Source organism: Epinephelus lanceolatus, chromosome 18, assembly GCF_041903045.1.
Source record: "Epinephelus lanceolatus isolate andai-2023 chromosome 18, ASM4190304v1, whole genome shotgun sequence".
Lineage (NCBI taxonomy): Eukaryota > Metazoa > Chordata > Actinopteri > Perciformes > Serranidae > Epinephelus > Epinephelus lanceolatus.
In genome coordinates, this window is record NC_135751.1 from 41,476,336 (window position 1) to 42,053,051 (window position 576,716).

At 42.7% G+C, this 576,716-nt stretch overlaps 11 protein-coding genes and 1 long non-coding RNA gene across 20 annotated transcripts; 4 read left to right on the plus strand and 8 right to left on the minus strand.

Annotated features, from left to right (window-relative positions):
* Positions 1-1,043: 1,043 nt before the first annotated feature.
* On the minus strand, positions 1,044-41,642 carry LOC117267772 (serine/threonine-protein kinase BRSK1-like). 2 transcript variants are annotated; one of them, XM_078161303.1, is made up of 20 exons: positions 40,270-41,642; positions 37,643-37,737; positions 33,465-33,550; positions 32,836-32,976; positions 30,769-30,885; positions 30,115-30,148; positions 29,954-30,022; positions 27,893-28,039; positions 22,756-22,787; positions 22,484-22,648; positions 18,399-18,496; positions 18,116-18,266; positions 15,473-15,533; positions 9,724-10,000; positions 8,827-8,875; positions 7,125-7,248; positions 6,909-7,010; positions 5,888-5,996; positions 4,149-4,238; positions 1,044-4,012 (listed from the first exon to the last, which is right to left on the minus strand). In XM_078161303.1, the coding sequence occupies exons 1-20, from the start codon at positions 40,355-40,357 to the stop codon at positions 3,786-3,788; spliced, it is 2,262 nt and encodes a 753-aa protein (XP_078017429.1). In that variant the 5' UTR covers positions 40,358-41,642; the 3' UTR covers positions 1,044-3,785. The 2 variants fall into 2 exon arrangements, with proteins under 2 accessions (XP_078017429.1, XP_033499666.1); XM_033643775.2 differs by having other exon boundaries at positions 9,724-10,330.
* Positions 41,643-52,425: 10,783 nt separating this feature from the next.
* On the minus strand, positions 52,426-72,481 carry LOC117267938 (uncharacterized). Of its 2 annotated transcripts, none has more exons than XR_004502615.1 (4): positions 72,328-72,481; positions 69,111-69,262; positions 55,536-55,646; positions 52,426-52,830 (listed from the first exon to the last, which is right to left on the minus strand). It is a non-coding gene; the product is annotated as an uncharacterized LOC117267938 (long non-coding RNA). The 2 variants fall into 2 exon arrangements; XR_004502616.2 differs by lacking the exon at positions 72,328-72,481 and adding an exon at positions 71,579-71,675.
* Positions 72,482-82,306: 9,825 nt separating this feature from the next.
* prl (prolactin) lies at positions 82,307-89,127 on the plus strand. The gene is made up of 5 exons (XM_033644219.2): positions 82,307-82,425; positions 84,103-84,215; positions 84,306-84,413; positions 86,741-86,923; positions 88,201-89,127. The coding sequence occupies exons 1-5, from the start codon at positions 82,383-82,385 to the stop codon at positions 88,390-88,392; spliced, it is 639 nt and encodes a 212-aa protein (XP_033500110.1). The 5' UTR covers positions 82,307-82,382; the 3' UTR covers positions 88,393-89,127.
* Positions 89,128-91,678: 2,551 nt separating this feature from the next.
* LOC117268255 (dual specificity protein phosphatase 3-like) lies at positions 91,679-102,101 on the plus strand. The gene is made up of 3 exons (XM_033644541.2): positions 91,679-92,025; positions 97,232-97,464; positions 97,756-102,101. The coding sequence occupies exons 1-3, from the start codon at positions 91,850-91,852 to the stop codon at positions 97,962-97,964; spliced, it is 618 nt and encodes a 205-aa protein (XP_033500432.1). The 5' UTR covers positions 91,679-91,849; the 3' UTR covers positions 97,965-102,101.
* A 10,276-nt stretch (positions 102,102-112,377) lies between these two features.
* LOC117268254 (thyroid hormone receptor alpha) lies at positions 112,378-289,759 on the minus strand. Of its 5 annotated transcripts, XM_033644537.2 has the most exons (13): positions 289,407-289,759; positions 288,575-288,666; positions 281,523-281,627; positions 271,497-271,607; positions 214,693-215,921; positions 153,947-154,175; positions 138,996-139,057; positions 136,622-136,743; positions 133,903-134,050; positions 131,290-131,495; positions 125,987-126,133; positions 125,070-125,328; positions 112,378-122,727 (listed from the first exon to the last, which is right to left on the minus strand). In XM_033644537.2, exons 6-13 carry the CDS (start codon positions 154,000-154,002, stop codon positions 122,477-122,479), a joined length of 1,251 nt encoding a protein of 416 aa, XP_033500428.1. In that variant the 5' UTR covers positions 154,003-154,175; positions 214,693-215,921; positions 271,497-271,607; positions 281,523-281,627; positions 288,575-288,666; positions 289,407-289,759; the 3' UTR covers positions 112,378-122,476. The 5 variants fall into 5 exon arrangements, with proteins under 5 accessions (XP_033500428.1, XP_033500429.1, XP_033500427.1 ...); XM_033644538.2 differs by lacking the exon at positions 281,523-281,627 and having other exon boundaries at positions 136,622-136,722; XM_033644536.2 differs by lacking the exon at positions 281,523-281,627.
* A 5,623-nt stretch (positions 289,760-295,382) lies between these two features.
* On the minus strand, positions 295,383-364,464 carry LOC117268831 (vesicle-fusing ATPase). 2 transcript variants are annotated; one of them, XM_078161304.1, is made up of 21 exons: positions 364,241-364,370; positions 341,752-341,769; positions 330,299-330,384; positions 325,877-325,976; positions 325,722-325,761; positions 321,946-322,112; positions 321,691-321,798; positions 320,125-320,200; positions 318,109-318,264; positions 315,967-316,166; positions 315,715-315,880; positions 313,258-313,332; positions 311,288-311,475; positions 308,803-308,898; positions 308,555-308,711; positions 305,873-306,006; positions 305,582-305,728; positions 303,048-303,182; positions 302,587-302,700; positions 300,786-300,841; positions 295,383-296,724 (listed from the first exon to the last, which is right to left on the minus strand). In XM_078161304.1, exons 1-21 carry the CDS (start codon positions 364,250-364,252, stop codon positions 296,703-296,705), a joined length of 2,253 nt encoding a protein of 750 aa, XP_078017430.1. In that variant the 5' UTR covers positions 364,253-364,370; the 3' UTR covers positions 295,383-296,702. The 2 variants fall into 2 exon arrangements, with proteins under 2 accessions (XP_078017430.1, XP_033501429.1); XM_033645538.2 differs by lacking the exon at positions 341,752-341,769 and having other exon boundaries at positions 364,241-364,464.
* Positions 364,465-376,800: 12,336 nt separating this feature from the next.
* LOC117268016 (cyclin-dependent kinase 5 activator 1-like) lies at positions 376,801-383,419 on the minus strand. Its single transcript, XM_033644133.2, has 3 exons — positions 382,957-383,419; positions 379,189-379,831; positions 376,801-378,160 (listed from the first exon to the last, which is right to left on the minus strand). Exons 2-3 carry the CDS (start codon positions 379,696-379,698, stop codon positions 377,669-377,671), a joined length of 1,002 nt encoding a protein of 333 aa, XP_033500024.2. The 5' UTR covers positions 379,699-379,831; positions 382,957-383,419; the 3' UTR covers positions 376,801-377,668.
* A 4,944-nt stretch (positions 383,420-388,363) lies between these two features.
* On the minus strand, positions 388,364-402,726 carry LOC117269059 (26S proteasome non-ATPase regulatory subunit 11A). 2 transcript variants are annotated; one of them, XM_033645887.2, is made up of 13 exons: positions 402,606-402,726; positions 401,788-401,889; positions 398,103-398,299; positions 395,866-395,923; positions 395,434-395,628; positions 395,092-395,236; positions 394,871-394,931; positions 392,517-392,579; positions 392,232-392,357; positions 391,959-391,994; positions 390,813-390,864; positions 390,506-390,649; positions 388,364-389,528 (listed from the first exon to the last, which is right to left on the minus strand). In XM_033645887.2, exons 1-12 carry the CDS (start codon positions 402,694-402,696, stop codon positions 390,507-390,509), a joined length of 1,269 nt encoding a protein of 422 aa, XP_033501778.1. In that variant the 5' UTR covers positions 402,697-402,726; the 3' UTR covers positions 388,364-389,528; position 390,506. The 2 variants fall into 2 exon arrangements, with proteins under 2 accessions (XP_033501778.1, XP_033501777.1); XM_033645886.2 differs by having other exon boundaries at positions 388,364-389,532.
* Positions 402,727-404,573: 1,847 nt separating this feature from the next.
* Positions 404,574-409,893, minus strand: rpain (RPA interacting protein). Its single transcript, XM_033644174.2, has 7 exons — positions 409,711-409,893; positions 409,424-409,615; positions 409,177-409,249; positions 407,591-407,702; positions 407,361-407,424; positions 404,877-405,017; positions 404,574-404,672 (listed from the first exon to the last, which is right to left on the minus strand). Exons 1-7 carry the CDS (start codon positions 409,780-409,782, stop codon positions 404,643-404,645), a joined length of 684 nt encoding a protein of 227 aa, XP_033500065.1. The 5' UTR covers positions 409,783-409,893; the 3' UTR covers positions 404,574-404,642.
* Positions 409,894-411,978: 2,085 nt separating this feature from the next.
* Positions 411,979-427,242, plus strand: LOC117268825 (homeobox protein Dlx3b-like). Its single transcript, XM_033645525.2, has 3 exons — positions 411,979-412,966; positions 418,745-418,929; positions 424,188-427,242. Exons 1-3 carry the CDS (start codon positions 412,615-412,617, stop codon positions 424,620-424,622), a joined length of 972 nt encoding a protein of 323 aa, XP_033501416.2. The 5' UTR covers positions 411,979-412,614; the 3' UTR covers positions 424,623-427,242.
* A 21,237-nt stretch (positions 427,243-448,479) lies between these two features.
* Positions 448,480-476,320, minus strand: LOC117267934 (homeobox protein Dlx4a-like). The gene is made up of 3 exons (XM_033644011.2): positions 475,494-476,320; positions 468,409-468,605; positions 448,480-452,258 (listed from the first exon to the last, which is right to left on the minus strand). The coding sequence occupies exons 1-3, from the start codon at positions 475,819-475,821 to the stop codon at positions 452,016-452,018; spliced, it is 768 nt and encodes a 255-aa protein (XP_033499902.1). The 5' UTR covers positions 475,822-476,320; the 3' UTR covers positions 448,480-452,015.
* An 87,373-nt stretch (positions 476,321-563,693) lies between these two features.
* On the plus strand, positions 563,694-576,664 carry nags (N-acetylglutamate synthase). Its single transcript, XM_033645891.2, has 8 exons — positions 563,694-564,227; positions 571,224-571,504; positions 571,633-571,846; positions 572,245-572,425; positions 572,611-572,650; positions 572,763-572,894; positions 573,035-573,217; positions 575,481-576,664. Exons 1-8 carry the CDS (start codon positions 563,859-563,861, stop codon positions 575,623-575,625), a joined length of 1,545 nt encoding a protein of 514 aa, XP_033501782.2. The 5' UTR covers positions 563,694-563,858; the 3' UTR covers positions 575,626-576,664.
* The last annotated feature ends 52 nt before the right edge of the window (positions 576,665-576,716 follow it).

The window sequence follows — 576,716 nt, forward strand, 5'->3', positions numbered from 1 at the left end:
AACAAGCTAAGTTTCATTCTTTGTGTGTGGCTTCATTTTTCCTCTCCAGTTCTTTTTCCTCCTCGTGTGATGTTCATCTCTACCTGCGTCCCTCCGTTCTCCCTCCACGTCTCCTTTCAGAGGCAGAACAGGCTTTTGTTGGGGCTTCGGCGTCGCCCTGCGTCTATTGTTAAACACAGAGGAACGTAGGAAGGTTTCAGTTGACTAATTGTGGGTCTAAAAAGCTCGGTTGTCTCGTTCGACCAGCCTCTCTTTATTCTAAGTCTACTTTGTCATCATCGTCAATGGCTGTAATTTGACGGACTTGAATTGTGGTTTCAGGTAAAGGACAGGTTCGGACTTTTGTCAGGTCGCTTATACAACAGTCACACCCCAAAATGTACACCGAGGAGAGTTAGAGGTCACTGGAATCACTCCTCGTCTCCAAACTGGCTGTGACGGACTGAGCTGTCTGAGTGAGCCGAATCAAATGTGTGTATTTGTCCTGGCAGCTGTTTGTAGGCAGAAAAAATATCTAACACAGCAAAAGTCCATCAGCTGACTAGTAGGGATGCAGGATGTTGGATATTTGGCCGATATATCCATATATTATGGAAAATTATAAAATTTTATTCCCCAAATCCTCTGACTGAATATACGTCTTCATCTGTACGCTTGTACCCTGGTTTATCTTTATTGTTATATGTATTTTTATTTCGTTTCAACACCCTGGTTTAAGCCCATGTATTTGTGTTTGCACTGTGTAGCTTTGTTATTTCACTGCCTGGTTTATCTGCATTTACAAAGAATGTTTGTTTGCTTTGTGGTGTTTTCAGAAACTTGTGAAACAGATGTAAAAACTTTTTCTAAAGCCTCAATAAAGACCTGCAGTGGTCCAAACACGTTAATGATTCAGTCACTACAATAAAGGCTTTTTCATACTTCCTTCCTGGTTTTCTATGTTTTCGGATTTCCCTCCTGTGTATTCTGTTGTTTCTTGTTCTCCATGAGCACCCAACACAAGGTTTTCATTTGCATTCGATTATACAGAGATTTCATTTTCATTTTATTTCATTTTAAAGCCAATAATGTGCTGCAGGGGGACAGGAGAAGAAAACTCTCTCAGTGTACATGTGGTGTGTGGACGTTGTATTGACTCTAACACCTCATTTCCACTGCATGATTCGACTCGACTCACTTGTTCACAAAAAACAGTCGAGGACTGAACGTTTGCTGCTGTTTTCACTCACTCTGTATCTGTTGTTGTGCACAGATGTCTTAAATAAATAGACTGCTTTTGCACTGATCTCAGCCTGTAGACCTTCTTGTGGCCCAGTTACGTTGGCGTGCAGGTATCTCCTCTGCCGTCCTTTCTTTTTTACAAACTTGACACATTGGCAAGTCACTTGCAGTTCGTTCAGAATGGAAACACGACCCACCAGCTGGGAACCACTGATATAAGGGAGATCCTGTCCTTCTCTGTCGCCACCACCACAGCTTCACACTAGCCATGTTTCCATCAGCCTGTTTAGATGCGCATCTAGAAGCATCGCATCGGAAAATTATGATGGAAACGCCAAAATTTGAATTAAAATCCCCTGATTCGCACAAACTAAAATGCGCTCGCTTTAACCGGGTTTTGGTTGATTTGAAAAGATGTTGATTTGCAAAACGGGGGATGGAAACAGTTATGTTCGAATTAAGTCTGACGCAGCGCACCTCTCTCCATGGTGATATCCACACTCCGGGTCGGGAAGGCGGTAATGCATTTACAAGCTGGTTGCCAACCGCCAGAAAACGTAGAAGAAGAAGAATGCGAGACTTGTTTTGTTTCCGGTTCTGCGGAAAACTCGCACAAGTTCGTAGTTTTCACCAAAGTCCGTATCTGTTCATATTTCTTTTAATGCACATTTCCCAATGATTCAAATCACTTTTGGATGGAAACATAGCTACTGACTGCCTTGTTTCCTCTGGCCTGCCCTGCAGGTGGTGCTCAGTACCTTTACATGACGGATTCATTGTGTTACTCTGACTGATAAAACTGGCCGAGGCACTCTGAGCATGCTCCACAGTTTCCGCCCCGGGCTTTGACCCAGAAGTCCAATAGCATTAAATGTGTAAGAGAAGAAGAAGCCGGTAACAACATGGAGAAATCTACATCCAGAGCCGTGACTTTTTGGACGGACCAAATGTACAGAGCTGTAAAGTTGTCCACCATGGTAGCAGTTAGCTGCTAGCTAACCGTAGCTAACTTGTTTGTCCATTGTTTGGTCTGTGACGTAATAGGTCAACAGGAAAAAGGTCCAATACTAACAAGCTGAAAGGGGGCATATCTCCACCTATCGTAGAGGAGTCGCACATACTTGGCTCAATAAATGGATTCCCCTCCCGTGCTTGTATACTGGGACAAGGACAGTAGGCCAGTTACATGTCCTCATCCAGCTGGAACTGTAGCTCCACTTCACTGTGCACACGAACGTACTGGGTGTTAAAGCGTTTTAATCAGAATTTCAATTTCAAAAATTAGCAAAAATATTCTCAAAATGATGCAGAGGTTTGGTCATGCCTCATTTCAAACTGTTTTTTATAGTTTATAGTTATAGTGACATTTCTCTCTGACCAATCAGCGGTTTTCAGTGTTTTAACTCCACCTTTAAATATAAGCTCTGCTCGCTTTGAACTGAGGTGGGACCAAAACAAGTATCAGGTACGATCCACAACTTCAAGACAGAGTCGAGATGCGTAGAGTCGTGCCGTGTCACGCAGCGGAAATGCAGCATACGTTATTTTAAGATCTAGGCTGCTCCTGTTTCTAACTATGCTCTGCTTCGTCTCCATCTATCTGTTCATCTCCGTCTGTGGGAGTTTCCACTCTGAGACATTCTACCTGTGGTGTGACGTGTGTCCTTAAAATGGGGCTAAATCTAACTACCTATCCACTTTCTCCTCCGTTAAAGGCAATACGGTATCATAGCTTTATCAGTGGAATTCAAAGATAATTGTGGGGGTTTATGCTTCCTCTCAAACACTGAAGGAAACTCGTCTTATTTTGAAATTCACCGAGCTGTAGGGCGACATGACGTAGCCCACGTCAGATTCACTCTCTGACTTCTCTCTGCTCTCAGACTCCTGATTATTAAACATCTAAAGATCCACTTTAACAATCGCGTCTAAATCCAGACTCTTTCTGAACATCTGTCTTCAACACGTCCTCATAGTGTTGCTTTGCTTGAGAACTCTTCAGCTGAGAGGAGGAGGAGGAGGAGGAGAGCGGACTTCCTGTCATCGTGTTTGGTGCTGAGGAGACTTGATGATCCAGGTGACAGGTGACAATGAGAGTTAAGGGGCTCTGCTGTTGGACGGTGACTTCCTGTGCCGTTCTGACTGACTGACGAGAGGTCTCCTGTTGGATTCATGTTGCGTGTGATTGGTCGGTGAGAAGGTCATGTGCTTTCTTGAACTACGTGTTTACCTCGCTGTGAGCTTTTCCTGTATTTCTCTGGTACGGTGGGACTTTTCAGACATCCTGTCTTCAGACTGCGGGGTGAAGCTGCCCTTGAAGGCTAACTAGAGACCACCTTCCTCTGCCGCCCCCACTAATATACATTTCTGCTGTGTGGGGAATCTCTGTCGTATCAGCTTCAAGGGAAAACTTCCCCCTCCTCCATCCCATTGCTTTGGAATCATGGCGGGAAGCAAGGCAGGAAGTAAGGGAGTAGGGAAGGAAAGAATGTGGGGAAGGACTGAGGGGAGGAAGAGAAAAAGGCCAGGCGGACGACCCTCGCCTCTCTTCCACAACATTCTTTTCAGGGATGAGACTGCGTCCCGTTGGACGACGACAGGAGTCTGGTCTTGTCTTTCCCCGACCCTCGCCTTTGTAAGGACGTCCCGCTGCTGCTCCCGCTCCCTCCGCTGCCCCCGTCTGCCACACGCTCCTTCTCCCCCCGCTCCCGCTCCGATCCGCTCTCGGAACGCCGGGAGTTCTGGCGAGAAGGAGTGCTGGGCTGGCGGGAAAGCTGACCGTTCTTCTCATCTGAGGGGCCAGAGGGTGAAACAAGAGAGAAGAGGCGTGAAACAAACAATACACTACTGGTACACCTGCCAGTGTGTGTGTGTGTGTGTGTGTGTGTGTGTGTGTGTGTGTATGTGTGTGTGTGTGTGCATCTTACCAGCCAGTGCCTGCACAGAAGGCTGATCATGAGTACTCAGCAGCTGAGCCTGAATGGTTTCCACCACTCTCTTAAATCTGCGACTGGGACCTGAGCGGAGAGAGGAGCAACTTATTTCAGGTTACCATGGAGAGAGCATCGTTTTTATTATTTTTAAGATATACTCTGCAGAAATGTCGTAAAAAAAACACTGTATAGACTCATAGTCTCAAATTGGAAACAAACACTAAAAGAGAAATGAGCATTAATTTAACAACCAGAGTCCAAACTTTTAGCATCATATTTCAGGATCTTTTTAAACCTTCAATAAATAATTTCTTTGGCCACCAGGGGGCAGTGAACGCAGCACTGACATATTATCACCATATCTCAGGGAATAACTCACTGGAAAACAACCTGAAGTCCCTTCTATGATTAAGGCAAAGCATCACTAGACTAGGAATAAGATAACCACTCAACCCCTTAAAGGGATAGTGCACCCAAAAATGAAAATTCAGCCATTATCTACTCACCCATATGCCGAGGGAGGCTCAGGTGAAGTTTTAGAGTCTTCACATCACTTGCAGAGATCCAAGGGGAGAGGAGGTAGCAACACAACTCCACCTAATGGAGGCTGACGGCGCCCCAGATTCAAACGTCCAAAAACACATCATTGAAACCACAAAATATCTCCATACTGCTCGTCCGTAGTGATCCAAGTGTCCTGAAGCCCCGACATAAAAAGTTGTTTGGAAAAACCTCATTTGAACTCTGTTTTTAGCCTCATTGTAGCCTGTAGCTCTGACTGCCTCTCTGGGCACCGCGCTCACGTGTGTGCGCTTGCTCGAGACCATGAGACATTTGTGTTTTTGGACGTTTGAATCTGGGGCGCCGTCAGCCTCCATTAGGTGGAGTTGTGTTGCTACCTCCTCTCCCCTTGGATCTCTGCAAGTGATGTGACGACTCTAAAACTTCACCTGAGCCTCCCTCGGCATATGGGTGACTAGATAATGGCTGAATTTTCATTTTTGGGTGCACTATCCCTTTAATCCTACTTCAGCTCATATTTGGCCAGAGACAGGAGACACCCTGGGAACATCAGTTTATCACAGAGCTAATACAAACAACTATAAACAGTCATATCAACACTTACAGGCAGAGTTAGAAAGTTTCCAGTTGCATGTATGTCTTTGGAATTTGATAATGCTTTTTTCTCATATAACTATGCCCAATAATTACAAGTATTAGTCCAACTGGAGGTAAAAAAAAAAAAAAACAGAACAAAAAATGAATAAAATAAAATCAGAATTTCTGAAATTAAAGTGTAAAATGTTAGAGAAAAAATTGGATGTTCTCTGAGATTAAAGCCACAAATTTTCTCTAAAATTTTCCATTTTAATCTCAAAAAAAGTTTTATTCCTTTGAATTTAGAACTCAATTCTAGTTTAAAGTTTGTTTAATTTTTTTAAACTACTATGGTCTTAATATGCTGTCGTATATAATACTTATACATCTCCTACATATTCTTAGAATTTCACCTTAAATTTCCCGACTAATATTTATATCTTATGAATCTATATGTCTTATTGGAAATGGACCAGCAGAACATATACATCGAAATTCTCCCTGGTGAGACTGTACGTAAAGAGAAATAAAATTTTTGCCTCTCCCACAACATCCATATATTTCTGTCTAATTACACCAACAAATAAATGTCTTCTACCTGCAGCTGTGTGTGTGTCGCTCACACACCCTCCTACCTGTTATTAGAGTGAAGGTGACGCTGTAGATGCCCATCTCTCGTCTTCCTTCCCTCTCTGCTCGTTCCCTCTCTCGCTCCCTGTCTCCCTCGGAGAAAGCGATGTCCACCTGCAGGAGGCGACAGCGCGTCCATGAGTCCGTCACACTCACACACAGAGACCAAACGCTGTTATGATTATTATCAGTTTGCTTGTTTCATTCATCTCAGCGTCCCTGCAGTGGACCTGTTGGGTTTTGATACGACCACTGGAGGGCACCAAAGATAAAACACTTTGACTTCAACACTGAGGGTTTAAAGACAAGTCTGTAAAATAAATGCTCTCAGCTGTTGACCTGTGAAACTCTAAAGAAGCATGTGATATCAGCTCAGCTGCACATCTAACTACATGGATGTAACATCTGTACAAACATAATCCACCAGTCACACATGAATTCTGATTAAATTCAGGCGACAGCTGCTTTAAAGTTTTAGATTGTACACCAGTATCAGACGTCATCATGTTCAAGAGATTGAAAACATTCTCACTGACATGTCGACTAGGGCTGCCACTAACGATTATTTTCATTGTCGACTAATCTGTCGATTATTTCTTCGATTAGTCGACTAATCATTTTATCGAAAAATGTGTTAAAATGTTGAAAAATGTCGGTCTGTCTCGCCCAAACCCCAAAATTACGTCATCTAATGTCTTGTTTGGTACTCACGCCAAAGGGTTTTAGTTCACCGTCACGGGAGAGTGTGTAAAGCTGCCAATATCTGAACGTAAGAAGCTGCAATAAGAGTATTTTGGGTACTTTATAGTACTTTTATATGAAAAATGACTCAAACCGATTAGTCGATTACTAAAATAGTCACCGATTATTTTAATAGCGGATTAGTCGACTAATCGTGGCAGCCCTAATGTCGACTAGAACTTGAGATAAACTTTTGGGTTTGCAAAGATGCATTTGTGCTGATGGAGTTTGGAGTGTTTGGTTTCGGCCTGCAGAGCTGAGGAGGTAAAAAAAATATCATCATACTTGGAACTTGACAGGTTTCTGGAAGACCGAGGGGCCGCCGGAGGATTTGTACTCTGCCCGGAAACTGTTCTGAGACACCACACTGTGGCTGAGGGACGGGATCTGCAGACACAGAGAGAAGAGTGACGCTCAGTGAAAGAGATCAGATATATTCACATCACAAAGGTGTCACAGCCACATATACAGTCAGGTTTATCTAAGCTGGACGGCGCTCACTGAGAGAAAGGCGTGGACGATGTCGGCCTTGATGGAGCTGAGCGGCTTGTCTCGAATCATCACAAAGATCTGCTCCTCTTTCTCCAGGCTGATGAAGTTACCGAACCAGGACTTCTTCGCCAGTCTGCGAACAAACACGTGTTTGACATGTGACAGATTAGATCTATTCACACATTTCAAATCAAATTCATAAAAGGATCGCACTGCCAGATCTGCACAAAGAAGACAAATGTAATTCTCAGCGCACCCCGCACTGCACCTCGATGCTCCTGTACATATTTAAATGAGGTAATATTCAAACATTCGGCACAAAATTGGTCCCTTTCTATGCAAATGAGCCTCGCTGCCACAACGGTTCACTTCACAGAGATCAGCTCTAACAGCCACACACTGTTACAGTGAAATAATTAGCATGTTCAGAGAGTTGGTGGGAAGTGAAACGCACTGATCTTGTTGGTCATGGTTTTCTTTTTCTCTCTGCCTGTGTTCTGTCTAATGTGTTCTCCATACAAAGACAATAGTTATACTTTACCACATGGACGATGTATGCAATCTGATGCTAAAACAACTTTTTCTGGTCTGTTTGTGCCAAAATGCTGCTAAAGATGTTCTGAAATCTCACGAGAGGTGAATTGTTGCAACAGTGGAAACGTTGGTGAGATTTGGAGAGAGGAGTGCCGAGAATGATTCTTTGTGGTGGAGTGTAAAAGCGTATCTTACTCTGAGCTCTCACGGTCAAATATTTAGCTGAATGTGAAAAAGTCTGTTCGATTTTTGAAGACTTCTCGTTGGTGAGATTTCGACACAAACGGGCCGACGCACGTGAAAGATATGGAAAACCTCTCCATTTCTCTGTAATGATGTCAGACACTCATAGTTACAGTCTGTCAGTGGCAAAACAAACACTTTTGTTGGTCAGTACATTTTTTATGTGTTGTATAGGCCACACATTTTTACAATCAGAGAATGGGAGAATCTGCGAAAGAGCACTAGGGCCATGTAAAAGAAAGAATAAATAATAATGTTGTAAATCTGTGAGAAAGAAGTCGAAATATTACGAGGTCAAACTCATAATTTAAGGAGAAAAGAAGTCACAAATTAAGGACAGAAAGTCGGGAACATGGTATAAAGAGCGACAAAGTGTGTACAAACAGTGTTGGGGTGACAGTGATGTACGTTTTAGCAGTGGGCCTAACAAAGTAAAATAATGCATTACCAATAAGCTTTCAGGTGATAATCACACTGACAATGTCACGTTCATCCACACATTTGTTGGGAGTGAATTTATGGCGCACACCTGCCCTGAGTGCATAACAGAGGCAGGATAACGCACCATGTCACAAAGCTCACATCATCTCAAACATGACAATGAGTTCACTGTACTCCAATGGCCTCCACAGTCACCAGATCTCAGTCCAATAGAGCACCTTTGGGATGTGCTGGAACGGGAGATTCTCATCATGGATCAACTGTGTGATGTCATCATGCCAATAATTTGTATTTATTTTGTTTAATATGCACTGTCGCTCTTCACAGACCAAGTTCCTAATGGAAAAATAAAGTTCTTTGAATTGAACTGAATATGGACCAAAATCTCTGAGTCCAAACTGGTACTAGCAAGGTGTACCTAATAAAGTGGCCGGAGGGGGTACACTGCACCTAGAAAGCAGAGAAAGACAGACAGAGACACGTGTGGACTTACTCTGGACTGGACTCTGGAGTCAAACTGGACATGTCCTCTGATGTGGGGACTAAGAAAAGAAGAGCAGAGAGAGAGGGAGAGAGAGAGAGAGAGAGAGAGGAGGGCAGTGAATCTTGATGACAGACTCTAATCTAATTGGCCTAATTACAGATTATCACAGACATTAGTCAACAGAGCCGCGGGCTGCAGGCTGCAGCATGTGCTCGTCTCTCGTTAAGAATAGATTCTGTCTTGGATGTGAAGTCGGAGAACTCTGATTGTTTAAACTGTGGAGCATCAAGTTCATTTTACTTTTACCATCACACAAATATTCCACCATTATTCAGAATATAATAATGCTCTGAATTTGACAAGGGTCATGTAAACAGCATGTTCTGCTTGGATTCTAAATTAGGCCTTTTCCTGAATGTCGCATTCTCCGATTAAGACATGTGGGACATGATGGTATTCATTTGGTTTTATGAGCATTTTTTGGGGCATGTAAACAGCCAAGACAAGACAAGATGTCTTAACTGTGGTTTTTGCTGCAGCTTGTCTGCTTATGGTCAGCTCCGTGCACTGAGCGCAAACAAACAAGCCAACAGTGTGTAACATTGGTGCAGAGATTAGGGGTGATAGTTAGTTAGTTTTGGTTCATTTGGCTGTCAATAGCACATTAATGGAAAGGAACTGGTTAAATTTTAAGAAAATATAAAAAATGATGGTGGAAATCTCGCTAACCGACTGCATGTTAAGACGAATATTAATTTTCAATATTGTCTTTTTTGGAATAAGATCAAAAACTGGAATACCTTGTGCATGCCAAACTCAAAACCAAAAACAGATGCAAAACTCAATGTTAGGATGTTTTATCTTGACCAATCAGAGGCGAGGATTCACACCACCGTCTTCACTCACCTTGCAGTTTGCGCCGATGGAAGCGTGGCGAGCCCAGCAGGTTGTTTTTGAACGAGTTGAGCCTTGTTCTCCAGTGGGCGGAGCTCGAGGCAGCCAGACCGCCACTGCCACCGGGGCTGGAGGGCGGCGTCAACGAGAGCGAGGCCCCGCCGGCTCCGTCCGCTCTGGAAGAAGAAGACGAGGAGGAAGAGGAGGGAGGGGTGGTGGAGGAAGGGTGTTGGATTTGGTGCACAGGCGTGCCCAGCGGGGTGGGCAGCGGTGAGCCCTGCGGCGTGACCTGCGACACAGGGGGAGGGGTGGCAGAGGAGTTAGAGGACGAGTGGACGTTCTTAGACTTGAAGACAGATGGAGAGGGGAAGTTGAAGAAGCGTGGGATGGGGGAGAGGAGAGGGGAAGGTGATGGGGAGGGGGAGCGTGGAGTCTGAAGGGGGAGGGACTTCATGGAGTGGAGCTGGGGACGGTCAGCGGGGCCCTTTGAGGGCAGGGTCTGTGTTTTGGGGTCTGGTGCTGGGCGGGTGGGCCGAGAGGTGGTGGCACTTCCTGGTTTGGGGTCTTTGGAGGAGGAAGCGGAGGTGACTTCAGATGGGCTGAAAGTGAAGACCGGGCTCTGATGGGCAGACAGAGGGACAGAGGGATGGACAGATGAGAGAAAGCAATGGTCATGACTTATGGTTCATGGAAATGATTCTTTAACAAGCCTCGATCAGACGGGAGATGGATCTGCTGATCTGAACTCTTGGATACAGCTGTCTGTTTGTGTCTTAGTCCCTTTGTGTCCATGTGCAGACATTACGATTCAAATCAACATGGCAGGATGGTCGCAAATCTAGGAATCCAAGAATAGCAAAGGAATGGCCCGCCTTACTCTGCCTCTGATTGGCTCACCCTAACATTCTCACCCTCAACTTAACTGTGCCTACACCTCTGGTCTCAGCCTCATGTGGGTGGGATTTATACCTCTGCCATAAAACGATATCATACCTATGGCGTAGAGCCCACGCCGTAGCCTGACGTGCACCTCCCCAGAAATGTAACTACACGTCACAGTGACGCAGACCTCCTGTCTGTCTCTGTGAGCTGAAACCATTTCCCTCAGTGGAAACAAAGCTTTGATTTACTTTAATTTCACAGATAAGAAACAATAAATTGTGAAGACAATAAAGCCTCCACTAAAATAGCATTTTAAGTCTTGTGTGTGATTTATCCTGACTTCATATGAGTAGAGGAAAAGTCTGCTAGCTGCTAGGCTAATTTATACAATGTAAAATGCCATAGGCTTGTGCTAATAACATTAGCATGTTGTATTTGTTTGGAAAACATGTTTAGTATAAGACAGTTGTTTTGTCAGTGAACCTTGTGAGTTGTAATGGAGCTGAATTTTGTAACGTTACCTTTGTTAAATGTTGCTGTTGTCCCTGGCTTCATATGAGCAGAGGAAAAAGGCCGCTAGCTGCTAGACTAATTTATACAATGTAAAATGCCATAGGCTTGTGCTAATAACGTTAGCATGTTGTATTTGTTTGGAAAACGTGTTTAGTATAAGACAGTTGTTTTGTCAGTGAACCTTGTGAGTTGTAATGGAGCTGAATTTTGTAACGTTACCTTTGTTAAATGTTGCTGTTGTCCCTGGCTTCATATGAGCAGAGGAAAAAGGCCGCTAGCTGCTAGGCTAATTTATACAATGTAAAATGCCATAGGCTTGTGCTAATAACATTAGCATGTTGTATTTGTGGGGAAAATGTGTCCAGATAAAGACAAGTGTTTGTCTGTGAATGCTGCGAGTTATAGTGAAGCTGATTTGTGTTTGAAACTGTCTCTGTTAAGCCATGTTTAATGTGTGTTTAATGTGTGTTTAATGTGTGTTTTGAATCAACTAAACTTTACAGCACTTCACAGAAACACCACCGCCGACTAGTGTTTTGGAGGTGTAACTGCAGAGTGACAGACACACCACCACACAAGTATAAATGCTCACAACGGCGTAGGCCATGTGTGTAGGCTAGGGCGTAGGGTCTGACGCACAAGTACAAATCCCTCTTAACCAATCAAACTAACGAAGGCAACGAGCACTAGCCAATCATGGGGAGCGCAGAACGGGCAATTGCTTGGCTATCCTAATACACACAAATTTGCTGATAGTTAGAGTGGTGGCCATTTTTATGTCTACTGCTGCCATTGCAACCGTTGTAGCGGGCTAACTTAAGATCCCCGGGTATAGCGTAGAAGACCTGACATGACTGACCAAATCTGGGTTGGTGAGGAGAAGCAATTGTTCCCAGAACTGTTTATCAGAATATCAGGAAACAGCAGCTTAAGTGACGGGAAACACCTTTCAATGTGTGTATTGGAAAGCTTGTAGGTGTGTCAACTGATTCTGCTTGTTTACACACACACACACACTATAAATTGTCATGATGTACCAATTCTTTGGCTTCTTTGTGAGTAAACCCTCAAATGTCCAATCCTGTGTTTTGAGTCGTAGTGGCCAAACAGTAGAATTACAACTTAGATCGTGTGATGTCATTGTGCGCAAAAAGTCTTTTTCCCATAGACTTACACTGGCAAAGAGACACGTGTAAATCAGTAGATACATTCTTTTGAGCATCACATCCCCTGCAACAACACTCACTCAGGATTTAACCCACTTGGTCCGTTAACATTTGGAAAGTCTAGAAGAGCCGCAAGATTGAATCATTTTATCCCCATTCAAGTTAGCGGAGCGCTAAACAGACGGCTCTGCATGTCTGTGGTGAGCAGCGGCGTCTGTATGAGGCAGCATGATGTGTGTATGAAATGAAAATGTATATGGAGGATGTGACAGCATGATGGAAAGGCAGCGACAGTCTGAGCAAGAGTTATCAGAGAAACAGCATCACAGGAAATTTGGTTTTGTGTTTCTGATGGCAAAAACTGATATTAACGTACTGAAACTGCTGAAAACATACAGCGTGTGTTCGCTACGGTATATATACTGTATGTTGGATAGGAAAAGACTGGAAACACAGATACAGTTTCTTTCAGATGCATTTGACATATAAAACAGCTTTGATCTACGAAACACAACACTGCAGAGATAACAGACTGCAGCTGGTAAACAAACACTATGTTGCCTTCAGGAACCTGTACAAATATCTGGGAAACTGGGAGAAATAGCTAGCTTGAGCGCGGCAGCAGTATCGATCTTAGCAAGTGAATGTCCTTTAATATCTAAAAGAATCTCCATCAACACGGCTAATCCTCAGAAAGTGGCAAACAAGCAATTATCTATATTATCACATACTGCCATACATGTAAAAACAATGATTTCTGCTCCAATGCAAATAATTGAAAGGTAACGCTGTTATGTTTTAACCTTGACTCTATTTTCTTTTTGTGTCTAAGTGACTAACGGGAACAACAATATATGAAGTTCGTCCAGAATTAAGAAAGCGCTGCAGACGGCAGGCTCAGATTGTTGTTCTAAGTGTCTGACATCATTATGAAAGGATCCCTACAGAGATAGAGCTTTGTGTTAGAGAGTAAGATCCTTTTTGTTGAACCAGAAACAGCCCCAAAATCGCCATCACCAAACCCACCAGACTCCATTTAAAAAGACTAATTTTAGCACGTATAGACTCAGCATATTTTCCATAGACTGTAAAAAGCCAACTGTTGCGTCGTCTACGTCGCCTCACGTCGCCTCACGTCGCCCTGTGTCAGTTGCATTTGAACACACTACACGGACTACATCCGACGGCCAAGTAGCACGTACGTTCTGCGCCTGCGTGAGAGAGAGCGGAGTGAGAGAGTGGTACATCCTGTCAGCCGAGGGGTTTCCTATCTGTGCAGGCGAGCACCGCAGCACCTCCACGGACTATTACATCCAGACGGTCCCGGTGTTTCCTCCGCAGGCTCCACTTCACTCAGCTGCCCAATAAACCCGCTGCTTCTTCCCACTTTAACCTGAATAACAAACCAGGGCTCGGTGCTCCGGTTGGATCCAAACGGAGAGCCGGGGCTAGCTCAGAGACTAGCGGAGGCTAACTGGCTGTGCTTCCCTCCGGTCACGCTGCGGCTAACGCTCCGCTAGCCGCTCCCAGCTAGCTCCGGTTTGTTATTCAGGTTAAAGTGTGAAGAAGCAGCTGGTCTGTGGGGCAGCTGAGTGAAGTGGAGCCTGAGGAGGAAGCACCGGTTAGCCCCGGTTTCACTACAGGCAGATTCACTCGCTACAGGGTCGAGGAAATAAAACCTGAACAGCCAATCAGAGTGATCTCTCTCACCGACAAGCTCCGCCGCTGATTCAACATGCTCAATTGGCCAAAAAGCCGCCGATGCCAAAGTGCTGACGGTGCGGGACACACCGCAAAAACTAGGGCGACAGACTCTCACCAACGGCCCAACTTTGGTCGACAGCCGACCGTCAGCTTGGTGTGTCAGGACCTTTACATGAATGAAAACAGAAGGGTTGCCGTTGGTTGGACAAATGTTTCAATACTATAACTGAAATATAAAAACATTTTGTTGATGGAAGTATTTGTAAAAACTCTACCCTTTGAAATAAAAATAAAATTGAGATTCTCCATCAAGTTACTTTTTTTTCAGTATCACAGATATGTGGTAACCATCAACCTTTATGTCACGGTATACCTTCAAACTGGTATATCATTGCAACCCTATCGCCATCTTGTTATTTTAAGCCACAAGTGACCATATTTGGGCGAATGGCTGGCGCTTTGGAGGAGCATGGGGTGGATCTGACCGAGAGGCAGAGGACACTATCATCAGACAGCCTGTCAATCAAAGCAGCTCCAGCCTTAATTATTCAAAACTTTGATGTCGTGTTCACAGCCAGCGCAAATACAATTTGTGTTGTGTGTATTGTGAATTACTGAATTACATGTAAAGTCAATGTAAAGACGGGATTAGACGCAAATTTCTCCCGGGCAGCACAGTGGAGACGATGCGAATGATGCGAAATATGCGAGTTCAGCGAGCAGCGTGATTTCGCATCATGAGCTTATTTCCAAGAACTGAAAAATCTGATCGCTGATTTGCGTCGCAGATTTCATTTCAAGTCGAGTCTGGTCGGTTTGGTGATTGTGATTTCGGGGCTGTTTCTGATTAAATAAAAAGGAGGTCTATCTCTGTTGGGATCCTTCCATAACCTGTCTGACAGAATAACAATTTGAGCCTGTCAGTGACAAAACAAACACTTATAGTAGACGTACAATGGTGGTGTAAACATGTGGTTACACCGCAGTCTGTTTCACTGCTGCAGGCTGCAGCCCTCTCTCAACACATGGAAAAATATCACCGCACAGTATATATGTACAAATGCATTTGACCCTGCTGCTGCAAGGTTTAATATTTGATGTAGTTTAAAACAACAGATGATAAACATGAGTGAACGGTGCACATTACTGCAGCTTTCAGAGCCGATCCCTCGCTCTCATGAGAGTAATCATTTAGTCAGATTATGTGATGTAAAGTACAGAACAGCACGTTTCACAGAGCAGACACAGGGAGATTAAAACGGGCGGGATTATTTGGGAGAAAGCAGGTATGTGATGTAACTGTGTGACTTCAAAATCTCACAGGTTCTTACAACAACAGCATGGCAGATTAATTTTAAAGCGTGTAGGCTGTTTCATCAAAACTGTTCATCTCTAGAGAACACGTCAAACCGTGATTTTTCACTTTGCATATGAAGACTGATTCAGCGAAGCAGCAACGAACAGCTGGAGACAGTTGAACAGAGGGAAGCTCTTACCCTGGGACTGCTGAGAGGACTGGAGGACAGACCTGTGGACGCTCCGCTGACTGAACGAGACCTTTAGAAGACAACGGAGGACATGGAGGTGAATGAGACCTTCAGGTGCAACAACCATAAGGTATGCTTTAGTTCACTGGGAGTAAGACACTGTTTTTAAGACAACTACATCAAGAAATCAGTCATTTTATTTTACTTTACACCCCCTAGAATTAGAAAGGATTTTTTACAAAGACCAGAACAGATCAGAAGCATGAGATAGCCTAATTTTCAGTCTTGGGCCTGTGATGTGCGAACTCTCTCTTACTGGGGTCAGGATTTTAAACCAAACGACCAATCTGCATGGCTGCAGACTGAGCAGGCCTCCTATAGTCCTACCTCTCTTTCCTTCCTTTACTACTGGAATTTGCTAACTCTAATCCTGTTGCAAGACAGTCCCTTAAAATCTGGACTAAAATAAGACTGCATTTTGGATGGCATGGGAATTCTTTCTTTGCTCCTCTACGCGCAAACTGCCATTTTTGTCTCTCACTGGGTGCGGTTACATGATGGCTTCTCATTCAGAATGAAATAAATCTGAATGAAATCATTCGGAATTAAATCTTCGGGTCCGCGCAAGGTTTGGGGCAGGGAAGGTTTCTGATTGGATAGGGGGCGGGGTGGATGTTACGTGTTTACGTTTACTGGAAGAAAACACTGTAGTCCTCGCTCCGGATAACAAGATGCTTGACGACGCCGTTCTTAGTGCCTTTTTCGGGCTTGTTTTGCTTATATTCTTGAAGCAGCAGTACGACAACAACCTTGTTCTGCTAATGCTTCGTCTGTTGAGGAGGAGAAGGGAGGTAGAAGGTCGAAGAAGGGAGATAGAAGACCGTGCTGTGGCGAATGGAAACCGGTGAGTGCAACGAGTCCGACTGCTCTATCTCAGCCTGTTGCTATGCATGCTATATACGTCATGGAGCCAGAAGCGCAAGGAAACGAGCATGTGCAGAAAGACCGGAATGAACTTAAAGAGGAATGAGTGTATACAAGTGCGAGAAATTCTTTCATTCGGAATTAGAAACGGAATATTCCAGCCATTTACATCGGATTGAATTTTCAATCACATTGGCCATTTTCATTCTGAATTAGGTGTTTACAAGATCACTTTTAATAGGAATGAACTTTCATTCAGAATGAAAAGGGAATTAAACTGTCCATGTAAACGCACTCAGTGTCAGATAGCTCTTTTTAATTATGGACTTGTAATGGCATTCTAAAAACGAAAGATCTTTATATTATTGACAGTTCCCTCTTTTGAACTACTGCACAATAAATTCAATCCGCCTCAATCCCACTTCTTCTGATTTCGATAAATTCGCAACCGTCCTAGATTCAATACAAAGACCGTTCCCAGTGCACCTGACAGCACCCAGATGGAACTTTTGTTTTCTGTTGATCCTTCGTCGAGGGAAGTAATATCATATATCTGTACCTATAACTCTAATGAGTCAGATAGTCTTAGATTTACTGATCCCCACTTGGGATCAGGACTTGGGAATTGCCTTAACGGAGCAGCAATGGACAGGAGCACAGAAGGGTGTGCACTCAGCATGTATCTGCACCAGGCATGGACTTGTAGAGTTCAGGGTGTTGCATCGCCTCCATATTTTAAAGGTCAAGCTTTCTAAAACGTATCTAGATCCTCTGTGTGACCGTTGTGGGGAATCTCATGTTCTGTATGTGCCCGAGACTATCCAGTTTTGTCTGATATCCTGGGACATCTGGTAAAAACCTGATGCAGCGTTGGCTATATTTGGGGTACTGGGAGAGGAAAGTCCTTTCAGAGGACTTACTTTCTCTGTGGTAGGGTTCATAACCCTTTAAGCACACAGATTAATTGTATTGAACTGGAAACAGGCTCAACCTCCCACTTACATTGATCAAAGATGTTAAGCAGCAAATTAAACTGGAAAAACTCAGATTCACTTTAAGAGGTTCCATCAAGATATTCCATAAGAACTCTTCACTCACAACGTTTCCATGCACAGTAAAGTCGAGCGACTGTAACAGCTCGATTAGTACACAAGCACGGGAGGGGAATCCATTTATTGAGCCAAGTATGTGCGACTCCTCTATGATAGGTGGAGATATGCCCCCTTTCAGCTTGTTAGTATTGGACCTTTTTCCTGTTGACCTATTACGTCACAGACCAAACAATGGACAAACAAGTTAGCTACGGTTAGCTAGCAGCTAACTGCTACCATGGTGGACAACTTTACAGCTCTGTACATTTGGTCCGTCCAAAAAGTCACGGCTCTGGATGTAGATTTCTCCATGTTGTTACCGGCTTCTTCTTCTCTTACACATTTAATGCTATTGGACTTCCGGGTCAAAGCCCGGGGCGGAAACTGTGGAGCATGCTCAGAGCGCCTCGGCCAGTTTGGGTCTGATTGACTGTATACATGCAGGAGTCACATGATCTGGGTGTGTTAGTCCCACTGTGACACATTCACTGCAGGACCATTTCACTCACACTGACATGTTTTTAAAAAATGCTGTACTTCACAAATCTAATCCTCAGGTTGAGTTTGTTATTGAACATTTGATTCCCTCTTGTTGTTGTGATGCAGATATAACTTCAGTGTCTGCGCTGCTTCGTACCTCTGGCTGTGTGCATTAGTGTCCAGAGCCCTGCGAGGTGGGGTGGGAGACCCCTGCTCTGTGACACTGAGGACCTCCAGGCTCTTCCTCTCTGGACGACAGCGGCCGTGGCGCGTCAGCATCGGGGAGTCCACACGCTTCCTGGGTGGGTCTAAAATATATGTAAGGAAAAAAACAAGGAAAATATGATTTATTACATCTGATATTTGGACATTTGGGTGAATTTTTTGACGGTAAAAGTGCAGGTTCAGAGACAAAGGGAAAGCTGTCTTGTTGTTCTCACCCAGGTCATTCCTGGGCGGCAGATCCTCGTCTTCACAGCTGGGGTAGCGCTCCTTCCTGTCCAACAGGAGGTAGTAGATCATCTTCTCCTGGTTCTCCCTGCAGAGAGACACAGAAACTGAAGGTCAGACGGAGACGAGACAGACGGACAGCTTTCTGCTGACAGACTCACAGAATACAGAAAGACAAGAGGCTCGTCAGGGTCACAGATCTCCTGACAGATACAGCTGCAGCAAGTTCACATGTAGATAATGATCCAGTCAGGTCATTCATCCGTCTTCTGTAACCACTTATCCTGGTACTGGTTATTGGGCGAGAGGCGGGGTTCATCCTGGACAGGTCGCCAGAATATCACTATCATGCAAACTCCACACAGAGGGCATCAGCTCTCCAAACTAGAGCAGGACACCAAAGTCATACCGAAACAAACACTGCAGACCTCCTGCAAAATGCAGCACATGCATGTAATAGACAACACTTCTAACATGGGTGCTGCCATGAAAACTTTATCTTATGAGGTAAAACCGATGTTGACAAAGTTTTCCTTTAGGTAGTAAATCACAATGTATTTTATCGCAATACTCAGCACATCACAATCTTGCAATAATATTGTGGGTCCTCTGGTGATTTCCACCCCTAAAAAACAGCACATTTAAGTCCAGTACTCCGTCTCCTTTAAGCTCTGGTTTTAGTTAATCCTTAGAGGAATTATCTGTCTCTGTAGCTGCTAACTGCTCCACTGTGTTCACCAGCTGGTCGCTAACTTTGTCTGCTGTTTGCTGCTGCTCAGGTAGAGTCCAGAGTTACCACTGACAGCAGCTGCTTCCTTCACTGTGGCTGCTAAAGTTTATGATGAGAGCTGTGAGGCTGGAAAACCAAAACACAACGAGCTGAAATACGCTAAAACGCTGCTGCTGCTGCAGGGAGTGAGAAATCTCATCAGTTAAAGCCTTTGCACACTGAGTCCATTTTCTCATCCGAAATTGTCGCACATTTAAAAGTGAATACGGCCTCACGTTGTGTCAGTCATGTTTGCACACTGAGTCTGAAACTTTCGTCCATTGTTAAAATTTTCTGAACAGATTTTTTCGCCTCCGTCAGAGCCTTAAGAGACGTTTGCTTGACAGCTGAGACAAGACACAGAGTCATTTCATGACTTTCAACAGGTCAGATAGTGATATTCAGGTGGATGATGATGAAGAGGAGGAGGATGTGGACAGCTCCGCCCCTTCATGCAGCTGTGGTGCCAGATGAAAGACAGGGAGGAAGTGATGTCAGTCATAGAGGTGACTCCAGTGGAGAGAGGCAGAGGAGGAAATGTGTCTTTGCATTTTGTCACGTGCTGCGAACAGAACAATGAAAAGCATCAGAATCAGTGTGAAAGGTTTCTGTGTGTAACGTTTCTTTTTGGATGATGGATTAAAGAGCGGACTCAGTGTGCGAGGCCTTCAGTCAGAGAGATGAGACACAGCCGGTGACTGAGGAGAGATACAAGAGCCATTGTTGATGCTGCAGCTCTTGTTCCTGCCGTCGCAGACAGATTAATGATGTCAGTAATTAACTGACCACAATCAGACAGAAAAGACAACGAGAGACGGCGACACGCTGAGAGAGAAATTAATTTAACCACACACACACAGTCATGACCCGGGCTGCCCCTCCATCTGCCCTCGATGCCCCTCTGAAAATCATAAGCCCAGCGGCCTCTGTGACCTCAGAGTTTGATTTTATTTTCCCGCTCTGCCTCTCTGCCCGCTCCTGTCAACTCCGCCCCGGCAACACAACATCAATACATGTACCTGACTGGTCAGCGGTCGGGTGTGTTTGTAAATCGTCACTCTGAGCGTCAGAGCTGGAACAAACTGGACTGTTTTTAACTTCAGAGCACTGTTGGAAGATTAAGTGGATCAGAGCCAGCCTGTTCTCACCTCCAGGCAGGGGCGTAGCACCAAATTCTGGGCCCTGTGCATAAGCAGTTTTTGTGCCCCCCCATCCTACCTCTCTGGTCAAACAGTATTTACAAAGTCCCTTTCCTTTCTGTCTGTCTTTTCCCTTTTGGAACCCTGGTTTTCAGTTCTTGGGGGAAGACATGACGGTGTACGCTGACACTCCAGCTGCATTAGGAGTCACTCACTCAGCTCTAGCTGTGTTTAAAGACAAATCCTAATGCGGCGCAGACTAAACCATTTAGTTTAAACGCTAGAATACTTTGTGTTGACTCGCTTCATACAGGTGAATAACTGGCATCATACGTGCAAGAAATTGCTGAATGAACTTCACCGGTACGTCTCAGCGTCACACGCCCTCAGAGGATCTCAATTCTGATTGGCTATCACGGAGCACATTAATCACTGAAGGTCCGATTATTCCGCTCTAACAAGTAAGGGTATGATGCAAAATTACGCTACTTGCTTTGTCGCTTACTTTACATATTTTTCATTGTTGCGTTCCTTGTGCCGCCTGGTGGGAATTACTGTCATTGACGACAACTACGCACGTTACTGTGAAAAAGTGTGATAAAACCGTCACCAGTAAAAAGCCAATACTTTATCAATACATGTGATCAGCACATAGAAAGCCATATTTCAGTCTGCTCTGTCCACAGTCTCTCATTCACCGCAACTGTGGTCTACAATCGCGGTCGACACAAGCACATCGCACTACAGCAAAGTGTTAAAGACAAACTAAATGAAAGCTGTCTGTGTGTACGCTAACACTTTATGTGAACATGTAACTGAGGCAGCGACCTGCAGACAGTGAGTGTCCTCAGAGAGCAGGATGAATGACTGATACTGATGTTTGTGTTCTTCATGCTTAGATAATTTTACTTTCTTCACTCAGTGTTGTGATGTCAGGAGGAATATTTATGTCATTGACATGTTAGATTTGTTTCCACTGAGACATTACTGAGTTTATATCGTGACTTTGCTGTTGTAAACACGACTGTTGCTGCCAGTGACTGTATAAAACACTTGATCTCAAAGGAAAATGTGAGGATATGAGCTGTGTGTGTGTGTGTGTGTGTGTGTGTGTGTGATGCTGGCAGTTAGTGAGGTTGTTATAACTTATTGTTAATGCCACTTGTTATGCACTGATAGCTAATTTTTATTCTGTTTCTGCATTATGTGATGTTCCTCAGTCAGATATGTGACACACATTATTTTTAATTCAAATATAAACAGTAAACTAAATAAATAAATTACAACTTTTACTGTGTTAATTTGCATTTCTTTAATATTCATCATTATCAAGAGTTTTTAAAAAAGTTTTCAGTAGGTTAGTCGCTACTGAAAATGTCTGACCCATCCACATTTTCTGGTTTTATAATCCGGCCCAATTGAATTTGTAATTCAACGTGTCACGTGTACGCGCTTGCGCGAGACCGTAAGACATGGGCACCGCATTCATGTGTGTTCACGTGCTTTCGCTGGTCTCAGACACGTGAGCGCGGTGCCCAGAGAGGCAGTCAGAGCTACAGGCTACAATGAGGCTAAAAACAGAGTTCAAATGAGGTTTTTCCAAACAACTTTTTATGTCGGGGCTTCAGGACACTTGGATCACTACGGACGAGCAGTATGGAGATATTTTGTGGTTTCAATGATGTGTTTTTGGACGTTTGAATCTGGGGCGCCATCAGCCTCCATTAGGTGGAGTTGTGTTGCTACCTCCTCTCCCCTTGGATCTCTGCAAGTGATGTGAGGACTCTAAAACTTCACCTGAGCCTCCCTCGGCATATGGGTGAGTAGATAATGGCTGAATTTACATTTTTTGGGTGCACTATCCCTTTAAGTCAAATCTAAATGCCTTGATGTTCAGGCACGTGGCCTTTGCGCTGTCTAAAAAACACTGCCTCGCTGCAGGCCATGTGGCCTTGACAATTAAATTAGGAAATATCAGGCCTGCACACAGTTCTGCTTTTTTCCCAGCATGCATCAACACGCTGCACATCTGTATGTCATCCTCTGACACATCTGTTCTACCAGTTTAATGAGGACTCAACAGGTGATAAACTCCTGTACAGTGGTGTTCAGTGACGTGTTACCATCTCTTGGAAGTGGAAATGTTTGATGGGTTATATTTACTCACTCCTCACTTGTAAGGTCCTGTGTGAGTTTGACCCGGTCTCTGAAGCAGCCTAACGAGTACATGCTCTCCAGGACGTCAGGGTCCAGGTCTGTTAGGGACAGGATCCTCTTCACACACACCCGGCGAGGAGGCGGCTGCTCCGGGCAGGGCTCGTTACGACCACCCCTGAGAGGAAAGAGGCCGGAGTGATTAAAGTGAGTGTGACGATGGGAAATTTAGGAGCATGAGAAGAAAACAGAGAAACGCAAAGTAGGTAAGAACAGTGTACTTACTGGTACCAGGGGTGTTTCTGTATTGCTTCTAGCTGTAATCAAAAATAGAAGACGACATTATGGCACTGGTGAAAACAAAGTTTCCCATTTTTTCAGCTGATTTAATCCTAAAATTATACATCAACGAAAACTGAAACTGCAGCAGCCTCACAGAGCTCTCAGTGTGGCTGTTTCACTTTCTTGATCCCAGGAAAAGAAGATTTTGGGGGAAGACAGGAGACACGTCCCCCTCGATATTTAGAACACGTGCATTTGTCCCCTCCGATAAAAACATTAAAGTAGCAAAGGGCTTTTAATGTATTTTGACAGACTGCTAAAACGTGACTCATAAACACAACAGTGCCTCAGGTAAAGTAGTCGATGGCAGCGTGAAACATCAAAAGCAAAGGTTATAATTTTCCAAAAAATGCAAGGAAGATGACGCAACTATATACGGTTGAAGCAGGAAGTAACGTGACACATTTTCACCATAAACTGATGCAGAGAAGACACAAATTGGTGCATAGAGATTCACCAGGATGCAGGAAATTAAGTTTTTCGCACAGGAAGTGTTTCAGCAGCTGGAGGCGACTTTTGTAACAGTTTTAAATGAGAATACTTTTTTTGCATTACTGTGCGCCTCGTGTTTCTGCGCTCTAAGCACCTGGCGTTTTTGTCGGAGCTCTCTGAACTCCTTAAGCTGAAAAATCTTCAACTGCAGGAGAGAGCGGAACAACGCCCCACGTCATTTCAGCTTTTTCCCCATTGTCCAATGGGATGATTTGGGAGGCGGGGCTTCTGTGGTGGTCATGACAACAAGTTTACAGTTGGTAAACAATGGAGGAGAAACTGGTGGTAGTGGTTGCTGGATACCCAGAGCTATAGGTTGTCAAACTGCCCCTGAGTCGTCCTAAAATCTGCCTGTAAACGTCCATGATGGAGGAGAAGCTCCTGGACCAACTGGTGGTACTCCCCATGATCCAGCCTCTTTTTTAGGGTCTCATGTACCCACACAGATCTCTGTTTATCTGCTGACAGCCTCTCACCCTCAACCAGAGCTACAGACAGTACCCTCTGCCTCAACATGGCAGCAGCTACACACTGATTACTGCAGGATACACAAATGGTAGATTGGTTACACCGGAAGGTTAGGGTGAGGAGGTGATGAGGTGCTACCCAGCCATCCATTTTCAACTGCTTATCCGAGGCCAGGTCAAGCAAAGTATTCCACACGTCCCTCTCCTCATCAACACTCTCCAGCTCCTCCTGGAGGACCCCGAGGTGTTCCCAGGCCAGATGAGATATATAATCCCTCCAGTGTGTTCTGGGTCTGCCCCGGGGCCTCCTACCAGTGGGACATGCCCAGAACACCTTTTAACGGGAGGCGCCCAGGAAGATCCTGATCAGCTGTTGAACCACCTCAGCTGACCCCTTTTAACATGTAGGAGCAGCGGCTCTACTCTGAGCTCCCTCCAGATGTCTGACTCCTCCCCCTATCTCTAAGGCTGAGCCCAGACACCCTACAGAGGAAACTCATTTTGGCCACCAGTATTTAGTTTAACCAAAAAAAAAGGGCAGTGCACCTTTCTGTGCGATTAGGGCCTTGATAGTGAAAAGTTTCTGGGGGAGGACCCTCAGATCTTCCATGTAATATATGTCACCTCCCCAATGTTGAAAAACCCTACGCCCCTGCTCCCAGTACGTCATACACTCTGCATTCCAGCAGTAGCCACTGCATCAATACTGCGCTGTATCTCTTGGGGTTGGAGAAACAGAGCAGCTGCAGTTCTGCAAGCGTGTAGAAAGTTATAAGTGGGCCTGCTGCAAACACTGTGTGCAGAGAGGAAGCAGCTGTATGCAGCCAGTGAGAGCTCTGCATTTGTTAACTTATAAAGTCCTGTATGCAGCACAGAGACACTTCCTGTTTCCTAACTGATGTAAATATGATGAAGAAGGGGAAATAAAGACGCTCCTGATGTTCCAGCTGGATTCAAATCTGTCTCCTTACATGGAGGCTGGTTTCCATGGAGGCAACAAGACAGACAGACAGCCAGAGACAGAGAGAAAGACAGTCTGACCTGGTTTCAGGCTCCATTAATCAACAGCTCATCAGACGAAGCCACAGCTTTGATTAAATCTGCTCTGTTGTAGCTGAATGACTAACTGACCATGCAGGCTTTCTCTCTGTCAGCAGTCTCTGCAAACCACATTATCACAGCTGTCTCCGTCCCTCTGCCTCTTCAGCATGAATTCATTTCCACTCCACACGCCTGCTTCATCCCAGAGACTCTTTAAATCCTGAGTGCAGTGGAATTTCTTTCATTCACTCAGTCACTCAGTCATTCAGTCACTCAGCCTCTCCCCTCCAGCTCCCTCTGAGCTGCCGGTCTCTTTACAAGCCGAGCTTTCAGGAGCTGGCGTTTAGGTGAAAAGGAAGACATGTCCTCGTCTCTTCACCCTCACCCCTCTTTACAGCCACTCGACCCGTCCATACGTGCATCCTCCTTCCTGCATCTCGGCCTCCATGAGCCTCGTGTCCAAATAAACCGCTGACTTGCCTCTGAGTCCTGTCATGACTCCTCTCCTGCCTTTAAGCAACACCTCAGGCTCGTTCCCTCTTTCCACCTTCCTCCTCTCCCTCCTCTTCCCTCGGTAAGGTCTCATGTCAGGGTCGATTTCTGTCACATCTCAAAGCAAAGCCAGAGGCTCGGTCTTTTCTTTCCTCCCTCCCTCCTAAATGTCTCATTCATGCTTCATGTGCTGTGGAAACTGATGTGCTGCAATGTGAGCGGTTACTGTTGGCTCAGCCCTGGCTGCCTGAGTTACTGCTGCTCCTCCATTCATACGCAGATAACAGAGGTAGATTCAACCCTCCACATGCTTATTCATCTTCTAAACAGAAGCCCTTTTTAAACAGGAGTTGTGCAAATTTGCAGGAAAGTCCAATCAGTCTTTTTTCAGCATTGGCAGTATAAAAACAAAATCGGGGAGTGCAGCAAAATGCCGCCTACCTACTTTTGTTTATACAGAATGTGCCTTTTTCGGGGCAATGGGGGGCGTGAGCAAGTAACAAAACGTGTAGCTCAGCGTGTGACGTAAACAGTGACGTGGGAGGGAAGCCGCGGCTTCTCGTAAGTCGGCCCGTCCTTCACCGTCCCCGTCATCTGACGGTTAATGGCCTCTTCGTTTGCGAGGACAAGGAGGGCGCACAATTCCTTGTCTTCCCAGTTGCTCATCTTTACAGTGTCTGTCAGGTTTGTGTTTCCCTCTTGCTACTAGCTGCTCGCTAATTCCTGCTATCAGCTGTTTCCTGTTTATCCACCGCCAGTGGCTCGCACGTGCAGCGTCATCAACAGCTCCTCCCACAAGTCATCAACAGCCCCTCCCGTTACGGAAGGCCGCCTTGGTCTGTTTAAACTAAAAGGGTTCCTCCAATATGTCTACCCTACGAGGCGGAAAATTGGGCACCTCGGATCAACTCGCCAATCCGGCTCTGTGTGTCTAAACGCTCGCAGCTTGCCGGCAAAACGGCCCAACATTCGTGGAAAATCTGGCAGTGTAAAAGGGGCTAATGGATCCTCTACTTCAAACAGATGCACTAAAAAAGGTTCTCATTTATAGACACAGCCGGCACATGTGAGTATTTCACAAAACACAGGGGGAAAGAAAACCGACACTTCTGTATCTATTTTTATCTTAAATAAAAGTTTGTTTTAGTGACATGTCTGACAATTGTTTCACAACCGTGCCTGAACCAGAGTGTTCACGATCCCTGAAAGAAAAGCGATTTAAAAATCCCTGATGTCATCACAATGTAAAGTCTACGAACCAAGCGGGAACTTGTGGGCGGGGTCAGCTGGAGAAACCTTACTGTGCTACTGAGGAAGTAAACCTGGAAGGTAGAAATGTTTTTGCACCAGGTAAACAACTCCACTGGAATGAATAGGCACCATCTTGGCGTCCAGTATCTACTTTAAAAAATCTAAATCTATTAAAATCTATGAGCTACGCTGGTCGCACTTTCTGTGAAATATTCACCAAGAGAAATACACCATCAGCAAAAAAGCTTGAGTTGCTTAGTCATGGTTGGTTTTGCCTTTTCCTCTCCTCCCACTGACCGACATGAGCCAAAACAACAGCCTCAATGTTTAATATTTTTGGCAAACATTGATTTTGATTGATCTTTACCAATGTCCTGTATTACTGTAGACTCCAAATTTCATGTCTCATCAGTGCACTGCAATGTTGCCAGCTGTAATCTCTATAAACAGAGATCTGCACAAGAATGCAGAAGCATCAAGACAAGATTTTGGAATCAAAAGTGTTTCTGTTAGTAGTCAGAGTACTGCTGACCAATCACGTTTGAGCGAGCTTTGATTGGCTGCAGGTAAGAGTTTCATGTGGAGAGCAAAAGAGGAGGAACGCTTTGGTTGAAATGCTTCTCTGATGGATCAGCTGATTGATGAAGGGAGTCAGCTGATAGATCACATGATTCCTTTCTATGCATCCAACTGGCGATTCTCATTCAGGGCGCCCTATTTAAGCTGCTCTGGCCTGCCTACTGTTGCTGCTTCCTCTGCAAGCTGCTCTGCAACCTGCCTCCACCCCAGCTCCTCCTTTTCATGCTGTGTCTGACTTATCAGTGTCATTTCTGTTTGTCATTGATGCTGCTCCGTTCTGTTCCCAGGGGTCTTTGCTGCAGCTCTCCCTGCCTCAGGCTTTCCTTGTTAGCCTGTGGAAGGGCAGAGAGGTGTGCTCTCTCCACCTTAGGCTTTCCACATATGCACATGGAAGGGCAGAGAGGCCCCAGAACAGAGCCATACCACCAAATATAATACTGCAAATGGAAATAAAGTTTTCTTTGACTAAAGTGGTCCTGACTGTAGAGATGAATTGAAATGTCAGAAGCTCAGAAGATAAAGTCTTGGCATGGATACCTGCTGGCTACACTGGAAACCCTGAAATATCAGCCATTGCCTCCAGAGGCTAAATCATAATCAGACCGATAGCTGACAGCGTCAGAGATTTAATTTTCTGTAGTTGAAAATATTTGTCACTTATATGATTTAAAGACCATTTCCATTAGCTGGTGTTTTAGCAGATAAAAATGTGTCTGTGTGCTCTCCCTGTGTCAACCCCACGGTCCCTCCCTGCTCACCGTGAGTCTCTTATCAGAGCTGACTTCTATCATTCCTTTGAGCAACGCTTGGCAGTCGGGAGGTATAAAGTGAGGCATGTGGAACACCCCGCTCTTCACTTTCTCTAGAAGCTGCCGCAGGTTATCGTGGTCAAAGGGCAAGGCACCCTGGGAAGGGGCGGGGGAAGATGGAGAGAAGATAAAACAGAGTTACAAAAAGATAAAATAATATTATTACTAATTTATGCAAGTAGCACCACATAGCATCAAAAATCTGCCCAGCAGCACCTTTAAAGCTCAATAATTAACATGTTTTATCTTGTTTGTACAACAACACAGGTGTAAAATGACAATTCACAGTTTTACTACATTTAAGGATTAAACAAACAAGATGTAACGTGAGCTGTTGAGACACTCATTTGTCAAAATATTCCTTTAAAGGCACCCTGTGGATCTTCTTGGAGACAAACGCTGCTGTAGCTTTGTGTTATGTCTCACAGAAAAACACTGTATGTATATTTAAGGCTTCACAAACGTGTGATTTTACATCTCTGTTTCCAGGCAATCTTTTTCTCGCTGCTTCATTTCTTGGCAGGTTAACGCCACCAACTGTCATTCAGTGGAAAAGTGTAAAGCCGGCGTCACCCACGCACTTGTGCATCCTACTACTTCGTCAGCAGAGCACAAGATATAAACAAAATGGTGACCAGCTCATCACAACATCGCTCCAGGCTGCCAGAAGCTCCACAAGGTACCTTTAAGATTTAATCCCGACAGTCTGAGCTGAGAGACGACTGAGTGAGGTTCAATATGATTACTGTTCTGTAGAGTCAGAGGGCAGAGAGTATGGAGGCAAGAAAGAGACAAAAGTATTTGAATTTTTACAGTAACTAATTACTTGATGTTGAAATTTAAACACCGTTGAAACAATAGCACTGAAATATTTTACTCTGAAAACCGTGTATTTGCCTTATTTCCTCTTTCAAAGTAAAACATGACTTTTCTTGAATTTTAAAAAATAAAGCAAATTTGATTGGTCAAATTCAGATCTAAAAATTCAAGAAAAAAAAAATTAAATACCAACATCCAGCGTACCCAAGACAGGATAGGCAATCAAGCCAGAATATTTTAACCGATCAAATTTGATCAATATTCTCCTTAAATTTCTTTCAACTTTTTAGATCTGAGTTTGACTAATCAAATTTAAGTAACCTCAATCTATTTTTGGATCTAAAATTCATAAACACTGAAAAATAAAATTAAAAATAAATTAAAATACATGGTTTTCAAAGTAAAATATGTCAGTGCTATGAATTTCATATGAAATGATATTTTACTTATTTATTTAAATTCTGAAACTTAAGTTTAGGATTTTTGTGAACTTGGAAGAAAAAAATCTATTTCAGCTTTTGAAACTGCAAATCAAGAAATGTCACATCATAATTTCAAAGGGGTAGGTTCAAAACAAATACATTCAGACACATGGTTGCCAAAGAAAAATATTTAATTACTTCAAATTTAATATATAATGATACTTTTATTTATTTATTTATTTATTTATTTAGTCAAATTCTGAAACTTGAATTTTGGATTTTTGTTCACTTTGAAAAAAGACATTTAATTTCAGCCTTTCAAATTCCAAATCAAGAAATTTCCCATTTAAATTTGAAATAGGTAAATTTACAAATAAATTCATACACATGGTTTTCAAAGTAAAATATTTCAATGCTATTAATGTAAAATGATATTTCATTTACATTTAGTTTTTAATTCTGAAACATTTGGATTTTGTAAACTTTGAAAAAATATTTAATTTCAGATTTTGAAATTTCAAATCCAGAAATTTCACACTATATTTTCAAAGAGGTAAATTCATAAATAAATAAATAAATAAATTCAGATACATGGTTTTCAAAGTAAAATATTTCCTTGCTGTGGATTCAGTGTTGTTTAAATTTTAATATACAGTGTTGTGTGACTGTTAAAATTTCAATATTCATGTCTCTTATTTGCTTCCACAGAAAAAGCTGGTGAAAACTGGAAGAAGAAGAAGAAGAAGAAGAAAGAAATGGATCTTCCTACCACAAGAAGAGCAAAGAGGATGACTCCACAACTCCAAACATCTGCCCTGCGACCGTCGTACTTTTCACCCTGAAACACAAAGAACAGGGTGGTGTTAGACATCCAAACACACACACACACACACACACACACACACACACGCTGAGAGGAGAGTAACATACCCTGATGACCTCTGGGCAGGCATAATGTGGAGATCTGCGGAGAAAGAAGAAGCTGTTACTAAGTGATTTAACCAGAGACACACAGGTGAAGGACACTCGTGATGATTCATGTGAAAACACTGCAGTGAGAGCACAACAACCTGCTCTGAGAGTCATTGACCGGACAGGTGAATCCAGGTGAGAGCTACAATCTCTTACTAATTCTATCTGTTAAATTCCTCCTGAAAAGCTCCTCATGAACAGAGCCATCGATGACGTAAAAAGAAGAGCAGCAGCGAGTGGACGCTCATAATGTTGTGCACACTTTGTGTTTATCACCAGTTTCACATCTTTGTAGTTCATTTACAACACAAGATGATACTTAAACTGTCCTGGGAATTAATGTCAATCGTAACCTTTCCCACTAAAGACAAAATTTAGATGTTGGTGGGTTTTTGTGGGGGAGGGGCTTAAAATATGTTCTGCTGCTGTCCCCATCCACAGCTGTACATCGCTCCGCTTCTGTGGCGGTACTCCTGCATGCTTCTCCAAACTGATGCTGACCGCCATCTGCTGTACGCTGACTATGGATAAGCCCCTCATATAACCCCACTTCAAAAGATCTGAAATGTCCCTTTACAAGCTCATTTTAACCCCTTCTGACCCAGCACTCACCCGCAACTGGTTTCCAACAGGCTGTCCCCGACTTGTAGCGAGGCCATGCCGAAGTCAGCTATCCTGATGTTGTTCTTCTCATCCAGGAGAAGATTCTCAGGCTTCAGGTCTCTGTGACTGGACACACACACACACACACACACGCTCAGTGACCGTACTTGAGTCTTTTTCCAGACAATAAACAGACACTAACTCTAATCTAAACTTGTTCGTACTCTTGGTTGACGCCAACAGGACATGTTAACATTTTAGAAGGTTAAAGATCTAGCCTACTGTGTAGTGAACAGAATGTGCTCATGTGTGTCCTGGTTTTAATGTTCTAATAACTGCATCTTCAATGGCAAACACTTGCATTTTGCAGTTTTCAGTTTGGTCATGGATTAGGGTAAAGTGTGAGTTGAGGTTAAGCATTGACAAAAACTATGTTATCAAAACATCTTTTAAGGTTAGGGGGAAACAAAATGCAGTGTTGTGCACGATCACATTGTAAAAGAGCTACCTCAAAGTTCACACAGATTAAACTAGTTCACATTCATAGTTCACTGTCCCAAAAAATAAATCAGTTTAAAGTCATTTTTCCAGTTTTTAAAATAAAATCTTTTGTTCATCAGTTACTTGCAGATGTTACCCAGGACTGGTTGGATGCTTCAACTTGATTTGTCATTTCAAATTTGTCGCTCATGTGGCGGATGTTTTGGGCTTGTTTTTTAGTACCCAGCAGGAACAACTGACCTATGGCTAAGCCCCGCCCTCAAACACAATGAGCCAATCACAGTGCGTATAGCCATTCCCATACACTGGGACATTCTCTGCCTGGACGTCCATTGAAATGCATTACAGAAAGTCAGTTTGTTGGGTTTTATGAGCTTTTTCTGAGATTTGAAGTTTAAAAATGGTCAAACGGTGTGCATGGGGTACATGCAACTCTGACACAAGGTATCCTGAGAGGCTGGGCGACCAGGTGTATTTTTTACACTTTAAACCACATCTCAACCGAGAAAAGTGTCTCCTTTGGATAAAGTTGTGTGGTAACGTTAGACCACAACATCAACTCAACGTGAATAAGATTAACAATGATGTCTACATCTGTTCTAAGGTAAGTCAACATTGTGTTTGAGGCAACATATTGTCACTTTGCTGGAAAGAAATATAAAGTTATCTTTAACATCTCTAGCTAACGTTAGCTAAAGTTAGCCTAACGTTAGCTCCTAGCTGCGTTGTTCATCATGTCACCTTGTTTGCTGGGAGTTCATTAGCCTATTTTGTTCTAGTTTTGTACTTTGGTGATCGTACATCATTGTTAGCTGTTGTCCAAAGGGCTCTAGTTAAGCTAACGTTAACTTCTGGAGCTTAGCTTCATTAACTTATCTGTAATGGCAGAGATAACAAAGGTTGGCAAACGTTATGCTGAATGATTCAGTGTAAATACTGTAGCACCAAACTAACGGAGAGACACTCTTGGTAAAGATGGTAAAAAGGCCGTTATCCTTTTCTCATATTCTGAGCCAAAAACCTTAACTTCAGTGGCACTTTAACTTGTTGTCTTTGATGGTGATTTGTTCATAAAACTCCTTCGAGTATTAATAAGAACTGGTTTCAGCAGTAGCTGTGTATGTGAACTGACAGTTGCACCAGTTATACAGGTGTTGTGTCCAAGTCTTTTCCGAGCCGTCCAATGGCTTCCCTATTGTGTAAATGCTTAGCGTCCCCCTCCATGATCAGGCAAAGGAGAAGGTTTGGTTCACATTTAGGAAGGGTAGAACTTATTGATGGGACAACTGGCTTCAACACAACACCGGCATGCAAGGTGCCGTAAAACACAGAGCCTTAACGTCCTTCGCTATCCTGAGAGTGAACCACATTCATGTTAAATAGTTGCAAACGGTTACGTGTGGTTGAGCTCGCTCATTAAATGCGCTCTTTTAGCGTGTTCATGCACAGCACTGCAAATCGATGCAGAAACAGACATCAACACAAACACCTGAAATAGCGACGAGAAGTTTAGACACAAAAGTGTAAATGAAACAAAAAGGGGGCGGGCCTTGAGGTCACTATCCTCTCACAGACCATATGGAGTGACTGTGGCAGAAGTCGAGGGCGGAGATGATTTGTCTGAAGAACTTCCTGGCCTCTTTGGGGGTCAGCCTGCCCTTCTTCACCAGGTAGTCAAATAACTCTCCGCCGGACACATGCTCCAAAACCAGGTACCTGACCAGGAGACAGGAGGGCAGAGAGATGAGGACAGGTGAGGAGAGAAATGGATCATTGGTCACAGGAACATGTTCTTCCTTTAAAGTCATGGATGCTTCTTCCAAACATAAAAACTCAAACACACACTCCCCCAATCCCAAATGGATCCCTTAGATCCCTTACAGACTCCTTGACTCAAGCCCTAAGCCCTTACAGACCTAGGACCAATTCCATTTCTTCCCCTTAGCCCTTGTCTTGGCGCTTCCCCTGGTTTTGCGTGTTCACGTGAGGGGAAGTGGTGTCCCAATTCTCCATCAGGTTAAGAGCTAACCTGACAAGTCTGTAAGGGATCCATTTGTGACTGGGGGACTCATAAGCTTCTCTACTGTCCACGTCATGTGGTTATTAATCTCAGTTTTGTTTTTGATTCAGACTCAAGGTTGTTTCTGCTCTGGCAGAAAGATTTAAAAAAACATCAGCAGAAAGGAAGATGAAGAGATACTCACAGGTATTTGTTATTCTCATAGACATCATGCAGCTTCAGAACGTGAGGGTGCTCTATTAGTTTAAGAATAGCTATTTCTCTCTCCACCTGGATGGACAGAGGGGGAGGGGTTGAAGGGAGAGAAAAGAGGAGGACGAGGTTAACAATGACGGAGATTAAAATGTCAGGAGGAAGAGGAAGGTAAATATGACGTGAGGTTGAGAGGGAGGGAAGTCAGTGTAAAGGCAAAGTTTGGTCAAATGTTAAATGTTACAGTCAAATAATTTAGTGACAGAAACAAGTCATTATGGTAACAAACGCAGCTGTAGGCCCCTTTCACACTGCTCATCAAGGCGGGAATTTCACGCTCTTATTCCGCCTTGCTGTTCTGTATAAAAGGTATGATCGCAGAATGGGGTACAGAGTTGTCTCGCCTTTAAGCTGGTATCAGAGGTAGTAACAGCGCCAAGACGATGCCTGTATGAAAGGGACAGCTGGCAGGACGGGATCACGGGCGGCTCAGGTGTGACGTTTTGATGACGTGTTACGCATATGACCTGTTGTGGGAAATTTAAGAGGTAGGTGATAGCAGTTAGCAGCTAACTTAAAGAAGAACAGCAGCCAAAAATGTCCGCAAATTGGGAAAACAATGATGTCCAGAAGCTCCTTACCCTCTGAGCAGATGACGAGATCAGCCACCACAAACAAGGACAGTAAATTATTTTTTAAATTTTATTTATTTAACCTTTATTTTACCAGGAAAAAACTCTTGAAATAGAAAATCTCTTTTTTAAGAGTGTCCTGGCTGAGACAGGCAGCAACACAGAGCAAAAATCCAAATTAAAAAACATGCAGCTCTTAAAGGAGCAATATAAAACACAAAATGAGATTACTTCAAGGAAAAGCCAAAAAGTATGTGAATACATGCTGTAAGTTAACCATAAAAACTACACATGATTAACCCTTTATGACCATGATCATAGAACAAGTCCGCCAGAGCATATCTTTACATTTTTACACGCTGAAACAGCGCTCTGGGACACGATGAATGATATGTTAGTGTAACTCCTCTGGTTTTATATGTAAAAAGAATTATTGCTCTATGTCATTTGTTTGCAATTCTACCGGCATTTAAAAGTACATATGCAAATGGGATTACGGGCGCTCCCGTCGGTGTTAAAGGGCTACGAGCAGCTAAAATACATCCTGACATATAGGATGTGGCGTATAGATGATTGTGTACAAATATCCTGCAGCAGAGCTTTGAAACGGCCAAGAGGAACCAATGAATACAACCTCTCTGCAGAAGATTCCACATATAAGGAGCTGCAGACATAAGTGCTCGTTTGCCAAACTCTGTATGTTTCTCAGCACAGACAATAAAAACATGTTCTGCGAACGGAGAGCAGACATTTTCATTTTTTTGCTTATTGTTTAATACTGACATGTCATGCCATTGTTATTGTTTATGAGGAGCTGCCAACATGTCATGTGTCATACTAGAGGCCGATGCTTTTGTGTTACATGTCACGCCTCTTTTGCTTACGTGGAAACGAGGCGTAGGTGCATGTGTATGGTAAGCTAGCGCAGACCGAACTTACTTAAATTGTGTTCACACCTGGAGTGGATTAAAACAATTCGCGTGACTGAATTACATGTAGAACCAATGTAGAGATGCGATTAGATGCACGCAACACAAATGACACAAAATACACAAATTAAGCAGCACAAATGAAGCGAGAAGCACAATTTCACGTCATACACTTATTCCCGTGTTAAAAAATCTGTACTTCAGCAACCAATTCACGCCATGATAGCCAATCAGCATTGAGATCCACTCAAGTTCATTCATTGATTCAGTGATTTCACAAGCATATGACGCGCGTATAAAGCAAGTCAGTACAAAATAATCTAGCGTTCAAACTCACACGAGTACCGCTACGCCAAAATTCACATCATGTTTGGTGTGAGCACAACGTTAGACTTTCAACTGCACTAATCAATATTCGCGTGAGACTTGAGAACTAGCACCACCACTAGCTATCAGCTAGTCTCGCGCGAGTTGCCATGTAAACACAGCACTCCTGCAGGGCAGGCTAACTGACCACGGTGAGAAATGATGCTATAAACGTGGAGTAAATTACGTCTTTTCAAGTCAGTGTTGCATGCTGTGGCTTCAGGGCACTTGGATTACGACAGACGAGCCGTTCTGACGTTTTTGGAACGTATTAGCGGAGTTTTATTACATTTTCAAAATGTGGGTTCCATGCACTTCAAGTGTAGCTATTACTCCGGCTAGCTGTTATCCTCCGAAACCCTGAACAAGTTTTGTGGATTAAAAAACTACACTGGACTTCTTGTCGGCATGAGGGTCAGTAAGTACTGTCTGTGTTTTCATTCTAAAGTGGCCATTTACTTTAAGACTTGAATGCGTCTCCACATGTGTCTTGAGTGACCACATGTGATCCAATCTCACTTCCCCGCTCTATATGCAAATAAACACATACATCATTTCTGTTTGCAAATATGTTGCTATTTTACCTGCCAGAGGTGGCATTGCACTTGCAGTGCAAATAAACGAAAAGAGGAAGAAGAAGTGCACTTCCAGTGAAGAAGAAGTTTGCAAAGATCTTGCCACATGGGCAAAATCAAACCAACACAGACCGAGTCTGTCCCTTGGCATTTTTAGGGCAAACCAAAACACCCAAGATGTTTGACTTGTGATGTATCACTTTAAAACGATGTCTTTGGTGCACGAACGAGTAAAAGCCCCACTGTGAAGTCTTCTTCTTCATCATGTAGTGAAAAGAAATGATGAATTTTAGTCAGCCCAGTCGCCAGAGGAAAATGTTGGAATTGTACATTTCTGCAAACCACTAACCTGCCAGCGTTCTTGTGGCTATTTAGGCTCCAATCAAGGGTGATTTGTAGAGATCCGTCAACGTCGTTCCAGCAACTTCTTAAGCTCCAAACATGTTTTGTAGCGAGTCATCGCTGTATTACCATCGTCTTGTTAGGCTCCAAAGATGGGTGTTCTGTAGCAACCATCTGTATTTTTCCAGCAGCTTTTAGGCTCCGACCGTGGCTGCTTTTTCATCACCCAACTGCGTTTTGAGTCCATATTTCCACCTGTGCAATGGACTTCAGTTGAGTAGGCGACCCTTCAGTGTGCCCCAGAGGACATTAGCATACACACTGCTGAAAGAATGTGGCCATTTGCAGCTCAGACCACCTCCAAATATAGTCTGAGAGATCGGATCTCAAGATGCAATGAGGACACATTGGTGCATTCACACCTGTACTGTCAAATTGAGATCCAGTTACATGTTAATACCAGGTGTAAACAGGGCTGAAGTGTATATGAGAGGATGAAAAATGGGCAACATCTGTCAGAAACACGTTCACAGACTTGTCATGTTTCTCTTCTGTGTTGGTGCCCTGCAGAGCAGGAAGCTAAAAGCCACGTTTGGAGTGTCAACAGGAAAAAGCTTGGAGTTAAACGTGCTTTCGCTGACCTTCCCAGCTGAAGCTAAAGCACACAGCAGCACAGTAATGCGGTTACTGGCAGTTAGCACCCCGAGGAGGCAACGGGCAGCTTTCCAAAACAATACAAATGAGCAATACTGTATGAACCAGATGACCGGGGACTGGTGGCATTTCCAGGGGACGAAGGGTGCAAATGACATTTATTTCTGCACTTGTCACCTGCATTTGTCATCACAAGAAATCTGGTCAAACACACACATATCTCTAAATTATGTTCAAATATGCTGAGATATTTTGTATGACACCTTAACACACAGCACATCCTCATGCCCAAAGTTTTAATGCTGTAACCTGCTGTATCTTAAAAAGAGAACGTAATCAGCCACATTAGAAACGCCAACATGAAAAAGCTATTTCAATCTTGTTTCAGTCCAGTGTGTTTCAGCTGCAGCAGCTTTCATCAGAGGGCTTAATTAGCAGAATGAAATCATCTCTATTGTTCGGTATATAGAGGCAGTGCCCACACACAGACGGGCTTTTCTTGACTAAAATAAAGACTCCATTTCTGTTGCTATTTCTGCCGGCTGGAGGGTGCAAGCTGACATGATTTGAGCCTCGCAGTTACCATAATGAAAGTGGTAGTGATTACAGACAGAGTGGATTCAGCTCAGAGACAGATGGACAAGTGGATGAGGTCAATCAGAAGTATCGTACCTTCATTAGAACGGATTCAGAGAGTTTCTCTCTGTTGACAATCTTTATGGCCACCTTCTGTCCTGTTATACAGTGGACGCCCAACTTCACCAGTCCTGAAAGACACACAGAGGGAGAAACTGTTGGAATATCACAAATCATCATGCAGCGTGAAAACAGGAAGGAAGGGATATCATAAATAATTCAAAAAGCTTTACTGACACTGTCACAAGCACTGACCAAACTCTGCTCACAAAAAGACGGATTGGAATATTTGTTCAAAGCCCTGCTGTGATGTCTCCTCCCTCCACATGTAGCGAAAAAAATATTCACCTGTGATGAATTCTAGTCAGCCCAGTCACCAGAGGAAAATGTTGGCATTGTACGTTTCTGCAAACCACTAATACGTCACATTCATGCGCGTCATATCAACGTTTCTACAGTGACGTAATATATGAGCTGATTTTGTCATCAGGAGGTGGAGGGGATGGTGGATGGCGTTACACCAAGGCAAGATGGCTGCCAAGCTGCAGACCTCTGTTCAACACCAACAGAGACAAAACGGGTTGTGTTTTAGCTACTCGTCGGTGGGTTTCCAGCGGCTTTTTAGGCTCCAAATGCAGGTGTTTTGTAGCACTCAGTATTTTTCAAGCAGCTTTTTAGGCTCCACGCATGAGTGAGTGTTTTGTAGCAACTTATCAGTGTTTTTGCGGCTGCTTTTTAGGCTTCAAATGTAGATGAATTTTATCGACCTGTTGGTGACTTGGAGCAACCTAACAACGTTTGGTTGTTAGGTTGTTGGTTCGTACTGTGGTTTTTTAGGCTCCGATCTTTGGTGTTTTGTAGCAACCTGTCTTTGTTTTTCAAGTGGCTTTTTAAGCTTTTTTGTGGTGAGTCATCACTGTTTTTCCATTGTCTTGTTAGCCTTCAAATATGGGTCTTTTGTAGCAACCTGTCTGTGTTTTTCTGGCAGCTTTTCAGGGTCCCAACGTGGGTGTTCTGTAGCAACCCATTGCTGTGTTTCCAGGGACTTTCAGGCTCCAAACGAAGGTGTTTTGTAGCAACCATCAGTGCTTTTCCAGTGGCTCTTTAGGCTCCAAACTTGAATGTTCTGGAGCAACCTGTCAGTGTGTTTCCAGCAGCTTTTTAGGATCCAAATGCAGGTGTTTTGTAGCAGTCAGTATTTTTCAAGCAGCTTGTAGGCTCCACACGAGTGTTTTGTAGCAATTTTTCAGTGTTTTTCCAGCTGCATTTTAAGCTACAACCATGGGTATTTTCAAGCAAACTGTCAGTGTTTTCCAGTCTTTTTAAGCTCAAAATGTGGGTATTTTGTAGCAACCTGTCGGTGTCTTTCCAGCAGCTTTTCAAGCTCCAAATGTGTTTTTTGGAGAGTCATCGCTGTTTTTCCAGTGTTAGCCTTCAAGTGTGGGGCTATTGTAGCAACCATTCTGTGTTTTTCTGGCATCTTTTCAGGGTCCCAACGTGGGTGTTCTGTTGCAACACACTGCTGTGTTTCCAGGGACTTTTCAGGCTTCATAGGAAGGTGTTTTGTAGCGAACCATCAGTAGTTTTCCAGTGGTTCTTTAGGCTTCAAACATGAATGTTTTGTAGCAACCTGTCAGTGTGTTTCCACTGGCTTTTTAGGCCCAAATGTGGGTATTTTATGACCAAAATCAACAAATTGGTGTTGGTTTTTACCCAGACATTGCTGTTTCCTGCCGGGATTGTGCCACCAAAACCAATTTTAAGCCAAAACGATCTTTTTCTAACCATAACCTTGTGTTAACCACAGCATTGTGGTTAAGAAAGTTTCAACGTACCCACTACATAATAATGCACAAATGTAACGTATTCGAGTTTTGCAGAAACAGACACACAAAAAAAATTTCTGGCGATTGGGTTTATTTAAGGAGATCCTTCAGGGAGATGATGGCAGAATAAAACCATGGGAGATAAAAGGGCTTACAAGATCAGGGCATCTGCAGGTCCTTAAAAGGTCTTAATTTATTCAATAGTAGGCCTTAAAAATCATTAAATCATTAAGATCACTTTATTACAATTATATATTTGTATCCTTCCAGCCCATTGGATGTGAACTCAGGACATTGCTGTAAAGGAGCTTAATGCTCAGTCAGTTTTCCCTGAACAAAAGATGGTTGATGAAATCACCTTAAAATTTGACATTTTTAGGTCTTAATTGCCACAAACATTTGATCTAGTTCATGTTTTAATTTCTTTTTGGCAAAATGAGTCAGGCTCTTACACAGCTCTCAGGTTACAAATCTTTAAACCCAACACTTTACTTACCTGTTGTTAAAATGTGCCGTAGATTAACCCTGTCTCACTCTGATAAGCATATTCCAACATAAACCCAACCTGTGCATGGGACCACCCAACTAACCTCCATATTCCCTGCAATGCTGCTGTAAGAAGAAGATGACTGTCCAAATATTACTTTTAAAATTTGGTTAGAAATAAACTTGCTAAAGTCTTATAGGACATTAAATCTAAGAGTCTGGAGCCTGCACCCCTGAGACGGATGGAAACATGAGCACATCATGTATTAAATTGATCCTGACTGCTGGAATCAGCTGATGCACCGTGCAGACGTCCTGCTCGCTGTGCCGGGTAATTCAGGAGGTTCCTACCTGTCTGTCCCTTCCCGAGGGTCTTCTCCAGCCGGTAAGGCCCCACATACTGGCTGGACTGGCCCACCGTCAGCTCCTTGCTGCTCATCCTTCCCGAGGTGAAATTCTCTTCCTGATATAAGGCAGATCAAGATCGCGGTGGCTCCTGCTCCGTGCGTAATGCCGTAACGCACATCACAGGCGGCGGAGAGGAGAGGAGAGGTGCGGAGGACTGGTCGTGATCTAAAGCCGGGCCCTGCAGGCTACTCCCATGCACTTGTTTGTCATGCGGCCAGGTCCGTGCTGGGAGTGAGAACCGGCCCAGTTTCCACTCTGTAAGGCCTAGAATAAAGTCTGTCCCGGCGTGTGTCTCTGTCAGCACAGCACAGAAAGCAGCATCACTCAGAGGGAAGGCAGAAAAGATGAGAGCGAGGAGGACGCGTGAGGTTTGACCGGTGCCAGTGATGGGAGATACAGTCACATCCAACCCACCCCCTGCTATAAATAACAGTCGTTTAAAGCTGATTGATCCCGTGTAGCTTATGCAGCTGGCCAAAAGTGGAGCAGAAAAGAAAGATCTCATTCAGACCCGGGCAGGAAGGCTACATTTGCCACGGATTGATTTCTGTAAGAGCTGAGTCTCAAATATCCCAAGTCAGAATGCCCTGATTGAATCCATTCTCTGATCGATATCAGGGACCCCCCTCCTCTCTGCTGCTGCTGCCGTCCAAAAATGTTTCCATCATCCTCCCAGGCTCAAACATTCCCCATCTCCTCGCTCCTCAAAGCCAGGCCTGCTTCGCTCAGGATCTGCCTTTCTGTGCAGATGCGTCGTTGTCCAGATAATAATCTATTATCACAACAGCATCAGCAAGAAGAATGGGTTTTCCAATATCCGGTGCACACTTTGGCTCACCCCTCCCCGGCCCTGCATCAGGAAATAGAGGAAGAGGGGGGAGAGCATGTAAAAAGGCAAACAGCCTCCGGCAGACCGGCCCCAGACACGCAGACGGAACGCGCCCTCGGCCGGGACAGCTGCAGCCAGGAGAGGTGCTCGATGTGCGGCAGGAGGATCAGCGCTCGGCCCGGTGATTAATCCCGTTTGTGGAAACAACAAGCATCCTCAGCTGGCCTGGTGGCAGCCGACTCCCCGCCTCTCCTCCCCGTGCGCCCTCTTCCTCCCTCCTTCTCTTCTTCTCTGTCTCTCTTTCTGTCTCCCTGGCCGGCTCTGCTCATGATATCACCGCATCTCCTCCCGCCTCCTGTCTCCCGCACTAATTATTCAAAAGATAATAAAAAATAAAATTGGCTCTGCAGAGGTTCAGCTCGTCAGAACTTGTCCGCAGCCACAGGAGTGTCCATCACTGACGGGATGGCCTCTTCACTTCCACTGCTGCCCGTAACACCCCCGTTTCTCTTTCTCTTTTTTTCCCCACCTCTCACACTCCTCCTCCTCCTCCTCCCTCTCCCGAGCTTCCTTCTCCTCATCGGTCAGCATCAGCATCCGGGTCCCTCTCCCCTCCCCACCCCTCCTCCCTGACTCTGTGCCGCCGCCACCCTGTTTTACTACAGCAGATCCCCATGATGAGACTGTCTGTGAGAAGAAACATATCAGGACACCAACACCAAGTCAGATTCTCAGAGGAAGATCAGGTTCAAGGGAGAATATAAAGTGTAAAATATTTGGCTGTAGATTCACAGTAAATTACTGGCGACTTGGTGCATCACTTTCACAGTAACTGACTGTGTCATATTTACAGTAAATTACTGTGACATGACAGCTGTATAATAATCATTTCTCAATATAACACGCTTCTGAAAACAGAGTTACAAAGTGATTTACATGTAAATATTTCAAACAGTCAAGAGATGAAAACAACAACTGATAAAAACACTTTGGTTTATAAAAACTGAGGAAATAAAAGGCAGTTTAAATTAATGTAAAACCAGGAAAGGCTCTCTAATTAAAGTCTGTTTTAAGAACTGACCTAAAAGAGGTCACTGACTCAGCCGACCTGATTTCCTCGGGCTGATTGTTCCAGAGCCTCGGGGCCCTGACAGCAGAAATATGATCAACTTTAATGTTGCTATGTTGGACTTGTTAGAATGCAGTTTATATTTTACACATTTAAACACGTATGGGGCAACACTAGCATTCATTGCAAGTCGTATTTCTGTGCACCTGATGAATGTAAGTCCAATATTCACTCCCCTTTTACCTCTGCTTTTGGTCTCCACCAACTCCAGCAACACACCGGGCTCATCCTCACTGTGACCTCGTCACATGTCCACGTTTGGTCATGGACTTTCCACGTCCACATATGACGTCCAAGGTACCCTGGGTATGTTGGTTGTTGACGTTCTGGGACGCCGTGTCAACTTCAGCCTGTTACATGCATTGTCTGTTTTCAAAATACACTTCTGTTTTAACAGGAAATGTACAAAATAAAAATAAAAATAAAAGCACTACGTTGGTACAACACCCCGGATTGACTTTTTTCTTCCCCTTCAACAACAAACACACATGGTTGGGTTTAGGAAATAAGAACCCGGGTTTGGCTTTACAGTCTTACAGGAAGTGAATACCTGCCTCCCCGGTGTAAATGTGGTGGTTGTTTGACCCATCCACCACAACTCCCACCCACCCTACTCGACCTACTCAGACTTCCACCGCTTTAACTTTTGTTGTTGTCCCCCTACATTTCCCCCTGATGCCACTGGGGACCATTAAACAATAACGGCGACTGGCCACATATCACACTGACGTGAAAGGACGGCTTTTTCGTCGGTGTCTGACACCGGAAGTCACTGACTAAGCACTGGATTTCAACAACTTCGGAGTGAAACTGGGTTGCCCCGACTGTAAAATCATCTCTGTGTCTTAAAATGGATTGTATTTTTTGAAATATGTCTAAGATGAAAAATGACTCTACAAGCTTTGTGTCAAGTTGCTCAGTCTTAAAGTACTGTCAAACCAGATTGCTTGCAACAGCTTTGATATTATCCAGTAGGGGACCAGCCAAAGACAAAATTTGTCAAGTAACAAATGTCGACAACAATCTCTTTTGCCTGAGTTCAGCTAAAGAAATTTTTTTGACATCCAGCTTTTAACATCAGTAAGGCAGTCAATAACTGAACAAGGTCTGTGGATCTAATGATCAGGTATGTCTGTGTATCATCAGCATAAGAATGAGAAGAGACACTGTGTCTCTGAATAATGTGCTGGAGGGGAAGCGCGTACGAGGAGAATAAAACTGGTCCCAGGACGGACCCCTGAGGCACACCATACTTATGAGAAGAAAATTAAGAGAAATGGTTGTTGACAGAGACACATCCTGTTCACTCAGTTTTAGCCTTTAAGATGAATAGTGTAATTTATTGTGAAATATTACAGTGAAATATTTCTGGAAATATTTTGCAGTGTAGAAACACGGGCAACACTTTGTAATCAGGGCACCAAACATGCCCAATTAATGTATGACTCATGATAATTTAATGTGCAGGCTGTAACATGACTTGATGTGATGAGTTCACACTTTATAGATTCATGTTGATTAATGTTGATTCACAGTTTTTTTCAGCTGGTCATCAGACGCAAACATCTGCATGCTGCTGCACGAGTCAGTGATCTCTATGTGACATTTACATTGTTAGTTATCATATGTGTTTAATTAAAGGTCCAGTGTGTAGGATTCAGGGGGATAAAAAACAAAAAAAGAAATGCAAGAGATACATTAGGTTTGTAAATTTACGTTAGGGTCTTAACTTTTCATAAAGTACGTAATGTAACAACCCCCAATTGTTTCACCCAACCATTATTATTTTTCTAAAGCTAACCTTAATAATGTCACATTGGATACATACCTATTTGTTCAGTAGATAACGTCATGCCCAACTATGATTCTTTTCCTAAACCTAACATACGTAACTTTACATTTGATTTGTAACTTAACGTAAAGTACGTAATGTGATGATTCCAAACTATATTACTTTACCAAAACCTGACCTATGTAACTTTACATTGGGTACATAACTCTACAAAAGATACCTAATATGACGACGCCCAACCATGATTCTTTCCCTGAACGTAACCTCCATAACTTTACTTACCTAAGTGTAATCACGTAAAATTGCTTTGCTAAACCTATTCTAAATAACTTAATGTTGGATGCGTAACTTTACGTGAGGTAGGTAACATAATGCCTAACCAAGATTAATTCCCCAAACCAGACTTACATAACTTTACGTTAGGTTCGTAACATGATGACGCCCAACCATGATTCTTTCCCTGAACCTAACCTCCATAACTTCACTTACCTAAGTGTAATCACGTAACATTGCTTTGCTAAACCTAATCTAAATAAATTTATGTTGGACATGTAACTTTACGTGAGTTAGGTAACATAATGCCTGACCATGATTTTTACTACTTACTTTACCTGAGGTTCGTAACATGACGATGCCCAACCATGATTCTTTTCTGAAACCTAAACTATATAACTTAGCTTTCCTTTGCCTAACCCGTATGATGTTACTTGCTTAAACCTAACCTAACTAACTTTAGTATGTAACTTTACGTTAAGTATGGAACGTCAGGACGCCATTTGTAGAGCAGCAATTTGTTAAATATCATACAAACTGTTTGTTTGAGAATTTGTGTGTAATGTTTATGTTCTGAACCAATACACTAAAATTCCTCGTATGTGGAATCTTATTTATCAATAAACCAGATTCTATTTTGCTTTCTGATTGCAGTGTGTCACGTATAAACAAGTGTTAGATGAGTCATTGTTCCCTGATATAGCCTGATTGTACTTTCCATTAAAAAGACAAATATACAGCTTTAATTTGAAGGAGTATGTTGACTGTAAGGGACAAAACATTTACTGGGAAAAAGCTTTCTCACATTGGTGGCACCACTGCAGGTAGGTCATAACAAATATATAATGACAATAAAATTAAATAAGTCATGTTCCTTCCCCTTGGCTGTAAATGTATGTGCTTATTTCAATAACATCAAATGAAAATACAGATAACAGTGAGCTGATGAAGAGTCACTGAGCACCGCTGACTTCTGGGACAGATCAGAACGTACACTGAACTCCATACTGTGATTAATGTTCACATTGTGATATCTGTTGGACGCTGACTCCCAAATCTTTATCCCTTTTAATCTTAATCTCTTGATGTAGCCCAGATTATCTAATGGTGTCATGTATGTAAATCCACGCCTGAGACTTTATATCTGTGTCATAGATGGTTTTCCACGTGAACATGCACCAGTCTTCTCCTCTGACAGCGTCATCACCAGAGATCTGTTTTTCTTTTAGTAAAGGTACAAACTCCAGAATCAGGGCTCTGTTACAGGATAATATGGTTTCTGCTCCTGCAGAAACATTTTATCAGAGTCATTTTGTTGGCGACATTGACGTGACAAATGTTTGGTTCTTAATAAAAACCAAAAAAGTTTCTCCTGATGAATAAGGTAAAAAAGGTGTCATTTAAATTGATCCAGCAAAAACATTCTTAAAGAAGTTAAAGGGTGACGTTGATGTAAACTGATCTTTTTGTGACTTATATCTTGAAATGCGCACCAATTTATTTTGGTCCTGTACTTGTACATTGTGGAAAGATATCACTAAATTTATAGCTGACAACATGATCTCAGGTTTTACTATTCACTTTAAAAATGTTGGATTTGGGTGCTGTGATTATTGTAACAAAGATATTAATGCTTTTTTCTTATTAATCTAATTTTATTTCTCGCCAAATCTCGCCCTATTTATAAAGGAAATGGACCGATACCTGTTGACGATTTATTCCTCACAAAACAAAAAAGCTGTCAAAATGATAAATATATGCAATATCTTCAAAATTCCTTCTGTAACTTCCACTCGTGTCTTTATTTTAATTTATGTTACATTTGTTTTAATTTTGTTGTCCCTTTCTGTTTGGTCAAAATATAGTTATACAATTTTCTTATCAGATATAATTTTACAAATGATTAATTAATATAATTTTTTATTTAATAATTAAGAATATAATTTATAATGAAATCATTGGAAATAATATTAAACTTTTAATTTAAGAAATATATTTTATCACTCATATAATTTTCAATATAATCAATAGATTTTTATAATTAAAAAAATATGATTTGATAATTAAATAATCAGAATTTTATATAAAGTTGAATTAATTTAACAGTAATTTAATTAATTTGATTTAATAAAATATAATGTCTTAATAAAATATATTAATTTAAATATTTAATAATTAAAATATATAAAATTCAAATTATTTAATTTTTAATTTTCAAAATAAAATATATATTTTTTAAATCATTAATTTTAAAAAAGCACAAATTAGAGAAAAGTATGAGCCATAAACATAGTTTTGTGTCTCTACAGTTCGATGCACATTAAAAACCTCCATCCAGACTGATGTGAGCTACAGTCACACCTGCCTCTTTAAACATTACAGTATAAATGAAGAATATCTGGTGATGATTTATATTCTTACAGAATAAACTCAGGAACATGTTGAAATCTCTTCAGAAGATTCAGCAGTCAGCTGTTAATGTAAGTGCATGTTTTAACCACAGGATGGTGCTGTTATGCTTTCCTTGTTGTCACCATGTAATGACCAGGCTCATATCTGAGCCCTCACACCTCCACAGATTTTAGGAATATAGATGCTGCTTGTAAAATTGAATGTTGTCACTGTCTCCTCCATGTGTGTGAGACAGTCGTGTGTTGTATTCAGTTAGTTCACTTCAGATGACCAAAGGCCGATTTTGTTGTGTTTGAGTTTGCCAAGTTAGTCACAAAAGCTTGGAAAAGAAAGTTGTTTGATTATTACTTACGTTCTTCACTGGGTCTTAAACAATGATGATCCGATCATGGAGGATGTTTTTGTCACTTTTTTCTCTTTTTAATGTTGTCTGAAAATACATGTTTGACTCTGGTCTTTTTTTTTTTTTTCCGTAAACCTATGCGGGCTGGGCACACATATGATTTTTCCCACTCTGCATGAGTGCATATCTTTGGTATTAAATGTCTTATGGTAAGAAAATGTCTTTATCTCAGAAACTATAACAACAACAACCAAGTATGAACTCAAAATATATTTAGCCATGACTCCCTTACTAAACCTAAACTACATAGCTTTACATTATGTATATAACTTTATCTTAGTTACGTGACATGACAATGCTTAAGCATGATTCCTTTACAAAACTTTGCTTTCCTAAGCCTAACCTGCATAACTTTGCTTTAAGTACATAAATAACGCCACCCAACCATAATTATTTTCCTTAATCTAACTTACTTAACTTTGCTTTGCTAAACCTCACCTAAGTAACTTTACGTTGGATACGTAACTTTATGTTAGGTAGGTAACATGATGACGCTTAACCATGACTCTTTTCCTAAACCTAACATACGGAACTGTACTCCTCTAAAACCCACCTACGTTACTTTACTTGCCCAAACCCAACCTACGTAACTTAACATGTGGTTTGTAATTTTACGTAAAGTACGTAATGTGACGACTCCCAACCCTATCTATTTCCCAAAATCTGACCAATGGAACTGTACTTGCCTAAACCTGACCTATTACCTTAGGTGATTAACTTTACATATGTAACGAGACAACGCCCAACCATGATTCTGTCCCTAAACCTAACCTACATAACTTTATGTTAGGTTCGGAACGTGACGACACCCAACAATAATTCTTTTCAGAAACCTCACCTACATAATATTACGTTGGGTACTTAATCTGACAACACACAACCATGATTCCTTTACTAAAGCTAACCTATGTATCTTTGCTTTCCTAAACCTAACCTGCGTAACATTACGTAAGGTACATAACATGACGTCACCCAACCGTAATTATTTTCCAGGATTCTTTTCCTACAGCTGACATATGTAACTTAACTTTCCTAAAACCTACCTACGTTACTTTACTTGTCCAAACCTAACCTACATTACTTTAGGTTTGTCACCTCTACACACACACACACACACACACACACACACACACACACACACACACACACTTTACCCTTTAGGCTCGTCTCTGCAGACTCAGGCAGAAACATGTATCTCCTCCCCCTCAGTGGAATCTGCCTCAGGCGTATCTGATGTCCAGTTTGTCTCTGTGTTCATGTAACTGCGTCATGTCCTGTCATGTACTGCAGTGTGCATGTGTGTGTGTGTGTGTGTGTGTGTGTGTGTGTGCTAATAAATGATTGATGTTACTGTTTTCATTGTGCTCATCAGGAGTCTCTGTAGAGCTCAGACTGAAGATTAGAGTCTGACTTTGACTGAATTCAACAGTTCTGTGTTAAAGTATCCTGACGAGTAATGTGTGTGTGTGTGTGTGTGTGTTCATGTGTGTGTGTCACATGTTGATACAAGTGGAACATTCCTGGAAGCACAGCGCGGGTCATATATGTTGAGTACACACATGTACAGAGTTACATCACATGTGAACACCTTGATGGTCTGATGGGAAACAAACTGCTCACATTTTGTAGAGCGCAGCTCATCACAGCTCTGCAGGGGTGGAAAGTACATTTACTCAAGTACTGTACTTAAGTACAATTTTGAGGTAATTATACTTTGGTCTCTCCATTGTACACTGCTTTATACTTATATGCTACTAACTAATCATAAAAATATATAAATTAACAAATACGTTTTAGTGTAATTTCATGGATTAAGATAAAGTTGTGTTGATCCTGGAAGTAAATTTACAAACTACTCTACGAACGTAAAGTAATTAAAATGAGTCAATAATGATAATCCAATAATATACTAAAAAATATTCTAAAATGGGTCGTTCTGGATACTTTAACTGATGTTTATTTTGAACATGTAAAAACAACAACAAAAAAAGATAATAAATAATTAAAATGGACGATAAACTCTGAGAAATATTTTTAATATCTCCATGTAAAATCAGAATTATCGTGTTATCATATAAAAGTTTTCAGTCAACTTTTCCATGTGATAACGACTCCTCTGATACATTTTATTTTACAGTTTTTGAGGGACTGAGGAACATTGTACACCACTACATGTATATATGGATTTTGGGAGTCACATAGTGGCTTTCAAATCCACACCGCTGACTGAAAGCAGAGGCTAATGTGGGACTGTGTGGGTGTTATGAGTTCGAATGTACCCTGTGGGGCTGGATTAGGACGGCCGAACAGACAGCTGACAGTATCGATGTCTGTGTGAGAGTTTGCACATGCTACAAAGTGAGGACCGAAACATGTATTTTAGCAACAGAGTGAGGACTTTTTTGCAAAGTGAGGACATTTTAGCTGCTCCTTACTTTTCAAAGGCCTGTTTGAGGGTTAAGACTTAGTTTTAGGGTTTAGGTTAGAATTAGGTTTAGCGTTAGGCATTTAGTTGTGATGGTTAAGGTTCGGGTAAGGGACTAGGGAATTCATCACGTCAGTGAGGGTCCTCAAAAAGATAGAAGTACAGGAATGTGTGTGTGTGTGCATGTTTATACTTGTACATGATATATATAGTGAAGACCAAACATTTTTGTAATAGAGTGAAGTTATTTTGGGAAAGTGAGGACATTTTGGCTGGTCCTCACTCCTTCATCAGCCTGTTTCAGGATTCAGGTTACAATTAGGTGTTAAGTTAGGTTAAGGGTTGAGGTTAGGCATTTGGTTGTGATGGTTGAGGTCAGGGACCTGTGGCTGGGGTGTCACCCTCCCTGAAACTACAAATATCTTTACGATGTCCTCCCTGAGTGACTGGCAGAAAATTCACAACCCTCCCCCCACCAAAAATTAGTTGTATTTTTTAATCTTACCCTTTGTTTGAAAGTTAAATACAAAGTTAGAGTTGAGTTCTTTCAAAAACATTGTGAAAAAACTGATATATTTAGAAAACTATAAAAAAAAAAGAAAAAAAAGCTAGGGGAACTTTAAATTTATAATTGTTATTACTACATATTTAAAATTATGGTACAGAGTTATTATAATTTTAAGTTCTTTTCCCAGGCCATTTCCTTGTTTTGTTTGTTTAAACTTTTTTAAACTAATTTTCTTGTTTTTAATTTTCTCTTTTTACAAATTTCTTGCAAATTTTTGGGGTAATTTTTTTTCTTCTGTTGCTCATTGCCTTCTTCCCATGTTTTTGAAAGAAATGAAGCCACTTAGCTCAGGTTTCAAAGTGGTACAGTATCACCAGATCTATAATGACACTGGAGAAAAACATTTTGAGCTACTTTAAGGAACTTGTTTACACCAGTAGTTCAAGTTAGCCTCCTGACACCACTCAGAGCTTTTAGTTACTTTTGACATCATGAGAAAGGGGACATTAAATCCCACAGATTTTTTTTTGTTGTTGACTAGTGCTGTGTCTCAAATCGCGTACTTCTGTACTTACACTTAATATTTTGAGTGCATAAGTGTGTTCACACTGAGAAGTATGGAAAAATGCAGTGCACTATGAGTACCCAGATGGTGCACTCAAAACGGTCAAGAAGTTGAGTGTGGAACTATGGACACTTCTCGCCCTCAATGGTCGCCATCTTGGCTACATAGCAGAAGGGGAGGGACCACGTTTCAAACTGGAACTAGCGGCCGAGGACTGTGCGACAGTGAACGTCGCTGCATTGTACAAATACATGTTTTTTGCACTAAGCACCACTATACTGTTGTGTTGGGTATAAGCCAGCAGTATGTTTGTTGGGTTAATTTAGCAGTCTGTAATGATTTGGTACCGCGAACGATAATGCGAATGCTAATGCTAGTTTGCTAACTAGCTCATTTGCGGTCGTCATTTCCGGTGAGTGCACAGCGGCTGTGTTTGGTTTGAGACAACACTACCCTGTCGAAATTCACGCACCACGCCAATGAGTACATAGTGCACATAATATACTACATAGAAGTGTGCTAACGGAAGTATGTGATTTGAGACACACAATTGGTGTTAGCTTCCTGGCTAAAATGCATTAGCTTCTGTTTTGAGAGTCTATACAGTGATGCTACAGCAGTAGTACACGGAAGACAGACATTGCGTGAATTAGGTGATGTAGTTTTGATCTGTAAAGGGTGGTGCTCTGTGTCTTCAGGTAATCTAGCTAGCCTCAGAGCCCTCACGGCACACTAACACCCTGGACCTATCACCACTCTATGTCTCTTAGTATAAACCAACATTGTAAGAGATTTGTAAAGGCTAACTTCACAAGTCAAACTGCAAAGAATCATTTTAAATCTAGTTTGAACGGTGAATATCAGTTCAGTCACTGTCGAGATATGAAGTCTAAAGTTACAAAAACTGACTGAATTTGAGGGCATTTCAGAGTCTAACATCAGCAGGCTGTACACTGTAGGTGATTTTCAAACTGTATGGTTTGACTAAAATGAACAATGACAGCAATATAGTCCACGATGAGCAGCGCTAAAATCAACCTGCGTAGTTGTCCCTCCATTGTGACATTAGAAAGTGTCACATTTATCTTGCAAGTGTACTCTTCTTCAACGTTTGCTTTACTTCCTGGATTTTTCCCACATGGAAATTCTGACCAATCAAGAGCAGCTTGGGGCGTCGGTGGCTTAGTGGTAGAGCAGGCACCCCATGTACAAGGCTGTTGCCGCAGCGGCCCGGGTTCGACTCCAGCCTGTGGCCCCTTGCTGCATGTCACTCACTCTCTCTCTCTCTCTCCCCCTCTCTCCTATCAATTAAAGGCTAAAGTGCCCAAAAACATATCTTTAAGAAAAAAAAAAAAAAAAAAAAAATCAAGAGCAGCTTTCTCACACAAGGCATTTGATCTGGTCCTCTTGTAAATGCTGCCGTGAGAACACCAACCAACTCTAGGCAATTATACAACTTTGGAACAACATGAGTCCCTGATTCAGACCAAAGGAGACCACTCTAGGGCTGACAGCAGCCTTAGGTTCCCCACAGTGTGTCGATTCTTGTTTGACTTCGATGGTCCTGCTGCAGCACCTTCAACTTTGTACCACTGTGTAAGGTTAATTAAAGAAGTGGAATTGTTTTCTTTTGGTCCATTTTAGACTCTCAAACATTGAAATGTTCAGACATACAAGACAAAACTACGACTTTATGTTCAGGGTTCTTACTCAAAGAAGTCGTCCGTCCTCCGATGGTGAAACAAAGAGTCTGAAAATCACACTCTGTTTTTATACCAATTATTTGATACTTTTATTTCCATTTATAAGTATTCATCTCAAGTCGACAATTTACATTACAGCTCAGCTCATCTGGAATTGTCTACACGTTGGTGCGCTGCATGTCAGCCGAGGAGGGAGGAAGAGGAGGGGGAAGAAGAGGAAGAGGGGAACGGTGGTAAGACTGAGGGACATCAGATAAGCCTATAACTGGGGGAGGACAGGGGGGAGGAAACTGTGGTTACTGCCACCACATCCCAAATTTAGCCCGAATCAACACGTTTGTCACACCATGATCATCTTCAATGTTATCATCATCATCTTCTTCGTCATCGTAGTTGTCATCATTCAGTCCAGTGCTGTTGTGCAGAAGGGAATGCTGGGAACTTGGAGGACTCAGTGCAGTGGACCTGGAGGAGAGATGAGACGGAGGAAGACGCTTCATGATCTGAATCTAGATTCATTATACAGGTCAGAGCTGAAACTATTAACCCATTGGAAGACCGACAGGAAAATAATCAGCACATTTTTGGATTGTTAATCGAGCATTTGAGGCATTCAAGGAAAAATTGTGGGAAAATTTCATCGACCGGATAATTAGGGCTAAAGTCAACTAATGAAAATCTACTCTTCAACTAATCGATTGGTCAGTTGACAAAGAAAAATCTGCATGTTTTCTCTGGATCACCTAAATTGGCTACAGCGCACTTTTTGGGGACATAAACAGAAGTAAAACATATTTTTGGGTGGAGGGGGGACTTTATGAATCTGGTCACACTGTGTGGATGGATGACAGCCAATCACAGTGGTCTGATCTGTAATCTGGACGGATTTACACCTTCACTAATGTGTTGTTTTTTTCTTATCTCAGTCTCAGAACTGTCAGTCAGTCTGTTTCCAGTCACAGTGACATCTAACTGGCCTACTGTCCTTGTCCCAGTATACAAGCACGGGAGGGGAATCCATTTATTGAGCCAAGTATGTGCGACTCCTCTACGATAGGTGGAGATATGCCCCCTTTCAGCTTGTTAGTATTGGACTTTTTTCCTGTTGACCTGTTACGTCACAGACCAAACAATGGACAAACAAGTTAGCTACGGTTAGCTAGCAGCTAACTGGTACCATGGTGGACAACTTTACAGCTCTGTACATTTGGTCCATCCAAAAAGTCACGGCTCTGGATGGAGATTTCTCCATGTTGTTACCGGCTTCTTCTTCTCTTACACATTAAGGCCCAATCCCAACACCCCCCCTTGCCCACTAACCCTTGGCCCTCAAAATGCAGCAACGAGGGGTAGGGGTAGAAATCTTTCCCTAGGAATTGGGACACCACTCACTACGTCACTGCGTTGGTTACGTTCACGCATACGTAACTATTTTAAACAGGAAGCTGCGAGCCATCTACATTTCCAACCGGCATCTACAATGAAGTCTTATTCATCCTACCGATCGCGTTTGCCGCATTCATCATGTTTCGTTTGATGAATAACAGACGACAGGGGACTTCTGCTAGCTAGCTAACCAGCTAACATTATGAGGCAGCATAGTTATGCTAGCTGGCGTGTTATCGTAATGTGAAAAGTCCGACAATTTTGCAGAACAGGACAGATGACAGACGCCAGATAGTGCGAGCTAGCTAGCTAGCTAACAAGCAACCTGATGACGGTAACGTTAGCTATGTATGAACTTTTTTCCCCTTCTCTTGCTCGGTGGTAGCCATGACGACGTCTACCCCTCGCTGGCAAGTCAGCATCTGAAATCCCTCGCCCTGAAGGGCTAGTTTCATACCCACTACCCCTCGTCATGCCCCCTACACCTACACACAAAAAGGAATTGGGACACCACTACCCCTCGCAGGAATGCGCAAATGTAGGGGTAGGGCTAAGGGGGAGTATTGGGATTGGCCCTTAATGCTATTGGACTTCCGGGTCAAAGCCCGGGGTGGAAATTGTGGAGCATGCTCAGAGCGCCTCGACGAGTTTGGGTCCAATTGACTGTATACATGCAGGAGTCACATGATCTGGGTGTGTTAGTCTGACTCTGAGGAATTCAGTTTCAGTCGGACTAACGTGTTTACTTGTATCTTAAAAGTCCAGTTTTAGTCGGACTGACACAATGAATCATTTTCTCTGATGTCATGTAAACGCACTGACTGTGGCTGTAGGACTAACAGCTCTCTAAATGTTAATCTTTATTCATGAGCCATTCAGAACTTTAAGGGAAGTCCTCGAATGAGCGTAAGCTTCATTTTTGTAAATCAAGCATTAAAAGAGTAGCTTCATTGTTTTATGGTTTTGATTTGCCTCCACTCAGTAAAACTGAAGCGACTGGATTTTCATGTGTGGAGCTTAGAGCTTTGGAAAATGACATTTAAAAAAAAAAAAATCTCTCATCACAGAAACATCACCCTGGTGGATAATCCACTGTGAGCAGTTTTTATTGCAGCTGTTATCTAAATGAATCCAAAACTATCTGCAGATTTCAAGTGGTGAGATTTGGTTTACCGACCCTTTAGGAACATCTTTTTCCCCAGCAGACATTTGGACTTAAGCAGCAGATTGGTGAAGATTCTCAGTCATCCAGGTCAGGGCGATCATAAGTGCTGTATCTGAGGCAGCTGGACTTGCTTGAGTTTCTTGAAGACATGTCACCTCTCATCTAAGAGTCCTCTTCAGTTCTGACAGACTGGTGTGGAGTCGCAGGCTTTAAACTCTGTGTAGGTGTGAACCTTTACAGAGTCGCTGAAGTCACATGCGAGTCGTTGACCCACCTGGCCATCATGTGTGTCATTCGGGTCAGATGGGTCCAGGTGAGAATGGGTGTTAAGTCGTCTGGGGAGGGATCCTGAGACTGCATTGTAGGTGGGTTTGACGTAGATGACACAGAGTTTAAAGCCTGCCACTCTGCACCAGTTAGAACTGAAGAAGCCTCTTGGATGAGAGGTGAAACGTCTTCAAGAAACTCGAGCAAGTCCAGATACCTACACTATAGCACTTAGGATTCCACTCTGACAGTTTTCTGCTGTTATTCAGTCACAGAAAAAGCATCACCTGATAATTAACCCCAGCCTGAAATGCTCGTTGTGGACCGTGAATGATTTATGCAACATCCTTACATTTGAGGTTGGAGGGCGACTCCTCATGACGTCCCCTCAGCTGCACTCTTCACACAAGCAGCAAAGGCCTCCATCAGATCTTTGCAGCCCTCGGCTCCCTTCTCTGCCACACTGCAACAAAGATTAACGACCGTTAGATCTCAGTCGAGATAACACACACATTGAAATACCTTTAAAACACGTCAGTTCACAAACAGCTGTTGCAGTTCAGTGTCACCTGCTCACACAGACGGCATGTGAGCTGGACACAGAAAGAGGAATGACGGAGCTTTAGTTGAGCTTTTGTCAGCAGTTAGCGGACTCGACTCTGCCCCACAACGATTCTGTTGACAAAACAGAGGCGTGTTTCATGTGCCAACAGGCTTTAAAGGCAGCAGCAACAAAATGTGTGAAGAGAAACTGAAGGATTTTCCTCCTCTGGAAGATTTTATAAAGACATGGAAGACTGATGAAGTAATACTAGGTGTCCCCGTCAATGCAAGATCAACTCCTTCAAAGCTTGATCATCAACACTACAAGTACTAAAACTAATGGAAATATATTGCACAGAAAAAAACAATTAAGTAAAGTAGAAACAAGAGAGAAAGACAGACATGTAGAAAACAGCAGGGCTGCCTCCTAATGTTCGACCAAACGTTAGTCGGCAAGATTTCATTGGTCGCTTAGTTGCAGAAAAAAAATCAAACGTGAAACTCTGTTAGGAGCTGCACCTTGACAAAATAAATCCAAACCTATATGACTGGACCATGTGTGACTTTAATGTGAAAGGACAGACAGGAAGTGTCCACGCTCCTCCTTTAGAGGGTCTATTAGTACAACCAAACGCTGAACAAGACTCTTTTAAGCCAAACCATTATTTGGTTCTTATTACAGGCTTGAGTGTTGTTTTGTCATACCTTGACAGTTTCGAGGACTGCGTCTGTCGCCATCATCAGAATCATCATGTGACACTGTGGCTGTGTTTGCATTGCAAGCCATAAGGCCCAGACACACCAAACTGACATCAAAGAACTAGCGGCGGCAAAAGCCAAATGTTGTGTCGCCTCATGTTGCCTGTGTCTCAGCCAGACAGTTACACATGAGCACACTGCAAACACTACAGCCGACAGCCATCGTCACGTGTGAGAGCAAATATCTGTCCAGACCGGCAGACAGCGGCGGTCTGTGTTCGTCGTCCAAAAAGGAAAACTGGAGCTCGTTAGTCAGTTTGCACATTGACGACACAATCCAATGTTGAAAGAATAGAGCATTTAACACACTTAGTGGCTTCAGAAAAATAATCTTACGTTACAAGCTGTCTTGGTCGCACTCCCTCTTGATGTTAGCTATTTGTTTACCTTCCTCACTTCTGTTTCTTTTCTTGTGCGCTGAGCTGAACTGCCAATCAGACACATTTCATTCACCAACAGTAGGGCTGCCCCCGACCAAACATTAGTCGAGCAGAGAGGTCATTAGTCGGAAAGATTTCATTGGTCGCTTAGTCGCAGAAAAACAAACAAATGTGAAACTCTATCAGGAGCTGCACCTTGTCAAAATAAATCCAAACCTATATGACTGGACCATGTGTGACTTTACTTTGAAAGGACAGACACAGGAAGTGTCCTCGTCAGGTTAATCTCCAGGGCTGGTACCTGCGGTTATTCCACAGGCTAGTTAATAACATGTCGGGCAGGAAATCCAAAGTGTGGGATCATTTTGAGAAGGTGAAGGACGAACCCAAGGTGATATGTAAACTCATCTTCATTGGTCGACTACAAACATGACGTATCATCTGAAACATGGAAGTAGCTACATGCCCATTAGCCCACAGCGTCATTAACAGGCGGCTCGCTCAGTGTGTGACGTGCACTTGGAGATAAAATATAGGCCTATATTAATGAAGGTTCATTAGTACGGTTTGTATTTCTCTGTAATGTAGCACAGTGTTAACAATGTTACTGATACTATTCTAGAAAAAGGTGAAAGAAAGGTCAAAAACAATGAAAGGTGGGTGAAAGAGAGAGAAAGAAAACAAGTAAACCAAAGAAAGAACGATGGGACAAAAGGGGGGATGAAAGTTTGAGGGAGAGAAAGAGAGAACAGTGGCTAACAGATTATTTCAGGCCTCCATGCGGAGGGCAAACACAGCAGCAGACGCTGCCACAGTGCATTAGAGTGATGGAGCAGAAGGGAGGGAGCCAACAAGAGGAAGAGGGATGGAGGGAGGGATAGAGAGAGCTGTGTGGATGAACCCATCTGTGTGATCGGACACCAGAGAGGGAGGGAGGTTGCGTGATCATGCAGAGATGACTCGGAGGTAAGAGGGTGAGCCTACAGGAGGTGGAGCTTCATGATGCATGACTGTGAACCAAAAACCTTTGGCTCCTCCCATCACGTCATCTGAACATCCCTCTGTTCTGCTCCTCCTCCACTTCATCCTCCTGAACATCACTCTCTCTGTCCTGACTCAGTTTATTACCAAAGCAGCTCCTGCTCATTATTAAAACCATTAAACCAACAGATTCTTATCTGACATGTAGAAATACTTGTTTAAAGGACGAGCAACAGACATTCACTATATAAACATTCAGTAAATACCTCTGCATGTACTGTTTCTTTATTGTGAGTGGCGGAGTCCGCCATCCCCTCAGAGGATCAAATCACATTCATATGTGCTGCGCCCAGTTGATCTGACATCAGCATCAGCTCATCTATTTTACTTCTGTGCCAGTTTTTCAAAGCGACGTTCGACAAAGAACAAAACAGAGATCTTCAAGACTTTAAATCATTTTTGTCTCATATTAGCAACTATTTGAGATATTAACTTATTGGGGCAAAATCTTTTTTACTTTACTGCAGCCTCATGTCTACTTTATCTGCTTGAGCTCTCTAACAGTTGCAGAATATAAATTAATTCATATATTAGGGTTGCAAATTGTGTCTAAATCCTACTAAAAGTTTTGAACCATATACTGAAGGTTTGATCCAGGCTGATTACATATCTAATCTGATTTCAGGATCCTTTTTTGTCTTTTGAACAACCCGTTTAAAGTTTGATCTGTTTACTTCTGAACGACTGGGCTCCAGGGATTCACAGGAAACATTACATGCATGAGACGGTTTGTAAATTTATCTCACTGATATCAGCCTCAGTGTGGCAAAACAAAGGGGAGCTTTTATTGTGAAGGAGTGACAGGAAATGAACATGGCAAAATCATTCATTAAAAAAAAAAAAGCCATAACAGTGGAGCATCTTTCGGTCCTGGTAGATCTGACAAAGAGTTTTCCTGTACCACTGTAAACTGTACGTTACCCACAATGCAACTCAGCAAGTAAATGACATCACGTGAGGCGTTATTCATCAGATCTCACACAGCTCGTCACATGCAGACGTACTTTACAAAACTCTTCTGCAACTCTTCAACATGTGAACACGCCATCACATCACAGCGTCACCACCATTTTAATATCCTCTCTGAGCCTCACACACTGATCTCTGCTGCTTTATCTGCACGTGTGTTTGTGTGTGTGTGTGTGTGTGTGTGTGTGTGTGTGGCCGGCTGCCGGTGAGTGATGTAACACACAGCTGGCTGCTAAAGATTATCACTCAGCGCTTTGCTCCGCCAGGAGGGACGAGTGTGTGTGAGGAGAGGGGAACCATCGAGTTTGTGTCACTGCCAGCGTGCATATCTGCTGCTGTGTTGCAGTCTGTGCTACTGTGTGCGCTACAGTGTGTGTGTTACAGTGTGTGTGGACAGAGTCAATGAGTGCTTATGTTGGACTTCCTGCTGCACTGATGTTGGGTCATCACTGCAGTGTGTTGTCAGATAATCCGTCCAACACGACACACACGCGTGTACGTCTCCATCCTGAGAGGAGCTGACGGACGAATCAGATCGACACAGCAGCTGCCGTGACGCTCGAGAGGCCGAAAGAAAAGCTACCAATCAAACATCATCCAACCAGCGTGAGGTTTATGATGCAACACTGACAGCACGGGCTTTCCTCATATTTGTATTTTTCAAAATAAAAGCACATGCATTATCTTTAACCCTGAGCTGCTGACATGTTTGCACACATGCATGTTTGTGCATCACAGGAAACATCAGAGCAGAGCGCTCACATGTGCAGGCGAGTGGAGGGGGGAGGGGAAGCGATGACATCACCACAACCGCAGTATCGTGCAATCTCCTGAGAGAGAGCCCGACTCTGAGCGAGGTCATGTTACAGGGTCATGGGGCAAAGCTGGGTTGTCATGGCGACCAGGCCGATCCAGATCTTTAAACAAAGATTGTAACCGGAGAAGTGAAATCAGTGAATTCACCTGCATCAAATCAGCAGCATGATCTGTGATCCAAACTTCACGAGCTGCCTCCTGACGCAGTGATGTCAGCAGGTCCGACTCATCTCCACTCAGGCCGAGTGAAGAGTGACGTCGTCCTCTTGTCTTGAACACAATCAGGAAATGAGGGCTGAATTATTTAGACGCAGCTCACTGGAGTCCGTCCTCTGGGACCAACATGCATAATGGATCACTGAGCAGGTGCAGGCAGTAAAAGATGATGGCGAGGCCGAATTTTGTCCAGAGATCATGTGATTAAGGCTGAGTGTGCGGTGTCATTACCCAGCGGGGAGCATGCCGATCAATAATGGGCGCCTTCAGAGAGCGCTGCCCAAACTTTTTGGGTTTATGACCCCATCACACAAAGTGATGTCTACGTGTGATCCAACGTCTCCGAGCTGTGAGTGACTCTGTGGATCACTTCTAAAAACCATAGATTTGAGTTTTGAGAAAACAGGTTTAAAATCTTTGAGGAGTGAGCGAGTCTTTGAAGATTCTAGAGAAACCTCAACAACAGGTCAGTGTTGTAAACCAGGTCAGTGTATTTTAAAAATGATTTGCAATGGTGACACAGCATATTTACACTACAAACGCCAGCAGCATGACGAGGCGCTGAGAACTCATTTTGCTCTGAGCGCTGCAGGTTTGGCAGCGTGTTTTTTCTGAGAGCGCTCCCATCTCAGGAGAATTGAACAAATACGCTGGCCTCAGGATAAAAACATATGTGCAACTTAAAAAACTGGTTAAAAGTCATCTTTGAGGAGTGAGCAGGTCTTTGAAGATTCTAGAAAAACCCAGGAAACGCTCAGCTGGGAGCACCTGAGAGCGCTACTGAGGGGCTTTATGAGCTGCGACCCTTTGGTCGCGTCTTGTTGCTTCGATACAGAATATCTGCAGAAGTGAAATTGTGGATGCACGGTGGAGTGCTCGCTCTGGATGAAGGGAAGGACCCGCCGCTCTGTGGGCTCCTTTACACTCCCATTACGTATGATAACAGATGCGTTCGTTCCAAATGTTGTAAATGTCACTGTCCTTATGTTGGCAAGAATACAGCCACTAGATGGCACTAGAGGGTGGAGTCAAGTGTTTCTGGAGAAGGCTGTAATAATGTACCTTTGAACAAAGGCATTGTTGTGGACGACTGTGGCCTGTGTGGCCATTAAATACTTTTTCCCCACTGTTACAGATTCTGTTTTGCCATTTTTTAAATGTCCTCATCGTTTCCTACAGTTGTATCTCACCTGAACCGCGCTACACTGACGACAATCATGATCTGTGGTGTACTGCTCAGTTCCGCTTGATCCGTACATTTTCACAAAATGTGCATAAATACAGATAAAATGAACAGAGCACAGACAGAAGGCTTCATCTGTCTCTGTGTAGTATCTAATACTGAGCATGAAGGAGCCAAATGTGTTCATGAGAGGAAACATATAGTAATATAAACTATTGGTGGTGTTTACCCAAAGTTAAACATCTCTCATCTCTTGGCGCTTCAAATATGCAGCGCTCCCTTTGCAAAGACTTTTAAAATGTGCTGTCCTCAGGAAATAAAAATGTTTAAACTTACCAGATGACCAGTACAGGTCAGCGTGTAAACGAGTGCTTGGTGATACATGAAGGGGTTTGTGTGTGCAACTAAATGTAAGGTAGTCTCGCCACCAGACAATCAGAGATCTCCGGCTTCTGATAGTCTGGGGACACTCCTTTCTAAAGTGTGTTTAACACACTGGAGAAAACGGCCGGCAACAAAGCAACTCTTGCGTTTTTGAAAAGGACACGCCCTCCCGGAAATGTGCGCTCCCCCTTTTCTCGTCCGCAAGGAAACAAACACACAGAGAGCTTCAAAATGGATGCCGAGAGATTTAACTCCGTTTTATCAAACGTGTGCTCAGTCCACAAGATTGTGGAAATGAAGGACTTACAGCGACTTTGTTTAAAACTTTTAATGTAGTCTGACTATGTTTACGAGCACAAGAGTTCAGCGAGCCACCGCAGGGAGAAAGACATTTCTTTAGTTACGCAAAGCGTCTAAAGACTGACTTGTGCGTCTAAATGTCAGGTAAATTTTAACTGAAGAAAATTTGTGCACGTGTTGGTGAAGCCTCTCAGTCACCAGGTCATGGTAATCTTAAGTGCTATATCGTAGGCAACTGGACTTGCTTAAGTAGCTTGAAGACGTTTTGTTTATTTAGTTGGAACTGAACAAGCCTTTTGGATGAGAGGCGAAACGTCTCCAAGAAACTCAAACAAGTCCAGTTGCCTACGATACAGGACTTTGTGAAATTTTGTTCTTGGAAACCACAAAAACTTTTATGTCAGTGCTTCAGTCCGACTGGAGACTCCAACAGTTCATAAAATCTCATGCATTTCTGAACATGTGACATTGATCCTACAGTTTGGACACTGGGTGACATCACTTGTAAGAAAATGTAGACTTAAAACTGGAAGTCTGAAAAATCCACATCGCACACTAACTCTGGATCAGTGGACTCACATCCTGTCGTACTGAGAAAACACTGTATGTCAGGAAAAAGCTAACTTTGACTGTTTGTGCAGCGTGATGACCGACCTGTGCGCTCTGCTTTATTATCTCTGGACATCATTCATTTAATTCAACAGACGTTTATTTATCCTGAAGGAAATTCTTGTGCAGGAGAACACTTCAGTTACAATAAAATTCAGGTCCATCAAACACACGCAAGACAAGATTCATAAACAGTCTCCACCCTGAAGCCTTCCACATCCTGAACTCTGACCTGAAGCCAACTCACAACATGGAACAGTTCTTTTTCTTTAGTGCAATAACTTTTAACGTGCAACAATATGCATGATGACTTTTTTAAAATCACATTTTAACTGCACACACTGGCAATAAGTGCATGATGTGTATCTGCAATTGTGTAGAGTGTGAGTGCAGTGGAGGCATTTATTTATTTTTATTACCATCAATACTAAACTGTGCTGTGTGCAAACTACAGGAAGATTTGTCTCGCGACACAGAGAGCAGGAAGTCAGAGAAAGAAACTCTATTTTTAAACGTGTTGACGAAGAGTGATGATGGATGGTGCAGCGTGGAGGGGGCGGGTGTGTGTGTGTGGGTGTGTGTGTGTGTGTGTGGGTATATTGGTGCCAGTGTGACACCACTACAACACTCACATTACCGACTTCTGCCAAGTCACCGAATTCCAAAATGAAAACCAGCAGCCGGTTTCAAGAATGTCCATGTGTGTCTGCACACACTGCAGGCAATCAGTAACGGAGACTGTGTGTGTGTGTGTGTGTGTGTGTGTGTGTGTGTGTGTGTGTGTGTGTGTGTGTGTGTGTAGGTTATGAAAGAGCCCAGAGTCTCAAAGTACACACACTCTCCACTAACCAACCTGATACTGAGGAGTTTCATGGTAAATATTAGCAGAGAAGAACCGACAGCCCACACTGTGCTCTGTGTGTCAGTCAGTATCAACATTCAGAGTCTCCTGCACAAAAACTGCATCTTGTGTCGTCCTGGGTTTGATCCTGCACAGAGGAATGTCTGACGCCTCTCTGAGAGGTTTAAAAAGCATCAACATGATGAGAACTGAGAATCAAAGAAGTTCAAATCCTCTGATTGTGTTTAACCTCTCTAACTCCACCAGGACGCCAACGTCCTCGCCCCCTCCTCCTCTGTTAAATGGTATCTCCCAGGTGCACTACGTCATCAAACCATGTGATGTTTGATATTGCCGGATTCAGGAAGCTCTCGACTTTTCAAAAATAACATCGTTTTTCTTTTATTTATTATGCATTTCACACCAGAGCAGCCTAAACACACAAAGTCCAAAATCACGATGAGTGGTGACAAGTCATGTCATGCCGTTTTTCGAGGGGAAAAGTTAAAGGATTACTCGTGATCTTATGTGGAGCTGTTAGCGGGGACTTAGCTGGTTTATAAAAGGTAAGAGTCTCACTCCTACCACTATTTTTGGCTGAGATATACCGTCTAGAAAGTGGGATCATAACTTTCACGTTTCATATGGCTTTATTTGGTGATATTTTATGGTGTTTCTGTGTCATAAACAACATCAGCTATCATAATCACACCTGATTTCAATAAGGTACAATGTTTGAAGCTGGCTGAGTGTTGTTTGATCACTGATAGGACTGTTTTGAAGCAGAGTGACCGGCTTGTCATTTGGAGCTCCGCCTGGATCTTTTCATGGTAAAAACACTGTAGAATGGTCATACTTTGAGCAGTCTTCTTCAAATTTGAAACAAGTGTTCATTGATAGTGTGCCTACAGCCCCACAGTGTCATTTACCTGCTCAGATGAAGCCACAGACAGTTATTCATCCTGAAAATCATTTTTTATTTTATTTTATTTTAGGCAAAATCTTCAACTTTTTACTGACTTCAGAGGCCCATTACTCTGTCTCTGTATCACCTAGAGTGTTTCTGACACTTTCACAAGAAACTTCAGGGAGTTTTCTTTCTGGTAAGACCTCATGCATGCATGTAGTCAGAGCGGTTCAGAAGCTACAGTCATTTTAATTTGGGTATGTCATTTTAGGCATTTCTGCTACAAAATGGGGGTGGAGTGCAAGAGGTAGCAGCAGTTTATCAAACAACTGTTGAACAATAGAACACAAACTAAAATATGACATCTCTGACTTCTGCAGCTGCTGGATAAGCCTGCTCAGCTGCATAGTTTTAACTGAACGCTCTATGGCCTGAGGACTTCCTGTGACTCCTCATGAAATAAAAAACATTTTATTTTCTGATGAAAATCCTGAAAAGGTTGAATTAGGTCTATATCCAGACAGTCACAACATTACAAGGAGAAAACTTTGTTCTTTCAGGAATGGGCCTGTTACCGGCTGGAAATAAGAAAGTTGGACTTCTGAATTATCAACAACTGTCCTTGGAAATAATCAATCACTCCTTCACAACAGCTGAGGGTCCCTCCATGTGTTGTCTCGAGCAGAAGCTCCCAACTGCTCCACATTTCTCCTGAGTCATTCGTTCAGGGTCACACAGCGTTTGGCCATATCCTCAAATGAGTTTGCCGTCTCTGTCAAGTAGCTGTCTGTTAGTCACTCATTTAACAGCAGGAAATGGCACTTCAAAATAAAAGCTCTGTGCTGGAAATTCACTGCATTTAAAAAAATGGACCACAAGTGTTTTTTTTTTTTTTTTGTTTTTTTTTAACAAACCCACTTGTGGTCCACGAGTTGGGAACCACTGATCTAGAGAGCACAGACTGAACCCTCAAGATGGAAGAATCAGGGGGACGTGCTGTAAGTGGAAAAAAACCTTTCGACAGATTTGGACCTTGCAAAGTTTGTACATCAATATAACATGTACTTAAACTAAAGTGTACTGTTTTGCACTTACACGATCCTCAACCTGTAATTCATGATTTCCTTTCACCTTTTCCTCCCTCTCATTTATTCATTTATTCTATTTATATATTTATTTATTTATTTTATACTTTTGGGGATAAACATATAGTTTTATGCAAAGAAGCAGCTCTAACTCTTCCACTTTAACTACATATCTACCTATCAATCAGTCTAGCCTGCGGGATCAATAAAGTATTTGATTCTGGAATAACAACAAAAACTGGAATGTTGTGTGTAGACGTGGCCAACGCTGCAGGTCTGTGTGTTAGAGCGACATTTTAATCATTTGAAACAAGTTGATTTGCATTTTTAAAAATGACTGCATGTGGAGATGTGCGCAGGGCATACGGAAAGAATAAATCAAAAGTTACCAAAGTTGGAAAGACATGACATAACACGACTGGTCCCGCCTTCATCAACAACCGAAGAAACACAGCTGCAGCATTTTAACATCAGCTGCTGCTGTAGACACGTGCATGGAAACAAACTTCAGTTTGAGTATTAAAATGATGTGAAGGCAAAAACACTGCGCGTGTCATATTTTAACCCAGACTGTGACCTCACATGCTCACAGCCTGTTGCTCATCCTTCACCTCTGTGTGACCTTGACAAGGTCACAGCTCCTGTAACTGCTTAGAATAAAAGTCTCATGAAAATAAATTCTCCCGTCAGACCACATAAAAGTCTCGTCCTGAAACTGTGAGGAAACATCACATGTGACCAACACTGAGCACAGAGAGCGTCTCATCACCTCAACATGAGGCCTGAAGCCAACATGGCCGCCTCCATACGTCTCAGTCTGAGTGTGACTGTGAGCTTGTGGCTTATGTGGCCGGTCTGGTTAAAAGGAGCAGGTGTCAGGTGGAGCGGTAACATGATCTACGGCAGGGAACATGTCATGGTATCCTGCACATACAGCCTCACTCGTACACGCGTCTGTCTGTGCTGTCTATAAATACAGAAGAGTTCTGGTATTCATTACACAGTCAGCCATGTTGAATCTACAGTTGGCTCCCAGAGGTTGGAATAAAATGGAAGATCCAGACGGGACAGCGGCCTCGACGCATCACTAACATGTATGACACATAAGTGGCTGCATGAAGGGGGCGGGTGCATGAGTCAAAGTGGGAGTATTTCAAATTTCATGTGACAATCATCAGCCCTACAAACCAGCAACTGCCGATACATTCGCGTAGAAGTGAGCGGCAGAGTTCGGCCATTTAATGAGCGAAATAAAGAGACAAAAAACGCCCAAGAAAAAAGAGCAACTGTCGATGTTCTCAGCTGTTCGCCCAGCCCTCATTCAAACCTCATAAACTTGGATTAAAACTATTCTAGACCTTTATTTCTTTTACAGCGATCACCATGTCCACCTCCAGCTTTAAACAGATGTCAGAGTGTTACCTCGACTCACTGCTGCTGCATTTCAAAGACGCTCATTTGACCAACATGTTCCCAAAGCAGAGGTCAGTGACAGCATCAGAAAGTCACCACAGCTCACATGTGACAAAGGTTTGTTGGGAACAATGTTAGGCAATGTCTAGCTCACAGATTAGGGACCAGGATCCAGAGCGAACAGGACCAAGCATCAACTGTTTCCTGGTTTAACCTCCTGAGACTCAAACCTTTGTTTAGTGTGCATTTTTTATTTCTCCTAGCTGTTTGGGATCAGTAGCAACTGGTGAGTATAAAAAAGTGAGCACTGTCAAAGTCCCAATGTCCTCAAACGAGTACTCTCTAATTAACAGCGTCTCAGCTTGTTACTGTTCCTACAACTGGTCGAATTTGTTGCCGTATCAAACTACAAACATCATCAATTATAAATAAACAAGTTTCAGTCCACTTTTGTGTCGGGGTCAGCTGCAGACTGACTTGGCAGAGATGGCAGCCATCTTGTTTTTCCATGAATTAGTGTATTGTGCTCTTATTGCCTCTAGATGGCACACAAAGTGTCCACGGACGAGGACAACAGGTCTGAGTTCGGTAGAATGAAGTATACGGTGCAGTAAACCCAAAATGTGACGTCCTCATGAGGACACAGGGTGTTTCCTGATCTGTGGTCGGGCGTTTGGACAAATATATTGCTAATCAGTGAACGGCTGAGAACACTGACGCTGGTCTTTTCTTGAGGATTCAAAATAGCACTATCCCTGTCTGTCCCCATATGCTGGTCCCACTGGACTCTCCACCTCTAAGGGTCACTGGTTCATGTTCTGCTCAGGCGTGTAAATCACAAGTTTCATCGCAATACAATATAAAATCTTTGGACAAGAATATGATGTTTGCTGATATCACAAATGCCGCCATGATATCATTTTGATTCCATTCAGTTCAGAGGCCTGAGATCGATATGAGATGATGTCAGAAAATTTCAGAGTTTTGGAAAAAGTGAGCTTGGACACAAATGGTCACACAGGCGTCTGGGAATTTTAAAATAAAGGCATATCTTAAAGATGATGATACGTATTGACATTTCCACTTCGCATCGCTAATACTAAATCACTGATCACTCGTTACACCCCTGAAACTATGACCTGAAGCATGAGACGACCTTATCATCACTGACCCACAGTGCGGTGCTTTAAAGCGCCCTATAGAGAGCTGACCTTGGCCAGAGCTCCCAGTATAGACCAGCCTGTTCTTTAACAAGCTGCAGTAAAGTTTAAATATGGCTCCTCACCAGGACTCAACGATGTCTGCGGAAACACGAATGACCCATCAGTGACGGATCATTGACACCCACAACACCTGAGCACAGACCTGTCAGAGAAATGTAACTACAAATGGACGTGTCTTCTGACAGGAAATAAAGGGTGCACAAAGTGGACACAACAGCTGTTACACTCGATTAGCCGAGCATCCACGCCTCCCTCTGTCAGCCCTCCCTCCTCCACCTCAACCTGCTGTCTTATCTGAAGGCTTCACACCCTCACTGTCACCTTATCAAGGCCCGACAGTCTGACTGGAACAGACAAGAAAGCTTCAACAAAATGTCTCCACTCTGCACGAACACAACACAAACAGGCAGATTCATGTTGTCAAACCATCCCTCAAGTGTTCAGGAAGCGTTCTGCTCAGTGATAATCCATCTGATCAAAGCTCACTCACCTCCATCATGACCCTGTCTGTCAAAATGGACTCTTACAGAGATGATGTGTGAAGTGTCATGTCACTCTGCACACACACAGAGCAGCATCAGAATAAATGCAACAATCTACAAAACACCATCGAGCTGGTGTCCTTGACCGCTGACACAACGAGGAGACAGCAGCGACAACGCAAGGGATTCTGGGGAAACAGGGAGGCTAGTGACGCAAGCAGATTCCCAGCCTCCATCCATGCGTGCTGATGAGCATCCAACATCACCCCGCTGCCAAGCATCATTAATCCCAAAATCACTCTCCCTTTGCAGAGGGTCCCCCAAGTTATTATAACGCCCGCCCCCCGCAGAGACCCGAGGTGTCCAACTCAGTTACATTTCAACATTTTCTGTTCTCTCCTGGTGGTTTTCGGCGCCGACCACAGCGAAGAGACTCCATTTTGACATGGCGCATTTTAGGATGCTGCTGTCTGCTAATTCAAGCGCCATTAGAGCTGCGCGCGGGTCAATCAGCTCCGAATTTTGGGTAACATTTGCTCTGAGCGTGGATGTTTTCACACAGCTTGTTAACGATTGAGATGTTCGTTTTTGTGCGGAGCCTCTCCACCTTCAGCCGGATCATCTCCGCAGGTACAGATGTTTGAAGGCGCCTCGTGAGGCAGAACTTCACTCAGAAGGTGGAGCAATGATTGCAAGAGCTTCCTCTGAGTTTGGTGTTCTCTCTGCATGAAAAAGTAGAAGAACCACATTCACACAGCGTGCACGCCATCACCTACCATTTGTCCAGGTCAGCCTTGATAGTGGCACAAGCAGCGGGGACGGGGGCCTCGGCGGGGGCGGCGGCGGTCTCGGAGTCCGACATGTCTGCGGTGCTGCTGTGTGGTGTCGAGGGTGCGTGTCCTGTCCTGTTCCTGTTCCTGTCCTCCACCTATGGACCCAGAGCCACCAAGAGAGACAGAGAGAGAGAGACAGAGTGGGGGTGAGAGTGAGTTTGTGGAAGAGGGAGGGCGCAGAGGAGGAGGTGGGAGGAGATAAACATGTGAGTGGGCAGCACACGTGTGTACACAGCGGTCAGGGGCGGGGAGTGTGAGGGTGAAGGGGCAGTGACCCAGAGAGAGGCAGAAGATTGGGCAACAGGGACAAAGAGGGGACGGTTGGTGTGCAGGATGATCTCAGCACCAAGAGGAGCTCCCACATGGAGACACTTCACGTCAGATAATAAATAATTTGTAACAGTGGAGGAAAAACTCCTCATGGTAAACTGAAGACATTCATTCATTCATTCAGAGCTGGAACACAAAGTGATGGAGCGTGTCCTCCATCATGATGTCACCACCTGGTGGCAGCTCTGTGCTACTGCAGCAGTTTGATCACACACGCGGCAGCCATGCTTCAAAGGTCAGGGAATGAAACGCTGCTACATGTTTACAAGATAAACAAAGAGACAAACAGAGGACGTTTGTCTTCCACGAGTGTCTCTTATTATCAGAATCATTAACAGAGGAACTGCATTTATTCAGCCCGAGGCCTCATGGAGCCATGTGTGTCACTGTGGGGACTAACTCAAGGTTGTCCAAGGTCACAGGCACAATGGTGACACAAAGTTTTAGCTTCAAAGATTAAATTTGGAATTAAAGGATTACAGTTTCACTTAAAAACATACAACAGGCTCATTTCAATTGAAAAAGTCAAATATTCTTTTATTATGTGATTTTAAGATCAACATTTTCTGGAGCTGAAACAGTGACACAAAGTTTTGGCGTCAAAAATAAAATTTGCTGTTGTAAAGGAAACATTAAAATTATTTAATTTTTATTAGCACTTTCATGTTTTTTGGTGACAAACTTCTGATTTTTTTTATGTCACTCTTTTTCTGTCAGGGTCTACTTTACTTTTTCTTTTTTCTTTTTTTTTTTTTACACTGACAGGTTTTCCACTTCCTCCTTTCTTTTTCAACTTCCTGTCCCTGTCTTGGCGTGGAGGGGAGGAGTTTGAGGGGAGGGGGCAGGGAGAGTGTGACTGACATGTAATCTTCATACTGAGGAGAAATCAGCTCTTTTTGATACAAAGTCCTTCGAGAGTGATGTGAAGAAAAAAGAGGGTTGTCATTGAAAAACAAGAATGCAAAATAATAACAATAAATAAATATTTTTAAAGCCTGTGTTTTAGTTTTCAGTGGAACTTTTGTCAGTGTTAATGTTTCCTTTTTCAACAGCATTTTTTTTTTTGCAAAAACTTAGCGTCACTGTTTCAGCACCATAATGAGAACTTTAAAGTTTGAACAAGAGTTGCAACTAACAGTTATTTAGTTTAATCATTAGACTATAAAATGTAGAAAAAAAAGGCTAATTTCAACTTCCCAAAAATGTTGATTAAACAAAAAAAAAAAAAAAAACGAGGTAAGGATGAGGGCTGCAGCTAATGGTTTCTATTTATTCATTTGCTGGTTTCTTTTTTTTTAAATAAATCAATTAATTGCTGACTAAAAAAATGTAATAAAAATAAAAAATGCTCATTGCAACTTCCCAAAAATGTTGAGTTTAAAATGACAGAACAAAAGAAAAAAAGAAAACCAAGACAATTTGACTGATATCATTGAAACAATCAACCAGGTGTTAAATCGTGACTGACTAAAGTCTGCAGCTCTAGTTTGGATCCAAACAGCTGCACAACAACAGGAAGGTCATTTTTAGTTTGGATTTTCTTTTATCTGAGCTCAAACACGATCAGACCAGAAGCCACATGTTTAATCTTTGCAGGAAAACTACAGTGAAACCTGGATCATAACCATGAAAGACTGTCTACAATAACTGTCAGTGTGTCAGGAAAGACATGCAACACTTTTATCTTCCACATATTAAATCAAATTTGAAGTCCCTGCGCCTCATGCTCTGCACACAGACATTATACAAACGTATTTTGGGTGGACTGAGCCTTTAGCAGGACGAAGCTGTGACTGTGACCGAGCTCATTCATGCAGCGTCACTGCGACACATCACGGACACTTGTGTAACTACATCAGCGCAGCGCGCGGCGTTACACAACAACCTGCTGCAGCAGAGGTCAAACTGCGCCGCGTGCAGACGACTGGAGCCGCTGCTGTTTGCACAGGAATGCACAGACTTCTGCAAAGTTTGCACCCTGACTATAAACCTGTCCTGACACTTGTGCACATATTTAAATTATCCTCTTCTAAAACACATACATCATGACTTCAGTGAGTTACGGTGGGTTATTTTACTACCTGTCCCGGTGCGTCGTGCGTACAGACACCTCCTTGTGGCTTGCGACCCTTGAACTTACTGCACACACCTGGTAGAGCTCTGTCAATTTAATACATGCTATGACTTATGGGATATGTAGTCCTCGTGCACTAATGGAAGCCTCCCAACCCCAAACTTCCTCCACACACCCACCAAAGAACATTTGAAGCCAAAGCAAAAAGAAACTACATATTTTAAAACTCTTTTAAAGCAGGCCCAGATCAACACGCTCCGCTCACACTAACCTGCCTCTGCTGTTTCCTAAAATAGAGCTCATTCATATTCCACACAGAGTAAGAGAAAGTGTGCAGTGCCTAAATTACATCAGCATAAAATGTCAACCAATTAACTTCCTGCGTGGAAAAACCTCCTGCTGCAGAAATAAAGCTCTGTCATGCATAAATTCTCTGGCATGAGGTCACCAGATAACACAGGCACAAATTAAAACCCAACTACACCTTAAAGTCAGAAAAAAAGTGTAAAAGTGACACTGCATGTTTGTGATGAAGCACCAGACTCTTCATCAAAGCACATGGTCTGTAAATCCTACAGGTCCTGTGAAGTTCCTGAGCAACAAAGAAGCTGCTGTGACCAGCTCCACACCTCGCTGTGAGCCCATGTGCACACAGACAAGAGGGAACATCATGTTCTTTAAGTAGCACCAGTGTCCTCCTGTGCAGAAACCCTGCGCATGACACTGAATTCATTAAACAAACCCGTGAGTTCCTACCTATCTGCAGATGGGACGTCTTGGTCCTGAGTTAGACGGCTCAAAAAGTGTCTAAGTGTGTGCAGGAGGCACCAGAGTGGGGCTTCAGAGGGCTGCAACTGCTCTGTGAGTGAGTGAGTGTGAGCTCGCTGGAAGGGGGGTGTGTAGCTGTGCTTTACGAGCGTGTGTGCATGTGTGTGCATGTGTGTGCATGTGGTATGTGCACTGCCAGGGGCTGAGAGGCGGCCACAGTGGGGGGAGGGGGCGCAAAGAAAGGGAAGAAAAAAACTAATTGTGAGGGGAGTTTGAGAGAGAAAGGAGACACGCCTGTTTGAGATTCCAGGAGGGTTAAATGCATGATGTGTACAGGGCTATAGGCGGGGGGGATTATACAGCATGTCTGGCTGGCAGCGGCAGACTGCGGCAAGGTCGACATGCAGACCCATAAAGGAGTGAAATATGGCTCTGATGGTTCTCACGTCTCCTCACAGTCCTGCTTCATTTCAGTCCTTATTCCCTTTATCATCTGTCTCTCTGTTTGCAGGTGTTTCACTCATGTGTACACAGACAAGACCCTCAGGTGTCACGCTGACTTTGCACATCAAACACCTGACACACACACACACACACACACCTTCATTTTTGCCTCTAAGGCAAAACCAGCAACATGAACCTGTTTTTCCTGTCAACAGGTGGACACCAGCGTGCAGCATTCAAAGGTAAAATGTCGTGACGAGACCTGACACCTTACAGGTGATACAATCCCTCAAAGTCAGAGTGTAGGTCACACATGGGATGCCTGCTGCGCATGTGTGTTTATACAGCGCATGATGGGAGGTGGATCAAAGGAGGAGGCTTCAGGCTGGCAGCTGGATGTGATGTTTAAAGCAAAGGGTCATGGGTAAAACACGTTACAGTGATGACCTGAACGAGACGACCTGTGGCCATGCTGTCCTTGAGAGGAGAGTTGATGTGTACCTTGGTGTTGTGTTCAGGGTCCTCTTAAGCAGCTCAGGGTTACACAACAGTGTTCATTATCAGCTTCACGACTTCACCTGGTTTTATAATAATTACTAATAAACATGATTCTGAACTAAAAAACAGGTTCAGAAGTTTACTCCAGAAAATAACTTGTGCCAGCTGTGAAACACAGTTAGAAGAAGATAAACTTTATTAATCCTTGAGAAGAAATTCACACACACCTCAAATACACACACATGCACAAACAGGACCTAAACATGCATTAAATGCAGAGATGTCAGAGTGAGGGAGCTGCCTATGGACAGGCGCCCTGAGCAGTTGGGGGTTCAGTGCCTTGCTCAAGGCAAATGTGCCCCAGGAGACGAACTGGCACCTCTCCAGCTGCCAGTCCACGCTCCATATTTGGTCTGGACGGGAACTTGAGCTGCCGACCCTCTGGTTCCCTCTGGACTGAGCTACTGCCGCCCAAAATCAAAAGTCATGTGGCAAAATGAAAGACCCAGAATTGTTATTATTATTTTTTAAATCCAATTTATCAAACTTGGAAAAATATTACCAGGCTGCCCAACTTAAATCAATTGTGCATGGCTGTCCCAAGATAAGGATACTACATGTGTAGGAACAGACCAGAGCGACTGTCCAAGAGACACTTGGACACAATCTGAGGTTGGAGGGAGACTGTCAGGGAGTTGACAGGACTTAAAGGTCCAGTGTGTCAGATTTCGGGGGATTTAGCGGCATCTAGTGGTGATGACTGCAGATTGCAACCAGCTGAAACTTCTGGCCAATCATAGCGTAGCATCGGCCAGCCTTAAAGGGATAGTGCACCCAAAAATGAAAATTCAGCCATTATCTACTCACCCATATGTCGAGGGAGGCTCAGGTGAAGTTTTAGAGTCCTCACATCACTTGCAGAGATCCAAGGGGAGAGGAGGTAGCAACACAACTCCACCTAATGGAGGCTGACGGCGCCCCAGATTCAACATAATTGAAACCACAAAATATCTCCATACTGCTCGTCCGTAGTGATCCAAGTGTCCTGAAGCCCCGACATAAAAAGTTGTTTGGAAAAACCTCATTTGAACTCTGTTTTTAGCCTCATTGTAGCCTGTAGCTCTGACTGCCTCTCTGGGCACCGCGCTCATGTGTGCGCGCGTGCACAAGACCGTATTTTATGTTGGGGCTTCAGGACACTTGGATCACTACGGACGAGCAGTATGGAGATATTTTGTGGTTTCAATGATGTGTTTTTGGACGTTTGAATCTGGGGCGCCGTCAGCCTCCATTAGGTGGAGTTGTGTTGCTACCTCCTCTCCCCTTGGATCTCTGCAAGTGATGTGAGGACTCTAAAACTTCACCTGAGCCTCCCTCGGCATATGGGTGAGTAGATAATGGCTGAATTTACATTTTTGGGTGCACTATCCCTTTAAGGTGTGACACTGTAATTCTTTTTTTTTTTAGCTAAATGTTGTGCCTGGAGCTCGGCGCGTACGAATGATACTCGTTATCTGGAGAGGCTGGAAGGAGATATACGTTTCTTTCCTGCACCAAAACCAAACTCAAACCCTGAGAAGTGTAGGGTTAGCTAGCTAACTAGCTACTGAATGTACATGCTACATTTGCAGTGAATAAAGACGTTCCCTGCGGTACAGGAACCAGGGAAACTTTGCTGATATCTAATCAGCTGTGTGTCGTCGCAGTGTGTGCAGATGAACATTGTTTGACTTCCCCCAGAGGTCCCCACCCATCAGCCGGCGGCAGGTTTTTACCGTGAGACAAGTTATCCACAGAGGTCTCCTCCTCTCTGAAACAAACAGATCAGGTGATATAAAGTGACACAAACACTGAATAAAGTGGTTTCATTTTAAAAATCTGTGTTTTTCTGATGCTCTGGTTGCAGCGGGCGGCTAACTGCAGTCAGAGATTGTTGATAAACTGAGATGGCCCACTTAGATTCATTTCCTGTATTTGTGTGTTACCACTGCCCCGCCCCTTTAGGAGACTAGCTGCGGCCCTAAATCCAGTCATTCCAATGGGAAAAGTGAACATGAGTCCAGATTGCTGTGTTTCCTTCACTCTATAGTCACTAAAGTAGATATTGGACCTATTTTTCACAGCCCCAACTAAACATTCTGACACTGAAATGCCATTTCTTCAGAAACACAAATCAGGGTAAAATTAACTTATTTTGAAACATGTCCCTGTTTCAGCAACATATTCTCACGAGATCTGGAACTCAAATTAAGGATTAAGAAACAAACATTACATTTGTTCTGTATATAATGTTGTATTGTTTTGAATCTGATTTCAATCAGCCACATGATATTTACTACACTTCCAAACAAGGTGGGGGATCTGGTGAAAGACGACCACGCCCACATAGAACATAGAAGTCCACCAAAGCATATCTTTACATTTTTACATGCTATAGTGCCACTTTTGGAGTCGTCTAATATGCTATACATCGATACAACCCTTATATCTCAAATTTTAATAATACGTATGTCCATACTAATGAAATAAAAAGTGCAATAAACCACACAAATATGAAAATCTTTTTTTCTTTTTTTTTTCAACACATATTTTTTTAAATACATGCAAGAAAGTCAGCTCATGCTCACAACGTGATGACGCTGATTCCAACGCAGGAAGTGCTGTGAAAACCCGCGGTCTGGATTATGTTTCTGTTGTGTGCACTTTTTACTGGATTTCTACAAACCTATTAGTGCAAGGAAACAGCGCTCTGGGACACGATGAATGTGTTATATGTTAGTGTAAGTTCTCCGGTTTATATGCAAAAAGAATTATTAGCCCTTTTTAAACAGGAGTTGTGAAAAAAACACGGACCTTTAAAACCCCTGTAAACATGTCAGTGTGAGTGAAATGGTCCTGCAGTGAATGTGTCACAGTGGGACTAACACACCCAGATCATGTGACTCCTGCATGTATACAGTCAATCAGACCCAAACTGGCCGAGGCGCTCTGAGCATGCTCCACAGTTTCCGCCCCGGGCTTTGACCCAGAAGTCCAATAGCATTAAATGTGTAAGAGAAGAAGAAGCCGGTAACAACATGGAGAAATCTACATCCAGAGCCGTGACTTTTTGGACGGACCAAATGTACAGAGCTGTAAAGTTGTCCACCATGGTAGCAGTTAGCTGCTAGCTAACCGTAGCTAACTTGTTTGTCCATTGTTTGGTCTGTGACGTAATAGGTCAACAGGAAAAAGGTCCAATACTAACAAGCTGAAAGGGGGCATATCTCCACCTATCGTAGAGGAGTCGCACATACTTGGCTCAATAAATGGATTCCCCTCCCGTGCTTGTGTACTGGGACAATTCATGATTTTAAAAAAGTCTATATGTATTTGTATCAATAAGAGGTCTAACAGGATGTTTGTATTTCTTCACGCACAGTTTATACAACACATAAAACATGAAACGTGTCCTTGTTTGGTGTAATATCAGCGTTTTATGGCCATTTTTGTATTTTCACTCATCACATGTTCGACCCAGACGGAGGTGAAACTGGCTGATTAACATCTTTACAGAAAAATAACTCAAGTCTGTTGAGCACAAAGTAAAATCCTCTTGTTCTGCTGCGTTCGAGTCGAACAGAGTTTAAACAAGAAAAAACACTTACGTTGTTGTCTTCCTGCGGGGTTCAACGATTTTGTCTTCAGGCAGGTAAATTTCTGACTCACCTGTCCGACTGGGTAAGTCACTCACAAATGCCTGATGTCAATTTTTTCTTGCTCTTATACAAACTATTTTATTATTTACTGTTTTCAAATCAATTTTTTGAATCCTTTAATCCAGCAGTCAGTGCAGACACACTGACAAATACAGAAACAAACGAGGACAAGCAATAATAAACTTACAGATGTAACTGATGAAGAAAACAAGGGCGTAAAAGAAGTAATTTGAAAACTGTAAATAAATAAGATCGTTTGTATGAGAGCAAGTAAGAAGTTAGAACAGTGTGTTATCCGATCATGTTTGCAGAGGACACCCAGAGTGTGAGGAGGAGAGAAAGTTAAACCAAACAGAAGGAGGGGTAAATATCTTCAGGCCATGGTCTGTTTGGGTTTAAACACATTTCAGGCGAGTTTTGCAGGAGGGGTTTGGTGTACTCAGTGGTGGTGCGAGCACACTTGGTGCCCTGAGCGAGCCTCCAGGTAGATGAGATAAAAACACGGGGCTAATTTGCTTTAAATAACATGTGTTATAATAATCATATAAATCAATAATGTATAAAAAATTGCAGATTAAGTTGTTCAGAAGAATAAAAACAAGCGAGCTGTGGACTAAGAGGACACCACAAGGCCCTGAAATACCAACAGAAGGAGGCGCACCTGGGACATGAGGTGTTGCTGATGAGCCCTCTGGAGGTGACGTAGGCCAATCGTCGAAACACCTGATGACCCCAATGAAGCGTTTGCCCTCCCTAAACTAGAGCTACAGGCTACAATGAGGCTAAAAACAGAGTTCAAATGAGGTTTTTCCAAACAACTTTTTATGTCGGGGCTTCAGGACACTTGGATCACTACGGACGAGCAGTATGGAGATATTTTGTGGTTTCAATGATGTGTTTTTGGACGTTTGAATCTGGGGCGCCGTCAGCCTCCATTAGGTGGAGTTGTGTTGCTACCTCCTCTCCCCTTGGATCTCTGCAAGTGATGTGAGGACTCTAAAACTTCACCTGAGCCTCCCTCGGCATATGGGTGAGTAGATAATGGCTGAATTTACATTTTTGGGTGCAGAATACCTTTAAGCTAGCCTGGAAAGCCAGACTCAAATCTAGAAAGATTTTGAGTCTGGCCCTCACCGATACACCCTACGACCTACACTGATACGCCCGTGTTCCTACCCAAGGGATAGCAATTGGATAGCACAATGGCCAATCAGAGCAAAAAACAAGGTGACGTATTCATCGCACTAAGCCCCACGTGTTTGCCGACCAGTGGGGCTAACTGATATATTCTGCTTTTGCCGTATCCCGTCGGCAAAACGTCAAAAACGTCCTTCCTGGAAGCGAAGGCTTCTCGGGCAGTCTTCTGTTCCTCTCTCAAGGAAAAAGATAAGTGTAGTTGGTTTAGCGTTTCTTCCAAAGCTAAACTGAATGGACGCGGTCCTTCAGCAGCTGCCATCTTGGCTGTTTACACTCCTACGGCGCAGCGCTGTCGTCATCATGTTACGCCCGCCCAGAGCCCGCCTCTGTCAGATAGACTGATCTGATTGGTTCGATGGCGATTCACCGGGCTCTGCTCGTCGGGGTCAGATCCCCGTGCAATATCTGGATTTCCAGGTTACCTTTAACCCTTTGGCTCCTCTGAAAACCCAGAGACAGCACCATCGCTCCCGCTCGTAGTCTCATGTATGTTTATCAAGGGCTCATGACACCTGGTCCTGAACTGAACTGATCAGCTGCTCACCTTTAACCCTCTCTCTCTGTCAGTACGTCATCATATGTTTGTTACATACGACAGGCTTTATGGTATGAGCTCATCACTTGTGTTGATTTTACCAATTCAAAAAAAGGCTTTAATTCTAATCTCTGACATGTTCATGACATATTATGAACCTACTCAGACCCTGAGGTCATCAGGACGGGCATCTTGATCGTCCCAGGAGTCAGAACCAATCATGGTGAAGCAGCGTTTTGTTGTCATGCAGCACGAACCTGGAACAGCCTCCCACATGATGTTCCACAGCCCCGACTCTGAACACATTTAAATCAAAGTTAACAACGTTCCTTGTTTACACTGCCTGCTCCGCCCTGTGATGACTGTAACCTTATTTTAAAACTCAATCTTAAATCATTTTAAATAATATTTTTATCTTTGCACCTCTTGTCTGAAGTTTAAAATTGAAAATCACTTAGTAATTAATTAAATCAATTTTACCTTCTATATTTTTTTCTCTTTACTCTTTTATTGTAAATCTGGATCCTTTAATATGTTTTATATGTTACTGCTCTGTAAAGCTCTTTAAACTGACCTGGTGTATAAAGTGTGATGTACAAATAAAGCTGCCTCGCCTGTTCGTCTCTGTCTTCAGTCTGTCTCTGTGTCACCTTGGACCTGCTGTTCCACACATGTCCAGCAGACGTCCCCACTGAGCTGCTGCCTCTGTCCTGTGAGGACTGGCGTCTGCAGACCAGCTGCAGTAAACATGTTCCTGACTGTGAACAATTCAGTTGCATTAAAATTTTGTGACTCAGTTTTGACCTGAAAAGAAAAATCCTTATGAAACATTACCACTATTAATAATGAATTATAGGCATGTTTGGTTTTTACATTTAAGAGGAAAGTATCTCTTTAAAATTGTATTTATGTGTTTATTTTATGACATATTACAGTCGATGTCAACAAACACTCAGTGTGTAAGGACACTGTGCACCAGTTATAATCAGTGGATAATAAAAATACAGTAACTGCACATTTATATGTTTATTATTGGATATATTTATACCCATAAAAAGAGGCAGAGGTCTGTAATACGGCTGCACCGATATACCATTTTATTAAGGTATATTGTGATATTAAAAATGACATTTACTTATCTGTGATATTAAAAAGAAAAAAACCAACTAGACAGAAAATCTCAGCTTCATTTTAGTTATTTTCAGACGGGAGACTTTTAACATATATGTCCATTTAAGATATGATTTTAAGTTTCAGTTATATTAATAAAATATTTGTTCAACCAACAATAACCCAAAGCAGAGAATAACCGTGCCTGCAATTTTGCAAAAAGTTTTTGTTATCTTGAGATAACAAGTGTCATTTTCTTGTTGATGTATGTCTCAGGAAACAAAAGGCATATGTCTCAAGATCACGAGATCATTATGAAGAACTATTTAAATTGTAGGGGGTTGGTGTTTTGCTCAGGGGCTCCCTGGCAGTGCCCAAGAGGTGAACTGGCACCTCTCCAGCCACCAGTCTACGCTCCATATTTGGTCCGGATGGGGACTCAAACAGGCGACCCTCCGGTTCCCAACCCAAGTCCCTATGGACTGACCTAGATAGCCTTGTGTAACACCTTAAATTTAAGATTTTCCTTAAAGGCCCAGTTACGGTTTTCTCAAAATAAAATCAGTTGCACAAAACTCACTGAAGTGTTTATGGTTTTCTCTTGTCTTGGTCTCATACTTAAGGAATCCCTCAACCGTTGCACAAAAGACCTTAGCAACCAAAGGAAGGTAAAAAAACAAACCCTTAAGGTCCCTCTGACTCTGTCTTAACTGCAACATGACCGAGTTTATGGTGATAAATGAAAAAGCTAACACACCCAGAGGAGAGTGTTCTGTGACCAGGAGAACCTGATGGAGACACTTCTGATTTTACACTTCTGATTTAACTGAATTCATTTCCGTTGCTTCTTCCTACAGTCGTTTTCTGTTTTCTGGTATTTACTTTATAGTTTGTTCTTTCTCTGATTGTATTCCCCCAGAAGTTTCATCTTTTCCTCCTCTGTCCAGTCTGCTTTTCTTGTTGTCTTTTCTCCTGACATCTAACTAAGAGGCAACTCTGTGAGACGATAACAGGCGTCACAGTGTGAGTCCAAACAAATAATCTGCATGGAAACTGTTACTGCTGTAAAATCAGCACAGTATTTTAGTTTTTCCCCTTAACAAAGGAAACTTTTTAAGGGATTCTGTGCAACTGTGTAAGTCTCTCAGCTAAGGAGAAATTAAGCCTTAAGTGTCATACCTAAAGAAAAAACTTCAGGATTCATACCTGAGGACTGATCTGAATATCGTCTCTGACAGAAGGACAGTTTGTGCCAGTGTGACCTCGACTCAAGGACAGTCTGATGTGTTGATCAATAACGTGGAGCAACTCCTTTACTGGACATTTTCAGCTTCACTTAGTTGCTGCACTGTAAAACATATGAAGTTGGTTAAACTTGACAAATGCAAATTTACTCAGCTTGAAGGTTTGTTTCAACTCAGAAACTAAAGTTTTTAATGTCAGTTCAACATTAATGTTCTACTTGTCTCAACACTGTTTCTTTAAGCTGTAAAACTGAATTTTTAATCACTCGTTATTTCAACTTAATACTGTGAATTAAAACGAATCATTATTTCACATTATCGATGTAAGAAAACTTTCCTTACCTCGTCAAGCATGCACAAGTTACCTTGACTGATTGTTGTAAAGACACCTCCGCTGTGTAAACCTGAGGAAGTAAACCTAAAAACACTTTTAGTTGCATTCTAAGTTCATTAGAAAAGACTGTATGCATTTACTGAGAGGAAAGTGTTCACTTCCTGTGAAAACAGAAGTTTATTTTGAAAAGACAAGATGCATGTAACAATTGCAAATTGACAAATTGAGTGAATGTCCAAAAGCAACGCTGGAGGGGGAGGAGTGTCATAATTTGATGTGATGGGCCACAGACTGAGCGTCCATGATTAACGAGGCTGGGAGGGAGAATGTGTTGGATGATCACACATCTCAAAAGCAATTAAAAGCCCTAAAAAATCCAAAAGCTGCCGTGGCACAATTAAGTTTCAGTGAAACGTGACAGATTGAAATGAAGGGCAGGAAACAGCTGAAACCGGTCTGAAACAACTTGACTATGTGTTCAGGTTTTCTGTTCGTACCATCATGTGTTGAGAGAAAACTTGTTGCTGCTTTCAGTGCATTTTGGAAAAAGATTTTTCACCCTCAGATCTGAGAATACACGAAGCAGCAGGTGGCTAACTTGCTCTGTAACCATGGAAACGTCAGGTCAGTGATGGATGTACGCGGTCATCAGTAATTCAACCATCAAATGATGTCGTAATGGATTTAAGACGCAGTGCTTTAACCAAACATCTTGTGGACAACAGTGTTTTTATTCATCTAATTAACACACACACACACACACACCCACACACACACACACACACACACACACACACACACACACACCCTGTCTGTTGCATCCATTCAGATCTCCTTGACCATGTTTCTCATTATAAGCTGGACCATACAATCAGCTCACACTGCTGCATAACCAAACTGATGAAGACGAGGACTATAAAACCGAGGCGGGATGGAGAGGAAGAAGGAAACAGCAACAAGCAGGTCACAGAAGAAGAAGAGAGATGGCTCAAAGACACAGCGATGGAAACAAACTCCTCATGACGGGTGAGATGAGCTCAGCTTGTGTGTTGTATCTGTAAAGGGGAAGAGCCGGGCCTGAGATAGAAGACAGAGGATTCTGTTTGGGGACTGAGCAGTAAGACCTGATCACACAGAGAGTGTTTCAGCAGCTGGAGGCAGCTTTCTGTAAAAGTTTTTAATGAGATTGAAGCTTTTTGCTCGTGTGTTTGTGTTGCTATGTGCCTCGAGTTTCTGCGCTCTGAACTCCTTGAGTTGTAAGAAAAAATCCTCTCAAAGCGGAACAACGCCCCACGTCATCTGGTTTTTCGTAATCTTTTTGTCCTAGTGTTCAATGGGATGATTTGAGAGGCGGGGCTTCTGTGGTGGTCACAACAACAAGTTAACAGTTGGTAAACAATGGAGGAGAAACTGGTGGTAGTGGTTGCTGGATACCCAGAGCTATACGACTTTACAAAGCACAGTTAGCACCATCTCAATAGAAAACAGCAGATAAGTGCAGTACTGTAAACGTCCATGATGGAGTGGTTGGAAGAAGATGAAGCTGCTGCTGCTGGTTCATACTGGACACACACGCTCTGTGTGCGTTTATGTATATGAGCTAAAAACTGTATAAAAACTCTTCTTAAGCCTGAAAATATTATACAGCCTGATATGTAAATATAAGCACATTGGAAGTCAACATTCATTAAACTAACATATCTTAAACATCTTTCATTTTTTTTCCAAATGACCTGGAAAGCTGATGAGCAAACAGCCACTTAAAAATGGATTATTAAGTGTTATATCGTATGCACCTTGCTCAAGCGGGTCCAGTTGCCTACGATATAGCACTTTAGATTACCATGACCTGGATGACTAAGAATCTTCACCAACGATTCAGATGTAAGGTCACACTGACCTTGACCTTTGACCACCAAAATCTGATCAGTTCATTGTGAAGTCCAAGAGGACAGTTGCACCAAATCTGAAAAAATATTCCCTGAAGGCATCCTTAAGATATCGCGTTCACAAGAATAAGATGGATGCAAGGTCACAGTCACCTTAACCTTGACCACCAGAATCTAATTAGTTCATCCTCAAGTGCAAGTGAACGTTTGCGCCAAATTTGAAGAAATTCCTTTGAGACATTCTTGAGATATCAAGTTCATGAGAATGAGACAGACAAGGTCACACTGACCTTGACCTTTGACCACCAAAACCCGATCAGTTCATTGTGAAGTCCAAGTGGACAGTTGCACCAAATTTGAAAAAAATATTCCCTGAACGCATTCTTAAGATATCGCATTCAGAAGAATGAGATGGAAGCAAGGTCACAGTGACCTTAACCTTTGAATCTTGACCACCAAAATCTAATTAGGTCATCCTCAGGTGCAAATAAACGTTCGCGCCATATATGAAGATATTCCTTCAAGACATTCTTGAGATATCAAGTTCATGAGAATGAGACAGACAAGGTCACAGTGACCTTGACCTTTGATCTATGACCACTAAAAACAAATTAGTTTATTGTTGAATCCAAGGTGACATTTGTGCCAAATTTGAATAAATTCCCTTGAGGTGTTTTTGAGATATTGTGTTCACAAGGATGGGACGGAGGGAGAGTCAACCTGAAAACATAACACCTCCGGTCGTGGCTATCGCCAGCACCGAGGCATAAACACACCCTCTGAATGTTCTCTGTCACGGTCCTGTGCTCCACAGTGTTGTACATGGTGGCAGCGTGCAGCGCCGTCCCCATCAACGACCTGCTCGACCGGGCCTCTCAGCGCTCCGACAAACTGCACTCCCTAAGCACGACTCTCAGCCACGACCTGGTCAGTCCTGATTGTTGTGGGTATGAACTGTGTCGCGTTATACAAGTCTGGTTTCTTACGTATTCATATTCGTCTTCTGTCCCCCTCTAGGACTTTAATTTCCCTCCTATAGGCCGGATGGCTATGCCCCGCCCCTCAATGTGTCACACCTCCTCTCTGCAGACACCCAGTGACAAGGAACAAGCTCTACAAGTATCAGTGAGTTACTGTTACCCTTTTTATGTTTTCCTTAATCTTTCATTTGTCTCACATTACCACGTCTTAACCAAGCTAGCAGCAGCTGTTAGAGTTAGCTCCACCCTCTTGTCATAATATGATCACTACTGGCTCCAAAAATCCAAGATGGCGACGTTCAAAATGCCAAATTCAAGGTTTCAGAATGGGAGTTTGCAAACCAATGGGTGGCGTCACAGTGGTTACATTCGTTATGTTGTCTTTAACCAACACATCCTCACTGTGACCTCGTCACATGTCCACGTTTGGTCATGGACTTTCCACGTCCACATATGACGTCCAAGGTACCCTGGGTGTGTTGGTTGTTGACGTTCTGGGACGCCGTGTCAACTTCAGCCTGTTACATGCATTGTCTGTTTTCAAAATACACTTCTGTTTTCACAGGAAATGTACAGTTTGCATACAGTCTCTTTCAAAATAAAAACACTACGTCGGTACAACACTGCGAATTGGCGTTTGTTCTCTTCAGTAAAACACGCACATGGTTACATTTAGGAAAAAAGAACAGGGTTTGGCTTTACAATCTCACAGGAAGTGAACACTGGCCTCCTGGGAGAAAGTCTGTGGTTGTTGGATCCACCCACCACCCCTCCTGCCCGTCCCATTCGGATTCTGCTGCCTTAACTTCTGTTGTTGTCCCGCGACATTTGCCCCCTGATGCCGCTGTGTGCCGTGAAACAATAACAGCAACCGACTGGCTGCGTATCATGTTGATGTGAAAGGACAGTTTTTCGGTGTCTGACAGCAGAAGTCACTGACTCCATGTGGACGCTTGCAGACATGGGAGTTGCCCACTGTAAAAGATGAGGACGAAATCCAGTCCTTGTTCATGCAAAAAGGCATTCTAAAGAAAAAACTCTGCGTACCTGTCTTTAAAACTGATGTTTTTGAGTATTCATTGGTCTTTAGCACAGTTAAGTTAGAAACATGACATCACATTCATAACGGCAACGCGCCGCATATCATGCCAGAAGTCAGTGACCAAGCACTGGTTCTCGACGACTTCAGAGTGAGACCGGGTTGCGTTATCTTTTTCTCTGTCTCTGTTTTACATCAGATCAGATCTCCTAACCAGCTGGAGTCAAGATGTTTGAGCTGAAACGTTTCAAAAGTTCAAATTATTCATATTATAGAGAGAGAGGAGAAATTAAGCAGACATCCATTTGAAGATTGGAGCTCTAAAATATGCGAAAAGACACAAAACAGAAGGCTTCTCAAGACAGCTTTCTTACTATGGGCTATTTCATTTACTATTGATTAATTAACGTAAAGCTTACACTGACTGGCAGCCTGTTGGCTTAGTGGGTGTACAAAGCCTCTTGGTCAATGAATGCTGGCAGTGGTAGTGTCGAGAGTGGACTGATGGAAGGATAGCTCATATTCAAAAATATTTCAGATGCAATTCACTCATTTCATTTGAAGTAATACAGTTTTTAAGTGACGAGCACTCAAATGTTTTTACACAAAATATGAAACTACCACCAGCAACCAACCTCCAGGAAGTCATCGCACCAAGTGTCATTTTTATACTGAGGTTTTTGTGCAAGGTATAACATGTTTACTAGCGAGCTTTACACCTCGTTCTGTCTACGTATGCGAGTCAAGCAGGAAGTCCATTCATTCCTAGATCTCCAATGTGTCTGCGAAACTCCTCCATCTGTTTTGTTTTTCGGTTTGGAACTTGCCTGAAGCACATCGGAAAGTTTGAAGCTATAGTACACTGTTATCAAAAAGCGAGGTATGATATTAGCCGAGACTTGCCAGAATGGGCACAAACGAACATCACTGAGCTGTCTCAGCTTTCACCCGAATAACTGAAGCGATCATTGCAGATGATCTAAAGAGGATTCAAGTAACCATCAATCTTTCCTAAATCTTAACAATGTGCTGCCAAACAATTTGATTACAAATCTGTAAGACTGAAATTATAAATGTGTCTGTTGTATGGTGACCAATGCACAATTTGTTAAAGAGGCCCTGTTGCAAGTAAATAGTACTTGGAAAATGTGCCAGGGTGAAAATAAAAGAGCATTTATAGGGTTAAAGTTACTTGAAAGTTAGCAAACCAGGGGAAAGCATTTTATTTCTTTATTGTACCTTTAAAAAGAATCTGTGATACTTTCTGACCTCTGCTACAGCTGGAATTACGAGTGGTGGTCAGTCTATCTGAGCAGACTATTGCAATTCAGTTCAACCACCTCACCTCATTGGTTTCTCACAGCATTTCATCTCCCGTCTCTCCAGTTGTCCTTCAGCTTATTGTCTCATCTCATTATTCTCCTCTTCTCCAGGAGTCCGAACTGCTGTCATTGGCTCGCTCTCTGCTTCAGGCCTGGGCCGACCCCCTGGTCGTCCTGTCCACCTCTGCTAACACCCTGCCTCACCCAGCCCAGAGCACCATCTCCAACAAGATCCAGGAGCTGCAGGAGCACACCAAGAGCCTGGGAGACGGCCTGGATATCCTGTCTGGAAAGGTGTGTAAGCACGGAAAGACCATAGACTGTATAGAATAACAACACGGTCTAACTCCGAAGTCATCAAGAACCAGCACTTCGTCATACACTGATGAAAAATCTGCGCTGTCACAAATACTGGGCTGCAAAGGGGTCCGTGCAGACCCTGTGTAAAGAGTTACGTAACTCACAAAGCAATAGCTACACTTATACTCTGTGGTTACACCACGGTTATGTTACTTAACCAACGTGGTCACTGTGGTAAAGACTAGGCACTAAAAGCAGCCACGCCGTTAACAATGCAGAACTTCCCAGTTGGCACCGGACGTCAGAAAGACGTTGGACTCTTAGGTCAGACAGACATTAAATTTTAGCTGGGTTTTATTCTCCATACCTTACGACTAAAGGTCATGATTCTACATCAAAATGATGTCGGCATGAGACATCTGGAAGACAATGGATTTTGGGTCACGTAACAACACAACTTAAAACCAACAAAATATCAACGTCATTCATCGTCAGTGTTCTTCAAATTAACGTTGGCGTTAGATGTGCAATTGAAATTCACCCAACGTCACAACCTAAATTCAAGCAGATATTGACTTTTAACAACATTCGTGGACAGCTGGGTTAGCCTTAAAGGGATAGTGCACCCAAAAATGAAAATTCAGCCATTATCTACTCACCCATATGCCGAGGGAGGCTCAGGTGAAGTTTTAGAGTCCTCACATCACTTGCAGAGATCCAAGGGGAGAGGAGGTAGCAACACAACTCCACCTAATGGAGGCTGACGGCGCCCCAGATTCAAACGTCCAAAAACACATCATTGAAACCACAAAATATCTCCATACTGCTCGTCCGTAGTGATCCAAGTGTCCAAATGAGGTTTTTCCAAACAACTTTTTATGTCGGGGCTTCAGGACACTTGGATTTTTCATTTCGGGGTGCACTATCCCTTTAACATTTAAACAGGTGAGTTATATATAAATTCAGCCTCTGTACAGTCGTCATGAATGTTGAAATTAGCTACAGAGACTAAACTGGTTTTTTTGTACCAGGCTGTAAACATGTTTATTTCTGCTGTAAGTTTTAACATGGGGGTCTATGGGGACTGACTCAATCTTGGAGCCAGCCTCTAGTGGCCACTAGAGAAACTGCAGTTTTTGTCACTTCCACACTCAGCCTGTTTTCCTGCTTGGGGAAGACAAGTCTTTGTTTTTTGCATGTACAGTATTGTCCTTAAAAACATGAATATAAAGTGTGCTCATCTCCACCTCCCCGCCTCCTTTCTCTCCCAGATGGGTCCAGCGGCTCAGCTCATCTCCTCACTGCCCTACAGAGGAGGCAACGACATCGGCCAGGACAGGATCTCCAAATTGGTCAACTTCAACTTCCTGTTGTCCTGCTTCCGCCGCGACTCACACAAGATCGACAGCTTCCTGAAAGTCCTACGCTGCCGGGCAGCAAAACTGAGACCGGAGATGTGCTAAAAAGTGACGCAGCTCGCTTGGTTTTTCTCACAGCTTGCATTGTCTATCAACTGTAGATTAGCACGTTAGCAATCTGCGATCTGAGCTGATATTCTAATTACTGAGTAGCTGGCATTATGAGCCTTCGGGAGGTGAAGATGAGGAGGAGTTACATGACACACAAGAGATAATGAAGTGACACCTGTTGGTCATCATGGGGCACAACACAATCCTCAGTGTGAATCTAGTGATGCAAAAATATAATTAAATTTTAGCTCTTGTTGATTTTGAAACAGTTGCCTCGTAAATTTGCAAACGGGGCAAAAAAAACAGCTTCCTCAAAGGTCAAAGGTTAAAACACAACTGTTATCTAGTCTGGCTAATGTGGACAAAACAGCTCACACACTTCCCCAGATGTTTCCAGCTGGTCTGGCGTTATGATCTGACCATACGTGGTCACAAACTGGTGTGTCATCGCTCCTGTGACTCCTTCTCGTCTTCTTCTTCTACTAAAGCTTTCTGTACTCGCAGCAGCAGCAGCAGCAGCAGGTGTGCTCTATGAAACGCTTCACACTTCACACTTACAGACGCTTACAGTGAAGTATAACTCTCTCTTCCTAACTGACGCTTGACTGATGACACACTGCAGCATTTGCACTTTAGATTAAACTTTCTTGAAAGAATTTTGAATGTGATTCTTATCAATCTAAATATTTCTTTGAAGTCTGCATCTCAATAAAAATAATCTCTTGCACAGTGAAAGTCTTCGTCTGTCTCTTGTGAGCCCACCAACTTTAGGAAAAATCAATATTTAATCATGAGCCACCCATTAACTACTGATCATGTGTTAAAGTGAACATAAGTGAACATTTTTCCGTTGAAAAGATTGTACTTGCACATACATGTTACAGCAGTAAGCACAAGTTGTGTTATTTTTGGCAGCACAGACTGTATAGTCCCATCTTTATGTCATTTTATATGAAACATGTAGACCACATGTCACCCACTCAATATGACTTTGGAGAAATACGTCAAACACCGATCAGTATCGTCTCTCTTTTGACCCACAACTGAACAAATGATCAGAATTATAAAACAAATTTGGAATTTTGACACGTTGATGTTGTAGCCACATTTTAGCTGGTTGAAAAGAGGTCTTAGACATTAGACTGAATATTAACTTGTTTTCCACCAGAATTCAACGTTGAAATACCAGTTGGAGCTCACTGGGATGTGTCTTTGGTTGTGCTAACTCAAGTGGTTACCACTGACAATGACATATGTTACATGAGACTGTCATGCCACCGAAGGTAAGCTAGCGTCTACATCTTTCCACCGACTTTCTCAACTGTACAAAAATTTGTACAAAAAAGGGGAAAAAAAACCCATTTAACTGACCCTTTGCTAAGCCCCGCCCCTTTGTTTTGAGCCATTGATGGTCAGTCAAACTGTTGGAGTGAGCACAGAGCCCGCTATCACTAACTGCACTGCACGACAAAATACAATCTAATAAAGATAAAAAAGACTGTCTAGTTCACTCAGTGTAAAAGTCCATGGTGCAGACAAACAGTCCAAGAATGAGATCTGACCATTATTATTATTATTACTGTTAATAATACATGGATAAACCAACACGTTTTGACTGGAGAGTCTTCATCAGGGTGTCGATGACTGTGTCAAAGACTGTCTGCGCAATTCTAAACTTATCACAGGGAGTAGCTGTCATGCCCTAAAAAATAGGTGCTTGGGAACACATGCGCGCCATGATGTTTGAGTGCGGCTGCTGCACTTCTACATTGAAAACATTTAATTTAAGGACAACAAAAACACAGCATGTGTACGACCCCTTATTGTTTATATGAGTTCATTTATGCTGTATGCACAGACCCTTTTAGGGCCAACATCTAAATGAAGTCAGTTTGTTAGCTAGACAATTTATTCAATTAAAAAAAAGAAAAGAAAATCAATTAACATTTTTTTCTGACATTTTATTAGTACTAGTCCATAGCCATTGGTAGCTTTGTCACCTTCTACCTATGCTAATCCTCAATGCCTATGTGCAGTTTCACATAGATTGACCACGTCAGTGAGTAGAAAAACGTGGGACAGACAGAATGACTGACTGACAGAATGACACACTGACAATTTTTCTGTTGTTATAGCGCCACCCAGTTGCCAATTAGAGTTAAATTTCTCCAGTCACCTTGAGGCGTCCTGTTCTACATATCTACCAAGTTTAGTCAAAATCTATATGGCGGTTAGGCCTAGATAAGAAATGAGCTCTCTAGCGCCCCCATTTTGTTTGATGGGGTCAATAATGGAGGGGTCCCCTCAGATTATGTGTGGTCATATGCCTACAAAGTTGCGTGGTGATGGGTGAAACCCTTGAGATGTTATACACCTTTATGTGATGAGCCACGCCCTCCGCAATATTCATTGCCTTATAGAAGCTCAGTTTTAGTAAGTTTTCCAACTTTTGCCAAGAGGGAACTTTAGATATTGGTCCCTAGATTATGTTCACCCAGTTTCATGCAGATCGCTCAAACTTCCTAGGAAGAGATCCATTTGAAGTGTTTTTCAAAAAATTCAAAATGGCGGAAAATCTATATAAGCGGAAGTTATGGGTTCTTGAGGCAAATGTGTTCCTCATGAGGAGAGGCATCTCTGTGCAAAGTTTCATGTCTCTACGACATACGGGGCATGAGATATGCCCATTCACAGTTTGACATTTCAATGGGTTGCTATAGCGCCCCCCTTTGGCCAATTGATGTAATATTGCTTCATTGGCATCCTCCCATGACCCTCTACCCCTGTGCCAAATTTTACATGGATTGACCAAGTCAGTGAGGAGAAAAACGTGGAACACACACACACACACACACACACACACACAGTTTTCATCATTATATAGTAAGATATTTCAGACTTTAAAAAAGTCTGAATCGGACATTTTAACTTTTTTTTATGCTTTATCAACCTTTTTTTCTGACATTTTATTACTATATTTCAGATATTTCATTAACATTTATTTGGACATTTCATTAATTTTTTTTCTTCCAGATTTTATAAACCTTTTTCAGACATTTTATTAAATATTTTTGGACATTTATTTCACTTTTTTTCAGACATTTTATCAACATTTATTTCTGACATTTTACAAACAATTTTTTGGTGGTAATAATTTCAGGTGGTAATTGTTTATGTAATGTTCTCTGGCTAAGAATCATGATAACATCCGCCCCCCCTGGTTGGGAACCACTGACCCGGGCCCCTCTGTGAGGCCTGACCGGCCCTGTGTGAGGGTTTATCCGTCACAACACTCAGCTCAGCTCTCAGTGCTGAGCCGCGCTGGAGGCGCACGGAGAGCAGAGCAGTAAACCGACACCTGTCCGCCACATTTACCTCCTCCTCTTCCTCCTCTTCCTCCTCCCTCCGGTCTGAGCCTGCAGGAGATCAACATTCCTCCATATCTCCGGTTATGAAGAACAAACACAGCCAACAGGTGAAGACAGCGGCTCCGGAGCGACTCGACATGCCGAGCTTCGAGGTGACTCTCCAACAACTCAACGACCTGCTGACGGACGACAGCGGCTTCTACAGCTGGCCCACCAAACACTTCCATGAGGTCTACCCACGGATCTACGTCGGAAACGCGTGAGTCCATCTCATATTGTTAACACAGAGATATTACAGACATGACAGTGAACATGTCGCCCTGTGATTTAGGCCATGCAGCAGGAACCGTCTCACTGAGACTCAGTTTGTCTCTGACCGAAATGAAAACAATGAACCCAAACTCCATAATCCCAAATTATCATATTAGCCTGCATGTTATTAATGCTGGTTTGACAGGACAGCTGCTGCACAACGATGTGTCTGATTATGGTTATTAATATATTATAACACAAAGCAGTGAGGGAATCATTGAAGGTATCATTTAAGTGCACTGTGTCTGTAAACAATAATGTTATATAATCACATATCCTAGAATAATAAGGACTGACTGATGAACCCTCATTATGCTCTTTATGATGAGTCCTGTGAATATAGGTTATATATGTAGATGCAGTCTGAGGATGTGCAGCAGCAGCAGAACATGCAGTGAGTCTTGTTTCAGACAGAAGCTTGTTGAATTTTTGAAGAGATGGAGGGATGTTAGAAAATGGTAAAATAGAGCAGAGACAGGAGGAGGCAGAGATGGAGGATCCAAAAATAGCTCTGCTGATTAACCTCTTCGTGCCCTGTTGATTTAAAATGTCCCCACATGCTCCACATTTCAATATCTGCAGTTAACACGAGGGGAGGCAGTCTGGGACGACTTAGGACAGATCAGAGACGCTGGGACTCAGGTCAGAACATACATCTTTAAACATCGCTCTGTGAGGGCATTTTGGATTTTAGCAGTTATCTTATAAAATCTTATAAAACCCCTTATTCCTGACATTTAGTAGTATTTTTTTGGTTTTTTTACATTTCAGTAACATTTCTTTCAGACAATTATTAACAAGTTTTCCAACATTTTATCAACCCCTTTTTTTTGGACATTTTATTAAAATTCTTTAAGACATTTAATTAACATTTTTTACCGACACTTTCCGAACATTTTTTCTGATATTTTAATAGTATTTTTTCAACATTTTATCAACATCTTTTGGACATTTTAATGACGTTTTTTTTAACATTTTATCAACAACTTTTGGTGGTCATATTTTGTTGAAACTGACCTTCAGTTAGTGGCTGTAGCAACTCTAATTCAGCCAGTGCAAACCCCAGTGCAGGGGGTCACAGGGGGGTGGTGGCCAGGAGCAGAACTGGATCTAACCTGTGTAATGGCAGCAACAGAAAGTTTGCTGATCAGGCAGATATATTTTTTTCCCCCAGACATTTCCTTTACATTTTTTTCAAACATTTTATCAACACTTTTTTTTGACATTTTAGTAGTAATTTTTTTTAAACATTTTTTTTTTGACATTTTAATGATATGTTTTGGACATTTTATCAACATTTTTTTGACATTTTATCAGCATTTTTTTTGACATTTTAATGATATGTTTTGGACATTTTATCAACATTTTTTTTGACATTTTAATGACATGTTTTGGACATTTTATCAATTTTTTTTTGACATTTTAATGATATGTTTTGGACATTTTATCAACTTTTTTTTTGACATTTTAATGATATGTTTTGGACATTTTATCAACTTTTTTGACTTTTTTTGACATTTTAATGATATGTTTTTGACATTTTAATGATATGTTTTGGACATTTTATCAACATTTTTTTGACATTTTAATGATATGTTTTGGACATTTTAATGATATGTTTTGGACATTTTAATGATATGTTTTTGACATTTTATCAACATTTTTTGACATTTTAATGATATGTTTTGAAAATGTTATCAACATTTTTTTGACATTTTAATGACATGTTTTGGACATTTTATCAACTTTTTTGACATTTTAATGATATGTTTTGGACATTTTATCAACATTTCTTTTGGACATTTTTTTGACATTTTAATGACATGTTTTGGACATTTTATCAACTTTTTTTGGCTTTTTTTATGTTTTATCAACATTTTTTTTGACATTTTAATGATATGTTTTGGAAATGTTATCACCATTTTTTTGACATTTTAATGATATGTTTTGGACATTTTATCAACTTTTTTGACATTTTAATGATATGTTTTGGACATTTTATCAACATTTCTTTTGGACATTTTTTGGACATTTTAATGATATGTTTTGGACATTTTATCAACTTTTTTTGGACATTTTAATGATATGTTTTGGACATTTTATCGACACTTTTTTGACGTTTTAATGATATGTGTTGGACATTTTATCAACATTTTTTTTGACGTTTTAATGATACGTTTTGGACATTTTATCAACATTTTTTTTTACATTTTTTGGACATTTTATCAACATTTCTTTGGACATTTTATCAACCATTTTTCGTTGTCATATTTTGCTGAAACTGACCTTCTGTTAGTGGCTGTAGCAACTCTAATTCAGCCATTGCAAACCCCAGCAGGTGGGGTCACAGTGGGCTGGTGACCAGCAGCAGAGCCAGGTCTAACCTGTGTAATGGCAGCAACAGAAAGTTTGCTGATCAGGCGGGGAGTGAGGCACTGGATAATGTAATGTTTGGAAAAGCTTGAGAGCACGTACAGCATTCCCTAAATGAGTTATTAGCAGGAGAAACTTGTTCATGATGCAGATTATTGCATAAAAAAGATAAAAGTCGATCACAGCTCTTCAACATCTTCAGTATGTTGAGCTAAAAGAGTCGCCCTCTGTATGTTCCAGGCTTTCAATCAAATGCATGTTGTAAATATTAAATGTTCAGATCTAAAAGCTTTAAAAGTGAAACTCTTAGATGGGCTGTTTTGTCCAGCACAGTGAGTCATGGCTGTATATTTCAGGAGAGTGCCTCTTTTATTCCACCGGCCTGCTCTCCTGAAGGAGCCATAATGGACGGAGCAGAAACACTTGTGTCTGTTATGTCGGATCAAGTGTCCTCACACCGACGGGCCGGAACACCCAAATGCATCGGCATAGCTCTGTGAAGCCTGGTGAAGAGAGCACGCATCGTTCTCTCTGAGCTGAGGCTTTTTATTTTGATGTATCTGTCCTGGTTCCACGGTCTGAGAGCCTGGCAGACTTTTTTTTTTTTTTTTTTGTGGAGGCGTGATGTTGCATTCAGTATTCGCTCGAGTTATTTTTAGCTCCCCACATCTAAAAGGCGGGAGGTGCCAAGTGGTACAGCAATCCCAGAGGTTCACAGTGAGAAGCAGCAGAGTGCAGTGCGTCTGTCTGACAGAGAAAAGGAAAAGGGAAAAGAATAGATAAGGATTTAAAACCAAAACTAAAATCTAAAAGCATGAAGCTGGTGTCTGTGGTGTCATGAAATGGATGCAGGAAGATTAAGAACATTTGTGCAGATACCCGTCTCCAAAACACTGCTTTCATTTCATCAGAGACTGCTACCACAGATAGCCAGTTAGCTTGTTTAAGAGCATCGGCTATGCCAAATCGGAATTTAGTCACCTTTTTTGGCCAAGTGTGTGAACACATACAAAGACAGTGATGGCAACAGCCATGGCGGAAGAACTATGTTTGTGGGTTGTCCATCTGTTCATCTGTCCCATTCTCAAGAACATGATATCTCAAGAACACCTAAAAGGAATATCTTCAAATGGGGCACAAACATCCACTTGGACTCAACAAGTAGAATTTGGTGATTAAAGGTCAAGGTTACTGTGACCTTGCATCCCTCTCATTCTCGTGAATGTGATATCTCAAGAAGGCCCTCAGGAAATTCTTCAATTTGGCACAAACATTCACTCAGATTTAACAATGAACTGATTAGAATTTGGTGATCAAAAGTCAGGGTCACTTTGATCTTGCATCTGTCTCATTCTCATAAATGTAACATTTGGGAATTTGGGAAAAAAAGACCACTTCAAAGGTCACTGTGACCTTGCAATCTCATTCTCGTCAATGCAATATCTCAAGAAGGCCTTTGGGGAATTTTGTCAATTTGGCACAAATATCCACTTGAAATCAAGAATTATCTAATTATAATTTTGTGGTCGAAGGTCCAGGTCACTGTGATCTTGCATCTGTGTCATTCTTGTGAATGCAATATCTCAAGAAGGCTTTCAGGAAATTCCCTCAATTTGGCACAAACGTTCACTTGGACTCAGCAGTCAACTAATTCAACTCATCTTGCATCTGTCACTTTCTCGTGCAGGTGATATCTCAAGAAGGCCAAAAGGGAATCTCCTCAATTTGGCACAAATGTCCTCTTGAACTCAAGAATCAAATGATTAAAAAGTGGTGATCAAAGTTAACTGTCACCTTGCATCTGTCTCATTCTTGCGGAGACATTATCTCACAAACATCTTTGGAGTTTCCTCAAATTTTACAAAACAATGTCCAAAGGACACTGTGACCTTGCATCCGTCTCATTCTCGTGAATGTGACATTTCAAGAAGACTTTGAATTTCTCTCAAATTTGGCACAAACATCCACTTTTAGTCAAAGGTGAACTGACCAGAATTTGGCGGTCAGAGATCAAAGTACAAAGTCACTGTGACCTTATCCATTACATTCTCATGAATGTGATATCTCAAGAACACCTGGAGCGAATTTCTTCAAATTTGGCACAAACATCCTCTTGGACTCATCAATGACCTGATTAGAATTTGGTGGTGACCTGTGACTGTGACCTCAAAATTCAAGTTTTTGGCCATAACTTTAAGAATTCATGGACTAATTACGACACACCTTCACACACATGTCTAACAGGATCAAATAAAAGGTGTTTATAGAAATATATGTAAAAAACACTGATTACCAACAATCTGCAGGAGTTCGTTAAATTATGACCCCTGAAAATGGCCAAAAATGCACCAGAATTACACATTTAATTCAAAATGGCTGACTTCCTGTTTAGGGTATGGCTCCTGACACTTTTTGCACGTCTTGGGACTTAACATGTGCCTAGAAGCTTTGTACATGTAAGTGAAAGCAGCTGTAGGAGCTGCTTTGTAGAAATTTTATAGGGGGGGCGCTACTGAGCCATTTTTTTGCGCCCGAGCATGAGACCCTTAAAATATCAAATCTTTCACCAGTTGTGGTATGTGTGCAATGCTTCATGACTTTTTGAGAACCTTTAGGCCTTCAAAAATGAGATTTATTTGGAGGAAGAAGAAGAAGAAAAATGACATTTCATTGAAATGGCATTTCAACAGGGTCCTCGCACCGAGAAATTAAAACTTGGATACAAGCTGGTGAAATAAACTCTGTGTCGTGTATTTGTTTTGTTTACCAATCTGTTGCAGGTTTGTGGCGATGAATGTGATGCGTCTCAAGCGTCAAGGCATCACCCACATCCTCAACGCCGCTGAAGGGAACTCCTTCATGCACGTCAACACCAATGCCGAGTTCTACGCCGACTCAGGCATCATCTACCACGGCATACCAGCCAGCGACACCGACCACTTTGACATCAGCGTTTACTTTGAAGAGGCGGCAGACTTCATCGGGAAGGCGCTGGCATACAAAAATGGGAAAGGTCAGAGGATGACAGGGCCGAGGACAGAACGTCAAGTAACCCTAACGATACTGTACTTTATCTGTATCCTGCGAAGCACGTTTTGAATATGTTTGGTGTTCATATTTATATGTTGTTCAAATGGAACTCGTTTTCAGAACATAGGAAGTTGCGAGCACGATCTGGTGAACTCTAAGCTCTCGTACAATTTCCACCTACAATGCTGTGAATAAGAACTCAAACGTAACATCTCAGATAACGATGTTGTGAACTTGGTCAAACGTGAACAGTTGCTTTTCTCTTCCTCTGCAGGTAAAGTGTACGTTCACTGCAGGGAAGGCTACAGCCGCTCGCCCACCTTGGTCATAGCCTACCTGATGCTTCGCCAAAACATGGACGTCCACACCGCTCTGGCCATGGTGCGGCAGAAAAGAGAGATCGGACCCAACGACGGCTTCCTGCGGCAGCTCTGTCGGCTGAACCAGAGGCTCGCTGCTGAGGGGAAGTTCTGGAACAAATGAAGCGGACAGACTGTCGACGTGAGAGAACAACAGTATGCCTAATTGCACATCACTTTCTTTCACTTGTTCTACAGCTTTAATGAGCCGCAGATCTGTGAGGGGGTGATCTGGAAGTGAGGACAGTCAAAGAAAGTCTGTCTCAAACAAAGGCTGACAGCACTGAGTGTATTGTATCGTACAAGATTACACATCTTACACAACCTTTTAACACACACATACATACAGTATTTTAATTGTGCTCAAACACTGGTGATACATGTGCTGCTCATACAATGTAATGTGTATGTGCAGGTGCACTGCATTCACTGTAGTCTGAATATTACATTTATCTTCAGGTAAGAGTGACAGTAAATAATCAGTCAGCATTGTAGTCATGTCCTGTACTGTCTGGTGTCGTCCTGCTGCTCACTTCTCCAGAGAACTATATAAACATGTAGAGGAATTTAAATGTGGGAGCTGGTGAAAAACTAGATGGTGTAACTGATGTGATCCCGTCACCGCCTTCTGTCATCGTCTCCATCTCTCGTCCTGTCTTGGCTTTGTGCCCTCTGTCTTGTCTCACTCCTGCACACACTGCCAAATCTTTGTCCCAGCCGCTACCAGAGGGGATGTCAAGTGGACACTGTGATTTCTCATATTGAATCAGATATCAGGGTATAATATTTAAATAAATGTGTTTAATACGCTTTAGAGAACTGCACAGTCTGCGTCTAAAAGCCTCAGAGGTACGTCACAGTGCAAAATATGTCCGGTGTCTTGTTGGTGCTTTGTAGGAATTCTTGACACGATCTCATGCTGCAGAATAATTAAATTTTTATAGTAAAATAAAGTTGATCTGATGTTAGCGGACCAGCAATAGAACAAAGGAATGGTTTGGCATTTTGGTATAGACCAGGGGTCGGCAACCTTTACGATTACAAGAGCCATTTTTGGCCAAAAATGGATGTATGGAGCCGTAAAGCATATTTGATAATGAAGGGATCCAAATTAACCGATTGCCTCACAGCAAGAGGGTTCGAACTCTAGGGTGGGGGAGCCCCTCTGTGTGGAGTTTGCATGTTCTCCCCGTGTCAGCGTGGGTTTCCTCCAGGTGCTCCAGCTTCCTCCCACAGTCCAAAGACATGCAGGTTAATTGGTGACTCTAAATTGTCCGTAGGTGTGAATGTGAGTGTGAATGGTTGTCTGTCTCTATGGCCCTTTTTAAACAGGAGTTGTGCAAATTTGCAGGAAAGCCCAATCAGTCTTTTTTCAGCATTGGCAGTATAAAAACAAAATCGGGGAGTGCAGCAAAATGCCGCCTACCTACTTTTGTTTATACAGAATGTGCCTTTTTCGGGGCAATGGGGGGCGTGAGCAAGTAACAAAACGTGTAGCTCAGCGTGTGACGTAAACAGTGACGTGGGAGGGAAGCCGCGGCTGGTCAGTCCTTCGGCGATTCTCTCGTAAGTCGGCCCGTCCTTCACCGTCCCCGTCATCTGACGGTTAATGGCCTCTTCGTTTGCGAGGACAAGGAGGGCGCGCAATTCCTTGTCTCCCCAGTTGCTCATCTTTACAGTGTCTGTCAGGTTTGTGTTTCCCTCTTGCTACTAGCTGCTCGCTAATTCCTGCTATCAGCTGTTTCCTGTTTATCCACCGCCAGTGGCTCGCACGTGTGGCGTCATCAACAGCTCCTCCCACAAGTCTTCAACAGCTCCTCCCACAAGTCATCAACAGCTCCTCCCGTTGCAGAAGGCCGCCTCAGTCTGTTTAAACTAAAAGGGTTCCACCAATATGTCTACCCTACGAGGCGGAAAATTGGGCACCTCGGATCAACTCGCCAATCCGGCTCTGTGTGTCTAAACGCTCGCAGCTTGCCGGCAAAACGGCTCAACATTCGCCAAAAATCTGGCAGTGTAAAAGGGGCTTTTGTGTCAGCCCTGTGACAGTTTGGTGACCTGTCCAGGGTGAACTCTGCCTCTCACCCAGTGTCAGCTGGGATAGGCTCCACCCCCCTGTGACCCCCAACAGGATAAGCGGTTATGGAAAATGAATGACGAGTCACCGCCATTGAGGTTTGGCAAAATTAAAAGGAAAAGGCGCCAGGTCGTAGACGTGTGACGCACATTTTAGTTGAAGAAATGTTAGAACATTTTTTTAGTTTGTGTTTGTGTGAAATCACTTTAGACCGAGAACAATGATGATTTTTGTGACAAACCCACAGGGAGCCACTGTAGAGAGGATGAAGAGCCACATGTGGCTCCGGGGCCGCAGGTTGCCGACCCTTGGTATAGACCGCATCATCATGATGTCACATTAACAACAGCACCTTACTTTCAGGTAGAAAACTGGCAATTGATTTAAATTGCAGAGATAAATGAAATCTGCAAACTTGTTTATTTCTGTATTTCAACTGTAGTGTTTAAAGATAAATAGTTAAACACCAGTGGTCCGATCTGATTTTGCTCAATTTTGTTTATGTACTGTGTTGCTTTGCCATCGTCTCTGATAAACCATGTCTGACATCAGCAGCATAGAAGTGAAGCAATGTACTGCTGTGGACGGGTGCCACAGCAAAATGTATTTTAGCCACCTAAAACCTATAAAAGTCAGTATCAGTTTAAGTTAACGCTGTATGTACCTTACACACCAACTGATTGTCATAGAGGTTGACCAGCAACTCCCGTGTTCTGCAAAGTAAAATTACTGTTAATGTCAATTTTGATGCAGGGCTTTTCTGTCCGGACGTTATTGTAAACAAATGTTGTGATTCGGTCTGTTCACTTTCTTGCCGAGAGTCAGTTAAGAAGATTATCACTGTTACGTCTGTGTGGTAAATATGGCGCTAACAACAACATTGTTTTCTAGTTGGAGCCGCGCCTCGTTTTCAAACTGTATGCTTTGACTAAAATGAACAATGACAGCAATATAGTCCACGATGAGCAGCGCTAAAATCAACCTGCGTAGTTGTCCCTCCATTGTGACATTAGAAAGTGTCACATTTATCTTGCAAGTGTACTCTTCTTCAACGTTTGCTTTACTTCCTGGATTTTTCCCACATGGAAATTCTGACCAATCAAGAGCAGCTTTCTCACACAAGGCATTTGATCTGGTCCTCTTGTAAATGCTGCCGTGAGAACACGAACCAACTCTAGGCAATTATACAACTTTGGAACAACATGAGTCCCTGATTCAGACCAGAGGAGACCACTCTAGGGCTGACAGCAGCCTTAATGTCAGTATTGGAGCCAGTGCAACGAGCAAAGTAGCTACGTGGCAGTGAGTTATCACAAAACCCGCCAAATTCTTATGCAAAATCCAAATCCTCATAAAAATAATGTGTTGGAGGACTGTTGGAAATTTTACGCTAATTCCTGCTTTTAGTTTCCAGCTGTGATAAATAGTATAATTTTGGCGATTTTTAAAGAAAGCATGACGTTCAAACCCACCAGGGGGATCTGATGTTGAGCCAGTGCTTAAAAAATTACTTGATAACTTACCCCTGTTTTGCACCGCCCCCTCATGAGTAACGAACAGTCGCTGGAAGCTAACTGTCTGCTGGCGCTAGATTCATATTTATGTATTAACCTTCTCGTGTACAGTAACTCTCGGCAAGAACGCGAATCATGTCTCAAAACGTCGAACTATTCCTTTATTGTCATCTTTGGAAAATGATGTGTCACATTTTCAGATCAAACTCTTGAAAACCAGTGACGCCACTGAAACCTCTGATTGTAATGTAAACACTGCCAGAATGTGTGAAACATTAACAGGAACTTAAACGTCATTGGAAAACATCTCAGTCAACACCTTTTGCACATTAGTGTGTTTACATGTGTGTGTTTTATATTGTATAGCAGCATGCTTTGTAATATACCTGTGAGCCGAAATGGTGTTTATATTCCCTTGTTAACACAGATATGTAAATATATATTTATTGTGTGTAACTGTGTGTGCATTATGTGTCACAATGTGCATTATTATAACTTGTGAATCATCGTGTGCATTACTGAGTAGGATGTGATGTCATCGGTCATGTCAGTAGGCTGTCATCGAGTCTCACAGTTTAACTGCTGTTATGAAGTGCACTTTATCTAATGACACTGGTGATTGTTGTTGCTCTCTTTTCATATGTTGAGTAATAAACTGAAAATGACAAGAGTTTCTTGTTTGATTACTGAGGTGACGCTCGGCACACGCTGAGTTCCAGAGGAAATAAGTGGATTGTTTTCCTGTCTGAAATGATTCCTCTAAACGGTCGTTAACTTCTGTAACTCTAAAGATTTAACGCTTAGTCTGCCGTTTAAAGGCAGGGGCTCAGTTTTCAGGCTCACTGTATATACTGCAACAGGCAGCCAGCAGGTAATGTCTTACTGTTTTGTATTTTTAGATCTGTTTTTACAGCAAAATTTAGTTGAAGACATATAAGGGCAAAAACACAGAATTAACAAACAAAATACCTTCACCTTCTGCAACTTAAAGTCATGACCTCAACTAAAGTCAAAATCTAAGGAGTCAGTGTCGCGCTCAGCTCGGCTCGTTATCTTTAAGGGAGCATTTAGCAGTTTATATTTCCCATGACTAGATTTAGCTGCTGTCTCAAGGATGACAAACTAAATTACAGTGATATTAGTTTATGATAATGGATATATACTCACCTGCCACTTTATTAGGTACACTTTGCTGGTACCAGGTTGGACCCCCTTTTTAATTCTTGGTGTCACAGACTCAACAAGGTGCTGGAAACATTCCTCAAAGATGTTGGTCCATATTGACATGATGACATCACACAGTTGATCCATGATGAGAATCTCCCGTTCCAGCACATCCCAAAGGTGCTCTATTGGACTGAGATCTGGTGACTGTGGAGGCCATTGGAGTACAGTGAACTCATTGTCATGTTTGAGATGATGTGAGCTTTGTGACATGGTGCGTTATCCCGCTGGAAGTAGCCATCAGAAGATGGGTACACTGTGGTCATAAAGGGATGGACACGCTCAGCAACAATACTCAGGTAGGCTGTGGTGTTTAAACCATGCTCAGTTGGTACTAAGAAAATCTCCCCCACACCATTACACCACCAGCAGCAGCCTGAAGCGTTGATACAAGGCAGGATGGATCCATGCTTCCATCTGAATGTGGTTTTTCCAATCTTCTATTGTCCAGTTTTGGTGAATTGTAGCCTCAGTTTCCTGTTGTTAGCTGACAGGAGTGGCACCTGGTGTGGTCTTCTGCTGCTGTAGCCCATCTGCTTCAAGGTTGGACAAGGTGTTCAGAGATAGTATAGTCTTCATCAGGTCTTTTAGTTTTCAGAGTGCTAGGCAGCTGTTTAGAGGAGCCCATGGCTGCTGATTGTTGGGACAAGCTTTCAGGAGTCAGTTGAAATGATCATCACCTGTCCTTTCCTAACGATGACCGTGAAGAAGCTCATTAAGGTCTCAGACCCTGGGAAAGTTCTCTGAGAGCTCAAATGTCTTGAGGTGCCCTTTTTTCACTCTAGAATTGTACAAAACAAAATCACTATCTAGTTACTGCTCGCACTGGCTTTATATGGCAGTGTAGCAGAAGTGAATAAAATGGTGGTTAGTCAGCACTTTGTCCTGTAGAGGGAGCTGTAGGACTGATATAGATGCACCAGCGCTGAGATCAGCTGGGTCACCAACTCACACTGTGCTTCAGTCAACATTACAATATAAATATTAGAGGCTTGTGCTGCTACAGCAGCTGTTCAGCATAATTATGTAACACTTTAATAAAACATACTGTTTTTATATTGAAGCAAACGTTGGCTGAGTAGTGTGACACTGTGTTTTTGGACATAGTGTTCGCATACAGGATTTAAAGGGACAGTTCAACCGATTGTGCACATGAAGGTCAGTTTGTATAATGAGATCTTCAGGTTCTCTACACAATAATACACAGTTTGCATTACAAACTGAGGCACTGCTGGAACTTAGTGAGCGTGTTGAATTCTGGTCTACAACATAAAATACATCATTAAACACCTCACTGTGAAGGAAAAAGGCCGTTGCTACCAAGTGGCTAAATGAGACAGCGTCATGACGCCAACACGACTTTATAGCTTTGTTCTGGTGGCGACATTAAAGGGGAACTAATGTTTTTTCAACCTGGGCCCTATTTTCTGATCTACTTTTGTCTAAATGAGTGATAGGATGTTCAATATGTGACATGTCTCCAGTATGAAGCTAGGGCTGACCTGCCTGCAGCCTGTGAGCGCGCGCTATATTAAATAATAGGGCACTCAGACAGCGTCAAACAATGTCAAAATACGTCCACTAAAAGTGCATTTTTTTCACACAGATAGGCTCGGATTGTTAGTATAATTATCTGACAACATAACGGAAAGGAGAAATGAACGTCTGTGTTTACCTTTAGCTGGATTCAGACATGTTCCTCTGCCTGTTGCTGCTCCCTCTCTCTCCTCGTCCATCGCTCTGCGTCCATGTACGTCCCTGTACGTCCGTGTTCAAATAAATATTTTGACCAACTGGATCTGGATGAGCCATTTGAATTTGATTAGCACCCGTATTTATTTGGACACGGACGTACACGGACACAGAGCTCATTGAAACTGAAGAGCGGACGAGGAGAGAGAGGGAGCAGCAACAGGCAGAGGAACATGTCTGAATCCAGCTAAAGGTAAACACAGACGTTCATTTCTCCTTTCCGTTATGTTGTCAGATAATTATACTAACAATCCGAGCCTATCTGTGTGAAAAAAATGCACTTTTAGTGGACGTATTTTGACGTTGTTTGACGCTGCCTGAGTGCCCTATTATTTAATATAGCGCACGCTCACGGGCTGCAGGCAGGTCAGCCCTAGCTTCGTACTGGAGACATGTCACATATTGAACATCCTATCACTCATTTAGACAAAAGTAGATCAGAAAATAGGGCCCAGGTTGACAAAAACATTAGCTCCCCTTTAAGTCATGAACCAAGATAGTGAACACAGCAAACCTCACAAATATCAGCAAGTTAACATGTTGCTGTTAGCACGTTAGCATTCACACTATCTGACACTATAATGCATATTCTGTTGTGGTGTTGACGTCACGTCATGCACCTGTGGTGTCGTTAGTTTAGGTTAGCTCTGTACTTCTGGTGTTTGCATTGAGATTTCAATAATCAGTGAACTGGTGTTAATTTATGGAGATAATCTTGCTGAAAACAAAAGAACGTGTAAGTATCATAATCTTTTGTTTACCACAGAGCTTATTGTCTGCAATTATCTGAAATCCAACGGAAAAATCCCGCTGGCCTGTTGATGACGGACCCAGGGTGATGCTAACTTCTGTGACAGCTGACAGAAAAACGTTCTCCATGGGGCACTCTGTTATTATTATTATCATAAACCCTGTGAGGCAAATTGTGATTTGTGATATTGGGCTTTATAAAAAAAATTGATTGATTGAATTGATAACCAGTGCTGCATGACTTATATAAAACACACAAAACAAATTTTGTTCAAATGTGCAGATTCATGTTTTTAAAAATGGTCGACATCATCAACGTGCAGACGATTCACCATCAAAACAAAACGAACATCACTTACTTACACTCCTCCACCCCCTCTGCTGCGTCCCTCTAAATCCCCGCCATCCTGCCAACGGCCTTTTTAAAGGAACCGCCTCCTCTCTTAATAAATGTATGTGTGTGTGCGTGTGTGCATTCCACAGGTTTGCGCTCGATGCCGGGGCCCCTCGCCCTTGCCGAAGTTTTCCCTCTCATCTGTTTTCATACACGCTCTCTTTCCCTCTTTCTATCCCTCCATCTGTCTGTCTGTCTCCTCCTCTCTTCATCTCAGTCCAGGTCTGACGCATGGAGTTGACACAAGGTCGTGTCTGTTAGGAGACGAGGGTAACTCTCTTACATAACACCAGTCTGCATGAATGAATCCATGGGGGCAGGGCAGCCATGTGTTTTTAAGTGTGTGTGTGTTTTGTGGGCAGTCAGGTGGATGTGTGTAATGCAGTATGACTGCACCATGCAGATCCTCAGAATCTGAAACAACTTGTTTCTAACTGGTGGATCAATTTTTAGCCTTCAAACTGAGCTGACCTCAGCCGTGGGTCAGTCAGTACAAACTCATGCTGTGCAGCTCAACATTGTTTAAAATGAAAGAAACTCATTTTGAATTCTAGCGTGGATCCTAAATTTACAAATATACCAGGTTGAATTTTTAAATGTGCAGAAAATGATGCACAAGACGTCTTCAATATTTGATGCAATCATGAAGCACTGGGTCTGCATGATGGTGTCAATGCTAACATGCTAACAACTTGCTGATATTGGTAATGTTTGCTATGTTCACTATCTTAGTTTAGCATGTTAGCATGTTAACATTAGCTGAGTAGCAACCCAATAGCCGGAAAAATATTGGCACTGTGTGTTTGTGCAAACCACAGATACGCTACATTTGTACGTCGTTATATAACGGATACGTAACAGTGCTGCTGTTAATGTGTGGTTAGGTTCAGGGCACAAAAAAGAACATGGTGTGCCGCAGGGATGATGTTTCCTAAGTCGACATGGAAGTTAGCATCACCACGGTTCCCTAGACAAAAATCCAATGGGAAAATAAGCTCTGTTCAGCAAGATAATCTTCACAATGAAGACCTTTTTTTTGGAAGCGTAAATGAAATCACCAGAAGTAAAAAGCTAATGTTAAGCCCTTTTTAAACAGGAGTTGTGCAAATCTGCAGGAAAGCCCAATCAGTGTTTTTTCAGCATTGGCAGTATAAAAACAAAATTGGGGAGTGCAGCAAATTGCCGCCTACCTACTTTTGTTTATACAGAATGCGCCTTTTTCGGGGCAATGGGGGGCGTGAGCAAGTAACAAGTAACCTGTTCTTCACCGTCCCCATCATCTGACGGTTAATGGCCTCTTCGTTTGCGAGGACAAGGAGGGCGCGCAATTCCTTGTCTCCCCAGTTGCTCATCTTTACAGTGTCTGTCAGGTTTGTGTTTCCCTCTTGCTACTAGCTGCTCGCTAATTCCTGCTATCAGCTGTTTCCTGTTTATCCACCGCCAGTGGCTCGCACATGCAGCGTCATCAACAGCTCCTCCCACAAGTCATCAACAGCCCCTCCCACAAGTCATCAACAGCCCCTCCCACAAGTCATCAACAGCCCCTCCCACAAGTCATCAACAGCTCCTCCCAGAAGTCATCAACAGCCCCTCCCGTTGCAGAAGGCCGCCTCGGTCTGTTTAAACTAAAAGGTTCCACCAATATGTCTACCCTACGAGGCGGAAAATTGGGCACCTCGGATCAACTCACCAATCCGGCTCTAACGCTTGCAGCTTGCCGGCAAAACAGCCCAACATTCACGGAACATCTGGCAGTGTAAAAGGGGCTGTAGTCTATAAACAAACGTCACCACAGTCGCATGACTTAATGTCGCCAACACAACAAGGCACGAGGATGTTTAGCTCTCTCATTTAGCCACTTGTTAGCAACAAGCTAGCTTCAAGGCTTCAAATTTCACGAGTGCACTATTTACTGATGTATTTTTAACCCTAACCCTCGTCGTGGTCGACCAAAAGACTGGTCACCACAACTGGACTACACTCTCTCCTCTTGCACAGGGCATGATGGTGCTTGTTTAGTCATCATTGGTTGAACACACCTTTTCACGTGCATTGTTGGATACTTTGTCCACTATATACGGTATGATAACTCTCACTATATATTCGGACAGCACTACAAAATGGCGAACTCCTTGTATAGTAGACTGTAAGGCAGAAGTGAGCGATTTGGGACACAGCCTGTCAATATCATGTTACGCTCAGCAAGACAGGAAATGAGTGTATTTCCCTAACTGTGAAAATACTCCTTTATGGGGAAAAGTGGAACAAGAAAGAATAAAAGGAGAAGAAAATATTGATCTCAGATAACGGATATATCCATGATGATAAAACTGAAATTAAATCAGGTATACTTCAGTCAGCAACATGAATCAAATGGAAGCATGAGTGTTGAGTCTGAACTTTTCTTTGCAGAGGAATCAACATGATGAGGAAGAGATGTCAGTGAATATGAGCATCATCAAAACACACTGTTCTATTTTTAGAGCTTTGCTGGAAGCACTTTTCCTTTAGTTGAGGGGAAAAATCTGTAATGGATGTCCCAGCCTGTCAATCTGAGTTTGTATAAAACTCTCCCTGCCCTGTGCGGACACACACACACACACACACACACACACACACGTGCATATGTCTGCTCTGTACCAGCTGTGCCCTTCTGTGTTTTTTGGGAGGGCTGGAGGGGGCGGGGTTGGTGCAGAGCCAAGCTGCTCATTGTTACATCATTACCTCCACAACACAAACAACAGTGAAACTAATGTGACATCGGCTGCCTTCATGAGTCTCAGAGCTCGTAATAATTTAGTAGTGTATTTCCATATTTAGCTAAAGTGCACCACAGATACATCACCCATTTAGACCGTGCACATACAGCGTAATTACAGGGAGCACTACATCAGATAATGCCTTTTATTTCCACACAGATGAAGCAGGCGACAGAGACTTCTCATTTATTTATTTTTTTAAAGATATTTTTTGGGCATTTTTAAGCCTTCAATCGATAGGACAGTCTTGTGTGAAGGAGGCAGAGAGAGAGGGAGTGACATGCAGCAAAGGGCCGCTGCGGCACCAGCCTTGTACATGGGGCGCCTGCGCTACCACTAAGCCACCAACGCCCTACAGAGACTATTTTGAAATGAAAGCAATATCTAATGTTTAGACTTTATTTTTACATCTTCAACTTGTTCTTTAGCCCAACACCATTTATCACTGGGATGTGCATGCCTCTGTCATTTTTTTCTTCTTCACATTTTTCATAAATTGAACTGAAAATCGAGCATACCAAAAGTTATTACATGAAATAATCTAGCTCCCTTTTCTATTCTGGTTTGTCTGATTTTTGTCAGAAATTCTATCTGAATAAAAAAACATCATATTACCTGCCCTTTTAAATAAAAATCAGCAGGGAAGCTGGCATGTGAAGGAGTTCACTTAAAGCCCAACTTGCAGGTTGGAGACCATGGTGAATAAATGTGTAGGAAAATAATGTAGAAACTCGATTAAAACAAAAAACATAAACATAAACACACTACAGTGACTTTTGGGGTCGTTTTTGTGAGAGAATTTTGCTTCCGCATCTAAAAACCCACTAACTGGAAGTGACGTAGCGTAAGGGAGTCCGGCCGAGTTTGATTGAGTGTAACATTAATAAACATGGATCCCAGTACTAGTTTTGAGACTGAAGAGGTTGAAAATGTACATTCATATGCATATGACGGCCCACAGGCTTATAATTATGAGCCTGCTGGGCGTCCGAGAGACCAGGAACAGATCAGGGTTTGGAGAAATAACGGCCACAGGAGAGAAATAGAGCTGTGGTGTGAGGAGAACCAGTGGAGAACTGGGCAGGTGTCTTGGTGAGCGACCAGTGTTAGCTAACGACAGCAACGTTAAGTTTGCCATCATGTATTAGGTTATAACAAAGCTACCAACAGTTTTGCCACTATTAGATAACTAATGCTACTTACCCAGAACACAAACTAATGCGCAAATATCAGCTTGTATCAGACGTATCTTGCTATGCGTGTTATAACTCCGCATTATGGTGTATTGACGTCCGCAGGGGAGAGAGAGAGAGAGATATGAAGATTTCCTGATAATTTTTTGTATGATAGGTGCTTGTGTGTGAACTGCCAGCCCATGTCCTCAGCTGTGGAGAGTATGTGCTGCAGGGAGGTGGATGCCTTCTGGGCTCTGGTGGAGAATCTGACCCCCAGACCAGACATAACATGCCTCACACTGCCCATCAACCCTCACGCCGCCCGCCCCCGTCTCAAACACAGAGGCCTCCCTCCCTTCGCGGGCTCCGCCAGGAACATAATCCTCCTGTCCAAAATAAGCGCTGCACACGACTGCGTTTTTGGTCACAGGTGAAGCTGTGAAATTGCGCCTGTTCACCTGCACAAAACCCACCCAGGCATGAAAACTAACTCCACTCCTTTTTCTGTCCGGAAAACGGTGGACTCCATGTCCTGACAGACTCGAGTTTGTGCAACCTGCACAAACACAATAATTTGGCATAATCACAAATGGTGAAATGCACTGGTAACAATTGAAAAAATACGAACTCACAAGTTTACTACCGCTCAGACTCACTACCACCTACTGCTGCACACTGGACAGAGGCAGGGTCAAGGACACAGAGTCCCTCTCGTGACGTAGTATCAGGCGATGTTTGGGGGAAAAAAAGCGTTTTTAGAAGAGGAGCTAAAAAGAGCCACTTTTTCCTCTGAATTTGTGCCCTTATGTCGTGTAAACCATAATAAAAATTTAACCTGCAAGTTGGACTTTAAGGTAAAAAAAACACGGTGATATTGGCTTAAAAGAGCTGATTTAACAGGACCTATTCTGTGTTTCCTTATTTTCTGCCACATATATGATGTAACAATGTCGGATGTTCATATTAAACATGGCTAAAGTTTCAAATAGTGAGGTAAAGGTGATCCCTGTGAGCAAAAACCTGACGTCAGCCTGTGACAGATTTCTTCACATGGTCGTCTCCTCCAGGCACACTTTACATTACATACACTGCTACATGTAGCTACATGCTAACATCAGGGAAACATGTAAGCTTTGTTGCAGATTAATTTTTTCCTAAATTTCAGAGCATATTCCTGCTGGAACATGTCGATTTTGGTTTTGAAGCTTTTACTGGTGTTTTATCACAGAAAAAAGCGCCACTACACTCCGTTACAGTCATTCCCTGGCTGCAAGTATACACTCCATGTACACACTACATGCTAACGTCAGGGAAACCTTTAGCCTTTGATATGGATCATTCTCCAGCTGGAACATGTCCGGTTGTGTTTAATAACCTTTATTGGTGACTTTCACTGGTGCAAAGTGACACTATACTCCATTACAGTCATTTCCAAGCTGTACTGCTTCTGTGGCTACATGCTAGCATCAGGGAAACATGTAATCTTTGTTGTGGATGTTGTTAATGTCTCCAAAACTTAAGTTCATATTCCTGCTGGAACATGTCTGGTTGTCAAGATTTTGGTCTAGAAGCATTTATTGGTAATTTTTCACAATAAAAAGCGCATTTTTCCCCGTTATAGTCATTCCCGACTGCAAGTACACTGCTACGTTTACCCGCATGCTAACATCAGGGAAACATAGAATTGTAGTTGCTGATGTTGTTGATTTTTCCCGATTTCAGATCATATTCCTGCTGGAACAACAATTTCTCCTCAATATGAGATTTTCCTGTTGGAATATGTCAAATTGTAAAGATTTGGGATAATTACCTTTTATTGGTTAATTTTTCCGTGATAGACAGTGCTGCTATTCTCTGTTACAGTCCTTCCCCGCCTGTAGGTGCGCTGCTCCACGTAGCTACATGCTAAGTCTTGTTCGAAGATGTTATTAACTTTCCTCCAAGATTTCAGATCATATTCCTGCCGGAACATGTCTGGTTGCGAAGGTTTTGGTCTAGAAGCTTTTAAAGGTTATTTTTCATGGTCAAAAGTTATTTTCCATTATTTTCTGGCTGCAAGTACACTGCTACATCTAGCTACATGCTAACATCTTGGTAGGCAAATTTTGGATTGTGTGGTTGCTGGAAAATTGCTTTTATAGGGGATTTTTCCCCCTGTACAAAGTGCCAATATACTCTGTTGCAATAATTTACCTGCTGTTCTGCTACATGTAGCTACATGCTAATGTCAGGGAGACATGTAATCTTAGTTGCAGATATTGTTAATTTCTCACAAATTTTGGATCATATTCCTGCTGGAACATGTCTGGTTGGTTTAGAAGCTTTTATTTGGGATATTTCATAGCAAAAAGTGGCGCTACATTCTGTTACTGTCATTACCCAGCTTTAAGTACACTGCTACATGTAGCTACATGCTAGCATCAGGGAAACCTGTTATCTTGGTTGCTGATTTGAGAAATTTCTTGCCTATTTTGAAATAATTTTCCTGCTAGAACATGTCCCGTTGTTTTAGTAGCTTTTATGGTGATTTTTTACGGTAGAAAGTGCCACCATACTCTGTTACAGTCATGCCCCAGCTGTACTGCTACATGTAGCTGCATGCTAACATCAGGGAAATGTGTTCTCCCAGATTTTGGATCATTTTCTTCCCAGAATATGTCATGTTGTAAAGCTTTTATTTGTGCTTTTTCATGGTTGAAAGTGTTCCTATACTCTGTTAAAGTCAACCCCAGGTGCAACGATGGTGCAGGGACGCAGAGATATGGAAGACCTGACCATTAAAGTATGTGAAAGTGTTCTAGTAGAAAAAACCCTAAATACACTAATGAACCTGAAAAAGAGCATATTCAGGATGATAATCTCATGCAGCTGGACAAAGACAAAGTAGGCAAGTTGATATCAAATAATTTTATAATGTTGAAAATGAATGTCACATAGCCACAAACACGAACAGCTTTGAGCCATTGAGATGCCATTCTCTGATTGTGCCATGAATGATTTGTCACAGAAAACAAGACAAACAACAACCGTGCCCATTACAAACCCACGACCAGCATTATAAAATACACCATCAAACTCTCGTCCGGGGTGCTTCAACCTCATTCAGCTTTACATTCAACACTGTGCTGTGCCAAAAAATTATGGCTGCTTTGCAAACGGGAAAAAGCCTACTGCGTGCAGAGGGCCTCACATCATGTCGTTCAGATACGCTGATTCGGGCTGCAGGGTTGTGTGCTACTGCATAAAGTCACTGTGAAGGGGAGCTGCAGGGAGCAAGGAACCAAAAACAAGAGAGGACATTTTCATCATGGGATTAGCAGTTTGGGACGTGGGGTCCTAAACTTTTCTTGTTGAAGGCACAATTACTTGGCCTGTATTAAAGTACACATGTGTAATTGCATATTTGCACTTGAGATCTGAAGGCCTGAAGAAGAGAACATCTCTCTTCGAAGCTTTCCTCGGGGGCAGGAGCACCATTTTTGATTTCTTTGCCATTGCTGATGACGTTTAAAACTGTAATCTGGATTTAAATGTTTCACTTGGCCAAACTACTCAATGCACCCCAACTCTTGTCCTGATGATGCATCAGTCCTCTCTTGGTTTGTCGGGGCAGAACACACGTAGAGATGGAATATATATCTGCCAGCTGATGATAAACACTCAAAGCATGGCTTCATATTTCATGCTATCAATTTCTTATAGACATAACAAAGTGCAGTAATTTTCAAACATGTTTTTATCTAGAGCCACAACATTGTTACAATGATGTATCGTACAACCTGAACAGATCCTGTAAGCATTTTTAGCAGATCCACTCACCCTCTACAACACATTTTGAGTGTTTTCTTTTTTCACACGAGCTTACATTTCGGGAGCTAAACTGTCCCGACAAAAACTATTAAAGCCGCCAATTTTTATTCAAAAAAATTTGGGGCCACATTTTAATCTTCCTGAGACCACTGCTGGGTCCTGTACCATATTTTGCCAACCACTGTTGATTCTCCTTGCTTGAGACTGATCACTCCATCTCCTTTACTCTGGCACAAAGCAGTACAATGAGGTATGAACAGTTGTATAAATCTCGATTTTTTTTTTTTTTTGGTTTCTATTTTGTGATATTTTTTGTTTCTTTCCTCTTTGTATGGTGAGACTGTTTTTACCATGAAAAGCAATATTCTTGTTACGACATCAAGATTAATATACGGCAGATTCATACATCGCAAGATTTTGAGCAATCTAAAGGCTAAGAACAGGACATTGGTGATATTTTTTATTATTTTTATTGACCCAGATCAGGAGTACGAGCAAACGCCCAAATTAACAAGTGATACAGCCCAAGCAACTGTGGAAAGCAGGATTCAGGTTCATTCACTTTCAGTTCAACTAATTGGACGATGAATTTGGCAAAACCTTAGTTTACAATAAACTTATTAAACATTTCCCCCAAAGTACCCTATTAATTGTACTGGAAGTAGAAACAATACTATATGCATCCATAATGAGCTGTAAGGGACTGTCTGAAAATTATCAGGGAAGGAGGGTCATGTCATTTTTATTTTTGCTAAAAAGAACACCAATAATTTACATACAGTCCCCCAGGAAAATGACTGATTAAAGTATTTAGTGACACTGTACTCAAAATGTGTTGTCGTGTGAGGTAAGCAAGACATGAAATATAATGTTTAACCTCATGCCAATAACTTTTGTACAGTCCCTAAGAAAAACAAATATATTGTAAAAATATTAGGTGAAACTGTACTTCAGATCTATTGACCTGTGAGGTTAGCTGAGGTTTATGTTTTTTAGAGGAAATAAACCCCATTTTATGGGATTTTGGCCCATTGGTGCACAACATGAGAGCGGGAACAGAGACAGGTGTTAAAGCTAAGCAATGTGAATGCTAAAGGTTTGGGAAACAATACGTCAACTGCTTGTTAGTTGTGTGCAGAAAACGTTGCTGTAGAAATGCTAATAACTCAAGTGTGGGAGCGTTTATGAGAAAACACAGTTTCAGTTCCTAATTAAGTTACAACTAATCATTAGGCCAAAACCAAGAGGCCCTGAGCCTAGACTTGACCGTAATCTCTACTTGACAGTGAGAGTAATTTGTTCGGTTTACAAGTGGCCAGAATCTCCCAGCAGCTAGCTAGTTAGCTGTTAGCTTCAGCTCCTCTAATGGCAGATAGATGCCAGACTTGAGAAAATTCTTTTTTCTTGGAGAAAAAGTTTGATAAGGTAGCGGTAGTGAAAGCTAACAAAAAAGGCGGGAAAACTCAAATGTAGGCTTCAAAACTTGAGGATTTGTTTTAGGTAGTTTCTGAAGTAAAAACCACTGCTATGTTTATGTCACTAAATTGTTATACTTTGAATAACGCAAGTCACCTCAAATTACATAGCAATAAATTATCTTTTAGACACCATCAGCGAGTAAGTGCTTGTTAAATTGTGCGTAGAAAGCTTGGTTGTAGAAATGCTAATTACTCAAATGTGGAAGCATTTATGAGAACAAATGATTTGTGATAGTATGAATAATTTGTTCTGTTTACAAGTTGCCAACATATCCCAGCACCTAGCTAGTTAGCTGTTAGCTATGAACCCTGGTAGAAGATAGATTTAAGAAAATTCTTGTTTATCAGAGAAACAGTAAAAAAAAACAAAACATTATTATTAAGAAAAACTATCATTATAGTTAAATTTTGGCTCCTTTAAGACAATTTTAGGACCCAGAAGGAGTTTCCAGTGTATTGGCCTCTCACAGGAAGCGTTGGCGGAAGCAAAAACGGCGGGAAAACTGAAATGTAGGCTTCAAAACTGTTTGAAGCCTACATTTCTGTTTTAGGTAATTTCTGAAAAATCTACACTATAAATTGAAACTAATGCCATGTTTATGTCACTAAAAGGTTATACTTTAAATGACACAAGTCACAAGTCATAAGTTGCCAAGATATCCAAGCAGCTAGCTAGTTAGCTGTTAGCTACGGCTCCTCTGATGGCAGACAGAAGTTAGATTTGAAAAAATTCTTGTTTGTTTGAGAAAAAAGTATACGTTTTTAATAATTAATTATAATAATTAATAATAATTTTATGACCCAAAAGAAAGTATTAGCCTGCAACAGGTTGCAGTAATGGAAGCTATCAAAAAAGGCGGGAAAACTCAAATACAGACTTTAAAACTTGATTTTTTTGTTGTTGATAATTTATGAAAAATCCACAGTATGAATGCAAACTGCTGCCACATTTGTGACACTAAAAGATTAAACTTTGATTAATGCAAGATACCTCAAATTACACACTGAAGTGCTAGCATACACACCGCAGAGCTAGCTCTGGAGCCAGTTAACGAGATGCCGTGTGACCAATGGGCCTATTCCTTATAAATAATTTCATGGTGTTATTATGAATGTGTAGCACATCTGGTTGCAGATCATAACACCAGGATAAGGCAACTAAATAGTTTAAATGCTAAATCTGATTACATATCCCAAAAATTGAACAGCAGGCTGTATCACAGATCTATGCAGACTCATTTTTCAGCTAAACTGAAGGTGATTTGAACCCTGGCCCTTGGGTGACATTTGAGCACTAGCTACCACTGCACCAACGATGGTCTGAAAGTGCATATACAGCCATTTTTATCACAGTAAAGCATCAACACAGATAGACGGACATTCACTTACCAAGATAAATCAGATGCAAATTAATAACGGCATTAAAGAATAATCAGAGAGAAAAAAACATCTTTTTTTCTCTATTTTCAAAACAAAGTCACTTCATCTGTCCTCACACCACAAGTCTTTTATAAACATACTATATTAAAGTAAAAGGACTTATCAGTAGCAGTCTGTCACACGATCAAGGTTTCAACCCCGCTGGCAAACTCATCCACTCTAGAATAAGCAGAGCAACGAACACTTGGTGCACAACGAAAGCAACATCAACAACATCAAAATCAACATGAGTGTGGAACTTCACACCGTGTCTTTAATCATACAATTTCAGTATTTTACATTCCACATGTGGACATATTCCTGCAGGGATTGTCGACTATCTCCACCAAAGAGTGCTAGTATGAGTTGGGGTAGGTTTCTGTGAGTGTTTGTGGGGAGGGAGGAGGGAGGTGCATACCAAGAGGACAGAGTGAAATAAATAGGGGACAGGGTCGTAAATCGGGGCGAGGATTGAAAATAACAGGAAGGAGAATGGGAACGTCGGGGAAGGGACGGAATGGAGGTGTAAGGACGGGAAAAGATGCGAGGAAGAGAGAGAGAGGATGCTGTTGACTTAAAGATGTTTCCCTGGGTAAGTAATAAAAGTAGTAGAAGTATTTCTGGAAAAGGAGTTGCATGAGTTTTGAACTGCTTCAGAGTGGTTGTTATAGTTTTGTGCTATGCTGCAGCAGCACAGCTTCAGAGCATCAAGTTCACATTTTAGTTTATTGTAAACGCAACATAAAACTTAACCCCTAAGTTTAATCTAAGAGACAGTTAGAGAGAGAGAGAGAGAGAAAGAGAAAACACAATTCTGTGGTCACGGTGCAGAAAAGACGGAGACTTTTGCAGCTCAGGTAGGGGGTGGAAAGTGATACAGGGTGTGCAGGCAACTTTTGAGGCAACTCTGATGGGCCTCAACCATCGATGTGTTAAGAGACCTGGATACCATGTACGAGGCGGGGCCTTGTTCATTCCTACAAAATTTGCTAAGTGGCGCATGAAGCCAAAAAAGCTCTTTTTCCGTGATTGGAAATTACGCAGATGATGAGCGCTGCTTCCGTATCATTGGGCCCAGAGAGCAGGCGCGTTACAGCTGGCTACTTCCAGCTCATGAGTCAGCTAACTTCATTTATTCATTTCCATACGTGCTTATCCTAGACTACTGGAGTTCACCAGCCTGTCGCTCATGCAGCATTTGAAGGAAACTGCAGGCATGGCTGTTCTCAGCTTTGAATGTTCGAAAGTCCACCATTGACATTTTTGTCACATCTATTTCATTCATTAATTTCCTGTAACCACTTCGCGGAGGGACTGGAGCCTGACACATTCACACCTACAACCAATTTAAAGTCACCAATCAACCTGCATGTCTTTGGACTGTTGGAGGAAACCGGAGCACCTGGAGGAAACCCACGCTGACACGAGAAAACATGCAAACTTCACAGAGAAGGGCTCCCCCACGCCAGGTTGCTAACCGGGAACCCTCTTGCTGTGAGTCTTTTTGGGCCCAACGGCATCACGTGACGGAGCCGGGGAGTTGCAGTACAACTGTTTGGCCACTACTAAAAGTTGCTTCAATGCTGGGCTCACTTCCTGCGGCTGTTATAGATGGGAGGCATTTCCATCCAGCTTTGCCTGCAAAATTGCCTCATGTACCACCACGAGGCCGTGTTCAAACACAGAGCAAATCCTTTTTTTTATGTCGGCTTTAGATATTCTTCATAGGAGTAGAAGAATGGCTTCTCTCATGAATGCACGGAGGGTTATGAAGCTGTAAAAGTTAGAAGGAGCTCTCCGTGTCAAAGGTTTGTCGAAGCATCTCGAGTTGTCGGTCATGCGGAAAACGTATTGCCAGGTTGCAAATTAATACGCTGTCCCAAATTCAATCGAGTCAGTTAAAACACCATGAAGAGATCGGATTAAAAGCACTGATTGGATTTGTCTGCTGTCTGAACATAGCAGTATCATAGCGAGCAGTGATCTCCAGGTAAAAATGGCTTTTTGGTGAGGAGGATGGTGACTGACTACTGGTCTGTCTCTCTGCTATGCTGGTGCAACTGATCATGGCTGAAGGCAGTGTGCTCTGTGGTGCTGGTGTGGTTGTCTTAAGAGGACGGGGCGGGGAGGATTTCTCCAGTGATCATTTGGCTGAAAGATAGAAAGAGAGAGAGAGAGAGAGAGAGAGAGAGAGAGAGAGAGAGAGAGAGACAGACAGACAGACGGAGCAGCTGTGCTGCCAGCTCAAATCTTAGATCTCAGTTCATGGAGCTCTGTGGACCTGATCTCATGTTTGTTCTCCTGGAACAGGGAAAAGTGAGCGATGTGTTTCTGCTTAAGGTACTTCTTGTGCTATATGAAGTGACTCAGAGGTATGCAAAAGGTGGGTAAACTTTGAAGGTTAGTTGGTGGTCTCCACAAGGCAAACAAGCATCATAATGCAATATGACGTCAACTGCAAACAATGCATAAATATTATTGTACAGATATTAATACAGCTGGGTAAACTGACACCTTCTGCTACATGACTGGTCAGACGGATGACGGATCTGATTTGAGCTGGCAGCGTAAACTCAGCCGCTGATAGCTCTAATGCCACAAACGATAAATGCAACATTTATATATATCTCTATGTCTATAAATATATGCTTCTGTATACTGTATAATGTATATTTGTATTACCGACCTCAGGGAGGCACATTAACATGTCAGGATTACTAAGCCAGCGGTTCCCTGTCTGAGCCATGACCCGGTTGCAGCATGGCTTTCATTCACAGTGATAGTGAGCAAAGTACGGTACGAAACACAGCAGGCCTGGAGGTGGCGGGCGTGAAACTGTACTGCTTGATCATCCTATTGCTGTGTGTGTATGCGTGTGTATGCTGCTGCTGCGAGTGTGTGTGTATCCCTGTATAATCAGCGCTTATGGTTCTATTTTAATACCCTGCAACGTAGAGCAGTAACACTGAGAGCGGCGGCGCCTGAAGGCCATGTCACAGTCCTTCTTGGTTTCAACAGAGATGAGATAACAGAGAGTGTGTGTTCTTGTGTTTAGAGAGTATTGTTAAGACAGGCGGGAACAGGAAAGATGTGGGGGGCGGGGTTAAAGAAGGGGTTCAGGGCTACTAAGGGATACAGACATTGTGGTTTTAGTGCAACAGAAAAAAACCTGATCGTTACTTGTAGTGGATGGCATTTGGGATATGGTTGGTGGAGCTTATTTCAGCAGTGTTTAATTCATATTGTAAGTTTCTGGGATAGGACAGTCGCTCAGAAAGTCTCTGCGTCCATTTCTGCTGCGACGGCGAAGGAAGGATCTGGAGATGGACTGAATGTGCGAGAACAAGGGTCTGTTTTTTTTTCGTGTGGCGGTTTGCTGTTGGCTTGGCCTGAGTCACAACGCTGCGCACCACAGTCGCTCACTCGCCGTTTCCCTCCCCTCGGCCGGGATGAAACCATATCCACAGGCGAATACTGCTGCTGACTCACTTGCTGTTTGTGTATCTCCCAGTCACCACCCACAGTAGTCCGTTGGCCTGACCCATCGGGCCAAAATGGCTTCCACTGGAGTCCCAGCTTCCAGCTGTCGTTGTCCCACGACAGTTTCCTTTAATCGGCACGCTGTGACGTCACAAATTCACCCCTGCCCTCGTTGTCATTTCAGGTTCCTGAATAAAACCAGAATCCAAAGTGACTGTTGGTCCCTCGTGGTGTGTGATCAGGATGAAAAATAGGAGGAAGTCTGTGTGTCAGCTGTCAGATGTTGATCCCGTTTTAAAGACCTGCTGCTGGCGGAGTCAACGGGTCCATGTTGGCAACTCGTGTGTGTACATATATATAAATATCTATATTTATATATGTGTGCATGTCGGTGTGTTGCAGACAGACGGGCAGCTGCACTGACATGAGAGGTGAGGTAGAATCTGTCGGTTACAGGCGGGACTTGAAACAGGTACGGGTGACGGGGGGAGGCCTGCAGAGATTAGTGATGGCATCCTCTCCCGCCGCCACCACCATCGCCCTGAACCTGGTAGGGAGGTGAGGAGGCGGGGCTACGGTGTGATTAAGAGGGCTCCGATGAGAGGACGCAGTCACATACGCACACAGAGAGACAGGAAGTGAGGTGCAGCCCAGTGGTTATTTTGGAGGAGGGAGAGATGAGCAACAAAACAACTGAGGTAATACGTCAAAAAACAACTGGGTGTAATATGTGTGAGGTAATGAAGACAGGAGGTATGTATCGGAGAGGTATCCTAGCAATATATTTATATATATATATATATTATATATGTATATATACACACACAGCATACTGATACACTGTGTGTGAGTACTATAGATTATCTGTCAGTGTTAATGAGTAACAGGATGCAGTATTTCAAGTCATGTATTGTCATTTGTTATGAAGTAAGTTTGTATTTGTTACACTGTAAAATAAAAGCAGTGGAAACACTTCGTATGAAGCCTGTAGCTGTAATTCACTTTATTATCTGAGCTCTGGTCTCGACCCTTTTTGCATGAAAAGGCGAAATGTGTTATTAATCTGCTGTTAATAGGAAAATATTAATCATGGCAGCTAGTAGTGTTTGCTTTGTTAGCATGTTAGCATGATAGCGTTGAAGACATTCAAAATAGTACTGCAGAAAGTGAAATTCTGACATGATGAAAGAGATTACAATTCATCCTCCGAGGATGTGCTTAAGTTAGCACAAAGACTGGCAGCAGGGGGAAACAACGAACCTGCAAACCCACAATTTGTAGTCCACATTTTGAACAGAGCGAGAGCTGGAGCACCATGGTGCAAAATACGCAAATTAAGCGAGTAGTGCGGTTTCCCGTCATACGCTTAGTTGTGAGAGTTGAACAATTGGAATTTCAGCAACCAGTTTGCACCACGATAGCCAATGAATATTGAAGCTGAGGACACACCAGTGGAAGTTAATTTATCGATTCTGCAATTTTAAGTGCGTATGATGCGAGTTATTTGCACGTATGTAGCAAGTCAACACAAAATATTCTAGTGTGAACTTGCGTGACTAACGTGAAATGAAAATTTGCATTGTGTTTGGTGTGAAGACATTAGCTCGTGCTAACCAGGCAAACACTAAACTGATTGTTTGCCAGGAAGGGAGCGGCTCCAGAGACGGACATTCACCGCTGTGTATAACCTGTGTAACGGCAGCAACAGAAAGTTTGCTGATTTGGCGGGGAGTCAAAAATTGAAAACCAAACACCTACCCAAATAACAAATATCTGCCTGCTGCTTCACTTTTGATTTGCAGTGGACACCAGAGAAATAGACACAACAAGGCCCGAGGAGAGAGCCTATGGTTTTGTCTGACACTTTTTCTGATCACTGAGAAAATGCTGGTTTGACATATAGTCAAAAAATAAAAGTAACTTTGCAAGTAGTGAGTTACTTTTGCCGTTTTCTCGTAGCTTAGCTTGCTACATGCTACAGAATCCATCACGCAGGTGTTTTTGTGTGTTTTGTGACTCATTGTAGGTAAGAGCTTCATACAAAGTGTTCCCACTGTTACTTCTCCTAACACCAGAGACTGAAGACTGCATGGCTTTCTCAACAGACTACCAATAAATGTGGAAATACATTTCAAGACATGAGGTAAGAGTGTCGGGGTGTGTTTTGTGCCTCTGTGTGGACGTGAGTGACGGAGAGGTCAGTACGTGGGGGAGGTAGGTTGACAAACACTCATGGGGCCTCGGTGGGCTGCGGGCTGGGCTGCACGGGCAGACGGAGGACGCCATGTGTGGGAGATGGCGGGGGTGGGGGGCCGTCTGAGGAGCTAGTGGTCAGGTCCCAGAGATAAAAACAAAACGACACTTTGTTGAGGTGGGTGCTGGAGGGAGTTTGCAGTAGTGTAGAGTACAGCTGTTTGTCCATACAGGTGCAACTGGAGTTAACAGGTGAGGTTTGTGTTTGCATATGTTTGCACTGTACGCTCATGGCAGTGTGTCTGGATCTGTGTGAATACCTGTGACTCTTTATATAGCTCTGTGTGTGTGTACCTCTCAGACTGACAGTGTGTTTCTCTCTGGTGAAGTCGGTGTGTGTTTGCTGGTGGCAGGTGGTGGGTCTTGAGAAAAAACGGGACAAAAAACAAAGTTTACAGGGCACGTTCCCACTGAAGAAAAAAAAAAATCCAGTTTTTCTTCTCTTGTTCTTCCCCCTCACTTCCTCTTCCACCAAAGCCTCCCCAAATTTATTAATTAGATCCGAGTCCAGGGTTCTTTGAGGGGGAGCCTTGGTGTCAGCGTCCTTTAAGTCACACGTCCTGGTCCGCAAAGACCTCCAGGAAGAGCGGGGGGAAGAGTTCGTTGGGACACTCCACCTTCATATGGAGGAAGCGGCTGGCGTGGCAAGCTCCGATCATGCGCAGGTCCGTCACCTTCATCAGCAGCTTGGGCCAGAAGTGGGGAATGTTGTGCTTGCGGTAGTTGATGTAGTGCTCGAACGCCAGCAGGTAGGCCTCTTGGCACTGCTCGATCTTCTCCACACTGGTCAGCCCCGAGCGGTCTGCGGCCAGAAGGAAGAGAGGAAGAGTTAGGTTTGTTTACATCATCACCTCACGTCAAAGCGGAGAGTAACTTTCCAATAAAGCCAAATATCAAATCAAGTTTATTTATAAACCACAGTTGATCAAAGAGCTGTTCAAATTAAAAGAATTCCACACACAAAAAATCATAAAATACTATAATATTAAATCCACTAAAAGCACCAAAGGCCATTGAAAACATGCACATTTTAAGATTTGTCTTCAAAGTGTTTGTAGAGGGGGGGATTTGATTGAGAGTGGAAGACTATTCCAAAGCTTTGGAGCAGCGACTGCAAAGGCATCACTCACCAGCCTCCATCATGAGACAGTTAAAGATGGTGTTCGGAGAATCTTAGAGGTCGTGAGTTGGAGTAAAGGCAGAGAACTTCAGCCCATGTATGGCTTTAAAAACAAGAACCTTAAAATCAATCCTGTATTTGACAGGTAGCACTGGTGTGATGTTGTTTCTTTTGTCTGGCACCAGTGAGGAGTCTCGCTGCAGCGTTCTGCACCAGCTGCAGGACAAAGATGATTGGCCGACACCCAGGTACTGAGAGTTACATTAGTCCAGCCTTGAGGAGATTAATGCAGTGGATACAGTCTTCAAGTCATTGTGAGACAGGATGGACTTTTAGGTGCCTTTTAGAGTTGTACTGATACCAATATCAGAAATGCCTCTGATAGTGCCTAAAATGTGGCATCGGGCATCAGCGAGTACAGCCTATGACCAGTCCGATACCACGTAATGCCTCACATCATTCACATACGCACACTACACAACTTTTCTGCCCGTTCTGAAAGTCACTATGTCACATTACACGATTGTGGAGTCATAAAATCGTGCCGTGACTTGGCCGACAGACATGACACACTACACAATGGTCCACACCAATTATCCCCAGTCGTCTCTCACGACGGGTGTGATGTCATCACGTTATTCTTCTCCTACCTTTATTACTTTTACTATTATTCCAGTCACTGTGTCTGCTCATGTGCCAGCTGAAGTGTTGTTGTAGTAACGTGAAAGCGCCAGCAGACGGCAGGAGCTCCATTTGAAGTGCCGTACGCAAACATAAAAGTCACTGAATCCTCCACAGGAAGTTCCTACAAATGTTTCACAATAAAAGCCTATTTAGAAATGAAGGGATTCTCTCAGCCGAGGTTATAAGGGGCTTTTAATTTGAAACAAGTTCAGGAAGTGTTGAGCTTGAAATGACGGTGTGACAATTCATATCCCATCCATTTTTATTTTACACGCTGGTATCGGATCGGTACTCGGTATTGGCAGATACCTAAGGTTCAGGGATTGGAATCGGTATCGGGATTTGTTTGACGAATTTGAGAGACTCCTGGCATGGGTGTGAACGTATGATGCGAGTGGTCAGAAGTGGCTGGGGATGCTGTCTGTGGTGTTTTAATCTTTGCTTAGTTAAGGAGGGATGTGACACAGGTTAGACCCAGCGCTGGTGCTGGGGGCATTGCGTGGCTGAATTTGAGCCACTAAAGCTGCTGACAAAAAGTCCGTCTCCTGAGCTGCCGTACAGCTGCTGTCACAGGCTGAGTGGTTCTCACCATGATGAGGAAAAATTATCCTGATGTGTAAAAGTGTTGATAGGCATAAAACTCCCTGTTCTGACAGCAGGTTTGACTTCAGTGCAAAGAAAAGATCAGTTGGTTGTTCAGGGTTTCACACACACATTCATTTACTTGTTGCGTCCCGCCATGATGACAACATTTGCCACCAGGGTTTATTTTTGGAGCTGGACCGATGGTGGAATATTTATCTACTGTTTGTTATTGGTTGCACGACACTTTTGGAGCACAGAGCGTAATCTGGGCACAGATGGAGCATCAGAACGCCAGGTGCAGTGACAGTGAAAGTAAAACTGCTCCTCAACCATCGATCTGATCAGCTCTGATTTGGATCGACTGATCAATTATCCACCGTGCGACCCAAAACTACACAAACTGCAGCTGTGACACAAAGGGACACGCCCCCTCTGTTGTCAGCTGCTGTCACAGAGGCTCTGATCCAACAGGAAACACTGTTGTTTACGTGTGAAAGTAAAAAGTGAAGCAGTTAAATGATCTGAGCTCAGAAGCAGTGACGCCTTATTTCATTCTGTATCTGCCAGGATGTTTTATTCTGAGCTCAGGAAACTCTGCCGACTGTAAAGAGCCTCTGAAAAACAAAACACTAAAACTTGAGTCACGATAAATAAATGTTATAAATGTTGCTGACGACACCAGAAAAAACAGGAACGTGTTAGTTTAACATTGAGTAGTCGACACGTGCGTCATGATGACATCGTTTATCACTCACCTGAGCTCATGAGCAGCACGACCTGCATCAGCGCCACCTCCGAGTCATCCAAGTTGAACTGAGCCAGGCTCTTGCCCAAATCAAAGATGGCGTCCGACACCACTCCCAACCCGCCGTTCTTCAGCTGCTCGCGTTTCACAGCCATCTCGCCGTTGAGCGTCAGCGTCTCGCTGTCCGGGTCGTAGCGTACGGCGGCGCGCAGCGACATGATCTCCATGCAGCAGCCTTTCAGCAAGATGATCTGGTCTTCACATGGCAGCTGGACAACAACACGTCAGGAGACAAAGGAATCACAGGAAGTGACGTCAGCAGAATTTCAATCAACTTGAAAACTCATCAACTTCTAACTGGTGAAATAGGCAAATGTTGCATGAATCAGCAGAGGTGAAGAAGAATCTAGTTTAACGTACAGTAAGATGAGGTACAGCGTGGTCGCTCTTCTCTCTACATGAATGATTTTGCGTTTTCTATTCATAACAAATCCCCAGCTGCACGTTACATAACCAGGAAGCCCCTACAATATACATGATGGCTGCACTCAATAAGGTGGAACCACGGGAGAGAACACACACACACACTCGCACACACACACTCGCACACACACGTCGTCCCTGTGGAGAGCATATCAGTGAGCGGTGAGTCATCACATCATCCAGAGAGGGAGAGGTGGGAGGATGAGGAAGGCTTCATTATTATTCGCTGTAATAAGAGCTGACGAGGAGCCTGAAGAACGCTGCAGAGGGAGGAAGTGCCCCGTCAACGGATTCTTTCAGGTTAACAAGCTCGTTAGCTGGTGGCTTACAGCGTTCATGAGACGAGTCTGGAGCGAACGAGTAGAAGCTTTTCCTCCTGAGGCTGCAGATATACTCTTTGACCATGCATTCACATAGCGACAGATTCACACACACTGAACGTACCTCCGAGAACATGGGCAACTTCTTGGCAAAGTCAACGACACGCGTGATGGCGGGGGTCATGATCTTGGTGAACTCGCTGAAGGCTTCCAGGTCCACTTTGTCCCCGTCAGACGTGGACACCATCGGGCCCTGGCCGATATCATCCGACTGGAAACAAGACATCACGGGGTTAACAGAATCGTTCGTTGTTAAAATGTCAACAATACGGTTTAACAAATGAAGCATGAGCTGCGGCTGAAAGCTCAGACAGCCTGTGAGTTTAGATTCTCTTCACAGTTTTTACAGTTTTTAAATGGCGACCTGAGGAACAGGAGAAAACTCTGAGAGCTTCACAGACTCACATGGAAGCAATTTAAATAGCTCTGCTCTGTTAAAGACAGTACGAGGAGTTAATTAGCGGGCGGATTCTTGCCTGTGTCTAACAGGGTAATGTAAAGATAATTAGATGAACTATGTTGCAGCACAATGTGGAAACACAGAGTCAGTTCAGAAGGCTGTAGCACTGGGAACATGCTGCATGAATACTAATGTGAATGCAGGTATGGAACAATATCCTGTTTTGAATTTAAGAGCTTTGACAGACAGGAAACAGCTTCAGGCGATGGAGAGTCGTTGTATCACTGGAGGGAAACTCAGGGGTCACCGGCAGGATGTTATGATGATTGACGAGAAACTGAGGAAATATAAAACAATCTGTGACATCTATAAAATCATGTGCTGACATTAAACAGTGACGCAGTGTTTATAAGATAACAGACGGGACTGTACGACTCCGTTCTGTCTGCTGTCAGTGAGAGCTTTAAAAACTGCAGATGGTGGATTCACTACGGGTCTCACTACGGTCTGAACCCAGCTGACGGTCCCTGTCAGTGGGTGAACAATCTATTGCTTGGTGAATTCTGACAGGAAGAGCCGACATCGAAGGATCAAAAAGCGACGACGCTATGAACGCTCGGCCACCACAAGCCAGTTAACCCTGTGGTAGCTCTTCGGACACCTCCTGCTTAAAACCCAAAAAGTCAGAAGGATTGTGACACCTTGTTTTCACCATCTGTATTCAGACTGAAAATCAAGATCAACCGAGCTAACCTCTGTCAGAAGTGTTCGGGCACGTCCAACTAATAGATGGCCCACCTTTTTTGTGCAGCTATCCGAACGCTTTGAGTTGAAAATCTCTGAACTTCTCAGAAAGACGCCGGTGATGTCACTGCCGCTTCTTTCACTAGGCTGCTGTCGACTGTCACAGCAAACACAGAAAGAGCAGATCGGCTGGCGAACGCTAGATGTTGCTGCTGAGTGTTGTACTTTTATTAGCGTTCGCTTTGTAAGCTTGATGTTGACTGTGTAGTCAACCTTCTGCTAATGTAGCTTTATGTTAGCGTCCTAGCTAACGTCAGTGTCAAGGTATTGTTGTCAGAAGTCCTTTTTAAACAGGAGCTGTGCAAATTTGCAGGAAAGCCCAATCAGTGTTTTTTCAGCATTGGCAGTATAAAAACAAAATCAGGGAGTGCAGCAAAATGCCGCCTACCTACTTTTGTTTATACAGAATGTGCCTTTTTCGGGGCAATGGGGGGCGTGAGCAAGTAACAAAACGTGTAGCTCAGCGTGTGACGTAAACAGTGACGTGGGAGGGAAGCCGCGGCTGGTCAGTCCTTCGGCTATTCTCTCGTAAGTCGGCCCGTCCTTCACCGTCCCCGTCATCTGATGGTTAATGGCCTCTTCGTTTGCGAGGACAAGGAGGGCGCACAATTCCTTGTCTCCCCAGTTGCTCATCTTTACAGTGTCTGTCAGGTTTGTGTTTCCCTCTTGCTACTAGCTGCTCGCTAATTCCTGCTATCAGCTGTTTCCTGTTTATCCACCGCCAGTGGCTCGCACATGCAGCGTCATCAACAGCTCCTCCCACAAGTCATCAACAGCCCCTCCCGTTACGGAAGGCCGCCTTGGTCTGTTTAAACTAAAAGGGTTCCTCCAATATGTCTACCCTACGAGGCGGAAAATTGGGCACCTCGGATCAACTCGCCAATCCGGCTCTGTGTGTCTAAACGCTGGCAGCTTGCCGGCAAAACGGCCCAACATGCCACCGCTTTTCTGCCGACGCAAAATGCCCCTAACTTCTTAATGTTTAACAAAGGCTGAGGTGAGGTCTTCAGTGATGTATTAACCATTCAGCATGTCATCATGCTTTCATTAAATTAGCACTCTTGCTGAACGTGCGTCCTGCTGGCCATTGTGCAGGCCTTCGAAAATAAACTGGATGACCTTTGTGCCGCTTCAGTTTCCAACAGGATCCTTTAATTCACTGACACTTGGCTAAAGTCTGGACACAACATTCAATTTGTCAGTCTGACAGAGCAGAGGACTCTGGGAGAGAAGGAGAGGAGGTGTGTGCTTTACGGTGAATGAGGACTGGTGTGAGATTCAGAGTGTGAGCTGCTGTCCTGTTCCTGCTGGACAGTTCAATCACTCCACAACCAGAAACCACTGATTACCAGAACCATCTGGAAACATGGACGATTGTAAAGCAGCAGTCAAAGATGTAAGAAGACGGACAAAAGAACTAAATCACAGCTGAAGAACCACATTTCACTGGTGTTGTACCTTGTATAACCTAATGTGACGAATAAAAGATTGATTGATTAACACTCATTGATCACGATCCGAGCTGACGCTGTGTGACGCCACATCGAGCTGTAATAGAGCTGATATCGTGTGGTGTGAACCCGACATTAGACACAGAAACAATGGAAAATGGAGTCCAGGTTGAAAAATACAGAACCTTCCCTGTTAGTGTTTTGTCCGATGATGCAAACTCCAGATTTTGATTTCAACAGATCATACGCCAGTGAAGTTGATGTGCCAACAGACAGTATCAGCGCTATGATTGTCTTCGCCTGCTGCGTTATTCGCTCCCCAAAACAGAATCTGTTCTTTTCTCTTTGGCATTCTCACCTTAGTCTCGCTGCCCCCCTCCCCAGACCTTCAGAAACCGTATTTGACTGTAAAAACCATCTTTGACTTTATGGAATGGTTGCCTGGTAACTGTCACCTGACCTTTGTCTCAAGGTAGCCATCTGTGGTGGAGCCACATGCATCTGCACGTGGCGACGACGCACTCAGGAGAGAGTTTGTGATGAAAAGAGACTGTCAGAAACGCTTTCCTTTGAAAATGAAAAGACGAGGCTTCCTTTCATGTGTCGGGTATTTGATTTGTGAAGTGGAAACATACCAAGGACCAAACATTTTTGGATTAATGAGTCACATAAAAGAAGGAATTAACTAGTGTGTGCATACTGCCAGTAATTAATAAAAATCAGACTGACAGATTCAACAAGTGTGATGAAGGTTTACACGGTGTAACTCTATAGAGCAGCTCGTTTAGATCCCATTAATTAAAATATGACATAGTTCAGTTTTTGTCTCAGTTTCGGTTTCACTTTAATGAATCAGGAGATGAACCTGATGTGTATCTTTACATCTCAGTGCTTAGTTTTTACTGTGTAAGTGTAGGGACACAATTATCATCATGTTTATATAACAACGCAACAAGTTACATTTTAAAAATCAGCCTCGATCATTTACACCTCCCCTTACAGACATTCCTTTACTGTGTTGGCCACAACCTGAGCTCTGTTTTCTCAGCTTACAGTTTGGTATTTTGCAACATTTAAATGATGCTCAATCAGCCATTACCAGCTCGTTTGCAGCGAACCCTGGAGGTACAGACAGCTGTCACTGAATGACTTCAATACCGACCACGGCGTAAAACTACGATATTTTTCAGTTAAGTTCTGCAGCTCTCGGGAGCATCTTTGTCTATGATTTCTAAAAGACTTTATGGAGATTTATTCTTGACAGATGTAAGATATAAGATATGTTCTGAAAGTGCATGCCACAGAGTCAAAACATATCATGTCTGTATGTTCAGATTTGAGTTACGACTGCTAAAAGTTTGTGAATTTTGACATTAATTGTAGAGAGGGTCGGTGCTTTTCCTTATTTTATGACATATAATTTCACAGTGTCTGATGTTTCTATTAAAAGTGGCCAAAGTTTCAAATAATGAGGTAAACATGGAGGAGGCTTCAGACTCTTCTGAATACTCTGTTACAATGAGACAAGCTGACGTCAGCTCGGGACAGATTCATTTATAGGGTCATCTGCTCCAGGCACGCCACGGCAAGTTACATACACTGCTACATGTAGCGGCATGCTAACGTCAGGGAAACATGTAATCATGGTTGCTGATTTCAGATCATATTCCTGCTGTCTGCTTGTTTTTAGAAACTGCTATTGGTGATTTTTCACGGTTAAAAAGTGCAGCTATAGAGCTCGTAAGTCACACCCCTTCCGGTAGAACCCCATCGGACCTCTAGGCTCGGAAAATATGAATGGGAGTCGATGGAGAGAGAAAATGATTATTTTCTGGTCCCAGTCATTAAATGCCTTGGATTACACAAATGTTTTGTGTGGGTCTAAATAAAATTTGACAGTTTATTGTATGATTCTTCAGTTAAAGGCTGTGGAAACAACGTAATGAGAAAGACTACATGTCGCCTATGTGACGTCACGTCATCACACTTTCCCTCCACTTCTCAACTCACAGTGCTGCTGCTACGTCTTCTGCCATGATCTACGGAGCCATCAGATCAAGATGCCGGTGTGTTTTGTACCCGAGTGTCACCATTCCAACAAGAACGGCTGTTCTTTCTTCCGATTTTCTTTCGAAGCGGTGAAGTGTACCAGAGACACAGCCATGTTCCGAGTGCGAGTGGTGACGTATATCATATGCGTCAAGAGCAGCGAAGAGCTGTACACAAGCGCTCTCACACAAAACCTAACAGTATCAAACTTCTTCCCGCTAAACTGTAGCCTTCTGTGCACGAAAAAATATATTAAAAATTCACAAGCAACATATGTGAAATTCATGGCACAATTCAAACTGGACCAGAAAATAATTTTCATCCAGCCATTGAAATACATTATGAGAAACTGATTTTTAAGGTCCCATGTACCGGAAACGGAAACACGCAACTTACGAGCTCTATAGACCCTTTTAGGGCCGTGAGTGACCTGACATGGTGCGTTGGTAAATTCAGTCTGACGCTCTACACTAAAATGAGAGCCCTGTTGGTGGAAGAAACGCAGCGTTATATTTCTACATGAATGAACCAACGGTTAAGTTAATCACACATTCACTCCGCTCGGCGCTCTGCTGCTCCGTCTCCACAGACAGAGTGTCCACAGTGCGCTGCTCTGGATAACAGAGACAATAGACAGCGATAATAGACAGCGCTTAAACTTACCAGGAACTTGCGTTTCTGTTTCCAGCTGGAGCCCTGGGCGTTGGTGTGCCGGTGGGCCTCGGTTGCCATCCTGATCAGCTCCCACTCTGCCGTGGTTGGCTCTGGCCTCGTCTGCAGTGTCCGCACCATCTCCTCCCTCTTCCTCTTCTGCCGATTCTCCTCGATCAGACGCCGCTTGGCCACGCGCTTCGAGTCGTCCAACACCACTGACAGGAGAGGGAACATTAATGCAGTGAGGCTGAATGACACGGCGAGGCTGCGTCTGGATGACTCATCCAGTGAGTGTCATCACTCTGCTTTGTGCTCATTAACATCGATAAGAAACGTCACATCTACTGCAGGAGCACAGACAGGTTGGTCCTGATGGGACGACTGAGGAACACGTTAAAGGTATTTATTGATGCTTCTCATTCAGAGAGCAGTAAAGGTCATGTGACATTATGAAGACATTGAAATAAATGAGGACATGTGGCTGTATGCCCGGGAAACACAGTCCACCTCCACTAACTCGGACCTGGAGAGATTTGCTTTTTAATCAGGCCCAAACAGAGGTCTAAACAAACTGGTACCTGACTCTGAGGCCGGAGGAAATGTGGAGAAATCATGGTCGACCATGCCAGTATTTTTGGTCTTGTCCTTCTGTTTCGACTTTCTTCTTTCATATTAAAATTACACCAGTATTATTGTGATAAAAAACAAGAACAGATTCATTTCTACTTGATATTCAACGTTCTCAGAACTGAAGCCGGATGACTTTTAAAACATGCAGTTAAAAACACCAAGAGGAAGTCAGAATGAAACGTCAGACGTAACACTGAATGCTGAAATGATATTTAGGGAGCTATTAGTTGAGTTGGTGGAGCTGCTGCAGCAAAATCAAACCCAACTCTCTGTAGACGGAAGATTTAACAGGCTGACCAGGATGCAAATAAGATAGACTGTGTGTGTGTGTGTGTGTGTTTATTACATTTGTCTGAAGTTATGTCTCTGGTTATTTCCTCCTATTAGCAGCGATTCACTGAAACAAACCACAGCACTGTAATGTAAAGGCTTTAACGTCACGGCCCGCTGCTGCGAATCAAACTCCACTAACATCATCTGAGTGCAGAGCGTCTTTGGACGTGAAGTCCAGATGTTCTTAATTTGTGTTTCATCAAAATGTCACGAGGAACGGAATCATTTCCTTTATTCACAGGAACAGATGTACGGCTAAATTAATATCATTCCCAACATGAAATCAGATTATATGTGTGGGTGTTACTCCTGTGCTTAATGAGGCAGGGCAGTGTTAGAATGTGTGTGTGTTCACATCACACATATTACAGATAAATGTGACGCACACTGTTTATTATGAGCACCTTGATGTCAAGCTTCAGTTCTATGTGAGTGTTCAGCTGCACGCGTACAGATTTCTACAAGTTATACTCTTCATCTGAAATTAGTCACAGGACTGAGAGCGTTAACAGAGGACGACAAGGTCAAGCTTTTGGCTTTTGCTGACAAAAAATATGACGGAAAATTTTTGTCATCAACCTTTGTGACGAAAACAAGATGAAATCTATGTTTCATTTTTGTTGACGAGATGTGATGAAAAAGGCAGCATGGTGGTAAAGTGGTTAGCATTGATTTCTGGTTCGAAACCCCGGGCTGGGGGAGCTGTCCTGTGCAGAGTTTGCAGGTTCTCCCCGTGTCAGCGTGGGTTTCCTCCAGGTGCTCTGACATGTTCTCCCCGTGTCAGCGTGGGTTACCTCCAGGTGCTCTGACATGTTCTCCCTGTGTCAGCGTGGGTTTCCTCCAGGTGCTCTGACATGTTCTCCCCGTGTCAGCGTGGGTTTCCTCCAGGTGCTCTGACATGTTCTCCCCGTGTCAGCGTGGGTTTCCTCCAGGTGCTCCGACATGTTCTCCCCGTGTCAGCGTGGGTTTCCTCCAGGTGCTCTGACATGTTCTCCCCGTGTCAGCGTGGGTTACCTCCAGGTGCTCTGACATGTTCTCCCCGTGTCAGCGTGGGTTTCCTCCAGGTGCTCTGACATGTTCTCCCCGTGTCAGCGTGGGTTTCCTCCAGGTGCTCTGACATGTTCTCCCCGTGTCAGCGTGGGTTTCCTCCAGGTGCTCAGACATGTTCTCCCCATGTCAGCGTGGGTTTCCTCCAGGTGCTCAGACATGTTCTCCCCATGTCAGCGTGGGTTTCCTCCAGGTGCTCTGACACATTCTCCACCCCCCCGCGACCCCCAAGAGGATAAGCTTTAACAGGAAATGACTGAATGATGAGTCATGTTAGCGGTGGATTATCGGACATTGAATTCCTGCTGGGCGGCGCCATGGACACATGAATCAAGTGGCACGAATGAAATGAGTATGTTTTCTTGTCATACACTTATTCACACAAGTTGAAAAATCTGAACTTTAGCAACCAATTTGTGTCGTGATGGTCAATTAGCATTGAGATCCTCCGGAGATGTATGACGCCAAGGATGTACTGGCAGAAGGGTCAACACAAAATATTCTTGCATTCAAAATCTGTGTGTTTCAGCTGGTGCACAGTGACAGTCGCAGCCTTAACCTCACTGATCTCTGTATAAACACTCGTAGTAATAATAACACGTGATAACTCACAGTCCATGGCCATGCCCACTGAGATGCACTTCTTGAAGCGGCACAGCTGGCACTGGTTGCGCGTGATCTTGTCGATGATGCAGCAGCCTTCATATTTACAGGAGTACGCTGGATGGAGGTTCTTCTGGATCGTTCTGCGGAAGAAACCCTGAAGAAGGCAAAATGAAAACAGAGAGAGAAGAAGAAAAAGTGGTGAAATAAAGGAATGAAAACACACAAACACCACAGAGACAGAAACCAGTGATGGAGAGAAATACGCAGCTCCATCACCACAAAATAAAATCCACCAATTAAATGTTCTTGTGTTTTGATTAGCATAAACGAGTGCTTTCAGCGGCTCGCATCACATGGCGGGCTGATGATTGCATGGCAGGACGCTGCTTGCCAAGAGCGGCTCAGTAATGAAATGATAGCGTGACTGAGCGTCTCTTAGTAATCGCTTTTGTACCCGACAGTCGGGGAGCAGTTTGATTAGACTCACACTCCTGAAGTGGCTCACAGAGACACCTGAATTTGAGAAGCATCAGGAGGCAGGTGAGAAATCAGTCTGATACATATCAGCACCATGAGAAGGAAAAACTTCATCTAGATCTATATGATAACAATAAGTGTCCAGTACGTCCCCTGAAGTTAATTTCTCCTTTCAGCTCCACAGCAAGATTTCAGTGCCTCATTTCCCCTGTGAGAACGGCAAGACTCAAGAATAGATGAAGGCATTTCTGGAGGGCGTAGACAGGCGGCTCTACGGGACGCCAATCATTGGATAATAAACCCCTGCTCAGCGGGAACCCACACTGCCATCGAGAAGCTCCCTCAAGTCATTACTGTAGAGTGAAATTTCTAAATAAGGAAAATCTGTTTACTTCAGGCCTGATTTCCTCGATGATGATCAACAACACAGACAACAAAGCTCACAGTCAGTTCAAGAGCTGCAACCATTAATTGATTAGTTATTAACTATAAAATTAATCGGCAACTAGAGAAAAAAGTAAGAATACTCTGATTCCAGTTTCTCAGGCTGCTGTCAGCCCTAGAGTGGTCTCCTCTGGTCTGAATCAGGGACTCATGTTGTTCCAAAGTTGTATAATTGCCTAGAGTTGGTTCGTGTTCTCACGGCAGCATTTACAAGAGGACCAGATCAAATGCCTTGTGTGAGAAAGCTGCTCTTGATTGGTCAGAATTTCCATGTGGGAAAAATCCAGGAAGTAAAGCAAACGTCAAAGAAGAGTACACACACGTTGAGAAAGAGCTGAAGGCAAAGCAATGTGTTTGTGAAGTACTGAGCCTCCGACTGGATAAATGAGACCTGTGTTATACTGCTTAAGTTGTTGTTGATGTTTTGATGTTGTTAAAGTGGTCCCAGTTTACGTCCCAGTTTATGTCCCAGTTTTTGGATTCCTTGTTCGAGAAAAACAAAGTGGACGTCAACAAAGTGCCAAATTTGAAGAAACTGTTTTTGAGATAATATATTCATGAGAATTCAACAGATGCAAATCATGGTGATCTTATCCTGTGACCATCAAATTCTAATCAGTTCATTCTTGAGTCCACGTGGATGTTTGTGTCAAACTTAAGGAAACTCCCTAACAGTGTTCTTGAGATATTGCATTCATTAGAATAAGACAGATGCAAGATCACCTTGACCTTAACCTTTGAACAACAAGTTCTAATCAGTTTATCACCGAGTCCAAGTGGACGTTTGTGCCAAATTTAAAGAAATTCCCTTTAAGTGCTCTTGAGATATCCTATTCACAAGAATGCAACAGATGATGTCATGGTGACCTTGACCTGTAACAAACAAAATCTTATCAGTTTATTCTTCAGTTCAAATGAACGTTTTTTTAAAGAAATTTCCTCAAGGTGTTTTTAAGATATCACCTTCATGGGAATGAGACAGGTGTATGGTCACAGTGACCTTGACCTTTGATCACTAAACTGTAATCCATTCATCCCTCAGATGAATTGGATATTTGTGCCAAATTTAAAAATTCCCTCAAGGTCTTCTTAAGATATTGCGTTCACAAGAATGAGACAGATCAGGTTACAGTGACCTTATACCACTAAAATTGTATCAGTTCATTGGTGCGTCCAGGTGGACGTTTGTGCCAAATTCAAAGAAATGTCCTCAGTGTATTCTTGAGATATCGTGTTCATGAGAATGAGACAGGCATGAAGTCACAGTGACCTTAACCTGTAACCATCAAATTCTAATCAGTTAATTGTTGAGTCTAAGTGGACGTTTGTGCCAAATGCGAGGAAACTCCCTCAGGGTATTTTTGAGATGGTGCGCTCATGAGAATATGACAGGCGCAAAGTCACAGTGACCTTGACCTGTGACCATAAAATTCTGACCAATTCATTGTTTAGTCCTACATGGACGTTTGTGCCAAATTTTAAGAAATCTCTAGTGGTGTACGTGAGATATTGCATTCATGAGAATAAGACAGATGTGAGATAACCTTGACCTTAACCTTTGAACACCAAAATCTAATCAGTTCATCGACTTGAATCGGAGGTTTGTGGCAAATTTGAAGAAATTCCTTTGAGGTGTTTGTGAGCTATCGCATTAACGAGAATGGGATGGACAATCTGAAAACTTGCTGGTGCAGAGGCATAAAAAGCACTTTGATCTTTAAGGTCAGAGGCGAACATAACGTCACTGTAGGGTTGACAGGAAGTAAACACACGTTCAGAGATATTTTAGTAGTTTGTGCCGTACCTTGCAACCCTCGCAGGTGATGCAGCGGTAGTGGTAGCCGGTCGCCTTGTCCCCACACACCACGCACGGCTCGTCTTTCTCCAGGTAGCTGGGGATGTACCCTGGAACAGAGACACTAAGAGCTATAGGAGAGGAGGAGGAGGATGAAGAGGAAGACAGGGTGGAATGAGAGAAGGGTGAACCATGAGTGCGAGCCAGCAAGCCGGGGAGGGACGTCGGATTGGCGGCCGGTGAGGACGAGGAGGTCAGGGGAAGGGTTGAGTGATGAAGAGAGGAAGGACAGTGGTGAGGAGGAGGAAGAGGAGGGGGAGGAGGGGGCCGAGTGTTATCACAGGGGCCTCAGAGACGCTCCTGAGCTGAGGGCCCCGGGAGACTGTGATACAGGACAAGACATGTATGAGACTGACAGTCTTTTCTGCAGACACTGAGCTGATGCCATGACAGCCTCTGAGGGTCACACTCACATTCCCACAATCCATCATGGTATTCATGTAGACGTCTTAATTCAGCTCGACGCTAATGTACTCCTGAGAAGTACACGTGCTCTGAAACGTAGAGATGTTGGAGCTTTCGCCCTTCAGTCCTTTGACCTCACAGTATTAATGTGACGCTCTGAGCTGTCATGTTGTCATGTTGCTGCACAAACACCGTCAGTCGTCTGGGCATGCTCAGACGGGACTCTTCTCAAACACACGGCTCATCTCAGAGTTTTTGGAAAGCTCGCACACATGCATTCAAACACTTAGAGCCGTTCATTGAAAAGCCTGAGCACCCCTTCACCTCTACACACACCTTGACACCCACATGACCCTGTGAACCAATCACAGCTGCCTGCAGACTCACAAACATACGAACACTCTGAAGCTTCTGGAGAGCGCTCAGAGCTCTCAGTGAAGGGTTTACTGAGTGTCTCTTCTCATATTACTGAAGCAACAATGAAAGTAGAGCCACAGTGTAGAGCTGGACGCCTGAAAGAACTCCTTTTTTTTTTTTTTGTTAGCTTAGTTTATTTCTTTTTTATTTTGCCTATTTCTTTTGTCTTCTTTTAGCCTATTTTTAACCTTATTTTTTGGCTTTTTTTTCTGGTTTTAGCATTTTTTTTTCATTTTTTGCCCTTTTTTATTTTTAAACTCCTTAAGCCTACTTTTTTTTCTCTTTTAGTCAGTCTATTTTTAGCCTATTTCTTTTTTTAAGGCTATTTCTAAGCCTATTTTTAGCCCATTTTTTAAGCATTTTTTTTAGCTTTTTTTTGCCGTTTTTACGCCTATTTTGGGCCTATTTTTTCTTTCTTAAGCTTATTTTTTCTTTTTTTAACCTATTCTGAAGCTTATTTTTTGGCGTATTTTTTTCTTTTCAGACCATTTTTTTTTCTCAGCCTTCTTTTCTCATTTTTGCTGATGTCTTGTCTTTTTTAATCCTATTCCAATTTTTAGCCCATTTCTTTTTTTTGCTCTGCTCTTGACCCTATTTTTTCTCTTTTTAATTTATTAAACTGATTGGTGTATTTCTTTTTTTACTGATCCTTATTTATCATATTGCCCTGTGTTTTTTTCCTGATGCTTCCTGTTTGTGTTTTCCCTCTGCTGCTGTAATGTTGCAAACATCCCCGCTGTGGGACAAATAAAAGATTGTCTTACATTTACATTAAATGGAAATCTTCAATTAAAAAATAACTTTTTAGATTTTAGTTTTTTAAATTGATTATATTGTTTGAATAACTGCAGCATGAATTTACCACGCCACATTAAGAAATACTTATAGAGGTGTACTGTATTTCACTTTAATTAAGTCATTTTGAATCTTCCATAACTTTGTTGTACATCCTTCTTTAGAAGCACACTTTCTTCCTGTCTCAAGTATTTATTTCATTATAATTCCAGCCTTGTTTCTAACAGTCGGTGTTGTTGCTAATTGTCTATGTTCACGTCTCCTGGAGATATTCAGGATTTTACATTTAATCACTTGTTTCATGTTTGATGAAGCATGCAGGACTTGTTGGTCATGTGTGATGGGTACAAACAGGTGCTAAATGAAACTGTGAATCACATTCAGTCTGGTCCCAAATTTCGGTCGCTCCGTATTTGGTCGTGAACCTTCAGAGTCCGTCTACAAACAGATCTCTTCAGCTCAGGTTTCAGTCCCCTCGCTGAGCTAATCTGTGTCCAACAAAGCCTCTGAAGGAAACTCATATAAATAAAATGCTGAGGAGGAGATTATCAGAGTAATGACACCCAGGGGAGCAACACTGAACATCAGCCAAATCCTCCAGCTCATCAAAAGACTGAGCATCTCACAGAGACCCTGAATTGTTCACTTGGTTGTTTGGAGGTGACGAAAACACAAAGAGGAGACGGCGGACGTGATCAATCCTTACCAGACACGCTCTTCCCCGAACACTGGCCGTTCTTACTCTTTCTCTTCGGCACATCTGGCCACCTGGAGGGGGGGCGGGAGGAAGACGAGGGGCGAGGGAGAAGAAAGAAACATTACTCTTCATCATCCATTAAAGTGTTCAGGCTACCAGAACACTGCGCTCTGAGAACGCAGGGTTACTCGTGGTCCCTAAAATCTCCAAAAGTAGATCAGGAGCCAGAGCCTTCAGCTATCAGGCTCCTCTCCTGTGGAATCATCTTCCTGTTACGGTCCGGGAGGCAGACACCGTCTCCACATTTAAGACTAGACTTAAGACTTTCCTCTTTGATAAAGCTTATAGTTAGGGCTGGCTCAGGCTTGCCCTGTACCAGCCCCTAGTTAGGCTGACTTAGGCCTAGTCTGCCGGAGAACCCCCTATAATACACCGGGCACCTTCTCTCTCTCTCTCACAATTTCAAAAACTGTTGTTCCCATCAGTCACTTACATGTAGACACAACAACATGGGACAAAAAGGGTCGAGGTTGAAAACACTGATCTCACCCTTTAAGCTCAGCAGCTGCCTGCTGTATGTGACCGCTCAGGGACAAACTTGGTCCAAAGTTCGACTTTTCTCCTCTAAAAAAACCAACAACAAAGACGGAGTGACCTTGTGTCAGATGGCTCGTGCACTCCCTGACAGCCTGTAGCTAAAGTCTGCTCAGCTGAAGATAAGTCGGCCCTGCACAGCTGCACCGGAGACGGGACGTCTGAGTCAAATTTCTCTTTCCATTATTTCCTCTTTCTCAGCTCCCGTCTTTGCAATTTCCTTCTGCTACTTATTTATTCACTTTCAGTCATAAAACCAGATTAAGAAATATGTAGAGGCGAGGACATGTTGTTCTTTAACTGTCTGTGTGGAACACTTAGAAATCAATGAATGAATCATACCTACAGCACCATGTCCACACATGCTCTGCACATACACACACACACACACACACACACTCCAGGATATAGATAATTCCTTCACTCATTTCTTCCTGACTTCCTTTCTCTTTCTCTAATTCTCCATCCTTCCTCTCGTCCCGCTCTCACAGGATGGAGTCTGTATTTGCTCCCGGCAGCAGACTTGGATTACCGTCCTCTCTCCCTCTCTTCTTTCTGTCCATCCCCACGTTACGCTGTTCACACCCCCCTCACATTCCCATCTCCCTCCTCTCCTCCATAAATCTCTCATGTTGCCTACTCCTCATTTCTTTCTGTCCAGTCCTTCAACTTTCCTCTTCCCTCTGAAACATCCCTCTCTCCTCTCTCCTCTCTCTCTCTCTATCCTCTCCTCCCTAAACTTCCATCAGCAGTATTAGGTAACAGCGCTCTCCTCCCTTCTTCCCCTCCCTCCCTCTGTTCCTCTCTCTGGCTGTCAAATCCACTTTCTTCTTCCAACCCAACCAAAAAAAGAAAAATCTTCTAACGTCTCTGTTCTCGCTGCTCTTCACGGTCGAGCAGGCTTATTTATTTTATTGCTGTGCACATGGTCCGGTGGTAACACGGTGGGAAACTGTCTGCTCTGCTCTCTGATCACCGTCAGACGCCCACTTTATCATTTCTGCCTTTATTAATTCAATAAATGTCACTTTATGGAGCTGGTGACAGAGCTGACAGTGTATCCACAACACCAGATAATTACTCAAATTTACTGGACGGTGGCTGACTGGTAAAAAATCTGAGGTTTGGTGTCGGTTTATGCAGAAACACCACGTGAAAGAATTTATTTCAGAGTCAGAGCAGACACAGACCTTCTCTCAAGCTACACTAGAAAATGTTTACAGGTTTTTTACGAACAACATGATGACATGAAAGACAGAAACCGTAGCTTTCTGCTGCAAGAAGAATAAATGCTCTCGCTATTATAGGTTTTAATTTAGAGCACTATATACAGGATTACGCTGACAATGATCTCCTGCGGCCATTACAGGGAAATCTGTGGGGAAATTCCAGTGTAATTCCAGCAAAACACTAAATTTCAACCACACGAAGGTAAAGTAATATAAGATCATGACATGACAGAGGCTTTAGCTTTCTGCTGCAACAACAATGGATCTTAAAGCTGTTACGGTTCTTAATTTAGATGAACTTACACAAACAATCTCAAGTGGCCACTGTGGGAAGATACCGATGTAATTATGGTAAATACCTCGTTTGCACGGCACATAAGGTCAGGTTATGTAAGGTCATGATGTAACGACGGGGAAGACAGAAGCCTTGGCCTCTTAGTGCAAAAGGAATGAATGTTCTCGCTAGTATCGTTTTTATTTTACATCAATATATACAGGATTATGCAACAAGAAGCTGTTGTCTTTATACTGACGGGATATTTCTCGACCTCAACACTGAGTCTCTCCTCATCTGTTCTTCATCACACACGACACACAGCAACAGCTACAGAGTTCTCTTTATACGTCCATGGTGAGCAGAGGAGTCGAGCTGCCACAGGAGCAGAGAAGAAGAGCTGTTACAGAAGCTGGTGTGTACAAGCAGAGAGCGAGTGGGGGGAAAATGCATCTCACTGTGGGGGCGGCGAGGCTGGAAATAGGATGAGGCGTGAAGTGCTGTGGGGCGGCGCGTCCAGGAGCGCTGGTGCATGTTTAGCTATCATGAGACGCTATCATGAGTAAAAAAGACACCAGAGGCAGGATGAAAACGAAAATTTAGATGTTTCAATAAATAGGAAAATAAATAAGTTAAAAATAAATAAATAAGTCACGAAGCTGAAGAATGTGCCAGCTAAATAAAAACAGATACACAAAAATAAAAAATACACAATAATCATAAATACAAAATCTGTATCGATGGAAAAAATCACCGATATCGATAACCCTAAAAATACATAATATCGGCCCCAATAATCGTCCAGGCCGATATCTGTAAGGGGGATAAATTAACTGAGAGTTAAAAAATATCTTTGGAATAATGGATAAATCAGTCGTGATATATATGAAGAACAAAGTGACGACAGGTGCAGCCTGAGGTGAACTGTCCCTTTAAGACTGCACGGTTTACAAAATCTCTAACATGCATTAACACCTGACATCAGCTCCCACACACCGAAAACAAGCACACAAAATAAAAAAAGAAAAAAACACAGATTTCCATCAGCTGATTGTCAGACCTCAGATCCTCCTCCTCCTCTGACACCACGCTCATGTTCACATATCTCACCAGAATGAACATCATGTACTTCACTGAGGGAGTTTCCGCACTAATTACTGAAGCAAGAAGTTCTTTAAGAGGCACGCTTTATTCCAGACATGTTATTAGATTAAACTGCTTTAATGCTATCATCGCTGGAAAATCTAATTTTATCTTGACTCTTCTGAACTCAGTGTACAAACAGACACAGAGGCCAGCCTTTCTTAACTCCACACACACACGTTTCCTACTTTATCTGCTGTAAACATGCAGCACACACCCACATGCAAGAGATATTCACTCTCTCTCACACACACACACACACACACACACACACACACACACACACACACACACCGACCTGTTGATGCAGTACGGCTGTAAAATATGCATGTTGTTAAATCTGCAGGAGTCTGAGAAGACGAGAGCCCAGCAGCTGTTCCTGCTGCAGGTGGAGTCAGTTCAACTTCCAATCTCTGTTTGCTCAGAGCTCCACTCCTGGTGAGGTCTGAGTAACAGCAGCTTTCGTTGATCTGTAAACCACGAAGAGGAAGTCCTTAAATCCCTGACCACCGCCACGCTGAACCGACCTCCCAGTGACCCGAGCACTCAAGTCCATCCCAGTGCAGTACAGTGGAGCGGAGCCTCGAGCTGCTGCTGTCAGCTGGGCGATCTGAGGCAACAGTGGCTCTGCCTCAGACTGACTGCTGGGAGGAAGGGCTACTCTGTTTATCTCCCTCCCTCCCTCCTCGCCCAGCCTCCCCTGCTCACCCCGTCTGCCTGTGTGTGTGTGTGTGTGTGTGTGTGTGTGTGTGTGTGTGTGTGTGTGTGGTTTATCCCCTGATGACACGCACGTTGTCATCACAATCCACCTTTTCATGTCTACCACCTCTCTCCTCTTTATCACTTCCTGCCTTTGCTCTTCTGTATTTCTGTTACCTCTGTTCTAACTTTATCCCTCTCTGTTCTCCTCCCTCTCTGTTTCTGTCACCTGTCATTATTTTTATCTCAGGTCTGTCACCTTCTCGTCTTTACTCCTCCTGTTTTCCTCTCCTCATTTCATCTCCAGGAGAAAAAGACCCCCAAAACAACGCAGCATCTCTACATCCAAACTCACTTAAGCTTTAATGCTAACTCGATTACGTAACATCAGGCTGGTGCAGCCTCCCCAGTGCAGCTGAGTGGAGTCTTATGAGGACACGGGGATGCTTGGTATCCCGTCAGTCGATTCAGAGCACACAATGATCTCTTTTTCCTCCGTATATGATCATCAGCATTTACAGTGAAGGCCACAGCTACAGCTGGACTCAGAACTGTGTTGCTGAATGAACAGGAGCAGGCACGCCGTGCAGCGCCGTACGCACCCTGAGATCCTCTGAATGATCAAATCAAAGTGTTCCAGTAATAGCCAGAGGCTGAAAATAAAGAAGCAGGTCAGTCACAAAGGCTGGGTGTAAACATCAAAGGGGCTCAGACTTACCTAAACCGTAACGGCTCAGAGGGTGAATTTAGCATCGTGTACATTTCCACATCAACAGAGTCAAGTCATACTCGCCACTGTAGCCCGCTCTCATTCCCCAACTCATTAAATACCGCCGCTTTGCCACTGATTTTGGCGTCAGACAACAAAGTTTTATAACGTCGCCTGGCAGCGAATCACACTGTCAGTTTATACAACTCAGTCTCACTCCTAAGTCGTCGAAAGGTCAGCGACCAGGCGGCGGTTGTGTGCATGTACCTTTCTGTAATGTTGTTGGTGAGATACAAAGGTGTCAGAATCAATGCAGTGGAACCAGATGCGTCATCAAAATCTGGCGCTGACATTACCCACAATACAGCTCAACTGCAGATGGTTAACGGCAGCTAATGTAGCAGCAGAGATCAGCAGCACCTACTGAGGTCTGGTAGGATCGATTCTTTCTGACTCCACACCTCCAGATCTTTCACATTTTCAGACTTGCAGACCCACTGACACTGACTCGCACATTAACACACGGCATCCAAGCTAACCCCTGCGTCACGGCTGCAGGCCAGATCTGTCCTCATTAAATTAAATACCAGGATGTAATTTCATTTTAGCGTGACAGTTATCCATCACATGAGAGCTTGTGTACTGTTTAAATCAACAGTAAAGTTTTTTGTTCCGTTTGCGTCTGTGTCCTCTGCTGGAAGTTATGAATGAGAGCGAGGCCACGCATGCCGACAGCACCACCACGGAGCTCACCATCACACCAACAGTTGTTGGCTTGATCTCCAACGGCGGCAGGTCAGCGTGTAGGGCAGACGTAAAGAGATCCGTCGCAGCGGTGCCGGCCAGATAACCTCTCCTTTTACATCAGTAAGACGGAGCAGGTGGTGGGGGATTACAGGCCAGCATTCCTCCATTAACAGAAAGAGAAAGGCAGCGTCGTTCAGTTCAGTGTGCACAGGACTGAGAACGTGTCACTGGATCTGTGCTCAGGAACTGTGGTGGAGATGACACAGCTGTGAGGAAGCAGAGAGCATCATGATAGCAACGCTATCACAGACCAAAACCACAAACGCCTTCAGAGGGCCAGTGGAGACTTTACTCCATCCAGGACGTCCACAACAGACGGATGAGACATTCAATGTTTGAATCATGGATTGTAAAAATAAAGCTCGTAGCCAGTGGAGCAGTCGAGGGTATATCCACCTCTTTTTTGTGGCCGTTTACAGGAAACTCACCTGTCTGCCAAAAAGCCAGTGGAACACATCGTACCCACTTCCTCCTCGGTAACCTGCCCCTCTACCCATCAAACCTCATCAGCTGCGTCCACACCACTAACACTGATAAGAAGGGAGAATGCCAGCCAAAATCAGCCACCTAATGGCAGGTTCACAGCCACAGTCTACATCCGGGGAGTCAGACTAGTTGTAACATGTCTGATTTGGAATTGATGCACGTTCAGGTACAAAGCAATTCGAACTGCGCTCACCGTTATGTTCAGCACTCACAGTGCAGCGCTAACATAAGTTCACTGAGCGGCGTGCTGGCACTTTGCACATCTTGGTGCGACTCAAGCCAGCAGAGAGAATCGGTTTCAGTGCTCAGTGGTGTTGGAAGGGCGCTCCAGTTCAAAATGAGACCAAACTCCTCCATGGGTGTCAGTTTTTTTAATCACGACAAAGGCCAGAATGTGGCCTGTAACAAACAATAAATCCTGTTGTTTATAGTTGAGCTGGTTTCTGAAAAAACTTGCAGCCTCTGCCGGCCGCTGTCAGTGACGGAATAAACAACATCAACAATCACCACAACCACAAGAGGTCCTTGATCATACAGTCAAAAACGTGCACACAAAATATTAGGCTGATGGGTCCAGTAGTTTGTGAGATTAGCAGTGGACAGACAGATACACACATTTACACGTACACACATGACCAAACTAGGGATGTCCCGATCTGATTTTTTTGCGTCCGATCCGATACCGAGTCCTTTATTTTGAAACCGAGTCCGATACCGAGTCCAATCCGATACTTTGCAAAGCATTATGAAAGAAAGAAAAAAGAATGCATGCAAGTTGTCCCATAAGGTTTGTTTTTTATTAAAATAGTATTGAAAAAGCTTATCGGTGTTTCAGCAGCACAAAATGTAAACCAAGTCAATATCTTCTTCTTGTCTTCAATAAACAAAATAGGCCTATATCTTTTTTAGCGGTTTGACACAGGAAACAAATATTTTTCTTTTACTCAGTCAAACCCCACAAAGAAACCATAAAACCCATAAAACAGGTCCCTCAACACCAAAATTAAATTGTTTTTACCTGGTTTCTGTAGAACAAAAAAAATTATACTCAATTTTCAAAACACAGTAACAGTAATCAGTTTCAAGGAAGTATATATTTTTTCCACCAAAGAAAAGAAATGTTCCGCTCCGTTCAGTCAGTTCAATCCAGTTCAAACAAAAAACTCCACTCCGAGATTCCCAAATAACACACAGTTCACAGTTCAATTCAGTTCAATCCACACAGTTCGCTAAACAAAAGAAAACTCCACCCCAGGTTTTCCCGCAACCAAGGAGGTAAAGAAAACCCACTGTTGGCTCTGACTCAGTTCAGTCTCAAAACGATAAATCAACCCGGCCCAAAGGCTCCAAATAAGGAATAATGAAATGGAAAGTAACCCCCGGCTTTTGCCAACTCACGGGACTGTGTGTGAATGCCATAACGCTTTGGCATTGTTTCAGGCGTGGAGGCTCCGTAGGATCCCTTGATATCCATGGCGGAATCTCTGAGTTGAGGCCGGTGGCCGGATGGATGATATTCCATGAGGAAGCGCACCTATTTCGCGGACTTTGAGCAGTGTAAAATGCCGTGGTAGGCTGAATACGCAGAGGACTTCTGACTCATTTCTCACTCGCCGGTGACTCTCGCCACACTGCCAGGAGCGGCATAACGTAGGGGCCGGTCTACCTGGGCTCAGCTGATCGAGCCATCCCACTGGCTGATAGCACTGGTGGGTGTGTCTGGAGGTACCTCAGTGTCTGGAGGTGAGCGAGCCATCAGCTGACTGTCTTATAAAAAAAATATATTGAGAAAATATACAGGATCGCCACACTTTATACAATGGAAAGTGGAGGCAACAGTGAACAACACAGATGAAAAACCTGGCCATTGTTGTTGTTTTGATTCCTCCGATTTTTTATTACCGATTCCGATTTTCTAAAAATAACGTGATCGGTGCCGATACCCGATCCGATTGGCGTATAAAATAATGGACGTAGCTACTGTGCCTTCACCCACTAGTTTGTGGATCCCATTTTAAAGCCTCTTGTTCGGCATTACAGCCGTCGCCATATTGAGTTTTTAGGAGCCAGAGGTGACCTTTAATTGGACAAGAAGTTAGAGCTGTCGAGGAGCACGGGTCCGATCTGACTCATTGACTTTGACGATGCCTCCCAGACAGCCTGTCACTCAAATGGCCCTGCCCTTAAATAATGCATAACTTTAAGGCTTAATAAAAGTTGTACAAAAATTTTTCCCCTGTCATGAATGTTTTAATAGATAGAAACCAAAACTGTTTTTGTACCAGGCTGTAAACATGTTTATTTCTGCTGTAAAGTTTTAACATGGGGGTCTGTGGGGACTGACTCGCTCTTGGAGCCAGCCTCTAGTGGCCATTAGAGGAATTGCAGTTTTTGGCACTCCCATGTCAGCTTAATTTTTTCAGCCTCAGAGGTTCCTGCTCGATTAATAGTGACAACATTAAACAAAAGTTAACTAGAATTACCACCCGGTGGTTGTATGACTCTGCCCACCAGTCCAGTTTCTCTGAGAGTTTCCATCCATGCCTGTGAAAACATGGATGTAAGTCCATCTGTCTGTCGGGATGGACAATCTGAAAACAAAATGCGTCCGGCCTCGGCTATCACCAGCACGAAGGCATAAAAATTCGACTCCATTACAGCTCACAAGGTTCACCAACAAAACAATTGTCTTTTGCCAAACACGTTTCCCAAACAAATACAACATGCTAACATTATTAGCACAAACCTATGACATTTTACATTGTATAAATTAGCCTAGCAGCTAACAGACTTTTCCTCTGCTCATATGAAGCCAGGATAAATCACACACGTTTATGTGTGAACACTGAGGTCTGTGAGGACTGACTCGCTCTTGGAGCCAGCCTCAGGTGGACATTCACCATATCCTAGCACTTTTATTTTGAAAGGCTGCAGCAGCAGATGAGGACAGAAACAACACGATGTAAAGACTTTCAGAACAAAGTGTTTGTGCACAGTTATGTTAAACAGCTTATTGCATTAAAGTAAACACTTGTGGTATTCTGAAGCTGTTCCCGATCGCCACAACAAATCTGCTTTAAAAAAAAATCAGAAACAACAACGACACAAACACCTTCTGTCTTGAATCACACCACGGTAAACATCAGGAAACATTTAACGCAGATTTATTCACGCCTTCCTATAAAAACGCTTCACTGCTTCATTATGTTCCTGCGCCACACACTCGCAGGTCAAACGGCCAAGAGGCTTGTGAATTAATACACAGCTGTTGTTGTGTTTGCTTGTGCTGCTTAAGCTAATAAACTGTGTGTACAACTACAGAGGGGTTACCTGAGGACAAGGCCTCAATACGACAGGAAGAATGGCTCTTTGAGAAGGAGTGGAAAAAGCCTGGCTGTTGATTTGACCTACAGAGCCGTGCTGTTCCCGGTGGAGTCAGCACTTTGTGAGGAAATATACATCGTCTGCAGACATTCATCATCTGCAATTGACATCAGGTGACTTTTATACTCCAAGAATGTATAAAAAACAAGCTGAAGAGAATAATGCAATGTTTCCACGGCTGTGATATCCCTCATGTGGACGTCTGCCTGCCTAAAGCAGTTTGTGAGCAGCACAGCACTGAGCTGCTGCCACCATCAATACTCATTTCCAGCAAAAGCACCCAGGAGAATAATGTGTTTTTCTGTATTTAACGGCGATGAAATCAGCTCCTGTGTGATCTGAGAGGCAGAAACATCAGAAGTGCTCAGAGCAACACGCCGTGTGCTGCAGTCAAACCAGTCCTCACTTTCATGTCATCAAGTTTATTTCAAACTGCCTGTTAAATAGTCTGGAGACTTTGTACACATGTTAGCAGATACCAAAACCTTTTAGGTGGATTCATGTTTGTGTGTAGGCTAGCTGTTGTGAGCTTTTATACTTTTTCTGTGTGCTGTAAAGTTTAGTTGATTCAAAACACACATTAAACACACATTAAACACACATTCAACATGGCTTAACAGAGACAGTTTCAAACACAACTACACAAATCAGCTTCACTATAACTCGCAGCATTCACAGACAAAACACACAAATACAACATGCTAGTGTTATTAACACAAGCCTATAGCATTTTGCATTGTATAAATTAGCCTAGCAGCTAGCGGAGATTTCCTCTGTTCATATGAAGCCAGGGACAACAGCAACATTTAACAAAGGTAACGTTAAGGCTCCATGATAGTCTATCATTGATAGACCCTTTTAGGACCGGCATCACGGTGACATCATGCTATCAGCTGGAGGTGCAGCTGCCTCTCCCCCACAGGGCTGTAGGCTCCATAGGAGTGTTAAAATGTGTTTGTCTTGTTGTGTTATTGGGAGCCAGAATAGAAGGAGTCATGGCTCAAAACCAGCCGCCACTGCCCGTCAACAAAAACAAAGACAACTATGGTTAAATGTGATAAGACCAAAGGACTGGACGGAGGCCATCATCAAAAATGCTCACATGTGCAGCGCACACTTCATATCAGGTTAGGGAAAAAGTATTTCCTGTTGTAGGGATGAATAAGGTTATGTGTATTAAGGGTTATCATGTCCACCTCATCAGAAACTGGGGAGGGATTAAGAGGAAGATTGGATTTCTCTGCAACGCTAACTTTTTAGCACATTAGCTAACGTTAGCTTCCATAGCAAAACAAACAAGTGTGGTCCTCCTTTGTAAGATTGGCTTCCTGTGACATCATCCATCCACTGAGTGAGAGCATACGGGTCGGCCAGTCTGGTCCCGTTGGTCAGTGTTTACTTATTCAAGTAACACTGGCGGTCCCGGAGAGTGAGTGACCTGACATGGTGCGTTGGTAAATTCAGTCTGACGCTCTACACTAAAATGAGAGCCCTGTTGGTGGAAGAAACGCAGCGTTATATTTCTACATGAATGAACCAACGGTTAAGTTAATCACACATTCACTCCGCTCGGCGCTCTGCTGCTCCGTCTCCACAGACAGAGTGTCCAGAGTGCGCTCTGCCACTCTGAGAGTGCGCTGCTCTGGATAACCCAACGCTACATTCAGACAGCGCTCCCAATTTATCAACGCTCCAGTTTGTGTCAGAGTGCGCTCCCACACTCACAATGAGTGTTTCTGAACGCACCACTCACATCATCTTCCTCCATCGTCTAAAACAAGACAACACAACTTGTTAGCTAGCGCTAGCTAATGTCTGTGGAGAACTGTTTTGCATCCAGCTAAGCCCCGCCCACCAAAAAACATCACACTGTTTACTAATAGTAAAAGAGTCTATTTTTGTGGAGGCTTTATTGTCTTCACACTTTATTGTTTCTTATCTGTGAAATTAAAGTAAATCAAAGCTTTGTTTCCACTGAGGGAAATGGTTTCAGCTCACAGAAATAGACAGGAAGTCTGTGTCGCCGCAACATGTAGTTACATTTCTAGGAAGGAGCATATCAGGCTACAGAGCAGGTACGGCGTCGATTTATAAATCCTGCCTAAAGTCATCAAATTTGAGACTTCAGTTCAAGTCATGTGACTCGAGTCCACACAATGCAATTACCTTGACAATGATTGAAGCTTCGTAGTATTTGTTTTAGCCCTAAAAATACTGATAAATATGATACTTCCCAAAAATAAAACCAAGTCTCTGACAGCACCTCACACAGCTACTGCTCTTCTGTTTAGATGTTAATTGAATTACAAAGGTGAAAGCCAACTGTCTCCTGAAATAATCAGCAGCTTCACACTGCAGTCAGTGCTGACACACACACACACACACACACACACACACCCCAACTTCTATTTCAGCATCCTGTACTCAGGGCTATGTGAAGGTTTGCATCAACATCTCTGAGCGCGTGAATGTGTGTGCGTCTGTGACTCAGACATCACAGAGGGGAGGGGTCAGGGCATGAGGCAGCGCTCACAAGAACACGTGCATGCTCAATGACACTGCGAGAAACACACACATACACACACACACACACACACATACGCACATGCGCACAAAAACAAAGCAACAATCCCCTGTCGATGTCACACAGCGAGCTGCGTCCTGAGCTGTCCTCTGCTTTCTGTGGCTCCATCTGCCCCCACTGCTCCTAATCCAGCTCCCTGCACTGCACTAATCCACACACACACACACACACACACACACACATCTACACATCTACATACACACCACCTGATCACTTGGCACACAGTCAGACCTCAGAGCCTCCATGTAAATATTACTTCTATACACTACCTGCACGAGGGTTACCATGGCGATGGCTATACTAAAGTATACTAAACTATGCTAAAATCAATACCTGTCTCTCTGCTGAAATGTTCATGTTGTTTGGTTTGGCCTGACGGTGGTGCAGGTGAAAGGTCAGTCAGGGGAAATTCTAACTCTGTCAGTTTGTACTCTCAGCTCGACCAGAGAATATTCAGTTAAAACAGATAAGTGACGCTGTGTTGCCGTCATCGTTGTCCTTGAAGTTTGCTCCCAGTGCGCTTCAGTGGCGTGAGCACTGTGCCAGACTCCATTTAAAAAAACATAGAGTTTTAAGCCCAGGTCAGACCAAAGATTCACAATGAGACGAAACCGTTTTAGAATGTTGTTGAGAAAAGTTGCAGCGGTTTTGAATAAGTGCTGCACAGTGGATGTAAATTATGCTGATGAGAGTGGTTTATGTGGATTTCAAAAAGCAAAAGATTTATGGAACATTTTAATAAACTATAAAATGTTAAATTTGAGAATGGAATTTTGTGTGTTGGTAGAATGAGACTAAAGAACATGTTGGGGAGCTCTGTGATTGGTGGTTCCTCCACAGTTTTTAGATCATCTTGACAACAGATAAACAAAGATTCACTCTGGAGTCATTATGAAACTCACCAACAACATTTTCCACCACCATGAGACGGCGTATCATCTCTAGTCAACGACTCTCTGCGCTTCTGATCTGTAACGTTGACAGGAAGTGACCACCATGAGACGGCGTATCGTCTCTAGTCAACGACTCTCTGTGCTTCTGATCTGTAACGTTGACAGGAAGTGACCGCCATGAGACGGCGTATCGTCTTGGCGTATCGTCTCTAGTCAACAGCTCTCTGTGCTTCTGATCTGTAACGTTGACAGGAAGTGACCACCATGAGACGGCGTATCGTCTTGGCGTATCGTCTCTAGTCAACAGCTCTCTGTGCTTCTGATCTGTAACGTTGACAGGAAGTGACCGCCATGAGACGGCGTATCGTCTCTAGTCAACGACTCTCTGCGCTTCTGATCTGTAACGTTGACAGGAAGTGACCGCCATGAGACGGCGTATCGTCTCTAGTCAACAACTCTCTGCGCTTCTGATCTGTAACGTTGACAGGAAGTGACCACCATGAGACGGCGTATCATCTCTAGTCAACGACTCTCTGCGCTTCTGATCTGTAACGTTGACAGGAAGTGACCGCCATGAGACGGCGTATCGTCTCTAGTCAACGACTCTCTGCGCTTCTGATCTGTAACGTTGACAGGAAGTGACCGCCATGAGACGGCGTATCGTCTTGGCGTATCGTCTCTAGTCAACAGCTCTCTGTGCTTCTGATCTGTAACGTTGACAGGAAGTGACCACCATGAGACGGCGTATCGTCTTGGCGTATCGTCTCTAGTCAACAGCTCTCTGTGCTTCTGATCTGTAACGTTGACAGGAAGTGACCGCCATGAGACGGCGTATCGTCTCTAGTCAACGACTCTCTGCGCTTCTGATCTGTAACGTTGACAGGAAGTGACCGCCATGAGACGGCGTATCGTCTCTAGTCAACAACTCTCTGCGCTTCTGATCTGTAACGTTGACAGGAAGTGACCGCCATGAGACGGCGTATCGTCTCTAGTCAACAACTCTCTGCGCTTCTGATCTGTTACGTTGACAGGAAGTGACCGCCATGAGACGGCGTATCGTCTCTAGTCAACAACTCTCTGCGCTTCTGATCTGTAACGTTGACAGGAAGTGACCGCCATGAGACGGCGTATCGTCTCTAGTCAACAACTCTCTGCGCTTCTGATCTGTAACGTTGACAGGAAGTGACCGCCATGAGACGGCGTATCATCTCTAGTCAACAACTCTCTGTGCTGATCTGTAACGTTGACAGGAAGTGACCACCATGAGACGGCGTATCGTCTCTAGTCAACAACTCTCTGCGCTTCTGATCTGTAACGTTGACAGGAAGTGACCACCATGACTGCTGACACTTTTCTCAGTGATGTTCTGAAACAGTTTCATCTCGTCGTGAATCTTTGGTCTGAACTGGACTTTAGAATAACTTTAACAGTGCTGTTTCTTGAGCTAACAGAAGCTAACAGAAGCTAACTGGTTAAATCTGGTAGCAGTTGTTGAGCTTGTCTGGGGGCATGTGACTGGCTGAAAGGTGAGAAGGCAGTGACATCATCACTGCCATTAAAAGTTGGACGTTTGTTAATTTTTTCACAATGATTTTGTCCATGTATTAAACAAACATTTTGAGGCTCCTTCCTCTTTGACACTGTGGAGGGGAAACGTTGGGTTTAACTCAGTGTTTGTCTTCAGTTCTTCAGCAGCTCTGAACTCTCTGAAGTCTCTGTGAATTTATTTAATGAGACAGTGACGGCAGGATGTGTCTGTGTGTGTCTGTGTGTGTGTGTCTGTGTGTGTGTGTGTGTGTGACTGTGTGTGTGTGTGTGTGTGTGACTGCACGTGCTGTAATGCAGAGAGCACAGATGGCAGCGTGACAGAGTTCTGTCTTCTCTTTTACCACTTCACAAAAGACATTAAATTCACTGACTGAACCCTCCATCATCCATCATCCATCATCCATCCATCAATCCATCAATCCATCATTCATCCGTCCACGCTTGCAGAGATTCTTTCACCCGTCACTTTTGTCAAATCCACTGTTAATCTCTGCTTTCCTTTCATGTTTACATCAAAGATGGACATGCGCACACGCACGCACACATGCCTGCACACACACACACACACACACACACACACACATACACATACACACAGAGTCCGTCTCACCCTTTCTCGTCTCCCTCTGATGAGTTGCTATCCTGCTTGTTGGACATTGGCTCCATGTAGCCTCAGTCCTGTCCAGCAGCCAGTCACAGGACAATGAGGCGGACCTCGACCTTGCCAGCCTGCTCAGCATTCGCCGGCGGGCCCTTCAACAGACAGCCATCTGAGGATCTGCGCAGCGATTGGCTGGGAGGAGCACAGTGGGCGGGACATCAGTGGAAGCAAAAGAGAGCTGGAGGGACAGAGAGAGACAGAGTCAGAGACAGAGTCAGAGACACTGTGACATTTGTTCAGTAAAATGTTAGATATTAAATGGACTCAATTATATCACGTTATACCTCAGTGTGTAAATATGACATGTACATACAGAGGAGCTGCGTCTGACAGATATAAAACAGAAAAACAGGAAACCCTGACAGCTGAGGAGACAGCCAGCCAATGTTTGGTATTAATGCTGCAGAAAATAAAAATGATTCATTTTTGACATTTAAAACCTGAATTTGAATTGAACACTTTGGAGGAAATAAAGACAGAAAAGTTTTTCATTGTGGAGCAGCATCATGAAACTAAAATCATATGACCTGTGTTCTTTACACATTTCCCAGTGTTCCTCATTATAATCCCTGAGCACAAGCACCCAGTTTGAATGTTATCAGCACATTAAATGGCCGTTGTCAGGTGTCATTAGGAGCACAGGTTGGAGGTACTAAGGCCCTAGTCTACCTACTGTGTCTACCTTTATTGTTAGGCGACCTCTAGTGGCTGTAGTAATTATGACAGGAGCAAAAGAGGCAGTCAGGTGATGTAGTGCAGGCCCACAGCAGCTGTGCTGGGTTTGAAGCTTATTCTCGTAGTGGGCAAACAGTGTAATTACATGTGATGTGGCGTCGTCATGTGAGGGTTGCAAAAGACTTTTCCCACAGACTACATGGGAAAGAGACGTCTGTAAATCAGTGGATAATTGTTTTTTTAACGTCACATCCCCTCGTTTCTCATTTCTGGATTTGATCCATTGGGTCTGATAACATTATAAAAGTCTAGGAGAGCTGCATGACTAAATCCTTTAATACCCATGCAAGTTAGTGGAGGGTTAAACCAGAAGTAGCGAGTTCAGCTGGCAAAAGTCTCTAGTGTGATCGCTCTATTGGCCCCACAGTGCGGAACCAGGGCTGATCATCCAGGTAATCTTCTACACAGCGGTTAAACCATCATGGCGTCACGCGCCACTTAACAGCTTCTGTAGAAATGAACCGGGCCCCGCCTCCAACACTGTATCTCTTCATACATCCATGAAGTAGTATAGAGTGCTGCAGGGATGGTGGTCAAACAAACACAGGACTTTGACCCAGGAGATCGCTGTTTGTGGCCCATGGGAAACCAAATGTCCACGTTGCTTTATGTTAAGTTATGTACGTAAGTTGTGTCAAGTAAAATCCGGGACGGGTGCCACAAGAACACGACTCTACAGCTGTTAGAGGGTCTGTGAGGCTGCTAACATGCTGGAATTTTGCAGGTATAATGTGTAACAGTGGCCACCATCTTAGTTTAGCGTGTTAGCATGCTAACACTCACTAATTAAACACAATGTCCAGCTGAGGCTGATGGGAGTGTCATTAGTTTTACAGGCATTTGATTATAAACCGAAATTTTGGATTATCAAAATGATTGTCTGCCACAAATTTTAAACAAAAACACCTGTATCTATGTCCTAATCAATTACCTATTTATTTTTATCTTTATCTATGCATTTCATTTGTCTGTTTATTAATTTCTTTTCTTAAAAATGAGTCTAATTAGTTTGTATCTATTCTTCTATTATGAAATAAATTAAGTACATACATACATATGATAATTATGTATTTATATTTTATTAGAAATTTATAGGAATTCAAATAATAATAAATATAAATGTAATTGTTTATGTATTTATTTCATCAGTTATATAAGTACTTCTTTATGTCATGTGGATAATCATTTCCTGACCTCTGACCCAGATCTCTCAGCCCAGTAGGAAGACAGACAAATAAACCCTTAACTCAGTATCTGAGGAGGATAAAGGACCTCAGTGTTTAATGAACAAGACTTTTTTTAGATCAATTTTATTACAGGACAGAAAGGTTGTGACTAACAGTGACCTACTTTGAGGAAAATTAAGATTGAGAAATGGGACTGTTCTGAAAACAGAAATAAATCAAATCATCTTCAACTTTAAACTTCAGACGTCACTCCTCAGTTACATGTTCGATCACAGAGAGGCCGGTGTGCTTTCACACAGAGCTGCTGTTATAAGCTCCTTACAGAACTCTGAGAGGAATTTAGGGTAAAATGTACTCCACAAATTTCATGGGTGTTTCTTCGGCTATTTGTTCCTCATGTGCGACCCAAGTTCACAGCGACCGTGCAGATTAACAGTGAGGGCAGATTCATGCCTCTCTGCCAGGCTGTGGTGGGTTCAGTGCACGGGACATTTTAAATGTATAATGAAATCCTGTTTATGCAGCCTTGCTGAAATGATGAATAAGTAGTCTAACCTTGGTCTGACTGAGGGAGCAAAAGAAAAGGATGAAATATAAAAACAGCAACAACAAAAGATTGTCAGGTCAGATATGACGAGAATTACTGCAGTGTTGTTTTGTGCCTCAGGGAACCAGTCCAGTGTCTCTGACAGTTTATATCCATGTCTGTGAAGACAGGCATGATGATGTCACAGTGAAGCTGACCTTTGACCTTTTGGATAGAAAATGTCATCATGTCATTATTTTATCCTGTTAGACATTTGTGTCAAGTTTTGTCATAATCACATATTAATCCTTGAGTTATGGCCAAAAACATGTTTATAAGGTCACAGTGACCTTGACCTTTGACTTTTGACCATCAAATTCTAATCAGTTCATCGCTGAGTCCAAGAAGATGTTTGTGCCAAATTTGAAGCAATTCCCTCAAAGTGTTTTTGAGATATTGCATTCACAAGAATGAGATGGATGCAAGGTCATAGTGACCTTGACCTTGACCAGCAAAATCTAATCAATCCACCCCAGAGTCCAAGTCAATGTTTCAGACAGCCGTGGTTGAGAAGGTACTGATTAGAAGATCAGCGGTTTGATTCCCGGCTCCTCCTGTCCACATGTTGAGGTATCCTTGAGCAAGAAACTGAAATAACTAAAACATTTGTGATGGCCACGCGTTCAGTGTTGAATGGTTAAAAACAGAAAAGCAGGTGGCAACTTGTGTTGTAGCCTCAACCACCTGTGTATGAATGTGTGTGTGTGTGAATGAGTGAATGAGTGGTTGAAAGGTGCTGTACAAGTGCAGGTCCGTTTACCAGTTTGTGTCACATTTGAAATATTCCCTCAAAGTGTTCTTATGATATGACGTTCACAAGAATGAGACAAAGAAGGTCACAGTGACCTTGACCTTTGACCTTTGGACGTTTGTGCCAAATCGACAATTAAAATTGTTAAATTAAACGAATATTTTTTTTATTTTCTTTGGTATCTTTTGTCATATACAGATATGCAGTGATGATTGTTAGGTAATATTCATGTTGATTAGGGATGGGCATCAATTTTCGATTATCGATGATTGATTGTTAAGGCTTTTGATCGATCACAAATAATTTTGCTCGACAGTCTCAGTATTTCCCCTACAATGCCTACGAGACCCCTGCCGGACCTATGCCAGGCAAAAAAATCATAAACAGACGGCTCTCATCGCTCTCCAAAGCCTCGGCGGCTTCCCTTGAGGCCTCTGAAAACACTACGCCATTGAAAGACGGAGGTTTTGCTGAAAACTGTGCGCACGGACCATTTTCTAATGACACCACGCAGACGCAGCTGTAGAGCTGACCTGCTGCTCCTGTTGGAGGAGGAGCGACCACGTGGCCTTTTTGTCAGGGTCAGAATGTGTGGACAGGTAAATCCTTCTTTAACCAGAAACCATTGATCACCAGGACCATCCGGTAACATGGATGTTACAGGCAGACAGACAGACAGACAGACATCCTGTAAACAGAGTGCCACGGGCCCTGGCTACGCCTACACGGAGGCCTTAAACTACGTTGAGGAGAAAGAATGCACTCGTGGCTATTAAATATTAACTGTGTCATGTTTGTGTGGCTGCAGGGTTCAGGGTGGATTATCCTGCTCAGAGATTAAAGTGTTACTGTCTCGTCACAGTTTAGTGTGGATGTGTGTCAGCGGAGAAACCTTTACCTTCACTTCAGCCTGAATATAACCAATAATACTAAAGACCCATCAGTCACCATGTGTGAAGAAGAACACAGCTCCTCCTCAGCTGCGTGAGCTGTGTGTACATCAGCATGTGAGGAGCACAGAGCGCCACATGAGGGCAGCAGAGTCACTGTAGCGCCGGTGTTGTGGATCTACATGTGACCTGAGCTGACCTGTTCCTGTACAGAGCCTGCAGGCTGTTACACGCTGTTCTCACATCACTCAGCAGGACCACTGATCATACAGAGGAGTCACTAAACACTGATTCATAGACTCAAAGCAAAAATACTGACACACACACAGCAATGTGGACACACAGACAGATATGACTGAACACTATAAGTGATCTGCTGCAGGGCAGAATCAGTGTAAAAATTAACGACCTCTGCAGAAGTGAAATGTAAAAACTAGTATGTGAACCTGTGAGGAGCTGCAGAAATTATTCTGGTCGTTGTGCCAACAATGTGTTGGGTGGAGATCAAGAACGAGAGCGTGACCTCGCAGAGTAAAAAAGTTTCTGCTGTTCTTCCGACTGGATTTGGCAAAGTTTGATTTATCAGCTGGCTCCGTTGGTGATGATGAAGATGTTCCCCTGTGATTAGTTAACCCTGATTGGCTGAAGGTGTTTGTCTGTCAAGGTGAGAAGCCCCGCCCACTGACAGTGTTTTAGGGCGGCACCGAGTCCAGACTGAAACAGAGAGAGAGACAGGATGTGGAGGACGGTCTCACCGGGCTACGAGCTCAGTGTCACTGTCTGTGTACACAAAGGTCACACGTTCATCTGTCTGACCATTCATCCATCCATCCCTTCATTTGTACCTCCATCCATCTGTAAGTCATCCACTTTCTGCCTGCACAAAGGTCATCCATCCCTCCTGTCCATCCATCCATCCATGCATCCATCCATTTGTTCATCCATCCATCCATCCATCCATGCATCCATCCATCTGTTCATCCATCCATCCATCCATCCATCCATCCATCCATGCATCCCTCCTGTCATCCATCCATCCATGCATCCATCCATCTGTTCATCCATCCATCCATCTGTTCATCCATCCATCCATCCATCCCTCCTGTCCATCCATCCATCCATGCATCCATCCATCTGTTCATCCATCCATCCATCCATCCATGCATCCATCCATCTGTTCATCCATCCATCCATCCATCCATCCATCCATCCATCCATGCATCCCTCCTGTCATCCATCCATCCATGCATCCATCCATCTGTTCATCCATCCATCCATCCATCCATCCATCTGTTCATCCATCCATCCATCCATCCCTCCTGTCCATCCATCCATCCATGCATCCATCCATCTGTTCATCCATCCATCCATCTGTTCATCCATCCATCCATCATCCATAAGTCCATTTGACCATCCATCCATCCATTAGTCTGTCTGTCCATCCATCCATCCATCCATCCATCATCCATCCATCATCCATAAGTCCATTTGACCATCCATCCATCCATTAGTCTGTCTGTCCATCCATCCATCCATCCATCCATCATCCATAAGTCCATTTGACCATCCATCCATCCATCCATCCATCATCCATAAGTCCATTTGACCATCCATCCATCCATTAGTCTGTCTGTCCATCCATCCATCCATCCATCATCCATAAGTCCATTTGACCATCCATCCATCCATCCATCCATCATCCATAAGTCCATTTGACCATCCATCCATCCATTAGTCTGTCTGTCCATCCATCCATCCATCCATCATCCATAAGTCCATTTGACCATCCATCCATAAGTCCATTTGACCATCCATCCCTCAATCCATTAGTCTGTCTGTCCATCCATCCATCCATCCATCAGTCCGTCTGTCCATCCATCCATCCATCCATCCATCCATCCATAAGTCCGTCTGTCCATCCATCCATCCATCCATCCATCCATCCATCCATCAGTCCGTCTGTCCATCCATCCATCAGTCCATCTGTCCATCCATCCATCCATCAGTCCGTCTGTCCATCCATCCATCCATCAGTCCGTCTGTCCATCCATCCATCCATCAGTCCGTCTGTCCATCCATCCATCCATCCATCCATCAGTCCATCTGTCCATCCATCCATCCATTAGTCCGTCTGTCCATCCATCCATCCATTAGTCCGTCTGTCCATCCATCCATCCGTGCGTCTGTCCATCCATCCATCCATAAGTCCATTTGACTATCCATCCATCCATCCATCCATTAGTCCGTCTGTCCATCCATCCATCCATCCATCCATTAGTCCGTCTGTCCATCCATCCATCCATCCGTCCGTCCATCTGTCCATCCATAAGTCCATTTGACCATCCATCCATCCCTCAATCCATTAGTCCGTCTGTCCATCCATCCATCCATCCATCCATCAGTCCGTCTGTCCATCCATCCATCCATCCATCCATCCATCCATCCGTCCGTCTGTCCATCCATCCATCCATCCATCTGTTCATTCATCCATCCATCCATCCATCCATAAGTCCATTTGACCATCCATCCATCCATCCATCCATCAGTCCGTCTGTCCATCCATCCATCCATCCATCAGTCCATCCATCCATCCATCTGTTCATCCATCCATCCATCCATCCATCCATCCATCCATCCATCTGTTCATTCATCCATCCATCCATCCATCCATCCATCCATCCACTGTCCGTACATCTGTCCACACAGCTCTTACAGTCTTGTGCCTAATCATTACGACTTATTTACTGAATGATAATGTCACCCAGGGCTGTAAATATAAACTGACTGATTGATCTGTTGATTATCTTTGTGATTGATGAATTGATGTTTCAGTCTTTATCAGGAAACAGTGTTGGGTGACAGACGAGGAACACACATTACACCTGATTACAGCAGTAAATCTGTCTTTTGGTCTTTTTATGAGACTTGTTAGTGATAATGAAGAAGAGTATTAATGCTGCTGGGCATCAGACTCTGAGCCGGCTGAGCTCCACTTCTCCACATGTGACAGTAGATGGCATCAGAGTGTGTGAGATCAGATCGGACATGTTTACACACACACACACAGATCTGATACTCAACACTGATCACTGCCTCTGGCAATTACTGTCAATCACAGCTGGAGGACGTTTGATTCTCCCCACGCTGTCCTCTGACCAGCTGAGTGATACAGTGACCGCTGTCTGTACGTCCACCTGCCTGCTGTCTGTACGTCCACCTGTCTGCTGTCTGTACGTCCACCTGTCTGCTGTCTGTACGTCCACCTGCCTGCTGTCTGTACGTCCACCTGCCTGCTGTCTGTACGTCCACCTGTCTGCTGTCTGTACGTCCACCTGCCTGCTGTCTGTACGTCCACCTGTCTGCTGTCTGTACGTCCACCTGCCTGCTGTCTGTACGTCCACCTGCCTGCTGTCTGTACGTCCACCTGTCTGCTGTCTGTACGTCCACCTGCCTGCTGTCTGTACGTCCACCTGCCTGCTGTCTGTACGTCCACCTGTCTGCTGTCTGTACGTCCACCTGACTGCTGTCTGTGCGTCCACCTGTCTGCTGTCTGTGCGTCCACCTGTCTGCTGTCTGTACGTCCACCTGTCTGCTGTCTGTACGTCCACCTGTCTGCTGTCTGTACGTCCACCTGTCTGCTGTCTGTGCGTCCACCTGTCTGCTGTCTGTACGTCCACCTGTCTGCTGTCTGTGCGTCCACCTGCCTGCTGTCTGTGCGTCCACCTGTCTGCTGTCTGTACGTCCACCTGACTGCTGTCTGTACGTCCACCTGTCTGCTGTCTGTACGTCCACCTGTCTGCTGTCTGTACGTCCACCTGCCTGCTGTCTGTACGTCCACCTGTCTGCTGTCTGTACGTCCACCTGACTGCTGTCTGTACGTCCACCTGTCTGCTGTCTGTACGTCCACCTGTCTGCTGTCTGTACGTCCACCTGACTGCTGTCTGTACGTCCACCTGTCTGCTGTCTGTACGTCCACCTGTCTGCTGTCTGTACGTCCACCTGCCTGCTGTCTGTACGTCCACCTGCCTGCTGTCTGTACGTCCACCTGTCTGCTGTCTGTACGTCCACCTGCCTGCTGTCTGTACGTCCACCTGCCTGCTGTCTGTACGTCCACCTGTCTGCTGTCTGTACGTCCACCTGACTGCTGTCTGTGCGTCCACCTGTCTGCTGTCTGTGCGTCCACCTGTCTGCTGTCTGTACGTCCACCTGTCTGCTGTCTGTACGTCCACCTGTCTGCTGTCTGTACGTCCACCTGTCTGCTGTCTGTGCGTCCACCTGTCTGCTGTCTGTACGTCCACCTGTCTGCTGTCTGTGCGTCCACCTGCCTGCTGTCTGTGCGTCCACCTGTCTGCTGTCTGTACGTCCACCTGACTGCTGTCTGTACGTCCACCTGTCTGCTGTCTGTACGTCCACCTGTCTGCTGTCTGTACGTCCACCTGCCTGCTGTCTGTACGTCCACCTGTCTGCTGTCTGTACGTCCACCTGACTGCTGTCTGTACGTCCACCTGTCTGCTGTCTGTACGTCCACCTGTCTGCTGTCTGTACGTCCACCTGACTGCTGTCTGTACGTCCACCTGTCTGCTGTCTGTACGTCCACCTGTCTGCTGTCTGTACGTCCACCTGCCTGCTGTCTGTACGTCCACCTGACTGCTGTCTGTACGTCCACCTGTCTGCTGTCTGTACGTCCACCTGTCTGCTGTCTGTACGTCCACCTGTCTGCTGTCTGTACGTCCACCTGTCTGCTGTCTGTGCGTCCACCTGCCTGCTGTCTGTGCGTCCACCTGTCTGCTGTCTGTACGTCCACCTGACTGCTGTCTGTACGTCCACCTGTCTGCTGTCTGTACGTCCACCTGTCTGCTGTCTGTGCGTCCACCTGTCTGCTGTCTGTACGTCCACCTGTCTGCTGTCTGTACGTCCACCTGTCTGCTGTCTGTGCGTCCACCTGTCTGCTGTCTGTGCGTCCACCTGCCTGCTGTCTGTGCGTCCACCTGCCTGCTGTCTGTGCGTCCACCTGTCTGCTGTCTGTGCGTCCACCTGTCTGCTGTCTGTACGTCCACCTGTCTGCTGTCTGTATGTCCATCTGTCTGCTGTCTGTACGTCCACCTGACTGCTGTCTGTACGTCCACCTGTCTGCTGTCTGTGCGTCCACCTGTCTGCTGTCTGTGCGTCCACCTGTCTGCTGTCTGTACGTCCACCTGTCTGCTGTCTGTATGTCCATCTGTCTGCTGTCTGTACGTCCACCTGTCTGCTGTCTGTACGTCCACCTGTCTGCTGTCTGTATGTCCATCTGTCTGCTGTCTGTACGTCCACCTGTCTGCTGTCTGTACATCCACCTGTCTGCTGTCTGTATGTCCATCTGTCTGCTGTCTGTACGTCCACCTGTCTGCTGTCTGTGCGTCCACCTGTCTGCTGTCTGTACGTCCACCTGTCTGCTGTCTGTATGTCCATCTGTCTGCTGTCTGTACGTCCACCTGTCTGCTGTCTGTACGTCCACCTGTCTGCTGTCTGTGCGTCCACCTGTCTGCTGTCTGTACGTCCATCTGTCTGCTGTCTGTATGTCCATCTGTCTGCTGTCTGTACGTCCACCTGTCTGCTGTCTGTGCGTCCACCTGTCTGCTGTCTGTACATCCACCTGTCTGCTGTCTGTATGTCCATCTGTCTGCTGTCTGTACGTCCACCTGTCTGCTGTCTGTGCGTCCATCTGTCTGCTGTCTGTACGTCCACCTGTCTGCTGTCTGTACGTCCACCTGTCTGCTGTCTGTACGTCCACCTGTCTGCTGTCTGTACATCCACCTGTCTGCTGTCTGTATGTCCATCTGTCTGCTGTCTGTGCGTCCACCTGTCTGCTGTCTGTACGTCCACCTGTCTGCTGTCTGTATGTCCATCTGTCTGCTGTCTGTACATCCACCTGTCTGCTGTCTGTGCGTCCATCTGTCTGCTGTCTGTACATCCACCTGTCTGCTGTCTGTACGTCCACCTGTCTGCTGTCTGTATGTCCATCTGTCTGCTGTCTGTACGTCCACCTGACTGCTGTCTGTGCGTCCACCTGTCTGCTGTCTGTACGTCCACCTGTCTGCTGTCTGTACGTCCACCTGTCTGCTGTCTGTACGTCCACCTGTCTGCTGTCTGTATGTCCATCTGTCTGCTGTCTGTACGTCCACCTGTCTGCTGTCTGTACGTCCACCTGTCTGCTGTCTGTACGTCCACCTGTCTGCTGTCTGTATGTCCATCTGTCTGCTGTCTGTGCGTCCACTTGACAGCTGTCTGTACGTCCACCTGTCTGCTGTCTGTACGTCCACCTGTCTGCTGTCTGTGCGTCCACCTGCCTGCTGTCTGTGCGTCCACCTGTCTGCTGTCTGTACGTCCACCTGACTGCTGTCTGTACGTCCACCTGTCTGCTGTCTGTACGTCCACCTGTCTGCTGTCTGTACGTCCACCTGCCTGCTGTCTGTACGTCCACCTGTCTGCTGTCTGTACGTCCACCTGACTGCTGTCTGTACGTCCACCTGTCTGCTGTCTGTGCGTCCACCTGTCTGCTGTCTGTACGTCCACCTGTCTGCTGTCTGTACGTCCACCTGTCTGCTGTCTGTACGTCCACCTGACTGCTGTCTGTACGTCCACCTGTCTGCTGTCTGTACGTCCACCTGTCTGCTGTCTGTACGTCCACCTGCCTGCTGTCTGTACGTCCACCTGACTGCTGTCTGTACGTCCACCTGTCTGCTGTCTGTACGTCCACCTGTCTGCTGTCTGTACGTCCACCTGTCTGCTGTCTGTACGTCCACCTGTCTGCTGTCTGTGCGTCCACCTGCCTGCTGTCTGTGCGTCCACCTGTCTGCTGTCTGTACGTCCACCTGACTGCTGTCTGTACGTCCACCTGTCTGCTGTCTGTACGTCCACCTGTCTGCTGTCTGTGCGTCCACCTGTCTGCTGTCTGTACGTCCACCTGTCTGCTGTCTGTACGTCCACCTGTCTGCTGTCTGTGCGTCCACCTGTCTGCTGTCTGTGCGTCCACCTGCCTGCTGTCTGTGCGTCCACCTGCCTGCTGTCTGTGCGTCCACCTGTCTGCTGTCTGTGCGTCCACCTGTCTGCTGTCTGTACGTCCACCTGTCTGCTGTCTGTATGTCCATCTGTCTGCTGTCTGTACGTCCACCTGACTGCTGTCTGTACGTCCACCTGTCTGCTGTCTGTGCGTCCACCTGTCTGCTGTCTGTGCGTCCACCTGTCTGCTGTCTGTACGTCCACCTGTCTGCTGTCTGTATGTCCATCTGTCTGCTGTCTGTACGTCCACCTGTCTGCTGTCTGTACGTCCACCTGTCTGCTGTCTGTATGTCCATCTGTCTGCTGTCTGTACGTCCACCTGTCTGCTGTCTGTACATCCACCTGTCTGCTGTCTGTATGTCCATCTGTCTGCTGTCTGTACGTCCACCTGTCTGCTGTCTGTGCGTCCACCTGTCTGCTGTCTGTACGTCCACCTGTCTGCTGTCTGTATGTCCATCTGTCTGCTGTCTGTACGTCCACCTGTCTGCTGTCTGTACGTCCACCTGTCTGCTGTCTGTGCGTCCACCTGTCTGCTGTCTGTATGTCCATCTGTCTGCTGTCTGTATGTCCATCTGTCTGCTGTCTGTACGTCCACCTGTCTGCTGTCTGTGCGTCCACCTGTCTGCTGTCTGTACATCCACCTGTCTGCTGTCTGTATGTCCATCTGTCTGCTGTCTGTACGTCCACCTGTCTGCTGTCTGTGCGTCCATCTGTCTGCTGTCTGTACGTCCACCTGTCTGCTGTCTGTACGTCCACCTGTCTGCTGTCTGTACGTCCACCTGTCTGCTGTCTGTACATCCACCTGTCTGCTGTCTGTATGTCCATCTGTCTGCTGTCTGTGCGTCCACCTGTCTGCTGTCTGTACGTCCACCTGTCTGCTGTCTGTATGTCCATCTGTCTGCTGTCTGTACATCCACCTGTCTGCTGTCTGTGCGTCCATCTGTCTGCTGTCTGTACATCCACCTGTCTGCTGTCTGTACGTCCACCTGTCTGCTGTCTGTATGTCCATCTGTCTGCTGTCTGTACGTCCACCTGACTGCTGTCTGTGCGTCCACCTGTCTGCTGTCTGTACGTCCACCTGTCTGCTGTCTGTACGTCCACCTGTCTGCTGTCTGTACGTCCACCTGTCTGCTGTCTGTATGTCCATCTGTCTGCTGTCTGTACGTCCACCTGTCTGCTGTCTGTACGTCCACCTGTCTGCTGTCTGTACGTCCACCTGTCTGCTGTCTGTATGTCCATCTGTCTGCTGTCTGTGCGTCCACTTGACAGCTGTCTGTACGTCCACCTGTCTGCTGTCTGTGCGTCCACCTGTCTGCTGTCTGTACGTCCACCTGTCTGCTGTCTGTACGTCCACCTGTCTGCTGTCTGCACGTCCACCTGTCTGCTGTCTGTGCGTCCACTTGACCGCTGTCTGTACGTCCACCTGTCTGCTGTCTGTACGTCCACCTGTCTGCTGTCTGTACGTCCACCTGTCTGCTGTCTGCACGTCCACCTGTCTGCTGTCTGTGCGTCCACTTGACCGCTGTCTGTACGTCCACCTGTCTGCTGTCTGTATGTCCATCTGTCTGCTGTCTGTACGTCCACCTGTCTGCTGTCTGTGCGTCCACCTGTCTGCTGTCTGTGCGTCCATCTGTCTGCTGTCTGTACGTCCATCTGTCTGCTGTCTGTACGTCCACCTGTCTGCTGTCTGTACATCCACCTGTCTGCTGTCTGTGCGTCCACCTGTCTGCTGTCTGTATGTCCATCTGTCTGCTGTCTGTACATCCACCTGTCTGCTGTCTGTGCGTCCATCTGTCTGCTGTCTGTACGTCCATCTGTCTGCTGTCTGTATGTCCACCTGTCTGCTGTCTGTACATCCACCTGTCTGCTGTCTGTACATCCACCTGTCTGCTGTCTGTACGTCCATCTGTCTGCTGTCTGTACATCCACCTGTCTGCTGTCTGTGCGTCCACCTGTCTGCTGTCTGTACGTCCATCTGTCTGCTGTCTGTACATCCACCTGTCTGCTGTCTGTACGTCCATCTGTCTGCTGTCTGTACATCCACCTGTCTGCTGTCTGTGCGTCCACCTGTCTGCTGTCTGTATGTCCATCTGTCTGCTGTCTGTACGTCCACCTGTCTGCTGTCTGTACGTCCACCTGTCTGCTGTCTGTATGTCCATCTGTCTGCTGTCTGTACGTCCACCTGTCTGCTGTCTGTATGTCCATCTGTCTGCTGTCTGTGCGTCCACCTGTCTGCTGTATGTGCGTCCACTTGACCGCTGTCTGTACGTCCACCTGTCTGCTGTCTGTATGTCCATCTGTCTGCTGTCTGTACGTCCACCTGTCTGCTGTCTGTATGTCCATCTGTCTGCTGTCTGTACGTCCACCTGTCTGCTGTCTGTGCGTCCACCTGTCTGCTGTCTGTACGTCCATCTGTCTGCTGTCTGTACGTCCACCTGTCTGCTGTCTGTGCGTCCACCTGTCTGCTGTCTGCACGTCCACCTGTCTGCTGTCTGCGCGTCCACCTGTCTGCTGTCTGTACGTCCACCTGTCTGCTGTCTGCGCGTCCACCTGTCTGCTGTCTGTGCGTCCACCTGTCTGCTGTCTGTGCGTCCACCTGTCTGCTGTCTGTGCGTCCACTTGACTGCTGTCTGTGCGTCCACCTGTCTGCTGTCTGTACGTCCACCTGTCTGCTGTCTGTGCGTCCACCTGTCTGCTGTCTGTGCGTCCACTTGACTGCTGTCTGTGCGTCCACCTGTCTGCTGTCTGTACGTCCACCTGTCTGCTGTCTGTGCGTCCACCTGTCTGCTGTCTGTGCGTCCACCTGTCTGCTGTCTGTGCGTCCACCTGTCTGCTGTCTGTATGTCCATCTGTCTGCTGTCTGTACGTCCACCTGTCTGCTGTCTGTGCGTCCACCTGTCTGCTGTCTGTACGTCCACCTGTCTGCTGTCTGTACGTCCACCTGTCTGCTGTCTGTACGTCCACCTGTCTGCTGTCTGTATGTCCATCTGTCTGCTGTCTGTACGTCCACCTGTCTGCTGTCTGTACGTCCACCTGTCTGCTGTCTGTGCGTCCACCTGACTGCGGTCTGTGCGTCCACCTGTCTGCTGTCTGTACGTCCACCTGACTGCTGTCTGTACGTCCACCTGTCTGCTGTCTGTGCGTCCACCTGACTGCTGTCTGTACGTCCACCTGTCTGCTGTCTGTACGTCCACCTGTCTGCTGTCTGTGCGTCCACCTGTCTGCTGTCTGTGCGTCCACCTGTCTGCTGTCTGTACGTCCACCTGTCTGCTGTCTGTACGTCCACCTGTCTGCTGTCTGTGCGTCCACCTGTCTGCTGTCTGTGCATCCACCTGTCTGCTGTCTGTACGTCCACCTGTCTGCTGTCTGTGCGTCCACTTGTCTGCTGTCTGTACGTCCACCTGTCTGCTGTCTGTGCGTCCACCTGTCTGCTGTCTGTACGTCCACCTGTCTGCTGTCTGTACGTCCACCTGTCTGCTGTCTGTGCGTCCACCTGTCTGCTGTCTGTACGTCCACCTGTCTGCTGTCTGTATGTCCACCTGTCTGCTGTCTGTGCGTCCACCTGTCTGCTGTCTGTACGTCCACCTGTCTGCTGTCTGTACGTCCACCTGTCTGCTGTCTGTACGTCCACCTGTCTGCTGTCTGTATGTCCACCTGACTGCTGTCTGTGCGTCCACCTGTCTGCTGTCTGTACGTCCACCTGTCTGCTGTCTGTGCGTCCACCTGTCTGCTGTCTGTACGTCCACCTGTCTGCTGTCTGTATGTCCACCTGACTGCTGTCTGTATGTCCACCTGTCTGCTGTCTGTATGTCCACCTGTCTGCTGTCTGTATGTCCACCTGTCTGCTGTCTGTACGTCCACCTGACTGCTGTCTGTGCGTCCACCTGTCTGCTGTCTGTACGTCCACCTGTCTGCTGTCTGTACGTCCACCTGACTGCTGTCTGTATGTCCACCTGTCTGCTGTCTGTATGTCCACCTGTCTGCTGTCTGTACGTCCACCTGTCTGCTGTCTGTGCGTCCACCTGTCTGCTGTCTGTGCGTCCACCTGTCTGCTGTCTGTACGTCCACCTGTCTGCTGTCTGTGCGTCCACCTGTCTGCTGTCTGTACATCCACCTGTCTGCTGTCTGTGCGTCCACCTGTCTGCTGTCTGTACGTCCACCTGTCTGCTGTCTGTATGTCCACCTGACTGCTGTCTGTGCGTCCACCTGTCTGCTGTCTGTGCGTCCACCTGTCTGCTGTCTGTGCGTCCACCTGTCTGCTGTCTGTACGTCCACCTGTCTGCTGTCTGTGCGTCCACCTGTCTGCTGTCTGTACGTCCACTATAACTAATTACTTTTTTCAAGTAACACTGGTCATGGCACCCAGGACAGCAACGAGTGGGTTAAGTTCCCAGTTCTTCAGAGAAACATTCAAATACAGTCTCCTAATAAGTAAACAATTTCCAACATGTCCACAGAGACTGTTAATGTCTCGTCTGCCTCTTTACAGCGACTGCAGAGTGGGGAAACATCAGGGAAAGTCCTACGCAACCTGTGTTTGGAGCAGTAAAATCAGATTGTGTCAGGAGAACACACTGTTCCTGTAGGTTAATGATGCTAAGAGGAAACTATCTCACACTGCAACACACTGAATGCTGCTGGCTGACGTCACTAATGTTGTGAACACAGACTGGACTCAAGACAAACTGGCTTTAAATGCCAACAACAAATATGTCTATATAAATGTGACCAGGTTTCATTTGTTCTCAGACATGATTTCTGAGGTGTGTGTTTGTGTGTGTGAGGACATAGGCAGTGTGTGATATGGAGGATGTATGCAGTGTGTCACGTGCAGGCTGTGTGGTTCACAAGAGGTGAGGTAACAGAGTTCATGTTGCAACACACTCATGCTGAGAACAGCTCACTGGTTACAGCTGAGGAGTGTTTAACCACAGAGTCAATCATTGTTGTGACAGGGTTAAAATATCTTCACTAAGAGTTAAATCCAAACACCCTGTGAGAGACTTTAATGCGTTCATCTTGAAGCTGGGGGAGACGGAAATGCGGAGAAGGTAAGGTGAAAGCAGCTCCCTCCTCTCTGTCCTAAGCCCCTCCCACCAGACGACCACGACCATACATTGATTTATTTAATAACACTTCTTTCACTCAGCCCTCCTCGCCGCGCTCTGTTTATCAGACAAGATTTAGCTGCTAGCCACCCCACGCTCCCTCCGCCTCGCTCCCCGCCGCTGTGGACTGCTACAGGAGGAGAGTAGGCAGACGGACCTTTGGTTGGCGGCTGTTGCGGGTCAAATTCGGCCAGCGCAAACCCTCCAGCGTTCTGAAACAGGAAGTTGTTGTAACTTGAGCATACATTGTGCAGTCTTCCGCTCTTGCATGGTAACAGTTCCGGCCTCACGCAATCCATGTGGCAAAAAGTATCCTCATAGCACCACCTACTGCCAACAGGAAAGGGGGTCTGGCACCGTGTAGTTCCTGGAGCACCTCCTCTTTTTGCATTCTTGGTATGGGATGGAAATACAGCAGCGTTGGTTGAGCACGTCGATCATAGGTGTAAAGCAGAAAGCCCTCCACAATAAGGATGTGAGTCTGCTCCTCCTTGTGGTCAGACTTTGGTGTTATTGATGCCATGACACTTCTCAAACTTCACTTGGTTGTCCAATCATGCATAGATCATACTCATCATGGCGCTCATGCTTACTCGTGATGATCGTGAGTTTGGATTGAAAGACATTGCCATGGTGATGCCTTATTTGCCATGAAACAGGAAGTTGTTGTCACGTCCGTGTACTTTGTTCAGTCTGCCCCAAATGTTACTTGTTTATAAGTCTACGATGGCGGCGATCAGCACGCCCGTGGCCCCACCCCTGCCTGCCGCCAGGGACTCTGATTCTGCCACAGGTATGTGGCTCCGCCGAGGCCTGGCCACTGGACACTTGCTGGGGGGCCCCGATGTCCCCATACCAGATGAGGCACTCAGTGTCCGAACTTGCTGCGTCATTATGGTCTTCTAGACCTAGAACACACTGAAGGGCTCATGTACCTTGTCTGGCCTGGAAAGGCCTTGGGGTCCCCCAGGAGGAGCTGGAAGGCATTGCTGGGGAGAGGGACGTCATACTTTGCTTAGCCTGCTGCCCCCCAGACCCAGCCTCAGATAAGCCGATGACAAAGGATGGATGGATGAGTTATAAGGCTCCAGGCCTGAAGGCATCAACATGCAAATTAGCTGTCATGATGATTGCGCCACCGACTGGTAACAAGAAGTACATCTGGTCAGACACCTATTGTTTGATTTACGTGAAATTTACACGGTGCAGTCAACAAGTGATGTACAACAACATGATGTATAATGAGTGAGTCCTTCACATAGTGGACACAGGAAGTGGTACAACATGTCAAAAATGTGAACTTGGATCTTTCGACAAGACAACATGGACTGCTGTAACTTGACACCACAGGGTCAGATTTTTGGCCCGAAGACATCTACAGAGGAAGTTTGAATCATAGTCATAGCGCCACCTACTGGCCAAAGGAAATTACAATTTGTACATTTTGGTGTCCTCTTTCTCACAGGTTGATCAGATCCACCTAAAATTTGCTCAGAATACTTGTAAGACCTCGATGATACTCAGAGATGCAGCTTTTCAGTTTGAGCCTTTGGCATGACGATGCATTATTCGCCATAAAACAGGAAGTTGTTTTTAATGGGTAAGAGATATGTGAAAACTCTCGAAACTTGGTGCATACATCAGAAGTCCTAAAACGTATTATCTGATATGATTTTTTTCCTGTGGTGTGCCAAAGGGGCTCAGTAGCGCCACCTAGAAAATTCCAATGAAGCAGTCCCTGCAGTGTGTTTTACCTAGAAGTATGAAAATTGGTAGGCACATGTAACATGCCAAGATGTACAAAAAGGCTTCTTGGAGCCATGCTCTAAACCTAACAGGAAGTCGGCCATTTTGAATCAAATGTTTAATTTTGGTGCATTTTTTGTGCCATTTTCAGGGGTCACACTTTAACAAACTCCTCCTACAAATTAGATCCCATTGACTTCAAATTGTGTCTGCACCATCTTAAGACCTTGGACTTCAAAAGTTGCTTAAGGCTTGAGTTTTCGTTGAACCATGTGACCATGGCAAGGTGTCAAATGTCAGTGTTTCGCCACCAAACAGGAAGTAGTTTGTCACTCCAGAATACATGGTCCAATCTTTCCCAACCTTCATGTTTTATGAGGCTCCAGGCTCAAAGCCAACTACATAACATTAGATGTCATGGTGATATCGCCACCTGCTGGCAACAGGAAGTAAGACTTGTCAGACAATAACCTTTTGATTTACTTGAAATTTGCATGGTTGGGTCTACAACTGCTTCACCACAACATGATGTAAAATTAGTGTGTTCGAGCTCATTCCAGCGCCTACAGTCCATGAATGATATGCAGTCTCACAGCATCTGCAGCATCTGACTTTTCACAGAAATGAACAGCGGCATCAGCCGGGCGTCCTGCCAGTGCCTGACGTGTGCAAATGTGCGAGGGCCTGATCATCGCCACTTGTTTGCTGATTTTGTTGTGGTTTTTATTCTTGTTTTTAATTCCTGCAACTTTATTTGTAACATACTTTTTTGCAAACTGCTTTAGTTTAAAACAAAACTTCAATAACTAATTAAGAATTAAAAAAAATCGGGAAGATCTGAGGTAAAAAAGACTTATTTTTAGGAGACAGAAGGGGGCTGAGAAACTCAACCCAACCATATTTAACCTCGTTACACACACACAGACGTGGTGTAAACATTACATGGGGCTGTGGGTCAGTGACGACACACAGATCAAGGTAATGTGCATTAACTGCAGACAGATCAGTATGTTCACTCTGCTGTGTATATTCTGTACCAGTCTGTCTGGAAGCAGGACATGGTAATTAAGTGATCATACATGGGTATTACAAAACACACACAAACACACCCTCACTCTCTATTCAGCATTTAAACACACACATACTGCACATACCTTAGTCTTTGTGAAACATACTCTCCTCAACACACCAAGTCAAAGCCTCAGACACAATTGGTGTGCAGCTACACACACACACACACACACACACACACACACTTCTCGTCCGTCTCTGAACAGGGAGGCCTTGGATGGCGTCCAAGCTGATTAGATGGAGAGAAGAAGCAGCGCAGCATGATCAAAGATGACTGTCTGTTTCCCTCCCTCCCTCTGCTCCTTCTCTCTATGCTTCCTCCAAATCACCTCTTTCCCTACACTTCCTCCCACTGTATCACTCACCCTCTCTCTGTAATCACTCCAGCAAAATCAGCACTACACTCTGCACACACACAAAAACAGAAAGGTAATAGCCCAAAAAAAAAGGCCGCGTCAGCAGCTTTGCCCAGAGGGTGGAAACAAGTGCAAGTTCCTGGTCCATAATCAGATTCACTGCTCTGTTTTCAATCGGCAGGACTTTTTGTCTCCAAGGAAGCTTTCTCAGTGTTTCTGCACACCACCTCGAGTCAAGAGGCAGAAAAACTGCAGAAAGGAGGAGAGGAATCTGCACACTTTATCCACTGCAAACACCCAATTTATCTGCCAAACAATCTCACCACAACATCCACTGAGTAGCTCATCTGAGGCTTTTAATCACATTGCATGATCTTCATTGGCTGACTGTGTTTGCTCAGTTGTCATGACACTGTTAAATATTTGGATTTACATTTTTTGGAGCACCTTTAAGACTCCGACAACCCTGATTCACCAACAAGTCTGTATGCTGTGTAAACCGTACATAAAACAGAACGCAATTATTTTTTTTTGTATCTTCATACACTGGTTCATATGTAAATCTACAAAACTACAAAATTATTACACATTAGCGCCCAACTAATGATGTTAGGTCAGGGCTTGACGCTGACTTTTTTGAAAAAGTAAGGAGCGCACAAAGAACTTTAGGGGCACCATGTAATTAATCAAATAATGCGTTTCCGTAATAAACGTGATGCAAATAGACATTTACAAGCAAAATTATTTAATGAATTTTTATACAAAATGTACAGAAAGGTAAAATCATCAAGTTTTGAAAAAGTATTGCAATTTATTTTTGTCTTTAATGTTATTATCTTAAATATATTATCTTTGCAATATGATTATCTTATATAATGTTATTACTATTATGGCATCCCAGAACGTCAACAACCAACACACCCAGGGTACCTTGGACGCCATATGTGGACGTGGAAAGTCCATGACCAAACGTGGACATGTGACGAGGTCACAGTGAGGATGGGTTGTTAAAAGAAAAGGTGATGTAACATCGAATACATAATGAGTGTTTACTTAAAAAGAACTCAGAGTTTTCCAGTTTGAACATTAAATATCTTTGTACTGTATTTAACTGAATCATCATTGAATAATCCCGACTATTTTGGAATCAGGATTGTCAGAGTTAAGATGTTCATACTTTAATGATGCGATATGATAAAAAACCTCCAGTAAATGTCTTTAAATGTTAGACTGTTGGATCACCTGCTGTTTCTAAGGGCGTCATCCACTGTCAAATCTAACGTCTTCTGTTACCTCATCTTTTCCGTGTAAAACTCTTAAAAATGCTGCATTCACTCAAAACATGACAGACGTCATGTTATGTTTTTAAAGGCACTCGTGCTGGACATTCGTCCTCACAGTTTGCTCTTGCAGCTGCTTCTCCTGGAGGAAGAAGGTCCTCACACTGTATCTGTCTGATGGTCAGCACTCTAACAGCTGACATTTGGATCTTTACAGTTCACCGAGTGCATGTTAAACATGGGTGGCCTTGGAATGATCCATGCTAGTGTACTGTAAACAGTACATATTAGCCGATGTGTATCTCGGCTGAAGATGTCATGTAGACGGCATCAGCTGTTGCATGATATCTGGAGTTTAACTCTGACAGATCAGTGGGCTACGGCGGGCTGGAGGCAGGACTTAGTGGGCCAAGCCAGGGTAAAGAGATTAGGATGTTCTGGGCTAAGAGTTTGTCTTGAGTCTATGAGGCAAACATGGAGGGATTAAACACCAGCTGCGATCCCGGCAACATGGATCTTATCTGCCAAGCATCCTGCTAACCAATGAACAGACGCCAGATAATAAACTGGACGACCTCTGTGCCCACATCAGATTCCAACCAGATATCAGGAACTGTAATTTCCCTGGCTAAATCCTGGAAAACCGGATGGCTCCACTCAACCAAGAGACTCTTTCTATACATCAATCTGACAGAGCAGAAGATTCTGGCAGGAAGGGAGAAGGAACATGCTTCATGGTGAATAAGAGTAGGAATATTAAAACGTTATCCAGTTCCTGCTCACCTGATCTGGAGTTACTGTCAATCAAATGCAGTCTGCACCTTCTACCAAAGGAATTTAAATTGGCCATTATCACAGGTGAGTGCAGAGGCTGCCCTGTCAGATCTCTGCAAAGATCTGGGCTCCTCTTAGGCCGTTTATCTGGACGCTGCGCTTATTGTTGCTGGAGGCTTGAATCAGGTGAACCCCAAGACAGTTATGAATGACTTCTATCAACATATTGACTATGCCACAAGGCGGCTACAGAGCAGAACAGCTACCCCCATTTGAGCATCCATGTAGCCATCTTGCAGAGGTCACTCAGTACATTTACATGATATCAGAGAAAATGGATCTATTGTGACAGTCTGACTAAAACTGGACTTATAAAATCCCTGTAAACATGCTAGTCCGACTGAAATGGTCCTAAGGTGTGAATTCCTAAGTGAATTTTTCAAGGTCGGACTAACACACCCACATCATGTGACTCCTGCATGTATACAGTCAAACAGACCCAAACTGGCCGAGGCGCTCTGAGCATGCTCCACAATTTCCGCCCCGGGCTTTGACCCGGAAGTCCAATAGCATTAAATGTGTAAGAGAAGAAGAAGCCGGTAACAACATGGAGAAATCTACATCCAGAGTCGTGACTTTTTGGACGGACCAAATGTACAGAGCTGTAAAGTTGTCCACCATGGTAGCAGTTAGCTGCTAGCTAACCATAGGCGTGTACACTCTGGACCACTGTTATACACTGTTCAGAGGCAGCTACAGAGCTGAATCGCTTTCCTCATTCATGAGGAACAACCTAGCGGCCATCTTGCTGAGATCAGTATGTAAATAACTACAGCACATGCTCCCAGTGATGAAAGAGGTCAGAAAATAATCTGGCCAATCCTGACCTGCCTGCAGTCTGCACTACATGACGCAGTTTGGAGCACAGAATCAGAAACCATGGATTACCAGAACCATTGGGGATGCCATAAACACACACACACACACACACACACACACACACACACACACACACACTGCAGCTTACAGATACAGGCTTCAGTCTGGACACATGGACAGTTACAAAGCAGCAGCCTACAGTGTAAGAGGAGCAATCCCAGGAGCAAAAGGCAAGGTCTAAGACCCCTCATCTTTAACACCGGAGTACCTCAGGGCTGCATTTTGAGTCCCCTGCTTTTCTCTGTACACACATGACTGACTGACTCCAACACCATCATGTTTGCTGCTCACAGATAACAATGAAAAGGCCGACCTGAAAGAAGCAGAGGACCTGACCGGCTGGTGTCAGGACAGCAACCTCCTCCTGAATGTCAGTAAAACCAAGGAGATGTTTGTGGAGTTTGGGAAGAAGGAGCCAAGGAACTCCCCTTAACATCAACTGGTCCTCGGCAGAAAGGGTGGATAGCTTCAAATAATTTAATGTCGACATCACTGAGCACCTGACCTGCAGTGCTGCATACTGACAAGAGATGCAACGATTTGGGTGCAATTTTTGGATGATTTCCACCCACTTCTTCTGCAGTGGTTTAGTAGCACCTGAGAATTAGCACCACCACCGCTTGTTGTGAAACCCACTCATTGTTTTGGTTTTATGACCCGCACACAACTTCAGTGTTTGGTTCACTCTCATCAGCATCCTTTTCAGCAGCTGAGGGGCCGCATTCAGCAAGAAAATAAGTATTTGCTCACAACTTCATACAATGATAAACTGTATGTAAATGTTGAGTTTACAGCTTATTCAGCTGCCCCCCAAGTGGCCAAAAACTCTGTCCGGATAGAGCATCGAAGGTCATTCTTGACCTTGAAAAATTAGTTTAACAAAGCACTCAGAGTGAGTCACTCTTTCCAGACGCTTAAGGAAAGTTAGATTTCTGAGTTTATAAGACTTCTTAATGCCACTCAGAATAAAATTTAAGACCAAGTTTTCAATAACCAAAATTAAAAGGAAAAATACGAGGTAGAAAAAAACAAAACATGACTTTTTTTGTTTCAGGGTGGAGACGGGGGTGCATGGACTGCACTTGTACAGCGCTTTTTTAGTGCTCCAACCACTCAAAGCACTGCTGAGGCTACCATACATGGTGCCACTTGCTACTCAGTAACCACTCACATGCGATTTGGGGTTCAGAGTCAAAAGCCAAAAATGTGGAATAATCTACCTCTGCACATCAGACAGGCCTCCTCACTGTCTGTTTTTAAAACCCACTTTTACTCACTGGCTTTTAACCCAGCATGAGACCTCACTCTGTTTTTATTTGTTTGTTGCTGTTTTTATTGTTTTTTGTTTTAACTGCTTTTTATTATCTCACTGTTTTGTTGTTTTCTGACCTCCTATGTACAGCACTTTGTTTTCAGCTATGGTTGTTTTAAAGCGCTTTATAAATAAAGTTGAGTTGAGTTGAGTTGAGAGTCTTGTCCAAGGATACTTTGACATGCAGACTGGAGGAGCTGAGGATCGAACCACCAATCTTCCAATTAGTGGTTGACCCGCTTTACCTCGGAGCCACAGTTGCCCCAGATTAGACCCAGGAAATAGCTGGTGTTTGCTGGCGATATTGTGTTTCTGTTTTTGCATGTACGAATCACACATGCCTTTATTCACTTTGTGCCAAGTTTGAGAAACTATTTGCGTGAAATACAAAGAGCCTCATATGCACTACCCTGTTGAAAAGGGGTATTACTTACACATAATCTAGGTGCAAGGCTATGAAAGACACCGTGCACTGAGTAAAAAGTGACGCCACACTATAAAAGTCTGACCTGAAGGAGGAAATACTGTCCTCATTAAACTTGTGTGGCACAGACTGAGTGAGCAGGTGTTACTTTTTTCCTCAAAAGAACAGATGTTTCCAGATATTGAGATTTTTTGATGCAACATCAGAAAAAACGATTCAGAAAATCCTACTTCCCATGTCTGAGCATTTTTAAGACACTTTTGTACCAATTCAGAACTTCTACGACTTTTTCTTTTAGGATGTGCGAGAACTCTGCTGGATTATCACTCCGCCTGTATCAGCAGAGTTTGCTCAGTTGTCATGGAGGTGCAATGTTGCCATGGAGTCACAGAATTACCACTGAGCTCACACAAAGTCCTGCCTGCATTTATTTAGCCAAAGTCCAGTGATTACGAAATCTGAGGTTATTAAATGTGAATTTATGATGTTTATCCTGTCGATGGAGGCATGCATATGACGTCTGTGCAGTTTCTGAACATCATGAATCAATGGAAAGGAACGCTGAGCTGAAGCCCAGACAGTCCAGACACAGAGTACAGACAGTCAAGTGTTTGAATGTCATTTTGGAGTTATTACTAATGTCGACCTTTTTTATTCCTCCCCTCATCTCTGCCGGCGCTCCCTTCACTTCACCTGATGGAATTACCACATCCCCTCTGACATTCTGTTTAAGGAAACTGTTCCTTCTTCTTCTGCCAACCTGCATGTGGTGAATCAGTTAGTCTGAATTTACTTATTTAGATTTCAAACTGTCGCGAAAACGTAAAAAAAAAAAAAAAAGGAGGAAACTTGATTTTGTATCGCTCCTCATTTCACCCTCTGTTCTACCCTTTTCTCTTTCTGCTCTTGTTTTTGCCCTCGTTCTTTCCAATCCCCGTTTCACTCTATGCCAGTGGCATCGCGTCCTCCTCCACTCCTCCCTCGCTCCACTTTCATTCTTTTATTTACAGCAATCATCTGCTGTGTGTGTTCATTGTTTTCCCTGCTCTCATTGACTATGTATAGCTGCCGTTTCTCTGCCAGCGACTGTAATTACCGGCCGCTGAGTTTGTGTGTGTGTGTGTGTGTGTGTGTGTGTGTGTGTGTGGGTGCTTGCATGTGCGCATTCATGTGTGCCTTTCTCTGCAAGCATGCATATATAAGTGCATTTATGTGACTTTGTGTCTGTGGGTGTCTGCACACAGCCGTGTATGCAATAATGAGTTTGTACACATGCACATCAGTCTGGTTTGCATCTGTGTGTGCGCTTTAGTGGACACACACACACACACACACACACAGATGAGTGTGACGGGGCACCATCTCGCGGCTCATCTCTCTGGTGCTGTAAAAACTTGTCTCTCCTCTGTCTTCTGTGCATTAACGTCCATTTCGTACGCTCCTCCTGTCAAAGTAAAACTCACTTCCTCCCCTCATCTTTGTTCCATCTACTCTAATGACAAATTTAAAGCACCTGTGTGGCTGACAGGTGAGGGGCGGACACGAGTAGAGCTGCTGTATGGAAAATGTGACATTTTGTGAGCAATAAAATGTGATTTAAATGTATTTCTGTGAGACCAGCTGAGAGGAATAAATCCACCTCATGAATAAGAAATGAAAGAAGTGATCACCGACTGAGCGGGGAGGTTCCTGAATGAATTTCGCTGATGTTTAAATGGAGGTTAAAGTACTCTCAGACACTCAGAAACCTCTACATCAAGTATGATTTAATCTACACTCACCAGCCACTTTATTAGGTACACCTTGCTGGTACCAGGTTGGACCCCTTTTTAATTCTTGGTGTCACAGAAGAAAATCTCCCCCACACCATTACACCACCAGCAGCAGCCTGAAGCGTTGATACAAGGCAGGATGGATCCATGCTTCCATCTGAATGTGGTTTTTCCAATCTTCTATTGTCCAGTTTTGGTGAATTGTAGCCTCAGTTTCCTGTTGTTAGCTGACAGGAGTGGCACCTGGTGTGGTCTTCTGCTGCTGTAGCCCATCTGCTTCAAGGTTGGACAAGGTGTTGTTGCTTCAGAGATGCTCTTCTGCACACCTTGGTTGGAACCAGTGCTTATTTGACTTCCTGTTGCCTTTCTATCATCTTGAACCAGTCTGGCCATTCTCCTCTGACCTCTGGCATCAACAAGGCATTTTGGCTCACTGGATATTTGCTCTTTTTGGGACCATCCTCTGTAAACCCTAGAGATGGTTGTGCTGAAAACCCCAGTAAATACTCAGACCAGCCCGTCTGGCAAGGTGTACCTAATAAAGTGGCCAGTGTATACATTCTTGTATATTTTAACATGTGTTCATTACTGTTAAAAATTAGTTTTTTTTTCTTTTGTCCGAGTATTCTTGAGAATTATCAGTCCCTTGCTCTTCGAAAGGGTTAACTTGAATTGTTATAATATATATGATCATTATTACAGTGGCATAAAATGCTGTTAGAATGACAAGAATATTGTTTATCACAATTATTTCTGGGACAATATATCGTCCAGCAAAAAGTAGTTATCATGACAGACCTACGGATGACCTGAAACTGAAAGCAGTAACTGCTGACAGTTGCTGTGTGTCACCGGGTTTAGTGTTCCTCTTTAAGCTGACACTCTCGGGACACACACACAACCATTGATGGACGCACACTCAGTTGTGGAAGAGCGCTGACCCCGGTCCTGATTTTAATGTTAGCTGTCCGGATACAGTAAATCCCATCCATCTGCTCATCGACACAGATTAAAGGAATGTAAAGAACGATCTGACATGATACTGCAGTTATTCCACCGGCTTTATAGACAGACGTCAGCAGGTTTAAACAAGTTCTGAAGAGGGAGAGTGATCATGCATCAGTCCCTGCTGGATGCTGTGAGCGCAACAATTAATGCAAATTCAGTCAATCCCCTCGAATTCTGTGCGACTTTGCAGATTTGTCCAATCACAGCAACTTTACAGCAAATTTGACATTTGAAAATGGATCACATCTCCTCACACTGTGTTAATCATGAGACTACTGCTGCTGCAGGAGTGAGCCTGTTAGCATCACAGCTAACGTCACGTGACAGTTATTAACAAGTCGGGCTGTGAGTGTGTTGGGACTGCTCTGTGTTTGATGTTAGCCGCTGCTGCTGTGTTAGCTCATGCTAACTCAACACTTTCTCACACCAACTTCGTCAATTATTGACGTTTGGTTGGACGTCCAAGGTACCCTGGGTGTGTTCGTTGTTGCCGTGTCAACTTCAGCCTGTTACATGCATTGTCTGTTTTCAAAATACACTTCTGTTTTCACAGGAAATGTACAGTTTGCATACAGTCTCTTTCAAAGTAAAAGCACTACGTTGGTACAACACCGCACATTGACATTGTTTTCCTTCAACAACACACACGTGGTTGGGTTCAGGACAAAAGAACAGGGTTTGGTTTAACATTCATACAAGAAGTGAACACCAGCTTCCTGAGTCAAAGTCGTGGTTGTTGGACTCATCGACAACCCCTCCCAAGAGGCTGGATCATGGGGAGTACCACCAGTTGGTCCAGGAGCTTCTCCTCCATCATGGACGTTTACAGGCAGATTTTAGAATGACTCAGGGGCAGTTTGACAACCTATAGCTCTGGGTATCCAGCAACCACTACCACCAGTTTCTCCTCCATTGTTTACCAACTGTGAACTTATTGTCGTGACAACCACAGAAGCCCCGCCTCTCAGATCATCTCATTGGACAATGGGGGAAAAGTGGAGATGACGTGGGGCTCTTTTCCGCTCTGAGTTGAAGTTATTTCAACTCGTCGAGTTCAGAGCGCTCTGGCAAAAATGCCAGGTGCCTAGAGTGCAGAAACACAGTGCGCATAGCAACACGACAACAGTGAGCAAAAAGCTTCATTCTCATTAAAAACTATTACAAAAAGCCGCCTCCAGCTGCTGAAACACTTCCTGTGTGAACCAAACTGCGACCTCTGTATGGCTACCCTTACACACCTAGTTAAGAAATTACCAATGTGTATGGTAACTGAACAACAAAGTGAGGCACACCAGTGTAACCAATGCAGAAAGTTCATCTGGAGCTCTGTATCCTTTTGGAAAATGACCGCAGAGGAAAATCAAAAAATTATTTTTGTCGAGATGGTCTCCATGAGGAAGACCAACATCTGAAACAATTACACATGATAATGCTGACAGTGCAACAGAGAGACTTGTTGCTTTGGTACTTGCGTAACTCAGTACGTGTACATGACATTAGAAAAAAATTGTCCTGCAGTGAATGTGTCACAGTGGGACTAACACACCCAGATCATGTGACTCCTGCATGTATACAGTCAATCAGACCCAAACTGGCCGAGGCGCTCTGAGCATGCTCCACAGTTTCCGCCCCAGGCTTTGACCCGGAAGTCCAATAGCATTAAATGTGTAAGAGAAGAAGAAGCCGGTAACAACATGGAGAAATCTACATCCAGAGCCGTGACTTTTTGGACGGACCAAATGTACAGAGCTGTAAAGTTGTCCACCATGGTAGCAGTTAGCAGCTAGCTAACCGTAGCTAACTTGTTTGTCCATTGTTTGGTCTGTGACGTAATAGGTCAACAGGAAAAAGGTCCAATACTAACAAGCTGAAAGGGGGCATATCTCCACCTATCGTAGAGGAGTCGCACATACTTGGCTCAATAAATGGATTCCCCTCCCGTGCTTGTATACTGGGACAAGGACAGTAGGCCAGTTAGATGTCCTCGTCCAGCTGGGACTGTAGAAACACTTGACATACTGAGTGTGTTCAAATTCATCTGCTCCTCACATCAGTCTGTTACAGAGCGAAACCTTTTTCAGGCACAAGAAAAAAAAAAGATGAAATAAAGATTTATTCCCTCTCAAGTGGAGGACCTTGAAGAACTAAATGCACAACCTGCACTTTACTCAACACAACCTTATATATGACAGAGCGGTGAGCGCTCACAGACCACAGTCACAGCATCGTGTCAGTGTCTTCATTTAATACTTGATCTATCAGATCAACAGTCTGTGTTTGTTTCATGTGACATTTATAACGTTTACATAAAGAGCTGAAACGGTTCGATAATTAACTGATTGATCAATAAGTTGCATCAATCTGATAATTGATTACTGATTCAGTTTTACTGACTGAATATTTTCTGGGTCTTAAATGTGAGGATTTGCTGCTTTATTATGAACCGAGTGTCTTTGGGAGTTCAGTACAGTTCACCCCAAAATCAAAGACATATTTGTCCTCTGGCCTGTAGTGCTGTTTACCAGTCTAGACTGTTTTAGCATGAGTTGTGAGTGTTGGAGATATCGGCCGTACAGATGTCTGCCTTCTCTCAAGCAGCATGTGTATACACTGAAAAACTCAACATCAGTGTCTCTTTCCAGAAATCATGACCCTGTAACTCAAGATAATCCACAGACAATTGTTGTGAACAGTTTCATGTAGGAACTATTTTCTTTCTATCCAACTACACCTGCCAACTGTATCACTGCACAGAAGGAAGCGTGCATCTACTGTCACCAAGCACCACTGAGCTAGCTAACGTTGCTCAGCTGAGGAGGACGCCATTAATGTTTACAACTCACGCTGTCATGAGCCTCTCATCCATGAGTAGATGCACGTTTCCTTCTGCGTGGTGATGCTGCTCACAACAAGGTCTGTGGATTATCTTGAGCAACCTGGTCATGATTTCTGTAAAGAGACATTGCTGATGAGTTGCCGAGATATGGCAATGTCAGGGGACGCACCAGGGGGCTTTTGTTGCTGCTAGTTCTCTGAAGTCAGTTTGGTGTGTCCTCGCCTTTAAAGGGATAGTGCACCCAAAAATGAAAATTCAACCATTATCTACTCACCCATATGCCGAGGGAGGCTCAGGTGAAGTTTTAGAGTCCTCACATCACTTGCAGAGATCCAAGGGGAGAGGAGGTAGCAACACAACTCCACCTAATGGAGGCTGACGGCGCCCCAGATTCAAACGTCCAAAAACACATCATTGAAACCACAAAATATCTCCATACTGCTCATCCGTAGTGATCCAAGTGTCCTGAAGCCCCGACATAAAAAGTTGTTTGGAAAAACATCATTTGAACTCTGTTTTGGGGGGGGGGGGGGGACTCTGCGGAGGTCCGCGCAGACTAAGCAGACATCCGCAAGTCCTGTGCGCGCAAAGCTCTGCTTATAGTGCGTCCGAGTCTGTGAGCACCTTAAATTAAAACCCTCGGCACACACTGCAGCACAATCAAACAGATGCGCAACTCAGAGCATCACAAGTGTCTCTGACACCAGACTCAGAGCGGCTCTGAGTGCGCTCGTTGGGTTAGTGTTGCGTTTAAGGCCTCCCCCAAAAAAATGGAGAATAAAAAGCACCAAAGCTTCAAATTTTTTTTTTCACAATCGAATCCCATGCCATTGAACGAAGCTTCAAATTTTTTGGGTCAGCCCTACTATGAACAGGTGCTTCGAGCAAATGGGGGTTTGGTGCCTTGCTCAGGGGCAACTCGGTCGTGCCCAGGAGGCGAACTGGCACCTCTTCAGCTACCAGTCCACACTCAAATTTGGTTGGTACAGGGACTTGAACCGGCGAACCTCCAATTCCCAACTAAGTTCCCTGTGGACTGAGCAACTGCTGCCCCGTCAAGATCACAGTCGATTATGTTCATTTAACTGAAAGAAGCCAAAATGGAGATTAAATCAATTAACTGTGCAGCCCTACTGTAGTGGAGAGAAGGCAGACATCTCTACGGCTGATATCTCCAACACTCTGCAACTCACACCAAAACTATCTCCACTGATAAACAACACTACAGGTCAGAAGAACTGCCCCTTTAATTGTCACTGTTCACTAGTTTTGGCCTAAATCTGAGCACATTTTGGTAAACGTGCACCACTAAAAGTTTACTGAATGAGCTCTTAGCAGTTCCTGTTTGTAATGCACCCATGGTGTGCAGGCAGCTGTCACTGGATGACTTTACTACTGAGGAAAAGTTAAAAACATGATCATTCTCAGGCCTGCAGCAACTTTTATTTATGATTTTTAATCAGACTTTATTAAGATGGACATCGTAGATTATGGGTTCATTTCAAGATTCAAGAACTTTGTCGTAACGCAAGACATCACACATGTGTCATCCTAAAATGGCGCACGCCATTAAACCCAAAACTTCACACATATTTACATCTAGAATAAAACAAAGTAACCTATATAAGTACAAAATATGAGCAATGTAAGTATATAAAAAGCATGTATATAAAGGACAATGACAGTAAGACAGACGTGGAGTGTCGTCAGTGCACTGACATGAAGTGATGTCATCAGAAAGTTTACACAGAATCCAAAAACGTGTTTTTCGTCTGTGTGGTCAGATCTGAGTCCTGACTCTCAGGAGCAGTTTGACTTCTGATGTAAATTAATGTCTAATTAAATTAATTAAATGTAAATTGCAGCACTAATGCTTTCAGAGTACTTTCATTGCCTCCGTCCGCTGTGTTTCACAGCTCCTTCAAACGCTGACCGTGCTGACGAGTGGGCCAAATCAACGGGACAAACTGCACTAACTAACTCCCTGTTGTTCCCAGAGCTCCAGCGTGCACCTGTCCCTTTCACCTCACGCAGAATGTTTGCTTCATTTCTCTGCCGCTGCTGCACCAATCAACTCTCTCACAGTCCCCTGGGGAGGTACCGCACAAGTTCACCGTCTGAATCATAGACTTAGCAAAAAGAAAGTTGGCAGCAGCTCGACTTCAGTACTTGTATCATATTATTATGGTGCATTAGGCTTTAATGGGGGAGAAAAAAGGGACTTTTTCACACATGTATGTTGTGAACTGTGTTCTTCATGGGTTGTATGAAAAATAACATTTAAGAGCTCTGAGAAATGTCAGTAACTAATAGCTGTGGCTCTAATCTACAACCATGATTCAGAAAAAGTTTGGACACTGTGTAAAATGCAAATAAAAACAGGAAGCAATGATGTGCAAATCATTTGTGACCTAACTGCACTCCCTGAAGACATATGATCATGTTTTTGGAGAAATTAAAGAGTGATTCCAGAGCGAAGCAGACAGAGGGGTCTACAGTCTGTGTTTTGCGACTTGCACTGATTACAATGTTTCAGGCCGATACTGATTTCAGATTTGCAGTGTTTGGACGGCCGATTCCGATTTCATTTTTTTCAAACCACTTTACAGCGCACAAGATATTGCAGTATTTTCTATCTTTGCTTTATTAGAATATTTTAATCTCAAACAAACAAACACAAACAGTGACACAGGTTAAGAAACATTTTCCTTTTTGCTCAAATATAACTTCAGGTACAGTATTAAAAATAAATAAGTAAAAAAGGCATACATAAATAAAAACATAGATAAAAAAAAATAATAATTCGCACAGACATGTGCATCTTCGGCACGCGGACACGCACCTCGTCAGTTTCAAGCGGCACAGTGCAGCAGTGAAAGCTCCACAGGTCAGTTTAACACGGACAATTAACAACTTTCTTTCTTTGGATGTGTGTGCGTGAGAAGCCGCCCACGTTTCACTTCCTCACATCACCCAAGCCATGAATTGTGCGTGTGTGCGCTGCTGATGTTACACCATGTCAATCATGCGGCACGCTGGGAATTTGACCGGTGTTTTAAATTGGCATATTTTAGACTGACCGGCCGGTCGCAGGTCATGGCCGATCACGTGAAAACCGGCCCAATTCCAAGCACTGCCAATAAATCGGTGCAAGTCTACTATCCAGGATGTCAAACAACAGGTTAAAAAGACAAAGATAGTTAGAAGCTAAAGCCGAACTATAGGCTACAGATCACAGTGTAAAAGTGAACCACCACATCACTGCTGATCGCCACACAAGACAATGAATATAAAGGGAAACTTTGCTGATATTGAACCAGCTGTGTGGCATCACAGTGTGTGCAGATGAACCGTGTTTGGCTTTGCAAAGTCTCCCTGCTTCCCTTCACTGGTTCCTGTACAGCAGGGACGCTCTTTGTTTCACTGTTATAATCATTACAAAGCAAAAGCAGCATGTGTATACATTCAGTAGGCTATATCTTCAGTAGCTAGCTAACCCTACACTTTTCAGGGTTTGATTTTGGTTTTGGAACAGGGAAGAAACGTATATCTGTTTCCAACCTCTCCAGGTAACGAGTATCATTAATACACAACGTGCCCCAGGCACAACATTTAGCTCCAAATCCACAACACCAGCCTGAAAATGAAGGAAATCTGAAACAATGGAGCACAGCTGTGTTGTTGTGGGACCCTGGTCTGATTATGATTGGCCAGTCTGCCTCCAGGGGTGGGACTTGGCGAAGGGTCAGCTGAGGTTGTAGAAACTGAAGTGACTAATTAAGAGATGTATTCCTGCAGATCCAGCGGCCTGGAGCGTTATTAGGACGTAGTGCGCGTCCAGATGCTCTGGGCTCTGAAAGTGCTGAACTTTTCTTTTTCTCCAGGAGGTCTAAACAAAGCTCCTCCTTCTTCTGTTCAACAATGTACAAGGCCGTGCTGTAACTTACACAGATGACAAACATATCTGCATAAATTCAAACAACAGAGAAACTGTCATAAGAAGACAAACATGTTTTCATGTTCTCTGCACTCAAAATTCAAATTTGTTTTGAGCTCACTCACAAACACACACACACAAACACACACACACACACACACACACACACACTGAGGCAACATAAAAGCAAAGACTGACCTTCTCAAATCAAAGCTCCATATCTCTCCCTCTCCTCTGTCTCCATGTCCCTGCAGTCTCTCATCCTCCACCTCTCCTTTGTTTCCATCCCCTCCATCCTCCCGTTCTCTCCCTCTCTAATGATCAGCCGGCGTGAGAGCTGCCAAGAATGTAAGTCTGCCATGGTTGACCTTCCTTTCGCCTCCTCTCTCTGTTTATGTGGATGTGTTAGAATGACTGCACACCCCCTCATCTCTCCGTCCACTGTTGATGTTATTCATTCAGCAGAAGCTGCGGCCCTGCTGCAGCTGCATAGAGCCTGCTGCTGGAAACATGTAGGAACAATCATAATCTGATACCCGCTCGTGTTACCCAAGCAGCAACAAAAAAAATCAGGGCTGAGTGACTAACTGGCTCGCTCATTCAGCCGCACTGCTTCACTTTCTCCGCTGCTGCACCTTCACAGTTTTTCCACTCACTAAAGTCAAACAGTCGTCTCACTGTCCATCCACTCACGTCCAGATGAGAGACGCTCATTGTTCAAATGTTGATGTTCATTCATGTTGCCTTCAATTGTTTCAGTGTGTTCACGGCGATATTAAGCAGCATGAGCGGCTACGAGTGCCTGACAGTCTCTGTTCTGCCCTGAGTTTTGCATTTCAGGCCACAGAGGGGCACTGTGATTGGTGGAGTTTATCAGAGGTTGAGAGAAAGACACACACTCACCCTCCTCTGTGTGTCTTTGGGTAAAATTGAATCCATACATTGATCACACAGGTGTCAATGAAAGAACCACTCATGTAAAAAGATGTACGTCTGGCTTAAGAAAACAAAATTCAACAGAAGTCCACGCCGGTCATCGAGTCATGTGTATGTATCGTCATCTTTTCTGGCAGGGGAACAAGCACTTGTTCAACATAAACATCATAATGCCTTAAAGGGACTGTATGCAAAATTCAGAGTGTGTGACATAACACAGAGGTGGGCTGAACCGCATACAGCAGCTAACAGTGCTAACGACAGCAACAGAGCTAACGGAGCTAACGATGTAAACCTGCAGGGAACCAGACAGTAGGCGCTACTGTTTCCATCAACACAGTCCCCATATCAGCGACGGCGATGAGCTAGTCAGAAGGAGACACACTTACATGAACAGGTGAACAGAGTGGCTCACCACAACAAACTACAGAGAAGCTCAGATGACAACACACACAGACGGAGTGTGACTTCAGTCTCTGCTCAAGACACCATTACTTTATTATATCTTTACATAGCAAACAGTGGTTTGCTGCTGTATTAACAGAACCTTTAAAGTGAATGAAATTGGAGATGAAATGATTTACGGAAGTCAACAACAATAAAATTACAAACCTGAAATAAACTTAAATGTAAAATTCATTATCTTTACAACTTACTGAGACATTTGAAAACTTTTTTCTTTCTATTTTGTGATTTGATTTGTATATTTGGGCACCGAAACATTCAGTTCAGCAGTTGTTGGAAGATTCGTACACTCTGTAGCAACTGCTTCAGGAAAATCCTTTCACTTCCATCTAATGTCAAATATATGTCAAATATGTGTTAATGTATGTCAAATACGTCAGTATATGTCAATTGTGTGTCAGCATATGTCAAATTTGTCAATATATGTCAACTACATGTCAAATATATAGTTAAAGAGCCTCTTGCTTGGTTTATGTTTGTTGTAGTGTGCAAAAAGACACTAGCCATGTTTCCATCAGCCTGTTTAGATGCGCATCTAGAAGTATCGCATCGGAAAATTATGATGGAAACGCCAAAATTCGAATTAAAATCCCCTGATTCACACAAACTAAAATACGCTCGCTTTAGCCGGGTTTTGGTTGATTCGAAAAAATGTTGATTTGCAAAACGGGGGATGGAAACAGTTATGTTCGAATTAAATCTGACGTAGCGCACCTCTCTCCATGGTGATATCCACACTCCGGGTCGGGAAGGCGGTAATGCATTTACAAGCTGGTTGCCAACCGCCAGAAAACGTAGAAGAAGAAGAATGTGAGACTTGTTTTGTTTCCGGTTCTGCGGAAAACTCACGTGAGTTCGTAGTTTTCACCAAAGTCCGTACATTTAATGGAAACACACAGGATTCATATTTCTTTTAATGCGCATTTCCCAATGATTTGAATCACTTTTGGATGGAAACACAGCTAATGATGTAATCACTATTTTCACGTTGAGCCCAAAGGCTGCGAAAAGTTCATCATCATCATCATTTATTTAATTTAAAGCCTCGGGAAACACATTGAAGGGGAACCCTTATTTTCAGTGGTGCTGAGGTACATACATACATGACCACAGAGACGGTTAAATGGCCTTCAGTTCTTAAAAAAGAAATATCCTCTGCACTGGGAGAAGAGGAGGCTTTTTGCGGTAGAATGTGAAAGAATGCCATAAAAGCTAAAAACCTGTAAAACAAGTGGCGCCCTGGGAGGAAACACAGCGTGCATGCTCATAGTTTACACGCCACAGACAGTCTTGCACGAATATTATCAAAGCTTCAGACTTGATTGTGCCCCCGCCACTTCAGAAACCAGACCCCTCTATGAGCCTGAATGCTTCTGTACCTGACATGTACCATAAAGGACTTTGTCTTTGTGCCATAAAACAATGAAACTATGAAGAACTAGAAACTGAACTTCAGAGAGCGTCCTGGGCGCAGCTCCTGTAGCTGAGAGGAGATCATGCAGCAGTTACAACTACCACAACCACTGCTTCTGCAGATGCACTTTCTGTGTCGTATCTTTAACTGAATCTCCTGCTGAGGATAAACAGTCCTGTGACCCTGAGGACACGGCGCTGGTGGTGAGGATAAAACCTGTGACTATTGTATTGGATGGACTTAATAACCTCTAGTCCAGGCTTCCTCCCTCTGACCCGGCATTGCTCCTCTAATCCCTTCCTTATACTGTATAACCTGTAATGACCTCTCTGAGCTCCACCACCCATCCAATCTAATATTTGATTTTATCACTTTAAGTCATTTGGAAAATGTTATAGGTGTTGGAATTGAGGAATGAACCTGGAGTTAACCTGAATCCACCGTCTGCCGGTGTCTCTCTGTATGTGAGCATCTCTTATTAACCTTTTCGTCTGTATTTCTCTGACTCACAGTGATTAAAGTTTTCTCACTGTTTGTCTTCAGCTCACACGATCCTGCAGAGAACCACTCACACTGATAATATAATGTGTCCACTAAAGAGGACAGCGTGATCAAACACCTGCTCTTTACCAGTGATGATGTCAACATGCAGAAAACTACTGGTTAACGATCTCCTTTTACAGACAAAAACTTCAAAATAGTCTTTAGTAACCAAAATCATGCTGCATGAATTACAGGGGTTTTGTCAATAAAACAGTAAGTAAATAATTATGAGAGACTGATGAACTGTCATGGAGTCATATTCAACAAAGTTAGGATTACCACAAGGACTCGAGCTGAATAGCCACCAAAAAATACTATCTATAAGAGGTGTCTCTGTCGATTAATCGGACCTTAAAAACATATCTTTGTAAAATAAATGTGGGGTACAAAATGTCTACATGCTGGTAACGTTAGCTAAAGTGTGCTAACGTTAGAAGGTCTTAAATCTCAAATGTTAGTGCTAATGCTACCAGATAGCCTACTGTCACTAATGTAAGCTAACTTATGCTAACATTACCAGTTCTTAGGTCTCAAATTATAGCTAAAGTTAATGTTACCAGGTTCTTAAGTCTCAGTCAGTAATGATAGCTGACACATGCTAACGTTACAAGTTCTTGAGCCTTGAATGTTGGCTAATGTTCATGGTACAAGGTTCTTAGGTCTCAGTCAGTAATGTTAATAAATGAAAGTAATGCTAACAAATGCTAATGTTCCAGGGTCTAAAGTCTCAAATGTTAGTTAATGTTAATGTTTAGGTCTCAGTCAGTAATGTTAGCTAACATTTGCTAACATTACAAGGACTTAAGTGTCATTTGTTAGCTAATGTTAATGTTACCAGGTTCTTAAGTCTCAGTCAGTAATGTTAACAAACGTATGCTAATGATACCAATTTTTAAGTCTAAAATGTTAGCTAATGTATGCTAACATTCACAGTCAATACATCTCAAATGTTAGCTAATGTTAATATTTAAGTCTCTGTCTGTAATGTTAGCTAATGTTAATATTTAAGTCTCTATCTGTAATGTTAGCTAATTACAATTAAGTAACAATTTATGGACTAAATTAATCTTAAATCTCACAAAAAATTAGCGAGGATGTGTCACAGCAGCTGAGACAAACAATGAGAAAGAGTAACGTTAGCCCAGCATGCAGACATTTAGACACGCAAGTAAAAATTAAGATACCATTAGCAAAATGTACAAAGAATGTAAAATTAGGCTCTCTGTATAAATTTACTCATCACGGTAACATTACACAGAATGCTGCAGGAATAAGTCCTAAAACCCAGAAATGAGTTAGCATGTTAGCACTCCTGGTTCCCTTGCCTTAAAGTCTATGGGGTTTCTTTTAAATTGGGTTTTTGGTTAGATGTTTGAAATAAGGTTTGTCATTAACACAAGCTCAGTAGACCTTAATAGAGTGTGTCAGTAAACCCGGAACTCCGTTAGCGCTTTTAGCACTTCTGGTTCTCTCGTCTAAAAGTCAATACTTTTTTGAATGGGATTTTGGTAAAATGCCTCAAATAAGGTCTGTGGTTAACAAAAGCTTAAGCGAGTTTCAGGTTTTGTTCTACGACATAAAACACGTCAGTAAATACCCTACTTGTGAATTTTGAAGCTTTTACGTGTCGTAAAAAAGGCGGTTGCTAACAAGTTGCTCAATACGACTACAAACCCTGTCGGGGACATTAAACATCATCACCCCCGAACAGGTGAGAGTGCTGGCAGTCCGCCATTACAGCTTCTTATTTAGCTTAAACAGCCCGATTTCCCCATTATATACAATGTTTTTAAAATAAAGCGGCTGATATCAGTTGTAAGCTTAGTGGCGGTGACGTCATGTGACCGTGGAGTAGTCATGTAGTCCGTTAAAGCCTAACGTTAGCTTTTTACTTCTGGCGATTGCATTTAAGCTTCAAATGCGGTATGAAAGGTGTTCATATGTGAAGATTATCTCGCTGAACAAAACCTGTAAGTATCATAAACTTGTGTTAGCCACAGAGCTTATTTTCTGACATAATCCAAAACGCAATGCAAAAATCACATTCACTTTCTCTTCTGGGAACCAGCGCGATGCTAAACTTCCGGGTTTTGATGTCAGCCTCGTCACACTCTATATTTTGAAGTAAATACCCCACACATAAATATTTTAGCTACTGCTCACAAGTGGCTAAATGAGACACGGCTTTACAGCCTTGTTGTGGTGGTGATGTTGAAGTCGTGTGACCGTGGTGTACTTAATTTACAGCCTAACGTTAGCTTTATACTTCTGGTGATTGAATTTACGTTTTGAAAGTCATAATAGATGTGTTCATTGTGGAGATTATCTTGCTGAACAAAACGTGTAAGTATCATAAATGTTTGTTGTTAATCAAAAACTGAATATAAATATCCCACTGGCTTTTTGATGAGGGAACCAGGGCGATGCTAACTCCCCGACCTACAAAAATCGCTGCAGCTCTCTGTTACGCTTTATCACTTCTGACAACTTCCACACTCATCAACACTCTGTGTGGTCTCGCTTAGTGACAAGAACAAATAATCATCTTAAGACATTCATCTTTAAAGCCGTACTGTTACAGCTGCCAAACTACCTCACATCTCTTCTCTCATTTAAATCCTGTAACTACAGTCAACAGTCCCACAACTGAATAACCTTAGATGTGCCATATGAACCCAGTGAACTGCAATTTGCCCTCAGGCTACATCTGTTCATTCTCCTCGGAGAGAGTGTGTGACTTTCATTCATTCTTTGTTTGTGGTTGTTCTAGGCCGGTCGTGTGCTTTTATGATTATGAATGTTCTCAGTTCTCTCTTTAAAATGAGATTTAAATCAATAAGAATAGCTGATTAAATAAAGGTTAAAGAAATGTGGATGTTATGTTAATGGTACCTTCAGTTATAATGTCAGCTGCCGGCTCTTTAAATTTTTTTAGTCATTTAAACCAATAATCAATAAAGAAAGAATTATACATTAACTTGTTCAGAAGAATAAACAATAAAATAATATATAACTGTAAAATAATAATAAAATATACTAATTAACTCTGTACTAATCTTTCAATGAACAATTTGGGCAACAGCCAAACCGATGTTTTTATATTGGTGTGTCTTTTGTTTTCTGTTGTTATTTATTGTTCCTTTGTTTCCACAGAAGCACAGAAATCTACACCATAGAAAAATAAATTAAGAGTTATAAAGTCATTCAGTCCTTCATTACACTTCCTGTTAAACAACCTTTAACAAACCCTTCTTTAACATGAAAAACATCAATAAATCAAAAACAAAAAGCTTTTTTACAATATATGATGCATCATAATTCCCTCTCTGATATCTGTTTTAAAGTGCTGTGAAAGATTACAAGATTACACTGAACACGTCATGAGAACGATAGAATTCACCTTCGCCCAGTAGTAATTTTTACTGAATAGAGCTTGAACGCTTCACAATGTAAATCAATGAAACTTCCGTGAGCTGTTTGTTGTGTTCACCAGCTGCTTAGAGGTAATGATAGCTAGCTGCTAACAGCTAACAGCTAACTTAACTAGCTCTCCTCTTGTTGATTGTTCGAACCCAGGTGAGGGATTTGGGATTGGGAGCCCTTCTGTGTGGTGGGTGCAGGTTAACTGGTGACCCTAAATTGTACGTGCATTTACAGATTTAGCAGAGTAGCTCATTTCCATCTGTAGTCCTTAGTAGTAACAGTATTAGTAAAAAATAGTAACATTTTGATTTTTTTCTTCCCCCATGCGTGGCGCCCCCTATGGATGACAGCGCCCTGTGCATTCGCTTACACTGCTTATGCAATGGGTCGACACTGGGTAGCTGCAGTAAGTGAGCAGGAACGACAGAGATTGTGAGCGTTCTTAGAGCCAGAGTGTGAAAATGTCAACTGGATTTACTGAGTGTGTGAACTTTCACTGTCTGTCACAAACAGGTTAACAAATCGTTTCCCACTAACCTTGCAACAGACAAGAACAAAACCTGTACCTGTGCTAAAAATGGCGCCAGCTGTTGCCTCAAAATGCCTTAAAGACATGAAAATAAAAAATGCATGACAAAATGACTGCCTGTGAGAATTGTTATGGAGATTAGGAACGGGAAACAAACAAAAAGCAAAATAAAACGCACGTACCAAAGAAAAATAAAGCTATGTTCCTCCATAACTCTGGCTCAAGGACATAAACATTTCGAAGTACATACCAACAGCTGTGTTTGAGAACAACCAGACTTTTCGAGGCAAATAAGGAAAACACACAGCCAGGAAACATTTGGATAATGAATGACCTGAGCTGAAACAAATAAATTGTGTAAATAGGTTGTTCCGAAGCTATGCTGCTGTGTTCACTAAAACAACACACGCTTGTTTCTTTATAAAAGATAGGTGAAGAAATGGAGACAGTGCTACAGCCTTGATAAAACCAATCCTGCTCGTGCGGCTCTGTCCGTGGCTTCCTCCCAACAACCCCTCCCCACCACCCCTTCACCACAGAGGGTCACCCTGCAGGACGCCGCGCTCGCAGCTGTGGAGGGCTCTCTGCATTAAGTGGGAGGGTGTAAATAAACAGTTGAACGGCGGGAGGCAGTCACTCTCAACCTCACGGAGGAAGCATCCATCACCATGGGTACCGACAGACGCAGAGCTTGCCCAGCTGTTTGAATGTATTATGTGCTGCTTCTCTGTGAATGCTGAACATCACCAATAAACCACTGGACGACTTTTTCTATTAGGCACACAGCAGCTGATGAAACTGGGCTGTGACTCATTCGCAAACTCACTCACTTAAGTTTAGCAGCCTGCAGGTTTTCTACATGGGACGATGGTGTAAAGAAACTAAGTACATTTAAGCAGGCTTCATACTTATGCATCGAATCGACACTGTAGCCTGACGTGCACCTCGCCAGAAATGTACCTACATACTGCAGTGACGCAGACCTCCTGTCTGTCTCTGTGAGCTGAAACCATTTCCCTCAGTGGAAACAAAGCTTTGATTTACTTTAATTTCACAGATAAGAAACAATAAATTGTGAAGACAATATTAGCATCTTGTGTGTGATTTATCCTGGCTGAAATATGAGCAGAGGAAATCTCTGCTAGCTACTAGGCTAATTTATACAATGTAAAATGCCATAGGCTTGTGCTAATAACGTTAGCATGTTGTATTTGTTTGGAAAACATGTTTAGTATAAGACAGTTGTTTTGTCAGTGAACCTTGTGAGCTGTAATGGAGCCAAAGTTTGTAACGTTACCTTTGTTAAATGTTGCTGTTGTCCCTGGCTTCATATGAATAGAGGAAAAGTCCGCTAGCTACTAGGCTAATTTATACAATGTAAAATGCCATAGGCTTGTGCTAATAACGTTAGCATGTTGTATTTGTGGGGAAAATGTGTCCAGATAAAGACAAGTGTTTGTCTGTGAATGCTGCGAGTTATAGTGAAGCTGATTTGTGTTTGAAACTGTCTCTATTAAGCCATGTTTAATGTGTGTTTAATGTGTGTTTTGAAATATCTCATCTTTACAGCACTTCACAGAAACCCTGCTGCCCACTAGTGTTTTGGAGGTGTAACTGCAGAGTGACACAGACACACCACCACACAAGTAGAAATGCTCACAATGGCGTAGGCTCTGCAAAGTATAAATCCTGCTAAAGTACAGTTTTGAGCTACTTCTATTGTACGCCACTTTTAACTTTCACTGCACGTCAGCTACCTGCAGTCCAGTCGCCAGAAGAAAATGTTTTCATTGTTTCTGCAAACCACACATTCATTAGCTATGTACATTTCAAACATATCATATCAACCTTTATAAAGTGATGTAGTATATGAGGTGACTTTGTCATCAGGAAGTAGAGGAGGGGAGATGCCCACAAAGTTTATACTCTCCTCACCACTGATAGCTGTGATGAAGCATTCTGTTTTCGGTTGTCCGTCCCACCCCAATTTGGCACAAACATCCACTTGGACTCAAGGATGAATGGATTAGAATTTGGTGGTCAAAGGTAACAGGTCAAGGTCACCATGACCTGGTTTGTCCCATTCTCTTGAAAGCAATATCTCAATAACACCTCAGGGGATACGTCTTCATATTTGGCACAAATGTCCACTTCAACTCAGGGGTGAAGTAATTAGATTTTGGTGGTCAAAGGTCAAGGTCACTGTGACCTGGTCTGCCCCATTCTCATGAATGGGATATCTTAATAACACCTTGAGGGAATTTCTTCAAATTTGGCATAAACCTCCACTTGGATTTTGGTGGTCAAAGGTCACTGTGACCTGGTTTGTCCCCATTCTCTTGAACGCACTATCTTAAGAATGCCTTCAGGAAATTTCCTCAAATTTGGGACAAACATCCAGTTAGACTCAACGATGCACTTATTATATTTTGGCGATCAAAGGTCAAGGTCTCTGTGACCTGGTTTGCCCCATTCTCTTGAACACAATATTTTAATAACACCTTGAGGGAATGTCTTCAAATATGGCACAAACATCCACCTCAAAAAACATATTTTTGGCCATAACTCAAGAATTAATTCCCTAATTCTGACAAAATTTCACACAAGTGTTTACTACGATGAAATGATGAGGTGATGACCTTAAATACCAGACACTGGTCATTGGGTTGTTATCTGATGACAAGAGTTACCAGTTACTTTTAAGACTGTAAAATTAAAACAACAGAGACGTTTAAGGATGAGACCTGCTCTTACTTGTAACTGAGTACTTCCACATTTTGTTATTGGTACTTTTATTTTAGTAATAAAACTAAGAGCGTCTTCCACCACTGAGAAGGGGGAGTAAATTTAAACCAGTTCAACACGACTGCCTGCAGCACATGTGGGGAAAGTGAAGTTATAGCTGCTTCCACCTGTTTTGAATTTTTAGGCCTAAAGTTAAACCATACAGTGCAATATAACTTAATTTTATTAGGTTTTGTTTAACCGTAATGGGCTCTGTGTTATTATCGCACATTGAAATTTATGATCTGAATCTACATTTTCTTTTTTCCAGCCTCCAAAAACTGTAAATCATTTCTACTTATTTCTACATCCCATTTTCACATCCTGCATATATGGTCCTGCGCCGCGCTGTAGATTTATGATGGTAAACTGTGAACATCTGTTCCCTCATAAATCTGTCCAACTGAGGAAGAACATGGCTTCTTCTTCATATGTTATCTCTTTATCTTCAATGGGCTGTTTTATTTCTGCAATCTGCCGTGTTTTTCAAATGATGATTGATGTTCAGCTCTGTTGAGTCAGGATCTCTCCGTCCCTGCTGCTTCACTAACCTCATTTCCCACACTGATCATTTAAAGGGTCACTTAGCACCAGTCGTATTACTGTAATGTGGGGCCGACATGGAAAAATCTTACATTAGAAACTCTCAAGGCCTCACTGCCAGTCAATGTTTAATACAATCAACTTCCTTCCTGCTCGCAGATACATGAGCAATGCTGCATTTCTCCTGACTTCTACTGGGCTTTTAACCCTAATTAAACATCTTTCTGCAAGTGTATAGCCACGGCGAGACACAATGCACTGAGACTAACAGCGTCACTTAAAGTTAAGGGTCTTCTGTCCACGTCTAGTTTATGTTTTACCCGTTTGTCATGCATGAGTTTTAAATTATACTGCACTTGCCAGTTTTAAAAACCCAGACTTCACACTTTAATTGGAAATTTGCTGCCATTCAGGTTAAAAATGTGCAAGAACAAGTAGCAAGGTGTCGTATTTAATAGGGATTATTTCCCCACAGAATTACATTTCTAAAATGAAAAGACTTAATAGAAACTGCAATGAAACCAAATTAAAGCCTCGTGTTAAGTGTGATGGATTACCCCGCTCCGGCAAATACAAAAATGTTGAAGTTGTTTCTCATCATTTACAAGAATAAAAAGCAGCTCATTGTGAAGGGAGGAAAACAAAACCTGTGGAGTGTGTTCATACAAACTAAGAGACGTGTAATTTGCTGACTGAAGACTGAACTCTGAAAGGAGAGGAAGATGGATACGTAGTGGGGGTGGGAATCAAACGTTGGCATTTTAAGTTTCTGCAAACCACAAATAACATTTGTACATTTGATACACATCATATTAACGTCTCTGAAGTATTATGAGCTGGCACCACGGCGAGACGCCTGCAAAGCTGCACTCCACTGTCTGAGACCAACAATCACCAACACAGGCTGTTTTAATGAGACATCACTGCGTTTCCCGCCAGGTAATTGTTACCGTGGCATTGCTGTGTAACGTGTTGAGATATCGCCGTTTCCTGCTGGGATAACTCCATGAAACAGTGACATCACCGTGTTTCCTGTCAGGACAGCGCCACAAAAATTGGTAGTTTTCTTACCGAGATGTTACTGTGTTTCCTGCCGGGATAATGCTACAACCAGCAGCTGTTTTCTTACATGACATTGCTCTGTTTCCTGCAGGGATAGCTCCATGAAAAATCCATGACAATCAGTTGGGTTTTTACATACACGTTGCTGTGTTTGTAGCCGATTGTGCCACAAAAAGCAGCTAATTTTTTTACAAAGACAATGCTGCATTTCCTGCCGGGATGGTGCCTTGAAAAGGGGTCATTTTTTACCAAGACAGCGCTGTGCTTTTGGTGGTACCATCAAAAACTGGGTATTTGATAGGGGCGGGAATCACCAGAAGATCCACAATACGATACTATCACGATACTTAAGTCACGATACAATATTATTGTGATTACAAATGATTTATTACCTTTTTCAACTGTAAATTTTGGCCCCAAAGGAAAACTTCATCAAGTTCTGTTTTATCTAATAAGATAAAGTTTTCAGTCACTTCATCTCACATCAGCCGTTTTTTTTTTTTTTTTTTTTGCAGCTGCAAAATGTATCGAGGTTAGAGCTTAGATTGGGCCCACCTGAGCCCGTGCATGTTCCTTTAACTGTAATTATGAGCCCAAACCCAGTTTAAACCCGACATTTTTTCTTAAGGATACGAACGTCGACATTGAAGGCTCACTCCTGTCTTTCTTTCTTTCCATGGCAAGCCTTTGTCATGTGCCTCTTAAGTGTCGAGGTCCCTGTCTTTTGGCTGTCATATACCAGCATCGTGCTGCACTTGGTACACTCGACGAAGCCGACACACACGCTGTCACCATTGACAACTCACATGTGCATGGCCAGTGGCGCCATCAAGGTGTGATAAGTGGTTGGTTCCATAGCCTAGGTCTATTATGAGGAGCCCGACCCGTCCGAGCCCGAGGATAGTGGCGGGAAATTACAGCCCATGGGTCACCTAATCTAGGTGACTAAAAAAGCAACTGATTATAGTATTCTCATAGGATACCTGGTGTGTATGTGTGTTTACTTGTAATGTTACTCAATGCATAGCCTCGCGTCACCAGAGCCTGGTTTCTATTCATTCTGAATTTTGTCTGGATTCTGGTTCCGGTCTAGAGAGCGGATCCGGAATTCACCAAATTCACCAAAGTAAAACTTTAAATTCTGGCGCACCATCGATTTGCAGTGATGAGGGGTGTAAGAAAATCGATTAACTTAATGGCTTGGGGCTTTTCTTGTAAATTATATTCTTTAAATTAAAAATTTTCACTGCATTTTTATTAGCTTGGTGATGTTATTTTGACTGAAAGGCGCATCCATTGAATTCTGGATCCAGTCTCACTCGCCCTGGTTCCAGTTTCTTACCAAAATGGCCACTTGCGGCCCCAGACTGCTCAATGCATGAGTTGATGACGTGAATCCATCAGCACACCTTAAATTTCACTGTGACAACTTTGACCATCACTTTAGTTTTTATATGACACACACTTTTAGTAATGACTTTAAAAATATAGATTAATTTGGAGCGGATTATGTGAAGGTCATATATTCTAATCCTCACTTCCTGTGGGCTACAGCAACACTAAACCCCTGAGCTTGCCTGAGAAGGACTAAATGCACAAAGCTGCTATTTTTAAATATCCCATGGAGAGAGACTCTCACTGCAGCCTGTTCTATTTTGTTCTGAAAATGTGGGCGTGCAGCCTCGTTCTGTGGACGATAAACCAGGTGCAGACTGATAAAGGAGGAAATACAGTGAGTGCTGGACGGAGCAGTGAGTGACAACAACCCCGCCCACATTTAAGAGGACTGTCTGAACACACCGAGGGTCTAGGTACCATGTCTGAAGGGTTACTGCTGGTTCCAGAGGGACTGGACTGAGAGGGCTTGGTGGAGACGGGGCTTACAGTAGAAGCTAGCTTCTGTATTCCGGAGGATTTCTCTGTTCGACAAGACAGCACTTACATAAACTCAAACTGCTGCGAGACGAAAGACGTGGGAGAGGTATAACACAGTTGTCTTGTCTCATTATTGTTAACATAACAGATTCAGAAAGTGACAGCTCGTTTATTTATAATGCTAAATCTGAAATTCTCTCGTCCATTCATATCACCACTGGCAGGCAGCTACTGTTTACCACACTGCCACCCAGTGGTTTCCCAGAGCGCCATCGTAATCATAAAGTCTCCAGAATAATATACATATATATTTTAATTGGCTGCTGTTCCCCTTTAAAGGAAGGCAAAGATTTATTTTTATGTTATCTGAAGTTTAATTGATCCAAAGAGCCAGGAGGTTATATGTCACTGCAGAGCTGCACATTATTGATATGATATTCTCAGTATGTCCTGTATGAAATATGAGCTGAGCTGTAAGTGATATTTAAGTATATGTGTGGCACCATATGGGCGGTGTGTGTTTATTCTGTCTGTGCTGGACGTGTGTGACAGTATTGGCACACGCCCGTTCTCCTGTGCCTATAGTGGTATACTGCATTGATTGAGAGCAGCAGGTTGACATGTGTGAGGGGACACTGGATGAGGGGGAATATGGACATGTGACACTGCAGGAATCAGCAGCCAGGAGATTGACTAATCAACCCTGAATAGCTGGATATAAACAGGAGCATCTGCACAGGAGGACATGGAGACAGATGGAAAGGCGAGCAGGCGAACAGAGGAATCATATCACACCTAGACGTTGGCAGACTCATAGCGTAGACGAGCAGACTGGCTGGAGGTTTTTCAGTTATTTTAGAATTCCTATAAATATAACTCTCTTTTCAAACTGTCTTTTTTCCATTAAGGAAGTTTGATTTGTAACACAGCCAAATGGGTAACCTTCAGTTTTTTCAGTATAAAGTAAAATTTAAAAAAAAATTTAAAGTCTGGTGACCAGTGTTTGTACATCTGACTGGTGGGGAGGTCAGCTTCAATTTATGTTGCTTGCAACCAGTATTGCCAGGTGGGAAATGTAGGATTATCGTACCAGAGACTCAAAATTATCGTATTTTATGACATCCGTCATAACCAAAATAACAACCCTACTGATGCGCTATAGGCAAATATAATCACTCTAGTGTTTACTTTTTTTCCATTTTCCTTGCTTCTGTATTTCCTCCTCTTCTTCTTCTTCTGTTTTGAATCTCATTCTTGCTCGACTTCCTGAGGGGTCCTAGCGCCTCGTGGGGCGGGTACAGCTGACCATTCAGCCAATCGTGCTCATTGTTCAGAGACAAACGTCACCCGTATCTCACGCTAAGCAAAATGCGATTGGCTGGAAACATGTCACATGGGAACAGATGCCTTCAGGGCCCACAAAAAAACTCTGGCATACTGATTACAACCACACATTCATGAAATGGTCAAATTATCGTACATTTGGCCTTTTTTGGGGTTACTGATCGTACATCGTACAGAGGGCCAAAAAATCGTACAAATATGATAATTATCGTACACCTGGCAATGCTGCTTGCAACGGTCCATCAACCATTAACCAGTGATTAAAAGTCCATTTTTAGGAAAAAAAAAGCAAAATGGCGTGAAAACAAGAGACCGTTTACTTTAGTCTGGCGCTCCATCGACTCCATGAGCTTTAGCACCACATTTCGAAGCACTATCCATTTAGACGAGGTGAGATTTTTGTAATGTAAGTGTTGTAAGATGAGATTTATTTTCATGTGGACGTATTCAGTGTATTTTCTTGTTTTTTTTACTGTTTATGATTTTGCATCTAAATAATTTAATGTTAACTACGTTCATATATTGTTTACGTATTTTATTTTGCTCTTTACGTTACATTTGGAACTATTTAATATCGCGCACATTACGTGCAGGTAGTGAGAGTTAATGACAAACTCTGCAAGTGATGCGAGGAGGACTCTAAAACTTCACCTGAGCCTCCCTCGGCATATGGGTGAGTAGATAATGGCTGAATTTACATTTTTGGGTGCACTATCCCTTTAAAGTGGATCAAATTGCAGAGAGCAGCTGTCCCTGGGCTCTTCCTTCACCCACAGCCCTCTGATAGTTAATTGAGGAAGTGTACAGGTAAGACATTAGAGAGAAACCTGCCTTGCACTGTCTTACTATTCTTTTGTTCTAGTTGTGTGAACATGCGGAAACATAGGGTGCATACCTAAATCCAATCTGATGCTCTTCAGAAACAGGACATTCTATTTCTACATTCATTAATGCGCCATTAAGTTAATCATACAATGACTCTGCTTGGTGCTCTGAGTGTGGTGTGCTGAAAAAACAAACTGTACATTCCAGCAGCGCTCCAAGTTCACCAACTGTACAGTTTGTGCCAAAGTGCACTCCGGTACTCAGAGTATTTCTGAATGCATCCACAGTGCCTAATGCCCACCCTCTGGTCTCCACTGGTTAGCTAATGTTAGCCTTAGCCGCTCTGCACTGCACACCACCCAGGTTGGATGGGAGGCAGCTGGCGCCGCTACTCAGTCATGATTATCCAACACAATCTCATCTCAACTTCAATCGTACAGCTGCGAAAGGTATCTTTTTGTTTACCGCCTTCGCCCGTCCCTCACACCACACAGTACTGCCATGCTCGTTCACACCCTGGTTACATCCCGTACTGATCACTGTAACTTGCTTCTTTTTCCCTCACAAGTCCATCCAGAACTCTGCCTCTCGCACCATCATCTCTGGAACTCCCTCCCACCAGACATTCATAACATCAACTCTCTTTCCACTTTTAAATCCCATCTCAAAACTCTTCATTAAATCATAACACTGTTTGCAGTCGTTTCACCGTGTAGCTTCAGTGGTTTGAGGCATGGCAGTGATGTCCTTTGACACTATGATCTTCCAAACTTTATACCTGCTGTATGCTCTGTATGTGCTGCTCTTCACTTTGATTCGGGGATGTTGGACCTCCTGTAAACTTCATGCTCATATCATATTTATCACTGTATTGGCAGCTGTATTTAGCCGATAAGCACCAGGATTAAAATTCTGGCATTTAACCCATGACCCATGCATTGCAACCTGCACAAAACAGCAGCAGTTTACCTTCCCTGCATATCAGGTTTGATCCAAAAATGGCTGTCCCACCTTCTGCATCAAGCAGAATTTGAAGCCAGGACCAGTCTTACTGCACTGGGTGCATACTGCACCTGATAGTCTTGATTTACTGTATAGCAGTCCCTCTATAGGGAGACAGCTGGCAGCAAGGCCTCAGATCACGCTGACATACTGGAATCAAGCCAGCCAAGGACTCTATGTCCCACAGAAGTTTCACTGAACATACCTGCAGGCAGGCCAAAGGCATGAAGACATGAGACAAGAAAGAACGGCCCGAGTGCTGAGAGGATGAGAGGGGATGGAGAGACACTGAGGGATGACAAGCTGAGAGGAAAAAACAAAGAGCTAGATCTGCAGAATAGATGAAGAAGAGTGTGTGAGAGCATCGTAGCGTCTTCTGTCCACGCTCAGTATCAGTGCGCTCGTAGTCCCAGTGTAAACATGGAGGAGTGTTTGTGCTGTGCTGGTTCTTTGAACTGAGTGACTCCACAGACAGACAGGAGGCAGACGACAGGTTAGCAAAAGGTCAACAACACATTCCATGTCCTCAAACGACACCTTGTGTATGATGCCTAAAACTAAATGAGTGCACTGTATGTACAGAACATTTCACTGCGAGGGGCCCTCTGTGTGCGCTCAGTCTGCTGATCAGACTGGACAGCAGCCGCCTGTTTCATCTATTTAAATACTTTCAAAACTAAATATTAACAAACACTGCCTTTAATGGCAGTGTCCTGTTAGGAGGATTCTTAAAAAAATATGAGGTACATTTTTTTTTTGTAGAAGTTAAGATCACAACTACGGTTGGCAGGTGTAGTTCGGTAGAGAGAAAATAGTTCCCACATGAAACTGCCAACAACAATCTCTGTGGATTATCTTGAGTAATGTCATTGATGTTGAGCTTTTCAAATGTGTTTTTTGGCGCTTCAAGCACCACAGGCAGAGTGCCATCTGTTTCCATTATGCCAGAGAGAAGGCAGACATCTCTACGGCTGATATCTCCAACACTTGTTAGGGGAGCACAGGGAAACTCCTAACACTGGGTAAACTGTAACAAAGACTTTAGGTGGTTAAACAGGGTCGATCCGATCATGCCTCTGGCCAGTTGATCACAATACCACCGAACAGTGTCCCCTGAAAGTCTACAGAGATTGGACGTGTTCTAGCAGTCCAATGCATCAAAACATTGTTTTCTAGTTGGAGCCGCGCCTCGTTTTCAAACTGTATGGTTTGACTAAAATGAACAATGACAGCAATATAGTCCACGATGAGCAGCGCTAAAATCAACCTGCGTAGTTGTCCCTCCATTGTGACATTAGAAAGTGTCACATTTATCTTGCAAGTGTACTCTTCTTCAACGTTTGCTTTACTTCCTGGATTTTTCCCACATGGAAATTCTGACCAATCAAGAGCAGCTTTCTCACACAAGGCATTTGATCTGGTCCTCTTGTAAATGCTGCCGTGAGAACACCAACCAACTCTAGGCAATTAAACAACTTTGGAACAACATGAGTCCCTGATTCACACCAGAGGAGACCACTCTAGGGCTGACAGCAGTCTAACAGATGGATGGTGTCTAACCTGCACGTTTATTTGTAGAAATAGTGAAAAGACAAAACCAAGATACTTCTGTTGACTTTGACTGAAGCGTATGATACATCAGGGTTAATTTAAATGGAGTCTGGTGGGTTTGGTGATGGCAATTTCAAGGCTGTTTCTGGTTAAACAAAAAGAATCTTGCTCTTTAACACAAAGCTCTATCTCTGTAGGGATCCTTTCCAGAATGCTGTCAAACAATCTGAGCCTGTCAGTGACAAAAACAGGGAGTGCATTGCAGACAGTTTTGCCACTGCTGGCTGCAGCGCTCTCTTTCAATACTTGACCAAATGTTGTTCCTATCAGTCACTTAGACACAAAAACATGAGAAAACAGAGCTCAGGTTAAAAAACTAAAGACGTTTCCCTTTAATGTTTCACAACTCAGAAAGATTCTACAAACAGTCGAATAATGTGGCCGACACACTGTATGTGTAAAGACCCTGAATATCTCTCTCTGAAGTAAATTCCATGACTTTCACAGTTCAAATAAATCCATTTCCTCTCACCTTATCTGTCAGAAGATACTGGATGTTTTAAGAAAAAAGATGGTAGTAAACTCAGCTGTGATTAAGGACACTGACCTCCATCCTGCTGCAGCAGAAAACTGAACTGTTCTTTGTGTTAATGTTGTCGCAGGCTTCGCATTGCTACAGACTCTTCACCCTTATTTACTCTACAACTGGTGCTGCTGACGATCCAGCCAGGGTTTATTTAAAGACTAATAAGGATTTATAGTTTGTTCACTTCAACAGTTTACAGCTGCCACTCACACATTGGCTCTACATCAACGGTATTGATAAGCTCGTTCAGTCCAACTCGTCTATTAATGTGGAGTTTTCATGGACGTACTGATCAGTGCTGGGATTACTCTGTCGAAGTGTTCACAGTGATCTGGGCCTCGGTGTGCAGACTGAGTTTTCTTGTTTTGTGGTGCAGTTGGGAATAAATGGAAATGAGGCCAGTCAGAGTCCAAATCTCAATCCAGTGGAGATTTTGTGGCTAGACATGAAGAAGGCGACAGAGTTTGAAGAACGGGGAAAAACTACTTTGACTTAGTGTCTTGTATGACAATAAAAGACTGGGTGAATATGTTTTATAGGTACTGCAACATCAATAGTCCACATCACATTGTGTCAATGTCAAGCAAAATATTTGGCAGGCCACAAAAGTCCTTGACCCAACTCCTGAGGAGGAGAGCAAGGAGTATCTTAGCAGATAGCTCCCATTCACACTGTCATTATACGTCCACTAAAAGTGTTTGTTTTGTCACTGACAGGCTCAGACTGTTATTCCAAGTGTCTGACAACAGAATGCGCCTTTTTCGGGGCAATGGGGGGCGTGAGCAAGTAACACAACGTGTAGCTCAGCGTGTGACGTAAACAGTGACGTGGGAGGGGAAGCCGCAGCTGGTCAGTGCTTAGTTAAGTCGGCCCGTTCTTCACCGTCCCCGTCATCTGACGGTTAATGGCCTCTTCGTTTGCGAGGACAAGGAGGGCGCACAATTCCTTGTCTCCCCAGTTGCTCATCTTTACAGTGTCTGTCAGGTTTGTGTTTCCCTCTTGCTACTAGCTGCTCGCTAATTCCTGCTATCAGCTGTTTCCTGTTTATCCACCGCCAGTGGCTCGCACGTGCGGCGTCATCAACAGCTCCTCCCACAAGTCTTCAACAGCTCCCCCCGTTGCAGAAGGCCGCCTCAGTCTGTTTAAACTAAAGGGGTTCCACCAATATGTCTACCCTATGAGGCGGAAAATTGGGCACCTCGGATCAACTCGCCAATCCGGCTCTGTGTGTCTAAACGCTCGCAGCTTGCCGGCAAAACGACCCAACATTCGCCGAAAATCTGGCAGTGTAAAAGGGGCTAGTGAAATGCAGTAATTCTAAGGGAGCATACTGCTGAATAATAGTAATCTGTGAAGTTACAGTTAAAGACAGTAATTTTACAGGAACTTACTGTTATATCACAGTAATGTAATCAGCTTTAACTGTGAGGTCACAACTAAATATAGCAGTTTACGGTAGAATACTGCTAAATCACAGTAATAAGCAGGTATAACTAATGTGAAATCACAGTATACAGCTGTCATTTCACAGTAATTTACTGTGAAAGTGATGCAACTTGAGTGATGGTTCAAAAACACACATAGATAATGTAATAATTGGGCACGGATGATTCATTGGGCTACTGGCTGATAAGACAAACCTGACCTCGGTGTGGATCTTGTATTTGATTATTTACATGTAATTAGTGACGATCATCTCTGTGTTATATTCTCACTTCACTGAGTTTAATGTTAAGTGACAGGAAAACATGAGCAAACGACGTGGCAGAAAGAGTCCTGAGAGAAATAAAAATCACAGGCATGTGTTTTAATATGCATTTAAAACCTGAACGAGCACAAACATCTATTCTGCATAAATTAAATTAGATGGATTCAAACTGGCTTACAGCAGGAGGAGGATACACTGTTAAAACCCGGCAGCTTCTGTTCCGTGATGTCAACCTCCAAAAGAGCAGAAAACTGTACATACTGTAAGTTCTCTTTTGCATTATGTATAATTAATGTTTGAAGGCAGAAACACTGGTACAATGAGGCAGATGTTTACAGACACAGCTGTTGTATGCAATGGTCCAATGGTCAAGTGATACAGTGCAAAACAAAAAAAAAAGCCGCCCACGCTTAAGTTTGCAGGAGCAAAAAAAAAAAAACAAAACTGCCTTTTTCATGAGGCTGACCTATTTTAAAGCAAAGTGATATCATGCATGTTTTAACAGAAATGTTCTGGTCAAGATGCAGGAGGGAGGAACAAGCGAGGGAGCGCTAATTAAAAGATTCCAAATTGCCCTGCGCTCAACTACCAATTAAATAGGTAATGAAGCCGGCTTCATTATAAAAGTACAACCCAAGGAAAAGAAAATGACGCAGGCGCCGGCACTGCTGCAAAACAACAGAGAGCTGCAGTGGTGTGTTCAGGGTCCTGACGGATGTTCAGTTGTGGTGTGGTGATGAAACTATGGAAAGCTCTTAAGCAGCGTTGTTTTCTCTTCATATTGTTTGTGGATGTATTTTAGGAACTCTGCCTGGTTTGTGTCCCTGCACGGATTTCACCAGCCAACACAGTGGTTGACTTCCCACGCCTGCTCACTGACCACTGCAGTGGAATGAATGGGAAAGAGTTTATTTAAATGGCTGATGTCCATTTGAGTGTCACTGACTGAGATGTAGTGAACTGTAACGATGTTGTTTTATCATGCTGTGATGGAGAATATGTCACGTTACGTTATTTCACCTTGGTTTGGTAATTTATCAGTTAAGTTACAACCTGGGGTGAGCGGTATATAGATTATACTTGATGCATCGTGGCTTGCTTCCCATGGGATATATGAAATGGCTAATTCGCTAACATTAAGTGTAAAATGTCATTTTTTTTTAGCCATCGGGATGAGACTGTGTTTCGGCATCTCACACACCGTGCCACCCATCCAGATCACTTTCTCCTGAGCAGGCAAGGTATGTTTCTCATCTGCCGGGCTCCAGACCGCTACTATCTGGTTGCATTTTGCTACCGTGGAGCACCTCTGCAACGAGCAAACTCATCACATTTAACAGTGCCGTGGTAACAGTTTAACTTAATGAGACTACCTATAGCTTAAGCAGCAGATGTGTGTGTCTTTATACCTGCAGGGCCTCAGACCAGGACTATTTAGAGAAGTTTTGCGACCATGGAGCACCTCTGCCATGTGCAAAATCATCATGTTTAACAGTGCTGTGGTAAAACTTTAACTCAATGAGATTACCTATAGCTTAAGCAGAGGGTATGTGAGTCTTTGTACCTGCATGGCTCCAGACCAGGACTATTTAGAGAAGTTTTGCGACCATGGAGCACCACTGCCATATGCAAAATCATCATGTTTAACAGTGCTGTGGTAAAACTTTAACTCAATGAGATTTCCTATAGCTTAAGCAGAGGGTACGTGAGTCTTTGTACCTGCATGGCTCCAGACCAGGACTATTTAATCACATTTTGTGACCATAGAGCACCACCACCACATGCAAATATCATTAATATATGGACTGAAGAGCTGCTGGTTTGTTTCCAGCTGACAGCGAGCAAATCGCTAAGTTTAATGGCACCGTGGCAACAGTTTAAAAGGTTCACCATACTTTCTTTAACTTTATTATGACAGAAGCTACTTAATTTCACTTTATTGTGACTGTAGTTTATTTAATAATTTTGTATTTTAGTGATCTACAGCACTTAAGAGGACATTTCAAAATATTTAGTTTTATATTGTATGTCGCGACAGTCTTAAGATATTGCCCAGACCTAGTTGAAACATAGAATGAAAAAAAAAGATGGACAAATAACAGCTCCCCAAAGGTGAAACCAAAACATCTCGTTCGCCCCCTGGTGGCTGGATGCAGTATGGGACATTTAATTAGTTGTTTGATGCTCTAAAAAGGGGATTTAATGTCATGATTGACAGCAGTGTGTACTAATCTATGTGCTTGCTATCAATGGTGCTGCTTGCGATTGGTCGGACTGGTGTTTCGGCAGTTTGGGACACCGTTTACATGAGCAGGAAAGAGGGGTTAACCCAGGGACAGCAGAGGTGCAGTGTGAATCGCCCTGTGCTTAGGGCAACCCCAGGTTAGCAGTGTGTGTGTGTGAAGTGGGGCTAACTTAACCGAGGGCTAACCTTAAATATGCAGAATATGCAGTGTGAAAAGTGCTTCACTGTGGTGCCAACGGGAGGTCACACCACCAACCTGTGACTGTTTCCAAACAGCATCAGAGCCTGTTCTTTAAAGTTAAAAGACATCTCTTGTTGACAGTCACTTTGGCTCTGTGGAAATGTGCTCGTTCACCTCGTCGTTGAGTTTTGATTGATGCCAACATCAGTGAATTTAATGATCAGTGCATTAAGTGTAATTACTGCTGAGTGAAGACGAACCTGAACACTCTGACACACCTGCACTCATTCATATGCAACATCACACAAAAAGCAAACAACTAAAAATATAAAACTACAGCTGACTGCGAAGCGCTCGTGGGTGTTCATGTTTTATTCATTCAAAAAAAGATTTCTGAGGGAAGAGTGTTTCTCATCTTCCCCTGTGGACAGATACTGTACGTCTTCTTCCTCTGCTTTATATCACTGTGATTTTTCAGGTGGAAAAATCCTCAGTGAACCCAGAATGCACTCAGTGGCACCAACACACATCTCCTTCTCCACACGTTCACTCACACACACACACTCTCTCAGCATGATTGCAGCAATAGTCTCAGGGAGCCCGATGATGACTCATTCAATGCTCCAATTTCATGTATGTGCACACAGACGCACACAACGAGATAATGAGATCTCATCCAGCTCCTGTTGGCCCCGTATGCCCTCTAATGCGGCAGCAGAACAACTGGGCCACTTAGCAATATACGTGACCACATACACACACTTGAGCGAGCCGTCTGATTGGTCCAAGTAGGTCAGCTCTTCCTAAACATGACTGGGCCACAGAGACGCACACACAGAAACATAAGTGCTGGCACACGAACGAGCTGGCGATCTGATTGGCCGTTGTGGGCTGTGCGTTCTGTACATCACTGCGTATCTGAGCCACAGGTGCCTGGGGAAGGGTGTGCGTTGCCGTAGCAACAGGAAGCAGAGGGCGGGAATAAGTTATGGTGCTGTGATGTGAGGAGACTATCAATGATGGAGGGTAATACATGTGCGACTCCCTCTGACTGACTGAGGGAGGGATGGAGGGAGAGGACAGAGGGTGTCTGAGGTAAGACATTTATGTCAGAGGAGATACATCCATCTTTGTCTCTCTCTGTCCTTCCTCCCACGTCATTCTCTCTGTTTCCCAGTCGCTCCCTCCTCCCACCTCTCCTTCTATTACTCCTCACACTCTCCCTGTGCACTGTCTCTCCCTCGTCTTCCCACTTTGTCAAATACAGAACAGCGTGTGACCAAACTCCCGGATTACATCAGTGGATTACAGCGAGCAGAGTTAATATGCAGCAGCAGTGCCGAGCATCAACAATCGTCCTGTTAAAGCTGCTCCACAGTTACAGTAACTGACGATGATTTTGGACTCGTTATGTCCGCTGTGGAACGCCCTGATGTTCCCGCTGAAACTCCACGCCTCCTCCTGCAAGACAAACTTGAATATTCCAGAACAGTCCCAGTTTCTTTCCTGAGAATTCCAAACATGAAGTCCATCACTGATGCAGTTATTGGGGTTTAATGTGAGAGCGACAACTAGATAACAATACAAATCAGATCAGGGCAAAATAACTTCACTCCAGTTCTCAGCAGCGTGATGGTGACATCACTACCTCCTGAGTCAAATAGCTTTTCAGTAGTGAAGTTAATTAATTGACTGAGTAGCGCAGAAGCTTTTTCCCCCAGGAAAAGCTCCACCCTAAAACTGAGGGTAAGTCATGTGACTGATGCCAGCGCCACACCAAGGCATACAGATGAGGGAAGCACTTCCTGTATGACATCACATACTAATCCTTCAGTTTACTCTGCTTGCTGCTTCGCTATTGGCTTTTCTTGGCAAGACCCGCCCTCCTCTGCCTCTGATTGGCTTTAAAACAGGAGTCCACAATCAAATTGGTGACATCACAGTAACTATTAGGGCTGCACCCTGACAGTCGACCACAAAGCTCATTAGTCGGCAAGATTTCATTGGTCGCTTAGTTGCAGGGAAAAAAAAAAATCAAATGTGAAACTCTATCAGGAGCTGCACCTTGTCAAAATAAATCCAAACCTATATGACTGGACCACGTGTGACTTTACTTTGAAAGGACAGACACAGAAAGTGTCCTCGTCAGGTTAATCTCCAGGGCTGGTACCTGCGGTTATTCCACAGGCTAGTTAATAACATGTCGGGCAGGAAATCCAAAGTGTGGGATCATTTTGAGAAGGTGAAGGACGAACCCAAGGTGATATGTAAACTCATCTTCATTGGTCGACTACAAACATGACGTATCATCTGAAACATGGAAGTAGCTACATGCCCATTAGCCCACAGCGTCATTAACAGGCGGCTCGCTCAGTGTGTGACGTGCACTTGGAGATAAAATATAGGCCTATATTAATGAAGGTTCATTAGTACGGTTTGTATTTCTCTGTAATGTAGCACAGTGTTAACAATGTTACTGAACCTTGTGAGTTGTAATGGAGCCCGATTTTTGTGACGTCACCTTTGTTAAATGCTGCTGTTGTCCCTGGCTTCATATAAGAGAGGAAATTTCGGCTAGCCGCTAAGCTAATTTATACAATCTAAAATGCCATAGGCTTGTGCTAATAACATTAGCATGTTGTATTTGTTTGGAAAACGTGTTTAGTATAAGACAGTTGTTTTGTCAGTGAACCTTGTGAGTTGTAATGGAGCTGAATTATGTAACGTTACCTTTGTTAAATGTTGCTGTTGTCCCTGGCTTCATATGAGCAGAGGAGAAGTCTGCTAGCTGCTAGGCTAATTAATACAATGTAAAATGCCACAGGCTTGTGCTAATAACGTTAGCCTGTTGTATTTGTGGGGAAAATGTGTCCAGATAAAGACAAGTGTTTGTCTGTGAATGCTGCGAGTTATAGTGAAGCTGATTTGTGTTTGAAACTGTCTCTATTAAGCCATGTTTAATGTGTGTTTAATGTGTGTTTAACGTGTGTTTAATGTGTGTTTTGAATCAACTGCACTTTACAGCACTTCACAGAAACCTCAACGCCAACTAGTGTTTCGGAGGTGTAACTGTTGTGCAGCTGTATATTTTCAAACAGGGGAATAAAATCTCTGTCTTTGCATTTTATTTTGATCACAGTCTGTTTTTATAAAACTGCTTGTGACACCTCGAGCCAATTGTGTAGAAAACACTGAGATATAAATTCATGTATCACCAGTGAATACCCAGATACGAGTTTTTGTCCATATCATCCAGCCCTAATCTGAACCAAAGCACCAACAGACAGACCAACATCACCATCCCTGTGTGGGTAAAAATCTACTGTAATGTGTTTAAAGTTTAAAACCTCAGACCACACTGAACACTTTCTCACCTCTCTGTGGACAGACTGAAGACATGACGTCTATCGTAAGAGATAAAATCTCCAAAACCGTTGACCATAAATGTGGGATATGACTTTTTCAGCAGACCAAACCTTGTTTACCGCGAACATGCACCAACTGAAGCATGGCGAGATAAGTTTACGTCTCACCCTCAGTTAGGGATGCTTCCAGCTACAAACTTCCCACAGACTTGCATTTCACGCCAAATCTCTTCAGTATGAGGTTTCTTTGCAAAGACGTGTTTCTGCAGCGCTTAATGACCTTTACTGCAAAGCACTCTTTCCATCTCTCTTAATCTCCTGTCTGTCTCCACTCTGTATCATCTAATAAGGCAGAAATGCCATTTAAATGCCAGTTATGATGCAAAGAACTGAAAAGATAAGAGATGAAAAACAGGAAAACTTTTTTTCTTGTATTCATTCGAGTACAGTAACAAGAGATGAGAGCAAGAGAAGAAGTGGACGAGCCTGCAGAGCCTCTTGTTACTGAGGGGAGGGACAGTGTGAGCAAAGCATGCTGGTAAACAAAATAAAAAGGGAACTCACCGCTGCATTCTTCATGGATCTCCGTGTTTACTCTTCTGACTTTCCGAGGCTCATAGTGCGCTGAGTTAAATCTGCCTGGGACTTCTTTATTCTGTGTGACTTCCCTCCAGAGTCAGAAAAGCCGCTGAGGCTCCCCAGAACTTGCGCCGCTCTGTGGGTAGCTTTACTTCTCTGGAGGCGTCACAGGGTGAAGCTCAAGGCAGGGGGTGCTTCTGAGTCTCTTCTGTGATCTCCGAAGGCCTCTTGGGCAATTGCTGATTTATGCTACTGCTTAGATGGGGAGGCGTGTGTATGATGTGACTTTGCTGAGAAGCATATGAAATGAAGTTGCCTGCCAGGAAGGACTCCTGAGTCTCTCTCTGCTTCTCTGGAGGCCTCCCTGGCTACTGTTGCTATACTCCTGCCTCTAAGGCAAATGGAAGATGCTGAAGTGAGTCGTCTACTGGGTAGATTGAAGCACCAGGCTGGTGAGCATGTGTTTCCTGCTGTGTGTGGACCGAAGCACCAGGATAGTGAACGCTGTTGTTGAAAAGTTCCCTTCAGTAGAAGTCCTTGAGAGTCTGCTGAGGTATATAGTTTCCTGCCAGGTTTATTGTACAGAGGGTGTGTGAGGCTATTGTGAGTGTGTAGCTGCCGCTCTGGCAATATGACACTTTTCCTTGCGGTAATAACGAGCCCGAGCTCCAGGCTACAAGTGTGGATCAGTACGATTTAGGCAGTGAGCAGGTCTGAGCTGGCAGGTGGTAAGAGGTCCAAGGTCATTGCTGGTCGTCACGGTTGCAGTGAAGAGAGCTTCAGAGGCAATACAGGTTGTCATGGTAACAGCAGCGAGAGGTCACAGGTGTGTTTTTGCTCTGTGTTCCAGTCACTGGGTTGGCTGTTTCGGTGGAGGAGGTAGGCAGTGGGAGAGAATCCCTGAGGTAAATGGAGAAATGTTGCACGAAGAGAAGAAGAGGAACAGCTAATAAATTGCTTTCACTTGTTTTGTTTTCTTCCTTTCCTATTTCTGTGGGAGGTAGAGAGCAGAGGAGGTGTTCTCTGATTGGATCGGAGGACGAGGAGAGGACAGCGGGAGGTGAAGTAGTGTTGTATCAGTCTCGACTAGATTCTTCTGTCTTATGTCTTTTTTGAGAGAGAATGCTGGTGGTTTTTCCCAGAGTCCATCTGAAGGAGTCGATGCTCCGCTCTGGCTCCTAACACGCACCGGTAGGTGTCATCAGGGGCTTCACCTGCAGGAGACAACACACAGAGACGGGTTAGAATCTGACCACAGCACATGTATTATTAAAAATATCAGGATGTCCTTCATCAGAGAGTCAGTTTGTGATTTTCACGGACAGAATCTCTGATCGAATATTGGAGCTCAATTTGGTGATTTCAAACTCAGCAAGTTCTTCAGATTTAAGCAGGATTTACACTGCGTCACTCTGCAGTCACACCTCCAGAACACTAGTTGGCGGCGGGTTCTGTGAAGTTTAGTTGATTCAAAACACACAAACACACAATAAACATGGCTTAATAGAGACAACTTCATTATAACTCGCAGCATTTTCCCCACAAATACAACATGCTAACGTTATTAGGATTCCAAAATCCAAAGAACAAAAAGTTTCGGAGTATAATAAAGAGTTTAATGGTGTGTGGACAGTTTTGTTTGCTTTTATCACAACACTACAAAGTTAAAGTACCAAATAATCACCAACAGCCCGGTGAGAAGCCACTTTGAGGCAGCAACATGTTAAACAAATGTTCATTTAGACCTGAAACATTAGGATTAGACTAAACTATACTGCGGTTGAGATTTGTTAAGTTTTAGGAGCAAAGATGACTGCAAAGGTCAGGGAAAGATCATGGTAGGTTAAATAAAACCAATGTTAACTCTATGTAGGGTTCAGGAAGTAAACTGTGTTCTCTGAAGTCAGTCACGTCTTGACGGCCCAATTATCCACTGTGATCGTCTCTCCAAGAGGTTCTGCAGCATTATAACGATGTTGCACCTCTGCTTCTGAGAGATAACCGTCATAATTGCACCACCACTAAAGGTCCCTGTCAAAGAACTGGAACTTTTGGTCCCTTGAGGTATTTTAACTAAAGACCAATGCTGTCATGTCTCCAGTGAGGATGCAGTCTCTGAGCTGCACCCAAACTTTCAGAAAAAAATTGGTGCAAAACTTTCATTTTGCTCAGCAGCCAAATGTTAATGAAAGATCAAATTTTACCAGCCACTCAATAAGCTACCATTGTCTTTTTGAGCTGGTGAGTGAATCAGATCTACCAGCCACTTGTGTATTTGTCCAGCATTTGGCTGGTGGGTGGTGCTAATTTTGTACCCTGCTCACAGATCATCAGATTCTGACCACCAGCGTGCAACTGGACAATCTGCAGCACAGTATGAAGCTGTTGGAAAGGCAGCCCTCGATGGCTGAAACCATGGTGCTCCGTTGGAAAACACTGTGATGCTCTGTTTGCAATGTGAAACACCTGCTAACCCATGTCATGGAGCTCAGGTGTCTCGGGGTCTAGGGTGAGATGAAGTGTAAAGGCATGTCTAGTATGCTTGGGTGGTATCACAGTATTCTATGGTCCTTTCAAATCATGACGGTACGATTTTAAAGACCACCAAAATACAGATGTTCTTCTTTCTATTGAACTGATATGGAAATGCTGTATTGAGGTGACGCAGTTCACAGCACGAACCACCAGAGGTCAGTATCTACTGGTGGAGCAAGCAGCTGAGCTAAGAGAGATGGTGACTGCTGGTGGTGGGGATAATGTTAGAGGACTACCGAGAAGCCGGCCAGCTACAGTAGAGAGACACAGTGAGGTAAAACCACGTGTACAGCCAGATTATTTACACATCTAACTCTGAGAAGTTTATTTTGACCAGACCAGAGTTGGTGATTATTGGAACAACAGAAGGACGGTTTTGGTGAGTTTCATCTAGTTTCCGTCCAGTTTGAGCAAAGAGGGTTTTACAATGAGTTCACAAGGCGATTAAGCTCGTCTTAGTTTGGCAAAAGAGAGACTTGAATTCAGGTCATATACCGTGATATACCATAAAGCCCAGTGAAATGCCAGGAAGGTATAAAGGTATGAAAAATAAATAGCACCCAAGCCTAATGTCGAACTGGGAGGAGAACCCCAGGCAGACACAACACATCGAATGGGATTACATATCCAAACTTACCTGGGACCATCAGGTGACCCCAGGAGGATACTTTGCTACCCCTGTTCATTTCCTCGCTTATATAAAAGACTTCATCAGTCCTGATCGACCGGAGGAGGGTCCCAGGCATTTAAAGCCTCCCTTCATTTTACAAATATTTTTAAGAATAACAGGACCCTACAGAGGTTAAATCTTGGATGTGCAGTTTATTTTCATTTTCATTGGGTAAAAATCCCATAATAAACTCAGAGCATATTGTAATTCAAGTGAGAACTAGACTTCTGCAGCTCCTCTTGGCTCAGTTTTCAGGCTTTAGAAAATCTCGCCAGTGACAGATTCTTTGGCAAATCACTTCAAAGAGACGGCGTTCCTACTGGCTACTCTACAGATGCAGATGTGCCTGCACGTCCCTTCAGATTGTGAAAGTCTGAATCAACGGAGGAGAATCCTGCAGAGAAAGTTGCTGTTCCAGCATTTGGAACGACTGCCGACACTGCAAAGCAAAGATAGACTGATCAAAAAGAGAGTCTGTGGGTGCTCTAAGCCCTAGAGTGGTCTGCTTTGGTCTGAATCAGGGACTCATGTTGTTCCAAAGTTGTATAATTGCCTAGAGTTGGTTCGTGTTCTCACGGCAGCATTTACAAGAGGACCAGATCAAATGCCTTGTGTGAGAAAGCTGCTCTTGATTGGTCAGAATTTCCATGTGGGAAAAATCCAGGAAGTAAAGCAAACGTTGAAGAAGAGTACACTTGCAAGATAAATGTGACACTTTCTAATGTCACAATGGAGGGACAACTACGCAGGTTGATTTTAGCGCTGCTCATCGTGGACTATATTGCTGTCATTGTTCATTTTAGTCAAAGCATACAGTTTGAAAACGAGGCGCGGCTCCAACTAGAAAACAATGTTTTGATGCATTGGATGTGCTGAATGTGCATATTAAGGCAGTACAGGAGGAGGTGCACATTAATAATCCTCCAGGACTGTAACATGCTCATGTTTAACCCAAACAATGTGTCATGTGACTGCAGTTGCTTCACATCCAGGTCGGAACACCTTCTCACCACAAACCAACCGCACCAGAGTTCCTTTGGAACCGGACCAAGACCACCTCTTCAAGAAGGTCTCAGTCTGGTTGTTTTGGTGTGTTCACACCTGCACAAATGAACCGCACTGAGGGGGCAAATGAAGTTGAGTTCAACTGAACCCTACCAAACAGGGCAGGTGTGAAAGTACCTTGACACTGAACAAAATAATCCACGTCAATATCAGCAAGAAGTTTCAGAAGTGGAGAGAAGATGTTGCTAATAGTTCAGCCTTCTGCTAACCAGAGCCAAGTGCTCAAAGCTGTGGCTTCAGCTTCACATTTATGTAGCTAACGTTAACTAGAGCCTTGAACCACAGTGTGTCGTCCGCCTCACTCCCTGCCACTACAGACCACCTCACCAGGAGTAAAGCCAGCAGCACTTTAGGAGTTGGCCCCTAAATCAACAACCACAGCAACTCAAATCCAGCCAGCACAAACCTCAGCTCCACAGACTCTCCCGCCAAATCAGCAAACTTCCTGCTGCAGCTGTTACACAGGTTGGACCCGGCGCTGCTGCTTGCCACCAGCCTGCAGTGACACCCAGCCATGGGGGTTTGCCCTAGTTGAATTCAAGCCACCAAATAGGAGGTTGGTCTCCTGAGCTGCTGTCAGCTCTCCTCCCGGGAAGGAGTCCACAGTGGCGGGGAGTGAGGTGGAGGGACTGTGGGGTGTCTAGCAGCTAATCCATGTCTCATTAGTGGTCTGATAAACTGAGACAGAGCAGGGCAAGGAGGGGCTGAGAGAATGAGCTGTGTGCACCTGTACAACAAAACAGATGAAATGAATCAATGTATGGGAAACACTGAGTTACTGTCGTCTGGTGGGAGGGGCTTAGGACAGACAGGACAGGGCTGCAGGTTTATGCCTCCTCCAGCTATAAATAACTTCCAGTCAACCAGAACTGAAGAGGCCTTTTGGATGAGAGGCGGAACTCGTCCAGGTGCCCTCGATTTAGCCCGTCTAGATTCGCTACCACTTTGAGCCGAAGCCAGAAAAAAGACAGATGGAAGTTTAAAAAAACAACAGTTACCAAGCAGCAACACAGGGCAGAGGCATGATGCAATGCATAATGCAAGAGGAGAGGTTGGATGTTAAGAAAGTCGTTTCTATTTTTCTGAGTCATGACAGGGCCGAGGGTTTGTTCTTACCCAGTGTTATTTGGTATTTTTCTCCTGTAATTACGGACACAGCGGTAAGGTTCAGCGCATCAGGAGTGGCGAAGCACTTACTGCGTGGATCACGAAAATACTCCTAATCATAGTTAAGAACATCTGTCAAGCCGTGATGGCTCTTGGTCGCAATTAGGTGCAGACAAATGGAAGATATCTTCTGTGCCATGTACGAGTTGTCAAAGACATGCTGGCACAAGAAAAGTGATTCAGACGTGGGAACAAAACTGAAGCAGCAGCGTGCAATGATGTTGTGTTTCTGCATGTCACAGAGGCTCCGCAGCGCTGACAGAAGCCAATAACAAAATGCACAGAGTTCATTCTGAAATAACAAAAGCCACAGTACTTGTTCAGTATGCAAAGCAGCTACTGGGTGGAAATCTATTGTTGGCAACCCACATTTGAAGGCACACAATGTACAGACGCACACACACATTCCCTGTTAATCTTCCTCCATCTGTGCAAGCTGCTCTTGGGTTGGGTCTCTGTCACACACACATACATCTCTTTGTGTGGGTCCTTTCTTATACAGACAAACACATATGTTCATGCTCAAGACACACACGAACACGCACAAGTGGAGGCTCCACTGCTCTGTTAAGTGGTGGCGACCGATGCTCCATCAGAGTCAAGGTCTGTCCTCCATTTTAAGAACATATTAGAGACTCACGGTGAGCGTTTTTATCTGAATACGTTCTCTCTGCCTGGCTGAGCTTCGAGCACTCTTAACCCTCAAACTGTAGAACCACTCGTCCATACATCACAGTGGAAAGGACAGGCGGATACAGAAACTCCTACAGTACAGTCACACACTCGCTCTCACACACTCCAAAACATTTTCAATTAAACCAGGAGTGAACTCGATGTCCACCCAGCAGGGGTGGCTTTGCATGGGGGCGGCAAGCTGGTCATTTTCATGCATGTTTTTGGGTTGTGCATCCGTCCGTCCTGTTCTCGTGAATATAATAGTTAAAGAACACCGTGAGGGATTTTTTCCAAATTTGGCACAAACGTCCACTTTTGGTAAGCGGTCGTTAGTTACTTCACTTTTCTCAGTTATCTTTACACAAATTATTGATAGTATTTAATAGCGATTGAGTTAACATTTAATAGTGAGGTTAGTAGGGTTGGGTACCGAAACTCGGTACTTTTTGTACTTGGTACCGATTCACGTCGGTACTACGAGTACCGATTCACGTCGGTGAATCGGTGCCAAATTTCGGTACCTGAGGTGGAGGCAGAGTGAAGAGCGCGTGACTCGCACCTCAGACTCAGCAACAATGGCGACAAAAAAAATGTGCAGACAAAAGTTAACGTGCAGCACTGTTCCTAAATGTTGAAACTGAGAAGTTTAGACTATGGGCCCGAACGACGCATAGTGCGTCCAAATTCATACCCGTTCTTCTCTGTGGATTTTCTCCGCGACTGTGCATCATAGCGAGAAGCCACGCATATCAGCGGAAACAGCAGAACTGTAGCTTTCTGACAAGGCCAAGCACTTGTCGGTAATGCAATGTTTTCACAGTGAAAACAATTGATAAATTTACAATAAAATGATGTATAACAGAGCTTTCATACAGCTTTGCACACACATTACTGTTGGATGGATTACTCGTGAATGCAGGCTCCTCGCACAGAAATGCCACACATCACATGAAAGCGCAGGACCACACACATTGTGCTGTCATCCCATCACGCTATAAATACAGATCAATTGTCTACAAAATAAAAACCTGACGAATTTCTTTACAATCCATTATACAGATCTTGTTATCAGTCACTTCATATAGTGAGGAATATCGTATCTTACCACGTCTTAGGCTTGTGTGTGTTTCTCCCTGTCTATCCACATTTGTAGTCCGGCTTTCAAGATGCAAATATCTCCATATTGTCCAGTTGACACTCCATCAAACTTTGTATGACAAGACAAGCACACTTCACCTTTGTGCACACAGACAACTGCATGCTGACAGGGCCGTAGTCACCATATACATTGAGGGGGACACGTGTCCCCCCCCCCCCCCCCCCCAATGCCCAAAATGTCCCCCCAGTATATATCTGAAACTGAAAAACAAATATTATCTTGGAGGACATCATTGCACTTGGTTGACTATTTTTCTATGATCTTAGATGTAAATATTGCATGTTTCTTTCAGATAAAACACATTTTTGACTTGTGAATGAGTCAATGGAATTTCTTGCAATAATGAAAAAATACTGGCAATCATGTCCGCCTGGCACAAACCACATGTTTTGGACAGCTGTGAAGTGACAGAATGTCCCACTATCATGGTTCTTATATTGCCAGATTCCAGAGAGTCTCCCCTCTTCATATATGGCAGAATATGTCTTATTCCAACTTGCTGTGGTGAGATACATGTAAAAATGTAACAATTTAATCACACAGATTTGTTTTTTTCATTGATATAAAAATTAATATAAAATACAGGCACACAGAAGGACATGTAATGATCTGACAAATCTGGTTAGCCCACATTGTCCTGAAAAAAAAAAAACAAGATATAGCATGTGTATGTAGCCTTTATAATGACTGTGATATGAGCTTAAAAGTAAAGGCAGTAAAAATACCCCAAAAAGGCCTAGGGCCCATAGGGTTAAAAAGTACCGAAATAGGGTACCTTTTGGTACCGGTACCGAATTCCAGATACCGGTACCGGTATCGTATCGGTTCGGTTATGAACGGTACCCAACCCTAGAGGTTAGCCTGTTAGCTAGCCTTGCTGGCTACAAAAAACATGGAAAAGCATTGTCAAGTTTATGAGGAGGGCGATCAGCTCTACGGAGCTTTACTGCTCGCTTCTGCACGACAGTATACGTCAGCCAGTTAAAGGGAAATTTCGGTTTATTTCAACCTGTCTCCTATCGTCCTAAATTTGTTTCAAGTGACTAGTGACATAAAAATAATAGTTAGCATGTTAGCCGTTAGCCTAGATACAGCCGGGGCACATAGTAGCGTCAGACCTGTTAAAACGTAAGTGAATGGGCAACCTTCAAGTGCAAAGTTAGTCCACTAAACAAGCTTTTTTCCCACAAAGACCGCCTCATATCGTTAGGATAAATGTCAGAGAACATATAGAAAACGACATGTAAACGTGTTGTCTTACCATACCGGTGTGCTGCCATGTTTGTTTACCAGCTGGTAGGCAGAACCGGACAGTAGCCTGAAAAGTTCATTCATTTATTTTATGAAAGATTTATAGAATAATGTCTGACTTTTTGCCAGACTTCGACTTTGTGGAGGAGGAATTTGATTTTGCAGAGTTTGAAGCTTCGTGAAATTGAAGAACGGAGGAGAGAGAGAGAGGCGCAACAGGTAGAGGACAAGAGAGGAGTAATGGCTGCTGCAAGGCTGCGTAGCTCTGGAGATTGGTGGTGTACCTGTGAATGCTGTGCCCCAGTGCCCACAGAAGAGGAATGCCTCTGTTGCAAGGAATGGGACCGGTTGCAGCCTTATTTTCAAGGTCTGGATGTGACCGAGGACGAGACACCTCCACCTGGAGTAGTATCCAGCTGGGCTTTATCTAGAGCTCGCCAGATATATTTCACTTTGGAAAGCAGAGCTAGATGGTAAACAAACATGGCAGCACACCGGTAAGGTAAGACAACACGTTTACATGTGGTTTTCTATATGTCCTCTGACATTTATCCTAACGATATGAGGCGGTCTTTGTGGAAAAAAAGCTTGTTTAGTGGACTAACTTTGCACTTGAAGGTTGCCCGTTCACTTACGTTTTAACAGGTCTGACGCTACTATGCGCCCCAGCTGTATCTAGGCTAACGGCTAACATGCTAACTATTATTTTTATGTCACTAGTCACTTGAAACAAATTTAGGACGATAGGAGACAGGTTGAAATAAACCGAAATTTCCCTTTAAATATTTTGCAGCTCTTCCAAATACCAAGTGTAAAAAACAGTGATAGTAACCTAACGTTAGCCAAACTCTGACTGAATCTCTATGGTCTGGAGTTTGATTTCTCTCCTGCCTCCTTTTTGTACTTTAGATATCTGTTATTTTTTCTTTTGCTTTAAGCCATAAAGGGGTCGTGTTTAATTACTGCTAATGAAAACCTCACGTTTCCTCATTTTGCTGCTTCACAATAAAAGCTTTTACATGATAAAATAATGGGTAGCTTTTATTGGTGAGACTCCAGAACATGAAATGTGCTAACGTGCTAAGTCAAACCACACCAAGTCAAGCCAGCATGAGTGTGTAAGAAGGGTGTAAAACATTCACTTCACACTGCGTCCCAACTTTGGTGAACTTTGACCGGCGATGTCGGTGCCTGTGTGGAGGAGACGTGTGTTTAACCACACGAGAGACGCTGCCTGGCTGCAGTGAATCAGGAGGCATGGAATTTAATGTAGTTAAAAATGTACAAATAACAACATATTTAGATGTTTTTATTAGCTATCTGCGTCAGTCACATCACGCACCACCCACATTCAGCACAAATTGAGCCTCTGCAGGCGTTTGTCACTCGCCTACAGTTGGTCATGTGTGACCACGCCATTACACCTGATACTAATATGTGTCTGAAGAGTCCACATGGAGATCTAATAGAGTTTATTTGGATCCGACACAACAAAACAAAACATTAAAAGAAGACATCAGCCATCCGTAGAGCTGCACTACAGTCTGGACCTTAGCTTGCTTTCTGAAGCAGGCGTAGAAGTCCTGATCAGTCCTGATCACCTGGAACCATGAAGAGGAAAAACAGAGAGTTCTGTTTTGTTCTGCAGCAGCTTTTATTTCAGGTTTACTGTCCAGAGGACGATCTGGATCAAGGATGCAGTCAGGACTGTCCTGTGAGAGTAGTGCGTCCCTGACCACCTCCGGAGGTGTTTGGCTGATCCAATCACAATCAGTCCTCGATGTGTTCAGGGTGCATTTGTGGTCGAGCACTATCTGATTTTTATCTGATCACCCGAAACGCATTTTAATGCAAGGTGTAATGTGGATTTTTGTTTTCCTTTTGTATCTCTGCGCAGTTCTTTTCTACCTCTCTTTGGTGGTTTTGTGTCTGTGTGTGGTCACTTAGCATCACTTTATGGTCATCTTATGTTTCTTGGTATTTATTTTGTGTCCCTTTGAGGTCGTCTGCAGCACTTTAGGTTTTTATTTGTGTTTTACCTAGGGAACATCTGCTAGGGACAACACATGGAAATTAGCCAATGGCTACAATCTGGCATGTTTACGTCATTGTATTACTCATATGGTGATCTTCATTAACTTGCACTGTCCCTTTCAAATAATAATAAACTAACTTTACGGTCTGTCTGTGTGTCTTTGTGGCCATTTTGTGCCTGTGTTTGATTATTTTGTGTCTCTGTGGGTGTTTTGCATCACTTTGTTTTTTGTGTCTTTGTGGTCATATTATATCACTTTATGGTCATCTAATGACTTGTGGTTGTTTTGTGTGTTTATGTGATCATTTATCATCACTTTATGATCATTTTGTGTCTCTTTGTTTGTTATGTGTCTCCTTTCGTTTGTTTTGTGTCTCTTTTTGTTTGTTTTGTGTCTTTTTTGCGTGTTATGTGTCTCTTTGTTTGTTATGTGTCTCCTTTCGTTTGTTTTGTGTCTCTTTTTGTTTGTTTTGTGTCTTTTTTGCGTGTTATGTGTCTCCTTTCGTTTGTTATGTGTCTCCTTTCGTTTGTTTTGTGTCTCTTTTTGTTTGTTTTGTGTCTTTTTTGCATGTTATGTGTCTCCTTTCGTTTGTTTTGTGTCTCATTTTGTTTGTTATGTGTCTTTTTGTTTGTTTTGTGTCTTTTTTGCGTGTTATGTGTCTCCTTTTGTTTGTTTTGTGTCTCTTTTTGTTTGTTTTGTGTCTTTTTTGCATGTTATGTGTCTCCTTTCGTTTGTTTTGTGTCTTTTTTGTGTGTTATGTGTCTCCTTTCGTTTGTTATGTGTCTCCTTTCGTTTGTTTTGTCTTTTTTGCGTGTTATGTGTCTCCTTTCGTTTGTTATGTGTCTCCTTTCGTTTGTTTTGTGTCTTTTTTGCGTGTTATGTGTCTCCTTTCGTTTGTTTTGTGTCTCATTTTGTTTGTTTTGTGTCTCTTTTTGTTTGTTTTGTGTCTTTTTTGCATGTTATGTGTCTCCTTTCGTTTGTTTTGTGTCTTTTTTGTGTGTTATGTGTCTCCTTTGTTTGTTATGTGTCTCCTTTGTTTGTTATGTGTCTTTTTGTTTGTTTTGTGTCTTTTTTGCATGTTATGTGTCTCCTTTCGTTTGTTTTGTCTTTTTTGCGTGTTATGTGTCTCCTTTGTTTGTTATGTGTCTTTTTGTTTGTTTTGTGTCTTTTTTGCATGTTATGTGTCTCCTTTCGTTTGTTTTGTCTTTTTTGCATGTTATGTGTCTCCTTTCGTTTGTTTTGTCTTTTTTGCGTGTTATGTGTCTCCTTTCGTTTGTTATGTCTTTTTTTCGTGTTATGTGTCTCCTTTCGTTTGTTTTGTCTTTTTTGCGTGTTTTGTGTCTCCTTTCGTTTGTTTTGTGTCTTTTTTGCGTGTTATGTGTCTCCTTTCGTTTGTTATGTGTCTCCTTTCGTTTGTTTTGTGTCTCATTGTGTTTATGTGTCTTTTTGTTTGTTTTGTGTCTTTTTTGCGTGTTGTGTCTCCTTTCGTTTGTTTTGTGTCTCATTTTGTTTGTTTTGTGTCTCTTTTTGTTTGTTTTGTGTCTTTTTTGCATGTTATGTGTCTCCTTTCGTTTGTTTTGTGTCTTTTTTGTGTGTTATGTGTCTCCTTTCGTTTGTTATGTGTCTCCTTTGTTTGTTATGTGTCTTTTTGTTTGTTTTGTGTCTTTTTTGCATGTTATGTGTCTCCTTTCGTTTGTTTTGTGTCTTTTTTGCGTGTTATGTGTCTCCTTTCGTTTGTTATGTGTCTCCTTTCGTTTGTTTTGTGTCTCTTTTTGTTTGTTTTGTGTCTTTTTTGCGTGTTATGTGTCTCTTTTCGTTTGTTTTGTGTCTTTTTTGCATGTTATGTGTCTCCTTTCGTTTGTTTTGTGTCTGTTTTGCATGTTATGTGTCTCCTTTTGTTTGTTTTGTGTCTTTTTTGTGTGTTATGTGTCTCCTTTCGTTTGATTTGTGTCTTTTTTGCATGTTATGTGTCTCCTTTCGTTTGTTTTGTGTCTTTTTTGTGTGTTATGTGTCTCCTTTGTTTGTTATGTTTCTTTTTGTTTGTTTTGTGTCTTTTTTGCATGTTATGTGTCTCCTTTCGTTTGTTTTGTGTCTTTTTTGCGTGTTATGTGTCTCTTTTTGTTTGTTATGTATCTCTTTATGGTTGTTTTGTGTCTCTTTTTGTTTGTTTTGTGTCTCCTTTTGTTTGTTATGTGTCTTTTTGTTTGTTTTGTGTCTCTTTTTGCGTGTTATGTGTCACCTTTCATTTGTTTTGTGTCTTTTTTGCGTGTTATGTGTCTCTTTTTGTTTAATTAATTAATCCATAATAATTAACTAATAAGCACCTTCTAACTTTGGTCAGAAGGCCACCAGCAGGGGCCAATCAGATTCCAGGCGGGGGGTTGTTCCACCACAGAGGAGCAAACACACACAAACTCTGACTCTTATACATCGTGTCAGCCTGGTAACTGTTCTGTGATGAGTTGAAGTTCTCACACACACACACACACACCTGTCTCCTCCTTCTTCTCTTTTTACTTCAGATTGTGGCAAAAAAAAAAAAAAAAACCTACAGCAAACATGGGAGCAGGAGTCTGTTCTGAACACACAGGAGCCTCCAGGCAAACAAATGAGACCTCAGCAGAGGGGCTAATTAACCGGCTGCAGGAAACGCCAAATTAAAGAGACATCAAGATTAATCTCATGAAGGAAGATGGAGCGAGGGGGAGCGGGGATGAGAGGAAAGAACCATTTTGTATAATATGCATCATTCTGTAAGCAGCAAGAAGACATCCTTCCCTCCCCCACCTGCTCCACTGACAGATGTACAGTACCGGCTGCTATCAGTAGTTTACCAGAAATACAGTACGAGTGTCAGAATAAAAAAGAGTTCTCGCGCTGATGGCTGGTTTCCTGCCAAACTGGCTGTGAACGTGAAAAAAGGACCATCCGACGCCAGAACGAACGACCACTTGGCTGCTGGAAAGTGAGAAAAGGAGATAGATGAAAAAGAGAGGACAGACGGGGAGGAGCTGACCTGGCGGCTCAGCGGCCCGACAGACGTGTAATATAAATGATCCGGGGCCCAAATTCAACCTGATTATGCTTCAAATATTTCCTTTGTGTCCCTTAATGAAGACATTAAACGATAAGGCCGACTGCAAACTGCAAAAAAAAAATCATGAAAGCTGAAAGGCAAATTGATCTTAATAACAAGTACTGTCTGAGGAATATTGTCCCTCTGTGCCACAGAGCTGCACTGTTGTCCAAAAACTATTAAAACACATCAAAGAGCCGCACGGTGCAGCAGGTCAACACGGGCCTTATGGGAAGGCAACAGAAATGAAATCCTATATCCCAGTAAATGTAATCTTATAGCACAGTGCAGCTGTTTATAGAGCTGTTATACTTGTTTTAAAGGAAAAAGCCTCGTTCACAAAGATGTACAGGATCAAATGTCTCGTTACTGTGGAGTGAACACTTTGGCAACATATCTGATGGCAGACAAATGTCTATGATCTTCATATCGTCACATCCCCCACCCTCCAACATGCATTTTATCTTGGGTGGGTCCCACATACATCACCCTGCTGCTGTTTCAGGAGTTTTGGACGTTAGAGCCAAAACAACGTGTTGATTAATCAGTCCACACAAGATGAATCACGAGCACTGCTCACTGTATTGTGCAAAAACAGACCCCCATCAGCATTTTAAAGGATTAATCGAGACAAAAACACACAAGAATATGTGAAATAACTGGACTTTTAAAAACGTCTTTCTCTCTGGTCTCCTGCAGACGATGGAGAGCTGAAGGGCTCCAAACGTCTGTTTTGAGGTTTGTATCAATAAGTTTTAAAAGGTAAAAATAAACGTCGTAATGCGTCAAATGTTCCTTAAGACAACAGAAAATGTCCTGTTAGCAAGAACATTTCTGAAGTATTAAGACACTCAGAGCATTAAAGCTTCCATGCTGTTGGTTGGTGTCAACATACCCGCCCCTTTCTGACGCAGAGACTGCGTTGGCCAATGTGGGCTCCTGTTAGCGAGTACGTTTTGGCCACGTACCAATCACCTGTCTGGTTCACATTCATACCGCACGGTGCAAAGTGTCTCGTACTTCAGCAGCATTTAAAATCCAACATGGCTTTTAATGCACGCAATATTTTTATTTTATTTTATTTTATATAACCCATTTTTAACCAGGTTAGTCCCATTGAGATCAGTGATTTCAAGGGAGACCTGGCCAAGACGGCAGCATAAAAATTACAACACAACAATGAACAGCAAGGACATAAAAAACACAAACATAAATGATACTCTCTAAGATATAAATGATTTAAATACCTAAAGGCATCGACAAGTACCAACCAATTCATTCACCATTGTACTTATGAGACTTTTAAAACCAGACACAGGGACCAAAACCCTCAGTTTCAATCCATCCCAACAATACATTTTTGGGGACAATGACAATACTTAACAATAAATTGTGCTAAATTTGGACTGTTTTCTGAGTGTTTTCCATTTTTAAACTAGTCGACTAGTCTTAATTAAAATTTTCATTTGGTCGACAGGGAAATTAGTCGCCAGGAACATCCCTGATCATAACGCGTATTTGATGCATTAAGACGTTCAATTTTTACCTGTGAAGACAAATTTGACTTATTACTAAAACACATTCTCACTCCGTCCTTGTCACATATCAACGTTTGGTTGTGGACTTTCCACGCTGGGATATGACGTGCAAGGTAACCCGAGTGCATTGGTCAGTCCCTCCAGGATCTCGCGGCAAAAAAACCTTGAATTTGCGGCCAATTTTGTCCAAAAAATAAATAAATAAAATAAAAATTGCGGCTTTTTTATGTGATTTTTTGCGGGAAATTGCAGCAAATGACAAAAGGAGAAAAAAAAATGATTTTTTTGATGTTTCAAATGACATTGCATGCGCCATGATGAAAAATGCAGAAATCGCGGAAATATCACAGAACTTTTGAAAAATTAGTAATAAGCCCCCGCAAATATTGCGGACTTACGTTGAATTTGCGTTAATTATTGCAATCACAAGATGGCGATTTTCTGGAGGGTCTGATTGGTTGTTGACATATTGGGACACCCAAGTTACCTTCTTTCAAAATACACTTTCATTTTCACAGTAAATTTAACGTTTGCATACAGTCTCTTTCAAAATAAAAGCACAACGTAGGTACAACAGCACGAGTTGATGTTTTTTCCTACAACAACAAACACACAAGGCTGGGTTTAGGAAAAAAGAACAGGGTTTGGCTTTAGACTCTTATGAGACGCAAACACCGCTCTCTCGGGTGAATGTCGGTGTTTGTTGGCAGGTGGCTCAGCTTTTGGACCCAGTCTGGAGAGGATCCATCTCTGGCACGGTGCGTCTAAATTGATAATGGAAATGCAAAAAGGTGCAGCATGGCTTGACTCGGTGTGGCTAAAGGTGACGGTGGAAAAGACCCACAGGAGCGCAGATGAAGAGTCTGACGTCAGTTTTGCGATGTGCGACTGTCATCATCGATAAAGAGAATAGAAATAAGATTCAGACTGATCGGACAGTTTGAAGCTGGTTCTTGAGTCTCATCTCCATCAGGGAACATTATTGCTTTTCCTTTTTGTCTACAGCCTCATTTCTGCTGCAGCGTCTGCACAACACATTCATCTTTACAAATCTGATCACAGCCTTAGGCCACATTTTACTGTAACGGTATTTTTATATTTGAGCATTTCTGCAGAGTCTCACTGAGGATTCTGATTTGATTCAGACTGTTGGGCATTAAGGCTGGCTGATAGTGAGTAGGCTGGCTGCGTGTCATTGTTCTGTATCCGACCCTGACCTCTGACCTCTGACCTCTGCCCTCAGAGACCAGGCAGGAACCAAAAAGGGAAGCGACCCTCCAGGCATCAACAAACTTGTTTTCGTTGTCTCTGAGCTGCTGACTTGTCTTTTACTACCAAGACAGAGTGACACACTGACCTGGAACATCGTGTACACACGTGTGTGTGTGTGTGTGTGTGTGTGTGTGTGTTGTAGTGAGCACGGTCTGTTGGCTGAAGCTCTGTCTCAAGATTTGGCAGCAGGTAGCGATGAGGTCACACAGTGTTCACATCACAGGCTTTTTTTTTTCATGACTCTTTTCTCCTACGGTTTTGGACATGGATGGCATTTGAAGCCTAGAAAAACACCCACCAACCCGCCCACACATACTCTGCAGGAACAACTCTGGGTACGCAGCCAAGTGTGTGTGTGCGTGTGTGTGTGTGAGACCTTTCTCCCCGAGCAGTGAAACAATACTCTGCACCAATCACACCAGGCTAAATAAAATGTTTTTCAGCAGCTTTTCTACGACGAGAGGCTCCAAAAAAGCTCCGACAGATAAGAGCAGTAACTGAAAGCATCTTTAAAGCACCGCTTGCATAAGTGCATTTTTTAATTTGGTGAGTAGCTGGGCTGTAAAATTAGGATCACATGCTTGTTAGTGAGAGCGTGGCTCCATGATGACGGAGCAGTCAGTGGTGATACAGTATATTGAAACTATAGAGCAAAACAATGAGACATGTGATCCTCTGGAACTGGTGAAGCCTGTTTAACGATACAGCGTGTCCTGTAGTTAGATGGCAGTAAAGCCTGATAACGTGGCGGCTCTCTCTTCAGCCTGGGCGTGGTGTGCTGCTCCTGATACGGCTGTGTAATGAATATTTTTCTTACAGTGTTGAAGCCTCGCTGGAGCGTTCCCACATGTGATAGCCGGCCTGCAAACTTATCTCCTCCTCTTTATCTGACGGATACCAACACACAGACAGAGCTGCAGAGAAACTGCAATAAAATCTAGGGAAATATGCTAATGGATCAAGTGCTCCCTGATATTCGTTTTACTGATGGAGCACGAGACAAATGCTGTAATCTCACTGCTGAGCTGCAGCCGGTGATAGGTACAGTACCAACAGGATATCTCACATATAAACATGACTTTGTACAGAATCTAAGACGACTGAAAGGCAGAAAATGTCAAGTGACATTTTCACCACCACGTTTGGTCGTTGACTTTCCATGTCAAGATACAACAGGTGTGTTGGTTGTTGATGTTCTGGGACGCCGTGTCAACTTCAGCCTGTTACATGCATTGTCTGTTTTCAAAATACACTCCTGTTTTCACAGGAAATGTACAGTTTGCATACAGTCTCTTTCAAAATAAAAGCACTTAATCGGTACAACACTGCAAATTCATTTTTTTCCCTTCAACACACAAACACCTGGTTGGGTTTAGGAAAAAAGAACAGGGTTTGTCTTTACAATCTTACAGGAAGTGAACACCGGCCTCCTGGGTGAAAGTCGTGTGTGTCTGTCTCTGCAGCAGAAAGACACAAATACTTTTGAAATTGTTGCTAGAGGAGAAACTGAAGAGAAGGGATGTGACATTCACTTTTGATCAAGAGGTAGAAAACCTACAACTACCAGAATGCACTGCGCTGCAATGGACCAATAAATGTTCCCACTGGGGGGATGATGTACTGTACTGTAAGTAAAGTAAAATGTCCTTATGTGTCCATGGTAGAGGTGTATGGGTCAAACAAACCCTGGACTTTCACCCTGGAGCCCGCTGTTTGCTTCCAGAATAAATGAAGACCCAAACCATGATGTTTTCTTCTAAATCTCACCAGGTGCTTTTGCCCAACGTCCCGGCATTGGTAGCAGCGTCCGGGAATGTCAACAGCAGAGGCGGAAGGACACTTAGTGTGTAATATTAAGATGTGAACGGCCAACAGAGACTATTTGTAACGACTTGGGATGAGAATGTGTTGTTTGAGCTTACAGTTTAACTGTAATACGAGATAAGTACGCAGCGTGTCAGCAGTGAAAAACTGATAATGGACACCTTGTGGGGCATTATCCCGCGTCTACCATGGTCACCGACGAAAGAAATAAAAAAATAAGAATATTCATTCAAATTTTTATATTTCCTGCAGTCAAACTCTAAAGCATTTACAAGCCTTAACTCGGTTTCCTTGGTAACACCTGAGGGTTTATTTATTACCTGGAACAATCATTGCCACCTCGTATAGGTTCTTATGTAATGGAAACGTTATTCACTGCTACAGTAAACAGGACGAACCTTAGATACGACCTGATAACAGGAGATATCCCAGTCCGCCTAGCTCCTGGAACCCTTTGGCCCAGCTATGAGCCAGAAAGCTAACGCTATGCTAACAAGATTCAAACTCAGTAAAACTACAAATAATTGACAAACGGTAAATATAATTTGACAGTATGTGGTTAGCTATCAGCCACGTCACTGTCCCCAAATCAACGTCAAGATTTTCACCAACAAATGATTCGTCATGCGTCACGTTACAGTCGTCTGCAGCCTGAAGCTGCAAGTTGAATAGCAGACAGGATGTGACATGTCGTACCTGCAGGTACAACATGCGTCTTCGCGTATTGTTTGTTGTTTCCACCAAGGATCAATTTGGAAAAGAGAATTTTTAGTTTTGCTTTAAGTGCTACACTCTGTTGAGCCCTTGTGTTTTTAAATTCCTCAAAAAAATCAAATCAAAAATCAAATATTTCGACGTATATGGGACCCAACAACTGCTTTTAAAACAAACACAGCAAAGTCAAACTAACTAAATAAACAGTTTCAGAACATCTTTTTCTTTAAATTTTACCAAATTTTATAGATTTTTTTTTTACGGGAAAAAAAGCAGTAAATTATGAGAAAATAAAGGAACTGACGCATCCAGCATTACGGAAAAGAAAAACAGATTAAAAACCAAAGTCAAGAAAATATGATAAAAGGCCAAACTTAGTGACAAGTTCACGGTCAACAGGAAGAGACGTATGAAACCATAAAACAGGCAGTATGAGACCAAATAAACTCATGTAGACATTAAATATTCAACAAGCCACTACAGGTGAACCACATCATCTGTTTTGGGGCCATGTCGCCCACCCCTGATAGCAACTGAGGTAAAACTGACAGGAAACATGTAGTTTATGTTCTTAATTATGTTTTTCAGTCATTTTGACACAAATTCAAAAAAAATCTTTTATTTGAATCATCTTTAGGTCTCTGTAAAGTCAATAAACCCATATCATAAGTCCTTATAAAATATAATAAAATAATATCTTAAGAGTATTACACAGGGTCTGAAGCGATCAGCAGAGTGAAGTTAGTGCAGCAGCAAAATGGCTTTTAAAATGCAGCACTTACCAACAGCATTTCTCAGCAGTATAATGAAGCAGCAGACTGAAAAGCCGAACATCCTGCATGGAAAATGGAACTCAAATAAAGTGGGCCATTAAGGCTGCCATTACTGTCGGTGAGTAAAATGACATTTTTCATGCAGCCTTCTTCAAATAGCGATCTGTATCCTTTCTCTGCTCCTCATTAAAACCAACTCAACACATCTGGCTCCTTTTGATCATCTTTCACAGTGAACCACTGCCGGGATGCACCTGCGGCTCCGACGCAGCAGAATTTCTTTTTATTTTATATACAAATGACTGACTCAAACAAAATCACCCGCTGAAAAGACTTTATTTGAATTGTGCTTTCTTTTTTTTTTTTTTAAGGGAAATGTGGCTCGACTGTGTTCACTGATTACATCATAACTCAGTCAGGTGACAGAAGCTGCAGTGACACCTCGTTTCCACAGTTTTGTTTTGTGTCTGTTAACTGAACAGTTTAGACTCTTTTACTGTTAGTAAACAGTATGATGTTTTTTGGTGGGCGGGGCTTAGCTGGAGGCAAAACAGTTCTCCACAGACATTAGCTAGCACATTGTGTTGTCTTGTTTTAGACGATGGAGGAAGATGATGTGAGTGGTGCGTTCAGAAACACTCATTGTGAGTGTGGGAGCGCACTCTGACACAAACTGGAGCGTTGATAAATTGGGAGCGCTGTCTGAATGTAGCGTTGGGTTATCCAGAGCAGCGCACTCTCAGAGTGGCAGAGCGCACTCTGGACACTCTGTCTGTGGAGACGGAGCAGCAGAGCGCCGAGCGGAGTGAATGTGTGATTAACTTACCAGGCAGAGGCCTGACTTAGTGTTGTGGTCAGTGAGTCAACAGATAGTTTATTTCATTGAGCTGACAGTTCCTTGGGAAGACTCAGTGGAAGAAGCCTATGAAAGAAAAAAGCTTAGATATGCAGACTTAGGAGCAGAAGCTGAGCAGCGAGGATGGAAGACTAGGATTTGTCCAGTGGAAGTGGGGTGTAGGGGATTCATAGCAAGATCAACTGTCTCACTCCTGGGGGAACTCGGAGTGCGGGGACAGAATTTGAGGAAGACAGTGAGGGAAATGTCAGATGAAGCAATTAAATGCAGCCAGTTTATCTGTTACAGAAGAAATAATGTCAGCTGGGGGCCAGCAGGGGGAACTACTAAGCAGGGCACATAACTCCTTGAGATCAGGTGGAGAGATCCACTTCCTGTCAGGAGAAATCCAGGAAGAGGAAGTATTTAAGTGTGGGAGTGGCCTATTGGAATCCATTTTGTTTGAGGCCATGCGGCAAGGTGAGTGTGCTTGCTGATCCTGTAAGTCCAGTTAGCTCCTTTAACTTTAGCTTATATTGTAGTTATGCTATGTAGTGTGTGAAATAGAGTATGGTGAATGTGACAGGAAAGCTAGTATCAGCATTGCTTCTGCCTGGAGCTCGCATGTATGGAGCCTGGGTTTGGTTGAAGATGGCAGTGCTGTTTGGGCTGAGAAAGCCATGTGTAAGTAAGAAGGAAATCCAGGAAGAGGAAGGTTATTTAAGTGTGGGAGTGGCCTATTTGAATCCATTTTGTTTGAGACCATGCTGCAAAGTGAGTGTGTTTGCTGATCCTGTGAGTTCATTTATCTCCTTTAACTTTAGCTTACATTGTAGTTATGCTATGTAGCATGTGAAATAGAGTATGGTGAATGTGCTAGTAAAGGTAGTATCAGCATTGCTTCTGCCTGGAGCTCGCATAAACGGAGCCTGGGCTTGGTTGAAGTTGGCAGTGCTGTTTGGGCTGAGATCACTGTCCAGCCTCCTGGAGGTGTCATTGTTGTGAGGGCTCGTCCTGGGGAGGTAGACTGTACAGCCTAACCCGGCGGGGGAGTGTGATAGCCTAACAAGGCTTCCTTCCCTGGGTCTACCTCCTCTGTGGTAGTATAGGTAAGGTAAAGGAGGTTGTTCGGTTAGTGTGGGGAGCAGTGAGACCTGGCATTAGGGGAGTGTCTCTGGGACGCCAGAGATCACTGTCTAGCCTCCTGGAGGTGTCGTGGGACTAACTAGGCGAAACACCGGTGAAAGGAGGTTCCCACCCGATGACCCCAAAGACATGCTAGTTATCACTGCTCACGGGTCTGTATAGTTAAGCCTTGCCATAATAGCTTATCGTAGGGCTTAGGAGGATTATTCACTGAGCGCTGATCCCTTTTTTTTTTTTTATTATTATTATTAGAGCACAAACTTCTTGTGTTTATTTGAATTCAGAACTAGCCCAGCTAGTGACTGCTGTGAATAGGGCAGCTGACAACAAGGGAAAGACCATGTGACCGCTTGGAAAGACAGCTGACAGGAGGGAAAAGACCCCAGCGGTGCTGGCATGGGTTAGCAACCCATGGTAGCAGTGGTGAGGCCTAGCAGCCTTATTACAACCAAAATTAGCTACAGCCAACATAGGGAAAATACCCCAAGAGTCAGCGAGAGCAGGGGTGGAAGATGACTCACAGGTGGATTACACGGTAACAGACATTGGAAAGGACACGACTATGACTTGGACCGGTGACTCAGTGAAGGATAGGGGCACGGACCTATCCACCAGTGCTAGAATTAGCAGCACTCAGGGCAAGGTGAGCGCATCTGTAGAGGGCAAAAGTAGCATAGTTGAGAACAAGATGCTTCAGGTCTGTCCTTGCGGCTGGCAGAAAGTAACATCAGTGAAAGGCCTCAGAACTCATCAGGGAAAGAAGAAGTGTGTGGCAAAGAAAGGGCAGAGTAGCCGCATTGATCAGTACTTCCTAAGAAGTCAGTCGAGTCAGTCGGATGAAGTCCAGCGGCAGGTAGAAAACCACAGTTCGCAGGATATCAGTAACGCTGCCACTGAGGAGGAGGGGGTAGTAAGAGAGGATGCAGGTGACACTGAGGCCAGTATGCTAGCCAGAGAAAGAACTATGGAGCAAAAGGTTAGAGTTAGATGGCCTAGAGCAAATGACAGTAAAGAATGGGAGATAGTTAATAGAGACTTGTCAGTAATCTTGAGTAGGCTTAGAGGAAATGCAATACAAAGGTTAGAAAAGATGGGAGATATAATGTATTCATATGGTGTAGAGAGGTTTGGGGTGCATGAGAGAAAGAGGAGTGAGAGGGTACAGTCAGGTAAGTCTAGGCGGCAGAGAGAAATAGAGAAGTTAGTCAAGGAAAGGAGACAGTTAAGAAAGCAGTGGAAAAAGGCTACAGAAGAAGAAAGGGAGGGAATTAAGGTGTTGCAAGAGGAGTTGAGGAGCAGGCTAGCAGTTCTTAGAAGGGCGGAGCATCTCAGGAAAAAGAGGAGGAAGAAGGAATATGCTAGGACAGGTTTTTTCAGGGACCCTTTTAAGTTTGTTAAAGGATTGTTCAGCCAGGAAAAGGGAGGGCAGCTTAAAGCAGAAAGGTTAGAGGTTGAAGAATATTTGAGAAACACGTATTCAGATTTGGAGAAGAATAGGATAGTAGGTTTCCCACCTGATATCCCTCCATTAGGAGGGATAGAGCATGAGATGGATGTCAGGCCACCTAGGTGGAAGGAAGTTCAGGAGGTGGTCAGGCGTGCAAAGGCTTCTTCGGCCCCAGGGCCTAATGGAGTCCCCTACCGGGTTTATAAAAGTGCGCCTGATACCCTTAAATTTTTGTGGAAACAGCTAAGAATAGTTTGGGAAAAACAAATTATACCAAGAGCATGGCGTAGGGCAGGGGGTGTCCTCATTCCTAAGGAGAAGGAGTCTGTGGACCTTAGCCAGTTCCGGATGATTTCTCTCTTGAATGTGGAGGGGAAGATTTTCTTTAGTGTAGTAGCGCAGAGACTAGCTAGCTACTTAGAAAGGAATAGCTTAATAGATACCATGGTGCAGAAGGCAGGAATACCAGGTTTTTCAGGGTGTTTAGAGCATACTAGCATGATCTGGCACCAGATTCAGGCAGCGAAGATTAACAAAAGGGACCTACATGTAATATTTTTAGATCTTGCAAATGCGTTTGGTTCAGTACCGCACAGCCTCATTTGGAGTGCATTTGACTACTTCAGAGTGCCACAGGTAGTTGTTAACTTAGTGAAAGCATATTTTCAGGATATTAGGTTGTGTCTAAGTACAGCAGGTTTCACAACAGGTTGGCAGAGGCTAGAAATAGGCATCATGGCAGGGTGTACAATTTCTCCATTAGCATTTACTATGGCAATGGAAGTAATCATTAGGGCTTCTAAGTGGGTGGTAGGTGGGGAGAGACGGCAGAATGGGTTGCATCTTCCACCAGTTAGGGCTTACATGGATGACATGACACTGGTGACCACAACAATGCCATGTACAAAGAGGCTACTAGAGAAGGTAAATAAGAACCTCAAGTGGGCCAGCATGAAAATCAAGCCTAGTAAATCTAGAAGCATCTCGATATGTAGAGGGAAGTTAAGTGATAGGAAGTTTGTCATAGATGATGAGGACATCCCAACAATTAGGGAAAAGTCAGTAAAGAGCTTAGGTAGGTGCTACAATGTAGAGTTGAATGATAAGGAACAGGTGGTGAAATTTAGAAAAGATGTGGCTGAAGGATTGGATAGAATAGATAAATCAGAACTTCCAGGAAAGTTGAAGTTGTGGTGTTTGCAATTTGGGCTATATCCTAGGTTAATGTGGCCATTGTCAGTTTATGAAATTCCAATATCTGTTGTGGAGAGAATGGAAAGGTCGGTTAGCTCCTACATTAGGAAGTGGTTGGGCGCTCCTAGGTGCCTAAGTAGTGTTGCATTGTATGGAAAAGGGATACTTCAGCTGCCAGTATCTAGTTTAACAGAGGAATTTAAATGTACCAAGGTCAGGACAGAGCTCTTGTTATCTGGGAGTAAGGACGTGGTAGTTAGGAGTGTGGTTCCAAATCCAACCAAGGGGAGGAAGTGGAACCCAAGATCGGCAGTTCAGGAGGCAGAGGCAGCTCTTAGACATGCAGAGATTGTAGGTAATGTTCAGTTTGGCCGGGGAGGCCTGGGGCATGGCTCAGGTAAACCGGTATGGAATACAGCAGGCCTCAAAGATAAAAGAAAGCTGGTTGTAGAACAGATACGCAGACAGGAAGAGATAGTAAGGGGTGCAAAGGTAGTGGCCCAGGCTAAACAGGGACAGTGGTTGAATTGGGAAAGTGTAGAGAAGAGGAAGCTTAGTTGGAGGGACCTGTGGAGTATGGAGGAGAATCGTATTAGATTCCTGGTAGGGGCTACATACGATGTGTTACCAACCCCCCAGAACCTAAAACTGTGGGTAAATGAGGACCCATCATGCCCATTGTGTTCACGTACCGCAACTTTAAAGCATATTTTGTCAGGCTGTAAAGTTGGCTTGTCACAAGGCCAATATACATGGCGACATAATCAGGTGTTGAAATGTTTAGCTGCAGGCATCGAAGGGAAACGAAGACAGGTGAATTCAGAAGGTGTTAAGGATAGGGGCTTAGTAATTCAGTTTGTCCGTGAGGGAGAGAAATACAGAAGGGATAAGTTAGTGAGGAGGCAAGGGTGTGGCCGCCTAGAAGGTGCTTGTGATTGGGAAATGCAAGTAGATTTAGGGGGAAAGCTTGTTGTTCCTCAGGAAATAGTCTGTACCAGGCAGAGGCCTGACTTAGTGTTGTGGTCAGTGAGTCAACAGATAGTTTATTTCATTGAGCTGACAGTTCCTTGGGAAGACTCAGTGGAAGAAGCCTATGAAAGAAAAAAGCTTAGATATGCAGACTTAGGAGCAGAAGCTGAGCAGCGAGGATGGAAGACTAGGATTTGTCCAGTGGAAGTGGGGTGTAGGGGATTCATAGCAAGATCAACTGTCTCACTCCTGGGGGAACTCGGAGTGCGGGGACAGAATTTGAGGAAGACAGTGAGGGAAATGTCAGATGAAGCAATTAAATGCAGCCAGTTTATCTATTACAGAAGAAATAATGTCAGCTGGGGGCCAGCAGGGGGAACTACTAAGCAGGGCACATAACTCCTTGAGATCAGGTGGAGAGATCCACTTCCTGTCAGGAGAAATCCAGGAAGAGGAAGTATTTAAGTGTGGGAGTGGCCTATTGGAATCCATTTTGTTTGAGGCCATGCGGCAAGGTGAGTGTGCTTGCTGATCCTGTAAGTCCAGTTAGCTCCTTTAACTTTAGCTTATATTGTAGTTATGCTATGTAGTGTGTGAAATAGAGTATGGTGAATGTGACAGGAAAGCTAGTATCAGCATTGCTTCTGCCTGGAGCTCGCATGTATGGAGCCTGGGTTTGGTTGAAGATGGCAGTGCTGTTTGGGCTGAGAAAGCCATGTGTAAGTAAGAAGGAAATCCAGGAAGAGGAAGGTTATTTAAGTGTGGGAGTGGCCTATTTGAATCCATTTTGTTTGAGACCATGCTGCAAAGTGAGTGTGTTTGCTGATCCTGTGAGTTCATTTATCTCCTTTAACTTTAGCTTACATTGTAGTTATGCTATGTAGCATGTGAAATAGAGTATGGTGAATGTGCTAGTAAAGGTAGTATCAGCATTGCTTCTGCCTGGAGCTCGCATAAACGGAGCCTGGGCTTGGTTGAAGTTGGCAGTGCTGTTTGGGCTGAGATCACTGTCCAGCCTCCTGGAGGTGTCATTGTTGTGAGGGCTCGTCCTGGGGAGGTAGACTGTACAGCCTAACCCGGCGGGGGAGTGTGATAGCCTAACAAGGCTTCCTTCCCTGGGTCTACCTCCTCTGTGGTAGTATAGGTAAGGTAAAGGAGGTTGTTCGGTTAGTGTGGGGAGCAGTGAGACCTGGCATTAGGGGAGTGTCTCTGGGACGCCAGAGATCACTGTCTAGCCTCCTGGAGGTGTCGTGGGACTAACTAGGCGAAACACCGGTGAAAGGAGGTTCCCACCCGATGACCCCAAAGACATGCTAGTTATCACTGCTCACGGGTCTGTATAGTTAAGCCTTGCCATAATAGCTTATCGTAGGGCTTAGGAGGATTATTCACTGAGCGCTGATCCCTTTTTTTTTTTTTTTTATTATTATTAGAGCACAAACTTCTTGTGTTTATTTGAACCGTTGGTTCATTCATGTAGAAATATAACGCTGCGTTTCTTCCACCAACAGGGCTCTCATTTTAGTGTAGAGCATCAGACTGAATTTACCAACGCACCATGTCAGGTCACTCACTCTCCGGGACCGCCAGTGTTACTTGAATAAGTAAACACTGACCAACGGGACCAGACTGGCCGACCCGTATGCTCTCACTCAGTGGATGGATGATGTCACAGGAAGCCAATCTTACAAAGGAGGACCACACTTGTTTGTTTTGCTATGGAAGCTAACGTTAGCTAATGTGCTAAAAAGTTAGCGTTGCAGAGAAATCCAATATTCCTCTTAATCCCTCCCCAGTTTCTGATGAGGTGGACATGATAACCCTTAATACACATAACCTTATTCATCCCTACAACAGGAAATACTTTTTCCCTAACCTGATATGAAGTGTGCGCTGCACATGTGAGCATTTTTGATGATGGCCTCCGTCCAGTCCTTTGGTCTTATCACATTTAACCATAGTTGTCTTTGTTTTTGTTGACGGGCAGTGGCGGCTGGTTTTGAGCCATGACTCCTTCTATTCTGGCTCCCAATAACACAACAAGACAAACACATTTTAACACTCCTGTGGAGCCTACAGCCCTGTGGGGGAGAGGCAGCTGCACCTCCAGGTGATGACATGATGTCACCGTGACGTCGGCCCTGAAGAGTCTATTGGTGGCGTGTAAACCAACTTTAAAGGTTCATGTATCGCCGCCTGCTGTGTCAGTGCGTAGATGCTGCGCTTGTTAAGACAATGAACGCTGTCTTACTTTGTCATTTTAATTATCAGAATAATGCATAATTATAAAAACATAGGAATAAATATTGCATTCATGTTGAGTGTAAGACTCACTCAGTGTAACTCACATCACATTTTAGCCTCCAAAAATCAGCCTGTACACTGTGCAGGTTATGTAAATACGAAGCAGGAAGTTGGTTGGATTATGACACATGAGCGGTCAGCGCTAAGGGAGATGAAGTGAAGCAGCTGAGTAAGACTGAGCGCTGAGAACAGAGAGCTGATGTACAGGACAGTGTGGACTGCAAACAGAGCAGCATGTCTGATTATCAGTCTGGTCAGGACGAGGAGCAACGAGTTCAGCAGCAGAGCGAGTCACGCTGGAGTTACTATTTGAATTTCACACTAATGTCATGCAAACTGAGGATCTGTGCTACAAAATAAGAGCTTTAATGACCTGATTTACAAATGTTACCGCTGCTGTTCACGGACCCACGAAATCCTCCAAACAGGACACACAGGCATTTACTAAATAACATGAAAATAAACACAAACTAAAATAATAAAGTTTGCTGTCCTCCCTCTTCAATCAAGATAAAGGAGATCACACACAGTCAAGTCAAGACATGGACGAGTTACTCTCAAAGAAATCTAAAAACTAAAACAAAAGCTTCAAAGCTTCAGTGATAGTAACCCACAAATATTCAAAGCTTTGACGGGACACAGCAGAACCCAGGGGGTCATATTTATATACGCTAATCAACAACACGACTAAACTTTAAAAGGACTTTCAATAGGTTGTTGATAACTCAGAATGCTGTCCAATACTCACTCTCCTTCGAGCTCTCGTTTGATCTCCACCAACTACTGACAAAACTATCTGGGTCCTTAGTCGCTAAATGCTCCACTGTGTTGACCAGCGAGCTGCTGAGTTTGTCAGTCAGCTGTTTGGTGCTGGGCAGGAAGTGAACAGCAGGTTTTTCACTGTAGAAGCAGCCTTGTGTGTTAGCATGTCAAAAAAACCCACACATATCAACACAGTGAGCTAACAGCAGCTACAAAGCTCCGCTGAGCTGAGGGAACCGAGTCTGTTAATAACTCTCTGTGGGTTTGCCACGTTGATTAGCCATGTTGTTTATACAGCTAATTCATCCTCTCTGATGCTCATTAAAGCAAATAAATGACAACCTGGCCATGATTAAATAATAGAATATAAACTTGTTTTCCAGATGCATTGGTGTAGACTCACTTTAATGGAGCTGTACAGCACACACCACTGCAGGTGACAGAAAATCTATCAGAGGGCAGCAGGAGACAAGTTGACACCACGTCAGGTAACGAACCAACGTGAGAGAAGAGACGGCATGCAAGCGTTTAGGACCTGAAGGGCTGACTGAGAGTTCAGCGAGTTGCCTGCAGTTTCATTCTCAGGACAGGTTTGACACCATTTCACTGTCAGACTACAGAGACATGAACGCCTGTAAGGGTTTAAGACAAAGCAAGCTGCAGTATGCAAAATATCGCTATACAAGGCTGGTTTTATCGTACTGACTGGAAAAACATGAGGTAGAGACGGTTGGTCCTCAGGGCTCAACTGAAATGGTCTGCAGAAGAGAGACAGAAAAAAAACCTGATGATAATGATAAGGTGTCAGAGAATATGCTGCAAGACAGAAGAACGAACAGTGAGTCAGCAGGAGCTGCACCAAACTAACAATGTAAGAGCTTTATGAATGAGTCATTGATCAGCCTTCTGACATTTAACAGGAATGATGATTGAGATTACACGGCAATGACGCTTTGCAGAAGCATCTGATGAATTAGTGCTACGAACGCCACAAATATCCACAGCTGTGTGTAATGACGGCTGCTGCGGCACTGCTGGAGAACCTCGGACAGGTCTGAAAAATGTTGGAGCGCGTGCAAGTATCGATATATAATCGGATGTGTGTAGGGGTGTGTGGTGGATATCAGAGATGGGCGTGAGTACTCAAGTACTCGTTATTCGTTCAACATGTAGAGTACTCACACACATGTGAAGGTGACTTTACTTTTTTAAAATTTAAAATGGGTACAATCTTAATTTATCGTAGAGGTGAGAGCTGTTTGTTCTCGGAGCATTGCTAAGCTCGTCTCTTAGCTACAAGTGGCATCACTTGGTTTTGTTTCTGTTGGCCAAATTTTGTATTAAGTCTTGTATTGACCTGCCAAACTTTACCGCAAATTTGACAAAATAAAATAGTGAAGTCATATGAACAAAGTCTCACGCATAACGATAACTGTTAGCATCACTCAGCTAACAGTGCGTGATGCGTGCTTTGAACAACAATGTCGTCAATCAGCTGTTGCTGCCCCCCCGCCACCATCACAGACACATTTTAAACCTGTGGGAAACACTGAGTGCTCGTGCTTTATGATGTTTAAAACTGTACGTTTTTAACAACATTTTAGGTCAACATGTAAAAACCCAACTTGGGACAAGAGTTCAAAATATAGCTAGCTATAGCTATAAACTCAGTGCATCACATCAGTCTCATACTCCGTGTAGGAACTATGTTAAATTGCATCGTCCCTATCAAATGAAATAAATAAAAAAATAAAATAATAATTTTATGTCTGATGTGATACGTAGCGTTTGTTTTTTGGTAAATTGCTGTTTTGTATTTCTGTATTTATGTGAAACAGTTGACGTCCTGGGACACAAGAAAAAAAATTCTGACAACAGACAGCATCGCAACTATTTTTGCAATTTTCATTTGCTCCCACAGTTTCATTGCACAAAAATGTGCATCAAAACTTTTTAGGTAATCTGCCATGAAATCAGGAATTTCAGGCTGCAACAAAAATCCTGGAGGAACTGATTAAAAGTTCATTGCTCTGTGAAAGGCTGCACCTGTATTATCATATGACTATAGAGTGCTTTGGGGATGACGTTTTTCTGTAGGCTAACATGGAAGTTAGCGTCACAACCTCTGCGTGGGAGGTGGCGCACAGGCCTCGTTTTGTGCATATGCAACATTAATAACTGAACCCCAGCCTCGAAATGAGACAGGCCTTTACTTTGTTCAATATGTGTAGCCACATCAGGATAGTAAAAGAGACTGGGCGTTTAATCAAAGTCTCACAGCATGTTAAATTATTTGATTTGCTCTGTTTACCTCTGTATTGACATATATTTGTCCTTATTTATTTACTATGCCCGGCCTAAACAACAAGCTGCAGTTAGAGGAATATTCCAGTTAAGGATCAGCAAATTTCGTCCGTCCGTCCACTGTGATTAGGGTCATGTTTTATTTAAATTTTGTTGCCTTTATATTGTATTTCTATTAAAAAATAATCACGTTGTAGTCAATTAGCTGCTTGGTCCATCTACATGCTTTCTGTATCATGTTCTTTTTAATTGGATTAAATTCACTGCTGTTCATTGTGAAGCCCGTCCAGTCTGCGCTCATGTGCACATGCATATGGACGTGCAGTTGGACGGTTACTGTATGTTTGACTTGCTGGACCGTGTTAGTTTCTAATAAAGCCGACAATATCCTGTGTAATTCATGCATACAGATGTATTTACACACTGAGCCAACACTGGGTGAACACATAGTAATTATTGATGATGTAGTCCTGTGCGGGTTTAAACCCAATCATTTCCTCCTCCTGTAATGACACGTCTCTCCTCATCCTCTGTATCATGGACGAGGGTCAATATTTGCTGGGTGAAGTGACTGCAGACGCAGAGCAGATCCTGCATGTTTCACACAGCACACAGCCTCCTATATCGCCGGGGACAGTTATACAAGCAGGCCACGCGAGGACACATGGAGGCATGTACAGTATGAGGACAGCCACATGAACTCACACACACACACACACGAACACTGACGTATAGGAAAGTGCATAAAGAATTCAGGACATTCGCCCGCGTCAAAACAGCACACACAGACACTATTATCTACATCTCTGCACACGGTGTTTGTGTACGGTTGAGGACACACTCACGGTACACTGTGCAGAATCACACACACACACACACACACACACACACACACACACACACACACACCAGCCCACTTGTCAGACTGAGAGCGCAGTATGGGTGACCTTGGTTGCCGTAAGCTTTGCCAGTAGCTGAGCCAAGACCCGGACAGAGAGGAGGGAACGAGGGGGGCAACAGCAGCATGGTGGACGGATGAGAGGAGAGGAGAGGAGAGGAGAGGAGAGGAGAGGAGGAGCCAAAGTACAAACTGATCATATGGAGAAAAAAAAAAAAAAACAGGATGGAGGGATGAGAGGGAGCAGGAGCGGGAGGAAGTTGAGAGGGAGTGAGGAATAACAAGGAAAGGGGAGGGAGGGGAGGAGGACAAAGAGAGTGGAGGTGTGAAAAGCTATGTATACGGATTAGCTGGAAACGTCTTCCTACCGTTGCATAGCAACCAAACGAAAGTCACGAAAACTGAACCCTGTGCAATCTGCCAAAAAGAGGAAAAAAAAGTACCACTCCGCTTTTCAGGCACTCAGAGGCTGAACAGCCCTCCCGCCCCGACACACACACACACACACACACACACACACACACATGTCCATATATCAGCCTACGCACACACAATCCTGTACAGCCACTGGAGGCAGAGAGGATGTGGTTTAGGAGTGATGAAGGAGGAGCAGTTTGAGGTATGGAGGGATGAAATGATGGGAGACGGAGGAGAGGAGCAGCAGCAGGGAGAAGGATGAGGGGAAGAAGTTATTACAGGAAGTAGGGTTTGTACTGAATGTCAACGTTCAAAGCTTCGATTGAGGTTTTTCAAGAGGCTTTAAATGTCTGACATCACACTTTATGACATCATCACCCTAAAAACAAAAATCCTTGAACAAAATGAAGTAATCCATGGAGCTGTCAGATGACTGCTCTGTCAACACAGCTGCACGTGAGCAAACATTGTTTTAAACCACAGTGAAATGTTGTTTTTGAAATATTTAATAAAATATTTCATTTGAGGAAACATGTTGTGACATTTGGAAATTATTACATCTTTCTTTTTCAAAAAACTGAGATGTTTGGACTTTACAACGCCCTGGAGTTACTGGAAATATTCAGATCGCACAAGACGAAAACAATCCCACTACAGACGTCAGCGGTTAATCGTTCATTTCAGTCAGGCCATTTTATTTCAAGGAAACGTTATTTCCATGGCTGTGTTAAATGTGGTGGTATGGCTCTGTTCTGGGGCCTCTCCACCTTTCCTAGGGCCTATGCAGAAAGCAGAAAGCACACACCTGCCTGCCCTTCCACGCGCAAACAAGGAAAGCCTAATGTGGAGAGAGCAAACCTCTCTGCCCTTCCATGCGCCTACATGGAAAGCCTAAAAAAGTCCCACCTACATCATTTTAAGAGTACACTATATTGAGAGTATTTTCAAAGCTTTACCGTTCTGTCCGACAGCCTGTTCCAACAGGGAAGCCTTTAAAGGCTTCAGTTCCCCATTTATGCTCTCGTCACATTCACCAGACTCCACTGAGAAAAATAGTGATTTAACATCGCTGAACACAGGAGCTGCTGGTCGACTGCTGCCTCCATCAATTGGTTAGTTTGTGTTATTTTGTGACTTTGGTGAGACTGATTCAACTGTTTAAACGTTGAATTCACACAATACACAAACTAAGTGCTGGAGGCAGCAGCAGCTCCTGTTTTCAGAAATGTTAAATCACTGTTTTTCTCAATGGAGTCTGGCTTTAAGGAGAGCGGTACGACGGCTTAATTTTCCTATTGGAAATCACTTTCTTGTGACAGTCCACAGCAGTACATCATTTAGCGTCCATGTTGGTACTCCTGTCTGCTTCTCCAAACTGGGGATGTGCTGACTGATATCTGTAGATAACGACGTCATACAACCACACCTCAAAAAAATCTGAACAATCTCTTTAACTGCCGAGAAAATTTTTACTGGTTACACATGTCGCTTTAAAGGTTAATTTGCTATTCCTCAGTTGACTGCACTGCACACCACCTGTGTCTGATGGGCTTTAAATTTCTGGTTGATCGGTTAATTGGTTGGTCGTTATGATCGTCTGACCAAATTATCATTGGTTGGACAGTCACTGGTGTTAATACTCACTCTGTGACAACTGGTCTTTGTGGTATTTGTCCCGCCCCTTCTCCACTGTGCAGGGCAGCGTTTTACCCAAAGCTTAACATATTCAAACTTTAATTTCAAATCTGAAAAATTGGTAAATATCACAAAAGACATTCTGTGTTGTTTTTTTGGATTCATTTTACGAAGTCTCCAAAAAGACGCCGCAGTTCAAGCCTGGATTACAACACTTCTGAAGGCAACAGGATCACACCGGAGCCCTTGTTGGAGCCACAGGATGCTAACATTAGCTTCTGGGCTACAAATTGTAGGTCTATCTCTTGCATGCAGCGCTATAGAGATATATAACATTATTAACCTTATACTGGAAATGACATCGATCAGGGTTCCTACACATTTGGAATTTCAAAATTCCATACTTTTCCATACCCTAATTTCCAGACTTCTCTGCGTTTTGTTTTGGGGGTTTTTTCCAGAGAATATGCGACATCTGAGTAAATATATCAGTGTATCATATTTCACATCATATTTAATTATTCTTAATAGGCGATTGCAGCCAAGTACCACAATGGCATGCAAATAAAAACTCAGGTAAGTTCAATGTCTGGGCTGAGGCAAAAAGGTTGGGACTCTGGGTGCAAGCGATGCAGTAACGAGACGTCTGTGTTTTTTCCTTTCATGTGGCTCAGAATCGCCTTCTCCCCCATGTTGGCGATGTCAAACGATTTCACACAAAGCTTGCATCTAGCTCTGTGTGTGAATTGGGAATCCTTGGCCAACCAGTATTTATATACGGTATTGTCAAGCCATCCAAAAACGTGAAACTCGGCTTCTTGTTGAAGGTGCAGTGTTGGAGTGAAACTTGATACCTGGGGGGCTGGAGGAGGGTCATGGGGCAGCGACTGGACATACCACTTGTCAATCAGGTAAAAGGGGCAGTATGTTTTCTGAGACGTTTGCTCGCACACAAACTGTGCTTGACCCAGATTGATTAAATTATTTTTGGAAATACCTAATTTTCTATTTTAGAAAACAGTATTTTAGAACAGTGGTAATAGACTGGAAACATAAATATTTTTCCATACTTTTTCATTTTCCATACTTTTTAATACCTGGAAACTGATCAAATTTATTTTATTATACCCTGATCGATTGATTGCAGCAACCAATCGATTCTAATGTAGCACTGCATCCATTTTTCCTAATGTCTGTGTTGTTTTGTATTTCTGTGAAACGGCTGACGTCCTGGGACACAAGACAAATTTCTGATTTTTTTCTAACAAATTAGGCAAAATCAAATCAAACTCTACGAATACAAGTAGTGTAGCCTAATTTAATCTGCAACTGTGCAGAAGTACCAGCTTTAAACAGCATTTGATTTGGAATTCCAGTGACATCATTATGAATAAAACTTTGAAGTTACGAACTCTTCAGTTCAGAGGAAGAAATGAAAAAGAGCTGAAAGCTAATTATTTGTCAACTTCACCGACATATTGCAAGAAACAAATCTATGAGCATCAGCCACTCTTTGTTAAACACATCATATCTATCACGCCTATCAAATGAAGATAAATGCCCTTCAGTGCTGTACCTGCTGCAGAGTGGCGCTGATCCTCTCCAGTGCTCAGTCTCACTGTTCTCATTGAGGCTCAGTGAGTCACAGCACTTTCAGTTCTACTCCACCACTCCTTTTCTTTAGACAACAAAACTAACAGCTGAGAGTGAGTGCCACATCATTCTCTGCTGTGTAACAGTCCTGCTTTACACTGAGTTTCAAAGAGCAACAGCCGAAGCTTTATTGCAAAAAAAGAAAAACAACAACAACACATAAATGGAGCAGGTCCTCAGAAGAAGTCGTCTTTTTTCTTCCTTAAATGCCTGAGGCAGTGATAGCACAGTTTGCAGAGAGGGAACACTTTCTTCACGTCCGCTGCTTCTTGAGTATTTCAAGTGTCACTGTAAAGCACATATTGTACAGCCACGGAAATAAACAGTCTCAATGGAAAGAATTCAAGCTGCTCACTGCTCACACAGAGGCTCCCAAATTTAGATTTTTTATGCTCCAACCTGGGGACGCTCAAACCAATCGGCTGCTGATCGTTATCAGCTGATCTCAACTCAGCTCCTTTTTAAACATATTTGACATACTGTACAAGTTTCAGTCAAGCTTTAGGAAGCACCACAGCAGAGTGTTCCCTTTCTGAGAGTCACACATGATTTGTTCTTGTCTCTAGATTCAGAAAATAACACAGATCTAGTTCTTCACAGTTCACAGTCGATCACTCCGTCCTCTTGCACTGCCTTAAGCATGTTGCTGGCGTTCAGCGACTGGCCCTGAAGTGGTTTGCCTCCTTCTAACAAAACCAATCAATGTGTCCACTTCCTCTGCACCCATCACCTGTGGCGTACCACAAGGCTCCGTGTTGGGCCCCATTTTGTTTTCTTTGGGGTTTATCTTTAGAAAATATAATATCTCTTACCATTTTTACGCTGACGACACTCAGCTGTAAATGGACTTGCACTTGTATAGCACCTCTGTAGTCATCCGTCCACTCAAAGAGCTTTTTACACTATGAGTCACATTCACCCATTCACACACACATTCACACTCTGGTGGCCGAGGCTACCAAACAAGGTGGCATCTGCTACTCAGTTCCTAACACACTCACACACCAACTGGGAGCAATTTGGGGTTCACTATCTAGCTCAAGGATACTTTGACATGCAGACCGGAGGAGCCAGGGATTGAACCGCTGATCTTTCAATTAGTGGACGCCCGCTCTACCTCTGAGCTACAGCCAGCGATAACAATCCAGTTATGGCAAATGGCTTTCTTCAACATAAGATCAACTCAAGATAACATTTTTATCTTTGGCCCAGCTGTCATCAATCCAAAACCATAGCCTCAGATGGTACACAGAGAACTGTCCACCAACAGCAGATTTACAGCTAAAACAGCCTGCATCAACAGACTGCTGCGCCACCTTTTAGTTAAAGAGATTTTGTTAGACCCATCTTGCATGAAGATTAAATCCTTATTCGATGGAAGGCTACCTGTCCCCTCTCCTTCATATAGTGGGTCAAGGTAATCATGATGTGTCTTCAAACAGAGACGCTAAGCTTTACTCTGAAGGGTTCACCTGGGAGGTATAATCACACTTGGAAAAATATATAAATAAAGTGTTCAAAATAAAATATCATGCAGTGAAGTGCTGGAGGGAGCTTGTGGTCGAGGAGAGCAGTGCTGCAACACCAGCAGGCTGAGGCGGGTTCAGTAAAGGATGTATCAGATGTTGATCAGTTTTATTTCAGCAGATACTGATCCATGAATGTGCCCAAATCATCCCTGATACCGATCCTCAGGACGTCCCCAGATCCACAGATTTCCACTAGTGTGCTGAGTCACACCTGAATGTATTATCATTGTGGCAGTGAATCTGTACAGTGCTTTCAGTTTAGGTTCAACTTTGGCAGACTTGGATACTCAAACCGTCTCACGGTGGTAAGACCAAAGTGGGGGAAGTTAACCTTTGACTTACTGAGTTTGTCTCCTGCAGAATAAAATCTGCCTTCAGAACATCTGCAGGTTGTTTTCAGAAACCATCTTGTATAAAAATGAAAATTAGGAGAAATCAGGCAATGCAGAAATGTAAAAATGTAGAAATGCCATTTGCAGTTCCAATTATCTTTTTTTTTTTTTTATAAAAAGTGAGCTGAAGGCAAACAGGTACAGTCACAGTCATTAGTCTCTTTACCTATTCATTAAAATGTAACCTAACCCTGCAGTGAAAGCTCTGCTGTCATTAATTCAGAGTAATACGCTGATTAGCTGCCGGTCGCAGACTAATCACTTGACAAAGTCTTCAGCAGCGGCCCAATCAGCAGCATTTAAATGTCATCACTCCAACATAGCTGTTCCGACTGCTTCACACACAACTGTTATACACTAACTGTGGTCCTTCTTATTCAGCAGCTGCCGGACACTAACTGCAGAAATACACATTAAATAAAATACAAATATTTTTTTACCTGCTACACAGACTCCAACTCTGTGGCCAGCTTCAGTTTTTCCAAGTGGTTCTGCAGGGTTTGGGAACACGGGCTGTATTTAATGGTACCGAACATGGATGCACGATATTGAATTTTTTGCCAACATGGCCGATACAGATAAGGATATCAATATATCCCCCACCTATTTTCAGTGATCATCAAGTCTGTTCCGTAGTGGAATTAACATCCTATTATACGTGCATACTCAGCATACCATACCAGCAGATGGAGACACGAGATACTGTTCAGTGTCTGTAATCTTCATTTATTGTGCAAAATAATAAAAAGCATGTTGACCGGTTCATTTTAAAGCTGATATCGGCCGATACCAATGACATGCTGATTTTATCTGCGTCCCAAGTACTGAATTAATTAACTGGATTGTTTTTAATGGATGCATTGATTTAAGCATAGATACTTTCCCAGAACAAGAGGGACCATGAGTGATGTAAGTGTACAGCCAACACAGAACTGGCAACCGCCACTTTTAGAAACCTGTTAGCTGTGTAAACAGCAGCTCGTAACGAAGACAATGGAAGAAAACACGAAGAAATGGACCCACAGTAAAGTCCAGGCTTTACTGAACGTATATGTGACGGGGGAAATACACCACGAGTTTGACTTGTCAAAGCGAAAGTGAAAGACAAACTGCCAACGGCCATGCAGGAAGCACTTTTGTTATTGACGGTGCGACTGCAAACACAAAAAAGCCCCTGAAGGTGAGTAGTCCTCAGGAGATCTCGCTGGCGGGCGGCTCCTCTCAGGAAGTCCCCAGAGCACATTTTATTGGGGTAAAGTGTAACTCTTTAATGTTGAATTTAGGGACAAACTAAATCTTGAACTTGTATCTTGAGTATCTATGTCAACATCTGCTGCCAAGGAAGATGACAGGTATCGCCGTTTTCCAACTGAGATTTTCCACTGAGAGGAAATCGAGCTGCTGTGGTCACGTGTCCACTTCGCCTTCTGGTATGTCCACTCTCTGAAGAAAGAGTCCTTCAATGACAGATGACATGCAGTCGTCTGTCTTTCCAAAGGTCAGTGGGGGCACTACGTGGCATAAGAAGTGATGGAGAATACAAGCTTCTTCACAGCTTCCTGTTCAAGGCTGGAAGGTGCCGTTATGCCGCATCATCGTCAGGCACAATCACAGAAAATGGGGACAGAGTTGCAGTAACACTCAGAAAATTAGGACTGTGCCTGATTCAGAATTATGTCAGGTGAATCAGATTCAGCCACGACGGTTCGTTTTTATTTCCACATAAAGTTTTAGGTGTTCAGTGTGACAGCAGCATTCATGTAATGTAATAAACAAGCCAACGATGGATCAGAAATGTGCAACATTTTTTGCCGACACCAGATATCAAACCAAAGCCAGAGACTGTGGTCTTAAGTATCCCTGAGCTGTGAATTCAGCACTTACGGTAGAAAATGTCACCTCTGATGTGTCGCTGCATTGTGTCTTCAGCTGTCTGCTCCAAAGAGTAGCGTGAAAGTCAAAAGCGCTCACAAAAAAAACCAAACGCTCCACTTGAAGCAATCTCAGCTGGCCGAAGGGCCTCCGACTGACAATTCAAATCTCCAAATTTCAAGGGGCGCCCCCACAAGAAGTGATCACATACAAGAGGCAGAGAGGTTTTTCTGAAAAGTTACTCAAACTCAAAGTGATTAATCGATTATTACAAATTTTGATAGTTGAGTGGTCGATTAATTTAACAGTTAACTACTTTATCAAGTATTCGTTGCAGCACTACTGTCATCCATCTTGTTTTAATGGACACGACCTGCGCGGCACCAAACAGCAGACAGACACAGTCAGTGACAAGTGAGGAACTCAGCAAGCGTTCAGCCGCTAAAGACGTATCGTAACATGAACAAATCTGAGAATGTAACCTGCCAGGACGGATAAAAAATACCAATAATAAGTATCATGTTGAATGTGAGCTGATCTGCAGAGTTATTCTGAAGATAAGAGAGTTAACTTTGTCTTTTCTCTGACTGACTGCTTAGAAAAAAACCCTGCAGATGCCCATCTAATTATTTTCCTGCAGATACAAAGACAGGAATGTAATTACGCTCGGTAGATGTTTAATATCATGTAGCTCACCAACACAATCACTCAGTCTAATTTACAGAAATTAATAACAACTCAAAATGCATTTGTGACCCTATTTTGAGAAATTGCAATTGCGAAATCCAATCCAGTGTTTTTCTTTGAAACGGCTGCAATTAAAAAATAAATAAATGGAAACTGATTGGGTTTTATAGAGCTGATACTGAGCTATAAAACGCCTTAATTGGCTGTAATCCTGAGGATCTGCTCGGGACAATATCACAGCACCGCCACTTCATCTGACTGAGAAACAGCCTCCGAGGACTCAAACTGGGTCATCACACAGATGTCGCTGCGCCAAGTCAACTCTGACCTCAAACCAGTGATGAGTTCAGGCTGCGGTCAGCTGTCAGCCGGAGTCCTGACGATCAAATCGATGACGCAGAGTCAAAAACAGGGAGAATCAGGACAATACGGGTGGTGGAGGTGGTGGTGGAGGTTTAGGGGGACGCTCAGATGGGAACAGGGGTTCACTTGTCTCACGGTCCAGCCGTATTATCTGGGCCTCATGCCAGATTATCCAAAGCTACCCAGCAGCACTTTATGGTTTTGTAAATGAGGCCTGGAACAACAACAGATGACCAAACATCGGCTGTGAGCCGCTTCATTAATGCAGCCGAGGGTTTGTTGTGCTGTCAAAGCAGCATCATCATGCCTCGTCAGGACGGAGCAAATAATGACATGATGAGTACGATGAGAGAAAACAAAAAACGCAGCTCACACACAAACAAAGCAAAGAGACACTGATACACAGAGAGATGTCCACAGTGTGGGGAACAGGGCCGAGGAGCGTTTAAAATAGAACAACACCAGAACACTTAAAGTGAAACTGATACCAACATTCGATATCCACAAAGTAAATGTAGAAATGTGTGTTCAAGTAGGGCTGGGTGACAAAACATCTACGTACCATATACAGTATCTAGGGCTGGGCAATATGACCTCAACAGAGAGTACAGAGAGTTGTCACAGAGATGATACCCTTACTCATCTCGTTGACTCAATGTAAACCTTTTTGGAACGTTGCAGACCGGCACATTACGAGTAGTTGCCTGTTTCAACTCGTCTTGTAACAAATCTTTGGTTTGAAGGAGTATAAAGGTAGGGATGCATGATATTGGATGTCTTGCTGATACTCAATATGCGTAACAACTTATTTGGCCAATAACCAATATCCATATTTAGTGATCATCAAGTCTCCTCTGTGGTGACGGCCCACCAGCAGGTGGAGACATGAAACACCGTTCAGTGTCTGTAATCTTCATTCATTGTGCAAAATAAGACGTTGGCCAATTCTAATAGTTCATTTGGCCGATACCAATAATGTGACGATATTATCATGCATCCCCAGTATTTATGTAGAACATGATGATGTCACAGTGAAGCTGACCTTTGACCTTTTTTGATATAAAATGTCATCACTTCATCATTTTATCCTGTTAGACATGTGTGTCACATTTGGTCATAATAAGTGAATGAATTCTTGAGTTATGGACAAAAACATATTTTGTGAGGTCACAGTAATCTTGATGCTTCACTGCTTATTCTAATAAGTTTACTCTTCAGTCCAAAGGGACGTTTGTGTCAAAGTTAAAGAAATTTTCTTGAGGTGTTCTTGAGATATCGTGTGCACAACAATGAGACAGATGCGAGGTCACAGAGACTTTGACATTTGACAGCCAAAATCCAATCAGTTCATCGTTGAGTCCAAGTGAACATTTGTGCCAAATGTGAAGAAAATGCTTACGGTATTCTTGAGAAATAATGTTCACAAGAATGAGAGCGATGAGGTCACCATGACCTTTAACCGTCACAGTGACTCTGACCTATGACCTTTGACCACAAAATTCTAATCAGTTTATTCTTCTGACAGTGTTGATAGTGATGTCAGTTTGATTTGGTTTGGTTAGAGCTGTGGACTTTTAAATCAGCCCTATTCTCAGCCATGAGAAGCAGGTAATCATCGGTTATTGGTATCGGTGCATCCCTAGTCTTAGGTGATGTCAGTTTACGTGTCCACCCTCAATTCATGGTTTTAAAATACCAGTGCGATCAGGAGAGACTAAAATGTGTACATGAGAATCGATTTATATTTTTATTTATTTATATTAATCGATATGTTTCTATTTATTTTAGGCTGTTTTTTTTTCACCAATAACCGAAAAAATACGTTTATTTTAAAACGCGCTCCTCTGGCTTTGATGCAGCCGTCTCTATGTCTGAAGTCCCCACTCTTGGCTGTGTAACAATGTCCCGCCTACAGCGCCCACTGATTGGGTATCACTTGTGCTGTGTAACCAATCAACACTGAAGCTTCCACATGCAGCGCCACAGTCTTGAAGGAGAAGCAGACTGCTCGGTGAGCTACGGCAAAAAAAAGATTGAAGATAATCGTCATCAAGTGAACATGACCTGGAGCTCCTTTACTTAATAAAAAGAAGACAGAAGTCAACTCAAAGTATAGCTGGCATGAGTGCCACAAATGTGGAAGAACAATTAGCGCATGGTCCGCAAGCATAATGCTAACATATAACGGAAATCTTCATAGACACGCTAACAGAAATTAGCATCGATGCAAATAAACTCAGAGCAATACATTTGTACTGACAGACATATGTTTCCTGTGCTCTATTAAACTTTAACCGTGTCATTGTGCACTACTGCAAGTCTGCATATTCTTCTTCTAACACTACTCAACACTGAAAAGGTGTAACGACTTACTTGTGAGCCACCTAGTGGTGTGGTGGAGCCGCTGCGTCAAGAGAGGCGGCACATTATTTTTTTAAGATATATATATATATATATATATATATATATATATATATATACACACACTACCAGGAAAGGCAGAGCAGAGCTAGACATGACCAAAGCTGTGTGTAAACTTTGTCACAGACAGTTATATCGAATCGCAATTCTTGTAAAATCGCAATATAAATCAAATCGGGACCCAAGAATTGTGATAGAATCGAATCGGGACAAATTATATCGTCCCAGCCCTGGTATTTACTGAGGATGGTGAAGCCATGGGGAATGAGGCTTCTGGACGCTGGTGATGAGATGAAGAGGGAGCAGAAGCTCTGGATGTGAAGGAGAGTTCAGTCTATGAATAACAAGAGTCCTAACGTAGCATCTCGTCACTGTGTGCCTCTGCGCTGTCAGACTTTATTCTCTATCTAATAACGTTAACTGATGAAACTGATGAGACGAGTTATTAAGGAGATTCACTGAGAGATGCAGAGACACGCGTCCCTCAGGCTGACAGTGAGCATTCATCAAAGCTTCAACAGGAAAATAAGTTTTAAAGTCCATCACTTATGCAGCCTAATCGCCCTGTCATGTCTGAATGGAACCAAAACAGACGCTTACATTTCACATGCTCATGTGGACGAGATTAAAACAGAGATAGTAAGGTTACCGCGTCTAATAGAGACTGTTTAGAATGCACCTGGAAAATATTTCTGCCATTTCCGTATTGCAGTTTCTTATCGTTTATCCATCACATAAGCTGACAAATATAAACTTTGATAAGATCAGCCGTGGTGATGTGTCGTCTGTCGGCTGTTTGGAGTATTGTTCCTTCAAGTGTTTTCCTGAGCCGCCATATTGACAAGCTCGTCTAACTCTGTCTGAAACCTATATATGTAGGGATTTATGTGTGTGTGTGTGTGTGTGTGTGTGTGTGTGTGCGCAACAGTTTTTCAGAGCCATCCATCATCTCAAAGCCTTTGTGACATTTACCTCTCTGACCAAATCCAAGCACAGTCTGATCTCATGCTTCTCTGCTGCTTCACCACCAAAGCTGAACCCGATACCTTTAAGGTCGGGCTGAGTGACGCGGACACAAAGTTATACCTCGATATTTTCAGGCTGAATGGAAAATCACAATATATATATATATATATATATATATCTGTATTTTCTACGAAATGGGCTCCATGTTCAGCTGTGAGTCAAAGCCACATTCTAGAAGTCACAAACACTTTTATAAAACAGACTGTGATCAAAATAAAATGCAAAGACGGATTGGAGCTACAGTAAAGTACAGTAAGTATTAAGTAGGTTTGAAACAATTAAAAATCTTTGTGGGTTGAGTCAAAAAGTGGTTTTCCATCTGCCGGCCTTTCAGATAAATCTAGAGCTGGAAAATGATTTAAATACGTTTATTTATTTAGGCTATTAATCTTATTGAAGCATCACCAGAGAGGCCGAGGGAGGGACGGAGCAAGAGACACTTTGTCCTTGTTATGTCTTGGATATGGAATGTCTGCGCTCTCGAGACAGCACGCTGCTGTTCTTCTTCTTCTCTGTGTTTACTGGCAGCTCACAAACAAAATGTAAAGGTACATGTTCTGCCACCCACTGTGTCAGTGTGTAGATGCTGCTCTTGGTAAGTCAGTGAAAGCAGTCTGGTATTTTCGTACTATCAGCGGTATTTATGGGCTATAATTTCACAATGCATAATTGCAATATTGCCGATATATTTTGTGCATCTCTACATAACACTGGAATTCTGTTGAGTATCAGATAAAACACAAGCCACAAAGAATTTAATAAAGCTTTTAAACATTCTTTAATGTCACATTTTATTATTGAGCTGATGTCGTATCTAAATTACTCAAAATATTAAGTGTTTAAAAATGGCAACCTCATTTTTAGTTTTGGCATCAAAAGCCTGACGCCTGGTTTCCAGACATGGAGCCACTTTTAAAAGTTAGATATAACTTTTCATCCTTCGTCAGGTAAAGAAAGTCAGATGTGTTCTTTGTTCCTCGGCTTTACCTGATGAAGCTCTGAGGACACATGTTTCTAAATAAAGTTAAAGAACAGCGCGTGGGAATTCTCTCTTCTCTTGCCTTTGGACATTTCCTCCTACACGCCTGCGTACGTGAAATTAAAGGTGTGCATGAGCCTTCTCAGTCAATATTTCCACCAGCTAACATGAACCGTGCAGAGCTGAGCAGAGATAATTATAGTTGGTGGGCTCGTAAAACTGAATTTACATGGTGTCGATGTAAATGTGTCATTTCCCACCAGGATTATCTAAAGTAGGGGAACTACGACCTGTGGGCCCACTCCGCTCAGCAAAGCCTGTCTTTAGAGGAGGGACAGCTGCGCTCAGGAAATCAAGGGCTAGTTATGATGCATTTTAATTTACTGCCAACATGGAAAAACTAGAATCACCACCCTGTGGTTGTATGACTCCGCCCACCAGTCCAGTGTCTCTGACAGTCTCCATCCATGTCAGTGAAAACATGGATGCTTCACACACAGAAGATCTATACAATCAGCACAGGTTCAAGATTAGAGTCATCAATTCAGTATCTGACCAAATGTCTCCCCTTCTGTTCCTGAGATATGATGATGTCACAGTCAAGCTGACCTTTGACCTTTTCACCTTCATTATTTTATCCTGTTAGACATTTGTGTCAAGTTTGGTCAGAATTAGTGAATGAATTCTTGAGTTATGGACAAAAACATATTTTGTGAGGTCACAGTAATCTTGACCCTTCACCACTTATTCTAATAAGTTTACTCTTCAGTCCAAAGGGACGTCTGTGTCAAAGTTAGAGAAATTTTCTTGAGGTGTTCTTGAGATATCGTGTGCACAACAATGAGACACATGCAAGGTCACAGAGACTTTGACATTTGACAGCCGAAATCCAATCAGTTCATCGTTGAGTCCAAGTGAACATTTGTGCCAAATTTCAGGACATTCCCTCAAGCTGTTCTTTAGATATCGCCTTCATGAGAATGAGATGGATGCAAGGTCACACTGACCTTGACATTCGACCACCGAAATCCAATCAGTTCATCCTCAAGTCCAAGTGAACATTTGTGCCATAGTGAAGAAAACGCTTAAAGTACTCTTGAGAAATTATGTTCACAAGAATGAGAGCGATGAGGTCACCATGACCTTTGACCACTAAAATCTAATCAGTTCATTGTTGAGTCCAAGTGGACTTTTGTGATAAATCTGAGGAAATTCCCTTACTGTGTTCTCATGTCATCACATTCAGGAGGATGGAATGGATGCAAGGTCACCATGACTTTCACCGTTGACGTATGGCAACCAAAATCGAATCAGTTCATAGTTCAGTTCAAGTCAACCTTTGTGCCAAATTTAAAGAGCGCGTTCAGGAGAATGAGATGAAGGCAAGATCACAGTGACTTTGAATTTTGACCACCAAAATTGAATCGGTTCATTGTTGAGTGAAGTGGGTGTTTGTGCCAAATTTGAAGAAATTCCCTTGTCGTGTTGTTGTTCACTTCACAAAAATGAGACAGAAAAGGGCACATTGATCTTGATTGACCACAGAAATCTAATAATTTCATCACAGAGTCCAAGTAGACGTTTGTGCCAAATTTGACAAAATTCCTTCAAGCTGTTTTTAAGATACTGCCCGCACCAGAATGAGATGGATGCAAGGTCACAGCAACCTTGACCTTTGTACAAATAAAACACTCTTGTAATATCACGTTCAGACTGGGATGGACGTACGTACATATGGACAACCTGAAAACATAACACCTCTGACTGTGGCTGTTGCCGGCGTGGAGGCATAAAAATTCAAAGATTTGAACAGAACATCAGAACAAAGTGTTTAAAACTCGCTCATGATGACCTGAGCTCTTTTATTAACGACTCATGGTCCAGGACTTCACAACTGTTTCTCCTTGTGGCCCCTGGCATCAAACACCTGGTGACCCCTGACCTGAAGCATGCTGGGAAACCAGCTCTGTTTCCCTGTGGTAACACTGGTTACTCTTACAAACAGCCGGCCTCGAACATTCATCATATCTCTTGTCAGAAACACTGAAAATGAAGAAGTCACCCGTGGCCCCGAGGCTTTCATCTCTGACTCTGATCTTCTCACTGAACACGACTGAAAATAAATCAAACACTTTGTACAAATTATTCTCCCATTGGATCTTTTCACAGCGTCGATGAGAGGAGCGGAGATTATTTAACAAAATATGGAGCTCCTCTAAGTGACTCAACCGAAATCCCCCCCGGCACAGAAACACAAGTGAAGACTGTTCCTGCTCAGACGTTTCACCCAGAATACTGATGTTGTCTTTGGAGTTCCCTGAGAATAACGCCAGGATAAACTTCTCTGATATTCTGACAGTGTTTTAGTAAAGAAATCGTTTTCCGGCCCCCTGAGCGCCGCGAGCGCTCGCCGACTCCCTGAGCCTCGAACTCTGTCATGTTATCATTGTACTGTCAGGTGCTTCGGATGAAAGTGCTGCTCAAATGATGTGTGTCAACTCATTCACCTGCTACTGCTGATTCTGGAGCCGTTAGGATCCATCATCATCCTCACTGTGACCTCGTCACATGTCCACGTTTGCTCATGGACTTTCCACGTCCACATATGACGTCCAAGGTACCCTGGGTGTGTTGGCTGTTGACGTTCTGGGACGCCGTGTCAACTTCAGCCTGTTACATGCATTGTCTGTTTTCAAAATACACTTCTGTTTTCACAGGAAATGTACAGCTTGATACAGTCTTTTTCAAAATAAAAGCACTACGTCCCTTCAAGAACATATGCACGTGGTTATGTTTTGCCAACACACACACGTCACTGGGTTCAGGCAAGAAAATCATGTGGTGCGGTTTACAGTAGGAAAAAAGAACAAGGTTTGGCTTTACAATCTTACAGGAAGCAAACACCGGCCTCCCGGGTGAAAGTCAGTGATTGTTGGACCCATCCTCCGCCCCTCCTGCTCGCCCTACTTGGACTTTGGCTGCCTTAACTTTGGTTCTCGTCCTGCTGCTTTTCCCCCGACACTGCTGGGCACCGTTTAACTACATCAGCAACCAGCCATACATCGTGCTGATGTGAAAGGACATCTTTTTTTGTCAGTGTCTGACACTGAAAGTCACTGCCCAAACGCCAGATTTTGACGACTTTGGAGTGAGACCAGGTTGTGGGATCTGCTCCGGTATCTAAGGTTGGGTACCGTTCACATCTCAACTGATATCAGTACCTGGAATTTGGTACCAGTACTCAACGGTACCATTTTCGGTGCTTCATTGTAGGTGTTGTTAAGGCATGTGGAGGTCTTTGTTTTTGGGCACAGTGGGACACGCTTGGCTCATGAGACCGTCATATTAAATGTCTTCATGGAGTTATACAGACACATTTGGGCCTAAAGAACATGAGTAAAATATTAGGTTTTATTTTGAATGATTTTCTACTTGATAATATTTGGAAGGAACATATTTCTCAACTCAATCAACTAAAAGGAAAAATCCAGCATGTGCCCAGTTTCTTCTGTGCTGATGAACTACTTGATATTTATAGTGTGAGCTGCACACGCTGTGCTGCGCTGTGCCTTTGTATCTGAGTCCTTTTGATTCTGTCAGTGTAACATAAAATATCTTTATATCACTCGACACACAAAAATCTGTTTTGGGAATCTGTGAATTGAATCAGAATCGATTTAAACAAGAGACGTGATTCTTATGTGAATCAGTTTCTTTCATTCCTGAACTGCGTTAGGATAAATGTGCACCGAGTTTTGGTTGAAGTGTTTTGCAGGAGTGGGACAAACTTGCCTTATACCTCAGTGATTGCATGAGCACTTCAGAGTCCTGCTCCGGGGTCGGGTACACACATTTATTTATATAAATTTAGGGGTTTGGATAAAAATGAAGTAAATGTGGGTGGGCAGCAGGTGAGAACTAAAATAATCTGATCTGTGGACGCTCAGCAGCTCCTGCCTGATCTGATGAGTGTATCACACAAAAACATCAGCCCGGAGACAGTGGGGCGGTTACTGCTGGTGCGTGGGCAGATGATTACTGCAAAATCTGTTATCATTGTGTCACTTTGAATTACAGCTGGGACAGTACACAACACAAAGTAGTGTGTTTGATCAAAGCGGAAACCTGAAGGCTGAAAAATGAAGCCAACGCTGAAGTGCCAAAACTGCAGTTCCTTTAATGTCCACAAGAGGCTGGCTCCAAGAGCGAGTCAGTCCCCACAGACCTCCACGTTAAAACTTTACAGCAGAAACCATGGGACCGTGGTGAGGCGTCAAACCTTCGTGTTTTGCCACCAAAGAGGAAGTGGAGGGTCTGACTTTCACAGAAATGAACAGCAGCATCAGCCAGCGTCCTGCCAGCACCCCTGAGTTGCACAAAGGTGCGAGGGCCCGTTCATCGCTGCTTGTAGCTTTGGCTATTAAAGCTGCTCAGTGCCGCATGAAGTCGAAATGGTTCAAATGCTGCCTGTAAAATTACTGGATGATCAGCACTGATTCTGCATCACGTGACCCATAAAGCAGGCGCACTAGTGGCCGAGTGTGACCGAGCATCTGACTTCCACTGTCCGAACGGCTAACTTCCAATTAAGTGCTTTGCTAACTTGATTGGGGATTAAATTATTTCATCATGCAGCACTTCTGAACTTCACAAATGTCAAACCGAATGGATCCAACCCAGATAGTGGAACGAGTCATTTCTCGGGGGCTGAGACGCATAGAAAAATGTATCCGCTGATTTCCAGACATCTCTTTCTCAATCTCAGTCCATGGGAAAAAGCCTTTTCGGTCCGCAGAGCATCACATGACGGACCCCAGAAATTCCAGTACCACTGTTTGGCCACTGCGAAAATCAGCTCCAAATCCTGGCACACTTCCTGTTGGCCTGGACCAGACACATCTGCTGTAACGAATAAAACATGAGCTGCAGATCCGTCTGGTTCCCAGTCTAGATGAATGCATCTGATGAAAGTAAAAAAAGAGCAAATCCAGAGGAGAGGGGCAGTCAGAGTCAGAGGCAGGCCCGGGTCAAACAGGAAGTGCCTCCATTAGCAGGCCATTAGAGGCAGTTGTTGGTAATTATGTGTGGGTTTAGGGCCACGTGGATGACGAAAAAGAACATGTCTTTAAGTCCATCATCACACTCACCCTGCCGCACCGCTTCCAGTCTGAAAACCTGAGTGAGAATACAGGCCAGAGGGGCCAACACTTTGTCTTGTGATGTCCAGGTAATTAGCGCCACCATTAAAGAGCAAGTGCTTATTTTGAATGGCTGCAGAATATACTTCTCAACCTTTAAGAGTTTTTTATAGTCTGAGTGCTGCTGAGCTGTGGCCTGCCTCCCCGCCTCTGAAAACTAAAGATTAAATAAAGACGGCATTCAAACTGATGACACATCTCCTCAGCTTTATGTAGGTTAATGCATTTTTTGCCTTTGGGTCTGTCGTGTACTCGCATGTTCGCGTACGGCTCGCAACCAAAATTATTTATGCAGCATTTAAAGGACTGTATAATTTAAGATGAGGGGAGAGTTTGCAGCTTACAGTTCATGTCGAGAGGCTCCGAGGAGCTGAACACCCGCTGGCCTGTAAAGGCATTTAGCTGAGTGACTGAGCGCAGTGCATGGATACAGCCTCTTCTTTTAATCACAGATGAATTCATTAAATAAAATAAGTGCCGTGCTGCAGCCAAATGAAGAAGAACTTTCAGATTACATCACTTTTTAAAACCATAGCTGAGCTTGTAATTTCATGGTGCATCACAGACTTTACTCACACTGCATTCTTTTATTTTAATTTCTAAATTAATATTACAAATCAGACTTTTCAAAATGAACTCACTACCATGCATTTATAGTCCTGAAGTTCAGCTCCAACTGTTTGCTTTTAACACTTTTTGTTTATGGACTGAATGAAGAGTTTTTCTCACCTCCTACCAACCAGGCTGTCGACTCACGTTCCTCACACTCGTTTTGTCTCATTAAAAAAAGTATTACACTGCTGGGAAGACGGTCTGTCTCTGCAGTAGTAAGACAAAAATACTATTACATTTGGTGCTACATGATCAGAGAAAACAAAGAGAAAGGGTTGTGACATTCACTTCTGCTCAAGAGGTAGAAAACCTACAACTACCAGAACACACTGGACCAATGAACTTGTCTGTTTGACACAATGGCGCCCAGCTGGCAAGAAACCATCTCGTGTTACCGACCCATTCTCGTCCCAACTCGTCACATATCGCTGCTCGGTCAGTGCCGCTCACGTCTACGTATTACGCGCAAGGTATTCTCCTGTGTTTGTTGTTGATGTTCCAGGAAGGCAGGTCAATTTTGCTCGTTGGTGCGTACAGTCTTTTTCAAAATAAACTAACGTCGGTAAAACACCTCATATTTACATTTTTTTCCTTGTGCAACAAAAGTATGTGGTTAGATTTAAAGAAAAATAAACATTATTTGGCTCAACATTCATTCAGTTTTACCGTTTGATCGGATTTCATTACAAGTTTGAGAGAGCAAGAGAGAGGGTCGGGTCTGTCTCTTGTTCTGCTTCTTTACTCTTTGTGTCCTAAACCAAACCATGTGAGGATGTGTTGCTTCAGAGGAACAGTCAGAGAACAGTCTACATGACTACAGTGCATCAACTTCTGCACAAAGCCTGACACGACACTGACACTTGCACAGCTACAGGCCTTAATATTCAAAAGTGAACTCTGCTTCACTCGTTATCACGGCAACGCTGATTAACGCAGATTTTAATATTCCAAATATAACCTGCACGCCATGTGGTGCAGCTCCATCCAGATTTTGGTCGCTCACACGGACTCAGGCCCGTGTTGCATGTGAGGAAATTAGGACAGCGAACGCAGCCATTAAGGAGGCTCTGAACATGTGTTGTAAATTTGCATCAAGGGAACTCACAAGCGTGAAAATAATTTGGGGCGGGCGATACAAAGTTATATCAAATCAGATTAGATCCACCGTCATGTCACAATATGTCCCGTCACATCACATCAGAGCGTCGAGAGCGTCTATCTGCGCTGCTAATCTCCCCGCTCTGCTCTTCCCCACAGTCACTCAGGGGGGTAATAAGGCCATACAACCACTCTCCATTGTCTGTGCGTTTCTCTAACAGCAGGGGAGGTACCACTTTACAGTCAACACACACACTCACGCACTTCTTTAACTGCACGGATCATTCAGAGGCAGAGTGTAAAAATCCTTCGCTGGTGTAAAACAAAAGCAGGCGATCAAAGGACGATTACGTCTGATACACATCTGTCTTACTGTGTTAAATCTACTGTTACCTCTCAGTTTCTACGACTGTCACCTGTAATAATTAAACTTAAAGCTCTGTTGTGTCGTCCGCAGAGCTCCAACTACTGTCTGACCAGATTTGAGGAATCCTTGCCAACACTGAAGTATTTGCATATCTCATGTGTCTAATTAACACGGCATTACTGGATTATAGCTGGAAAAATAACTTAAACATCCACACAGGGTTTTATTTGTTTATCTAATTAACAGACAAAAGAGCAAACACGATTATATAAGAAGTAGTAAAGCAGCAGATGTCGTGTCGAGGTGTTAAAGTTGATTTAAATCGTAAATTTATCGTTCTGCAGTGTTTCACTCATAACTCCACAGGCCTGGACAAAAAGTCCAGTGTTGATCCTATAGTCATTCTGCAGCAGAGCACTGTGCGCCTCTAACTGCACCACGCGAGTCCATGAATGACACAAATGTCTGTGGTGAGTTTACATCCATCCATTTTAACCACTTATCCAAAGCTGGGTCGTGGGGGCAGCAGGCTGAGCAAAGTATTCCAGACGTCCCTCTCCCCAGCAACCCTTCCCAGCTCCTCCTGGAGGACCCCGAGCTGTTCCCAGACCAGAAGAGGTATATAATCCCTCCAGTGTGTTTTGGGTCTGCCCCGGGGCCTCCTACCTTCCGTTAGAGGAACACGGGAGATGCCAGGGGGCATCCTCATCAGATGCCCACGACTCCTCCAAGAATGGCCACCTTATCATGGTTTAGGGGTTTGCATGTGATCCTAGGAGCTGTGTTGTCCAGGGCTAATAGCCCCTGGTAGGGTCTCCCAAGGCAAAGTGGTCCCAGGGGAGGGGCCAGATTAAGACCTTGATGGTTCGGCCAATTTGAAAACTGCCCAAACCACCTCAAATGGCCCCTTTTTATGCGAAGGAGCAGTGATTCTATTCAGAGCTCCCTCTGGATATTTGAGCTCCTCACCCTTCCTAGGAAACTCATTTCCGCTGCTTGTATCCATGATCACATTCTTTCGGTCACGACCCAGAGCTCATGACCACAGGTGAGGGTTGGGACGTAGATGGACCAGGAAATCAAAAGCTTTGCCTTCAGGCTCAGCTCCCTCTGAACCACGATGGTCCAGTGCAGTGCCTGCATCACTGCAGATGCCGTGCCAAACCACCGATCCATCTCACGCTCCATTCTACCCTCATTTGTGAACAAGATCCCAAGATACTTGAACCCCTTTGCTTGGGGCAGTAACTCTCTCCCAACACAACTAAATCTTTATCAGTTTTTTTGAAAATACACATGGACTGCTCTTCATATTGGCATAAATTAGATCAGCACTTGTTTGTATATATATCCAGTGTGTTCTGGGTCTGCCCCAACAATTTCTTTAAATCTGGCACAAACGTCCACTTGAACTCAACAATGAAATGCTACAATCATGGTGGTCACAGGCCAAAGGTTAAGTTCACTGTGACCTTGCATCTACCTCACTCTCGTGAACATCATATCCCAAGAATGCCTGGAGGGAATTTCCTCAGATTTGGCACAATCGCCCACTTAGACTCAACAATGAAGTGATTGGATTGCTGTGGTCACAGGATAAAGGTCAAGGTCACTGTGACCTCATCTGTCTTATTCTTGTGAACACAATAACTCAAGAACACCTTAAAGGAATTTCTAAACATCTGGCACAAATATCCACTTGAACTAAATGAAATGCTACGATCATGGTGGCCACAGGTCAGTGGTCAAGTTCACTGTGACCTTGCATCTACCTCATTCTCGTGAACATCATATCTCAAGAATGCCTGGAGGGAGTTTCCTTAGATTTGGCAAAAATGTCCACTTGGACTCAACAATGAAGTGATTAGATTGCTGTGGTCACAGGTTAAAGGTCACGGTCACTGTGACCTTATCTGTCTTATTCTTGTGAACGCAGTATCTCAAGAACACCTTGCGGCAATTTCTTTAAATTTGGCACAAACATCCACTTGAACTAAACAATGAAATGCTACAATCATGGTGGTCACAGGTCAGAGGTCAAGTTCACTGTGACCTTGCATCAACCTCATTCTCGTGAACGCGATACCTCAAGAACACCTCAAGGGAATTTCCTCAGATTTGGCACAATCATCCACTTAGACTCAACAATGAAGTGATTAGATTGCTGTGGTCACAGGATAAAGGTCAAGGTCACTGTGACCTTATCTGTCTTATTCTTGTGAACACAATATCTCAAGAGCACCTCAGGGTAATTTCTTTAAATTTGGCGCATGCGTCCAATTTGAGTCAAGAATGAAATGATTAGAATTTGGTGGTCCAAGGTCAAAGGTCAAGGTCACTGTGACCTCACACAAGACTTTTTTGGCAATAACTCAAGATGTTATTGCCAAAAATGGATGGATGAACGAAATATAAAGAAAATTTTACTAAACTTTAAATCGTTAAACATGAGAATGAAATCTAGTGTAGGGGTGGACGGCAGGCTCACCAGGCGGGCCAAAGCAGTAAACCGAGAGGAAACACTGTTCTGTAGTATATTTTTACACTGTTACTCCCACAGTCTCACTGTGTGTAGGAAGACTTTCAGTTGAAAATGTGATATTAACATATTAGGATCATGTTAGATCAGGAGACCCAGCACCTAACAGGAGTCTACGCCATGCTAGCAGCGGCACTATGACACAGCATTAGCATGCTTCATTTTACCTGCTGGTGTTCAGCGGGGGTAATGTTCACCGCGTTCACCGCGTTCACCATGTTCGTTTTAGTCATTAGTGCCAACATGCTAATTAGCAGAAACCACAAAGTGACTTTAAGAGCTGAAATTGCAGTTATTAAACTCACCACTTAATTTCACTGACTCACTCACTCACAGGATGATTGAGAGTAAAGCATCGGTCCAGTTGTTGGAAATAAAAAGGCACCTGGATGAATTCACAGAGTAATCAGACAGTATTGTCATCAAACCACAGAAATATGTTCGTCAGGTCTGAACAAGTCATAGACAAGATTTCTCCAACCATCGAGACGTCTGATGAGCTCGTGTCAAAGCATGTCACAGTATCTAATTATAACAATGTGCCTGCCTGAAGCAGAGAGCCCGCGGGCCTCGGCTGTCTGCCCGCTCAGAAGAACACGTCTTGTTCTTTTCCTACCTTGATGCGGCGTGCTGTGCCCCGCAGGTGCGACACAATTATCTCACTGACTAATCAAACGCTGATTACACTTACAGTATCTGTTACAGTTTCTGCCTGAAATAACCAGTCTCACAGCACACCGTGTCACAGGTACGTATAGTCAGCTGCATCGGATGACACTGACCGTGTACCTGAGCGGACATGTGTGTGTGTGTGTGTGAGACTGAATTTCACATTGTTTTTATTTAACCCAGGGGTGTATTTGGTGACCCAAATGTCAACGTAGGTAACAAGGATATCTAAAGTAATTTAATACAACTTAACACGGCCTTCCTGAACTGGCACTTTAATTAATGAAAATGTTAAACAGAAAAAAATCAATAATTTATTCAAACAGAAAACTGACGTTCTGTCAGTCATTGTTAATTTTGACAGTCTTGAGACAAAATGTCACTTATAGTTGTCTTATAGTTTTGGTTGACGAAAAGTCAAAACGTTTTCGTCAACTTTTAGTCATTATGTCGTCTATATGTTTTTGTGATCTTTAAACTAATCCAGTGAGGCTAATTCATGTTCAGAGTGGAGTCCTGCACGGATCAGCTGTGAAGTCCAGCAGGTGGTGGCTGTTTGCTCTGCTGCCGTTCAGCAGCTAACAAGCGGAGCTAGCTGCTAACAGCCACCGCTGCAACAAACAAACTACAAATCCATTCAGCAGCACCAACCGAAACATCCTGGTGCAGACTATTTCCTGGAGTTTACCAGCCTGTCGCTCATCAGGCATCTGAAGAGAATGTCCGATATTCCATCACTAACATTTTCGTCTCGTCAACAAAAATGAAACACAGATTTTATCGTAGCTTTTATCATCAAGATCTATTTTTAGCTCGTCATCATCTTGTTTTTGTCATAGAAAAAAAGGTAATTAATTGAAAAATTTTCTTCATCTTTCATCAACGAAATTAACACTAAGGTCAACATAAGGTATTCTGCGTATGTACTCATTTCCACGCCTCTGCCTCATACGCGCTAACTTTCACTCAGTCCCTCCCAGCTTTGTGACTAACAGAAAACATTAGAAGGCGGGACACAACACGGTGTATTACGTTCTTAGATATGTCATGTTCTAGTCACTGAAACTCCTGCTTCCATTCACTCCTAAATCTCTGTTGCTGCCGTTTCTGACAGTCCGTCCCTCCAGGATTTCACAGGCTGATTGTGGGATTGTTGCAGTCTGCAATGATTTCACGGCAGCTTTTCTAAAATATTGCCATGTGTGTTGCAATGTTTTTGGCAGTTTTAACAATAAATTGTTCCAAGATGGAGACTGTTCAGACACACTACCCTTAAAAGTGTGATTCAAGTTTCAATTTTCTGTAAACCATTTCTTCAAAAGAACAACAATTGTGTAATAACGTATTGTGTATACTGTGTACCGTGAGAGCATGATATTTTCTGAGATGAATATTGTACCATAAAAACTTCGTACCACTGCAGCCCGACCCACAGTATGAGTAAGGCTGCTTTCACACCTGCCCTGTTCGGTTCGGTCAAACTCAGGTGTGTTTGCCCCCTCAGTGCGGTTCATTTGTGCAGGTGTGAACACAGCAAAACAACCAGACTGAGACCTTCTTGAAGAGGTGGTCTGAGAACAAACTTAGATACACTGAAAACCATGTGTGCAGTGATGCAAGACACTAAAGCTGCTGCTTTTGTTTCAGTCATTCAGGGCTGAGATTTCAGAGTTTGGTTCTGTCACTCACTAAATAAAGGCAAACAGGGGAGAACCAACCTGGTGCTGAGAAGACGGAGGACGTTCTCACTCGATGACACAAGCATCAGATGGTGTTTTGGGGATGAGCGTCTTTGTTGAAATAGATGTTCCTGAGCTGGTCTGCAAACACTGAAACATAATGAAAAACCAATCTTAGATGTGGCAATAACATACATTTTTTTCTATAAACTAATTTTTTCAATTGATAAAAAGAAATCTAATTAAATCTGGACTCCAAACGTCAGACGGCTGCGTATTGATCCTGCCTCATTATCACTTTAAACTCAGCAGGGACACCAGCTGTGGATCAAATCATGTGAAGCTGCAGAGTATATAGGACAGCACTGTGTGTGTCTTTGTTGTACTTGTTAATCTGATTTAGTTTAAATGAAAAAAAATCTACTCATGATCTGAATGTTCAGACTCTTTATAAGAAGGTCAACTCGTGCCTCAAGTCACATCACATGGCTCTGATATCAGGAAGAATTTCCCAACTCCTATAAAAACAGTCCTCTTCCTCCGTCTCACTTCTGCCAGCTTTGACCTGGTGAGCTGAAAGCTGAGAACACACTCCGTTTACCAACCAGTGACACGGCGGCTGTTAATGTCGTAGCGATAGTGACAAGCCGAGCGGAGCCGCTGGCCCGTAGCAAATCCTGAAGCAGGACTGAAAAAAAACGTCTAAATTACAAAACAAACATCATGTTGACCCAAAGCTGACCTTCACCATCAGGCTGCACGTTACTTCCACTCCATTTACTTCCTGTGGAGAGTCTGGCCCCGCTGCTGCTATTTCCACGTACATGTCGCTGCCTCAGGCTGCCATTACTGTCCTCCTCTCAGTCTTATTTATCATCAGGCAGAAAACACTCACTACAAACATTAAGAACTTTACAGTAACATAAATGACATCAGAAAAACACTGAACAACAGGACGGATGCACAGACGGGTCCGTACGAATCAGAAGTCTGCTCTAAGCCAAAAAAAATCTTTATCGGCTCATTCTACCTGCTCTTACACCAATCAGCTGGTCAATAAAGAAAAAGAGACTTGCATATATTAACTAAATCAGCCACAGGTCACTGAGTGCACTCTCCCTGGTAGTGTTGCGTGCAGGCCCACAGGAAGTGCACTGCAGTTTTCCTAGTGACCACACAGTGGCACTGCAATGCCCGGGACCTGTCAGTTTTCCCTTCAGGTCTGTGAAACTTTTTTTTTTTAAGCGTCACAACCCCCATGCAAAGACTCGTTTTAATTTCAAGATTTTATCCATTCAATCTGAAAACATTTGGAAAGTCTGGAAGACCTGCAAGATTAAATCATTTAACCTCATTCAAGTTAGAAAATTGCTAAACCGGAAATTAGCCACTTGGCTGTCAGATGTTGGCAACTCGACTGCACAGTGGGAGTGGGAAGGTGTGCACTCTCCACCTTAAAGCTTTCCACGTAGGCGCATGGAAGGGCAGAGAGGCCCAGAGCAGAGCCATACCACCAAATACAATACTGCAATGGAAAGTGACAAAAGTGGTCCTGCTTGAAATGTTCTGCATCTCCACACACAACGTCTCTTCAAAACAAGCGTCCATTTTGTTTTCTTCTTCTTGTCAAACTACCACATACGCCACCAGCTGGACTGGAGTGTGGAACTAGAGATTATATTCTATAACTGGAGCATGCGTCATTGGTGCATTTCCAATGTGTGCAGCCCGCACTATCACAAATTTCGGGTTGCCTGTGTCCACACTGGAACCAGCGCTGGCCCCCATGGGCACAGGTAGATGATGTCTTAAATGGCACATGGACTGAAGCAAAGAAGCTTAGAGTGTGAATTAGCCGTGACACCATGATGTTTGCAGAGGAAGAGCTGACTCTGATGTTCAGAGGTTATCTGATAAGAACATAAAGACAAACAATAACAGCGCTGCTAATGTGCTTTCTGGAGCGGGGGGGTCTGGAGCATGACCTTTACTGCAGGGTGCCTCCCTTGTTTCAGTCTCGATTCCCTGCACAGTGTCTCTGCCCCGTCCCTCCATCTCTCCGAGATGCTGAGAGCAGCAGGATCTCAGAAGAAGACTCTCTCAAAAGTCACGGTGTGAGCTTTACTGTACAAGACTGCTGAAAGCCCCCGAGGGGCGGAGGAAAGGCCTCGACCTCTCCGCAGAGGTTCATTCGGAGCAGGGAGTCTGTCCTTCAATGTAATCTCTGGACCACTTCCTGTTGTGGCCACTCCTGACGCCGGTCTCAGTTCCTTTCTCCATAGGACACAGAGTACGTGTGTGTGTGTGTGTGTGTGTGTGTGTGTGCTGCGTACAGCGAGGATCTGCGTGTACTCTCGGAGAACATTTGAGTGAGAATCCTCCCTGGAGGCGCGAGAGCTTGTTATAAAGTCTTTCTCTCATCCTGCTGAAGCAGGTTTTTTTTGTCTTTCCTTTTATCCACTGAAACAATACAAGCCCCCGGAGAGACGCTGCTGACAGAGAGAAGAGACTGCGCAGCAACACAGGCAGAGATGGAGGGAGGAGAAACAGAACACAGAGTGCCACAGCGACAGCAAACACACCGTCACTAATGGATGATGCCGTCCCCCCTCTGGGCCAATCAGAGTCATTTAAAGAATGGCGGGATGCAGCAGTGTGAGGGCGGCACCGACCTGCTGCTACACTAATGTTGGCAACCCTCCTGCACTCACCTGAGATTTATTTATAGATTACAATGAATAGTTAATTTTTTCCTTATTCACTTTGTTGACCTTTGACCTTCTGTACACTGCACACTCATCAGCAAACAGAGAAATGATGATACATAACTTTTATTTCATGCATCACACTCAAACTTCATTAAGTAGTTTATGTTTGTAGTGCACACATTTAGTCAACCTGCGGACAGTCAGCACTTTAGTTTTAGTTGTTCCAGTTCCTCTGAGTCATCAGTGCCGAGGGTCCCACCACTGGTTACTGCAGCTGAAGCAGGCCGCAACAAAACATGCAGCCCCAAGGCCTCGATCACACACAGAGCGTTATGCATGAGACCCTAAAAAAGAGGCTGGATCATGGGGAGTACCACCAGTTGGTCCAGGAGCTTCTCCTCCATCATGGACGTTTACAGTACTGCACTTATCTGCTGTTTTCTATTCACATGGTGCTAACTGTGCTTTGTAAAGTCGTATAGCTCTGGGCATCCAGCAACCACTACCACCAGTTTCTCCTCCATTGTTCACCAACTGTAAACTTGTTGTCGTGACCACCACAGAAGCCCCGCCTCTCACATCATCTCACTGGACAATGGGGGGAAAGCGGAGATGACGTGAGGGGCTTTTCCACTGGGTTGAAGTTTGTTTGTTTTTAGGGCCTTCTTCTTCTTCTTCTTCTTCTTCTTCTTCTTCTTCTTCTTCTTCTTCCGAGGAAATCATACTTCCCATGGGTGAAAACTCACCAAACTTTGCACAAAGGTCCAGTCTCATGCCAGATATCCTCAGCTGTAAACTCAAGCCAATAGTCCTGATGGTGGCGCTACAGCAAGCGTCTAAAGTTCAAAACTTTGAAAATTCATAACAAATCAACCATACGTGCTACAACTTCACAACTTTCATCAAACTGTAGCCCCAATACTGAAGAAACTTTGGTACATTTAAACCTATTAAAAATTATGAAGTTCATCACTCTGTTTTTTTCAAAAACTGTAAAACTTCTTAAACCTATCTCCTCCCACAGTTTTTGCACAATTGACACCAAACTTGCTACAGAGCATCTTCAGACTGTCCTACAAAAACTACGTTTCTCAGATTTTTGATTTATCAAAAATTGAGCCTACAGTGCATCAAAATGTTTGACTGTAAACGGTACTGTAAACATATACATGCAAATTCTTGCTAAATAAATCTTCAACGTTCATGAAAAAAAAGATAAAATTCTAGAGTCATGGTAGATGATGTGTGGCAAATTTCAGAATTTTACCTCAAAAACTATTTTTGACAGCATTTTGAATTTTGCTCTAATGTGAACAATTGGAGTCAATGTAAAAATGGCAAATTTAAACATCAGTTTTTCACTTATGGAGCAAATCAATCATTGTTACAAACAAATTACCAACATCTCCATGCTGTCTAGAGGCAATATGTGTATTTTCAGGTTTTTGTTTCGATAACTGAATTTTTTACAGTGGTTTGAAATCTGCTTTTCCATGCATGGACAGCTGCTAAACCTGCACGTCTGGCTTAGTCAGTTTGTGAAGCTACACATGAATTGTCACTGACTAATTAGCTCTGTGAGATAGAAATTGATTCTTAGTCTCAGAGGTTGTGAGTTCAAGCCTCAGCTGATGAAAAAGGCAGATTGTGTTGCTAAATGTCTTCCAATTCTTCTGCTTGTTGCTCAGAATTGCCTAAAAATGCCCGGACCCGACACATCGCTTTTTATTGCATTTTCACATTGAAATAAACAGAGTGCTGCTTTCACTTGCATCTTGTGCTACTTTTCAGCTAATGTATAAATCTCTGCATCAAAATAAGACTTAAAATAAGGCGCCTCATTACCTGAATACTGTGCGTTTCTTATAGATATGTATCTACATTGTTTTTTGTTTGTCTGTGTGCTTTACAGCGTGACGTGCTGCAGCAGCACTGTTATGGATGTCTGAGTCAGTGCTGGCTGAAGACATAAATTCAGTGAGGTAACGTTAATCTTCTCAGCCTTCATGTGTTCATCGTACTGCAGGTTGAGAGGTTTTTGATTGAGGTTTCAGACAATGATGATGATGATGCTGATAGTTGATGAACGGATGATTTTCATTTTGCCCGTCTGCAGTCTCAACACTCAGTAAAGTTTTCCAACACTCAGTAAAGTTTTCACAGGCTGCTGCTGCACACTGATGACTGATTATGTTAATTTAATTCATTTAATTTATTTCATTAAGTTCATTTAATTGTCGGAAGCTAAAATCAGGATCATGATTAATATTTGATTAATCGTGCAGCCACAGCATGAGGAGGATTATTATTATATTGATTTTTTTTTTAGAATGTATTAGTTTTTGTTTTTGTTAACTTTTTAATTATTCATGTTGATTGTCCCATTTTATTTGTGGCTTAGTTGGTTCATGTCATGTCATCAGGCTGTAACCTGTGACAGGCTGTTATGACACAGTCACATATATGGAGTTTATGCACGTAGGTTTGCATCACCAAAGGTTTGTGACAGAATCAGAGAGGAGAGGGAGAGACGCTGTGCTGCTGCCAGAGGAGCCGCTGAATGAGTTCCCTCTGAGCGCTAAGAGAAGGAAAAGTTTATTCCACACTACTGAAGCTGCTCCTCTTTTTGGAACCACCAAGGAGTCAGGAATAATTTCGCTTTCAGCCTTGACATGGCACACCCGACTGAATATTTAGCTGATTTCAACATGTAAAACATTCCAAGACTTCTCCTTTAGCGACAGTTGGACACGAAATCAGGGCCAGCGAAAGGTAAGGAGAAACATTTCATCCCTCTGTAGAGATCCTTTCCATACTGTTAACATACACTTCTTGTAACAAGAGCCTGAGCGGCAAAAACAAACTTTTATTGGACGTACATTGACGGTGCACAGCTGCTCACAGTGACTTTACTGCAGCCTGTTTCGCTCTCTCTCCTTCAATACTGGATCAATGTCAAAAATCGCCTCCATGAAGAACTTGGACACGAAAACAAAAAGGGTTCAGGTTCTAAATTACCAAAATTTCCCATTAATTTTCATCCACTGACCTGTTGTCTTGTTTTGTAGAATAATGTGCAGTGTTTAAAATAGGATTTGGTTATTGAAAAATGTGATTTCAAATGGTTCTTATAAGATATGCAATATCTTGTCAGACAATGTTTGACCTTATAGATTACAATGTGCCCAATTTGTAATGTTTTTAAGTGTTTTCTTACTTTTAGACAAGTCAACTAGTCCAAGTTTAAACATCAGGGAAATCATTCGTGAGAACACCCCTCCTCTGTGTTTCCCCTTTGGTTTGGTTTCTTTCATTTTTTTGGTAAATAACCCCCCTTTATTTAATTTTTTAATCGACATGTGCCTCCTCACGCCTGCCAGCTCGCTCCGCCACATCCAGTGAGATGAGATTAATTAAAATCTGATCAGCGGTGTGTCTGGGATGACGCGTGGATAAACAAACAAATGATTGACGTGATGCCCCCTGAGGGCCAATCACTGTAATTTAAACACATGGAAACACATTGATGAGCGGAATCATCTCCTCCAGGTTTGCACTAATTTCATCAGGAGTGTGTGAGATATTGAGTGTGACACCTGGACAAACAATCGTAAAGATTAGTACCCCCCCCCCCCCCCCCCCGAGTGTTGGTGCTGAAACACTCAGAGCAGAAGTTGGATGCATTGAGTTAAAATCATGTTTGTGATGTCTGAGGTACCAAAACAAACCCAACAGCACAATGCTGATCCTGCTTCGTTCTTCTAAGTCTCTTATCAATAAAGACTGTGCGTCGTCAATGAGGCTGATAAAAGAAAAAAGAAAAATTATTTCTTATTCTTGTCTCATTTCCTTTTTAACGAGAAATACCGCCTCGTGATTGTAGCCCTCCACAAACTTAGCAGTTACACTTTACATCCATGTCTGTGAAAACATGTTGCTTCAAGTTCATCCTTGAGTCAAAGTAGACGTTTGTGCCAAATTCGAGGAAATTCCCTCAAGGTGTTCCCAAGGTATCACATTCATGCAAATGAGAAGAGATGCAAAGTCAACGTGACCTTGAAACACCAAATTCTACTCACTTTATCTTTAAGTCCAAGTGGACGTTTGTGCCACATTTAAGTTAATTTAAAATTGTAATCATTTAATCCTTGACCCAAGTGACGTTTGTGCCAAATTTGAGGAAATTCCCTCAAGGTGTTCTTGAGACATCACGTTTATAAGAACACAAAGGGCGAGGTCACATTAACCCTTGACCAGCGCAATGCAATCAGTTAATTCTTGAGTCAAAGTAGACATCTGTGCCAAATTTGAGAGAATTCTGTAAAGGCCTTCTTGAGGTATCACATTCATGGATGGATGCAAGGTCACAGTGACCCTGACCTTTGACCACCAAATTCTAAACACTTTGAACACCAGAACCTAATCAGCTTATCTTTGAAGTCTATCAAGTCTATCAGTCTATCTATCAAGTGGACATTTGTGCCAAATTTAGAAGAAGAAAAAAAACAACTCCCTTGAGGAATTCTTGAGATATTGCGCTCACGAGAATGAGACAGTCTGACAACTGAAAAGCATGATGCCTCCGGTCACGGCCATCGCTGGCGCCGAGACATAAAAATACCAAATGGTACAAAAGAACCAACGGGGTTGATTCTAGTGTGGTTACATACCTGAATAATTAATTAAAGAACGTGTAAACAATATTATAAATCTGACCAGACATTTGATGCCAGCTTTTGGTACTTAACCGTTGTGCATATACAGAGATTTAAAGCTGCACTGCTTTTTTATCAGCAGTGTGTAATGTGAACAGAAGAGCACAGTGTCGACTCCAGAGAGAGTTCTCACCCTCGGCCTCACACCAAGTTTTATCATGTTGTAACGTATTATTTTGGTTTTACTGTCCTCCAGCTTCGATGTTATCGTTCACATCCAAGTAGCCAAAAAATCAATTATTACTGTCATAACAGGAGGCAGACAGCCAGACGCAAAGGGTTTATGTTTTCTTCTCTGCCTTGTTCCCGACCTCAATGTCTTTAGGTCATTGGCCAGTTTTCAAGATAACAGGCTCTGTTTGAATCCGCTTTATATTATCCTGCCTTTATCCCACATTACTGACAGGCACAGTGGATCCCTCTGTGGTGGGCAGGGAGGGCACCTCGACATCAGCGAAATGTTTTCTTCATGGAAAAAATACTTACAAGGCAATTCTTACAACTTGTAAGCAGAAAGAGAGAAATGTTTTTACTAAGGTTGGTATTTTTGGGGTTTCTATCAGATACTGATGCTAAAATCCATGCATCCATTTTCAACCGTTTATCTGGGCCGAGTCGTGGGGGCAGCAGACTGAGCAAAGTATTCCAGACGTCCCTCTCCTCAGCGACGCTTTCCAGCTCCTCCTGGAGGACCCCGAGGCGTTCCCAGGCCAGACGAGATATGTAATCTCTACAGTGTGTTCTGGGTCTGCCCCGGGGCCTCCTACCAGTGGGACGTGCGCCCAGGAGGATCTTGATCAGATGCCCGAATCACCTCAACTAACCCCTTTTGACGCGCAGGAGCAGCGGCTCTACTCCAGATGTCTGACTCCTCCCCCTATCTCTAAGGCTGAGCCCAGACACCCTACAGAGGAAACTCATTTCGACCACTTGTATCTGTGACCTCACTCTTTCGGTCGAAAGCTTTGCCTTGGTAACACGGCACTTCACACACAGAAGATCTATACAACCTCCAAAGTTTCAAGGTGGACACCCAAGATGAGGTCACCAATTCTGGTCAAGGTCAATGTGATGCAAGGTAACGGTGATCTTGACCTTTGACCACCAAAATCCAATCAGTTAATCCTTGAGTTCAAGAGAATGTTTGTGCTGAATGTCAAGAAATGCCCTAAAGATGTTCTTGAGATATCATGTTCACAAGAATGAATCAGGTCACATTGACCTTGACCTTTGACCACCAAAATCCAATCAGCTTAGTGTTGAGTCCAAGTGGACGTTTGTGTCAAATTTAGAGATTCACTTGGGGTGTTCTTGAGATATCACATTTACAAGAATGAGAGAAACCAGGTCCCAGTGACCTCGAACTTTGACGTATGTCCGCTAACAACTAATCAGTTTATCACTGAGCCCGAGTGGGCATTTGTGCCAAATTTAAAGAAATTCCCCTGAGGTGTCCTTGAGATATCGTGTTCACAAGGATGGGACAAACAACCCGAAAACATAACCCCTCCAGCCACGGCTGTCGCTGGTGCTGAGGCATAAAAATTGTTTTTTAAAAGTTACACTCAACCTGCATGTACACAGAAATAAAAAGTATATCCAGCCCTGAATAATCTTGATGGATGTTATGAATATTTTAGTGTTTGTTCCATTTGCTGTGGTCGGAGAACTGGTGGTGGCTGCGAATGTGGAAAGAAAAAGAAAAACAACTACTTTGGAAATAAACCAGCGAAGAGGAAACAGGCCCCAGAGAATAAAGTCTCTCAGGACTGTCTGCACAGGACGCCATGACAATCCATCCGACCACTGGCGGGGTGTTTGGCTAAAGTGGCGTGCCGATGGACCGGCCAATGGGCAGGCTGACGGTGCATTTAAAGAGCCAACAATAACAATCACAGCAAAGCTAAAACATGATGAAATCTAAAAACACAGGGCTCAGCGTCAGAGCACAGAGGTAAAAAGTTTACATAGCGAGGACAAACAATCGGCCTCAAGGAGAAAATGTTCCACTTTAACCGAGGAATGTTCCTCATCTAATCTAATCAAACTATTGAGAACATTACAATTTTCTGATTAATAATGTTCCCAAACACACGTAACGGGACCTCTGCAATAAAACACTCGTCTTCCCACAACTGTAAATGTCATGTTTAGAGCCCGTGCTCCTTCACATCGCAGCAGTAACAACATTAAAACTGAATTAAAGCTCCGTGTCATGGTCCTGAAACAACACGGTGATTCTCAGCCGATTTAAGACCTTCTCTCCCGGTCATTTCCTGTCAGATGGAGGGAGAATCGTCGCGGCTTACTGGTGTTTAATTTTGTGTGTGGGAGATGCGTGCCTCGATCTGGTGTTGAACACTGGAGTCTGTGTATTTAATATGTTTAGTATTTAATGTTCCTGCCTCCACAGAAAAGAACAGAACATTCCTCAGACGCTGGTACCAAGGAGGAGCCCTCGAGGCTCTTCTCTGATACCCTCTGTGTGTGTGTGTGTGTGTGTGTGTGTGTGTGTGTGTGTGTGTGTGTGTGTCTGTCTGTGTATGTGTGTGTGTGTGTGTGTGTGTGTGTGTGCCAGAGCAGTACAGCCTGTTTTATATTGTACTCAGTCAGGTATTATTATGTACAGTATGTTCACTCACCGGATGGTAACTTCTCTCTTTCTCTCAGTCTCTCTCTTTACCATGCAATTCTTTTTCTGTCTCTTATTCTCTCATTCACCTGCTCACATTCGTTCTTTTATTCTACTGCAAGACAAAACAAAACACAAACAAAAAACAACAGTGAATGCAGGCCATTGGCTGTCGTGTGTCTGTGTCTATACTCTACAGGTCTGACAGGTGAAAGGATGGGGGAAGAGGAAAATAAATAAATAGAAAATAAAATAAAAATGAAAAAAACAACAAAACATAACATCAAAGTACAGTAATAACAATAATAATAATGATAATTGGCCAGCAGTGAAGCAGCACCAGGGCATCACTCAGGAGTGAGACAAAGACTTAAAGTCATCAGCAAATTTCTAACAGTGTACCAGTTTCAAGGTATACGGTGTAGGGATGCAGGATGATATCGGTGCGTCATCACTTTCTGCCAATATTGGCTTTAAAAAGAACGAACAGCTCTCCAGTTCATATATTGACGATATTTGCAAATTGCAGTGGTGCTCCATGGTCACAAAATGTGACTAAATCGGCGTGACCTGGAGCACGACAGATAAGACAAGCTTTGCCTACTTACACAGTATCTGTCAGGGGAAACTGAAGTGGATGGGCAGAGGAGTGTGTGTTCTGAACCATGTTTGTTAAGGATGCACGATAATATTGTGCCGATATCGGCTTTCAAATGAACTATTAGAATCTGCCAACGTGCTTTTTCTTTTGATTTGCACTAGTGCTGCATGATTAATCTAATGGTGATGTCAGGCTGTGCGATCACATAACCGCATAAAAGGCTGCGATTTGCGATTTAATGTACATAAATGTTAACGTGTGTGCCTGTGAACGTGACTGCCTCTCCTGTAGTGTGTGGAGTTTGTTGACATCACGCCCACAAGCTGTCCTGGTGTGTGCAGCACGTATGGTCAGGTGACCAGCCGGCGTGCAGCAGTGACCAACACAGACGCTGAAGAAGAGCATGAGCATGACCATGAACAGGCTGAGTTGGTGGCGAGAAAAACGCAACGTTTATTACATGGCGATACTTTGGATTCAGGTACGGCGATGTTGAACAGAAAGACTGTGTAAAAGTTTAAAAGTTAAAGTCACCACGTCAACACGACCAATCTATATCAGCACTTGAGACAGCACAGAGAAAAGTAGAGAGAGTGCACGTGAGAGAAAGACAAGCCGTGTACCATTAAAGACAAAGAGTCAACTGAAAGACACCAGAGCCTCATAAACAACATCCAAGCACAGTTACGCAAACATCTGTAAGTGTCACGGGGAAATCACGGACTCCATAACAAACTAAATAATAACAAATGAAAAACTGAGCAAAATGTTGCTGGGGTTCGGCCCACTTGACACGCTGCTGTGTTGTGCTGGGGCCTGTTCACGTGCTGGAATCGCAAATCGCGATATTGTCCACTCACAATCGCACATTTTTATCAAATCATGCAGCACTAATTTGCACAAAGAATAAATATTACAGACACTGAACAGTATTTCATGTCTCCATCTGCTGGTGGGCCGTCACAATAAGAGTCTGTACGTATAATACCTACCTCATCCTGCTTGGTCAAGTCATCAGCTGCCACGGAATTTCATTCCATTGCTATGCTGATGACACACAGCTCTATGTAAATGCCACTGCTGCAACCCCACCTTCATCATCACAGTCATCCCCATCAAAACTCACCACCTGTCTGGAGGAGATAAAGGTATGGATGGAGCACAACTTCCTCCAACTCAACAGCTCCAAAACTGAAGCCATCCTGGTTGGCACCCTTCACCAGACCAAATCATCATCCACAACCAGCATCACTTTTTTCTGGCTCCAACATCCCCCTCTCATCAACAGTCACAAATCTTGGGGTAAATATGGACCCCCAGTTCACCTTTGAATCCCATATCAGCGGGGGGAAAATGTGGATATATGGATATCGTTATGAGTTGTTACATATCGACATATCTGATATCAGCAAAAAATCCAATATTGTCCATCCCTGATACTGTGATATTATAACTGATGGTTATCGTACCGTGTATGTTTGCTTACTTACAATACTAAAAAGAAAATTAAGTTATTTTGGAAAGGAGAGACTTTTTACACAAACTTCCATAAAAAACAGTTTAAGTTTTAAATAAAGTTATAAAACGTTTGTTTAATCAAAAAATTCCTTTTCATTTTCACTCCTTTTTTCTGAGACATATCTTACAGTGAAAATCTCACACCATTGCAGCCCTACAACATAGTGTGGCAGTGTGTGTAGCATGCAACTCGACTGATGTGCATCATATGACCTGTGTCACCTGACGTGACATTACGTCAGAGACTTTAAAGCCAAACCATGGTGTTTTTTGTCACACATGCTTTTGTTGCCTAAACATCAGGAAGTAAAGCTAAAGACAAAGTGTTTCCTAAGTGCATTTTGAAAAAGCCTGTGTGCATTAAACAAGCAGAGACTGTACCTTGAACACTCACTGAATAAAAGTTAACTGACATCATTGACTGAGAGGAAAATAAACCTTTAGGAAACGTGTCTGATTGTTAAACAGCCATTCTGTATTTCTGGTGCCGACCAGTGAGGGTGGCAACCATTCACAGACTCGTAAACTCACCGCTCACATCTCTAAAAATAGACGACAATGCACACTGACACTCACACCTATGGGTGCTTCAGAGCTGCCAGTTCACCTGACTGACACATCAGTGGAGTGTGGGAGGAAACCAGAGCACCTGGAGGAAACCAGAGCAGACACTGGGAGAACATTTAAAGCTGTACAGAGACACACAGAGAGTCCAGCTGGAGGCTCACACAGTGTTAAACCACTGCTCCTCTGTGCTGCACACTGACGGATATGAACTCAACTAAATTACAGAAATCTGATTTAAAGTTTTAGAACTGGGGAGGTCGACTGTTAACTTTTTATCGGTTAATTTATGACAATATTTCTGATTGATGATGTTGGTATACAGGTTTCGATAATCAACCTTGGTTTCTACTTACGGTTAATGAATCCTCATGTTTAACGGCGCTGCAGTAACAGTTGAACTTATTGAGTTTAATGATAGTGTGAGCAGAGGAAGCTTGTCTTTTTGTACCTACAGGGCTCAAGACTGTGACTTTTTAGTCATATTTTGTGACCATGGAGCACCACTGCGATTTGCAAATATTATTAACGTATGAACTGGAGAGTTATTAGTTTGTTTCCAGCTCACAGTGAATAAATCATCATGTTTCACAGCTCTGCGGCAACAGTTGAAGTTTCTGTTCACTAACGTCTGACTGCTGACCGGAAGCTTCGAGTTCACAGCAAGAACATCAACACTTCCTGCCAGAGACGAGCCAGGTGCTTCAAAATAAAAGCACAGGTGGTTCTGCTTTGATTTATTTTATCATAATAATGCCTTACTGAACTGTATTCTAACAGTAATTTATTTAACTATATTACAGTAGCATTCTATTTCACTTTATTATGACAGTAGCTACTTTATTTTACTTTTTTTTGTGACTGTAGTTCATTCATTCATTTTGTATTTCAGTAGTCTACAGTAGTTACATCATTTATCGTGATATAGGCCAAAAATATCGCAATATTATTTGTACACTATTTTGCCCGCACTAGGGCTACACATATATGACATTGAGATATTTTTTTATTTTTTATTTTTTTATATTCAGAATCTCTTTTGCAAGGAGTCCTGGCCAAGACAGCAGCATAATAGTTCCACTAAAAACACAATAGGTTAAAACAGACAACATGAAACAAACAGTTACAAAACAGTTGGCAATTCACTTCAAGACAGTATAATCACCAGCAGCGCTCAGTAACAGGACACGTGCATTCAGTACTCAAATAGTCCTTAATCCTACTTTAAAAATGTTCCATACTTGGCAGGTAATCCATTTTAAAATGTCTCTGTAACTCACACCAGGACGAGGGTGCGAATACTTTAAAGGCACTTTCACCAAAGACAGCTCGTGTTCGAGGAACGACATACATAATTTGTCCATCTGACTGAAGATTACAGCTCCTGGCGACTTTAGGAATCAAGAGAGAACATAAATAAGAAGGCAAATCACGCAACAAAGAGAGAGACTATATATCTTAAACCCATTTAGTCGTTCATTATTGATGATTATTGATCAATAACAATAGTCAATTGACTAGTCAGTCAATCAAAACAATCGTCATCTCTACAACTTTCTTGCATCAGAGATGGTCTTTGGTCAGAAATATTGTTATGTAACATTCACAACTCTTTTTCAAAGTTTAAAGTCTACAGCCCTATTGGGACGGGATTAGTTTAACGTGGAGACGTAGGGTAAAGTAATTATTACCAGGGATTTTAGTCCCGTTTGAACGCGCCATGTCTGTAATCATTACAGATAATGTCAGTTAAAATTACGGCGACTTTTACCTTCTGTAAAAGGGTCCGGAGAAAATACCTCGGGTAATATTAATCCTGTGCAAACGCAATCCTGAGACATCACCTTTAAGGGTACTTTTGATCTTTGACTTTATATTTTCCATATTTTTGTACCAGAAATATGGAAAATATAAAGTCAAAGATCAAAAGTACCCTTAAAGGTGATGTCTCATACATGTATAGAAAAAGACAAGTTTGCCAAATGTAATATTTATGATAGAACGTATCGTTCTACGTTAAACCAAAGAAAAGAAAATAAATAGATAAATAGTTTTCAGTGAAGTGCCTTTGAGGAGATTTAAAAATAATGAAATGTATATTGTGTATTGAGATATAACCTAAAAATATAGTGATATCATTTTCAGGACGTACTGTCCAGCTCTCGTGTGGATGTGCTGACAGTTTCAGAAAATATGACAAAATTCATTTTTTATAAAAGTTACCAACTGTAGCTTTAAATACATAAAAGATTATCTACAGTTATTATGTAATGAAAATAATTATTTACGTTGGTGTGGCCAAATGATGCAGAAGAATCAATGTTTTAATTTTGTTTGCATCAACAAATGTGCAGCAAATTATCATCGCTATCATTATTATTATTATTATTATTATTATTATTATTATTATTATTATTATTTATTTATTTAATCAGTCCTTCACTTCAACAATAACAATGTTGTAAACATGTTACATGTTAAGTATGTTACAGGTTACATGTGGACACTCATGTCAAGTTGAATACCAAGCTCAGTATAAACTGGATGGATGAGTCAAAGCCCCTCCCCCGCTCTGCACTACATGTCTGTGACATCACCGTGTCGTGGGACCTCGGGGACTGGGGCAGCGCTGCCTCCACAGCCCCTGTTATGTAACTGGTTTCCCTCAAACTGAGGCAGGCAGGGGGCGAGAGACTGGTTTTCTTCCTGTCTCCTCCTCCTCCTCCTCCTTCCTGCTCGCTATACATTAAGCCTCAACCTCAGAAAACCAGGACGCTGCCTTGCAGCAATGAGCTATGGGAAAATGGAGGGGAGGGGGAGGGGGGTGTTAGGAGTGGACGTCAAAAGAGGTCACGTCTGGCTGCGGGCGGAGATTATAGCTCTGTATGTACACACACACACACACACACACACACACACGCAGGATTTTTACTTTCTTTGGTTTGTTGTTCGTGTGTTGCACGAACACATGGTTGTTTTTATGAAATGCAGTTGGCATTTACAGAACCTTTTTTGGCTTCATTGGATTAAGCTTTGCTTTTCTAAAGAAAATAACGCCCACTCAGAAAAACTGCCTTTCTTCCAAGAAAACACTGATGCAGCGACTCATAAACACTAATATATCTTTGGAAGGCTGCTGAAAACTAATAAAAACCACTGGCTGCCAAAATCATAACTGGGTTACTGGGGGAAACTCTTGTAAACAAGGTGAGTGCTTCCTGGGTAATTTTATGTGCGCCTGCTCTCTGCACTCCAGGGAAATATTATTTTTGGTTCCTGTTTCACACTCAGTTCTGGTTAGACGAGATTTTTCCTTCCTGTCCGGCTCCTCCGGAAATTTCCTACATGAAAGCATCACATGCATGTTCTTGAAGACGAGCGACGGATGAGTCACGGCTCGGCAAAAAATGTCACGTCTCCTCCAGTTGAATGTGATTTGCTCAGAAACAAAACGTGGCGTGACAGGAGGGTCGTACGAAACGGGAAGTGGTGCGTGATGCACGCGGTGTGGTGAAGGAACCTTTACTGTTAGTGTGACATTTTAGGTGAGCCTTCTGTAAGTGCAGGACATCACTCACAGTTTGTCCTGAGCCCTGAGCACTGCTCTGATTTTTCATTTAACCTTTATTTAACCAGAAAAACACTCTTTTTCAGAAGCGTCCTGGGGCTGAGGTATCATGATCGCGTACAAAAATCCAGCAGTGGAGCTTTTAAACGGTCCAGAGGGACCAATGAGTGCAACTTTTTTGCAGAGGACTCCACATATAAGGAGCTGCAGACATAAGTGCTCACTTGCCAAACTCCGTACGCACCCTCCTCGGCCAGCGGTTCCCCACTGGTCCAGATTTCACCTTAGTCGTTAGTTAAAGGTCTCACAGTTTGATCACACATGCATCTGGCCCTGTCATCGAGCTGTCTCTGTTAAATATTCATTCACTTTCTGTAACCACTTATCCTGTGAGGGGTCGCGGGGGGCTACCCCAGCTGACACCGAGCGAGAGGAAGGGTCACCAGAGCATCGCAGGGCTGACACAAAGAGACCTCAAACCTACGGATAATTTAGAGTCACCAATTAACCTGCATGTCTTTGGACTGTGGGAGGAAGCTGGAGCACCTGGAGGAAACCCACGCTGACACAGGGAGAACATGCAAACTCCACACAGAGGGGCTCCCCCACCCTGGGATTCAAACCACGAACCCTCTTGCTGTGAGGTGATAATGCTAACCACTGTGCCACCGTGCCGCCCTGCTGATAAGCAGCTATCCGTTATTCACTCTTCACTCTGTGCTGCACATTCACTGGACTTAAAATAAAGTGTCTTCTACAAACTTGACCCACTTTTGGGACCTGACCACTGATGTGTGTCCTGGTCACCTACCTTAACCCAGGGTGTCTTGACCTGCAGCTCGGGCCCCACAAAGACTCATCTGACGGTCCTCCACTGAAGCAGATGATGATGCTGCCCTCATCCTGGACACACAGAAATAAGCGTGCAGTTAAAGCAGCCACACATGAACACAATGCAGAGACTCCTGGCAGCCTGTCATGTGTAACTCAATCCATGGTGTCACACATTAGCACCACAGCTCAGCCTGCAGGGGCGGCTATAGGCTGATACCCAACATGACATATCTGATGCTGTCCTGTAACACATGCATGATTCATATCAGGTCTGCAGGAGCATTTCTGGCATACTTTGCCACAGTTTTACACACAGACCGACTCGGATATGTCACAGCAAAGGAATGCGCACGGCAGCATATCAGAGGCCACATATATAAGTGTACACAGCAGCCTATAGACTGCCTATATGTTGGCACAGAGCCCTATCTCTGTACCTTCACGATTCCTCTTGGATAACAGCTCTCACGCACCCGGGCTGCACAGCCATATAGGGCAGAGCGCAGGTTAACAGTTTCTTATTGCAACCATCTCCACCGTGCACTCTGGAGCCCTACCTGACCCAGGTGCGTCAACACACCGACAGAGAGGGAAGCACATGGCAGTCCTGCAGGGCGGGCTGCAGACGGCTCACACAGAGCTGCAGCCCGGTGCGCGGGCAGCTTTGCATTAACCTGTATGTACAGTAGAGTGAGAGTGAGCAGGCCGGCGCACAGCAGCGGCCGGGTTGACATGAGGACAGCACTCACGTTGCACCGCCGCCCCATAAAGAAGCTGATCGGCTCCTATATGAACAAAGTGACACTCACCAATGCTCGACTTGTGGTACAGAACCGCCTCCTGTGCCGTCAACATAAAGCCCCGTGAGGAAACAACAGCCGGATTAACACGTGAAGAGAAAAATAAAAAGCAGAACCAACAGAGATAGACGCGAGTCCAGCCGGTTAACAACCGTGTCAGCCGGCGGAGCTAACGCTTCTCCCGGTGTTAGCCCCCCGTTCAGTCCGCTGTGAGGTGTGAGGAGACGGGAGCGCCGTGTCTGTCAGGGACTGCCAGAGCCATGGCCACGGTCTGCACGGGAACTCTACGGCGTTTATTAGCGCTGTGTGCTCGGTCCTCCCCCCGCCTGTACAGTACGGGTGAATGCGGGTCAGGAGAAGCAGAGCTGCCGCCGCTCAGCTGCTTCATTAGCAGGCTCCGCTGCGCCCTCTACCGGCCCGACGGCGGCCCTGCACCGTGGGTTGCATAATCCCGGGGGCCCGGGGAATTAAAGGGGAATGACACCCGTTTATACCTGACAACAACATGCAGAGGAGAGGTGGTGAGGAAAACATTCACATACAGCTACTGGAGTATGTTATGAACTTAGTTTAGGGACTGTTCTTTATTTATCAGAGGACAGTGGTTGCATAATCCCCAGAGCCACTGAATTAAAGGGGTATGACACCTGGTTATACCTGGGAACATGCAGAGGAGAGGTGGTGGGATAAACATTCACATAAAGCTACTGGAGTATGTGGTGAACTTAATTTAGGGACTGTTCTTTACTAATCAGAGGAGGGCGGCTGCATAATCCCCAGAGCCAGTAGATTAAAGGGAAATGACACGTGTTTATACCCGGCAACATGCTGAGGAGAAAATAAGCAGTTAGAACAAAACATTCACATAAAGCTACCTAAGTTTTTGGTAATCTTAAATTAGGGACTGTTCTTAATTTATCAGAGGAGGGCGGCTGCATAATCCCCAGAGCCAGAGAATCAAAGGGGAATGACACCCGTTTATACCCAGCATCAACATGCAGAATGTAAATAAGTGATGGGAATAAACATTCACATAAAGCTACTTAAGTGTAATTGTTGGTACAGTTTGCTGAGGGACTGTTCTTTATTTATCAGAGGACAGTGGTTGCATAATCCCCAGAGCCAGTAGATTAAAGGGAATGACACCCAGTTATACCCGGGAACAACATGCAGAGGAGAGGTGGTGGGATAAACATTCACATAAAGCTACTGGAGTATGTGGTGAACTTAATTTAGGGACTGTTCTTTACTAATCAGAGGAGGGCGGCTGCATAATCCCCAGAGCCAGTAGATTAAAGGGAAATGACACGTGTTTATACCCGGCAACATGCTGAGGAGAAAATAAGCAGTTAGAACAAAACATTCACATAAAGCTACCTAAGTTTTTGGTAATCTTAAATTAGGGACTGTTCTTAATTTATCAGAGGAGGGCGGCTGCATAATCCCCAGAGCCAGAGAATTAAAGGGGAATGACACCCGTTTATACCCAGCATCAACATGCAGAATGTAAATAAGTGATGGGAATAAACATTCACATAAAGCTACTTAAGTGTAATTGTTGGTACAGTTTGCTGAGGGACTGTTCTTTATTTATCAGAGGACAGTGGTTGCATAATCCCCAGAGCCACTGAATTAAAGGGGTATGACACCTGGTTATACCTGGGAACATGCAGAGGAGAGGTGGTGGGATAAACATTCACATAAAGCTACTGGAGTATGTGGTGAACTTAATTTAGGGACTGTTCTTTACTAATCAGAGGAGGGCGGCTGCATAATCCCCAGAGCCAGTAGATTAAAGGGAAATGACACGTGTTTATACCCGGCAACATGCTGAGGAGAAAATAAGCAGTTAGAACAAAACATTCACATAAAGCTACCTAAGTTTTTGGTAATCTTAAATTAGGGACTGTTCTTAATTTATCAGAGGAGGGCGGCTGCATAATCCCCAGAGCCAGAGAATTAAAGGGGAATGACACCCGTTTATACCCAGCATCAACATGCAGAATGTAAATAAGTGATGGGAATAAACATTCACATAAAGCTACTTAAGTGTAATTGTTGGTACAGTTTGCTGAGGGACTGTTCTTTATTTATCAGAGGACAGCAGTTGCATAATCCCCAGAGCCAGTAGATTAAAGGGAATGACACCCAGTTATACCCGGGAACAACATGCAGAGGAGAGGTGGTGGGGAAAGGCATTCACATTAAGCTACTCAAATATAATCTGAACATTTCTTAGGGACTGTTCTTTATTTATCAGAGGAAGGGTAGCATTATCGTGGGACCTCGCTGAACTAAAGGGGAGTGACACCCGTTTCTACCCGGGAACATGCTGAGGAGGAAAAAAAAAAAACATTCACATAAAGCTACTTAAATGTGTGGTAAACAAAATTTAGGGACTTTACTTCTTTACTTCGCAGAGGAGGGAGGCTGCATATTTCCAAGAGCCAGAGAGTTAAAGGGGAATGACACGTGTTTAAGCCTTAAGACATTTAAATGTGGTAAACCTCACTAAGGGATTGTTCTTCATTTACTGGCACTGTTGAAGTAGAAATTAAACAATATTCCATGACCGTACTTCGGTAAAAGTGAACGTAGAGACGTGATTAGACGCAAATTGCCACCGGATGCCGCAATGGATGCAACGCAAAATACGAACGAAGCAAGTAGCGTGATTTTGCATCATGCGCTTTTCGTAAGAGTTGAAAATCGTGCGGCGATGGTATGACGTGAGGACATACCAGCAGAAGCTTATTCAGCTATTCAGTGATTTCACGCGCTCATGACGGGAGTTGTTCATGTGAATGAGGCGAGTCAACACAAAATATTCCAGTGATCAAACTCGCGGAGTAAGGGGACGTGAAAATTCGCATCGCATTAGGTGTGAACACGACAGTATAGTTATTCGAAGCGGAGGTATCTTCAGCTTCTTATTCGTACCCTTCATTCTTTAAATAAACCTCATGTATATTGTTACAGCTAATCATTTTGTTTGTGTGTAAAACCTTCATCAGCAAACTAACCAGTCATTACAGCAGTAAGATGAATGTGCAGTTAAAAAGGTATATAAGTTGAAATGTCATGCAGTCGAGGTATAAAAATGGAAATCATGAATCAAAGTAGAAGTGCTTCAGTAAATGCACCACTGGGATTATCCTGTGTTTCTGCCTCAGGGAACGATGAGATAAAAATAAACATTGATCGAATTTTTTAGAGAGAAAAAGAAAAGGAAAGGTACGGGAAGTAACTTGACAGAGAAGAAGCGAGCGGAGGTGGAGGCGAGGTAAAGTGGAGGTCACATACTGTGAGTGTTGAGCAGACAGTTACCCTGGGCTGGTTTCAAAGTATGAATTGTTAACTCAGAGCTTTTTGTGATTCCAGGATAAATCTGCCCCGAGCTCTTCCTCAGAGTGTTCGCCCGGGGCTCAGATGGGTCGTCAGCACGATGGAGGAGGAAACTGAAGTGAACTGGAGGCTTTGGACGGAGTCTTTTCTGCACCAGAGGAGGTTTCTGGACAGATTCTTCATCCTCCCTCGAAACATAACCAGCAGAGTTAAGATGATCCATGTAGGGCTTGTTTTTGATCACAGACATGTTAGCAAAGGTTTCTGCTCCCTGACTTCAGAGGAAACTGTGTGGGTTCAGTACATTTACCGAAATACTGTCCTCAAGTACAATCCTGGGATTCCTGAGGTATTTTACTTGAGTATTCTAACGTCATTCTACATTTAAGTATTATACATTTAACTCCACTACTGAACCTTTATCGGACAACTACAGTGACTCTGCAGAGAGAGATTTTAGAATTCTGTCCACTTTATTTGGAGCACCTCCAAATCTGAGGTTCTCTGCCATCAAATGTTGGATTGTGCCCTCTGGGTTGGGAGTGAGTTACTGTCTCAATCGAAGGAGTTTTGGTTGGAGGATGTGCAGATCGGTAGGCAAACTGTAGCAGGTCCACTGTGCCGGTTAGTGAGGAGCAGATGTGATCCTTCATCAGCCGTTCAAAGAACGTCATCACTGCAGAGGTAAGAGCCACTAAAATGTAGTGGAGTAGAGGTATAATGCAGCATAGAATAAAAGTACTCAAGTACAACTACCACAAAACTGTACTAAAGTAAATGTACTTACTTTTCACAGATGAAACTTTGTGATATTTCATCTACAGACAACACCAACAGACGCCATCCAGCGGCGTATCCTTCCACCGCAACAGGTGTCATCCAGCCACGTTACAAACTGACGCCCAGCAGCATATCATAGCACTGTGAAAGGTGGCATTTGGCATCAGAGTCAGACACCGAAATCACTGACAAAGCGGTGGTATTTGGCGAGTTCAGAGTGAGAACGTGTTGAATATCCATATATCCATCCAACACATTCTCATCCCAAGATGTCACATATCGTGGCTTTGTCAGAGGACTTTCACGTCTATATATCACGTGCTAGGTGTTGTCCTGCGTCTGCTGTTGATGTTCTGGAATGCTGCAACCAATGCCAGGATGTCAACTATAGGGACTGTCCAACTCCCTTTATTACTTTGTTGCTTTTGGCGTAGGTTTCTGAGGCACAAATCACTGACAAAGCGGTGGTATTTGACGAGTTACAGGATAACTCTGGTATTTTTCAACCTGGGCCCTATTTCCCCATGTGTACGTGTGTGTATGATTCATAGGTACAACTGGTTCTAAAATTGGTTCAGTATTGAGGGAGGCGGGAGCCGCGAAACGAGCTAAAGCGGTGATGGGGGCAAATGCGTCCCGTATAAGTTTGCGCATTAAAAGTGCTTTTTAATTTTAATTTATCTCTGTAAATAGCATAGTAAGCGTTTCCCTTACCTCTGGGCTGTGATGTCATCTCGCGAGAGCTTTGCTCCACTGTGTCTGTAGCTCTCTCTACTCGTGGGGCAGCCGTTTTCTTGAGGAAGAGGTGTTTTGGGATTGGATGTCTTCTCTTCTTCGGCTGGCTGTAGTCATCTTGGGAGAAGTGAGCACTGCAGACCCGATGGTCTGCAAGGCGCAGTGTCTGGACAGGAGTGTTAGCATCCATTTGTAGCACAACTAGCCACAACTTCAGCATCTTGCCGTCCGACAAAGGCAGCCTATGAAAGCTGTACGGGGTGTTGCGCGACATCCTGTTCTTGCAATTCAGATAAGCACAAACACGAACCATTGTTTTCAATCGATGCAGTAAAACTCTCAACTGTACTCCGGGACAACCAGCGCCACTCTGAGCGGCGCTCTGCATGGCTCCTCTGTTTTCTTCCAGCAACAAGCAAAGCTCTCGCGAGATGACGTCACAGCCCAGAGCAAGTGAAGGGTAAGGGAAACGTTTAGTATGCTATTTACAGAGATAGCACTGGTGATCTGAACCGGGCAGTGGCGAAAAAAAGCACTTTTAATGTGCAAACTTATACGGGGCGCATTTGCCCCCGTTACCGTTTTAGCTCGTTTTGTGGCTCCTGGCTGCATCTGCCTCCATCAATACTGAACGAATTTTAGAACCAGTTGTACCTATGAATCATACGCACACATACACATGAGGAAATAGAGCCCAGGTTGAAAAATACTGAAGTTATCCTTTAAGAGTGAGAACGAGCTGAATATCCATATATCCATCCAACACGTTCTCATCCCAAGACGTCACACATCGTGGCTTTGTCGGTGGACTCAAGTGCCAGGTGTTCTCATGCGTCTGCCAAAACCAACGCCAGAACCCCAGCAAAAGTTCATGGTTAGGTTTAGTAAAAAAAAGCATGATTTGGTTCTACGTGCATAAGGGACATGAACACTGGGTGAAAGTCCGCCGTTTGTTGGACCCCTCCACCAGCCCTCTCGGCCGCCCTATAGGGACTCTCCAGCTCCTTATATCGTCACAAGCAGCGTGTCTGATGCCAACAGACAGAGCAGCGGTATCTGACAAGTTTGGGGTGAGAACAGGTTGAAGGTCCATGTCTTCATCAATAAACAAATGACACCAGACAGTTTCTTTTTCCTGTGCATCAGTACTTTTTATTGCAATAATACATCTGCATGTTAATATATATTTACACACACACACACACGCTCACGCACACACTCACGCACACACATTGTCAATGATCCGAATAAAACAAGAACATTTGGACAAAAACCACTGAACACATGACATGAGAAAAACCCCACAAATTAACCACCAACTGCCTCAACCTGAACTCAAGATGCACACACACACACACACACACACACACTAAAACACACACATGCTCACATTCAACAGCACTTCCTGCTGCCACACACACTCTCTCAAACACACACACACACACATACTCTGACATACTGGACACATGCAGCGTTTTGTTCCTCACACATGCACACGAGCTCGAGTTCCCACGAAGAGCCACTGAGATACTAAAGGTTCTTTGACTCGATGTTAAAAGTGCGGAATATTTTTTAATCGTTAACACTGATGCTGCCGTTTAGCGACACTAGCAAGACTCAACTGAACACAGACAGAAACAATCCAACAATTACTTTCACTATTACAGTAACCTGGTAACGTCTCAGGGAAGAAGAATCATACTGATATAGTACCAAACAGACTCAAGACCGATCGTTTAAATGACTCTTGTGATATACTGCATTTGTCTCTATATATACTATGTACAGAACATGAACAGGTTACATACTGTAGATTTTAAAGGGTTTACATTGTCACATGGAACAGCTTCGTTTTTACAGCCACTACATATTCACTAAAAGCCTCTCAGAGATCCACATCTTAAATATTCAGATGGCTTGTGTCACGTCTGGATGTTTTCTGTTGACTCTGCTTGTGTTTGTGAGGATACATATCGTATACTAACAATAACTATCTTTAGCAGGACGAGGGATATGCAACAAACACAACAAATACTAGAGCTGAAAACATACTTTCTTTTTTTGTTGTTTTTTTTTACGCACGATGCACAAAACAGCACTTTTTACAATCATCTATTGCAATTTTCTTTACAGATAACAGATTTTTAACAGTACGACTTCCAGTAGTTTGCTGTGATATGTCAATAAGTAAAGATGATGGTGATGATGAAGAGTAGGAGGACGGTGATACAGTGGCACTGCCTATAGAAACATGCTGAGGGCAAGAGGAGTTGTGTGTCCCTCTCTTTGAACAGGTGGGTATTTAAGTAGATAGATGGACGGACGGATGGATGGATCACTGGGTGGATGGACAAGAGGAGGATCTCTTCTTCTTCTTCTCCTCCTCTTCCTCATTTTATCCAATGGATATTGTTGGTGGTGAGATGCTTCACTCCTCCAGCCCCTCTACTCGTAGAAGCTGCGATCACTGCAAAGAGGAAGAGGCAGAAGTTGTTTCAGTTTCCTGTTGGTTGCGTTGCGTTACTCCCCCAAAAGCAACTCCATATTTAAAGGGATAGTTCAGACTTTTTTGAAGTGGGGTTGTATGAGGGTCTTATCCACAGTCAGTCAAATATAACTACGAGAAACTAGCTACAAATTCTACAGCATCTATACAATCAGCACAGTTTCAAGATTAGAGTCACCAATTCAGTATCTGACCAAATGTCTCACCTTCTGTTCCTGAGATATGACGTTAGAACATGATGATGTCACAGTAAAGCTGAACTTTGACCTTTTGACCTTCATTATTTTGTTAGACATTTGGGTGATGTTTCGTCATAATTAGTGTATGAATTCTGTCAGTGTAGGACATCTGTGCCAAATTTTACGACAGTTCCTCAAGGCAATCTTGAGTTAGCGCGTTCACGAGAATAAGATGAATGCAAGGTCACAGTAACCTTTGACCGCCAAAATATGATCAGCTCAATGTTGAGTCAAAGAGGATGTTTGTGCCAAATGTGATGAAATGCCAAATTTGACAAAATTTCCTCAAGGTAGTCGTCAGTATGTTCATGAGAATGAGACGGATGTACAATCACAGTGACCCTGACCACCAAAATTAAATCAGTTCATTGTTGAGTTTAAGCGGATGTTTATGCCAAATTTGAGGAAATACCAGCACGTCATTCTTGATATAATGCACTCAAAAATAAGACATACAAGATCATAGTGACCTTTGACCACCAAAATCTGATCAGTTCACCATTGAGTCCAAGCAGATGTACGTGCCATGTTTTAAGAAATTCTCTAAAGGTGGTCTTGAGATAGCACACTCATCAGATTGAGGTGCATGCAAGGTCACAGTGACCTTCGATCCCCAAAATCCAATCAGTTAATCCTTGAGCCCATGTGGACATTTGTGCCAAAGTTGATTAAATTCCCTCTGGGCATTCTTGTTGAATCACATTCACAAGCATATGACAAACACAGTGACCTTGACCTTCAATTACCAAAATCTAATCAGTTCACCCTTGACTCAACGTGCCCGTTTGTGTCAAATTTGAAGAAATGGTGTTCTTGAGATATCGCATTCATGACACTGACACGGATGCAAGGTCACAGTGACCTTGGCCTTTGACCACCAAAACTGATCAGTTTATCGTTAAATCCAAGTGAATGTTTGTGCCTAATTAGAAGAAATCCCTTCAGGCTGTTCTTGAGATATTGTGTTCATAAGACTGAGACGGGTGCAAGGGCACAGTGACCTTGACCTTTGACCAAGAAAGTCTAACTAGTACATTGTTGAGTCCACTTTGGGCCAGATGTGACGAAATTCCGATATAATAGCTTCACTTCCTCATCAGTAATGGCTGTCTGACAGAAAGAGTAAAGCTGTGAAAATATTCTGAATATAGCGACAAACTGGGGGCGTGCTGACTGACATCTACTGCAGGTAACACACTGTGGTTACACACAACCCTACTTCAAAGATCTGAACAATCCCTTTCAGATGGGCCCTTTATAGCAACCCTCATGAACTCCAGTGTACTCACACAACACCAGCACAACGCTGGGCGGTGTCTTGAGTGAAATAAAAAACGATGAGCAGGCTTTAAGTGGCTATAAAACAAGAAGAGAGCCACAACACAACACCATCACTCACTGATCTTTGGAGAATACTGCACTCTGTAGACGGAGGGGCGCCATCATACTACGGCAGCCCTCAATCCTCCAGCACACCATCCAAAAATAGTGCTGACAGATTTCATCTGAGCCCTGCAGGCTTTCACTCCAGCCATCGACTCTGGGATCTCAGGGTGTCTACATTCATCAGACACTTAAATTTAATGCTTTTTAAGACCTTTTAAAGGACCAAATTTAAGACTGATTTTTGGACAAATCGTCTTGTTCTTGTTCAAGCATTACAGGTATGTATAAATAAGTAGATTTTATGTAGGAATATGGCTATTAGAGTGAGTCGGGTTCATCTTCAAAATAAGTGACAAAGAAAATTAAAGATGGATAACTTACCTCACATTTATATTTATATTTAAATAAAAAGAGCTGGTGTCACTGACTCATGAAACCTGCAGCACTTTAAATTTAAAATATAAAAACTACAAATAAATAAATAAATAAATCTTAATACTCTGTTGAATCACTCATGTTCAGGAATTAATACAGTTGAGCTACAATATTAAGAACACTGCTTGCAACAGTAAAATAACGATGAAGGGGGAGTAATAATGTAACGTGACATTTAAAATGTCACGTTACATAAATTCAATAAATATGAATGGTAATGGCGGCTTTAGGAGCAGATCACCGAGGGTAAAAATTCCACAGAGATGTATAACAATCCATTTTACTAATGAAAGAGGTGTGACGATGGAGGGGTGAAGAGCAGGTTAAAGACAAGCCAGACTATTTAAATTACACTTATTCTCTCACAAATTACAGGCTGGATTCATGAGAAATACAAAGCACTGATGCTCTGTTCGATGACGTTAATGGTTTTACTGATACAGCCCCACTCTCATATAAGACCAGAAGCTAATGGTGGCTAACATTAGCTATTGTTAGCAAACTTTACATAAAAACTGCTGCGTCACTGACACTAATGAGTTCACCTGCTGATTAATTTTATGACTCTTCTCTCTTAGCATCTACTGTAATCATGCAAATATCACTTGTGGCCACAGTAGCGACTGTTAGATAGCGTTAGCCAAAGTTACCTTTAGCCAAAGTTACACAGCATTGGACAAAGTTACCTACCATTAACTAAAGTTACATAGCATTATCCAAAGTTACCTACCATAAGCCAGTGTTACGTATTGTTAGCTAAAGTCATTAGCCAATGTTGCATAGCATTAGCCTATGTTACATACAGTTAGCCACAGTTACCTACCATTAACTAAAGCTACATAACATTAGCCAATGTCACATAGCATTATCCAAAATTACCTACTATAAGCCAGTGTTACGTATTGTTAGCTAAAGTCATTAGCCAATGTTACATAGCATTATCCAAAATGACCTACTATAAGCCAGTGTTACGTATTGTTAGCTAAAGTCATTAGCCAGTGTTGCATAGCATTAGCCTATGTTACATACAGTTAGCCACAGTTACCTACCATTAACTAAAGCTACATAGCATTAGCCAATGTTACGTATTTTTGGCCAAAGTTACATAGTGTTAGCCAAATTTACATAGCATTAGTCAATGTTACAGTTAGCCAAAGTTACATGGCATTATCTAACGTTACCTTATTTTATACAGTCTATGGTTACCTACCATAAGCCAAAGTTACATACTGTTAGCCAGTGTTACATAGTGTTAGCTAACGTTACATGGCATTAGCAAATGTTGCATAGCATTAGCCAATGTTACATAACGTTAGCCAAAGTAACATCCCCTTAGCCTCGCTTTAACCTTTAAAATGAGACACGGTAGTGCAAAATGAAATATTTGTACCCTCAGTGTGAATACTTTACATGTAAAATGGACTCTACGCCCTGAAACAGTAGTAAAACAGTTATTTGGAGTTATTTGGAATCAAAACCCCGTAGAAATAAATATAAATGCTAATCTACTAGCTAACGGGAATGCTACAGGGTTTGTACTCTCTCTACCTGGAGGCACTAACGTTACTCTCATTGTTTTGCTGTTGACCTTACCAGAGATAGGGACAGAGACCGAAGGCTTAAATTCGGATCTGATCGCCATCGTTCACCCTGGTGATTGCAGAATGAAGCCGTTAAGATCAATCGTTGGTGACTGGTTGTTATTAGCCTTTTTGTTTCTGCCCTGTTGAGTCTGCTCTGTGTGCACAGCCTTAATGGAGTCAATCAATATGTGCTGTTGTGTGACATTACTGTTCACAGTCAGTCAGTGGTGATCATAGAGATAATAATATAGGAGGAAACAAGCTGAAGGAACAACATGAAAACAGATGGAGATGAGAATAAAAGAAGAGGGTGAGTTAATGGAGGCTGTTGACAAGCAGTGAAAATGACTTGTGATTGATGCAGAGCGCTTGTACTCACGCCCCCTCGTCTCGGAGCAGAGACAGGAACTTGGACACTCTGTAATCCTGGTCCATCTAAAGACGGAGAGAGAACAGAGGGTGAGACGGACTGAGCAGTGTGTCGTCAGCAGCAACAAACAGTCGTGCAAATAATCACTAAAAGTCAATACGTTGCGTCGCATCACAAGTCTGTCAGCGACCACAGCTGGTGCGTCTGTGGAGCCATCAGAGAGCACAGAGCAGCTTCACTAACCTTCAAGGAATAGTTTCACAATTTATGATGTTATAATCTAAGAGAATTTTTTGTCTTATGAATTTGTGAGTTTTTTCCTACGTAAATTTGTGACTTTAATCTCTGAAAGTTTTTTACTCACCAATTTACAATTTTAATCTCAGAAGTTTTATTCCACATAATCAGAGAATTTTCTTTTCTGATAAATCTATGAGTTTTTCTTTGGGAGTTTAATCTCAGGAAATATCTTGAGTTTTTTTTCTCGCCCATTTACAATTTTAATCTCAGAAGTTCTGAGGTTTCTTTCATTTGAGTTTCGGACTTCATAATATCAGAGAATATTCCTTTTTTTCTAATAAATTCACAACTTTAGTCTTAGAAATTTCATTTTTTCCCATGTAATTTTATGACTATAATCACAATGTTTTTTTATTTGTAAGACAGTTTTATTTGTAAAACAGTTTTTTCTTGTAAATTCTTTACTTTAATCTCAGAGAATTTTAGATTTTTGTCTCACAAATTTATGACTTCATATTCTCTGAGATGTATGACTTTATAATCTATGGGAATGTTTTTTTATTTCTTAATAATTTCTTATTTAGTTTTTTTTTCCTCGTAAATTTAGAATTTTATTGTCGGAAATTCAGATTTTTTTGCCACATAAATTCAGGACTTTATAATCTCTGAGATTTTTCTTTTTTCTTAAAAATTTACAACTTTAATCTTGGTAATTCTGAGGTTTTTTTCCACATAATCTTATGATTTTACAATCACAAAGCCTATTTTTTCCTTTATAATTTTGTGAGTTTTTTCTCATTAATTTGTGACTTTAATCTCAGTGAATATTTTACTTTTTTTTTTTCTTATAATCCGGGAATGTTTTGTTTATAGAAATTTTTCATAAAGTTTTTCTCATTGATTTACTACTTAAATCTTGGAAATTCTGTTGGGGTTTTCTCAAATAAATGTATGACTTTATAATATCAGAGATTTTTTTTCTTATACATTTGTGATGTTTTTCTCATCAATTTCTGACCTTAATCTTAGAGAATATCCAAGTTTTTTTTTCTTGTAAATTAAGGACTTTATCTCGAGTATACTGAGTTTTTTCTTTGAATATTCGTGGGATATTTCCCCCTCGCCAGGCTCTGTGTTTTTGTCTTTTTACCCACAATGGTCCTAATACACCATCGTATAAGTCATGAACTCTTGTTTATATCAGCATCAAACAATAACTGGCTTTTTGCACTCTATGATTTCACTGTGTTGCTGTTTATATATATATATATATATATATATATATATAGATACTCTTTGTATATTTATATCTGTACATGTTAGTCAAATGTTTATGTTGACCTGCTCAGCTTTGTTGTCCTTGTTTGTCTGCCTGTTTCTGTTTGTACACTGAGAGCAACAAACTACTGTGTTCACACTAACTCTGCTGCTAAAGCTTCTGACTGTAATTACTCGTGTTCTTCTTTTCTTTACTTCAGTGTGTAAATTTATCCTCTAACATCTCACACATCAGCCCTGCAGTGTATCACATCGCAGTGTGTGCACGCTGCTTTACGTGAGTCTTCTGTACCTGCAGCGACATCTCGATGAGCACCAGGAGCTTCTTGATGCCGATCCACACTCGCTTCCCTTTGAGCTGCTGCGCGATGCTGGCGCGCTCTTTATCTGAGAAGCTCCCCAGCAGCTGCAAACACAACAAAGACATGAGAGAGGCGGAGCTTCTCAAGGCTACCTCCACAACCTCCGACCCAGAACGCAAAATAAAGAAAAACTGTTGGTGTAAACATCCTGTTAATTATGTTGAAGGGTCTTACAAGGCTGTGTGTGTGTGTGTGTGTGTGTGTGTGTGTGTGTGTGTGTGTGTGTGCTCCTGAGTATGGGGGATGGTGATGTATAATTTACCACATTCATCTGTTTGTCCTTGTGTGAGCTGATGATCTTTACCTTCAAGCAACCAAATGTGTTGACTACATTAAAGTGAAGGCCTGCGTGTGTGTGCACGTGTGTGTGCACGTGTGTGTGTGTTTATACCTCTAAAGCGTCGACTAGCTGCTCCCCAGTAGATATGTTGGGGATGTGGATGGTGGTGCTGAAGGCGTCCAGCATCTCCATCTCCTGCAACACGTCCTTCCTGCTGGTGGTGCCGATGATGAGCAGCTTCCGACCCTGCAGGAGGAACAAATGCTTTCTTTTGTCCTTCCTTAATTACACCACATGGCAAACTCTCCACTCGATTTCCGTGATGAGTGCAGATTAATCGTCCGTTTACGAGCTCAGAATGTAAAACTCATGAGTTGTAGCAGCTCTGACCACAGGCACAGTGCGGATTTTCATTTCAGCAGATTTATTCTGGGTCATGGTTTGGTAACTCTGAGACAAACAAATGTTCTGTTCCAGCTTCTGCCAATCGAATTAAAGAGAGAAAGATAGAGAGATATCCAGGACTCCAGATAAATTCAATTATTTGCTGATGCAATAAAACAATAAACGTGCACAGACACAGGAAATAAATATGATGAAGTACCTTTTGGTTATTTCCTGATTATTACATAACGTTCAGCTGCCATCTCAAAGCACTCTTCTTTGCTTTGTTGCCATGAAAAGAGCCACGCTCACATTGAAAGCTAGCAGCTGGTTAGCTTAGCTTAGCATACAGACTGGAAACGGGGAAACAGCTAGCCTGGCTAGAGGCTTTGCTAAAAAAAATGGTCAGGCACATAAAACCACAACGTGTCGTTATTTAATTTCAGTTTTTCTATGGATGAAACACGTGGCTGCTTCCTGATGCTTCCATATTTTATGCTAAACTATGCTAAGCTAAGGTGCTACTCTTGTGCCAACTTTAAAGGGATAGTTTGACATTTTGGCAAATTTGCCTATTGCGGTAATCCCTGTAGTCATATGAGTAGGTACATTACCTTTAATTGACAGTGCGTGCTGTTCTGAGATTGGTGGAGCAGAGCTGCCCGCTGAAATGGAGGTGAACGGTACAGCTCCCTCTCTCCCTCAAAACTAATACAACATCAAATGACTCCAAAACGCTCTAGTGGACAACACATGGTTTGCGCATTCCTCACGCTATGAAATAATAATGTATAATTAAGTAACATTACGACACATGAAACAAATACTTGGAACTACTTTCTTGAGTAAACCACTGGGCGGAGTGACACAGTGCGCAGCTGAGACAGTGCCATTGTTATTGCTTGTAGCCATTTGTGGTATCGTCAGCTGGACACACCAGAAGGTTTGAGGAAAGTTTACAGAGTGTTGTTGTAAATCATGGTTTACACATACATTGTAAAAGGCTGCAGTAACAAGCCGAAGACATGGAGCAGAGTGACGTTTCACGTAGTTCCAACCAGTAATACGGACAGGATGAAACAATGGCTATTTGTGCTTGACCCCAACACGCCTGTGGAAACAGTCCGGAAAATGTTTGTGTGCTGCTGCCATTTTTCACCGGAGGACTACGCTGAAAGGACGGAGTGCAGAAGCTCAGGAATGGTTCAAACTCCTTTCTTGAGAGACACTGCCACACCATCTGTCGGCATCACTAAACGAGCAGACGTGGTGAGTGATCGTTGTGTATTTTGCTCAGCAATCTCTCTGCTGTTACATTACTTCCATGTTGAGTAACATTAGCCTACAACCCAAGCATGGTAAATAAGGCTAAAATGCAAATGTTGTTGTGGTTATGTTATGGATAAGTGCTGCCCAGAGCATATAGTGAAGTGACTGGCATTACTTCTCATTGTTGGGAATAAACAGACTGCTAGGGAACATTTTATGTTGTTGTTCCCTCAGGAGTTGTGGTGATTTACGCTGTTTGAAATCACTCCGCCCAGCAAGTACTGTATGTCTGGAATGTAGTTCCGGCTCTGGATGTGGCTTCAAAACAACTCTGTCTCGTAATATTACATTATTATTTCATAGCGTGGTGAATGTGTAAGATACAAGTTGTCCACAAGAGCGTTTTGGAGTCATTTGATGTTGTATTAGTTTTGAGGGAGAGAGGGACCTGTACCGTTCACCTCCATTTCAGCGGGCAGCTCTGCTCCACCGATCTCAGAACAGCACGCACTGTCAATTAAAGGTAATGTACCTACCCATATGACTACAGGGATTACGGCAATAGGCGAATTTGCCAAAATGTCGAACTATCCCTTTAAAGGGTGTGAAGGCAGGTTGTCGCAAAGCAACAGTAACCAGCACCACATTGCAGCCTGCTGACCAGAAATCCAGAGTTTGGAGTGAATCTTATTCCAGGCGTTGTTTTTTAAGTGTGACAGGTCGTACAGCTCTGTGTAACCCTAAAACTATGATGTTCTCCTTCTCATCTATCAGACTGATATTCACAGAAGAAGAGATTGATATCAGCCGGCTGTGATTGTTCAAGTGTACGTTGGGTTGAGTAAAATGTTCCTGGTCATGAAGGAACATGTGATCCAGTGACAGAGTGCGGCTCATCAACGTGTTTTAAACACTGAAGCTCTACGACTCGACTCGATACACACAGCTTTGTTAGTAAGATCTTTTCGCGTGAGCTTCAGATGAACTCTGACCTTTGGCGGCGCCTTCTTCAGCAGCACCAGCAGAGCCTGAAGCACCAGGTTGGAGAAACGCGGCCCGATGGGGACGTAGTCCAGCAGACGCTCGATGTCGTCCACCACCACGCAGCTGAGCTGAGACTTGTACGCGTCATCAAAGACCTGAGACAGAGGATGAGAGGAGGGGCGGATGATGAAGACGTGGACGAAGGGGAGAGACAACAGTTCCATGAGCCGCTGTTTAAATGTAGATGTCTCAGTGTTTGCTGACACACTCTAAGGGTTAAAACACACTGCAGCACGTACCTTTTTGATTGCCTGGCACTTGGAGATCTCAGAGTGTCCAATCATCTTGTCTGGAGAGCAGATCTTAATGAAGGGGAACTGTGAGTCCTCTGCAATCTTAGCTGCCAAGGCCGTCTTCCCACTGTGGGGTGGACCTGCGGAGAAGGAAGAGGAGGAGGAGTAGGGGGAGGAGGAGGAGGAGGAGGGCTGTTAGAGCGGAGGGGGGCTACAATTTACCGTCTGCATGTCTTTGTATGTACGGAGCTATTCAGTGTGTGAAACCAGGGCTGCTGTTTGAGGCATTTACTGCAAATAATCGTTATCTTTGATTAAATGCATTTTTATTCCAGCCTGGTGCTCGTCCCTTACATATGGTTACTGTGACTCTGTGAAGACTTTGCACCCGTCACCTCTGCAGCAGAGATCTGGGGAAATGAGGACTCAACTTTCTGTGTTTAAGTTTGTCAGAAATGTTGAAATGATTCATGTAAAAATCAGGTTTATTACAGGTTTGTGCCTCATATGAATCCTCTCTGAATCTCCGACCCAATCGTCAGAATAAATGTGGGCACTGTATGTTTCTGCACACCACATATACGTTACAGTTGCACGCTGTTATGTAGTAATTTTAGGTTTCATCAACACTGTGGTAACTGTGAGGTTCGTTCTGGGCAAAAACCACTTGGTCATGTTCAGTAAAAGATCATGTTTTGGCTTAAAAACACCTGGTTTTGGGGGTAAAATCCCTGCTGGAAACACAGCGATGTCTCCGCAAAAACACAACCACTTTTTATGGAGCTATCCTCGGTAGAAAACAGTGACAGGCTGCTAAAAAAACATCCAAGTTTGGGGGCTGAAAAGCTACTAGAGAGCAATGACTTGCCACATTACAACCAGCTTGGCAGGGATCATGCCATCAACCATCAACCGTCCCCTCCACCTCCACATGACAGAAGCCTTTTTCCACAGTCTCCTCAAGGCGGGAACATCGCACCATTATGTCGTCATGCCATTCTGTGCATAAGATACAATCGTAGAATGGGGGGAAGTGTTGTCTCCCCTTCAAGCTGGCAGCAGAGGTATTGACAGCACAGAAACAGTGTCTGTATGAACAGGATAGCTGGGAGGGCAGGACCATGAGCAGGACGGTGTGACAAGATGTTATGTGTGCAACCCCTTGTGGGAGATTTAAAAAGCAGTTAATAGCAGTTAGCAGCTAACTCAAAGAAGAAGAACAGTGGCTGAAAATGTCCACATATTGGGAAAACAGTGAGATCCAGGAGCTCCAAGAGAGAATGAGATCAGCCACCATATAACAGGGACTAACAGGGTAAATGATTGTTATTGACATAATGAGAGCTGCTGAAACGTATGTTATATATCACAAGATAGGTTGATGCTATTGTGTTACAATGCATGCTTCTTTGGTTCCAGGGTGTCGGCACGCTGTCTAAAATCACACCAAAGCAACATGATGCCGCCGTTTTTTTGGTTCTGTGTAAAAATGCAAAGAAGACGTAAAAAAAGGAATTCATAGCGGCTCTATAGCGCCACCTCTGTGTGAAAAGGGCTAAAGTCAGCTCACATATTACGTTATTTAAGAAATGTTAATATCAGAACATACAAATGAAATGTGTCTGTGATTTATAGAAACGTGCAGTGGTGGGAGAAGTGTTCACTTCCTTTACTGTACTAACACCACACTGTGAAAATACTCCTGCATTGAAGATGTTACTTACGTAGAAGTAATTATCATCAGAAAAATATTCTTTAATTTACTTTGAGTATAAAAAGTAGAAGTACGCAATGCAGAAAGCTCTACACCAAAAAACAAACAAAAACAAAAACACACCCAAAAACTCAAAATTATTTTAAAAAACCCCTCTAAATTATGTCCAAGAAAAAAAACGACCCAAAACCCAAAACACCTCTCAATTACTCAAAAAAAGAGAAAAACAACAACACAGAACCCCCCCACACCCCCAAAAATTATTCCCCCAAAGAAAACCTCAAAAATAATAACAACAATAAAAAAATGAAATTATTACCAAAACAAAACACCAAAAGAAACAATATATTATTCCAAAAAGACCCAAAAGCCCTCAAAATTATGAAAACAAACAAACAAACAAAAAAAACACACCCACAAAACGAATCATTTCAGCTGTACTTGCATTAACCTTTTGGCCGATTACTTTACAACAAAACATCATATTTTATAAACTCTTCTCATGTTTTTTACTCAAAAATCTGAATTTGTAAAGTAACTAAAATTATCAAATAAATGTAGTGGAGTAAAAACAACAATATTTCCCTCTGAAATGTGCTGGAGTGTAAGTAAAAAGTCGCCTGAAAAGAAAATACTAAAGTGAAGTACAAGTACCTCAAATTTGTACTTTGATCTACTTAGTTTTATTCCACTGATGGAAACGTACAGTTCCAACATTTTCTTCTGACGACTGAGCTAAAAATCTCGACAACAGATGTGGTTAACACTTTTTTCTCCATCTGAATCAAACTTTACGTTGATGTCACTGCGCTGGAAAAATCACAGACTCAGAGAATCTTATTAAATCTTGTGGAAAGTCGGACAAAATCACCAATTTAGGTGAAACTGTGAAACACCAGAAGCTTTTTATTGAACTAAACTGTGAATTAACTGTGACTTTTGCTGTATTTCCCTGAGTGTGTGTGGTTTCTCACCCTCCAGTAACACGGCCACCAGCGGTGTGCGGTCACTGTTCTTAGTCTGCTGCACCAGCAGCTCTCCGTCGTCCAGGACGTGAGTGACGGGGTCGCCCCATTTGATGATGCCATTCATGATGTAGCTGGAATAATCCTCCTGGTTCGTACCAAACGCCTGGAGAAGGACACAAGGAAGTGTTGGCAACTGTGCTCTGCCTTTTCATTCGATGTCAGGGACATAAACTCTAAGATGACCTGGTACTCACAGGTTTGATGTCGTTGTTGAGGGACCCCATGAAGTCGTCTCTGGTGACCTGCAGCTTCTCGGCCCTCTCCATGTCCACCTCCACTGTAGATGTGGCCTGGAGCAGAACAGACACAAACAACTGTGTCAGAACAACGTCAGGTCAAAGAGGAGCTGTGACGATTATAAACACCATATTCAGTTTACACGTCACCAGGAGTAAGACTCAGAAAACTGTTTGATAATGTGTGGCTCATAGACCATGTGAAAGAAGTGGATTCAGCCACCGTGACGTCAGTCTGCGAGGGCAGAGACCACAAGCCGCTGAGCGACACGCCTAAAGTCTGTTTGACTCGTTGCTGTCATATTGTGTCTGCTCATCTGTCCCTGCAGATAACAAGATATAAATCCCATGTACTGTGAGTAAACAAAATAAATGTCTGTATCACATACAGACCGCAGACACTCAGACACAGAGATGTCTGTAGATGAGGACTGGGCTGTGACTAAATAAATCAGGTAGACCTGTGAGTTACATCAGAAAATCTTCTTTTGTCATTTTTCATTATTACTTTGCAAGCCTTATATTTGACACTATTTTACACTGTGCAGCCTACAGCTGCAATAATACAAGCTACAGTAACTGTTTTACACACACACAAGTGTTGTTTTTTCTTCTGTGATCCAAGTGTCCTGAAGCCCCAACACTTGGATCACTACGGACGAGCAGTATGGAGATATTTTGTGGTTTCAATGATGTGTTTTTGGACGTTTGAATCTGGGGCGCCGTCAGCCTCCATTAGGTGGAGTTGTGTTGCTACCTCCTCTCCCCTTGGATCTCTGCAAGTGATGTGAGGACTCTAAAACTTCACCTGAGCCTCCCTCGGCATATGGGTGAGTAGATGATGGCTGAATTTTCATTTTTGGGTGCACTATCCCTTTAAGTCTGCACCTAAAGCGGACTCTCTGGAAGCCTGCAGAAGGTCCGCTTTAGGCCCCTACTGAACTGGATGAATCGTGGATTTGGAGCCCTCAGTACTCCCAGACTTACTTGGGAGCAGGACCCAGGAACGGACCTGTACATGCAGTAAAGTCCGGACATTTGGATTCAGCCTGAAGCTTTCCCTGCTTTAAGCTCTATTTTACTCGAAACTGAACTATAATTTAGAAAGTGAACATCATGTTGTATTGAAAGAACCTTGAAACTGCAGATTGAGACCATAAAGTCATCAAAAAGTGTTTACTGAGAGCTGGGCTCATGTCTCACTGACTTCTGTACAATCAGACGTCGCCCCCTGCTGGACATTAGAAAGAATGCATGTTTAAGGCACCTCAGTATTGTCTTCACTTTTCAGACCTGGAGATAACCTCTTGTCCTTTCCTCTGGAGTGCTTCAAAGTCTTATGTCATACAGGAGGCTGGAGTTTAACACAAGGAGCTACAGTATCAACTTTCATGAGAAATGTGATGTGTTTTGGAACTTAAGCGTCCACAGACCAGCTTTTTCTGGGGCCTTCATCGAGTTATCAAGTGGGCTCATCTGTCATAGAGTTAGTCCAGGGGTCTCGTTTATAAACTTTGCATACGCACAAATGAGACTTGAAAGAGGCGTGGCCCACTTCCCACACTAAGGTTGTGATCTCTAAAAACAGACTTGATGGGCGAAGCTTTGACCCATGCTTACCAACATTTTGGAGAAGACGGGAAATTGGCGCAGCAGACGGTGAGGTGGAAGCCTGACTGCAGAAACTGTCGAATGCTTTTTGGTGCACGCCATTTTTGGCTTTTGTCCGTACGTACATTTTTAGTCTGGATCCTACAGATTGTTTTAAAATGAGACCCCAGGTCATGTGATGTGAAATGAACCAGCTCAATGGCCACTGCGCTTATTCCACTTGCTGTGAGACGTGGATGAAAACTCCAGAAAAAGTAGGTACTCCTTGACTTGAATTATTTGTCAAATGATCTTTCCCAAAAGCTCATTTCCATGACTACTGACACTCCTATTGTTTTGCCTTTGTTCCCATCATGCTTTGGGTGATGTCAATATACTGTTGCCTTGGTAACCTAATGTTAATCTGGTTGCATGTTTACTTTCTGCTGACCAGTATAGAGCCAGTCATCATGATGTTGCTCTGACAACAGTCACCTCCAGGTAGAAAACTGGAAATTCGTTTAAATTGCAGAGATAAGTGAACCTGACAAACTTGTTTATTTCTAACATTTAAACATGTATAATTAAACATGGTGACGTGTCTGATGTTTCTGCTGTGCCTCTTTTACTTCCTGTGGTGCTTTACTATCGGCACTAAGTTAAACAATGTGCTGCTGTGGACGAGGCTGCAGCAAGACATTTCATTGCCACCTAAAATAATCAGTATCAGTGTTACTTCACGCATGAACTGATGGAGGCAGCAGTAGACAAGCAACGCCGTGTTCTTCTAACATTATGTGCCCTGGAGTATCACCCCGCCCCCGCCCTGATACAATGTGTATTGTAAAGTGACCTTGATGTGTCGGTTCATGGCGGTGGACTGAGCGGCCCTGACCAGCCCCTCCAGCTCGGCACCGCTGTAGTTCTTAGTCTCAGCCGCCAGCTCCTTGATGTTGACGTCGCCAGCGAGCAGGTTGAAGCTTCGCATCTTGTTGGTGTGGATGGTCAGGATCTGGACACGCCCCTTCTCATCAGGCAGACCTGGAGGTGAGACGATGAGGCACGATGAGCAGGAGGAGGGGCGGAGAGAAAGAGTTGATATGAAGGAAAGAAAGGAGGGAGGGAAGGAGAGGAACAAACATGTAAAAGGGTGAAGCAGGAACATGGCACTAATATGAGTGATCCTGATCAAACTGTCAGACTGATCAAAACTATGACTGAATACATGAATAAATTAAACTGTCTGCTGTGGCTCCAAATGATCACAAGACAAATACAAGATGCACAGTGTCTGTGAAGCAGCATTAGCTACTCTGTTAGCGTTAGCATGCTGGCTAAACTGCTTTGACTCCCACACAGAAAGGGTTTTGCAAGTTGCAGATCACGAGGCACACCAAACAGTGATCAGTGTGTAGCTGCTGCCATGTTGAGGCAGAGGGTGCTGTGTGTAGCTCTGGTTGAGAGTGAGAGGCTGTCAGCAGATTAGACTCACAAGTCAGTCTTTAGACGCTTTGCTTAACTAAAGACTGATGACTTTCTCCCTGATTTTGTGTTTAGATGGGCGGATACAATTTCAGAGTTTAAAAAAACTCCCTACGTTGCAGAACCAATAGTAAATCTGCAGGGCGGTCCTTCGGTGGCTCACTGAACTCTTGTGCTTGTAAACATAGTCCCACTAGAAACACGTGTAGCGGTACAAAATGGCTCAGCCGTGCTCGCAGAAAACGCCGTCAAAGTTCAGTGGATGTTTGCCGCGTTTGCAGCGACACATTCTCGCCAACTAAAAGAAACAAACATAATCTTTTACAAGGCCATGACTCATCCGTCCGGCCGGACTATAGAGGGAATCGCCTTGTTGTTTACAAATACTTCCGGGTAGAAAACCAGCAGAGCTTTTAGCTATATATATATAGTCTATATATCACATTTTTCACATCACTGTATCACCGTATGGACTAATCCGATGTTTGTAAAGTCTATAAACACAATGATTGAACAAACATTACTATTTCTGTGTGCACGTTTAGCTGGGCTAACCGTTAGCTGTTAGCCGTTAGCAGTGTCTGTAATAGGTAATAACTCATTAAACGGTCCGTGAAAAAAATATTTTTTCCAGCGGATATCTTAGTTACAACATGATTGAGCTAGCAAAGCAGTTTTGTGTTGCTATGTGTGGTATTTATTCAGTTTTGGGAAATCACGATGTCTAGAAAGCATCAGTGGCTGCAGCTGACAGGGACAGCTAACAGCAGCAGCAAAGCTAACATCAGGACGTCATCTGTTAAAAGCCTCCGTTGTCGGATACGACATGAAACTACTCCAGTTAGCTCAATCATGTTGTAACTGAGACATCTGCTGGAAAAAATATTTTCTTCACGGATGAACACACGTTGGATAAAACAGAGATAAATCTCTCAGCATCCATTTTCAAGCTCTCTGTGTGTTTGTTTCCTTGTGGACGAGAAAAGGGGGAGCGCACATTTCCGAGAAGGCGTGTCCTTTTCAAAAATGCAAGAGGCGTTGCTTTGTTGCCGGCCGTTTTCGCCGGTGTGTTAAACACACTTTAGAAAGGAGTGTCCCCAGACTATCAGAAGTGGAGATCTCTGATTGTCTGGTGGCGAGACTATCAGCAGATAAACAGAGATCAGTGTGTAGCTGCTGCCATGTTGAGGCAGAGGGTGCTGTCTGTAGCTCTGGTTGAGGGTGAGAGGCTGTCAGCAGATAAACAGAGATCTGTGTGGGTACATGAGACCCTAAAAAAGAGGCTGGATCATGGGGAGTACCACCAGTTGGTCCAGGAGCTTCTCCTTCCAAAACACTCACCGATTTCCATCTTGACCTCAAACCTGCCGGGCCTCATCAGAGCGTCATCGATCAGGTCGGGCCTGTTGGTCATACCTGCAGAGGAGGAGACGACAACAGAGACTGAGAGAGCAGAAGGAGGGCGGACTCGTGTAGCTGATGCTGTCTGATGTTGATGATGCAAAGTTTGTCACGCTGACGTCTGTACAGTACTTACTGATCTCACATGGAGTAATTGTATTCAAATAAATGTCTTATTTCATATTATACGTCCACATATTAATTATACTTAGCTTAAAATCTTAATATTTTCCATTTTGGAGACAGAAGATACTCATCACCTAGTAAATAAAAAAAATAATTCCAAAAGTAACTGTCTGTTCACAAAGTCAAAAAAACGTGCATGCAGGCTGTTCTGTCAGGAGACACAGTGACTTAAAGGGATAGTGCACCCAAAAATGAAAATTCAGCCATTATCTACTCACCCATATGAGACCAGCGAAAGCACGTGAACACACATGAAGGCGGTGCCCATGTCTCACGGTCTCGCCCAAGCACGCACACGCGACGTGGTGCCCAGAGAGGCAGTCAGAGCTACAGGCTACAATGAGGCTAAAAACAGAGTTCAAATGAGGTTTTTCCAAACAACTTTTTATGTCGGGGCTTCAGGACACTTGGATCACTACGGACGAGCAGTATGGAGATATTTTGTGGTTTCAATGATGTGTTTTTGGACGTTTGAATCTGGGGCGCCGTCAGCCTCCATTAGGTGGAGTTGTGTTGCTACCTCCTCTCCCCTTGGATCTCTGCAAGTGATGTGAGGACTCTAAAACTTCACCTGAGCCTCCCTCGGCATATGGTGAGTAGATAATGGCTGAATTTTCATTTTTGGGTGCACTATCCCTTTAAGTTATGAGTAGAGGAAAACTCAGGTAGCCGCTAGGCTAATTTATGCAATGTAAGACACTATAATAACTTGTGAAGAAAATACAAAAGAAGAGGGATATGAATAAAACATGAGCACACACACACACACACCTACATATACACAGAAACACATATATACTATAAACACATTAAATGTTTAGTGTTATATCATGAACGCCCACAAATGAAGCAGAACAGCCTCTCCTCGGTACAGACGGTCTACTGTCTGTGGAGCTCTATCAGAGGGATGGTATTCCCTCATTGGCTGTTGGGATGGCGCTGGTGGAGAGCGCTGTTGAACACGCTGCTCTAATGCAGCACCTCTATCAAAATAAAGTGTCACCTGACACTAACAGTGTGCGCAGATAATAAATATCACAGCAAGGTTTTACAATCTGGGACCAGTTTCACAGAAGTGATTTGTGAGTATGGCTCACAGCAGATCCCAAATGGTGACATGTTTTAAAGTTATTGTTGCATCACAGAGTCCTGCAGGGCCTCAGGTCCCTGCTCTTCAATCAGTGTAAAGCAGTGGTTCCCGACTCTGGGGTTGCAGGTTTATTCTGAACGGACTCAAGTGCCTCGCAAACATGTCAAGTGTGTAAAAAACACACTTGATTTTGAAGTACGGTGAATTCCCAGCACAGAGCTTTAATTTTGAAGTGCCGTTTCCTGCTGTAGAGTGAGTGACTACAGCGGGATTAATAGTTCTGCATTGAATTGATGCCATACCTACGGCATACGCTCTGCGTCGACATAGAGCCTATGCCGTAGCGTGACATGCACCTCCTCAGAAATGTAACTCCACGTCACAGTGACGCAGACCTCCTGTCTGTCTCTGTGAGCTGAAACCATTTCCCTCAGTGGAAACAAAGCTTTGATTTACTTTAATTTCACAGATAAGAAACAATAAATTGTGAAGACAATAAAGCCTCCACAAAAATAGCATTTTAAGTCTTGTGTGTGATTTATCCTGGCTTCACATGAGCAGAGGAAATCTCTGCTAGCTGCTAGGCTAATTTATACAATGTAAAATGCCATTGGCTTGTGCTAATAACATTAGCATGTTGTATTTGTGGGGAAAATGTGTCCAGATAAAGACAAGTGTTTGTCTGTGAATGCTGCGAGTTATAGTGAAGCTTATTTGTGTTTGAAACTGTCTCTATGAAGCCATGTTTAATGTGTGTTTAATGTGTGTTTACTGTGTGTTTACTGTGTGTTTAATGTGTGTTTAACGTGTGTTTTGAATCAACTAAACTTTACAGCACTTTACAGAAACTCCACTGTTTGGGAGGTGTAACTGCAGCGTGACACAGACACACCACTGCACAAGTATAAATCCCGCTTAACAAAAGGCTACTTGACAGAGAGAGCAAACTAACTCGATGACATGGCCAAACTTAAGTATGACGCTGAACATATTAAACCGTGCGGACCTCGGACTAATGACTGAGCAGAAATCTGGACCAGTTGAGAACCACTGGTATAAAGTATGATACAGCTGGTGAGGATGGTGAGTGAGGTAAATCAGTTCCCTCTGATGCTACTGACCGATGACCAGGATGTTGTTCAGTTGCTCCACGCCGTCAATCTTGGACAGGAGCTGGTTGACCACAGTGTCATGCACCCCTGTGCTGCTGGCGCCCGTTCCTCTCTGCTTGCAGATGGCGTCCAGCTCATCAAAGATGATGATATGGAGGCCGCTGTTGGCTCCCAGCTGGAGGCAGGTCGGGTGTAAAGATAATTAATTCAGTTGTTATATTTAAATGAAGCACATAGAAGATCACACCGAGCGGCTCTCACCCTCTTCTGCTCCTCCTCTGCATCAGCAAACAGTTTTCGGATGTTGGCCTCAGACTCTCCTACGTACTTGTTCAGGATCTCGGGGCCGTTGACGATCTTGGGCTCGCGGGCGTTGAGCATCTTACCAATCTGCCTGGCCATCAGTGTTTTACCACAGCCTGGAGGCCCAAACAGCAAGATGCCCTTCACGTGCTTACAGCCTGGAAACAAGAAAGAGGGGAGTGATGAGAAACAGTGAAGGGAGGAGAAGGAGGGAGGAACAGTTAACTAGAATCACCACCCTGTGGTTGTATGACTCCGCCCACCAGTCCACCCTGTGGTTGTATGACTCCGCCCACCAGTCCAGTGTCTCTGACAGTCTCCATCCATGTCAGTGAAAACATGGATGCTTCACACACAGAAGATCTATACAATCAGCACAGTTTCAAGATTAGAGTCACCAATTCAGTATCTGACCAAATGTCTCCCCTTCTGTTCCTGAGATATGATGTTAAAACATGATGATGTCACAGTCAAGCTGACCTTTGACCTTTGGACCTTCATTATTTGTGTCAAGTTTTGTCATAATTAGCATATGAACTCTTGAGTTATGGACAAAAACATGTTTTCTGAGGTCACACTGAGCTTTGACCACCTAAATCTAATCAGTTCATCGTTGAACCCAAGAGGACGTTTGTGCCAAATTTGAAGAAATTCCCTCCATGTGTTCTTAAAATATCGCGTTCACAAGAGTGAGACAGATGAGGTCACGTTGACCTTTGACCACTAAAATTGAATCAGTTCATTGTTGATACGTTTGTGGACGTTTGTGCCAAATTTGAAGAAATTCTCTCTCAGTGCCCTTGAGATATTCCATTCACATGAATGAGACAGACAAGGTCACAGTGACCTTTGAGACCTATGAACATTAAAACTGAATCAGTTTTTTGTTGAGTCCAGGTGGATTCAGTGCCAGATTTGAAGAAAGTGCTCTTGGGATATGAGACGGATGCAAGGTCACAGTGACTTTGACTTTTGATCGCCAAACTGTAATCTGTTCATTGTTGTTGAACTGGATGTTTGCACCAAAAACCAAGTTCCCGCTGGGTATCCTTGAGATGTCGCATTCACAATAATGTGACGGACGAGGTCACTGTGACCTTTGACCACTAAAACTGTTTCAGGTTATCCTTGAGTGTAAGTGGACATTTGTGCCAAATTTGAAAAAATACAACTCCTTTAAATGCTCTTGAGATATCTCATTCACAAGAATGGGATGGATGCAAGGTCACAGTGACCTTTGACCAACAATATCTAATCAGCTCATCATTGAGTTTTTGCCAAATGTGAAGAAATTCCCTCTAAGTGTTCTTGAGATATAACGTTAACGAGAATGCGACGGATGAGGTCACAGTGACCTTGACCTTTGATCACAACAATCTAATAAAAAATCTTAAGAAATCCCCTCAAGGTGTTCTTGAGATATCATGTTCACAAGAATGGTACGTAAATGTGTGCAGACGGACAACCATAAAACAGAACCCCTCTGGCATGGAGGGAAAGAACAAAAGTCAGATGAAAAGTGTAAGAAGAATCAGAAAGGAGGGATGAAAGAAAGAAAGAAAGAAAGAAAGAAAGAAAGAAAGAAGTGAGAGGTGAAAGCAGAGACGAAGCAGGAGAGGAGAGGACGGGGAGAGATGTATGAAGGTTATAAAATAGTCTGATGCTCAGAGATCGAGGGAGAAGAAACCTGATTAATAAAATGAAACGGAGGAATAAATTGTGTCTGTCTGTCTGTCTGTCTGTCTGTCTGTCTGCGACTGACTCTGTTTCCTCCTCTGCATCACTGTTTATTCCATTTGGCTGCAGCAGGGATAAAATACACTGTCGACAAAATTACCAGCAAAGTCACGTTATGCAAACCAGATGTTTCCATATAATAAAATACCTTTTATTTAAACTTAAATTAAATCCAATTAAACACTTAATTTACAGTAAAACCCAAACGCAAATGAAAGTCCCTGCAGTACATAAATGTCATATGGGACAGAGAACTTTCAGGAAAGTAGAGACGCAGTGACAACTCGTAACGAGCCAATAAAAAGACAGAACGGAAAATAACCAAAACATTAAAGCAGAGTTAAGAGTGAGGAGGTTTCTCACCCATCTGCTCCACGATGTCCGGAGGGAAGACTCGGGAAGCAAAGGCTCTGCGGAAAATGTCGGAGAACTCCTTGTCCAGACCTCCGATTCCCATCTTCTCAAAGTTCCAGTCTGGGTTGATGATTGTCTGTCGAGCCTCCTTGGTCTTTGCCTTTCCTGTTCAAACACACAAGAGAAAATACTTTATACAACTCACACATTTATATCGTCTCAAAGCAGGTGACTCCAAGAGGACAGAGGAGCATATCTGGAACACAAAGTTTAAAGATGTCAGATGGAAAGGAGGGAGGTTTCTGAGGAGCGTCATGAAGAATTAAAAACCATTACATTAAAGTCAGGTTTGGTCTGTAAGGTGTTTTTGGCCTTTTCCTCAGCAGACACATGATCTGTGGGAGACGATGCTGTAATGTGCTCTTACTGCCACCTTGTGGAGGAAACAGATACAGGACCAGAGCAGGAAGCTTCATCTGCAGCTCTCTGAATTCACCATGTAGGATTTGTGGTGTTTAAAATGATCAGCCGTATAAAAGAAACTGAGGAAAAGAGGCTCTGATCTTATCTACGGCTGTGATTCAGAGACATCCTGTATTTTCCTTCCTTTAACCTGGCTCGTAGGGAAGGCATGGACATGTTCACAGGGGTCCATTGACCATGTTTGTCTTTTAAACTAGACGCCACTGTATAAAATGACCTGTAGTGACCTCTAGGGTAATCACAGCCTCATGAAACTTTACAGACACAAACTAGAGACCTGGAGCATTCAGAGGATGCTTGGCTTTCATGGGTATATTGACAGTAAGGGGGTTTCTCAGCAGTTTCCAGAGCAGAAGCACTCACCGTCCAGTCACTGAAAACTGCAGTTCTTACAGAAATCTCCAAATGTCAAAAGTTTTTTTCCAAATCTGGATTTTTCTGTGGTGTTCCTCAAGGTTTTGGTGTCTTAATGTGATATTTTGGAGGGATTTCTGACCATTCTTATTAATACTTGAGTGATGCTTAAATTTAGCACCAATTCAAATGGAATCAACCCAAAAATTGGTTGCGACAATTTATGAGACAGAAACGATCATCACATGCTTTGATCATAATGTTCTCAGCATCTGTGCACTCTAAACTTTATAAATAGGTGCCTTACCAAAACACGTGTATATTACAGATTTATGACTAGACAAACGACACAGAGCTGAGCTGCATCTCAAATTAATGTTCAGGTTCACAGCTTTCAGATGATGTAACCCACGTCTATGTGGCATCTACTGTTGACCTGCTGCCCCCCCAAAACAAGACAGAATGGGTCTCTGTAGGGAGGGTGAAGTGGAGGAGGTTTTGATCTACGGACCGGTTGCACGAAACAGTTAAGGCCTTAAGGCTTAAATTCTCCTTAGCTGAAGGACTTATATAGCTGCACAGAATCCCTTAAAAGGTTTCCTTAGTTAAGTAAAAACTCATTTACTGCGATAAAAGACAGCAGTAAGAGTTTCCATGGAGATTGTTTGTTTGCTTGGACAAAGTTGTCTCGTAGTTAGATAATGAGAAAATGTCAGAAGAAAAGAAGAGAAGAAAACCAGACTGGTCAGAGGAGGAAAAGATGAAACTTCTGGAGGAATACAATCAGAGAAAGAACAAACTACCAAGTAAATACCAGAAAACAGAAAACGACTGTAGGAGGAAGCAACGGAAATGAATTCAGTCAAATCAGAAGTGTCTCTGTCAGATTCTCTTGGTCACAGAACACTCTGCTCTGGGTGTGTTAGCTTTTTCATTTATCACCATAAACTCGGTCATGTTGCAGTTAAGACAGAGTCAGAGGGACCTTAAGGGTTTGTTTGGTTGCTAAGGTCTTTCGTGCAACAGTTGAGGGATTCCTTAGGTATAAAACCAAGACAAGGAGAAAACCACAAATACTTAAGTGAACATTTTAAGGAAACCTTAACTGGGACTTAAAATCTTAAGGTGTTTTGTGCAAGCGGCCCCTGATCCTGAGGTTAATTAAGTTTTGAGAAATGAGGAACGTACCAACGAGTGTGAGGGACGAGCTCTCTGCCTTCTCAAAGATCACCTGGCTGTTGCCGATCATCAGCCCGCACTCGATCTGTCAGAGAGAACACAGTTACAGTCAGAGACGTGGAAACATTCACCTCTTTCACTTTCAGCCATAATGGCTTCAATAATCAATGTATTTATTTCTACACGTGTGGTGGTTGCTGTTCTCCATAACCCAGAGACCATTTATCAGATACTTTGGCAAATACAAGGCCTTAATCTCCTGATTAAAGGAGCAGTGTGGAGGATTTAGTGCCATCTAGTGGTGAGAATTGTGGATTGCAACTAGCTGAAACTTCTTTCGTGTGCCAATCGTGAACTCCTGGTTAGAATTCCTTCATTGTTCAGGAGGTTTTTACAGAGAGCTGAATTATCCACAGAGGTCTCTTCCTCCCCAAAACAAACAGACCAGCTGATTTAAAAACACTGAATGAAGACGTTTCATGTTAAAAATAAATGTTTTTCCAACAAATTTCACTTTACCCGTTTATTCATTTTTTAATGTGTAACGTTTTTTGTTTTTTTTTTAAAAATCTATTTATTTTTTCATTTTTTTAAAAATAATTCTTTATTAATTTAATCAATAGACATACTTTATTTTATTCAATCACTTTATTATATTACTTACTTCTTAAAATCCTCTAGTCTGTACATCAGAGCGACTGTAATGAATCACAATTTCCCCGCGGGGATCAATAAAGTATTTCTGATTCTGATTCTACTGGTCACAGTGACGACTGTGACGGAGCAGCTGTGGAAAACAACAATATCAAGCATGCTAGACTTTCCGTTGGGACGTCATGAGGCGTCCGAGACGCAGCATTGGTTGTCGTCTACCATGACACACTACACAAGATAAAACTCGCACGACACTCATTATTGTTCATTTTTAAACATCAGCTGAGAGGACTCTACTTGTAAGACATGAAAACACTGTGGCTCCCACAGATACAGCATGTATACGAGCAAAAGCACCGGCAGGAGGAAAGAAGGAGAACGCTGCAAAAATCCCCAAAGTGCAACTAATAAAACAGGATTTTTCTGTTTTTTAAATACACTTTGCTTTGACTCATTCGTACCTTTAATTCTGAACTGGGAGCAAACTCCTCTGAACGTTGTGTTTAAGCAGCAGCTGTGTCTTCAGATCTGAAGTGCATTTTTCTGAAGTGCAGTGTTTGGTCCTTACGGGCCTCCTTATTAGTGTGCATGGATAAATAATGAGTGTGATGCAATAAATCAGGGGTAGGATGCTCCTGTGTACTGCAGTGACACCAGCTGTCAGGATGGTGTATGTGGAGGATCGAGATGATGCTTAAATATGAAATTAATTATTCAGCGGGCAGCAGCAGTGTGTGGTAAACATACGGTACATTATTTAAGAGTGTGTGTCACTGTAATGCTTCTGTTCCCTTGTTATATTTCTCTAATATCAATGAGAGTTTAATTATGGAGGGGTGACTGTGTGTTGGTCCAGTTTACAGTGACAGAGCTGCATTAAGGGAAGATGAGCTGCTACGAGCTGCGAGCGCCGTCAGGTACCTTCTGTTTCTTTCCAGAGGCCGGCTCTCCTTTGAGGATGCTGGCGTCCATGGCCTCGATGTCTTTCACCACCAAACCAAACAGCTTGTCACAGAAACTGAAGACGAGCTGAGAGACAGAGGAAGGCAAGAGGAGGATCAAACAACCTGCAGAGGCAGCGCCAGAGAGCAGAGAACAAAGCAAACACACACACACACACACACACACACACTGTGCATCTGTGTGTTGGATATTTTGAGGTGTGTGGATATGAACCTGCTGGGTAACAGAGAAGGCCTGGTTGTTGAACTGCTGGATGAACTCGGCAGCCATCTTGTCCGAGTCATACGGGGAGGAGTCCGTACTCTTCTTCTGCAGGAAGTCGATTTCGATTGTCATGGCGCCGATGCACTGCTTGGACTTGTCAAAGTTGTAGTTGGCCACTGACGGGACAGACGGACACATTGATTAATATATGTGACATCATCAGAGAAAATGAGCACACATTAGATCGTCTTAGACTGAATCAAAGCAGCAGGGTGACGCCTCTTACTTTAAGCCTTTTCAAAACTAAAAACACAAGTGTGTGTTTAAGTGCTCTAACGTAACACAATCATCAGCACATGACACATATTAACATGCTGCATTAAAAGGCCAGGGATAACATATCATAGTGTTGGTTAGTGTGGTTAAAACAGTCCTGATCACAGCCGGCAGTGTGTGACATATAAACCACTGTGTGAAGGTGGTCCTGGATGCTGTCAGAGTCCTGGGTCATGTTGGCAGCTCTCTGCTGAACTCCAGCCAACACCATCAGAGACAGCGAGAGGTCTGCCAAATACATCAGTCAGTCCTCATCCTAAAATCTGTTTGTCTCGTCATGTTAACAGTGAAAAATACAAAAACACAAACAATTAGCCAAACAGCGTTGTGTTGGAACTGAAAAGAGGTTTGATCTCACATTTACTCACAATACTGCGACTAACTGGCTCTAAGCTGCTGCTCCTTTATGTCATGATGCTAAGTTATTATCCACTGTGTGATGGCCACCAAATGCAAAGGTTTCTTGTTTTCAGCTGGAGGTGGCGTTTCAACCATCTCATGGAGCTACCATCACAGGAGCTTCATTAGCTAACCACAGCCGATCAAACACTTCAGTGACAGTTGTTATTTCAGCCGCTGAACCAGTCAGAAATAAGAAGCTGCGTCAGTCTGAAATCTGCCCTCATTGAGTTGAAGGTGGTAATCTGTCACTGCTATCACTGTACAGCCTACTGCATGTGACTGAGGAGGGCGGGGCTTAGACAATGGTGATGACAGCGACAGAGTTTTAGTGTTGTGTTTGTTCATCTGACTACATAATGAGGAAACTCTGTGTGTGTGTGTGTTCCACGTTTTTCTCCTCACTGACTTGGTCAATCCATGTGAAATTTGGCACAGTGGTAGAGGGTCATGGGAGGATGCCAATGAAGCAATATTACATCAATTGGCCAAAGGGGGGCGCTATAGCAACCCATTGAAATGTCAAACTTTGAATGGGCATATCTCATGCCCCGTATGTGGTAGAGACATGAAACTTTGCACAGAGATGCCTCTCCTCATGAGGAACACATTTGCCTCAAGAACCCATAACTTCCGCTTATATAGATTTTCTGCCATTTTGAATTTTTTGAAAAACACTTCAAATGGATCTCTTCCTAGGAAGTTTGAGCGATCTGCATGAAACTGGGTGAACATAATCTAGGGACCAATATCTAAAGTTCCCTCTTGGCAAAAGTTGGAAAACTTACTAAAACTGAGCTTCTATAAGGCAATGAATATTGCGGAGGGCGTGGCTCATCACATAAAGGTGTATAACATCTCAAGGGTTTCACCCATCACCACGCAACTTTGTAGGCATATGACCACACATAATCTGAGGGGACCCCTCCATTATTGACCCCATCAAACAAAATGGGGGCGCTAGAGAGCTCATTTCTTATCTAGGCCTAACCGCCATATGGATTTTTACTAAACTTGGTAGATATGTAGAACAGGACGCCTCAAGGTGACTGGAGAAATTTAACTCTAATTGGCAACTGGGTGGCGCTATAACAACAGAAAAATGCTTCAAAATGGCTAAAATGCGACCGATCGCTGTGGCTCCCCCTGTGGACCAATGTTGGTGTTGTTTTCTAATGTTTGGTATGACTAAGTCATGGTATGGTATGCTGTACATAATCACGGAAACTGTCAGTGTGTCATTCTGTCAGTCAGTCATTCTGTCTGTCCCACGTTTTTCTACTCACTGACGTGGTCAATCTACAGTCAGGTCCATAATTATTTGGACAATGATACAGTTGTCGTCATTTTGGCTCTGTACACCACCACAATGGGTTTTAAATGAAACAATGAATACCTGCTTAAAGTGCAGACTCTCAGCTTTCATTTAAGGCTTTTTTCAAAAATGTAGTATGAACCCTGTAGGAATTACAACCATTTCTTCACACAGTCCCCCGACTTTAAGGGCTCATAAGTATTTGGACAAACTAACATAATCATCAATTAAACAGTCAGTTTTAATACTTGGTTGCAAATCCTTTACAGTCAATGACTGCCTGAAGTGTTGGACACATAGGCATCATCAGATGCTGGGTTTCTTCCCTGGTGATGCTCTGCCAGCCCTTTACTGCAGCCGTCTGCACTTCCTGCTTGTGTTTTGGGTGTTTTGCCCTCAGTTTTGGCTTCAGCAAGAGAAACGCATGCTCAGTTGGATTCAGGTCAGATGATATGACTTGGCCATTGCAGAACATTCCACTTCTTTGCCTTAAAAATGTCTTTGGTTGCTTTTGCAATATGCTTCAGGTCATTGTCCAACTGCACTGTGAAGCATCGTCCAATGAGTTTTGAAGCATTTGGTTGAATCTGAGCAGATAATGGTGCCCCAAACACTTCAGCTTTCATCCTGCTGCTCTTGTAAGCAAGACAAGACTTCACTAGAATAAATACAGAGGGTTTATCACAAGATCCAAACCAATGGTTAGCCTTAAAAATGGAAGGCCAGATTAGAGTTTGTCAAAAACCATCTAAAAAGCCTGTACAGTTGTGGAACAGCATACTATGGACAGATAAAACAAAGATCAACTACCAGAATGATGGGAAGACAAGAGAAGGAAGAAGGGAAGGAACTGCTCATGATCCAAAGCACACCACCTCATCAGTGAAGCATGGTGGAGGTACTGTTATGTCATGGCCATGTATGGCTGCCAGTGGAACTGGTTCTCTTGTATTTATTGATGATGTGACTGCTGAGAAGAGCAGCAGGATGAAAGCTGAAGTGTTTGGGGCACCATTATCTACTCAGATTCAACCAAATGCTTCAAAACTCATTGGACGATGCTTCACAGTGCAGATGGACATTGACCTGAAGCATATTGCAAAAGCAACCAAAGACATTTTTAAGGCAAAGAAGTGGAATGTTCTGCAATGGCCAAGTCATATCATCTGACCTGAATCCAATTGAGCATGCGTTTCTCTTGCTGAAGCCAAAACTGAGGGCAAAACACCCAAAACACAAGCAGGAAGTGCAGACGGCTGCAGTAAAGGGCTGGCAGAGCATCACCAGGGAAGAAACCCAGCATCTGATGATGCCTATGTGTCCAACACTTCAGGCAGTCATTGACTGTAAAGGATTTGCAACCAAGTATTAAAACTGACTGTTTAATTGATGATTATGTTAGTTTGTCCAAATACTTATGAGCCCTTAAAGTCGGGGGACTGTGTGAAGAAATGGTTGTAATTCCTACAGGGTTCATACTACATTTTTGAAAAAAGCCTTAAATGAAAGCTGAGAGTCTGCACTTTAAGCAGGTATTCATTGTTTCATTTAAAACCCATTGTGGTGGTGTACAGAGCCAAAATGACGACAACTGTATCATTGTCCAAATAATTATGGACCTGACTGTATGTGAAACTGCACATAGGCATTGAGGACTGGCATAGGTAGCAGGTGACAAAGCTACCAATGGCTATGGACTAGTTATTTAAATTATCAAATACAGAAAATATCGTACCTTCAACCTCCTGGCCGATGGAGAGACCTGCCCACTTCCTCTACAGGAGAGATAAGGAAGGAAGGAGAGAGGAGCAGTGACAGCGAGGTAAGTAAAGACAGGTATGGATCCAACAACTACTACTTAACAATGTGTGTGTGTGTGTGTGTGTGTACCTGTGGCAGGCTGAAGGCGATGCTTCCAGGTGCCACGGTGTGGTGAGTCTTCACTGTAAACACATACTTGTGGTTGGGTGTGGTCTTCACAGTCACATGTCTGCACACACAGGAGACAGGAGGACACTGGTTACTGCTGCTGGCCACCAGCCCGCTGTGACACATGGCACTGAGGGGTTTGTGCTGGCTGAATTTCAGCCACCAACTGAAGGTCTGTCTCTGAAGCTGCTACAAACACCTTCAGTCTCTCTTTTTTGTCTCTGCTTTGGTCTCCACCAGGTAATAAAATATGTGTGCTCTTTGATGGACAGCTAGTTGTTAACTTTGTCTGTCTGCTGTTAGCTGCACCTTCCTGCCGCAAAACCACAGACTGTAAATGAAGATGGACGACATGACTCCACCTCCCTCCACTGTACAGAAGTGAAGCTGAAATATTGCGGATACGGCCGCTGCCATCTTGCTCTGGTGACCTAATTTGGAGTCAAAGTCTGCGGAGTAGTGATCTCCACAGTATCAACTTCATTCTACTGAGCTCAGACCTGTTGTCCTCGTTCGTGGACACTTTTTTGTGCCATCTAGTGGCAGTAAGAGCACAATACACTAATTCACCTAAAAACAAGATGGCAGCCATCTCCGCCAAGTCAGTCTGCAGCCGATCCTGACACAAAAGTGGACAAAGTCCAAAACCTGATCACATTTAATGATTTAAACTTGTTTATTTATGAGTAATAATGGTTGAAGTTTGATATGGCAACAAATTTGACCAATTCTAGCAACAGGAACAAGTTAAGACTCTGTTAATTAGGAAGTACTCGTTTGAGGACACTGGGACTTTATTATCGTTGACAGTGTTTAGTTTTTTATACTTATCAGTTCCTACTGATCCCATATAGTTTGGAGAAGTTCAAAATGAACACCAAACAAAAGTTCAGGTCTCAGGAGGACACTGAAGGACAGGAATGACCTACATTTGGAGATGTTCCTCAGCTGGTAAAAACAGGACTGGACTACGTTCTTTACATGCTGCTCCAGGGTCAAATTACTGTCCAGAAGAACACCCAGATTTTTTACACCTGATTTTATGTTCAAAGTGAGGGGGCTGAATTTGTCTTTTCAGAGTATTGGGACATCCAGCTCTTTTATGTCATACAGGCAACTATGAAGAGATGCTGATGCACAGGTGTCAGGGGGGTTAAAGGACAGGTAGAGCTGTGTATCATCTGTGTAGCTATGGAAAGAGATGTTGTGATGACGTATTATGTGTCCCAGGGGGAGCATGTACATGTACAGGGTGAACAGAACAGGTCCCAAAACTGATCCTTGTGGTATTCCATGTTTTGACCGAGCAGTTCTTGAGGAATATTCCCCGACGGAGACAAAAAACAAACAAACACAGTCCAGAGTGGCTCCAGTAAGACCCACCCACTACCCATTAGTAGTATCCACCTGCTGCAAAATCAAGACAATTATCCAAAATCAAGTAAAAGGCTCCGTCTGTCGCTATGGACGACCTTGATTATTGATTCAAATCATGTAATGCAGCTTTAATTCATTCAGTCAAAGACACCACTGATCTTTTCACAGTCCTCCAGGTCACATCCTCAGAGGTTAGGGAGAGACACCAGTGTATCAGTGTGTGTGTGTCATTGTTAACTGGCCTATTTCACAGAAGCATTATTGAGCTCTGATTGGTTAATCTCCACTGGTTACTAGGATACTAGCGCTGTCCTCTGATCCAACACGGCTCATCAGCAGAGTTTGAATGAAAACATCTTTCAAAGTTGATGCTTTGAAATGAATGTCACGACATCAATGCAGGGATTATTTAACACCCTCATTTCAAAGAGTCACGTGAACTCGTTGCTAGGCGACAAGAAAACAATCGTGACTTTTAACATACATTATGTTGCAGTAAACTATGATTATCTGCAGATGCTCATCACCAGAAAATATAATTTCAACATTAAAAAAATCCACATTGAGCTGCTCCTCAGTGAAGAGAGCGTTCTGCTGGTGGCTGTGACATCACTGCCTGGTGGCACTGAGTGATGAAGACGAGGCTGCTGTTGCCATGGCAGTAAAAATGTGGGACAAACTTAGGTAACACATTTATTTTGAGATCTGAAACGTGACTGCCACTTTAAAACACGTATAATTTATCATTTATAATCAACAGTTTAAATGATTCTCAGAATGACAACAGGTTGTTTTGGTGGGAAATTAATGTCCTCATTTTTTAAATGTGTTTTTAATTCTTAATTGTTTAATTCTTGCGTGTGTTTGCTGCTGCAGTGAGTGTCTCGTCCTTTCTGTTTGTCAGCAGTTTAATTCCATCATTTCTCTTTATTAGCACATTTCTTTCTCCAACACACACAGACACATAAAAGCTGCAGAAACACGACGACATCTGAAGTGTCTGAATGCTTATCACACAAAACCAAGTGGAGAAGCTTTTGTTTCACAGCTGCATAAAAACAAGCTGACAGAGACAAAATACTGCAGTGAGCACTCTTTAAAAAAATAAAATAAGGGTGTGTGCTTAACTGTTTGCAGCAGACACTTTATTTCACTCACAGGGCCAACTGTGAGGGTGCCAATACAGAACTGGCAGTAAAATAACTTCCTACTTGAACCACTGGGATTAACAATTAATAATAAAGCTGCACAAATATATTTCATGTCAGTAACCTCTCATGGCAGCCAAAGGGATTTTCAGTGCAAACTTCAAACTTACATTTACTTTGTTTATTGAACACATTATAGAGTAATTATTTTGGGATTTAGGCATGGGCTCGTACTGTAGTTTTTTAATTATAACATTTAAAAAAATCTATCACACCCCCTGCAGTTCTCCAAAGAGCCACTCAGACACTGGTTTCTGAGCTGTGGGTCATGAAGCCCATTAGGGGTCGCCGAAGCTTCACAGGGGGTTGTGAGGCCCTCTTGATTTTAAAGGGATAGTGCACCCAAAAATGAAAATTCAGCCATTATCTACTCACCCATATGCCTCATTTTAGCCGCTCACATGCGCGCGAGACCAGCGAAAGCACGTCAGACATGAAGGCAGTGCCCATGTCTGACGATCTCGTGTAAGTGCACACACGTGAGCGCGGTGCACAGAGAGGCAGTCAGAGCTACAGGCTACAATGAGGCTAAAAACAGAGTTCAAATGAGGTTTTTCCAAACAACTTTTTATGTCGGGGCTTCAGGACACTTGGATCACTACGGACGAGCAGTATGGAGATATTTTGTGGTTTCAATTATGTGTTTTTGGACGTTTGAATCTGGGGCGCCGTCAGCCTCCATTAGGTGGAGCTGTGTTGCTACCTCCTCTCCCCTTGGATCTCTGCAAGTGATGTGAGGACTCTAAAACTTCACCTGAGCCTCCCTCGGCATATGGGTGAGTAGATAATGGCTGACTTTTCATTTTTGGGTGCACTATCCCTTTAAGAGATGTAAGAAAACTTATTGGATTTGTCCAAAAAGGAGCCCATTAAATGATTGTGAAATATATATATAATACAAACAGATAAATGTATAAAAAGTTTCTAAAAACATCAGGAAAACTCAAATCACTTGTTTCATACAAAGTATGTTTTCTATTTGTGTTACTTATACAGTTTACCAGTTGTTCTGTACAGTTACTGTTACGCACTGAATATAATCTGAATACATAAAGTCTGTTTCTTCGTCAGGTCGTCAGTCTACTCAACGATAGAAAAGAGGCCCCTTCAGGAAAAAGTTCGGGAACCACAGAGACTAGAGGTATCAATGACCCCCGTTTGAGAAACGCTGCATTTGTATATGGATGAATGTGCCACAACAGGAGTAGGAAGTACGATGCATAATTACCCACAATGCATTTGATTTGAGAAGTTGGGATAACATCGATAACCACAGTTTCATTTTTTGCTTTACTGAGTTTCTGTTTGAATGATTATTGGTCTGCAATTTTCTGCAATAAACATTTACATTTTGTAATGGCCATTCCAAGCAGTTGTTGATGGCAGAGTCCGTCGTCCTGCGGGACTCGATTCGACTGGGCGGGGAATGACAAAATATTTCACACCTTCATGTGGTTCAGTTCACTTTCACACTGCACTTTTTAAAGCGGACCAAACCGCCTGGACAACGTCATGCAGTTACAACAGCTGCTCGTTTGGGGCTAAGATGTGACTTGGTGAGTCAGGCTGACATTAAATTTTCGCAGCTTTATCATCATTATTATGATACTCAGCCTGATAACAGTGATAATGACACAGTGCAGGTCCTGCAGCCTCACATCAGATCATTGACTGCGACCCTCTGGATGAACGATGGCTGATAAGGTGGGAGGATGGATGAGAAGATGATTGCAGAGATGCCCGGCCGTGCGCCTGTATTGACAGATGCATTGATGAATAGGCGATAACGACTACTCACTGTCCTGACTGCAGATCCTTCTCGCTCACCACGGCACAATTAGTCAGCGACAGCTCATCTGTTGGGCATCGCGCCGCTTGCATGGTCTGCGAAGAGATGAAGGGGAGGAGGAGGAGGAGGAGGGAGAGGGGGGGTGGAGAAGAAAAAGAGCAACATTTAAAAGATATTTACAAAAAAGGCACTTTTACCAAAGCTGCTGTTCACCGAGCAGAAAGATCAGAAGTTCTACTTTGTTTTATCTTTTAGATGAACATGTGAGATGTGTATCAGACACTGGGCTGAGGGTTCAGACTGCCTGGTGAGAGACTCAACAATGTGTCACTCTGAGCATCATCATTCACTCTCTGCATTAAGAAATTACTGTAGCCTGAGATCAGATAAATGAAGCAGACAGAATTTTGCAGCTGATCAGAAGCAAAATCACACAGAGTAAATAATTCAACACGGAATAAATGTGACTAAATTTGTGCCAAAGTCCTTGAAATTATGACATCAAATATCTTTTCCTGTTCAGTTGTACTCTGCAAATCATTTCCAGCTTGTTCAACTTAAAAACAAAAGTTCCTCCGCTGCCTGAAAAATGTGAGTCGACTGAACTTAGTTTGAATCATTTGTGCAAAGTTGTCTTCTGAGATTTGAAAATATCAAACCAGCTGATTTAAAGTTGTGGTAAGCAGACATCTGGGAAAACAAAACTAGAATCACCACCCTGTGGTTGTATGACTCCGCCCACCAGTCAACTCCATCCACCAGCCAAGCTGACCTTTGACCTTTTGACCTTCATTATTTGATCCTATCATGTTGTGTTCACACCAAACGCAATGAGAAGATTCAAGTTGCATCCTCCACGTGAGTTTGAATGCTAGAACATTTTGTGTTGACTCCCTTCACATGCACGTGAAGTCACTGAATCGATGAAGGAACTTCCGTCTGTGCATCCTCGTCATCATACGTCCCCAGAGGATCTCAATGTTTTTATTTATATAATTTACGTCTTTACATGTAATTCACTCGCGCAAATTGTTTTATTTGCGTCCGGTGTGAACACAACATAAGACATTTGTGTCAAGTTTTGACATAATTAGTGTACGAATAAAGGTCACAGTGACCTTTGACCTTTAACCACAAATTTTAATCATTTTATTCTTCAATCCAAGTGGACGTTTGTGCCAAATTTAAAGAAATTCCCTCAAGGTGTTCTTAAGATATCACGTTCGCAAGAATAAGACAGATGAGGTCACATAGACCTTGACGTGTGACTTATGAGCACCAAAAACTAATTAGTTCATGGTTGAGTCCAAGTAACTTTTGTGCCAAATAGAAGAAACAATCTTACGCGAAGGGTAAAAATGGGTAAAAACGCTGCACTCGTCACTGTCACTTTCTACCCAGCTGTCGAATCACAGCGGGGTTCTGAAAAACAACAAAACTGAGCCACGCTTCAGTCCTCCCTTCGTCCAGGCCGAGTATCTACCTTGTGCTGACAGTTTTACTTCCAAGGACTTTGCTTATCAAAGCAACCAGATGCAACGTGAAAAAACCTCAAGTGCTCCCAGCTGGGTGAAAAAAACACACAGCCCCTTATAAAAAATATCACCAGGAATAAGAACCAACCAACGAGAATCTGGTCGGACAAGAACATACTGAACAACCAATCGGCCACAAGGCGTCAGCTCTACTTTAATGGTCATAAAATCTGTCTACGAGCACCTCTAAAGCTCATTACTTTTCCACTTTAACTTTCAATGTTGCTCCACTGTGTTTCCCTCCGATGAAGCCGTTAACGGACGTCTTATTTCGCCAGTGTCTGACGTCAGAGGTCACTGACCAAGCGCTAGTTTTCAGTGACTTCGGAGTGAGACCAGGTTGGATCCATCAGGGAGTTGGGAATGTCCAGTCCTGCAGCTTGAGCCTTCTGCTAACCACAGCCTAAAGGATTTCAACACTTCCTCCACCTCTTTAAATAACCTCAGATGTATTCAGGAAGACTGATGAGTCATACAGAGCTGCAGAGACAGGATCGAGGATTCACCCTGATAAAAATAGAAATGTGAGAAAACATCCGACACTGGATTTTTTTTAAATTTTAATATTTACTGCTGATGAAAATGCAGGGGACCTCCGCCTCTTTAGATTAGCACTGAAAGAAAAGACAATCAGGCAGGAAGCTGCTTCAGGAAATCACTGAACCACCGCTATGATCACCAGCTGGTCAGAGACAGACGGAGAGTATTTACTGTCTTTGATGTCATAAAGAAAAAGGAGAAACCAACTGTACTTCATGATGCGCTTTTACCCGGACTTCCCATTTGAGTCTTTATGTTTGAGGCGTCTCCTGCTGCTGCACAGGTAAGACAGGTTTGAGTATAAGGACATGCTGCTGTGGCCTCATCTCAAAGCCTCTGCACGGTTCAACCCTCTCTGCAGCACAGCAGAAGAAAGGTACAAACACTCAGCCGCGGGGTTCGGCAGGGATTCCAATGCACATCCCTGCAGCCTGAGCGCATGATGTGGTAACCATGGTAACTGCATTAGGCAATCAGACACAGCCTCTGACGATAAACCGCGCTTCACTGCTGGCTGATTTAACACGAGCCTGAAGAGCATCGTCCCTCAGAGGCTGCAAAGGTTACTCCTCCAGCACACACAGAGTTATTTGATTTGATTTGGAGTGCATAGAAATGTCTCCTTCATAAATTAAAACAATGAATTTGACACACCTGCATTTTTACTAGAGAAAGAAAAATAACAATAATTTATCATGATTTAATGAACACAGTGACATGGGACCAGGATCAGTTTATGGTGTAATAAAGTGATCATTCATTCACGAGCAAAACTAGTTACTCTTCAAAGGCACTTGACAGGAAGTTCATTAAAACAAAGATGGACACACCGCAGAAAGAAACCAGAAATGTGTCGTCTGCGTTTGAATCAAACGTCTGGACATATTTGGGTTTTTACCACAGAAGAAAAGTAGGACTTGGACATGACACATGCTGTTTGCAAGCAGTGTCAAATGAGAATAAAATACTCTGGGAATAACGAACATGAGGGCTCACCTCACAGGCCACCATCCAGAGATAGCGTTAGCCGCTAACGGCCAAGCTAACGCTAAAAATCAACCAACACAGGACACAGTGAGCTGGACACAACTACCATCACACAATAACGCAGTCCATCACCTACTTCATGTCCAAAGATCTGCGTCCATACAGCGCTGCTGAAAACCAAGGCTTTTGTTACATGCTAAAAACACATGAACCCAGGTATGTGACTCCGCCCCCTCACAGCCGTACCCAAGCTCTACAGAGAAGTGAAGCATAAAGCTGAGGAAGCAGGACATTATGGACAGAGGACAGGAGACACTGTCTCACATCCTCCAAACTAGAGCGGGACATTATCTGACAGAGGACAGGAGACGCTGTCTCACGTTCTCCAAACTAGAGCGGGACATTATCTGACAGAGGACAGGAGACGCTGTCTCACGTTCTCCAAACTAGAGCGGGACATTATCTGACAGAGGACAGACTGCTGTCTCACGTCCTCCAAACTAGAGCGGGACATTATCTGACAGAGGACAGACTGCTGTCTCACGTCCTCCAGACTAGAGCGGGACATTATCTGACAGAGGACAGGAGACACTGTCTCACGTTCTCCAGACTAGAGCGGGACATTATCTGACAGAGGACAGGAGACGCTGTCTCACGTTCTCCAAACTAGAGCGGGACATTATCTGACAGAGGACAGGAGACGCTGTCTCACGTTCTCCAAACTAGAGCGGGACATTACCTGACAGAGGACAGGAGACACTGTCTCACGTCCTCCAAACTAGAGCGGGACATTATCTGACAGAGGACAGGAGACGCTGTCTCACGTTCTCCAAACTAGAGCGGGACATTATCTGACAGAGGACAGGAGACGCTGTCTCACGTTCTCCAAACTAGAGCGGGACATTATCTGACAGAGGACAGGAGACGCTGTCTCACGTTCTCCAAACTAGAGCGGGACATTACCTGACAGAGGACAGGAGACACTGTCTCACGTCCTCCAGACTAGAGCGGGACATTATCTGACAGAGGACAGGAGACACTGTCTCACGTCCTCCAAACTAGAGCGGGACATTACCTGACAGAGGACAGGAGACGCTGTCTCACCTTCTCCAAACTAGAGCGGGACATTATCTGACAGAGGACAGGAGACGCTGTCTCACCTTCTCCAAACTAGAGCGGGACATTACCTGACAGAGGACAGGAGACACTGTCTCACGTCCTCCAAACTAGAGCGGGACATTATCTGACAGAGGACAGGAGACACTGTCTCACGTCCTCCAAACTAGAGCGGGACATTACCTGACAGAGGACAGGAGACGCTGTCTCACCTTCTCCAAACTAGAGCGGGACATTATCTGACAGAGGACAGGAGACGCTGTCTCACCTTCTCCAAACTAGAGCGGGACATTACCTGACAGAGGACAGGAGACACTGTCTCACGTCCTCCAAACTAGAGCGGGACATTATCTGACAGAGGACAGGAGACACTGTCTCACGTTCTCCAAACTAGAGCGGGACATTATCTGACAGAGGACAGGAGACACTGTCTCACGTCCTCCAAACTAGAGCGGGAAATTATCTGACAGAGGACAGGAGACACTGTCTCACGTCCTCCAAACTAGAGCGGGACATTATCTGACAGAGGACACTTCTAACATGTGTGTTGTCCCTCAGTCAGCAGGACACCTGCATGTGAAGTGTCTGTCTCACGTCTTTTAATTTGCAGTTGGAAAAAAAAGGAAATACATCCCAATTTATTGTATCATGATAATATGGTATCGTGGTTCCTCTGATGGTTCCCACCTCTCCCTTTAACTCACTGTGTTTCTGTGTTGATCCATAAAGCTGGCGTGTACCAAATATCCTTCACAGTCTGCAACATTCAGAGCTGCAGCTTCTGCATCAAACTGGCAGAGATGCTTCTTCACAGCTGAGTTTTCAGGTCTCCTCATCAGGAGAGCAGCCGTGGATAAAAAACTGTTTCATGGGCAAATTTCCAGATCCGGATCACAGGCAACATCTAGTAACCACCCAATCTTTAGTCTAATCCCTCCTCTATATTTCAGCCAAATCCATCATAATCTGTGAGGACTCTCTGCCAGAGGCACAAACACACAAATAATGACCTGACTGCAACACTGCTAACAAGGTGTGCGGGCGGTTTTGATCCTTTTACAGCCTCCAGAGCGCAGTGTAAGTGGTAAACTAGATGTGAGATATAAAGCAGCTTTCATTTCTCCGTCATTATTTGTGCCACCTGTTGATGACGAATACACTCATCAATTATCAGTCACAAAGAGATACAGCGAGATACAGACGCAGCGAGGGAGACAGTCACATGAGAGCTCTGCATACAGGGAGGAACTGTGTGAACAGGGACAGAGACACAGACTGATAGAAACACTGCAGTGCTGGCCTCGTGCCCACATCACCTGCTCTCCTGTAGTCTGAGCAGACAGGTGAGACGGAGCAACACCAGCATGTCAGAGGCCTTAAAGGGGCCAACACTCAGAACAAGAATGACTTCTCCACCTTTGTCTTCAGTATGTATGTTACAAAGAGGATTTCATCATGGTCATGTTAGGACATCAACTAATTAAACACAGCTCCTCACCTGAATCTCCAGAGCGGCAGGAAATAACCTCTTAGCCATTGTCTTTGTAATAACAGGACTGTGGGTTTCACAGCTCGGGTTATTTCTCCACCTTAACCACTATTCTCCTCTCATCCATTCTTCAACACACACGAGAGACGACAACAGCGAGAGGTGAGGAGAGAAGTTGAGCTGCCATGGGAGCAGAGAAGAAGAGCTTGTACAGGGAGCGAGTGAGGAAGAAATGCAGAAGCAAGAAGGCTGAAAATAGGAAACAGCATGAAGTGTTGAGGGAATCTAAACTTTTGAACGGGGACCATCTCAGTATTTTCTGTGCTGCAATGTTTTCTGATGCCTCATAGTTTTATGTGAATCCCATTAAACATAAAAGAAACGTGTTTGATATGACCAGTTATGTTTCCTTTAAAGAATGGTGCACATCTTACAAGTTCAGCCACCGTGTGTAAATTTAAGTGGGATTTATACTTCTACGTTGAATTGACACCATACCCTTACCATTACCCTGCACCTCCCCAGAAATGTAACTACACGTCACAGTGACGCAGACCTCCTGTCTGTCTCTGTGAGCTGAAACCATTTCCCTCAGTGGAAACAAAGCTTTGATTTACTTTAATTTCACAGATAAGAAACAATAAATTGTGAAGACAATAAAGTCTCCACTAAAATAGCCTTTTAAGTCTTGTGTGTGATTTATCCTAGCTTCATATGAGCAGAGGAAATCTCTGCTAGCTGCTAGGCTAATTTATACAATGTAAAATGCCATAGGCTTGTGCTAATAACGTTAGCATGTTGTATTTGTTTGGAAAACGTGTTTAGTATAAGACAGTTGTTTTGTCAGTGAACCTTGTGAGCTGTAATGGAGCCGAATTTTGTAACGTTACCTTTGTTAAATGTTGCTGTTGTCCCTGGTTTCATATGAGTAGAAGAAAAGTCAGCTAGCTGCTAGGCTAATTTATACAATGTAAAATGCCATAGGCTTGTGCTAATAATGTTAGCATGTTGTATTTGTGGGGAAAATGTGTCCAGATAAAGACAAGTGTTTGTCTGTGAATGCTGCGAGTTATAGTGAAGCTGATTTGTGTACTTGTGTTTGAAATCGTCTCTATTAAGCCATGTTTAATGTGTGTTTAATGTGTGTTTTGAATCAACTAAACTTTACAGTGACACAGACACACCACCGCACAAGTATAAATGCTCACAACGGCGTAGGCCACGTGTGTAGAGCTGACACACGAGTATAAATCCGCCTTTACGAGCAGAACTGTATCATAATGCAGGACATCGATGCTAATCATTAGGACTCATTAGTTCCTGGTATGTGTCAGAACAAATATAAAACTCGTACCTTCCTCTGAGCGACTGCCGACCACAGAAGGTTGCATTAATTGCTCCTCTGACTAGTTCAAACACGCTTAATGTTCACAGTGTTTGCCAACATCGCTGAAGAGGCCGTGCCATAAACCCATGAACTAAAAACCAGCCCCCGTGTGGAACACAACACAAATGTGACACATGATGAAAAACATTTTGTGGTAATGGAGATGGGAAATGTTGCTTTCAGCAGGAACATTAAAGTGCCAAAAAAATCAATATGGAAGACAGAGAGGACAGGAAAGAGCAAAAGTATCACTGGATAGATAAAAACACGAATGCAGTGTTTATCTGCAGACTGCGTCCCATCGAGGGTACCCTAGAAAGCATCTGGGTAACCTAGAAAATAGTGACTATAACATAGTTTATTTAAAGCCCAGAGCAATAACATCTGATGTCTGTGGGGCATTTGTGATCTAGTTAGAATCATACACTGTATGTTTGTTGAGAAATATCGTTTTTGATAGAAAGTCTTTTGAATGTAAGGTTATGGATCACTGGATTACTCTGATACGAAGGAAAAGTTCTCAAGTTAAATGGAGCAGTTTGAAGAGATTCACTGATGTTTCTTGTTGATGGACATCAGAGATAATAATATCCTCTGACAGTGTGTGTGTGTGTGTGTGTGTTCAGGTCTGTCTGATTTATAATTTAGAGAAGGAGAGTGAACGCTGACACAAACTGTGATGCTAAGGGTTTTTAAGTATCTTAATTGCTTGCAATGAGCATCACTGCTGTTCTAGAGCTGGGAATCATTTAAAAGTTACGATACCAGTAGGCTCGGGCGGCGTCTACAACACAAACTCACAAAATGTTAAGAAAGGTTATATTTTCACATTTATTTTCCTTATTAAAGCTATAGTGCGTAACTTCTACAGGTCTGTAAATGTCCGTTTCACCCAAGCCACTACTAGAGGAGATGACACAATGCTGATTAAGCCGATCGGCTCCTCTAACATCTCGCAGTATTTTTCAATATATATCATTTTTAGTTTGCGTGTCGACCGGCGACATTCCCACGCTGGCGCACAGGAAATGCTTCCTCACAGCAAGAAGGGAGGGGGAGGACGAGCAGAGAGTGTCACAGCAAGAGGTAGAGTGCAGGTAGAAAGAGAAACTAACATGGCGGAGAAGCGGCCGAGACACGGTTCAGAAGTGGATCCTACCACAAAGAAAAAGCCTGGACGTTCGGCTGAAGGTCTATTAACAAAGACGGAAAGTGACCGACGGAGAAGGCAAACAAGGATTTGTATTGGCGTCGCTTTTCCTCGGTGGAGAGCCCTGAAGGAAGAAATTGGGCTGAGGGCAGACACGGATGTTGCCTTGCTGCTGTTGGATAAGTAAGTGACTGGGTTTATAATTATATTATGAGTAGTATGTGTTGCTGTTACATGTACTGGACCTAGTACTTTATTATTTTCTTGGAAATGGTGCTATGAACGTAATGTAATGTTAGCAGCCTGGTGTTCGCCACGTTGTGTAGCATTGTGTACACGGTGTGAAGCGAGTATTACTCTGTGTACACGGTGTGTGGCGACTGGCGAGTGTTACTCTATGTACGGTGTGTGGCGAGTGTTACTCTATGTACATGGAAGTGCCGCCGGCTCATTAGTTGTAATAACGCATTATCCGCTGGGAGGCGACAGAAGTTACGCACTATAGATTTAAATGACGAACTACAACTGTACACCTTTTGAATTCTCATTTCTGTTGGTCACGGATCATAAACAAATGAGGCCAGTGTTCTCAGCGCAGTCATCGACCCCTGTTTCAAGCACTGAATCCTCCAATGAGGAAAAGGTCAAGGTAAGACGAATCGTAGATGGTTGTCTGTGGCTGCAAACTGTAGTGAAGCACTTGCTTTGCATCCAGATGAGGACAAACCCGCGGTGTTCCTAGTTATTGATAACCTGCAAAAACATTGCTAGCAATAGTCCACCTTCCACCTTTTCTTCCCTCACTCTATCACACACATGCAGCAGCACACTAGATAATTAGCGTACATGTGTCTCGACCCATCGAAGCTCCAAATATGTGGGTAATATCACTGAAGTTGCGAAGCTTCTTAAACTATTCTTAAGCTATTTTTTTCACCATGAAAACTTGTCATCACTAAAATCCTCTGGAACTGGACTACTGAAAGCCATGTGGCTCGATATGCCTATTCTGACGTTCACATTAATAAGTGACATTTGTTGGTCTAACAGTTAAAAATATGTCCTAATACGTCAAATATGCGTTAAGACAACAGAAAATGTCCTGTAAAGAAGTACATTTCTGACGCTTAAGATGTTTAATATGGGTGAAACCATTTCACCCATCATAGTGTTCAGTACACATTGTATTCGCACAAGTGTCCAAAGTCATCTATTCTCAGTGTGTTCCTGATTTGCCTTAATTCTTTCATTTCATATAAATTGAATGCCTAAAGTTATGTGCTCTACTTCTGTGCTATATTATTGACACTACTAAGGTCTGCTGCTGAATTCGACGTCATGTTTCACTTGGTAGAACTTTGATTTAGTAAGATAAACTTTACGTTTATCACTGCTGACGTTTATTCACTTTACATGGAGCTAAAGTTAATACTGAATTATGTAAAAAGTTTGCCTCATGTGTTACTGTCTGTTTATGAGTCGTAAGAAATCATAAATCATCTTTTAAGAGTAGATGTTTACCATAAGCTAGCTGGGGATCTGTTAAATCTAACAATATGCTAACGTAGCAAGGCAAGCTACTCGCTAACATGCTTGGTTAGGAATTAAAGCAACAATGCTTTGAGATGGCTGTCAGAGATGACAGAGGTATTATCGCGTTATACCATCTGAGGCATGACAGCTGGTGTGTTCCTCAGGTTATTTCCTAATTGATCTAGAAAAGTGGACTAGCATACGGTTAACGTACCATTACAATGGGTAAACACCGGTTCTTGTTCAGTGCTGGAAGCTGCGCCTATTATTCACGCAAGCTGTCACGGGGGCTATGTCTGTTTATGAGTCATAAGAAATCATAAATCATCTTTTAGGAGTTTACCGTTAGCTAGCTTGGGCTCTGTTAAAGTTATCAATATGCTAACAGAGCAAGGCAAGCTAAATGCTAACATGCTTGGTTAAAAGCACGTTTAACTGCTCTGTAAAAAAGGATTAGCATACGTTAGCACATTTTCTGCCGTCTTAATGAGCATTTGATGCGTTAAGACGTCATGTTTCTACCTGTTAAGACAACCAAATTAATAATGCTATCATCAAAAACGTCAATAGCTGACAGCTGCCTCCATTTCTGGAAAGTAGCAAACCTTTACAGACAACTTTAAAGCAAACAGGAAGTGAGAGTTAGGGCTCATTTATGCTCAACGTTAAATACGGCTCCAGATATGGACGGAGCCTTCTGTCCGTGCTCTGCGTTCATTTCGTCCGTATTTTTGCATGTTTCCATAAAGCTTATGGATACGGGCCAAACGGAGCAGTACCACTGGGAACTGTGGGGGCAGTGTTGCTGTCACTACCCGATACGTAGCTCTAGTGAGACACGAAGAAGAAATAACAATTCAATTTCTCTCATCGGCAGTACTAGAGAAAAGAATTCTCCGTCCTCCAGTCGCGATGTATTTAACAGCCTCACCGACCACCGCCTCCTACAACGCTGCCTCTGTTTTTGTCTTTTATGCAAGAGGTACATTATCAATATCTCCTCCACAGTCGCCATGTTTGTTTTTGAGTTTGTTGTTGTCATAAACTTTTGAGGCTGGGCTGCCTCCTGGTGGATATATTGGTTAACATCCATGCCAACGTAAAGGACACATGGAAGTATGTGGGCAGTGACGGTAACATCATTTGAAATGGACGTATACATTTTCGTACGTAAACAGAGCATAAATGAGCCCTTAGAAGAACTTCTTGTCCACCGCTTTGTTCACTAAAATGGCATCATTAGAAAAATCTCTTCAATGTAAAGCTTCATTTCACATTTCAGAGCTGAGATGTTAGCATAACACGGCTAACATGCTAACATACTCACTGAGTCTAATCTGCATTCAGACTACCTACCACATGAATCAAAATGGAAAATGGCTCCTAATGGAACAAATCCATTTTGTTCTGGCCTCCAGAGACTAAGCATTCTGTGCAAGTTATGATGCAACAGGGAGCTGATTAATGGATGCTAATGAGTTAGCGTTTCCATTCGGTCAGCACGACACCAGCTTGACACTGCAGCTCACAGTGGCAGAGGATCTAGGGTTGTTATGCTCTATCCATCCTGCAGCAGTGGGGTGGAGGGGGGGGGCTGAAAGCAGTGACGTACGTCCTCTATACAACCATCTCCAGGAAGAGAGCCACAAACAGCAAATATAATCCACATGACGGGGAGGATGGCTGCTCGTTTGGAAAGTTGAACAGATGTGTATCCATACATACCTTGAAAAATATAACGACCTTGTGGGCGCCAGCGAAGGCAAGCAGAGAGGAAGGACAGAAGACAGTATTTGAGACGGAGGGGGACTCAGAGCAGCAAGCTGGGGCTGGGGTGTGAAGCTGTGGTGCATTCAAGGTGCATTCCTGTGTATGGATTCACTCATGCAAGCCACACTCAGATAATGAGGTCACCTGGGATGGAGTCAAGTGCATGCAGGCCAGAGTTGGGGTTTGTTCGGTTTGCAAAACCATTTCTCAACCAGAGAACACATTTTTGTTTGTCTTTTCTTTTTCAAATTTACATGTTATAAATTACACCCCAAATCTGGTCGTGGTCAGATGATGTGAGTCGTATGCAGAATGTCATGCCAAACACACAGTGTTATGTCTGTCCAACCCAGTCACAAGAAAAAATGTGGGATTGTAAGTTTCTGCAAACCACGGATATGTTACATTTGTATTTCAACATTTTTCTAAGGACCCCGTAGGTGAAAGCGAGTCGGAGCACGGACCCCACGTTTTTTTAAACATACACGTGGAAGGAACCTTAAAAATCCAGTTCAGACCAAAGATTCACAACGAGACAAAACCATTGCAGAGTGTCAACGGTGTGAACTGGCCGGTCTGAGCTTGACTCAAGCCAGCTAATGGTGTCACCTGACAATCAGCTGGTCAAATGGGCGGTGGCTGGTTTTAAAGCACATCACCTGTTTCAGTAGCCAATCAGCTTGTAGTGAAGTCACTCAGTAGACTACCAATGGTTTTTTTGGCTGGTGAGTTAAGCAAATCCAGCAGCCACTTGCATATTTTACCAGCATTTGGCTGGTGGTAGATTCCAACCCTGGTGCTAATTTGCAGCCTACTGTAGTGTAGAGGACCAAACATGACTCCAGCCAGATGACTTGACATGACTCTGACCAAATGTGGGTATGTGATGAAAAACAAATCTTCCCACAACTGGTTGTTGAAATGACAGAAACAGCAGCTTAAGTGACGGGAAGCACCTTGAATGTGTGTGCATGGGAAAGCTCGTTTGTCAGACACTAATTTTTTGGCTTTCTCTCGAGATTAGAAGACTCTCAAATGTGCAACTCTGTCCAAGCCACTCTCATTTTAAGTCTTGTTTACGCTACAACAATATTATACGATAATATGTAACGTATTCATGGTTTGCAGAAACGTACAGTAGCAACATTTTCCTCTGGTGGCTGGGCTAGTTTATCATGAGGCCGTATCTCTTTACCACAATAAAGACAAAGTGCCACCTGTCTTCTTGTGGTAAGAGACGTGGATACCAGAGACACAATCAGCTGCTCTCTGATGGATGGATGTTAAATGCTGATGGATGAGAGGGGGTGTGACCTTCACTGTGATATGCCCTTATGGTAATTTGGTTCCACATTTCATTCAGTCAATAAATCAGTCAATCATGGATGCATACATTTTAAAAACCAGCATTTATGATTGAATTTCCTCACAGTGTAAGAAGGGCAGTGACTCACACCGACACTAGTCCTGTTACTGCTTCATGTTTACTGTAGTATTGTTAGCACTGCATTGGTTAGCATTAGCCAGCATGCTCAAACAGGCAGAACATCACAGTGTGAGAAGAAAATACATTTTACAACAAGTATTCATGTTAACATCGGCTGCACTGGGTGGATTCCCTGTTTGACTTCTTGCTCCAGTTGCTGAACAGAGCTGTGTCTGTCTTTGCCTCAAGGAAGCTCTGAGCCGCCTCTCACAGCTCTTTCAACTCAGGAGGAACAGCGAATTCAAGGAAAGTGTCCGTGCAGGAGCAGAAAAATATGGAAGCCCTTCTGACTGGGCTGCAGATATGTGTCCATAAAACACACCACCATACTTATAATACCAGGCACCAACATCTAAACCAGTTTTATCCAGTGACTTGTGGATGTCTTCAAACATCAGATGTGCATGTTTTGGCATCATTACAAAGATACATTGCTTATCTTTCATTTGAACACAGACGTCACTGCATCTTTTGGATTGAAAACGTTTCCATTCCCTCGCCTAAACTTTACATTTATGAGCTCTATTGATAAAACAAACATAATTCCAGCTGTGATAACCTCATAGCCTCTCACATCAGGTAAACGTCACCACTAGTAACAACCTACAGCAGTATTTTAAGTCTCAAAATTTCTTAATGTGATTTTACAGACATTATATTTTAACCTTTTTCTGTGGTCAGTAGAAGCTACAAATCATACCTCAACAGAAAGAATGATAAACATCATGACTAGACTGATATCTTGCTGCTTCATGAGCAACATCAAAGTTGCATTCTCATTTAAAACAGGATCACAAAGCTATTCACATGGATTCACACATTGTTTTTCCACCATGTGACCCTCGAGGTGCTGCGTCGTAAAAGGATGGAAACCACATTATGATTCCAGTATATTGTAACTCTGTGCATAGAAGGCAAGATTCATACCAGTCTTATGTCTTTGTGAGGTAAATACGAAGCTAGAATGAGCGACTGGGTAGCTTAGCTTAGCATAAAGACTGGAAACAGGGAGCCTGGCTCTGCTCAAAAGTAACCAAATCTGCCATCCATCCGTTTTCAGCTGTTTATCCGAATACCGGATTGTGGGGGCAGCGGGCTGAGCAAAGCACCCCAGACGTCCCTCTCCCCAGCAACTCTTTCCAGCTCCTCCTGGAGGACTTCAAAACGTTCCCAGGCCAGACAAGATATATAATCCCTCCAGTGTGTTCTGGGTCTGCCCCGGGGCCTCCTACCAGCTGGACACACCTGGAACACCTCTAACAGGAGGCGCCCAGGAGGATCCTGATCAGATGTTGAACCACCTCAACATGAAGCAGCAGCGGCTCTACTCCGAGCTCCCTCCAGATGTCTGACTCCTCCCCCTATCTCTAAGGCTGAGCCTAGACACCCTACAGAGGAAACTCATTTCAGACACTTGTATCTGTGATCTCATTCATTCAGTCACTACCCAGAGCTCATGACCATAGGTGAGGGTTGGGACGTAGATGGACCAGTAAATCAGAAGCTTTGCCTTCAGGCTCAGCTCCCTCTTCACCACGATGGTCCGGCACAGCGCCCACATCACTGCAGATGAATGTATGAATGTGCTTAAATGTATATTTAGCAATCTCCGTCCGTACAACATTAAAGGGTCTGGTACCTCGCGCATGCCCATGTTTAAAACAGTAGCTCTCCTGCTCTGCATGTGGATGTTTCTCATGCCACAGCCTTCAACCAGCGTGAGATGTAAATATTAATGGCGCCCTCCTCAGCTGAGCCGTGACGTTAGCTAGCTCAGTGGTGCTAGATGAGCAAGCAGTAGATGCACCTTCCTTCTGCACGTTGATACAATTGGAGGGTTGATTTTGAGGTGACCTGTCCCTTTAAACAAACATGATAACCTGTTGATTAGAGATTTAGAGCTGCTGATAGGTGGATTTTCTTCCTTTAGCAAAGCTAAGCTACCTGTTTTCCAACATTCGTACAGACAGGAGAGCCACACCACTTCTCTCATCTAACTCTCAGCAAGAAGGCGTGTAAGTGTACTCCCCAAAATGTCAAACAGTCGGCAGAACATTTTGCACTGAGAGAAATCACACCTATTTAGAAATGTGAATAAACTGCTGAAATATTTCCAGGCTCTCGTGACATTAAGATCGTCCTTCCTTCTCTCTATCCATGCATCTGTTTTTCCTTGCTTCCTGTCATCTTCCTTTCTTCTCTCTTTCCTTATGGTGTTAAATATTTAAAGTTGCCTTCAGAGAAAGTGAGCTGTGGCTGCAGCAGCAGAGATAATAAAAGGCTTCGACAGTTTCTGTGTTTGAGCTGCTCAGAGAAAACGCTTCTCCAGCCACTGTTTCTGTTTGAGTCTGGACCGCTGATATGAGAACATTAATTGTCCATGACTTTTTTTGAGCTTCTGCTGGCTGAGGTGTTTCTATCAAAGCTTCTCCTGTGTAGTTTCTCTCTATATTTACTGTAAATTAAATCCTGTGTGCTTATTAAAACTATCTTCCTGCAACCTTTCTGATGTCTCAAATATCCTCTCAGACATCATCTCTATCTGCTCTCTGCTCCTCCTGTCTGCAGGGAAATAATCTGTCCCAGAGCTTTCTGTGAAATGATTTTGGCTCTCTGTGCCGCCCTCATCTAATCAGTTATGTTCCTTTCAGCAAACATTATCATCACCAGCAAACAGCATCTTGAAACGCTGAATTAGATTTCTCTCTCACCTGTTTGATGGCAGGAGAGAAATTAATTTTAATATTCAGACACTTTTTTAAATTACTTTCCAATTACTAATGATCATTCTGTCTCCCTCCTGTGAGCCTCTGACACATCATCTCTGATTCTTTAATCCATTATTCAAAGTGTTCGTCTCTTCTGTGCGAACAGGGAGCGGCTGGGAAGCAAAAAAGTCACTCCCTGGATCTCCCCCAGCTCGTTCTAAATATTCCCCATATTCCAAGCATGCTGATAAATTATGCATCCCGCTGTGCCTCGGGGGGGCGTATCCAGTCACATGTCTGCACTGGCGATCAATGAGTTGATGGCGACACAGCAGATAGCGTGATATCTGTTGTTTTTGCCTGTTGAGCTGGACTCTAAATGAATCTTAAAGAGGTTCTCAGTTAGTTATTCTCTGCTTTTATCAAATAGTCCACAGCACAAAGGGATCTCTGAACATGAAACAGACGAAAAAAATAGCGCATTTCTTTGAAGTTCTTACATAACCTTTATTATCCTTATTTCTGACGTCTCACTGAGATTAAAGCTGCCCTCATTAATGTTTGCACATGTACAAAAGCTCACTTGACTCGTAGAGATAAACGTGCAGAGAGCTATAAAGAAATTAGAAATATAACTGAATGGTAATCTGCTTCTGCAAATTGCTGACATGTTACATTTGCACATTATTATTCAGCAGATACAATAGACTTTATATATCTTTACATTTCAGCGACGCTGTGGTTCATGTGTGGTTAGGTTTAGGCACAAACGCCACTTGGTTGTGGTTGGGAAAAGATCATGTTTAAGCTTAAAATACCATATTTTGGGGGGCACAATCCCTGCCAAAAATGCTGTCGATGTCTTGCGCTATTTCCCAGTGAAAAACAGCAACGTAGCTAAAAAGCCGTGAAAAACACAGGAATGACTCAATGAAAACATCCAGTTTTGTTGTTTGTTGGTCTCAAACAGTGGTCTCCCTTTTCTATCAGTGGTCTGCAGCTTGGCAGGCGTCTCGCCACTCTTGATAACAAAGTCAGCTCATATACTACGTCACTTAAGAAATGTTGATATGAAATGTACAAATGCAACATATCTGGGTTTGCAGACATGTACAGTCCAAACATTTTCTTCTGGAGACTGGGTTAAATACAGTATTAATTTTGTTGATGAAAACTATGATGAAAATTCTTCATCAACAACCTTTTTCTGTGATGAAAACGAGACGATGACAAAGCTTAAAATAGATCTTGATAATAAAAACTAAAATGAAATCTATGTTTCAGACGAGACGTGATTAAAATGTTCGTGCTGGTGTGACTATTGGGCATTGAAAGCCAAGAACAGCCGAGAACAGCTGTGCTTGTAATTATCTTTAAAGCGACAGGCTGGTAAACTCCAGTAAATAGTCTGCACCAGGATGTTTTCGTTGGTGCGAGTTGTGAGCTGTAATTCAGCAGTAAATAATCAGCCGTGTGTGTCTGACTGTGGATGGTGGAGCTGCTGAATGGATTTGTGGAGTTTGTTAGTTGCAGCGGTGGCTGTTAGCAGCTAGCTCCGCGTTAGCAGCTGAATGGCAGCGGAGCCAACAGCCGCCGGCCACTTCACCATGATTGTAATTTCTGATATATGAATTAGATACTGGGTTAGTTTAAAGATAAAAACATATAGAAAACATAATGTTTAAAATCTGACTATAACATTTTTTGTTGACTAAAACTATGAAGGATAAAAATTACTAAAATGTGACTAAAACTAATGAACATTTTCATCTTGAGACTAGATCGAAAATTGCTGTCAAAATTAAACCTGGTTAAACAAATCCTTGTTTCATGAAGATTAAACATTCAGTTCTTGTGGAGTGTTGATTCAACTGTATAATCACTTTGGAGGCTGCAGTTTGTAGAGCTGTTGAATTATGTTGCATCACACTGAGAGGTGTTTCTAAATACGTCCACCTGATCTGTATCAGTGAGAGCCAAATTAACAGGCACAACACCATACAGTTCACCAGCAGCGGAGTGATCACACAGCTGAATCAACACCTCTCTAAATCAGTTTCAACACAAACTAAACATTATAACCTTCATGAAGGGAGGACTGATTTAATCAGACGTAAGATCAGTCGATGAGGCAGTCTGAAAATCTATTTTGGGGGTTTTGCACAACGAAAGTGTGTTTTTATACCAAAAGCTCTGACAGAATTTAACTCTACATTATTGGATATGTTCTTTTTTTGTCAAAGGACACTCGACTTTTTCAGCAAAAGGAAAAAAAATTTAATTAAAAAATAAAATCCACAATCTTTCCGTCCTAATCACTGAAGCTAATGTGTCTCAGCCTCTGGACTCTGTTTGGTTTTGTGATCTCTCCACAGAATATCAGAAAATTCAATGTCAAACAAATTTGTTGCATTTACTTCAAAGCTATTGAATTTGAAACCACTGTAGTCGGATTTTTCCATACAGATGAATGAAATATGAGCCGAGCTCGGCAGGAAATTGTATCAGTGCTGTCTGCTTTCTCCACTTTAAGTTGTGCTTTGGAATTTGTGCAGTAACCAAACAAACACTCAACACTAACAGGGTTTAAAAGCCAACAAGGTGATGTGATATTCACCAGTTCATGACTCCGCCCACCAGCCCACCCTGTGGTTGTATGACTCCGCCCACCAGTCCAGTGTCTCTGACAGTCTCCATCCATGTCAGTGAAAACATGGATGCTTCACACACAGAAGATCTATACAATCAGCACAGTTTCAAGATTAGAGTCACCAATTCAGTATCTGACCAAATGTCTCCCCTTCTGTTCCTGAGATATGACGTTACAACATGATGATGTCACAGTCAAGCTGACCTTTGACCTTTTCACCTTCATTATTTTATCCTGTTAGATATTTGTGTCAAGTTTGGTCAGAATTAGTGGATGAATTCTTGAGTTATGGCCAAACATGTTTTGTGAGGTCACAGTGACCTTTGACCACCAAATTCTAATCTGTTTATTCTTCAGTCCAAGTGGACGATTGGGTCAAATTTAAAGAAATTCCCTGAAGGTGTTCTTAAGATATGGTATTAACTAAAGCAAGCGAGACAAGGTCACAGTGACCTTGACATTTGACCACTGAAATCCAGTGCATTGTTGAGTCCAAGTGAACATTTGTGCCAAATTCAAAGAAATTCCCTGAAGGCGTTCTTTACATACTGTGTTCATGAAAATCAGACAGATGCAAGGTCACACTAACTTTTGACCACCAAATCCAATCAGTTAATTCTTCAGTCCAAGTGGTTGTTTGTGTCAAATTCAAAGAAATTCCTTTTAAGGCGATGCTAAGATATCATGTTCACGAGAATGAGACGGACGCAAGTTCACAGCCACCTTAACCATTGACCACCAAAATCTAATCACTTCATTGTTCCATAGTTCCAGTGAACATTTGTGCCAAAGTTTTAGAGATTCCCTTGAGATATCATGTTCACAAGGATGGGACACATATGTCAGATGGACGGATGGACTGACAAACAACCCAAAAACATAATGCCTCTGGCCACGGCTATCGGCGGCGTGGAGGCTTAAAAAGCCAAATTACAATAAATGATAGGAAACACTCAACATGAAAGATTAGTTCCTGTTTGGCACAAACACACAGTCAATACCTGCACATTATGAAATGAATCAGCTGCTGGTAAAAGCCAACTCAGCAACCACTTATATAAATCACACAAAGTGAATTTTTGGCAGCTTCTGTATTAAATCAAGAAGGTTTCAGTGCACACAGTAACTGTGACGGTGCTTCTCTGCCTGGTTTCATCTGTTATTCAGGGGCTGTTCATCATAGTTAAGCAATAAAAAAAAAGACTCAAACATAATCAAATAATCTTTATGCAATTACGAGCGTTGCAAAGCATAAAAAAGGACACAGGACTGTGCTTGTAGAGTAAAAATCATTATGAAGCAAAAATGTATCGTAGCAGAAAAGTGGGCCGTGGTTTTTTCATTAGAAAAGGACCATTAATATTAAAATGTGATCTGCTGCAGCCACATTTAGCTCCGGAGCTAATTATCCATCCACTGTAAAGTGCTTTTCAATCTGCTGTCACTTCCTGTTGTAAATTGTCCGTCTGTAAAGTGAACATTAGCTCGTTAGCTGAACAGCCAGAGGAGAGCGTCCGCAGCTTCATTCAGAGGTTCAGTGTTTCCACACCGTTTAAAAACCAACACATGAAAAGGCACCTGCTGCTTGTGATGATCTTATTCGATGATAACCGTCAACTTTTATATCACAGTATGCCTCGAAACCGGTATACAGTACAGGCCAAAAGTTTGGACACACCTTCTCATTCAATGCGTTTTCTTTATTTTCATGACTATTTACATTGTAGATTCTCACTGAAGGCATCAAAACTATGAATGAACACATGTGGAGTTATGTACTTAACAAAAAAAGGTGAAATAACTGAAAACATGTTTTATATTCTAGTTTCTTCAAAATAGCCACCCTTTGCTCTGATTACTGCTTTGCACACTCTTGGCATTCTCTCCATGAGCTTCAAGAGGTAGTCACCTGAAATGGTTTTCCAACAGTCTTGAAGGAGTTCCCAGAGGTGTTTAGCACTTGTTGGCCCCTTTGCCTTCACTCTGCGGTCCAGCTCACCCCAAACCATCTCGATTGGGTTCAGGTCCGGTGACTGTGGAGGCCAGGTCATCTGCCGCAGCACTCCATCACTCTCCTTCTTGGTCAAATAGCCCTTACACAGCCTGGAGGTGTGTTTGGGGTCATTGTCCTGTTGAAAAATAAATGATGGTCCAACTAAACGCAAACCGGATGGGATGGCATGTCGCTGCAGGATGCTGTGGTAGCCATGCTGGTTCAGTGTGCCTTCAATTTTGAATAAATCCCCAACAGTGTCACCAGCAAAACACCCCCACACCATCACACCTCCTCCTCCATGCTTCACAGTGGGAACCAGGCATGTGGAATCCATCCGTTCACCTTTTCTGCGTCTCACAAAGACACAGCGGTTGGAACCAAAGATCTCAAATTTGGACTCATCAGACCAAAGCACAGATTTCCACTGGTCTAATGTCCATTCCTTGTGTTTCTTGGCCCAAACAAATCTCTTCTGCTTGTTGCCTCTCCTTAGCAGTGGTTTCCTAGCAGCTATTTGACCATGAAGGCCTGATTGGCGCAGTCTCCTCTTAACAGTTGTTCTAGAGATGGGTCTGCTGCTAGAACTCTGTGTGGCATTCATCTGGTCTCTGATCTGAGCTGCTGTTAACTTGCCATTTCTGAGGCTGGTGACTCGGATGAACTTATCCTCAGAAGCAGAGGTGACTCTTGGTCTTCCTTTCCTGGGTCGGTCCTCATGTGTGCCAGTTTGGTTGTAGCGCTTGATGGTTTTTGCGACTCCACTTGGGGACACATTTAAAGTTTTTGCAATTTTCCGGACTGACTGACCTTCATTTCTTAAAGTAATGATGGCCACTGGTTTTTCTTTAGTTAGCTGATTGGTTCTTGCCATAATATGAATTTTAACAGTTGTCCAATAGGGCTGTCGGCTGTGTATTAACCTGACTTCTGCACAACACAACTGATGGTCCCAACCCCATTGATAAAGCAAGAAATTCCACTAATTAACCCTGATAAGGCACACCTGTGAAGTGGAAACCATTTCAGGTGACTACCTCTTGAAGCTCATGGAGAGAATGCCAAGAGTGTGCAAAGCAGTAATCAGAGCAAAGGGTGGCTATTTTGAAGAAACTAGAATATAAAACATGTTTTCAGTTATTTCACCTTTTTTTGTTAAGTACATAACTCCACATGTGTTCATTCATAGTTTTGATGCCTTCAGTGAGAATCTACAATGTAAATAGTCATGAAAATAAAGAAAACGCATTGAATGAGAAGGTGTGTCCAAACTTTTGGCCTGTACTGTAGGTGAGGTGGGACAAAGACCAAGTGCTGAACAACAACAACAGTGGAGGAGAAATTAATACTGAACTCACACATAGAGCAGCCGGTCTGTCTTCTCTCCCTACGTCCTTCAGTCCTCCCTTCATCCAGGCCAAGTATTCTACCTTGTGCCGACATTTTACTTCCATGGACATTCCTTATCAGATGTTTTGTCACTCTGTCTTGTCTTGGTCTCAGACAAAGGATTTTATTTCACGACAGGCCAAGACGACACATTTGCCCTCTGAACTCGTCGAATACCGACCTGGCCCTACACACCAAAATATTCTGTGTCAGTTCTGAACGCTCAGGGATGGCGTGTCAAGTTAGGATCTTTACATGCACTTTTCAAAATAAAGTTGTCTTCATAGGAAATAGGGGCTGGCGATTTCACAGGGATTTTCTGTCTTTGACTTGTGTCCATTACAGTCTAGTATACTTTGTTTTCGACAGCCTGACACCCATTAACAGGTAACTATGTGGTTTTTATCAGCCTTTCCTTTTAGTCCGGCGCTCCATTGACTGATTTAGCGCTGGTTTTCAAAGCGCTATCCATTCAGAGGTGGTGAAATCTTAAGGTTTTGTGATGTAACAATCCAGTCTCACTCCGAAGTCGTTGAGAACCACCACTTGGTAAAGCCAAACCCTGTTCTTTTTTCATAAACGTAACCACGTGTGTGTTGTTGAAGGAAAAAAAACATCAGTTGGCGGCGTTGTACCAATGTAGTGCTTTTACTTTGAAAGAGAAACTGTACATTTCCTGTGAAAACAGAAGTGTATTTTGAAAACAGACAATGCATGTAACAGGCTGAAGTTGACACGGCGTCCCGGAACATCAACAACCAACACAACCAGGGTACCTTGGACGTCATATGTGGACGTGGAAAGTCCATGACCAAACGTGGACATGTGACAAGGTCACAGTGAGGATGGGCCGTTAAATTGTAATCACAAAAATCCTCCAGTAAACTTGACATTTTAACACTTTGCAGTTTGTGTGAATCAAACAAATGAGACGTAACGTGTTCGTCAGTGAGCTGGATGTATTCTGGCCGCACACACACACACACACACAGAAACACAGTGTGTGTGTGTTGTGTTGGCTGCCCCACAGCAGAGTGCACGGCTCTCTATATTTAGCTCCAGCTCAGAGCTGACAGAGGAAGGCCCTGTGATCAGACGGCCGGGGATTAACCATTACTCTCCCTCTCACACACACACACACATTTGTTACTACACACTCACTGACATCCTAAACACGCAGGTACACAACACACACATACAAACAGCATGTGGCACTTCAGTGATGCGTACAGACCAAGCACCTCAGACCTGCTGCACCACTGTCGCACCTATACTGTCAGTAAAGTTCACCCTCGAGTGTGATACGACTGATATCTGGTCAGTTTTAGGACTCAGTAAGAGAGAAGATTTTTGCATTGCTGTATGATAATGATCTATACTACTTATGTGTGTGTGATGCTGCTGACTGCACAACCAATCGTCACTCAAAGATAATAAAGACATCCTGTATTGCGATAACGATATTACTTGCGATAAATAAACAGATCAAACTGTACTCAGTTTTCTGCTAAAATACAACTAATTTCTTGTTGAATTTAAAAAAATAAAGAAATTATTTTAAGTATTTAGTACTGAAAAAACTGAACATTGAAAAAATGTAATGATAGCTACATTTCAAAGTGCAGTTTTCTACTGACTCTTTAAACAAAGTAAAAAAAAAAAGTTTATTGTGCAATTTGATTAAAAGAAATATTGTGCAGTTGAAATATTGTATAAAGAGAAAACTACAAAGGGAGAGGACGGCTGACAGGAAGACTGAGAGGCAGAGAAAATGTTGCTGCTGCTGCTGTCGTGCAAACAGCGAGAAGCCTTTTAGCTGTTCAGAGCGAGCGATGAGTTTGTCAATGCAGCATGCAGAGGCAGTCTAACAGCCTCCAACCTCGCCGATGCAGTCTGCTGCCTCCGAAATTGGGTGTGGGTGCAAAAACAAAAAGCAGGAGCGGAGAAACAAATAAAGTCTCCTGACGAATGGCTGCTGAGCAGAAGATGGCTGAACTACAGGGAGAGTATGAGAGAAATAAATCTATTAACGAGGAGCGAGGAGGAGACACACAACGGCAGAGATGCCATCGTTTGAAGCCCACTCGCTTGTTCCATCACACGAGTGGGCGTCTTTTTTTTTTTCTCCTTTGCCGACTGTGGGATTAAAAGTGCCTCGGCTCTGTTTATTGATTCTGACAGAATCACATCGATCAGGTCGTCCTTGAAGCAAAACGAGCTCCTCCTCAGCACTGTTAGGAGACTCTATACATGCTGACAGCCATGAGGAGAACACCTGAAGACATCTGTCAGAGGTTAAAGTCAGTTTGATGCTTCAACTTATGGCTGAAAATATATTTTACACTTTGACTGTGGAGTATTTTGTTGTCGCATGTCAACAACACAAAGCAAACAGCCAACTGTGTTTACTGCTTATTCTTGTATCACACGGTTTAGTGTCCACGCTCCGACTCAGGTCTAATTCCTTGTAAGCTGTTTACCTTCGACACTGTCCTGCCACAGCTGCTGTTTGTAAAGCAGTAGGGTGAAGTAGGGCAGTAGGGTGTCCAAAGATGGCTGTTACTTTGAGTAAACAGAAGGCTTCTTCTAAAGTTTTAGCTGTTTTATTCCTGCAGTATGGTGGGTTTCAGTAAGTATGGGCTCAACCATGGTATTCTGAAACAATTGTAATGTTTCAATGCTTTAGTCTTGAATCGCTGCTCTCTAATTTAACAGGTTTATGAAGGCCAGGTGGCTAATGAGACTGCCCGATGGACAGAAAGTTTCTTCCAATACAGAGGAGCGGGAACAAAGAAAAGCAGCAAGATGTTTCCATGCTGTCAACTTCGGCTGCTTTATGAAGGCCACATGGCTGATGAGACAGACTGCCCGATGGACAGAAGGTCAGTTCAGTTTCTTCTAATACAGAGTGGACACAAACAAAAGCAGCAAGATGTGTCTAACCCTGATAACATCCACAAATCAGGCAGCATCGTGAGCTTTGAGTGAGTATGAGCTTAACCATGGTATTCTTGACAATGTGTAATGTTTCCATGCTTTCGTCTTGAGTTGCTACTCTCTAATTCAGTGACTTTGTAAAGGCCAGATGGCTGATGAGACTGCCCGATAGACAGAATGTTTCTTCCAATACAGAGAAGAGGAAACAAACAAAAGCAGCAACATGTTTCTACCCCTGATAACAGCGTCAATAAATCAGGCAGTGTAGGTTTTGAGTGAGTATGAGCTTAACCATGGTATTCTTGGACATTTGTGATGTTCAAATGCAAAAAGGCCAGATGGCTGATGAGACTGCCCGATGGACAGAGGGTCATCAGTTCAGTCTCCGCCACAGCCAGAGTCTGTCCAAGTGTCTCAGTCAGCTTTTAAAATCCCTGTGAACATGTTAGTGTGAGTGAAATGGTCCTGCAGTGAATTCATCACAGTGGGACTAACACACCCAGATCATGTGACTCCTGCATGTATACAGTCAATCAGACCCAAACTGGCCAAGGCGCTCTGAGCATGCTCCACAGTTTCCGCCCCGGGCTTTGACCCGGAAGTCCAATAGCATTAAATGTGTAAGAGAAGAAGAAGCCGGTAACAACATGGAGAAATCTACATCCAGAGCCGTGACTTTTTGGACGGACCAAATGTACAGAGCTGTAAAGTTGTCCACCATGGTAGCAGTTAGCTGCTAGCTAACCGTAGCTAACTTGTTTGTCCATTGTTTGGTCTGTGACGTAATAGGTCAACAGGAAAAAGGTCCAATACTAACAAGCTGAAAGGGGGCATATCTCCACCTATCATAGAGGAGTCGCACATACTTGGCTCAATAAATGGATTCCCCTCCCGTGCTTGTATACTGGGAGAAACAATAACCGCATAGTTGCCAGTTCAAAGGTGTCAGGACACTGACATCCCTATAATGGACACAAGTCAAAGACAGAAGGTCCCTGCGACTCCTTTGGTCAATTTACCACTGAAGACATTAGATCAATAATTCATTACGTCTTACACCACCTATGAAAACAAGAGTTCATTTTGAGAAGACACAATGCATGTAACGACTCTCACTTGACACTCCGCCCCTGAGCTTTAAAAACTGACACAGACATGGTACCCAGGGTGATATATTTTGCCTTGTAGAGCCATGTCTGTATTCGACGAGTTGATGTGCTTCAACCCTGAAGGACGGTCAGTGACAGCTGGAAACAGCGCGGCCTCAGATCAGCATCACAACAGACAAACCACAGAGTTTCTTATTTTGGCATCAGTGATGAATCCTCTTTCTGCCCACAGGAAATCAGCACATCGGGTCAGATATGAAGTCAGCGCCTGAGGTCTATCAACACGCAGACTACTCACTTCTTCTTCTTCTCTTCTCACTGAATGAAAGCCATGAAAAATTAATGCTTGACAAACAGGCTGCTGAACGGCCGTCACTGCTCTGGAAGTGAGAATTACAAAACAGTTTTTCTCCCTACACCATCAGGTGAGCCGTCGATATAAACGCTGAGATGATACAGATTTGTCAACCCTCAATCATCATCATATTAAGCCTTAAATTAGCCCTTAAATTAACCCTTTGTTTCCCCTATACTATCTTTTGAAGCTGATGTTGAGTCCTTCATGGTGTCAGGCTGTGGAAGTGTTAGTTTGGTCCTGACTCCCTCTGACAGGCTGCAGGACGCCGACAGGACATGCTTTGCTGGGCAAGTCAGAGTGAGGGATGTGTGTGTATGTGTGTGTGTGTGTGTGTGTGTGTGTGTGTGTGTCAGCAGCAGAACATCACGCCCGTGGACATGTTTGACTCATGCTGGATGACCAAGAGGAGGACTGTACCATCACACACACACACGTGATACATGATTATAATCTTCTCTGTTCTGTGATACAGAGTCCAGTCTGAGCTTCACGTGACAGATTCATCATGTTCTTTTACATCAAATGCATCTGTTTTACATCCACATGCATCGTCTCGTTATAAAGTATTGATCGCATCTTGAAGCGCCTCATCATGCATGACCAATAAAAAGGGCGGAGGAGGAGAACATAAATCGTTTTGTATTCATTTGCAGGAAATGTTCCCTGTGACTCTTTAACACCCTCAAATCAACTCTGCAGTTTTCTCATTGAAGCTGTTTAAACTGTGGAAAATATTATAAATACAGCATAAAGCACTAACCACCAAACAGTAGGGACAGAATGAAAAGTGTGTTTAATATTTAATATTGTCCCTTATTGATGATTTGATTATAAGATCATGTCTTTTTATAAAATGATGTCCAAGTGAATGATTTCAAGGAAATTATTTTAAAAAAGAAATGAACAGAAATTAATATAATTTTTACAAACACAATGCACATTTGTTCATTGCTTAAACATCTATTTTGATTTATTATGCTTTACAAAATTGTATTTAACTTTAAATTTAATCTTTTCATGCATGAATTATTACGACCTCAGTCAAGATTTGTTTCTATGAAGTGTTTTTATTCCTCTTCAGGCATGAAAAAGATTTTAAGTTCATTTTCTTTAAACATGCATTTTTTCAGGAGTTTTTCACATGCATGCGTTTAGGTTTTAAACTAAAAAAATATAACCTAATCAAAACATGATCTTTATCGCGTCAAACTATAGCAATATATATTTTGATGCTGTTAAACTAGTGTTTTCACATTTGCTGAGACAAATTCTAATACTGTTCAATGCCATGTAAGCATTGAACTTTGCTCCTGACTCCTCAGCTCCTCCTCTCTGTCTTCCTACAGACGGGAGGAGCTCCCTCCTCTTCACTCGAATAACAAAAATATTGTCAAAATATTGTTTCCGTTACAAACACTGTCCATCACCTTCTAATAACATACATCAATTAATTTACAGCCAAAAAATGTCGCTGCAGATGAAGACATATTATCGCAGTTTTGCAGTGAAAATATTAATTGTAGTTTAAATACAGCCAGTGCTGCATGATGTCCACTTTAGTGGACGGATGATTAACTGCAATTTCCTCACAACATAAAATCAATAATTGGAAAATGAAACAACTGCATTCCTCCTTAGATCTTACTTGATTTTTCCAGATTTTATTTACCTGCCAGGGTCTCCTGTTAGAGAAGGATTGGCAGGATATTCCTGAGCTGCACAACATTTCCTGCACTCTGTCGGCCATCTTGGTTTTGAGAGATCTGTGTTGCACTGACAACACCTGGCCAGTGGGTGGTGGTGTATGGCATGACGCACTACTAGGGTCTATTATAGTGACTAAGGGCGCATTCACACCAGCGCTATTTGGTCCACTTCCATGGATAGTTCGGTTCATTTGGAGTGGTGTGAACATTCATTCGAACTCTCTGCGGACCAAACGAGTGAACCCTGGACCGCTTCCACGGATAGTTTGGTTCATTTGGGGTGGTGTGAACGCTCATTCGAACTCTGGTGAGGACCAAACAAGCGAACCCTAGTCTGCTTCCACGGATAGTTTGGTTCATTTGGGGTGGTGTGAACGTTCATTCGAACTCTCTGCGGACCAAACGAGCGAACCCTGGTCTGCTTCCACGGATAGTTTGGTTCGTTTGGGGTGGTGCGAACGCTCATTCGAACTCTGGTGAGGACCAAACGAGTGAACCCTGGTCTGCTTCCACGGATAGTTTGGTTCGTTTGGGGTGGTGCGAACGCTCATTCGAACTCTGGTGAGAACCAAACGAGCGAACCCTGGTCTGCTTCCACGGATAGTTTGGTTCGTTTGGGGTGGTGCGAACGCTCATTCGAACTCTCTGCGGACCAAACGAGCGAACCCTGGTCCGCTTCCACGGATAGTTTGGTTCATTTGGGGTGGTGTGAACGCTCATTCGAACTCTCTGCGGACCAAGCGAGCAAACCCTGGTCCGCTTCCACGGATAGTTTGGTTCATTTGGGGTGGTGTGAACGCTCATTTGAACTCTGGTGAGAACCAAACGAGCGAACCCTGGTCTGCTTCCACGGATAGTTTGGTTCATTTGGGGTGGTGTGAATGTTCATTCAAACTCTGGTGAGGACCAAACGAGCGAACCCTGGTCCGCTTGAAAACCGGAGGTCTCAGTTCACTTGCAAGCGAACCCTGGTGCGCTTACAGTGGGAAATGCAAACGGACTATCCAGTGAACCAAAGAGAGGAATTGAAGCAAAGAGAGGAAGTGATGTAGAGCGCAGCGCAGAGCAACATGTTGGATAGCTCGCTGCCTCACCTGCTGCTCATACTGGGCAGCTTCTTGTGAAGAAACAATTAGGTTTGAGCACCTAAGTAAAAACAGAAACTCCAGACTGCATAACTTTGGTGCTGCTTCTTTGTTTTTGTGGTGACCAAGCCGGCTGAAGGGGATGGATTTCCATTTTTGGTCCTGGCCAATCGATGAGCCGGGTTTTCTTCTTCCTCATGCTTTTTTTCTTCCAGGCAACACCGCCCCCGAACGACCAACTTGTAACTGAGTGATGTTGTCCAGGTTTGGTCCGCTTTAAAAAGTATAGTGTGAACCGAACCAAATGAAGGTGTGCAATTTTTTGGCATTTTCCGCCCAATGGAACCGAGGCCCCCAGACTATCCTGGTATGTCTGTATGTATTTCTTTCCCTGTCCTTGTGTTTGTGTATATACATATCTTCTGTTTGTTTTGTGCCTGTAAAGTCGCCACTGTTTTAATTTTGCAAAAAAATAAATAAATAAATAAATTAAATGATGTCATTTCCTCTTACTTATGTCACGTAAGGGAAAGGTACAGTATTGGTGCAGAAATACTTTGGTGTGACGGGTAACATTTTGCGTGCACACATAAATCATACTATGTAAATTATTATTCTTTTTTTGTTGCAGATGCATTTCTCAGTGTGGCTGTTAATAGCCACTACATCCTGTCAGGGGGTCTCTGGTGATTCCCACCCCTTATTAGTGTCACCCAGACATCCTGCTCAGGTGTCTCAGGGCTGTCACACATTATTTTAGCTAACAGTTTGAAACATTCACTTAACCTCGTCTGTAGCTCCTGCTCTGATCCGTCACATCAGCAGCCGCCCTGAAGCCTTTCTTTAATGAACAGCCTCCAGGTTTTTTACTTATCACTTAAATAACTGCAGGAATCCATTTCCCATTTAAAAACTGACAAATGAAAACATGCAGTCCTTTTACAGTCGTATCGACCGAGCTCCCTCGGGTGTTGTGCTTCATTCACAAATCAGCCAGCGGTCAGGCTGTTAAATAAAAAGCTGCTGATGTCGCGTGTCTGAGAGCCGCAGGAAGAGCAGATCTGCAGGTCGGAGCTTTGCTACGATGTATTTCTGCTTCTGGACTATCAGAGCTCTGAGTATTTCACTGACAGAGTAAGAGTTTTCTCTGCTGTCACATCTCCACTGAAACAATAAAAATCTGTGCACAGGCAGCTTCAAGGCTCTCTGGATAAATCACCACCTAATGATGTGCATTAGTGTCACTGCTGCATGAGCTGATCCTTATGTGTGGCGTGCACAAACTGATGAGACGTGCACGCCTGCTCTGAGAGGTCATGAATGAGCTGAAATATATTGAATCCACCAGCACAAAGACTCCATGCATGATTTATATCCAGTCTCTCTGTAGTCTAATGTCATGAGCACAGTGAGACAATCTTGCTGTGTAATGCTACAGCTGTTAGCACCTCGCACCATGACTCGGCATGATTGAGATGTCAGCCCTGAATGTAAAGCTACATCACACCTTTATAAGAATAAAGTGATGCTGTCCAGAACACCGTCAGTCAAAGGAGAAGATACCACCGTCATGTGAGTGTGGTTGATATGAGGCTACAGCCTGCAGCTCGTTAGCTTAGCACAAAGACTGAAACACAAGTGTCAAAGACAGTTTTATGAGCCAGGCTACTTCTTGCTTTTAAACAGTTGCCAGGCAACCATCTTAGACTGCAGGAAGTTCCTGCCTCCATCCAAGAAATACTTCGGCACATCGCCCTCTGTGAAACACTGATTCCTTGTTTTAATTTTTTATGTACAAATCAAACGAGATGTAACGTGTTGATCAGCTTTGGAGGAGCTGGCAGGAGGCAGAGTCGCGTACCTGACACACACCCCGCAAATAAAACAAAGTAAAAAGCTGTGCAGTATATCTGTAATATTTTGACAGTTCCTTTTATTTTGAAAGTCAGTGACACAAGTGGAAACTTTGACCCCGTCGTCACATTGGACTCCAGCCATGTAGCCTCTGCGTCAACGTAGAGCCCACGCCGTAGCCTGACGTGCACCTCCCCAGAGATGTAACTCCACGTCACAGTGACGCAGACCTCCTGTCTGTCTCTGTGAGCTGAAACCATTTCCCTCAGTGGAAACAAAGCTTTGATTTGCTTTAATTTCACAGATAAGAAACAATAAATTGTGAAGACAATAAAGCCTCCACTAAAATAGCATTTTAAGTCTTGTGTGTGATTTATCCTGACTTCATATGAGCAGAGGAAATCTCTGCTAGCTGCTAGGCTAATTTATACAATGTAAAATGCCATAGGCTTGTGCTAATAACGTTAGCATGTTGTATTTGTTTGGAAAACGTGTTTAGTATAAGACAGTTGTTTTGTCAGTGAACCTTGTGAGCTGTAATGGAGCCAAAGTTTGTAACGTTACCTTTGTTAAATGTTGCTGTTGTCCCTGGCTTCATATGAGTAGAGGAAAAGTCTGCTAGCTGCTAGGCTAATTTATACAATGTAAAATGCCATAGGCTTGTGCTAATAACATTAGCCTGTTGTATTTGTGGGGAAAATGTGTCCAGATAAAGACAAGTGTTTGTCTGTGAATGCTGCGAGTTATAGTGAAGCTGATTTGTGTTTGAAACTGTCTCTATTAAGCCATGTTTAACGTGTGTTTAATGTGTGTTTAATGTGTGTTTTGAATCAACTAAACTTTACAGCACTTCACCGCCAACTAGTGTTCTGGAGGTGTAACTGCAGAGTGACATAGACACACCACTGCACAAGTATAAATGCTCACAATGGCGTAGGCTCTGCAGAGAGCTGACGCGCAAGTATAAATTAGGGCATTCACAACTTTGATTTTTTTCAGGTCGACTTATCTGTCAATAAAGTCGAAGTCGAGTCGACAAGTCATTTGATGACGTCATCGCATTGACATGGCGGAGGAAAGTGAAGTATCTCCACACGTGTGATGTGTGTCTGTCAGGCCCGAACATACTCGGGTGGAACGTACGCGGAACGGACTCCACGCGGACTCAAAGCCGACGTCCGCAAGCCCTGTGCTCACAAAGCTCAGATTTTACGACCGCGCGGACTCCGCTCCGCGCACCAGTGACTGCTCGGCATGTATTTTTCACATCGCGGGGATTTTTCACAGACATTTTTACAGGAAACTACAACGCAGAAGTGCGCTCGACTATGAAAGCCCGAATGACTGCGGACATTCCTCGCGGAGTCCGCTCCGCTTATAGTACGCCCGAGTATGTTCCCTTAGTCAAGGATAAAGTATCAGCGTAAGCCAATCAGAGGCAGTGATTGCATTCTGTACACAAGCACACACACAGAGAGAGAGAGGGAAAAAACGCACGACTTGTCGACTCCTCCCAGGGGGTGTCGACTTGTGCCACTGACGTCAACACGTTGACAAATCGACTTTTCTGTTAATGCCCTAGTATAAATCCACCTTGAGTGATGAAACACAGCGACCCAAATGAGTATTTCTCATTATCACGAGTGCACGTATTGACACATTTTACTTGTGTAGTACTTGTACTCGTAAGAAGTACATTATCTGTACCGGATACTCGTTCAAACAGAGTATTCTGCTCAACCCTAGTAGATATGATGAGCATGAAATGTCCAAATGTAAAGTATAGGTGGTTTGCAGAGACGTACGATGCTAATAATCTCCTCTGTTGCTGTTGGTCTATGATCATGATGTAGAAGCAAAAGGCAACTTCTGAAGTTCAGATGTTCTGTAACCCTGATGGAAAGTCAGGATCATTGAGAGTGAGATATTTAGCAAGATAAAGCAAACCTGCTTCCCCAGGAATGTGAACAGGGATGCACCACTATGTCATCATTATCGGCCAACATGCTTTTTGTAATTTTGCACAAGCAAAGTGCTCCTGTTACCAAGGATTTTAATGCAGAGTAACGTTTCACAGCTCTTCTTCAGGATTCTGATAAATACCCAGAGTGCTGCCTGAGCCAGTCATGTGACCTACCACATCTGTAGCCCATATTCATAATAAAAATAAACAAAGAAAATAAATATATGTATCCCAGTATCGTACTACTTTTGATGATATATATTTGTTTGTTTTTGTTGTTGTTATTTTCCATCAGCTGCTGGAAGAGACCTGATGATCACTGAGGTGGGAAAAGTGGATATATTGATAACTGTATGGGTCAAATGAGGTGTTACATATCGGCAAAAAAATCCAATATCATGCCTCCCCAATTATAAATATCCTGATGCAGCAGATGTAACTCCTGGCTCGCCCTGCCCTCAGTGACTCATTACATTTTGGGCTGTATTAATCAGTGGATGGATGCTCATTAAGCAGCAGCTCCGATCTGGGGCCTGTGATGAGGGACAGACAGCGGGACAGGTGGACACTGGTCACCTGACATCATCCCCCCTGTGCACGGACAGCTCCTGCACAGCCCTGAGATAAACCAGTCCAGCAGTCAGCCATGCGCTGCTCCGCTGCTCCTCAGCACAAACAGCCTCAGCAGCAGGAACACACACCGCAGACTGACGGCTCAGGCAGCATCAGCCTCATTGTTCTGACCAATCATCATCAAATACACACTGACATGTCTGATACACGCTGGCTGCTGCACACACACACACACACACACACACACACACACACCGTCACTCTGGTGTTATAGATGCAAAGCTCGGGAAGCTTTTCAGTGGCTTTTTTTTACGCAGCCGCGTCGGCTCAAGGACAAGTAGACCCCGGATTAAGGAGAGGAGGCGGCAGGAGCAACAGGAGCAGCAGGAGGCTGGAGCTCATGTTCTGCAGAGCTGCACCATGTCAGGGTGACGGTGCTGCACCATCAGCTCAAATACACCATGGTGTGCGGTGGCGGTGACATTCAGCCGCTGCAGGCAGCAGGACCGCTCAGTGTGAATGGAGGCAGCGCTGCCGACATCTTACGCCATGTTTCTCCTCATTAACCGACACAAGCGCGAGGACATCAAAAGCAATCATCACTGGTTATAATAAATAAATGTCTCATCTTACCCGGGCCGCCATCTTCACGGTTGCGGTGTAGAGGGCTGCAGCTGGGGTCAGTGATTCACGGGACAGCGGGGACGGTGAACGGAAAAGGCTCGGCGGCTGATGCGTTTATAAGCTGCAGCGCACCTCGCTCTGATTGGCCGGCTCAGGCGGAAGCGCTCCGATTAGCTCGCGTGCGGCTCCGCGGCTCTCGTGATCCTCTGGCGTGCAGGAAACGGTCACGTGGCAGGTTGATAAAAGAGGGGGAAACACAGGAGACATGTGTCCGCACGTGCACGCGCATTTCACCGGACTGCTCTTTTTTTCTCACTGATATTAAAACATACAAACACTTAAATTTATAACTGAACCAGAACATCTGTTTTAATCTGACAAATCTACAACACCTGACGGTCCTTACCTGTCGTTTCCGCCCTGTGACTTTATGAATCATCTTTTATTTTGGTAACCATCAGGTCTTCCGGTGCTTCAGCACCACAGACAGCGCCCCCGCTGCACAGACTGTCTCCATGAGAGGACTGAGGAGCTCTGCACCGTCATCCTGACTGAGACAAACACAAACACCTCAATGTAACACACATTTATTATCAGCACTTAGCTGATCATATCACAGCTAGTGGCTCATATGTCAGTGACAGACAGGGAGGTCATCATCAGCAGGGCTGCAGCTAACGATTATTTTCACTGTCGACTAATCTGTCGATTATTTCTTCGATTAGTCGACTAATCATTTTATTGAAAAATGTGTTAAAATGTTGAAAAATGTCGGTCTGTCTGGCCCAAACCCCAAAATTACGTCATCTAATGTCTTGTTTCGTACTCACGCCAAAGGGTTTGAGTTCACCATCACGGGAGAGTGTGTAAAGCTGCCAATATCTGAACGTAAGAAGCTGCAGTAAGAGTATTTTGGGTACTTTATAGTACTTTTATATGAAAAATGACTCAAACTGATTAGTCGACTACTAAAATAGTCACCAATTATTTTAATGGTGGATTAGTCGACTAATCGTTGCAGCCCTAATTATCAGTCAGCAGACAATAGCCTTTCCTTTAAAGGGTTATTGCACCCAAAACTGAAAATTCAGCCATTATCTACTCACCCATATGCCGAGGGAGGCTCAGGTGAAGTTTTAGAGTCCTCACATCACTTGCAGAGATCCAAGGGGAGAGGAGGTAGCAACACAACTCCACCTAATGGAGGCTGACGGCGCCCCAGATTCAAACGTCCAAAAACACATCATTGAAACCACAAAATATCTCCATACTGCTCGTCCGTAGTGATCCAAGTGTCCTGAAGCCCCGACATAAAAAGTTGTTTGGAAAAACCTCATTTGAACTCTGTTTTTAGCCTCAAAAACAGAGTTCAAATGAGGTTTTTCCAAACAACTTTTTTATTATTTTTATTTTTGATTTATTCTAATCTATTATTTCTACCTGACTCACCCGTAGAGAGTTTAAAATATATAACTTCCTCCCTCATTTACCTCTATCGTACGTATTTAGTCAATACACTAAAAATGCAACTCTATATTCTTTGGCATAAATAAGGGTTACAAAAAGTTTGGAAGTAGAAATGTAAATTCACAGTATTTAAAAAGGACTTGAACCATCTCAAGTAAAGTGCCTTGAAATGTCTTGTGACGGGGGGGGAGGGTTATGACTTGAGAGGAAAACTTAACTTTAAACAACAGCGTGTTCGTACAACTAAAAAAAGTCTGTGTATTTCAGTGTGTGGGTGGATTTGTGGAACGGGTTGGCAGATGACCAACCACTTTAAAAAAACTACAAAAAACAAACCCTTGACAGGTACTTGGAAGAGGAAAAGCTGTTTTAGGGAAATTTGTATTTATTTAGTATCACTGGGTGTATTGTAAATAATTTAGGAATGTAATTAGAAAATTGGGTTGTAAAATGGTTTTATTGTTGTATGTAACTATACAGGTAAAGATCAAAAAACACGCACATCAGACAGTGAAAAATTCATGGTGCTGGATCAAAAAAGTATATACGTGAAAATGATCTGAATAAATTTCTCTATGGGAGCTTCAATTGGTGTGCGGATCATCTCTTTATTTTTCATGTAATATGTAACTACACATGTAAGAAACTGTGCAAATAATTTAAGTTAATACAAGAAAAGTGACAGAGGGGTAGGAACATATAAGTTTTACTTCTACCTGCTCCTTTTCGAACATTTCTGTTTTCGTTATCACAAAATTGTTTTAAACTTTGGTTCGAAATAAAGTCATTCATTCATTCATTCGTGTACTTAAAGGGACAATTTGATTTTCAACCAGCTCTGCATCATGACACTGGGCCTACAGGGGACAGGCTCAGGGGCCCAAAGTGTCTGCAAACATAAGGAGGCACAGAATGACGACAAAACGACATAAGACAACTAAAGACAGACACAAAATAATCTCAAAGAGACACAAAATAAGACAGAACAAGGACTAATAAAGAGCCAAACGCCCACACAGACACAAAACAACCACAGAGACACAGAGGTGTTTAACTTCCCTCCATGTTACCTGCACACAGATCTACCTGCTCACCTCTCACCTCAAACCCGCAGAGCTGTTTCCTCTCCAGCTGTTTCCTCTCCAGCTGTTTTTCCAACTACGGATTGTACTTCCGCATTTTCGTATTTCCCGCCAACACGGAAACAAAGAGTAAAGAAAGGACCGAGAGGGAAACCCGCCCTGCTCTCTGTCTGTCTCTCAAACTGAGACTAAACTGCATCACACTGTAAAATGATGCGGTGCTGATTAAATACGAACATATACTGAGTTATTGCGTTGCTCTTCTCTGTCCTCAGGTGTTTCAGAAACATGTTTTATCTCACTATTCAACTGTGATTCCTGATTGTTGTTTCCAGCCGGCCGCCATTTTGTTTCCTGTGGAAAAACGAGGAGGGGTGCGTTCAATGTCAAAATGGTGTCCACTGTTTTGCTGCGGTTTCCAGGGTGAACGTGTGTAACGGACTTTGAGGTGTGTTTTCTCTGGTTTGGTGGGTGTGTCACAGTGTTTCCCAGTCAGCAGTGATGTGTATATAGACTTATATATTTTGTTTTTCTTTCACACTTGCTTTACCCATGTAAACATGTGTTTTCCCGCCAATAATGCCCCTTTTAATTGAACTTAACTAAACCTCACTGTATCAACAGGCAGAGCGTCTGTGTAACACAACAATGTTTCCATGTTTCTGTTTAAATAAACATTTTGCTATGTTTTTGGGGCTGAACATCCAACCTGCATGACGTCACCCACCAGTGGGAGCATATTGGTGTGGTGTGATGCAGTGCATTCTGGTAGTTGTAGGTTTTAAACCTCTTGAGCAAAAGTAAATACCACAAACCCTTTTCTCTGTGTTTCTGTGATCATGTCGCACTAAATTCAAAAGTATTTGTCTGTCTGCACAGACATCTTAGTTTTATGAGAAAACCATCTCTTCAGCAGTGAAATACTTCTTTAACAAATAAATAGGCCGAACATTTATCAGCCTTTATCCTACTTTTTTGGTAAATACGCTCTAAAATGCAAAGTTAAAGGCCACTCTTTGGCTTAAATAAAGATTTTAAGATATTAAGAATTAGAGTGTAATTATCAGCATTTATAATAACACTCTAAAACAATTTAAGTAAAGTGTTAATCATGTAAATTAGTCAGTCATGTAATCACATGTTAATCTGGAGCCCGGTTACACAAAACACCTTAAATTAGCATTTTCCTTAAGGTCCTAGTTAAAGTTTCCTCAAAATAAAATTGGATGCACAAAACAACCTTAAATCTTCTCCTTAAGGTTTCCTTAAAATGTTCACTTAAGTATTTATGGTTTTCTCCTTGTCCTGGTCTTATACTTAAGGAATCCCTCGATTGCTGCACAAAAGACCTTAGCAACCACAGCAAGGTGAAAAACAGCAACTTAGGGTCCCTTTGACTCTGTCTTAACTGCAACATGACAGAGTTTATGGTGATAAATGATAAAAACAAGCCAATGGATCCACTTCTGATTTCACACTTTAGATTTGACTGAATTAAGAAATTAAGCCTTAAGTGTCATACTTAAGGAGAAAACTTAAGGTGTTTTGTGCAACTCGTCCCTTTAATATGGAGTAAGATTATAGTCTTGATTTTTAAGTTTCAATCTTTGGTTTTTACCTTATTATATTTTATCCCCCCTGTTCACTTGTATTCTGTTCATTTACATTATTTATTTATTTACTTTCTTTTTATTTTTAAGGACATTTGATCTTTTTTAGTCTTACAGAATGTGTTAAGTTAAGTTGTTTGTGTTCTCCTTTAAATCATGTCAGTGTCATTCCAGTTTTGCCATGTGAAGCTCTTTGGGCTGCATGTTTGTATGAAAGGTGCTTTATAAATAAAGTTAAGTTCAAGTACAATTACCCTGACTTTGACAGTATTTGAGTAAATATACTTAGTTACAGTCCCCCACTGTGTGTTGAACACTTAGATCAACCACATCTGACACAACTCTAAAGATGAGTAAACTCAAAAAGACTTTGCAGCTCAGACCGCTCTGGATCAGAGGATTAGACATGTTAAGTTGTTGGTTTGGTTCAGAAATCCCATTAAGTCCAAAGTTGTGTTTACTGGTGTGTTTTCTCTTATCACTGTGGGTCTAATAACTGTCTGTTCTAAGACACTGAAGACATCAAAGGCCCCAGGAATTGAAAGAATGGGTTAATGAGTTATAAACTTGCTCTGTGATGATGTGACCCTGTGGAGTGATCCAGCAGCCGAAACATTAAAACCACTGACAGGTGAAGTGAATAACATTGATCGTTTTGTTACAGTGCAATGCTCTCCTAAGGAACCTTGGGTCCTTGCATTCATGTGATTGCCCCTTGACACACACCGCCCACCCAAACACCATTACAGACCAAGAAGACCCTTCATTGGCAACTTCACTCCCTGATGGCAGTGCGTCCCCCAGGCAGCACAATGCACCATGCCACTCCACCGAAACTGCTCAAGAATGGCCTGAGGGACTTGACTAAGAGCTCAAGGCGTCAACCTGGCCTCCAATTCCCCCAGATCCCAATCTGATCGAACGTCCATTGGGCATGCTGGTACCTTCCGTCCCAACCCACAGGACTCAAAGAATCCTTCGACCATGCCTTGGTGCCAGACAACACAGGACACCCACAGAGGTCCTGTCTCCTTGCCTCGAGAGGTCAGGGGCCCCACCGTAGATCGGACTTGGCTTTGACCTGTCGAGACCCGGAAAAAGGACCTTCGAGGCATTGGTTTGTCCCACAGATGCTTGATCAGATTGGGATCTGGGGAATTTGAAAGCTAGATTGATGCGCTGAGCTCCTTGTCGTGTTCCTTGGACCATTCCTGAGCAGTTTTTGTGGTGTGGCATGATGCACTGCCTTGCTGAAGAGCTACCGTTGCAATCAGTAGGGGTACTTGGTCTATGACAATGTCTAGGTGGGTGGAGTGCGTAAAGGGGCTCCACATGAATGCAAGAAGCAAAGGTTTCCCAGCAGAACATTGCATTGTAATGAAATGACCGATGTGACTCACTTCACCTGTCAATGGTTTGAATGTTTAATGTTTTGGCTGACTGTATTGTAATTTCTCCAGATCTTTTCAGAGTCCGTACACAGGCAGATTGATGTGAGCTGGAATTTTCCTGAAACTCTCAGAGGCCTCCGTCTCCGTGCAGCACTCAGTAATAAGATTTCAGCACTCCAACTACAATCACATCCACCCTCGATGGCTCTCCTGGTGCATACTAATATCTGTCAACACTCCACCCACTCAGGAGCTCCAGAGTCGGCGAGCAACAAACGCACCGCCTGTTATGGAGCTCTCCAAACTCCCCAAACACCACTTCATCCCCGAAACTGCTCAGCAGCTTCACCTCACTAACAGCTCAGTGCTGCCTCACTGTGGTCACACTGAGAACTGTAACATCACATGAACTGAAAATAAAAACCAACACACCGTGCTTGTAAAGGTTTTTATATAAAGTACCTGTAACAGTTGATCAAATTATTCTTAATTCTCACATACATATTCATACATCCACATAGTAACAGACTGCAGCGTCAGTAACACGAGTAGCCTCGACGTTTGTTCAACAAAGATTCCTGTTTACACGACATGATCCACAAATGAAAAGGAAGGAAAAACTTCGTCATCGTAAGCGTCATATGTTACACGATCCTTTTTGTCTTGTACGTGTTGCAAGATAAAATATGGCACAGGAGCTGATCGATGATGAGAGCGTGTACAGGAGGGGGTGCGGTCGACCCATACTTCTCTCTCGGATTCAAGAAAAAGGTTCATTCAGAGGACAAGCTTCCTTTCCTCGCCTCCTGTCCTCGCTTCCTTGTCCCTTTTTGATTATTGTCCCTGTAGAGCTGGAAGGAGCGGAGCAGCTGGAAGCAAGAGGAGTGAAAAATCTCACATTTGTTTCACAGAGAAAAACATGATCTCACTTCCTGTCTGTCATCCGACATCACATTGAATAATCACCATACAACACTGTGAGTGTGAGCAGGGGGGTGTTTGTACTTAAGATAAGGTGTCAGACTTTAACTGACCGTTCTCTAAATCCCCTTTCAAGAGTTTGGACGGTGATGTGTTTCAACCTTTAACAAAACAAAACCAAAAGCGCAAAAGTGTGGGAGGAAGGTTAGCTGACGAGCTAACTAGCTACAGTACAAACTCAACTTAGATTTAACATCAGCAGCTGTGTCCTGATCTTCACTGGATTCGGTGTAAACTCCAGTAAACCCAGTCAGTGTCACTGGAGATAATGCAACGCAAAACACTTCAGCCACAAAACAGTTTGCATGAGTGAATTAAATGTGGTGTCTATGTAAAGACACGATGAGACACAAATTCCAACTGGGCAGCGCAATGGACGCAACGCAAATGACGTGAATTAAGCTAATTAAGCAATGAGAATGAAGCAAGTAGCAAGTAACGTGTCACACGCTTGTTCATGAGAGTTGAAATCTCAACTTCAGTGAGTGATTCGCACCACGATAGCAAATCAGCATGGAGATCCTCCGGTGATGTATGACAGCAAGGATGTGCCAGCAGAAGTTCATTTGTCGTTTCAGCGATTTCACACAGGTATGACGTCAGTCAACACAAAATATTGTGAGTAACGCGACAGGAAAATTTGCATCGTTTAAGGTGTAAACACATTCCATTTTTCATCATCATAGTTAAAATAACGTCCAACAAAGACGAACTGCAGTAGCTACAGTTTTGATCAAAGTTGAGTTCTGACTGAAATGAAACCTTTGGGTATCTCATACATCAAAATTTCCTGCAAATCCAAACTAAACCCAAGGCTGGGCGCAGTAAATGTAGTCACTGCGCCCAGCCTTGGGTTCCCGGAGGTTTGGGATTGTATCGAGCAGAGGAAACCACAGTCAGCGAATAACAGCAAGTGGTGAACGTGAGAACGTGAAAGATGCAATTATAAAACATGACGATGATGATGTCAGATGATCTTAATTTAGGTCAAACATGATGAACTTTACAACAAATTGTGGGCTGCTTAACATTTTCTGTTATTACTTTAAAACATAAATCTATAAATGAAACAAATTCAAATCAAATCTAGTGAGAAATAAAAAGAGTTCTCCTCATATGAAAAATAAAAGACACTAATATTGTAGTTCCTGCTTTTTAAATTACCTGTAGAGCTGTTCAGGGTCACACAGGAGGAAGCAGATATTTTTGGGGTCATAGGTAAAGTCACTGATCGTGGTGCATACCCAAAAGAAAAGCCCATATTTCTACTTTAAACATGATAAAAGACTGGATAGCAACAGATTTTTGGATATGCTCAAGTTCCTTTAAACACTTTTTCAAGAAGGTGGTTGAAAGAATGAAAGTAAAGGTGTGTTCACACGATCCAACCAGTCTGTCACCACCACAAAACTTTGGAAAAATCCTGTTTTGATACAAAGAAGCAAAACAACAAAAGCAGCTCCAGTCATTCCACTTTTATATATTCTGACGGGATAAACGACATGTTTGAGCAGCGGTGTCCAAATTTTTTTCAAATGGGGGCCAGATTACATAATGTGAAAATACCTGAAATGAAACAAACACAACTGTTTCACTGAAAAAATAGTCAACCTTCCACCGCTCCTGAAAGCGGCGGCACTTGCCATCAACTTTACACTGTTAGGCAACTGTCCGTCAGTCCTGAACATAAAAAATGCAAAATGATCGTACTTGTTTCACCAACATTGTGCGGTGGGCCACACATTACACTTTGAAAAACAAGCCCTGGGTCATTTAAAATCAATCTGTGGGCTATGATTGGCCCCCTGGCCAGACATTGGACATACATCGACCTCTGTCAAACACAGCCGAGCATTTAAGGTTAACTGAAGTTTGCATGGCCGGGAATATTAGTGAAATATATTCATTTTCATTAGCCGTGTAAACAGCTTAGTAGGAGCATATTTAGTTTTGGAATGAGGGCAAAAACTGGAAAATGATGTGCATGTAAACGCAGCCGTTGTAAACTGCATATGTTCTGTGCGTCAGCAGTAACTAAAGGTGGAGGCGGGGCTTAGAGAGCGGTCAGTTAAACCTCAAAGAATCCAGGTAACACTTCTTGATTACAACATTCATCATCCCTCAACTAAACCTGGCTGATAGCTCCATCATCGTATCGTAGAAAAACAAACTTACGTTCATCACTTTCAGTCCAGGCTGTAATAAACTTCCCATCAAACCCACTTCCTGCAGTTTGGATCTTTGAGAACAAGAAATTAAAAAGCAAAACAAGCTCATCCAACAGTAATCATGAGAATGCTACTTGTGACTGTTGAACCCGTCAGAAACAGCTCGGAGGAAGGACATGTAAACAAGCTCGTTGCCATGGATTCATTCTTCATGTGCATATTTGTCTCGTGAGGTCGGACTCTGCATCAAGGCTACATAATTTTTACAGCGTGGTTCCTTCTGCAGCCCCGTCAGTTCATGTGAACACACAAACACCACCTGCACCGTGGACGCACCCAGTCTGGAGACACGCAGCACGTTCTTTTACATATCACTTTTCATAGATGATGAACTCACTGACAGGACGCTGAGCGCTCCAGCTTTGGGTGACTCCATGTTCAGCTAACAAACATTAAAACTTTTTGTGTGTGTTAAAATCACAAGTTTCCATTTTGCCGTCCGAACAAAGTTCCTGGTGTCGGACATGTGACGCAGCAACACTGTGAAAAGTCTTTTCTTGTTGAGCAGTCGGCTCATGTTGTGTATGAAATAATGAGTCTTTAGGATGATATGGCACAAGATCTGCGCCCTGTTTGAGAGGGCAGAGCTTTTGTAAAATTGAAGACAGTTTATTGGCTGCAGTTGGACTCGGTGATGTGACATCATCAAGGTGAAGGATCTCTAGAGGCACTCGGTTGGTTTTTAGGTTGAGCTGTATGATGTCTTCAGTGGGTTTGGAGGGAGCGCTCCAGTGTTTGACATCTCGGCTTTAAATCTGTTTACTGAGAGCCTGTGTGACAAAGAGGAGGGGTGGAGTTTGAAGGAATGCATCATGGGAAATGTAGGATCCACCATTTTCTGGAGCTTTTCTCACACTAGGGATAAAAGTCAGAATATTCTGGTGTCTGCTGCTTCAGTTTTGACCACTGTTTTTAAAATACATCTCTCATGAAGCCCCAAACTTTACTGAACTGCTGTAGTGCCCCTTCAATCAGTGTTCTTCTAACAGAGGTGCCCCTAGAGGTACTTTGTAGTACTCTATAGAGTCTCTGATGACTGACAGGGAGGACTCTGTGTGTTCTTCTTTCGGAAAATTCTGCAGATAATTTTATTTAAAAAAATATCAGTCATGCATATTTCCTAAAATAATTATACTATTAGTTCAATAAAAAAAATCTCAATGTAGGTTTTGTACACGTTTTATATTCAGTATTCCTAATGTATGTCCAATGCAATTGTTAACCGCCGCAAACTGTCAACTGCTGTTAAACACGCAATCATGTTCACGTTTATTTACTGTGACCGCGACCGACGATATTAGATGAATACCAAGAAAATAGATTTGTGGTTGAAATGTAGCAGCAGTGCAGCTGAACACAAGGAGGAAGAAGTGAAGACAGAACCAACAAAATACCGGAGGCTTGATCCGTTCTTCGTAATTTACGTGGCAACCAAAATGCCAAATACACTGAAAAGAACATCTTCAGTCGCACATGGTGGAAACAGCAAAATTAAAGATGATAATGAGACGACCAGACATCACTAGTGGCTACAGATGGGGCAGAATGGGCAGACGTGAGCTTTTTTGTTGGATTTTGTGAAACAAAACTTAATTTTTCTGCTGCCCAAGTGCAGAAAAATCATCTCGACGGGTGTGCAAAGCATTGAAACAGGCTATTTTTCCCCATCCTGTCCTGGTTTGGGGGCTTGAAATTGTGGTTGCCGTATTACTGGTTTCCAAAAGGTGGAAACATTTAACTTTGGAGGGTCTTTTAGGTCCCTAAGAACCAACAGCAGCAGAACTCCTGATGGAGGATCTTTGCCTGGACTGTCCTTTATCGATGTGCGCTCAGCGAAGGCAAAAAACATGTCACCTTTCACATGTTTCCTTCATTAGAGAGTCCTCGTGCCGAGTCGCCTGATGTCACATCACTGAGTCCAGCCGTCAGCAGTTCAGCGTGGCGACCGCTCTGTAACATTAGGTGCGGCGTGCCCAACACAAAGCAGCATGCTAGGAAACCTATAGAAGCACACATGCATGTCAAACTCGGTGAGTAACTAAGCCACCAGGTCAGCAGCCCGGAGAGTCTCTAAATATGGAACAGCTGGACTGCACCAGACAGGACGGGACCGGAGCAGGTGGACAGAGAGAGACAGAATCTGCCGTTTGTCTGTGGGGAGTACCGAGCGGAGGGAAGAGGAGAGAGGAGGAGGTGGAGGCCTTGTTTTAGAGGAGAAGTCACATGGGGCCACACACCTGGAATACAGTCACGTTTCTCTCATTCTGACGTGTGTGGCCATTGGTTGAGACAGATCACATGATCTCCTCTCTGTCCTCCACGACCCGAGCTCCACCCATCATTCACACAGCGTGGAGCGTACGGGATGAACGCAGGATTTCAAAACACAAATCTGTCTTCCTTCCTTCCTTCCTTCCTTCCTTCCTTCCTTCCTTCCTTCCTGTGGTCACTCAGCACCAATATGGACTGCAGGAGAAAGTGCAGGGGAACGAGAAGGAATGAAATAATTCCCCGTGTAAAATCAGCCCGGAGGAGTCACTATTGCATTTTCCCATATTTTTGTGAATGTAAACATTTTACAGAAGAGCTTGTTGAATTATCAATCTGCCGCCCAGTAGAAGAAAATGTTGTACGTTTCTGCAAACCAGGAGTATGTTTCATGTATATGTTTTATACATATCATATCAACATTTTTAAAGTGACGCAGTAAATGAGCTTATGTTGTCATCAGGAGGTGGAGGGGACGGTGGAGGCCACTGTTAACGAGATATTGCTGTGTTTTTAGCATCTTTATAGCCATCACGCGTGGCTGTTTTGTAGCGACCTGTCTCTGTTTTTCTTCTAGGAATAGTGCCACAAAAAGTGGCTCTTTATTTACTGAGATGTTGCTGCGTTGGGATAGTTCCACGAGAGACAGCTGTTTTTTACAGAGACATCTCTGCGTTTTCAGCATCTTTTTAACCATCAAGCATGGGTGTTTTGTAGCAACCTGTCACTGTTTTCCCCCCAGGTATAGTGCCACAAAAAAATGTCTCTTTTACCAACATGTTGCAGCATTTCCTGCCAGGAAAGCGCCATAAAATGTGGTTGTTTTTATACCAAGACATCTCTGCATTTTCAGCATCTTTATAGCCATCAAGCACGGCTGTTTTGTAGATTTTCTTGCAGGAATAGTGCCACAAAAAGCAGCACTTTTCTAACAGGATTTTGCTGCATTTCCTGCCAGGATAGTGGCACGAAAAGTGGTTGTTTCTTCCTCATACGTTGCTGTGTTTTCAGTGGCTTTTAAACCATCAAGCACAGGTGTTTTGTAGCAACCTGTCACCGTTTCTCTCTCAGGAGTAGTGCCACAAAAAGCAGTTCTTTTTTACTGAGACGTTGCTGCGTCTCCTGCTGTGATTGCGCCACCAAAACAGGGTATTTTAAGGCAAAACATGATCTTTAACCATAACCAAGTGGTTTTTGTGCCTTAACACACGCTAATCACAGAGTTTCTGAAACACAGTTTCAGTGTATCCCCGACATAAGGACGTACACATATAATGAATCAGTGGTTTGCAGAAACGTACAGTGCCAACATTTCTTCTGCTGCTTGGGCTGTAATCTGAGTCCAATGGAAAAGCATTTGATTCTCTTAAAAATAAATAACTAATCTCCTAATTCATATCAGACTTGACTGGATAATCCCAAATGAAACTACAGTACTTTACATAACGTGGATGAATTAATCCACTACAGTACAACAACACCAAATAGCGACTTGTGTTTCACAGTCAGACTTGTTGTGGTTGGTTCGAGCTCGTCTGCTTTGGGGGTGGGGGTGGGGGGGGGGTTAAAGTTTCAACAGTGACATGGCAGCCAGTGTCGGTGAGTGCAATAAGCTCGGGCAGGACAATAAGGAATAAGGTAAAGTGGAGTTGGCAATAAGCAGGTGGTCATGTGCAAGGACGTATGGAGTGACCTCATGCAAGGTGATTCTCATCACCGTGACATCTCTCTATAGCGGAAATGTCTGGATGCTTTCACACACGATCATCAACATACTGTGTCTTTATATCTATAATATTCTCCTGTGATGAGTAAATCTGTTGTCTGGCGTCTCTGAATGACAGAAAAATATCAGATTGCATTTCTGATCTCACTGAAACAAGGTCCAGGTCAGACTGATGTGTCTCTGAGCCTGAGGCAGAAGATAAAAATGATCTATTTCTCACAGCGTGTAAATGTGACATCACCGACCCTGCTGGCCGCACGTTTGACAAAACATCTGTCTGTGTTGTCATTTACATTGTTCTTGATAAACGTGATCGTATCTCTGCTTTAAAGCTTGCTATTGTCACATCCTGACCCGGGCGCTGGATATCAACAGATCCAATCAGATCCAATCATGTCAAATAACATCGCTGACAGCTCTGATTTTATCTGCTGCGTTGTGGTAAAATGGTCCTGTAGGATGCATGTTGCCTTCAGGCGAGACACAGATCAGTTACTGCCTCTGTCTCAGAGTGTTTTGAACCCAGAAACAGGGAATGTGGTTAATGATGAACTGGTAGAGACGCCAGACAACGTTACTGCTCCACAGTATCGCTACTCTGCGTTACATTAGTCCGCCTGTCCTCAACCTATTAACCCCGTCAATCTTTCTATCCATCCATCCTTCCCCCCTCCCAGCTCCCTCTTATCGGTCGAGGCCTATGAGGAGTTTGGTCTTCTCCTCCTCTTTCTTGCTCTCGTTCTTCAGGTCGGCGAACACCTGGGTAAAGAAGTGTGGGTCGGTGTTGATCTGGAGCATCTTGCCGCTCATGCAGTTGATGATCTCCAGGCAGCGGTCCCAGAAGGCTTCCTTCTCTGCCTCGACCAGGAAGGGCTTCAGCGGGTAGGAGATCTCGTTGCCCATGTAGGAGTAGGACAGGTAGAGGCAGGTGAGCAGCGAGGCCTGCAGCTCGCGCTCCGACGCCACCTCAGACGAGACCACGTCGCGGCACAGCATGTAGAGGAAGACCACGTTGGCCGGAGTGATGAAGCCCTGATCCTGCCAGCCCTGTAGGAGGAGGGAGCGGTCGACGCTGCGCAGCCACAGCACCGGGTCTGTCGGGGAGAGACGCTTCAGTCTGTAGCACCGACGACACAGGAACTCACCCAGGCTGCGCATCAGTTCACTGGTGGAGGCCTGGTGGAGAGAAGGAGGGAGAATAAAGGGAGGTGAGACAGAAGATTAGTGAAATGAAGAAGTGATGAATCAGAATGTTTTCAAAATCCTCATTTAGCTACAAATTTTAAATAACAAAAATAAATGTTGGCATTGTAAGTTTCTTGCAAATCAAAGATACATTATATTTGTGCGTTGTTATGTAGCGGACACCTTGAAACTGCATTTCAACAACGTTGTGGTGAAGCTGTCATTAGGTTTAGGCATAAAAACCACTTGGTTTTGGTCAGGAAAAGGTGATGTTTTAGCTGAAAATACACAGTTTTGGGGCACAGTCCCACCTGGAAATGCAGTAATATCTCAGTAAAATAAAAGTATAATACCGCTTTTCGTAGTACTATCATCGGTGGAAAAACAGCAGTGATGCCTCAGTAAAAACAACCCCTTCTTGTGGCACTATCCTGGCAGGAAATGCAGTTATGTTTTGGAACAAACAAATGCTATTTGTCACACTATCTTGGCAGGAAACCCGGTGATGTCTGGGTAAAAACAGTCACTTTGGGTGGCACTCTTCTGGCAGAAAACACAGCTACGGCTCTGTAAAAAAAAACTCCCCTTGTTGTCGTACTCTTTCGGCACAAACTACTGCTCTTCATTGCAGTATTCTGGCAGAAAAAACAGCGATTTCTTGGTACGAACTCACGCACTATCCAAACAGAAAACGCAGCAATTTTTTGTTGCACATGCCCAGTGGACAACAGCAACTGGTCATGAAAAAAACCTGGTAAAAAAAAATGGTGCGTAAAAAGCAGCTGGAAACACAGCGACTCACTAAAACACAACCAGTTTTGTTGTTTGCTGGTCTACAACAGTGATCTGCAGCTTGGTGTCACGTCATCTACCATCCCCTCCACCTCCCGATGCCTCCTACACTACAACACTTTAGAACATTGATGTGATAGATATTAAACGCACAAATGTAATGTATCTGTGGTTTGCAGAAACCTACTACACCAGCATTTTTTCTGGTGCCTGGGCTGCGGGATTACCTGGACGATGACACGTTTTGGCGTGCCGGTAGCAGCGGACGGCTGGATCCCAGAGCCTGTGAGGGAATTCTTTTTGGCAGCGACAGTAGCTACGTTAGCCAAGGTCTTGGAGACGGGCAGGTGGGAGGAGGTAGTGGTGGTGGTGGCCGAGGGGTCCTGGCTGGAGGAGTAAGACGAAAGGTTTGCACAGGACTGAGACTTCTTCAGCTTCAGGCTGTTGGAGGCTGAGTTGGCTGTGGCGTGGCCATCCGGGGAGCTTCCTTTCCCGCCGTCCCCGCCGTCTGCCTGCAACTTCTTGGAGCCCTTCCTCTTCGCCGATACAGCTACGATGCGTTTCCATGGCAGCACGCTGATGATAGAGGGCCGTTTGAGGGACTTCCCGGCTGCTGCGGCAGCGTCCTTGGCGTTCTTGCTGTTCTGGACGGCTGTGTAGTGGCCTACCGTCGCCGGACCGTCCTCAAACAGCACGGCCTTGCGGTAGCTGGGAGACAGAGACAGCACCGTGCCCATGATGTCTGCTCGAGGGTCAGCAGTGAGACAGAGGACAGGTGGAGAGGGAAGCAGTAGGGGGAAAGCTCTTTGATTGGTCGAGACAAAGAGTTCCAAGAGGACCAAAGTGTCTCACTTCTGGAGGAGGTCGAATCTGTGGAGAAGAGGAAGACGTGTCAATACTCTCCATAAGTTACATCACATGTTATAAACAACACAAAATGAAACCATCAGCAACAAACACCTCATAATCAATGACCAAAGGCCAAAGGTGAACTCTTAGTGTCTTAGTGACTCAGTGGGAACAATAGTTTTTGTTACTGGTTCAAAACTAACCTGGTCTCACTCCCAACGCCTCAAATGACGACACTTGGTCAATGACCTGTCAGCGTTAGACACCAACGTACAGAGGCACACTAGTGGCGGTATGAGACGACATGGTGGCAGCGTTTGTTGACGATCTGGGGAACTATCAAATTATAAATAGCCAGAAAGTCCACATTAGGCGGGCAGGAAGGAAGATGAACGAGTCAAACAAGTCCAGACTTTTCACCCTGGAGCCTGCTGTTTGTGTCCCATTCGTAACCAAAACTCAATCCAGTTGTTTTAATAATGACGTAGTGTGGCAGCATGAGAAGAGGGCTGTGCTACTGACGCATGTCATGTGACGTTACATTTCATTAGTAATAAACAAATCCATGATGTTTTTTCTAAACCTAACCACATACTTTTGTTGCCTAAATCTAAGGAAGTAAACCTGAAAACAAAGTGTTCTACCTGAGTTGTAAGTTTATTTTGAAAAAGAAAGTATGCATTTAACGAAAAGCAACAATGTTTGATGATAAAAACAAACGCTTTTTGTGGCTAAGAATCTGCTGGAAACACACTGACCAGTCGCTATGAAACACCCACATTTGGAGCTTAAAAAGCTGCTGGAAAAGACAGACGAGTGGCAAAACAACACCCACATTTGGAAACAAATAAGCCGATAATAAAACAGAGATCACTTGCTACAAATCATCCATGTTTAGAGTCTTAAAAGCTGCTGGAAAAACACTGATGGGTTGCTATGAAACACCCACATTTAGACAAGCTGATGGAATTACAGTGATCACTTGCGACAAAACACCACCGTTTGGAGCTTAAAAAAGACGCCGAAAAGTCACCGACAAGTCGCTACAAATCACCCAGGTTTAGAGTGTATAAAGCCACAGGAAAAACACTGATGGGTTGCTACCCACATTTGAAGCTTAACAAACTGCTAAAAAAGACAATGACAGGTTGCTACAAAACACCCACATTTGGAGCCTAACAAGCTGATGGAAAACACTGACAGGTCGCTACAAATCACCCATCATGGGACTGAAAAAGCTGCTGTAAAACACAGATGGATTGCTATGAAACACCCACATTTGAAGTTTCAAAAGCCGCTGGAAAAACACAGACAGGTTGCTGCAAATCACCCCGTTTGGAGCTTAAAAAGCTGCTGGAAAAACACTGACTGGTTGCTACCAAACAACCTAAAAAAACGCTGGAAAACACTGAGAGGGTGCTACAAATCAGCCATAATGGGACTGAAAAAGCTGCTGTAAAACACAGATGGATTGCTATGAAACACCCACATTTGAAGTTTCAAAAGCCGCTGGAAAAACACCGACACGTCGCTGCAAATCACCCCGTTTGGAGCTTAAAAAGCTGCTGGAAAAACACTGACTGGTCGCTACCAAACAACCTATAAAACAACTGGAAAACACTGATAGGTTGCTACAAATCAGCCACGTTTGGAGCCTAACAACCCGATGGGATAAAAGCGATCACTCACTACAAAACACAGATGTTTGGAGCTAAAAAAAGACACTGAAAAGTCACTGGCGGGTTGCTACAAAACACCCACATTTGGAGCCTAAAAAGCCGATGGAACAACAGCGATCACTCACTACAAAAAAGGCACTGATGGGTAGCTACGAAACACTCACATTTGGAGCCTAACAAGCTGATGGAAAACACTGACAGGTCGCTACAAATCACCCATAATAGGACTGAAAAAGCTGCTGTAAAACACAGATGGATTGCTATGAAACACCCACATTTGAAGTTTCAAAAGCTGCTGGAAAAACACTGACTGGTCGCTACAAATCAGCCACGTTTGGAGCCTAACAACCCGATGGGATAACAGCGGTCACTCACCACAAAACACGGATGTTTGGAGCTAAAAAAAAAGACGCTGAAAAGACACTGGCAGGTTGCTACAAAACACTCTCTTGGAGCCAATGGAAAAACAGCTGAGACTAAATCACAACCAGTTTTGTTTTTGTTTTTGTTGGTCTGCAGCTTGGCAGGCATCTCTTCTTGGTCTCACACCATCCTCCACCTCCTGACGACAAAGGCAACTCATATCTCATATACTTCTTTAGACAAATGTTACGTATTCATGGTTTGCAGAAACGTACAACACCAACATTTTGTTCTGGCGACTGGGTTGTAAATGTGTTTTAAAAAAGCCAGTAAGTGAGGCCTTGAGTTCAGTTTATAAACCAGTGTCTCTGATTGTTTTTCAGGGAGTCAGAAGGAAAGAAAATATCTTAAGGGACCTGTTTGCATTTTACATTTCAACAATTTAATTATCTACACATTATTGTTTTGTTTTATTTCTCAACCTGTCAGAAAGCTTTATTATAATTTCACAGCTCCGTAATGTGTTTGCATTCCTTCACAGCAGAAACACACAGACAGCAGCAGTGTAACAAACACACAAGCTGTTTGTTTCCCTGTCAGACAGAATGAACCTGCCTCGGTCTGTTGCAGCAGCACATTTAATTTCCACTCGGTTTTTAATCTGCAGCCCCTCGATGTGTGTGATTAAAGACTGCTGCTGACATAAAGCATATGCATCGTGGCTGCACGTCAGCCCAGCGCGGGCCTGCAGCTCCTCATCAGTATTATATAAGATGAGGCCACAGAGGCATGAGGAAGAAATGTGCGCAAGCATCCATCTTAGCTTCAAAATGGAAGCCTTGAAAACAGCTCCTGCAACACACGGCGGCTCCGGAGACAGCTGACGGGCCTGCAGCCCGGACACACACACACATGATGTCTCTGATGTTCACAGGATGAAGGAGACACACAAATCAGATCAATAATAACACACACACACACACACACACACACACACAGCTGTGCGTAAATGATTTGGGGTATTTTCTGGAGGCTTCTCATTTGACTGTTTGCAGAGCTGCAATAAAGTGAAGCATGCAGCAGTCAGTCCTTCATGTCTCCTACCTGCTGATTATTTGTGTCTTCCTGTGGGACCCATGGATCACACCTTGACCCCCCCGCTGCTCAGCAACTGCGGTCAAAATGTGGACAGCAGCTCGGTCTCCTGTCTCCGGGCTCCAGGGCGTCAAACGGCTCCGTCCCTGATTAACGACGAGCCCCGGTGCTTGAGGCCGACACGTTGCTCCTCCTGAGTCTTTATTATCAGATCTTCATTTATAAAAAGTCCGTGTGTGCTCGGCGGGGACACAGATGCGCTTCAGTCCGTCTCTCGCAGCGGACAGGAAGATGTCTTCCATTGAGAAGCGCAAATCTCTCCGCTCACGGCTGTTACCGGCCCGATACGGTGCTCGCAGCTCCGATGATTCTCCTCCACACATCAATAAATCAGCACATATCGATGATTAATCGACTCAAAGGCGGAAGAGAGAGAAAGAGGGAAAAATGGCCACTATGAGATCCAAAAATAGCCAGCAGCTCTGCGCCCGGGCTGTGCGCAGAGGAGAGGGGGAGACCCGCTGCTTTGATGCGGGCATCTGCAGTTATTCGGGTTGGATGTGGGAGAGGAACGGAGCCTTCTGATTGGCTGCTGCCGGGATGCTGCTGCCGCCGCTGCGGCGCATCGCTGTCGCCGCCGCTGCCGCTGACGCCATTGGCCGCCGCCGCGCCGCAGCCTATCGGAGAGGGCGCTGTCCGAGGTGCTGAAGCGGCGGAGCGGACGCTGCTGCGGAAGAGGAGGAGGATGAAGGTTTTATGAATCAGTGAGTGTGGGTGCTGAATCCGCCCGCAGGCTGACGAGAGGTGAACTCATCTGCTGCAGGAGAACAGGCCTCATGTGCTCATCAACAGGAAACTGATCTCAGCTCAGTGTAAAGCTTCACTGCACTGTATCCGAGGATTTCCGGGTTGGTTTCATTACAACACGCAGAGGGTTGCTTATAACACCTGTCTGTGTAACACAATGAATTCAGTCCAGCTCTGCCTGTGTACTGCAGGCTGATCCTGTCTATGGATCTGTCTCTGATATTTATCTCTTTTCATCTGGGACACACTGATGGACAGATGGATGCAGATACTGATCCCTCCATCTGTTAGTCCATCATCCAGATGAGTTGTTGGACCCATACATGGACACAGATTGTCCTCCTGTCAGTATGAATATTGACGAGTCAGTGAAACTGTGTCAGTAAGACACCTGACAAATTAAAATACAAAGTACATGAGACATAAGTTCAAACTGAACTCAAGTCTGAAGTGCAAAAATAAAGACGGCGCATCACAGCCTCACTGTGACTCCCAGCCGAGCTGACACCTGCTGGGAGTTGGTGTCATAGCTCAAGTTCATAGTTTTGGCAAGAAGACATGAAGACAGACTCAGTGATCAAACAAATCACTCAAACACAAGTCAGTGCTCAATTTTAAAAACACAGACTGAGTCTTCAGAACATCTCAAGGATAAAAGCACTCATGTCTCAGCAGGAGCTGGAAATACTTCTCTCTGCAGTTATCTTCAGTCGACTCGACGACTGTCACAGTGTCTTTACAGGTCTCCCTACAAAATCCATCAGACAGCTGATTCAGAAAACTGCCGCTCGAGTCCTCACCAACACCAAGAGAGTTCTGAGGTCTTTACACTGACTTCCTGTGTGTCAGAGAATCAACTGCTGGTTTATAAAGCACTGAACAGTTTCTGACCTGCAGCTACAGTACGAACCATCCAGACCTCTCTCGTCTTCAGGGACACGTCTGCTCTGTGTCCACAGAGTCAGGACGAAACAGCATTTAGTTTTTATGCTCCACATATCTGGAACTAACTCACAGAGAACTGCAGCTCTGCACCAACTTAGTTTGGCTTCTTTTCTTTAACACGTGTTTGACATGTCTTTAGGGTTACAGTAATATCACCACCTGTTGGTTTGGCATGTTGATTTTTAGTTTTCATTTGGACAGAGATTTTTTTTTTTTGAGAACAAAGGAGGAAAAACCCTGGAAACGTCCCTGTACAGACGGTGAGTCATCCGGAGGACCAGCTGCTCTCTGATGGCATTAACACCATGTGCTTTCTGTCTCCGTTAAACCAGTGCGGAGGCTGTGAGCTACAAAGTGGACTCATCAGTGTGTCTGTCTCTAAAATACAGCTGTGCCCAGCAGGAGGAAGAGGAGGACACTGACTCAGAGGAGAGGAAGAGAGTGTCTTTTTAACAGGACGAACGCTGAGAAGAATAAAATAAACGCTGAGCTGTGGACGATGACGTGAACACACTGAGTCACCTGACTGCTGTCTGACTGTGGAAATACACACTGTATACACACACAGAAAACTATCAGAGAATAAAAGCTGTGTAAACGGAGTGATGATTAATAATCAAGAGGATCTGCTGAAACAAATTCCTGCTCTGTCTGTAATTAGGTGACAGTAACGTCTTGATCCAGGACAGTTTGTCTCAATTCAAAAAACTAGAATCACCACCCTGTGGTTGTATGGCTCCGCCCACCAGTCCACCCTGTGGTTGTATGACTCCGCCCACCAGTCCACCCTGTGGTTGTATGGCTCCGCCCACCAGTCCACCCTGTGGTTGTATGACTCCGCCCACCAGTCCACCCTGTGGTTGTATGACTCCGCCCACCAGTCCAGTGTCTCTGACAGTCTCCATCCATGTCAGTGAAAACATGGATGCTTCACACACAGAAGATCTATACAATCAGCACAGTTTCAAGATTAGAGTCACCAATTCAGTATCTGACCAAATGTCTCCCCTTCTGTTCCTGAGATATGATGATGTCACAGTCAAGCTGACCTTTGACCTTTTGACCTTCATTATTTCATCCTGTTAGACATTTGTGTCAAGTTTGGTCAGAATTAGTGAATGAATTCTTGAGTTATGTGAGGTCACACTGACCTTTGACCTTCAACCCACAAATTCTAATCAATTTATTCTTCAGTCCAAGTGGACGTTTGTGCCAAATTTAAAGAAATTCCCTTAAGGTGTTGAGATACAGCGTTTACAAGGATGGGACAGACAGATGGACAACCTGAACACACACACAGTGCCTCTGGTCACGGCTGTCGGAGTTTCTCAAATTACTGAGAAACATCAAGTCAACGTTTGAAAAAGTTTCTTCTTTTGTTTTATATAAAGTTTCTGATTATTAGAGTTGGAGTTGTTATTCTATTTATTTATTTTAAGGTACTCTGTCATTATATCAAGTCATTATTTTCAGAAAGTTCCAGGTTATTTTGAGACATTAAATCATTTCGAGATGAGTCGTTCTTTGAGTTTCTCTTTTTGAGATACTCTGTCATCATTTTGAGAAAGTTTCTCTTTCTGTTGCGACACTGAGTCATTTTGAGTTTCTCGTTATCTTGAAATACCAAGTCAGTATTTTGAGATGCTGTTGTTATTTGGAGATAATTAATATTTTGAGTTCTTCATTATTTTAAAATATTGAGTGATTATTTGTACTGAATCGTTCTCTTTTAAAATACTTCGGAATCATGAGATTTTATGTCCCTATTTCAAGTTGAGTTTTTATTTTGAGAAACCAGATTATTTTGACACATTAAATCATTATTTTGGGAAAGTTCTTGATTATTTTGAGGCATATTTTGAGAAGTTTCTCATTTGTAGATACTGTGTCATTAAGTCGTCATATGAAGTCTTTATTTTTAGAGATACTAGACGTTTGTTTTTTTTAAAGATAGTGAGTCATTATTTTAATCAGACACAAGCCTCCACACAGCTGACCCATTAAACCACCAGGTGCTTTAAGTTCAGTTTGTGAGACTGAGTTTGAAAATACAACTGAAATTAGAACAATAAGTTGATAATAACCTCTAATCAACAAACTCCAGCGTATATTATGAATCAGTTCTTCAGTCTCATCATATAAGCTGCAGTAACTCTCCACCTGCTCCACCCTTCATCCTCCAGGTGTGTTCATCTCAAATCATAATAAACTGGATGTTACTTAAAAGTAAATTAATTATATAAACGCAGATGTTATTTTTTCTCAATATAACTGAATGTTCAGGTCAGTTTGCTTTCACTCCTCAGGATCCATTAAGTGATCATTTATTGATTATTTTTTACCTCCAACCAATAATCTGACTTTATCTGCATGTGTCTGACTCTTTGATCGAACTGTGGAGACGTGTTTGTCTGCTGACGTCTCAGACTCAAGATGACATTCAGTTGTTATTGAGATGTTTTTCCAGTGAGTTGAGTTTCTCCACAGTCTTTGCAGCTCCCTGCAGATTTTATTTTTGTCCAAAAATGGCTCTTTTAACCCTTTGAACTCTGAGAGCACATTGGCTGGATTTCTTTTAAAAGCACAGGACGACTGCAGTGAGCAACTAAAGAAGAAATGACCCCAGAACATTTGCAAGAAATTATTAAAATGAGAAAATTGGCCAAAGGGAAAATTAAAATAAATAAATGAATAAATGTAAGAAGGTATAAATAATAAAACATGAATATGACAATATGGGAACCCTCGTTGGAAAACAGAGAAACCTCTTTTTTTTTCTTTAATTGGTCATTTTATTACGTTTAATTTATTATTATTAGTGTTGCTGGTATTTTGTTATTTCTAAAATGTCTGACATGTAAGGGAAGTCTTTATTTTGATGTTGGACAATAATACCTGTGCTTATGATATTCTTCTGGACGAGAACTCAGTTGCTCCCCTGCTCTTATAAGGGATTTAAAAATTAAAATTAAAGATATTGCTGGGAAAAAGACAGAATTAATTGAAAAAGAGTGGTTAAAAATTACAATAATTCTGTACCATAATTCTAAATCTCATAATAATAACAAATATCGTTTTTCCCTAGCTTTTTAATTTTTCCTCATTTTTTAAAAATAATTTTCTAAATTTATTTATTTTTTGCTATTTGTGTGACAACTCTTACCAAGTTTCTCACTGCCATTTAAAAAAAAACAAAAAAAAACCACACACCAACAAAAAAAAAAACAGGTATTTTTTTGGGGAGTTTTTGCCTTTCATTGAGAGGAAAGCTGTGTGTGTGTGTGTGTGTGTGTGTGTGTGTGTGTGTGTGTGGGGGGGGGGGCTGGCTGCTCTATCCACTAAGCCACTGACGCCCCGCCATGTTTTTTAAAAAAGAAATCGCAGCAGTCAGCTCAGAGTTCAAAGGTTTAAATACTTGTGAAAGGTGTCTGAAAGCAGCAAAAGAAGTGTGTCGTCGCTCCAGGTTTTAAAGGGTTAATAGTAAAGGTTGCCGACCCCTGTGTGAAGGTAACGAACAGCTGATTAAACACTGAAGAATAATAACAATAATAATATGCCACACACACACACTGATCAAACCTCGTACGAGAGAAAAACAGAAGTTTGACCCAAAGAGGAACCTGAAACACATTTTCATCTCCAGATCCTAAAACCACACCACGTGCAGGTTTAATTTTTTTTTATTAGCATTTGTCTTTCTCTATGTCATATATGGTAAACCCTCGAGTCCTTGCAAAATTAAGTTCCCAAAAATGTACAGCTTGATTTTCTTCAGCGCCCTTTTCTGGTCTCAGAGTTCCCTCTGCAGTCAGCATCAAAAGCACTTTGTGTGACCGACCCAGCTCTCAGCAGCGAGCTTTATTCTGTTCTTACGCGTTATAAAAAAAGGGGACAGTGTGAATACATCAGGCCTGGGATGAACTGAGGCGCTTGGCAATGTTATATACAAACAGGAAGTGGGAGTGCAGGGGGGGAGGAAGGGGGCGCAGGACACCCCGGCATGTTGATGAATGTCCTCCTCTCCTTGTGGCGTGGTCCCAAAGTGGACAAAGAGCAGGTTCCCTGTATGGTCCACGAATCCCAGAATGCCTTGTGAGTGAGTGAGAGCACTCAGGGTGAAACGGGTGAGGGGTCAAAGGTCATGGTGAGGATGTGAGGAGAAGGCGGCCGCCGTTTTCATTCGTCAGGCGACCCGTGAGGCGATTCTTCCAAACCGCAGGAAATCAGAGAAACTCAAACATTCAGTTTTGGGGCCGGCCGGTGAACTGAACACAACAGGTCGAATCCGGTGAGAGACACACCAACCAACCCACGGTTACCCCCGGTTACACTCTGAGGACAGACCGAGCATGTTGTTTATATAATACATGTATGTATAAGTACTGTATACGTTTTCTTTACTGTTATTTTACAAGATTCCCTGATGGCCAGCGCAGAGAGAAACAGGAAGAGGAGGGCAGAGAGGCTCGTCCAATTTACATACAGTAGAAACCAGTGGAGGAGAAGAGAAGAAGGGCACAGTGCCTGAATTTGTCCACAGGGAGGAGCCATTGAGGCGGATCAACCCCGGTCAGATAGGAAGGAGGAGACAGGAGACAGGGAGAGCAGAGGAGTGAGGGTGGAGCAGGAGGAGCGGCGTGTGCGCTCCGTCACGTTGTTGTTCTGTTGGGTCGTCTCCAGTTGGTCGGCTGGTTTATTTGCTTGCTGGGTTGTTGAGTGTTTGTACTCTCCTCGTCCTCCTCGCCTCGTCCCTCCCCAGTTGAAGTGAGCGCACAGCGGAGGTCTGACTGGCCCACGTCACTCCTGACAGGAGGAGCCATGGTCCCGCTCTGTCTGAGGAAGAGGACATACAGGGTGAAGAAGACGAACACTGAAGACTCTGATTCTCTGCCTCAACCAGAGACACACATTTTAGATTTAGTCTTCAGACGAAAACGCTTTTTAGTTTAAACACATTTTAGTCATTTCTACCCTTCCTAGTTTTACTCGCCAAAATTTCAAAACATTTTAGTTGACAAAAATTCAAAATGCTCTATTTGAGGAGAATTCCAAAGGTTTTAGTTGACAAAAGTTCATAACGTTTTAGTCAAAGGAAATTCAAAACCTTTTAGTCATAAATTCCAAATGTTTTAGTCGACAAAACTTCAAAATGTTTTAGTTGACAAAAGTTCATGACGTTTTAGTCAAAGGAAATTCAAAACTTTTCAGTTGACAAAACAATTAAAAATTCTTTAGTTGACAAACATTTATGATATTTTAGTCATTGAAAATTCAAAATGATTTCTGTATGTTTTTTTTATTATCTTTAAACTGACCCAGTGAGGTTAATTCATGGATCATAAATCAGACTCAAGGTGACAGGTTGTATAAGATAATGTGTGTGTCATGTCTCCAGCAGTGTGTGACAGGTTTAAGGGCTGATTTACGAGCACACACTCACTGATCATCATCTGAAAAGCTCAACATGTCTCTATTTATGCTCTCAACAAATAACTAATGTGAGCCAACTAGGATTTATCCCCAGGTTCATTGTAAACTCTGACTTATCCATGTGACTGTTAAGAAGCAGAAACATAACTTGTTTCTTCATGTGCAACATGTTAGTCTGGAGGTTTAAACTGGTGTCCTCTCACAGAGTTGGTGATTCAAACTAAACTTTCATCTCTGTCAGAGAAAACTGATCTGAGTTCAGCCTGTTGACTTAGTTACTGTTTTTAAAAGGACGCTCAGCCACGTTACATTCAAGTGTCTGAACCTGTTCACTGACTGAATTATCTCACACACCCTCAGCTGTGTCGGGGCTGACCTTATGTGAGCTTCTTGGCTTTGTTGTAGAGCGAGTCGACCACTTTGCTCATGTTCTGAATGGTCTCCAGGGCCGCCTCGTACGTCTTGTCCACCACCGGCTCATCGAACACAATCAGCACACCCTCACCTTGGTCCAAGATACCTGTCGAGTCGTTCAGGTCAGTTAATGTCACCCAGTTAAAATAAACAAAAGCACTATGACCTGATGTAGTGAGAGTAAATCTGCAGGACGCATAACAATGACAACAGATCAAGCTAATATTTATCATGTATCTTCATGTACGAGCAGAGCTGCGGACACGTACCGTGAAACTTCTCATCCAGGATCATCTGTGATAATTTCCTCTCCACGTCCCCCTGCAGAGCGAACACAGTCTCACTGATTCATCAGAAAAATCTAAACGGCCGTGAGTCCACTGAGCTTTTTTTTTTTCAGCAGAAAAGTGGTAGCAGGGCGCCGAGGAGCACTTTATAAAAAAACAAAAGCACTTTTTTAAATGACGTGCTGTGAGTGGGTTTTGTTTTTATGACATCAATATCTCGACACTAACATTAGCCAGGTAGCTAACGGGGTGCTGCGTTAACAGAGGGTTGATGCAGTTAACTTCAAGCTTACAAAGCTATAGGTGATAAAACAACAGCCAGACAGCAGCCTAGTTAAAGAAGCAGCAGTGACATCACCGGCACCTTTCTGAAGAAATTTAACTTAAACGCTCTGAGCGGCCGAACAAGAAAAGGCCGAGCACTCTGGAAAAAAACGCTGGAATTGGCTCTTTTGTACAGGCAGCTGCATACTTTGCTCCTCACTGAGAACAACTGCAACTAAAATTACTGCCTTGCCTTTGTATTCAAAGTCACAGTGACATTGACCTTTGACGCTTGACCACCAAAATATAATCAATTCACCCCCAGGTCCAAGTTAAAGTTTGTGCCAAATTTCAAGAGGGTGTTCTTGAGTTATCACGTTCATGAGAATAAGACAAACAAGGTCACAGTGACCTTGACCTTTGACCACCAGAATGTAATCAGTTCATCGTTGAGTCCAAGTGGATGTGTGTGCCAAATTTGAAGTCACTCCCTCACCTTGTTCTTGAGATATTGCGTTAAAAAAAAAAAGAGTCAAACAACATCGCAGCGACCTTGACCTTTGACCTATGACCACCAAATTCCAATCAGTTTATTGTTAAGTCCAAGTGGACATTTGTGCCAAATTTTAAAATTCCCTTAGGTGTTCTTGAGGTATCATGTTCACAAGGATGGGATGGACATGCGAACGGACAACCCGAAAACATAATTCCTCCGGCCGTGGCTATCGCCAGCGCAGAGGCATAAAAAGATGTTGCCTCTGATAAAAAAAAACAAAACAACTCTATGTGGACACAGGCCCTTCTGTTTTACTCTAAACAGGAAACTGGTGTTTAATTGAAGTTTAAAAGAGGAGAAAATCTTACCTTTGATAGTTTGATGAGGGAGGAAATGTGTGCTATCTGTGAGAGAAAAGAAAGACAAGCATGATGATTAAAGACATTTTAATTCGTAAACTACGAGTATATTAGTGAGTGTACTAAGAATTCTTTATGTGCTTACTAGAGTTACAGTTACACCTGTTTTTCTTAATCTGTCTGGTTGAATTCTGGGGCACAGAACAAAGTCTCCGTGTCCTGGATGAGGTTCTGTATCTGAACTGACGCAGCCCGAGTACAGACAGGTGTTGAGAAGCTTACCTGGACCCTGGAGAAAGGTTCGATGACCCTGATGAGGTTCTGCTCCAGCAGGTTGTCGTACAGTTTGGTCAGATGGGTGCTGATGATGGGGTCATCCCTCAGCTCTGCTTTGTACTCTGTTAATGCCTGGCATCAGAAGAAGGAAGAGGACGTTTCAGTCACATGTGAGAGGCTAAAACATGATCCACAAACAAACATGCAGAATGTGTAATCAGCTGTTTCATTCATTATGTAGTTAAAGAACATCAAATGGTCCTCAGACAGCATCAAACTCTGGACACAAACCTTTTCAAAGTCTGCCAGCGACCGGTTCTTGCTGGCTTGTGCGACACATTTCAGTGAGTCTGTCTGTAGAACGAGAATAGAAACTGAAGGTTACGGGTACATTCAACATACACATGGGAATAAATACAGAAAACCCATTAACGGTCAGATCTAATAAAATTAACTCGGACTTTCAATGACTCTAACCATTCATATCTACATATGGAGCAGGCCCTCTTCCACAGAGTCCATCATGTTTCTACAGTAGCCCAGAACGGACAAATCAAACACTGGCGTAGTTTCTTACACGCTTGGCACATGGGACAAGTTTCAGTTGGTTGCAATCTGCAATATCACCACTAGAAGCCACTACATCTCGCACACTGGGCCTTTGAAACTCGCACTGACTCCACAGTGGGCAAATATTTGACAGTGAGTGTGATAATCAGGGGGAGAGCTTTTTAAACGTAATCTCTGACCCCCCAAAATTAATGTTTGTTCAGGTAGTAAGATATTTAGCAATATTTAGTTAAGATATTTAGCCAGACATGCTAACATTTGCAGCTAACTTTAACCCTTTGAAACCTAACAGCAAATCGACTTGATTTCTTTAAAAACATGGGAAGAAGGCGATGAGCAACCAAAGAAGTAATTACACCAAAAAAAAAAAAAACGGCGGGAAATTAGTAAAAAGAGAAAATTAAAAACAAGAAAATTAGTTAAAAAAAAGAAATAAAGTTAAGACCTGGGAAGACTGCTTAAAAATCATAATAATTCTGCAACATAATTTTAAAAGATAATAATTATTATAAATATAGTCTTTCTCTAGCTTTTCTTTTTTCCTAGGTGTTTTTTTTTTTGTAAATCATTTTCTAAATTTATTTCTTTTTTTGCAATTTGTGAAACATTTCTTCCAAGTTTCTCACTGCCTCCCCCCCCCCATGTTTTTGAAAGAAATAGCACCAGTTAGCTCAGGGTTTAAAGGTTGAAATACTTGCAGAAGGCGTCTCAAAGCAGCACAAGATAAGTAATGTCATTCCAAGGTTCAAAGGGTTAAAGTAGACACACTCCCCCAATCCCAAATGGATCCCTTACAGACTCGTTGACTCAAGCCCTAAGCCCTTACAGACCTAGGACCAATTCCATTTCATCCCCTTAGCACTTGTATTGGCCCTTCCCCTTGGTTTTGCGTGTTCACGTGAGGGGAAGTGGTGTCCCCTGACGGAGAACTGAGACACCACTTCCCCCCTTGGGCCAAGACAAGGGCTAAGGGGAAGAAATGGAATTGGTCCTAGGTCTGTAAGGGCTTAGGGCTTGAGTCAACGGGTCTGTAAGGGATCCATTTGGGATTGGGGGAGTGTGTGTTCCACAGAAAAAGATTCAGGCTTTGCAGACAAGTCAACGACCAGGCTGTTTAAAGAATCGGGAATTCGAGGCCAAGCCCAATGTCAGGCCATCAAAGCCCTCTCTAGTCGCGTTTCCATCACAGTTTTGCACAAAATAAATGCGATATTTCCAAAGTTTCGACAAAGTACAATTGCGAATTACAGGTGTTTCCATTAAAAGGTGTTTTGCGTATGAGCTGTAATTCTCGTAAAATCTCGTCCCACGAGTTTCCACTTTGTTTGCGGAAGTAAGATGGACATTCCAAATCTCTTGCGAGCTGGAACAATCATCTCGGTTGCCACTGCTGTTGTTGCAGTAGTCTACAACCGAAGACGAAGAGAGCGAGTGGTATTCCAAAGGCAAAGTCCTTATGTGTGGCAGCGACCACGGATAACGGATTTGTGGGAGAGGATCATGAACGAGGAATTCACAGAGGACTTGAATGTCCGGCGACGTATATTTGCAGAAAAAGTGTTTCCATTACACTTTTGCGATATACTTCTACATCGACACGTCTGAAAAACCACCTCATGAGAGCGTAAAAACTTTTTCTCGGCATTTGAGAGTTTTTTTTTCGTAATGTAGGTGTTTCCATCACCAGTTTTTTATTGCGATATTTAGGTTTTGCGCATTTCTAGGGTTAATAGAAACACACTTTCTGGCACGGCCTAATAAGCGAGCCTGTGGCTATGAAAAGAGGAGAGCCACCACCTGGGCCCTGAAATACCACCAACAACAGCAGGGTTTGAGGGAGTAAAAGCAGAGGGGGGCGCACCTGGGATGGCAGGTGATGCTAAGGCGCCCTCTGGAGGTGTTGTGGGCCTATCACTGAAACACCAGAGGATGAAGATAATATCTGATGACCCCAATAAAGCTTTTAAACCTCCCTAAACCACACAGACCTGCCACTCCTACTTGGTGGCTGAACTATGACTGGATGATTGTTGTTCGAGTTTTAATGACAAAATCTTAGAAATAAAGAGTGATACCTGTCTGCCAGCGTACCGCAGAGCGAGCTTGCCACTGATGAGGGCCTGGACATCCTCAGGCCTGAAACAGAAACAGCAGCCATCAGACACAGCATGACAAAAAAAATGTCCTTTGTCCCCTCACTGCATTTGGAAACTTCTATGAACAAGCTGACGACTTTCAGCAGAGCCGAACCTCTTACATTAAATGTTGTAAACGTACTGAGAAATATTTCACTTACAGATTAAGCATGATTTTGCAGAGCAGCATGTATTTGAGAGCTGTGATGGCGCGGGGACTGTCGATGGAGTCGTAACCCTCAAAGGCCTCGTAAAAGTAGGAGTACGCCGTCTTCCAGTCTTTCTCCTCCGCTGCGTGAATGATCCCTGAAAAACAACCAAACAATCACATCAATGTGCGGTTAACTGTGACACAAAATAGAAGCTCCAGTTTTCTTCACCCGCCACGTTTTCATAAACCTATAAACTGGTATTAACGTGTTCAGTAGACAGTTTAAATATCTGGAGCTCCTGCAGCTGAGCGGCAGACGCCACACATCAGTGACTTGTTCGAGTGTTTGTACCTGACTGCATGTCTAAAGCTGCTTGTAGTTTGGGTGGGCAGTAGATGGCGTTGGCGGTCGTCCTGGCGGAAGTGAGGGCGGCGCGGGCCTTGGGCAGGTTGCTGAGCGCGTGGTATGTCTTGCTCTCCAGCAGCTGAACCTCCACCAGCAGAGCTTTGTCGTCCATCTTCTTCAGCTCCTGCAGCAACTGGGAGCCTGGAGGAGGAGGAAGGAGGAGGAAGGAGGGTTAGAGTCAATGCAACGTCCCAATAGGTGAGAAAACACATTTAGAATAACACCTCTCCTCCATCATAATTTTAGCCGTGTAACAAGGATGAGACCCAACCTGGGATGGTTCAGGAGGAGCTAACAGTCTCCCTCTCCTCTTTTTAATTTAGGTTTCAATCACAAGTTTTATTTTGTCCTCTAAATGTTCAGTGATTCAACACTCACCGAGTTGTAGTGCCTCCTGGTAGCACTTTGTGTCGAAATACAGCGAGATGAGTCGAGCCTGAGGAGAGACGAGAAACAACTTCAGGGCTCTGGTTTGTTTTTGGGTCTGCTCATAAATAACAAGCGTTAATCAACACCCAGATTTACCTAGAAGACTCTGAGCACTGGAGACACGACATTATAAAGTTTGTAACATGCTGACTTCTGTTAATCTGAAAACACATTAACACATGCAGGTGAAGGGGCTTGTTTTTCAAGGAATTTCAAGTGTTTTTAAACTACTGGTCTCGTCCAAAGTCCATTAAAAAACAGAGTTACGGCTGGGGCGATTCATCGGCGATTATAAAAATAAGTTGTTTTGCAAAACGTTCATCGGCGCATCACAATAACGTAGGCTGCACCAGGTGAAAGCGTGGATTCCTCCAGAGAGCCAGCTGCAGCTGAAAACCTCACCCACAAAGTGAAAATGACCTCTGACAGGAGAACAACTGCAGCACAGACACTCAAAGTGAAAGCATCCCAGAGCGCTTTGTCAAGACGGCAGCAGAAAGCACCATCCTGTTTACTTTTTATCTGCATCCAAGCATGTACCACGGCAAATGACACCTAACGCATCATCTAACCTTGTTATTCTGCTGTTTTATATTTTCTCTTTCCTTTAACCTCTCTGACTCCACCAGGACGCCGACGTCCTCACTCCCCCCCTCCTCTGTTAAATGGTATCTCCCAGGCGCACTACATCATCAAACCATGTGATGTTTGGTATTGCCGGATTCAGGAAGCTCTCGACTTTTCAAAAATAACATCATTTTTCTTTTATTTATTATGTATTTCACACCAGAGCAGCCTAAACACACAAAGTCCAAAATCATGATGAGTGGTGACAAGTCATGTCATGCCGTTTTTCAACGGGAAAAGTTAAAAGATTACTCGTGATCTTATGTGGAGCTGTTAGTGGGGACTTAGCTGGTTTATAAAAGGTAAGAGTCTCACTCCTACCACTATTTTTGGCTGAGATATACCGTCTAGAAAGTGGGATCATAACTTTCAGGTTTCATATGGCTTTATTTGGTGATATTTTATGGTGTTTCTGTGTCATAAACAACATCAGCTATCATAATCACACCTGATTTCAATAAGGTACAATGTTTGAAGCTGGCTGAGTGTTGTTTGATCACTGATAGTACTGTTTTGAAGCAGAGTGACCCACTTGTCATTTGGAGCTCCGCCTGGATCTTTTCATGGTAAAAACACTGTAGAATGGTCATACTTTGAGCAGTCTTCTTCAAATTTGAAACAAGTGTTCATTGATAGTGTGCCTACAGCCCCACAGTGTCATTTACCTGCTCAGATGAAGCCACAGACAGTTATTCATCCTGAAACACATTTTTTACTTTATTTTAGGCAAAATCTTCAACTTTTTACTGACTTCAGAGGCCCATTACTCTGTCTCTGTATCACCTAGAGTGTTTCTGACACTTTCACAAGAAACTTCAGAGAGTTTTCTTTCTGGCAAGGCCTCATGCATGCATGTAGTCAGAGCGGTTCAGAAGCTACAGACATTTTAATTTGGGTATGTCATTTTAGGCGTTTTTGCTACAAAATGGGGGTGGAGTGCAAGAAGGTAACAAACCATGCACGAGCGAGAAAACGGCTGAAACTAACATTATGAACCGTTGTTACAGTCTGTAAATCATTTATTTCAGTTCCTTCCCTCGCCCACACTGATGAAAAATACATTTGTCAGTGATTATCTTAACTGTATATCACTCCAGTGATCAAATAAATCCATGTCATAACCATTTTAAGTCAAGTAATTAAGAAAAAATCCTGATGCTCCAGTTCAGTGACAGGACTGCTGTGATATACAATGACAAAAATTAAGTATTTGTCACAGCGATGCTTTTGAATTTGAGGTCCAGCACCTTCTGATCAGGTGTCTGCCACACAGGGCCTGTTGTTAATTAAATATTGTATAATTAGTAAGAGAAATACCATCTCCAGTTTGTCAGCCTGTGTTAGTGCAGTTGTCTCCACAAAGTTAAACCAGACAGCTCCCAAACAAACATCCTAATCTCGAGGTGACACAGGGGCAACAGTGACTCACATCACAGTTTGTTTGGAAAAGTTCAGAGACAGTTTCAGGAACTCATCGCAGTAATCTGGTGCCACTCACTCAAACAAACAAACCTATGAAGACGAGGCTGAACAAACGGCTGTGTGTGAACGAGTCTCACCTCCAGAGCCTGTCTGAGGAAGGTCCTCTTCTCAGCCTTGGCCCACTCTATGCACTCCAGACAGAGCTCCACCTCCTGACCTGTGGCGGCCTCCATGTCCAGGAACAGGTCCAGCAGGGAGCGGACCAACCTGGCCGCCTTTGCCTTGGAGATGGAGTTGAGGAAGGGCCGCACATATTTCAGCAGACCGCCCAGCTCTGAGGAGAAGACACAAGTGCACAAGTGTGTGTGAGCAGAAGACAGCTTTGAATGAGCTCAGGGTCGACCTGCTGCAATCAGGTTATTAAAAATTATGTTGTAATTCAATAAAAAAGAATTGATGATAAAACAGCATTTTAATACAAAAACGATCTCCGGACACACAAGCGTTTTAGCTCGTCAATACTGACACACCTGAAAATCACGTACACTGGCCATGTGCACGACGCTATAAACAGGAAGCTGAGTGTCAACTCTGCAGTTTGTTGCTTAAAGGGGATTTATGGTTGTGCGTAGACCCTACGCACGGAGCCTATGTCGTTGTGAGCATTTATACTTGTGCGGTGTTGTGTCTGTGTCAGTCTGCAGTTACACCTCCAAAACACTAGTCAGCAGCAGAGGTTTCTGTGAAGTGCTGCAAAGTTTAGTTGATTCAAAAAACACGTGAGCGTGGTGCCCAGAGAGGCAGTCAGAGCTACAGGCTACAATGAGGCTAAAAACAGAGTTCAAATAAGGTTTTTCCAAACAACTTTTTATGTCGGGGCTTCAGGACACTTGGATCACTACAGACGAGCAGTATGGAGATATTTTGTGGTTTCAATTATGTTTCTGGACGTTTGAATCTGGGGCGCCGTCAGCCTCCATTAGGTGGAGTTGTGTTGCTACCTCCTCTCCCCTTGGATCTCTGCAAGTGATGTGAGGACTTTATGTCCTTGTCACGATGAGTGCCAAACTGATCTCTGACCCAGACAGAAAGCAGAGGACAGAAGCAGCGCGACTGTACATGACACCAAAATGCACCAACAGAGTCTGGGCAAAGGTTTTTAATCACCTGACTACTCTGGTATAAAGATTTACCCAGCAGTGTGGCAGACATCCTTCTGAAATTTACTCGCCAAACAGAAAATCTACTTGCATTTGGTGCTTGGTGGGTGCTCATTTTGGAAAACAACTATTTTTGTTTTTGCTGAATTTTCATCAGAAGCCATGTGATGTTAAAAATGTCATTTAAGGAGAAACTGAACATTTCAAACAGACACTAGGTCAACACTCACAGTTAGATTGTGCACAATAGTGGTTACTGACATCAGAACTCATAATGAAGCCTGGTAACGAGGGACATGACTTCTTTGTCCACTCATTATTTCTGTGCAACATTAAGCTTCATGGACATGTGCATGCTCAAATAGCAGCTGGTTCATTCAGCGAGGAGCAAAGATGAAGTCATTAGTTCATATGTACATTTCACAGACACTCTTGTCTTTAAGATGAACTCTGCAGGACTTACAACGTACAGACTCGTACAGCAGAGTGAACTATACTTTTGTGTTACACATTTAATTGATGAACTTTAAATGAAAAATATCTTTAAGAAAATGAGAAAGAAAAAGATTGAAAAGAGTAAAAGACAGTATTGTAACCTCAAATAAACCTGACCTCACCAAACTAAAACCCCAGAACTGGAGATCCACTTTCCCAGATCCTTCACAGGAACATGTACATGGATTAGGAAATAAAGAGAAACAAAAAAAAAAGGAAGTTTATGAGCGTGTACCCTCACAGTGCTCAGGTGAGGTCGGGACTTTACAGACTGACAAGAAACTACTTTATGCTGAAGGGTAAAGTCTGAAAAGAAAATCTTATCTCAAGGTCCATTTACTGACTGAGATGTGTTTGAATACTGAAGGACTTTTAAGATTGATTGAACTGATTCGAAGTTCTGGACATATGTTTAAAAATAATCTTTGTTTTATCCCTAGTGACAAGGTGAAAGACCACAAGCAGCAGCAGGCAACCAAGGGACAGAGAGCCAAATAAACACTGATACAGTGAGGAGTGCTGCCAGATAAGAATCAGTCTTGGGTCGACTTTTACTTTCGCTTGTGAGCGTGTTTACAGACAGTAACTGGAATGTGTAGGCTCATACACACCGTCAAAAACTCCCCGACCTGGCTGTTCATTTATTTAAAAGGGTCTGGGCTATTTACTGGTTCTTTATCATTGTTTATCTTTTAAATCCAAAGTGGTAGCGACTGTATGTGAACACATGAATGGGTCAGAGCTGCAGCACAACTGTAATAAACTGGAGCTGCTGTGAAACAACATGAGTCTCATGCATTTAACATCAACATCAGTCCCTCTGAGCTCATTTTAGTCAAAGTAACTAAAAATTAGTGTAATAAGTAACTCAAAGACCCTTTTACAGCCGACGTCATCAAAAGTTATCAAGCTGCAAACATTGAACTAGACATTTTACCAGCACCAAAATGTCCAGTTGTTGTGTGTACCGTTGTCTGAATCGATATTCCACTGGTGGACTCAAGTTGTACAGGATTACAAGAGGATCACGACCATTTCATACACGGCAGTCATGTGTCCTTGTCTTTGACTAGGAAGGATCTCTAACTTCAACACCTAAGACTCTGAATCCATGTCGTGGTATTTGATGTTCTGCACATGTCCGCAGATAACTTAGTCGTGAGCATCAAGTGACTTCAATTTTATTTATAAAGCCCAATATCACAAATCACAATTAGCCTCTGAAGTCTTTACAGCACACAACATCGCTCTGTCCTTTGGACCCTCACAGCAAGGAAAGTCTTCAGTCTGCCTCCCGGACCGTAACAGGAAGATGATTCCACAGGAGAGGAGCCTGATAGCTGAAGGCTCTGGCTCCTGATCTACTTTTGGAGACTTTAGGGACCACGAGTAACCCTGCGTTCTCAGAGCGCAGTGTTCTGGTGGGATAATATGGCACTATGAGCTCTCTAAGATATGACAGACCTTGACCATTTAGAGCTTTATAAGTTAACAGTAGGATTTTAAATTCAATTCTGGATTTTACAGGGAGCCAGTGCAGAGAAGCTAAAACAGGAGAAATATGATCTTGTTTCTTAGTTCCTGTTAGTACACGTGCTGCTGCAAGTTTGTACAGACTTACTAGAGCTACCTGATAATAGAGAGTTACAGTAATCCAGCCTAGAGGTAACAATAGCATGGACCAATTTTTCTGCATCTTTTTGGGTCAGGATAGGCCTAATTTTTGCAATATTACGCAGATGAAAGAACGCAGACTCGACTGGACTTGTATGCTTTTAGTTTCTCCCTGGTGTACATGTGAGGTTTCTCAGTCAAATAGCTGCCACTGAATATTGGGCCACTTACTGATGTCTTCTAAGAACAAACGGATCTGGAAGATAGTTGCCACTTGCTGAAGTTAATTTGTTGAAGTAGCATTTGCAATCTTTGGTGGTTAGTGCCCTCATACAGCTTGACCTGTTGTGGTCCGCCATACTTCTGTTGCCACAATGCCTGCACCTTGTAAGTTACTGCTTTCAAATGAAGGTAAATAATAATGTATGTAATGTTGGGGAGGAACTTGCCCAGCTCTGGAGCTCATGTGGTCTGTGTGTGACTGCAGCACAGCAGTGGCATAATAAAGCTTTGTGCACAGATCTGACACAGAGTATGAACATGGTGTTGTTACCTGCAGCCTGTCCTGTCTTGGCCAGCAGCCCACCCAGCTCCAGGATGCTCTGCTCTTTAACACGCACCGCCTCCTCATCACTCTCCTGGATGTCCCGCTTCACTACAACACACACACACACACACACACACACATATAATGATGATGTAATCTGATCCGGATTGACATGAACCAGCCTGATATACAAACAGTGACAAGCTGACTGTGTCCATGTGTCTCCAGAGAGCGGCATTAAGTCAGTTGACACGGTGGACAGGTTGAGCTGAGTGGCAGGGAGCCAGGAGGCTCGCGGAGCTGTCACATTAAACAATAAACGCTGATGACAGCGACATACCTGCTCTTTAATAACCAGCATACAGCTTCACACGGAGCATCAGCATTAACCACAGGCTGTGACAGAGTCGGTGGTGTTCATAAAGTCAGCTCAGTTTCACATTAACGTCCATGTCGGCCTGACATCTGACAAGACGAGGAGTAGCTGCTAACAACGCTGGCTGCATGCTAACGTTAACTAGCCAGCTGTCACACAACTTGCTGTCAGATCAATGAGCCGGGGGAGCTAACGCTAGCCTGGCTGGTAAGCTAGCCGGTGTGTTGCTAGCCGGCTAGCCCGCTGCTGCTGACTCACTGTGCAAGCAACGAGAAAAAAGACACGGCCAGCGCTGGGCTAGCTAACCTAGCTTAGCTTAGCTGCTAACAGGCTAACAGCGGAGCAGGCTAACTCCGCTGCTCCACGTCTGATGGGGGGATGTAAACCTCCGGTGTCTGACGGTACCGTTGTTTTCTGTCCGCTGTCACACTGTGAGGAGGATATTTACCGATAGAATGTAGGATATCGATAGAGGCATTCCGGTCTGTTCCAAGAAGAGACTGTGCTCTCTGAAACTCAGCCACTGCCGCGGCTGCCATCTTTCCTCTGCCTGCCTCCAATCCGCTCTGACTCGTTGTTTTCCGGTCAGCTCGTTCACATGGTCCGAACAATGCCGCCCTCCCCCGGTGATGACGAGTACTGCAGGCTCCAAACAGGACTATGGGCACGGGCGGGTTATGAGACAACAGGGCCTCTGTGCACAGACATGATGAAGCCCCCCCCACCACCACCACCACCACCACTACCACCACCAGAGGAGCAAAACACTGATCTTATAATGTCTTAGCTGCTTTTTGTTTTGTATCTCTTGTTTAGCTCATGTTTCACATCTGTCTGTGGTTGTTTTACCAAAGTTTAAAATAGTTCTATGTCCCCTTTCAGTCATTTCGAGTCTCTTTGTAGTTGCTTTCTGTCCCTTTGAAGTCATTTTGAATCTCTTCGCAGCTCTTTGTCAATGTTTTGTGTCTGTTTGTAGTCCTTTTGGCCCTTTTTGTAATTGTTGTGAGTCTCTTTGCAGCTGTTTTGCACATCTTTGTAGTGGTTTTGTGTCTCTTTGTGGTTGTCTGGCCCATTCCCACAGTTGTTGGGAGTCTCCTTGCGTGTATTTGCAGCTGTTTTGCATCTTGTTGTAGTAGCTTTCTGTCTCTTTGGCTCTTTATATATATTTCACATCTCGGTTGTTTTCTGTGTCTGTGGTTGTTTTGCCTTTTATTTATTTATTTGTTTTAATTGTTTTGTGTCTCTTTATGGTGATTTTGAGTCTCTTTGTAGTTGCTTTCTGTCTCCTCAGCCATTTTCTGTCTCTTTGTGGACATTCTGCATCTCTCGTTGCTGTGTTGCCCCTTTTCATAGTTGCTTTGCATCTCCTTGTAGTAATTTCGTGGCTCTTTGTATATATTTCACATCTGTGATTTTGCCATTTATGAAAAAATTATATGAAATCTCTCATTTCCTGTCTCTTTGTAGTCATCTTGCATCTCTTTGCGGTTGTTTTGCCCCTTTTCATTGTGAGTCTCTTTGAAGCTGTTACGCATCACTTTGTAGTTGTTATGTGTCTCATTGTATGTTCGCATCTCTGTGGTTTTGTGTCTCTTTGTAGTCACTCTGTTTTGTTTGGTCATGTTTAATCTCTGTTTTGTGCGTCTCTTATGTTTGCATCTTTGTGGTTTTGTGTCTCTTTGAAGTCATTTTCTGTCTCTTTGTTGCTCCATTTTTAAAGTAAGTTTCACATGCACATAAATTAATGTCAAGTTATCAAATTAAGCCAAAATAGCCATAACTATGAGCCGGTCACTGCGGCTGTGTGACTCTCACTGTCAAGACAGAGTAGCCACAGTGAATACAGTGAAATGTTGCAGCAGACAAAAACAAAAGGAAGGTTGAATTACAGTCACATCTAGATGTTTCTGTCACCAGCAGACAAATTGAAAGAGGTGACTTTGGCTTCCAGACTCAAGTCAGCAACTTCAGGTCCTCACACACACCCACACACACAGACACACATAGCACATTCAGCGGTCAGGTGTCATTTCAGTAACTTACATTTTGTTTTATTGAAAATACTTTGTGATGGTACAGTGACTCAGACACAAATTCATCAGAACTTCAATATGAACAGAAGGGGGCCAAGAACTAAGCCTTGAGGGACCCCACAATTCAACTGCGCTATCGTGGAGGTGGAGTTACCCAGAGCGACAGAAAAGCTTCTATTTAGGAGGTATGATTGTAATAAACAGACAATGTGAGACTGTTGATGTTGAAGATGTGAGGGCTGAAACATCATCATCATCAAAGAGAAAAAGAAATGCATCTGGAGCCGGAGTGTGCGACACTTGATCAGCACCTTGCTGTGTGAGTTACGTCTACATTTTCAAAGAGTCAGAGACAGGGTGGCATAAAGTAGATCATCAACACATTAAATATAAAATAGTCTTTATTTAACAAAACAAACAATCAAATCAAATAAAGTCAGCTGCATCTGCTCTCACAGGACGATGGACAGGTAGTCACAAACCTGAAAGAGACAACAACAATAAAGAAGTCCATCTGTCACAAGTCATACGACTGTTACTGTGTGGCACGCTGATTATTTTTCCTCTTTGTAAATGGAGTCAGTGAAGTAGCAGAGAACAGAAGTGGGCGACAGGTCGGTGCAGTTAGAACAAACAGACCTCTTAGTATAAACTTTCTGAAACTTCTGGTGGTGAGTGTGTCCTACCTTGCAGCTGATCATCAGGTTGGGGGAGCTGTCTGTGTTTGGAGTTACAGAGAACACGGGGTTTTGGAGACAGTCCTCCATGTGCTCCGACACTCTGGACTCCAGGAGGTGACGCAGGATGTCGGGGGTGATGTTCTGTTTCTGGAGACAAGGTGGACGATGCAGCAGCGTTAACTGATGCCATGTCTCACTGAGTCAGGCCTCGTCCACATGCACACAGGTATTTTTGAAAATAGGGTTTTTTATAAATGAGATAAGGAAGAAGAAAAGAAGACTAAGATAAAAATTACAAAGAACGTGAAAAAAAAAGAAAAAGAATACAAAGAAAGTCTACAAATGAAGAATACTAAGAACAAAATGAATATGAAGAATACAAAGAGGACGAAAAAGAAGATGAAAAAGATGTAAAGAAAGGAAGACAGTTATTTCCAGAAGGATACCTGCAGCAGTGATCTCTGCAACTTATGCTGATGCCTCTGTTCATTAATAAAGGTGAAGAGTAAATGTACATTTATGTGCAAACATGAAACATTTTCTCTCTTTCATACTGTACAAACTATGATGACTTAGGGGACTGGATGTTTCATGAAATGGCTCCTCTAAATGCTCACACCTTCTAGTGCTCAGATGACTAAAAGCTAGAGGTTATTTAATTTCGATGTGTTAAAGTTTGGCAATGTTGTTGCTAAAGCCTGAAAAAGAAGGCAAAAAAAAGTTTGTTTTATCTTTACTATATAATGATGAAAACTGTGTGTGTGTGTCTGTTCCAGGTTATTCTCCTCACTGACTTGGTCAATCCACGTGAAATTTGGCACAGTGGTAGAGGGTCATGGGAGGATGTGAATGAAGCAATATTACATCAATTGGCCAAAGGGGGGCGCTATAGCAACCCACTGAAATGTCAAACTTTGAATGGGCATATCTCATGCCCCGTATGTGGTAGAGACATGAAACTTTGCACAGAGATGCCTCTCCTCATGAGGAACACGTTTGCCTCAAGAACCCATAACTTCCGCTTATATAGATTTTCCGCCATTTTGAATTTTTTGAAAAACACTTCAAATGGATCTCTTCCTAGGAAGTTTGAGCGATCTGCATGAAACTGGGTGAACATAATCTAGGGACCAATATCTAAAGTTCCCTCTTGGCAAAAGTTGGAAAACTTACTAAAACTGAGCTTCTATAAGGCAATGAATATTGCGGAGGGCGTGGCTCATCACATAAAGGTGTATAACATCTCAGGGGTTTCACCCATCACCATGCAACTTTGTAGGCATATGACCACACATAATCTGAGGGGACCCCTCCATTATTGACCCCATCAAACAAAATGGGGGCGCTAGAGAGCTCATTTCTTATCTAGGCCTAACCGCCATATGGATTTTTACTAAACTTGGTAGATATGTAGAACAGGACGCCTCAAGGTAACTGGAGAAATTTAACTCTAATTGGCAACTGGGTGGCGCTATAACAACAGAAAAATGCTTCAAAATGGCTAAAATGCGACCGATCGCTGTGGCTCCCCCTGTGGACCAATGTTGGTGTTTTCTAATGTTTGGTATGACTAAGTCATGGTATGGTATGCTGCTGCAACAAGGGCTAGCCGCACCTTTCCCATGTGAACTACCAGTGCGCCCCACTTTTAAGTCAATACAACATATAAACACTTTAACTATCTGCCTTTCAACGTGCTACCTCAACTACTAATGTACAGCTTTAGCCCACTAACTATCCCACTATTGGCAATGGTACTACTGTACTTTCAATAAAGCAATCGTACTATCAACTTCACAAAAACTCTGTCTGAATACATTGCTCTTCTTAATGGGTTCAGTTGACTATTTAATCTGTAATTTCCTATGACCTGTATCCCAAACACACACCATGTGAAACTGTACATGGGCACCTGTGCACTCAATGGGTATGGACTAGTTAATAATATTTGGATTTTTGTTTAGTCTTACATAACAAATGCCTCTGTGAGTGATTCACAAAGTTGATGTTCTGATTATGTTTTTGCTGCTTTGTTCCCTTTTCTTGCCTTTTAATGCCGTCTGAATTTATGTTCGCTGGACTCTTATCCTGACTCGCTTTGAATTTATGGTGTCTTGTGAGCCCATGTGGGCTGTGTATAACTGCTTGCATTACACAATAATAAACATTCACTCATGAAAAACTCTGTTAGTGAGGTTAGAGCAGCACTGTTTTGGTCACATCTGCCACTGAACGAAATGTCGCCTCATTTGTGACACATTACAGAGGAGATGATGGCGCACACTCTGAAATCACGAGCCAATAACTCTGTTTCACATGTCTGTCTACACTGAACACTGAACATCTTCACCCTGGAAGGAGATGTGATGTTAATTATCTATGCTACTTGCTACTTTACTTACTCTTTAGCTGAGGTAATATGATCATTTAAAGAACGTCCAGTAACATAAAACAAAGTGTCCCCATTCGTCCCTCATTTAACAAACCCACCTTAGTGTTGATGTACAGTCCACAGGTGCAGGAGATGAAAAGGTTGTTGATGTTCAAATTGTTCCTGCGAGACAAAAGAAGCACGTTAATGTTGAGCACTAAAAATCTGTTCGTACAAAGTTATATTCAATTACTGATTAAAGTGATCAACTCTGTCTTTGTGTAACAAATATGAAAACTATCAGCCTGTGTCAATATCTCATGTGACAGCACTGATTTCTCAGACTCACGTGTGACAGATGGGGCAAATGATGTGCATCTCATCCATCCCCTCCACCACAGACGAGATGTACTGCTGCTCAAACTGCAGGTTCCTCTCAAGTTCTTCAATTATGGACATTTCTGGGATACAAAGAAAAACCATCTTTAGTTTGACCTCAAAATCAACAGGTTCCTTGTCTTCACAGTGCAGCTGCCTTGCTCCAGGCTATCACCAGTGTTGTCAAAAAGATTTATTCAACAATACATATTGACTCTGAACATTTGAAACAGCTTCAATTCTCATTTTCCACAGTATCAAGACATCAGCACCACTTCATCGCTCTCTCTGATCAGCCCCTTTTACACTGTTCATTCAGGGCAGGAACATCACAGCATGATGCTGCCTTGGCATTCTGTACATAAGGTACGATGAAATGGTGTCTGTATAGACCGTTTCAAACCGGACAACATAAACATTCTAAACGGGTCCCTTTGTATTTCCTGTTTGAATGTATGTTAATGCAGAAAATGACAGGCAGTAAACGGGGACCAAAGTTGTTGCCCTAGCAACAGAATAGCAATGAAACGGTCCATAGAAAGGACAGGCGGCAAGACAGGACTATGGGCGCCTTGGGTGTGACATTTTGGCTACGTGTTACACATGCAGGCCACCGCCAGAAGATTTAGTTGTTAGCAGTTAGCAGCTAACCCAAAGAAAAACAGCAGCTGAAAATGTCCACAAAACATCCATCCATTTTCATCCACTTATCCGGGGCCGGGTCGCGTCTTCAACGGATCTCCCAACGCTTTCCCAGGCCAGACGAGATATGAAATCCCACCAGCGTGTTCTGGGTCTGCCCCGGGGCCTCCTACCAGTGGGACGTGCTCAGGAGGCATTCTATTCAGATGCCCAAACCACCTCAACATGAAGGAGCAGCGGCTCTACTCCGAGCTCCCTCCAGATGTCTGACTCCTCCCCCTATCTCTAAGGCTGAGCCCAGACACCCTACAGAGGAAACTCATTTCCACCGCTTGTATCTGTGATCTCATTCTTTCAGTCACGACCCAGAGCTCATGACCATAGGTGAGGGTTGGGACGCAGATGGACCAGTAAATCGAAAGCTTTGCTTTCCGGCTCAGCTCCCTCTTTACCACGACACACCGGCACAGCGCCCGCATCACTGCAGAAGCCACAATGACCCGCTGATCCATCTCACGCTCCACTCTACTCTCACTCTTGAACAAGACCCTGAGATACTTGAACTCCCTCTCTTGAGGCAGTAACTCTCCCCTGGAGAGGACAATCCACCAGTTTCCGACAGAGGACCATGGCCTCAGACTTGGAGGTGCTGACATTTACATTTATTTGATTGGACATTTGTTTCATGTCTACAGTCGGGAGTTAAGAATGAAATGCATCATGGGAAAGACTTGTGAAGTTTGAGGAAGTGCCAAACATCACTCTGTATTAAAATCCTCCTAAACAGAGGCTGATTAGTGTGCGGAATGATTTGTTTTTTGACTTTGTCTGACGTTTCTTCAGTCCAGCACCCACTCCACTGCACATTAGAATGTGTGTGTGTGTGTGTCTTTTATAGTGTCTTTAATACTTCACCTTGAGACATGAGCTCCTGCTGGATTTCCTCCAGTATGGCCAGTTCATCATATTCCTTCATGACACTGAACATCTGCTCAGAGATGAGAGGAGAGCAGAGCTGAGGACAGGTTTTACTGGGTTCATGACTGACTCTGAAAATGTGTTTTAACTACAGGTGGATGTGTCTCATTCTGTGTCCTCACAGCTGACAGAGACAGACAGAGAGACAGGAGACCAGGACAGAGTACTGTACCGAGACACCGACCTGTGCCATCCCCTCCGGCCCCCACAGGGAGGGCAGCCTCCGCTCCTCTGACTGCAGGGCGCTCCACTCCTCCTCCATCACCTCCTGGACGATGCTGGAGGTCCCGGAGCCGGTGTCCCGGTGACTGTCCCCCATCTGCCGGTATCTCTCCAGCAGCCTGGACCGGCTGTTCTTCAGTCTGTCCACACAGCGCTGAGACAGACAGCAGACAAACAGGACAGAGTTAAACTCCGACATGCTAACAGGCTAACGTTAGCTAGCTGACGGTTACCGTTAGTTTTCGTCACCTTCCGGTAAGTTTCCTTCCATGGCGGAGTGGTTCCTTTATAAAGGGACCGGTGTCGGTGCAGAGCGTCCATCTGTCGGTGCCGTTAACGGGAGGAACTCTGAGACTGGGTCCAACAAACTGACTGAGACCTGAGGAGACGGTAAAACCAAAACATTCCAGCTTTTAACCCCGCGACCCGGAAGTTGATGTGTGCCGCCTCAGACTGCATGATGGGTATTGTAGTTCTGTCCTGCCCATTGTCCTGTAAATTATAATGAATTTTTTTTATCGAAATAAAAAAAGTCGACATTATTACTTAATTAAAAAATATATATATAGTATATTAAAAGAATGACAATTATTTTTTTTTAGCTATTCGGCCATTATTTTGGAAAAGTTTATTTCAAAATTATGACTTATTATCACAAAATTAGGAATAGATATCACCTCAAAATAATGACAAACTTTCTCAAAATAATTTTCTCGAATTTTTTGTTAGTGCATTTTTTTTAAATAACAGAACTTTATAAAAAATAATAACTTAATATCCCAAAATGTTGACATAATATCTAAAAATAATGGGAAGCTCTCTCGGAATGATGACTTATCTCAAAATAACGATAAGCTTTTTTTTTCCCCAATGTAATAACTCTCCTCAAAATAATGACACAATATATTAAAATAATGAGCAACTTTCTCAAAATATTGACTTAATATCCCAATGCCCTTTTTAAACTGTTTATCAAGTGTTCAGTTTTTTTTCAAATAACAGAACATTCTCAAAATAATGACATAATGTTTCAAATAATGAGAAGCTTTCTCAAAAAAAAAAAAAAAAAAATAGTATCACAAATAATACTTACTATCTGAAAATAATGAGAAGCTTTTTCAAAACAATGACTTGGTATACTGAAATGAGAAATTCTGTCAAAATTATGATTAAATATCTCAAAATATTGACACAGTTTCTCAAAAAATGAGAAGCTTTTTCAAAAATAATGACAAATCTCAAAATAATTATTTAGTATCACAAAATAATACTTGGCATCTCGAAACAATGAGAAACTCGCTAAAAATTAAGACTTGGTATCTACAAATGAGAAATTCTGTCGATATATTACTATAGATACATCTGTATACCAAAATATTGACATGTCTCAAAATTCTCAAAAATTATCTCAAAATATTGGCACAGCATTTCAAAACAATGAGCAGCTTTCTCAAAATATTGACTTTATATCTCTAAAATATCGACATAGTAACTAAGAAAATAATGACATAGCATCCCAATACATTTTCAAAAACTTTTTATTAAGTGTTCAAATTTTTCAAATAACAGAAAATTCTCAAAATAGTGATGTAATATCTCAAAATATTACATAGCATCTCAGATATTGACATAGTTTCACAAAATAATGAGCAGCTTTTTCAAAATAAAGATTTAGTGCCACAAAATAATACTTGGCATCTTGAAACTATGAGAAACATTCTCAAATTAATAAATTAATATCTCAAAATAATTACTCAGCGTCTCAAAAATAATGAGACACTTTCTCAAAAAAATGATTTAATATCACAAAATTATAACTTATTGTCTCAAAACAATGAGAAACTTGGTACCTCAAAATGAGAAAATCTGTAAGAAACAAAAAACAAAACACTTTGTGTAGCAAAAATAATAAAACACTTTCTCAAAAATTAATGAATTAATATCATAAAATAATGACTTAGTTTCAAAAGCATGACGATACTTTAAAATCATGAGAAACTTTCTCAAAATAATAACTTAATATCTCAAAACTATGACTTGGTATCTCAAATAAGTCATTATTCTGTAACAGTAAGTCATAAACCTAAGAGAGGTTTCTCATTAAACTGACTTCAGTTATTTTATTTCATCACACTGGAAACACACAATTACACCTGAGATCCATCTTGTTGCCAAAACTACCTGAAAAATATCCAAAACTACTTTTATTTAAAGTCTCAACAGTGACATCTGGTGGTGAGATTGTGTCACTGCACAGAAGGACACTAAACCTTACAGGGACATTTTATTTTTCTCAGTGTACAAGATGGATTTTGTGACAGTTATTTGTGTTTTCAGTGAGTAACAATAAAGTTATTCTCAAATGGAAACTGAAAACTTCACCTTTAGGGTGTGTTCAGGCAGATTTTACTTTACTCAGTTTATTTTTAAACACATTAAATCTTTTCACAGTGAAGATGAACTCGCCATCGGGTTCCTACAGAAAGTTATATACGTTTATGGAGCTGTGTCTCTGCCCCGGGGCATGCTGGGAGAAGCCTGGGGCTCAAGTCAACACATGTAAAGAATGAAAAGCCTTTTTACAATAAGCCTTGATTAAATGTAAATAGTCCCAACATGGGTCTGCAGCAGCTCCTGGCTCTGGATCTGCATGTGAATGGGAGGCAGCTAAGGCGTAAACACTCCTTATCACAACAGCTTTATGCAGAGGAGCTGCTGCTAAATCTTTATCTGCTCTGCTGCTGACAGTCCCGCTGCTTGTGAAGACGAGCTAAACGTTAGTTAGAGGACTTTAAGGCTCGCCAAGTGTTTATGCGCTCTGGTGCAGGCCCGAGGAGAGGCTTACTGGAGGTTTCTGTGGGAAGGAGAGGGGAGCCAGACAGGCGACAGTCAGCGCTGCCTTGGCCTCGAGGCAGAGGCTGGGAGCGAGCAGGCGAGCCAATGAGAAGGAGACATCCACTCTGTCCTGCCCGGCTTGGCTCAGCTCGGCGCGCCCTGTAATTAGGAGCTCTAGTTGGGTTGGGCGCCGCCACGGTGGACAGCCCGGCTGCTGCGTCAAGGGAGTTTGGGAACGCCAGCTCCAGACCGTGAGGATATCTGCACACTGCTGCTTCCACAGTCAGGAGCGGGGACCAGAAATACAAAACTCTGAACATGAACGGGCAGTCCTCACCTGTCTTCGAGGAGAAGAAGCCACCCCTCCCCATGGCCGGGGGCTCCATCTCGGCCACCAAGGATTCCCCGACCCTGCCGGAGTCCTCGTCCACAGACATGGGCTTCTACAGCGGCCAGAGCGCGCTCCACGGCTCCCAGGATTTCTACCCGGCGCAGCAGCCGTACTCCGCCCAGCACATGAACCCGTACGCGTACCACCACTACAACCTACACGGGATGGGTCCCGGAGGAGGCTACCCTGTTGGCAAGGCAGAGTACCCGTACCCCCCCTCAGCGTACAGAGAGCACGGCGCGTTCAGCAGGGAGGCGCAGGCAGCGCTGCAGGACGGGGGTAAGCTGAGTCTGAAACTTTAGCGGAGTGTCTGAGTCATGAGCAGATATTTGTGTTGGATCGTTTTAATGAAGAGCTGCTGTCACACACAGCTCTGTGAAACATCTCTCAAGCTTTGTCCAACAGCATGAAAAGCCACACTGACCACGCGAGGCTGATGTGTGGCGAGTGCTCACGTCTGGCCATAAAAACCAAGTAATTGCGCACGAGCTTTACGCACGAAGAAAACGTTTTCACCGCGTCCAGAACTTTTTACATCGCCTTTTAGACACACTGTGGAGCAGTGCCATGCTGCTCTGTTACACCTCCAAACCTCCATCATTAGAAGATGATTAGAGGAGTCATTATTACAGTGTGCTGATGGTGTCAAGTGACTACAGGAGTAAGGGACACACCGTCAGTGTCCTCCTGATTACTAAAAACATGTCCCACAGGGTTGATATACATGAAACCGTATACCGCGATATTAAATCTGATATCATACCGCGTATTAGTGCTCATCTATAATACTGAAAATAAAACTGGATGGAGAATCTCACCTGCGATTGCACTTCTCTTTCCTCCTCCACCGCCTGTCAGACTTTTTACACACACTAAAAATGGTTTCACCCTTTTGATTTAATTCCTTCAAGGGTTTTTGTAACTAACATTAAGAATAATACTTGTTTAATAACATACACCATATTTTCTGAGACGTTATTGTACTGTTAAATCTCGAAAGCTTACGTCATAGATACATTATTAGAATAGTTTTTTCAGCTTTAATACACCCCTTTATTCAAGTGAATGATGTGTAGATGCATAAGCAACATCTAACAGTATTCATTTACCTTTTTAAATCTTTAGTACACCAGTGTTGGAGGTTAATAACTCACAGTTCGCACTGTAAAGCACAGATACTCAACTTGCTTTGCCCAGGGGACCACTTTTGTAAAACTGTCAGGAGGCCAGGGGCCAGATAATAAACACACTTAACTAATATTTGTCAAATAAATCAAATAAAATTTGAAATTAAGGCAAATTCGTCTTTTTATGTTTTGTTGAATTTGTTTTCAATCTTTCAGCATGAGGTGTCCTTACTCATCTTTGCCAAGAGACAAATCCAGACGAGCAGCTCCGGGCAGGTCTGGTGTTCACACAGGGGCGTTTCTAGGATTTGAGGAGTTCAGGGCTCAGCTCAGCTGTGGGGGGGGGGGGGGGGGGGGGGGTCCGTGGGATCTTCTACTTTTTTTGTAGTGATCTTAAGCGCTACATCGTGGGCAACTGGACTTGCTCGAGTTTCTTGAAGATGTTTCACCTCTCATACAAGAAGCTAGATAGAAAAGAGAAGATATTATTTAATTTACTATATTTGGTGTTTTTTAAATGCATTTGGCACCTTGTTTACACTTAAAGTGCATTTAAATACATTTATTTTCATTGTAAATTAGAAAATGGTTGGCAGGGTCCAGATTTTGCCCGTGGGCCACAAGTTGAGTATCACTGCTGTAAAGCTTTATGACAAACAGGGATTCTGGCCTCCTCAAAAAGTAAATATTGGGTGTTAGATGCAGTTCGTACTGCCAGGCGAAGTTTTCTCTCTTCCTCCTGAAAATAAGCCACAAGTTGAATCTTTATATTGGCTGTTAGAAGAACTCACAAACTAACTCAGTCAGTCGTTCAAGTTGAGCGGAGCAGCTTCTGCCAGGATGCAAGAATGCAGGTGAATTTTTAGGAAATGTAAATTGTGTTTTAGTTCACCAACTTCGCCCAAAAGAAAAAAACTGTGAGTCACAGTTTTATTGAAAAGTAGAGGAGGAGGCATCTGTGGGTGAGAAGTAGAGATGTACTGATACCACTTTTTCTTTCCTGATACCGTTTCCGATCCCTAAACCTTAGGTATCTGCCGATACCGAGTACTGATCCGATACCAGCGCGTAAAATAAAAATGGATGTTATTGTATTATAATGTTATTATCCATATATTTGGAAATGTATCTCTCTGATGTGTCCATGGACTGTTATAATTTCTGTTTTTACAGCTTCTGGCTGTAATAAATGGTGTGTTTGGCGATTTTTAAAGAAAACATGCCCTTCAAACTCAAATTTTGCACCAAAATTTTAAAATGGCTAAAATCTGGAAAATCGCCAAAATCTATAATCATGTTTTCTTTAAAAATCTGCAGTAAAATAAATATAAAATACAACCATTTTGTAACGTTCCCTTTCTTAAATGTTTCTGTCCTCATGGGAGTAGAGGAAAACTCAGGTAGCTGCTAGGCTAATTTATTCAATGTAAAATGTCATAGGATTATGCTAACAACATTAGCATGTTGTATTTGTGGGGAAAGTGTGTCGAGTATAAAGCAGCTGTTTTGTTTGTGAATCTTTTGAGTTACAATGGACCCAAATTTTGTACGTTTGTTTAATACTGACACTGTCAAAACATGTTTTAGGTGTGTTTTATTAAATCAGACTTTACTGCACTTCACAGAAACTCAACACAGCGGCAAAGAAACAGCGGTGGAGGTTGGAATCATGTTTCCTTTAAAAATCTGCAGTCAAATAAATACAAAATACAACAATTTAAACTTGTTTGCCCCTGTACTAAGCCAAAATAAAAACATTAATCCCTCCCCAATGCTTAAAATATTTGACACGCTTCCCTCTTTTTACACCACCCCTCCCCCCTCATAAATAACAAACAGTCCATAATGTATTCAGTATTTTTCTCTTAATTTTAGCAATCCGACAGCCAGTTTACACTCTGCTTTTTAAACATTTAAATTCTACCAAATTATATGATAAAAAAAAACAGAAGCAGTATAATCACGAGAGTCAGGAAAAGCAAGTTTAACGGAGGTTTATCTTTTGTTTTCCTGGTTGTTGTTCACTGTAAACAGAAGCTCGCCTCATCTAGCTATCTGTCAGCTTTTATTTTTATAGGTCAACAGAGATCAGTCTAAAAGTCACTGGATTGAAGGCACAGTGACTTTTCAGCTTCACCTACATTAGGAATGAAGAAGTAATTAAAGAACACTCAGCTGGTATATGTGTACTACACTAATATAAATAAAGTGATGGTAGAATAACTCAGATCCTGCCGTGAAATCACAGACAACACTTGGAGCAACAAACACGAGTTCGGCTCTGTGTCCCCCCTCAGCCACACTGTGTCTTCAAAAGCTTTTTCTTCTGGCTCTTCTTGGAGCCTGGAAGATGTTTCTGTGTGAACTCAACAGACTGGTGTTGTGTTTTTGACATTCCACTTGGGAGTTGACTCCTGGAAATGGCCCCAGGGGACTTTGGCCCACAGCCACACACATCAGGTGTCACGACATGTCAGTCAGCCTTGGCCTTTGAATCATCCAGTGAGGACGGCTCCTTATCGTGCGAGGCCCGAGGCTACGCCCAAACAAACACATCACAAACAAATACATAAACAGGTGACAAGTGAAATGAATGGCCTGATGCCTAACTGATCATACAAAGACATGTAATAGACATAATAAATACATGTTTCAAACAACATAGTTAGTTAAATAATGCGGTAAATTAATTAAATAAGTAAATGAAAAACCTACAGGGATAACAAATGGCACAGGGGCGCAGCCAGAACTTTAAAAAATACTGAGGTCATGAGTCAAAGCCTATCAAATGAACCCACACAAATATATTTTAAACTTTTCATATTTTATTTATTGAAGTAATTGCTGTAGCGATTTAACTGGATTCTTTCTTTTTATTTTGGTCCAATTTAAATATATTGAGTAAAAAACTGTGGACTGAGCCTTTAAAACAAATGCAGAGTGTAAACTGGCCGTCAGGTTGCTAAAATTCAGACATAAAAATACTGAATACATTAGGGACTGTTCGTTACTTATGAGGGGGGAGGGGGTGGTGCAAAAATGGGGAGGCATGTCAAATAATTTTATAAGCACTGGGATGGGGCTTTAAAGAAAATAAAGAAAACACACCTTCAAAACCCCGACCGCCGTTTCTTTGCCACTGTGTTGAGTTTCTTTTGAAGTTTGATTCAATAAAACACACCTAAAACATGTCTTAACAGTGTCAGTATTAAACAAACGTACAAAATTTGGGTCCATTATAATTTAAAAGTTTCACAGACAAAACCATTGCTTTATACTCGACACGTTTTCCCCACAAATACAACATGCTAATGTTGTTAGCATAATCGTATGACATTTTACATTCCATAAATTAGCCCAGCAGCTAGCTGAGTTTTCCTCTACTCAAATGAAGATTGAAAAAACAGATCTGAGCTTAAAATACTGATATTTCATCAAAAGCACTGAACTTGAATATACTGTTTGCACGACAAGAGTGAAAAACTGAGTCACCGTTGTTGAGACTCAGAAAAAGTTTATGAAAAGGCGCCGGGCTGTGGACTTTTTCTCTTGGAGGCCCAAAACTGAAACTTAGTGGTGGGCCACAGGCTTCAAGCAAACACATAATGTGTTGTATCATACTGTTAGTATGTTAAATGGTACCAGCATCCCTTTTGTGCTAATGTCCATTTTTTTCTTACCTCACTCTCAGCAAACTGTCTTTCTGTGCAAAGTGTCGCTCTGCTCGTGGCGCTCAGATCATGAACAATAATATTTAGGGGTCTTATCAATTTAAAGAACATTAAAAAACAAAGCATAAGCGGCCATGGAAATTCTAATGTTTTTAAAATGACTTTTTCCGCTGTATGACGCACATTTTAGTCGACAAAATGTTAAAACATTTTTGCAATCACTGGGCGTCACATTTTCAGAATTTAAGAATCACTTCAGGTCTACAACACTGACAAATAAAAAATAAAATGTTAAAAAGAAACCGTCACTTATTTCTATTTAGTTTTTCTTCAATGCCACAGGGAGCTGCTGAGGAGGGGCTGAAGAGCAGCAGGTTGCCGTATTTATTTTTAAACATTGTTTCCATCTTAACCCTTTGAAACCTGGAGCAACATCACTTTTCTTGTGCTGCTTTCAGATGCCTTTCGCAAGTATTCAAAACTTTAAACCCTGAGCTAATTGGTGCAATCTCCTAAAAAATGGACATATTTAGATTTTTTTTAAAAAAAAGCTAGGCAAGAATCATATTAATAATTATCATTATTATATATCTAAAGTTGTGCTACAGATTTATTACACTTTTTAAGCTCTTTGTCCAGGTCATTTCCTTGTTTGTTTGTATTTTAACTCATTTTCTTGCTCTTAATTTTCTCGTTGAGCTAAGTTTTTGGGTAATTTCATGTGCAGCCTATTGCCTTCTTACCACATTTCTGAAAGAAACAAGGTCTATTTGCTGTCAGGTTTCAAAGGGTTAATGTGATGAAAACATACGTGTTGATCAAATGTAAACAAATGTATCTGAGTGAGTTTGTCTGTCTGACTGAAAGAAGACAAAAAAGAAATCTGATACAAGAATAACAGCCTGAACGAGGAGAGCTGTATACAAGCAGCCCTCCAGGCTACATGAAAAGCACCTATAAATCTCTGTCTCCCTCCCCGGCTGTGGGAGACACTCAGACCAAAATTATAAGTTCAGAGTGCTGGCGGAATTTCTTTGAAATTTCGGGGTTGTAGCGGCCGTGGCTATTTTTGTTTTCCTCTGCACAGACTGCCCTGTGGAGACCTAATGCAAGTTCAGTTCATTTAACTGGAAGATTTGTGTTTAAAAGTCTCACACAGACTGTTACGTTTTATAGGATCAGAGAAGAAGAAGGTGAGAGTGCCATTAACAGGAGTGTCTCAGAAAGCATTTATAACTTCTTACTGTCTCCTCCCACAGTGAAAGAGGAGCCAGACGTGGAGGTTCGGATGGTCAACGGGAAGCCCAAGAAGGTGCGCAAGCCCCGGACCATTTACTCCAGCTACCAGCTGGCAGTCCTGCAGAGGAGGTTCCAGTCAGCGCAGTACCTGGCGCTGCCGGAGCGGGCCGAGTTGGCCGCGCAGCTGGGACTCACACAGACACAGGTGAGGCTGCAGGGAACAAACACCAACCAGAGCGGCTCAGTTTAGTTCAGGAACAATCAGAGAGGGCTACAGTTTATGAAACAAATCTGAAATAGCTGGGATCACATACCTGCATACATCCACCTGGTGCCCATTTGCCAGCTGGTGTGAACAGTTAATCAGCTGTCATTTGACCAGTCCTTCTACAAAATCTTGGACAAGGGGTCGCAGGGGGCGCTGGATCTCGAGAAACATCCCCTTGCAGAGCTGGAGAGACGCCTTTTTAGATGTGCGCATGCACAAGTTTCAGAGCCACTGTTTTATGTTGTATGCACGGAGATTGCTAAAGATGCATTTACGATCTTTGTTAAAAAACATAACGTTAGTTGACATATTATTGAATTAAAAACTGATAGCATTTGACTGACAGGGGATTGTGGGCCTCTGATTGGCCTCATTAAAAAATGACTGACAGATACCCTGCCCTCTTAAGCTAGCATATGCGTACATCTTAGACGGTGGCTCTCCGGCTCTGCAGGTGGATGATGTTGCCCATCCCAGCTGACACTGGGTGAGAGGCAGGGTTCACCCTGGACAGGTCACCAGACTATCACAGGGCTGACACATAGAGACAGACAACCATTGACACTCACATTCACACCTATGGACAATTTAGAGTCACCAATTAACCTGCATGTCTTTGGACTGTGGGAGGAAGCTGGAGCACCTGGAGGAAACCCACACTGACACAGGGAGAACATGTAAATGCCACCACCCTTGGGTATGAACCTCCCATCCTGGGTTCAAACCAGGAACCCTTTTGCTGTGAGGCAAGTCTTTCAATCAATTTGGAAGTTAGGCGCCTTTTTGCAATAAGCCACACCCACTGGCCCCCTTTTGCCAACTAGCAATAAACACAAACACACACCTTCACATTGATACTCAATCTCCATGCCAAATATCAGTGTCCTAGGGCAAAAACTGTGACCGCCAAAGAATGAGGAAATCTCTGTTGATCAACTCACAGAGTGAGCTCCAGAGCTGCTGGTCGCAGCTGAAACAGTCTGCTCTCTTTTACTGAAAATCACACCAGTAAACATGTTAAAATACCTGAAAATCTTAATTTTCGGCATGTGAGACGTTGAATGGGAGTTGTAGTTTCAACTGAAGCTCTTAAAAAAGTGTCAGTGAAAGCAGAACTGAAAGAGTTTGTCATTTGATTTTGGTTTTGAAATATCTTGTGTCAGAGTTGAGAGCAGCTGATGTTTTAATTTCAAATTACAGGCCTGTAGGTAGTTTTCAGGTTGTAAGTCATTTGAAGTGTGAAAGATGAAAGCAACTGCGCTGGCATTTAAAGAGTTAAAAGATAAAAGTAGTTTGTAATGTCAGCTGAACTTAATAACAATGAAAGCAACTGGAGTTTACATTGCCATTAGAGTGGCAGGGATAGTTTTAAGTGCACTGAAAAAGTGTCAGCTGATATGAAAGGACTGACAGCTGCCAAAATGCCAGAGTTCCTCAGCTGAGGGTTAAAAAGAAAAAAACGATGCAATGAAAATGAAAGCAGAAATTTTAGATGAAGTGTGTCTGTAAACAGTTGAACATTTAAGGGCGCTGTTTAAGACCAACAAACAACAAAACAGGTTGTTGTCTTTTGAGTCATTGCTGTGTTTCCTGCAGCTTTTTAATTTAATTCAATTCAATTCAATAGAACTTTATTTATCCCAAAGGAAATTATTGTGCCAGAGAATGCTTCAATTACAATAACACAAAATACAGTAACAACAATTAATGTTCAGAAACCAGTAACAACCAGAACAACCAGTGGGTTCCCTGGGTCAGGGTCACACACTGGGCGAAGTTTGTGAAACAACAGAGTTTTAAATATCAGTCAAAAAAAATCAAAATATACAAGATATAAAGTAAAACAGTGCCCAACAGAGTAACAGAGGAGTAAGACAAGTTACTAAAAATGAACTAAAATGGTGGAAACATGCAGACAGTGAGGCTTAGGCACCAAAAGTGGGTGTTTTGTAGCCACCTGTTGCTGTTTTTCCAGCGGAGATTGTGCCATCCAAAACCAGGTATTTCAAGCCAAAACATGACAAACTTTTCCAACCCGTAATCAAGTTGTTTTTGTGCCTAAACATGACCACGTTAACTTATCACGTGCAAATGTAACATAGTACTGGTTTGCAGAAAACACCAACATTGTTTCTGGTGATTGGGTTGATAATTGAGTATGAGGAAGCTGAAGAGGAGGTGAAAAGGTCCAAAATAGGGCACAATGTTTCAGTGACGAAAACCATGACGAAAATATTTAGTCAACGACCTCGTTTCCATAATGAAAATGAGACTGACTCAAACATTTAGAATTTTGTCGACTGAAATGTTTTGAATTTCTCTTGACTAAAACTATGAAGGATCAAAATGACTAAAATGTGACTAAAACTAATACACATTTTCATCTCAAGTCTAAGACTAAATCTAAAGTTGCTGTCAAAATTAATATTAGAAGCTACAGGTTATACTAAAATATAATTTGCAAGATCTATTTTGACAGCAGCATAATAAAAATATACTCAAATTCTTGATTTGATTTGATTTGATTTGATTTGGCTTTAGTCTCAGAAAAAAAATCTGAAATTTGTCTCGCGTTCAAGAACTATTTTATATACATCGACATAAATACAAAACAACATTTAACCAAACAGCACAGTAACACAACACACACTACAAATCACAGCAGACATTACGAAAAGTGGATGCAGTGCAACATATTACTCAAGTAGACAACTTAGAAGCCATATTCTGATTTTTTTTTTTTTTTTGAGGAACGAATGAGTTCCTCAACCTGTTCAGTCGAGCCTGTGGGACTCTGAATCTTATGTGCAAAGCTGATATGCTAAAAAATAACGTGGGAGTGATCGGACGTAATATTACCAGCCAGAGACAACATTCTTTTAGTGTATGCAGTAAATACAATGGTAAACAATACCATACGAGGCTGCTAAGCTAACGTGTAACAGATTAAGAATAAAATACAACAGAATACAGTGCCATAAAATACAGTCCTATATAAAGACATTTATCAGGATGTTTGACGTTGCCCTGTGAGTTGTTACTGTGGTGTTAGTCTGGTATACACAGTCATACTCCTCCCGTCCTAATGATTTACTACCGCAAGAATTATCTCTGCTTCAGTGATAAAAGACAATTCTTGCAGCGCAGGTTGTTTTATCTGCCGTAAATCATTGCTCAGTAATTTCCTTCAGCTACAAGCGTTAAGAAAACAAAGATAAAAGCCGTCCCATTCAAGCTGAAACAGTCGTGTCATTTGGTTTGATGCTCGAATGAATTTAATATGCAAATAACAGCACTGTGGTAGCTCTTACTGTGTCATTATATAACATTTAAAGGAGCCTCAAATAATCTATGACATCACCTCTGCTGGCCAATTACAGTTCTTAGATAGTGTCTTGTGTTATATGGACATTATATACGGAGTTTCCCCTACCATTATATTAGGGGGGCGCCCCAACCCCCCCACTGGCACCCCCGCCCCCCCTTGAAGGTCAAGTTAATTTTATTTAATTTTATTTTCTGTTTAGCTCCAGATCACAACAGAAGTCCTTTAAGGTTACCTTTCCTATAGAACACGTCTATACCTTGTCCTTTTATTAAACAAACTTAAGAGCCTTATGTTATTTATCTTATTTACCCGACGGCATGTCATTTCTGTCTCTACGTGGTCATGCATTTACAATTCTCATCTGCTCTCTGTATCGTGCACGGCGGAGGTCCACCTCAATATGCACACACATACAAACACATACACACACACACACACACACACACACACACACACAGGTGAGCACATGCCTTCACATCAACCACCTGAAAAGCAGACAAAAATAGTTTTAATAGTTTAGTAGTAAAATAGTTTTAGTTTTAGCTCTCTGTTTGGTCTCCACCAGCTCCTGAGGAAAATATCCATCTGTCTAGCTGCTAAACCTTTACTGTGTTCACCACATAGTTTCAGACTTTGCCTGCCTGCTGTTTTGTGCTCAGCAGGTCATGTACAGTCCCAATCACACAGGTTGTGAAATTCAAACATCAGACACCTGATGCCAAAAGTCACCTTCCGCAGTGGTATGATATGTGGCAGGGCGGCGTCAGTTGGTAACACGGCAGGACGGAACCTTTTGCAGTGTTATGATATGCCGCTGGTTGGTTGGATGGCATCTGCCACAGCTTTCGTCGCCTAACCATGTGCAACTTGAGATTAAATTAGTAAAAAGTACAAGAAAAATACCAGATTTGAAGACAAGGTAAATAAAAAAGAAAAATACCTGAAAATTGGCAAAAAAGTAAAAGTACAAACCTACCAAGGAAAAGACATGGGGGAAAAAGTGCCTAAAAATAATAATAATCTGCAACATAACTTTTATTAAATAGTTATGATGATTCTAAATATAGTTCCCTAGCTTACTTTCAATTATTATTATTTTTTATATGATTATTATTTTCTAAATCTTCTATTTTTTATGCAATTTTCCGGACATTTCTTGACGACTTGCTTACATGCTTTTTTCCATGTTTTAGAAAAAAATGAAACCAATTTGCTCAAAAGGTTCAAAGGTTTAAATCCTTGTGAAAGCAAAAGAAAAGTGATGTCGGTCCAAGTTTCAAAGGGTTAAGGGCCTTTATAGGTTGATTTCACATGTTAGAGCAGCTCAAAGGTGATCAGTTGCGTCGCTGTGTTAGTGATTCACTGCTGGTCAGTCAGATGGCACCTGGATGTTGTCAGGTTGTAACACTGCCGTTAATGACTTAATCTAAGGAGCAGGAAAGTCTCTATAGGGCAGATGGGAGTGGTGGTGGATAGGTCAAACAAACCTAGGACTTTCACCTTGGAGGCCAGTGATTGCTTTCTGTAGAGCCAAAACATGTTTTTCCCTAAACTTAACATCATGCTTTTGTTGCCTAAACCTAGCGATGTGCTTTTGTTGACTTCCTGGCGTTGGTTACTGAACCCGGAATGTCAGCAGCACCTAATATGTAGGAGTGAGAGTCCTCTGACAAAGCGACAACATGTTATGACTTGGTATAAGAATGCGTTGGGAGAGCCAACTATAACTCAGCCTTCAGGAAGTTGGAGGAGACCAAAGCGGAGCTAGCACAAGAGTGAATATTGTAAATGAAATTAATATTGCTTTAGATTTTTAGGTTCTTTAACCTCTTTCGGTTACCTCAACGTTTGATGCTCTTTCTTCCAGGTCAAAATCTGGTTCCAGAACCGTCGCTCCAAGTTTAAGAAGCTCTACAAGAATGGAGAGTTTCCACTCGGGGAGATTCCTCTTGAACACAGTCCAGACGCCAGCGACTCCATGGCCTGCAACTCTCCTCCATCCCCTGCTGTGTGGGACAACAATAGCAGCAACATTCACAACAACAACAACAACAACAACAACAACAACAACAACAGCAGCAGCAGCAGCATGAAGAGTAATGCAGTGATGGATCCCACCAGCAGGGGGCAGGGTCCCTATCAGCCACCTGTGGATTCCTCGCCCGCCTGCATGGGAGAGTACACACACCAGGACTGGTACCAACAGCAGGGTGCACATTTAGGTCTGCAACAGCCCGGCCCAACGCACCACACACCATCAGCCGCACCGTCAGCCACACAGAGTCTGGGAGCCGTCTACTGACGCTGGACTCAGTTTGACTGGAGCCCTGCGCTTTAACACAGGGGGGATTTCTTTTTTTGGATGACTCGGAGCGCTGCTGTGACCTGGGAACACCTGACAGTGATCATCAGACACGAGTCATGACTGTAAAACCAGACACACATGTTGTTAAACAGGCTTTTCGATAGTAAACGTGAATTGAAAACAAGTGCTGGCCTCAGCTGCCCCACTCTCCTCCGCTCTGAAGTTTATGATCTCATAACTCAGAGGTTAAAACAGAGATTAGGGTGATTGATGTGGCTTTTTTTCAGTGCTGAGACTGGTACAGATTTTTTATTTGAAATCAGTGACAACACATAATATTTTGTATATTTAATATTTTTAAAATTACCATATTTATGCCATTTGTTTCAGTTTTGCATTGATTCAGTCCCTTAGTTTTTTTTTTCTTCTGGAATCGGCCTCTGACAACACTTTCCCTTGTAAACTGAATACTACTGAAACTTTCCAGCAAACTACAGTCCACCACACACCAGCACAGCAAACTTTTTTTTTTTAAATAGGAAACTGGACTGTTTGTTGTAGCTGCGATTGGACACCGTGTTAAAAGGCTGATAACTTTTTAAAATAAAACAATATCAGGCAAACACAGAAGACAAACTGTAGAGACACTGAAATGATCTGTGAGAGGGTGTTTTAATTTACGAACTCAATTTAAACTATTTTTGTTTCTTATAAAACCCTCCTGCAGCAGATTAAAGTAAAACTTTTCTTATGAGGATTTGCCTCTAGTGATGTCACTCGAGGCAGTTGGGTCTAAAGACTATATGTTTGTAAATTAAAATCTGGTGGTGAGGAGGTAGAAAGACGTGAGTTTAGTAGCTACATCTGTAGCCTGCTCTTCATCCCTGCTTGAGGCTACATTAGCCGCCACAAGCTTAACACACCTATATATGCGAGGGTCATAAGGACAGAGGGATGTCGTATGCTGTAAAGCCCTGTGAGGCAAATTGTGATTTGTGATATTGGGCTTTATAAATAAAATTGATTGATTGATTGATTGATTGATATCGCTAAGCTAAGTCAAGTTGCATTGTGGGTAATGTAGGCACCAGGTGTTTTTTGTTTTTTTTTAAAGAAAGACCAGTGCATGGAATAAAAAAAGATGATCTCTCTGGTTCTGCTGCATTGATTTGGATTTCTTTAACTTTCATCAGGGTTCTATCTGGAACAGGATAGGGCCCGTTTATTCCTATGAAAGTTGCTCAGTGGTGCATGAAGCCAAAATGGTTTAACTGCAGCGTATACAATAACCTGGATGATCCAGGGATTTTTGGCACTACTTCCCCACTGTGTGGCCTACAGAGCATGTTCACTGGGGACTTATGACAGCCTAGCACGGCTGAGCATGACCAAATGTCTAACTTCTGGTTTAGTGCTCCGCTAACTTGAATCTGGTGGCTCTTCCAGACTTTCCAAATGTTATCCGACCCGGGAACTGTCCATTGATCCGATAGCCCATTGGTCCAACAGCCCATTGTTCCGATCATATTAAACCCATTGTTCCGAAGTCCGTTCCGAAATCATCATGATGCCCTGTGGTTAAGGTCTGGTTAGGTTTAGGCACAAAAACCACTTGGTTAGGGTCAGGAAAAGATCATGGTGTGGGTTAAAATGAAAAAGAAAGTGAAAAACACATAAGCTATGAGCCTGCTCCACCTCAAGCCTTTCCCAGCTGACCCAGAGCCAGTCGCAGCGCACCATCAAGGTAGAAATACGCCCCCCGGGAGCCGTTCAGCACTGCGGACAGTCAGGCTAATGGGCTGTCGGACCAATGACGTGGACCCATCCGACCCAGAGGATCAAATCCTGATGGTGAAACGAGTCATTTCATGGGGGGTTGTGACGCTAAAAAGTGTATCCACAGATTTAAACATGCCTCTTTTCCCAATGTAAGTCCGTGGGAAAATCAAAGACATAAAGCTACGAACTCAGGAAGTTCCACTGTTTGGCTACTATGAAAACTGGCTTCAAAGCCTGGCGCATGCCCTCGGGGCCGGGACTACACGCCTTTGCAACAGTACTTGAGTTTACTGAGCATGAATGTGGCGTACTTACTGTTTCCAATGTCCTAAGGTGTTCAGACACTTCATCAATGTTCAGCAAAGGCTGAAATGTTTTCGAGTATTCCTCAGTCCAACCTGCGTCCTTACATTGATAACACGATATGTACAAATTGGGTGCATTGCTTTTCATAGAAAAACATACAAATTTTTTTTGGGAACAGCCAGAATAATACATCATAATGCTGCGTCTTTTATTAGACCCTCCTTGCTTGATAAAAGCTCACATTTCTCAGACTCCTTGTTTTCTTTTCAATGCAGACTTTCTGTTTTCATTTTAAAATCTTCAACCCTAAACCAAGATAACCCTGGTGACATTGCTATGACATCATCAGGGCCACAGAAGACATTTTACGCCTGTTCTCACGGGCTGAGTTGTACTCATCTTCTTCATGATCAGTAAAATGATCCCCATGGGTAAAAACTGTTTGAACTCCTGTTAAAAACTATCAAGAGTAAAAATGATAGTGAGTTGGTGCTAAAATGTTTGAAAAATAAAGTTGTAAATATTCTATTCACACGAGCTGTACTCAGGTTTTTATTTATAGTGTCAACTGTAGAACAAAAGTGGCACAACAGTTTGTGCCTTTTTCATGAAATGAGTAAAAATAAAATGTTTAGATTTGAATTTGTGTTTTTTTTTTTTCAGCATGTTAACGTGTGAATGCAGCACACACACTCACACACAAAGGCGTTGAAAGTGTGCTGACGGTGCTTCGCTGGTGTGTCTGTCAGAGTGAGTCAGACAACAGATACAGGTTGCACCCATCTATATATCACACACACACACACACACACACACACACAGACTGAGAGTGCGTGTAAAGGAGGTTGTGGGAGGTGACAGTGCAGCAGACACTCTGGAGTCTCTGGATACTAATAACACACCGCTGACACAGAGAGAGACGGGTGTACGCGGCTTTCATGTGGCACACAGTTGGAGAGGGGAGGAGAGTTGTGTGTTTGTGTGCATGAGCGTGTGCATGTATGTATATGTGTGTGTGTGTGTGTGTGTGTGTGTGTGTGTGTGTGTGAGACAAACAAGCTGCTCTCCAGGCTCTCAACCAACCAAACCCACTGGTTAGCCAACAAAAAGAGGGCGTGATGAGGAAGAGAAACAGACAAGGACGCTTACAAACAAAGTTACAGACCCAAAAACAACGACCTGAGAACACTGGCAGAATATTTCTCTTTGTGAACCTGCATGAGACGTATTTAGTCATCCAAAAAAACTGTTATTTTGGGAAATACTCATACTGGGTTTTATTGCCGAGAGTGAGACAAGAAGACTGATACTATGGAAAACATGAAGCTACAGCTGGTAGCCCGGTAGCTTAGCATACGATTGTAAATGGGGAAACAGCTAGCCTGGCTCCATACGAAGGTAACAAAGTCCACCTACTAGCTTTTAAAGTAGAGTTGTACCGATACTGATACCAGTATTGGAAATGCCTCCGATACTGCCTAAAATGTGGTATCGGGTATCGCCGAGTACAGCCTATGACCAATCCAATACCACGTAATGCCTCATGTCATTACGCATATGCACGCTACAGGCAAACAAAACGTTTTATGGTATTCATTCTACTATTATGTATTCATTTCTTAATATTTTACATAGAGTTTTAGGAGTTGAGACATACAGCAATTCATATCCCATCCATTTTTATTTTACGCACTGGTATCGGATCGGTACTCGGTATCGGCAGATACCTAAGGTTCAGGGATCGGAATCGGTATCGGGAAGGAAAAAGTGGTATCGGTACATCTCTATTTTAAAGCTAGCTAAATAAAATATTATCTATTGTTTGTTTCATCTGCAGTGTGACAGGTAACCCACAAAAAGTTGTTTTATCGGTAAAAATATGTAAATTCACACGTAAAAATTAACTACACGCGGGTGAGATCAAAGAGAAGAACCCAGTTTAATGTGAGTGACTGTAGCCTGTGTGTGTTTAAGCTAGCATTGGGGTTATCTCCACCCTCTTATCTAAATATGGTCACTTCTGGCTCCAAAAATCCAAGATGGCGATGGACATACTTGACTCTTAGCTTCAAAATGGGAGTCCACAAACCAATGGCTGACATCGCGGTGGCTGTGCCCATTATTTTATAGTCTTTGGAATTTACACCTGGATTAACTAGAAGCTGCAACCCAGGTCCAAGTCTGATGTTATCCATCCACAACAAAATGTCAAATGATGTGACTGATTTGCCTGAACATTAACACTGTACAGTATACTCAGTGTAGTGAAGATTATATGCAGGTATACAGGGTATACCCACCTCTTTTTCTGGCCGTTAACAGTATACGCACCTATTAGCCAAAAAGCCATTAGAACATATAAGAATCTTTACCCACTTCCTCCTTGGTAACCTACCCATCTACCTCATAGTGCACCCATCTCACCAACTACCACTACATCACTTCATATACTCTATTACACAGGTATTTGTGTGCAAATTTCCATGACTGTTCCAAAGCGTTCTGGGTTTCCTTATTTTTCTCAAAACTTTTCCAGGCATGGAAATTGCTATTTTAAAATTCCATGACCTTTCCAGGTTTTTCATGACCGTATGAACCCTGTCAATATTGTGGTTTATGACACAATATCTAAAGAACTAATGACTTTCCCATCCAGCCCGTTCTTGTTCTGAAGTCGTTTAAAACCGTCAATTTCAATCAATCAGTTTTATTTATAAAGCCCAATATCACAAATCACAATTTGCCTCACAGGGCTTTACAGCATACGACATCCCTCTGTCCTTAGGACCCTCACAGCTGATCAGGAAAAACTCCCCAAAAAAACCCTTTAATGGGGAAAAAATGGTAGAAAGCTCAGGAAGAGCAACTGAGGAGGGATCCCTCTTCCAGGACAGTAATGACAGTAGCTTACAACAACATTAATTTAAGTAATAATAGAATTATAATTCTGGCTACTGTGGTACAATATTTTGAAAGTATGTATTAATATCTGACAGTATACTTGTGTGACAATAGTCATATGTGTATAATAACAGTAGAAGTATGACTAATGACTAATGATGGCAGCAGCAGCAGGAGGCATCTGGCAGGACCACGGCAGCAGCACAACCACACACGTCACACTGTCCAGGCACCGCTGTGATATGAGTTAATCTGAGAGACAGTGGAGCACAAAGGCTCCGGAGAAGAAGCCGAGTTAGTGACATGCAGCACGGCCGAGTTAGCAAGATGCAGTAATAGGACATGAGAGAGAGAGAGAGAGAGAGAGAGAGAGAGAGAGAAGGTGCCCGGTGTATTATAGGGGGGTCCTCCGGCAGACTAGGCCTAAGTCAGCCTAACTAGGGGCTGGTACAGGGCAAGCCTGAGCCAGCCCTAACTATAAGCTTTATCAAAGAGGAAAGTCTTAAGTCTAGTCTTAAATGTGGAGACGGTGTCTGCCTCCCGGACCGTAACAGGAAGATGATTCCACAGGAGAGGAGCCTGATAGCTGAAGGCTCTGGCTCCTGATCTACTTTTGGAGACTTTAGGGACCACGAGTAACCCTGCGTTCTCCAAGTGCAGTGCTTGTCAGTTATTTTGGTGTCAGACACCTGATGCAAAAAGTCACCTTTTGGGGTAGTATGATATGTCACCAGGCAGCATCAGTTTGCAACGTGGCCAGATGTAACCTTTTGTGGTGTTATCATATGCTGCCAGTTGGCTCAATGGCACCTGCTGCAGTGGTATCATATACAGACAGATGTTGTCCGGTAGAAATGCTGCCAGTAAGGGTGTAAAATAAGGGGCAGGAAGGTCCCTACAGGGCAGGCAGGAGAGGAGGTGGATGGGTCCAACAAACCCTGGACTTTCACCTGGAAGCCCAGTATTCAGGTCCCTTATGAATGTAGAGCCAAACCATGATGTTTTTTTTCTGAACTAAACCATGCGCTTTTGTTAACATCCTGGTGCTGACGATACCTAGTGCGTAATATGTAGACGTGAAAGGCCACTAATAAAGTGGCGGTATGTGACAACTTTGGATGAGAACGTATTGTCCCATCAGCCTCAGCTGTGCTTTGTGTTTAGTGCCAATTACCAAATATCAAAATGCTAACACGCTAAACTAAGATGGTGAACATGGTAAAAATATTGCATTAATACAGCATGTTAGCACGCGGACGTTACCATGTAGCTCAACTGCTGCCAGCACGGTTCTTAGTCTTGTTTCCTGTAGGTTCTCACGGCAACTCAAATTTGGAATAAAAAGTAAGACCTAGTGTATCACTTCATATAAAGTCATTTCCCCTGTGTGTGTGTGTGTGTGTGTGTGTGGGCGTTTACGCTGTACCCAGCCCTGTAAAATGATGCAGTTCATCGAAAATGTAGTAGGTGTAACAAGGAAAAAATGTGACTTTCAGTTAGAACGGGCCAACAGACATCCACATTATAATATCATGTTCAACTGTACCCATAAGTGTGCAGGGTGTGGACCCTAAACCGCAGATCCACTGGGACACCTTGCATGTTTGTTTAGGCTCTTACCTTCCTGTGCTGAGCCCTCAGCTTCCAGGTGTCAGAGAGGAATGCATCAAACATCACAGCGAGACAGACGGAGACGGCAAACAGGGACTTGTAGCAACCTGTGACTGGCACTTTACAGGAAAAACGTTTTTTACCAAAGCCATTGTGTTGGATTTCTGGCTCGTAGCAGGTTTTGGTTTTATCATATATTCATGCAATAATAGCAGTTTGATCCCAAAGACAAACCAGGTGATTTTGTTTTTCTTGGTCATGAATTCTGTGAATGTTACGACCTGTCTAGTGTTTCATCACCTTCTGTTTAAGCACACAGACAAAATAAATGCCTGATCTTTTATATCACCGTGAAGAGTTGGACGGAAATGTCTGAAAGGTGGGCTGAGGTGACAGTTTTACACTGCTGCTCTTTGGCACTCACACGCAGGCTGAAGAGGGTGAGACGAGGTGACGACATCAGCTGCTGCGAGCTGAACTCAGCAGCGGAAGGAAAGTTTATAAGTGTCATGAAAGATTTGGAGCTGACGTTACGTTCCTTTCCCTGCCTCCAGCCATGAGCTACAAACTGCACCCGGACTGATGCGTGCTTTTGAAAGCCGATACTAAAGCCGACACCTGTGTTGCCAGTAGGCGAAATCTTGTGCCAATATTACGTCAAATTTTGGGAAGTAATCTGAAGCAGCTTGTGGATTTTATGTGGCACTTAAAAAATACAAAAACACCACAACAATTCAGTGACAGGGAAACCTTAGGATGTGTAAAGACCTCATTTCACAGAAAATTAAATTTAACCCTCTGCACCCAGCTTGAATTATAACTGATAATATATACACCATAAATGTCAATAAATGTGCTGAGATAAATGTTCTTCTGCATCCAAAGTAACCTTGGTGACTAACTGAGCAGTTAGTGACTTTAGCTTAGCATAAAGACTGGAAACAGATCGCCTGGACAGATCATCCAAAGATGATCTACCTAACCAGCACCTCTAAAGCTAGTCTGGTTGTATGTTGCATTCACACCAGGCACAAATAAAACAGTTTGTGCGACTGAATTACACGTAAAGTCAATGTAAAGACGCAATCAGACGCGCATTCCCGCTGGGTGGTGCGATGGACGCATTACAAATGATGTGAAATATGCTTAATAAGTGGCACGGATAAAGCAAGTTGTGTGATTCTGTATCATACAGTTATTTGCGAGAGTTCAAAAATCTGAACTTTAGCGACTAATTCACAGTAGCCAATCAGCGCCAAGATTCTCTGGGGACATATTACGCTGAGGACGTTATGGCAAAAGTTCAATAATCGATTAAACGATTTCACGTATGTATGACGCAAGTTATTCATGCGTATGAAGTGAAAATAAAAATATCCTAGTGTTCATGCGATGTGAATATTCGCATCAAGTTTGGTGTGAGCACAACATTACAGTAACACCTGAACTAACCACAACTTCTTAACACTGCATTACGTGTGGCATGTAATGTGTTGAAATTGTGTGCTGGCAACACAAAATGGAAAGTCAATTCAGATCCTCTGTCATGGTGGACACACAAATTCCTGACAACGACACGGAATAGGTCGGATAAAGAGCGAGACAGTCCACGTAGGAGGGAGGTAAGGATGGTGGGCGGGTCAAACCAAAATACGTACTGGGTGAAAGCAAAAGTCAACACTGAGTTATTTTAACTTTACATACTGTATGTAACTACGTCACATTATGTGATATTATGTGTGATGTATCAGGTTATAACTGTAACTGTGTAATTAAGATGGACGACATGACAGCTTACCAAAAGTGAAGCCAAAACATCTCAACCGCCCCCTGGTGGCTGGCTGCAGTACTCCGCCCCCTCCACGTTAGCTGACGAGGCGCAGTCTAAACTAAAAACTCAAATTACAGATTTTTTGTCATTTTAGGTAGCTCTTGTTATGCTGATGTTTGGTCAAGTGTTTAGTTTTCCTAAACCTAGCCAAATGTTTCGTTAGGTTTAGGATGTTTAACATTTTAAACCTTTTAACCATTTGCTAAAAACTGCGACCGAGTGCTGCAGGAATGAGTCCTCTAACACAGTAAGGAGTTCGAATTTTACCACTCCTGGCTGCCTTGTTCATGGGTTTTCTGAATGCTTTTTTTTTTGTGACTTGCACGTATTGTTCTACGACATAATACAGCAGTAAATACCCCACTGTGAAATTTGACACTTTTATGTATCACAAGATAGACGGTTGCTCACAAGTGGCTAAATGAGACTTCGGAACGTCATCAAGGCTTTGAAAGGCTATGATCACATGACTAATGCGCTCATGGTATTAAACAAGAAAGCAGTCCCGAGCGCTGGTACAAAGGCAGGTTGGGGTGGTGGATAGGTCACGATAAAAACTTATTTTCGCCTGCAACTTTCACTTGGAGTCACATGCTCGAATCTTTGAGTCATTTTAAGGTATGTCCTCACCGTGTCTCTTTCCCTAAACCTAATCTTAGTTACTTTACATTAATTAAGTTACTGTACGATAAGGACATGACGTCATTGTGGGCTCAAATATGTAGGATATCATACGAAAAATGAAAATGAAAAAAAATAAAAAACTTGAACTTTGGGCAAACTTTACATTATTTTAAGGTTTCTTTTCCTAAACCTAACAACACTAACTTTTACGTTAAGGACGTAACGTCATTTGTGGGGCACAAATTTGTATGATATTATATGTTCTATGAGAATATGTAGAGTAAAAAAACAAATTTCCCAAAATGCCAAACTATTTTAAATATTGAAGATCTTGTGTTGTTTGCATCCATGTTCAATTGCAGTCAGTCTTTTTCGCTGAGGCACCACTTTGTTTCTTGGCACAATACTGACACCAACTGTTGAACTGCTCATTTAATATCTTAAGTACTGGTGTTACACATTGTAGCATAATTCACATTTTATTTCTATCTTATTTTAATTAGCATCAAACGAATCCCTTCAGGGTTCAATAACGTACCTGGTTCTGAATCTGAAACTCCACAGTTTATGCTCTTTTAAGCAGTAAATGTCAACAAACTGCACTTTTTTGAGGGTCAGATTAGGTGACAGAAATCATGATTGTCGTCACGAAGCATCCTAGATACTGGGATGAATTAGCAGTTGTCACGCCTGACGCCAGTTTCATGACTGTTGGGTCAGGCCATTGTTAGACTTCCAGATTCAACTTCATGTATTAATTATTACTGAAATATTTTTGTTAAATTTTCAGAATGGAAATCAGAAAGCAAAACATTTTTAACATCTACTTGTCAAATAAACACTGACAGTGAACAACATGACTGCCTTTATCAGCCAGATATATCGGTCTAACTCTGTTGCGTCCACACACCAACCCCCCACGCACATACGAATGTTCTCACTCACACACACACACACACACACACACACACACACACACACACGCACGCACACACACACACACACACACACACACACACACACAAGCCGAGCTCTGCAGTGTCTCAGTTGCACTTCGAAACTGAGCGTCTCTGTGTTTTTGCACCGCATGGGTCAAGTTTAACAAGCAGATATAAAGTGACCCCCACTGTTTATGACCTGTTTTAATTAATGTGTTTTTTCCCCATGTCTCTCTTTCAATACGTCTCATCCCATGAATCTCTCTGCTTTCTACTCTACATGAGGTCACATGCTGTCATCTGCCCAGTAGCAAGTTGTGAACTCTTCGGTTTTATAGTTTTTACATTTTTGTCCACACGCAAGCTCCTGAGTTTTGGTTCTTCTTTTCCGTTTCCCTCTTCAATGTGCTTGGTGTTTCTTTGTCTGTGTAAACTGTAGGCCTAATATGTACTCATACAGTCGAAATATCGTTTTTATTCTACATACTGTGAATTTGATCAGATATCTTCAAGTATGACTCTAATAATACATTACAGATAGAAAGGAGATGGGAAACTGAAATGGACACAGACCTACCATAGGAGGATATTCAGGTGGAAGGTGGTGATGAGATTTGGCTAAAATGGGCTCAACATACTTAAGTAAATGTTGGAGAAACTGTGGTAAACAAATTGGCAGCTATACTCACATATTTTGGACATGAACTTAGTTAAGTACATTTTGGGAAGATTTTTGAGGCACTTAGGAAAATATTTTGCAAAAATCTCACAAAAGATTCAAGGAACGACGTACTTGGTCTAACACAGGAGGGCAGCGATGGGAGAGCAAAAAAAAAAAAAAACCTTTCACATATATTGACAACAGCAGCACTTAAATGCATCACAATAAAGTGGTTAAAACCTGAGCCCCCACACAGGTACAGTTGTAAAAAACAGAAAAAAACAGCATGGAAATTCTGAAAATGATGAAGTTGCTGGAAATTAAAAACTAAATTCAGGTCTTTAAAAGTCTCAAAAAGCATTTAATTTTACTTTTAAAATATTTATGTATGTGACTGCAGGCTGTCAGGAAATGTTATACGCCCATAAACTAAAAGTGGGATTGTTGTGACCATCTCTTTATTGTAATTTTATTCTATTTTGTTAATTTCATTTTCTCTTTATACGTTTATGTTATGCACTAATAATCCAAAGTAGTGTGTATGTGTCTGTCTGCAGCTAATCTCACAAACTACTGGACCCATGTATGCTCAAGGACCTCTCTTGGTTGCTGTGATTCACAGTTGTTGGAAAACCTGTTTTATAAGCCCCTTTTACACTGCCAGATTTTCTGCGAATGTTGGGCTGATTTGCCAGCTAGCTGCGAGCATTTAGACACACAGAGCCGGATTGCCGAGTTGATCTGGGGTGCCCAGTTTTCCGCCTCGGAAGGTAGTCATATTGTAGGAACCCTTTTTAGTTTAAACAGACTGAGGTGGCCTTCTGCAACGGGAGGGGCTGTTGATGACTTGTGGGAGGAGCTGTTGGTGACGCTGCACGTGCGAGCCACTGGCGGTGGATAAACAGGAAACAGCTGATAGCAGGAATTAGCGAGCAGCTAGTAGCAAGAGGGAAACACAAACCTGACAGACACTGTAAAGATGAGCAACTGGGGAGACAAGGAATTGTGCGCCCTCCTTGTCCTCGCAAACGAAGAGGCCATTAACCGTCAGATGACAGGGACGGTGAAGAATGGGCCGACTTATGAGAGAATCGCCGAAGGACTGACCAGCCGCGGCTTCCCTCCCACGTCACTGTTTACGTCACACCCTGAGCTACACGTTTTGTTACTTGCTCACGCCCCCCATTGCCCCGAAAAAGGCACATTCTGTATAAACAAAAGTAGGTAGGCGGCATTTTGCTGCACTCCCCGATTTTGTTTTTATACTGCCAATGCTGAAAAAAGACTGATTGGGCTTTACTGCAAATTTGCACAACTCCTGTTTAAAAAGGGCTACTAGTTTTTTTACCGTCATTGACTGCTGACTTCTCTTAACTGGCCAGTAGGGGCCGCAAGTCATCAACAAAACCACGGCGATAAAGGTAATCAGCTAGGCTTAAAAAGTCTTACCTCGTCTGTTGCAGGCAACATTTTGGCCTTTGTCGTAACTCAAAAACTGGCATCTATCTGTCTATCTATCTATCTATCTATCTATCTATCTCATCTGCATGTTTAAACATACTGACATCGATTAAATCAATTTTCAACAACAGGTTAAAATTTCACATGTATGTCATGACGTGTGTCAAAAAAGACATCTAGGAATGGTCAACCTAGTAGATAGAAAATAGCAGTGAAAGCTATCTAACATTAGCTAGTAACATCAGCTTGAAAATGTTTTACCAGACCCTTGGAAACGGTTGAGATAGCTGGTAGAAAATAGTAGCAAAAGTTAACTAACGTTACCTATAATGTTAGCCTGACAATGTTTCACCAGATGTCTGGGGATGGTTGACCTAGAAGGCAGGAAACAGTAGCTGAAGTTAGCTAATACTACTAGCCCAACAGCGTTTCACCAGACCTCTGGGAACGATTGACATAGTAGGTAGAAAATAATAGCTAAAGTTAGCTAACGTTAACGTAACATTAGCTCAACAGCGTTTCACTAGACCTCTGGGTACAGTTGACCTAGTAGATAGACAACACTAGCTTAGCTAATGTCGGTAACGTTAAACTATGTGCTCCTCTAACTGTAAACTGTGCAGGCTTTAATTTATTTCTTTTTGTGTGTATTTTTTAATTGTTATTTTTTGCAGCCACAGCAGATTCAAAACAGTGATAATGAGACGAAGCAGGAGAGACAGATAAGAGGTGCAAGTAATTATTTTGTATCTGGTATTTCTTGGTTTGAGCCTAACATTGTTTCAGGAGGTCTCAGTCTTTTGTTTGTGTTGTTATTGGTCAGTTTAATCATCCGTACTGTAGGAGATAGGAACAAAAATCAACTCCACAATCAAACTGTTGCTTTAAAAGTCTCCACCACTTCTCTGTAGGTGTGTGGGAGGTCTTCCTCATTTGCCCTCTCTTCAGCAGACATGTTTCCTCAGCCCTCCATCACTTCATTAGGACGATACGACGTGTCTGAAGTCTGTGAAGCAGAGGATTCCATAAAACTCTACGGTGTGAACTTCACCGGAGGCAACAGGATGCTGCTCCAAGTAGCAGATTAAATAAGTCAGGGCCTTCTGAGCAATCCAAGCGTCTGGCTTTTTAATCCTCTGAAGAAAATAAAATAGAATATAAAGATGACGAACAGGAGAACAGTGAACTAAAATATGATTTTTACCAAACAGCTTTTTCATAATTACACTGAGGTGATGTCATTCATATTGCCGCAGCCCGCTGATATTGTGGCGAAATGTTCAGGTTCCTCAACATGTGTTTCCCTTTACAACGACTACAGTCAACTGTCTCCTCTCCATTTAAGAGGAAGAGGAAGAAGGTTTCCCATGCGAGGCCAACGGTGTATGAAGTGTTTCATTGTTCCCAACATGAAGCTGCTTCATGTTCAGGTAGAGATGCGTCTTTGCTTTATGGCACCAACACGGCAGAGTTATTATTATTATGTGGTAACAACTTTAGCCCCATTTAATATTTACAAGCACGATAAACACATCAAGGACATTTTCAGGGCTTTCTCATGCACTCAGTAAATGTATTTCTCTCAAATTTCACACAAATTTGTTAAAATTAGTACGTGCTCTCATCCTGACTCGTCACATATCGCTGCTTTGGTCTTTCACATCTACATGTCACATGCTAGGTATCCTCCTGCGTCCACTGTTGACGATCTGGGATGCCGCAACAAATGCCAGGACGTCAACAAAAGCATGTAGTTTGCTTTAGAATAAACATCAGGGTTTTGTTCTACATTAATACGGGAAGTGAACACTGAGCTTGTGGGTGACATTCTGGGGTTTGTTGGACCCACCCATCACCCCTTGTAGGGAATTTCCACCTCCATAGATTACATTGTTACCAGCAGCGTTTTAACTTCACGTCATCCAGCAGCGTATCATACCAGCGCGACAGGTGCTGTCCAGCCATGTTATGAACTGACGCTGCCTATCCGCGTATCATACTGATGAAACAATTGCCCTCCAGCCATTCTCGGAACCCATCGGCTGTATTCAGCGTCTGACTTCCGGCAGACGGTGATACAGCTCTGGGGGCAGACCCCCGATTTTTTGGCATTCCGGTTTGATTTGGGCGGAGGAAGCGAATCTCCATTTCCGACTTCCGTTTATATATAAGTAAATATGCTGAACCACTGCGATGGATTCAGAGTTTGCAGTGACGCCAATTATGTTCTGCCTCGTTAGTTCACCGCACAGACCGTTTAACCTGGCGACAACTGCAGCCGGCTTAAATGTGATTGGTCAATATCACGCGGAGTACAAACAGCCTACAACCGGAAACCAGGGCTCTTCCGCTCTTCTTCCAGAGGCAAGATCTCTGGGGTTTGAGTGAATGTAGAGTCTCATTCACTGAATGTAGAGTCTGTATATAGAGACTACCCTCCAGCCAACTGGTGACATATCCTAACACTGCAAAAGGTTCAGTCTGGCAGCGTTACAAACTTGATGCCGCCCAGTGGTGTATCATACTGCTGTGAAAGGTGGCTTTTAGTGTCAGGTGTCTGATGCCAGAATCACTGACACAATGGCGGTAACTGATGACTTTGGAATGAAAACCAGCTGGGCATATCGAGATGCAATTGAACAGCATCATTACTATACAGGTGTGTCTTGGGATGGGTACAATAAATTAAACGTTTGATCACACAACACAAAGACCGATTATAGAATTGTCCACCAGACCTGTTGACTGTGAACTCAATGTTCATTTCACTACCATACAACATCTCCAATGTTGTTTATGTGAATTTGGCAGTACATCCAGTAATCACACCAGCTCAGGAGCGTCTTTACCTGTACAATTGTCTGAGACCAGCCACCTGAACAGCTGAAGCAATAACAGGTTTGCACAACCTAAGAATTTCTGCACAAAACGTCAAAAACTGTTTCAGAAAAGCTGGTCTGCATGATCGTCATACTCAGCAGGGTCTTGGCCTGACAACAATTTGTCATAGCTACGGCTGTGTGCTGCTGTGGGGCTGGTTGGATGTACTGCCAAAGTTGGGGAAACAATATTGGAGATGTTGTATGGTGGAATGGGTGAAATGAACACTCAGTTCATGGGCAACAGCTCTGGTGAACATTCCTGCAGTCAGTCTTTGTGTTGTGATCAAACGTCACATATTAGTGTTCTTTTATTGTGACAATCCACAGACACACCTGTGGAGTAATGATGCTGTTAAATCAACCACACCTGTGAGGTGGATGCATTATCTTGGAAAAGGAAAAGATCTCACTGACACAGATTTTAATGAATTTGTGTCAAAAATTTGACCTGTGAAAAATCTGTGTTGCTTTTGTTCACTCTGTTAAAAAAAGAAGAAGCTACATTGTTAGTTTTACAATCACTCTGTTAGAAAGAAATGTGCAGGTGGGTAATTCTTTGTATGTTATACAACATGAATGAGTATTATGCTGCGTTCACAGCTGACTGAAACAACACAGGCATTGAGGACCCAAATGTGGGACAGCAGGCAGGTGGATGCAGATGAGATAGATGGGAGGAGCGGGTTTTCAATATTTGTATTTTTTTTTTTTGTATGTTTTTAGTTTGTAAAGCGCTTTGGGGTTGCATTTTTGATGTATGAAAGGCACTACATAAATAAAGTTTGATTGATCGATTGATTAACTGAAGCCAGCAGACTTACAGGTAGACGAGATGAACATCAGACAGACGACAAACAGGCAGCAACAATCAGCTGGAAGAAAACCAAGAACGCAGGAAAACCACAGGAGAACATGAGCCGATGATCTGTCAAAGAACAAAGGAAGTGGGCAGGTGTAAGTTGAAGAAGTGACAACAGGTGAGGAGACTGCAGCACCAGTGAGTGACAGGCGAAACTAATCAGGGCGGGGCAGACTCAAAAAGGCGGGAAAACACACAAAGACAGAAAGTAAAACCAGACATGATGCATGAGGAGTGAACCTACAAAATAAAACAGGAAATAGAAAGAAAGAACACAAACAGAAAACCTCAAAAACAAAGTCAACCAGATACACAGAGAGAAACCAGGATCATGACAGTGCGCAGCAAATAAACATCAGTTTAACAAGACATTTCTGACCGATTTTAAAATTATTTTTGTGGCTTCTTGCCTTTATTAGATAGTACAGGTTTGGCATGAACGGGGATGACATGCAGCAAAGGGCCACAGGTTGGAATCGAACCCACGGCCACCGCAGCAAGTACAAAGCCTTTGTATATGGGATTCCTGCTCTACCTGGAGAGCTACTGGGGACCCCACCATAAATGATCAGCTTGACATCATTTGAAATATCAATTATTAACACGCCCTTCCTCATGCTAATAGTTAAAAGTGTGTGTGACAATCCAGGCCATAAAACCTTCTCTCAGCTGTGAAGTCTGGTGGCCAGTGGCTGCTTGCTCCGCTGCCATTCAGTGGCTTGCGAAACATCGTGGTGCAGACTATTTACTGTAGTTTACCAGCCTGTTGCTGAAGTGGTATTTGAAGATAATTACAAGCACGGCCGTTCTCGGCCTTTAAAGTCTGATTGTCCACCACTTACATTTTCATCACATCTCGTCAACAAAAATGAAGCATATTGTAGATTTCGTCCTAGTTTTTTTTTTTTTTTATCAAGATCTATTTTTAGCTCGTCATGGTCTTGTTTTTGTCAAAATTTTCACCAACGACCTTATGTCAGTCATTGATGAAGGATTTTTTGTAGGGCTGTCAATTTAACGTATTAATTAAATTAATTAATCATGCAAAAAATTGACACAAATTAATCGCACTAATCAATTTCACTTACTTGGAGGCACAAATGCCTCGACATTGCCTGATTTAACTTAACCGAAGCGGCAGGAACGTACTTGTCTTTGACCTATGAATGACCCCATAGGCTACATCATATGCAATGTCTGCAAGAAAGAATTTTCATACCATTGGAGCACTTCTAGTCTAACGTATCATCTCAGTGCAAAACATGTTAAGAGCTCCACAGCTGTTGGTCCCAGTAGCGTTGCTACCAGTGCTAGCGTGCTTCGCCAAACCATGCTTACCGAGGGAAAGCGCCTGAGCAAGAATACCTCTGAAAAGCTGACAAACGCCATTGCAAAATGGATTGGGGCTTTTCCCACCAAAACATGAGTATAAGATTAATTTGCGATTAATTAGATTAATTAATCACAGATCCTGTAATTAATTAGATTAATTTTTTTAATCATTTGACAGCCCTAATTTTTTGTCATAGTTTAGGGTATTAACACTGGCTCTTTGTTTACTTTCCTCACTTCCGTTTTTCTTCTTGTGCGCTGAGCTGAACTGACAATCAGGATGATTTTATTCATTGACATGTTCTGCTGGTTCCAACGCCAATTCAACATTCAGAATTAGCCAAGAAAAAAAAAAAAAAAAAAAAAAGCCAACGAGGGCCAAAGGTGCAGGACACACTGCAAAGACTACGGCAACAATCAGAGATTGACGTGCTGACGTATTGCGGTAAGCGAGTTGTGTCATTTCCGGTGTTTCTGTGACAGTGTCTCTGTACTGCTCTGGTGAATTCTGCTAGCCTGCTTTCTCACCTCAGTTGCTTTAACGCTGCTTTAACGTCTACTTCAAGTCATAACCCACACTGGTTCTGTTTAAGCACTTATAGCTCTCCTTCTTTCTACGACTTTCTCGCTAATCTCTTAGCTGTTGTTTGCACGCTCTTAGCCTTGTTAGCTACTTTAGCTTAGCCATGGCTTCTCCTTCTCCTGCTCTTTCTTGCCCGGTGTGCCAAATGTTCAGTTATGCCTCTGCCTCCTTTAGCGACAGTGGTAATTGTAATAAGTGTAGCTTATTTGCTGCGTTGGAGGCGAGGCTTAGTGAATTAGAAGCGCGGCTCCGCACCATGGAAAACCATTCAGTAGCTGCGGTAGTTAGCCAGCCCCCTGTAGCCGGTGCGGAGCCACATAGCATAGCCTTAGCCTCAGCTAACTGTCCTCCGGTAACTCCCGTTCAGCCGGGAGATTGGGTTACGGTTCGCCAGAAGCACAGCTCCAAGCAGAAGCCCACGGCTCACCACCAGCCTGTTCACGTTTCCAACCGCTTTTCCCCACTCAGCGACACACCCGCTGAGGATAAAACTCTGGTTATTGGCAGCTCTATTCTGAGGAACATGAAGTTAGCAACACCAGCGGCCATAGTCAAATGTATCCCTGGGGCCAGAGCGGGCGACATTGAATCAAATTTAAAACTGCTGGCTAAAGCTAAACGTAGATTCAGTAAGATTGTTATTCACGTCGGCGGCAATGACACCCGGTTACGCCAATCGGAGGTCACTAAAATTAATATTGCCTCGGTGTGTGAATATGCAAAAACGATGTCGGACTCCGTAGTTTTCTCTGGACTCCTCCCAAATCTGACCAGTGATGACATGTTTAGCCGCATGTCATCATTTAACCGCTGGCTGTCCAGGTGGTGTCCAGCAAACGATGTGGGTTTTGTTAATAATTGGCAAACTTTCTGGGGAAAACCTGGTCTTATTAGGAGAGACGGCATTCACCCCACTTTGGATGGAGCTGCTCTCATTTCTAGGAACCTGGCAAATTTTATTAGTAATTTAAATCCCTGACAACCCAGAGTTGAGATCAGGACTCAGAGTTGCAGTCCTAAACGCCTCTCTGAGCTTCTAGTTCAGTTACCCAGCCATAGTTTTCATAGTTTTATACAAACGGTGTCTGTCCCCCGACCACCTAAATTATTTAAATCTAAAATTAAACAAAGAGGAGTTGTGCATAACAACCTCATAAAAATTAAAACCTCTTCTGTGACAGAAAGACAAAACAGGAGAATTAAATGCGGACTGTTAAATATCAGGTCTCTATCGTCTAAAGCAGTGTTAGTAAACGAATTAATATCAGATAATCATATTGATTTACTCAGTCTCACTGAAACCTGGCTGTGTCAAGATGAATATGTTAGTCTAAATGAGTCCACTCCTCCCAGTCATAATAATACCCACATTCCTCGAGGCAGCGGCCGAGGAGGGGGAGTTGCAGCTATTTTTAACTCTAGTCTGTTAATCAGCCCTAAACCTAAACTAGATTATAATTCATTTGAAAGCCTCGTTCTTAGTGTTTTACATCCGACCTGGAAAACCTCGCAGCCACTTTTATTTGTTATAGTGTACTGTGCTCCTGGCCCGTATTCTGAATTTGTATCTGAATTCTCAGAGTTTTTATCCAGTTTAGTTCTTAAATCAGATAAAGTTATTATTGTAGGCGATTTTAACATTCATGTTGACGTTGATAATGACTCCCTGGCTACCGCGTTTATCTCATTATTAGACTCCATTGGCTTCAGTCAGGGTGTACATGAACCCACTCACTGTTTTAACCATACCCTCGATCTAGTTCTGACGTATGGAATTGAAATTGATAACCTAAAAGTCTTTCCACAGAATTCCTTGCTATCAGATCATTATCTGATTACTTTTGATTTCTTTTTACTCGATTACACGCCACTCAGCAACAGTTACTATACTAGATGTTTATCAGATAGTGCTGTCACAAAATTTAAGGAAAAGATTACTTCGTCGTTAAATTCAATACCAATACCTTCAGTAACAGAGGTTTCCCATGCCGACTTTAACCTCTCCCAAATTGATCATTTTGTTGATAGCGCCGTAGGCTCGCTGCGAACAACGCTCGACTCTGTAGCTCCTCTTAAAAAGAAGTTAACAAAGCAAAGAAAGTTCGCTCCTTGGTATAACTCTCAAACCCGTAGGTTAAAACAAATATTGCGAAAATTTGAAAGGAATTGGCGATTAACCAAACTGGAAGAATCTCGTTTAATCTGGACAGACAGTCTCAAAACTTATAAGAGGGGCCTCCGCAATGCCAGAGCAAACTATTACTCAGCATTAATAGAAGAAAACAAGAACAACCCCAGGTTTCTTTTCAGCACTGTAGCCAGGCTGACTGAGAGTCAAAGCTCTATTGAGCCTTGTATTCCTTTAGCCCTTAGCAGTAATGATTTTATGAGCTTTTTTAATGACAAAATTCTAACTATTAGAGGCAAAATTCATGACCTCCTGCCCTCAGATGGTAGGCCTACCTATCTAACCTCAAACACAGCTGTAGAATCTAATATATATTTAGATTGCTTCTCCCCAATTTCTCTTCAAGAATTGACAGCAGTGATTTCTTCATCTAAATCATCAACGTGTCTCTTAGACCCCATCCCAACTAGGCTACTTAAGGAGGTCTTTCCTTTAGTTAACACTCATATATTAGATATGATCAATATATCCCTATTAACAGGCTATGTACCACAGTCTTTTAAGGTAGCTGTAATTAAACCTCTCCTAAAAAAGCCCACCCTGGATCCAGAGGTGTTAGCCAACTATAGACCAATATCTAATCTTCCCTTTATGTCAAAGATCCTTGAGAAAGTAGTCGCAGACCAGCTGTGTGATTTTCTCCAGGATAATAATTTATTTGAGGAATTTCAGTCAGGATTTAGAGTGCATCATAGCACTGAGACAGCTCTAGTTAAAATTACAAATGACCTTCTGATTGCTTCAGACAAAGGACTCGTCTCTGTTCTTGTTTTATTAGATCTTAGTGCGGCGTTTGACACAATTGACCATCAAATTCTACTGCAGAGACTGGATCACTTAATTGGCCTAAAAGGTTCAGCACTAAGCTGGTTTAAATCTTATTTATCTGATCGTTTTCAATTTGTTGACGTTCGTAATGAATCATCCTTACGTACCAAAGTTTGTTTTGGAGTTCCGCAAGGTTCTGTGCTCGGACCAATCCTATTTACTCTATATATGCTTCCTTTAGGTAACATCATTAGAAATCACTCTATAAATTTCCATTGTTATGCGGATGATACACAGTTGTATTTATCGATGAAGCCAGAAGAAAGTAATCAATTAACTAAACTCCATAACTGCCTTAAAGACATAAAAAATTGGATGAGCACCAATTTCCTGATGTTAAATTCAGACAAAACTGAAGTTATTGTTCTTGGCCCCAAACAACTCAGAGACTCTTTATCTGATGACATAGTTTCTCCAGATGGCATTGCTCTGGCCTCTAGCACTACCGTAAGAAACCTCGGAGTAATATTTGATCAAGATTTGTCTTTTAATTCTCATTTAAAGCAAACCTCACGGACTGCATTTTTTCATCTGCGTAATATTGCGAAAATTAGGCCTATCCTGACCCGAAAAGATGCAGAAAAATTGGTCCACGCTTTTGTTACCTCAAGGCTGGATTACTGTAACTCTCTATTATCAGGTAGCTCTAGTAAGTCCTTAAAAACTCTCCAGCTAATTCAGAATGCAGCAGCTCGTGTACTAACAGGAACTAAGAAACGAGATCATATTTCTCCTGTTTTAGCTTCTCTGCACTGGCTCCCTGTAAAATCCAGAATTGAATTTAAAATCCTACTGTTAACTTATAAAGCTCTAAATGGTCAAGCTCCGTCATATCTTAGAGAGCTCATAGTGCCATATTATCCCACCAGAACACTGCGCTCTGAGAATGCAGGGTTACTCGTGGTCCCTAAAGTCTCCAAAAGTAGATCAGGAGCCAGAGCCTTCAGCTATCAGGCTCCTCTCCTGTGGAATCATCTTCCTGTTACGGTCCGGGAGGCAGACACCGTCTCCACATTTAAGACTAGACTTAAGACTTTCCTCTTTGATAAAGCTTATAGTTAGGGCTGGCTCAGGCTTGCCCTGTACCAGCCCTTAGTTAGGCTGACTTAGGCCTAGTCTGCCGGAGGACCCCCTATAATACACCGGGCTCCCTCTCTCTCTCTCTCTCTCTCTCTCTCTCTCACTCTCATCCTATTACTGCATCTTGCTAACTCGGCCATTCTGGATGTCACTAACTCGGCTTCTTCTCCGGAGCCTTTGTGCTCCACTGTCTCTCAGATTAACTCATATCACAGCAGTGCCTGGACAGTGTGACGTGTGTGGTTGTGCTGCTGCCGTGGTCCTGCCAGATGCCTCCTGCTGCTGCTGCCATCATTAGTCATTAGTCATACTTCTACTGTTATTATACACATATGACTATTGTCACACAAGTATACTGTCAGATATTAATACATACTTTCAACATATTGTACCACAGTAGCCAGAACTATAACTATAATATTATTACTTTCATTAATGTTGTTGTAAGCTACTGTCATTACCTGCATCTCTCTCTCTCTCTCTCTCTCTCTCTCTCTCTCTGTCTCATTGTGTCATATGGATTACTGTTAATTTATTATGCTGATCTGTTCTGTACGACATCTATTGCACGTCTGTCCGTCCTGGAAGAGGGATCCCTCCTCAGTTGCTCTTCCTGAGGTTTCTACCGTTTTTTTCCCCGTTAAAGGGTTTTTTTTGGGGGAGTTTTTCCTGATCAGCTGTGAGGGTCTTAAGGACAGAGGGATGTTGTATGCTGTAAAGCCCTGTGAGGCAAATTGTGATTTGTGATATTGGGCTTTATAAATAAAATTGAAATAAAAAATTGAAACAGACGCTCATTGGCGTTTCAGAGCCCTATGATGGCGACAGATGAAGTAGGTCCCAGGACTGATTATAAAGGATGGCTGGATAAAAAAATAACATGGTGAAGCTTGAATAAGTTTCAATCTCAGGACGGCTGAATTTTACTGAGTTTAAATAACATTATATTTAACCACGTTAGAGTGAATCAGCTCGAACACAGACCACCTACACTCTTCATTATTTTCTATCAGTCCCATATTTTCATCTTTTTTTTGCCAACTGTATCATTTCCATCAATGTGTGATCAATTAGCAAACCAAGCTTTTGCTCCATTAGCACCCCGAGATGATTCTAAGACCCTCGTCATGTTTCCACTGGGATGTATGGATCAGCGCAGCGCTACGTGACTTCACACTTCTGGGTGTGATCGTAAGCACAACTGACTCTTCAACCCACAGTGTGACAGTTCAACGATGCCTCTGTCTGCCAGGAAAACATGACTTTATCACCTCTGAAAACACACAGACACAACTGTAGACAAACTCGCTCAGACACACAGCTCATATCATCGTACTAAACTGCACCTGAAGGCCAATATTCTTTTGTCTGGATTGTTTTAAAATAGTAATGGAATGTATTTTAACTGCTGTTTTGTCCTTAAAGAAGAAGATGAAGAAGAAGAAGAAGAAGGAGGTGAACATTCCTGCTCTGTGTGTTACGTAATCTCCAACAGGAGAATTTAAATTAAACCCCTAACCACAGGCAGCCTAATGCAGTCATGTATGTATGCATTTTTGTAATATTCATTCAACAGATGAAATTGCTGTGAAAGGATTAACCCTCAGTAATCCAGTTGGATGTAATCCACTACTTCCTCCAGGGCCCAAGGCAGAAGGATATTCCCTTGACTGACAATTACAGATAATTACAGCGCCAGAGTGAAAGCTTTATTTAACAAGCTGTGTCCTAAATTGCCTATAATTGACGTGGTCATTTTATAAAATCATTGACGATGTTTGACGACTCTCTTTCTGCTTTTCCAGATGTTGGAGAGACGTGACCTGCTCCTTTCTGATTTACGACTCTGGAGAAAATGGCTCTGGGCCGCAGCGAGCTGAGACACTGAGAAGGAGTCTGTTGTTTTAGCGATACGTTACTGAAGACTGTGAATTCGATGTTAAAGGTGCAAAAACAAATGTTGGATGTGAGTTAAATAAACAAATTCAAGTAGGGCGGGCAGTGATCACTGGGTTTGATTTATTTCCAAAAAACATGGCACGTCCTGACCCATAGCCGATGTGTTATCTGCAAAATATTAACTCTATTAACTCTAACTCTAATTTAAGACGTTGTTGAACAAATCATGGCGACTGTAAACTGCAGGAGTTTCCCACTTCAGAAGATGAGCAGAAACAACGAGTTTTGGGATCAAACATTTAAAGTGACAGCAACCAAAACTGAAATCCATCAGAGAAAAAAAGAAAGGTGAAATGTTCACAATCAATTAATTAAACCCTTTTGTGCAGCAAAGTCCCTCCATCCAACAGCAACAGAAACAAAGACTTGCAGGAGTGATGTGATCAGTTACTTAAAATTAGTCAATGGAGTTAATTATGAGAATGAGACACATTTTTTTTAACACATATTTGGCTTTCAAATACATTTCTGTCATTTTCTTTTGGGCCTTTAAAGCAACTTTAGATTTTTTATTATAATGAAAAAATATATATAAAATTTGACTCATACAATAAAGTAACCTCGTCCATTCAGTGCCTTTTTCCCATACAGTCTTAAAAAAGGGGGATTATAAGTACCATAAAATAGCTGCTTGTTCATATCAGAGCCTCTGCTGGTGCTGTAATCAACCCCTCCGTCACGGCTCTGTAAAGCTGTATATGCTACACACCCTGTCAGAATTACAAAAATACACACAAACATTAGAAGTTCTTTAATCTGTTTCTTATCAAACCAGAGGGTTCTCTGAATCAGATCCGTAAAGACCAGCACTGAAGAGACCCTGAAGAACCCTTATTTTTACACATGTACCCACCCCACCAAAACCCCAATCACAAGAAGACATGTTGGCATTTAGTTTGTGTAAACCATGTATACGTTACATTTGCACTTTATTATGAAATGCTCAAAAATGTTGTGGTTAGTGGTTCTGTTTTTATATAATTATTATTTTATATAACTATCACTGTATCCTGACCCAAGTACGAGACAGATCAGGCTGTTCTCACAAACGTTAAATAAATGCATCAAAATTTGTAACCCATGTAATTTGGAAAGTTGCAATCATGTGACTAATGTGCTGACTGGAGTAAAGAAGGAAGCGGTCCTGAGAGGTCCAGTTAGGAGGCAGGTTGGGGTGTTTGACGGGTCGCAAAACACAGGACTTTCCCCTGGAGACCGATGTTCGGATCCGTGTAAACTGTGAGTCATTTTAAGGTATGTCCACTCCATGTTTCCTTCTTAAAACCTAACTTCAGCAACTTTACTTGCCTAACCCTAACCACAGTAACATGAATTACATAACTACGTTAAGGACGTAACCTTATTTGTGGGGCATTAATTCGTGGGATTCCATATGAACCGTTGTCTGAGGATAAATTGGACAGATTATCTGTTCCTTTGCCTCCTCCTACTGCTCCTAATTGCATTTGCAAGAATCCACTGCTCCTGATGATGTATTCCCATCGAACGGTTCGTATGATATCCCTTGAATTTGCACCCCACAAATGACTTTATACAGTTACCTAATTAACGTAAAGTTACTGAGGTTAGGTTTAGGAAAAGAAACATGGTGAGGACGTACCTTCAAATGACTCAAAGTGTGCTCAAAGATCACACAGACCTGAACACTTGACTCCAGGGGAATGTCCTGAGCTAAAGTTTTTTTTTTTTTTGTAACCATCCACCACCGCAACCTGCCTCCTCACTGGCACTTGGGACTGTTTCCTTGTTTGCTGCCATCAGCACATTGATCACGTGATCGCAGCCTTTCAAAATACGTGAGATATACGAATTCAGGTGCACTGCTGTTTGTAGTGAAACACATGACAAAAAATTGTGATAACAGCCTGCTCCTGGACAGAAACAATTAATAAGAGCCAAGAGAATTCTGCAAAGCATAAGCAATCAGTAGAAGACCGACGATGAAAAACAAAGGAAGACTCAAACCACTTCTGAACCAGCACTAGTTTAGAAACCTTTAAGGTCCCCGTAGCTCTCTTCACCTTGGAAAAGCAACTCTGATGTGTAGCCTAGGGTTGTCAACATTTAACCGTTAATTGGTAAACTGATAATATTTTGACTTTTTACACCTACAGGTTAATTTTGCTACTCTTCACTGTACTACACTGCACTTGACCGAAGTCTGTTAGGAGCTAGCTAGCTAAGGGGGGACGTTACTGTAATCTCTGAATGAGCGGTGTTGCTAGCTAACATTAACTCCCTCCTGACCTGGGTGGTGTGCACTACAGAGCAGCCAAGGAACTGGTGGAGACTGGAGGGTGGATAGGGGGTGCTATTTTTCCACGTGTTAAGGTGGTTAGCCGGCTGTCTGTCAGCAAGCCAACAGAAAGTAAAATAAAAGGCAAAATATTTAGTACTAAAGCTCACTGAGCAAGGGTCACTGGTTAATGGCCGTAGGCCTTTTGAAAGCAAAATTAACCAAAACCGACATCCCAAGCTTTCTTGTTTTATCTCGGCTTCGGTTTAGTCTTTCTTTTTGGTTTACATTTTGTCTTGTCTTGTTTTCTTTACGTACTCGTCTTTGCTGCATATGTTTTTTTTCTTTCATTCAGGTGCCGTGGATTCTGGCACTGCCATTTGGAACACAAGGAGGAGACAGAGGAAGATGATGTATTTCATGTACTACTGTCTGGATATAGTGACAGCTTTGGCAAATATTATTTTATTTAGTTAAACACAACTGGGTTATGGTTCAGAAAAGACAATGTTTTGGCTTAAAATACCTGGTTTTGGGGCACTATCTTGGCAGGAAACGCAGCAATGTCTCAGTAAACAACAACAGCTCTTCGTGCCACTATACCCACTGGAAACACGACAGTGGATTGTTACGAAACACGCACATTTGGTGACTAAATTTTCACTGGAAAAACAGCGATGACTTAGTAAATCACAACCAGTTTTGTTAGTTGTTACGCCATTCAGCATCCCCTCCACCTCCTGATGACACAGTCAGCTCATATACTACCTCGCTTTAGAAATGTTGATACGATATGTATGAAACGTGTAAATGTCAGATATTCATGGTTTGCAGAGACAATGCCAACATTCTCTTCTGGCGACTGATAACCCACTGAAAAGACATAAAAACCCTTAAAGTCCAGAATCACAGACGCAGGCCTGGCATTAGATTTGAATTGTAGCTTAATGAAAAAAGTCTTGGCAGGCTGAACTCCTCTGGAGGCAGAAATAACGTGACTGGCAGGACTGACTGACTTTTGGAAAAAGAAATAACACATTCTTCCCCTTACACATGAATTCATAAGTAATTAAACCAACCCTCGCTCCGTTCAGTACACTCAGGGGTCGCTGCTGCAGCCTCTCTGCACGCCTTTCCAGCTTAAAGTAAAGACACAGTATCTGTTCACTGCATTTGATCTCTGCCAGTTATATTATTTTTGCCTCCAGAGCGGCTCAAACTCTTAAAAACGTCCGTGTCTCTAACAGCTCCAGTCATCTCGCTGGTATAAATCCATAATTAGTCCTGGAAGTGTTGCGTCCTCCTGACTGTCACATCATCTGAGTCCTGGGCATGGAGTCCTGCTGGTGTCCGGGGTACCAGTGAGCAAAATTGTTCATGTATCCTCCAGAGTGCACCGGCGCACCTTTGGCAGCCATGCTGATGTCCCACAGAGAGCAGGGGGAAGAGGAGGACGGCGGTGGGGGGGCGAGGTGGTCTCCCTCCGGTCCACAGGGCCCGTTCTTCATGATCTTCTTGTATTTGGATCGTTTGTTTTGGAACCATATTTTCACCTGGAGAACAAGGAAAGAGTTAATAACAGATTAGAAGCTGATGCAGACAACATGTTTGATGTTTCAGTGTGCACCTCATTAGGTCTGTTCCCAAACAATGGAAAAAATTACTCAAAGTAAAAGTGACTGAAGACGTAGTGCTGCAGAAATGTCAGCATGTTGCCTCGGGTTTGATAGTGAATGAATTTTGTCTTTAGAAAAAACACTTCATTCAAGGTCAACAGAAACAAAATAAAACTCCCCAAAACTGTCTTGGTTTGTCTTTGCAATGTTCCAACAATCAACAGCTCTGGTTTGGTTGAAATAAATCCTTAATACCCCCAGTTCAAATCAAATCAAATCAAATCAAATCAGGTTTACTTGTAAAGCAAATTTAAAGGAGTTAGATCTTAAAATATGCTGGCTCTATATGCACTATAATTATATTCCAAGAACCCAAAGCTGTTCACTTTATGATCATGTGTGACAAAAAAAGCAGCAGCACTAGGGATGCATGATATTGGATCTTTTGCCCATATATAACAACTTATTTGGCCAATAACCAGTACTGATATCGATATATCCACTTTTTTCCCACCTAATTTTAGTGATGATCAAGTCCTTCTGTCGTGAAATTCACATCATATTATACATGCATACTCTTATGATGATGGGCCACCAGCAGATGGAGACATGAAATACAATACTCTTCAATGTATGTGATATTCATTCATTGTGCAAAATAAGACATCAGAGAAAATGGATTTATTGTGTCAGACTTTTAAAATCCCTGTAAACATGTCAGTGTGAGTGAAATGTTCCTGCAGTGAATGTGTCACAGTGGGACTAACACACCCAGATCATGTGACTCCTGCATGTATACAGTCAATCAGACCCAAACTGGCCGAGGCGCTCTGAGCATGCTCCACAGTTTCCGCCCCGGGCTTTGACCCGGAAGTCCAATAGCATTAAATGTGTAAGAGAAGAAGAAGCCGGTAACAACATGGAGAAATCTACATCCAGAGCCGTGACTTTTTGGACGGACCAAATGTACAGAGCTGTAAAGTTGTCCACCATGGTAGCAGTTAGCAGCTAGCTAACCGTAGCTAACTTGTTTGTCCATTGTTTGGTCTGTGACGTAATAGGTCAACAGGAAAAAGGTCCAATACTAACAAGCTGAAAGGGGGCATATCTCCACCTATCGTAGAGGAGTCGCACATACTTGGCTCAATAAATGGATTCCCCTCCCGTGCTTGTGTACTGGGACAAGGACAGTAGGCCAGTTAGATGTCCTCATCCAGCTGGGACTGTAGCTCCACTTCAATGCGCATGGACAGTAAACCATAGCACACTGCAAAATCTGCTCAGGAATGGTCAGAGGAACATCACAAAGAGCTCAAGGTGTTGACCAGGCCTCCGAATTCCCCAGATCCCAATCTAATTAAAGATTCATGGGACATGCCAGTACCCCAGAGGTACTTTTGCTCCACGGTAGGACCTCCATGGATCAGACTTGGCTCTGACCTGTCTAGGCATGGACACATGACCTCTGGGGGTGTTCTGTGGTCTCTGGCATAAGGGTGTTGGCAGCGGATCCTTTGAGTCCTGTGGGTTGTGAGGTGTGGTACAAGCATGTCTCATGGATGCTCCATCAGTTTGGGATCTAGGGAATTTGGAGGCCAGGTCAACGCCTTGACCACTTTGTCACATTCCTCAGGTTGTCCCTGGGCAGTTTTAACAAAATGGGGGGCCACTGCTATTAGGCAGTGCTGTTGCCATGCCAACGGTGTTTGGGTAGGCGGACTGTGTCAGGTGGCATCTACATGAATGTCAGGACCAAAGGTTTCCCAGCAGAAGGTTGTATTGTACTGAGATGATCGATGCTTGTCACTTTACCTGTCAGTGGTTTGAACGTTTGGTGTATCATTATATGGCGATACACTGACATACTACACCTACCACAGCCACACCTGTCAGGAACACCATTAGAGATAACAATGCGGTAAAATAACCTACAATTAGCTTATAATGAGACGTTCAGATGCAGCAATAATCATAAAAAGTTATAGCATAACAAGCCAACAGCAACATAATAGACAGAAATACCATTACAGAAGGAGTGCCGACATTAACGCCACTGTGGCACCACAGACACTGTGTCTTCTGTGGGAGTGTTACAGTGATACAACAGGAGTTAATAATACCATTGCATACAGGATAATTATTACAACACTGTGGCTCCTATAGACACACGGTTCGTACCAATAACTTTTTAACTGCGTAAAATTACATGTATAAGCTGGAACGCTTACACTGCCCCATTATCTCAAACCCTGGAGTTATTTAATATGTTTGACACCAATAAACTTCAGATAGGAACTTTTGTATTTACATTTCTTCATAATTCACTTCTCATTTCTTTTCATGGTTTCTTTGTAACTGGTCTCAGATCTGCTGTTATCACCTCACCTGTTGATCAGTTCTACTAAACCAGCCCTGGTCACACAGGTCCAGTTATACGGACCAGCTTCTCTGCTTCACCTTATTTCTGATTTTTTAAAAGATGTTTAACACTGTCTCTTGACGGAGTGCAGCACTGTGTTAATGAGTTGTGATACAGTGGATGTAAGCCGTGAAAATATATGGAACTGCAATGAATCCTCCAATGTTCATAAGAGATTTTAAGGATTAGCACCAAACCGATGAGATTAGGTTAAGGAAAAGAATCATGGCTGGCCATCATCACGTGATTCACTTGGCGTAAAGTTATGTATTTAACCTAAAGTCCTGCACTGTCATGCTGTGAACTTAACATTAAGTTATGTACTCAACGTAAAGCTCCGTAGGTTAGGTTAAGGAAAACAATCATGATTTCCTATCATCATGTGATGCACTTGGCGTAAAGTTATGCACTTAACCTAAAGCTACGTAGGTTAGGTTTAGGAAAACAATCATGGCTGGGCGTTGTAGTATTATGTTCTTAAAATTAAGTTACATACCTAACCTAAAGTTACGAATGGTAGGTTTAGGAAAACAATCATGGCTGGCTGTCATCACACTATGTACTTAATGTACAGTTACATACTTAACCTCTCTAACTCTGCCAGGACGCCGACGTCCTCGCCCGCCCCTCCTCTGTTAAATGGTATCTCCCAGGCGCACTACGTCATCAAACCATGTGATGTTTGGTATTGCCGGATTCAGGAAGCTCTCGACTTTTCAAAAATAACATTGTTTTTCTCGTATTTATTATGTATTTGGCACCAGAGGAGCCTAAACACACAAAGTCCAAAATCACTATGAGTGGTGACAAGTCATGTCATGCCGTTTTTCGAGGGGAAAAGTTAAAGGATTACTCGTGATCTTATGTGGAGCTGTTAGCGGGGACTTAGCTGTTTTATAAAAGGTAAGAGTCTCACTCCTACCACTATTTTTGGCTGAGATACACCGTCTAGAAAGTGGGATCATAACTTTCACGATTCATATGGCTTTATTTGGTGATATTTTATGGTGTTTCTGTGTCATAAACAACATCAGCTATCATAATCACACCTGATTTCAATAAGGTACAATGTTTGAAGCTGGCTGAGTGTTGTTTGATCACTGATAGGACTGTTTTGAAGCAGAGTAACCCACTTGTCATTTGGAGCTCCGCCTGGATCTTTTCATGGTAAAAACACTGTAGAATGGTCATACTTTGAGCAGTCTTCTTCAAATTTGAAACAAGTGTTCATTGATAGTGTGCCTACAGCCCCACAGTGTCATTTACCTGCTCAGATGAAGCCACAGACAGTTATTCATCCTGAAAGACATTTTTTATTTTATTTTAGACAAAATCTTCAACTTATAACTGATTTCAGAGGCCCATTACTCTGTCTCTGTATCACCTAGAGTGTTTCTGACACTTTCACAAGAAACTTCAGAGAGTTTTCTTTCTGGCAAGACCTCATGCATGCATGTAGTCAGAGCGGTTCAGAAGCTACAGTCATTTTAATTTGGGTATGTCATTTTAGGCGTTTTTGCTACAAAATGGGGGTGGAGTGCAAAGTTAGGTTTTGGAAAAAGATCATGGTTGGGCATTATCACGTGATGTACTTAGCATAAAGTTACATTCTTAACCTAAAGTTGCAAAGGTTAGATTTGGGAAAGAATCAGCGTCGGTTCTGGTCATGTCATGAAGTTAATGTAAATTTCCATACTTAACATAGAGTTATAAAGGTTAGATTTAGGAAAAGAATCATGGTTGGGCCTCATCACGTTATGTACTTAATGTAAAGTTACGTACTTAACCTAAAGTTACGTAGGTTAGGTTTTGAAAAAGAATCGTAGTATTTGTGGAGCAGCGCTGTAATCCTAGTTTTCTTTTTCTTTTCTATCCCATCTTTTTTATGTATGTCTTGTTGGAAACTGTACTGTCAGGCTGCTCTCATAAACTCTTCCTACGTTTTCCCACAAAAATTAATGTACCAAAATTCGTACATATCCCACATATTTTGAAAGGCTGCAACCACATGACCAATGCACTACAGTAGAGTAGAGAAGGAAGTGAGCAGTCTTGTAGGGAGGCAGGTTGCAGATTGGACGGGTCACAAAAACGTGGACTTTACCCTGGAGTCTTGTGTTCGAGACCAAATGAACATTGAGTCATTTTAAGGTACGTCTTCATCACGTTTCTTTTCCTACACCTAACATCTGTTACTTTACGTTAATTACGTAACTGTACATTGGACAGTCGTGGGAGGCTAATTCGTAGAACATCATACAAACTGTTCTATGAGGATACATTGATTCTTAACTTTCTTTTAGATCATTTCAAAAAAGGTTTTGCAGTTTATAAGTTGGTGTTGAGCAAATACAGCAGTGGGTTTCTTTTAAAACACCCTCAGGTTTTTTTTCATCCCATTTGTGCATTTTCGTATGTTTTTGTTTTTCTTTTATTATATACGTGAATAAATAAATAAATAACTAAAGATATGAGTCCCATACTGATGCTTGTTGTAGAAAGTGTATAAATTCTTTTGAACACTTGAGGCAGCAGCTCCATTGAATAAGACAGACATGATACTATTAGGACATATCAAAATATTGAGCTGCATATCACTCCAGTCATATCTCTGTGGTTAGATGATTCAATTGTGTTGTTGTTGATATAGCTGGCATGTTCTCAGTTTCCAGCGTGCTTGCAAATTGAGCGTCGAATTACATGAATATGCCTCTCGGGCAACCTGTCAGCTTAGCAGGAACAAATGATTCATGAATAATTACATTCAGTCAGTGAAGGATACTTCTGTCTCAAACAGGTTTTAACTGCGCCGTAAAGGAAAAAAAAAATAAACGAACGCCCAGAGGACTGGAGCTGCACGGCTGGCTCCAGAGCAGAGATGAAAGAGAAAGGAAAAGAAACACACTTGGCACTAAAATTGTTTTCTTCTCCACACTGACAGTCCTGGGAGTTATTACCGCGAGAGTTTATAGATATTTATGAAGATGGTTGAAGTGGTTTATGGGAGATATTTTATTCTATTAAAAATCTAATTTCAGACAGCTCTAATTGACTCTAAATATGTGGAAAAAAATTATCCCTTTTACCCAATCATCAAAAAAGCTTCAGCTGGAAGAGCCAAGGAGTCCCGCTGAGCCAAACGTGACATTTAATGTGATCTCTATTGTTCCAGCGTATCTGCTGACGTCAATCACAGCCTGTAAGGAGTGAGTGTGGATGGTGGCAAAGACATAAAATCAAACTGCCACGCCATAAATAAGCAATGGCATTGTAATTACACCGCATGATGCTTTTTAATAAGAAATTAACTTGCACTTGTACTTTTAACTCTTTCTCCAAGTCCTCCAGTTTCTATATTCAGTAAATTGTATTAAAATCCAAATCACATAAGAATTGAGTTGTCCTTACAGTCGTTGCAGTCGAGCTTAAAACAAAACTGTGCGGCTTTATTTTCAATAATCTGCAGACTAATGTAATAAAAATGACAGCCACCAAACCGCAGTGCCTGCAGTATAATAATTACCCGGATGAAACCCTAAAGTGAATGTGTGGAGCGGAGCTTATGAGCCCAGGAGTCAATCAACAGCACGTTAAGTTAATGCAGCCTCAGTGAGAGGATTTCTGCCCTAATTATTGGTTTCATATTCCAGCAGCAACACGAAGCTGACAGCTTCCCTGAGAGCGCCGCCAACGACACTGACATTAGCGGAGAGGCAGGCCAGGTGCCGCTGGGTGTGTGTGTGTGTGTGTGTGTGTGTGTGTGTGCAGTATGTGTGTGAACATGATATACTCAACTCAGCTGGAGGGACTGTTGGTATTGTACATTTCTGTAAACCACAAATATATTTGCATGTTTCATATGTATCATATCAGTGTTTCCAAAGTGACGTAGTATGTGAGCTGACACTGTACAAACAACAAAACCAGTTGTTTTATAATGAGCCGTTGCTGTGTTTCCAGCAGCTCTTTTAGGTCACAAAACATGGGTGTTTTATAGCAACCAATTGCTGCTTTTTCAGTGAGGATAGTGGCACAAAATGCACTTGTTTTTTGCAGAGAAATCGCTGCATTTCCAGGCGGGATGGTGCCACATAAAGTGGTTGTTTTTGATTAAGACATTGTGCATTTCCAGCAAGGAATAATGTTTTCTTTTTATTGAGTCATTGCTGTGTTACCAGCGGCGCAAAACAAGGATATAGCAACCTGTCACTGTTTTTCTTTTCAGAGGGGATTGTGCCAAAAGACAGAGTATGTTTTTGTTTTTTTTTACCTAGGCATCACTGCATTTTATGCCGGGATAGTGCCATGAAAAGCAGTTGTTTTCTACCGAGACATCACTGTATTGCAAGCAGAAACTTTGCCACAAAAAGAGTTTTTTTCTTTTCCGACATTGCAGCTTTTCTGGGGGCGTAATGGCAAAAAAGCAGTTGTGTGTTGACCGAGACACTGCTGCATTTCCAGCTGAGATAGTTATCGCTGCTTTTCCAGCAGGGTTAGTGCACTGAAAAGCAGTTGTTTTTTTACATTGACGTCGCTGCATTTTATGCCGGGATAGTGCCACAACAAGCAATTGTTTTCTACTGAGACTTTGCTGTATTTCCAGCGGGTTTTGTGCCACACCTAGACATCGCTGACATTTCCAGCTGAGATAGTGCCACCAAATGTGATCGTTTTTTACCGAGACGTCATTGCTTTTCTTGCTGGGATAATTAAGAGATAATGCTGCCTTTCCAACAGAGTTAGTACAGTGGAAAGTGCTTTTTTTTTTTTTTTTACCAAAACACTGATCACTGTATTTCCAGCCACAAAAAGCAGGTTTTTTTTCTTTTTTTACCAAGACGTCAATGCAATTTTTTCCCCGTTTTTATTGAGATGTCACTGCTTTTGCAGCGAGGACAGAAAACTTTTTTTTTTTTTTTTTGCATTTCCTGCTGGGAGAATGCCACGACAAGCGGTTGTTTTTTACTGGGAAATTGCTGCATTTCCAGCTGAAGCAGTGCCACAAAAGAGGCATTTTAAGCCTAAACATGATTTTTTCTTAACCTTAAGTGATTTCTGTGTCTAAATCCAACCACACATTGACCACAACATTATTGGAACGTAACTTTTTAGTGTATCTGCTACATGATAACTTGCAAATGTAACATATCTGTGTTTTGCAGAAAAGGTATAATGCCAACATTAATTCTGGTGAATGGGTTTATTAAACTGAACCTTTAAGTGTTTCTACATATTCCTAAATACGGGGCGAAAAAGTTGTCCTGTGAGGATTTTTAGAAATAAAAGGCGTCCATTTGGTGAGTGGTTTAAGCGACGTACTGTATATGGGCACTGTGTGAGTGTGTGTGTGTGTGTGTGTGTGTGTAAGAGATTGTTGGAGATACAGAGAGTTTCAAGGAAAACGTTCAAACTGTGCTACGTGCCATTTCTCAGCTGCGTCTGGGAACATTAGAGATTTGGATGGAGGTGGTCAGCGGTTGGCTGCCAGCCTAATGGCGTGGAGGCAGGACAGAGATCTGGTGTATGATCACTATCTTCAAGTGTGTGTGTGTGTGTGTGTGTTTATGTTTCCATCTGTATATGTGTATGAAAATGCACACACCAGCTACATACAGTATGTTTGAGTACATGCACGTGTGCATGTGGATTGAAGTGCAGCCATGCGTGTGAGGAATGTGTGTGTGTTTGTGTGCTTGCACAGTTACATGTGCATGCTGGGTTAATTACAGCTGACTGAGAGCAACACGACTGTTTCACCACAGGCTGTTCTGTGTCTGCGTCAGTTTACTGTGTCGCAGCCAGACGAGAGAAAACCAACACCGTTTTTTTAGCGTGGCGACTACAGGATGGTTAAAGGGACATTTAACCTTCTGGGTTTCACAACCACCCTAAAATTCATCGATGAGGATCCATTTAGTCCGATAAAATATGGAAAGCCCAGAAACGCTACATCATGTCATCATTTTAACACATTAATGTGTTCGGGGAGCCAACAGGAAGTCAGCTAGCTCAGTCAGAGGAAGTCTGGCCAAAGAAGAAGAGCGGTACACAGACTCCACTCGCCCAGTAATGCAGAAGCTTGAGAAATTTTTCCGTAGTTTGTGCCCAGCGATCAATTTTAATTAAACTGAGTGGAACAAAGATTCTTGTGTTTTTAAATACTTTAATTCAGCGTCACTCTAACATGAATGATTCTTCAATACAAAAATGCAATAAATCAAAAAGTTCTGCCGACAGTCTTTGTCTGAATGCTTTAGAACATACTTTTCTCCACCTGATGGCGGTATGTGTGTAATATGTTCAGATTAGTGGACACCACACTCCAAAAATAACTGGATCTAGGGTGGAAAATGTTATGCCCAGATTGGACGGCGTTAGCATGGATTAAGTTAGTAACATTAGTTTGGGTTAGTTTACAAAATTTTGGCCTGTTTTGTCGAAGCATTGATGTTTTTCTTGTTTTCCAGTATTCATTTTCTTTTCTGGCAAATAGGGATGTCTATGGTTAACTGCTAATTGATTACCCGCCGCATGTTGCACATGTTGCACTACAGGTTGGTTTTGCTACTCTTCAGTTTACAGCACTGTGCACCAACCAGGTCAGGTGGGAGACACACAGCCGGCTAGCCGCGTGAACATGCAGAAACATGATGCCCATCCTCCAGTCTCCACTGGTTAGCTCACATAAGCCTTGGCAGCTCTACACGGCACACCAGCTGGGTCGGGTGGGAGCTAGCTAGCAACGCCAGTCGTTTGGTGATCCTGATCCAACAGCATTGCTGTGGAAACATTGTGCCCACCTCCGCCAGCAACATCATTACAAAACCGCTTTACCAGCTGTAATCACAATAGAGTGGCACCACTAGCTAGCTTCCACCTGAACCCAGGTGGTGGGTGGCGCAGAACAGCAACCAGTGGAGATTGGAGGGTCGGCACTATGTTCCCAAATGTTAACGCTGCTGTCTGTCTGTCTGTCTGTCTGTCTGTCAGCACAGCCAACAGGAGATGAAAGACAAAACATTTATGTCTCCAAACATTAAAATTTCACCATCTCTTAATGGGTAGCGATTTGAAATGTGGCGCTAAAGGTCACTGACAACGTAACAATGTAAGGTGTTTGTCTAGTGCCCCTGATGCTGCATGCTGCTGATGCCGCCACTTTTGCTAGGTAACAGCAGCGCAGCGAGCCTCAGAGAGAAGAGCAGGTGTCAGATCACCGACTGTATGATAATAACGTCCAAAACATGCGATTCACTCTCAGTGGTTTCTGTGACATTGAAAAATACTAAGACATATTAATGTTTAAAAACACAAAACTGGCAAAAATTGAGTTGATATTCATGTATTTATTATACTATTTATAGCTTGTCGTGTACACTTTATCTTGTACTATTTCTGACTTGACTCAACAACAATTCATGTGTACCCAGAATGCGTGAAGGTGTACAAATGGCAAATAAAGTTATCTTCTCTTATGCTAAAGTACACACCTGAAGGGCTCCATCTAGTGGAGAAGTCACGCCATGCTACTGCCCCTTTGTAGCACTGCTATTTCTCACCTTAATACGTTCACAAAAAAGAAGCGCCCGGTTTAAAAAAAAAAAAAAAAGCACCCACATTCTTTATCCCACAAAAATGTGTCTGCATTCTTCAAACGACAGCCTCGTCCTTTGTCAGCCAAACTCTGATACTATGACGACCATAATACCGTCAGTCGACGCTCATTTTCCCTGATGCAAATCGTGCGTCTCTGATAACCATGCATGTGAGTATGACTCGTAGTAAACCGCATTCAAAACCACTTTGCCACAACAAAAGGCGAAGCAAACGGACGGATCATCTGCTGCTCCCAGTGTAAACAGAGCTGTGCTGGCTAATTCATACAGGATTAGGACAGTTCATCTGATGACATCAGCTGCTTATGTACACTCAGCACACACACACACACACACACACACACACACACACACACACACACGGGTGTATCATATTTCAAAATATCCGGCTGTATAATGTTTCCTTAATGTTCAACACTCCGACCTTTGCTTTCCACCTTTCCAACACGTGTAATGTCTCTCTGATAATGACACAACTTTCAAAATAAGCTTCACCAACAACAGTGATAATAATGATTATAATTATACATGATAGCAGCTGTAAATAACAGTGAGTGTGTATTGTGACACGGTAAGCCCGTTCACTTAGAGGACATTTAGAAAACATGTTGCTGATGAAGACAACGGCTCCTGTTTCACTAATTTGACCCAGTGTCAAAAACTGTTTCTAATCTTGTTTCTTAATTGTTACTAATGTCATAGAATTAATGTGGTTTATATATAATAACTACACTGCCTCTTTATTTAATTATTCAGACAGGTACATTTTACATGTTTTTTTATGATTTGAATTTTTTTGGGAAGCTTTTTATGTACTTTTTATTATTTATATATTAATATTCTTTTATACTGTTTTTAGACAAGCCACATTGCACATTACAAACAAACAATTTGTGCTCTTTCAGTAACTTATTTTAGCCTCTGTGCTTAGCTTGTTGCTTGTTGTGTGTTTAACTGTCTCCTGTTTGTGTTTGAATGTCTCTGCCGTATAAAGTAACTTCCTGTATGATAAGATACATATCTATTTTTCAAAGCCAAAAAAATGCAGTAACTAGCTTACGTATTTGGTCAGAACTGAGACCTGATTCTCTCTTTTATACATGTTTTAATATGAAAAAATGTATCATGTCATAGAAATATATAAATTATGTGAGAAAAGCAATTTAAATTCACTCTAGAGAACAAATGAAAGCTAATGTTGAAATATCCACGATTAGTCTAGCTAACGCTAAAACTTGAATTACCTTTTAATTTCTCCCTTACTGTTTTCCATAATTGAAAAATATGTATTTTAATTAACTGCCATCCTGGTAATTCTTCTTTTTTTTCCACACACTAATACACTACAATACACTAATCCATGTAGAAAACAAGATGGCAGCCGTCTTGTTCAGGGCTTAAGAGGATATGACATCTTGGTGTGATGCATGCCAAACTGCAGACCACTGTTTGAGACCAAAAAAACAGCAAATCCAGTAGTTTATTTGAGAGTCATCGCTGTGTTTCCAGCGGCGTTTTCGCACCAAACGTGAGTGTTTTGTAGTGACTAGTCTGTATTTTCCAGCAGAAGTGGTGCCACAAAAAAGAGGTTGTACTTTGCAGAGACATTGCTGCTTTACCTGCCCCCAAAACTGGGGTATTTTAAGCTAAAACATGAACTTTTCCCGTCTGTAACCAAGTGGTTTTTGTGCCTAAATTTAACTCAAAGTTAACCACAGCTTTTTTTTTAACATAAAGTTTCAACACATCTGCTACATGCTAACGTACAAATGCTATGTATGACATCTTGGCGTGATGCATGCCAAACTGCAGACGACTGTTTGAGACCAAGAACCATTTAAACCAGTAGTTTATTAGAGCGTCATCACTGTGTTTCCAGTGGCTTTTACGCACCAAACGTGGGTGTTTTGTAGCAACCAGTCTGTGTTTTCCAGCAGGAGTGGTGCCATGAAAGGCGGCTGTTTATTGCAGAGACATTGCTGCTTTACCTGTCGGGATTGTAGCCCCCAAAACTGAGGTATTTCAAGCTAAAACATGAACTTTCCCAGCTGTAACCAAGTGGTTTTTGTGCCTAAAGTTAACCCAAAGTTAACCACAGCGTTTTTTTAAACATAAAGTTTCAACATATCCGCTACATGCTAACGTACAGATGCTATGTATGACATCTTGGCGTGACGCCTGCCAAACTGTGGACCAATGTTCTAGACCAAAAATCTACAAAACCAGTTGTTTGTTTGCGAGTCATCGTTGTGTTTCCAGCACAAAATGTGGGTGTTCTGTAGCGACCAGTCTCTGTTTTTCCAGCAGGAGTGGCGCCACAAAAAGTGACTGACCAGTATTTTAAGCTAAAACATGATCTTTTCTGAACCATAACTAAGTGGTTTATGAACTGTTGTTGAAATGTACATATTAGGGGTAGGGGAAAAATTGATACTGCATAGTATTGCAATATTTTTGTGTAATCACACAGTGCCAAGTATGTATTTTTTCATTATATAAATTATTAATATGACAAATACAAATTAAACTTTAGGTAGGCTACTAGAATATTACATTTACAGTTTATTATATATTAAATTTATAAATTTATAGTTGAAAAAAGGTAATAAATCGCAAAATTGCAATAATAGCCCTAGAACGTACAAATGTAACGTATTCATAATTTGCAGAAATGTACAATGCTAACATTTGTGCTGCTCTTTGCCTTTGAAAACATCAAATAAATGGTAAAGAGCAAGATGATGACAGCTTTTGTCATCTAAAAGACAGTTCTGGCATAATGTTATACATGATGATATAATCCCTCATTTATGCTTGTACTTAATAATAATTTCAAGTTATTTCACAATAGATTAACTTTAAATAAACTGACCAATGAAAAACAACTGTTCCTGTGCACATTACAGATACTCAGGAAATGAGGAAACAGTCAAAAGAACCAACCACGACTGTCTGAAGCCATAAAACCGTCTGCATACAGAAATATATGATAATATTCTCTCTGGTAAAAACTCACTTCACAGATGGAAAATAAGAGCAATAAAATTATGACTTTCGACAGGCAACATTAAAAAAACAAAAGTGCAACATCTGTCCTGGGATGGTTCCCAGACTGAGTGTTTAGAGCTGCAAATATCACAGCTTTAATCAGCTGGATAAAATCAATGCAACGTGGCAAATTAGACATTTATTTATTTATAGTTAAATTATATAAGGAGTGTCATTAAGCCCCAGAGCGTCTAGTAAAAACACAATATGAAATTCAGATGCTGAAGAGGCTAAAAAACACACGACAGCGTCCAGTGTTGGTTCACTGACTTCATGTGACAGATAAAATGGCTGCCGTGAGGCTTTTATTTGCACATGTGTGCAGCGGTGGGTGGAGTAAACAAAACCGGTGCTCTAGTAAAAGTATTGTTAATTCACAATTATATGGACTCAAGTAGAAATAAAAATACTCATAAAAATAACAACATGTGTCAGAATGTGGAATTCTTTAAAGTTGAGATGTCCACTGGTTTAATAAAGTAGGCAGCACGTAATCTGACTGTTGTTCCTCTGAAAGGCAAACAGGAAGTGTGGCCGGGGACATGCATGCGCCTCCTCTGAAGGAGAGGGAGGCGTCTCATCGCCTCAGGGCCCCATAAGGGGGTAAAAAGGGGAAAGCTTCTCGGACCCAGCTGTTCAAGGGGGCAACAATCACACTCATCCTAAACATAAATAACCACATTTTATTTTGAATAAAAATATTCATATTATTTATAAAACTACTGGCAACCTCCGGAGCTGAAAAATGAAGCCAACTCTGAAGTGCCAAAACCTGCAGTTCCTCTAATGTCCACTAGAGGCCGGCTCCAAGAGTGAGTCGGCCTCGAAAGAGCTCCATGTGAAAACTTTACAGAACAAAAACAGTTTTGGTCTCTGTAGCTAATTTAAACATTCATGACGACTGTACAGGGGCTGCATTTTTATTAAGGATTAAAGATATGCAAAAAAACAAAATTCCCATTCACATTTTAAGTCTATGGGAAAAAATCTTTTTTGGGGCCAATGGCATCACAGACCAGGAAGTTGTAATTAAACAGTTTGAGCTCTATGTGAAATTGGTTCCAAAGCCCGGTGCTGTCTCTGTGGGCTTTGGGTTTATTTATTAGGACTTGTTTTAGGGGCCCAGATATTTGTGAGCAGGCCTGGATCTGCTGCCATGATCTTAAACTGTAGTTTATTTAAGGGAGGGTCGTGGAAGGGGCGGAGCTAAATACAGCTTTATGCATCAGTAAAAGTAGTGAGACGTTCAAATATTTCTTGTTACATAAAACACGAATTTTGGTGACGTTAAAGCAAGACGCATTTGGCAAATTATTATTAGTTTTGAAGTTTTTAAACATTTAATTTAAGTTTGAGCTATTCAGGGACGAGGAGGGGAAACGCGTTCGAAAAACAACAAAAATGAAGGCGGCAAAAGTTTAAGTAGGTGGACGAATCCAACAACCACCGACTTTCACCCAGGAGGTTGGTGTTCACTTCCTGTAAGATTGTAAAGCCAAACCTTGTTCTTTTTTCCTAAACCCAACCACGTGTGTTTGTTGAAGGAAGAAAGCAACAATTTGCGGTGTTTTATTTTGAAAGAGACTGTATGCAAACTGTACATTTCCTGTGAAAACAGAAGTGTATTTTGAAAACAGACGGAAGTCCATGACCAAATGTGGACATGTGACAAGGTCGCAGTGAGGATGGGTTGCACGTTACTGTGTCTCGCATGTTAAGGGGCTAAAATTAGTGAGTTCATTTGAGTGTCTCGTGCCCATCAATGCCGATTGGAGTGAAAAGCGGTAAATACCCGTAACTACAGCAGAGTCATTTGACCTCGATTAAAACCCTTCCTGCTGCATTAAAAAACCAGATGTTAGCAGGTGTTGGTGGGTGTTTGGTGCAGTGGGAAAGGGGCAACAGAAACAGACAACCATTCACACTCACACCCACAGGAGGACATGACCAGTGGGTTCGAACCCTGAACCCTCCTGCTGTGAGGCGACAGTGCGATTCCTCTGCAGCGCCGTGACGCCCACAGTGCAGCTTTGTCACCTCGGGCCTGGAAAATCTGGTAATTTTTCCAAATTGTTAAGTCTTCCATGAGCGTGGGAACCCGACATGTTGCAGCATGTTTATGAGTTCTGAAAGATTGATGTGAGACATTAATGGAGATTCATGAAGTCAAAGCCTTCTAAGACTTTTTAAGGATCGGCTGGAACCGCGATCGCAACTGTGCTCAAGTCAGAGTAATAAGTGTTCTGCAAAAAGTACTGAGAGGGAGAGATGACCAGCGGCAACTCATCGCTTTACCCTCAGCTGCAGACATGTGAAGGAGGATTCACAGTTACACACACACACACACACACACACACACACACACGCTGCCCGTGCTTCAGAATCAGTGACTGACCTTTTTGTTTCACCTTGCTTTGTCGTTCAGTTTCGTGTCCTGACAACAATTGATGACTAAACATCACATGACCTTTATCAGATTTCGTGCCAGTGTGTAATTACAGCCAGAGGAGCGTACGGTGACACCGGCCAACAAGAATGTACCGCTGCCTGTTCGGGTTTCTGTATCCGAGTTATTTCACTGTGAACCACCGAACACGTGGAATTCCACAGAACCAATAAGTGATGGAGTCACACTCTCAGGCTATTTTCCATTAAACATAACGACATATATGTTGTATTAATATGAACCTTTGCTGTGATCTTACCCTCCAGCGATAGCTCGGGGCGACACCCTTACAGTGCGTCATGTATCGTTTGGAAATTGAGGTGAGCTGATGCAGGTACGCCCTCAATTAGAGAAATTAGCCAACATTTTGTTCATATTAGAAATGTTTCCGACTCCTGTCATCAAAGATAATTATGGTTTCACCCTCAGCGATAAAATGTCTGTAAGAAATTACTCGTGAGAATTAAACCGAGGAACATAGAGAAGTGTTTTTTAATTCCAGGCATCAGTTTGAAATAAAAAAATCTAATATAAGTTGTGTGTTGTCGGCCACCGTACCTGGGTCTGCGTCAGGCCCAGTTTGGCTGCCAGGTCGGCCCTCTCGGGCAGGGCGAGGTACTGGGTCTGCTGGAAGCGCTGGTTGAGGGCCTGGAGCTGCAGGCTGGAGTAAATGGTCCGAGGCTTCCTGATCTTCTTCCCCTTCCCGTTCAGCCTCACCTCCCCATTCTCGATCACCGCCGTCGGCTTCTCGTGTTCTGGACAAACATAAATATCAACAGGAGGATTTCAGTGGGGACAGACGTCTGGTCTGAACGTTACAGACAGAAGATCAGTTAGAGTGCTTCAACTTCTGCTCATGAACTGTTGAGGAAGACACAAACTCAAACCTCCACTGTCCTGCTTTGTAATTTACATTCTCACTTGTGGTCATGTTGCTGATTAATAACACACAAGTCTGAAAACTGGAACAGAAAATGGGGAGAAACTCTTAGTTGCAGCTCCCGTTACTGACAAGTAACGAGTGAGCGCAGCCTGGCCGACCGGAGGAGGAAAAGTGGGGGACAGATAATATATTAACCCTTAAAAACCTGGATTGACGTCACTTTTACTGTGCTGTGTACAGGCGTCTTTCACACGCATTTAAACTTTTGAACCTTTGAAGCAAATTGGTTTGATCTCCTCTGAAAACATAAAGAAAAAGGTAATACGCAACGTGGTAAGAAATGTCCTGCAAACTGCAAGAAAACAGAAGATTTAGAATTAAAGATAAGTTTAGGAAAAATGTCCAGAAGACTTAATTTTCAGGTACTTTCCTGTACTTTTTACTTTTTCTTTTCTGTATTGCCAATTTTCTGGTAATTTTCTTGTACTTTTTTTTGCTAATATTGAAATATAAATTATTAATATTACAAATACAAATTACAATCTGCTGCAATTAAAATGAAAACTTATCTTATTAGATAAAACAGATGTTAGAAAAGTTTTCTCTTGGGGACATAACTCAGTTGGAAAAAGACAATTCTTAAACTTAGTATATCGTAACATGTTTTAAATCACAAATATATTGTATCTTGACTTGTGTATCGTGATAATATCATATTGTGGAGCCTCTGGAGATTCAAACCTCTATTTTTATACAATATACACGCGGCTTCTGTTCAGCGTATTCTCATAGAATGGTTTGTATGATATCCCACGAATGACGTTACGTCCTCAATGTATAGTTATGTAATTAACGTAAGTTACTGAGGTTTGGTTTAGGAAAAGAAACATGGTGAGGGCGAACTTTAAAGTGACTCAAAGCTCAGACAGTACCGTGATTTTAATGCATTTTCTTGTTCTGTAAAGCACTTTGAATTACTTTGTGTACGAATTGTGCTCTACAAATAAACTTGCCTTGCCTTACCGAACACGCAGCTCCAGGGTTAAGTCCATGTTTTGTGTCCCGCCCACCACCCCAACCTGCCTCCTTACAGACGGCCTCTTTGTTTGCTCCCGTCAGCACATTGGTCACGTGATCGCAGCCTTTTAAAATATGTGTAATATGTACAAATTTAGACGCGTCACTTGTCGTAGAAAAACATACAGTTTGTAAGAACAGGCGGCTGTATTGGTGCGTGGACAGGAACATGTTCAGCGTTATTTTACAGGAAGTTTTTGTTTAAAAAATAAAATGTCTTTTGGCTGTGAGGACAGAACACACACGGGCTCAACAGTGAAGCAGTTTAAGTGTGCATCCAAAATTTAAACACAGCATAATTCAGGGCTCCCACACATTTTCACAACTTCTCCGTGACGGCCGGTTTAAGTCCTGGAAAATGAGAAGCGTACAAGTTTTCCATTTGGATCAAACATCAAATAAGTTTAGAGTTAATTTGCCATACTTGACATCACATGTCCTTCGATGTGACTATTGCACATCGCAACGTTGACTCTGGAACCAATACATCATGCTAAGCCAGGGGTGTCCAAACTTTTTAAATGGGGGCCAGATAAAATAACTTGAAAACACCTGGGGGCAAATGATTCTCACATCAAAAGGTTGTTTTTTTGTTTTGTTTTTAAAGTGAGACAAAGGCAACCATTTTTATCTTTTAATGAGCTGTACCTACGTGATGCCTGTCTACAATGTAGTGTATGATAGTCCTATCACTGTGAGGTGAAGGGTAAAAATTTACCATTATTGTGTAAAGGGCCACTTATGGTATATTTTGAAAATCAAGCTGAGGTCTGATTAAAATTGGTCTGCGGGCCACAGTTGGCCCCCGGGCCAGACTTTGGACATGCCTGCCCTAAGCCGACACATATCAGAGCTACGTTATGTCAACGGCTAAACTACAAAAAACAAATTCGCTGATATGTTACATTACATTGAGGGTTATACCCGGAAGATTACTGTAACAATTAATTTCATCACAAACAACAAAATTCCCAAAACTTTCAATCATTTTTACTAATTCCAGGACTCTTCCAGGCCTGGAAAATGAGACTTTTCCAAGTTCTCCATGACCGTGGGATTGTTTTTAATAAGTGAAAATATCAAGCTTTTTGATTTGTAACAAAATGTGACATAAAATAATTCAGTGAGGACAAATGTTGTTGGATTCACTGAGACTTCACTGAGCACAGACGTCTCTGAGCTCCAGGAACAAAACACTGTAAACACAGTCTGATTCAGTTTTATGAAACTCTGGTGTGTGACGACTTGAACAGAACAGATGCAGGTAGAAAGACAAATCCTCTCTGCAGCTCAGCCGAGAGGGCTTTTCCTCATTTTTCCAGAAAGCTCTGCGGCCGTGTGTTCGCCCACGCTGATCTTTGTTATGACATGAGCTGTTAGCCTGCAGTGGCAGGAGAGAACAGCTGTGGACGAGCCGAGGCCCCACAAGACGCCGCGGCTCTGTAACTGAGCTCGTGAGGCAGCAGAGACGGCAGCAGAGACGGCAGCGCTGCGCTGACGAGTGCCGAGAGGGAAACAAAGAGCTCTGCGACGTAGTCACTGTGGAGAAGTAAACTTGAAACCAGCACAGCGACGTGTGAAGCTGTGACTTCTGTTGACACTGGTGTTGCTTTATTCTTTGCTACGTAACATTTGTGGTTATTTTGCTGCTGGATTAGTTTATTCAGTTGATTTGCAGACCTGTAGCTGCTTCTGTGTTGAAGGTTTTGGGCTGTTTGGGCACACCAGGTGAATTGTGGGTAGGCAGGTAGAGGAGGGGGCAGGCAGCAGTGAAGGGAAAGAGAGGCTGCAGACGCCATCGTTCTTTGTTCACCTGCTCACTGACTTGGTAAAATAAACCGTGTGAGACGTCACACTCGCCCCAACAAAGGTCTTAATTTCCTGCCGTACGATCGGCTCCTCAGCAGCTGTTTGAGTTTCACTTTTTCGGAGCCTGTTAGTCTGATTTTTAAACTCAGTGCTCACACAGTCTAAAGACGTCTGAACGTCAGCTGAACTTGGGAAACGTGGCGTCAAACACACGAATAGAACGAGCTCCGAAACATGTTCAATCACACTCGTAACTGTGAAATGTGTCGTTTCAGCACTCTTGATACAGCGATTCACATCTAATATAACAATAATAATGTTTTGTTCTGAGGACAGTGAGCTTCACTTTACTGTCATGGTGCCGCAAACTGCAGCTGTGAGCGTCTGAATAATTCCTCTTTAAATATATGTGTGTTATTTCTTTTTGTCTGACGTTATTCAGACCCAGGACATCGTCACAAACTGGACCTCGACTTCTGATAAAACAGAAACACATGAAGCCTGTTGGAGGAAATCTTGGTGTCATGTTTTATAGTAATTTATATTTTGAGCGACACATCAGTAAATCTGTCCGGTTGTGTTTTAATCACCGCAGAAATAAGATTTATTTAAACTTTCACAGCTGCAGAAACTGTCAGACAAGCTTTTACCTCTTCCTGCCTCGATGACTGCGACGGCCTCTTTTCTCATCTTCATCATAAACCTTTAGAACGACTTCAGATTGAACCGAACAGGAAGTCTGATCACATCACAGCAGTCTGACTCCAGATTACACTTCAGACCTTTTAATCCCTCATAAACCTCTGGGTAGTCTGAGCTCCTCGGGCGGACGTCTTTGAAGACTAAAGGGGACGGAGCTTTGGAAATGAGGGCCCTGAGGCTCTGGAGTGACCTTCCCGAGGAAACATGGCTGTCGTTTAAATCTCTCGTAAAAATGTACTTCTGTCCGAAAGTAAATCCTGATTTCATCATTGATTTTAATTCTTGTTTATTATCTTGATTTTAGTTTTGGCCGTCTTTATTTTATCTTCAACTCAGGTGACAGTTAAGTTTGTTCCATTCTCCTTTAAACTTAAAACTTTAAACAACAATATATGATTATTATTATTATTGTGGAAATGTTTCATGTCTTATTCTAAACTTACAAAGACAAACAGATGAAACTCAGTGATGTCACCAGTTTGGGGTCAGAGATGTTTGACTCCCAGTTTGACCTCATATAAACAAACTGTTATTAAATTCCAATATGAGAAATTAAAGTTATTTGGGAAGTGGGAGCGGTGACGCCGTGCGCTCTGTCAACACCAATAACTGCATCTGCACGAACATGTGTTTCAGCAGGAGTTATAGCTGATGAAATACTGCAGCATTTTCAATTTAAAATCGTGTTTGTAAATAATTTTTAAAAGACGAGGAACTTCAGTGCTGATGAAGCAACGTGAGGTTTTTGAGTCTTTTATTTATAATAATAACTTTATTTATAAATGATGCAGAGACGAGCTGAGAGCACCGGCACAAATTTTAAATAAAGTTTGATTTAAACAGTATCCAATGGAATTTGCACAAAGTTGAGTTTGGATAAAATCAGTTCACATGTAAACAGACTGAATTACAGTTTAATTTCTTGCATTTTTTGCCCTGTTTTTATTTATAAATAGTGAAACTATATTTATTACAATCTTGAGTTTTTCTACAATAATATTTAAGTGATTATTATTAAAGATTTGAACATTTTTATCGCTGTCTTCATCATTTTTCTTGGACCTCCTGACGACTTTCTTCTATTTTTAATTAACAAAATGAGATTACAGTTTAATTTCTTACATTTTTTTCTCTGTTTTTATTTATAAATAGTGAAACTATATTTATTACAATCTTGAATTTATGTTGTTTTATTTGCTTTCATTTTGTTGACTGTAAAACTAGTTTTAAACTTAATTCTGAGTGCCGTTAAAAAGTCTTAACTCCGACATGCAGCAGACTTTCCTCAATGATGTCTCTAAGAATGTATTTTAAGAGACATTAAATTATGATGTAACGATTTATGTTTTGTTTTATCATCACACACACATCTACATATTTTTTGTATTTTAATTGTATCACTATTTTTTTTGTTCTTGTGTGTCTTGTAGGATTTGTCCTGTCTTAGTTTTGAATTGTTCTTATTTTACTTACTCAATTCTTTATTTGTGTCACTGTTGGATCAACCAAATATTTCTGTTTTCCATCTTATTAATTTAAAAAAATGTCAATAAACAGATTGTGGATAACACCAACAAAAAAAATCCTACTTACCCTTTTAGAAAATTAGATACTGTGCATGTGAAGAAAGTTTTGACGGAGGAAACTAAATGATTTGGCCTGCAGTCACACTTTATTTAATTGAATGTGTTAACAAGGACCTTAATTATTATTATTATTATCATCAGTGGTTACAGTGGTTCATGTTCAGACTCTACGTGTGTTAATAATAATGTCACATACATGATGATTGAAGTGTCCACTTCAGGCTGCAGGAAAGAGCAGATTGTTTTCTCCACTTTATTTATTTATTTATTTATTGTCTTTTTTATGTTCTTTTATTGCTCCTGTAAATCACTTTAAATTGTGTCTGTATAAATAAACCTGTCGAAGGATCTTTTTCATCGAGCTGAAACAACTTCATCTACGGTTCTTTATTCAGATTTAAGGCACAGATCATGTTTTTATTTATGATTAGATATTTGTCAGTGTTTCATCTGAGGTTTGAACTTGTCTTAATGTTTTAAATGTAGCTTTCTTTAATGGTTTTATTTGGTTTGTGCAGCCTGAGAGGAACCAAACATTATTTCATTGAACATTTACAATAAAGTGTTTTATGTCTTTTTGAAATGTGTGGTTTATATACATTTAATATTTTTCTGTGTTTGAACTGAAGCATGTTTTAAGACACCAGATGTTCAGCTGCTGTCAACATGTAATGTTTTTTTTAAAGGTTGAATTTCAAGGTTTTATTATTTCTTAAAGTATTGTTATGCATTTTTAATCAGAACTGATCTGTTACGTCTCAAATTTCTTGTGATAATTTATTTTGAAATAAAGTTAAAAATCTGTAAAAGAGGAAACAATTTTTCTGGCTCAATTTCTTTTAATCTAATTCTACAATTATTTCCTGTAATACTATCAGGCTGAACGTGGAGTCCAGTTTATTATTATTATTATTATTATTATTATTATTATTTTTATGATGATGATGATGATGATGATGATAGATGCAGGCCTGTGGGCTCAGGCAGCAGACACAGGCCGGATGTTACTCGGCAGATGACGGCTGAGGCTTTGGGTTTGGAGAGGGCGCAGCTCCCGGGCCGCTGCGGGACACCACAGGCCCGGTGTCGGCTGCTTCTTGTGGAGAGTCCCACAGTCTGAGCGGGCCTTAAACTCATCTCCAGTCCAACCCCAAAGTACACTGAACATAACGCTGCGGCGGACCTGTGTATGGATCCAATTATTGCGCTGCGCTGCGGTTCATTTTCATGTTTCTTTGGAATATAGACTTCAAGTGTTTGAACCAAACATCTGTGAGAGATGAGGGTTCAACTCCAGCTGCATTATTCTGTGCGTAATGTTGCGTTTAATGTCCCCTGTGCGCATCAGTTTAACTTTTGTCTTCAGTTAAGACGACACATTAAATTATTAATGGGAAATATAGATTTTTTTTAGCACCAATAAAAATGAAATAAGGGAATGGAACAATGTGATTGGCTGAGCTCTTTCTTTGTTTGAGATCTTTCAACATCAGCAGCACCTGAAAATGCGCCACGCGCGTCACGCTCCATAATATTTAGGAGCTGCAAATAAAAAGCACAACATGAATATTTCTGTGTGAACCGACCTGCATCCTCCAGTCTGGTGTGTCCGAGCGCGCCGCCGTGACCCCCGTGCTGATAAGGCAGGTAGGCCCCGGGGTGGTGCGCGCTCACGGGGCTGTGATAGGGCGGGTATCCCAGCGGGCGTCCGTACGACGATGCACCGGAGGAGAAGGGCCCGTCGTGCTGCGAGGGGCCCACAGCGTGCAGCCCGTGGACCGGGTAGTGGTTGTGGGACAGGCCCGGGGAGGGCTGCTGGTGCCCGGGGTACCCGTGGCCGCCGAACTCCAGGAAGGCGGATTTGGAGGGATCGGGCGGGACTAAAGTGTCCGATATAGAGCTCATAGTCATCATTGGGGTGAGGGGCAGTGATGAGGAGGGAAATCAGAGGGGTCAGTATGACCTCCGGAGGGGGGCCATCATGAAGGAAGCCACCATCAATGTCACAAGAGTCTGCAGACTTTCAGAGGAGAGTTTCCAGGAACAGTCAGCAGCCTCTTAAAATGTCATCTACCTTTTGTTCTGACTCCCGCTGCAGGAAAACAAGACTTCACAGCGGCTCTATGTGGGTTTGCCCTCCGCTACATCCCAGCTCAGCGCTCCGCAGACCTCACGCTCAGTCACAAACACCATTTAGACGGACAGGACGCGCGGCGGCGCTCACAAAAACAAACCCCCGAAACTCTCCGAAAAAAGCCGAAAACCTGATTTAAAATCCTCCACACCGAGTACTCTCCTTCTCCTCTCCGTCCTGGACCCGCAGCCCGGTGCTCGGTTCCCTCCCGTGTAGTGAGGAGGCGTTGAGAGGAGCGCAGTGTGTTCCTCCTCTTCAGAGCGCACTGTGAGTCTGCACGCAGCACTCTCTGCCTCCACTTGGCACACACCGTGCGCTCATTGGCTGCCGCGCTCCGCCCGTGTCACACTAATCACAAAGAGCGCGAGCGGCGGAGCGGAGGCTGCTCTCGGTGTTTGGCCTTAATGCGCACGTGAAGTGAAAGAGCCGGTTTAACCATTAAAATATCATTAATGTGGAGTGTTTATGAGCCCAATAATTCAGGGCCGCAGTTTGTCCACAGTTAACTGGATGAATTAGATCAAAATAAAAAGAAAGAAATAAAACAGCAGGAGAATAAAATGAAGGCTGATAACTGCTGAAATATTTGTTTTGTTGTTGTGATAAAAAACAATAATTAGCAGTTATTTCATGTGATCTGTGAGGACATACATGATGTGGCCTTCGCGTCTTTACACAATAAAAACAGGTCTTTTTACGCACTTTGGGTTCAAATATCTGACTCGTTTATGCCTAAAATATAATTAAAGATATTTTCTGACGTCATGTGTGATAAACAGACAGCAAGCTGCAGTAATATGTATTTAAAAATAACTGTTCATCAACTTCTTCATTTTTAAAAACAGGACAGTGTCAGGCTGGCTCACGACACACAGCGCGTTTCCAAAATAAAATTCTTCCTGCTCGCCAAAAGCAAAATCAGGCGGATCAGACCAAATGATCTCCATAAGCTGCTGCTGAAAGGCCGCAGACCTTATTATCCGAATTATTTTTATTAAACACACATTTACACACGAGACCCAAAAACCACAAGACTCGACATCTGAAAAAAAAAAAAAAAAAGACGTCTTATTGTTTAGTTTTTCTATTTTTGGGGCTCAAAATGAGGCGATGAGACAAAACCTGACCGAGATGTGATTTTACGCACACACACACACACACACACACCCACACACACACACACACACACCCACACACACTGAGGCCACCGCCTGTGGTCCCACACAGGGACACTTACAACAAACATCAAACAACCTGTTTCTCTGCAGAAACTTGTGATTTGGGCAGCAGAGACTCGGACTGTAATTTCACTCAGCTTTCAAATTAAACCTCACACACACACACACACACTGAGGGGTAAAGTCACCTCAGTGTGACTATTAGATCCGAATAAATCAGTTGCACAAGAAAAAATAATTAATTCCAGTATTCCACACTATGAACCACAGTCCATCCCTGACACAAACTTGTAACATAAAGTCGACACAAATGTCCCAGGTGGTCAAAACGACATGAAAACTTTAAGTTCAGTTGACACAAAACTCCTCCCCTGTGAGCCTGACATATTTTTTTTTAATGTTAAATCAACAATTTTTGAGTTAATTTGAATAAAAACTATGGAGACGTTTTTGCCTAATTAGTTTAACACCAATTAAAATCACTATCATTGTGCACTTAACATATTTTTTAAGTTCAATAACATTTAAAATAGTCTTAAAATGTGTGCTCAGTGTTTTTATGCTCCTAAGGCGACATAGAATCAAAAGCTCAAACAACAAAAAAAGTGGCACATCATTAGGGGAGACCAGGGTCGGTTGGCACACAGCTACTTCCTCGTCCTTTGAAGGTCACAGAAACAGAAATGTAACATAAGAAGTTTGCTCTCTGAAGCTGAACTCATCTGCTGTGTTAAAACATCTGAAAGTCACCAGTGGAAGTAAGAAAAAACTTTCTGTGAACGTGTTATAAAACTGTTAGAGATATTATATATATTGTGTTACTTTTAGTCAAAACACGAAGGAATCGGCTACGTTTTGATGTACGATTTAAACGGGGTTTCCACACAAATTCATGGACAAAACTTCAAAACATTTCCATGACTTCAAGGACCCATAATAAAATTTCCAAGACTAGAATTAAACGCACCACAAAAAGTTAAACTGACATAAACTTCCTGTCAGACAAGGGTCATGTGACATATTTATTTTGTGTGTAGCGTACCAGGCATCTCCGGAGCCACGTGTGACTCTTTATCCCCTTCATAGTGGCTCACTGTGGGTTTGTCAGAAAAATAAATAACTGTTTTAACATTTACATTTAACAATTTTTAACATTTTCATTTTCATACATCATTGTTCCAGGCCAGGGGTCGGCAACCTTTATATCAAAAGAGTCATTTTTGGCCAAAGAAAGGAAAAAAAAATATCTGTATGGGCCCTTAAAGCATATCTGAGCCTTATAACGAAGGGATCTAAATGAACATTAATTAATATCTTTAACTTTGAAATGTTAGCGGTGAACCCAAACAAATCTGTCTGTACACGATTCAATTCTGTGTTTTCCTTTTTTGGATTTGGAATCAATAGTTTGCCTCGTGAGGGAGACTCAAGTCAAGTCACCGCCATCAAGGTTTGGTAAAATGTAGAGGAAATGGCGCCAGATCGCAGACGTGTGACGCTCATTTTAGTTGACGAAATATTTCAATCGGTGTATAAGCTACACATTTTTATGATTAGAGAAATGACTTTAGGCTGAGAACAACGATGTATGAAAATCAAAATGTTAAAGAATAACTTCATTTCCTTTTGTTTGTTTTTTCCCCCGACAAACCCAAAATAAATGTGTCACATGACCCTTGTCTGAGGAATCTCATGTCTCTTTGGGTTAGCTCATGCATGTAGTGTACTTTGTTTATAGCCTCACGTTAGCTCTCTTTAGCTTTTGGCTGTTGTCACATTCTGTTTGTATGTTTCTCTACGAAAAATAGTGCACCAAACTTCGTAAACACACCACGCAGTCATAGAGCAGTTATTTGTGCATAACCCACGTATTTTGGAAGGCTGCAGTCACATGACCAACGTGCCAAAAGAAGCGGTACTGAGTGGTCCAGGTAGGAGGCAGGTTGGCTATGAGGATGGGCCACAAAACACAGGACTTTTCCTGGGACAGGTGTTTGACACCGTGTGAACTTTGAGTCATTTTAAGACACGTCCTCACCATGCTTCTTTTCCAAAACGTTGCTCACGGAACTTTCCGTAAGGACGTAACATCACGCGTGCGGTGCTGATTTGAAGGATATGATACGAACTGTTGTATGAGGATACGTTGTAGCTTTTTACTTTGCATTTATCATCAGTACATTTTGTTTACCACTGAGCTAATTTTCTGTAATAAATCAAAATCCTGTTGCGTTTCTGACAAAGGAACCAGGGTGATGCTAACTTCCATGTCGGCCTACAGAAAAACATCACATCAACATCACTGCAGCTCTGCACACCTCTTCACATGACTATGGAATTTTACATGCAAAGTCAGGAAGGAAGTGATCATACAATAAATATAAGAGGTATTACAACCATACATGCTCTCCCCTACTTGTATGTTACTAAGGTTTTTATTGCAGGACGTTTACTTGGAAGGATTTTATTCTACCAGCTGGAGGTGGAAGGTAGATGTCTTCAGACTGGCCCAGAGGCCTGTGGATCCACATTTAGTCACAGATCTGGACTCTTTGAAGCCACTGCTGTCACTCTGACCTGTAACACACACACACACACACACACACACAAATAAAAAGATGAGATTTTGTTCTCTAAAATGAAGATTCTTCTCTCTTAGACTCACAAGTCAGTCTTTAGACGCTTTGCTTAACTAAAGACTGATGACTTTCTCCCTGATTTTGTGTTTAGATGGGCGGATACAATTTCAGAGTTTAAAAAAACTCCCTACGTTGCAGAACCAATAGTAAATCTGCAGGGCGGTCCTTCGGTGGCTCGCTGAACTCTTGTGCTTGTAAACATAGTCCCACTAGAAACACGTGTAGCGGTACAAAATGGCTCAGCCGTGCTCGCAGAAAAAACGCCGTCAAAGTTCAGTGGATGTTTGTGGCGTTTGCAGCGACACATTCTCGCCAACTAAAAGAAACAAACATAATCTTTTACAAGGCCATGACTCATCCGTCCGGCCGGACTATAGAGGGAATCGCCTTGTTGTTTACAAATACTTCCGGGTATATATATATATATATATATATATATCTCACATTTTTCACATCACTGTATCACCGTTTAGACTAATCCGATGTTTGTAAAGTCTGTAAACACAATGATTGAACAAACATTACTATTTTTTAGCCGTTAGCAGTGTCTGTAATAGGTAATAACTCATTAAACGGTCCGTGAATTTTTTTTTTTTTCCAGCGGATATCTTAGTTACAATATGACTGAGCTAGCAAAGCAGTTTTGTGTTGCTATGTGTGGTATTTATTCAGTTTTGGGAAATCACGATGTCTAGAAAGCATCAGTGGCTGCAGCTGACAGGGACAGCTAACACTAGCAGCAAAGCTAACATCAGGACGTCATCTGTTAAAAGCCTCCGTTGTCGGATACGACATGAAACTACTCCAGTTAGTCAATCATGTTGTAACTAAGACATCCGCTGGAAAAAAATATTTTTTTCACAGATGACCACACGTTTGATAAAACGGAGTTAAATCTCTCGGCATCCATTTTCAAGCTCTCTGTGTGTTTGTTTCCTTGCGGACGAGAAAAGGAGGAGCGCACATTTCCGAGAAGGCGTGTCCTTTTCAAAAATGCAAGAGGCGTTGCTTTGTTGCCGGCCGTTTTCGCCGGTGTGTTAAACACACTTTAGAAAGGAGTGTCCCCAGACTATCAGAAGTGGAGATCTCTGATTGTCTGGTGGCGAGACTACTTCTCTCTAAGCCAGTTGTGCCAATGAAGTTCACTGAATCAACCCAATCACAAAAAACCCAGTGTTGGCATGGTTTCTGCAAATCATTGCGTTTGCATGTTAATATGAAGCAGATACGATTGAACTTAACAACTTTATGCTTCAACAGCGCTGTGGTTAATGTGCGGTTTGGTTTATCCACAGAAACTATTTGGTTATGGTTTGGTGAAGATCTTGTTTTAGCTAAAAATTCCCCACTTTTGTGACACTATCCTGTTAGTAAATGCAGTGACGACTCACTAAAAAACAGCTGCTTTTCATGCCTAAAAAGACACTGGAAGCACAGCAATGTCACATTAAAAAAAAGTCAGCTTCTCATAAATCTTGGCAGCAAACACAATGACAACTCGCTAAAGTACAATTACTTTTTGTGACGCCATCTTGGCAGGAAACACAGCAATGTCTCAGTAAAAAAAAAACTTTTTGTTAAACTATCTCAGCAGGAAACACAGGGACAACTTGTTGAAATACAAGCACTTTCTGTGCCACTATCCCCGTAGTAAATGCAGTGACAACTCGCTGAGAAACAATTGCTTTTGTGACACTATCCCGACAGGAACCACAGCGACAACTAATTAAAAAACAACTGCCTGTGAAGTCTGCAGCTTGGCAGGCGTCGTCTAGGTGACACACCATCCTCCATCCCCTCCATCTCCTCCAAGTCAGCGCTTACACTATGTCATGTTACAAAGAATATGACATGTATGAAACGTACAAATGTATTTGAGGTTTTCTGACGACTGCTGTGTCTGAACTGAATGTGAAGCATGAATGAATCAATGAACGTCAACGACTCCCATCAGCACGACGCTCTGACAGCATAATTCCAGTCATGCCAACTGGAAACAGAATAATTTGAACACAGTGTGGACAAAGAGACAGACGGAGAGACAGAGAGATGTTTTGGCATGTTTCTTCCCGGTTTCTCTTCTCCTGCCTTTAGGATCCGGCTTATTATACCAACAGGCTGATGTGTGGAGAGTTATTACACATCCCAGCCTGCGCTGCAGCTTTCATCTCAGGCCAACATTCCTCCCCTCCCTGATTTCACCTCTGAGAGTGCCGGGCACACCCTCCTCTGTGTCAATGCTGTTATTTAGAGGCACAATGTTGCTAAGTCGTCAAATTTTTCTTTCTTTCTCTTTGTGTTTTTTTTTTTTTTTTTTTTTCGCACAGACTGAACGAGGCAAAGCGGTCAGCGGGCAGAGCCAGAGAAAGGTGCAACATGGGAGCAAATTATCGCCACTTAAAATGTAATTGTGCAAATCTGAAAATTGAATCTTTGGCATTCAGGCCCAGAGGTATCCAACATTTTCCATGTAGACTTTAATCTTAGGCTCAGAATAAGAAGGTGACCTGGAAGATGAGGTGCTCAACATTAGATTAAAGCAACTGCAAGACCTTGTAGAATTTTTGTCCCATTTCGCAAAAACATGGTCAAAATCTGTCGTACGGTGACGTCATTTTGGTCGCCACATTTCTGTGAGGATCAAATATGGGTGACCTGATATCTGAGGTACAGCACTAACCAACACATCTGATTCAACGAGTAACATCGGCTAATGACTGCGCTCAAACAACCACACTGATTTGTAGGCCTGCAGGGATGCAATTTGTCATCCGGTGTCAAAGGAGAGATGAGTTACTGTCCGACAGCGAGAGACGGAGTTCATACAGCAGCTTGTGGGAACACGTGCGGGTCAGTTTACGCCTTCAGGGAGGAAGAAAGAGAAGATGAGGAAGGGACGGAGGAGGAGGAAAATAAAATTAGACCACTTCAGTGAGTTCATGAGTATCACCCTCCTCGAAGCGTGAAAGCATTTTGGCAATATTTCAAGATTTTATTTTTCAAATTTTCGGTGCTTCCACTCATAAAAAAGCGGTAGATGGAAACGCACCTTAACTTTACACATGGACCCATTTTTAATACAGAGACACTGATGAGTGCAGCCTTCACCCTCTGAAAACAGACCTCCTGCTGAAAATGTTTTTATTCATGATCCATCTACATGTGTCATCTGTTTCATTCGAAATTTTACTTACAGCTGTGGTGTGCAGATTTATTTTGGTGTCACTGGGCAAAAAAAACTATACATATACATATGTACACTATACATAACATATTGTGATTGAAGTGGTCTGAGAGACTTGTGCAGCTCCTTGCTTCTGTTTTCAGGCTTTAGGAAATCTAACCTGTGACGGACTTTGAGACTTTGTCCAATCACAGGTCATTTCAGAGAGAGGGCGTTCCTATTGGCTGTTGGACAGATGCAGATGTGTGTGCACGTCCCTTCAGATGGTGAAAGTTTGATTTAATGCTGGAGAGTCCTGCAGAGAAAGTTGTTAATCCAGCATTGGCATCAACTGCCTACACTGCAGAGCAACGCAGGAGAGGAAGATGAACTGATCAAACAGAGTCTGACAATAAAAAACACGTGTCAGTATCAGTGAAGTGTTTCAGAGACAGAGAAAATGTTGCTAATAGGTTAGCTTTCTGCTATCTGCTAATGGGTGCAGCTTCAAGAGCCTCGAATCAGAGTGTGTCATGTCAGAGGGATTTACAGGCCGAGTAAAGTCTGCAAAGAACACAAAAGTGTCCTGTTTTCACCAGAAAATGAATGACTAGTTTCTCGTTCCAGTTTCTATTTGAATTAGTGATGCATCGATTTATCGTCCACTTATCACTTTCAGAAAATATATCTACCTTGTTGACTACCATCAGCCTGCTGATGTTTTGTTGTGTCTCAGGCTGAAAAGCAGGACTCCAGACCACACTGTCAATGAAATAACGTAGAAAACTCACTATCGACACATCAGGGGACGCATCCTATTGTCCATCTATCCATTTTCATCCACTTATCCAAGGCTGGATCAAGGAGGCAGCAGGCTGAGCGATGTATTCCAGCTCCACCTGGAGGATCCCAAGGTGTTCCCAGACCAGATGAGATGTATAATCCCTCCAGTGTGTTCTGGGTCTGCCCCGGGGCCTCCTACCAGTGGGACATGCCTGGAAAATCTCTTACAGGAGGAGGATCCTGATCAGAAGTTGAACCACCTCAACATGAAGGAGCAGCGGCTCTACTCCGAGCTCCCTCGAGATTTCTCACTACTCACCTTATCTCTAAGGCTGAGCCCAGACACCCTACAGAGGAAACTCATTTCAGCTGCTTGTATCCACGATTTCATTCTTTCAGTCACTACCCAGAGCTCATGACCATAGGTGAGGTGATTTGGACGGAGATGGACCAGTAAATCGAAAGCTTCGCCTTCTGGCTCAGCGCCCGCATCACTGCAGATGCCGCGCCAAACTGCCATCTCATCCATCTCGCGCTCCATTCTACCCTCACCGTGAACAAGACCCAGAGATACTTGACCTCCTTCTCTTGAGGCAGTAACTCTCCACCAACCCAGAGAGGGCAATCCACTGTTTTCCAGCAGAGAACCATGACCTTATCTCGACTTCATACTCGGCTGCAAACTGCCCCATTTTAAGCTGGAGATCACGGTGTGCTGAAGCCAACAGAACCACATCATGTGCAAAAAGCAGAGACACTATTCTGAGGTCCCCAAACTGGACCCCTTCCTCCCCCTGGCTGCACCTTTAGAAGATCCTGGATCTCAGGGTGCAGTCTATTGTTTCCCTGATGATGCTACATGGTGAACAAGCTCAGTACCAGAACTGACCTGTCATTATGTCCACGTCAAAGCTGCACCCGTTAATAAAAGTCCTGAGACCCGCCCCACCCCCAGGCTCCAGTCTCTCACATGAAGCTGGTTCTCCGTTCTTGAATTGGACGTCTCTTTGACTGGATGGTGAAAACATTCAATCACTGCCAGGTTAGGAAACATGTTAGCATGCTCCTTCCACCATCAAACCTCCAAAGGATCCCAACTCCATGTAGGCTGCCACCTCATCCTCGGGCTGCAGAGTTTCATGGCTGGAGTCCTCCACGTCGGTGACCAATGTGACCACGGGGTCAAAGGTTACACTTGTGTCACTGACTTTCAAAATAAAGCACCTGCAGCTGGATAATAGTGATTTAGATTTCAGAATATTACACATACCTGCACCTGACCTGGTGCAAAACTCTGATCGGGATTGCTCTCAGGACATAATGACTGACATGAGGGCTATTTAAGTGTCGTAATGGAAAGCTGATTAACCTTAAAAAAAAATAATCCACTATTTAACAGATGTCTCACAGTGTAAATCTGTAAATCTCGTCTGTCAAAAGTCTTTTGGACCCACTAACATCATGTGATGGACGTGGAAGTTGTAATTACAGTTTGGCAACTATGTTGAATCATCTTCAAAGCTTGGCGCTGAGGGCTTGGTGCATATGCCCGTGCTCGTCTGGTGGGAGGGCCTTTGGTCTTTTCCAGAAAACTGCCTACCAGCTTTAACAAAGTAAATCTTGTCTGCACAACAGCAACGCTGAATGATACACAGCTGTCTTACAACATGTGGATCTACTGTAGCAACGTTACAGCACTTTCCAAATACTGTTACTCAGCCGAGATGATGACAGATAACAAATGCAAAGGTCACATCCACCTGGACTGAGAGTATTCAGTTGTTGTGTGGAGGCAGAACCGGTCAGATAATCAGACAGGTTGGAGGCTCCAGTTTAGCCAGATGATCCAAACCATCTACTTCTGGGTGAAACCAAAAGTGACCACACCTGAGATGTCATAATTACTGAATGAAAGGTGAGGAATGTGAGCACTGAAGGTTTGGTTGAAACCTGTCGGACTGTCAGAGCTTCTGGACGTTTTAGGTTAATAGATTGCAATGATGACCACATCTATGATGATAAGACCCGGGCTGTGAAAGAAAAGCATTTCCTTCATAATTAAAAAACTTTTTTTGACTGACTATGACTCTAAAGGTCTCTATAAACCAAACCATTTGTGTAGTATTTTTGCAAGCCATCAATTAAAGCGTCCATCATGGAGGCAGCTGATAAAAGTAGTGGTCAGATAGTCATCAGAGCCTGACTTGGTGGCAACCTGAGAACCCGCAGGTGGACACCAATGATGTAGGAGGCTGTCAGGCTGAAGGAGGAGGCCTTTCGGGCTTGGTTGGCCCAGAGGTCTCCTGAAGCAGCGGACAGGTGCCTGAGTGTGGGGAGGCTATGGAGAAGGACTTTTGGTCCTTGTCAGTGGGTGCTGACCCCTCCAGGGTGGAGGAAGGGGTCTGGTTTGGGGACCTCAGAATCACGTCTCTGCTTTTTGCAGAAGATGTGGCTCTGTTGACTTCATCACACTGTGACCCAGCATGCACTGGGGTGGTTTGCAGCTCAGTGTGAAGTTGAGATGAGAGTCAGCACCTCCAAATCTGAAGGCATGGTTCTCTGCTGGAAAACAGTGGATTGTTCCCTCTGGGTTGGGAGAGAGTTACTGCTCCAAGCGAAGGAGTATCTCAGGGTCTCTCGGGGTTCCTCTGTAGGGTGTCTGGGCTCAGCCTTAGAGATAGGGGGAGGGGTCAGACATCTGGAGGGAGCTCGGAGTAGAGCCGCTGCTCCTTCATGTTGAGGTGGTTCAACTTCTGATCAGGATCCTCCTCCTGTAAGAGATTTTCCAGGCACGTCCCACTGGTAGGAGGCCCCGGGGCAGACCCAGAACACACTGCAGGGATTATATATCTCATCTGGTCTGGGAACACCTTGGGGTCCTCCAGGAGGAGCTGGAAAGTGTTGCTAAAGAGAGGTATGTCCTGAGTACTTTGCTCAGCTTGGCATTCGGAAATGCAATCCTGGATAAGCAGATGAAAAATGGATGGATGTTAATTAACCCTTAACATCCATGATAGAATATTTGTCTGCTAAAAAAGATGTTTGGAGTTTGGAGAAACAGGCAGGAGTACTGCCATGGAAACTAGACAAGTGACAGTGCGTGTCAGTTGACTGTACGTAATACAGACTATGGATAAATACCTCAAACAAGCCCCACTACAAAAAATCCAAACTGTCCCTTCAAAGGCCTCTGTATGCTTCAGATGAAGGGCTGCATGGCTGCATACAAAGTCAATGTACAGATGCAGGTGTGGGGAGGTTAGAGAGTCAAGTTTAAACATCTCTGACAACATCTCTGTTTTAAATCTCCGCACAAATACTTTAAAGATGTCTGTTTATTGAGAGCAACACTAAAAACAGTCCAGCTACATGTCGTTGTTCGTTTGAAGCGCACTGAGATCTGTCACAAATAATACAGTTACAGAGGAAACAATAGAGGATTCATTTGTCCTACGGCTGTGATGCTATCACTGTGTGAGGGGGGGAAAGAATTAATGAATGCTTAGTTTGTGCTGATGAACTTTGTTTATGACAGAAGAGTTGGAGGAGGAAGAAGAAGAGGAAGAGGAGGAGGCCTTTACAAATCACCATGTACAGTGAGTCCAGTGACAGTGACCACATCATGGACTGACATACAGATGTGAGTACACACACGAAAGAGGTGTATTCCTGTATGTTCCTCTGCTACCCTGTGAGGTGAGGTGAGGCGGGGGGTAAGGTAGACGCTGCCTCCTCTGTGTGCCTCCTCTGCTAAGACTGTAATTATGGCGTGCCATTATGGAGCGCAGAACAAAGGCGAGCCCTGCAGCCCTGCAGCAGCCGGAGAGCAGGGGATGTACTGCTGCCTCTATTCACACCGCAGTTAATAACAATACTCCTCAACGCACTGCAGACAGCGCGGCGTCAACCCTCCCACGTGTGTCTCCTTGCGTGTGTGTGTGTGTGTAAGAGACAGAGAGGAGAGGGTGTGTGTGAGACAAAGAGAAAGACTGACTGTGACGAGTTTGCATGTTTGTGCGTTATAGATGTATGTGAGAGAGTTTGAGGACAGGTTTAGGTCTGAACCTGTATTTATCTGCCACCGTGCTGCAGCAGTTATCAGTTACCAAGACGGGTTCATCCATAAAATAAACCAATCAACAATCAGCCTCTGAGTGTAAATTAACTTTAATTACAGACACAAAACCAACCAGCAAGGTTAATGTGAGGAGAACACTAAAAGTGTCCTTCAGACATTTATTCTGTTTTCAAACCTGCCTGCGGCCTGATGTCCGACACACAGTGTGCGGCGGGCTTTTCATGCACACGTGCCGCAGAGCAAACCACCATTTAAACCATTTAAACCAGTTCAGACTGAGTTTGGACACGCTGTTTATGAGGTGTGTATGTGGCAGGTACTTTGAAACTTCACGTTTCAACGACGCTGTGGTTAGATTTAGGCACATAAACCTCCTGGTTATGGTCAGGAAAAGATCATGTTTTGGTTTAATATACCCAGATTTAGGGGTATAATCCACCCCGTGAGAGCAGCGATGTCTTGTATGACTCCGCCCACCAGTCCAGTGTCTCTGACAGTCTCCATCCATGTCAGTGAAAACATGGATGCTTCACACACAGAAGATCTATACAATCAGCACAGGTTCAAGATTAGAGTCACCAATTCAGTATCTGACCAAATGTCTCCCCTTCTGTTCCTGAGATATGACGTTACAACATGATGATGTCACAGTCAAGCTGACCTTTGACCTTTTAGATATCAACGTATTCTCATAGAACGGTTCGTATGATATCCTATGAATTTGCACCCCATGAATGACGTTACGTCCTTAACGTTAGGTTAGGTGTAGGTGTTAAAAAGTTTCTGTGGTTAGGTTTAGGAAAAGAAAGACGGTGAGGATGTACATAAAAGAAACGATAGGATAAAACGTGTTGTGGGGAACACAGCGTGGATCTTTAGTTAATCTAGAAACAATGTGCAGATCTTTTTCCCCATCGACCAATTTAGTCGACCAAGATTTTCTTTAGTTGACTACAGCCTACAGTATGCTTGGGTGGTATCTATTTTTTCATACCTTCTTGCAACGGATTCTCATTGAACGGTTTGTTTGATATCCTACAAAAAATGCATGCACAAGAGTTCAAATGATATCTTACGCCCCACAAATGATGTTACGTCCTTAACATACAGTTATGTAATTAATGTAAAGTTACTGTGGTTAGGTTTAGGATAAGAAACATGGTGAGGACGTACTTTAAAATGACGGATCTAAACACGTGACTCCAGGGGAAATGTTTTTTGTGACCATGTCATCACATTGGTCACGTGATCGCAGCCTTTCAAGATATGCAGGATATATACGAGTTCTGGTGCAGTGCTTTTCGTAACAAAAAATACAAAAAAATTGTGAGAACAATCTGTGGATATCACAGTTATTATTTTATCCAGTCAGACATTTGTGTGAAATTTTGTCATAATTAGCACATACATTTTTGAGTTACGGTCAAAAACTTTGACCACAAAATTCTAATCAATTTGTTCTTCAGTTCAAGTGGACGTTTGTGTCAAAGTTGAAGAAATTCCCTCAAGGTGCTCTGCAGATATTGCGAGAATGGGACGAATGTACAGACAACCAAAAAACATTAGCTAACATACAGCTCCTCAGTGCAGTCAAGGCTACATACTACCACCTACTGACATAAAAGAGCATAGCAGGATTTTAAAAATGTAAGATTCTCAATTCATAAAATCCATGTGGCGTCTGATGGTGTGGTCTGTTACAGTTGACTGATGTAGGTCAATGTAAACTTGCCACTGTGTGAACAGCAGCTACAAACCACAACCTAACGGACAAGCATGCTGGCATGACAGCCCTGCTGCCTTCGCACAGATGCATCAGTATTAACACTCTGATGATGTCAAGGGTAATAATATATCAGTCACAGAGCCAACTCTCTGCAGAACCAATACTTTTACTTTGATATTTTACTTACTTTATTTAAGGAAAGAATCTGAATTTTCTTCCACCGCTCTGAGAAGACTGACACATCTGAAACCTGCTTCCATTCAAGCATACACAGTCATCATTATAATGACATAATGTTAACTGAAGTACCTGTGAGGGATTAGATGTTATTACAGAGGGTTTATGATGCATATCTGATACTGTGTTTAGAGTGTCTGTAAAAGCCGGCTGGCACGGAGTCCTGCAGAACTGAAACGTGAGCCGACGGCGCTCAGGTGCCAAAATAAATATCGGCATTCAAAGGATTTCATTTTGAAGTGTGACAGTTCTGCAGTGTGAGAAATTCATTCCAACTTGTCAGGTCAAATAATTTTGACGCTCAAATTAAATTGGATTTATATAGTCTTCAAAAACATTCTTGCACACCAGTGAGTATTACTAATCGGCATGTCTAACCAAAGACTCTGTAAACTGAGCAGAAACCAGGATTGTTTTGTATTTCTTTGCACCGACTTATCAAAATCGTGTGACCACTGCATGAACTTAACAGTCTACTCAACAAAAAAAAAAAAAAAAAGAAATGAGATGAAAGAACAGATGATGGCAGTTTCAGCAGCTGTGTTCTCAGATCTTGCCCTTATCCTCCAGTTGACCCCAGAGTATTTATCATCTCATTTAAACTAGCCAACTAACGCTGCAAACATGTGTCTGGGAAAGTTTAGCGTGTCTTAATTGTCCTCTTGCACAGCTGACAGAGGGACCAGATGCAGTGACACTGTGGTGAAATGCTGGCTGTTCATCATGACAGACAGCTGCCCACTGCCTTTTTCAGGGGCTGACCGCCCTCTCTACAGACTGGTCTCCAGCCGGAGCAGCTCTGAGGGCAGAAATAATCTGATAGGGTGAGTTAAACATCAGTTTGTGGAGCCAAGCAGCCGTGGTAACTTTATTCTTTCACTCAAGCTACTACATGATATCAGTTTATGCACCTTTGCACATGATTTCGCAAGAAAATATTTCCAGATCCCGTAGAACGCACTACACATCGATGTATCCAACCCAGAAATATAAAAACCTTTCAATGTACTTTATAGACACTGAGACATCTTTTCACATGCAAGTTACCAAAACTAGCTTAACTAGCTATGTCATCATCCAACCCAACTGCCAGAACAAATGTTGGCATTATATGTTTCTGTAAAAAATAGCCAATTTTGTTGGCACAAACACGACTGATAATGTCCTGATGTGTCGTTAAAAAATACTCAGGTTTGTTGCCAGTAACACAGCTGGAAATGTCCCAGTGCACTGTGAGAAATTACCCAGTTTTATCGTTAACAAACACAGCCGAAAATATCTCTGTGTTGCTAAAAAATACCTGGCTTTGTTGCCACAAACACAGCTGGAAATGTCCCAATGTGTCGTTTGAAACTGCCCAGTTTGGTCGCCACAAACATGGCTGAGGATGTGCGGAAGTGTCATTAAACAATGCCCAGATTTGTCGCCACAAACTTAGATGGAAAAAGCCTGATGTGTTGTTAAAATACCAAGTTTATCGCCATGACCATGGCTGGTAATGTCCTGACATACTGCTTTTGATGCCACTAACATGCCTGGATAAGACCAGAAATGTCATTAAATAATACCTGGTTTATTCCCCACAAACAGCTGGAGATGTCCCAATGTGTCGTTAAAAAATAGTCGCTGTTGTTGCAACAGACATGTGTACAAATGTCCCGACGTGTTGGTAAAAAATATCCTGTCATTAAATAATACCCAGTTTTGATGCCACAAAAATGGCTGATAATGTCCTGATGTGTCATCAGAACAAGTCCTGGTTTGATTGCATAGCTGAAGATGTCCCAATGCTTCATTAAAAATTACCTGCTTTTGATACCACTTAAATAATACCCAGTTTCGTCTCCACAGACACAGCTGGTAATGTCCCAACGAGTTGTTAAAAAATATCCACTTTTGTCCCAACATACAGCTGGAAATGTCCCGATGCATCGTCAAAAAATACCCAGTTTTGATGCTACTAACATGGCTGATAATGTCCTGTCATGTGTCGTCAGAACAAGTCCTGGTTTGATTGCACAATCATGGCTGAAGAGGTCCCAATCCTTCATTAAAAAATACCTGCTTTTGATGCCACTAACATTCAAGTGTCATTAAATAATACCCACTTTTGCCTCCACATACAGCTGGAAATGTCCCGATGCATCGTCAAAAAATACCCGGTTTTGTTGCCACACACGGCTGGAAATGTTTTTGTCATTTTCATGAGCATCAGGGGCGCAGGACGCAAACTTCGCAACATCACGCATTTCCAAATCCCACCATCTGTGCTCAGTGAAACTGTCCTCAGTGCACCGTGCTACCGCAGCAATAGTGGTATCGCTAGAGAGTGAAACACATAAATCAGCAGGTAGATTAATGGATCTATTTTTTTATATTTCAGCCAAAGTTTCTTCTTTGCTATTCAGGTTTGCTGTAACCCTGTTAGCTTAAAAGCTTCTGAACTCTTTGATTAAAGAAAGGAAGATGGATAATATCAGAATAGAATATGAATTTACCACATAATGCTCAACAAAAGACTTAAGACACGTTTATCATTGTGGACATGAATACAGGTGTGTACATGTTTGTGCATGTTTCATGTGTAGCCTGTGAACAATAGTAGCTGGTAATCTTATAATAGTTTTAAGGATTACATGGAGAAGTAGCCCGAAGATCATCTCTGCTAAACTCTGCTGAAAAACATCATCATCACCCCATGGTCAAACTGTTTGTGGTTATGTTGTGACGTGATTTGGGAACGAGGCCCGAGCCAAACGCTTTAGCTCTGCTCACACAGAGTCCCTGGAGCTGGGAGGTACTCCATGCTTTGCTCCAGGGCACTTCAGCAGTGTCAGTGTTTGCTGACATGCAGTGTGTTATTCTACAGTTCCAGAGGAGAGGCCTGTCACTTATCAAAGAGCAAGTTTAACTAACATGTAATTTGTTCAAATTAATAACAGCGCCTCTTTTGAGTACACTAACGTTACTGTGCAGCAGTTACATTTTACGATGTCAGCAAAGAGCCTCAACTTTATCCACAGTCTCTCTGTCTATTGTGTTCAATCTAAAGCTGCACACTGCGGTTTAAAGCTAAACCGCAGTGATAATATAGCTTCTTTGTACAGGAGGTCATGTGCACTGGGACATTCTCTGCCTGGACGTCCATTGAAATGCATTACAGAAAGTCAGTTTGTTGGGTTTTATGAGCTTTTTCTGAGATTTGAAGTTTAAAAATGGTCAAACGGTGTGCATGGGGTACATGCAACTCTGACACAAGGTATCCTGAGAGGCTGGGCGACCAGGTGTATTTTTTACACTTTAAACCACATCTCAACCGAGAAAAGTGTCTCCTTTGGATAAAGTTGTGTGGTAACGTTAGACCACAACATCAACTCAACGTGAATAAGATTAACAATGATGTCTACATCTGTTCTAAGGTAAGTCAACATTGTGTTTGAGGCAACATATTGTCACTTTGCTGGAAAGAAATATAAAGTTATCTTTAACATCTCTAGCTAACGTTAGCTAAAGTTAGCCTAACGTTAGCTCCTAGCTGCATTGTTCATCATGTCACCTTGTTTGCTGGGAGTTCATTAGCCTATTTTGTTCTAGTTTTGTACTTTGGTGATCGTACATCATTGTTAGCTGTTGTCCAAAGGGCTCTAGTTAAGCTAACGTTAACTTCTGGAGCTTAGCTTCATTAACTTATCTGTAATGGCAGAGATAACAAAGGTTGGCAAACGTTATGCTGAATGATTCAGTGTAAATACTGTAGCACCAAACTAACGCAGAGACACTCTTGGTAAAGATGGTAAAAAGGCCGTTATCCTTTTCTCATATTCTGAGCCAAAAACCTTAACTTCAGTGGCACTTTAACTTCTTGTCTTTGATGCACCAAAATTTGATCGTTATGTCTTCAAAAATCATCTGTAACGCCTGCCATAGCGCCGCTCACTGAATGTTGATATTTTGTCTGAGTGAGTGAAGAGGGCGTGGCTTAGCCATAGGTCAATTCACACAGTACATGGGTTAATCACTTCCTGCCCTCTGGCTGAAATTTCTACATCATAAGAGTCACGTGATTGCAAACAACCTATTGTCATAAGATGAATTTCCATGAACTGGTTTGGAGCGAGTAAAGTGGGTTACACAGAGTGATTTGGTCAGAAGTTAGCTTTATGGGCATCGCTTTACACAGGGTTGTAATCCGCCACTTTACAGGGCAGATGAAGAGGTTGCAAACTGAAAAGTCACCTTGACTATCTAACTTATCTACAAGAGAAGAATGGAAAGAGGTCTTCAGGAATTTCTTCCAGTTAGGCAACTTTTAATTGATCTTATGGAAACTTCTTTGTCCGGAGACAGAAATTAAAGCAATGATGCGGGAAGACAGGAAAACAGAAACATCTGATTAGTCATGCGAGTTCATGTTCGCTATGTTATATAGAAAGGTGTTTTCATATCCAAATTAGCACATCAAGTCTCTTTTGGCAAAAGCAAAAACCACCTCAAACCTCAACCACCTATAAAACAGGGTTCCTACAGCTTAAGGCAAGTTAGAGCTTTTTATTGCCACTCGGACTGAAATTTGAGACCAATTTTGCACTGATCAGAACTGGAGAAAAAAAAATCAATTACTTAGGGTTATGGAGAATTTTGTCCAAATTTGCACTGTAACATTATACGTGACTTTTTGGTGACATCAATAGGAGAGGCATTCGGCAAACTATTATTATTATGTGGAGAGGTACCCATTTCCAGCTGGCAAAGATGCTGGATTTAGGTAACTTACCCAGATAGCCGACGTTGGCCCGATGTATCAAGTTTAGATCGTTAAGACGTAGCAGGTAGAGCGTTTGCTCATTGCCAAGACGTCGCTGAGACATGGCCTTTAATCGAAAATGACCACCACGCGACGTTCAAACGATCAATAAAATAAGCTGCACTCAGTAGGCGTTCCTTCATTAATATTCATATGCTTCGTTAACTACGACCTTTATTCATTTAGGTCGGACCTTTCAAACTACAAATATTTCACCATTCAATGTGAGAAATCAATGCTAACATTCAATAGCTGACTGTTACCCTATTTCGTGTGTAAGTGTGCACAATGAAGAGACAAAAGTCAATTTGACAAACTTTATTTTCAAATTTCCACAAACAATATCTGATGGCCAGTCCGCTTCTCCTGGCAGCCTGCAAGACACAGAAAAGACGATGAGCACGTAACTTCAAGAAACAAATCCCAACTTCACCACTGTATTTTTTTTTTAGCATTTCAGCTGTCTTTTAGCCAGATTGAAGGCTTTGGGTCCGTCACTCTGCTTAATTTAGTGTTGAAACGGTTAAATAACGGGATCCATTAAGTCCGTTAACTGTTAACAGCAGCTCAACAATCAGTCCTTCATCTCGGAAAAACTGTGGTTTCAAAAATGCTCTATTACCTGTAGCCACCGGGTCAGTTTGCTTTGCAGAGGAGGAGACCTCAACTGATAAACTGCCCATAAAATCACATTAACAACATACCGAAGGCATCCTTAAACTTCACTATTTGACCTCCGCGCTCCTCTCTGCTGGTCTCACCGACACTTCAGCACCCGTTCTGGGATACACAGTGTCGGCCTGCCCCACCTGACCTCCGTGCTCCTCTCCGCTCCTCTCCCAGACACTTGAGCACACGTCCAGGGCCCCGGAGGTCAGGCCGGGGGGCCGCGGGACCACGGGTGGCAGCTCCGGGCACTTCCACTTTAACCCAAAACGAGTGCTCACGATAACCAGATGAGCAGATAACGTCAACTAGGGAAAATAAAATGAAAACACCACAGTTGTAGCCTGTTAGCATAACATGAGCTAAACCGCTAAACTAGCTAACAGCTAACGAAAGGTAACGTTAGTTGGTGGGGACATGTGCTAAGCTATATACACCCAGTCGTGCCTCGCCACTCACCAGGAACCTCTTTTAACGGTCACAGAAGAAACAACAAAGCTATTTTCTGCCAGTTTATTCCAGTTAGCTTACCTGAAACCAACTGCAATGAGATGCTGTGTGCTGCGAGCTCAGTTCCAAACAAACATCGCGGAGATGAAATCCCGCCTCTGTGGCGACTTCCGTATGTGGGCAGACATTCTACGGCACTGGGCCGACCCAAAGCCGACGTAACAGAGACATTTGATGAGCTGGGACAAAAGAGTATTAAATTTAAAGATATCCGCCCATGCGGCCGACGCTTGTCAGACGTTATAAATTCAGGGCCGATGTGTCGTCCTCAGGCCGTCGGCCAGATGTATGTGTGCTATCTGGGTACACAACCTAAAACCAACAAAATATCAACCTAATTTGACTCAGTATTTCACATCAAATTGATGTTGCCATCAGACGTTGTCCTCACACTGAATTTTGGTCACCCGACATCACAACCAAAATTCTACCAGATACCAATGTGAGCTGAAAATGGGCCCAATATGGGATCGTCTAAGGGTTCCGTAATGGCCCCGTGCCAACTGGGCGGTTTTACTCATGGGGGCCCAAAAGATGCTCCAAACCCACTTGGTGCCCAGGTAGCCATAGCATAACCCATGTGGAGCCCACTTCAGTAAACCCACTCATGTGGGCAATTGGCAGTGGGCCATTAAGGAAAGTTTGGAAACCATGGACAGTCCCACATAGGGCCCTTTTTTTAAGCTCATTTACTAACCACATGGGGCCCACATACAAATGTTGATCGGGTAATGATGTTGGTGGCCAGCTGGGTTATTTTGAGCTTTTAAAAGGCAGTGTCAGAGAAGAAAATGAGTCACAAAAGTCCTGCTTCCAATATCAGCATTTTTAAAAATTTTGATTTAAGACACTGTGATACCATTAAGGCCTCATCTTTAGATGAATGAATTCAGTGCCTTTCAAGACGACTGAAGAATCTGTGGGAACCCTGGTGAAAACTTTTTTTCACAAGTGAGGAAACTTTATTGAAATTTGTCGTTTCATACAGCTTCTCTAGTGTGATGCATCAGAATGCTCATAAAGATATGTTTATAGATACTTGGCTGTTGGTGAGGATGAAGTCATCTTGGTTGAATAAACACTATAAGAATTCTTACTGAACAAAACCCACCAGTGGGTTTCATTCTCATCAACTTAATTTGATTCCACTTGATATCTTGTTTTCAGGAGGGAATGTTGCAGAGGGCTGTTTCTACTTCTTTGAGGTCACGCTTCTTCCAGTCTCCACCTGCCTCTGCATTGTTCTCCATTTTCCCTGCTTATGTCAAAATGGGCGCTACATTGTTTCCTGGCAACGCTGGTAAACAGCTGCACTTTGATGAGGAAAGCGTGACGCAGATGCACCGTGGATTGGAAAACTAGTAAACAAGCAGAGCAGCAGGATGAGAGGGAAGGACGAGGCACAAACTCAGGTCTGGACTGATATAAAGCATCTTTTGTGATCACTTTTCGACCCGCGGCAGGTAGGTCATGACGCAATTTCTCATCCTTCACCAGATGCGGTACTTCATCACCTGCCATGTACTCAAACACGCTGATCTCTGGAGGCTGCATGTCGTCTGAAATATGACCCCAGGCCAAAATCCCAGAGTTCCTTGGATGGGACAGCCAAGTTTGGTCAACAGGAATGTGTACTTTCCCTGCGTGCATGTGCGCACGCCTGTCTTTGATATTTCATTTTAACGCTCTTTTTTTTTTTCATTTCAAGGTGTGTGTGCACAGGCTGCTGGTTTTAGGCGTGTTAGCTTTAATATTTGTAGGTGTGTGTCGATGCGTGTGCTCCACTGGAAATGGTTCCTGTTTCAGTGTGGGTCTCCTGTGTGTGTGTGTGTGTGTGTGTGTGTGTGTGTGTTCAGTGAACTATGCTGGGTGCCTGAGGGGTGCGGTGGGCGTGCCCCCTTTGAGGAGCAGATTTAGCTAATTGGTTTGAGGTGGAAGATAAAGAGAAGAAGACATTCCACAGCCCAGTTTGTTTAAATGGTGAAAGGCCTGACACAATAGAAGCAATTATGAAGTTAAACACAGTTTATGTTTACAAGTGCACATCTATATGTGTACTGTGATGACTCCAACGACTGTTTGAAAGATGTTTACATGGGGAGCAGAGCAACACTCTGAGATCCTCTGTCACATAACGTGAAAGGAACTATCATATGATTTTTCAATGACGTCTATAGTTTAAAACATGATGACTGCGTTTCCTTGCACTAAAAACACAACAACAAAATAACTAAAACTTGAGTAAAATAAATGACCTCAGTATATTTTTTCATAGTGTAACCACACATAAATGTCAGTGATGGACGTCGAGATGGAACAGAAAAGTGCGCAACATTATGGACCGTGGACGTCACACAGACTGGTCACATTTTGCCGAACCTACAGTAAATCTGGTGCTATGAGTTTACTGTTGCAGAAACGATAAGGCAGCTGTGACAGTGAGCTAGCAGGTGAAACAAGATCAAGATCAGTGTTGGGCTTGTTACTCTAAAAATGTAATAAATTACTCATTACTCATTACTCTTTTCAAAAGTATTACTTTAGTTATTACTCTCTGCCAACAGTAATTTGTTACACGACTCATTATATTACTTTTCCGTTACACCCCATAAAATCGGTAATTGCATATCGCCCCAAAATTCAGATGTGTCTCTGTGTGAATGTACGGGGAATTGCCGGTACATGTAGCTAAGGCTAGCTAGCTTCTATTTACCCAAGGGTCTTCAGTTGCCTGTGACTGGTATTTCCCCCAAGGCTCTGCCTGACGGATGGAGAGTCACTCATGGGGCAATCTGTAAATCCATTGGTAAAACTTCACTTCCGGCGGTGCCCCCAGGGAATCGCCATGTTGTTTACAAATACTTCGGGTAGAAAACCAGCAGTTTAGCTATATCACATTTTTCACGTCACTGTATCACCATGTAGACTAATCTGATGTTTGTTAAGTCTATAAACACAATGATTGAACAAACGTTACTATTTCTGTGTGCACATTTTGTAATTAATAACATGGTTATCGTAGATTAACTGGGCTAACAGCTAGCTGTTAACATTAGCCGTTAGCGGTGTCTGTAATAACCATAGACTGTAAAAAAATAAGGTAATAACTCAATAAATGGTCCGTGAATAAATTATTCTTTCCAGCAGATATCTTAGTTACAACATGATTGAGCTAGCAAAGCAGTTTTGTGTTGCTATGTGTGGTATTTATTCAGTTATGGGAAATCACAATGTCTAGAAAGCATCAGTGGCTGACAGGGACAGCTAACAGCAGCAGCAAAGCTAACATCAGGACATCATCTGTTAAAAGCCTCCCGTTGTCGGATACAACATGAAACTACTCCAGTTAGCTCAGTCATGTTGTAACTAAGACATCCGCTGGAAAAAATATTTTTTTTCACGTTGACGAGACGGCGTTTTGGGTGGAGCGGTTGCTATGGACGCGGAGCTTGCTGTTTCTGTAGGTACACATTTCCTGGGGACACCTGCATGTCTTGGCCACGCCCCCTCCATTGTGATTGGCTAAAGCGCAGCATCGTTCAAACTCAAAGCCCCGCCCTCCCCCCCTCTCTAGTTGTCTTTCACACAGGGCTGCCGACATGTTCTACAATGTAAATTGCAGAATCCACCACACATCCAACCACCAGCTTCATGACTTCTCTGTGTCGGCAGCTGTCCACCAGTAAAATCCAGTTTGGGTTGTTTAGCCAGTGCAGAGCCTACAGACAACCTCCAGCCGAGGAGGGCTCACTTTTGGTAGGGTGTATTTCCTGGAGCTTCACGGTATTGTGCTGCCGGTCGTAGTTGCCAAGGTGTTTTAGAAGGAAGGTTTGGGGATGTGTTCTTCGCAGTGGAAAGCGTTTTAGAACAACTACCTGCAGCAGCAGTGTTCCTGTCATCTTTCCTTCTGACAAAACCAAAGTAATGAGAATATTTCCAGCTGCGGAGGTAAAAAAGTGTTTCCAACTAGCTTGCTAGTTTGCTTTGGTCCAATGCAAAGCAAACCAAGCCAAGCCAGGTCATGACTGTTGAAAAGGGACTTAAGTGGCAGAAAAGATTAGACAAGTAAGAACCTGCAACAGACGCAAAGTTTACAATCTAACTTTTCAAAGGGGAACAAAGCCGAGTTAGCGCCAAACAGCTAACTCTGTCAGGATGAAGAGTGACTGGAACCACAGTCCTTACCAGCATTGCTCATCCACCATGGACAACCACCAGCTAACAAAGCAACTCTTGCCCCCATTAATGGACTGGTAACGTAACAACTGGGTGCAGCATTAGTACAATCATACAGGTTAGGCAAGACCATCAATGTGATTTAATGCTATTTAATTAGTTATTATTGTGATCTTTTTCTAGTAAGGCTGGTGGGTAGCCTGCTCTGCCAAAGTTGCTGTAAGCAAGCCGATGCTTCACACAGACACAAAGTATTGTGTGCAGCTAAACATCCTTTTTACTAACCTGGCACCACTATAGATCACACACACACACACACACACACACACACACACACATACTTTAATTTGGCTTTCAAACATCACACCACACTTAGAGAGGGAACTCAAAGCTTCACAAGTTTCCATTGTTCTATTGTCCCCCTACTGACCACATTTCGGCCATCTTCTTGTAGTTTTCTTTTGTCAACCATTTTGTTTTGAAGCACAGGTAGCCTTCGTCTTACACATGTTGGGTATATTCAGTTAGACTTTATGTTGCATGTTTTACTTTGCTATATTGTGAATAAATATTTTTGGGATCATAAATGTTTTCTGTTTAATATTTCACAACCTCTCCAAAATCCTTCCATCTTTACTACTGATGTGGTCATTTTGGTTAAAGTTATTCTGAGGTCTAAACTGATTGTTTTGTATATTTTACAACACTGAATTCATTATTGGCTATCGTTTTTCTTTTTGTTTTGGAAATGGTGATTGTAAATAAGTTCAAAAGGTAGATTAAGGTCTATAAATAAGGTTGAAGCCGAGGTTGAATGACTTCCTGTCAGCCTTTGTTTTGGTGGTCCCCTTTTCCTTTTGATCCTATGGGACTTTTATTTTGACGCCTTCTCCTGCCAGAAACAGAATACTGGAGCAGGAAAATTGGAGAACAAAGGAGTGAAGACAAGCAACTTTGCTCTGCAATAATAAGCTCTTGCTTCTTGTACAGTCGGGCGCCGGCTGGAATGGGAACAAGGTACTACGTTATTAAATGCTCCATGATTTTTGTGAGGTGTTTTAATTGACTCCACAGTAGGCGAGTGTCTAAATGTAAATGTGTAACTGTCGTCATTCTAGAAATAGCTGTGGGCTTAATCAAATATCGGTGACATCATGGTGGTGCTGGCTTTCCTGTTTCATTTGTGTTTAATGGTTGAAATTGTAACTTATGCTTATATATGTATTAAATGTGTTATTAATGGATTATGTTTGCACATAAAAGCTAATTTTATTCATTAGTGTGTGCTTTGTAACTCTAACAGCATTTACTTGAGAAATGGTGTTTTAAAAAAAGAAGGAGTTTCAGAAGGAAAACGTTAATGATGGTGTTCAAATAAAATAGATGACGGCAGAACATAATGATAAAGACTTGAAAACATCAGTACACTTCACAATTGTTTTTGAAAAGGTGAGCTGTTCCAAAGCTTTGGGGCGACTACTGCGAACGCAAGATTGCCCTCCCTCCTTTAGTCTCGATTGCAGGACTGCCAGGAGCAATTGGTCTGAGAGATCTTGGGTTGGAAAGGGGGCAGAGGAGCTCAGAGATGTTCTCTGATGCCAGGACCTTAAAGTCAGACCTATACTTGACTGGCAACCAGTGCAGTGACGCCAGTACAGGTGTGATGTGGTCTGTTTGTTTAATGCAGATTAAATCATATAAGGAAAACTGTGTGTGTGTGTGTGTTCCATGTTTTTCTCCTCACTGACTTGGTCAATCCATGTGAAATTTGGCACAGTGGTAGAGGGTCATGGGAGGATGCCAATGAAGCAATATTACATCAATTGGCCAAAGGGGGGCGCTATAGCAACCCATTGAAATGTCAAACTTTGAATGGGCATATCTCATGCCCCGTATGTGGTAGAGACATGAAACTTTGCACAGAGATGCCTCTCCTCATGAGGAACACATTTGCCTCAAGAACCCATAACTTCCGCTTATAGAGATTTTCCGCCATTTTGAATTTTTTTAAAAACACTTCAAATGGATCTCTTCCTAGGAAGTTTGAGCGATCTGCATGAAACTGGGTGAACATAATCTAGGGACCAATATCTAAAGTTCCCTCTTGGCAAAAGTTGGAAAACTTACTAAAACTGAGCTTCTATAAGGCAATGAATATTGTGGAGGGCGTGGCTCATCACATAAAGGTGTATAACATCTCAAGGGTTTCACCCATCACCACGCAACTTTGTAGGCATATGACCACACATAATCTGAGGGGACCCCTCCATTATTGACCCCATCAAACAAAATGGGGGCGCTAGAGAGCTCATTTCTTATCTAGGCCTAACCGCCATATGGATTTTTACTAAACTTGGTAGATATGTAGAACAGGACGCCTCAAGGTGACTGGAGAAATTTAACTCTAATTGGCAACTGGGTGGCGCTATAACAACAGAAAAATGCTTCAAAATGGCTAAAATGCGACCGATCGCTGTGGCTCCCCCTGTGGACCAATGTTGGTGTTGTTTTCTAATGTTTGGTATGACTAAGTCATGGTATGGTATGCTGTACATAACCACGGAAACTGTCAGTGTGTCATTCTGTCAGTCAGTCATTCTGTCTGTCCCACATTTTTCTACTCACTGACGTGGTCAGTCTATGTGAAACTGCACATAGGTATTGAGGATTGGCATAGGTAGAAGGTGACAAAGCTACCAATGGCTATGGACTAGTTAATCATTATTTTTAATAATCAATAATTATTTCTGAAAGCCATTTTAATACCATTAACTTTGAGTTCCCAACACAGTAAATTTGATGTTGTAATCCTTTATATTTCTCTTTAAACCTCACTGAAGTGTTTTGCTGCCTGACACTGGTCATGATTAATGAATGATCATTACTAAATCTTCTCCACATTTCATACCTTTACATCACTGTCACAATCATCTTCATCACCATATCTTCATGATCAATGTTATTTATGATAATTATCACAAATTCTTCAAAATAAAAAGAAAGAACTTTATCTTCAACTTTGTCAAGACGCCCAAAATCTGAAAAATGACCGTACATAAAGAAGAAAATAAAAAACATTACCACAACCTCCAACCACAGGTGTGTGCATGTGTGTGTGTGCGTGTGTGTGTGTGTGTGCAGTTGTCATGGATCTAGTGTATGTCTGTTCAGATTGAGCAATTCCCTCACTCTTCACTTCCTGTCTCCCACCACACTCCAGTAACGGCCACAAGACGCCAAAAGAAACAGAGCGAGGAGCTGGATGGTCGACGTTTGTTCCTTGATTTCTCTCCTTCTCTCCTTCTTCACGTCACCCTGTCTCTCGTTTCACTATCAAAACACACATTCGCTCACACACATACACAAACACCTGCACATGCATGCATGGTACCAGAGGGAGATGATGAATACCCTCTGTGGATGGGCTGAATTAAAAACAACATTAATGAGAAAGCTTTAATTGCCCTCATTTATCAGCCTGTCCAGAGTTGAACTCCGAGGCTCACAGATCAGATACGAATCAGACTGACTCCCAGACTGTGAGGAAACAGACTGACTGACTGACTGAGAGCCAACAGTTTCCATATTGTACAATTTTCTCTTGTACAATACACACGCACATATTTGTTCATTTTTTAAAAAAAAAAACCTATGGAACAACTAGAAGGGCACGCAGAGACCGCAGACCTTTGACAAATTGAAATGCCTGATCTTGCTATGTTGACGAAAGTAGAAAAACAATTAGTGGATCAGATCTGATCCAAAATTTAATGGGTTCTTCTTCGGCCCTGCTGCACCCTTCCACCAAGTTTCATGAAAATCAGCTCGTAGTTTTTCTGTAATACTGCTGACAAACAGAATTGAAAACATCACCCTTTGGCCGAGGTAATAATGATAATAATACACAAGAAGAGAGAAAAACATAAAAGGAAACTAGATTTACCGCCCTGTGGTTGTGTGACTCCGCCCACCAGTCCAGTGTCTCTGACAGTCTCCATCCATGTCAGTGAAAACATGGATGCTTCACACACAGAAGATCTATACAATCAGCACAGTTTCAAGATTAGAGTCACCAATTCAGTATCTGACCAAATGTCTCCCCTTCTGTTCCTGAGATATGACGTTAAAACATGATGATGTCACAGTCAAGCTGACCTTTGACCTTTTCACCTTCATTATTTTATCCAGTTAGACATTTGTGTCAAGTTTTGTTGTAATTAGGAAAAAAGAATTTCCTGCAGAAAGTGTGGGTGGATGCTGAATGCTGAAGTAGTAGCAATAGTTGGAGAAGTAGCATTAACTAACCTGCAAATCCAGATGCCCCGCCCCTAGCAAATTCGAATTTGCTCTGCACGGGGATCTGGCCTCGATGAGCAGAGCCCGTTGAATCGCAAATCAGACCAATCAGATCAGTCTATCTGACAGAGGCGGGCTCTGGGCAGGCGTAACATGATGACGACAGCACTGTGCTGTAAGAGTCGAAAAGTAAACAGCCAAGATGGCAGCTGCTGAAGGACTGCGTCCATTCAGTTTAGCTTTGGAAGAAACGCTAAACCAACTACACTTATCTTTTTCCTTGAGAGAGGAACAGAAGACTGCCAGAGAAGCCTTCGCTTCCAGGAAGGACATTTTTGCCGTTTTGCCGACAGGATACGGCAAAAGCAGAATATATCAGTTAGCCCCACTGGTCAGCAAACACATGGGGCTTAGTGCGATGAATACGTCACCTTGTTTTTTGCTCTGATTGGCTATCGTCCTATCCAACTGCGTGCGGTGGCATTTAATATGCCTCAGTTAGTGCTGTCCCTTGGGTAAGAAGGGTGTATCGGTGAGGACCAGACTCAAAATCTTTCTAGATTTGAATCTGGATTTCCAGGCGAGGCAGTAACTGTAGTCCTAGCAGTAGCAGTAAAATTGGTCGTTGAGATCGCAGAAGTAACAGTTGTTGTAGTGGTAGTTGTGGTAGAAGTAGCAGAAGCTGTAGTAGTAAAGGTCGTGGTCGTAGTGGCAGTAGAAGTAACAGTACTAAATGTAGGAGAGGCAGTAGTAGCAGAAGTTGTTGTGGTAGTTGTGGTTGTATTAGATATAGTAGCAGTAATGCTAGCAGTAGCAGTAGTAATAGTAGCAGAAGTAGTAGAGGTAGAAATAGTAGTAGTATAAGTAGTTGCAGGCCTAGCAGCACAAGCATCCACGCTCGTTAGTGTATGAATTCTTGAGTTATGGTCAAAAACATGTTTTGTGAGGTCACACTGACCTCTGACCTTTGACCACCAAAATTGAATCAGTTTCTTCTTGAGTCCACATTGACGTTTGTGCCAAATTTGAAGAAATTTCCTTGAATGAGATAGTGTTTATGAGAATGAGACGATTGCAAGGTCACAGTGATGATGACCTTTGACCACCAAAATTGAATCAGTTCCTTCTTGAGTCCACATTGACGTTTGCGCCAAATTTGAAGAGATTCCCACAAGTGAGATAGAGTGTTTATGAGAATGAGACGATTGCAAGGTCACAGTGATGATGACCTTTGACCACCAAAATTGAATCAGTTCCTTCTTGAGTCCACATTGACGTTTGTGCCAAATTTGAAGAGATTCCCGCGAGTGAGACAGAGTGTTTATGAGAATTAGACAAGTGCAAGGTCACAGTGATGGTGACCTTTGACCACCAAAATCTAATCGCTATTTATAGGCACAAGTGTTTTATATCGACGTTTTAGTGCGACTGCATGTGTTTGTAAAGTACTGATCATACGATTGGATGAATGAGACCTAGATTACACTGCACGAGTTTTGTGAGAGTTATCTTACAAATTTATTTAACACAGGGCGAGGCATTGTTAAACAAATGGTCATTTTGCGGGTGGAGTATGAATTTTGGGTAATTAAACCAAATACAAATAAAAAAGAATTAATTAAGTGTTTTTTTTTAGAGCTTAAAGGCCATCCTTCAGGAGCCTCATGCACATCACAAAGATGGATTCAACATCTGCAGAAGCTGATATGAACAGACGTCAAAGGTTTGAGACACAACTTGGTATAATGATGAAAATATGAAGCAATAGTTGTGTGTGTGTTTCTTCCTGATATTAAAGAAGGCTCAGACCTCATTTTACTTCTTTAAGAGAGACTGACAGATGGTTTTGTATCAATATTTTGATAGAGTCAATTTGTTATAATAACTGACTGTAACGTGTTGTATTTAACTGTATACACTATTAGATTTATTTTGTTGGCATGAAACCAGCGTTGTATCAGAATCACAATAAAAACTTCCATTCTGAGATAACGTGTGTGTCCACGTGAACACACGCATGTGGAAATTCAGGTGAGGCTGTGTGGGAACACCTTGAAATTTGCATGTTAGAGGAGAGTAGCATGTGAGGTGTGTGTGTGTGTGTGTCTCCCCTTGCCAAACATACCGTGCATATACGGAGGCACTCCTTATTTCACTGTTGCTTTTCTGGTTTTATAAAGACTATGTCATGGAAATAATCAAACGACTTGATTGTAATTATAGTTTCAGTTTTAATAGGCCAGTCACGTTTCCATTGTCATGGCGATTGAAAATAAAAACAAACCTGATGCAACTCTGTTTCCTAGAAACCATGTTTACATGCTGCCCATTTGTTTTGCCAGTGACGACATTCCTCGTTTTACTGTACTGTATGTTCAGCGGGACGTCATTCACGCTAACAGGGTGTTACATCTTTATACCACACAGAAGTCAAAGGGAGGAGGTCGGGGTGGACGGAGGGCGAACCGCACGAAAGAAGCTGGAGTTCATTATCGCACTGCTGCGTGTGGTTAACAAGAGACGACCTTTGGTTTTATTTCCTGTTCTCCTCACTCAGGTGTTCTAAACTGCAGTGATGGAATCAGACTGTCAGGTATCACTTTAGGGATGAAATAACCTTTACACAATTAATATGCAGCTGGTTAGTGTCGTCAACGATCTCTCCGTTTGTCAGAGGCTCTGTTTTAAAACCAGAGAGGAATTAAAATGATTCTAGTGACCTACTAAAATCTAAACTCTTTATACCTGTTGACTTTTGTTCATGTCAGGATCCTTTTTTCCCAACGATCTGATCAGTTAACCTGCTCCAGAGGAAGTTAGCTGTTCAGCATCTGTTACCATGGTGATTTATCCCCATAAAAACCGAACCAGCATCGTAGCACTGAATCCCAGGGTTAACCTGAACTTATCACGCTAATCCCAAACCCTGCTCTGGAGTCTAAATACTACGATACCAACGTATCCTTTCAACAGTTTCTATGATATATAACAAATTCATGACCCACAAACTGCGTCTATACATGAAGTACTTCATGAAAGTTACGTACTTAACATTAAGTTACATAAGTTACATTTAGGGGAAGAAACATCGTTGGCCGTCTTTACGTTACGTGCAGAATGTAAAGTAATGTACTTAATGTGAAGTTACGTAGGTTACATTTAAGGAAAGAAATATCTTTGGGTGTCTTTACGTTACGTACTTCATGTAAAGTTACATACTTAACATTAAGTTATATAGGTTAGGTTTAGGAAACGAAACACAGTTAGACATCTTTAAGTTATTTATGTAATGTAGTTATGTACTTAATGTAAAGTTACATAGGTTAGGTTCAGGAAAGGAGAGTTCCGTAGGTTAGGGTTAGGGTTAGGATAAGAAACATGGTTGGGCGTCTTTATGTTATGTACATAATGTAAAGTTAGGAACTTATCTTTAAGTTACATAGGTTACATTAAGGAAAAGAAATATGGTTGGGCATCTGTTATATAGGTAAAGTTACGTAGGTTAGGTTTAGGAAACGAAACATGGATGGGTATCTTTACGTTTTGCACATAATGTGAAGTTATGTAATGTAAAGTTATGTAATGTAAAGTTACATAGGTTAGGTTTAGGAAAATAAACATGGTTGGGTGTCTTTACATTATCCACTTCACGTAAAGTTACACACTTAAGATTACGTTACGTAGGTTAGGTTTGGGAAAAGAAACATAGTTTGGGGTCTTCATGTTACATATGTATGTAACGCAGAGTTATGTTGGTGTAGTGTTGCAAAGGAATAAGATATTCATGTTAGGATAACCGTCCCAGAAAATACTGCAGCATCATGGTATTACAGAATTATTATGATTATCAGTTACAATGGCCCTGAAAGAAATAAAAATTGAACTTTTATTTTCTATGATTAATATATAAAAAAATAAGAGTGAGTAAGACCTCAAATTTTGAACATGAATGATATTATTTGAGTTGCCTCTTTGTTGCTGAGGATCCTGTTTGTTTTATTTTGTCTTTGTATTATTTCTAACTATTCACTAAATTGACAAAGAAGGCTTTTTTTTGGTTGAACCTAACTTTTATCACTACAACTGAAACTTGAAATGGAGGTATGTGTAAAAATTCTCCATTTTGAAAATAGAGGAGAAAAAGGCTGCGTCTTTGTACACGCTATGACGACCTTTAATTTTCTTTCCACAGAATACCTTAAAACCTGCTGTACCCCAGGTCGAGGGGGAACAAAGGTGAAGCCATTTGATCAATCAGATGTTGATTATTAAAATTCAACTCATTTTCTGTGGTGTTCACAGTTTCATTGCATCATTAAAATCTGCTCTGAGCTCACAGCAGTGACACAGAGGGACGTGACCAGTTTCAACAAATGCTCCATAAAATATTTTATTTTCCTCTGGACGTGTTCCTGCAGGTGAATTTTCTCTGTTGTTGTCAGGGCGTCGTCACGTTTTACCTGCTTGTAAAACTAATCAGTATTCAAAATCTTTTATTCCCTCTGCTATTTGTCTTTTAAATTCTCTATAAATATTTATGATTTTTTTTTATTAATCTATTTTATTGATAATCAGTCTATTAACTTTTTATTATTCATAGATTCCTTTTTTTATTTACTTATTTCTCATCTCTTTCCATGTCCACATGTTTATATGTTATAATATGTGTGCAATGCAAGCTGGTGAAACAAACTGTGCCTGGTGGGATAAATAAATTTGTCTGAATCTGAATATGTGGATGTTTTTGCAAACATGCACACTTGCACATTAATGTGTGTGTGTGTGTGTGTGTGTGTGTGTGTGAGAACATTTCTGAGAGCAGTCACCTTTTAATTCAAAGTGCAGGGTGGGGAGACGGAGGGGACAAGACGCAGCCTGCCTGCTGACGAACACTCAGGACGGCCATTCAGCTTTTTAATATGACTTTTATTATTTCTTACACTAAACATAAAGGAGGACCCGTGTGTGGTAGGTCTCAGTGTCATCATCTGACGGGTGCAGGAGAGTTACTGGATTTATCTGGATGATGCAGCTGCAGAGGACAAACTCACATGTGAGGTAATGATTATGAAAAATGTCAACTTTTGTTTGGTGTTTTTATTCTAAGGACCGGACAGCGTTCTGTACGCTGAGAAAGGAAGTTTGTGGAAACTACTTTGGCTCCATTTTTGAAACACAGGTCAAGTTTGAAAATATTATGTATCGTGTCATTAGATCATTATAACTCATGCATTAATGTAAGAGCAGGATTTTACTGCTACATCATATTTGTAGTTTGTTGAGGCAGAGCTCATTTTTTAAAAAAAAGATTTTGCTTTATTTAAACCGAAAAAACCCTCTTGAGATTAAAAATGTCTTTTTCAAGAGTGTCGTGGCTGAGACAAGCAGCAACAGACAGCATGGAACAAAAATACAAAATAAAATATAAAACCAGCAATATAAAACACAACATGAGATGACTACAAAGACAAAAAGTATGTTAGTATATGCCATAAGTGAACCACAAATCTCCCAGAGAAGGGAAACTACACATACGTACACAGACAAGCTAAAATAACCTGAATCATCTGCGGATTATTTTCCCAGTTACCTGATTAATTATTTGTTTTGTAATAATCCAACAACAGCCCCAGAGCTCAAAGTGAAACCTTCATAATGCTCGGTTTGTCCCAGCAATACACCAGACATCAGAATTAATAAAACTAAATTAAGATAATTAAAAGGACAGCAGTCACTGTATATTAAAGGTAAATGGGACAAGTAAGACAGTGGGATCTTCTCTCAGGAGGAGTGGCACAGGGTTTGCCAAATACAGCTGAAAACTACAAGTTGTCTTATTTGGTTTGGTTTGTCATCACTCCCCAACAGAAGCAACACAGAGCGTGCAGCTCGGCTTGTCAGAGGCAACGCCAGGCTGCAAATGCGAATCACTATCATTGGTCGTCCCCTGTCCCCGCCACTTAGTGACAGACTATCCATCAGATCTTAGAGAAGGTGTTCAGAAACAATATCTCTTTCAGAATTAATGTTTTATATCTATGCAATATTCCACAAGAGATAAACTCCAAAGGTGGAATGCTCTTAAACTCTCTGCTGGCTGCAAATAAGAAATCATGTAGGAAGACTGGATAGACAGAGTTCATCAAATAAATACAATAGAGAAACTGAAATATTCCTTCAGAATACAACAAGAGAAATTCACCAATATGTGGTCAAGGTGGATTAACTTTATTTAACCCCAAAGACCAGACTGTGTGTGAGACTTCTGTGCATCTTTTGAATACTGCCACTTCTCCCATTTGTTGTGTAATAAACATATTTATTTTATTTTATTTTTGGTACCAGCATTTAATGCCTGTGAAATCCATGGGGAAGGAACTCGATAAATTCTCATTTGGAAATTTTATAATGTTTTCCTGTTTGTAAACAAGATAAGGAGTTTAAAGTGTAAAGTGTCACACTCCCATTGTTATTCCATTTAATCAGCTGATTTATTTATTTTCACTTTATTTGGGACCCAACTGCTCAAAGAGGGACTTGAAAAATAAAATAAATGTATTTATCTCTGTACGCTTGTGTTTATCTGCTTATTTGTTTCTTGGCTCGTTAATTATCCTTGAAGCACTTTTTTTGTTCTTTTTTGTGACATATAACCACCAACACAGGCATGTAGTTAAGTGTTTGTAATGTCTCTTTTTCCATTAATCATCTGGATGCCAATAAAAACAAAATTAAAAATAAATTTCACTCATATTTAAGCAGCTGGAACTGTGAAATGTTTTTTTTTTATTATTTTTATTCTGCATGAAAAATTACAACAGTTATTGAAATATTTCTGTTGATTTGCTTCAGCTGTTCACTTTAATGTGCTTTGTGTGCAAGAATCTTAAATTGTAAAGTAATTAGTGACCGACGCTGTCAAATAATTGGAGTAAAACATTCCTGTGCGATGTGGCGCAGTAAAAATAAAAAGTGTTGTGACAAAAATATACTTAAAGTACGAGCTTCAAATTTGAGATGCAGAGAACCACAGTAAATGTACTTGGTTCAGGGGCCTAAATACAGACAGTTCAGGTGGTGGGGTTGCACCAGGCCTGTGAGGCGGGGGGCCTTTAAAGAGAGTGGGCCCTCCAACAATGTGTTGTGCAGAGAATGGGCCCTTATTAGTGACTGTACCTTAGAAATCTGCCTGTGTTGAAAGAAGAACAAAGGTGCCATGTACGATATATCCATTTAAAAAAGGGAAACCCATCTGTGTCATGTTTTTTTTTTTTTAATAAAATAGTTAGTAGCATCTATGACAAAAGTATATAGAATATAATATGATAGAGTCGAAAGCTTTATCGTCATTATAATTTGTATTAAATATAATGAGATTACAGGTGTCACTCCATCAACCAGCTGAGACATGACAGATATAAAACAGCTGTAATAGCAAGTGATTAAATGAATAAAAACAATAAAAGCCAGTGGTTAAAAATATTAAACCTGATTATAGTTTGTGTTCTTACAGCTCAGGGGAAAGAAACTGTTGGTTCGTCTGGACGCGCTTTTAACGACGTGTAGCGCCTGCCTGAGGCCGTCAGGTCAAACATGCTTATTATAAACTATAATATATAAATATAACTTTATAAATAAAGTCTAAATTATTAAATTAAATGAATAGTTTCTTTGGTATTTTTTGTCAAATGTACATAGATGCAGTGATGACTGATGTCGTCCGCTGCTGAGTGTCTGTTTGATCGTGTGATGAAACGATATGTGCACAATTGCGTGCACAAGGGCCCATCCTAACAGCAATTTTGTAACTACCTCACGCCACTGACTTACTCACATCCCACCGCTGGATCCGCTCCTCAAAAACTGACATACAAATATACGGCAGGCTCACTAATAATAATAATAATAAGACACAGTTAATATTTTCTGTCATGTGCTGTTACAAAATCAAATCTATAAGATGCTAGAAAAGTGAATTTTTCTTTGATGACAAATGTTGACAAACGTTACTGTTGAAAATGACTAAATTGGTCAGTGAAGTAGATTCATATTTAAAAGGTGATTTCTCTCATTAAATTCAAAACTGACATCATGTCAATAAAATGGATGTCAATAATGACTGACCTTAAGACGAAGATTATAGTGGTCGGGGACGTGAATAGAAAGTGTTCATACAGTATGTAAAAAGTGCACATATTGAAGCAGATGCATTGATGAGGATGAAATATATATTAAATAGTGTCTAGTTAATATTTGTGTAAATGTCACTGGTCTTAAAAACTGTCAAAACGAGACAAAATTTAAAGACCTACTTTGATCAGTTGTTGAGTTTTTAGTCTCAGTATTTAGTACTTGTTTTTAATCCACCTTCTTTAAAATAAAACTGAATGTTTAATATTAAAGAAAAGTTTTATATTTCTCAGTGTGTAACCTCGTCACAGTAAATTACACTCATTAACTGAGTTAACTCAAGTTAAGACGTGAGATGAGCTTAAGTTGATGGTGTCCTCCGCTCATCACATGCATCTCTTCCTTGTGGGGTGCCACAAGGATCTATTCTTGGTCCTGTCCTCTTTTCATTGTATTTGCTACCTCTGGGATCAACAATAACAAAACACAATCTGTCTTTCCATCTTTATGCAGATGATTTACAGATTTATTTGCCCATGAAACCCAATGAAAGTACTGCATAGTTGACAACATGGTGGACATGAGCCCCTGCTGAAACTTTTAGGAAACCCCATTTTAATCACTTTTCATTGGAAGAGCTCGTCTTTTGTTTTTGTTCTGAATGGTTTAACTTTACTGTGTGAGCTTTTAAAGCAGGGTGTCAAACCCATTTCAGTTCATGGGCCACATAAAGACCAGTTTATTCTAAAGTGGGTCAGACCAGTAAAACCACGGGATAACTTATAAATAAAACCACCTACAAAATGCTTCCCCTCTTTTGTTGCTGTAAATAGATATTTTCAGAACTTACTTCTGAAAATATCTATTTACAGCCAGATCATAAACAGCCTGAGATGGCTTCAGAAAAATAAGTGTGATATAAACAACACGTCAGAGTTTTTCCACACCGTGTCAGTCTGCTGTCACTGAATGTGCATGTTTACATGTATTTACACACTGTCATCAACACACGAAACTAAAGTTGAAGCTGCTGACTGACAATATTTAGCACAATGTTCACTTTCTTTAAATGAATGAATCTTTGTATTCTGTTGTGACCCGGTCTCACTCTGAAAGTGTCAAAATGTGGTGTTTGGTCAGTGACCTTCAGCGTCAGACACCAATGCAAAAAGCCGTTCTTTTATGTTGGCATGATTCATGGCTGGTTGCCGTTATTGTTTAATGGTACCTGATGGTGTCCATGGGGAAACATGGCGGGACAACAATGAAAGTTAAGACGGCGGAAGTCAAAGTAGGGCGATGGGAGGGGTGATGGACGGAACCAACAACCAGTGACCTTCACTCCGGTTCCAGTTCTTCTGGCCAGTGTTCACTTCCTGTAAGATTCTAAAGCCGAACTCTGTTCTTTTGTCCCAAACCCAACCACGTGTGTGTGTCGGCTAAACGTAACCACGTGTGTGTGTCGGCTAAATGTCACCTTGTGTGTGTGTTGGCTAAACGTAATCACGTGTGTGTGTTGGCTAAACGTAACCACGTGTGTGTGTCGGCTAAACGTAACCACGTGTGTGTTGGCTAAACGTAACCACGTGTGTGTGTCGGCTAAACGTAACCATGTGTGTGTTTGTGTCGGCTAAACATAAAAATGTGTGTGTGTCGGCTAAATGTTAAATGTAACCATGTGTGTTGGCTAAGCGTAACCACGTGTGTGTGTCGGCTAAACGTAACCACATGTGTGTGTCGGCTAAACGTAACCACGTGTGTGTGTTGGCTAAACGTAACCATGTGTGTTGGCTAAACGTAACCACGCGTGTCTGTTGGCTAAACGTAACCATATGTGTGTGTCGGCTAAACGTAACCACGTGTGTGTGTGTCAGCTAAACGTAACCTTGTGTGTGTGTCGGCTAAACGTAACCACGTGTGTGTGTGTCAGCTAAACGTAACCACGTGTGTGTGTCGGCTAAACGTAACCACGTGTGTGTGTGTTGGCTAAACGTAACCACGTGTGTGTGTTGGCTAAATGTAACCATGTGTGTGTGTTGGCTAAATGTAACCATGTGTGTGTGTCGGCTAAACGTAACCACGTGTGTGTCAGCTAAACGTAACCACGTGTGTGTTTGTGTTGGCTAAACATAAAAACGTGTGTGTGTCGGCTAAACGTTAAACGTAACCATGTGTGTTGGCTAAGCGTAACCACGTGTGTGTGTTGGCTAAACGTAACCACGTGTGTGTGTTGGCTAAACGTAACCACGTGTGTGTGTCGGCTAAACGTAACCACGTGTGTGTGTTGGCTAAACGTAACCATGTGTGTTGGCTAAGCGTAACCATGTGTGTGTGTCGGCTAAACGTAACCACGTGTGTTGGCTAAGCGTAACCACGTGTGTGTGTCGGCTAAACATAACCACGTGTGTTGGCTTAGCGTAACCACGTGTGTGTGTTGGCTAAGCGTAACCACGTGTGTGTGTCGGCTAAACGTAACCACGTGTGTGTGTCGGCTAAACGTAACCACGTGTGTGTGTTGGCTAAGCGTAACCACGTGTGTGTGTCGGCTAAACGTAACCACGTGTGTGTGTCAGCTAAACGTTAAACGTAACCATGTGTGTTGGCTAAGCGTAACCACGTGTGTGTGTTGGCTAAACGTAACCACGTGTGTGTGTCGGCTAAACGTTAAACGTAACCATGTGTGTTGGCTAAGCGTAACCACGTGTGTGTGTCGGCTAAACGTAACCACGTGTGTGTGTTGGCTAAGCGTAACCATGTGTGTATGTCGGCTAAACGTAACCACGTGTGTTGGCTAAGCGTAACCACGTGTGTGTGTCGGCTAAACGTAACCACGTGTGTTGGCTAAGCGTAACCACGTGTGTGTGTTGGCTAAGCGTAACCACGTGTGTGTGTCGGCTAAATGTAACCACGTGTGTTGGCTAAACGTAACCACGTGTGTTGGCTAAGCGTAACCACGTGTGTGTGTCGGCTAAACGTAACCGCGTGTGTGTGTTGGCTAAACGTAACCATGTGTGTTGGCTAAACGTAACCATGTGTGTATGTGTTGGCTAAACGTACCACGTGTGTGTGTCGGCTAAACGTAACCACGTGTGTGTGTTGGCTAAACGTAACCACGTGTGTGTGTTGGCTAAACGTAACCATGTGTGTTGGCTAAACGTAACCATGTGTGTGTGTTGGCTAAACGTAACCATGTGTGTTGGCTACGCGTAACCATGTGTGGGTGTGTGTTGGCTAAATGTAACCACATGTGTGTGTTGGCTAAATGTAACCACGTGTGTGTGTTGGCTAAACGTAACCTTGTGTGTTGGCTACAAGTAACCATGTGTGTTGGCTAAACGTAACCACGTGTGTGTGTTGAAGGAAAAAAACATCAGTTGGTGGTGTTGTACTGATGTTGTGCTTTTATTTTGAAAGAGACTGTATGTAAACATGTAACAGGCTGAAGTTGACACGGCGTCCCAGAACGTCAACAACCAACACACCCAGGGTACCTTGGACGTCATATGTGGACGTGGAAAGTCCATGACCAAACGTGGACATGTGACGAGGTCACAGTGAGGATGTGATGGTTTAACTTCCTCCTGAAACCTAGGACCCTACAATACCAGAGTGACGACACTTCCATTGACTCCTGTGGTATGCTGAAGTTAAGCCTCACGCGCCCTCTAGTGGGGCATGAGGGCATTACCTTTCTGACCAGAAAACCCATTCACTTACAGTAAGTCTGCTCCTATTACGGTAGATTATGCTTTTAGGTTTGCTTGACTTTGGAAACGCACAAGAATTCCTGGTCAGCAGCAATGCAGCAATACTGAAGTTCAGTCAGTTTTTGGTCGGATATGCAACGTGCTATCCTGCCACTAGAGGGCACGTGACCAACGTTCCACTTGAGCAATGTGTGTCACTACTCTGGTATTGTAGGGTCCTACTGAAACCACGCACCTTGTAGCCTTCACAAGTGCATTATTATTAGGGGTTTGGGCTGGATTGGACCGTTTGGCGACACCCCTATATCGGAGTTTATAAGCATTTATGTCTTGATCATCTCTATTTACAAAACTCTTTTTTTGGTTTTCCATTAGCCAGAGTTGTGGACCGCACCTGGTTTCACTTTGACTGAGGTTCGAAGCGAGCTGAGCTGATGTCTCTGGAATCGTTTCTTACGTGACACAGGACATCCTGCACGAACCCACCTTTTGTTTCTAAGGTTATTATTTTTGGATGTTGCCTTTGAATGTGGGACGTCTGCTCTAGCCGCTGAGTTACTGGATGCCCCAAACCCGCCATTTTCAAACAGCTAAGCTACCGTCAATAGTGGCGGTAGATTGTTTTATCTACACCAGATTTTGAAATGTCAGCCCGCAAACCTACGCCACATAGCTGGTGAAGTGCAGATGTTCCTCTGTTTGGTTGCCGATTAAAGGATTCAACCCATTTCTTCAGCCTGTTCATTTATCTATGGCACTAATTATTTAGAAGAGAGAAAGAACTGCAAACAAAATGAACTTCTAATTCCAGGCTTTTGAGGCCCCCTCCCACTGAGGCCCTGGGTAATCAGTCCTGCTTCTCCCCTGCTTGGAGGCTGAGTCACCTTTTCATTCACTTGAATCAAAAATCTCATGAAAGCAAACAGTTTCAAGTTTCCATTTGACAGTGCCGCAGCAGGGCTGGAAGGATTCTCAATACTCGGCCGTGTGATGTTTGTGATGCTTGGAAGAATCCTGCATTTGGCTAATGGTCATGTTTGAACACCTTAATCCTCCGTGCCTCTCCGGTAATCTCAGCTCTCTGTCTTTAATCTCTTAATTCACTGATTTACACTCAGAGTAAAGAGACAGTGAGAGGAGATGGATTTCCTCTCTGACTCCCTGCAGCTCTGTTTTTCTCTCTGCTTTGACTCATCTCTCGTCCCCTCTGTGTCAAACTGGGTGTGGGAAACAAACGTCAATCATTCCACATGTTGATCCTTTTCTATTCAGCCGGTCATGGTGGATTACACCTTCAGTTGTGTTTAGATAGAGAGACATGGAGACGATGTTCAAGAGTCACATTAGAATAAATATCTGCAGTCTTGGAGATGCAAAACAGAGATTGTATAAATATAGTATCACTTAAATTTAGTGGTATCTGATGCAGAGAGTTTAATGCTGCAGGTTTTGACATATTCACTGTCATACTGCTCGAAGAAATGAGGATTAAAGGTTCATTTATTTACCCTTTTATTTCAAACAACCTGCTCTCACTCCATAGTCATCAAATATTGGGGCTTGGTCCGTGACTTCCCGCGTCAGACACCAATGAAAAAAGCCATCCTTTCACATCAGAATACGATACGGATACGCCGCTGTTGCTGTTGTTGTTTGACGTGTCCGATGGCGTCAGGGGGAAACGCAACGAAAGTTAAAGAAAATGGCCACTTTAGAATGAAAACACAGACAGTACGTACTGACCCTCATGCCGACAAGAAGTCCAGTGTAGTTTTTTAATCCACAAAACTCGTTCAGGGTATCGGAGGATAACAGCTAGCCGGAATAACAGCTACACTTGAAGTGCATGGAACCCACATTTTGAAAATGTAATAAAACTCTGCTAATGCATTTCAAAAACGTCAGAACGGCTCGTCTGTCGTAATCCAAGTGCCCTGAAGCCACAGCATGCAACACTGACTTGAAAAGACGTAATTTACTCCACGTTTATAGCATCATTTCTCACCGTGGTCAGTTAGCCTGCCCTGCAGGAGTGCTGTGTTTACATGGCAACTCGCGCGAGACTAGCTGATGGCTAGTTGTGGTGGTGCTAGTTCTTGAGTCTTGCACAATACCCTGAACGAGTTTTGTGGTTTAAAAACTACACTGGACTTCTTGTCGGCATGAGGGTCAGTAAGTACTGTCTGGATTTTCATTCTAAAGTGGCCCTTTCCTTTAAAGGGGCAGAAGTCTGAGTAGGGCAGGCGATAGGGGTGGTGGATGGGTCCAACAACCGTGGACTTTAAACTGGGAAGCCAGTGTTCACTTCCTGTAAGATTCTAAAGCCAAACCTTGTTCTCTTTTCCTGAACCCAACCACGTGTGTGTTGTTGAAGGAAAAAAAACATCAATTAGCAGTGCTGCACCGATGTAGTGCTTTTATTTTGAAAGAGACTGTATGCAAACTGAAAACAGACAATGCATGTAACAGGCTGAAGTTGACACGGCGTCCCAGAACGTCAACAACCAACACACCCAGGGTACTTTGGACGCCATATGTGGACGTGGAAAGTCCATGAGTAAACGTGGACATGTGACGAGGTCACAGTGAGGATGTGTGTCCTATATGATGGCACTGATACAGCCAATAGATGGCACTAGAGGGTGGAGCTAAAAGGTTCACACAACAAGATAGGAAGTTGTAATATTGTACCTTTAAATGGAGGAAGTGTTGTAGACAGCGGTGGTCAGTGCAGCCATAATACACATCCCAACATGAGGATGGAGAATTCTTTTAGCTATACCACTGATTTGTTCGGTTCCACCAATATTTAAATTGTGTCATGGTCTCCTACGGTTGGTAAACTTCTTAGTTTACTTCACAGAGTGTAAAAATAACGGACGTAGCTACTGTGACATCACCCGTTGGTTTGTGGACTTCTATTTTGAAACCTTGAGTTCTGTATTTCAGCCGTCGGCATCTTGTTGTTTGGAGCCAGCAGTGACCATATTTGGGCGAGGGGTGTATCTGACTGAAGTCGAGGACACTGTCAGCAGACAGCCTGTCACTCAGAGAGGCCCCGCCCTTAATTATGCGTACCTTTAAGCCTTAATAGAATGCTAAGAGGTGAGTTACCATCGTCATAAATGTTGAAATAAGCTTTAGAGACAAAAACTGTTTTTGTACCAGGCTGTAAACATGTTTATTTCTGCTGTTTTAACATGGAGGTCTGTGGGGACTGACTCGCTCTTTGAGCCAGCCTCTAGTGGCCATTAGAGGAACTGCAGTTTTTGATATTTTAGTGTCGGCATCATTTTTTAGACTCGGAGGTTGACACTTGGTCCATACTCGAGTTATTTTACAAATTTAAATTATTTACAGTGTTCAGTTTTGGGAGAGGAGCTTTTTGTTCAGAGGTTCTTTTTCATAGATTCAAACCAACAAACTTTCAGGCTGCAGACCAAAAACCCAAATTTCAGGCCAGTCAGTTCGAGGTTGTGTAACGTAGAAAAACATATCCATAAATATAATATGCTTCTTCTTGATGTTTGACTGTACAAATGAACTTGAGGTTCGTGGGGCCACTGAGCCTCATTAACTGGTTGTTGTTTACATACATAATGGTTAATGTATTGGCTGACCACCCAGATGGAACACACACACACACACACACACACACACACACACACACAGTCAGCAGACCAGAACTTCACTGTGGAGTTGAGATCAGATCTGAGTTCACTCTTGATGTGGAGCGCTGATCCTGCTGCCTACAGCTCTGTGTGTGAGTGTGTGTGTGTGTGTGTGTGTGTCCCTCATGTTTCATAGAATGTAGAAACACTACCTAATTTATTAGTATTTTGTTTAAATGGTAAACGGACCACATTTATATTGTGTTTTTCTTGCCTTACACCGGGTTGAGGCTGGACATGGAAGCACCGCAAAGCGTCAGTTTTTCATGGAGCTCTGTCAACCTGCTTTTGATGATTTTCAGATGACAGCAGCGTGGCCATATCTTTGGTCGTGGCTCTAAAATGGTGACATATGACAGAGAGGTTCAAGGATGGCTGTTGTCACGGTCTGCGATCAAATTCTGACAGTGCGACTGCTGTCTCACCTGGCAGCTGTAGCTCCGCCTCTATTTCCCTCCACGCTTCGTCCTGTTTTACGCGATCATGGTCAGAGCTGGAGGACACATCACAAGGCTTCACAACGTTTTCCTCACGTTTCTTTTAGCACTTAGTTTTGCCTCCTGTCTGTCTATCTGCATTTCTATTGGTTGGTTGGTTGGTAGACATAGGTGGTAACAGCTAGCAGCTAGCACACACACACACACACACACTGCAGTATATAGTGCCCACAACGCTAAAGGTCATTTTCAGATTTTTTTTTTTTTTTACAACATTTCATAACACTTTTTCTGACAATTTAATATTTTTTGAAGATTTCATTTACATTTTTTTAGACATTTTAATGATGTTTTTTGGACATTTATTAACATTTTTTGGACATTTTTTTAAAATATTTTTCAGACATTTTAAAAATATTTTTAAAGATTTTTTTGTGGACAATCAATAATAATTTTTGAACATTTATTAACTTTTTTGACATTTTTTAAAATATTTTTTCTGACATTTTATCAACATTTTTCAGACATTTAAAAAATATTTTTTAGGATTTTTTTGTGGACAGTCAATAATAATTTTTGGACATTTTATCAACATTTTTCAAGCATTTAAAAAAAAGTTACACACAGAGGCAGACATATTGGCTGTGCACCGTCTTCACTTGCTGATTTTCAGTGTCTGTGATATTGTTCTCCTGCAGCTCTAATAGGCCTGCTCAGTGTGTGTGTGTGTGTGTGTGTACACGTGTGTGTATGTGTGTGTGTGTGTGTGTGTGTGTGTCTGTGGTCGTTCTCGGCGCAGTGTGTCAGCAGTGGAAAGAGCTGGGGGGAAATTTTGACACTTCTCCATCTATAAAAGAGGCTGTGAAACCTGGAAGCCTCTGCCTCCCTCCTGAGGTTACACTCAGTCTGTCTGGATTTTAAAGGCTCAGTTCACCCAAAATTTACCGCCTCACCTCTCGTTAACAGACGACTCGCTAACTGCAGACACTCCTCAGGTCTATACTGAACCTGGACAGAGCGTCCTCCACTTCTTATAGAAATATAGTAACTTTAAATGAGTTTTAAAAGCTGAAGGTCTCGTCCTGCTGATGAAACTTTTCAGCAGTGATGGAAGAATCACTCAGATCTGTAACTGAACCAATTAAATACTTCATTACATGAAAGTCCTGCATGAACACTCAACTTGTTTACATGTGTAGTGTTTGCAAATAAATCCCCAGTCATGGATTTTAAGTTGAATAAAACATCATATTTTCATTTCCACACGGAGCCAACAAGAATCTGTCCCCACAGATCTGTTATCACCGACAGAGTCAACAGCTGAACAGCTGGGAGAGTCATTTCCAGTGTGTGCACCACATTATAATACAGTACAGCTGCTGTGGGTGCACACTGCTGCTGCAGTGACACAGACACTGAGCACAAAACTGCAACGGCAGGGAAATATTTTATTATTAAAGCCAGTGGAGGAAAGTGTCATTTACTGAAGTACTGTACTGTCATTAACATTCAGATTTACTATTTAAAAAAATCTAGAAAAAAGCTGTTTTTTCTAGATTTTTCCAGCATCTCAATTTCACGGATTTGCCTTTTTTTAAAAAAAAAAAAAAAAAAAAATATATATATATATATATATATATATATTTATAATATAATAGATTATAATATAACTTACTTATTTTCTATTGGACAGGGAAGTCTCAAACGTGAGAGGTGATGACATGCAAAGGGTTGTCAGCTGGAATCAAACCCACGGTCACTGCAGCACGGACAGTGCCTTTGTACGTGTGGCACCTGCTCCAATCACTGAGCTGCTGGGCACCCTGAATTTTTCTAGATTTCAAAAATAAAACAAGCAAGTTGATGACGCCATCTTAAGTGTTCAGAAATGTACAGTATTTTCTAACATTTTAGAAACTAAATTAATCAATGGAAAAATAACGAAGATATAATAATGGAAGATAATAATACTTCGTTACAGGACTTAAATATTTTTGGGAATTATCTGCAACACAAATGATTTTTAATGATGTTACAATACATAACTGTTATATGTCACAATAAATTACATTATTACCACCTCACAGGCTTTTACTGTGAAAAAAAAACAAAACAGAATTTTATTGTGAAATTCTTTCAGGTAAATATCAGGAGTGGGGGAAAAAATATTGATCCATCACAATATAATATTATATATAATATTTTTGTGTGGCAGTATCGTATCGTCACAGAGCGCCAAGTATTGATTTTTCTTTTCTTTTTTTTTTAAATTACATAAATCAGTGAGTGACCGTGACCCAGTAAAACCCACTGGTTGTTACTGGGTGTGAACGTCAAATTGTGGTTACTGTACTTAGTGTTACTGTAATTTGAAGCGTTCTCAGTTTCCCTCGGGATAAATGAAGTTCTATTGAATTGAATTGAAACATTAATATTAGAAATACAAGCTGGTCTAAGTGAGATGAACAAACTGAAAAAATAACCGTATTAGATTAAACAGATGTTGACAAAATTCACAGTTGAAGAAAGGTAATAAATCACAATTTATTTTATGGCAGCCAAATGCAACATATTTAAAATTGCAGTTATATAGTACCGTGGGGCCTCTGGTGATTCCCACCCCGAGTGAATACAATAACTCTACAGAAGCATACGACTAAATCACAGTAATATAACTGTAAGATTACAGTACAGTAATTAGACGTACATAAACTGTGAAGTTACAGTTAAATTAAGTCATTTATGCTGTTGTATCAAAGTCATTTGCAGTAATAACACGTAATTTCACAATAATTTGCTGTAAATGTTCAGTCAGATATTTTACAGTGTACTTTATTTTACTTGAGTTTTTATATTTTGTCAGTTTACACTTTTACTCCACGACATGTCCTAAATAAAGTGTAAACTGTCACTCCAATACATTTACCTCAAGTAGTTACTCACGAGAAAATGGAGAAGGAAGGAAAGAAGGAAGGAGGAAGGGACGGAGGAATGAAGGAGTGGGAGGGAAAACTGGGTTTTGTTCTTTAAATCCTTTAGTTGTGAAGACGACCTTATTTTTTTTCCAAGTGTAATGTGCACTCCATTTTTAAGGTGGCGTAAATGTTAAGAAGACATCAGCTTTATAATCCTCAAAATGCTTTGCTTTATAGTTGCAGCATTCACTTTTACTTTTAACACTAAACTACTTTTAATATCATTAAACTACTTTTGATAAATATCAGATACCTTAACACTCACTCGAGTAATACTCTGATAAGAGACTTCAACTTCTCCCATTCAGTCATTTTCTGGTCACATACGTGCACTTTAACTCCAGCGTGGCGTTCAGGTACTTCATCCAACACCAGAGGTTTCCTACTTTTCCTCAAAGAGCAGTTTGTCATTTGGCCCCTCGTCATGTTTCCGATGCCTCTGAGTTCACCTCCAGACTTCTCACATGCTTCAATTCAAATCAGTTTCTTTCCAAAAACTGTTTTATTTGTGCAATATTTCACAAAAATTAAAGATTAAAGAAACAAGTACAGATTAGAGAAAAGAAAATGAGGGAAATGTGCATAAAATTGTGCAGAATAACTTGAAGTTTAAACACTGTGAGCTCATTGTGTTGTTAATACTTCTGTTCTTTTGCTAAAGCAGGATTCTGAATGCACGACTTTCACATGTAATAAATTACCTTTACACTGCTGTAGTGGTACTTTTAGTTAATTAAAGAATTTTATTCCACCATGCTTGATGAGGTGAATCAGGCGCTGACATTTTTTTCTGCCACATAAAACATAAATAAATGAATAGAAATATACTTGGAGCACAAAGTCTGCAAAGAGTATTATTATTATTTTCTTGTTTTATGATGATTAACATGCAGTGATCTGTGAGCTGCGTATAATCAGAAGTTTCTCACACAGTGCTGTCGAGTGCAGTCTGGATTTTAAAAATGTTTTTATTATTATTTCTACAATTAACATATTTGGTTGCGTATTTAGTATGAATTTCACTTCCTGTGTGTTGAAATGTAGAATAACTGCGGATACTCTTTTTCAGTATTTTGAAAATAATAATCATCAGTATCTATGTTGAGATTTACAGTTAATATATTTCTGGTTCGTCTGCAGAGCTGGTTATGTTATTTTATTTACAGTGTCATTTATATGTAAGAGTGAGGTCTACATGAAATGGCCAAAATAAAGCCAGAAGTTTTTGTGTCTAACATCACTTTTCAAACAAGAACTTTTTTTTGCTTTCTGTCATAAAATCGATAAAAGAAAATCTGCGATCAAAACGATTTCCTTCCTTAAGAACATTTTACTGACAAGCGTCGTCTTTAAATCATCGAGTCACGAGCAGTTAAACATGAAACAGACGTCAGTCTCACATAACGACGTCTCTTCTCCTCAGTCAGGATCATTAAACTGTTCCTACAGCTCGTCTGTCCTGAGGTTCAAATCTAATGTTAAGCTACATAAACAGAACTGTTCAGAGCCCTTTGACTTTTAGTTAAATTCTGCTGTACATAAAAAAGTTTGTTATTTAGGTTTGTTCCATCGTCTTTTCTATCTTTTCTATTCTATTTATATCACTGCAGTGTTTTGTTAAACATTTAGAAAGAAAGGAAAAGTGTAGAGGTGAATTTGTTTGAGGAATAAATATGAATAAAAATGTCCTAAAATACAAAGTTTGTACATTTGTATATTTGAATGAAATGTCAGATGAGTTTAAAATAATTTACATTCTGTGAGCTACTCGGAGTTGGAATCAGCAGAGGCCCCACAATACGATATTATCTTCAACGTGCGGCGATAAAATATATAACCTTTTTTCAAATTGCAAAATTGCAAATTATGTTCGAAGTTCCATCTGGGTGTTTTTTAAACGTAAACGTTCTCGGGATGCATGACAATACCGGCACGCCATCAGTATTGGCTAACGTGCTTTTTCTTATTTAGCAAAATGAATAAATATTACATACATTAAAAAGTGTATTTAATGTCTCCATCTGCTGGTGGGCTGTCACCATAAGAGTTTGCATGTATAATATGATCTTAATTCCACTACAGAAGAGACCTGATGAAAAAAAGTGTATATATATATCGGTTCACATGAGTTGTACCTGTCTGGTTTGGTGATTGTGACGTAGGAAAGTTAAATAGTTCTCTTCACAGAAAGGACGAGGAAGAAAGCGAGGAGTATCTTGGCAGATAGCTCCCAACTTCTCTTTGGTCAGTTTGAGCTCTTGAGCTCCAGGAGGCGCTACAGAGTCCCCCTGGTGACCAAAAATATATTCAAGAAGTGCTTCGTCCCGTGCCGTCAGTGTTCTTAACTCTAATGTGACTGATGAGTTTTAAACCACAGACACACGATCAGCTGATTGAAGTGTTTCGTAATGGTTTTATATGTTTGTTTTACTGACTGTTTGTCTGCTTTTTACTATGTTGTCCTTCGTTTTGGTGAGCCGAAGACAAATTTCCACCCATGGTGAATACCAGAGACATATTCTATTCTATTCTATTCTACATATCAGTTATATTGTGCACCTTTAAAACCTCTTGCACTCCACCCCCATTTTGTAGCAGAAACACCTAAAATGACATACCCAAATTAAAATGACTGTAGCTTCTGAACCGCTCTGACTACATGCATGCATGAGGTCTTGCCAGAAAGAAAACTCCCTGAAGTTTCTTGTGAAAGTGTCAGAAACACTCTAGGTGATACAGAGACAGAGTAATGGGCCTCTGAAGTCAGTAAAAAGTTGAAGATTTTGCCTTAAATAAAATAAAAAATGTGTTTCAGGATGAATAACTGTCTGTGGCTTCATCTGAGCAGGTAAATGACACTGTGGGGCTGTAGGCACACTATCAATGAACACTTGTTTCAAATTTGAAGAAGACTGCTCAAAGTATGACCATTCTACAGTGTTTTTACCATGAAAAGATCCAGGCGGAGCTCCAAATGACAAGTGGGTCACTCTGCTTCAAAACAGTCCTATCAGTGATCAAACAACACTCAGCCAGCTTCAAACATTGTACCTTATTGAAATCAGGTGTGATTATGATAGCTGATGTTGTTTATGACACAGAAACACCATAAAATATCAACAAATAAAGCCATATGAAACCTGAAAGTTATGATCCCACTTTCTAGACGGTATATCTCAGCCAAAAATAGTGGTAGGAGTGAGACTCTTACCTTTTATAAAACAGCTAAGTCCCCGCTAACAGCTCCACATAAGATCGCAAGTAATCCTTTAACTTTTCCCCTCAAAAAACGGCATGACATGACTTGTCACCACTCATAGTGATTTTGGACTTTGTGTTTTTCTGTCATTAATTAATTGGAATTAATGTGTTATTTTGTCAGCCCTTTGTATCTCAGTCCATATGGACCTGGGTTGGGAACTGGAGGGTCACTCCAAGTATGGAGCATATGTGTGTGTATTTCAGGTGTATGTATGACAACTGAGTGAGAAACTGAATTTGCCCTCTGGGATTAATAAAGTAAATCTTCTTCTCCTTCTTCTTCTTCTTAAATACTATATTTAATTATAAGGTAACACATCAGAGACAAACATCTGTAAACATGTTTGTTGGAAAAAAAAAATAAAGACAACTGACATGCGGTGAAAAAATTATAGATTAGTCTCACTTGGAAAAATATTTACCAAACAGAATTGATACTGGAAAACACCTATAAGCCCACAGCTGTATTTTATATTTCTACTCATGTCCTTCAAAATGTGTTAAAATATATATTTTACTTGTTCCTGAACTGGTCTCTCAAGCTGGTGCAGGTGGTGAGATGCGGAGGGAGGAGCGCAGCATGTGCTAACGTGCCGCTCTCAGCACAGACAATAATAATAACAACAACAAAGTGCAGCGCTGAGCCGAGCGGGCCCCCTTCAACCGTTTCCAAATGTCATTCCAGGCCTGCGTGTAATGAGCCTCAGTGCAGAGTTGAATGGTTGGTAATTGCTGAACAGGGGAAATGGTTTGTCACCATAGCTTCCTTTAGTTTCTCAGCTTCCTCTGAGTGTGTGTGTGTGTGTGTGTGTGTGTGTGTGTGTGTGTGTGTGGACATCTGTCCTTCGGTGTGTCTGACTTGTGTCCCCAGACTCCCGACTGTCTGCAGGCTGCAGGGAGTTGGACTCTGGAGGTGACCCCTGAATGATGAGATTGGGGTGTTAGATGTCTGGTTGGGGCGCAGGTGGCGAGGCAGATATGTTTTTGGATAAGGAGGAAGAGGAAGGAAGAATGTGTGGGAAGAAATATGGGAAGTAAAGAGACAGAGTGGTGTTTGTTGTTCGTGCTTAATGTATTCATCAGTGTTACAGCTTACAACTGGAAAAACGAGTCTACAGCCATGTCAGCGGTCATGTGAGGCCGGACTCAGTGTCAGCAGATAAACAGAGATCTGTGTGGGTACATGAGACCCTAAAAAAGAGGGTGAACTTCGAGGGCTGACAGCAGACAACAAGGATGCAGGTGGATGGGTCACAAAAAAATGGACTTTACCCTGGAGTCACATGTTCGGATCCATGTGAACTCTGAGTGAATTTCGAGTCACTTTAAAGTACATCCTCACCATGTTTCTTTTCCTAAAGCTAACCTTTGTAACTTTATGTTAATTACGTAACTGTGCTCTAAGGACGTAACATCATTTGTGGGGTGCAAATTCATACGAACCGTTCTATGAGAATACGTTGCAGGAGGTGAGTACAGTGTTTTTATGCCTCTGTGCTGCCGACAGCCGTGACTGAAGGCATTATGTTTTTAGGTTTTCTGTTGGTCTGTGCTATTCTCATGAACGCAGTATCTCAAGAACACCTTGAAGAAATTTCTTTAAATTTGGTATGAACGTCTACTTGAACTCTACAGTAAACTAACTAGATTTTAGTGGTCAAAGGTCACTGTGATCTTGTATCCGTCCAATGCTCGTCAATGCGGTATCTCAAGAACCCTTTTCAAATTGGGCACAACTTTCCATTTGGACTCAAAGATGGACGGATTAGAATTAGTGGTCGAAGATCACTGTGACCTCACAAAACATGCTTTTGGCCATAAATCAAGAGTCCACAGACAGTGGGTGTGGTTACGTGATGGCTTCACATTCAGAATGAAATAATTGGGAATTAAAGTCTTTCCAGGTAGTTTACATGAGAAATATTCATTCTGAATGAGGGTTTACACAGAGATCAGTTTAATCGCCTTTATTCAGGTCTGCAAGGTTTGGGGCAGGGAAGGTTTCTGATTGGATAGGGGGCGGGACGGATGTTACGCGTTTACGTTTACTGGAAGAAAACACTGTAGTCCTCGCTCTGGATAACAAGATGCTTGACGACGCCGTTCTTAGTGCCTTTTTCGGGCTTGTTTTGCTTATATTCTTGAAGCAGCAGTACGACAACAACCTTGTTCTGCTAATGCTTCGTCTGTTGAGGAGGAGAAGGGAGGTAGAAGGTCGAAGAAGGGGGATAGAAGACCGTGCTGTGGCGAACGGAAACCGGTGAGTGCAACGAGTCCGTCTGCTCTATCTCAGCCTGTTGCTATGCATGCTATATACGTCATGGCGCCAGAAGGGCAAGGAAACGAGCATGCGTAGAAAGACCAGAATGAACTTAAAGAGGAATGAGTGTATACCAGTGTGAGAAATTCTTTCATTTGGAATTAGAAACGGAATATTCCAGCCCCTTACATCCGATTGAATTTTCAATTGCATTGGCCATTTTCATTCTGAATTAGGTGTTTACAAGATCACTTTTAATAGGAATGAACTTTCATTCAGAATGAAAAAGGAATTAAACTGTCCATGTAAACGCACTCAGTGTCTTCAGTTGAAAGACAAAAAAAACGAAGGCAGGGGGCAGCAGGAGGACCGTCCCACACGGATGTAATAGAATTGCGCTTTCAACATAATATTAGAAATGTTGTTACCTTGGTTAGCTGGAAATGGTCCTGGAAGTAGATCTGTGTGCAGTTAACAACAAAAGCTAATCCAGAACTTCTGTGTTTACTTTTGGTCAGACTCAGAAACAAGCATTTGTAACCACTTACGTAAAACTAAAATTCATTTTGAAACCTTAAGGAGGCTCACACTGCCTGCCCAAGTATGTGTTTGTACAAGTCGTACTTCCTGGATCTTTAAAATGGATCAATTTAACTTCAGATGTTTTGGGACTGGAAATTTTGAAACCATGATACTCAACCATTTGGAAAAGTCTAAAGTCTAACTGTTGTTTAAAAAGACAATCTCCATCAGGTCACAGCCGTTTTGTGGGCAGAGCCAGTCGAACTCTGTTTCTGCTCCTTCTGAACAGCAGATCACCACCTGTTCACCCTCAACACACCCTCCTCCTTCTTCTCACACACACACTCAGAGAGAAAAGAGTCAGTGACCCTGACCTGCGATTATGATGCCTGTGGCGTTCACCTGCAACTCGGCTCCAGACACACACACACACACACACACACACGCAGGCAGCGGCTGCAGAGACCCAGCAGACCTCTGACCTGTGCAGGAACACACACGGCCAGATGTGGTGGCAAAACTCTCCCTCATGCGCACACACACATTTTATCAGCTATAACTAGTTAGATAACAGGGCTGTAAATTACTAGTTTCATCACGATACAATATTTGTCGATATTACACAGTCTGCTATGATTTCAGTTTTGATGTGATTCAGGCTCCTGCCATTGATACGGTACGGTACAACCACTTCTTTGTTTTGTTTTTGGCCTTGAAAGAAAAATACAACACATGGGAACTGGTTAAGTGCAAATTGGTTGTGTATAAACCCTTTTACTGTTAGTAAACAGCGTGAGGTTTGCTGGTGGGCGGGGCTTAGCTGGAGGCAAAACAGTTCTCCACAGACATTAGCTAGCACATTGTGTTGTCTTGTTTTAGACGATGGAGGAAGATGATGTGAGTGGTGCGTTCAGAAACACTCATTGTGAGTGTGGGAGCGCACTCTGACACAAACTGGAGCGTTCGTAACTTCAGAACGCTGTCTGAATGTAGCGTTGGGTTATCCAGAGCAGCGCACTCTCAGAGTGGCAGAGCGCACTCTGGACACTCTGTCTGTGGAGGCGGAGCAGCAGAGCGCCGAGCGGAGTGAATGTGTGATTAACTTAACCGTTGGTTCATTCATGTAGAAATATAACGCTGCGTTTCTTCCACCAACAGGGCTCTCATTTTAGTGTAGAGCGTCAGACTGAATTTACCAACGCACCATGTCAGGTCACTCACTCTCCGGGACCGCCAGTGTTACTTGAATAAGTAAACACTGACCAACGGGACCAGACTGGCCGACCCGTATGCTCTCACTCAGTGGATGGATGATGTCACAGGAAGCCAATCTTACAAAGGAGGACCACACTTGTTTGTTTGCTATGGAAGCTAACGTTAGCTAATGTGCTAAAAAGTTAGCGTTCCAGAGAAATCCAATATTTGTGTTGCTATGGAAGCTAACGTTAGCTAATGTGTTAAAGAGCTAACGTTACAGGGAAATCCAATATTTGTGTTGCTATGGAAGCTAACGTTAGCTAATGTGTTAAAGAGCTAAGGGAGATCCTATATTTGTTTTGCTATGGAAGCTAACGTTAGCTAATGTGCTAAAGAGCTAACATTACAGGGAAATCCAATATTTGTGTTGCTATGGAAGCTAACATTAGCTAATGTTTTAAAGAGCTAAGGGAAATCCAATATTTGTTTTTCTAAGGAAGCTAACGTTAGCTAATGTGCTAAAGAGCTAATGTTACGGGGAAATCCAATATTTGCTTTGCTGTGGAAGCTAATGTTAGCTAATGTGCTAAAGAGCTAACGTTACGGGGAAATCCAATATTTGCTTTGCCGTGGAAGCTAACGTTAGCCAATGTGCTAAAGAGCTAACGTTACGGGGAAATCCAATATTTGCTTTGCCGTGGAAGCTAATGTTAGCTTATGTGTTAAAGAGCTAACGTTATGGGAAATCCCATATTTGCTTTGCCGTGGAAGCTAACGTTAGCTAATGTGCTAAAGAGCTAACGTTACGGGGAAATCCAATATTTGCTTTGCTGTGGAAGCTAACATTAGCCAATGTGCTAAAGAGCTAACGTTATGGGGAAATCCAATATTTGCTTTGCCGTGGAAGCTAATGTTAGCTTATGTGTTAAAGAGCTAACGTTACAGGGAAATCCAATATTTGTTTTGTATGGAAGCTAACGTTAGCTAATGTGCTAAAAAGTTAGCGTTTCAGAGAAATCCAATATTTGCTTTGCTGTGGAAGCTAACATTAGCTAATGTGCTAAAGAGCTAAGGTTACAGGGAAATCCATTTGCTTTGCTATGGACGCTAATGTTAGCTAATGTGCTAAAAAGTTAGCGTTGCAGAGAAATCCAATCTTCCTCTTAATCCCTCCCCAGTTTCTGATGAGGTGGACATGATAACCCTTAATACACATAACCTTATTCATCCCTACAACAGGAAATACTTTTTCCCTAACCTGATATGAAGTGTGCGCTGCACATGTGAGCATTTTTGATGATGGCCTCCGTCCAGTCCTTTGGTCTTATCACATTTAACCATAGTTTTTTGGCTCAGTACCTGAGGCTGCTGACCGTAGGTGAGGGCTGGAACGTAGAGCGACTGGTAGGCTACATCACCACAACAGTCCAGTACAACATCAACATCACTGCTGGGAGTCTCCATTATCATAAACATACATATACATAATGTATACTCATTTCATACTTTGAAACTTTTCAGTTGTCCCAAATCAAACTGGACGTGTAATATGAGACCTACATGGTAACAGTGTGTGTAGCAGTGCAGCAGAGTTCTGTGCATATTTCCAGCTCATGGATAACTTTACTGTACATGTGGAGTTTTTACTGCGTGTCCCCCGGGTCGTAAACCAAACACCCTTTTTTTCTTTCTTACAAATATACATTGATGTGTTTGGCATGTGCCTGATCTGTTTGATTTTCTTTGGGGGAACTGTTCGACTGAACGTAAAGCGGCGCAGACACTGGAGACGGCAGCGCGGGCTAAAGTACTCTTTCAACAACGTCACTTTTGATCAGATATGACATGGAAATTGCTCTTTACAAAATCGCCGCCCGGGCAAAGAGTTCATTACAATACCACAACTCTGTTCTAAGGTTAAATATTTCTCTTCTCCCGTCTTTGCTCCTCTTCACAAACCCGTCTCCTGTTTCACATAACCACCCACACACACACACACACACATGGAGCCATTAATGTGGGAACCTATCACAGCGCCATACCTTTATAATTCACGTCTGAAGACTTCTTTTCTGTCAGTGTTGTTTCTTTGTTTACACATTCAGAGGGTTGAAAACAGAGGAAAAGTTTGACTTACTGGCTTTTTCTGGAGCTTTCAACCACATCATACAACATTCAAAGACCCGACGTGTTAGAAAAGCTTTTAACTGCCTTCGCATCTTCGACATAGAACCAAACAAACACAGCATCATGCCACGCAATGTGATTTTAGACAGCAGTATGGTGGAGGCAAAAGAGTCGTGACATGTAACACAACAGCGTAGCCCTTTAATGTGACACGCATCAGCCGCCCTTTATAAACATTAACAATGACGTCACATATCAATAACAATCATGTAGCGTCTTTGTCATATGGTGGCTGATCTCGTTCTCTGTTCGGAGGGTTAGGAGCTTCTGGACCTCACTGTTTTCACTGTTTGTGGACATTTTGGTCACTGTGTTTTTTCTTTGAGTTAGCTGCTAACTGCTAACAGCTACTTTTTAAAGCTCCTGCAGTGGCTGGCTGTCTCTTTTACACAGGCATCATTTCAGTGCTGTTACTGGCTTAAGCACCGTTCAGACCAAAGATTTACGACGAGACGAGTTGGAACAAACACCTACTGTCAACGACTCTGTTCTGTAATGCTGTAAAAAAGCTGCTGGTTCACATGAAGTGACAATGATGAGACGGTGTACGTGTCCTTGCAAGGGTACAGCTTTCACAGTTCCAGAGGAAAATGATCATCGACTGCCAAACTGCTCACAAGATCAGAAAACTTCCGGCTGACGTTCAACAGGTGAGACGCAGCTCTGAAGGACCATTCACCAGGTGTCCTCCTGGTGAATGGTCAGTGTCTGCCCAGTTAGCTTGAGCTGAAGTGGGATTCACACTTCTGCGTTAAATCGACACCGTACCTACGGCGTAGCCTGCCGTGCACCTCCCCAGATATGTAACTAAAATTCATGGCGACACAGACTTCCTGTCTATTTTTATAAGATGAAAACCATTTCCTTCAGTAAATTATAGCCTATTTTATATTGTAATTCATTCCCATATATGCTCCTTACCCCCAAATTCCACCAGATGCGCGTTGGTTGCGTCTGCACTCCGGAATGGCAGCAGAGCTGATCCGTTTCAATTCTAGTCAATGTGTGTGTTTCCACCGGCTGCGGCTGTGCTGCGTTCTGGCTCCGTCTCAGCTGCGGCGCTCCGGAGCCCTCCGCAACAGATACGCAGGACTTCTATTTTTGCCGGACGCCAGAGCACAAGGCAGCAATTCATGACAGAGCAGATCGTGCGGGGCAGGAAGTCGAGCACAGAAACAAAACATCTGGTCAATTTTCAAAATAAAATACACAGTGTTCACGGCGGATCATATTTCCCTGCACTACACCTTGAAAACGTCATAATGGGCGGAGGCAGGCCTGAAGTCAACAGGTCAGAGGTTTTCAGACGTCATTTCACCCCGTTGACACCATGAACGAGGAGATGTTAGTCATGGAGGTGCACCGAGATGTCTTCCTACTACTCCTCTGGTTTTGTGGTTCTGTTTATAGAAACGACATCTTGTTATATCGCACGATTATGCGTGAATTCTCGAGATCTCGTGGGTTCTCGTGACTCCCGCTGTCCGGCGGAGCTGCAGCGCTCCACATAGCAAATACAGCCAGTGGGTGTTGACAGACGGCGGAGCACCCAGCGGATAACCAGCGCAGCCGTTCTGCAACGGACACACATCCAGTGGAATAATGGCGTCAGAGTGATCACAGCTCCAGTTTAGAGTTGTTTACCAACTTGTTGTCATGACCACCACAGAAGGCCCGCCTCTCAGATCATCCCATTGGACAATGGGGAAACAGCTGAGATCACGTGGAGCGCTTTTCTGCTCTGAGTTGAAGTTTTTGCAACTCGAGGAGTTCAGAGTGCTCCGCAACGTATAAAGCTGCTAAAGCGCTCTCTGTGTGATCGGGGCCTAAGGCAGAATTTTCCTTTAAATTATCTACTGTGCAGAGTTTGTTTTAATGTTGAGTTTTCAGTTGATCTGAGGAGGTGACGAGTTTTATTTGAAATTTTGGCTTGCTCCTTTTGGGCTACAAATGAAACTAAAACACCTTTTTCTTCTGATTCAGGTTCAAGGCTGCTATTTTTAGCGCCAAGTCCAAGATGGCCGACCTCTGTCCTTTGTGGGCCCGGGTCAGGTGTCAGGGGTCAGATGTCAGCGGGCTGAAATGACAGTTTATTTTTAGTGCAAACAAGTCGGCTATTTAAGGCTCCATAAAGAGGCTGGTCAGATAATTATACCACCGGTTGGTCGGCTGCCATTTATCCACCCACCCTACCGGTCAATTGCAGCCATATGTGGACAGACTAGGGGGTCTGCCCCGCTGCCACCATCTGTGTGTGTGTGTGTGTGTGTGTGTGTGTGCATTAATGTTCTCCTGTGTGAATGTTGGCATCTTTCCTGTGCTGTAAATGAACACCACTTCATATCTGCCTGTGTGTATCTGTCTGTGTAAATGGAACCATGTCTCATGTGTAACTTGGTACATGTGTGTGTGTGTGTGTGTGTGGTTTCTCTGCATAAATGTTAGTGTCTCCCAGTTGCTCTGTTGTTAGTGCGGCTTCAGCTAACCCTCTCTTCAATTTGCCTCCAAAACTCAAAACACGCTGTCCGCCCTCGTGCAGCCGTCGTCCCGGCGTGGAGAGACTCAAATCAAACCGAGTCCCTCTGAAACACTGTTTACGCCGCGCCCTCTCAAACCACCCAGATGCTGCGCTGACGATGACAGTTTACAGTGTGCTACAGCGAGGTAGTGTGGACAAAGAGACAAATGTCCTCTAGTGTGACTGAGTCTGACGACCACATGAAAGAGGGGAACAACTTCAGCATGTCACGCTGCGTTCAGGGGCTCCTCGGGAGTTCCCATTTCCAGAGTTGGGAAGTTGTTCATCCGACTTCCATGTGGAAACAACATGGATGCCAGAAAGCTGTATCTTACTGCTCAGAGTGTTTAATGTCCCAGTGAACATTCAGGTTGCTTTTAGATCAGTGTTTGAACACAGAACTAAATCAGAACCAGCAGGAGCACAAATTATTCACACAGAGCAGACTGTGTTTACTGGAGATGAGCAATATATAGTTCAATTGATAAATTCTTGGCTGATGATGGGAAATATGAACTATTCCGGAAACTGAAGTATAGATAGGTCAATAGATTTTATTGTCACTCCCAGCAGCAACAGAAATTCTTCTTTGATAAGCCTCGACAACACACACCATTCACATTTAAAACACATGAAACAGGCACATGAAAAGAAGGACTGTTAAACAGCAGCTGATAATATGAAACGTATTTTCTTATAAAGAGCAGCGCCTACACACCTCGACACAGCGGGTGGCGGTAGACCTTTAAATTTGGTTTGTGAGCCATTAATAAAAACAAAGGAGAAGAAGAAGAAGTGCAGTACGCTGAGGGCCTTTCCCCCGACCACCCCTACACCCTCTCCCTGCCCACTTTCACTCCCTTTTGGCGTTCACGTGGAGGCTCCGCCACATTAAGTGCCGTCCCAAACCAACTAGTGAGGAGACATGGGCAAAAATACATCAAAATCTATTTTGATACAAAATGCCCCTCAAATAAATGTATCAAAATAAAATACATGTATTTTGTATTTTCAAATACAGAAAATACTTTTTTCTTTCTCTTTTTAGCAGCGACCCGCAGCTCTACAGGTCACTCTGACGGTCGGTCGGTTGGTCCACAAAGCTTTTTGTGAATAACTCAAAAAGTCCTTGACCAAAAATGCTCAAAATGTGCATGCTGCAACTAGAGACCATGAGTAACTATACCAGAAAGAACAACCATGATTCGTCCATTAATGCGTGATAGTAGCAAATGTGGTCGCAGCTGTTGTAAATTTGCGCTTGTTTTCTCACAATTTGGTGTAGACTACCCTAAAATATTATTTATTGATTCAGGTTTAGATTCAGACAACTTCATTGTGAGGCAGTTAATTTGTAGCAGGCTCATCCCAAGCATCAACCACAACAACATACAGTTTCCTATGTGATGCACAGTCTAGTAAAACAGACCACGAGGTCACTGAAGGGCACATTGAATGTCCCAGCTTTAAAAACAACGTACAGATAACAATATTAAGAAAAAAATAAGTAAAAAATATTGTTACATCCAATATTATAAGAATGTGTAGCCTATTATTTTTGTTTTTTGATTCGTGGAGAAAGTATCCTGAGTATTTTAAATACAAAATTACTACACTCAAAAGTATTTTGTTACAAATTACATTTGCTTTTTATCGGCCTTATCAAATACAAATTACAAAATACTCAGATGTAATTGAAATACGTATTTTAAATACAAGTAATAGAAATACTGCCCATCCCTGCTAGTGAGGAGTAGAAGTGAGCTATAAAACCCGACAGAGAGCTGCACCGATGCAGATTTAATGACCACGTGCAACGCAGAACTGTGTTTGTCATGGAAGACGCTCCATACTAATAAAATTCCATAGTGACACTTACAATCATAACCTACTCAAACTAAGATGGACATTCAATATTGTATTAAACATTTACATTGTACAAAGGATAAAATATAACCTTCTCTAGTCTAGGGAAAATTCCCAAACTTCCTGATGTTCCCACGCCTGATGTACAAGATAAAACCAATGCACAGTGTCTGTCACCTTTACAGTTACACATCACAGAGACATTTACAGGCATGTTTGCAGAGCTGTATTCCAACTTTCACCCTAAAGGTTTCTCATCAAACAGTAGTTCGTCTCCACATGAAAATCTCTCTCCTTTGCCAAAATTTAATTATGTCAACATATAATTATTGAAGAAAGCAAACACAGAAAACAACCAAACAAGAATAACAATGGAAAATACCGAGTGAACACACACAAACACTCACAGTCACATAAAACTCCCCAGAATACCAGAGTCAGTTGCATGAACAAACTCCCAGGAGAGCTGAGTCACATCTCAGGTTGTTTCATCGCTGGACTTCTTTCTCTCTCGCAGACTTTCTTTCCTTCCTCTGGTTTGTTTCTCTGTTTCACTCTCTTGTTTCTCTCAGGTTGTTAGTCACGACTCTTGCAGCTAAAACTGTCGCTTTTGGCTCCAGGTATGAATCAACACACACTTATATCACAACTGATACGGCAGAGATACACGTTCAGCACGGTCCGAGGCAGATTCAATACCCAGAATTGCTCTGCTGTGTCTCCGCTCCAACATACACTCACTAGAATTTTAACTAAGACACGACATGGGTCACACATGACACCAGTGTTGGTCACTCTATGTTTGCTACTGATTGCAGAATTTTAAAAAAAAAAGCAAAGCTGAGTGATTGTTTCCTCTGAGCCATGGTGACATCACTGAGGTCTCCTGACTGAGGCTTTCTGACTGTCCTGAAATTTCAGCTGAAAACTGAAGGTGACTTTTGTGGCTCCGTCTCTCTGCTATAATAAATGCAGAGACAGTGAGAAGTTTAATATCTGGCTGGAATTTCCTCATAATGGCCGTGTAAAATTTTGTTTGTATATTTCTGAATGAAAAGCTAGAACATTCTTGTTGCAGCAGAGAGGTGAGGCGCCGTACACATGCTGCAATTTTTGTTCCCCAGAATTAATTGATTTCAATGTAGATGCGTGGTATGCTCGCTTTAACGCCAGAACGACACTGTCGTGGTGTGGATGCATTCCAAATATCAGTGTGTGATAAATATGGAGGAGAAGTTGATCATGTTAGTGCAGAGCTGTCAGAGCGTCACATCTGTCCCACACACACACAGGAAGTAGATCAGCTCTGACCTCAGGGTTTCTGTTAAATAGGCTGTGATACAGTGCTTGCTTAGCAACCTCAGACACAACCTGCCGCTGCACTCTTGAAAGCTGGCACAGAAAAGGCACGAGAGTAGCACCCAGCGCCTGACCTGGTGTTTTCCAGCCGGTTTTCCTCCTCTGCTCCCATAACATGTGGAGTGCCCCAAGGCTCCATTCTAGGTCCAGTACTCTTTGCTTCATACATGATTCCTTTAGGCCCAGTCTTTCAAAAACATAACATTTCATACTGCTGCGCTGATGACACCCAGTTATATATCACGCTTGAATCTGGTGACAACAACAGCTCAGTTCTGTCCCTCCTTGACTGTGAAACTCAACAACAACAGTAAAACCGAAGTGGTCCAATTCGGTCCCTCAAACACCAAAGGGGACATTGCTCACCATCCAGGGTCCCTGGCGCCCAGCCTTCATTCCCAAGCCAGAAATCTTGGTGTCATATTTGATTCATCACTCAAATTTGAAAAACAAATCCACGCCATGGTCAAAGGTTGCTTTTTCCAACTCAGAAATATCACCAAGTCAAACCTTTCCTCTCACTTACCGATCTGAAAACCATCACTAACGCCCTAATTTCTTCTCGCCTCGATTATTGCAACTCACTTTATTTCAGCATCAACCAGTCTTCTCTGTCCTGTCTGCAGCTGGTGCAGAATGCCGCTACCAGACTAATAACCGGCACAAAAAGAGCACAAGACCTCTCAGATCCTCAGACTGTTTCTACATTTAGAAATCTTGTGGATTTTTATTTTGTAAAGTCTGATGAAAACACATATATTTTGCATTTTTTAATGACACAATTTCAATACTTTTATTGATTGACCTACATGTGCTTTTAGCTCAGGTTGTACAGATTTTAGGGAGATGAAGCACTGAAGAGACTCTAAGGAATAAAATCACAATAAGCAAAAATACCAACGAAGGGGATTTTGGGCTGTTTTTGTTGCAGAGTTCAAAGGTTTAATGTCTTTTATTTTCTTTTTCTCAGTGTTTACTGACTTACTTATTAATATGATGATGATTATGATGATGATTAATATTATAATTATTTACAACAGTAAAGTCTTTTGTCCTTCTTTGCACCAAACCCTGAAATGAGAAACTCCCTGGGTGTGTTCCTCTTTGTTTTGTCATTGCACCGAAGGCGAACACAGAAACTTATTTAGTAGCACATTTACAGTTGACTGATAGCAGGGTTGGGTCTCTGATTTGTGAAGCATGTCGATGTGTCAAACAGGGAACCCAAACTTCCCCGTGCAGGACGCTGAGGACAGGCTGAGCAGATGGCTGCTGGTGGAGGAGGTGAAACTGTGTTTGCATGCAGCACACAGAGGTCAGTCAGTCAGTGAAACTCACCAGGGGAAATCAGTGTGGTTTGCATAGTCAGCACTATTGTGGAAGAGAGCGGTACGTTACCTGCTTCATGGGGAAATATAAAGTCTCTATAGAGGGTCTGAGCCTGATACTTTACTTTGATACCTCTACTCCATCCATGGCTGAATAAACTCAGCAGCTTGTCACGGTTGAGCGCGAATACTTGCAAGACTACAAGACTCTGCAGCCATGCTGAGGCTGTTTGTTGGCACAGTGAGTTCCTCCTGGTGCAGAGGGCCCTGGGTTCCTCCTGGTGCAGAGGGCCCTGGGTTCCTCCTGGTGCAGAGGGCCCTGGGTTCCTCCTGGTGCAGAGGGCCCTGGGTTCCTCCTGATGCAGCGGGCCCTGGGTTCCTCCTGGTGCAGAGGGCCCTGGGTTCCTCCTGATGCAGGACAATGCCCGGCCTAATAAAAGTTTCAGAGAGCTGTTGTGTGTTGTGCTCTGAGGTTGTGAAGAGTTCTGTAGACTCCACACTCCTTCGCCCACTGATCCCTATCAACCAAACAGACGGCTGGCGCTCAGTAGCTCGGCTTCCGCAGCAATTACCTCTCCCAGGAGACACTGGGAGAAACTGAGAGCAGAAGCAGCTTCTCTGTGTGTGTGAGTGAGGAGGACTCTGTGTGTGTGTGTGTGTGTGTGTGTGTGTGCATATCAAACATGTTTCTGCTCTGAATCAAAACCCCAAAGCGACCATGTCAGAAAATTGAGCTTACCCACATAACCGAAAATACCCATAATCCCTCTGTGTGCCCACATGAGGTATTTAGTTTCCCCCTTTTCGAGCGGCCCCCAGCTCGCAGCCATTTGAAGAGTCGATGCAGTTGGAGGTTAAGCCGGCGAGACAGCGACCGGTGTCAGAAATATTTGATGTGTCATTATCTCCCTCTCCTCCATTAGACTCGGACTGTGGGCGGGGCCGACCTGTTGGGCTGAGGAAGCCCTGTGATTGGTGGATTGGGGCTAAATTGCCCGTAGAGGAGGTCAGTCATTGGATCTACTGTCGTCTGAACTCTGGCCCCTCAAATTCAAGAGTTTCAGCACAGATGCACACACACACACACACACACACACACACACACACACTTTTATCAGGTTGTGGACACAGTACCTAAAAGATACACTTAAATAAGTGGTTGCACACTTATGCAGTTGCACAAAATCCCTTAAAAGGATTCCTCAGTTAAGGAAAAACATTAACTCACTCTGTGTTGAAATAGATTTTATAGCAGTTTAAGTTGTGGCGCCTGATATCATCTCAAGGAGTTGTCTCTTAGTTAGATGGTGAAAAAATGTCAGAAGAAAAGAAGACAAGAAAACCAGACTGGTCAGAGGAGGAGAAGATGAAATTTCTGGAGGAATACAATCAGAGAAAGAACAAACTACAAAATAAATCTGATCCCAAACACCAGAAAACGACTGTAGGAAGAATCAACGAAAATGAATTCAGTCAAATCAGAAGTGTCTCCGTCAGGTTCTCCTGGTCACAGAACACTCTGCTCTGGGTGTGTTAGCTTTTTTTAGCTTTTTCAAAAGTTGTTTGGAAAAACCTCATTTGAGCTCTGTTTTTGAGGCTAAAAATAGTAATGAGGCTAAAAACAGAGTTCAAATGAGGTTTTTCCAAACAACTTTTTATGTCGGGGCTTCAGGACACTTGGATCACTACGGACGAGCAGTATGGAGATATTTTGTGGTTTCAATTATGTGTTTTTGGACGTTTGAATCTGGGGCGCCGTCAGCCTCCATTAGGTGGAGTTGTGTTGCTACCTCCTCTCCCCTTGGATCTCTGCAAGTGATGTGAGGACTCTAAAACTTCACCTGAGCCTCCCTCGGCATATGGGTGAGTAGATAATGGCTGAATTTTCATTTTTAGGTGCACTATCCCTTTAAATATAATCTCAAGGAAAATCTTAATTTAAGGTGATTTGTGCAAGCGGCCCTGAAAATGACTTTGATAAAAGTTAAAATCATGTGTTAAAATATTAAGTAAAAGTCTTAAATTATCTGATACTGACTTTACTTAAGTATCAAAAGTAATTTTATCATATTAAATGTAACTAAGTATTGACAGTAAAAAATTACATTTATACATTTAGACCATATTTCACCATCATTTTGGAGCCTAACCAAGAAATCACAGCCAAATTTCAATTCCAAGTGTAACCGTTGGGTTACTTTTACTGGGTTGAGGGACTTTTATTAACAGGTGTGGGTGGGTGTGGCTTTGACTTAGACATATGACGGGTAACAGGTCAGTTCTGATGCTGAGCTTTACGGGTATGGGCAGGTGCCGGTTTTAGAAAATGGAGCTGTGCAGGACTCTGGTCTCTGGCCACAGCTGTTGCCGGTGTGGGTCATGATTTTACTGTTGTTTGAGTCTATACTTTGTTTTTTTAGGAAAATCCAGCAGAGTATGTCTTTGATTAAGATTTTAAATGCAGGAGTATTTTTGAATTGTTGTATTAATACTTTTAAAGTACATCTTATTCTCTGCATTGTGTTTTTAAGACAGATAAAATTCTCTGAGAAAAACTCAGTATTTTTCGTTGTGTTTACATTGTGAGTGATTGATTATTAATAGCAACATAAGAGAAGTGTTTTTATTTCAGTGTGTGTGAGCGCAGATATTCCTGCTGTACATTAAAGTGTGTGTGAAAATAAAATATCTGTCTGAGCGTGAATGTGTGTATGTGTGTGTGTCGGAGCATCTGTGTGCTGTGCACATAAGTGTGTTTTTCTTGAACTAATTGGAGAGAGCGAGGAGTCAAGGCTCAAGGATAAGATAAGATTGCAGAAACCAAACGCTGCTGTCGGGAAATAACCATGTAAGTGCACTTTATCTGCTGCTGGTGAGTGTGCAGGACGAGCCTCATCAACCCTGAGATATTTACTGCAGAATCTGTTGTGAAATTTCAAAACTGCATTGGCGTAAATTTTTAAAAAAAGAAGCATTTCCTTTTTCCCGGTCCTGAAAGACAGACTGACTTTGTGCAGATACGTGGTTTTTGGTCCGACAATGGCGAGAAGCATCTGGTAACACTTCTGTGTAATTGCTGCTGAGAAACCCTGAAGATCTGAGAGGAGAAGAAAATTCCAACATGTTTTTCCTTCGTCCTTCTCCTGCCCCGCTCGCCTCGTGTTGGAATTTCACCAGAGTTTAGGCAAAAACAAAAGAGACGGGTGTTCTGAGTGTAAGAAAAAAAAAAAGGAAAAAGAAACACTTGGCTGAAATACAAGGAGGGTGTTTTCAGCGACTGTTTATGGTGTGTGTGTGTGTGTGAAAGGTGTTTTCTAATAGCTGTGCTGCGATCCAGAGTGAAGTCGTGAGGAGAATTAAATGGGCACCAATTTCTTTGGTAGCAATCACCGCTCCTACCGACAGACGTATCGCGCTAAGTGAAAACAAAGTGGTCTTTTTCTATTCTGGCATCAGTGTGTGTGATAAGCAGACGCTGCTGCTCTTAAACTCCCAGAGATCACCTGTCGGTCAAATAGCGGGGCGGAAAACTGTTTTGAATCTTCGAGAACGTTTTTTGTCATGTCATGATTTTCCTTTGTTTAATTCTCCTCCTTCCTGTTCTGTTTTCAAACCTCCTCTTGTTTCAGATCACTCACTCTCTGCTCTTGTGTTTCCTCACCTTTCTGATTAGTCACTCTCACCTGTCCCTCACCCGTCCTGCAGTCTGCTCACCTGTTCTCACTCCCCTGATTACTGTCTCCCTCCTCACACCTGCCCAGTGTGTCTTCAGTTTTGGTTTAAAGGTTTGTACCTGCCTGATTTTTCGACTCTTTATGTTTTTAAACCAGTCTTTGAAATTCAGCTTCCTCCTCTGTCCTGTGCATTTGTATCCCAGACTGCTGCCTGCTCTCCAAGAATGCGACAGTGGATTATTCCGGACAAATAAAAGATTAAAGCTGACGGCTGATAAATGTTATCCGTTAATTATTTTTTCTCTGACTACATCATTTTTCCTGTCATGTTGGTTCAAGTTTTGAAGTTTTGAGAAGGTTAGGGGAAACTTGTTAAGTTACTCAGGATGTTTCCCTCAACACTAAAGTAAAGGTTGTGACAAGGGTGAAAATATTGTGCACAAAATACAATATGTACTCATATATTTCTTTTTTTTTTTAACTCATTGCATTTTTATTAAAAAAACAAATAAATAAAACTTTGCACTGCAAAAAGCCTTGTTGGACAGACAACATTTTTGATGCTCCTTCAGGTCAGAAAGTGACTGATAGATCTGCTTCAGTCACCAGACAAAACAAAAACAAAAAGATTATGGCAATCCAAACAGGTGTCACCACTGATTTCCTGAATCCATTCAATTTTGATTCACAAAGTCCCAATTCAATTCAATTTCTGATTTGATTCAATATTGATTTGATTTGATTTGATTGGAGATATTTCAGTTCCAACACCAATTTTTTGCTATGATATGAAAGAGATTTTCAGAGAACTAATACTGTAAATATTATAAGGAATTATTTTTAAGGAGTAAATTCAGAACAGGAAAATCATACTGACTCACTCTTCTTAGTGTTGCACGCCCACGCATAAATCAGCCTTAATGCATACGCTCGCTTCTCACTGAGAACTACTGAACAATTTGAACGATCTGAATTCAACGTTTAAATCCAAGCAGACACACACCTGCTGATTATGAGCAGAAAGGCCATTTTTAAAAGACTATTTTTGGGGCTTTTGCCTTTAATCAATAGGACAGTATTAAGTGTGAAACAGGGAGAAAGATGAGGGATGCCATGCAGTGGGGGGGCTGCAAGCTGGAATCGAGCCCACGGCTGCTGCGGCAGGGACGTTGCCTTTGTACGAGGGACGCCTGCTGTACCCGGGGAGCTACTGGGCGCCACAGAAAAGGCAGCTTTTATGCAAAATTACAAAATTACAGGTACAACGCATATAAAAACTGTGTAATTTAGAATTACATTACTGAATGTATACTTGACTGATACTGAAACATGTTTACTTATTGACTGCTGCACTTTACTGTTATCCAGGCCGTTGCAATTAGTACTGCCATATGCACTTTATTAAGACTGATTGCACTTTGTTATTGTTTGTACTTGAGGCACGTCAGCACTTTACTATATGTATCAACTGGATGTATTGTTGCTTTGTTTTAAGAATGTGATTATCTGTTTTTATTTGTGTTTTACCTAGGGAACATCTGCAAGGGACAACAGATGGAAATTAGATGGAATAAAGTATATAAAAAATTAAATTAAAAATTAAAAATTAAATTAAATTAAAATTAGCCAATGGCTACAATCTGGCATGTTCACGTCATTGTATTGCTCATATGGTGATGTTCATTAACTTGCACTGTCCCTCTCAAATAATAAAGTAAAGTAAAATATGTACATGTATATGTTACCTCATTGTGTCCCCACATCTGAAGCCAAACCTTTGCTCTTGGGTCGTGTTCTAGTGTTTAACGGTTCACTGGATAAAATAACAAGAACAGCCAGAGTGCAAAAGACACAAAATAAGTTTTCCCCACAGTTTATGACGGAAGATGTGACAGAAGAGATTTTTGCGCCACAAGAATGTAATAAATTCTTGAACTCTCTGAACAAGCGGTTGTTTGGTTCTCCAATTATCTTAGTGACAGATCCCAGTGTGTTAAGAGTGAAGATCTATGCTCAGATACAAGGATGTACCACAGGGCTCTGTATTAGGTCCACTTTTATTTACTATTTATATAAATAATCTGGGTCAAAGTGTGTCAGAACCAGGTGCAAATTTTCATTTTTATGCTGATGACACAGTGATTTATCGTTGTGCGTCAACTCTTGTACAGGCCGTTGAATCTTTGCAAAATGTTTTTAATGTGGTTCAACATACCTTACTTGAGTTGAAACTTGTTCTCAACGCTGACAAGTTGCAACTCGTGCTGTTCAGCAATGCCAGAAATGGGCCACTAAATGTTCCTTCAGTGGTCACTCTTGATGGTAACATCATAGAGGTTGTAAATTGATATAAATACCTGGGCATCTTGATCGATGACTCCCTCACTTTTAAGTCACATGTGATGTGCTTGGTGAAGAAGCTGAGGTTAAAGTTGGGGTTTTATTTTTGCAATAAGATGTATTTTTTTTTTTTCATGTGAAAAAGCGTCTTGTTGCTGCCACCTTGTTACCTGTACTGGACTATGGTGATCTGTTATATATGCATGCCTCTGCACAATGTCTTCAGCAGGTTGATGCAGCCTACCCTGCCTCCTTGAGGTTCATTACAAACTACAAACCCCTCACTCATCACTGTGAGTTGTACTCTAGGGTAGGATGGTCTGCGCTGGCCACGTGTAGGATGTGCCATTGGTACACGTTCATTTATGAGGCTATTCTTGGTCTGCTAAAAAATGAAAATGAAAGAAATAGAGTCTGAATCCTTACAGTGTCAATGTTTTGATGCATAAATGCTTGATGATGTGTATTCTTGAGACTGAAGGTGAAATAACAACACATATTTTCACAACATCTTACAGAGGTGCAGCATGTAAACCTGAGCAGGGAGCTTTTGGGTGTTTGTTTACTCTGCAGTAAAATATACTGTGAGTAGATGCGACAGTCTGTTTAGGTCCCAATCTGCTGCGGAGCGACATTTTAATCAGGAGATCACATGGTTTAACATACAGACTAGACCTGCTTTCAACACACACACACAGACACTGACCACACACACACACACACACACACACACACACACAGCGTACTATCACCAAAATAAATACTTTATACCCACACAGAACCGCAATTCGCCAACATATCCAACCACACCAATGAGCCCACCCTGACTCTGCATCCAAATCCGCCATCCTGACTGACTCTAATTTAGCGTTTCAAGTCTCTGTGTGGCACCAGGGTGGCAGGGTGGCACTGCTGGGGATTTGTGGGTGTCTACACTGCTGGGGGGAGGGGGGAGGGGAGGGCATGTGCCCACAAGCTGTCTGCCAGGCTTCAAAGCAGCCTCTCATTTTGTTTGGAGAAAAATGCTGCATTTTGTACACTGTCACTGCTGCTGAGCGCTCGGAGAGGTTCTTTAACCCTTTAGTTCGTGACGGTGTCAGCGTGAACTGGGGGTGTGCACGTGTGCTGGTGCTGATGCTGATAACTACCCTTAAAGAAGAAGGAAAGAAGTGCTCAGAGATAGGGGAGGCCTGGAACCGAAAACAACCTCACTGAGATCTGAGATACTTGTTACAGTTATTTACAATGTTGAGAAGGAACAACACATCATGCAGGTGCAAGGCGAACAAAAAACAGTGTACATGAGGACAAAAGTAACACATTCACTCCATGCCTTCAGGTATTCCAACCCACCAGCGTATTTAAACAATGCAACAGAGGAGTGAAGGAGCAACAGCTGGAGGAGGTGTGGCCTCATGACCACATTGTATGTGAGGTGGTGGGCCAGGGGACACGGGGGACCCCCTCACCCTCAACCAGAGCTACAGCAAGTATCCTCTGCCTGTATGTTTTAGTAACTAGCTACTAATTACTGTGGAATAAAATAAAAATAATAAATAAACAGCTGATTGATGACACAGGAAGGTTAAGGTAAGGAGAAGATGGAGTAAGTAAGTAAGTAAAGCTTTATTTATATAGCACCTTACAAGACCATGGTCACAAAGTGATGTACAATAGAAATAAAACATAGTATAATACAATATTACAGTATGCACGGCAAACAAGGACAAGATATGCCTGGAATGCACCAAATCAACAGTTCAAATATATACACATGTAACACAGAGAAGATTATGTAATCACACCATAGGCACCGCATCTAAAAAGGCAACAGAAAAAAGGTGGGTTTTAAAACTCTCAACAGAGGTGGAGTTTTTACTGTGGTGGGAAGTTTGTTCCATAATTTGGGGGCCACCACAGAGGAGGCATGGTCACCTTTGGGTTTCAAATTAGTCCTGGGGACAGTAAGAAGCCCTGCATGGGATGATCTAAGGGGCCTCACAGGTGTGTGAGGACTAAGCAGATCACTAATATAGCTGGGAGCCAGGCCATGCAGAGCCTTGTAGGTAATTAAAAGTATTTTAAAATCAATTCTAGATTTAATGGGTGACCAGTGCAGAGTGGCCAGGATGGGAGTTATGTGAGAGCATGAAGACTTGGTGAGAACCCTCGCAGCAGCATTTTGCACGACCTGTAATCGGTTCAGAGAAGTTTGGGAGAAGCAAGTAAATAAGGAATTACAGTAATCCAGACAGGTAGAGATGAAAGCGTGAATAAGTTTTTCCATCTCCTTGGATAAGAGAACCAGGCGAAGTTTCCTGATGTTCCTTAATTGAAAGTAACAGGTCTGAACCACGAAGTTGAGATGCTTGTCAAATTTCAGATGTGAGTCGAATATGACTCAGAGGTTTCTGGAATGTGAGGTGATATGACTGGCTAGAGAACCGAGGTGCTAACTGACTGAACTGAATTTAGGGTTGGGATCAATGATGAGGACCTCTGTTTTGTCAGAGTGCAGCTGGAGAACGTTATGGGCCATCCATGATTGTATAGCAGATAGGCAGTCTCTTAGCACAGTGAGATTGTTTTGGTGGTTTGGTTTAACAAATGCATATAGTTGTGTGTTGTCAGTGTAAAAATGGTAGGCGATGCCACTGAAGTGGCAAATTATGTGGCCCAGGGGGAGCATATATAAACTTAATAAGATGGGCCCCAAAATTGAGCCCTGGGGCACTCCACTGGACAGTGAGGCATTCAAAGATACATGCCATCAAGATATATGGAGTGGTTGCCTGGCAACAATAAAAAGGTGCAGCAAGCGTTTTTTTTTTCCTAGCGGCATTTACTACTCTCGTTTTCCACCCTGCAAAACACTTCCTGTGTGATCGGGGCCTTAGGCCTTATTCCTAATGTAGAATTTTACTATGAAGACGTGTTGGACATGCAGATATTGTTCAGGTTTTAGGAACATTTTTTGGACATTTACAATATGTAATTTATTCAGGGTTTTTACCTCAGTTTGTGACGCACGATCTCTCACCTGTTTACACACAAGCAACTTTACTTCTCTGTCTTTCATCTTGATAAACAACATGTTTTGGCTTGTTAATCTGCGTGTAAACAGGAACAGTAGTGGAATATTCTTTTTCATTAACCATGTAAACAGCAGTCTTTTTGGAATAAGGGAAAACATTTGAATTTTTTGTGCATGTTAACGTCACTGATGTGTTTTTGAACGGAGCTCTGACGCCCAGTTTAGACCAAATATTCTTGACAAGATGAAACCGGTCTGAGCTCGACTCAAGCCGGCTGATGGTGTCACCTGTCACTCAGCTGGTCAAATGGCTGGCGGCTGGTTTTAAAGCACATCACCTGTTTCAACAGCCAATCAGCTTGTAGTGAAGTCTGCTGGTCAAGTCAAAATGGGTGGAGGTGGGGCTAAAAGAGTGAGCAGCAGGGCAGCAGTGACGTTGCCAAGGCAAAGGGAGAGATTTTGCATTTTATATACACCGCCAGATTGTGAGGGTGTGTTTGGAGATGATATATGGAGAGTGAGATATGATGTGTGTGTGAATCAGTGCAGCTCAAGCTGACTACCTGAACTAGTCGCTCCATATTCAATCTCAGATTTCAAAATGGTTTATGTATAAAATTGACCCTTCATAATACAGGACATCATAACGTCTCATAACTCACAGTAGTTTGTATAATGTCTTACCGAATTACTACAATAAAAATAACTTGTACTCGTCTGTTTTTGGCTCAAATATATTCACTTCCTCTTCTCGTTTCACAGTGAAATATGTAATTCTAACAATCATTACTCAACTACTAACCTGCATCACCTTGTCTTATAATTTATTTCTTAATTTTCATCATTTTCGCAGCAGTTATCTCACCGATATTGTCATAACTCATCATAAAACACACGCTAGATTTCTCCTGGTGATCTGAGTATCCTCAATGTGTGTGTGTGTGTGTGTGTGTGTGTGTGTGTGCTGTGGGTGAACTCTACAAACACTCTCTGCCTTGTTTTGAAGTCAAACTGGATAATTAAAAAAAAAGGCATGAGCATTTAAACCACATGTCGTCTGACATGTTTACAGCGCGACTCAGTCTCAGAGAGAAATATCTCTTTAACACTGGGTGCTGATGGACGTGTACACACTGGAGCTGCTGCCTGTGTAATCAGAGATGCTCCCAAGCTCTAATTCCATCTGTCCTCTCGCCCTCAGGAGGATGGAGGACCACATACAGGCTGTGGTTAAATGACCACCCACACGGACGGTCAGACAGACAGAGAGACAGACAGGTAGGACACAGGTGGGCAGAGAGGAGAAAAAGACAGGTTTTTAAGATGGAGGAGAAACAAACAGAGCAGAGTTAAACAACAGGAGCTGTGTGAGAGTTCATAAACCAATGTCTTGAAATAGTTTTGTTCTCTTAAATTTCTCCAGTCACCTTGAGGCGTCCTGTTCTACATATCTACCAAGTTTAGTAAAAATCAATATGGCGGTTAGGCCTAGATAAGAAATGAGCTCTCTAGCGCCCCCATTTTGTTTGATGGGGTCAATAATGGAGGGGTCCCCTCAGATTATGTGTGGTCATATGCCTACAAAGTTGCGTGGTGATGGGTGAAACCCTTGAGATGTTATACACCTTTATGTGATGAGCCACGCCCTCCGCAATATTCATTGCCTTATAGAAGCTCAGTTTTAGTAAGTTTTCCAACTTTTGCCAAGAGGGAACTTTAGATATTGGTCCCTAGATTATGTTCACCCAGTTTCATGCAGATCGCTCAAACTTCCTAGGAAGAGATCCATTTGAAGTGTTTTTCAAAAAATTCAAAATGGCGGAAAATCTATATAAGCAGAAGTTAAGGGTTCGTTAGTGCTTCAATGGTGTGTCAACGACAGTCGTTGAAACTCCTGCTGCAACAGTGGTCATTGGAGTCACATGAGGCCATTTGTGACACACCATTGGAGCACTAACGAACCAGTGACATCATTGGCCTTGTGAAGACCTCCGCAGAGGTTAAAGACCTGGGTGTTTCCACACCAGTTTGTCAGACTAGTTCCAGCCTAGTCAGACAAGCATGAACTGATGAAGCCTCTTGGATAAGAGGTGAAACGTCTTCTAAGACAAAACTAAGTCCAGTTGCATTCGATACAATTGCCTTGAGATAACTATGACCTCGATAAATGAGAATATCCACAGGCATAGGTGTGTAATGTTAAACATAAGCATTGTCAAATAAGAAGAGGATCGACAGACTCAACACCCAACGAGACCAGGTAAGCTGAGGAAAACTCATGATGTCAGCAAGCCATAAAAGTTTTTGTGCTTCAGCTCGCTCCTTTTAGTGTAACATTTATCTGAATAACTGACCAAATTCATTCAGAGACCTGACTCGCTACAGTATTCAGTCTTTTTGCAGCAGGAAGCCGAGGTTCCTGTCTTTCCCTTCATCACATCCTTACCTTATGTTACCTTATGTTATCTTATGTTATCTCATGTTATCTTATATGCAGTGTGAACATTGTTTTTCACTGTAAATACCACAAAATTATCCCACAATGGTCGAAAAGATCATTGTTTGCATGATCCAGTATATAAATCAATCTGAAATAAAAACCTGCTACATTTATTCTTCTTGCAGCATAAGCTGAGGCTTCTGTCATCTGTATCACTTTGTACACTTGTGATGACGTCACTGCGCAACATTACGTGTTGTCTTAAAGGGATAGTGCACCCAAAAATGAAAATTCAGCCATTATCTACTCACCCATATGCCGAGGGAGGCTCAGGTGAAGTTTTAGAGTCCTCACATCACTTGCAGAGATCCAAGGGGAGAGGAGGTAGCAACACAACTCCACCTAATGGAGGCTGACGGCGCCCCAGATTCAAACGTCCAAAAACACCTAATTGAAACCACAAAATATCTCCATACTGCTCGTCCGTAGTGATCCAAGTGTCCTGAAGCCCCGACATAAAAAGTTGTTTGGAAAAACGTCATTTGAACTCTGTTTTTAGCCTCATTGTAGCCTGTAGCTCTGACTGCCTCTCTGGGCACCGCGCTCATGTGTGTGCGAGACCAGCGAAAGCACGTGAACACACATGAAAACCCATGTCTCATCACTATCCCTTTAAGACAACACGGAAATGCACTTTAGCACCAGACGAATGACTAATGAACCTATCACAACACTTTATCACCCTGCACATAAAAATGAGAATATCTCAAAAACTCTGCGCTCGTCCACCGCTGCTGACATTATAATTTAAACAAGGACAGCACGCTCATTGGGCTGAAATGACAGCTGTCTGTACGTGAGGAGGACAGACTGACTGACAGTGACTGATAAATAATAAGCTTCACTCAGTATTGTCATGTCAGGAATATTATTCATACAGTGACTTTACTGATGTAAAAATAACTGTTGCTGCTCTGGAAACTACATTTAGTTATATTTTAAATATTTAGTCACTTTTTACATTAATTTATTTTCTAAAAATCAATTATTTGAAATGAAAAGGAACCAATAAGATGACCAACAAAGTACTGAACTGTTGAGGAGTATTAATAAGAGGAGCAGTATCTATAAAAACAATGTGCAGAGTTTATTTATGTTTCTGCATTTAAAAAAATCTTTTGGATCAAAATGTTTTTATTTTGTAAAATCTGATGAAAAAAAACATTGCTTTTTTAAATGACACAATTTCAATATTTTAATCAGTTATTATTGTTTATTGAGTTACATGAGCTCATAGCTCAGGTTGTGTAGATTTTAGGGAGATGAAGCATTTGAAGATACTCCAATAAATGACATCACAATAAGCAGAAATACAGACGCAGGCAGTGACAGAATATTTCTGGTGTTTATCTGTGAGGCTGCAGTTCATGCACAGATGATGATACACACGTTAAATACACTTTGACAGGAACTAAAAACATTTATTTACAGATCAAATCTCGACCTCATCAGACCTCTGTATCTACGACCCTGCTGCAGGAGCCAGACGTGTGTCATCTGTCCTCTGTTCATAATCTGAGCTGTTATAATTTATGTGCAGGAAGAAAAATGATTGAACTCCTGCATGTTCATAGAAATGATTTCAAGGCTGCCAGTGACTGTTACTGTCACATGATGATGTCATAATGAGCGCTGAAGCTGCTGTCAGTTCAGAAGTCCTGAGAGCTGCTTTAATACTCACTGAGCTGCATCATATTTATGCACGCTGCACACACACACACACACACACACACACACACACAGTCCTTGGTGTCTACTGCCCTCTACTGTCTTCAGGAGTCTTGATATTCACAGTTGAAGTTAAGAGAAGCAGATGAAACATGATCGCATTGATTTTAAACAGTGACATCAGACGAGATGAAACGTGTGACTTGAAATCAGCCTCAGGTTTAGAGTTAGAATAAGTCGCCATCTCCTCTACGATAACTGAACACATTTAATTTGAGTTTCAGTTAATTATCTTTCACATCACTGTTTTAAATTTGTTCAGTTTTAAACTGGTTAATAAGAATATTCATAATTCTTACTTTAACTATTGTTAATTAATCAAATATTGTTTAAATATTAATAGTGAATAAATATCTATGTCAAATCTTAATCTTAAATATTTTAATATTGCTTATAAATTATTTTATTTATTTATTTTTCCAGGCAGATTTGCGTGAGATCAAGTGATCTCTTTTACGAGCAAGGCCTGGCCAAAATGGCAGCAGTTTACAAAACATAATAAGACACACATAAAGAAAAAGCACAGACATGAGAAAAAGAGAGAAAGGCCCAGAGTCCTATGGAGGGGTTATGCCCTACAAATACAGTCCGGTGGGGGAAGGAGGAGGAGGAGGAGAGGGCTGGATGAAGACTTATGTGATGATGATAAAATACTATGCAGTAAAACATTTACACACTCCAAAATGTGCCGTTATAAAGCCTGTAAGCTGAGTTTTAAAATCATTAATGGTGATAAGTTCCTGCAATTTTAGTGATTTTTGAAGACGGTTCCAGGGTGGAGAAGCCTGAGAGCAGACAAGGACAGCCATTTGAAATTTGCATTTTGGACATGTTTCCCCAAATCAATGATATAAATGGTAAACAGCAAGGGACCTAATATAGAGCCTTGTGGCACCCCCTTGTGGATTATTATTATTATTGTAAATGCATTGTCATTTATGGTCGTAATTATTGTTAATTAACTAAACATTGTTTAAATGTTTATATTAAATAAACAATATTAATTATTTTAAATATTTGTTATTATAATAATGATGATGATGATACTTCTACTACTACTACTAATAATAATAGTAATAATAATAAATTGTAATTTCCTGTGGCTATATTCTTCTTTTTCTTCTTCTTCTCATTATAAATAATAAATACTTTCACTTATTTAACTTTTGATCCTTTTAATCCTGAATAATTCAAAATACAATACAAAATGCAATATGTCTTCTTCTTCCTGTTATTATTATTTTTGTAATTCTTTTTATTATTAACAGAATAATAATAAATAATTTAGTTAAATAAAAATGGAACATATGTTCCCCCTCACCCTGAATAATTCACTACAAATATTAAAATGTAATATTGTGAATATTCATATTACATGTAATCTGTATGAAGAACTATGGAGGGCTCAAAACCTTTTATTTAAATATCTATATGAATTATTTGTTGGGAAAAAAACACGTATTATGTGATGAGAGTGAAGAATGTACTTAATCTAAGTTACGGATGTTTATTATGAAGCAGAGTTGAAGTTATTTTACAGACGTCTGTGTGAGTGTGACAGTGTGACTCGTCTTATTATCTTTTTTTCACGTCCATTGATTTTTCAGCTGAAAGTGTGAAAATGTTTGAAACATTTTAATAGAGTTTCTCTCTTAATGGTTGAGTTAACCATCTATGTGCCAACTATACTGACACCTGTGTCGCTCTAACTCTCAGCTCTCTCTTTTCAACATTTTGTCTCCGTGTTTCATTTTGGTTCCAGTTTATAAAGCCGCACAGAGTTCTGATGTCCTCCAACTGCATCACGTCTGTGTGAGTGTGGAGGTCAACTGGCTTCATACAGAGGCGTCTCAAATGTAGGAAACATGGTTGTAAATTGTAATAAGCTGCTCACTGTTCCTCATATTACTATATTTGTATATTACAAAGCAAAACTAGATCTGAAAAATCATAAAGGAGCCATGACATGTAATGCCACACTCTGTAGCATGACCCATGATGGCAGGATATGACACGTCACACCTCTACACCCTGTTTAGAAGTGATTTTAAGATCTGGTGGAACAAGTGTTACACAGAAGGTCCTGACACACCAAGCTGACGGTCGGCCGTCGACCAAAGTCGGGCCGTCTGTGAGCGTCTGTCGGCCTAGTTTTTGCGGTGTGTCCCGCACCGTCGGCACTTCGGCGTTGTCGGCTTTTCAGCCGATTGAGCATGTTGAATCGGCGGCGGAGCTTGTCGGTGAGAGAGATCACTCTGATTGGCTGTTCAGGTTTTATTTCCTCGCCCCTGTAGCGAGTGAATCTGCCTGTAGTGAAACCGGGGCTAACCGGTGCTTCCTCCTCAGGCTCCACTTCACTCAGCTGCCCCACAGACCCGCTGCTTCTTCACACTTTAACCTGAATAACAAACCGGAGCTAGCTGGGAGCGGCTAGCGGAGCGTTAGCTGCAGCATGACCGGAGGGAAGCACAGCCAGTTAGCCTCCGCTAGTCTCTGAGCTAGCCCCGGCTCTCCGTTTGGATCCAACCGGAGCACCGAGCCCTGGTTTGTTATTCAGGTTAAAGTGGGAAGAAGCAGCGGGTTTATCGGGCAGCTGAGTGAAGTGGAGCCTGCGGAGGAAACACCGGGACAGTCTGGATGTAATAGTCCGTGGAGGTGCTGCGGTGCTCGGCTGCACAGATAGGAAACCCCTCGGCTGACAGGATGTACCACTCTCTCACTCCGCTCTCTCTCACGCAGGCGCAGAACGTACGTGCTACTTGGCCGTCGGATGTAGTCCGTGTAGTGTGTTCAAATGCAACTGACACAGGGCGACGTGAGGCGACGTAGACGACGCAACAGTTGGCTTTCGTTGCTGCTAGTTCTTTGATGTCGGTTTGGTGTGTCCACACCATAAAAGCAGCGAGACCACAATATAAAAATATTCCATTACCAGAGAAGTCCTGCAGTTAAAATGTTAAACGAGGCTCCACCAGTTTATAACTGCGCTCCCATAACACTGTCACACTGACACGGACTATTTACAATAAAAAGGATCAAAATCGATGCATCAGAGGCGGACAGTGCGTCTCAGATCTCATAACTAATAGTCTAATATTCTGAGTGCACAAGTGCATTCACGTGGCATAGTACGGGAAAGTGGGGCGCTCAAATCGGTCCAAAAGTTGAGTGTGGAATAACGGACACTTCCCTCAGCGGTCACTGCTCACCGTTTAAAAAGAAGACGAAGAAGAAGAGGCGGTTAAAAAAACAAATGCAAAGCAGCAGTGCACGGTTTGAGACAACACTACCCTGATGACATTAGTGCACCATGAAAGAAGTACTTAGTGTACATAGCGTACTACACTGAAGTGTACGAACTGAAGGATGCAAGTCTATTTTATTCCACACGTTCTGTTTTCTTGTCAAAACCTGCCTCCTATGTTACCCACAATGCAGCTCGACTGCAGACAGTTCAGCCTGACATTTATTTGACTTATGCCGGTTGCAGCTAATGCAGACGAGGAGCGGCTGCTGCTCAACTCACTGCTCTCTGACTCCACAACAAAAGGCTTCATACAACTTCTTTTACATGTGTGTAAAATGTGACATTGGTGGAGTTCCCCTTTAAATAAAATAAGTAAAAGCAAGGGTGTTGGTTTAGTTTCAACACTGGTGGAGGGGGCATGTATGAAACAGGGGCTGTGCATTCTCATGAATCATGCACCAGTTTGTGTCTTTCTGCATCAGTTAATGATGGAAATGTCTTTAATTTCAGTCAATTAAACTTGTTACTTTCACGTTTTTTATTTGGGGAGAGGGGACAAGTCACATGTCCTAAATATAAAGTGGGACGTCCGCTCTGCCTGTGAGGAAAGTGCTAAAGTGCCCCAAACTTGAGTACTGTATTAAAAGTAGGTTTACAAAGGGACTTGGATCATTTTACTATGCTGATACTGGTGGTGTTTCAAACTGATGCCATCCTGCAGAGTTATAAACTGATGCTGCCTGGTGGCGTCTCATACTGTCACAAATGGTGCCATTTTGGGGTGGCAGTAGTTGAGTCCATGGCGACTTGTGTTGAGAGCATGGACTGTGACCTACTAAACAAACTAAACACACCCTAAATTTTGTTTTCCTTATGCTTCAGCAAATTCTTCCTGGTGCTGAAAATGCAAAGAAATTAAGTTTGTTTAAAAAAATCAAAGATCAAAAAATGTCCCACTTTAAAAGCATTATTTTTAATGCCGTTATCAGTTTTGGATCGTTGTTTAAAATCTGTTTGAGTTAAACATGAGGAAGCTGTCGGTCCGTCTCGCCCCGAGGGGGGACGGAGGGAGGAATGTTTTCCCGTTGCACAAAAACCTTTGATCTCACACCCCCTAATCACTTCCTGAAGATTACACAGTACGTGCACCTCCGCACTGCCCTCACTGTGTGTGTGTGTGTGTGTGTGTGCTTGCTTGCCTGAGGGCAGCCTGGGCAGATGGAGTCCTCTGCGTCCTGCCTGATGACAGACAGAGATAGGGAAGAAACAGAGACAGACCCATGATGTCATCAAACAGTGACAACCAGCAGGAGTTATAAATAGGTCTGGCCGTCATGCTGAAGTGAATAAAGTGTATAAATTGACCAGAAGAGTCAGCACATTTTTACACTGCAGAAATAAACAGATGGAAGTGCTGCTAAAGTCGTTGAGCCGGTCGTCAGTGGGACTTTGGCAGCTCTCGGAGTTATTGTGGTTTTTGGGGGCAGAAATCTGTCGGTCACAGAGCAGCAGAGGCGGAGCGGGAGTGTTTAGCCTGGAGGGTAAGTTCTGGTACTTTGTGAGGGAAAATATAAGATGTTACGTTGATGGGGGTTAAATGTAAACCTGCAACAAGAGTGTGAGTTAAAGGTCCAGTTAAAGTGTCAGATTTAGGGAGATTTAGCAGCATCTAGTGGTGAGACTGCAGATTGCAACCAGCTGAAACTTCTCCTGGTTAGAATTCCTTCAGTGTTCATTCAATTATCCACAGAGGTCTCTTCCTCTCCACAATAATCAGACCAAGGCCCCGATCACACAGAAAGTGTTTCAGCAGCTGGAGGTGACTTTGGGTAACAGTTTTAATGAGAATGAAACTTTTTGCTCGCTGTTTTTGCGTTGCTACACACCTCATGTGTCTGCGCTCTAGGCGCCTGGAGTTTTTGAGTGTTCTGAACTCCTCAAGTTAAAAAATAACTTCAACTCAGAGCAGAAAAATGGCTCACGTCATCTTCTCCATTGTCCAATGGGATGATTTGAGAGGCAGGGCTTCTGTGGTGGCCATGACAACAAGTTAACAGTTGGTAAACAATGGAGGAGAAACTGGTGGTAGTGGTTGCTGGATACCCAGAGCTATAGGTTGTCAAACTGCCCCTGAGTCTCATGTACCCACACAGATCTCTGTTTATCTGCTGACAGCCTCTCACCCTCAACCAGAGCTACAGACAGCACCCTCTGCCTCAACATGGCAGCAGCTACACACTGATTACTGCAGGATACAGAAACTCTAGATTTTGCATTTGCATTTTGCAAGAAATTGCATTTATTATGGAAAATATGCCAAAAATAATGTTGAAACATCGTATATAAGCTTTCCTTTCACATGTTTTAGTATACTGAAGACAACATACAGAGACCAGAGAGATCTTCAGGGAAACCTCAGCAAAGAGTGTACAGAGAAAGTCTGCAAAAGTGCTGTTGTAGACGGGATACTATCGGGCCAGAGAAAACCAGAGGAAGGTCTGTGGTAGGCAGGAAAACTGAGTCACGTCATGGCTTATATAACACACACCACTGAGGTTTGAGAGAGTCACCGTTTGGCTGAAGTAACTGTGACGAAGCACACAAACTTTGGTGAGTGACCAGCACTCATATCTGCACTGCACTATATCATTATATATCTGTGTTATTAGGATTCAGGCATCTGCAGATTTTCTTTTAATTAAAGGGCCACTTTATTCAAAAAAAGTGAAGGTACACCTTGCTGGTACCAGGTCGGACCCCTTTTTAATTCTTGGTGTCACAGACTCAACAAGGTGCTGGAAACATTGCTCAGAGATGTTGGTCCATATTGACATGATGAACTCACACAGTTGATCCATGATGAGAATCTCCCGTTCCAGCACATCCCAAAGGTGCTCTATTGGACTGAGACATGGTGACTGTGGAGGCCATTGGAGTACAGTGAACTCATTGTCATGTTTGAGATGATGTGAGCTTTGTGACATGGTGCGTTATCCTGCTGGAAGTAGCCATCAGAAGATGGGTACACTGTGGTCATAAAGGGATGGACACGCTCAGCAACAATACTCAGGTAGGCTGTGGTGTTTAAACCATGCTCAGTTGGTACTAAGAAAATCTCCCCCACACCATTACACCACCAGCAGCAGCAGCCTGAAGCGTTGATACAAGGCAGGATGGATCCATGCTTCCATCTGAATGTGGTTTTTCCAATCTTCTATTGTCCAGTTTTGGTGAATTGTAGCCTCAGTTTCCTGTTGTTAGCTGACAGGAGTGGCACCTGGTGTGGTCTTCTGCTGCTGTAGCCCATCTGCTTCAAGGTTGGACAAGGTGTTGTTGCTTCAGAGATGCTCTTCTGCACACCTTGGTTGGAACCAGTGCTTATTTGACTTCCTGTTGCCTTTCTATCATCTTGAACCAGTCTGGCCATTCTCCTCTGACCTCTGGCATCAACAAGGCATTTTGGCTCATTGGATATTTGCTCTTTTTGGGACCATCCTCTGTAAACCCTAGAGATGGTTGTGCTGAAAATCCCAGTAAATACTCAGAGCAGCCCGTCTGGCACCAACAACCATGCCACGTTCAAAGTCACTTCAATCACCTTTCTTCATCATTCTGATGCTCTGTTTGAACTACAGCAGCTCGTCTTCACCATGTCTTCATGACTAAATGTTAATGAGCTGCTGACACCTGATTGGCTGAATAGCTTTTTGTGTTAACGAGCAGCTGAACAGGTGTACCTAATAAAGTGGCCAGTGAGTGTACATTTACTCATTGATAATTCAGAGCACTGTAAAATATCATACCACAAATAGAATTTAAAAAAGGTGTACAAAAGCACTTTGATTTCTTTACTGAATGGTGAACTTGAACCTCAGCAGGTCCTGATGACTGTATTACCCTGACTGTCCTCCAGGGGTCGACAGAGACCACACAGCTCTGACACTTGAACACATCAGAGTTAAACAAACATTACACAGATTCAACAGTGATTACAGTCACTTCCTAGAAATATCTGGGGCTTGTGGCTTAATGAAAAGTTTCTTTTCATGTGCATATTGAAAATCTATTAAAAACACTAATGCCCTCTATTTAGCAGTCTTATAAGTTAAGTTTAAGTTTATATATATATGCAACGCATCAGCGTACGTCATCCATCTGCGCCACCGTAGGTTTTTTTTTTTTTTTAACAGTTTTTATTGATCATGTTGCACATTATTTACAAATGCACACAGTAGCCATTGTGCAATTTCAGAGTGCATTCAGCAAAATAAGCCAGGGGGTCATGACACAGAAAGGATTTTTAAAAAAAAAAGAAAAAAGAAATAGATAAAATAGAAAATAAAAGGAAAAACAAGTATTCAAGGCATATTCAGACCAAAGTCCAGCAGTCAGTCCAAGCATCACCTCACAATCCATTACCACATAAACTGTATTCAAATACAGATTTTAAGTTTGACACAAACATTAATTGTTTGTAAGGCCTTATTATTGGTAGAGGATTTAATAGATTCTAAGTACTGTTCAAACTCTTCGTAAAAAACAGTGAACAGGGGTCTTCTATCTAAAAATTTGCACTTGCGTATATGAAATTTGGTTAGCATGTTCAGTAGATTTATCATATACACTTTTTCATGCAATTTCCTATCATTGGGGTAAAAACCAAATAAAACATGTTCATACAATAATACAAAGTCTTTGTAAACCATGTCATGTATAAATTTAACAACATCTTTCCATAATTTACTAGAGAAATGACATTTCCAAAACAGATGAGACACAGTTTCTGGATGGACTGCACACAGAGAACAATTTATATTTAGATCTGGTTTAAAGTTTTTGAGAAAATGTTTAACTGGATACATTTTGTGCAAAATTTTAAAAGAAATCTCCTTAATCTTATTAGTAATTAAATATTTATGGGGCAATGCCCACACTTTAATCCAGGGAATGTTACTGACAAAATTACTCCAATAAGTAATGACATAAGGTTTTGTAACAATTTCATTCTGAAATAGAGACCGAATGGCTTTGTTATTATTCTTACGCGTTGTTGAAAAACACACTTTACCACATGGAGTATCATCAAGATTAACTAAAGAGACATCAATTGGGAATGAGCCTCTGCACAGAGTCACCGAGCCATGTGGGATAGCCCCCATTACCAGAGCAAATTCCTTCGCTGTGACAGGGAAATCATAATACATAGTAAATTCATCATGACTCTTAAGACTACCTTCAGCGTTAATCAGCTGACTTACCAAAAAAATATTTTTGTCAAACCAGTTCTTTAGAAAAATACTCTTCTTTTTACGCAGAATGTCTCTGTTATTCCATATATAATAACGCTGTGGTGAGAAGTTATGCTTGTAGATTAAGTTCCATGCCAGTAAAACCTGCTTGTAAAAATTGGACAGTTTAACAGGTATCTTGTTTATCTTATAACTGCAAACTAAAAGGAACTGGAGACCTCCAGTTTGGTCAAAAACAAATTTGGGGATAAAGTCGCGTGACCATTGTGTCATTTCCTGCTGCATTTCTATTGGTTGATCAGTAGGTGTAGGTCGTAGCAGCTGTCACACTGTGAGGTAGTCATCCTAAATTTCTGACACCGTCAGAAATTTTATCTCAGGTTATCTTTGGTCGCAAGACGTTGACAGCAGCCGTCCTTGAACCTGTCTCACACTGTGACGTAAGACCACCGTTTTAGAGCCACGACCAAAGATATCGCCACGTTTCTCCCACAGTGGTCATCTTTCGTCTGGGACAGCCCAAAATTGCACAGCGTATACCGGCCATAAGGCCCAAAACTGTTTTCGTTTTTTTTGTTTCAAAAGATGTTTTCTGCTGGAGGCCAGAAAGAGAACTGTGCATGTTCATTTCTGTCTGTATTACACTACTGTGATGTCATTTACATGCATGCAGCCTCATCCTCATATAAAAATCTGGATGCTGCAGATCATGCTGCGCCACGTGTTGTCACAAATGCAGGCTCTCACTCTTTTATTAATCTTTACGATGGTCCGCTCTGTATCACAGGAGAGAAATACACATTGCGTAATCTACCTCGTTACATCTCCGGCCTTCTGTCCCTTCACACCAGCAACTACTGCACATGTTCTTCAAATCGTATTCTTATAAAACTCTCAGGCTGAGCTCAGAGCTCGGTGAAACTGCTTCCTCTTCTGATGCAACCTGAGCTCCAAAATGTTACCTTAGCGCAGGGGTGTCCAAACTTTTTTGAATTGGGGCCAGATAAAACAAGAAGGATAAATAAAGCGTGTTGGACAAACTGACTGGGATGAGTGTTGTCACTTCATGATGTTCTAGTTTATGTCATAAAAAAGTCATAAAAGTGTCATAGAGAGCTACTGTATGCTATAAAAAAGTTATTAAAATGTCAGCGTGTGTTCTCTCTGTCCGGCTCTAAAATGTTCAGTTTAGCTGTGAAGTTTCTAAATGTTTCTCTGGGAGAATTTCTGGAGGGTTGGCAGCAGAAGGTGTTGATTGAAAATGACAGACTTTTTGAAGGGCAGGGGCGAAAAGAAAAAAAAGGGCACATACAGCGCGTTCTCGCCACTGAAGAGGGCACTAAGCTCTGCGTGTTTTCGAGAGCACTTTAGACATGTTTATATGTTATACAAATGGCACATTATATAGCCTTAAAACAGACTATCTAGACAGACTACTCAAGTTAGTTTGTCGTTAGGATCAGCATCCATGAGAACTGTGTAGATTCAACGTTGGACTATGAAGAACACACAGAGACATGGATGTATGAAGGAAATAAATCCCTGGGGGGGTCTGGGGGTCCTCCCCCAGAACATTTTCAATTAAGTAGATGGCATTTCCTGTATTCTAGTGCATTTTAACACCATATTAGCACCAGATAATCCAAACTGGTTCTGTGAGATATAGTTCTGGCTCAGTTTAGATCAAAAAGGGCCCAACATAAAAGTCATCGCAACAGTAATGTTTTAACCAGCCAAGAGGGCAGACATCCGTATCTCCTGCTGTCTTGTCATCGTCCATGGCAACCCATAGCGTTAGCTCTCAAAATGGCGAACGGGCGAAATAGTGAGTTTGGTGTGGGCGGAGATAACGGTGAAATATTGGCGAGAATGCTCCACTGTCCTTTTGCAATTTTAAAAAGAATACCAAGACAAAGAGCAGACATTTAAAAAACTAAAGCCGTTGTCACTGTCGGGAAGTGCAAAGCCGCAGTGCCGGATTTGAGACACCATCACCCTGCTGAAATTAGAGCACCACGCCAAAAGTACACAGTGTTCACAGTGTGGTAGCCTACACTGAAGTGTACTAACGGAAGTATGTGATTTGTGCCCCCCCCGGAAGTTAAATATGTGATTACGGCCCTGTCATGAGGCATCATGTCTCTATGGTCCCTCACAGCGGGTACCTGCGCCCCCCCCCCCCCCCCCCCCCCATGTCCCGGATGATGAAACCTGAGAAGTGCCGACACAGCAGCAGCAGCAGCAGCGGGCTGAATGAACCTCTCCTCCCGCCCTCTGAGAGCTGTCAGCAGCCGGTCTGAGGAGACTTCATGCGGGTCTCCCAACCTCCAGCCGCTACCCCGAGGGACCGAGACCTCTGTCAGCAGGCAGCATGGCCAAAATGAACAGCGGAGCGTCCGGCTGTCGGGCCATGGTGAAGGCAGGAAGGTTTCTGGCGGGCTCGTCTCCCGCGGCTCCGACCCGGAGCTCCGGCCAGCGTCAGCGGAAGATGTTCGGTCCTCAGCGGCGAACGATGAGCGGTGACGAGTCCGGAGCGGGAGGAAAGACCGCGGCTTTGGCCCAGCAGGAGCAGCTTGTCCCCGCCGCAGACAGAAATGTGCTGGGTAACCTGAATCTGATTTACCGGGACGTGAAGGCCTTTCTGAATGAAGTCGGTGGAAACCCCCGGGAGGCTCGGTACTGGCTGACCCAGTTCCAGAGAGCTGCCTCGTCTCAGTCTCCGGCCTTCGCCGTGCTGGAGGTAAACTGTGGTTCACTTACTCAGAAGTTTGTGCCACCTGTTGATGTGTTGGGATGTGTGCGTCTCTGCCTCAAACATCTAACTCATGTCTGTATGTACTGTCGTATACTAACATGTCTGAGTTAAAAGAATCTAAAGTCATTATCATGCTAATGTCAGTTTTGAGAAAAACAAACACACACAAAAAAAACAAAGGAAAATAAACGAGCTTCTGTTTCAGTATCTTTTACATAAATGGTAAAAAGGGACTTTTTCAGTGAGGACCTGCTTTGAAAAAAAAAAAAAAAAAATCCAAAACAAATACCCAAAGGTGTTAAAGCTACAGAAGCCTGCAGGTGGGTCAGTGACATGAGGGTTGGCAAGATGAGCAGTTCAGAAATATCTTTTAAAAGCATGCATCAGATTTGTTAAAATGTACATCCTGTATTTTTGTTGGTTTTATGTCAATTAAAATGACATTTGCACCATTTTTTATCAAAAGCGAGACTGAATGCTCCTGAAAATGTCAAATGGTGTAACCACGAAAGAATGATAGATATTAAATATTTTGTCCACCTACAGTAGATTTAAGTGTACTTACTTATTGAAATAAGATACACCTCTTTTCTTTCTAAATATTGCGTGACAAATTATGTAAAATTTGTTAAAGAACACAGTGATTCTGGCAACAATTAAATCGTAGGCAACTGGACTTTGATTTTGTCTAGAAGACGTTTCGCCTCTTATCCAAGCGGCTTCATCAGTTCTCAACACATCAGTCTGACTAGTCCTCACTAGTCTGACAAACAGTGGAGTAAGACTCAGGTTTTTAACCTCTGTGGAGGTGTACACCCACCACCCTCATAAGACAATACTTCGTTAGTGGAGTTTCGCTGGACCATTGTTTGGGTCAGGTGAGTCACACTAGTGAACGACGGTCGTTAGGAGTGGGTGGGGCCACTGGTGAGCAACAGTCGTTAGGCATGATGTGTGGTTACCAGTGAACGACTGTCGTTGTGTTTCTTTGAGCCACTTGAGGTTAGTTTCAGGCAGTCTTTGTTGTTCAATCTCTTAGGTACAGCAGCAAGGGCCGCATTGTAAATGGGGGATAGGTGGTGTCTCAGGCCACCTCCCCTGTTTAGAGACGGTTTCTCTATTTTAACGTAGATGGATTCTTTCACCCCTCTTTCGAACCATCTGTCCTCTCTGTCCAAGATTTTCACATTGCTGTCCTCAAAGGAGTGAGCCTTCTCCTTTAGATGTAAATAAACAGCAGAAACTGGACCTGAGGAGTTTGCCCTTCTGTGTTGAGCCATGCGCTTGTTTAATGGTTGTTTGGTTTCACCAATGTATGAGTCCTTGCATTCCTCACTGCATTGGACAGCATATACCAAGTTGCTTTTTTGAGTGTGTGGTACCCTGTCTTTGATGTGTACCAGTTTTTGCCTGAGTGTGTTACTTGGTTTGAAACACACAGGAATTTGGTGTTGGTTGAAAATTCTCCTGAGTTTCTCAGACACCCCGGACACATAGGGTATGACAATGTTCCTGCGCTTGTTTCCTTCCTCAGCCCTCTCTGAGTTATTGTTCTTGTTGGATCGTTTTGTTCTGTTAAACGTCCAACTAGGATAGCCACAAGTTTCCAACGCTCTCCTCAAATGTTTGTGCTCCTGTACCTTTGCCTGAGTGGTGGTTGGTACATTATCAGCCCTGTGCTGTAAGGTTCTGATAACTCCCAGTTTGTGCTACAGAGGGTGGTGTGAGTCGAAAAGAAGATATTGGTCTGTGTGTGTGGGTTTCCTGTATACCCCAATGTGGAGGCTCCTGTTCTCATCCAAGTGTACATCACAGTCTAAGAAAGCTAGGTGGTTATCATTAACATCTTCTCTAGTGAACTTGATGTTCTTGTCCACTGAGTTGATGTGCTCAGTAAAAGCCTCCAGTTCTTGGGATTTGATCTTCACCCATGTGTCATCCACATATCTGAACCAGTGGCTTGGTGATGTACCCTTGTAAGAGTTCAGTGCCTTTTGCTCTACCCTTTCCATATACAGGTTTGCCACAATGGGGGATACTGGTGACCCCATAGCACAGCCATGCTTCTGTCTGTAAAAAATCCAGGGTCTAAGGCTAGAACCGGATGAAACCATGGTATCATATGATGTAACATCCCTATTCACTTGCATCCCAACGGGGGAAGCAGTGGAAACGGTGAGGCATCATCTTACACAGGACAGAATGTTATCGGACAGAACAAATCTCAATACAGAACAAATTTGCCAGTTACTGGAATTGTGCCTTAACACCACATACTTCCAGTTTAACAGTACTTTTTACAGACAGAAGCAACGGGGATACTAAAGACCTTGTAAGCGCAGTCAGCGTTGCACTGCAAAAGTGGATTACATTTATTCCACATTTTACTCCACGTTTATTTTCCTGTATATAATTATATTGTGTATGAAAAACTACCAGTTAACAGGTTACACCATTTGACATTTCAATTTAAAATCAAATTTGACAGGCACATGGCCTTAGTCTCAATATTTCAAACATAATTTTGTAAAGTAAATATTCATTTTTATGATTCTTATGAATTATTAATGTTATTCTAGGGTCACATCATTTGACATGTACACTTACCGAACCTGACGAGAGTCTAAAAACGTCATTTTATTAGTCATTTTAAGAGATTCTAACCTTGTCATGCAGCAGTTGTGATCATCAGGAGTCCTTCTCTGTAACACCATTTCCTGTCACATGACCTTCTGTACAATATTAACAAAACGGCCTCTTAAATGGTGGTTACACCACTTGACACTTCATGTAGGTTACTTGACTTTCATGATTCCCCAAATTAAATTTCATATTTAGAACAATTGTATTCCATTACCTTTATTTAATATAAAAAATTAATAATATAAGATTATGTCAAACTAGTTGATATGGTGTTTTATTGGGAATTTTAGTGTTTTTAGGCAAGTTTAATTATTTGGTGCAAGTTTTCATGGTTACACCACTTAGACATTTTTGCCATTATCCTCTAATATATTCTCTCAAAATGGATTCAAAGCAGAAATTTTATACTGAATCCACACAAAATTAAAGTTTCTAAGTTAATCATACATTTATTTTCAAATTTTAACTCTGTCTGAATACATTGCTCTTCTTAATGGGTTCAGTTGACTATTTAATCTGCAATTTCCTATGACCTGTATCCCAAACACACACCATGTGAAACTGTACGTGGGCAACTGTGCACTCAGTGGGTATGGACTAGTTTAGCAATATTTTGGATTTGAAGGTGATGAAAGAGGCGTCCTCACTGGCTGCAGGCGGTGGCGGTGGTTTTCAAGTTTCTCACAAACGCTTTGAGGAAAATTTTGTTTTATGGCCAAGAAAACATTTCTTGAGGTTTGCACCACGCCTTCCCCCTTCATAAGGAATGAACCAGTGATGAACAAATTTACCACAAGTATTGACAATTGACCTATGGCTAAGCCACGCCCCCTCCACTCACTCAGACAAACTATCAACATTCAGTGAGCGGCGCTATGGCAGGTGTCACAGTACACGGCATTTCACAGGAGGCAATTCATCATTTTATTGTTGAGAAGGTCGATGAAAAGCTTAAATTACAAGCCAAAATTTACAGGTCACAGTGTACGCTTGTGAACCGCATCTGGTTGCCGTCACCATCAAAGACAACAAGTTAAAGTGCCACTGAAGTTAAGGTTTTTGGCTCAGAATATGAGAAAAGGATAACGGCCTTTTTACCATCTTTACCAAGAGTGTCTCTCCGTTAGTTTGGTGCTACAGTATTTACACTGAATCATTCAGCATAACGTTTGCCAACCTTTGTTATCTCTGCCATTACAGATAAGTTAATGAAGCTAAGCTCCAGAAGTTAACGTTAGCTTAACTAGAGCCCTTTGGACAACAGCTAACAATGATGTACGATCACCAAAGTACAAAACTAGAACAAAATAGGCTAATGAACTCCCAGCAAACAAGGTGACATGATGAACAACGCAGCTAGGAGCTAACGTTAGGCTAACTTTAGCTAACGTTAGCTAGAGATGTTAAAGATAACTTTATATTTTTTTCCAGCAAAGTGACAATATGTTGCCTCAAACACAATGTTGACTTACCTTAGAACAGATGTAGACATCATTGTTAATCTTATTCACGTTGAGTTGATGTTGTGGTCTAACGTTACCACACAACTTTATCCAAAGGAGACACTTTTCTCGGTTGAGATGTGGTTTAAAGTGTAAAAAATACACCTGGTCGCCCAGCCTCTCAGGATACCTTGTGTCAGAGTTGCATGTACCCCATGCACACCGTTTGACCATTTTTAAACTTCAAATCTCAGAAAAAGCTCATAAAACCCAACAAACTGACTTTCTGTAATGCATTTCAATGGACGTCCAGGCAGAGAATGTCCCAGTGTATGGGAATGGCTATACGCACTGTGATTGGCTCATCGCGTCTGAGGGCGGGGCTTAGCCATAGGTCAGTTCAGTGCACTTTGTGGAGGTACACTAAAATACAGCTTAAAATAAACTTAAAATTAAGTGCATTTTTTGTTATTATATCTAACCACACTTCTTTTAAAGGCAAAGTAAAGTACACTTTAATAAAGTATACTAATAGTGTGTTACAGAAGATTTGAAAAATAATTATACTTGAAAGCAAACTAACTTACTACTTGCAATTTATGCTGCTTCGTAAAAGTACACTAAAATACAGTTCAAATAAATTTATGATAAAGTATACATTTTGTTCGTGTACAGAAATACACTTCCAAAGTGAAATTAAAGTACACTTTAATAAAGCTTACTAAAAGTGTATTTAAAAAGACTTGAGACATGCGTATACGCTCTGTAAGTACACTAAGTACCACTATAACTATTTGCAATCAAGCATACTCAGTTTACAATAAACTTACCATGAAGTACTTTTTTATAAGTACACTAACTTACCACTCTAAATATTGCAGAATTTGCATATTTATTTTAAGTACATGGAGGTAGAAGTTAATGACATATCAAAATACAGTTCTTAAAAGTGTGTGTTAAATATGCTTTAACTTCAGCACAAACGTACAGTACAGGCCAAAAGTTTGGACACACCTTCTCATTCAATGCGTTTTCTTTATTTTCATGACTATTTACACTGTAGATTCTCACTGAAGGCATCAAAACTATGAATGAACACATGTGGAGTTATGTACTTAACAAAAAAAGGTGAAATAACTGAAAACATGTTTTATATTCTAGTTTCTTCAAAATAGCCACCCTTTGCTCTGATTACTGCTTTGCACACTCTTGGCATTCTCTCCATGAGCTTCAAGAGGTAGTCACCTGAAATGGTTTTCCAACAGTCTTGAAGGAGTTCCCAGAGGTGTTTAGCACTTGTTGGCCCCTTTGCCTTCACTCTGCGGTCCAGCTCACCCCAAACCATCTCGATTGGGTTCAGGTCCGGTGACTGTGGAGGCCAGGTCATCTGCCGCAGCACTCCATCACTCTCCTTCTTGGTCAAATAGCCCTTACACAGCCTGGAGGTGTGTTTGGGGTCATTGTCCTGTTGAAAAATAAATGATCGTCCAACTAAACGCAAACCGGATGGGATGGCATGTCGCTGCAGGATGCTGTGGTAGCCATGCTGGTTCAGTGTGCCTTCAATTTTGAATAAATCCCCAACAGTGTCACCAGCAAAACACCCCCACACCATCACACCTCCTCCTCCATGCTTCACAGTGGGAACCAGGCATGTGGAATCCATCCGTTCACCTTTTCTGCGTCTCACAAAGACACGGCGGTTGGAACCAAAGATCTCAAATTTGGACTCATCAGACCAAAGCACAGATTTCCACTGGTCTAATGTCCATTCCTTGTGTTTCTTGGCCCAAACAAATCTCTTCTGCTTGTTGCCTCTCCTTAGCAGTGGTTTCCTAGCAGCTATTTGACCATGAAGGCCTGATTGGCGCAGTCTCCTCTTAACAGTTGTTCTAGAGATGGGTCTGCTGCTAGAACTCTGTGTGGCATTCATCTGGTCTCTGATCTGAGCTGCCGTTAACTTGCCATTTCTGAGGCTGGTGACTCGGATGAACTTATCCTCAGAAGCAGAGGTGACTCTTGGTCTTCCTTTCCTGGGTCGGTCCTCGTGTGTGCCAGTTTCGTTGTAGCGCTTGATGGTTTTTGCGACTCCACTTGGGGACACATTTAAAGTTTTTGCAATTTTCCGGACTGACTGACCTTCATTTTTAAAGTAATGATGGCCACTCGTTTTTCTTTAGTTAGCTGATTGGTTCTTGCCATAATATGAATTTTAACAGTTGTCCAATAGGGCTGTCGGCTGTGTATTAACCTGACTTCTGCACAACACAACTGATGGTCCCAACCCCATTGATAAAGCAAGAAATTCCACTAATTAACCCTGATAAGGCACACCTGTGAAGTGGAAACCATTTCAGGTGACTACCTCTTGAAGCTCATGGAGAGAATGCCAAGAGTGTGCAAAGCAGTAATCAGAGCAAAGGGTGGCTATTTGAAGAAACTAGAATATAAAACATGTTTTCAGTTATTTCACCTTTTTTTGTTAAGTACATAACTCCACATGTGTTATTCATAGTTTTGATGCCTTCAGTGAGAATCTACAGTGTAAATAGTCATGAAAATAAAGAAAACGCATTGAATGAGAAGGTGTGTCCAAACTTTTGGCCTGTACTGTATATGTGTAAAAACTTCTGTGTACTTACATTATATTTTTAACACACTAATGTATACAATTTTTCACGTGGGTACACACATATCCGTCAAAAACAGTGAGGCAAATAAATGAAGTCACACTGACACAAGAACGCTGACAACTCCAACAATGAAGCAGGTTTTACACTCAGAGAAAAATGTTCTGAGACCTGTTCTCTGGTTCAGACACGTAAAAGACTTCAGAGAACCTCTCAGTTTGAGACAGCGCTAACTAACACTTCCTGTCTCTGTCTGTCCCTCCCAGGTGGACAGCTCAGTCTTCTCCAGCAGAGAGATGGTTCAGAGCCTGGCCTTCGGGCTCTCCTTCCTGCAGCGGATGGATATGAAGCCTGTGGTGGTGATGGGCCGGTCTGAGTACGAGGAGACGGGGCCCACGGAGCCGGTGGCCGGGTCTCAGTGCACCCAAGGGCTGGTGCAGCGGAGCCAGCAGCTGACCGAAGCTCTGCAGAGACATTCAGCCACTGTCCTGCCGCTGTTCTCTGCTGAGTCCTTCCTCCTGCTGCATGAAGCACCACGTGGGAGCAGGTGAGGGTGGAGACGTGCCGGACCCGAGTGCAAATCACAGATATGTCACATTTGTACATTTCATACATGTCATATCCACATTTCTAAAGTGTGGTGACTCACGTTGTTCCTTCTCCTCCTCTCTGCAGCGCTCCACCCTCCGTCACTGTGGACACCAGCCTCCTCCAGTGGAGTCTGAACTGCGGGACGATCCCATTGGTTTGTCCAGTGGGGAGGGACGGGCGAGGCTGCTCGGTAATGCTGGACCCAACGGAGGTGACGGCTGCAATTTCCCGAGCTCTGCAGCCCCTCAAAGTCATGTTCCTGAACAACTCAGGAGGTCTCCGCAGCCAAGAAAACAAGGTCTGACTGTGACCCTACAGGCGTAGATGTGCCAGCATGTGTGTATATATATATGTGTATATATATATATATATATATATATATATATATATATATATATATATATATATATATATGTGTATATATATATATATATATATATATATATATATATATATATATATATAGTGTGTATCTGTTCTCAGGTTTGTCAGGCGGATTGCAAATGTGATCTCATTCTGAGAAACAGTCCAGTCTGACTGAGGGTTGGGTCCTGAACTGGTACAGGCAGAGTTAAGTTAGCACTGCTGAGTACCAATTCACCTGAATCAGTCGGAGCCAGACTTCAGTACCTGAGTGCATCTGTGTGAGTAAATCAGCGTACAACTTCTCCTGAACATTTCATGTCTGTGTTACAGGTGCTGGACATCGTATCGTTGCCTAGTGACCTGCCCAGTCTGTCCATGGCGGCGTGGCTGAGCGCTGTGGAGCGGCGCAGAGTGAACGCCATAGCCCGACTGCTCAATCAGCTGCTGACTGAGTCCTCTGCAGTGATCACGTCCGCCGACACGCTGCTGACAGAGCTGTTCAGCCACAGAGGCGAGACTGACCCACTGACTTTCTCTCACGTGTAGACACATATGCACTGAGCGCCGTCTATTTCGAGGCGTAACCCAAGAGGACATGGTTCATACGTGTGTGTGTGTGGAGGTTGTTGTTACCACCCACACTAACTAACATGAGTTTATATCTAACTTCTTGTTCTGTCTGTATTTGTGGCTCAGGGTCGGGGACGCTCTTTAAAAATGGAGACCCCATACACCGGTTAGTGACCCTGGATTCAGTCATAATCCAGAATTACTTCCTGAAAAGAGTTAAACACACTGTGTTTGACTCTTCGACTGAACGTTATTGTTGTGTGTGTTTGTGCGTGCAGGTACAGCTCCCTGGATGAGATTGATGTCGAGCGCCTGCTCACTCTCATCAACAAGTCGTTTAATAAAACTCTGAGGCGAGACTACATCGACTCGCTGAAAGGACGACTGCACTCCATCTACCTCTCCGAAGGGTGCGTGCGACTGTTCCAGGAGTAACACAAGACAAATAAATCCAGATCAGCGTTAATAAAACAATCTGCAACCTATCGTTCTAACTAAACACAGGCCTGTGGGTGTGAGTATGTCACATATGTGAATCTTCTCCCTGCAGCTACAGCGCGGCAGCCATCGTCACCATGGAGCCGGTGAACAGCGGCACTCCCTACCTCGACAAGTTTGTGGTGAGCAGCAGTAAGCAGGGTCAGGGCACCAGCCACATCCTGTGGGAGTGTATCAGACAGGACCTGGGCAAACTGTTCTGGAGGTCTCAAGCCACCAACAGGATCAACCCCTGGTACGTCACGCACACCATTCAATTCAAATAAACACAAGAAGTTTGTGCTCTAGAGAAAGGATCAGCACTCAGTGAATAACCTCCTAAGCCCTATGATAAGCTAATATGGCAAGGCTTAACTATACAGACCAGTGAGCAGTGATAACTAACATGTCTTTGGGGTCATCAGGTGGGAACCTCCTTTCACCAGTGTTTCATCTAGTTGGTCCCACGACACCTCCAGGAGGCTAGACAGTGATCTCTGGCGTCCCAGAGACACTCCCCTAATGCCAGGTCTCACTGCTCCCCACACCAACCCAATAACCTCCTTTACCTTACTTACACATGGCTTTCTCAGCCCAAACAGCACTGCCACCTAAGCATTAAGACGCATTAAGACTGTACGTGTGCACCAAGAGCTGCATTGTGAACTTTATGCAAATTAGCTATGACGCATTTCGGCTGCAAATGACCAGCCACCAATCGAAAAGTCGATGTCCATCGCTTGTGTGGAACCCAGACAACATCCTCGGAAACTTTAGTTCCTACCACACATTCGTTCCTGCTTCAAAATGAGAGAGAAGCTCATCACTGCTGTAGACTGGACACTGAGTCCTTTATGACTCGAGCCTGTTCATATATCAGGACTGAAATCAAAAGCAGCAGGCGTGGGAAGCCGTGTCCCGAGTAGTTGGTTTGCCTGGTGAGTTGATATTGAGAAAGAAGTCAATTTCAATTTTCAATTTTATTTATAAAGCCCAATATCACAAATCACAATTTGCCTCACAGGGCTTTACAGCATACGACATCCCTCTGTCCTTAGGACCCTCACAGCTGATCAGGAAAAACTCCCCAAAAAAAACCCTTTAACGGGGAAAAAAAAACAGTAGAAACCTCAGGAAGAGCAACTGAGGAGGGATCCCTCTTCCAGGACGGACAGACGTGCAATAGATGTCGTACAGAACAGATCAGCATAATAAATTAACAGTAATCCATGTGACACAATGAGACAGAGACAGAGAGAGAGAGAGAGAGAGAGAGAGAGATGCAGGTAATGACAGTAGCTTACAACAACATTAATGAAAGTAATAATATTATAGTTATAGTTCTGGCTACTGTGGTACAATATGTTGAAAGTATGTATTAATATCTGACAGTATACATGTGTGACAATAGTCATATGTGTATAGTAACAGTAGAAGTATGACTAATGACTAATGATGGCAGCAGCAGCAGGAGGCATCTGGCAGGACCACGGCAGCAGCACAACCACACACGTCACACTGTCCAGGCACCGCTGTGATATGAGTTAATCTGAGAGACAGTGGAGCACAAAGGCTCCGGAGAAGAAGCCGAGTTAGTGACATCCAGAATGGCCGAGTTAGCAAGATGCAGTAATAGGATGAGAGAGAGAGAGAGAGAAGGAGAGAAGGTGCCCGGTGTATTATAGGGGGGTCCTCCGGCAGACTAGGCCTAAGTCAGCCTAACTAGGGGCTGGTACAGGGCAAGCCTGAGCCAGCCCTAACTATAAGCTTTATCAAAGAGGAAAGTCTTAAGTCTAGTCTTAAATGTGGAGACGGTGTCTGCCTCCCGGACCGTAACAGGAAGATGATTCCACAGGAGAGGAGCCTGATAGCTGAAGGCTCTGGCTCCTGATCTACTTTTGGAGACTTTAGGGACCACGAGTAACCCTGCGTTCTCAGAGCGCAGAGTTCTGGTGGGATAATATGGCACTATGAGCTCTCTAAGATATGACGGAGCTTGACCATTTAGAGCTTTATAAGTTAACAGTAGGATTTTAAATTCAATTCTGGATTTTACAGGGAGCCAGTGCAGAGAAGCTAAAACAGGAGAAGTGTTTGTATGTCACTGTGGAAAATTTCATGTCTTAATAAAAATAGAATCAGATCACATAAACAACTCCACCCATTACTTTAATATTTAGCTCTATTGTCAGAGTAATTAGAGGTTGTGGTGCTGCGTGGGAACATTTTTCCTCTCTGCTGATGATATTGTGCTCTCCTGTGATTGGCTATGGGAGCAGACCTATGACTGGCTGACCCCATCCTCCCATCTACAAATTTTCACCTACACCACCTCTCAAACGCTGTGATGGGACACGCCCACACAGTCCCTGCACCAAAAACTACAGCTTTGCACTTATCGTTTTGGTGTTAAGATTACAACATTAATGCCCAATAAACAATGATGTGTTTCCATCTGTCTGTCTGTGTGTCTGTCTGTCTGTCTGTCTGTCTGTCTGTCTGTTTGTCTGTGTGTCCAGGTACTTTAAACATTGCGATGGCAGCTTTGTTAACGGGGTGTGGACCGTCTTCTGGTTCGGTCTGACGGACATCAGAGATTCCTACGAGCTAGTGGAGTACGCCAAGAACCTCCCCGACTCTTTCCACATCTCCTCAGGGTCCTGAGCCGCCGCCGCCGCCTCCTCCTCTTCCTCCTCCTCCTCCTCCTCACAGCTGATGGTCGTGTAGCTCTTTAACTCTGCTGTGGACATTGATTTCTTATTTTTGATGTGACTGGACTTTTTTTGTTCTTGGGTTTTTCTCAACCTTGAAACTTGAAAACCAAAGTGACAGTGAGGATTTCACACGTGCCGTGTTTAGACAAACTATTCAAGAGCCTCTGTTTCTGAAGCTGGGGTTAGCTCGAGGTGTTGCAGTGATGAGAGGGTTTCAGAGGCATTTCCACGTCACTAACAAACACTAACACACACAGGTTGTTAAACTGGAAAAGGCAACATTTTTCATACAGACAGAACTGGTGCTGTCCAGACTGGAGAAACCTTGCCCCATTCAAACAGGACTGGTATTAACAGGGGACCTCATGTGGTTTAGAAATGACCCCTCCATGTCTGTGTGTCTCATGTGCTGCATTAGCACAGGATAAGCTAAGTTGTGAGATGAACCTCCTTAATTTGCACCCAAAATGCTGTCAGAACTTTGATTTATAATCACCTCCGTAAGTTTTGACCAGGAAAGAGGTGGAAACAAGACACAGAGAAAACAAATCCTGGCCAAAAAAAAAAAGACCCCATATCACCGAGATGCTGATGAGCACGTGTTACCTTGAACGAGTAGCCTCGAAGACGAGGGTGGTAACAGTGAGTTTAAACCGGGGGGGGAAGAATCAAGGGAAACAGAACTATAAAAAATGAGAGCCTTCTGTCTATACCCTGCGTTTATTTCATCTGTATTTGTGCACGTTGTCTGAAAGCTTACTGATACAGATGAAACGGAGCAGTACCACCAGAGATCGTGGAGGCAGTGCAGTGGCGGTTCCAGCACATTTGGTGCCTTATAGGAGCTGGATTAGTTCAAGTTTCTCACCAAATGCTACATTTTACAAGATTGCATTGAACACATCATGCCAGAAATAAGGTGATAAAATGTGCAAAAAATGTTCATTAAATAACAGGAAAATATTAATAAACTGTCTAAGAAATTGTTACTGAAATGTCCAAAAAGCATCATTAAAATGTCTTAAAACATGTAACTAAAAG

Coding starts and splice junctions, on each gene's coding strand:
- LOC117267772 (XM_033643775.2), bottom strand. CDS start 40,357: ATGAGCAGCAAGGAGCTGACGGTGGGCCAGTCCAGCCAGTATGTGGGG. Junction 30,023..30,114: donor CCTGCCCAGAGGTCATCAGG/GTATGTTACTCT, acceptor TTTGTGTTTCAG/GGTGAAAAGTACGACGGTCG. Junction 10,331..15,472: donor GTCCTCTCAGCAGTCCCAGG/GTAAGAGCTTCC, acceptor TCTGCCCATCAG/AGCCCGGTCTTCACTTTCAG.
- prl (XM_033644219.2), top strand. CDS start 82,383: ATGGCTCAAAGACACAGCGATGGAAACAAACTCCTCATGACGG. Junction 82,426..84,102: donor AAACAAACTCCTCATGACGG/GTGAGATGAGCT, acceptor TGTGCTCCACAG/TGTTGTACATGGTGGCAGCG. Junction 84,414..86,740: donor AACAAGCTCTACAAGTATCA/GTGAGTTACTGT, acceptor CCTCTTCTCCAG/GAGTCCGAACTGCTGTCATT.
- LOC117268255 (XM_033644541.2), top strand. CDS start 91,850: ATGAAGAACAAACACAGCCAACAGGTGAAGACAGCGGCTCCGGAGCGA. Junction 92,026..97,231: donor CGGATCTACGTCGGAAACGC/GTGAGTCCATCT, acceptor AATCTGTTGCAG/GTTTGTGGCGATGAATGTGA. Junction 97,465..97,755: donor GGCATACAAAAATGGGAAAG/GTCAGAGGATGA, acceptor CTTCCTCTGCAG/GTAAAGTGTACGTTCACTGC.
- LOC117268254 (XM_033644536.2), bottom strand. CDS start 154,002: ATGGAGCCAATGTCCAACAAGCAGGATAGCAACTCATCAGAGGGAGAC. Junction 139,058..153,946: donor TCAGAGGGAGACGAGAAAGG/GTGAGACGGACT, acceptor CCCCCCCTCCAG/GTGGCCAGATGTGCCGAAGA. Junction 122,728..125,069: donor CGTGCTGCTCATGAGCTCAG/GTGAGTGATAAA, acceptor TTCTGGCCGCAG/ACCGCTCGGGGCTGACCAGT.
- LOC117268831 (XM_078161304.1), bottom strand. Junction 322,113..325,721: donor CATCGGCCAGGAGGTTGAAG/GTACGATATTTT, acceptor CTGTCCCGTCAG/TGGCCAACTACAACTTTGAC. Junction 316,167..318,108: donor GGACATCGTGGAGCAGATGG/GTGAGAAACCTC, acceptor TCTTGTTTCCAG/GCTGTAAGCACGTGAAGGGC.
- LOC117268016 (XM_033644133.2), bottom strand. CDS start 379,698: ATGGGCACGGTGCTGTCTCTGTCTCCCAGCTACCGCAAGGCCGTGCTG. Junction 378,161..379,188: donor CAAAACGTGTCATCGTCCAG/GTAATCCCGCAG, acceptor TCTCTCCACCAG/GCCTCCACCAGTGAACTGAT.
- LOC117269059 (XM_033645887.2), bottom strand. CDS start 402,696: ATGGCAGCCGCGGCAGTGGCTGAGTTTCAGAGAGCACAGTCTCTTCTT. Junction 398,300..401,787: donor CAAGACAGGACAGGCTGCAG/GTAACAACACCA, acceptor TCTTCTCCTCAG/AGCTGGGCGGTCTGCTGAAA. Junction 391,995..392,231: donor AACCTTTCTCCAGGGTCCAG/GTAAGCTTCTCA, acceptor TTTCTCTCACAG/ATAGCACACATTTCCTCCCT.
- rpain (XM_033644174.2), bottom strand. CDS start 409,782: ATGGACGCTCTGCACCGACACCGGTCCCTTTATAAAGGAACCACTCCG. Junction 409,250..409,423: donor GGCCGGAGGGGATGGCACAG/GTCGGTGTCTCG, acceptor ATCTCTGAGCAG/ATGTTCAGTGTCATGAAGGA. Junction 404,673..404,876: donor ACCTGATGATCAGCTGCAAG/GTAGGACACACT, acceptor TGTCTCTTTCAG/GTTTGTGACTACCTGTCCAT.
- LOC117268825 (XM_033645525.2), top strand. CDS start 412,615: ATGAACGGGCAGTCCTCACCTGTCTTCGAGGAGAAGAAGCCACCCCTC. Junction 412,967..418,744: donor GGCAGCGCTGCAGGACGGGG/GTAAGCTGAGTC, acceptor CTCCTCCCACAG/TGAAAGAGGAGCCAGACGTG. Junction 418,930..424,187: donor TGGGACTCACACAGACACAG/GTGAGGCTGCAG, acceptor TCTTTCTTCCAG/GTCAAAATCTGGTTCCAGAA.
- LOC117267934 (XM_033644011.2), bottom strand. CDS start 475,821: ATGATGACTATGAGCTCTATATCGGACACTTTAGTCCCGCCCGATCCC. Junction 468,606..475,493: donor CACCAGACTGGAGGATGCAG/GTCGGTTCACAC, acceptor ATGTTTGTCCAG/AACACGAGAAGCCGACGGCG. Junction 452,259..468,408: donor TGGGCCTGACGCAGACCCAG/GTACGGTGGCCG, acceptor CTTGTTCTCCAG/GTGAAAATATGGTTCCAAAA.
- nags (XM_033645891.2), top strand. CDS start 563,859: ATGGCCAAAATGAACAGCGGAGCGTCCGGCTGTCGGGCCATGGTGAAG. Junction 571,505..571,632: donor GAAGCACCACGTGGGAGCAG/GTGAGGGTGGAG, acceptor TCCTCTCTGCAG/CGCTCCACCCTCCGTCACTG. Junction 573,218..575,480: donor ACCAACAGGATCAACCCCTG/GTACGTCACGCA, acceptor CTGTGTGTCCAG/GTACTTTAAACATTGCGATG.